This window comes from Sorex araneus, chromosome 3 (genome assembly GCF_027595985.1).
Source record: "Sorex araneus isolate mSorAra2 chromosome 3, mSorAra2.pri, whole genome shotgun sequence".
Classification (NCBI taxonomy): Eukaryota; Metazoa; Chordata; class Mammalia; order Eulipotyphla; family Soricidae; genus Sorex; species Sorex araneus.
The window spans coordinates 141,484,929-141,969,133 of record NC_073304.1 but is presented as its reverse complement, the minus strand read 5'-3'; the positions used below and the strand labels follow the sequence as shown (position 1 = coordinate 141,969,133).

The 484,205-nt window shown below is 41.2% G+C and overlaps 5 protein-coding genes and 1 pseudogene across 5 annotated transcripts; 2 read left to right on the top strand and 4 right to left on the bottom strand.

Annotated features, from left to right (window-relative positions):
• The first annotated feature begins 17,102 nt into the window (after nt 1-17,102).
• LOC101558352 (60S ribosomal protein L37-like) lies at nt 17,103-17,447 on the top strand. Its single transcript, XM_055133085.1, has one exon. The coding sequence runs from the start codon at nt 17,103-17,105 to the stop codon at nt 17,394-17,396; it is 294 nt and encodes a 97-aa protein (XP_054989060.1). The 3' UTR covers nt 17,397-17,447.
• Nucleotides 17,448-24,871: 7,424 nt separating this feature from the next.
• On the bottom strand, nt 24,872-26,921 carry INSM1 (INSM transcriptional repressor 1). The gene has a single exon (XM_055131341.1). It carries the CDS (start codon nt 26,488-26,490, stop codon nt 25,015-25,017), a length of 1,476 nt encoding a protein of 491 aa, XP_054987316.1. The 5' UTR covers nt 26,491-26,921; the 3' UTR covers nt 24,872-25,014.
• Nucleotides 26,922-33,122: 6,201 nt separating this feature from the next.
• Nucleotides 33,123-444,394, bottom strand: CFAP61 (cilia and flagella associated protein 61). The gene is made up of 27 exons (XM_004614437.2): nt 444,273-444,394; nt 433,613-433,769; nt 415,565-415,715; nt 411,470-411,546; nt 410,491-410,558; nt 410,171-410,297; nt 395,725-395,857; nt 365,984-366,143; nt 313,194-313,285; nt 301,405-301,476; nt 296,232-296,404; nt 295,525-295,564; nt 284,741-284,880; nt 251,271-251,397; nt 237,714-237,791; nt 233,602-233,808; nt 229,701-229,835; nt 186,775-186,902; nt 165,866-165,964; nt 158,476-158,644; nt 149,842-150,016; nt 124,954-125,246; nt 120,830-121,157; nt 118,563-118,654; nt 110,664-110,869; nt 52,578-52,668; nt 33,123-33,662 (listed from the first exon to the last, which is right to left on the bottom strand). Exons 2-27 carry the CDS (start codon nt 433,753-433,755, stop codon nt 33,462-33,464), a joined length of 3,705 nt encoding a protein of 1,234 aa, XP_004614494.2. The 5' UTR covers nt 433,756-433,769; nt 444,273-444,394; the 3' UTR covers nt 33,123-33,461.
• On the bottom strand, nt 243,672-244,321 carry LOC105943218 (nascent polypeptide-associated complex subunit alpha-like; annotated as a pseudogene).
• A 79-nt stretch (nt 444,395-444,473) lies between the features above and the next one.
• On the top strand, nt 444,474-464,581 carry CRNKL1 (crooked neck pre-mRNA splicing factor 1). Its single transcript, XM_004614412.2, is given in 14 exon segments — nt 444,474-444,650; nt 446,602-446,754; nt 447,450-447,541; nt 448,302-448,460; nt 450,041-450,207; nt 452,818-452,996; nt 454,651-454,821; nt 456,340-456,531; nt 457,282-457,341; nt 457,925-458,005; nt 459,763-460,002; nt 461,793-461,894; nt 463,252-463,500; nt 464,396-464,581. Coding segments are annotated over 14 exon segments (2,082 nt in total). The 5' UTR covers nt 444,474-444,599.
• A 2,297-nt stretch (nt 464,582-466,878) lies between these two features.
• On the bottom strand, nt 466,879-478,366 carry NAA20 (N-alpha-acetyltransferase 20, NatB catalytic subunit). Its single transcript, XM_004614410.2, has 6 exons — nt 478,234-478,366; nt 474,363-474,387; nt 471,765-471,855; nt 470,963-471,098; nt 467,766-467,911; nt 466,879-467,385 (listed from the first exon to the last, which is right to left on the bottom strand). Exons 1-6 carry the CDS (start codon nt 478,284-478,286, stop codon nt 467,300-467,302), a joined length of 537 nt encoding a protein of 178 aa, XP_004614467.1. The 5' UTR covers nt 478,287-478,366; the 3' UTR covers nt 466,879-467,299.
• Nucleotides 478,367-484,205: the final 5,839 nt, after the last annotated feature.

Below are 484,205 nucleotides of genomic sequence, written 5' to 3'. Positions count from 1 at the left end.
TTCGGGAGTGGTGGTGACACAGGCCATGCCTGTCACCTCCACAGCACCCCACCTTGCTTTTTTCCATGCATGTCCACAGTAGGACAGAGCACCTAACACAGTTCCATCAGACTTTCATTGTCTCCCATAATATTATATATGTTTTGTTTGGGTGCTTCATTTGGGGGCCACATCTGGCGGTTGTCAGGACTTACTCTGGACTCTGCTCAAGGATCACTCAGGGCAACACTCAGAAGACCATATGCAATGCTTGGCATCTAATGATGTTGGTCAGTTGCAAGGCAAGTGACTTACCCACTGTCCTATCTCTCCACACCATTTTGGGTTATTTTTTTGTTTGTCTTGTATGTTCTATATTTATTTTCAGAATTTTGAGGAAAAAGGTAAAGGCACATCTATACTTACTGCCACCGGGACCTCCTCTGAGTGAGGTAGAAAGAGACCCGCCTCCACAACTCAGGCTGGGGCTCTCAGTTGCCTGCGGCAGTAGCACTACACTGTAGCACTGTCGTCCCGTTGTTCATCGATTAGCTCTAGCAGGCACCAATAATGTGAGACCTGTTGTTACTGTTTTTGGCATATCGAATACGCCACGGGGAGCTTTCCAGGCTCTGCCATGCAGGCAAGATACTCTCAGTAGCTTGCCGGGCTCTCCAAGAGGGACAAAGGACTCAAACCCGGGTCGGCCGCATGCAAGGCAAATGCCCTACCCGCTGTGCTCTCGCTCCTGTGGCAGTGAGGGGGATAAAACCCCTGTGGTGCTCAGCCCCCAGGGGCACTCTGGGCAGTGCTCAATCCGGTGCTGCGAACTTGTTGGTTCAGTTCTTGGGCACAGGGTGCAGTGCTGCTGTAGAAAGCTGGGGTCCACCAGAGCCACCTCAGCAATGATCAGTGAGGCCGCACTTTGGCACCTGATCATGAAAGGAGACCAGCCAACAGTCGGGGAGCTGAGCATGTTGGCTGATTACAGTGTTCTCCCTGGCCCAAATATATGCTCACGTTCAACCTCCAGAATGATTCAGTAGCAGTTACAGGAGCAGCAGGAACTCTGAGATGAAACCACTTCTGAATAACATGAACATGTTTACTGGCACTAAAGTTGTATTCATTTTGCTTAATATTTTAAGCATATTGAAGTTGATGATTACTGTGCTAAATTTGATTGAGGAAAGGAGCATTATGACAAGTTGTGACATTAAAGAAATATTGTCTGCACATGAATGAAATGGCCCAGCAGAAAAGATACTTACCTTACACACACAGCTGACCTAGGCTTGATTCCTCAATGCCATATATAGGCGTCAGAGCCCCACCAGGAGTGACCCCTGAGTATAGGACCAGGTGTAACCCCTCACCAAATACCCACACCAAAAAGTACCATCTGGGTGTTCTGCTTCTCATGGAACAAAGAGAAGAGAAAGTACAAAGTCCCTAAGAGCCAACTGTTTCACAGACCCTGTCAGAAATGAAAAGCACCACTGATGAGATTTTCTTTTATTCACACGGAGCTATTCCTCTCTCGCTACCAGAGGACATTATGTATGTCATTCAGAATTCTATCTCAACCATTTAAGAAGAGGATATGTGAACACATTCCCTCCAGGATGAGAGGAGCTTTCCCTGTCTTTCCCTGTGTCTCCAGGGATAACTTTTAACTTGCCTTGTATAGCCCTTTGCTCTAGCAAAATGCTTTTGGACAGAATATTTTTGTATGAAAAGGTCATCTTAGCCAGCTTCTGTCGGGGGGGGGGGGCGGAGGTCTGATTATGGGAGTGTGTCTTTCATGGAGGGTGTGAAGTGGAAAGTGTCTTGCTGTTGAGCTACTGAAAGTGTCTTTTGGACTTTAGAAAATAGCCTGGCAAAGAAAGGCTTTTTTCCATGAATACTCAGGACTGCATTATGCTCCTTGGATGCTGCAGGTGAGTACTTTGAATCAATATTTTCGAAGAAATTGCCACTGGGCTAAGTGCAGGCAAAGGACCTCACTCACAGACCCCCCTCCAGACAGCCCAGCGTCTGCAGCCATCTCTCCATGAGCAGCCTGCACCGGGGGGATCTGCATATTAGCCGCATCCTCTTCTCCCTTGTGAAACATGTCAGCCATTTTGCCAGCCATGTTGATGGCTGAGTATAGGCTTACTAAAATAAGCTTTCTATAGCCTACCTTCAGGGAAATTCTGGCCTGTTTTCTTTTTTAGTCCCAGGAAAGGACTGTGTCAATCTGAAAAAGAGACTAGAACGCCAATAAGGAAGAACTGCAGCGACTCTCTTTTCAGGAGGAGAGCAGTGGCAGGGTGCGGGTGGGCCATGTGGTGTCAAGGGTCAACCCCAGGTGAGAAAAAACAAAGTGACTCATGTGCCAAGCACCTGCCTTAATCCCTGTCTGTCTCTCTGACCCAGCAGTTTCTCTTGATCAGTGAAAACTTATTTACTCAATAAGTACAACAATCTTCACACACTTTCCTCTTATGGGAAGGTGCAATGGAGGTGGGATTTGGTAAATGAATTATTGTGAACAATTTCATAAAACTTTATAACAACTTTATAAAAATAAAATTAAATTTTAAAAAATGTATTTACTCACTGTTTCAGAAAAAACCCAAGTATAGGAGTGTGCTTTATCAGGAGTGTGCTATATCAGTTATCCTAAAGTTTTTTTTCCTACTAATAGTTTGTCCCATTTTAAACCATCCTCAAGGTAAATAAGCAGGCTAGTCAAAAGAATATTCTTTTAGGGCTGAGGAGAAAGCAAAGTGGGTCGGTGCTTCCGGGCACACAGTGGGCCCAGATTCTATCCCCACCACTACGTCGGGAGCACCTCCAGGGACATCCCTGAGCAAGGAGGGTGGGATCCAAATTTTTTAAAAAGAATATTTTCTCCTCTTCTCTTCAGATGAATGCAGGCACTTACACACATATATACATATATACACACGCATTTGCACGCAGGTGCACACACACATACACACACACACACTATTTTCTTTTATTAATGGAAATAACAGTCTACACTATTCATCACTCTTACACTTCCTTTTAACTTCACAGTACATGACAGGCAGCCCCATTTCCAATGTGCATCTTCTAATAACTGCATTTGAGTCCTTAGTATCAATGAGTCTTTCCCGAAGGGGGCAGAGATATCACCACTGGCACTACTGAAGTGACTCCAGGAGGAGGTTTTAGTTTGGGTTCAGGGATGGGAGGGACACATTTTGTTTGCTTAAAGAAGGTAGATTTCCAGAGAGGTGCTGAGTTCTTTTTTTCTGAAGGGGGTTAGTAGGCCAGATAGGTTTGGGAACTTCTGTAGAGCTGTAACTTTCTTTAGACTCCTATCCTAATCTGTGGGCTTCAGGTAGTATCTGATTGATACTACAAAGTATCTGCAATAAACAGCATCACACTAAAGCCTGACATACTCCTGCTTTGGTTTCTTTAAGTTAAATTCCCAAATGTAAAATTACTTGGGAGGACGTTATTTTTGCACTCAAAGATGGTTGGTTTGAGCATTCTAGAATTCTCTGAAATCAGCTTGGAGATCTTTAAAATCAGTGAAGCTGGAGTTAGAAGCTGTGTCTTCCCATATTCGTGTATGGGAACTCATTGAGTCACTCACTCCTCTGCTTAAGAAAAAAATGAGACTAGTCGGGGGCCCTTGTCCTGAATGCGGCTGCCCAGTTTTGATCCTCAGCACCCCAGTTTCCCCGAGGCCCACCAAGTGTGATTCCTGAGTAAGTCTAGAGCCCAGTCCCCAAAGAGAAAACAATGGAAAGAAAACACTTGGACACTTGGGTACATGTTGCTGGGGGTGGGAGGTGCAGTGAGGATCGCATGTAGCCGTGCTGAGGGGTGCTCAGAGGCTGCGCCTGGCTCTGTGCTGGGAGGCACTCCTGGCAGTTTAAATCCCTGTACTACTTCTCAAGCCCAAGAAAACATTTTTAAATTGGCATCAGGAAAGTGGCAGGATATCTGACATAATAAAAGGAGACATTTTCTGACAGAAAACATGGACTCCAGTTGTACTCCCCCTCCCTGCACACCACACCACTCTTTCCATGATCATCTTCTCAAAAAAGCTCTTGATTTAATTTAATCTCTTTATTTGTATTTGGGTTTTGTTTGGACCCACACCAGGGATCACTCAGGGATCACTCCTGGCAGGGAGGTGCCAGAGATCTAACCTCGGTGGCCACATGCAAGGCAAACGCCTTCCCCTCTGTACTCTCTGTCCCTAAGAAGCTCCTGATTTAAAAGAAACATGTAGAGACATTAACATAAATGCATCGAAAATCTCAATAAATTCCCCTTTATTGCTGGTCTGGGAATCGGACTGTTTCTGATTCCAGCCACAGACTCTGTCTAGTCCTGGAGCCCCTGAGTGTCACCCTATGACTGGAGGTCATGAGGTAATGGTGGTCCTTAGCCACTGACTCCACTGAGTCAGACAGGACTGGTGGAGCCCAGAGAATACAACAAACAGGGCAGGACCTTCCAGTGCTCAGAGTTCAATCATGCAAGTGTGCAGAGTCCACCTGGGCTCTCTGAGGGCTTGCCCTGGAGGAAGGCAGGCACCGAGCTGTGAAGGCACGCCACAGGGCATGGAGAGACATCCTCAGGAGGGGCCATTCCCAGTACGCATTCCTCCAGCCCCAGTCAAGCTGGGACTGCAGGCCAGCCCACATCGAACTTCCTGAGGCTGCTGTGATTCCTGAAGCACAGAAACATGAAGTGCATTGCTTAGCCTTGAGGGCGGGGGCACTGTGTTTGCCAAACCGTCATAACAACCTAGGCATACCTAACTGGTAGTTGTTTTGAGGATGAGATGAAGGCCATGGCCAGAAGACACTTTTGTTTTGCAGTATCTTGTAACAGTGGTTCCCGTGGCGAGATGCATACACGGTGATGAGAAACCCTGGTTCTGTGGACTCCGAGCAGTCCCTTCACACGTAGGAGCTGCAGACCTGAGTTCTGGCAACTTTCCTGTCTCAGAGAACAAGTTGAGTGATGTGGGGTCAGGCATCCAACAGTAACCACCTTTCTCTCACATAGATTAGCGCTTTAAACTTTATCTACAAGGTTGCTGTTAGAGCCAAATAGAAAGTGTACTTTACATCACAAACCACTCTCAAAGCCAGTGGCTGAACACAAGTCTTTAATGACTGGCTTTCATAACTTTGATGTGATGGGACCCAGCAGAATGCTCTCTTCTGGGTTCTCCAGTGACACCGTCTGATGTCCTGAGATGGTGTTGGGGTCTGTATCCCCTCAGACTCGCCTCTCTGGTGGGTCTGGGTCTGCTTTGACTCTTCATCAACATCTCTCAGACCTCCATGAGCCTGGATGAGTGAGCATGGAATTGGAGTACCCCAAAGAAGAAGGTTCCTGGCCTCTCCTAGCCTGGTCTCACACCATGACACTCCCACTGTATTTTTTTCAAGACGAAATTATAAAGTTTTGCTCGTGTTCATGAGAAGGATCCACAGCCTTTCTCTCAATAGAGAGTGACACACAGTTTGCAAAAATGGTTTATAACCTGCATTGGCAGGCAGAGGAAAAGTATAGAGAATAAGGTACTTGCCTCACACACTGGCAGCTCTGTTTGATCCCTGGCATCACATATGGTCCCTTGGAGCATCATCAGGAGAAATTCTTGATAGCAGGGCCAGGAGTAAGTCTTGAGCACATTCAGGTGTGGTCCAAACACTAAACAATAAAAGTAAAATTAAATAATAAAATGTTTAATAAAAAGAATAAAACCTTGAATGGATCTCATTAACATTATATAAAATTTAGAAGCAGCATGCTCTCACATCCTGTGGTTGGGTCTAATCAAAAATTCTACAATAACAATGTTGAGCAAGTTCTTACCAGAAGTTGACCTAAATTACTCAGTTTGAACAACAGTCCTGGTGGCATTTAATTGCAGTCAACTGAAGGAGAGAATTTATTCAAGGCTCTTGGCTACCTCATGCACTAAGAGGGTCACACAATCAGGCTTTGGGGTAGAAGAGCCAGGATCAAGAGAAATTGCCCTGAGAGAGAAATGTCTCCCTCACTGCAGCCCTGGCTCGCTCAATGGCTGCCTCTTAGTGATGGAGCCTCTTCTCTCCTCTCCATGGCTGACTCCATCCAGCAAATACCTCCTGCTCCTCACTCTTCTACATCCAGGTGCATCTGATTAGAGGTTAGGAACCTCTGGTTGAAACTGTGGGGACAAACCAAACTGGCAAGATTTTCTATTCACATTCACAGACAAATTCAGGCATTTTCTTGATTGTGTCTTAGGAAGACATGGCGGGAAACTATTCCAGTATAGAAAGTATGCTGAAAAGGTGCAGAGATAGCCAAAAGCATAACCAACCCAGCACAGGTAGTTATCACTGCATCCCTCATTTTATTAATGAAAAAACAGAAACAGCTATTGCCCAATGGCCACATGCTCTTGAATGGCAGAGATAAATTGATGGATGCAGATGTGTATTCCAGCCCCTGGTATCTAGTAGCCACAATGTTCTAAAAGAACATTCTAAAATAATACACCCCTTTAAACTTGAGATCCCATCAACGTGGAAAGATAAAAAGAATGGGCTGGCTCTTCCTCAGCATTGATGCTCCTTTACCTGCCCTGAGATGAGGTGGGAGTATCCTATGTTCAAGAGATTTTCCCCTCGCTCACTCTAATTGTTTGCCATGGTTTTGGAAAGGCCTGTTAACTTGCTTACAGGTTTAGTAAGTGATTTTCACAATCATTTAGTAAATGATTTAGAAACAAAGGAAAGATCATCAGTGGAAGGTAGAGTGGGTATGTAGTGCTAAATGTTGGTCTTTACTGTGGCATCACTTACTGTCCATCATTCACAGTAAGTTCATACATTTCTCCCTCTTGTGGTTTGCATTTCCAACAAGCAAGGCAAAGAAGTGATGGTCCAGTTTATGAATTCATTCTATAAACACTCCAGTGAGAGAGTCTGAGTTATAAATATGCTGTGTTGACTGTTTAGTGTTCCCATTGTAAACTGGCTTGGGAGAATGTTATTTTAGCCCTCAAGGATGATTTGATCATGAAGTCAGCTTGAAGGTCTTTAAATTAAGTAAAACTGGAATTAGAATCTGTGTCTTCCTGTCTTTGAGTGGTTTGTGTTTTTGCAGGCTGAGTTACATAGAAAAATAATTTTCCCTAATGTGTAAGGTAGGAAGTAACTTAAAATTATAATGCAATTGGCTCTTATTTGTCTCTTACCCAGGTCAAATATTTTCACTATTATTTTGGAATCAAATGGCCCAGCATCAGTTATTTCATGAATTTCAGTCAGAACCATATATGTCTTTATGTGACTGAATCAAATTCCATACTTTGGTAATCCCTTGACCAGAAGATGGAATCAAGATTCTTCTTAATTCTCTCACTGACTCATTTACTCAGAGAGTAAATGACATTTACTCACTACTCAGTGAGGGTTTATCTCAACAAACTAGTTTCCTTCCTTCAACTAAATTTCTCTACTCCCTGATCATATCATCTCTTAAATCTTCCTTTTCCTTCTCTGTTAAATGGAGACCTCATAAAAAAGATAGTGATAATTTAATGAATACTACAGGGAAAGGCCTTTGACCACGTATACAATAAAGGCTTTGTGAGTTTTAGCTGGTAGTAATATTACAAAGCCATCATTATTTGTGTTTAATGGCCTCTAGTTAAAATTTCAAACTATCCTCAAGAACTGAGTATTACAGAAAAAAGGGGAAGTGAATGGATGAGAGGGGGGTCACTGGATATTGATGGAGGAAATTTAATACTCTAATGGTGGGGTGTGATGTCAAAATGTTGTATGAATGAAACTATCATGAACAGTATTATAATCATTTGTCAATAAAAATTTTGTGGGGAGGACTTGAAGGCATCAACCTTTCCAAGATCAAATTCACAGTTGATGACAATAATTGGAATGACTGTATACGTAATCAAGACCTCAAGCTTTGAGCAGCTCAATGCATGCACACATATTGCTTTGGAATCTTCTGAAAGTGCAATGAGTTTATAGGTCTTGGGCAGGGTCTGCAAGTCTGCAATTCTAATTCCCAGGTAATGCCAAACTGGTTAGGTCACGGCCCACAATTTGAGCAACTGCAGTCTAGAACATGCCAGCACTGTAGAAAATGGTACACACTGTCCACTCTTGTGCCATAACTGACACCTTGATGAGCCTGAGGAAGCATCTTTAGAATGATTAGAGAATCATTAGAGAATGGAGCTTTTTTTTTATCAGAATTGATTTCTCACTGTTGGACATTATTTTTTTTAAAAAAATTGTATTGAATTTTCCATGTGGAAAGTTATAGTTTCCAGGCTTAAGTCTCAGTTATACAATGATCGAACACCCATCCCTTCCCCAGTGCACATATTCCACCACCAAGAATTACAGTATACCTTCCCCCAACCCTCCACCCCCCCAGCCTCCCACCCCGCCTGTGTAGCTGATAAATTTCACTTTACTTTCTCTTTACTTTGATTACATTCAATATTTCAACAAAAAAACTCACTATTATTGTTTGGAGTTCCCCCCCTCCAAAGTCAGACCTGCTGAAAAGGAAGCATTTGATAATTTGTTTTCCATTGCTGAGAATAAAGAGATATGAGGTCGTGTGGCCACAATAGTGGTGTTGGACATTGATTTAATGCCCCAATGGCTCAAATATTTGCATGATCAAATGAAAACAGCAGTTATCAGGAAGGTGTTTGTTGCTTCTGAATGAGCATGATTTTAAAACTGATCAAAGCTGAATGGAATTTCCTCTTGTCTTTCACTCAGCTTTTAATCTAATTATTGAAATCCTTAACATGTTAGGTTTAACCATGCATGATTGTTGAGAGCAAATAAAGTAATTTTACTTATCAAATCAGCAATTTTATGACTCAGAAATAACAATGCACGTTGTTACTTCACTTGATATATTGAGCCATTATTGCAATAAGGGGAAACAAAACCTCCAAGTCAGGCAACAGCCTTTCTTTTATTCTAAGATTCCTGTGAATGACTTCCCAGGCTAAGCACATGTGAGTGACATGATAAACATGAGTTATACTGATTAAACCACCCTGGAGCCAACTTTCTGCTTTCAGAAAACTAGAAAGCTTTCTTATTGAAACAGAGTTTTAAAAGTGGTGCCTAAACCTTGGAGGAATCTAGATTCAGTTTAGCAATTTTCAAGATACATATGTTGAGTTATTATGGCACTAGACACACACTTATCAAAGCAGTTTTCATAAGAACCAAATTTTCCTTTAATCAAGAGCAGAAATGTAGGCTATCTGTAAAACATTACTGTTCAATTTTATCAACTATCTGAGTGGTAAGAAAACTTATGCTATAAAAGGAAAAATTATAAATATTATAGATTTCACAAACCCATAGAGTTTTACTCACAATAACTAAACATCATTGTGGTTTGAAATCCACTATGGGAAGTGAATAAATGTGATTGAGTTCCAATAAAATTTATCTACAAAAATAGGTTCAGAGTTAGATTACTTAAATGAATCTTAGCTTTCAATCCCTTATTTAGCCCCTTCTATTACTGTGATAGAGATGGTACATGTGTTTCTTTTTCTTGTTTTTTAAATTAAGCCACATCCTCAACTTGCATGTGTTTCTAATGATAGAAAACTACAATGTGGCAATAATTCTAGAATCTCAATAGAATTTTTAGGGTAATTTTTGCGAAGTAACTTGGTTTATGAGACAGATAATAGCATCTATCATCAGACATATGCTTTAATTCTAGGATACTGTTGCTACAATTTATCTTATGTGTAGTTGCTTAACCTACTTATGAATAAAGCATAAGAATAAGATGACTCTAAGTGCATATCAAAATTTTTCCACTTACCTAAAATAGAGTCAGAGCTGGGTGTGCTAGGGTTCAAACTTGGGGACCTCATGCAAGTATGTACATGCTCCAGCTCTTCAAGTCCAGTACCCAAAAGGCCATTTTTTATAACTGACTTATCTAAAACTAATATCCTCTCTAGAATCTTGCAAGTGGTATCATTTTCGTTGTCTATTTTATTATTTTTTTCTGCCTCTATCTAATCTCTCTCCGTCCTACACCCTTCTCATCAGATAACTAATTTTATATCAATGTCTATTGGTTTCTTTTCATTTTATTTTGTATATACATCAATTAGTTTGCTTTTTGTTGTATGGGCCACACTTTGTGTTTCTCAAAGTTCTCCTGAGCTCACTCCTGGCTCTATGATCAGGCATCACTCCTAGTAGGACTAAGGGAACCCTATGTCGTATCAGGAATCGAACTCAGATTGGCAGCATGTGAGGCAAGTGCCCTCTTGCTGTACTAATGTTCCAGCCCTGTTTATCAGTTTTAAATCTTTATCTTCACACAGAGGTGAGATCACCCAACCATCCAATGCTTGTCTCTTCTGAATTTTTTGCTTCACATACTTTTCCTCAAGCTCCTTTGTTTTTCAATTTGTTGTGACAAATTTTTCTCTTAAATTCATATTATTTTCAAAATATCTGAATAGTAGGCTGAAGCAATAGTAGTATAGGGGATAAAGTGCTTGCCTAATATGTAGTCAACCAGGGTTCAATCCCCAGAACCCCATATGGTTCCGAGTACTGTCAGGAATGATTTCTTTTTTTTTTTAATTAATAGTTTATTTTTAGTTAGTGAGTCAACGTGAGGGTACAGTTACAGATTTATACATTTTTGTGCTCATGTTTCTCCCTTACAAAGTTTGATAACCCAGCCCTTCACCAGTGCCCATTCTCCACCACCAGTAAACCCAACATCCCTCCCCCCCTCCCCAGTCCCGTCTCCCCCCACCCCACACTGCCACTATGGCAGGGTATTCCCTTTTGTTCTCTCTCTCTGAGAATTAGATGTTGTGGTTTGCAACAAAGGTGCTGAGTGGCCATTGTGTTCAGTCTCTAGTCTATATTCGGCCTGCATCATCTTTCCCCCACATGACCTCCAACCACATTTTACTTGGTGTTCCCTTCTCTGAGTTGCCCAGAATGAGAGAACAGCCTCCAAGCCATGGTGACAACCTCCTGGTACTTATTTCTACTATTCTTGGGTGTTAGTCTTATAGTCTATTATTCTATAGTCCACAGATGAGTGCAATCTTTCTATGTCTGTCTCTCTCTTTCTGACTCATTTCACTTAGCATGATACTTTCCATGCTGATCCACTTATATGCAAACGTCATGACCTCAAGGAATGATTTCTTTTTATTATTATTTATTTATTTATTTACTTATTGAATCACCATGAGAACAGTTACAAAGCTTTCAGGTTTAAATCTCAGTCATACAATGAACAAACACCCATCCCTTCACCAGTGCACATGTTCCATCACCAAGAACCTCAGTATACCCCCTGCCCAACCCCCCAACCTGCCTGTGTGGCAGATGATTTTCACTTTTCTCTCTATTTCCTTTGATTACATTCAATGCTCTGACAGAAAACCCATTATTATTATTTGGAATTTCCCCCCCAAAAAAATCAGACCTGCCAAAAAGGCATCATTAGATCATTTGTTTTCTATTGCTGATAATGAAGAGCATATGATGTCACATGGCCACAATGCAGCCGCGTGGTTTTGGAATTCTGGTATTTTAATAATTAAGTCCAGAGGTATTTCTATCAGCAGTCGCTGAGTTCCGAGATTGGTTTGTGTGCCTCTGGGATCATGACTATTCAGAAGCGGAGGAGCCATTTGTGGGCGGCCGCTCAGGGTCTCGTCCAGGCAGGTAGCAGGGCCGGTTCTGCCCCCTCATTCCAAGATTCTCCGCACACCCCATCACTGCAAACTCATACCCCTGTCCGATAGGCTCTGAAAGATGGTGGTCACCATGCTGTCACTGAAGGGAGAGGGTGGAAGGGACAACACCCTTTTCCCCCGGGGCAGCGTGGGGCCGTAGCTTAGTTCACAGTCTAGAAGCATTTCTGCCAGAAGCCACTGCGTTCCAAAATTGGTTTGTGTGCCTCTGGGATCATGACTGTTCAGGAGCAGAGGAGCTGTTCGTGGGCGGCCGCTCAGGGTTCTCGTCTGAGCAGGGAGCAACAAGGAATGATTTCTGAGTACCACTGAATGTGACTTTTTTAAAAAAGGCTGAATAATATTCTATTTTACAATATCATATTTTCTTTCTTTTTCTTTTTTTGGCAAAGGGAACACCCACCTATGCTCAGAACTTACTCTCAGGCAGGACTCACTCCTGGCAGTGCTTGTGTGACCATATACAGTGCCAGGATCTTAGCCACTGTATTATCTATCTCTAGGGTCCAACCTCATCTTCTTAGTCCAATCACTTGTCAATAGGTATTTTGATTGTTTCCATATTTTAGCTATTTTAGTAAAACTGTAATAAACATTGACATGAATATCCTTTTTATGTAAATCTTTTCCTGTTCTTCAGATTGATGTCCACAGATGGTTTTACTGAATCATATGGAAGCTCTCTTTTAAACCTCATAAGGAAACTGCATACATGACATTTCCTGTAATGACTGTCCCAACTGACATTTCCAGTATTGAAATGTAAACAATATTGTCCCTATTTCCACAGCTCTCCATCACTTGTTCTTACTGTTTCTTTTTTGATTGAATCACGGTGAGATACAATTACAAAGCTTTCATGTTTGAGTTTCAGTCTTACAATCATCGAATACCCATGCCTCCACCAGTGCACATTTTCCACCACCAATGTACCTAGTATCCCCCCATCCCAACCCTCCCCTGCCTCTGTGAAAGACAATTTCCCCCATACTCTCTCTCCTTTGAGGCATTATGGTTTGCAATACAGATACTGAGAGGCTATCACGTTTGGTCTTTTATCTACTTTCAGCACACATCTCCCATCCCGAACAATGCCTTCAACCATCATTGACTTAGTGATCCCTTCTCTATTCCAGCTGCCTTCTTTACCAGCTCATGAGACAGGCTTCCAACCATGGAGCAATATTCCTGGCCCTTGTCTCTACTGTCCTTGGGTGTCCGTCTCATGTTATTTTATATTCCACAAATGAGTGCAATCCTTCTATATCTGTCCCTCTCTTTCTGACTCATTTCACTTAGCTTAATACTATCCATGACCATTCACTTATAAGCAAATTTCATGACTTCATCTTTTCTAACAGCTACATAGTATTCCGTTGTGTAGATGTACCAAAGTTTCTTTAATCGGTCATCTGTTCTCATCTGTTGTTTCCAGATTCTGGCTATTGTGAACAGTGCTGCAATGAATGTACAGATGCAGATGTCATTTCTACTGTGCTTTTGTGCATGCTATCACTAGTTTTGATAGAAATGAAATCTAAATATAACCTTAAAAGGTATGAAATAGTGGTTGGCTGAAATAAAAGTGCCAATGCAACTATAACATGTTGAAGTTTTTTAAATCTCTTTGACCTGAATTTTGAAAGTTCAAAGGAGTAAAAATTATAATTTTCTTTGTGTCTGAGAGATTAAATAGTCTTCTGATACAAATATGAAATCTCAGTTCCACAAGTCAATAATATAAATCTGAAAATGGAAGCAGACTGAGTCCCCACCCAGCCAGAAGGTCTAGCAACCTGCCCACACATGACTTCTTCTGGCATATACATGTCCCAGCTCCACAACTAATCTCGGAGAGATGTCAAGCTACTGAATTCCATTTCCACAGCTCCTGGAGCATGAGGCCACATATGCGTCTGTGTGACACCTCCAAATTTCAAAGTACTGACAGCCAGTAGGAGCACAGCAAATCAAATGGTAAAGTTATGTAGAAGCTTAACTCAATGAGTGAAACAATAATACAGAAGGCTGAACTAGCACCTAACAGGTCAGTAAATTCTCAATGACCTTAGTAACACCATTGTGATATATACGTTGTAACCAGCAATATAAAGTACATTGTTTTGTGCCTGCTAAAGGGTCAGCCTTTTGAAGATGGTGGGAAACTGGAGACATTGGTGGAGTTAAGATCACACTGGTGGTGGGATTGTTAGAACCATGAGCACCTGAAACAACTGTACAATGAACAACTTTGTAAATAACAGTGTTTTTTAAAAAGTTTCAAACTTTTAGAAATATATATGAGTGAAGAAGGATTTTGTTGTGAATCATGAGCTATGACATGATTCTGTTCAGATTTGCACACCTCACGCCTCATCTCCTTTTGGTCACTAGCAGTGCTGAATTCTATAATTTTCATGTTGGCTAATTCTGTAGATTTCTGCCCATTTCTTAATAAGAACTTCTTTCAATTCTAGAGTGGCAAAGAAACATTTTGCATTAAATAATAAAGGAGACAGCAATTGAAAATAACTGAAATCGGAGCTGGAGTGATAGCACAGCGGGTAGGGCATTTGCCTTGCACGCAGCTAACCCGGTTTTGATTCCCAATATCCCATATGGTCCCCGAGCACCTCCAGGAGTAATTTCTGAGTGCAGAGCCAGGAGGAACCTCTGAGCATCACCGGGTGTGACCCAAGAAGGAAAAAAAAAGAAAAGAACTAAAATCTACTGGTTACAAACTTCCCCCCCCCTTTTTTTTTAAATTGAATCACCATGAGAACAATTACAAAGCTTTCCAGTTTAAGTCTCAGTCATACAATGATCAAACACCCATCCTTTCACCAGTGCACTTTTTCCACCCCCAAGAACCCCAGTATAGCCCCCAACCCACCCCTCCCCCTGCCTGTGTGGCAAATGATTTCCACTTTACTCTCTCTCCACTTTGATCACATTCAATATTTTGACAAAAGACCCACCATTATTATTTGGAATTTTCTCCAACATTCAGACCTGCCGAAAAGGCATCAGTAGATAATTTGTTTTCTATTGCTGATGTGAAGAGCATTTTTGGATTTCTGATATTTTAGTAATAAGTCTGGAGGAGTTCTGCCAAAAGCCACTGGTTCCGAGATTGTTTTGTGTGCCTCTGGGATCATGGCCGTTCGGGAGCCAGGAGCAGTTCGTGGGTGGCAACTCAGGGCCTCATCGGGGCGGGGAAAGAGTCCAGTTCCACCCCCCATCATGTGAGACCCCATATGTCACACCACTGCAGTCTCATACCTGGCTCTCCAATAGGCTCTGAAAAGGTGGCAGCCACCATGCCAGCAGGAAGAAAAGGCGGAAGGGACAAACTCCTTTCCCCACCTGGGATGGCACGGTGCTGTAGTTTAATGCTCAGTTCAGATGCATTTTTGCCAAAAGCTGCCGTGTTCTGAGATTGGTCTGTGTGACTCTGGGATCATGGCTGTTCAGGAGCCAGGTCATGGGCAGCAACTCAGGGCCTTGTCGGGGCAGGGAGAGGGGCCGGCTCCACCCCCCATCCTGTGAGGCCCTGCATGTTACTGTACTCTCTAGTTTTGGGCAGGGGCAGATGCTAGATCATTTATTTTCTATTGCTCACTTTGCATATCAGGAAAGTGATTTTGCTTTGCTTCAGAGGAATAGTCCTGATAGCCACACACCAGAGCCATACTTGTAGAAGCTCGTGGTCGCTGGGATTCCATCTGGAGAAGGTGGGGAGACTGCACCTGCTCCACCTGGGGCATCCCGGAGATTTTGGCTCGGTATGAGGCCTGGAGAATTCTCCGGTGTTGTGGTGCCCGCTGGGTTTCTTCACTTGGTTACAAACTTTTAAATGGCAATACTGTGAATATGGATTTCAAGCTAAATCTCCCAGTATTTTCCACTGTTTGAACAGAAGGGGAAAAAATTTATTAAGCTGAAATGAATCATTGTGGTTAGGCCAGATATTTAGAATATATTCACACAATATAGCATTATTACTTAACCTGACGTCTTCAGTATCACATCTGATTCCAGACCAGAGAATGCAATGGTTTTGAATTTTAATTAAATTTTATTTCAGTTATCATGATTTACAGAACTGTAAATTTAGGGTTTTATGCATATAACAGAAAGGAAATTACAGTCTGATTTTTTTCCTTCCTGCAGAAAGAGGGCCTTTTGAAACCCTTCCATGAACCAACTCCTCCTAAGCTTCCTATCAGATGCAACAGACAATAGCCTCTTGGTTCAGTGTCTGTCCTGTCCCTGTCAGGTGTTACTGTCACCTGGCTATTTTTTTCAAAAAGGAGCTTTGCATCAGGGCTTAAGTCCTGAATAGTATAGACTAAGCAGATGTTGCATCCAATAAAGCATCCTTCTTTAAGAGGTGAAATTAGAGAATGGATTCTGGTCGAAGTCTGTGCCAATATTGTTCCCTCCTCCCCGCCCCCTACCTCACTCCTGGTTCAAACCAAACAGAAGGGACACAGGACATGGGGTATGGTGAAGGTAAGGTAGATCACGTGCCACTGAATGCAATAGGTGTCGTCTCACTTCTTATAGATGTGGAGGACACTGTTCACACAAACACTGCTCTCAGCAATCACACCTTTGAGTGTGCCCTGGCCAGCAGGAAACTCCCCTGGGGTTCATTTCAATAAAGTCGATGTTCTGAGATTGGTTTGTCACAGGAGTGGGTGTAGGCAATGAGAAAAAAGGGGGGAAATCCATGAGTAGTGATGTTTTGTACAGAAATGCCACCAGGAAGACCACACAGCGTAAAACCTACAAACAAGACAAACATGAACAGGGATATCCCCATCCATCTGCACACCATACAGGCTGCCAGAAGGAAGCAGTCTTGCTCCTGAGCATTCCGCTTTCCAGATGCAACGAAGCAAACCCACAATAGAAGTGTGTGGTAGGCGAATGATGACAGCTGAGGATTAAGAGATGAAGGAGTGTGAGTTTGACTTAGTGAAAATATGTTAACAAACTTCAAATGAAATGCTCACATAGGGTCAATGATTCTGAGACATAGCCAGCCTGCAAACTAGTCCCCAGTCATTGTGTAAAGATGTAAACCAAGGTGCTTTTCTCATTGGATCTGGTCACTGAAATCCCTTCCCTTCACCATGAAAGTCTGGCTCAGCTCTCTGGCTGATGACTTCTGCCATCTAACCCTGTCTCTTGTGAGGTTTCCTCTGGCCTGTAGTAGTCTCCCTGTAGATTATCTCATAAGGAGTGTTCAAAAACACCAGGACTCCTCTTTGGTCCCCGCCGTAGTAGCATGATGACGAAGGGGACGTCCTCGTTCGGGAAGCATCTCAACAAGACGCACCCGTTGTGCCGCCGCTGCGGCTCCAAGGCCTACCACCTGCAGAAGTCCACCTGCGGCAAGTGTGGCTACCCCGCCAAGCGCAAGAGGAAGTATAACTGGAGCGCTAAGGCCAAGAGGAGGAACACCACCGGCACGGGTCGCATGAGGCACCTGAAAATTGTATACTGCAGATTCAGGCATGGATTCCGTGAGGGAACAACGCCCAAACCCAAGAGAGCAGCTGTTGCAGCATCCAGTTCATCTTAAGGATTTCATCAATTAGTATGAATAAATGTTCTGGTTTAAAAAAAAAAAAAACACCAGGACTCATCTGTCTTTAGAAAACACCTTGTGACTGGGAAACAGACTTGGTAAAACCTATAGTTGGTTTGTACATGCCAAGAAGTTGATGCATCCGTCCAAAAGTCTACGGTTCCTTGCAGTCCCAAACAGAGACAGAAATTGCTTTGTTCTCCTGAACCAAAGAGGAAAACTGGGCTGGAGTGATAGTAAAGCAGGTAAGGTGCTTCCTTTGCATGTGACTGACTCAGGTTCGATCCCCAACATCCCCTGTGGTACACTGAGCACTTCCAGGAGTAATTGGAATGGTCCAAAAGGCAAAACTAGAAAGGGGGGTAATGTTTTCCTGATCATTGACTCGCTGAACCCCTTTATCCTCTGTACTCGTGGGCCATCCTTTATCCTCTGGGTTCCATAGATGTGGAGTCCTGGCAGAAACAGGGACTGGCAGAAGAGATAAGCTTGGGATCCCCAGTCCTGGGATCAGTTTCTTGGGAACTGCTCTGGGGGTTGGCAATAGTTCCTTATCTTAGGGCCCATGCAGTACTGTGGGATCTGTGGCTAGGCCTCACTTGTGAACTTTGCTCTGTGTTGCTGCTCCCACTTAAATACATCTGCTGTGTTCCAACAAGCATAACACATGCCAGCCTTCCCCCATGAATGTCCATTCAAAACTGCAAGCTGGTAACAAAGAAATAGGGAGTTTCTCCAATATCTGAAATATGTCATCTAGTGGGCAGATAAATAGTACAGGGGCCAAGTCTTGCACGCGGCCAAGTCTGGTTAGATCCTCAGCACTGCTTATGGTCCCCCACACCACCAGGGATAATCCCTGAGCACGGAGTCAGAGGAAGCCTGAGCACAGTGGGTGTGGGCCCAGTGTCCCCGTTCCCCAATATTCCATTTGAAGGGCATTTTGGTGGTTCTGAGCAGGATTTTTAGGCAATTCATGTTATTTATTTGTTGGAACCAAAATGTCTCGACACCCAAATTTCTCCATGCTTTAGCAGCTCCTTGGCAATCAAGTGACATCAAGATCCTTGCATATGACACCACACTTACTGCCATGTAAGTTCATCTATTGGCCCTGCTTCAGAGACTCGTGGTTTATTCTTGGATGAGATCAACTAGCTGCAAAATATTTCTTGGATACACTGCTCCCAGCTAAGACCTCCTGGGCAATCTCAGGAGTGGGGCAGGCTCTCCTTTCACTTACTTCTTCACTCTTTCTTTCTTTCCTTCTCCTCTCTATACTCTGGGGCAAGGTTAATCTGGGCATCCCCCCTTTAAAACATTGAATTTGCTTAGCTAGTTATTCTAAATACCACATATAAGTGAAGTCGTGCAATTCACAGCAACAAGGATGGAACTGGAAGACACTGTAGATGAAGTAAGCCAGAAGGAGAAGAATATACACATGGGGTTTTTGGCTGAAAATCCCGGGCCTTCTTTGAATGGTGGTGGGTGACCTCCCCAGTCCCCGTGCTTCAAGAAGCCCTGAGAGCCACACTGACTTTCATCACAGACACTGTTGTAAGCGCACTGCTCAGTTAAATATTTTGGATATTCTGGAGCACAACATCTCCAAACTCTACAATCCCAGTAGGAACACACCACATTGGATGTAAATGTAACATAGATGTCAACTAAGCTTGATTTAAAAAAAAAAAAAGAAAAAGAAAACCATTAACACAGATAGCTCAGTTAAAAACAGTTTAGTAACTCCTCAGAATAGGACTTAATGTCCCCATAAGGATGTATCACAATTTTCACAAATTTTCTTTTAACTGAAGCATTGTTTCATAATTTCATTAACCATTTAGTGTTAACAAGTGATATAAAATAAATTATTTTGGGCCTGTTATGGAAGAAAACTTGAAGGATGATTGGAAAATAAGGAAAATGAGAAGGTCACAGTGTGGGTGGGATGGGGGTTGGAATATTAAATGCCTGTAACACATGCACCATGAACCGAAGTGTTTAAATAAAGTGGGAGGAAATGCAAAAGAAAAAAAAAGAATCCCCGCATGTTCCCATTTCACTAATCGTTTCATACTACTGTGTTTGCAACTTTTGGGTTTTTCTTTGCAGCTCAGTTCTCCCTGGGTCCTCTCTCAATTCCACAGCTTGACCCCTCACTACCAAACATTGTAACTTTCTCTGGCTTCTCCATCCAAGCCTGAAACGTACCTGGTCCTGAAATTATAAGCAAAACTGGGTGATACATATGCAGTACATTTATATGTCATTGAACTGACCCTATATACCAGGAACCACTTGCCAGAAAATGTCTCTACCAGACCCAAATATTCCTTTTGCAAAAAAAGAAGAGGAGGAGGAGAAGGAGAAGGAGAAGAAGGAGAAGGAGGAGGAGGAGGAGAAGAAGAAGAAGGAGAAGAAGGAGAAGGAGGAGGAGGAGGAGAAGAAGAAGAAGAAGAAGAAGAAGAAGAAGAAGAAGAAGAAGAAGAAGAAGAAGAAGAAGAAGAAGAAGAAGAAGAAGAAGAAGAAGAAGAAGAAGAAGAAGAAGAAGAAGAAGAAGAAGAAGAAGAAGAAGAAGAAGAAGAAGAAGAAGAAGAAGAAGAAGAAGAAGAAGAAGAAGAAGAAGAAGAAGAAGAAGAAGAAGAAGAAGAAGAAGAAAGTTTTACAATATTGATAATGGTAGGATTTCATGAAAATAAAATTGCAAGACCCTCATCTTCATTCTCCTTGTTTCTTTGTTTCTCTTTTCTTTTTAAATTAAAGTAGCATCAGATTATAATATAAAAGTTTCAGGTGTGAATCATTGTGAATCAATATATTTATTGACCTTAAGAAAGGAGAGGGTTCCTGTTTGAGTTTTGACATGTAGAATCATTGTTAATTTCATGCCAATTGACAGTCCTAATAGCTCAGCTAATATGAAACTAACAATATTGCTGTGTAAAAGGAAAAAATGGTGTTTGTGTTCAGTAAATGTTTGAAAAAAAAAACTAAAAAAAAAAAGGAGAGGGGTGAAAGAAAGAAAAGAAAAAGTGAAGGAAGGAAGGAAGGAATGGAAAGAGTGAGGGAGAAAGAAAGTGAGAGAAAGAGAGAAAGAGAAAGGAAAAGAAAGAAAGAAATAAAAAAGAAAGAGGAAGAAAGAGAGAAAGGAAGAAAGAAAGAAAGAAAGAAAGAAAGAAAGAAAGAAAGAAAGAAAGAAAGGAAGGAAGGAAGGAAGGAAGGAAGGAAGGAAGGAAGGAAGGAAGGAAGGAAGGAAGGAAGGAAGGAAGGAAGGAAGGAAGGAAGAAAAAAGAAAGTCAGCTTTTCTTGAAGCCTGCCTGTCAAGAGGCCAGTGAATCTATAACTAATCCTGAATGCCAGAGAATGTCATTTCCTTGGGATCCTTACTGGCTTTCACCTCACACTTTCAGAAATTTACCTCAAATGTCTTGCTGGGTCTTAGAGAATCCGGTTCTCTGTGGGTTACAGATGAGACAGCAGCCTGTGTGGAAGCCAGGGAACTCGGAGTTCACGAGGCATGCCCAGGCCACCTTCTGAACACGCTCTTCCTCTCTTTCTGCAAGGCCATATGGTGGGGAAAGAATTCCTGGAACAGATAATTCCATTATCAGTTTGCTGGGATTAAGAGATTCTTCCGTATTGCTTTGTTTGAAGGCTTGGTAGGTGGTTGTAGAATGAAGTTTAAGTGGATGGACAAGCAGCTGGTGAGAGGCAACAGGCCAGTCCCTCGGACACGGGCAGCAGGGACCTGTGCCCCTTCCTCAGCAGCTGTGCAGGTGTTGCCTGGCCCGGGGCGCCCAGGTTCTGCAGGGCACCCATCACAGTCGTGCATCAGGGTGCAGCCAGAGTCCAGCCAGCCGCAGGGCGTCAGCTCTGCTCTGCACCGTGATGGGCTCGCCACGGCCTGCTTGCCGGGCTCACAGGGCAATCGCCTCTGCCTGGGTTCTGGGTCCATTGGGAGGACTTGGCGCTGGGCCCGGGGGCCATGTAGAAGGCAGTCACGCCTGTCGTTGTCCCCACACAGGAGGAAGGAACTCTGCGGAGACCCTTCTGAGCCAGGGCAGGGCAAAACAGCGTGCTGCTTTTTATTATACCACATGTGTTGGAAGCCAAGAAGCGTGGGGCCCATCGGCAGAAAATGTGTTTTCTTTGGTTTTCTCCTTCAGCTCCTCCCTCCTGGGTCCTGTTCATTCTCCTGACCGCTTAGGGTGACTTCCTTGTGCCCCTCCCCAACTAGCCCTGACTCCTGATGCCCGACTATGGGACAGTGTGGGGGGCATGGCTGTTTTTCACTGATGGTGAAAAGTTTGGAACAAGCTCAGACACACACACACTGTCCTCAGGATTCTCTGCACAATTCTAAGGAAGGTGAGTATGTGTCCACTTGATATTCTAGAGTAGGAAATATAATTGGAACTTACTATACAGGGATAAACATGGGGGAAACGCAAAGGCAGAGAGAATTGGATTCCTATGAATTATTCTGCCAACTCCTGTTCATTACTTCAAAATAAGTGGTCTTTTCGATGCTGTTTAACATAGACACACTCCATTTGCTCTGCACTTATTCATACCTGGTGATGTGCATCTGAATGCTCCCTCCTCTTGGCCAGCAGTGCTTAGGGGGCGATGCATTGCTAGGGGTTGAGCTCGGGGCCTCATCTGGGCCTCACTGAATCATGTATTCAGGCTAGGAAGGAATTTGCTCTCTCCCCAGTTCCTACTAAACGATTTCATTTCCTTTTTCGCAAATATTAAAATCTGGCTTCTATTTTTAAAAAGGGTATATTTGGTCAATGAAAATAAGCTTTCACAGAGGGTAAGCTACTGAATTATTCTCATCTTACTGAAAGTGAATCTTAGATACATTTGTTCTGTAATTATAGACAAGAAAAATAGCCGGCTGACCACAGTGGCAAGATACCATTCCTGCACATAAGTTTTCACTTGGGGTGGCCAAACATCAGATTTTTGTTTTTCCTGGGACCATGTTCAGTGGTGCTTAGGACTTAACCCTGGCTCTGTGCTCAGGGGTCACTTCTGCAGTGTTCGGTAGGGACCAGGTATTGTGATGGGGATTTGATTCAGGCTTACTATGTGTAAGGCAAGTGCCTTAACCTCTGTACTATCGCTGTGGTCCTCAACTATTAGATTTTTAGAAAAACTTTATTGACATGGAGCATCTGACCTTCAGTATGAGGGATCATAGAATGGTGAAATTTAGATGGAACACTTGGAAAACACTCATTTTGATATTGCTCAGAGACATTAACCATCAGTCTACACATTTGAGGTTTCCATTTTTTCATTCAAAGTTTTCAGTTTGTAACCACTACCGGGTCGTCTCTGAGCTTTTCAATACTGTGGCAGCACTGAGCTTCTGTCTTCAGGAAACTTCCAGCCTGTAAAAACACATCTCATCCACAATACAAAGTGATGTGCAGTATCACCTGTAGCAGCTTCTCTTCCATTGTTATCCTATCTCGAGACCCCAAGGGAGAGAGGTATTCACTGCTCCTGATCAACTGGGCCTTTACCTGAATAAACCCTCTCACGCATACAACTCTGGGCTTAGAATCTGAAAATGATCAATTTGGGTCCACTTCTCCTTTCCCCTTTCTTATTAATTACCCTTTAATTTACCATTCTCCATTCATCCCTTCACTCGACAGATCTGAACTCCATTTGCTATAGATCTAGTTGGCCTTGGGGGTAAGGATAGCAAAAACACAGCACAAAAAGGAGGGGGATAAGCACGGGTGATGTTTAACACAGCTCTGTAATGGAGTGTTTTTCAAAGACAGGGAAAACCACTCACAATATTAACTGGTGAGTATCAGAATTGTTCTTCAAAGAGCTGAGTGACACATAACAGAAAACATTGTAATTATCTGTTATTAAATTTAATGTCCCAAACAGATGGTGTTCTATTTTTCCCCAAAAATGGATTGGTCACCTGATTGGAATTTTTTTTCTGAACTTAATCCCAAACACAGTTGCTTTTTAAAACTTCCCTTGCATCTAAATAAAATGTGAATTCCCTTGCTATGGAAATCTGGCTGTAAAATCCTTTCTACTTTCTTCTAATAGATACTTAAGGATCAAGTCACCCCCAAAATGATCAGAAAATGAAGCATCAGCTAAATTAAAATGTACTTTGACATCTTTTTGGTGGCAAAGATAGATCTTTGAGGTCACTTACATATAATTCTACTACCTTACTTCCTATCCCACCTTCCAGGACATCCCCCAGAACCACTAAAGAACATCAGGTCCAGTTAGCCTTGATGAGACACCATGTGATGAAGGGAGAATCCAGCAGGTCTGCTTCATCTAAGACTCCACTCATCTACTGATGGTGAGGGATTTTTTTCATCCATAATAGAAAATAAATTTTAAAAAATATGTTTAAATACTCACTGAAGATCTATTTCATATGCTGGTTGAAATCCTCTGATGCACAAATACATCCACTTTCTTTTGACTTTGAAAATATTTTATTTGAATAGTAAATAGTTATACAGTTGGAACAGTTCTATTGAAGCTTTCTATAAATAGCTAACAATTAAGAAAATAATGTATGTAGAAAAGAGATTGCATTTAAAAGTAAGAGCTGTCAGTTGTACAAGGGCCTCAGGGGTGCCCCAAGCAGAATAAAATGGTAGGTTATCTGTAATTCACTCAGATAGGTATAAAAGTTAAAACTTTTAGCAGATCCCTTTAGAAAAAGGCTCTCTTCTAAAATGCACAGTGAAATGTCAAGAGTGGCAGCGGGGAAAACACACAAAAAAGAAAAAAACAAGATCTGCAATCAAATAATATCATAATCTTCATATAAATAAATAAAGAATAAATAACAATTACTCATAAATCAACATATACATTTAGAGAGAACAACGTGCTACCTCAATGAAGATGATCAAACCAGAAGGTCTCATGGGAAATATTGAGGCAGTTTCTACATCTTCAGAAAAAACCCTCCCTACCCCACCCCCCAAAAAAAAATCCCAAACAGACAACAGTTCAAGGCATTTGTGGCTATACTAAAGAAAACGTTTTTTTTCTTTTTAAGCAATTTGATTTGTTCACATACAAAAAAGGTAAAGCCAGACTCCAGCAGTTCACAAGCCATAATAAAGCTAATCATGGGGAGGGGGTTCAATTTACAGCCTGTGACATATAAAGGCATTTATTCCTCAAGATTCACCCAAAACAACCCGTACGCTACATACACGGAGAGCAGAGACTGGTAGGCAAGAGCAAACCGCATTTCTAAACCATGACCACAGCGAACACTAGCAAGAAAAACAGCTCTGCCCCTTCGACGGGAGGCTTGCAACCACGACACAAACGCGGACAGCTTTTCTCCCTCGTCCGGGAAGCGAAGGGCTTCGGGTGCTCCGGGGACGCAGGGGACACCACGCAGAGTGGGGGGGGGGGAAGGAGTCGCCACGAGAGGGTCAGGGTTACCGTCACGCCACACCGGGAGAAGCGGAGACAACACTTTGGCGGGGTGAGGGGTGGGGCAGGCGGACGCGGGTTCGGGGCGCGCGGGGCGCGTTCTCGCCGCGGCTCTCCGGGCGAAGGCACAGTTCGCGGGCGCGCTCTAGCAGGCGGGCCGCACGGGCACCTGCAGGAGGATCACCTGTCTGTTCTCGGACGGGTGGCACTTGTTGATGTGCCGCGTGAGGCCGGGCGAGCTATAGAAGGTGGCGGGGCAGTACTTGCAGGGGAACACCTGCGCGGCGTGCAGCAGGCGCAGGTGGCGCTCCTGGGCGCCCTTGCCGGGGAACGTCTCCCCGCACACGGGGCACAGGTGGCACTCGGCGGCCGCGCTCAGCCCCAGCACGCCGGGCCCCTCGCCGTCGGCCCCCGCCTCCGGGGGCGCCTTGTCATCGGGCCCGGGGTAGAGCGGCAGCAGGTCCTCGGCCGGGGGCGGCGCGCCCTGGGCCTGCCGCGCCTGGTGGTGCGCCAGCAGGTGCCGGCGCAGGTAGGCCTGGCGGCGGAACTTCTTGGCGCAGTGGTGGCACTCGTACAGCCCATCCTCGGAGCCCGACTCCGACACGCCGCCGGGGCTCGGCGTGTCGCGGTCGCTGCCGCCGCCGGTCGCCTCCCGCGCCTCGGCCCTGGCGGCGGGCTCGGGCTCGGCGGCGCGGGGCGCGGCGGGCGCGGGCCGCGGCTTGTGCCAGCGGCGGTGAGAGGCCAGGTTGGCGGGGCAGCTGAAGACCTTGGCGCACTCGGGGCAGCGGTACTCCACGCGAACGATGCGCGAGCACTTGTGCTGCGCCAGCGCGAAGGGGTCGGCGTACTCCTCCTTGCAGAGCTGGCAGATGAACTCGCCCAGCGGCCGCGCCGCGCCCCCCGCGCGCCCCCGGGGCGCCTCCACCGGGCCCTCCTTGATCTTGAGCCCCAGCACCGGGGACGTCGTCACCTCGTCCTCGAAGTGCAGCTTGCGGATGGCTTTGGGCTTCTTGGCGCCCGACGCCTTCGCGACCTTGGCTGGCGGCTCGGCGGCGGCGGCGGCGGCGGGGGGCGCGGGCCGCCTGCCCGGGGGTCTCAGGGCGGCGGCCGGCGGCAGCGGGGGCCCGGGCCCAGGGGCGCGCGCCGCCTCGGCCCCGGAGGCAAAAGCCGTGCCCAGCTTGAGCTCGGCGGGCGCGAAGAGCAGCGGGTCGCCGCCCCCGGCCCCGCCGCCGGCCCCGAGCAGCGCGGCGGGCGTGGGGAAGGACTCGGCCGAGACGGGCGAGCCGAGGTTGAAGCTGCGCTCGAAGTACTTGTGCTTCTCGTGCTCGCGGCTCACGGGCCGCGTGGGGCTGTAGAGGGGCGCGGGGTGCGCCGCCTCGGGGTTGCCGCAGTGCGCGGCGCGCGGGCCCGCGGGGGGCGGCGGCGGGCCGGGCGCGCAGGCGAGCGCGGCGGCCAGAGCCGCATGGGCGCGCTCGGCGGGCGGCGGCGCCGGGGGCTCGGCCGGAGCCACCCCGCAGCCCGGCGACAGCAGCAGCACGCCGCCGCCGTCCTCTCCGCCGCGGACCCGGTAGGACACGGGCGTGGACTTCTTGCTGCGCTTCACCAGGAAGCCGCGGGGCATGTTGAGGCGCGGCGAGGGCCGGGCACGGGCCGGGTTCCGCGTCGCGCTCTGCCCGGGCCCCTCCGAGCCCCCAGCCCGTCGCCCGGCGACTCGGCTCTGCGCCCTGCACGCGCGCCGCCCCCTTTTAACGGGGGGAGGGGGCCATTGTTCTCGCCTCCCGCTTCGCCGGAGCCAATCAGCGCGCCCGCAGCTCCTCCGTCGGGCCGAGTGGGAGGGCGCGGGGCGGCCGGGAGGGGGCCGGGCTCGGGGGTCGCGCGGTAGGTGCGGCAGATGTACCTGCGGGCACGGGCCCCGCGCTCTGCCCGAGCCGCCCCGCCCGGGCCCGGCACACGCCCGGCCCCGCCTCCCTTCACGGTCGGCTGCGCCTCTGTGGGGCGGCGCACGTGCCCGGGCTTTGTGTTCCTCCTCCGGGGGCGCCGCGCCGCCAAATGGGCCCGTCCGTCAGCGCGACAATGCGCTCCCCACCCCACCCCCGCGCGGGGATTACCCGCGGGTCGCGAGCAAAATAGCAACAAAGGAGAAGAATGGCCCCAAATATGTCAGGAGGGCTTGGTCCGCGAGCCGGCGCGCAGGGCAGTGGCGCGCGCCGATTGGCAGGGGCGCGGGCAGGGCCGCGGGCATCGGCGCGGGCAGGGGCGCGGCCGCTCCTCTGGGAGCCAACGAGGCGCAGAGCCGGCGGCACGCGACCCGCCGCGGCCCGGGGCCCGAGCAGACTGCAGGCGCGGTCCCGGCAGTTCCTCTCGCTCCAGCTGGTTACCGAGTGCCGCATCGCTCCGTCTCTGGCCCACCCGGTACCTGGGGAGACTGGGAGAAACGCGGGTTGGGTTCCCAAAAACGTTGGGTTCCAAAAAACAATGCTCTGTGTCTGTGTGTGTTTCATTTCTGAACTTTTACTTTTAAATGACCAGGGCTCGGGTTTGTCGTACCCGAAAAGGCCCGGCTTAGGCGCTCGGAGCCTCCCTTTGCCCAAGGGTGGTGGGGCTGAGCTGGGTGGAGTTGGTCAAAGCCCGGGACCCCAGTGCGCTGCAGTGAAGTTGGTTTCCTCTCCGCGCTGCCTCATGCATTTTCATTCGGAGAGAGCATTTTGTCTGCGGGTTGACATCAGATGCTAAATCAAGAGCTCCAATCAAGGCACGGCAAAATAAAGGGGCCGCCTGTCTGGGAGAAACCCCCCGCCTCCCCCCCACCCCCCTTGCGCTGTGCCCCTTCACCTTTGTGAAGGAAATTAACCTCCAGCTATTGAGCGGCGGTCGCGGCCAATCTGGACGCAAAAGAGACGCGTGCTGCGGGGGTGGGGGAGGAGAGGTGGGGAACTGCGAGGGAGAGGGGGGCAATCTGTCCTCAGAGGCAGGCTGTGGCTTCAGAGAGGACAAGCCACCCCCTCCAGCCCGTGCCACCAGGAAAAGACAACAGAGAAGATCCCTCCCCCCACCCCCCAACACACACCCCAGCGGACACTCGGTTTGTCTCAGCACCTTTCCCTCTTCCCGTCAGTGATCTGAGCAAACCCGAAAGCAGACTTTCTGTGGCACACACCGAACCCCGAGAGCACATCGTGGACCATCTCGCACAGCGTTGGGGAATAAATAGAAAAGCCTACATAAAATGTCCTGTTGTAAGGAAAATGTCACTTGACTGAAAAAAAGAGGGAAATCAAGATTTTCTTGCAATGCTCTGTGCACACAGATAGATTTTGCTGAATTTTGCGTAGTGCTTGAGTCCCCTAAAGGTATTTAATTGTAGCGCGTTTTCCCTCTAAAAATACCCCGACGTGGAAATTTGACAGATTATAACAGAATCCACATGAATTGTAATCGGGACATTTGTTAGGATTGCTAATCAATGGGTTAATCAAGTTGGTTAATCAGGACTAAAGATATTTGATGATTTGATGTTTGTGATCATTTTAAAAACAACAGACTGATCTATAATCCAGGAATGTATCTTGAAAACTTTCATGCTCATTTAAAAAAGGCATAAATGCATATACCATAAATGCCCTGCCATAAATGCAAGTTCTCAAAAAAGTTAGATATCCTAAAATGAGCTTATCTGAATTTGTAATTTCACTGACATTATTTCTGTGCTCTTTTGAGGATTGAAACTGCTGATGAAATATAAACCGAAAAAGGAATTCCGGGACAGTATTGGCCAATTTTATTTTCTAATCACGAATCCCATCTGGATTGTGGAATAATAGGCTGGGGCTCAGCTCGCCATGCCCAACCATTGAGGGGTGTTTGGTCTGTCTTGCATATGTAATGCTCTTTTCATTCAACAGATAACAAGCAGAGTTAGCCACCTTGTGAATCCTTTACAAAATAACAACCCCCATAATTGTAAAGCTGTGGTGTGTGTGTGTGTGTGTGTGTGTGTGTGTGTGTGTGTGCGCCCGCGCGCGCCTGTGTGTAGGCGGGGATGGAGGAACCCAGACAGGGCTCTGAAATAAACCAGCAGAATCCACTGAACACCGTTGAAATACAGTAATTCCACCAGATTCAATGGGTCCAGGTCTTTTCCTGTATTTGTGATTTCTAGCTTTGTCGGTGAAAATGAACTTGGACGAAGACTGCCAGAATAAGCGGGAACCTGAAAAGTTCAAGCATGCGAAACTAATGTCAAAATCAAAGACTGGGGAGAATGAGGCTGCGGGTCCGCACGCACATGCCAGTGCCCGCAAGGAAGTACCGCGTAATGCCGGTTGTGTGTCCGCCGTCTTCCGCTGGTTTGGTTTCTAAAATCTGTACGCCTGGGGGGTTAACCTCGGCTTCCCGTACTTGTCCTGCTCACGGAAGAGTCAAGCGTCTCCACCTCGCGCTGGGGCTGCGGGCCTTAGCTCGTTGCTGCTCCAAGCAGGAGCCGGGAGTGCAGACACGATTGGCCCTCGATTAGCGGGGCCTCACCGAAGTGGAGGAACCTGGGGATGGAGAGCAGGGTCGGGACGCGCGCCTCTACGGCCCGGGGCCGCCTTCCCCGCCCAGAGTCCCGGGAGGATCTCTCAGTCGCTGACCGGGTTGTGGGTTCTTTCTTTGACAGGGCCGCAGGCGTTCTAAATGCCCAGGTTCCGGCCTGCAGACTCGCGATCTGGGTGCACCTAGGGCTCACTGTGCCCCCCAGCCCAACTTTCTGCAAAGCACTACGCTCGGAAACAATAGCTAAAGCGGGGGGGCTTGATGGTTTAGGGTGGCCCGGCGGCGTATCGACTCGGCCGAATCTGGGCAAAGCCTGGGTTCCCGAGAGAGAGGAGTGGAGGGCGAGAAATCTGCAGCCAAACGGGCGCCGAGGGCGATCCGGAGAGGTCCTCGGCACCCCTCCGCCCCAAGGCCCGTCCACTGCGGACCTCTTTTCCGAGTCACCTCCAGGGCCGCTACCAGGGTCCCTTGACTGCTACCCGGCCCGGCGGGACCTGGAGGGGCAGCACCGGGTCGGGGCCCGGGGAGGGCTTTTGTGTTTGCAGGAATGAGGGGTGGTTGTGTCAGTCCCCAGGGCACGCGAGAGACACGCGCAGCCCGGCCGCCAGCCCGCCGCCCCCCCACCCCGGCCCCGATCGGCCTCCGGGCACCTTCCCGGCCCCCCGCCCGCCGGCCGCCGCCTTTGTTCGCTGCATTAGCATAAAGCTGCCTCGGATCTCCCGTTTAAATAATTCCACACAAAAGGAGAGTGCATGAAAGAGAGCGAACAAGGGCGAATCCTCGAGTGGCGCCGTCCGCGGGGCGCGGGGAGGGACCGCGCTGGGTGTTTTCCGCCCCTCGAGCTTCAAGTGCCCCCGGCAGTCTGGGCGCGCCCCTCATCCCAAGCGCCGTCCGAGCTCCCTCGGGACTGTGGGTTTGGTTTGGTTTGGTTTTTTGGGACCGCTTGGCACCGTCCGGGCTGCGAGGGGAGGGGGCGAGGCCGCACGGCCCCAGTGCCAGCGAACGACGCGTGGGGTGCCGATGGCCTCGAGTTGACTGGCCCAGACGGGATGGCCAGGCCGCGCTCAGAACAGGTTGCTGGACGGAGCGAGCCTGGCCGGGAACGCACCGGGATGGGCCTGGACGCAGGAAGCGCTAGGGCAGGGCTTGCACCTGTGGAGTGGCGCCAACGCTCCCCTCTTTCATTCTCCAAGAAGGCGCCCTCCAAACCCAGAAAAGGCGGGGCCCTTTCCGCCGAGCGACCCCAGTAATACAGAGCCGGCCTCCGTCCCTAGGGGACCAGCATGCGACGCTTCCCAGCTTGGCCGGGCCCGCTTTCCTTCCCGGCTCCCTGACGTGGGGTTATGGGTCCTTCCCCGCACACCCCTCTCCTTCCCCCGTCGCTCCCTGTCTCTCCTCTCTTCCGCAGGCTCCATCTCCTCCTCCTCTCTTCCCACCTGTCCTTGCCCTCCCAGCTCTCGGTCTGCTTAGCTCCAGCGCTCTGCTCTCCCTCACCCCTGCTTTCAGCCCCGTGCTCCCGCCAGCCTTCCCTCCGCCTCCCTGCCCTCCTCCCCTCCTGCCCTCCTCGGCCAGGCCTCTCTCCCCAACTCACAGGCCTCTTTCTCCCACTCTGGCCCTGCCGCTCCGCTCCCTTCCCCCTCCTCGCCCCTCCCCGCAGGCCTACGTGTGTTATTTTATTTTATTTGTCTAGAGAGAGCCTATTTGTTCAGTGATGTGTGGCCTCCTGGCCGCCTGCTTTAATGGGGACTCGGAGCTTGGTTTCTGCGAGCATTAGCATTAGCATACAGCTGCCGGCGCCGTGCCCGCTGGCCTGCGCGCACTCTATCCAGCCTTATCATCACCTCTTCTCTCAACCAGAAAACAATCAACAGCTCCTCACACGAGGCGACTTTCGAGCCCTTCTCCCCGGCTTCTTGGCTCACAATCACTCCCTCACTTATAGGGCTCGCTCCCTCCCTCCTCCCTCCCTCTCCCCTTCTCCCTGCGCCCCCCCCCTCTCTCTCTCTCACACACACACACACACACACACACACACACACACACACACACACACCCCTCTTGTAAGCCTCATGTAAAATTTTCTTTGGCTTTCAGTGATATTTGGGTGTGACAGAACTCTAAGAAACCATTTCTGGAAATGACGTGATTCCACTCCGTTACAAACTGACTTTCATCAGGAGACCGTAGGAGGCGATTTGGGGCGGTTCCACGTTGGGAAAATAAACGTTGGTATTTTCTTGCCAGTATTCTTTGTTTACAACCATAGAATTCCAAGAAAGGGCTCAGTGCCTAAGGGGTCTCCAGCTCCACAGCGACAACGCAGATCGCAGATCGACATAGGGCCTTTCTACACTTAATGTCTCTGCATGCCAGAGAAATTCAAATAGTGGTCTTTTTGAAGCTTGTTCTTTTTGTTAGACTTTATCATCAGCAAAACCCTTAAAGCAGCCCATTTTAAGAACCTTTTATTCTTAGCCAATATGTCTTATTCTTAGGAAAGTTGTTTCTCAAAACAAAATGCGCAAGCCTGAGTCTATATGCTAACTCTGGCCAAAAGTCCAGGGAAATGACTTGCTTTCTACATACGCAATGGTTAGAATATCCAATATACTTCAAGAGACAAAAAAGTTTTCTCTCCACATTTTCAAACCCACCACGATAATTATAGGGGTCCAAGCCTAGCCTATTAAAACAAAAAGAAAACTCCCCAGTTTACGCATAATTTGCTATTAAGCTTAGCACTGCTATTTGGGGCCACTTTATGTGACAAAAGCTTTTTTATTGGAATAGTTGATCACAAGAATGATAACGGGTCGATTCTCTGAAGTGGTTTTGTTCATTTCAACTTTAGGCTGCCAGGGTTCATCACAGACATGTCCCCATTTGCTGATGAATTTCCAACCAGTGCTTCTCTCTGGGGACAAGAGCAGGAGGAAAAAATTCTTGAGCTAAAATACTCATCCATGTGTGTTGAGCCTGCAGCTTGAAGAATGAAGCCGTCGGCGATTGTTCTCTGTTCAAGTTACGGTTTGTACCATATGGCTGGAGCTGGACCCTCCCCCTAAATGACCTATACATTTGTACAAAACATTTGTCTAAAGTAATTAGTGGAGTTTATGGCTTGCTTTTGCCTGTGGTCAAAGAATTTGAGTCTAGTGTGGTAGAACAATTTAGTTTTGAGAAGCATACAGTTGATATTTTAATGTTGCATAATTACAATGGTGCATAATCCTATGATGGCAATCTGACTGTTATTCCTAAAGACTGCATCACCCTCATAAGGGCACAGACTTTTGTTACGTATCAGTGAAAATGCAGAATAATAAACAAAAACTGAAGTTGTATATATATAAAAACCAAGTATAAGTACTGTTGGTCAAATATGTCAGTTACAAATTATACCAGAGGATTTCTGCCCCACTTATTAATGACATATCTCAGGGGCTGCTGATGGATGTGAGTACAACAGTGCCAAGGGTCAAAATAAATGAAGCAGAGAGATCTCTTGCTGCTGTTTTCTAACCTAAGACCTGTGCCAGCATCCAGGGTTTTCAAGCATCCATGTTCCTTATCTACAGCATGAAGTAAAAAGATGGGGATTAGCTAGCAGCCTTCTTCTTTCAAAAGTTCGTATAAACTTTCCCACACATTCAGACCTTCTGATGTACAGTTACTGAATTAATTTCTCATCATCTCTTTTTCTAATTTTTTATTCCGGGTGCAAGATTTTCTGCTCAATAATACTGGTGGAGAAACACATGAGACTCAACATAATTAAGGCAAGACATTTCATAAAATCAAATAGAATAGTACCCAAAGTAAACACACATGCGAATTTTATACAATACAATCACGTTTTACTGTTAAAATGGTTTATTCTGCACAGGAATGGGTTGGTATTAAGAGCCTTGCCCTGCCCCAGAATAGAGGCAGATGGCCATGCGCCACCTTCTGGAGTGACAGAAAATTCCAGGCATCAATGGATGTGGAAAAGAAACTCACCCATGTGCTAGTTCAGCCAGGCTTTGAGACGCCAGATTTCCAAGCACAGGGCCAGAACTAAATGATGCCTGGCCAGGCGTACATGGGCAGGTGGTAGTGATTGTAGTGCAGGTAGTCCAGGATGCTCTTCTCCACCAGCGGCTTATAGATGCTTTGTTCGTAGACTTGCTTAAGGTACTTGCGGGGCTTCTCGTTCAGGGTGAGCTCCTCGTCTTCTATCTGCAAGGCTAACTGATCCATGGATGGTGAGTTTTCTTCCTGGAAGAGACAGGCAGAGGTTGGACACAATGTGTTTGGACTGAAGTCCCCAGAAGAGGACAATGTCGTTAAAGGGGAGACAGTGCTCAGTCTCTGGAAGAGGCACTTTTGCTCAGATTTTTGGTATTATTTCCAATTGAGACAAAATATATGTAACCTCAACTGACCGCTCAATCATTTGTGTTTTGTTTTAGGGCCATACCCAGGGCAGCTCACTTATCCTGGCTCTGAATTCATGTGTCAGAGAGTCAGGGATCAAACCGAGGTCAGTAGCGTGCAAGGCCCCACTTGCTGTGTTCTGTCTTCAGTCCACTGTGACCATTTTAAAGTGAATATAGCTCAGGAGCATTAAAGGTATTGATGGGGTAGTGCAAGCCACCATCACTATCCATCTCCATAAGTTTTTCTCCCTTAAAATTGAAACTCTGTGCTCCTTCAAAACTAACTCTCCTTCTGTTTCCCCGGCCCCTAATCCCACATTTCTATTGTAGTCTCCATGAATTCGACTATTTCAAGGACCTCATCTAAATGAAATCAGAAAGAATTTACTTTTTGTAACCTGTTTACTTCACATGGCACAATGTCTTCAAGGTCAACAAAGGCAGTATTGGTGAGTTTTCAAGTAACATTATGTTTTGGTTTTTGGGCCATCCCTGACGGTGTTCAGGGCTTCTTCTTCTGTGCTCAGGGATCATTCCTAGTGGAGCTTGGGGGACTATATGTGGTGCTAGGGATCAAACCTGAGTTCATGGGTCCCATTGTTACATGTAAGGCAGGCAACATATGTGTATGTTTCTGGCCCCAATTTTCAGATAAAAATTGTCTTGAGATTTATGCTTATTTTAAAAATGAAAAAAGTAATTAATGAAATTAACATTAAAAAGTAAGCATTCCCAGTAATTTATTTGATGAAAATCCTTACTAAAATAGAATTTGAAAAACCTAAGAATGTTAGTCAAATCAACTCACAGATAATGGATAGAGTTTATTTTATTTTCTATTTTTTAATTTATTATTTTTTTATTAGTGAATCACCATGAGGGTACAGTTACAGATTTACATATTTTCGTGCTTGTGTTTCAGTCATACAATGCTAGAGTACCCATCCCTTCACCATTGCTTGTTCTCCACTCCCCATTGATCCCAGTATCCCTCCCACCTCCCCACTCCACCCCCCTACCCCACCCCACCTCTGTGGCAAGGCATTCCCTTTTGTTCTCTCTCTCCTTTTGCTTGTTGTGGTTTGCAATAGAGGTATTGAGTGGCCATCATGTTCAATCTATACTCTACTTTCAGCATGCATAGAGATAGAGTTTAATGAGTTATTTAAAGTTTAATAATCATACCCTGTCCACATCTATACAATAGTAAGGGATTCCCCAATACTTTTCTTACCAAATTTCAAACAAGAAGCAGGTTAAAAGAATTATACAGTTAGTTCCCCCTACACACATCCCTACCTGAATTTTTCAGCTAACATATTCCTATATTGATCCATCACACAATTACCCAAATATGTATGGGAGAGTTGTTATAAAAGCACGTCACCCAGGTTTGAGCTATGCATTTTTGGACCACCAGGGTAACCCAAAATTTCCCTAAAGAAAAAATTACATAGATGTCAGAAATACATTTATTTAAATTACCACTACTTCTTTTTCCTTCTAACAGAAAATAGGGTAGCTTTTTTTTCTTTCAACAATCTTTATTATTTTTCTTAAATTAATTTATTTTTTTAATTAATGAATCACCATGAGGGTACAGTTACAGATTTATACATTTTCGTGCTCATGTTTCTCTCATACAATGTTCAAGAACCCATCCCTTCACCAGTGCCCTTTCTCCACCACAAATAACCCAGCATCCTCCCACCCCCCCCCCCCAATCCCTGCCTCTGTGGCAGGGTATTCCATTTTGTTCTCTCTCTCTCTAATTGGGTGTTGTGGTTTGCAATAGGGGTGTTGAGTGGCCATTGTGTTCAGTTTCTAGTCTACTTTCAGCACGCATCACCCTTCCCCCACAGGGCTTCCAACCACATTTTACTTGGTGTTCCCTTCTCTATCTGAGCTGCCCTCTCCCCAGAATGTGAGGCCAGCTTCCAAGCCATGGAGTCAACCTCCTGGTACTTATTTCTACTATTCTTGGGTGTTAGTCTCATACTCTGTTATTCTATATTCCACAGATGAGTGCAATCTTTCTATGTCTGTCTCTCTCTTTCTGACTCATTTAAATTAGCATGATATTTTCCATGTTGATCCACTTATATGCAAAGCTCATGACTTCATTTTTTCTAACAGCTGCATAGTATTCCATTGTATAGATGTACTAAAGTTTCTTTAACCAGTCATATGTTCTAGGGCACTCGGGTTTTTTCCAGATTCTGGCTGAAAATAGGGTAGCTTTTAGAATTCTACTGGATGATTAAATTAATGCTTATAGAATTTATAGATAGAAATGTTGATTCAGGAGACTAGAAAGCTAGTAGAATGGGCACATTTGCCTTACACTTAACCAACCTGATTCCATCCCAGGCACCACATAGGTCCTCTGGACCTTGCCAGAAGTGATCCAGGAATGATCCCTGAGCACAGAATCAGGAGTAAGCCTTAAGCACAGCCAGGTGTGCACCCTCACCCCTGAAAAAAATGTGAATTTGCCTTATATGGCTGTAAAACACAACACTTGTTTTTCTTAACAGAGAGACTACTAGACATCAAAGGTTATGCACGTATTATTTGGAAGAACAGTCAGTGGGGTTTCAGGACGTCAGAGTACCATCTCCCTTCTAGTGTTTCCCCTTCCTAGTGACTGTCCAGCCCCTTTCTGGGTGGCCATCTCCCCTCTGTGACTGGCTCATTTCAAAGTATCACATAAAATACAGGACATCTTAGATCTTGTTTCTTGCCTCTCACGTATTGTTTAGAGTTCAATTCACTTTATAGATTGTATGAATACTTCTTTCCAAGGCCCGTTGTGTGGCTATGCCATATCTGTTGATCAACTGTTCCACTGATTAACAGTGGTTGTTCCCCTCATCTGGTTTTTCTGAATAGTGCTTCTGTGAAATTTGATGTCAAGTATTCTCTTGGATATTTGTTTATTCTGGCGTTCCACATGTGAAGCTAGGAATCCAAAGGTTCGGTGATCCAGTAAAATATGTAGATAACTTTTGGAGGAGTCGTCAAACCAATTCCCACAGCAGCACAATTTTTTTCTATTTCTATTAGCATTATGGACGGAGCAATAGCACAGTGGGTAGGGCGTTTGCCTTGCATGTGGCCAACCCGGGTTCGATTCCTCCATCCCTCTCAGAGAGCCTGGCCAGCTACCAAGAGTATCCTGTCTGCACGGCAGAATGGCTTGCCTATGGTGTATTCAATATGCCAAAACAGTAACAACAAGTCTCACAATGGAGATGTTACTGGTGCCTGCTTGAGCAAATCAATGAACAATGGGACAACAGTGCTACAGTGCTATTAGCATTATGTGACAGTTCCAATTTTCAGGATCCTTACCAATATTTGTTATTTCCTTCTCTCCCACATTTTTGTTTATTTAGTTAATTTTGGGGTGGCCACACTCCTGCTCAAGCTTACTCTTGGCTCTGTACTCAGGAATCACTTGCTGAGGCTCACAGAATCATATACGCGTTCCACTGGGGATGGAACCTAGGTTGGCCTCGTGCAAGCAAGCATCCTACCTGCTGTACTATGGCTCTGATCTCCCACATTTTTAAATGAAGCCATAGCAGTGGGTTGTAAAGAGGTATCTTATGATTATGCTTTCCACTTTCCTAGTGATTAATAGTGATAAATCTTTTCATGAAAATAGTTTTAATTCTGGAGACCCAGTTTTATTGTATTGCTCTAAAAATTTGAAATTTTAAAGTATTAATCCTTTATTTTTTATAATTGTCACAATGATTTTGATTGTTTAATTATTTTGATTATTTAGAATTTCTCTCCAAGACATTAGGATTGATTTTTCTATGTATGCCCCTCCCCCCTGCCACAAAAGCTATTTTGAGAGGACTCCACTAGTATTACATGAAATAGAAATTATAGACTGCTTTGGGTAGTATTTCCATACATTTCTCCCCAGTAGACTCTCTACCTGGCAATGATCAGGAGACCATACAGTACTGAGGACAGAATTCAGGGCTTCTCACATACAAGGCAGGTGCTCTACTTCTGGAATTATCTCCTTGACACCAGTACTGCCAACTTAGTAATATTAAGTCTCCAGAACATAAAGGCAGTTTCCCCTCCATTTATTTAGATTTAGCAACATTTATTTTGGAAATATTTTGTAGTACTCAGCATATAAATCTTAAGATTATTTTATTCCAAAGTACTTAATTCTTTTTCATGCTATTGCATCAAAGTAGAATTATTCTATTTTTTAATTGTTATTTGGTGATATAGACAACAAATTATTCTATTGTGCCCTGCAACTTTGCTGAAATCTTTTATTGGCTCTATAGGTAATTTTTATTCTTTAAAATATTCTACAATATTCTAAAATTGTGCCATTGAAGAATATTCTTTTACCTCTTCCTAATTAGCATGGATACCTTTTTATCTCCCTTCTCTGACTAACTACACTGGTTAGGGCTTTATATGTACAATATTGTTATAGCACTGTAGCACTGTCATCCCATTGTTCATCGATTTGCTTGAGTGGGCACCAGTAACGTCTCCATTGTGAGACTTGTTGTTACTGTTTTTTGGCATATCGAATACGCCAGGGGTAGCTTGCCAGGCTCTGCTGTGCAGGCAGGATACTCTCAGTAGCTTGCCAGGCTCTCTGAAAGGGATGGAGGAATCGAACCCGGGTCAGCCATATGCAAGGCAAATGCCCTATCTGCTGTGCTATATCGCTCCACTCCAATATTGAATATAAGTAGCAAAACCATTTTTTTGTTTTCCACCAGATCTCAGAAGTAAGGATTTTAATCTTTCACCATCAAGTCAGATATTATCTGTGAGTTTTCTGTAAATTTAAGTTGTGGCATGTTTTTTCTATTCCTAGTTTTTACATGTGTGTTGTTACCATGTTCAATATAGTCAAATGTTTTCTTGGCATCAAAACTTACCTTACCGATTTTATTGAGATGGTATACTACATTAATTTATATGTTGAATGACTCCAAAATTCCTGAGATAAATCTCATTTTGTCATGGCAAATGTTTCTTTTAGTATGCTGCTTATTTAGTCTTGAGTATTAAGTTAAAGACTTTTGCATCTAATGAATATGGAATATGGATCTGAAATTTTATTTTCTTTCAATGCCCGATTATGTATCCAAACAAACTGACCTCACAGAACAGGCTAGAGAGTGTTCTTTTTGTCCTTCTTTTCCTCCTGTTCCTCCTCCTCTTTCTTCCCTTTCTCCGCATCTTCCTCCCCACACACCTCTTCTCTTTCCCTTCTTCCTTTTCCTTTCTCTATTTGTGAGAGGAATTTGAAAAGAAATAAATACAGTTCATTCTTTAAATGTTTGTAAGAATTACCTGTGAAGCCATCTGGTCTTGGTCTTTCTTTTGTGAAAATGTTTAGAGTTATTGATTCAATATCTCTACTTGTAAATTTGTAGAGATTTTCTATTTTCTCTTGAGTCAGTTTTGTAGTTTTGTATGTTTTTGGTATTTGTCCTCTTCATCCAGATCATCTAATTTGTTGACATATGATTGAATATACTGTTATCTTTTAATTGTTTGCTACTTCTTTGTCTAGCTAAAAACTTGGTAATTGACTTTTTCCCCAAATAATCAATTGCTTTTTGTTGTTGTCTTTTAAACTACTCTCAGGGCCCAGAGGGATAGTACAGTGGGGAATGCATTTGCCTTGCACTTGGCTGACCTGGGTTCGATCCTTGGCATCCCATATGGTCCCTCAGCACTGCCAGGAGTGATTCCTGAGTGCAGAGCCAGGAGTAACCCCTGAGCATCACTGGGTGTGACCCCCTCCAAAAAAAGCAAAAAAAAAAAATCCAAAAACCTCAAACCTACACTCAGCTGTGCTGAGTTTACTCCTGGCTCTGGATTCAGGGAGCACTTCTGGTGAGTTTGGGGGACCTTATGGGTACCAGCTGAGGCATGGTTAGCCGTATGTAAGTCAAGAGCCTTAATCCCTATACTATCTTTCCAGCCCTGCAAAGAATTAACTTTTGGTTAGGATTTTTTTTCTTTTTGGGTCACAGCAGGCAATGCACGGGGGTTACTCTTGGCTCTGCACTCAGGAATTACTCCTGGTGGTGCTCAGGAGACCACATGGGATGCTGGGATTTGAACCCAGGTTGGTTCGCATGTGAGACAAACGCCCTACCCGAGTGCTATAGCTCCAGCCCCAACTTTTGATTAATTTTCCTATTTTTTTTAAGTTCTCTATATCTCCAAACTTTAAAAAAAATTTCATTCCTTATGCTAGCATCGATCTTAGTTTGGTTTCTTTAAAAGTATAAAATTAGGGGGCTGGAGAGATAGCACAGCGGGTAGGGCGTTTGCCTTGCACGCGGCCGACCCGAGTTCAAATCCCAGCATCCCATATGGTCCCCTGAGCCCGGCCAGGGGTAATTCCTGAGTGCAGAGCCAGGAGTAACCCCTGTGCATCGCCAGGTGTGACCCAAAAAGCAAAAAAAAAAAGTATAAAATTAGATCACTATCTGAGGTCATCTTTTAGGGAAAAAAATTTTAAGAGGGAAAAACTACAAATTTCCCTCTTAAAATTGTGTCCTCTTTGGGTATGTTGTGCTTTATTTCAATACTTTTTGATTTCATACTTGTAGTCAAAAAGTTATTTGTTTGAGAGGCTATTATTCAATATCCACAAACTTGTGAATTTTTGTTTTCCTTCTGTTTTTGAATTCTAGTTTAATTAATTGTGACTGAAGAATATACTTTGTATCATTTAAGACTTTGAAAATTCACTGGGCACTTGTTTCTTGGCCCAACATGAGTATTATCCTGGTGGTTCCATCTGTTTTTAAGAAGAATGTGTAACCTATGGTCTTTGAGTAGAATGTTATGTCTGCATACCTGGTTAGTTTAAGTCTGGTTACTTTACTGTCCTTTATTTCCTTATTATTCTTCTATTTGGTCCTATCTACTGCTAAAAGTGAGATAATTTAGAACTACTTTTTTTTTTATTGAATCACCATGTGGAAAGTTACAAAGTTCTCAGGCTTATGTCTCAGTTATACAATATTCAAACACCCATCCCTTCACCAGTGCCCATATTCCACCACCAAAAACCCCAGTATACCTCCCGCCCCAACTCCCCCACCCCCAACTGCATAACTGATGAATTTCACTTCATTTTCTCTTTACCTTGATTACATTCCATAATTCAACACAAAACTCACTATTGTTGTTGGAGTTTCCCCCCAAGAAAGACAGCCCTACTGCCAAGGAAGCATTTGATAATTAGTTTTCCATTGCTGAGAATGAGGAGATATGTAGGCCCACTGCTCCAAGTACACAACTATTATTTCCCCTTTTTCCTTTTCCTTTTTTTCCCCTCATCCCCCTTCCCGTGCCTCATAGTATGGTGGACGCCACACCACAGCGTTTCTCCCCCAAAATGGGAAACAACCGGGAAAGAGGGATATTTCCTCTTCTCGGCCGGCGTGGGGCTATTGCTTAGTTCACAGTCCAGAGAAATGGCTGCTACATTGATTACCTTCAATATTTCAGCAAAAAACTCACTGTTATTATTTGGAGTTCCCCCCCCCCCCAAGTCCCCAAGTCAGACCTGCTAAAAAGGAACCGTTTCACATTGCTGACAGTTAAGAGATGTTAAGTCCGTGCAGTTTTGGATTTCTGTATAAAGTCCAAGGAAAATTCTGCCAGAAATTGCATAGCCCATCTCACAGTCCCAGTGCATTGCTGTAAGAAGCTGCGCTGGATGCCCAAATGTGTTAGGTCTCTGGAATCAAAGTCTTTAGACGCAGAGGGTCCGTTTTGCTCTCAGCAGCTCCGGATTTATCTGGGCCGAGGGCGTGCCGGTTACACCCACTTCCCATGATTTCCTAGGAGCCCCAAGTGTAAAAACTGTATACCTCTGGGTTAGGAGTCTTAGAAAATGGCTCCTGCCATGTGGATGTTGCTGCCGCTGCCATTTTCTGTGCAGAAAGACAGGGTGGAGAGGAAAGATCCATCCCCGGGCAGCACGGGATTGTAGCCCAGTTCACAGTCCCAGTGCATTGCTGTAAGAAGCTGCACTGGATGTCCAAATGTGTTAGGTCTCTGGAATCAAAGTGTTTAGGCGCAGAGGGTCCCTAGAACTATTTCTTCAACTCAATTAACATTTGCTTCGTATATTAGAAGAAGCTGTTATAATTGTTGCATCTTTCTTAGAGGATTCTGAAGGATAATTTGATTACATCGAGTTTCTGCTTGGTCAGTGACTCTTCGGTGTTAGGAAGAGGTCTGAGACCATTTCTTTGCATGTAGCTGTCCAGTTTGCCAACACCACTTGTTAAAGAGGCTTTCCTTGCTCCACTTCATATTTCTTGCTCCCTTATCAAACATTAAATGATCATATATTTGAGGGTATGTGTAAAGATATTCAATCTGTTCTATTGGTCTGTGGATCTGTCTTTATGCTGTTTTAGTTTTATGCTGTTTTAATTATTATCGCTTTGTAGTACAGTTTGAAGTTGGGGAAAGTGATGCCTCTTATCTTTTCCCCCACAAGAATTGCTTTAGCTATTTGTGGGAGCTTATTGTTCCATATGAATTTCAGGAGTGTTTGATCAATTTCTTTGAAAAATGTCATGGGTATCCTTAGAGGAATCACTTTGAATCTGTATCATGCTTTGAGGAGTACTGCCATTTAGACTATGTTAATTCTCCCAATCTATGAGCAGGGGATGTATTTTCATTTCCCTGTGTCCTCTTTTATTTCTTTTTTTTTAGTGTCACAGACTGGAAATTTGTGTTTATTTATGAATAAAAACAGTGGAATGCAAGTTTTGCAATCTTCACACTGTGGGATGGCATGCCTTGACAGTAATGAATTAATTTCAGGAATATGGTACTATAAGTGACCAAAACCAGAAGTAACATGAAAATGAAAATATTGAAGAATATTGAAGTAGAATTTTTTTGTGTTTTTTTAAATTAATTTATTTTTTAATTAGTGAGTCACCATGAGGGTACAGTTATAAATTTATACATTTTCGTGCTCATGTTTCCCTCATACAAAGTTCGAGAACCCATCCCTTCACCAGTGCCCATTTTCCACCACAAATAAACCCAGCATCCCTCCAACCTCCCCTAACCCCATCTCCCCCTACCCCACCCTGCCACTGTGGCAGGGTATTCCCTTTTGTTCTCTCTCTCTAATTAGATGTTTTCTTCTTGTAGAGTTCAACCAGTGCTTTATATGCCCTTGATATCAACCCCTTATCGGATGGGTATTGGGCAAATATCCTTTACCATTCTGTAGATTGTCTTTGTATTCTGGTCACTGTATCTTTTGCGGTGCAGAAGCTTTTTAGTTTAATATAGTCCCATCTGTTTATCTCTGTTTCCACATGGTTGGCCAGTTGCATGTCATCTTTGAATATACCTTTATCTTCAATATCGTGAGGGTTTTGCCAACCTTGTCTTCAATGTACCTTATGGATTGTGGTCTGATGTTGAAGTCTTTAATCCATTTTGATCTGATTTTTGTGCATGGTGTCAGGTCAAGGTCTAAGCCCATTCTTTTGCATGTTGTTGTCCAGTTGTGCCAGCACCATTTGTTGAAGAGGCTTTCCTTGCTCCACTTCACATCTCTTGCTCCCTTATCAAAGATTAGATGATCATACATTTGGGGTTGTATGTAGGGATATTCCACCCTGTTCCATTGGTCTGCAGCTCTGCCTTTGTTCCAGTACCATGCTGTTTTAAAGTAAACTTTGTTACCGCTTAGTAGCAAAGTTTTAGGTTGGGGAGGGTGATGCCTCCCATCATCTTCTTCCCAAGAATTGTTTTAGCTATCGTGGGCATTTGTTGTTCCATATGAATTTTAGGATTGCTTGATTCGTTTTTTTGAAGAATGTCATGGGTATCCTTATAGGGATCGCGTTGAATCTGTATAATGCTTTGGGGAGTATTGCCATTTTGACAATATTGATTCTCTCTATCCATGAGCAGGGTATATGTTTCCATTTCCTCATGTCTTCTACTTCTTTTATTTCATGGAGTAGCGTTTTATAATTTTCTTTGTAGAGGTCTTTTACTTCCTTGGTTAAGCTGATTCCGAGGTACTTGATTTTCTGGGGCACAATTGTGAATAGGATTGCTTTTTTTATGTCCCTTTCCTCTGCCTCATTGTTTGTATATAGGAAGGCCATGGATTTTTGGGTATTAATTTTGTAGCCTGCAACTTTACTGTATAAGTCTATTGTTTCTAAGAGTTTCTTAGTAGAGGCTTTAGGCTTCTCTAGATATACTATCATATCGGCTGCAATTAGTGAGAGTTTGATTTCTTCCTTTCCTATCTGGATGCCCTTAATCTCTTTTTCTTGTCTAATAGCTATCGCAAGTACTTCCAGTACTATATTGAAGAGAAGTGGTGAGAATGGGCATCCTTGTCTTGTGCCTGATCTTAGAGGAAAGGCCTTTAGTTTTTCCCCATTGAGGATAATGCTTGCCGTAGGCTTGTGGTAGATGGCTTTGACTATCTTGAGGAAAGTTCCTCCAAAACCCATTTTGGTGAGGGTTTTCATCATGAACGGATGTTAGATCTTGTCAAATGCTTTCTCTGCATCTATTGATATTATCATATGGTTTTTATCTTTACTTTTGTTGATATGATGGATTATGTTGATTGATTTCCAAATATTAAACCATCCTTGCATCCCTGGGATGAATCACACTTGGTCATGGTGTATGATCTTTTTGATGAGTTGTTGGATCCTATTTGCTAATATTTTGTTAAGGATCTTCGCATCGGTGTTCATCAGGGATATTGGTCTATAATTTTCTTTCTTAGTGGTGTCTTTGTTTGCTTTTTTTATTAGGGAGATGTGTGCTTCATAGAAACTGTTTGGGAGAGTTCCTGTTTTTTCAATTTCCTGGAAAATCTTGAGGAGAACTGGCAACAGGTCTTCTTTAAATGTTTGGAAGAATTCGCCAGTGAATCCATCTGGACCTGGGCTTTTGTTTTGGGGGAGATTTTTGATTACAGTTTCAATTTCCTTAATATTAATGGGTCTATACAGATATTCCAAGTCTTCTTTGTTCAGTCTTGGGAGACTGTAGGAATCAAGGAATTCCTCCATTTCTTTGAGGTTCTCTTGTTTCATGGCATACAGGCTTTCGAAGTAGCCTCTGATGATCTTCTGAATTTCGCTGGTTTCTGTTGTGATGTCGTCCCCCTTTTCATTCCTGATTAGGTTTATTAGGGTTGTCTCTCTCTATTTCTTTGTGAGTCTTGCTAGTGGTTTGTCAATCTTGTTTATTTTCTCAAAGAACCAGCTCTTGGTTTCATTGACCTTTCAGATTGTTTTCTGGGTTTCCATGTTGTTAATTTCTGCTCTAATTTTTATTATCTCTTTCCTTCGGTCTGGTTTAGGTTCCTTTTTATGGTCCTTTTCTAAGGCCTTGAGCTGTGAAGTCAAGCTATCTATGTAGGCCTTCTTCCTTCCTAAGGAATGCTTGCAGAGCTATAAATTTCCCCTTAACACAGCTTTAGCTGCGTCCCATAGGTTTTGGTAGTTTGTGTCTTCATTCTCATTTGTTTCCAGGTATCTCTTGATTTCTTCCTTGATTTCCTTCCTGACACACTTATTGTTCAACACTGAGCTGTTTAATTTCCAGGTGTTTGTTTTGATTCTTTGCATCTGTGTGTGATTAGCTTCTATCTTCAGCGCATCGTGGTCTGAGAATATAGTTGATACAATTTCTATTTTTCTGATTTTATTGAGGTATGTTTTGTGGCCCAGTACATCACGCTCACTGATTCTGTCTTCGGCTGTAGTCATTCTACTGTTTGAGGGCACCTACTGAGATTTTTAATTCATCTACCGACTCCTTTATTTGTGTGACTTCTGTTTGTAGCTTTGTGACTTTTGTTCGTAGCTTTGAAATTTCTGATCTCATTTCTTTTTTGCATTTTCTAAGTTGACTGTTGCAAAGCATCATTCATCTTCTCCCTTAATTTATTGGATGTCTGTTCCATGGTTGCCTTGAGTACACCGACTCTCTTCAAGATTTCTCTGAATTCTTTTCTGAGAGGTCTAGTATGTGGATAGACCCTGTGGAGATTTCTGTTATCTTTCCTTCATCTTCTCTTCGTGCAGGGGATTTTTGCTGTTTCTTCATATTGCTATGGAAGTCTAGAGTTGTAGCCGTCTAGTTGTCTAGCCCTATTCCCTCATTCTGTTTGTGCTAAGTTGATGATGGTGGCTTTGTTCCAGTTCCAGAATACTTCCTTACTCTAAGGGGCTCTTCTTGGTTTATGTTGGGCTTTAGTGATGATTTAAGGCTATGCTGTCTTTACGAGGAGTTTGTGCAGATTCTATTGTTCACTGACAGCTTTTTTGAAGCTCAAGTCAGCTAAAGGAGTATTTGGCAAAAAATGATTTAGATGGCCAGGGTGATTTTCGAAGAAATAGGTTAGAGTATGTAATGTAAGAAAAATTACAACTGCGGCCTGTAAGTGGACGCTGCTCTGGCAAGTGGCCACGCCTCCTTTTGAGGACATGCCCCCTGAAATACAGGCCAAGATCCCAGTAATCTCTTTGGGCACAGGGCGGGGTAGGCGGGGTCCTCCTTGTGAGTACCTGATTGGAAGTTTGGGCATTACAGAGGAGCGGAGAGGTGTGTCCATGCAGCACAGGGAGTTGGGGGGCTCCCCTGGAGCCCCCGCTGCCCGGGAACCAGTGGGAGAGTGTCCCTTGGGTCGGTAGGTGGAGTCCTCTTTTATTTCTTTTTTTTTAATTTTAAATTTATTTATTTTTAAATTAGTGAGTCACAGTGAGCGTACAGTTAAAGATTCACACATTTTCGTGCTTGTTTTCCCCTCATGCAATGTTTGAGAGCCCATCCCTCCACCAGTGTCCATTTTCCACTACCCCTGAACCCAGTATCCCTCCCACCACCCCAATCCCGTCCCCCCACCCCACCCCGCCTCTGTGGCAGGGCATTCCAATTTCATATCTCTCTTATTTTTTTGGGTGTTGTGGTTTGTAATAGGGGTATTGAGTGGTCATCCTGTTCAGTCTCTAGTTCTACTTTCAGCACGCATCTCCTTTCCTGTGCAGGATCTACAATCACATATTACTTGGTGTTCACCTCTATCTGGGATAACTTTCCCCCAGCGTGTGAGGCCAGCTTCCAAGCTATGGAGTAAACCTCCTGGTATTATATACTACTATTATTGGGTATTAGTCTTCTACTCTGTTGTTCTATATTGCACAGATGAGTGCAATCTTTCTATGTCTGTCCCTCTCTTTCTGGCTCATTTCACTTAGCATGATACTTTCCATGTTGATCCACTTATATGAAAAGGTCATGACTTCATCCTTTCTAACAGCTGCATAGTATTCCATTGTATAGATGTACCAAAGTTTCTTTAACCAGTCATCTGTTCTCGGGCACTCGGGTTTTTTCCAGATTTTGGCTATTGTAAACAGTGCTGTGATGAACATATAAGTGTAGATGTCATTTCGACTATACTTTTTTGTTTCTCCAGGATATATACCCAGAAGTGGTATTGCTGGATCAAATGGAAGCTCAATTCCTAATTTTTTGAGAAGAGTACATGTTGTTTTCCAAAGGGGCTGGACCAGTTGGCATTCCCACCAGCAGTGTAGAAGGGTCCCTTTCTACCCACATCCTCTCCAACAGCAGTTGCTTTTGTTCTTTTGGATGTGTGCCATTCTCTGTGGTGTGAGGTGGTATCTCATGGTTGTTTTGATCTGCATCTCCCTGATGATTAGTGACGTAGAGCACTTTTTCATGTGCCTTTTGGCCATTCGTATCTCTTCTTTGGGAAAGTTTCTGTTCATTTCTTCAGCCCATTTTCTGATGGGGTTGGATGTTTTCTTCTTGTAGTGTTCAACCAGTGCTTTATATTCCCTTGATATCAACTCCTTATCGGATGGGTATTGGGTGAATATCCTTTCCCACTCTGTAGATTGCCTTTGTATTCTGGTCACTGTATCTTTTGTGGTTCAGAAGCTTTTTAGTTTAATATAGTCCCATTTGTTTATTTCTTTTTCTACTTGATTGCTTAGTTCTATGTCATCTTTGAAGATACCTTTAGCTTCAATATTGTGAAGGGTTTTGCCGACCTTGTCTTTAAGGTACCTTATGGATTGTGGTCTGATGTTGAGGTCTTTAATCCATTTTGATCTGATTTTTGTGCATGGTGTCAGGTCAAGGTCTAAGTCCATTCTTTTGCATGTGGTTGTCCAGTTGTGCCAGCACCATTTGTTGAAGAGGCTTTCCTTGCTCCACTTCACATCTCTTGCTCCCTTATCAAAGATTAGAAGATCATACATTTGGGGTTGTGTGTAGGAATATTCCATCCTGTTCCATTGGTCTGCGGCTCTGCCTTTGTTCCAGAACCATGCTGTTTTAATTGTTACTGCTTTGTAGTAAAGTTTTAGGTTGGGGAGGGTGATGCCTCCCATCGTCTTCTTCCCAAGAATTGTTTTAGCTATCCGTGGGTGTTTATTGTTCCATATGAATTTCAGGATTGCTTGATCCATTTCTTTGAAGAATGTCATAGTTATCCTTATTAGGGATCGCATTAAATCTGTATAATGCTTTAGGGAGTATTGCCATTTTGACAATGTTGATTCTCCCTATCCATGAGCAAGGGATATGTTTTCATTTCCTCATGTCTTATTTTATTTCATGGAGTAGCGTTTTATAGTTTTATCTTTACTTCTTTAGTTAAGCTGATTCCAAGGTATTTGATTTTCTGGGGCACTATTGTGAATGGGATTGCTTTTTTATTGTCCCTATCACTTTCTTCTCCCTTATTATTTGCATATAGGAAAGCCATGGACTTTTGGGTATTGGTTTCGTAGCCTGTGACTTTACTATATTAGTCTCTTGTTTCTAGGAGCTTCTTGGTAGAGGCTTTAGGGTTCTCTAAGTATAGTATTATGTCATACGCAAATAGTCAGAGCTTTATTTTTTCCTTTCTTATCTGGATGCCCTAAATATTATTTTTCTTCCCTAAGTGCTATGGGAAGTACTTCCAGTACTATATTGAATAGAAGTGGAGAGTGGACATCCTTGTCTTGTCCCTGATCTTAGAGGGAAGACTTTTAGTTTTTACCCACTGAAAATAATGCTTTCCATGTGTTGGGTTATAGTTATAGACATTTTAGTTTAACGTTGGTTTGCCATTTCTTCTCCAACCTTCCTCCTCCCCTGCAATGAGCTTAAGTTCACTAATACTCATCACAGTGCTCCTGAGGCACTGTTTTTCCTCAGTGTTCATCTCTAACTGCTCTGTGCTCTGCTTTCCCTCTCTGTTAATCACTCATTTCCCTGAACCAGAACCTGTGACTTGGAAGGTCAGACCCTTCTACAGGCTTCCCTGGAGTTATGGAACAGAGAGCCCCTGATCCCCAGGAATCTAAGCTGGAGGCTGACGCACACTCTACTCTCCAGCACTTCCCACATGATAAATACAATATGGAAAAAAGAACAATTCCCTAGGGAAGGCTTTCTTGCAGAAGTTTTGCTTTCTGGAAATTTAAAGAACCCGCCAAAAATAGCTGAAGGGAGATGGGTTGCTCTTTATATATCTTATACAAACGTCCCTGGCTACCTCTAATATGCTAACAGAGTCTGGTTTTCATGCTAACTTCACACACAGCAATTTGCAAATGTCTATGAAATGTTGGGGCTGAGGCAGGTGTGTGTGATATATGTGTGTACCATATAAAGCAACTGTCAAATTTTGTTCGTTTACTTGGAAAGGTAAAGAGAAAGCTTTGTGTGTGTGTGTGTGTATGTGTGTGTGTGTTTGGGGGCCTCACCCAACTTTCCTCAGGGCTTACTCCTGGCTCTGCACTCAGAGGTCACTCCAGGAGGACTTTGGGGGACCATATGGAATGTTCGGGAATGGAAGTGGTCAGCCCCTATAAGCTAAATGCTTAATCCATGGTACTCTTTCTCTCTGGTTCCTAAAGCTTCCCTTTTAAAACCATAGATATAGAACAGGGATGAGATGTTTGCCTGATATGCAGCTGACTCAGGTTGCAGCTGACTCAGGTTCAATTTCTGGCACTGCATATGGTCCTCTGAGCACTACCCCAAGTGATTCCTCAGTACAGAACCAGGAGTAAGTCCTGCACACTGCCAGGTATGCACTCAAAAACAATACAGAATAATAATAGGAACCATGGCTAAATCAATACTTGATAATGCTTAGCCTAGCTCTGTGGGTTTGATAGTTTGCCAGTGCTTCAAGATGGGCAGGATATAAAGCTTGGAATTTAACTCAGGGCCTGACAACTGCTAAACACATGCTCTACCACTAAACCTATATCTCTGTGGCCCCAAAGCTTCCATTTTAAGTAGATTGACTAAAACCTCTTGACTCCTGTATGAAATATTAATAAAAAAGTTCAAACCTGCAGTTGCAAAGGATTTAAGCAGGGAAATTGATGGAATAACTAAAATTCTAAAGTATCATTACTGAGAATCATTACACATTGAACTGCAGATGACGTTTTGAGAGGAAGCTAGTAACTACAACTCAGGCTTATACTTCAGTCTCAGTTGACTTACTCACAGCTTTGAGCTGCAGGGATCTACTTGACCTGTAATAGATTTTACCCAGTTTGAATGACAGCAGTGTTAATCATTACACTTAATCTTGTTTCTCCCCTCCACTTCTCTTCTGTGAAACCACAACCCAGACATAGGGCAGGATCAGTTCTGGATCACTGCAATAAGAAAATACTCAATAAAGCGAATCATGAAATTTTTGGCTTCCTAATGCATATAAAAATTAAGTTCACATATTGCTACTGTGTACATCAAGTAAATACACATTGTTAGTATGAACTATCATTATGTCTAAAAAATTAACATGTCTTTAATTAATAAAAAAAAAGTGTTATTGGGGCCTGGGATGCAGCTCAGTGCCAGAGAGCATGCTTCCTGTCAGTCCATGGGACCACAGAGTAACAATAAAAAACCTAAAACACACACAAACCCACCTACTCCTTCTCCCTCAGCTGCTATTTCCTAAAACCTAAAAAAAATTTTGCTTATTCATAAAAATGCTAGCTATCATTTTGAAACATTACTTATTGATACACTTTTTGTTATTTATTGTTGGCTGGTCAGATAATCTTGTTTTCTTTTAATACCAAACTACAAAGAACAATAAAGAAAAGCACAATAAAATGAGATATGCCTGCCCACTTACCTTAATTTCTACCCATGTGCATCTTAAAGACTGAAATACATCTAATATTAAATCTGTTTTCCCATGAGCCAGAGAGACAGCATGCAGTCAACCCAGATTTGATCCTTGGCGCCCTTGAGTACTAAGCATTGCTGAGTGTGGCCCAAAAAACAAGTGAAAAAAATCTATCTTCCCCAATTTGAACCTATTTCAGATTGAATTATTTAAATTTCGCATTATGCGTTCCAGGAATAAAACTGAAAAGGGGATGGACAATTATGAGATGATTCCAGTTTGGCTCTATAAGACTCAATGTGTACAATCCTAGCTCAAGAGATAGAGACCCTGGAATTTGAAGCTTACTAGTCACTGAATCACCATGTGGGTGATGGGATCTGACTTAAAATCTCTTAAATACAGGCCCCTCTTGGAGGAAGTTGAAATGATTTAAGCAATACCCACCCACGTTGGAAAGTTCTTTTCAGGATTAAGCAAGGTGGTACATACTAGTGCTGGAATATAGGAACTTATTTCATTATTTGTATGTGAATTTTTCGATATGGCAATTTGCACCTCAGGAACCTTGAAGAAGCAGGGTCCCTCAAGTGGAAGTGACAACAGAAATTCAATATTAGTCTTTTTAGATAGTAAAAGGATGTGAAACTCAATTGTAACCTAGTCTTCATCTGAATGAACCAAAGATAGACGAGGATGGAGAGCTGACCGATCTTTGAACATGAATACTAGCTTTCTAAAATTCTGGTCGGGATTCTATTGGCAGAAAGAAGGAAATAAATTTCACAAATACGTCGCCATTTACACCAAAGAGCTAAATCTCTCTTTCTTTCTCTTCTTTCTTTTTCTTTCCTCTCCATCCCCTCCCTCTTTGTCCCTTTCTCTCTTCCTTTTTTCCTTTTTCTTTTCAGTGTGCTCATGTCTAACTCCTGACTCTAGGGTTAGGGATTACTGCTGCCAGTGCATGCAAGTCAAGCACTATATTTGCTGTACAATCTCTCTCAACCCCATAGAGCTAATTTTCTTGTTGGGCATGGAACCTTTGGGATATATGGCATAACTTCCAGCTAATTCTATGTTGAATGAGAAAGATGTTTGGGTAATAGAAGGAGAGTGTTTGGACATCTGATGACTTTGCTTCACCACTTATAAATGACATGTACCTATACAACTGTTTGAGGAATCCTGCAAAATACAGAAAGAAACCAAAGGAATGTAGTCTTCATTCTTAAAAGAAATGGGTACAATTCATGCCTAATTTTCAGCCAATACTGTTAGCTTATAATGAAAGTAGTTATTTTTAAAAGGAAATCAAATTTTTACTTTATTAAAGAATTTATATAAATCAATTATTCTGAACTATAACCATCTATAGCTACATATGCAGTAGTTTGCTTTTATGCTATGCAGTTGATTTCAAAAGTAAAACCATTAAGTGAGAACATAGGAAAAAGTCTAAATGATCAACAGCTCTAAACTGCTTATAGTTTGCCAGAAATAACTCACAAATCTTTTAATCACTCTTACCTCTGAGGAGATTAAGATTTGGCGTAACTTTTTCCTGAGATCAATAAAACGATCGTGAAAAATGGCCATGGACCACGACTCCTCAAAGAAGCTAGTGAGAATAAAAAAGATTCAGTTAGCTGGAAACCCTCTCATTACCACTAATAAAGTATTTACCTGCTTTTTTCCCCTTTATAAATTATAGTTCTGGCTCTGTTGCAATTGTTTGCTCAGAAAATGCCTCATGGAACAGCCTGACCAATCAATTTTTTAAATGGATGTTCCTGATGTAAAGCCAGGTTCCATAATTACATTTAAAGTGGTTTAATTCAGAGCTGGGGCAAGACCCAGTGAAGAATCCTGATTTTATCAGAATTTAAAAGCCTGAAGACTTATAAAGAACCGTGTCTCCTTTATCTGCCCTCGTTTGAGAAAAACAGATTGCAGAATTAACTGAACTGCTGCATAAACAAATTAAATTTGGGTAGACAGTAACACAAATGCTGTTCATCATTAAGGTTTCTGGATTAATAATGACCAGAAAAACAGGCTACCTCGGTGTTGAGCATGGTCTTCATACGATTGCTCTGATGCTTAATTGAATCTCTTTGAGGAGAGTAGGTCATATGGTGTTTACTTTGCTTTCTACTTTTCCCTGGAAACTGTTTGAATGAATGTTTTCTTACACGAAGACTAATATGGTCACCCTTGATTTATAGATGCTGCTAAAAGTTTAATGCAGTCTTAGGACAAAGAAGAACATTGATTGGAGTAGGCCAGTGAATTTCTTTGGGGTGAGACTCATGACTGTGAACCTATTTCAAGTCAGATAGACTTTTCTTGTCTCCATACTGCCATGTTGAGGCTTCTAGGTGAAACAGAAACATCTTGATTCTTCTTAATTGGCTTGGAAAGAACAACATGCTTTTTGCTCTTTATCAATGATTAGGAGAGAAACAGGAAGTCTTTCTTCTAACAGCTACAAAGATACCACATTATAGTTTTCTGTCTTAAGACTCCTGGCGGCCAATCCTAAATTTCAAATAAATGGTCAGCTTAGCTGAATTCTGTCCCTGCAGTTTGATTCTTTAAAATGCTCCCATTTCCTTTTCCTGGTGAACACACCTTGGGCTTCTTCCCCTTTGATTGTGGCCCCAAATCATGACTTCTACTCTTGGATAAAAGTTTTCATGATCATTTTATCATTTCCAAGTTGACATAAACTATGTGGACTCTATTCTCTTTGGGATGGATATAGGTCTGTTGTAAATGTTGGTGGGTGTCATGTGTGCATGGTGCCATGTGTGATGAGCTGCTTCTGTTTACTGAGATGTAAAGTTTACTCTGAGGGCAGAAGACAATGAGACTAAAGACCATGGAGGCAGCATCTGCTCCTAGCCTCTTGACCAGAATATGATCTAATTTTATGACTTTACGATATACTCTTTGCTTAAACTATTCATCCACTAATAGTAACTCTTACCTATTACCCTTCTAGGTATTTGGGTAATGACAGGGACCCAAAAGACAAACATTTCTGTCACACATGGATGGAGCTTCTACTCCAATGATCAGTACAACGTAGCTGGGAGTGGGAACTGCTTGAGAAAACAAATGTCAGACAAGGATTGGGTCGATTGGGGAAAGAAACTCCCACACTTAACAGCAGTAAATACCTGAGGGGAGGTATATGTGGGGGTAGTGCACCACATAGAAATGTGGGAAAATAACCTTCTTGATTGAGGGAACAGCAAGATCAAATCCTCTGTGCCAGAACCTGGGTGAAAACGTGCCCTGTCTGTTCAGGGAGGTAGGATGGGCAAGGCAAAGAGATGGGTGGGAAGAAATGTTGAGGAAAGAGGTGGACAAGAGGAGGCAGAAGATAGGTAGGAGGGATTCAGATCTGTTGTGTAGTTGTACCTTGGCCATCCAGTAGCACTTGCACACACAGATATCCTACCAATTTTGGTTGAATGAATGAACAGTAAAGGAGGGAAAGAACATTGAACTGCATACTTTCTCTATGAACTGGTCCTGATTGGTTGTTCAGTTGTATAGAAAAAAGTTCTGTTCAATAAACAGGTGAAAAATATTGCAAAATGCTCCAAGATACCTTCTGAAAAACAGAACTTGACTGGGGGCCTTGGCAATGCCATACCTGGGTAGTCAGTGTTTAAGAATGAGCACAAGTGGTGGAGGAGGTCAAAGTACTGCCGACCTCTGGGGTTAATCAAGACCCACAAATTTGAATGAACCAAGTCAAGTTAATGGAAATGCTTGCTTGGGTTTTGGACAACAGCTTGATAAATCCTTGAGCAAAGGCATTGTCGAGAATTTTTTTTTTTTTTTTTTTTTTTTTTTTGCTTTTTGGGTCACACCCAGCGATGCTCAGGGGTTACTCCTGGCTTTGCACTCAGGAGTTACTCCTGGCGGTGCTTGGGGGACCATATGGGATGCCGGGGATCGAACCCGGGTCGGCCGAGTGCAAGGCAAACGCCCTACCCGCTGTGCTATCGCTCCGGCCCCAGGCATTGTCGAGAATTTAACTGGCTCAAGAGAAATCTCCTCTGAAGGTCTTGATGTTCTTGGACCACATCGTCAATAATGCCAGACACTGGAACACAGCTCTGACAGGATAGTTCCTGTTATTTAAATGCAATCAGCATCCAGAAAAGCTCCAGGGTATGGTAGACCTGTAAATCTTGAAGCTATTATCATTGCTAAATCAGAAATCAATAGAACTTTTCTTTTTTTGGTCAATGTCTTTCCTCAGTTGCAGAGATCTCTGCATGTTTGTTTCTATAGAACCATCAACAGTTCCCACTCTCTTATTTTCAGGGATCTACCGCTCATCCTTGGCAATGTAACATATCTCCCTTGTCTTTGCCCTCATCCCAACATCTGGGTGCTGCTCCGTGGTCTTCCCCAGGCAGCACTGTCACAATGCACCTTTTTGTGTTGCCTATCATACTTCAAAGAGTTCAGAGGAAGCCCCTTGTCCTCCAGTTTGTACTGATGCCCACCCAATGCTCTGCTCACTCCAGCCCCATCTAACTTCTCAACATCCACTGCCAAATGGGAAAGCAAGTGACCCTCTATTTCTTGATAATATAGCTCTTAAGCTCATCTATGGATGCCTGGGAGAGATTAGGAGAAGGTGATTGAGGAAAATCTATATTTGTTTTTTGCAAAAGCTTCCCTTTTGCTGGCTTGAAACTTTCATATCAATATCCAGCAGAAGTGGCATTTGGATTTTTGTTGTCTTCTATCCTCATCATTATGTGTTGGATGTGTTTCAGACCTAGTCACCAAGGAAAAGGAGAATTTTATTTTGGGAAGTCCTCACCAGGAAGGTGACAACCTCTATGGCAAACTCTTTGTTACTGATAGTCCTGGAATTCATGTGTTGCAGTCATTTCTCTTTAAGGAAGAGAAAGCGGTTTTTAGAGCCTGAGTTGGATTCTTTTTGTAGCGCTCTTAGGAGCCACTGAAGCACTGTGATAATGAGAGACTCCCTTGCAACCAAACCAACAAGTTGACTTCTGAGGACTTGTCAATTTTATTTGCAACCACTTTTGTGGGGAAATAAACTCTCATGCCTGTGTGAGCTGGTTCATCCCCAACAGAAGGCTTGCAGTGTGACATGAGAAGAGCTCCCACACATTTGTTTGCAACATCAGATTGTTCACAGACCACCTCACACATCAATCTGTGCATGGCAATGCCCTCTGTCAGGGGTGAAACTGGAAAGAAAGACACTGTTCATCCTTGGCATAGGGTAGTCTCCGATTCCTACTGTATTCTGATCAGAATACATTTAAGATGGATTAGGTTTCAACAAGAAAATGACTGGCAAATAAACTGTAGCTTCTAAGATGTCCTTGGTCACTACTTAAAGGATTTAGTCATGATCATGAGGGGATGATTAATTGCAGCATCTCCAAAGTTAGATGAAGAAATGGTATTTTTGGTTTGTCTTGTTTTGGGACCATACCTGGCAGTGCTCAGGGATTACTCCTGACTCTGTGCTCAGGGATCATTCCCGGTGGGCTCAGAGAAACATACAGGGTAACAAGGACCCTGGGTCAGCCACATACAAGGCAAACTATCACTCCAGCCCAGGAATGGTTGTTGTGTAGAGCAAGGGTTATAGAGAAGATATTTTATTTATTTATTTATTTATATTAGTGAGTCACTGTGGAGTAAAGTTACAGATTTATAAATTTTCATGCTTACGTTTCAGTCATACAATGATTGAATACCCATCCATCCACCAGTGCTCATTTTCTACCACCAATGGTCCCAGCATCCCTCCCACCACCCTCAACCTGTCCCCTTCACCCCAACCTGCCTCTGTGGCAAAGAATTCCCTTTTGCTCTCTCTATAGGAGATATTTTAATAGTGAGGAAAAGGTATCAATTTCTCTGAGGAGCACACATAAATAATGGTACTCCAGAATCTACCCAGTGAAAAATTGTGCTTTCCTTGTTTCCCCCTAGATCTTGCAGAATCTTGTTTCTTTAGGGTGATTTATAAACAGCTCTTGATAATCTTGGAGCCATCACTCTAATGACTGTGTCCATATCCTCTGTTACACTCCTGCTATGGTCCCCAGTCAGTCACTGCTCAGCCCCCAGGGATCCCTGCCAGTAAAAAGTTCACTCCCACAATCTCCAAGATCTTGTTTGCTTCTGGCGAATTCTCTCTTCTAATCAATAGATTTTTATTTCCAGACAAATCTAGTTGCACAGAAATATCAAAAAAGTACACAGAGTTCCCCTCTCTCTCTATTACTAAGACCTCTCATGAGTAAAACATATTCATTACAAGTGATCACATTATTATTAGCTAAAGTCCACAGTTTACACTAAGGTTCCTGTTTTGAATTGTCCATTTTATGAATTTTGACAAATATATATAATATATACATCATTATAGTATACAGAAGAGATCCATCACCCTAAAAATCCCCAGTACTCCAGCTAAAAGTAGTACTTTACCCTCAACCCAGAAGATGATATTGAAAATTGATGATTAGTGAAATGGGGCAATTTCAGTTTTCTAAAAGATTTTTATAACACATTTTCCCACTATTCCACCCAGAAGAGGATCATATTTATCCAATACAACACACTGTGCGTCTCAGGCTTATCAGCAAGCAGCTCCTCATTCCAATGGCTGTGTGGCTTGAAGGCTTGGCTTGCTAAGGTTCTGGATTTAGGATTATCTTTGGAAGAAATATATCTGAGATTCTATTTTCCTCTTGTTGCATTGGTTGTTGCAATGTTTGGGTTGCATTTGTGGTACCTGGGGGTCACACAATTATCTGAGTTGTGCTGAAAAGTCGCACTTGCAGCACTGGAGACTGCATTCAGCAGTGCTTGGGATCACACGAGCTCTCTGCTGCCAGGCAGTGTTGGGTCTCAAACTCGCGGGATTTCTGTCCCTGTGGTGTCAGGGCATCTGTTCAGCTCAGTAGCGTTTGGCATATGCCCCAATAATTGTGTTCCCTCCCATGCACTGAGTGTCTGAGTTTACAAATTTTGGGCAGACAAGAGCATCTGTGGTGAGCAAAGTTGGCTCCTTAGCCAAACCATCAAGTTTCTAAGCATATTATTCAGTATTAGGTCACCTTACTTTCATTTAAGAAAAAATAATGAAATGCACTTGCATTGTTTATCTTTTTCAATACTGTACGGGAACAACCCCATCATCAACCCATCATTAATGACAAGAGGCATGAGCTGAGCTTTTCTACCAACCACTTTAAGTTACCTAGAAACTGAAGTTCAGCAAATCCATAGTCATCCCCCTTTCTATACGAGCATGGGGAGCAGGGCTAGGGAGTTCTGACCCAGCGAAGAGAAAGGAGGTGTGAGCCAGGGCACACTCAGAGTCTGTGTCAGCTCAGACCTCCCCATGCCAGGTCTATACTCTCACCATCTGCTGTTTCCTTTGCTGTCCTTTGCCTAAGATTCCCTCCTGCCCACCCACAGTGGCCTTCCTGCCTGACAAACATAGGACAGTGACTGCAGCCCAAAGACAGTGACTGCATCTTTCTCTACCCTTTCCTGGGTGAGTACCATCTCGGATGCCCTGCAACACTTAATCCGTGCGTAAACATCTTCCTTGACATGAATGCTAGCTTGATTGTGTAATTTTCGCTGTGTGGACAGCTCCCAACTTGCAAGAACCCCCCTACTGGGGCATGTCTCATTCTCTCCCATACTGGGTCCCCTGAGTCCCAACTGGAGCTGAAACAGGTGCTTGGGAGAAAGAAAGAACAGATGGAGCCTCAGATTTCCCAGAGACTTGGAGCTGAAGGCAGGGGTCAGGCATAGTTGCTCTCTAGAAAGAGCTTTTGTATCTGCTATGGAGAGCCTTTGACCTGTGGTCCTTCCCCCTGCCATTCGAAAAACAGTGCTGACCTTCATTATTAACAGTGGAAGCTTCTGAATTGAATCAAATTCAGTTTGAAGTTGATCTTAATGTTGAGTCAAGTGAACATGATGCCCTTTTGATCTAAAGATATTAGAAAGGAATTTTGCTTTACATGTTCAGGTCTCATGCATGCAGGTACGGGCAGAGGAACCCAGGTGTGTAGGACCTGGGACTGAGACCGCCAAGCCTGCTCGGATCGGGACTGGGCCTCTTCCACCCAGATTTCCCATTCTTCAGTAGCTAGGCGATCACATCCAGGGACTGCCCCCAGCGCCATGGAATCCCATCAATGACCAACATCCAGACTTAAAAGCAAGCTCCCTGAAGCACACGACCATTTTGTGATATCTTATAGCCTATGGGCAAGCTACCAAGAATTTCCTGCCCACATGGGAGAGCCTCACAAACTCCCCACGGTGTATTAACATGCCAAAACCAGTAACAAGCTGGGTCTCATTCCCCTGACCCTGAAAGAGCCTCCAATGCGACATCGTTGGGAAAGAGGAGTAAAGAGAGGCTTCTAAAATCTCAGGACTAGGACGAATGGAGATGTTACTGAGACCGCTCAAGAAATTTGACGATCAATGGGAAGATGATGATGATGATGATGATGTTCAGGTCTGGTCCCTTGGGCCCAACAGAATGACTTTGGCTTTTTAGTTCTGTTCCCCTTGTCCAGACAAAGAAGTGATTATCTGGAATCTTTGTCAAGGTCAGCCAATGTGATGAATGGTCAGTATCAGTGACAAACTCTGGGGAAGTTGATTTCTCCATGAATATAATACATTTGAAAAAATATTGACTTCTTTCCCTAATCATATTCGAAAAGAGAAGACAAACATGAATATATAACTAAAAGTAGCAGGTTACCAAGAAATCTTCAAGGGCACGAGGTCAAGTGAGAACATGAGACAAGGGATGGGGAGATGGGTCAAAGAACTAGTATGCAGCTTACTTACATGCGCCAACCCAGCATCCCACATGGTTCCCTGAGCATTACTGGGAGTAGTTCCTGAGTGCAGAGCTAAGAGTAACCCCTGAGCATTTCTGAGTGTGGCCCAAACTAACCAACCAACCAACCAAACAAACAAACAAACAAAAAACAAATAAAATATTTGTTTTTAGAGAGACTCGGTACCCAAATAGAAGACATTACCATCATCGTGGCTGCCAATGACAGGCTCCATCTATCTGGGAAGATTTAAATTTTCCATCACTTCTGCAAATAGTACACTTTTCTCAGAAGCCCTGGGAAGTGTTGACTCATGGAACGGAATTAACCATTTCTGGTCAATATGGTCCGATCATTAAGCAATTGATCAGATGTCTCCAGGGCTCATCCCCCTCTGCTTATTTTTTAGGGCAGTTTTATTGACAAAATCATATCAATTGAGGGGATCTGAGAAGCTTAAGCACTGGCCACATGAAGACTGAGGAAAGCAAATAGATCGACAAGACACAGTAGGAAAAAACAGCTCTCACTGGTTTCAGAAAAAGGATTAAGAGAAAAAAGAAAAGTGGGTAGTATTTCAAGTCCAGAGTCTCAACTCCAAGACCAAGGCCCTTCTGGCAGAGCAGAAGGAAAGGAGAGCTGGAGAGGAACAACTTGTACCCTGAGGTTCAGTAAAAATCACAAACTTTTTAGGAAAAAGAAATGGATAAGTGGAGGAAGAAGCAGCCCGAAGCTTAGCTTTCAGATACATGCAGAAGCTCCACAACTTCCCCTCATTCCTGGGCTGCGCTTTGCTTGTGCAGGAAATGCATCTTAGACCTGCCTCTTCCCCTGATTTCTTCATCTTTAAAATGGGCTGGCAAGGCCTCTTAAGAGGCTGGGATTATGATGGTGTGAGATAGAGCACAGAAACTATTTAGCAGCATATCTGTGAGCCTGTCCCCAGATGAATACTACATCTCTACCATCAAGCCATTAGAGAATTAGAGAATCCACCATCAAGTCATTAGAGTCCTGAGTGTTGTGAGCATCCCAGGAGATCCCCAAGAGCCACACAGCTTACTTATTAATTATAAAATAATTTTAGTAAAGTTAGGAAAATATGCAATAAATTGGTGATTACATGATATTATTCCTGAAGACAAGACAGATGTAGTTATTGTAGTCTTCTCTGTTTATTTTTATTTTACTTCATTGGTTTTGGGGACACACTCAGCTGTACTCAGGGATTACTACTGGTTCTGTGCTTAGGAATCACCCCTGGCAGAGCTCGGGGACCGTGCAGGGTGCTGTGGATTAAACCTGTGTTGCAGCACACAAGGCAAGTGCCATACCCACTGCACTGTCTCTCCAACCCCTTTTCAGTCTGTTTGAAAAGACAGATTGATTAAGATTTTAAATTTAAAAGTTATCCATAATGTTCATAAAACAAAAACCAACCTTGAGTTCCCAAGTCACTGAAATTTCACAAACAACTAATACAAAGAGGCAGACTATAGGAAGAGCATCGAGTGTCAGACAGTCCACAGTTCAGTTGCCAGTTCCCAGGCACCCCTTCCTGCAGCCCCGCTGTGCTGTCTAGCTGTAATTTTCTCTGACATGTCCATTTTCTTGCCTGAGCATGTTTGGAATGGGCCCATATCTTCCCTGTGATACTCTCAGGGCCTAGATAAGTGTCTGGCACATAGTGGCTATAATTGATTCATGGCAAAGAATGATCCCCTAGCTCTTCCCATGCTTGCCATTTGCGACCATTGAAATCAGAATCTCTGGAAGACATTTAGGACATAGAAAGAAAAAAAGTTCTCATGGAAACATAACAAGGAAAGAAAGAAAATTTGTTGAGGAGATGGAAAGGCTGAAAGATTGAGACAGCAGAGTGGAGGGAAACAGGGGAGGCAAGCATTGGAAATGAAGAGGGTTTTGAAATACCTCAGGGGCCTGTTAGGACAAATGGAAGAGAAGACAGAAGGATTACACATATGTGTTCTTTTCTTCTTAATCGAATCCCACGAATTACAAAGTTACAAGATTATTTATGATTGAGTTCCAGTCGTACAGTGTCCCAACACCCACCCTTCACCAGTGTCCACCTCTCTCTACCAATGTCCTCAATTTCCTCCCTACCCCACCCCCAGCCTGTCTCTATTGCAGGCACTTTTTCCTTCTATTCCTCTGCCCCTGTTCTTTTAAGCTCTGTGGTTGGCAACACTGTTGCTAATAGGGAATCATGTGCTGTGCCTCCTTCTAGCATCCCCTCTTCCTCCAGGGCCAATATCTAAGATATATAAAGGCGGGTAGAAATTTACAAGAAAAAAATCCAGCCCCACCCAAAAATAAGCAAACCAGATAAACAAGAAACCTCCTCAAAGGATACAGGCATATGAAAAACTGCTCTGTAATACTAAGCATTGGAGAAATACAACTCAAAACAACAAAAAGGAAACTTCTATTCATTCCTTCTCCCCATTTTATTGATGGAGTTGGAGGTTTTTTCTTATACAGTTCTACAAGTATCTTGTATATCCTGGATATTAATCCCTTATCAGATGGGTATTGGGTAAATATTCTTTCCCATTCTGTGGGCTCTTTCTGTATTTTGGTCACTGTTTCTTTTGAAGTGAAGAAGCATCTTAGTTTGATGTAGTCCCATTTGTTTATGTTTGCTTCCACTTGCATGGTCAGTGCTGTTTCGTTCTTAAAGATGCTTTTAGCTTCAATGTCATGGAGAGTTATGCCTACATTTTCTTCTATGAACCTTATAGATTCATGTATGATATTGAGGTCTTTGATCCACTTTGATCTGACTTTTGTGCCTGGCATTAGACAGAGGTCAGAGTTCATTTTTTTGCAGGTAGCTATCCAGTTTTCCCAGCACCACTTGTTGAAGAGGCTTTCCTTGTTCCACTTTGCACTTCTTGCTCCTTTGTCAAAGATTAAGTGGCCATATATTTGGGGGTCTGTGACAGAATATTCAACTCTGTTCCATTGGTCTGCAGGCCTGTTTTTAGCCCAATACCATGCTGTTTTAATTACTACTGCTTTGTAATAGAGTTTGAAGGCACATGAAAAAATTCTCCACATCACTAGCCATCAGGGAGATGCAAATCAAAACAACAATGAGATATCATCTCACACCACAGAGACTGGCACACATTCAAAAGAACAAAAGAAACCAGTGCTGGTGTGGATGTGGGGAAAAAGGGACGCTCCTTCACTGTTGGTGGGAATGCCGACTGGTCCAGCCTTTCTGGAAAACAATACGGACAGTCCTTCAAAAACTAGAAATTGAGCTTCCATATGACCCCGCAATACCACTTCCATGAATATAGCCCGAGGATTCTACTGTGCTGTTGCACAGTAGAAATGACACCTGTACCTATATATTCATTGCAGCACTGTTCACAATAGCCAAAATATGGAAACAACCCGAATGCCCTAAAACAGATGACTGGTTAAAGAAACTTTGGTACATCTACACAATGGAATACTATGCAGCTGTTAGGAGAGATGAAGTCATGAAATTTGCTTATAAATGGATAAACATGGAGAGTATCATGCTAAGTGAAATGAATCAGAAAGAGAGGGACAGACATAGAGGGAGTTCACTCATTTGTGGAGTGTAGGGTAGCATCACATGAGGCTGACACCCAAGGATGGTAGATAAAAGGGCCAGGGGGATTGCCCCATAGCTGGAAGACTGCTTCATGAGCAGAGGGGAGAAGGCAGATGGAATAGAGAAGGAATCACTAAGGAAATGATGGCTGGAGGAACCAGTTGGAATGGGAGATGCATGCTGAAAGTAGATAATGGACCAAACATGATGACTTCTCAGTGTCTATATTGCAAGCTATAATGCCCCGAAGTAGAGAGAGAGTATGGGGAATATTGTCTGCCGTAGAGGCAGGGGGAGGGTGGGAAAGGGGGGGTACACTCGGGATACTGGTGGTGGGGACTGTGCACTGGTGGAGGGATGGGTGTTTGATCATTGTGAGATTGTAACCTAAACATGAAAGCTTGTAACTATCTCACGGTGATTCAATATTCAATAAAATTTTAAAAATTTTTTTAAAAAGAAGGAAAAAAGACCAACAAAAAGGAGGCAGCGATGCTTCTGCATCCCACACAAGTCTGAGTTGTCAGGAACAGGGCCTAGGCAGGGCCCCAGCAGCCCAAAGCCTCCACACTCCACAGTTGCTGACATGCTCCCAGCCAGACTCCACTGCTCAGGACGAGCCTCATCCAGAAATTAATCTGTTGAAAAATTCCGGTATGCAGGTTTTGTGACTGAAATCTCCAGCTCCCTAGACTATGGGTTCCCAAGCGGCGAGACTGACTAGAACACAAACTCAGTAATACAAAAGCAGTAGGAGTTTTATTCCAGTATACTGGGGTCAACTATCTCACCCATAGAGTGGTCTCTTGACAGTGACCCTGACTTCATGCAGCAAGCAGTTTATACATAAGCAGTACATGCCTTATTATTTCAGGAAAAAAATACTCGCCTAGTTACCAATCAAAGCTGTTTTGGCAAATGTCTAGGTTAATAGTGGTCAGGCAACAGTTAAACAACAGTTTCCAGTAACAGTTCATGGTTACATAAGCTACTCATTCTTTTAGGGTTAACAAAATACCATTTCTGGGGCATAGTGATTGACTGAGCCCACTTGCTGGGCCCAGAAACTTTCCCCAGTGGGTTCAAGTTGGATAGTTATGCATTGTTTCATTACTGGGTAACTGAGATGGTTTCAGTTCCAGGAACTGAAGCTGTGGCCTCCCAGATATTGCTGATTTCTGCCGCCTGTCATGGCATCAGTGTTGCCCTTATGCACAGCTTTCACACAGTCAGGGATGGACTACCTCCCCCATCTCCCTGTACTTACAGAAGCCCCAGCAGTCAGGCACATGCCCCAAATCCACCACCAGTTAAAAATTTAATGCCACCTGTATCACCCCATTACAAATTTTGGACTTCCTGGAGCAACAGCTCGAGTGCTACAATAATGAGTAACCTGGAGTAGCACACCAAATTGGATGGAATGTAATGTAGAAGGCAACCAATATTGATTAACAAAATATCGACACAGAAGTAAGATTTAACCTGTAATAACATCTTAGTAATTTCTTATGCAAGGGCTTAATAGCTCCATGGTGAGATACAACAGTCTTCACTAACTTTCTTCTGAGGAAAAAAGTTTTGGTCATTCTTTTAGAAAATTATAACAGCAATATAAAATAAAGTATTGACGGGTTTGTTATGGGGGCAGGCTTAAGGGGTGGTTGGGAAAATTGGAGATAATGGTGGTGGGAAGGTGCAATGGTGGTGGGATTAGTGTTGGTATATTGAATGTCTGTAACAAATCATCATGAACAACTTTGTAAACCACAGTGTTTATATAAAGTGTAAGGTGAACAGAGACTAGCACACATCCAAAAGAACAAAAGCAACCGCTGTTGGAGAGGATGTGGGGAGAAAGGGACCCTTCTTCACTGCTGGTGGGAATGCCGACTGGTTCAGCCCTTCTGGAAAACAATTTGGACGACTCTCAAAAAATTAGATATTGAATTCCCATTTGACCCAGCAATACCACTGCTGGGAATATATCCCAGAGAGGCAAAAAAGTACAATCGAAACAACATCTGCACATGTATGTTCATCGCAGCACTGTTTACAATAGCCAGAATCTGGAAAAAACCCGAATGCCCCAGAACGGATGACTGGTTGAGGAAACTTTGGTACATCTATACAATGGAATACTATGCAGCTGTTAGAAAAAAGGAGGTCAAGAATTTTGTAGTTAAGTGGATGGGCATGAAAAGTTTCATGCTGAGTGAAATGAGTCAGAAAGAGAGAGACAGACATAGAAAGATTGCACTCATCTATGGTATATAGAATAACAGAGTGGGAGACTAACACCCAAGAACTGTAGAAATAAGTACCAGGAGGTTGACTCCATGGCTTCGAGGCTGGCCTCACGTTCCGGGGAAAGGTCAACTCAGAGAAGCGATCACCAACTACATTGTAGTCGAAGGCCATGTGGGGGAAGAGAGTTGCGGGCTGAATGAGGGCTAGAGACTGAGCACAGCGGCCACTCAACACCTTTATTGCAAACCACAACAGCTAATTAGAGAGAGAAAACAGAAGGGAATGCCTTGACACAGTGGCAGGGTGGGGTGGGGGGGAGATGGGATTGGGGAGGGTGGGAGGGACACTGGGTTTACGGGTGGTGGAGAATGGGCACTGGTGAAGGGATGGGTTCCCGAACTTTGTATGAGGGAAATATAAGCACAAAAGTGTATAAATCTGTAACTGTACCCTCACGGTGATTCTCTAATTAAAAATAAATAAATTAAAAAAAATAAAGTGTAAGGTGAAAATAAAATTGAAAAAATGATTTGAAAAATTGAAAAAAAACCAATGCACACAGTTAACCTGGGTTCAATCCCTGGCATCCCATATCATCCTCCAAGTCTGCCAGGAGTGATCCTTGAGTGCAGAGCCAGGAGTAACCCCTGAACACCACCGGGTATGCTCCTTACCCAAATAAGCAAAACAACAATAAGATATCACCTCACACCATAGAGACTTGCACACATCAAAAAGAATATCAGTGTATAGTGTTCTTAGCACACACATCAGTGTGTAGATGGCACACAAGGCAGTATGCCTACCAAGAACACATTTACACAACTGCCTCCATCTCACCCAACCCTCTTACCCACCCTTAGTACAGCCAAATGCCCCGTGACCCACGTAGGTGAGCAGTGTCAGCCAGGCACCACTGGAGCTGACTGTGACCACATAAGAAAGCCAAAGAGCTTATTTGCTGGCATTGCTCATGCCAAAGCAAGCACATGTGTAGGTCAAACCTTGGCCTCGGGGGACTCTGTTGGCAACCTTGATTCAATACCATGACCTTTACTTTCGGCCTTCTGTATAGCAAATTCAAACAAGAGAAACATGGACTACCCATTCCTACCTGCCCACACCAAAGTAGGCTGAGTCAGATTGGTCAGATTGAGAATTTCGAGTCAACATTGTTGGAAGGGAATTATTGGTCCTCGTCATCAGGTTCAGATGCCAGCTGAGCGAGAAAGGACCAGACCTTTCTTGGTCTTTCTGCACAGCACCGTTCTTGCAGACAAGTTGCAGCTCTTCTTTAATTATCACATACATATGCTTAGATGAACAAAGGGAAGGGAAAGACCTTCTCTCAGGGAGAATTTCTAGAGTCTCACATAGCATTTCTTTCAGCTAATACCATATGACTAGAGATTGCTCATATGGTTTCCTGGGCTGCAGGGGAGACTAGAAGTTATTCTTTTATTTTAGGAACAATGCAACATTTTATAAATCAGGATTCTGTTTCTAAAGAAGATAATGGATGTTGAATTTGCTATGTGTGCAACAGACTTGGTGTTTCACTTTTAACAGAAAACTGTTTTTTAAGTTTATAAAAACTGGAAGAGTGTATTAATGTTTTCAGAACTGGATACTCTCTATCACTCTACATTCAAACCTCTCCCAGAAGTAAATGTTTTGGGAAGTTCACACGCAAAAAATTAATAAATAAATAAAAAAGCTAGTTGAGAACTGGAATATTATCTATCACTTTACATTCAAACCTATCCCTGGAGCCAATATTTTGTGAAAAATACACACAAAATATTTTCTGTCTGTGGCTATCATGTTCAGGCTTCTGGAGGAGCCCTGGTGTCTTCAGCCCTGTGTCCCATCTGGTCTCAGTTGTTTCCATGCCCGGGAGGGTGGGGAGTACACAGCCACGCTGCATTCTTGTCATTTTCTCCTGCCCATGAGAGAAAGTGAATTTGTGCCTTCCAATACATTTTCAAATATAAGAAAATGATAAAAAAAGAGTATTTCCATCTAGTCTTTGGTTTTCTTGGTAATGAAACAGTATATTTCTGTGTAGTACTCGGGGATACCATGTAGTACAGGAGCAGCCCTGGCCCTGTGATACGTGTGTCCAACGCCACCACCACCAGCACCAACACCCGGAGGCCGAAAGAGAATGTGAACAATTTCAGTCATAGTTTTCCAGAATCTGGATCTAGGCAATGGATTGATTTAAGACAGAAAGGTAAATTCACTGGTGGAGAGATTGGTGTTGAATAATTGTATGCATAAAACTCAACAATCAGTAACTTCTTGTAAATCATGGTTCTTTAATAATAAATTAAAAAAAAAGTTTTAACCCCTGGGGCTGGAGCAATAGCAGAGTGGGTAGGGCATTTGCCTTGCATGTGGCCAACCCAGTTTTGATTCCCAGCATCCCATATGTTTCTCCAAGCACCACCAGGAGTGATTCCTGAGTGCAGATCCAGGAGTAACCCCTGTGCATCACCAGGTGTGACCCAAAAAGCAAAAAAAAAAAAAGTTTTAACCCCTGTACTATCCTTTCGAGTTCAACGAAATGTTAGTTTAATTGTTTTGGAAGTAAATCCAACTAGTGATTTGCAAATCCAACTCGTGATTTAACAGCCAGTTATAACTGTTACTTGATGAAGACCTAGGTAATAGCAAACTAAGTTTTTATTTAAACAGAATTCAGCTATGCTTTCGGTGTTCTATGATGTAGAACTAGCTCTCAAAAGATTAAATAGTTACAGCTAAAAAGTAAAAATTAAAAAAAAAAACAAAAACCAGAAAAAAAACCCCAAATTTTATAATGCTACACTTGCTCTAAAACCAAAATTTAAGGCTTTGGCAGAAGGCAGTCATCTCTGGATTTATGGATGTGGCCTCTGGAAACTGACATTTCTTTGCACTGGAAGGTATAGTACAGGGGTTAAAACACCTGCCTTGCATGCAGCCAACTCTGGTTGATGTCTGGCACCACATGGTGCCCAGAACACTATAGGAGTGACCTGTGAGTACAGAATTAGAGTAGCCCCTGAGCATCACTGGGCCTGGGGTCCACTCCTTAATATCATATATTCTCAAAATTTGGAGTGATTCTTGGTACACTGGGTGCTGAGACCCTCCTGACGGAATTTCAATGCTCTAAGTAGAAATGCTGATGTGGAGATTCATGACTGAATCTCTGAGGATATACAAGACAAGTTGCTAAAACTCATGGGTGCACTGGTCTTCTGGCTGAAAACCCTTGGGATGCTGAGTGGGTCAAGTCTCTGTCTTGCCAAAGCCCCTGCAGCTGCGCCCACACCCTATAGTTTCTGCCATGCCAGTGGCCCAACCCCAAAGCTTTATGACAAATCTCTGCAGAGACAGCAAATAAACAAAAAATTCAGGTACACCAGTTTTCAGGCTGGGAACACTGAGGTCTTCTCAGAGTGGGAGCAGGCAGCCCCCCAACCCCAGCTATACTTCCAGGAGCCCTGGCAGCCATATCCATATCCTACAGCTGCTGCCATATCAACTCACCCATGAGCCCAGCTCTGCAGATCCTGGGTTTTCTGGAGTGCATATACAGCCAGGCAATACCTCCACATTCCACAATAATGACAGCCCAGTAGGAGCACACCAAATCATATGGGAAAGTAACATAGAAGCCAACTAAGCTCAGTACACAGAAACAATTAACACAGAAGGCTCAACCAGCAATAAACAGCTCATAAACCCACAGATAAGAACTTCATGACCCCATGATAAGATATAGTAATATCCACAAATTTTCCTGTATTGAAGTATGTATTTTTACAATTTCATTAGCCAATAAGTTGTAATAAGCAATATAAAATAAATTATTTTGTATCTCTTAAGGGCAGAACCTCCTGCCCCTGCGCCAGGCTGTCTTCACTAGGACCCCCTCAAAGGGGATCGGGTTGAGTTTTTCTCCCCGGCTCAAGCAGAGTCCCCGGTAGCCGAAAACCTCCAAAGCCCAGTCATAGCAATGATCAAGGCCACTCTCCACATGCTTGGACGAGCCTCACTTATGAAGGAACTGACAGAGGAACCCAGGTATGTGGAACCCGTGGCTGAGATCTCCAAGCCTGCTCAGATCGGGACTGGGCCTCCTCCACCCAGATCCTCAGTTTGTGGCAGTCACACCCACAAACTGCCCCCAGTGCCATGTAATCTCATCAATGCCCAAGATCCAGATACTATAAAACAAAGCTCTTGGAAGAGAGTGATGCAGAATCTCACATGGGAGAGCCTGGAAAACTACCTGTGGCATATTTGATATGCCCAAAACAATAACAATAATGGGCCTCATTCCCCTGAACACGACTGGGACAAAAGGAGACTTTACCAGCACCCACTTGAGCAAATCGATGAGCAAATCTATGACTGTGATATAGTGATACAGTGATCTACTAAAGGGCAGACTTGGGGGTGGTTGGGAAAATGGGGACAATGGTGGAGGGAAGGTCACTATGGTGGTGGGATTGGTGTTGGACCATTGAATACTGTAATAACTGTATTATGAACAATGTAAACCATGCTGTTTAAATACAGTAAAAAAATGCTGTTGTGACTGGAGGATACTGGGACCTGCTGATTAGTCTGTAAACTAAACTTCCTTAGAACTGCCAGAGATAGTATAGCAGGTAAGTGGCTTGCTTTGCATGTGGCTCACCCAGAGTTGATCAGGGAACCACATATGGTCACCCTATGCCTTCCCAGGAGTGGTCCTTAGGAGCACGCCCCAGCACAGGTACTTATGTGCTTACCCATGATTAAAAGTGCCTCTGGAGGGAGAGAAGGAGGGAGAGCATAACCAGTCCACATGCACCCCAGGTCAAAGTAGAAAGCAACACTTTCTCTTCGGCGCAGTTTTCTATTTCAGTTTCTCAGTGTCCATAACAATAGAAATTCCCAGGGCACACTTGCCCTGAATCAATGTCAGCACTCAGATTATTCTGAGGAGAGATTCCCCAGCCCCAGACTAGGTTCTCAGAAGTCCTACCTTTAAAGGTTTTCTGAAAGATAAAGCCATACATTTGTTTTGAGTACTGGACTCAGAGCTAAGGAAGTGCTAGACTTCACCTGAGAAATGGACTACATTTTTGTTGAATGCTGAGGAAACCACTTGTGAGAATGTCGCTAGAGCTTGAGAGGACCAGTTAAGTAAAATAAGTCAGAAGTAAAATAGAAAATCTTCAGATGATTTAACTTACATGTGAACCAGAAGAAAACAAAGGAACATACAGAAGAAAATCATACAAACTTGAATTCAGATGGAAAAACTGAGGCAGCCAGGGTGAGAGAAGTGGGAAGAGCTAAGGACAGAGGGGTCCAGAGGACTGTGGTGAAGGCTCGTCCTCTAAGGGGAGCATAGTGTGGAAACACCTCTGAGGGGAACAGTATGAACCTGGCTTCTTAAAACATGTACAGTGATGTAAACCCATACTACCTCAGTACACTATGCCAGGAAATGGTTTTCTATTTAAGTTTGCCATTAAATTAAAGTCTGACATGCATTGAGCTCCTGCATGGCTCTGACAGTGGGCGGGGGTGGTCTGGGTGTCTGAGAAGCCTCTCCCAGAGACGCCTAGTTTGGGTGTCCTAGACCACCCCGAAAGCTAGCTCTTATCTCTAAGTATCTTCCCTTTATTCCATCTCTGGTATTTCTTGGCACATTGCTGGTTTATTAGGAGCTGCACTAATTGAATTTGTACAATAAATCGAGGGCCTTGGAAGAGGTCCAGCTATTTACATTGATTTGTTGTATGAATTCAGGACTTAAGAGTATGAGGCCAGGTTAACATTTAATTTCTTCAGAAAAAGGAAAGCTCTTAGTGTTTCAGCTTCCCTTCCCATGTCCCTCTCATCTTATTCTGCTTCTCTCTTCATAGAAAGCACAACCATTTCCCTTTAATTAGGCTGCAGAGAGCACAGGCTAGCATTAGGCCACTCAGCCTTCTGCACCGCCCTGGCCATTTCCTATCTATTTTCTGTAGGAAAATAAAAACCAAGGATCTCTGCACATATAAGCTACTGCACATCTGAAAAGGGGGAAGAGGGACAAAGGGACCAGGTGGAATTACCTTTTGTGAGACTGAAGCCTCAAGTACCAGAAAGCAAGAGATTTTGCTGCTTTTGATAATTACAGATATTTTTCTGTTTTATTACTTTTGGCTAAATGAATTGCTCTTGAATTTTAAGAGTGCTCACTTGAGCAGTACATTTATAAAATTTTAAGAATTCTTAGTAGAAATACTTCTAGAACATACAATATTCAGTATACATAACATATGTTACAACACCTTAATAATTACTACAGGTTCAAAATCATTCTCCTCCATAACAATTTATAAATTCTTCTAAAAATATTTTATAGCTATAATGACATATTATAAATGGACTCTTTACTTTGTTTGCCACCCTTTTGTCTTGGGATTTATAGTTTCTGAAAATCAGGCACTGAAATTCAACTAACAGTTCTATTTGCTTCCTCCAAACACAATAATGAGGCTAATGAATAACAGCCAAAAGAACAATATAGATTCTTATAATGGCTTATAATCTAAGAATCTAAGTCCAGAGCAGCACAGAGAGGTGAATAAATGAATAGAGACAATCCCTCTTAAATAAAATGCTCAGTAATAGAGTAAAATGATTGATGGAATTAGAAAATCAGACTGACAAATGAAAAGGGAACAGTTGTTTCCGGCAATTATTATCTGTGGATGCTAAAACAAGAGGGAAAAGAATGAAACCATGGACTTTGCTGCCACACAGATGGGACTGGAGGGTCTGCTTAGTGAAGAAAACCAGAAGGACAAGGGCAAAGATGAGATATTCTTACTCCCTGTGGTAAACCGAGGGACATATCTGGGAATCTCAGGCAACACGGGTGGGAAAACACTGGCTCTAGATAACAGAAACAAACATCTCAGGAAAGAGAAATCAGAAGGTGGAAGGCAAGAAAAGTAAATCTGAAAGTAACATAAGGAGTTTAGGGAGCTTGGGTCCTTTCTTTTCATATAGATAGTGATTTGTACCTAAACCACTAGGTCCAACACTATTGGAAACATGGGATCCAAACCAATACAAAAAAACTAAAAATATAACTTTTCAGGGGGTCACGTGGGAAGAGTGTGAAGTAGGAGGGTTTCAATTTCTATATTGCTAAACAAAAAGTTAAAAGAAATCATGAATTATTAGTGTCCTAGTAAAGCAAGGACCATAGAATTAGGTTTTAAAATCAGTGCCAGTGGATATTTTTGTGTAAGGACAGGCAGCCACAAGAAGTCCACAGTACACACAAGGGTGTGTATGTGGGGGGAGGGCGGGGGCTCTACACAGAGCTACAGGGCGGTCTTAAATAAATAAGAGATACAACTATCTTTTTCTTTTTTAAAGAAGAGATATTCTGGAAGTAATTACAGCCTGAGCTGGAATGGTTCAGAGAATCAAAGGTCTTTACAGGTTGCTGCAGCAGAAAGGATGAAGGAGAAGGTTAGGAAAGTGACGTGGGGAAGTGTGGGAAGGGTGGGAAGGAAGGGGGGTATAGGTAAATCTGGTGCAGATGACGTGGGAAGAGCCCAGACTGGGGAGATGGATAGGCAAAGAAAGTGTCAGTAAATTCACTCTCACTCCATTTTTTAATAATTAAATTTTATTTGGCTTTTTGGGTAACCCCAGTGATGCTCAGGGGTTACTCCTGACTCTGCACTCAGGAATTACTCCCGGCGGTCCTCGGGGCACCATGTGGATTGCAGGAGATTCCTCTAGTCGTTTCCCCTTCCTCCCATTTTTTGGTGGTACTAGGACTACTGGAGCGATAGCACAGAAGCTAGTGCATTTTCCTTGCACTTAGCTGGCCTGGGTTCCTGACAGATTCCTCTGACCCTCTCAGAGAGCCTGACAAGCTACCGAGAGTATCCTGCCCGCAGAGCAGAACCTGACAAGCTACCCATGGCATATTCGATATGCCAAAACCAGTAACAACAGGTCTCACAAAATGAGACGTTACTGGTGCCCGCTCTAGCAATCAATGAACAACAGTGAAGTGCTACTAGGAATCAGACTTCCACATATGCAAGACATGTGCTCAGTCATAAGGTACATCCCCAGCCCAATCCCTCCTTTTACTTAAATGTTCGCCTGAGGCTAAATTGCCTAAAGAAAAGCTAGCAGAGGGAGCTATGGCCAGCAAGAAAACCAGAAACAAATTTTTGATTCCCCTGAAGTCAAATCTACATCAAACCAAGTTGGGGTTATTGAGTGCTGCAGAGCCACAAGTGTCTGTTCAAAACACGCAGATCTGAATATTTTTTTTTGTAAGATGAGCTCTATCATAAATGAACTAGCTTGAATATGGAAACAACCCATGTTCCTGAAAACAGATAACTGCTTAAAGAAATTATGGTACACTATACAATGGAATACTATACAGTTACCAGGAAAAATGAAGTCATGAAATTTCCTTATAAGCGGATGGACATGGAAAGTATCATGCTGAGTGAAATGAGTCAGGAGGAGAAAGACAGACATAAAATGATTGCACTCACTTGTGGGATATATAAAAAAAACATAGTATGAGACTAAAACCCAGGGACAGTAGAAACAAGAGCCAGGAGGATGGGTCCCCAATTGGAAGCCTGCCTCAAGTACCAGGGGAGGAGGCAGCTGGGACAGAGAAGGGGTCTCTGTGCACTATGACGGTAACAGTTGGAAATGATCTCTCTGGATAAATACTGCATGCTGAAAGTAGATAAAGGAACAATATGATAGACAGATACAGAGGGACTGCACTCATTTGTGGAGTGTAGGGTAGCATCACATGAGGTTGACAGCCAAGGATGGTAGATACAAAGGCCAGGGGGATTGCCCCATAGCTGGAAGACTGCTTCATGAGTGGAGGGGAGAAGGCAGATGGAATAGAGAAGGGATCACTAAGAAAATGATGGCTGGAGGAACCAGTCAGGATGGGAGATGCATGCTGAAAGTAGATAATGGACCAAACATGATGACCTCTCAGTGTCTGTTTGGCAAGCTATAATGCCCAAAAGTAGAGAGAAAGTATGGGGAATATTGTCTGCCATGGAGGCAGGGGGAGGGTGGGAAAGGGGGGGTATACCCAGGATATTGGTGGTGGGCAATGTGCACTGGTGGCGGGATGGGTGTTTGATCATTGTGAGATTGTAGCCTAAACATGAAAGCTTGTATCTATCTCATGGTGATTCAATAAAATTTAAAAAATTTTTAAAAAAGGAACAAATATGATAACCTTTCAGTACCTGTATTACAAACCATAATGCCCAAAAGGAGAGGGAGAAAGAGAGGAGAGAGAAAGCAAGAGAGAGAGAAAACGAGAAAGGAAAAGGTCCTTCCCCAGAGGGAGGCTGTGGTGGGGGTGCTGAAGAGACTCTGGGGACATTGGTGGTGGGAAATGTGCACTGGTGGAGGGGTGGGTGTTGGAACATCAGATCTCCTGGTGATTCAATGAGAAACAAAACAACAACAACAACAACAAAACATAAAACCCGCCTTTGGCTATTTATCAGGCATAAAATCCAGCACACTCATTAAAAAATTTATTTATTTTAAAATTTTAAAATATGGACTTACTTTCTCTCTAAGTGAAGGGTCAAGTGAAACCTGTTTAGTTTGCATGTATTGGCAGGACCATGGGCATGGCTGGCCATGAGCTTTGGAGATCTGGACAGTACCTGAGAGTAAGGTGAGTTGCCTGCCAAAGAGTCAGAGGTCTCACATAGGTAACTTTTGACATTATTATTTATGACCCAGAAATTCATATTAACACCTAATAAAAACATGTGGAAAAACCTTGGTATAGGGCCACTCAGAGGGATCAAATAACTGCTTTTCAGTAGCTGGTGAATTCTGCCTTCTGTTTGAGGGATGAAATTCAATAATTATCTTATAAAATACATTTGGTCATTTTCTTCTTCCACTAATTTACCTTCTGAATCTTAGTAATATAACTCAGACCCTCTTTTAGTAAAGTATTTAACTTGTTTTGTTGCAACATAAACTAAAAATAACATCTACTCTTACCTAAAATGTAAGGCGATGACAGTCCAAAGAAAGATAGGGATATGTAACCTCACATGCAGATGCCAACAGGCATATGAAGAAGTTCTCATCATCACTCATGATTAAGGAAATGTAAATAAAAACAATGAGATATCATCTCTAGCCTGTGACAATGTAACATCAAAAAGTCTGGAAACAGCCAGTATTAATGGGGTTGTGGTGACAAAGGAGCCCTCATTCACTGTTGGGGGGAGTGTCATCTGGTTCAGCCTCAAGGGAAAGAAATTATAGAGATCTCTCCAAGAAATGGGATGAGAATTCCCATAGACACAGCAGTACCATTTCTTGGTATCTATACCCAAAACACAAGAACATTAGTTCAATTTATCAAATATCTATGTAATTATAGACACTTGCACATCTATAATTATAGCCACACATAATAAATTAGCTAAGATATGTAAACAACACAAATTCCCAGCTACAGATCAAGAAGTTATATGATATATACATATGCAGTGGAATACTACAGAACTCTAAGAAAGAAAAAAATCATGCAATGTGTTGTGACATGGATGTAACTGGAAGATACCATGCAGTGTGAAGAAAGTCAGAAGGAAAGGGATAGATACAGGATCTCTCTCATATGTGGGACCTAAAGATACACAGCAAGGTAATGACAAAGGGCCAAAGGCAACACAATGGGAGAATTAATCCACACAACTGAGTTTGTGGGTGGGGAGGTTAAAAGTTAGAGGCATTGGGGTTCTTGAAGAAGGGAGGTGAGTATAATAGTGATGTGTGTGGTGTTGGAATTATAGTGAATGAGAAACCACCATTTTCCAGTGTCAAAAAACCTCAATAGATTAAAAAATGTGACTTAAGGGGCTGGAGCAATAGCACAGCGGGTAGGGTGTTTGCCTTGCACGCGGTCGACCTGGGTTCGATTCCCAGCATCCCATATGGTCCCCCAGCACTGCCAGGAGTAATTCCTGAGTGCAGAGCCAGGAGTAACCCCTGTGCACTGCTGGGTATGACTCAAAAAGCTAAAAAAAATTAAATAGGATTCATTTTAAGAAAAAAAAGGAAAATAAAAAAAATTTTTTAAAAATGTGACTTAAGCCATAAAATGTCACCCTAAGTTAAGAAGACAGCTCATACCATCCATTTTGGAGACATAACATTAGGTAAAATGAAGTATACACATTTTCATTAGGGACATTCCAATTTGACTTGTCTTCGAGAAGGAACATTCCAATACAAGCTGCCTTGATGTTCGTTGTGGAGTTTTTTTGTTGTTTTTAAAATTAAAAAAAATTATTATTGAATCACCCTGGGATACAATTACAAAGCTTTCATGATTGAATTTCAGTCATACAATGATCAAATACCCATTCCTCCACCAGTGCACATTTTCTACCACCAATGTACCTAGTACTCCTCCTGCCACCACAACTCAACCCGACCCCTGCCTCTATGGCAGACAATTTCCTTCTTTCTCTCTACTTTTGGGCATTATAGTTTGCAATACAGATACTGAGAGGCTATTGAGTTTGTCCTTTATCTACTTTCAGCACATATCTCCCATCCAGAGTGATCCCTCCAACCATCATTGACTTAGCAATCCCTTCTATATTCCAGCTACCCCAGCTCATAGTCAGGCTTCCAGCTGTGGAATCTTCCAAGCTGTTGTCTCTACTGTCCTTGGGTGTCACCCTCATGTGATGTTATTCTATACTCCACAAAGGAGTGCAGTTATTCTATGTCCTTCTCTTTCTGACTCATTTCAGTTCGCATGATATTCTCCATGTCCACTCACTTATAAGCAAATGTCATGACTTATCTTTCCTAACAGCTGCACAGTATTCCATTGTGTAGATATACCATAGTTTATTTAACCAGTTGTCTGTCCTCAGGCACTTAGGTCGTTTCCAGATCCTGGCTATTGTGAACAGTGCTGCAATGAACATACAGGTGCAGATGTCCTTTCTACTATGCTTTTTTGAATCCCCCAGGATATATTCCCATAAGTGGTATTGCAGGGGTCATATGGAAGCTCTATTTCTAGTTTTTTGAGAGTGCCCATATTGTTATCCAGAAAGGCTGGACAGTTGGAATTCCCACCAACAACAAAAGAGTTCCTTTCTCCTCACATCTGTGCCAGCACTGTTTTTTTCTTTTGATGTGTGCCTGTTTCTGTGGTTTAAGATAATATCTCATTGTTCTTTTGATTTGTATCTCCCTGATGATTACTGATAGAGAGCATTTCTTTGTGTGCTTTTTGGCCATTTGTACTTCTTCTTTGGGGAAGTTTCTGCTCATTTCTTCTCCCCATTTTTTGATGGGATTGGAGGTATTTTTATTGTATTTTTCTACTAATGTCTTTTTTTTTCTTTTTGGGTCACACCCGGCGATACACAGTCGTTACTTCTGGCTCTGCACTCAGGAATCACCCCTGGCGGTGCTCAGGGGACCATATGAGATGCTGGAAATCAAACCCGGGCTGGCTGCAAGCAATGCAAATGCCCTACCAACTGTGCTATTGCTCCAGCCCCTAATGTTTTTTATATACTGGGTATTAACTCCTTATCTGATGGGTACTGGATAAATAATTATTCCCATTCAGTGGGCTCTCTCTGTATTTTGGTCACTGTATCTTTTGAGGTGCAGAAGCTTCTTAGTTTAATTTGGTCCCATTTTTTTAATGTTTGTCTCCACTTTCTTGGTCAGTGGTGTTTCATCCTTAAAGATACCTTTAGCTTCAATGTCATGAAGGGTTCTGCCTATATTTTCCTCCATGTATCTTATGGATCCGTGTCTTGTCCCTGATCTTAGTTTCTCACCAGTGAGAATCATACTTGCTGTGGACTTGTGGTAGATGGCTTTGACTATACTGAGGAAAGCTTTTTCATTTCCCGTTTTGTTGACAGTTTTTATCATGAACGGTACTGGATCATGTCAAATGCTTTCTCTGCATGTATTGATACGATTATATGGTTTTTATCTTTTCTTTTATTGAAATTTTGTATTGTGCTGATTGACTTGCGAGTATTTAACCATCCCTGCATCCCGGGATGAATCCTAATTAGCCATGGTGTATGATATTTTTGATGAGTTGTTTGATTCTGTTTGCTTGGATTTTGTTGAGGATCTTTGCATCTCTGTTCATCAGGGATAGACTCAGTGTTATTTGGCGTGCATCCATGAAATGGCCACCATTAGCCTTTGAACTCCTTGTTTCTCTTAAAAAGTTTAGCACAAGCATGTGATCTAACCTGCAACCACCAAACTTTGTAAAGTGCCTGTCAAAGTGGCAGGTGTGGAGGGCTGCAGGGCAGGGCAGGAGGGATCAGGGGAAGACAAGTGGAGGGAAGTTGACACTGGTGTTGAAATATTATATGCCTAAAACTATCAATAACTTTGTAAATCATGGTTCTTTAATTAAATTAAAAATAATTAAATTTTTAGAAAGTTATCTGGGGGCTGGAGCAATAGGACAGCAGGTAGGGTGTTTGCCTTGCACACGGCCAACCTGGGTTCGATTCCTCTGTCCTTCTCGGAGAGCCCGGCAAGCTACTGAGTGTATCTTACCCACAGGGCAGAACCTGGCAAGCTCCCCGTGGCATATTCGATATGCCAAAAACAGTAACAACAAGTCTCACAATGGAGACATTACTGGTGACTGCTCAAGCAAATCGATGAACAAAGGGATGACAGTGCTACAGTGCTACAATTATCTGGAACTGGCAGATAGTACAGTGGTTAAGGTACCTGATCCCAATATGGTCCCTCAAGCATCTCTATGTGCAGCCCCAGAGGTCCCAGGGCACTTCCAGGTGTGGCCTCGAGGCCCTCAGCATCGCCCAGGGAACCTGGGTACCTGTGCCTGGCACTGAAGGGTCTGAGCAGCATTCTTTCCTTGGGCTTTTGCTGAACTGATGGCGAAATTGACTGAGAGTCACCAATGGTGCCCCAGGGCTCCCTGAGTACTACTTTGTTCCTCCTGACCCCCTACAAAAAATGTTAGATGTTTCCCATGAAAGGCAAGAGTGGGAACTATCTCCAATTCTAAATTAAGTCTAGGAAATCAATAAAATAAGAAGAATAACCAAGAAGAATAAGGCTCAGTATAGTATCCAAACTATTGAAGAAGTCCTTGAAAATTCAAGATGATTAAAACAATCAATACAATTTAAAAACAGATTAGAGGTCTGAAACAACAAAGGTAACAAATAAGAAAATGAAAAGATAGCCATATTTCATCACGGAATTGCTACAGACATGAGATACGAGGACACACTGACCAAAATTGAAAGCAATGACAATGCCAAGTGTTGGTGAGATATGCAGCAGAAGGAACTTTCAGTCACTGCTTCTGCTGACAGCGAAGTAGTACGGTCAATTCAGAAGACAGTTTGGCTATTTCTTATAAAACTAAACACAGTCCTATCACATAGTTCAGATGTTTCTTTGTACAGATCCAAACGAGGTTTTTTTTGCTTTTTGGGTCACACCCAGTGATGCTCAGGGGTCACTCCTGGCTCTGCACTCAGGAATTACCCCTGGCCATGCTCAGGGGACCATATGGGATGCTGGGAATCGAACCTGGGTCGGCCGCATGCAAGGCAAACGCCCTACCCGTTGTGCTATCACTCCAGCCCCCCAAATGAGGTATTTTTTTTTTTTTGCTTTTTGGGTCACACCTGGCGATGCACAGGGGTTACTCCTGGCTTTTCACTCAGGAATTACCCCTGGCTGTGCTCAGGGGACCATATGGGATGCTGGGATTTGAACCTGGGTCGGCCGCGTGCAAGGCAAACGCCCTACCCGCTGTACTATCTCTCCAGCCCCCCCAAATGAGGTTTTAAAGAACATATCCACACAAAAACCTGAACCCATGACATTTTTCAAAGAAATAGACAAAACACTTCTGAAATTCATATAGAACAATAAACCCCCACGAAAAGCTAAAGCAATCCTTGGGAAAAAGAAGATAGGTGGTATCACCTTCCCCAACTTCAAACTGTACTACAAAGCAGTAGAAATTAAAACATCATGGTATTGGGCTAAAAACAGACCTGCAGACCAATAGAACAGAGTTGAATGTTCTGTCACAGACACCCAAATATATGGCCACTTAATCTTTGACAAAGGAACAAGAAGTGCAAAGTGGAACAAGGAAAGCCTCTTCAACAAGTGGTGCTGGGAAAACTGGATAGCTACCTGCAAAAAAATGAACTCTGACTTCTGTCTAATGCCAGGCACAAAAGTCATATTAAAGTGGATCAAAGACCTCAATATCAGACATGAATCTATAAGGTTCATAGAAGAAAATGTAGGCAGAACTCTCCATGACATTGAAGCTAAAAGCATCTTTAAGGATGAATCAGCACTGCCCATGCAAGTGGAAGCAAACACAAACAAATGGGACTACATCAAACTAAGAAGCTCCTGCACTCCAAAGGAAACAGTGACCAAAATACAGAAGAGCCCACAGAATGGGAAAGGATATTTACCCAATACCCTTCTGATAAGGCATTATTATCCAGGAAATACAAGACACTTGTAGAACTGTATAAGAAAAAAAACCTCCAACCCCATCAAAAAACGGAAAGAAGAAATGAACAGAAGTTTCCTCAAAAAAGAAATACAAATGGCCAAAAGGCAGATGAAAAAATGCTCCACATCGCTAGTCATCAGGGAGATGCAAATCAAAACAACAATGAGATATCATCTCACACCACAGAGACTGGTACACATTCAAAAGAACAAAAGAAACCAGTGCTGGCGTGGATGCGGGAAAAACGGACGCTCCTTCACTGTTGGTGGGAATGCCGACTGGTCCAGCCTTTCTGGAAAACAATACGGACAGTCCTTCAAAAACTAGAAATTGAGCTTCCATATGACCACACAATACCACTTCTGGGAATATATCCCGAGGACGCAAAAGAGCACAGTAGAAATGACATCTGTACCTATATATTCATTGCAGCACTGTTCACAATAGCCAACATATGGAAACAACTCGAGTGCCCTAAAACAGATGACTGGTTAAAGAATCTTTGGTACATCTACACAATGGAATACTATGCAACCGTTAGGAGAGATGAAGTCATAAAATTTGTTTATAAATGGATAAACATGGAGAGTATCATGCTAAATGAAATGAGTCTGAAAGAGAGGGACAGACATAAAGAGACTTCACTCATTTGTGGAATATAAAATAACATCACATGAGGCTAACACCCAAGGAGTGTAGATACAAGGGCCAGGGGGATTGCCCCATAGCTGGAAGCCTGCTTCATGAGCGGAGTGGAGAAGGCAGATGGAATAGAGAAGGGATCACTAAGAAAATGATGGCTGGAGGAACCAATTGGGATTGGAGATGTGTGCTGAAAGTAGATAATGGACCAAACATGACGACTTCTCAGTGTCTGTGTTGCAAGCTATAATGTCCAAAAGTAGAGAGAGAGTATGGGGAATATTGTCTGCCGTAGAGGCAGGGGGAGAGTGGGAAAGGGGGTATACCAGGGATATTGGTGGTGGGGAATGTGCACTGGTGGCGGGATGGGTGTTTGATCATTGTGAGATTGTAATCCAAACATGAAAGCTTGTAACTATCTCATGGTGACTCAGTAATAATAATAAAAAAAGAAACAGTGACTGAAATAGACAAAGAGCCCACAGAATGGGAAAGAATATTTACCTAATACTTATCTGATAAGGGATTAATATCCAGGATATACAAGACACTAGTAGAATTGTATAAGAATAAAACATTCAACCCCACCAAAAAATGGGGAGAAGAAATGAACAGAAGTTTCCTCAAAAAGAAATACAAATGGCCAAAAGGCAGATGAAAAAATGCTCCACATCGCTAGTCATCAGGGAGATGCAAATCAAAACAACAATGAGATATCATCTCACACCACAGAGACTGGAGCACATTCAAAAGCACAAAAGCAACCAGTGCTGGCATGGATGTGGGGAAAAAGGGACGTGCTTTGACTGTTGGTGGGAATGCCGACGGGTCCAGCTGTTCTGGAAAACAATATGAACAGTCCTTCAAAAACTAAAAATTGAGCTTCCATATGACCCCGCAATACCACTTCTGGGAATATATCCCAAGGATGCAAAAAAACACAGTAGTAATGACATCTGTACCTATGTGCAGCACTGTTCACAATGGCCAAAATTTGGAGACAACTCAAGTGCCCTAGAACAGACAACTGGTTAAAGAATCTTTGGTAGGGCTGGAGCGATAGCACAGCGGGTAGGGCATTTGCCTTGCACTCGGCCAACCTGGGTTCGATCCCCGGCATCCCATATGGTCCCCCAAGCACCTCCAGGAGTAATTCCTCAGTGCAAAGCCAGGAGTAACCCCTGAGCTTTGCTGGGTGTGACCCAAAAAAAGCAAAAAAAAAAAAAGAATCTTTGGTACATCTACACAGTGGAATACTATGCAGCTGTTAGGAGAGATGAAGTCATAAAATTTGCCTATAAATGGATAGACATGGAGAGTATCATGCTAAGTGAAATGACTCAGAAAGAGAGGGACAGACATAGGAGGACTGCACTCATTTGTGGAGTATAGAATAACATCACATGAGGCTGACACCCAAGAACAGTAGATACAAGGGCCAGGAGGATTGCCCCATAGCTGGAAGCCTGCTTCATGAGCGGAGTGGAGAAGGCAGATGGAATAGAGAAGGGATCACTAAGAAAATGATGGCTGGAGGAATCAGTCGGGATGGGAGATGCATGCTGAAAGTGGATATTGGACCAAACATGATGACCTCTCAGTGTCTGTGTTGCAAACCATAATGTCCAAAAGTAGAGAAAGAGTATGGGGAATAATTGTCTGCCATGGAGGCAGGGGGAGAGTGGGAAAGGGGGTATACCAGGGATATTGGTGGTGGGGAATGTGCACTGGTGGCGGGATGGGTGTTTGATCTTTGTGTGATTATAACCCAAACGTGAAAACTTGTAACTATCTCATGGTGATTCAATAAAATAACAATAAAAAAAACCTGCACAGAAGGCCACTTAACTATTAAATGTGGAGCTAGGATCTTGTCAACTCACCCCAAAAAATGGTGATAAAAATATAAAAATATAACACCCAGTGTAAAAACAAATCGACAAGTTACAAAATGTTATAGCAGCTTAAAAAATTACTATAAAAATAAGAATCCTAATCAGAATGGAAATACTACATGAGGTTGTTATTGCCTTACTTAGACTGACCTTCTCACTGTCTTACACTTGATGATGTTCCTAATAATGTGTGTCACTACAAATATAAACTTATGAAATTAAGATCTATCTCAGAAAAAATATTTTTTAACTATAAATCCTTGAGAAAAAAAATGAGGGGTGGGAGGTGATACCATAGCTAGAGAACATTCTGGATTGGATCCTGTCAACACATAATTCCCTAAATATCAGAGTGGGCAGGCCAGCCCTGGAGGCACCTAGCACCTCTGTGAGTTGCCCGAATGCCCCTAAAACACTAGGTAATCCCAGCTGCACAAAGGTTGTGAACAGCATCAGCTTCTCAAGATCTTGCATTGAGTCACCTGTCAGGATCGCTAAGAATCACTAGTGGGTGGAGTCCCCAGGCCTTCTAAGCAGCCATGCTTGCAAGTTTAAAAAATTATAAAAGAAAAACGGAAGGAAATGCATCAGTGAACACGTATAGTACTTTATTTGTTATACTAAAACTAAAGTAATGAAATGATAAGGTCAGAAATTATTTTAATATGCTACTTGTCAAAATGCTTTACTTTTCTTTTTTATTTATTTATTTAATTAATTTATTTTATTGAATCACCATGGTAAAAGTTGCAAAGTTTTCAGGCTTATGTCTCAGTTATACAATGCTCGAACACCCGTCCCTTCACCAGTGCCCATATTCCACCACCAAAAACCCCAGCATACCTCCCAGCCTCCCACCTCTCCACCCCCGCCTTTGTAGCTGATAAATTTCACTTCATTTTCTCTTTACCTTGATTACATTCCATATTTCAACACAAAACTCACTATTCTTGTTGGGGTTTTCCCCCAAAAAAAGACCTGCTGACAAGGAAGCACTTGATAATTAGTTTTCTTTTGCTTAGAATGAAGAGATATGAAGGCCACAATAGCGGCTGCGTGGTTTAGGATTTCTGTATTTTAGTATTTTAGTAATTAAGTCCAGGAGATTTATATTAGAAATTGCATCATTTCCCTTCCTGGCAGCATGGGGCTATGGCTTAGTTCACAGTCTAGAGACATTGCTGCAAGCAGTTGCTGGTAGCAAAAGTAGTCTAGTTGGCTTCCAGATCATGGTTGATCAGCAGCAGATGGCCGCACAAACGTGTGGCCACCCTGGTCGCATCTCGGCGGAGCACGAGCTGGTATTGACCCCGGCCCGAGACTCAAAATGCATTACTTTTCTTTCCTCACTGTATTCTTCTTTCCACCAACGTTCATCAGAAAAGAAACACTAGTTTCAGTAGTTAAATATCATGATTTTAAATATATTTCATGACTTTGTCCTTATTAAAGTTGGATCTTACCTCACAATTTTGTAATTAATAAAGAAAAAAAAACAAAAGAATACCCTGCACACAACTATTTAATACAGCTTTTTTTTTTATAACTGTCCAGACTTGGCAGCAACCAAGGTAGTCTTCCAATAGGTTCATGAATTTTAAAAAAATCTATCTGTGTTTTATTGAGACAATGGAATATTTTTCTTTTTTCTCTTTTTAAAAATGTTTATTTTATTTTATTGATTCACTGTGAGATATAGTTACAAGTTTTCATGTTTGAGTTACAATAACACAATGATCAAACACCCATCCCTCCACCAGTGCACATTCCCCACCACCAATATCCCCGGTATACCCCTCCTTTGCCACCCTCCCTCTGCCTCCATGGCAGACAATATTCCCTATACTCACTCTCTAGTTTTGGGCATTATGTTTTGCAACACAGATACTGAGAGGTTATCATGTTTGGTCCTTTATCTACTTTTAGCACACAACTCCCATTTCGACTGATTCCTCTAACCAACGTTTTCTTAGTGATCTCTTCTCTATTCCAGCTGTCTTCTCTCTGCTCACTCATAAGACAGGCTTCCAAATATGGAGCAATCTTCCTGACCCTTCTATCTACTGTTCCTGGGTGTCGGTCTTGTGTTATGTTATTCTATACTCCACAAATGAGTGTAGTCCTTCTATGTCTGTCCCTCTCTTTCTGACTCATTTCACAAAGCATGATACTCTCCATGTCCATCCATTTATAAGCAAATTTCACAACTTTATATCTCCTAATAGCTGCATAGTATTCAAAGGAATATTTTTCACAGATAAAAGGCTATCATGTCCTGAAAAGACATGGAGGCAAATTCATATTTCTAGGTGAAAGAAGTCAGTCCAAAAGGGCCACATACTCTATGTGAATATAAGTACACACAATCTTGGAAAAGCAGAGCAAGAATGACAGTTAAGATCAGCGTCTTCTGGGGCTTTGGGGACAGGGAGTGAGATGAATCAGAACCACACAGCAGATTTTTAGGGCAGTGGTTCAGTAATGATGAGTACATGTCAGCAGACATTTGTCAAGATTCAGGTTACACAACACATAAACTTTAATATACACTATTAAAGTGGGGGTGGAGCACAAGAGATACTAATTTCCAATCAAGTTTTCTCTAAACTTACAACTGCTCTTAAAATAGTTTACTAACTAAAAACTGGAAAATATTTTTCAGTTTTAAATATTTTTTGCAGAAAATATTTAACAAGGATCAGTTTTATTATAAATCAAAGAGTAAATGACAACCCAATAGGAACTGGGGTAAAGAACAGAATGGTGGGGTTGGAGCGATAGCACAGCGGGTAGGGCGTTTGCCTTGCACGGGGCTGACCCGAGTTTGATTCCAGAATCCCATATGGTCCCCTGAGCACCGCCAGGAGTAATTCTTGAGTGCAGAGCCAGGAGTAACCCCTGTGCATTGCCAGGTGTGACCCAAAAAACAACAACAACAAAAGAACAGAATGGTAATGAGACATTGAAGAAATGTATGTTGAGGGCCAAGAGACCTCAAAGGGCTTCGCTCGTAGGAGACCAGGGTTTGTTCTCTGGCACCACATGGCCACTGAGCATGGCAGAAATCAAGTCTGCTCTCTGAGTGGAGAACAGCCCATAAGTACCACCAGGTTTGCTAAATAAAAGCTCAAAGAGCAAGTGGTGGGGCCCAGTTATCAAAATATCTGCCTTGGGAGTTTAAGACTCAGATACTGCTGAGTGTGGTCCACCAGCTCTGTTGCTTGGGAGCTTCGTTGCCCAAACACTATGCGACTGCAGAGAACACAGCAATAGTGAATATTCAATCACCAGGGCCAGTGTGTGAGCCCACCCACAACTAAAGAGTAGACTCGTGGTGAGCACCAAAGCTAAGTGTGAGAGCACTGAAGCCAGTATGAGTGCCATCACCAAACCTGAGCTTGTGTGTGATCCTAGTCGTCACTAAGACAACAGGGGTAAGGGAAGCAGGGGACGGTGGCTTTTCATCTCTCTTTCTCCTGAAGAATGACAAAAATTAAAGTGTGGAATGCTTCCTATATTGATGAGGATGGGGAGAAACAAATCCTCAGTATACAGTTTATAGGAGTATAAACTGGTGCAATCCCATGTTTTTTGATTTTTGGGTGACACCTGGCTGTGCTCAGGAGTCATTCCTTGTGGGGCTCAGAGGGCCACATGTGGCACCGGAAGGTAAACCAAGTCAGCCACATGCAAGGCAAGTGTCCTACCCACTCCAGCCTGATATGACTCTTTTTAAAAGATAATTTAAGATAAGTAATAATCAAAAATTAAATGTACAGCAGATTCTCTATCTTGGATATTTGCATCTCAATGATACATACTCTTAGCTTTTTCTCCTTCAAGAAAAGCCCACATTATCTCTTGAGTACATCTTTCTCTCTCACTCTCTTCTTCCCTCCCCCCTCTCTTTCTCTCCCTTACCTACCCTTCATAATTCTCTAAATAAATTTTACTAATTAAATATGCATACTTGCTGATGCAGTTTCTACAAATTCACATGAAGATATATGTTTAGTGAAAACTTTATTTATGATAACAAAAAACCATGGTACTAACCTAAATATGCATTAATGGGAGATCAGTTAACTGGGAATTAGCTATTCTGTGAAATATTAAAAAACTATTAAAATTATATCTATGTGTATGAATATAGAAAGTATTAATCTATACATTACCAGAAAAAATTCTAACATCCTATATAGTCGAGTTGAGTATTTCTAGACATATTAACACATTCATACATCTGAAAGATGATCAGTATTGGAGGAATTTTAAAATTGACAGGGAGAAAAAATCATTTGGGTGGAGGCTGAACATTGTAAATGGCTCTTTGCACTCTTCTATCTTTATCACTTAATTGGTAGCCCCCTTGCACTGCTGTTGTTGGGAACAATACACACATTTAGCTATGGTGCCTGCTAGGAGGTCACACAGTTTAGGTGTAGTGGCAGTTGACATGGTCTGCACATTTTGTGGATCGTGCTTGCACACATTCCGGTTGCAGTGCTCACTGGGAGTCATACTCCTGGCTGTAGTGCTCATATGTCGTTTGTTCTGGTGTTTGCTAAGGGTCACACACTTTGGCTTTGGTGTTTACATATACCTGTCTCTAGAGCTCTTTTCCATGTATTATTAAGCTCTGGTAAAGAAAGAAACACATCTTTCTTGTTGGTAGCTCTTTCCCAAGTACCCAGCACAATGGTACTCAGTGAGTCTACTTTTAATGAATAAAAAGCGTTAACACTGAAAAAATAGCTCTAGAGCTTAGAGAGATAGTATCTGCATTACACACAACTGAACCCTATTTGAATACCCAATGCCACATATGACTCAAGTATGGCAGGGGTCACTCCTGAACACAGAGCCAGTGATAACCCCTGAGAATTGCTAGGTGCAACCCCTGTAAATGCCCCAAAGCAAACAAAAAAAAGGGGCATAGAGAAATATAATGGGGGTTAATGTACTTGTCTTGCATGAGGCTGATCCTGGTTTGATTTCCAGGACCACATATGGACCCTGAATAATACCAGGAGTGATCCTTGAGCATCAATGGATGGTACCACAAAAAAAATAAACAAACCCTATTAAAAATAAATAAATTATTAAAAAAAAAGCAAAAATAGGCAAATGGTATAGCATCAAACTAAAAAGCTTCTGCAAAGAAAAGAAAATACAGAATGTAAAGGTCATAGAAGATGGAAAAGCTTGCTTGCAAGCCATATGTCTGTTTAATATCGACAATATATTGTGAACACCTACAAGTAATTATCAAAGGAAAAATAGAAAAAAAAAGCCTTATTGAAACTTTTAAAAATAGACAAAGAAATATATAGACATTTCTTTGCAGGAGGCACACTAATATGCTATTAAAAAACAATGGGTATTCTAAAATGTATTTCCAACTTTGGCAAGTTATAGTTATGAAATAGGCACAGCTTTTTTATGTGTCGTTTAAATCATCTTTTAATAAAAACGTTTAAAGAAAGAAAAAAAAATAAACAAACCTTGGGGCTGGAGTGATAGTATAGCGGGTAGGGCGTTTGCCTTGCACGTGGCCGACCCGGGTTCAAATCCCAGCATCCCATATGGTCCCCTGAGCACCTCCAGGAGTAATTCCTGAGTGCAGAGCCAGGAGTAACCCCTGTGCATTGCTGGGTGTGACCCAAAAAGAAAAAAAAACCCCAAAAAACCCAAACCCAACCAAACAGTAATAGAAAGAATCAGAGATGAGCTCAAAGACATATCTTTAATGATTTTTTTTTTTTTGCTTTTTGGGTCACACCCAGCAATGCACAGGGGTTACTCCTGGCTTTTCACTCAGGAATTACTCCTGGCGGTGCTTGGGGGAACATATGGGATGCCGGGGATCGAACCCAGGTCGGCCGCGTGCAAGGCAAACGCCCTACCCGCTGTGCTATCACTCCGGCCCCACTTTAATGATTTTTTTAAGTATTAATTGGCAAAACTAAAAGTTAAGAGCAATTTGATTACCTAGGTAAGGCACATTGATATGGCACATTTTAATGAGTGGCTTTCAATCATTAGAAATTATAACAATATCTCAGAAAGTGGGAAGAATATACCCAAAAGGCAAAACAGCAAGATACTAATCAGTGCGTGAAGATTGCTAAAGCAGAGATAAATATATATTTATAGAATATATTGGAAGGGAACATTACAAAAAATATTAAATCATCATCTCTGAATGACGCTTATATGTGTTTTAGTTTTGTCTATGTTGTTCTCTGCTTTATTTTTTATTTTTTAGTTTTTGCTTTTATTTTTTGGGTCACACCCAGCAATGCACAAGGGTTACTCCTGCCTCTGCACTCAGGAACCACTCCTGCCGGTGCTCAGGGGACCATATGAGATGCTGGAAATCGAACTCGGGTCGGCCCCGTGCATGGCAAATGCCTACCCACTGTGCTATCGCTCCAGCCCCTGTTCTCTGCTTTAGATCCCTTTCTCCCTTGAGTAATACAACGATCATACATTACTAATATAAATAGAAACTAAAACATGATAGAATACAGTGTTACCTGCAGTTTAAATTTTCAAAAGATTTGTTCCTGGATGCCTATAAGAAAAGTTTTTCACTAATGAATGCTGATTCTATGTTTTGTTTTGTTTTGTTTTGTTTTACTACAATTCAACTTGTTTGTCCATAGCCTTTTTGTTTCAGCTTTGGAGTCACACCCTGTAGTGCTCAGGACTTTCTCCTGTCTCTGTGATCACTCCTGGCAGTACTCAGAAGACTGTATGCATTGCTGGCAATGAAACCTGGGCTGGCCACATACCCTATCCTATTGTGCTATCTCTCTGGCCCTCCTCTGTTTGTATCATAGCCATCAATATACCATTAAACTCTTCTGTGTTGTTGAATTTGGATGTTCATGTGCTGAAGATACTCAAGAAAAATACCAAGTAAGCTTTTAACTCTCCTCTGTTTTTGCACATTTGAATTCCATACTTGTTTTCAGGAGGAAACTGTGTTTGAAAAGAGGGGAACTGCCTGTATTTCTTATCCTCTCTTCATCGTCTCATCTCTTTAGGACCTTTTAAAATTCTTTTTTAGGAAGAAGAGGCTGATGAACTTCTTTCCATCTTTCCAATGATACGAGATGTATGTATTTCTGAGAATCTTTCCCCTGCCTCCTGTCCCTCTGTGAATTGTCACTGTGATGACAGAGTTTCAGGTGCTTGGAGTGGTGCCTGCACACTTGGCCTGGGTCTCACAGGCACTCCTGTTCCTCTACTGGGGGTGCTCAGGCACAGAGTTGCACTGTGGGTGGTGGTGGTGCTCACATGTTTGTTGGAGTTGCACAACTGTTTATAGGGACCATAGGATTTTCAGATCTGCCACTTTCAGTCTGGGAATCACTTGCAGCACTATGGGCTGCTGACAGGAAGGTGGCCAGGCCCAGAGCGCTTCCAAGACAGTACCTGGTGTGTGTGGCAGCAGCAAGGATGGAAATCACAGCCTCACTTTTGCAAGGCACACTTTGGCCGCTAAACAGTCTCTTAGCCACCCCCATCTGATGTCTTTAGGCTGTAGGTGTTTCTTTGATCTGTCTCTGAGCTCTGAAGAAAGAAACTGTACATAATCTAGAAGTAAACCAGTTCAAACCAGGATTTCCTCCTAACTGAGGTTTCAGCAGTAAGAAGTTGGTGCCAAAGAGTTCACTGGCATTGGTGCTAGACCTCAGGGGAGGGGGCTTTGTCCTGCGTGATGATCACAGGGTTAGAGCTGCATAATCACATCACTAATGACCACTGGTATTATTGAAAACGAAGTCATTATTATGATACTTGAGCAGTCTCAAGCCTGAAAATGAAAACCACTCATAGCCTAATTCAATAAATAAGCTAGTTAAGTATAGCAAGTCACAAGGAAGAACAGATTTTGTGTCATATTAGAAAATTTGATTTTCATTAATGCAAGATGAATGTCCTCTATGAAACACTTTCATATCATATTAATGACATGATAGCAAACAGTATTCACAGGTTGCTAGGCAACACGAGGACCCTCTAATGATCTTCTCTGTACTTGAGAGGCCACAGAGGGAAGATGCCAGAACTCTGGGGATAGTTCCCATTTCTTGGCAGCTTTTTCTGCTGAAGGACCACCACGGGGCTTGGAGGAAAGGAAATAAATGGGACCATTTGCTATGACACATCTTCCTCTTTACTCTTCCCTCCTTTTTATTGGATGACTGGGTGGGAGGGCAAGAATTGAGAAATGAGCTTAAGAAGGACCCACACTAGTCCTCAATCCATAGATTATCCTGCCTGGGCTGCTGAGAAGCCAGGACAGGAAGACAGGAAATAGAGAGGACCTTGACATCTCTTGGTCCAGTCATCCCTTGTTGGGATCTGCTGCACTTCTTGTCATCCTCACCTCTTGGGAGGAAGTTGCCAGTCATACTGAGACTTCATGATTCCAGGGAGCATGAATCTGACCCGAGCCTTGTGATTATGCATTAGTGTGCAACAACCTGTCCCGAGTATTGTGGCATGGAGCAAGGCCATTTTATCGTGCTCACGATGGCTTGGCTCTGCCCCGTGCTCCCAGAGGCATCAGATAGGCAGGGGAATGATCAGGTCCACTCAACAGCGGAGCTGAATTCATCTGAAGGCTTGAAGATCTGACCCAGTAAGAAGAACGTATGTCATTTTTCACTCTGCTCTTTTCCTTAACGTCGCAGACCTCAGGATCTCTGTTTGTTTTTTTTTTTTTTCTATGAGGCAGGCCAGGACTCTAAGACTCCAGCAATCAAGCTGAAAATTGGGTGACCCTCTAGAACTCAGCCCTTTGGAGTCACATGGCTGCATACTAACACACTGTATTAGTATATATAACACACTGTATTGTATATATAACACTGTATTATATATAACACACTGTATATATAACACACTGTATTAGTATCAAAGTCACCAAAAGCATCAACATCATCGAGGTAGGGCTATTTCTCTGAGATGAGTGACAAATAGCTGGCAGTCAACGTCTGAAACCATGCCCTGCCATACTCTTGCTCCAAGAAATCTGGATTTGCTGCTGCTATGCATCTTGCTATTGTCCAGGAATTTGATAATTGGTCACATCTACTCAGGGAAGTCTCAGGCTGGCTAGGAAATTCTGCCCTGGGACAGGCCCTGCTGGAGGGACAGTGGTCCCCTTCCTGACTAACCACATTCTTGGCCCAAGATAGCCATCTCTCTGCCCTGCCCCTGCTCCAGGGAGAAAGCAGTCATAAATTCTAAAATAAAATTACATTTTAAAAATTTAAATCTAGCCATGGATGTCTTCTATTGCTAATAAATAGAGTTCTAAGGAGCTCAGAGATATCAGCTGATTTCTTAAGTGGATTACAAATCATAACCATGATTGCAAACATAGGGGACATGCATTCTGATACTCACTTTGGTAATACTTCTTCTGTCAGTAAACAAACAAGCTTTTCTTTAAATACAAACCCTCACCTCCCCCCTTGCTGTGCTTCTCAAATGTGGTGTACTACCATTTCAGTTAAATGTTATTATATTTATTATACATTAATTATATTTATAGATTAATCATTCCTTTCCTGTATACATTTTTCTTTATAAGTATTACACCTTTTTTCATTAGTTTTCAATTTTTCTCATATTTTTTTCAAAATGTTCCAGAAGCTCTCTAAAGTATATCCAATAGGGGCCAGCGAGATAGTATAGGGGTGTCCAACCTTGGCTTAATCCCAACACCACATGGTTCCAAAAGCCCCGCAGGGTATGGTCCTGGAGACCCTAAACATTCTTGGAAACTTCAGTATCTAGAGACCCCCAGCACTGTCCGGGTGGCCCTGGTGGTCTCCAGCACTGCGGGGCCTGAGAAGCACCAAGGCCTTGAGGACCTCTGGGAACGGCCTCCGTGTCACTTGAGCGCTGTGTGAGACACCCCAGTCAAAATGCCTCCAATATACTTCCCACGTAAATATGTGTCAAGTCGTCAAACTAATGACCTTTCCCCACATCAGTCTTCTATCTTCTCACCTCTGTGCTCCTGTTTGGTCTAGCCTACTTACCTCTTTTTCTTTTTTAATTTTTTAAAGTTTATAAAGCAGTTCACAATATTTGATTACATTTAATATTCCAATACCAATCCCACCACCATTACACCTTCCTACCACCATATTTTGGTTATTTCCATCCTGAACACCAATTCCTGCCCCAAAGCAGAACCAAAATAATATATTTTGTATTGTTTGTTATAAAATGCCACTAAAAATGTTACAGAAAGTATCCTTACAGGGTAGAGTGTGAAGATTATTGCATTTCACCCAGGGGCCATTAAGTTCTTCTATAAGACATCACTAAAATGTTGTTAAAGGTTGAGCCTTGTGTGCTTATATATATATATATATATATATATATACATGATATATATATGTATATTTGATTGCATATATATCAATATATGCATTTATTTTATTGCATATATATCTTTCCTTCCTGTGCATATATATATATGTAATTTTTTTCTGTAAAAAAAATTCCCACTAGGATTGGTTGCCTCCTGCTATAAAACCCATCAAATGTGGTGCAGTGCTCTTGGAGTATGGGTAGGGTATGCTTTATGAAGTTTTGTGTGGCTGCAAATGCGGCTGTGAGGTCCAGGAATAGGTTCACTCATGGGTGAGGCTGGATCCAAGCGTATGGAAAGAGCCATGGGCATGGAGGCAGTTGATTTCTGGAGCGTTTTGGCTGCAGGGGCTGGGTCCTTTGGGGCGGGGAGGGGTCTCAGCCACCCCCTTCTGGAGCGCCCGGAGTGAAATAGCTGGACATAGGGTCCAGTGGCATCTAGCCTGCTTATTTCTGGCTTTCCTTTCTGTGCTCTGCTCATCTGTGTCAGAGCCTGTGCTTTCCTCCCTCTTCCTTTACAACTTTGACTGCTGATTAACATAACCCTTGATGGGACCAAAGAGAAAACACAGGGATGAAGGCCCTTGCCTTGCACGTGGCAGCCAATCCGTTTGATCTCTGGCACTGCATATGCTCCTCCCAACAGTGATCCCTAAGCACAGAGCAGGAGCAAACCCAGAGCAGGACTGGGTGTGACCCCAAATAAACAAAAATGACCCTAAAACCTGAATTTTAAAAATGTTTAAATTAGATTGATGGCAGAATATGCACTCATTATTCCACCACACACAGTCTCAATAGTTATAATTTTTTTTCTTTTTGGGTCAAACCCGGCGATGCTCAGGGGTTTCTCCGGGCTCATGCACTCAGGAATCACTCCTGGTAGTGCTCGAGGGACCCTATGAGATTCTGGGAATTGAACCCAGGTTGGCTGCATGCAAGGCAAATGCCCTACCTGCTGTGCTATTGCTCCAGCCCCAGTAGTTATAAATTCTTGGCCAGCTTGTTGTCAGCTCAAGTCCCATCTATTCTCTCTCCCTGTTTCTCCTACTGGTTACATAGAAACCATGGTCTCTTTTCAAGAAAATTCCTTGACTATCTTCTAACACTCTATTTTGGCACCTGCCATTTTAGGACAGGGCAAGAGGAAGGGACTGGGGTCTCCACCAGTCAGCAATGAGACTCTCATCTAATTCTTTCTCCATTCAGCTACACCTCTCATACTCTCGGCTACATCGGATACACCCTAGTCTAGAGACATACAGGAATGGCCACATTTTCCAGAGCAGAAATCTCCAGTTTCCTGCAAAAATGTCAAAGGAAGGAGTTGTTTGACCAATGCAGGAAGAGGAAAGGACTGGGAAGAGGGTATCTTAGTGACTTTGAACAGTGCCTTACTCATAGTCCTGTGCCTCAGACTAGCCACTTGTATTCTACTCATTCTTTTCATCTACAGCTGCTTCTTCTATAGAAGAAATTGTAAATGTGCAGCTTCCTCTTCTCTGCTAATAGTTGCCTTCCCAAATAAACTGTTATCTCTCATCAACCATTTTTTCATCTTGAGTTTTATGTCTACAATGTGCAGCTTTAAAGCTTTTTCTTGTTTTCTAGTCATTTGGGGGGGTTCAAGAGGGCAAGGAGTTATCATGTATATTTAGCCTTTCACATTTAATTAACCAGAATATTCTAAAATTGTTTTTCAGTACAATCCCCAATAGCAAGTCTTTCACTAAAGGTGGATCTACATTTAATGTCATGAAATCCTAAATCTGAGACAGAAAATTTTGGAAACTCCTTCTCAAGAGCCTAAGATTTTTTTTGTTCCCATGACAAAATCAAGGGGAGTCAACCTGTACCTGAAGGGTGAGTGCATCAGCTGCCTGATGTGCCTCAGACTTCCTGGTACCCCCAAATTGCCTCTGTGCCTTTGGCTGGAACCCAACAACATGGGGCCAAATTTACCAAGAAATTTAATGGCCAAAAGTTAGGTACATGGGAGCCATGCCCACAAACCAACTTCGGCTCAGCTATACAAGCTCATTTGTTTGCCTTATTTCAGAGATCCACAAATCTCAAAAGAGATAAAAAGCTACAGTTAGGGCCAGCGGCACGGGCGAGCAGGTGTGCCCTGCAGTGCATAAGACAATAGTTCATTTCTCTGGAAAAGATAGAAACAAGGGCCATGATCCAGAGACACACAAAAGAATCTCCAAACCAAGAAACTTGCTGCAGCGATGCCTCCAAACTTTAAGCCAGGCTGAATTCACCCAGGTGCCTCAGATGGGGGCAGGCGTCATCCGTCCACCACCTGCTCCCTGAAAAACCCCGGCAGCCACCAACTTCCAGAACCCAGTAAGAAGTGCAGGTACACGGGTTCAGTGACAACAAACTCCAGGCCTCTAGGACAGGGGATGGGCTGGTCCCTCTCATCTGCCCCCATCCCCATGGGACCCTGGAGGTCATGCCCACAAACTGCCTCCAGCTGCTACTTAAGCTCCTTGGCAGCCATGATCCGGAGACACACAAAAGAATCTCTGAACCGAGCAGCTCACTGCAGAGATTTCTCCAGACCCTAATTATCTGGAATTTTGGAGCTCTTGTAGCTGTGCGACATCTTATGCTATTCATAACAAGCAATACAAAAGAGAGTATGGGGTACACTGTCTGCCATAGAGGCAGGGCGAGGGGTAGAATGGAAGGATACTGGGGACATTGGTGGTGGAAGATGTGCACTGGTGGAGGTTTGGGTGTCTGATCATTGTATGACTGAAACTCAAACAGGAAAGCTTTGTGACACTATATCTCACGGTGATTAAAAAATAATAAAATAAAATTAACATTCTGAATAAAAGTAATGTGGTGTTCATGCCCAATTCAATCAGCTTAATCAATGGCTGAATACATAGCAGTACTCCTACATTAAAAAAAGTTTTTTAGAATGTTTGGAAAATAAGAAATGATAAAAATCACTGCTCTGGTTTTCTACTGTTTCTGTTATTATAATGTATTTCCCCCTTGACCCAGTAAATAGAGTCTGGAGCAAGGACTAAGTACTGAGGGGAATAATCTAGTACAGCCAGAGAGACAGAAGAGAGCCAAGGTGGGGGGGCGGAGAGACACGCTGGGAGCAGTGCCAGGTACACTGTGTGCTCCAGGCTGGGGCTCCCATCAGCACTGCAGGTGTCTTGGGTGGGGTTAGGGATAACCTGTCTGTGGCAGAGAAAGGGGATTCATCTCTGGCTTCCTCCCGCCACAGACAATGGGATCATGCAGTGGCTTGGGAAGCAGATGCTCCAGCCTCTGGAACTGGGATTTACCCAAGAGTCGCAATGGGTGGAGAAGCTGAGGTCTCGGGCAGCTAGAGTGCTTGGGAGCAAGTGAGGACCAGTGCTCGGGATGAGGACAAGCCTATGCCAGTGGCTTGAGTGGACAGACAGTAACTGAGATCTTCTCTAGGTATTTTTCAAAGTGGCACTAACTGAGACATATCTAGCCGCTAGACCCAGATGCACGATCCTGAAGCTTGCCTGAATTTCACCCTCCAGAAGGCTGGTTAAGAGAAGAACACTGACATGCAGGGAAAATAAGTTAAGTTCTGTTGGCATTTCATGGCCCCAGGAAGCGCAGGAGCCGCTGGTGCATCCATGAGCCTCTGGCCTCTCCTCAGGTTGTGGTTCATGTCAGACAGGCTCCTGTCATTTGTAGGGACAGAAGCTCTGGCTCAATCAGAGTCAATGTCACCTGAGAACCAGTTTACAGAAATGACTTTGCCACAGTGCCTAAAATTAAGTTTGAAAAGTGAAACACAAAAGCTCTTAACATTTCCCCCCTCTTGATAAAATCTAGAAATTATGTCTTTAAAATCCCCAGACTGAAAATGCTTGCCTACTTCAGGTAGCGTCCTACTTCATTAGCAGCAGAAGAAGAGGCCTAGGTGAGCACATGACTGCAGTTCCCAACAGCAAGAGTCAGGCTGGGGTTGGATTAACTCCTTGCCAGGATCCCAGCAACTTAGGCTTCCAGCGGGAGGGTGCACTTGCACATTCAGCTACAGATTCATCCTGAGGGCAATAAATGAGCTGATGAATACCCTTCTGTGTGCGCTGTTGAGGGTGTGATTCAGGGCCTGACAAGCCCAGCAAAATACTGGTAATGAGTTTGCGTTAATATCTTGAACGAATTCTAGCTTTGTTCAATTATCATGTGCAGAAAGCAGACAGCTCTCTGGCGCTACTTGTCAGCCAGGGTAGCCAATGGTGGAAACTAATCGTTAAGCCAGCCACCGAGCCGAGAAGCCATTCCCAGCAGCCTCATGGCCTCCAGCATGGCGTATATTTTCCTATTTCACTTGGATTTGCTACTAATGATTGAACTATGGATTATTAATGCTTTGAGACTCCGGGATCCCAGCGTGACTTTGCTGAGCTCTATTCTGCCCTCGGAGTCATCAGCACGTATCTTGGTCTGGCAGGCTGTGCCCCAGCAATTGTCAGGGTTGCTGGGACCAATCAAGTACCAGGCTCCAGGCAGTGGCTATGATGAGCAGCTGCAGGGGCAGCGTTGGTGGCATTTGGGTACTCTCTTCTCCCCAAATTACTAGATGAACTGAATAATGAGTCACAAAATCCAGCTCTTTGCTTGGTGCAGGACAAAAGTATATCTTTAGAAGCTAGGCAATCTGTCACTCTGAAAAGAATCTGGGCTGGGGGCAGGGCAGCACACCAGGAGCCCCTTGGGATCTGAGGCAGAGTGACCCCAAGGTCAACACCTCCAGCCTGGAGGAGGAAGGGATTCCAGAATCCATTTGGGGAAAAGCCCTACAGGGTAGGCTAGCAGGCAAACACTCCTGGTTGGTCATTTTGTTAGTCTTCATAACATTTTGGAAAATGGTGGTAAGGTTCCTTTAGAGATATAGGAGGCAAAGTTTAAAGGAATTGAAAGGGGGAGAATGAAAGCTGATAGTACAGCAGGTAGGCACTCAACTTGCATGTGACTGACCCAGGTTTGATCCTGGTCAACCTACTTGATCCTGGCACTGTATATGTTCCTTTGAACACTGCCAAGAGTGATCCCTGAGCACAGAGCAGGAGATAATCCAGAGCAGTACTGGGTGTGACCCCCCAACAAACAAAAATGACCCTGTTACATGAATTTAAAAAATGCTTAAATTAGGATAGCAATATGTACTCCTTATCCACCATCCAGTTTCAATAGTTATAAAGTCTGGGCCAGCTTGTTGTCATCTCAAGTCTCCAAGCCTGCCAGGAATGATCCCTGAGCACAGAGTCAGGAGGAAGCCCTGAGCACTACCAGGTGTGACCCTGCCCCCCAACAAAACAAAACAAACAAAAAAGGAGTTGTGAGACATCACTCCTTGGGGGAGGTTAGAGACCCTCAGTTGTCTTTGCCTCTCCTTTCCATCATATGGGTGTTGTCAGCACAGAGTGAGGACCAGGAAAGTTTCTTTGTTTCCTTCTAAGAAACTTACAGCTGGTGTAATGTCAAAGCAGAGGCTGGGCTGATGACTAGCTAACATAGAGGTCAAGCCTGTGATTAAGCATGGAAGTAGGGGTGGCTGGGGGAACCACATTTTGCAGCTGTTGGAAGCTGCATATTTGGTGGCCTTTCTTTTCTTAAGTTAACTGATATTCTTGAGCATTATTTAAAATTCTAGTTTGCTCTGTGCTTTAATGTTGGACATTTTAATTGTTATGTTTTCAAGTTCACTATTCTTTTTATCAGCAAGGTTTGATCTGACATTCTCCACCATCCATTATATTTTTTCATCCAAGGCATTATCATTTTCACCTCTTAGATGGGTCATTTGGGCCCTTTCGACAGCTATACTCAATTTTCTTTTGTATAACAAAATAATTACTCATAACTTTTAAAATGTTTGTTTGTTAATTCTAACATCTCTTTCAGATGTTCTGTGTTGGTTTTGATAGGTGATTTTTGATAAGCTGGTTTGTATGTTCTTGCTTCTTTGTATGTCTGGCAATCTTCTTGCACTTAAAAGAGACCTCATTGTGTATTTTATCCACTGATCCATGAATCTCAAGATTCCCTCAGACTGGCTCATGGAAACAGCTTTACATCTAATTCTGAGTGAGCATCAGGCACTGTGGTCTCTAATATTTTTCAGTGTTATATTTCTCATGGTCCTGTAGCGCTTCCTTATCCACACGTTCTGATGACTACTTCACTGAATGGTCAGGGAGAGCTTTCTATAGGTTGCCAAGGTTCTCTTTGTGAGCTTACTCATCTCCAGTATTCTGTCTTGAGAACTCACTGCTCTAGCTTCCCCAAATCACAGCTATGTTCCCTATGGTGGGTCCAACTCCCAGCAGTTCTGGACATTCTATCAAATCAGGGAGCTGGGTCAAAGGCAGAATTCATTTCCCTCCCTCCCTCCCTCCCTCCCTCCCTCCCTCCCTGCCTCCCTCCCTCCCTCCCTCCCTCCTTCCCTCCCTTCTTTCCTTCCTTTACTTAAAACAACAAATATTGGACTGGAGATAGCTCTTTGCTTTAGTGGTTTTTGACCATGTTACACATCCTTGGCGTGTGATCTGTGGAAATTTTCCTTCTTCTTGTCCCAACAAGAGCAGGCATAGAGAGGATTTATTTCTTTCTTCTATTCCTAGGCCTGCACTGAGCCCTCATCTATTAACTAACACATCTGCATGTCAGGGACTCTGAACCAAGTGGAACTGGTGATTAGTATGCTAAGCAATTATTGTCCATAGACGCTCTGCCCAGTACCATGCCTTACAAGTTGCATGAATGTGACTGATCTACAGCAACAAGGTCCAAGAGAACTTTCTACAGTGCTGGAAATGCTACATTCTGCTCTGTCTATTATTCTAGCTACCAGCCACCTGTGACTGCAGAGTATGTCACATGGAGCTAGTGTGAGTGAGAAACTGAGCTTTTCCCCTTACTCTATTTAGATTAAAACTTGACAGCCACTTCTGGTGACTGGTCATCATGTTGGACAGCAAGAGTCAAGGAGGTTTGCAACTCTATACAAAGTGAGAAACTTGTTTCCAGAACAATTAAAGTAACTATGTTAGATTATAGACATACATTATAAAACAACTGCTCATAGTTTCAAATTTTAAATGATATCCAGAACATACTTGGTTGCTTTTTAGCTCCCTGTTCTTTGAAATGAAATCATATTTTAAGTGTGGCTTTTATAGAAACCATGGAGATTACAGAATCTAAAGGAAACTTCTGGTTTCATATTTATTTAATTCTTGATAATTCTCACTCTCTAAGTAATGTATTTTTCTCAGTGCATTACTGAGAAAATATCTAGCAAGTGTATACGTTGAAACTATTTCAAAGCTGGTTTAAAACTTGAATTTTTAAAGGAAGTGCTGTATTTTTCAAAATATGCATTATTTGGCAAAGAGAAGGAATATCAAAATCTGAGTGTATGCCTCCCAGAGTGAAGAGACTTTTACTCAAGTCAATTAGGGGGTATGGTGCCACCAGCAGGTTAACCTATACCTGTGGGATGAGTGCATCAGCAGCCTGATAGTGCCTTTGGTCTTCCTAATTGCTGCTGTGCCTTTGGCAGGACCCCAAGAACTTGGGGCCAAGTTTATCAAGAAATTTAAATGGTCTAAAGTTAGGTATGTGGGAGCCACACCCACAAACCACCTCTGGCTCAGCTATATAAGCTCATTTTTTTAACCTTATTTCAAAGATCCATAAATCTTGAAAGAGATCAAAAGCTGCAGTTAGGGCTGGCAGTGCAGTCCACTGCAGATGAGTGGGCATGCCCTGCAGGGCATATGCCAACTATTCCTCTGGGAAAGATGGAAACAAAGGCTATGATCCAGAGACACACAAAAGAATCTCCAAACCAAGCAACTTGCTGCAGAGATGCTTCTGGACTTTAAGCCAGGTCGACTTCACCAGGGTGCCTCAGAAAGGGGCAGGTGTCATCCCTCCACCTGTCCCCGCAAAATCCTGGTAGCCACCAACTTCCAGAACCCAGTGAGAAGTGCAGGCACGCGGGTTCAGTGACGGCAAACTCCAGGCCTCAAGGATAGGGGATGAGCTGGTCCCTCTCATCTGCCCCCATCCCCATGGGATCCTGGAGGTCACGCCCACAAACTGCCCCAAGCTGCTAGTTAAGCTCCTTAACAGTAGAGCATGTGCAGCGAGTCCACAGCATGACCATGTGGAGGCCAGGGTGGAGCTCTGGAGAGTGAGGGCTACAGGCAACTTGAAGGTGGTAGTTTGTTGTTTTTGATACTTCTTATTTGTTATGAGGCATTGTGAAAAGCTTGATTTTTTGGAATAACATAGAAATGGTCCACAGACGCATAGGTGAATCATGTCTCACCATTTATGTCCCATGTACAGTCCCACTTGAACACTGTTTTCTGGAATTCAGGGCTATCACCTCACTGAAATGGTCTCTGTGAGGTGTTAGTATTTAACACAGTGATACTGGCACTGCAACTTGTGCTAATTAAACTGCATCCAAGTGTGAATCACTGATGATACATGTTAATGTCAACATCAAGCAATTTCCTTTCAGAGAATGGAGAAATGTGTCAATTTCCTCTTTTTTAAAAGACAGTAGTGCCTGCAGAGGAAGGAATGATAAGAGCTGTGTGAGTGCACAGTGAACAAGGTAGGGACAGGAGTGCTGGGAAGAAAAATCCAGAAGTAAATGTGGGCCCTCGCCCTTCATCTCCTACCATAAATTGATGCTGACTGGTTCCAAATTTGCTGGCTTAGACTTTACACAAGCAGTAAGAAAAGCTTAAATATTTTTTAAAAATTGGCATGAGATGGATACTCATCTTTCATTCACTCATGGGACGTTTTCTTTTTTTTCCTTTATTTATTTTTAATTAGTGAATCACCGTGAGGGTACAGTTACAGATTTACTCATTTTGTGCTCTTGTTTCCCTCATACAAAGTTCGAGAACCCATCCCTTCACCAGTGCCCATTCTCCACCACCAGTAAACCCAGCATCCCTCCTACCCTCCCCAATCTCATCTCCCCCCACCCCACCCCCCCACTATGGCAGGGTATTCCCTTTTGTTCTCTCTCTCTAATTCGGTGTTGTGGTTCGCAATAAAGGTGTTGAGTGGCCACTGTGTTCAGTCTCTAGTCTACATTCAGCCCGAATCACCCTTCCCCCGCATGGCCTTCGACCGCATTATACTTGGTGATCCCTTCTCTGAGTTGCCCTCTCCCCAGAATATGAGGCCAGCCTCCAAGCCATGGAGTCAGCCTCCTGGTACTTATTTCTACTAGTCTTGGGTATTAGTCTCTCACTCTGTTATTCTATATTCCACAGATGAGTCATGGGCACGTTTTTCAAAGCAAAGATTATCATGAATAAAATTGAAGCACTTGAAATAAAACTTTAATTTGCTGACATCTCAAACCATAAAGGGACTCAATCCAGACCTTTCTAATAAATGTTCATAGGGGATGTAGAACTGTATTTTCATTCACTGTATCACTATCATCCTGTTGTTCATCTATTTGCTTGAGTGGGCACCAGTAATGTTTCCATTCGTCTCAGCTCTGAGATTTTAGCAGCCTCTCCTTATTCGTCTTTCCCAACGACTGGAGGCTCTTTCAGGGTCAAGGGAATGAGACCTGTTATTGTTATTGTATTTGGCATAGCGAATATGCCACGGGGAGCTTGCCAGACTCTTCTGTGTGGGCAGGAAACTCTCGGTAGCTTCCCAGGTTCTCTGAGAGGGAGAACTAGACAATAAGAACTAGACAAAGCACTTCTGGGAGCTTTGTTTTAGTCTCTGGATCTTTTCTGTTAATGGGATTATACAGTGTGTGTGTATGGTGTATGTGGGGGGGGGGGAGTTTGTGCCTGTGATTACCTGGGTGTGACTGGAAAAAGGGGGATCTGTATGGAGGAGGCCCAGTCCTGATCCAAGCAGGCTTGAAGATATCAGCCCTGGTACCGAACACCTGGGTTCCTCTGCTGGTTCCTTCATGCCTGAGGCTCATCCAAGTATGTAGAGAGTGGCCTCGAGCATGGCTGTGGCTGGGTTCTGGAGGTTTTTGGCTGCCAGGGCTCTGCTCGGGGCAGGGAGGGAAACTCAACTTTTCATTATATGCAAGAAATACTATTGTAAACAGATTTTTTTAAAAAAAAGTTTCACATTTTATGTAGAGTTCCATGTATTAGTGATTTTTACTATTCAGCCCTGACTAAATCAGTATATTTGTTTATAAATATACTTTATAGAATTTGACATGAATAGCTAATGGTAAATGATATGGCTACAAGTTAAAAAAATCTTGCATTTCATTCTAGGATTAGTTAATTCCACACATAAATCATACTGAGTAGGAGAAAGGTGTCTTTTAATTAGAGCAATATTACAAACATAGTAGTAAATGACATTATGCCAAATGGAATTAATTTAGACTTTCAGGCCTAATGTTAACTATCTCAGTAACAAGGGAGAAGAATATGAAAAAATATGAATTCATACAATGGAGTATTATGCGGCCATAATAAAGAATAAAATCCTGTAGTTCACTGTAACCTGGATGGAATTTAAGGGTATCATTTTAAGCAAAATAAGCCAGGCAGAAAGACAAATACTTGGTCTCACTCATCTGTGGTGTACAGAGAAACAAAACAAAGGAATAAGCACCATCAAATGATAACAAACCCTTGGCCATGTATTATAAAACCAAGAATGCCTAGTAAAGGGGGAATGTAGAGGTGGACCAGGAGTAACATAAGAATGTTGGTGGAGGGTCTTCAGCATTTTGGTGATGTTGAAGTGAGGTAACATCAATACCATGAATATTAGTACAATTGCAAATGTGTATTTATTGTAAACTAATAGGACTGCCCCAGGCTAGAATAATTTTTTAAAAACTTTAAGTGTGTATTTAGTTTCACAGACTATGTAATTCTATGCATAACCCAAACTGGGGGTGGAGCAAGGAGACCAGAGAATGACCAGTGAGTGTGGGGTAGCTCTCCAGACTGAAGGAGCAAGACTTATTTATATAACCTTTTATGAAAATGAAAAAATTGAATGACTACAAAGCAGAAGACAGAGTGGATTTTATCTTCACACAGCATTTGAAAAAAGGTTCTTTCTACACCAAGTAGAACTGATTTCACTGAAATCTAACAGATGAGCAGGAACACTGCAAGACAGGCTGGTCACTTGGTAAGACTCTGACTAGGGAAAGGGTTTTGATTTTTATAAAAAAGGAATACTATCCAGTAGCTTTCAAGAAAGTATACTCCCCTGCACCCAGCAGGAATTAAAGGAGGCCAAAAACATGTTGGCTAAAATTTTGAGATTTTTTGAAAAAAAAAAAAAAGGCACACTTTTCCTACTGGACATGGGACTAGGCAGAAGAATAGAAAAACATTTAATTCATGATTAAATAATGCCAATTGTAGTCTTATAAATGAATTAGGAGCTGGCGAGAGCCAGCAGCATCCTAATTGGCAGTTCTGACAGAGAGAGCACGGCGCAGCTTTCCTACGGGAACAACTTCTGGAGCTTTATAGTTCAAAAAGGTAATGGCAGCCTTTGAAAGGATCTGTGCAAAACCCTTTTCGAATCTTGCGCACAGCAGCACTTACATACTAAAAATAGGCCATTGGAGTGCGGGTGAAAGTGCAGAGGAAGCCGTGCTGGCAGGAGAGGAGGGCTGTCTGAGAGGCGAGCGTGGTAAGATGTGAAAAGAGGTGGGTTAATCAAGGTTGATGAGGATCTGATGGGCTCGCACAAAGCAGCTAGGGCAAGACCTATTTGAACCGTGAGGATAAAGGATGCTGCTGACTGTTAATTAAGGTGAAGGGAGGACCATGGGACTCAGCAGACAATACTCCCCCCCTGCGCCCCCCACAGATTCATGAACAAGTGGGATAAGTGAAGACAAGGCAGAGGTAAGCCAGCAGCCCTGCCTGCCTAGTTAAAGCTCTGTGCTCAGGATTTCTCAGGAAATGTGCTCCTAGCTCCCCTCTCTGCCCCACCTCCAGCCACTCTGGGAAGCAGCTGCTCCTTCTGAACCTCTGCTGAGCATGCAGGTGGGGTGACAAAGGCCACAAAAGGTGTGTGTATGCCACACCTGTGAGGCACAAGTTGTCAGGTGGGCGTGGTGAGGATGTCTCTGTCACATTGACCAGGAGACTTGAAGTCTGGCTCGGTCATCAGACAGTCTTGAGGACTCATTCTCTGTGTGGCAGGTCAGGGAAGTGGTGCGTCCCTCTGCCCGTCCCGTTCACACGCTTGCCGATGCACGCATACTTGCTCTGGCAGTGCTGAACGTGCTCTCTTCCTCGCCCCAGGTTTACACTGACTCGGAGGGAAAAACAGAGTCAAAAAAAGGTAAAGTTGGTCTGGACTCCAGACCCGCACACCACCATGGTGCAAACGTCAGCTGTGTCTCAGGGCTGGCTGTAGGCAGGCCAGCCTGCTGACAGGGCCGGATCATGGCATCCGCCTGCTCCTTTGGCTGCCACCGTTGCTGCAGCAGAGCCCGATGGCTTTGTCTTGGCTGCTGATGAGTATGACGGATTGGGGAAAGCGGAGAGAAAGGATTCAGTGTTGTTGTTGTTTTTTAATCTGGAAAAACACAAAACTTGATCTTAAGGTCCAGCCCCTGGTAGCAGACAGCAGCAGGGTGGAAGCAGCCTCACACCGAGTGGATAGCAACTTGCCTGGACACAACGACGGGTGTTGTTGGTGCTGCCCAGGCCAGAGACACCAGTGCCCACACTGCAGCCAACAGTGGTGAAACGCTTCACCTCCCTGCCTGGAAGAAGCCAGTGTGCTGGGCAGAGCCGTACCAGTCTCTGCGACAGCACAGCGTGAGCAAGAAGGCCTGGTGGCGGTTCAAGACGCTGAGGAAGAACGTGGTGTCATGTGGAGAGCAAGACCAGTGCACCTTTGGGAGGCTGACGAGGAGGGGGCCTTCTCGGAGCAGCTGCGTCTCCTGACCCTGCTGAGTCCCTCTGACAGATAGAATTTGGCCCATCCTAAGTGACAGTGTGGATCTATTTCGCCACTCCAAATGTTCGCTCTTCAAATCAAATCAATTAAATATTATTCACTATCAGCTGCGACAGTTGTGTCCCAAACTAGCCATCTCAAGCCCACAGTCCACTGTAACAGCACCTTCCTACCGGGGAAAAGCTGCCATCCAAGATGCCCGAGTATGCGCAGAGAAGACTCACAGACACCACCCCCAACAGGAGACACTTTTCCTTCACAAGCAGCGGATTACTTTGATTATTCTCTCAGGGATTTCATTTCATTTTAAGTTTAATCCATTTAGAAAAATACTTCAAAGTCAGATACAAACTGTACAGGCTTTGAGCTCTACATAAACTCAAACTATGGCACTCTGTGCACCACTTATGATAAAGATACTATTATCACGGTTTCACTGTTATCCCATTGCTCATTGATTTGCTCAAGCAGGCACCAGTAACTCTCCATTGTGAGACTTGTTGTTGCTGTTTTTGGCATATCGAATACACCACGGGTAGCTTGCCAGGCTCCGCTGTGCAGGCAGGATACTCTCGGTAGCTTGCCAGGCTCTCGGAGAGGGACAGAGGAATCAAACCTGGATCGCCTTCATGCAAGGCAAACACCTTACCCGCTTTGCTATTGCTCCAGAATATCTGCAGAATATTTTCATCTTTAAGGATGAAACAGCACTGCCCATGCAAGTGGAAGCAAACATAAACAAATGGGTCTACATCAAACTAAGAAGCTTCTGCACTTCAAAAGAAACAGTGACCAAAATACAGAAAGAGCCCACAGAATGGGAAAGGATATTTACCCAATACCCATCTGATAAGGCATTAATATCCAGGATATACAAGACACTAGTAGAATTGTATAAGAAAAAACCTCCAACTCCATCAAAAAATGGGGAGAAGAAATGAATGAAAGTTTCCTCAAAAAAGAAATACAAATGGCCAAAAGGCAGATGAAAAAATGCTCCACATTGCTAGTCATTAGGGAGATGCAAATCAAAACAACAATGAGATATCATCTCACACCACAGAGATTGGCACACATTCAAAAGAACAAAAGCAACCAGTGCTGGTGTGGATGCGGGAAAAACGGACGCTCCTTGACTGTTGGTAGGAATGCCGACTGGTCCAGCCTTTCTGGAAAACAGTATGGACAGTCCTTCAAAAACTAGAAATTGAGCTTCCATATGACCCCGCAATACCACTTCTGGGAATATATCCCAAGAATGCAAAAAAGCACAGTAGTATGACATCTGTACCTATATGCTCATTGCAGCACTGTTCACAATGGCCAAAATCTGGAAACAACCCAAGTGCCCTAGAACAGATGACTGGTTAAAGAATCTTTGGTACATCTACACAATGGAATACTATGCAGCTGTTAGGAGAGATAAAGTCATGAAATTTGCTTATAAATTGATAAACATGGAGAGTATCAGGCTTTGTGAAATGAGTCTGAAAGAGAGGGATAGACATAGAGGGACTGCACTCATTTGTGGAGTATGGAATAACATCACATGAAACTGACACCTAAGGACAGTAGATACAAGGGCCAGGGGGATTGCTCCATAGCTGGAAGACTGCTTCATGAGTGGAGGGGAGAAGGCAGATGGAATAGAGAAGGGATCACTAAGAAAATGATGGCTGGAGGACAGTCGGGATTGGAGATGTGTGCTGTAAGTAGATAATGGACCAAACATGATGACCTCTCAGTGTCTGTGTTGCAAGCCATAATGCCCCAAAGTAGAGAGAGAGTATGGGGAATATTGTCTGCCACAGAGACAGGGGGAGGGTGAGAAAGGGGAGATATACCGGGGATATTGGTAGTGGGGAATGTGCACTGGTAGAGGGATGGGTGTTTGATCATTGTGTGATAGTAACCCAAACATGAAAGCTTATAACTATCTCAGAGTGATTCAATAAAGTTTTTTTAAAAAGAAAATCTGTTTATTTACACCACAAAATAAAAAGCTGTGCCTCAAAGTGGAATATATATTTAAAATATCTAAACATATAATTAACAGTATTATAAATACAAGTACCTTGGTAAAAATGATTTTAAAATAACCATATATATCCAACACAAATGTATACACAGAACATATGAGTAACAATAATCAATAAGAAGACAAACCCTTCCACACAATGGGCCAACACCATAAACAGGCATTTCACACAGATGTCACAAATGACCCTTAAATAAAAGGACACTACAATATGTTAAAGATTATGGACAGGAAAACTAAAGGCACACGAAGATACCCTTTCACAGCAGAATGACTCAATCTCGAGGTTAGTGGGACTGTGGGGGTCAGTTATCTCAGCTACTGCTCTGGGAAATACTTCATACATGTGAAGGAAATTCCTCCATATTCCTTCCCTCCTCCCTCTTCCTTCCCTCCGTTCCTTCATTTCTCCCTCTTTTCCTCCCTCCCTTATTCCCTCCTTCCTTCCCTTTCCCTCCCTCCTCTTTTTCCTCCTCCCTTTTCTTTTTCCTTCCTTCTTCCCTCTTTTCTCACTTCTTCCCTCTCTCCCACACTCCCTCCCTTCCTTCCTCCCTCCCATTTTTCAAGAGGGATAAGAGACTGGCAGGCATCCTGGGCAGTAAGAACCCTAGAACTTATGACTCCGTCCTTTCTCTGTCTGAAACTAGTTTTGCCATTTTCTTTATAGGAATTAAGGTGAAATTCTCCTAATTTTTCAAATAGAACACTATATCTGAAAGTGGCTCTCAACTCTAAAATTCATCTTCTGAAAGGTGTAGGACAAGAGTGCCTTCAAACTTGAAAATATTTCCTTAACAATATCTTGGACAACCCTTGTCCACATCCCACATTTGCTGTGGAAGAGGAGACTGAAACTGTCGCCCGCCTCCTGTGATCATGAAGCTCCCATTCCGAACAGGTGCTTCCTTATTCTGCCCCCCAAATGACCTCTGAAGCTTCTGAGCTCTTCTCTGGACATCCCCTGTAAAAGGGGATTTTTACCAGGGCCCTTCCATGATTGGAAAGGTCTGCCTCGATGTACACTTGAGCTCCCCACGCCAAAGTGGCAGGGAGGTCCTGTGGGACGAATCCAGTGCCCATTCTCTCCTGATGTTACCTGCTGTCTGGCCAATGCCACATATGAGTCAGATCTTCTTAACTATATGATTGAACTATTTGCCACCTAGCTTCGGAGGGTATCTGTTCTGCTTCCTACTGCTTCACAAAGCACATGGCACATGCTTAAAGGTAAACTGAGATGTTCAGCTTACCTATAGAGATCTGGGATCATGTTGTCACTGAATCGACTACACAGGTTGTTGAGGACTTGCTCATGTTGGCCAAACAAACGGATATAGTTGGAAGTGGGGAAAGGCTTCTTCGAAAGGCATGTGATGGTTTCCACCATGTTATACTTATTAATATGTATTCGGAAGTAATTTCCGTCACTTGCAGTACCTGTCACTATCTCTGTGCCCTGCAAGGAGGGAGAGGGTTCAGGGAAACAACATTAGAAACATTTTTGAAAAAAAAATTAAATTTAAGAAAAAGAAACATTTTTGGACTTTGGGAACTTTATTATAGCAATGTATTCTTCAAATGGAATAGGTTTTACCCTATCATTTCTTTTAAATAGCAGTAATGGATATTGACTGGACTCGGTGGAAGATAACAAACAGGGTGTCATAGAAACCACACACTTGGACTAACTCATGTTCTGATCCAGTTCCTCTTGATGTCTGAAACTGTGAATTCATTGTTCCTGTTTCTAAATTATTTGCTAGGTGATGACCACCAATTTCTCAAAATCTCACACAGCTAATGTGGTGAACTACAATTAAATTTTCTTCTGGGAGGTAATTTTGTTTATATTATTATTATTATTATTGGGTGGAGTGATAGCACAGTGGGTAGGGCATTTGCCTTGCACATGGCCGATCCGGGTTCGATTCCTCCGTCCCTCTCGGAGAGCCCGGCAAGCTACCGAGAGTATCCTGACCGCATGGGCAGAGCCTGGCAAGCTACCCGTGCATATTGGATATGCCAAAAACAGTAACAATAGGTCTCATTACCCTGACCCTGAAAGAGCCTCCAATCATTGGGAAAGATGAGTAAGGAGAGGCTGCTAAAATCTCAGGGCTAGAAGGAATAGAGACGTTACTAGTGCCCACTTGAGTAAATCGACAAACAACCGGATGACAGTGATACAATTAACTTTGATGAAAATATCTTTGTTGCAAAAGGTAATCAATTAATTTCTGTTCTTTCCAAGTTTCTGAACAAAAGAACAAGGAAAAAGTGAGTTCTTAATAGTCAAACTCCAACTGTTCGGTAAGGCCTATTCCCAGCAAAGGGCTCAGGCTGATGGGAAACAGATATCCACACTCTTAAGGCTACTTTCAGATCGTAAGTGAATAAAAGAATGAATCTATGACTTTTTTCTCCCTAGAGATTAGCTACAACTGCTATAGAAATCAGAATGATAAAGAGAGGTGCTATTCTAATCCATGGTATGGCCACATTTTCAGTTTCAACCCCCCGAATGCTTGCCTGCTGACCTGCCACCATGTGCACCAGCAGCCAAAATGGGAAAGTTTGGTGGACAAACATAAGTTTTGTTAGTTATCTAAATTCCCATTTTCCCCTACACTCTGAACCTTGTGCATAGCAATGCTCAATAAATCTTGGCCTCACGCAGATAGAGTTAGGCTTTTACTCTGAACTTGAATATGACACTTAAAATCCAAGACAAGGTGGACTGTACTGATTCCAAACATTTACTTAATCCTGGATATCCTCTGGGGATTTTTTCTAAACAAGAACACACAGTTTAACTAGATATTTAAATAAATTATAACAACTTGGAAGGTGTTTACTTATCATAGAGTGAAGCTCTGAGGAGGAATCAGTCAATTGTTAGACACAAGGTCAGTTTACAGGTAGAATGTCAGGTAAATCTTGAACCAACAAGGGAAAGAAGTTCACAAGAAAAAATCTCCCAGTAAGGCATTCCCAAAAGAATGGGGAAGACCTACAATAAGATCTAATGTATGTAGCAGAAATTATTGGTACACCATATTTTATAGTAGAAAAATATGTTCATGGTATCGTTCATAGAAGTATAAAACTATAGAAGTAGTTTGCATGGTATACTGTTGTATGTTCATTGCAGGACTGTTTATGATAGCCAAAATCTGGGAAAAAACGGAGTGCCCAAAACCAGATGAATGGTTAAAGAAACTTTGGTACACTACACAATGGAATACTATGCAGCTGTTAGAAAAGATGAAGTCATGAAATTTGCTTATAAGTGGATCACCATGTTGAGTGAAATGAGTCAGAAAGAAAGAGAAAGACATAGAAAGATCGCACTCATCTGTGGAATATAAAGTAGCAGAATGGGAGACTAACACGCAAGAGTAGTAGAGATAAGAACCAGTAGGTCTGCCACACAGCTTGGAAACTGGCCTCATATGCTAGGGGAAAAGGCAGCTAAGATAGAGAAGGGAACACCTAGTAGAGAATGTTGGGAGGACCCACTCGGGTTGAAAGCTGTGTGCCGAAAGTAGACTATAGACCGAACATGATGGCCACTCAATACCTCTATTGCAAACTGTCACTGTCATCTCGTTGCTCAACGATTTGCTTGAGCGGGCCCCAGTAACGTCTCCATCGTGAGACTTCTTGTTACTATTTTTGGCATATCGAATATGCCACTGGGAGCTTGCCAGGCTGTGCCCCAGGCGAGATACTCTCGGTAGCTTGCTGGGCTCTCCGAGGGGGGCGGAGGAATCGAACCCGGGTCGGCTGCATGCAAGGCGAACGCCCTACCCGCTGCACTATCACTCCAGCTCCTATTGCAAATTACAACACCCAAAAGGAGAGAGAACAAAAGGGAATGCCCTGCCGCAGAGGCAGGGTGGGGTGGTGGGTGTTGAGGTGGGGGTGGGAGGGATACTAGGAACATTGGTGGAGGAGAATGGGCACTGGTAGAGGGATGTAAAAGAAATGCAAACATGAAAGTTTGTAACTGTACCTCACAGTGATTCACTAATAAAAATTTTAAAAAAAGAATAGAATAAAAAATAATACATAGTCACTGTCACTGTCATCCCATTTCTCATTTGTTTGAGCAGGCACCAGTAATGTCTCTATTGTGAGACTTGCTACTCTTTTGGGCATATCGAATACGCCATGGGTAGCTTGCCAGGCTCTGCCATGCCGACAGGATACTCCCGGTAGCTTGCCGGACTCTCCGAGTCTGGGTTGGCCACGTGCAAGGCAAATGCCCTACCTGCTGTGCTATCACTCTGGCCCATACATAATATCATTCTCTTTTTTGGGGATGATTTTTAAAAAATTTCTTTTACAGATTTTTTTTCTTTTTGGGTCACACCCGGCGATGCACAGGGGTCACTCCTGGCTCTGCACTCAGGAATTACCCCTGGCGCTGCTCAGGGGACCATATAGGATGCTGGGAATCAAACCCGGGTCGGCCGCGTGCAAGGCAAGTGACCTACCCGCTGTGCTATCACTCCAGCCCCTAACAATTTCTTTTAAAGCACACAAGTTGTGCTGGCACAGGCACTAGACTTTGGATGAACAAAATGAGTAAAAGAGAAATAGAACAAAGCAGAGGGAACAAGGAGAGAAGGAAGGAGCAGAGAAAGGGAATTGCTTCCCAGGAGAGTCTGGTGTGGAAAAAGAGAAGCTGGTCCTTCAGGCTAAGAGCTTGGAAAGTGCGCGTGCCTTTGGCCTCAGACTGCTGTTCCTATCTGTCATCTGCTCAGTCTTGCCTTCTCCATTAAGGCTTCTCTCAGCCCAGGTTGCCCCACGGGTAAAAATTTATTGACTATGAAGGCACTGTGATTTACATAGTTATTAATCATGGAATTTCAGGCATATAATGTTTCGACACCGATCTCTCCACCAGTGTTGACTTCTGACTGTCGATGTCCCCAAGTTCCCTCCCATGCCTCAGCCTGCCCCTTTGACAAGAAGATTTTTAAGTTTTGCTGTTGTAGTTTATATTTCATGATTATAGCACTGTTGGCTGTGTAGTATACCACACCTCTTACAGCACCAGTGTGCCAAGGCCCCGACTCCTATACTAGTTATCCCTCCATTTATCTCTTCTTACTCCCCTGCTCGAGGGAGTACTGCATTTGTCTCTTCTTACTCCCCTTCTCTGTCCTCATTTCCATGATCAAGATTTAAGAATAATTGGGGTACCCATTCCCTTTGATACCATGCATTCCCTCCTGCTGTTTTTCTTCTATATACCACAGAAAAGTAAGATCTCCAGTATTTGTCCTCCTGACTCACTTCAGATAACATGATAACCTCCAGTTCCATCAGGTTGCAGAGAATTTAATGACTTCATCATTCTTCATAGATACATAGTATTTCATTATGTATATATATGCATGCACTATCCATTCATCTTTTATTGGACACGTAGGTTGATTTCATATCCTAGCTATTGTGCTGAGTGCTGTAATGGATAGTGATATGCATATGTCCTTTTGAATGAATATTTTTGTGTTGGGAGTAGATAGCAAGGAGTGGAATTGCTGGTTTTACTTTCCATTTTTACTTTTCTGAGAAAGTGCCATACTGTTTTCCATAGGGGTTGATCCAGGCAAAATTCCCACAATTTTTTAATTCTTGTCTATTTACTCAAATCTAGAATTGTCAGACTAAACAACGGGTGGAACATAGGGTGGAACATGTGGCATCTCGGTATCATAATCAGTACATTTTTCATATGGTCGATTCAAATTTCCCTCCATGCACATAGATCAGTGAGGGTGAAAGAACACACCTGTCATGTGTGTTCTAAGAATAAATGCAAAACCTTAAAGACCGTTTGGAGATTGACATTAGCAACTTTAGTGTTGAGTGAGTTCTTTCACAACTGAGACATCCTGGGGGGAAAGTTGACTGAGAATCCCAAGAGGTTTCATCTCCTCACCTGGCTCTATATGCCTGGGCAAATATTTATTGGTGATTGCTATGCACAAGGTTCAGAGTATAGGGGGAAATAGAGATTAGGCTCTCACCAATAAAACTTATATTTGTCCACCAAAGTTTCCAGTTTGGCTGCTGATGCCCGTGGAGGATATGTCTCCGGTTGGTACGTCAGCAGACAGATATTAAGAAGGTTAAAACTGAATTGAATTGATCAAGGATCAAGGATCACTTCTGTGAAGGTGAAGAGATTTTTGGATTTATTTTTGAATTTCAGGATCAAATAACAAACTGTTACCCCAGCCCCCCTCCTTGGGGCCTTCGAAGTCTTACCAGGAGAGCTAATTTTAGATCAGCTGGGCTAATTGTTTATTTTGAGCATCTGAAGATGCAACACTGCTTAGGGTTCTGTGTTGTCATGGTTTATCTGGGTCACACTGAAGGTTTACTGGGACCTCTGGTCAGACAGATCTGTATAAAGTATTTAGATCTTTCTTATCAGTAATTTTCAAAAGTCCAGAAATCTTTTTGCCTGTCTCTAGAGAAAAATCACTCAACTGGGTGATGACTTATGGCAGATGCAGTGTTGCTTATTTTTTAAAATAAGCAGCTATTTTATTTTATTTTATTAATTAATTAATTAATTAATTTTTTGGGTCACACCCGGCGATGCACAGGGATTACTCCTGGCTCATGCACTCAGGAATTACTCCTGGCGGTGCTCAGGGGACCATATGGAATACTGGGAATCGAATCCAGGTCGGCTGCGTACAAGGCAAATGCCCTACCCGCTGTGCTATTGCTCCAGCCCCGCAGTGTTGCTATTTAATGAAGTTCTAAGATAATGATTATTTTTCACACCTTTTCCAATTCTGTGGGTTATGTCTGGCTCTTTTAAAAGTAAATTTCTAGGAAATTTAGACCTTGTATTTAAGATTTTGCTTCTGGTGTGAGTTTTTATTTTCCTCCCCTTTTTGCTTGAATACAAGTATCATTTTTAGTTCCTTTATGATTTTTTGACAAAGGTTGGAAAATGGCTCTATAATTCATGCCAAATCTGACACAGTATTAATCAGACTTGGTATGCAAGGAATCAAGTTCCCAAATCCCATGACGAACACACAATTTAAAATTTAATGGTATCCGAGGCAGAATTTGTTGTGACAAATTTCTTTATGCTGTAGTATATAAGCCAACAAAGCATGTGGACTTGAATCTGTAAATTAGTTTATTATGTAGGCGACTTGCGGTGCTCTTTCTTCTTTTTGTCAGATCACTCCTCAGAGAGCTCATGAATTACTAACATATCTTATTACTTAATATTCCAATTAGTAGCTGCTATCAAAGTCTATAAAATTCATCTGTATTGCATTTATTGGAAGAACAGTAATTTCATTTCTCTAGAGAAATGTTCTTTAGGGACTCTATTCTCAATCAATTGACTATATTTAGGTGATTGCCAGGACATTCTGGCAATAATTTTACTTAATCAAATTAGTTCCAACCCCCAAAGATTGCTATGGAGCCATCCTACATATTTTTAAAGAGAATAAAATGGAAAAAATCTGTTTAGATCTTCTGTACTAATTAAAAAGAAGGCCCACCTGGCAAAATGGTTAATTAAAGTCAGGGGTCCTGTTCAAACACTGTCACAGAATCAGCCAAAAAAATCTATTTAAGTTGCATTCTTATAAAAAACCCCTCATTATCTAAAAGCCTCCTCTGACTTTATTCAATAGAAAACCAGTGTCTTATAAGTAAATGACACTGCACGTAAGAAATTACACTTTGCACTTAATGAATCAGTTGTCTGACAACTCCAGTATCTTTCTAGTTCTTAAACATATTCAAGTGATCACTGATCATTTATAATGATCAACCTCAGAACATACATTATTTAAGTTTCTTCTTATTGACTTAATAATGCAACCCACTGGTGATAGGTTGTTAATCACAACAGTATTCCCCCCATCTACACACTCTACTATATTGACATTGTCACAATTCTCACTGAGAGACTAATTATAGGAGATCTTTAAATCCTAGTAAACTCCAAGCATTTCAAGAAAGAGTATAGAGCAAGTGACACTGTGAGTTCAGGGATCCCTCCTGGCAGTACTCAAGGAATCATACATATTTCCATTGGATCAAGCTGGTGTCATCCCAGACATATAAAAATCAAGTGCTTTAACCTCTGATCTCTCTGGTCCAGGAAATGATTTTTAAACATATAGTTGACAGTGGGAAGTCTGCATGAAAGGAAGCAGGGAATATATAGCCAATCTCTGTACTATCACCTCTTAATTTTACTTTAAACCTAAATTTGCACATACAAATCTAGTTAAAAATACTTGTGGCTTAAAACAAATACATTTTTATTATCATAGTCCTATGGGCTGGAGTGACAGCACAGAGGGTAGGGCGTTTGTCTTGCACGCAGCCAACCTTGGTTTGACTGCTCTGCCGCTCTCAGAGAGCTCAACAAGCTGCTAAAAGTATCTCACCTGCACGGCAGAACCTGGCAAGCTACCCATGATGTATTCAACATGCCAAAAACAGTAACAACAAGCCTCACAATAGAGACGTTACTGGTGCCCGCTTGAACAAATTGATGAGCAACAGGATGACAGTGATACAGTGATCATAGTCTTTGGGAATCAGGATTTGATAGTGAGTGGTTTGTCTGGGATGTTTCTAACTGACCATCTTTCGTGTTTGTATACAAGATATCCGTTGTGGCTACATCATTTGAAAGCTTGATTATGGCTGAAGGCTTCACTTCCACGGAAACTCCATCACCAAAAAGGCACTTTTCTAATAGCTGGTATAGGAATCTTCAATACCCTACCATAGGTCTCTCCCAAGGTATACTCAAGTAAGCTTATAGCAGGGCAGCAAGTGACCTAAGAGGGTAGAAACTGGAAGATGGAATATCTTCAGTGATGTATACTTATAAATCACTCTCTCCCACAATAACCCATTGGCTGCATCGGTCAGTTCTACTCAGTGTGGGAGGGGACTATATAAGGACATGCATACAAAGAAGCAAGAATCACTGAGGGTCATCGTGGAAGCTGGCTACCAAAGTGACGCTAGTGCATGGACCCATACCTTATACTCAAGGATCAACCAGGAATTCCAACCCTTGTATGAGAAATGTTATATATGAAAGTAAAGTTAAATTTAGAAATGTAACTTACAAAATCAGCCTGGGTCATATGTACTTCTAAGGGAGTTGGAATGGCAGGCTTGGCAATATGCAGATAATAGTAAGACCTTGGAAGGATGCCACCTAGAGAAAACAACAAGTTTAATTTAGACGTGAGTGAAGGAGGTAGCAGTGCTGTTATTTGTACCATAAGACAAATAGCAATGCCTACAAGTGGTGTATGCTACTCAAACTTTCCCACTAAGTACTATTAATAGTGAGAACATTCCCTGTGGTGACTGAACTTTATTTAATAAAATCAATGTGAATGCACCATTACACCTAATCATTATACATTTAGGAGGTATATGGTATTTCCAGTTCCCATCATTCCTTTAAAATCCAACTATATTATTAAAAATAAATAATTAAAAAAACTCAAAGTTCTATTCAATATTTAAAGAAACTATTTACAACAAATTATTACTATTTGTAACTTGTCCCAGAGATCTATACCAGTTCTATGGCATCTCTTTCTTTCCCATAGCCACCATATGATACTAGGTTTTATCCAAAGTAAGAAGCAGAGCAGTACCTATGTTTATTTATTTGTTTATTTTAAATTTTGGGTCACATTCAGGAATAAAAGGGAATGATTAACCAAAGCTTCAAGGTAGAAATTATTCCCAAAAAGACAAAGGAAACATGAACAGAGAAGGGCCTCTCCCATTCTGAAGGAAGACATTTTTTGTTTGTTTTACTTGGGTTACACTCGTAATTTTAGGGCTTACTCCTGGCTCTGTGCACAGGAAACCATATGTGGTTCCAGGGACTGAACTCGAGTAGGCTGCATGCAAAGCAGGCATCTTACCCACCCTCTCCTTCTCCAGCCTAGAGCAGAACCTCTGAAGAACAGTTAGGCAGAAAGGACAAGGACAGGGATGCAGGGCGTCTGTGTCGTAGACTGCTTTTCTTCTTACTGAGGATGGCCCATATTCAGTCGCACCAACCTCATGGCAATGAACAGACAATTTTGTAAATGTGTATATTTTTTGGTAGAAGCTATTTTCAAAGGTATCTCTTCCCAGAAAAATATGAAGTACTACACATATCTTAGGACTCAGTAAGATTAGGGGATAAGAATAGGCTGATTTTCTGTTGCAAATGGGGTAGCTTTTTTATCCATAGGGCAGGTTAGGGTTTGGTTTGCTTGGGAAAGCATCTTTATTGTTAAATTTATAGTGAGAATAAAAAGTTGGGGTATTTTGTTAAGACATCATTTGTAAAAATAATTTATTTATTTTTAATTAGTGAATCAACGTGAGGGTACAGTTACAGATTTATACATTTGTGTGCTCATGTTTCCCCCATACAAAGTTCGAGAACCCATCCCTTCACCAGTGCCCATTCTCTACCACCAGTAAACCCAGCATCTCTCCCACCCTCCCCAGTCCCATCTCCCCCCACCCCACACTGCCACTATAGCAGGGTATTCCATTTTGATCTCTCTCTCTGATTAGGTGTTATGGTTTGCAATAAAAGTGTTGAGTGGCCATTGTGTTCAGTCTCTAGTCTATATTCGGCACGCATCACCCTTCCCCCGCATGACCTCCGACCACATTTTACTTGGTGTTCCCTTCTCTGAGTTGCCCAGAATTAGAGACCTGCCTCCAAGCCATGGAGACAACCTCCTGGTACTTATTTCTACTAATCTTGGGTGTTAGTCTTATAGTCTATTATTCTATATTCCACAGATGAGTGCAATCTTTCTATGTCTGTCTCTCTCTTTCTGACTCATTTCACTTAGCATGATACTTTCCATGCTGATCCACTTATATGCAAACGTCATGACCTCATTTTTTCTAACAGCTGCGTAGTATTCCATTGTATAGATGTACCAGAGTTTCTTCAACCAGTCATCTGTTCTAGGTCACTCGGGTTTTTTCCAGATTCTGGGTATTGTAAACAGTGCTGCGATGAACATATAAGTGCAGAAGGACATCATTTTTGAGTGACCTCTGAAAAATTTCTGATCATCCCCTACTTTTATTTTTATTTAATTTGTAAAATGAGGACCACGAATAATGTGACTGGTTCACAACAAATGTCCAAAAAGCAAAATACATGATGATGATGATGACGACAGATCTATAATAAATGGCTAAATATGAAAGTGAATTATCTCTTCTCTCTCTCTCTACAGACCAATGAGGGACAGACATCTCCTCACTAAGAAATCTCAAGTGCTCAATGTTGACCTGACCACTGATCCAGCTCAATTTAACTTTAGCAGACAGAAGAAGGTGCTGTACTACACACCTTGAATCTTGGGTCCTTTGTACATGGGTATAAGTCGATCGAGTTCAGGAGGTGGCTCAGTCACAGGCTCTATCGTCGGATCAAAGAGGTTGAGCATAGTTGCTGCCAGCTGAAAACCAATCTCTTTGGAACTGAAGTTGCTGTGAGTCCATTCATTTGCGTAATATCGATTAGAAAACTTGGTGAGGGATCCAGCAGCTCTGATGGCCAGGTCATTAGTGTGAAAGCTGGTATCTATCACAAGTCGGCCATCATAGACAAGACACGCATCATTGAATGCTTTAAATGTTTCATAATCCACATTCTTCTCACAAAAGCTGAAGAACATCTACAAAGTAAGCAATCATATTAGTCAGCTATCATTCTTATCTTACTTTCCCAAGTCTGAATAATGTCCAGTTGGTTTTAATCTTTGGGGAACACATGCAGATCTAATAAAGTTTGTTTTAATGGTATGTAAGAGGATTGGGGAATGGGTGGGAGAGAGGAAAACTGCCTCTCAGTCCAGACATCCAGTGGACAAAACAAAGTCAAGTGATGGAATACAAACTACAAAAGTTGATATAAAGGAGGTTGACATTCTTGGAGATGCCACATGTCTCTCATCCTCACACATTTTGAATAGCTGTTAATAATAGCTCTTAATAATCCTTCTTGCATCTTCCTTTTCCCACAGTTGGCACTTAGATCTCTCTAGGTGTCACTTTATCCAGTTCTGAGTTTTAATATAGTTTCATGTATGGCCTCTTAAACCAGAATTCCTATCCCTGAAAGATTCCTTAGGGAGAATGGAAGTCTGATCAGTTGCAGTGCCTACTGGAATTCTTGCCATATTGATTCCTCTCCTGAGGTTTCAGAGAGTTGCTCAATAAATATTTACAGGGTATCAACCAAATGTTATTCACTCTGCCATAAGGTGACCATAAATCTCGCTATATCATCCTTAAAAATGGTCATCCCCTCTATTTCCTGCCCAGGGTTCAATGCCTTTTCATGATCCTCTGGACATCTTCCCTACAGAGGTTGAAAATCACTGAAGCAGTCTAAGCAGTCTAAGACATTTGTTTCTACCTCTATCTTCATATGTTAAAGTGGTGGAGAAAAATTACATGGCTCTCATATTTACCTAACTAGTTTGTCACTTTATTAAACAGATTTTAAAATGGACATTTGAGGGAACCTCTGCGCCTAAAGACTTTGATTCCAAAGACCTAACACATTCGGGCATCTAGCGCAGCATCTAATAGCAATGCACTGGGACTGGGGCTACAACTCTGTGCTGCCCGGGGGTGGAATTTTTCCTCCCCACCCTGTCTTCCTGCATGGAAAATGGCAGCTTGGCAGCACCCACAAGGCAGGCGCCATCTTCTAAGAATTCTAACCCAGAGGTATTCGATTTTTACACTTGGGGCTCCCAGGGACTCACAGGAAGGGGTTGTAACAGGCACGCCCTCGGCCCAGATAAATTCGGAGCTGCTGAGAGTGAAGCGGAACCTCTGCACCTAAAGACTTTGATTCCAGAGACTTCTTACAGCAATGAACTGGGACTGTGAGCTGGGCTATGCAATTTCTGGCAGAATTTTCCCTGGACTTTATACAGAAATCCAAAACCGACTTAACATCTATAATTGTCAGCAATGTGAAATGGTTCCTTTTGAACAGGTCTGACTTGGGGGGGAAACTCCAAATAATAACAGTAAGTTTTTGTTGAAATATTGAAGGTTATTAATGTAGCAGCCATCTCTCTGGACTGTGAACTAAGCAAAAGCCCCACGCTGGCCAACGCGGCGTGGCATACACCATACTATGAGGCGCGGGAAGGAGGTTTTGGAGGGGGAAAAAAAAAAGAGTTGTAGCAGTGGGGCTACATGTCTGTTCATTCCCAACAATGGAAAACTAATTATCAAATGCTTCCTTGGTAGTAGGTCTGTCTCTCTTGGGTGGAAACTCCAACAACTATAGTTAGTTTTGTGTTGAAATATGGAATGTAATCAAGGTAAAGAGAAAATGAAGTGAAATTCATTAGTTATACAGTAGGGGGTAGGGGGTGGGGGCGGGGGGTATACTGGGGATTTTGGTGGTGGAATGGGGGCACTGGTGAAGGGATGGGTGTTTGAATATTGTATAACTGAGACATAAACCTGAGAACTTTGTAACTTTCCACTTGGTGATTTAATAAAAATTTAAAAAAAATAAAAAATAAAATGGACATTTGAGCCAGGAATGTGGCTTAGAGCAGAGCATAAGTCCTCATGTATGAGGCTGTGACTTCTAGTCACAACAAAATATTTCTTAAGGAGATTGCATGGGGTGTGCGTCTTCACAACATGTGTTTCTCATGGACTGTTTCCTCCATGTTTGCTGTATCCCCCTCATTGCCCAATTCTTTTTCATAAATTAAGCACTTTTAGGCCAGAGAAATTTTCTGTCCATCTACTCTCCTTACACCCATTATTATGCATGAATGGTGAATGGTCCATGAGTGATTCTGCAGTAGCAGTAGCAATTTATAAGTGGCCATATAAATTTCAATCTAAATAAAAATTTAAATTTGTTGACCTCCCCTTTGTATAGAAGTTTATCTAAAATGCTTAACTGTGACAGTTACAGGTGGCTAGTGGTTGACAAATTGAACAGCACATATATAGACTATTTCCAACCCTGTAAAAATTCTGTTGAGTAATAGTGTATTCAAAATCTTCACCTTGGTCATGGTCTTTGTTTTTCCTAGGAAAAGCCTTTGCTTTCTCCATATCTCTGTTCACTCAGTTTTAGGATCTTATCCCCATTATTCCTATACCAGGCAGCCTTTTCTTCATAATGCTTTGGGCGCGGGAGAGGTTGCAGCTCTACCCAGCAGCATTGGAAAATACTCTTCTTTGTGTGCTTGAGGTTGCGCACGGTGGTGCCAGGAGGACCAGGTGGTGCTGGGGGTCCAACTTGAGTCTCACACATGCAAGCATGTTCTCAGAGTTTTGAGGGTCTCTCTGACCCTCTAATGTTATTTTGGCTGGGGGGAGGCTAGAAGTCCAAACTGTAGAAGACCATCCCCTAGTTTCAGGTGAAGTATGGTCATGTCCCTCAACTGATTTGCCCACTAGATGCTGCTAGCATTCTTCATCACTACTGCTAGCATATATCTTTGATTAAATAGCTCACACTGACCTCAGACTATCCTTTGTGTGTGGTCTCCTGTGCCTGTATTAGTTTGGCTGGCCCCTTATTTCTCTCTCTCCCTATTGGCTTATACTAACCTCCTGAACTTCAACTTTAAGGCTACAGGCTGTAAATCAATATTTCACCTCCTCATGATATCTTGTGTCTCCACCTCACCCCACAAAGGCATTATATCTTCATGTCTTCTAAGTCTCTATTCCATGGACAAAGACTCACTATTGCTACTTTCAGACACTCAAGAGGCCAATAACAGCACATACTTAGGGGTTCTGCTGTCCTAGATTGGGATCCAAGCACATAGCAAACTTGGAGAGATGGTGTTTGAATCTTTCCAATGAGGATGTTTCCCTTGAGAGGGGTTGACAGAATTCAATGCAAGCATATAGCTCGGTGTCTGGGAGGTGGAAACTATGTTAATGGTAGCAATGTTCAAATATTCAGCATGCTTCCATGAAGATGCAAGGTCTAATATCATATCACTGAGTATCATATTAAGCAAATTAAGTCAGAGGGAGAAAGACAAATACCAGATGATATCACTCATCTTTGGTAAACAGAGAAACAAAACAAGGAAATAGTACCAAAGGATAACAAACCACTGGCGTTGAATTACAAAACTGAGATTATCAAGTAAAGGGGTGGGAGTAATGATATGAATGAACCGAAAGTAAGGACACAGGCAAAAGGTCTTGGGCACTTTGGTGTAGTGAGGTGAATTGACTATACAGTGATGCCATAAACACTAACGCTGTTGTAAACATAGAGTGATAGTAATAATAACTATTAGGTTTTTCATTTAGGGAGGAAGAGGGGAGCTTGTCACGTAGCAACTGATAATCTGAAGTCAGAAAATAAAACCCCAAATTGGAGACTAGAAATTCACTGTCAGTTCCTGGCAGACAACACATGGCAGAGGCAGTAAGTAAAGGTCATAGGGACCTACTTACCGAACAGAAGAGTTTGAACGGCTTGGTGAATGTAGTGAAGCTGGCACAGTAGATGGGATCTGGGTTCTGCCCGTCATTCCACTGAGCCAGGAGAGCGTCCCTGTAGACAGTCACTCCCTCTGCTGCAAGTGCAGCATCCATGGCATTGTCCACAACGTAGTTGTTGAAGCAGGTGGTGGTGTACAGGCACGGGGGCTGCACCAGGTAGATGTGGCATCCCTTGATGCCAATGTGTAAGAGTGTTTCCACGGTGGTGTATGTGTCAAGAGTATTCCCATAGACGATGACATTTCCTGGGGGGAAAGGGAGAATGCTAAGATACACAGTTTAAAAAAATATCTTATTAGTCAAAGGCAAATAATACTGGTTTGCTTTCTATTACTGTTTCGATTTTTTTTTCAGCTGCAGGAAGCCAGTGTTGTTGCCTAGCAACAGCACCAAGATAATTTAGTGAAGAATTGGCACAAAACATTCCACAAAGTAGTCAAGTACTTCTAACACAGAAGTAGGACATTCATTTATGTTCCTATAATTTGAAAGTTGAAATTATGCTAAATGAAATCGTCTAGAATAAAGCCTTTTATATTGCTTTTGTTTCTATTTGCTACACTTCCTAAGGAAAGAAAAATTACTGAAGTTTGATCAGGTCCTCTTAAGTGAGGAAAAGACAATAGTGAATCATACTCATGTGCATGATGATATAGAAATTTTACTACTTAAATGGTGAACTAGATTGACTGAAAGGAAATTCTTTCTTAACGAGAAGAAGAGTTTTTTTGTAATAAAATAAAAAAATTATCTTGAAATATTTCTCTTGTGCTAGAGTCTTGTAATGACAAGTCTTTTAGAGATACTATTTTTATTTTTAAAACATTCTATGTAAATGATTATATAGGTTATTATACTAATTTTGTAACTCTTTTGGCTTTGTTTTTAAGCCATATGTGGTAGTGCTCAAAAATCACTCCTAATGGTGCTCAGTGGATGATATGGTGGTTCTGGGGATCAAGTTTGGGTCAGTCACCTGGAAGGCAAGCTCCTTACCTACTGTCATAACTCTCTGGGCCCTAACTTAATAAGTTTTAATATTAATGAAATTACAAAGTAAGTAGTATAACTGATGCACACAATTGCATTTGGAGGGTGTTGAAATGAATGGGTGTGGGGTCCTTGGGAGAGGGAGGTGGGTACAACAGTAATTAGTATCGGTGTGGTGTTGGAATTATGTTCATGAGAAACAATTATAACATTGTAAACCACAGAATCTCAATCCATAAATTTTTTAAGAAAACAAGTAGTATGTATTAATTGCTATTTAAATGCTATTTCTGACACTGGATTAGACTTCTTCACCTTTTCATTACAAACAAAATTTCGGGGGGGTGGGAAGGGGGAGGTTTACCGTGGATCTTGGTGGTGGAATATATGCACTGGTGAAGGGATGGGTGTTCGAGCATTATGTGACTGAGACTTAAGACTGAAAGCTTTGTAACTTTCCACATGGTGATTCAATAAAAATAAATAAATAAATAAATAAATAAATAAAATTTCTATTGACTCAGGCAAAATGTGGTGATTCTGCCACAGAATGGTAGATTCAAGGACTCTGTTTTTCCCACCGTTTATGAAATCATATAAGAAATTTTAAGAGGCAAATGAATAGCAAGTATGATACTCAATTCGGTTGAATAAATTATAAAACTTTTTATTCAATCCAAATTGAAAAGATGAGTAAAAGCTTGCCTTACTTACTTAGAAAATCCAAAAGGTACCATACCTTCCAGGATGCATTGCTTAGGGCAACAGCATCTAGAAAGTTTTCCTATACTTCCTGTTATTCAAACATAAGATGCCGAGAGAGCAGAAACCAAGAGATAGAGTTCTTTCTTCCTTCCTTCACTAGCCACAAAATTGGTTTTATAGCTATAGTTCCCTTTTTATTCAAATAGTGCAACATTCCTCAGTGAGCTGTACTTTCTTTAACCAAAAGAGCCAACATTTCGCTTAAAGTTTTGAGGCTCCACCTGCTTAAAAACAAGAATTCTGACTGTCTGGCATCACAAAGATTCAGCCTGCCAGGAGAACCAAAGCTTGATGTTCTGCCTTTTAAGATATGCATGCCAAAACAATATTCATTTTCATCAAAGCATATTTAAATGTCTAGGCTCCAAACAGCTCTGAATTCAATATTTTCCCAACATTTTTCATGTAGGCTTTTAGTGATCCTGGGAGATGAATTTCTTTTTTTTCATTTTGGGGTTCTGTGAGTCCAGGCAATGCAGAGTTGGCTTTGGAAAGGCACATGATGGAAAGCACAGGTTTCCCCTAGATTGTAGCCAGGTAGAGAAGATTAAACTTTTAAACTCATTTTAAAAGCTCTAGTAATCTAGCTAAAATGTATTGATAGATATAACACTTCTTTTTTTTTTTTTTTGGTTTTTGGGTCACACCTGGCGATGCACAGGGGTTACTCCTGGCTCTGCACTCAGGAATTACTCCTGGCGGTGCTCAGGGGACCATATGGGATGCTGGGATTTGAACCCGGGTCGGCCGCGTGCAAGGCAAACGCCCTACCCGCTGTGCTATCGCTCCAGCCCCAGATATAACACTTCTAAGTAGCTTTGCCAATCTTTCAGTTAATTTGAGATAACCTTTCTCATTATAATATTTGATTATTGTAACAATCAACTACTGCCAGTGTAATTCTGTATAACACACCATTCCTAAATTCAAAGTCAGATAGCAAAGTTTGTTTGAAATCAGTTTGCACATCTGAGCACTGGTAGATGTCAGTTGTTCTGGCCATGAGTTGTAGTATAGATCAGGTCTGTGTCACATATTTTAATCCTTCTTGGTACCTGAGGCATAGTCCTTTATGACAGATACCCCAACAGAGTCATTTACAGAGAAATGCAGGAAGACGGCAGGGAAAACAAAATTACTCAGTTTTATTGTCTCTCTTGTTAGCAGTGATAGCACAGCGGGTAGGGCATTTGCCTTGCATGCAGCCAACATGGGTTCAATTCCTTCGTCCCTCTCAGAGAGCCCGGCAAGCTACAGAGAGTATCCTGCCCGCACAGCTACCAGTGGTATATTCAATTTGCCAAAAACTGTAACAAGTCTCACAATGGAGATGTTACTGGTGCCCACTCGAGCAAATAGATGAACAATGGGATGACAGTGACAGTGCTATTTTCTCTCACTTCCTTATACCTATCAACAGTCCATTGACCAAAACAAATCACATGGCCATATAAAATAAGATGAGACTGAAATCCAAGGACAGTAGACACAAAGGCCAGGAATACTGCCTCAGACAGTTGGAAGCCTGTCTCATGAGCTGGGGATGAAGGCAGCTGGGATAGAGAAGGGATCACTAAGAAAATGAGGGTTGGAGGAATCATTCAGGATGGGAGATGTGTGCTGAAAGTAGATAAAGAACCAAAACTGACAGCCTCTCGGTATCTGTATTGCAAACCATAATACCCAAAAGTAGAGAGAGAGTATGGGGAAAGTTGTTTGCCATGAAGGCAGGGGGAGAGGTGGGGGGGCACTAGGGACATTGGTGGTGGAAGATGTGCACTGGTGGAGGGATGGGTGTTCGATCATTGTATGACTGAAACTCAATCATGAAAGCTTTGTAACAGTATCTCACGGTGATTCAATTAAAAAATAGTCACATGGCCATGGTCATGGTCAAGGGAATGGGAAGCAAGCTCTTTCCACTGTGGGAAAGGGGTGAGACTATTTGTGGAACAATAATCCAAACTGTCAAGACCCTTTTTCATAGGTTAAATAAACACTGTAATTTCACCTAAAGTATTTTTCGATCTTATTTTTCTCACTTTATTTAAACACCATGGTTTACAAAGTTGTCCATGTTTATTTGCTATAGGCATTCAATATTCCATCACCAATCTTACCACCACTGTCATTTTCCCTCCAACGTAATCTTCATCTTCCCAACCCCCCCTCTTGATCTCTTTAAAGATTTATTTGAGTCTCTGGGATAAGGAATGTAAATGAGCTTAAATGGCTGTGATGGTGGGACAGAGGCATGGCTGCTGGGGCTTCCAGAAATACAGAGGTGAAAGGTCATCTGACTCAACTCTGAGGAGGCCTGGAGTTTTCAGTCGCAGCTGAAAATCATTTATTTTAAATCATTTGTTACCTTTAAATTGATAAAAGAATGATCAAAAACTGTTTCTGTAGATGAAAACTTGTGAAAATTACTATAGCTCATCTTGGGATTATTAAGTCTTTGTCAGAGGTTTACTAAGCCATTGTTACAGGTTAACCATCTGTGCTTTATTTAAAAAAAATTTTTATTAGTGAATCACTGTGAGGTACAGTTACAAACTTATGAACTTTCATGTTTGCATTTCAGTCATACAGTGATTGTTTACCCATCCCTCCACCAGTGCCCATTCTCCTCCAATAATGTTCCCAGTATCTCTCCCACCACCACCACCCCCATCCCCTACCACCCCACCCTGCCTCTGTGGCAGAGCATTCCCTTTTGTTCTCTCTCCTTTGGGGTGTTGTAGTTTGCAATAGAGGTATTGAGTGGCCTTCATGTTCAGTCTATGGTCTACTTTCGGCACGCATATTTCAACCCGAATGGGTCTTCCCAAGATCCTCTACTTGGTGTTCCCTTCTCTGTCTCAGCTGCCTTTTCCCCCAGCATGTGAGGCCAGTTTCCAAGTTGTGGGGCAGACCTCCTGGTTCTTATCTCTACTACTCTTGGGTGTTAGTCTCCCATTCTGTTACTTTATATTCCACAGACAAGTGTGATATTTCTATGTCTGTCTCTCTCTTTCTGACTCATTTTAATTAACATGATACTTTCCATGTTGATCCACTTATATGCAAATTTCATGACTTCATCATTTCTAACAGCTGCATAGTATTCCATTGTGTAGATGTACCAAAGATTCTTTAACGTCATCTGTTTTGGGGCACCCCGTTTTTTTCCCAGATTTTGGCTATTGTAAACAGTGCTGCAATGAACATACAAATGCAGATGCCATTCCTACTATACCTTTTTGCCTCTCCGGGACATAATTCCAGGATTGCTGGGTCAAATGGGAGCTCAGTTTCTAATTTTTTGAGAATCGTCTATATCACCCCTTTTCCAAAAGGGCTGAACCAGTTGGCATTCCCACCAGCAGTGAAGGAGAGTCCCTTTCTTCCCACATCCGAGCGAACACCGGTTGCTTTTGTTCTTTTGGATATGGGCCAGTCTCTGTGGTGTGAAATGATATCTTATTGTTGTTTTAATCTGCATCTCCCTGATGATTAGTGATGTAGAGCATTATCTCATGTATCTTTTAGCCATTTGGATTTCTTCTTTGAGCAAATTTCTGTTCATTTCAACTCCCCATTTTCTGATGGGGTTGGATGTTTTCCTCCTGTAGAGTTCAACTAGTGCCTTGTATATCCTTGATATCGACCCCTTATCAGATGGGTATTGTGTGAATATCCTTTCCCATTCTGCAGGCTGTCTTTGTATTTTGTTCACTGTTTTTTTTGAGGTGCAGAAGATTCTTAGTTTAAAATAGTCCCATTTGCGAACACCAAGTGAAATGTGGTTGGAGGCCACATGGGGGAAGGTGACACGTGCTGAAAGTAGACTAGAGACTTAACACGATGGCCACTCAACACACCTATTGCAAACCACAACACCCAATTGGAGAGAGAGAACAAAAGGGAACACCTGCCACAGAGACAGGGTGGTGGTGGGGAAGATGGGATTGCTGGTTGGGAGGGATGCTGGGTTTATTGGTGGTGGAGAATGGGCACTGGTGAAGGGATGGGCTCTTGAACATTGTATGAGGGAAACACGAGCACGAACATTTATAAATCTGTAACTGTACCCTCACGGTGATTCACCAATTAAAAATAAATAAATTTTAAAAAAGATAGTCCCATTTGTATCTCTGTTTTCACTTGCTTGGCCAGTGGCGTGTCATCTTTGAAAATACTTTTAGCATCAATGTTGTGGAGGGTTTTGCCAACCTTGTCTTCCATGTACCTTATGGATTCTGGTCTGATGTTGAGATCTTTATTCCACTTTGACCTGACTTTTTTACATGGTGTTAGGTAGAGATCTGCGCCCATTTTTTTTGCACATAACTGTCCAGTTTTGCCAGCACCATTTGTTGAAGAGGCTTTCCTTGCTCCACTTCACATTTCTTCCTCCCTTATCAAAGATTAGATGATCATATATTTGAGGGTGTGTGTCAAGATATTCAACCCTGTTCCATTGGTCTGCAGCTCTGTCTTTATTCTAGTACAATGCTGCTTAATTATTACCACTTTGTAGTAGAGATTGAGGTTGGGGAGGATGATTCCTCCCATATTCTTTTTCCCAAGAGTTGGTTTAGCTATTCGTGGGGGCTTATTATTTCATATGAATTGCAGGAGTGTTTGCTCCATTTCTTTGAAGAATGTTATGGGTATCCTTATAGGGATAGCATTGAATGTATACAATGCTTTGGAGAGTATTGCCATTTTGACAGTTAATTCTCCCAATCCATGAGCAGGGGATATCTTTTCATATCCTCATGTCCTCTTTTATTTATTGAAGTAGTGTCTTATAGTTTTCTTTGTACATGGCCTTTACCTTCTTAGTTAAGCTGATTCCAAGGTACTTGATTTTCTGAGGCACGATTGTGAACGAGATTTCTTTTCTCATGTCACTTTCTTCTCTCTCGTTATTTGCGTACAGGAAAGCCATGGATTTTTGGGTATCGATATTATAGGCTGCAACTTTACTATACAAATCTATTGTTTTTAGGAGTTTCTTGGTAGAAGTTTTAGGGTTCTCTAAGTATAATATCATATCATCTCCAAACAGTGAGAGCTTGATTTCTTCCTTTCCTACCGGAATGCCATTAATATCTTTTTCTTGCCTAATCACTGTTGCAAATAGTTCCAGTACTATATTGAGCAGAAGTGGAGAGAGTGGGCATCCTTGTCTCATCTCTGATCTTAGAGGGAAGGCTCTTAGATTTTCCCCATTGAGGATGATGCTTGCTGTAGGCTTGTAGTAGATGGCTTTGACTATATTGAGGAAAGTCCCTTCTATATCCATTTTGGTGAGAGTTTTCATCATAAACAGGTGCTGGATCTTGTCAAATGCTTTCTCTGCAGCTATTGATATGATCATATGGTTCTTTTCTTTTGTTGATATGATGGATTATGTTGATTGATTTCCAAATGTTGAACCATCCTTGCATCCCTGGGATGAATCCCACTTGATTGTGGTGTATGACCTTTTTGATGAGTTATTGAATTCTGTTTGCTAATATTTTGTTGAGAATCTTCGCATATGTGTTCATCAGGGATATTGGCCTATAGTTTATTTTGTAGTGTCTTTGTTTGCTTTTGGTATTAGGGAGATATGAGCCTCATAGAAACTGTTTGGAAGGGATTCTGTTTCTTCAATTTTCTGGAAAAGCTTGAGAAGAACTGGCAATAAGTCTTCTTTAAATGTTTGGAAGAATTAGCTAGTGAATCCATCTGGACCCGGGCTTTTGTTTTTGGGAAGACTTTTGATTACAGTTTCAATTTCCTTGATATTAATAGGACTATTCAGGTATTCCAGGTGTTCTTGATTCAGCCTTGGGAGATTATAGGAATCCAGGAATTTATCCATTTCTTTTAGGTTTTCTTGTTTCGTGGCATACAGATTTTCGAAGTAGTCTCTGATGATCTTTTGAAGTTCTTTGGTTTCTGTTGTGATATTCCCCTTTTCATTTCTGATTCGGTTTACTAGGGTTCTCACTCTCTTTCTTTGTGACTTCTGCTAGTGGTTTATCAATCTTGTTTATTTTCTTGATGAACCAGCTCTTGGTTTCATTGATCTTTCAGACTGTCTTTTGGGTTTCCATGTCGTTGATTTCTGCACTAAGTTTTATTATCTCTTTCCTTCTGCCTGGTTTGGGCTCCTTTCGTTGGTCCTTTTCTAAAATCTTGAGCTGTGAAATAAAATTATTTATGTGGGCCCTTTCTTCCTTCCTGAGAAATGCTTGTAGGGCTATAAAATTTCCCCTTAACATGGCTTTAGCTGCATCCCACAGGTTCTTGTAGCTCGTGTCTTCATTCTCATTTGTTTCCAGGTACCTTTTGATTTCTTCCTTGATTTCCTTCCTGATCCACTCATTGTTCTATATTGAGTTGTTTAATTTCCAGATGTTTGATTAAGTTTTCTGCATATGTACATGATTAACTTTTATCTTCAGTGCATCATGGTCTGAAAAGATAGCTGATATAATGTCTATCTTCCTGATTCTTTTGAGGTGTGTTGTGTGGCCCAGCACATGGTCTATTCTGGAAAATGTTCCATGTGCACTGGAAAAGGATGTGTATTATTTTGGGGGGGATATAATGTCCTGTATAGATCTATTAGCCCTCTCTCATCTATTTCTTCCTTCAAAGCCAGTATTTCCTTGGTGAGTTTTAATCTTCTTGATCTATCCAGAGGTTATAGGGTCGTGTTGAAGTCTCCAACTACTATTGTGTTGCTCTCAATGTCCTTCTTAAGATCTGTTAGCAGTTGTCGTAGGTATTTAGATGGTCCCTCATTGAGTGTGTACACGTTTAGGAGTATGATTTTTTCCTGCTGTACATATCCCTTGATTAATGAAAAATGGCCTTCGCTGTCCCTTCTAATTTTTTTCAACCTGAAATCTATGTTGTTGGATACTAGTACGGCCACTCCAGCTTTTTTGAGAGAGTTGTTTGCTTGTAGGATTGTTTTCCATCCTTTGACTTTGAGTCTGTGTTTGTTCTGGCTGTTCAGATGTGTTTCTTGTAAGCAGCAGAATGTTGGGTTCAGTCTCTGAACCCATTTTGCCACTCTGTGTCTCTTAATTGGTGAATTTAGACCATTAACATTGAGAGAGATTATTGTCATGGGGTTTTGTGCCATCTTTCTGTAAGGGTTTGTTGTGCTTGTAGGGGTTTTTCTTGTCTTACAATAGCCCCTTTAGTCTTTCTTTTAGGTTTGGTTTTGAGTCTATGAAGTTCCTGAGCTGTTGTTTATCCACAAGATAGTGTATCATTCCTTCGAGTTTGAATGAGAGTTTAGCTGGATGAAGTATTTTTGGTGAAGCGTTGAGTTTTTTTCATTTTATCCCACCACTGCCTTTGGCTTGGAGGGTTTCCTCTGATAAGTCTGCTGTAAATCTAGGGGGTGCTCTTTTATATGTGATTTCCTTCTTTGATCTTGCTGCTTGCGGTATTGCATCTCTATCCATGACGTTTATCATTTTAAATATGATATATCTTGGAGTTTTTTTGTTAGGGTCTCTTTTAGCTGGAACCCTTTGGGCTCCTTGAATCTGGATGTCTGCATTCTCCAGCTCTGGGAACTTTTCAGCAATGATTTCTTTGACTGTGGCTTTTTCATTGGTGTTGCTTCCCTGTCCTTCTGGTACTCCAATGATTCTAATGTTGTTCCTTTTGAAATCATCTCCTAGGACTCTTATTCACCCTAGAACTATTTTGAGGTCTCTTCCCATTGTTTGTTATTGCCTGTAGGCTTCCTGCAGCTCATCTTCAAGCTCACTGATTCTGCCTTCTGCTGTAGCCATTCTATTGTTGAGGGCACACACTGAGTTTTTTATTTCATCTACCGAGTACTTTATTCGTGACATTTGTTTTTGTAGCTGTTTTATTTCTGCTCTCATTTCTTCCTGTATTTTCTCGGCTGTCTGTTCCATTGTTTCTTTCAGGTCCTCCTTTAATTTAATGGATACCTGTTCCATCTTTACATTGAGTTCATTGAATATCTTCAGCATTTCATCTCTGAATTCTTTATTGGAGAGCTCACGTTTGTGGGAAACGTCTATTGAGACTTCTGGACTCCATCATTGTCCTCTCCTTGTGGTGGGGATTTGCGCTGTTTCTTCATGTTGTTGTGGTATTATGGAGGAGTGACCTTCAAGTTCATTAGCAGAGGCCACGCTCCTGAAAATAGCCACTCCCCCTGCAGCACTGTAACTGGGTCTGAGACACTGGCTGGGACACAGGAAGGGCGGGTCGGGGATGTCACACACCTGGGCCAGAAGAGAAAACGACTGCAGTGCTGGGGAACAGTGTGCTACTGGCCAGGGCGGCAGTCCAGGGTGGTGGGGGGAGCTGGGACAGTCTGGGTCCGAGACGCTGGCTGGGACACAGACTCACCTTAAGTTTTTAACTGAAGCATGTGTTATATGATTAATTACATTTCTCTATACTACCCTCAAAATATCATTGTCCCATCAGTAAGAATATGCTTATGTCAGATGATCTCCCTCCCCAATATAACATGATGTTATATGACAATGTGAGCATGTCATCATTTCCTATTTGATCTCTCATTTTTTAAATGTCTATGTCTGGGATGCGGTCTCTTGCCCTTGCGCCTGGCTCTCTTCACCAGGGCCCCTCCGAGGGGGGCGAGTTGAGTTTCCCTCCCCGCCCTGAGCAGAGCCCTGGCAGCTGAAGACCTCCAGAACCCTGCCATATCCATGCTTAAGGCCCCTCTCCACATGCTTGGACGAGTCTCGTGCATGAAGGAACTGGTAGAGGAACCCAGGTGTGTGGGACCCAGGACTGAGATCTCTAAGCCTGCTTGGATCAGGACTGGACCTTCTTCACCTAGATCCCCCATTTTCCAGTAGCTTGGTAGTCACACCCACAAACTGCCTCCCCCTCCCCGTGCCTTGTAATCCCATCAATGGCCAAGACCCAGAGATTATAAAACAAAGCTCCCAGGTGCATCCTCGAGACCTCTTATAGCCTAGTTCTCCCTCTCAGAGAACCTGGCAAGGTACTGAGAGTATCCTGGCAGAGAGTATCCTTGCCAGAGAGCCTGGCAAGCTCTCCATGGTGTATTCTAGATGCCAAATATAGTAACAATGATGAGTCTCATTCCCCTGACCCTGAAAGAGCCTCCAATGCAGCACTGCTGGGAAGAATGAGCAAATAGAGTCCGCTAAAATCTCAGGGATAGGACAAATGGAGAAGTTACTGGCACCCGCTCAAGCAAATTGATGATCAATGGGATGGCAGTGGTGACGGTGACAGTGATACAGTGATATCTGGGATGTGTGTGTTTGTGTGTATGTAATATAATTTCCATTTATTTTCATGCATTTAGAGGCTTTACAATTTATGAAAGATTTACAAATATTTAGAAGAAGTAGTCTAGGGGCCTCCTGCATATAGTTGTGATATCATACATATTCTTTGGAAATTTCTAAGCATATAAAAAATACTGAGTGGCAAACCTAGGGTTTTTCCCTGAAAATCAATTTTATGCTACAAGATCTGATCATTATTTTCTTTGAAATTCAATTTATTTCACAGGTCAAAAATGACCATTTTCTTTCATTTAATATGAGGAATGCCAGAGATGGTGGGTAGCTATACTCTGAAATGACAAGTGATATTGATGAGTGGAATAGTTAAGACAACTTTTTAGTAATGGATGGAATATGTCCATAGCAATTTTTATGGAAAGTCAATATTGGTTGATCCTTTCATGGAGTAAATTATGCATTACTTAGATTACAAATTGGAAATGGGAAGCACAGTTTAAGGAGTGCCCTGTTGAGGAGAAAAATAATAAATGACTGGGTCAAGGCTCTTCAAATAAAAGTTTGTGACAGAGCACTCAGTTGTTTCCTGAAAGTTAGAAAACTCTCAGCTGAAATGCATAAGGGTGTCCCCCAGGGGAAAGAGGGATTTCCAGGGCAGAAAAAATGAATGACACAGTCACACTTTTGTAACTTTTAACTACTCCCCACCTTGAACTGAAGGACTAAGACTTTCCACTTAACTTGCTAGCACAGGGCTGGGGAGATGACAGTTCAAGTGGTAGAGCACATGCTTAGCATATAGGAGGTTCAAATCCCAGGAATGTATGTCTTCCCTATCTCCGGTACTTCCTAGTGTATCCTTGGTAGCCATCAAGCACATCATTAGGTATGGTCCCTATAAAAAGAATTAAACTGGGGCTGGAGTGATAGCATAGCGGGTAGGGCGTTTGCCTTGCACGCGACTGACCCGGGTTCAAATCCCAGCATCCCATATGGTCCCCTGAGCACTGCCAGGAGTAATTCCTGAGTGCAGAGCCAGGAGTAACCCCTCTGCATCGCCAGGTGTGACCCAAAAACCAAAAAAAAAAGAATTAAACTGATACACTAAAATGCTAGCATATGCAGAGATGCCTTCAGACCCCACACCAGGCTGAGTCTCATCTGGGGCAACCTGGAGGGGGGTGGGCAAGTCCCCCTACCTGCCCCTACAAAGCTCTGGAAGTCAAAAACCTCACCCTGCCCATGGCCAACCTCCACAGGCTTGGATGCGCTTCATCCGTGAGTGAATCTGCTGAAAAACTCAGGTATGTGAGTTTTGTGACTGAAATCTCCAGGCTTGCATGGAGTTGGGAATGGGCGACCTCCCCCAACTCCCTATTCTTCTGGGAGCCTGGCAGTCACACCCACAAACTGCTTATATGGTGCCAGATAAGGTCATTAATGACCATGATCCAAAGACTCACAAATAAATCTTGGAAGAGAGCAACAAGCTGCAGAGACGCCTCCGGACCCCCATATCACCATCCGGTTAAGAAATTAACTCCAGCTATTTCACACCATTTAAAATTTTAGGATTCCTGGAGCGCTTGGCCATGACATTTCATAGTTTAAACCACTGATGTACCCAAAAAAGCACACTGCATTTGATGGAGTGGAAAGTAGAAGGCAATCAATCTCAATCAAAAAATTAATTTTCATACAGTCTCAACCTGTAACAATATTTTAGTAATATCTTGTACAAAGGCTTAATGATTCCAGAGTGAGATACAACAATGTATACACATTTTCCTCTAAGGAAATGTTTTTGGATTGTTTTTAGCAGATTACTCATAACTGCCACTGTCACTGTCTCCCGTTGTTCATCGATTTGCTTGAGTGGGCACCAGTAACATCTCCATCTTGAGACTTGTTGTTATTGTTTTTTTGGCATAACAAATATGCTACGGGTAGCTTGCCAGGCTCTGCTGTGCAGGTGGGATACTCTCAGTAGCTTGCCAGGCTCTCTGAGAGGGGCAGAGGAATCGAACCCGGGTCGGCTGCGTGCCTTATCCGCTGTGCTATAGCTCCAGCCTTATTCATGACAAGCAATACAAAATAAATTACTGTGGTCCAGCTTTGGGGGCAGGCTTTGGTGGGAATATTCGAAATAATGGTAGTGGGAAGGTGTAATGGTGGTGGGACTGGAGTTGGAAAATTGACTGTAATGAATTATTTTGAACAACTTTAAAATAAAATAAAATAAAATGCTAGCATTAGTTTAAATGTGACTTTCCCCCCTTTTTGATACACATTTTTTGAAGGTATAAATGAATACACTATCAGTTCTGATTTTAACTAGCACAGAAGGTAATCACACTTTAAATTTTCAACAGTTGTGACCAGGAAATTAAACAGTGATTTGGGTGCAGGCCTAACATGGGTCCAACATTGGTTTGACCCCCAACACCACGAAGTTCCCCCTCTGGAGGCCCTCTAGCACTGCAGATAAGGCCCTCGAGGCCACTAGCCTTAAAGGGATGCCTGGCTACCCCGACACCATGTAGGCCAAGTACATTACATCCTCAGCCTCTTGCATCAAACTGACAGCCCAATTGGCTGAGAATGACCAGTTTGGTCCCTGGGACCTCCTGAGCATCATTTCCCCCCAAATAAAATATTAACAGTCAATGAAGTCAGATTCAATGGTTTTAAAAACTTATACTAATTAAGGTGATGGGGGAAATGCCAGTTTCATCATCTTGGTTGATGGAAGAGGTAAATAGTAAATGTAGAAATGTAAATACTTTACTTTATAGAAATGTAAAGCTGATGAACTTCAAAAAAAAACTATGGCATTAGCATGCTTTAGTAATACATTTTTCTAAGGAGTGAAAGGATGATTTTGTTTTTTGCTTATTTGGGGTCACACCTGGCAGTGCTTAGGGCTTACTTCTGGCTCTGCACTCAGAGGTCACTCTTGCTGGGGTTGAGGGGATTGACTATATAGAGTGTTGGGGATTAAACTTAGATTAGTCACTAGTGAGGCAAGTGTCCTGCCTGCTGCGCTATTTCTCTGGTCCCCAAAAGAATGAATTTTTAATTTTTAATTTTAATGAATCACCGTGAGATACAGTTACAGACTTAGAAATTTTCGTGATTACGTTTCAATCAATGTTCGAGTACTGATTCTTCCACCAGTGCCCGTTCTCCACCACCAATGTTCCCAGTTTCCCTCCTGCCACCCCTTCCCAGTCCCTGCCGCTGTGGCAGACATATTCCCTCTTACTCTCTCTCTTCTTTTGAGTGTTATGGTTTGCAACATTGGCACTAAGCAGCTATCATGTCTGGTCTATAGCCTACTTTCAGCACGCATCTACCATCACGAGCTATCCCTCCAACCATCATTTACTTAGCGGTATCTTCTCCATCCCACCTGCCTTTACCCCCAGCACATGAGATCAGCTTCCAAGTTGTGGGGCGATCCTCCTGGCCCTTATCTCTAATATCCTTGGGTGTTATTCTTTTATTATGTTACTCTATATTCCATGAATGGGTGCAGTCATTCTGTGTCTATCCCACTCTTTCTGAATCATTTTGCTTAGCATGATACTCTATGCTCTCCATGTTGATCCACTTATTTGCAAATTTCATGGTTTCATCTTTTCTAATAGCTGCATAATATTCCACTGTGTAGATACCAAAGTTTCTTTAACCAGTCATCTGCTCTCAGGCACTCCTTTTTTCCTGATTCTGGCTATTGTAAATAGTGCTGCAATAAATATATAACTGCAGATGTCAGGGGCCAGAGCGGTAGTACCGTGGGTAGGGCATTTGCCTTGCACACAGCTGACCCGGGTTTTATTCCCGGCATCTCATATGGTCCCCCAAGCACCGCCAGGAGTAATTCCTGAGTGCAAAGCCAGGAGTAACCCCTGAACATGGTCAGGTGTGACCCCTCCTTCCTCCCCCCCAAAACAGAAACAAGTGCAGATGTCATTTCTACTGTACCTTTTTTGCATCTCTGGGATATATTCCCAGAAGTGGTATTGCTGGGTCAAATGGGAGCTCAACTTCTAGTTTTTTGAGAAACATCCATATTGTTTTCCCAAAAGGCTGGACCATTCGGCATTCCCACCAACAGTGAAGGAGAGTCCCCTTCTCCCCACATCCATGCCAACACCAGCTGCTTTTGGTTTTTGGGATGTGTGCCAGTCTCTGTGGTGTGAAATGATATCTCATTATTGTTCTGATCTGCATCTCTCTGATGATTAGTGATGAAAAGCATTTTTTCATGTGCCATTTGGCCATTCATATTTCTTCTTTGAGAAAGTTTCTGTTCATTTCATAGCCCCATTTTCTGATGGGGTTGCATGTTTTCTTCATGTAAAGTTCAACCAGTGCCTTGTATATCCTTGATATTAACCCCTTATTGGAGAGTCATTGGGTAAATATCCTTTCCCATTCTGTAGATGGTCTTTGTATTTTGGTCACTGTTTCTCTTGAGGTGAAGAAGCTTCTTAGTTTAAGATAGTCCCATTTGTTTATCTCTAGAGAAAGCATTTGACAAAATCCAGCACCAGTTTATGATGAAAACTCTCAATAAATTGGGAATTGAAGAACTTTATTCAATATAGTCAAAGCCATCTACCATAAGCCTGTGGAAAGCATTATCCTCAATGGGGAAAAACTAAGAACCTTTCCTCTAAGATCATGGACAAGAAAAGAATGCCCACTCTCATCACTCCTATTCAATATAGTACTGGAAGTATTTTCCATAGCAGTTAGGCAAGAAAAAAGCATCAAAGGTATTCAAATAGGAAAGGAAGAAATCAAACTGTCACTATTTGCAGATGACCTCATATTATATTTATTTATTTTATTTATTTTTTAAAATTTATTTTATTGAATCACCAAGTGGAAAGTTACAAAGTTCTCAGGCTTATATCTCAGTTACACAATGCTCAAACACCCATCCCTTCACCAGTGCCCATATTCCACCACCAATAAAAACAAAAACAAAAGCAAAAACAAAACAAACAAACAAACAAAAAAGTATACATCCCACCGTACGTGAGTGATAATTTCACTTCCTTTTCTCTTTACCTTGATTACATTCCAGATTTCAACACATAACTCACTATTGTTGTTAGAGTTTCAAAACAGACTCACTATTTTTGTTGGAATTTATCCCCTAAGAATACAGCTCTATTAACAGGGAAATATTTAATAATAAGTTTTCCACTGATGAGAATAAAGAGATAAAATGTCGCGGCCGCGCGGTTTACAATTTCTGTATTATAGTAATTAAGTCCGCGAAGATTTAAGTTTGAAAATGAATCATTTCCCTTCCTGGAACAGCATGTAGCCAAAGTTAGTTCACAGTCTCCATACATGGGTGCAAGCACTTGCTGGAACCCCAATTCCTAAAGCTGTCTCTGGTTCCCGCTCGTTCCACATCCACCGGCTCTGCAGAGGCATGGGCACCCGGGCCGAAAACCCGGCCGGCCGGAGCCGAGCACCGACCCTGGCTCCTCATATTATATTTAGAGAACCCTAGCCTCTACCAAGACGCTCCTAGAAACAATTGACTTGTATAGTAGAGTAGCAGGCTATAAAATCAATACCCCCCAAGTACATGGCTTCCTATTCGCAAATAATGAGAGAGAAGAAAGTGATATAAAAAAGGCTATCCCGTTCACAATCATGCTTCAGAAAATCAAGTACCTTGGAATCAACTTAACCAAGGAGGTAAAAAACCTGTACAAAGAAAAATACCAAATGCTACTTCAAGAAATAAGAGGACATGAGGAAATGGAAACACACCCTCTGCTCATGGATTGGGAGAATTAATACTGTCAAAATGGCAATACTCCCCAAAGCATTATACAAATTCAATGAAATCCCTATAAGGATACCCAAGACATTCTTCCAAGAAATGTATCAAACACTCCTGAAATTAATATGAAATAATAAGGAATAATAAATAATGGCTAAAGCAATTCTTGGGGGGAAAAAGATGGGGAGGCATAACCTTCCCCAACTTCAAACTGTACTGCAAAGCAGTAATAATTAAAACAGCATGGCATTGGAACAAAAACAGATCCACAGACCAGTGGAATAAGGTTGAATATCCTTACACACACCCTCAAGTATATGATCATATACTCTTCGATAAGGAAGCAAGAAATGTGAAGTGGAGCAAGGAAAGCCTCTTTAACAAATGGTGTTGGCAAAACTGGACAGCTACATGCAAAAAATGGGCTCAGACCTCTATCTAACACCATGTACAAAAGTCATATCAAAGTGGACCTCAACATCCATCAGACCAGAATCCATAAGGTACATTGAAGAAAAGGTTGGCAAAACCCTCTATGACATTGAAGCTAAAGGTATCTTCAAGGATGAAATGCCATTGACCAAGAATGAATTTTTTTAACAACACATTTTTAGCTGGAAAAGTGTTTTACTCCATTGAATGGAGTACTTAATTTTAACCATCAGGAAAGTTTGTGTGACTGCTATTTAATTGTCATGTTCAGTCTCCTAAAGATCTAGGATTCTGCAAGAAGAAAACAATGCCTAGAAAATAAGAAAACAGAAGGATTTCCTGACCATGAACCCATATCTTATGAGAATACAAAAGAATGCTGGTTTATGCACATTATTTTATACTAATTCAAATGTTAACACAAATCTTTCCTCATAGCTATATATGAATTTTTGTTTGTTTGTCTGCTTTTGGGACACACCCGGCAGTGCTCAGGGATTGCTCCTGACTCTTCACTCAGAGATCATTCCTGATGGTGCTTGGGGGACCATATGGGGTGCTGGGATTGAAACCAGGTGGGCTGCGTGCAAGGAAAGCACCTTGCATCTTGTACTATACAGCCCCACAGTTACATTTTCAAGGCCAGAGAAATTATAACCTACATTTTATAATTTGTTTTTTGTTTCTAACATATTTACATGTTCCATTGTGTCATAATAAGGTATTGGCATTTCATTTTGTAAAAGGTATATAGAATGATTATGTATTATAACCATTTAAAACAGGAAGATGAGATAAGTTTATCATGTTTTTCATGAGTAGTTAAATAACTACATAAGAAAAAATTACATCCCCATCAAAAATGGGGATAGGAAATGATCAGAAACTCCCTCAAAAAAAATACAAATGACCAAAAGGCACACAAGAAATGCTCTAAATCAATACTCACAGTGAGATGCAAATCAAAACAACAATGAGATATCATCTTACACCACAAAGATTGTCATATATAAAAGAGAATAAGAACAATCAGTGGTGGAACAGATTCAGGGAAAAAGGGACTCTCATTCATTGTTGGTGAGAATGCCAAGTGGCCCAACGTTTTTGGAAAACAATATTAGCTTTCCTCAAACAACTAGAAATTGAGCTTCCATATTGCTGAGACCCAGTTTCCATATTGCTGAAACCCAGCAATACCAATTCTGGGAATATACACCGGGGATGCAAGAAAACGCACAGCAGAAATGACATCTGCACTTGTATGTTCACTGCAACACTGTTCACAATAGTCAGAATTTGGAAAGAACTGAGTGCCCAAGAACAGACAATTGGTTAAAGAAACTTTGGTACATCTACAACAGTGGAATACTACACAGCTGTTAGAAAAAATAAAGTAATTTTATTCACTTATAAATGGATGGACATGGAGAGTGTCATGTTGAGTGAAGTGAGTCAGGAGAGGGACAGACACAGAATGACTGCACTCATTTGTGGGATATAAAATGACATAGTATGTGACTAACACCCAAGGAAAGTACAGATAAAGGCCAGGAAGCTTGGTCCATGTTTGGTCCTCAAGTGCCAAGGGAGAGAGCAGCTGGGATAGAGAAGGCATCATTTTGACAATGATGGTTGGAGGGATCACTCTGAGTGGGAACTGGGTGCTGAAAGTTCATAAAGGACCAAACATAATGGTCTCTCAGAATCTGTATTGCAAACCATAATGCTCAAAAGTAGAGAGAGAAAGAAAGAAGGGGCGGCAGTGGCAGGAGGGATACTGAGCACATTGGTGGTGGTAAATGTACACTTGTACACTGGTGGAGGGATGAGTGTTGGAACACTGTGTGACTGAACACCAATCATGAAAGCTTTGTAACAGTGTATCTCACAGTGATTCAATTAAAAATATATATATGCCCACAAACTGAGCAGAAAATACTCTTTTTATTTTTTTAACAAGCTGAAATATGACCTGCTTTATCATGACCCAAGCCTGACCTGTCCTCATTTGCTCTGTCAAATAAAAAGGAAAGAATAATTAGATATGATATAACAAAGACTTTTGTTCTATGACTCATGCACTGGAATTTTAATGTTATACTTTTCCTAAAAATATGCTTTTAATAAGGCAGTAAACTATTTAGCTAAACATGAAAATAATTGATCCATTTCAGGCCATTAAGGCAGGTTTCTTTTTTTACTGTCGTGCTACTTTTCATTTTCATGGGAAATACAGAGGTAATAGCAGATGAATTTTGATTAGTTTCAATTAATACCATAAACAGCTATAAAGCACTAGGTTTCTGGGTTCTATCTAAACCACTTCCCACTCACGATCAAATCTTCAATGTTTTGTTTGCAGCCAAAGAAGCATTTGAGTCAGTGACAGTGGCCAGTCTTCACTGTATGAGAACAATTCTAATACTTTAGATATCTATAAACGCATCCAATTCTTGAACCCAAAAAAAGATTTCCTTTAGATTGACTAATTACATCACCAAATGGCAGTTTCTTCCGTAGAGGGAGGCATGCTAGAATAGTGAGGGAAGGAGCTGACATCGTGGGGAAAGGGTTATACTTTGGGGCTTGGGGAGTATCTGTACTGTCAATGGCAGAAATTCAGAGAGCCTACTTCCTAGGGATTGTTCATTCTTCTGTTATTCAGAATCTACCTGTTTTTCTATAATACTTCCTCCACTCATCCTCAGAAAACAAGCTCCTCCTCCTTGCTGGGATTCAGAAAAATTAGACCCATCTGAAGTTTCCCAGGATTTGGGATGTGATTCCAGATTGGATATGGACCCAATCACCATAGAAGACAAAGGAGTTATTTTCCCAGACTTTTGAGAAGGTACCTGTCCTCAGATATCCCACCATCTCTACACTAAAGTATGGAAAAAGGGAGGAAGGATCACTGAGGGAGAAAAAGGAAGCCATGATGGACAATTCTCTCATTCCTCCTGGTGTGATCACAGTTCATGAAGGGAAGGGAAGGGCTGATGGCTGGAGGAAGTGTAATGGATGAAGGAAATGTTCTCATGATGTATCAGACTTTTAGCTTCTGATATCAACATCCCACAACTGACTGGAATGTAAACTAGAAATGGATTCACCAATAGGACCACTACATACAGCAAAGATTATTGCTTCCAGCCCTCACCTGCATGTATGCATGCATGCATACAGATCACTTCCTAATGGTCATTGAGGTCTTCCCTGGCCAATTTTTAAAAATTTATTCTTTTATTGAATCACCATTTGGAAAGTTACAAAGCTTTCAGGTTTAAGTCCCAGTTAGAACACCTCCTCTCTAATAGAAGGTTTGCTTTCCACCCTGTGTTCTCGCCTGCCTTCCCCCTACCTTCACTAGATTTCCAATCCCTCAAAAGTAACTGATTAAACTAGGACTTAGCTGACGCACAGGTCCTTCACTATCCTTCACCTTCATCTACCACTGCTCTCCACTGCCAATTTTGTGGGCTCAAGCGGCTCTTCCAAGTTCTCTGTTATTAGCTTGCCCTTAGTTTTTCTTCTGTTTGGGGACCATGTATGGCTGTGCTGAGGCTTACTCCTGGCTCTGTGCTCAGGGGTCACTTTTAGTAGTGCTCATAAATACCCCATGCTGACAATGACTCAAAGTTGAAATACTTCATTTGTAACTGGATTGTGCATATGTGGTGCCAGTGATTAAGTTGGAGTTAGCCAACAGTAAAGAAAGCACCTTCATCCCAGTACTGTATCTCTGGCACTTAATCCGCCCTTCTTTCAGGCTGAGCTCATATCCTCCATGCTAGGAAAGCCTTTGCTTTTACAATTTCTAAAATTATCAATAAAGCCACAGTGCCAGGGGCTGGAGCAATAGCACAGCGGGTAGGGCGTTTGCCTTGCATGCGGCTGACCCAGGTTTGATTCCCAGCATCCCATATGGTCCCCCTGAGCACTGCCAGGGGTAATTCCTGAGTGCAGAGCCAGAAGTGATCCCTGTGCATCTCCAGGTGTCACCCAAAAAGCAAAAAAAAAAAAAAAGCCACAGTGCCTCTCCATAACTAGTCTTCCCCTTAGAGTACCTCCAACTCCCATCTTTTGTGTAAAGTCAGTGTCCTAGGCCTACTATGTCCTAGTATTGTCACTGAGCCAGCTGAAATGAATACTATTTGGGGTTCTTTTCAGTGTGTGGTAACAAGTCCATGACATGGCCTAGTAGTAGTAATATCAACAAACTCCTATAATCTCTGAGACCCTTTTCTGGTTTGGACATACAATGTTTATCTAATTTAATGCTCACTACAACTCATGGGAGGAAAATATTATTGGAATAACATAAAAATCAAGTCTGAATAATATTCCAATTATTAAACAGCTCCAAAAAGAAAGTGATTCCTTAAGGTTAAAGATGAACTTTTTGTTTTCCACCTCTTCTTACATTTGTAAAGGATCATTATCCAGATCTGAGTTAACCTGGCTGCCAGAGTCCAGGATCTGCTTCTAGGACTTAGAGTGGAGGATCTCAGAGTCTAGTACCTACCTGGGGGTGCCCTAGGAATTTTCTGGAAGATTGGTTCTTTCCCAAGTCTCCCCTCTGAGCATGATAGCTACCTTTAAGATAAGAAACTAATTTTTGATCACTCTTATTTTGGCTTTGGTGGACAAAAGAAGAGGGGATATGTAGTGGATAATAAAAAACATTCTCAAATCTTGCAGGAACACATATTTTTTAAAAAAGAACATTTTTCTTTAGCTGGGCACAAGAATATTGCTATCTTGGACAGCTATTCAAATTAACAGAGTGGTTAACTTGAGTATTATTCTTTCTCTGTTGAGAATCAAGCAAGGAGACCATAGTGTTTCTTGCTTTGGAATTAATTTTCTGCCATAAACATTCAACCTTAAAAGCCAAAGAGTTATTCTTAAAGATTCTTTTCTTAATCAAATTTTCCTAGTATAACACTCCATGTGCTGCCAATGACTCAAAGTCATTGAAATACTGATTTATAACTGGAGTAGGCACAATCCTAAGGTATACTGTGTATTTTGTACAGAACCACTGACTTTTGAACTTTGAGATTCTTCTTTTCTTTTTGGTGTCACATGCGGTAATGCACAGGGGTTACTCCTGCCTCATGCACTCGGGAATTACTCCCCCTGGCGATGCTCAAGAAATCATATGGGAATTGAACCCAGTTGGCCACTTGCAAGGCAAATGCCCTCCCTGCTGTGCTATTGCTCCAGCCCCGACTTTGAGATTTTAAGCTGCATTTTGAGATCTGGACTTGATGAGGTAATGATATGCCACAAATTGTGTGATGAAAGCAAGATTCTACAAGCTCTGCTTACATGCTTTTGTTTTGTTTGTTTTGGTTTCATTTTAGGACCACACCTGGGGATACGCAGAGGCTATTCCCAGATCAGTGCTCAAAAATAGTTCTGGGAGAGCTGGGGGAGACTGTGCAATGCCAGGATAATACCTGGGCCGTCACATGCAAAGTATATGCTTAGGTCTTTGAGGGATCTCTGGTACCAACTTACATGTTTCCTTAGTTTAACTGGGACACAGCCATGCCCATTATTTTGCAGGTTATCTTAACTACATTATTGTTACAGTGCCAGAAATGAGTTGTTTGGACAGAAAACACATGACTGCAGAGTTTAAAACAGTACAACCAAGGTCCATGGGCTTGTGTCTTCCCGCAGAAACATCCTGCTGGTTCAGGAAGGAGTCGTTGCTGCTTATCCCAGGGGTCCTGGGCCACGCCAAGGAGCAGAGCAGGGGTGTCCACACAGCCTGCATAAGCAGCGATGTGTACACACACACACACACACACACACACACACACACACACACACACACACACACAGGTTTTGCTATTTTCACCGGTGTAAAAAGGATGAAAATTACTGATCTAAAATATTTACTGTTTGACCCTTTACAGTAAAAGCTTGCTGGCCCCAGATTAAAGAATCCCCCAAGTCTAAGAAGGTCATGGGGCAGTGCTTGAAGAACAATAAAAATACTTCCACAACTAAACACAGAGAGACAAAATGGAAAATAATTCCAAGTTCCGGTAGAAATGTGAAAATACTTTGTGAAAATACTTTGGACAAGTTTCATACTTGTTTCCCAGATATTTATTTCCATAAATACCACCTTCCCCCAAAGTTCCAGGTACACATGATTTTATGTGCAACTTCTTTAAGGTTACACAAACTATTTCAGACTGCAGAAAAGTATGAAAACAACAAAAATATTTTGTGAGAATAAGCCTTAATTAAAAAAACTTGACAAACAAAACATAAAGCAGCTGGTCAATCTCAGTAGCTTTTTTTTGAATTTATATTCTTACAGACTATAAAATCTTTTTTGTTTTTTGTTTTGTTTTGGGCGGGGGTGAGGGGGCTACACCTGGTGGTACTCAGGGCTTGCTCTTGGCTCTGTGCTCAGACTCACTCCTGATAGTACTTGAGGGACTGTGCACAGTGCTGGAGGTCAAACCAGGATAAACCTTATGAGAGGCAAATGTCTTCACACCCCTTAATCTATAAAATATTGGAAAACTGAATTCCAGAAGCGCACTGAATGACATTTGATAAACATTGTTAACTTTAATGTAGAAAATCTAAAGGCTTTGCCAAAAACAAAACTAGCTAATACCTAAATATTGCACTAAAAATCCAGAAATTATATTTAGTTTTAACATACTCATTATATTAACTAATAGGATTAAACTTGTAAGTTGAACAAAAATATTGAGTAAATTAATATACTTAATTTTACATTCTGATCCACTCTAGGCACTCAGTGATGTTTATACCCCTAAAGAGAAGTGAAAATCTGGGTGGAAATCCCGCCTGCCTAAGACTTATATAATGCTACCAAATCACATACCCTTCTAGGGTCATACAAAATCACATCCAAAGTGTAACTTCTGGTTCCAATTAAACCCTGTTATGGCTGTTTTATTAGTCAATTTTATTTTTAATGCAAGAAATAGAGAAGTAGAGGGTGAGAAAACACATTTGAGTGGCAGAAACATTTGTATAAATGTTTTACTATCTCATTAGACTCAAACAGTGGTATGCATCTCAAATATGGGTATTTGTGGGAAGGACCATGCAGGCAATAACGAGAGAAAATACTGAAGGAAAGAAGAGCGCCCTTTCCATACAGACCTTTCTTTTTCTTGCTAGGTCTTTTAAGCTTCACAAAAGGAGACATATTTTCCATATAATTGCTAAACATGTTTGCTTATTAAATTATTCTTTAATTAGCTAATGATTTTAGCCATGCTTTGCTCTTCGGATATTCATTTTGTATAATAAAATAATTATAGATAATTAAACTATCTGAAGCCTTTTTCTTCCCTCAGCAAACATGCTGGGTATCCAAAAATGACAACAAGTTGTAAATTAATCTGGAAAACAAAGCATGACAGATGAATGATTTGGTTGGAATTAATTAGGCACTAATTATATACTGGAACTAGATGAAGAATGAGACTCATTATAAAAATAAAATGCTATTCTGAAAAGATGCACAGCTACCAACATCCTTACCTTCTGGGATGATGGAATTATTCCTTATCCAAGCCAATGTCTCGAAGCAATCTTCTTCGTCGTTGAGAAGGAAATGATTTCGAGGAACTTGACCAGTGTATCGCTGCTTACTCTTGTTTGCAACCTCCCTATTTGTTGGGAGCAAATTAATATCCACGCCCGAAGGGCAAGGGACCTGAGTAAGTTACAAGGAAATGCTTATGTCAGTGATGAAGCATTGACTTACAAATTACTGGATTGGTGCATTACATTAATATGATATAACAGTGTTCAGAGTGGGTCTTTTTCTGTCCCCAGATATAATAATTTTTAAAACTGATATCACTCTCACTGTCATCCCATTGTTCATCAATTTTGCTTGAGCGGGCACTAGTAACGTCTCCATGTGAGACTTGTTGTTACTGGTTTTGGCATATTGAACATGCCAGGGTAACTTGCCAGGCTCTGTGGTGCAGGCAGGATATTCTTGGTAGTTGTCGGGAAATAAAAACAAAAAACCCAAACAAGTGAAATGGCTGCATAAAAGTAATTCTCAGGAGTTGCTTCTAATTCTAATGCTGGATAACAACTTAATTCAAAACTCAGTGATGAAAAACAACTATTTATTAGGGTCACAGCTTCTGTGAGACTGGGAAAGTGGGGGACAGTTTATATCTGTTCCTCAAAGTCAGAGGCCTCCACTGGGAAGATCTGAAGGTTAGAAATGACCTGATAACCGAGGGCAGTGATTATCTGGAGATGAACAATATCAATCCTCTTTCTTTTCCCCAGAAAATATGCTGGGTATTAAAAAATGATAACAAATTTCCACTACAGGCCAGCAGTTGATGCTGGGATCTCAGGTGCATTGGTCAGTACACTCACAGGTGACTTCTTTATGCACATTAGCCTTCTTCATAGCATGCAGCCTGGGTTCCTGGTATAGGCATATCTTGAGAAAACTGGGACAGAGAGCTCTGTGTTCTTTCCTAAAATAGTCTTGGAACTCAAGCAGTGTATTTTCTACTACATTTTATTCGTGGAGGTATCAGAGACGTCTGCTTAAGGTCAAGGGCAGGGGAACCCTGCAATCTACATCTTCCTGCAGCAGTGGCAAGGCTAGGGGTGAACATAAGGATCTGTATGTGATGTGTCTATTTTTGGTAAAAAAAGGGAAAAATCTGTGTAGATGCAATTATCTTGGTATCTCAGTTATATCTATATTCAAATGTCTAGGAAGAAAATAAAATAAGTGGAATATTATTCACTCATGAAACTCACTTCATCAAAGAAGTTTTCTCTTTGTCTGACTCTCTCTTGCTCCCTACTGTCAGAGGGAGGATTTTCCATGTGTTGTCTCACTTTTGGCAGATACTTTCTTCTATCCTAGGGTAGCCAGCAGTGAAAACATAGCGAAGGGCAGTGACTGCCATATTTGTTTTTGGGGTCAAGGGAGCCCATGGAGGGAGGGAGTCTATGTCCTGGCTGGAACACGTGGCCATAGCCCACCTCCATTTAGCTTTTGCCAGAATAGAACATGGCTCGGTGTGGTAAGTTTTTCTTTCTCAAGAAATGTTAGATACTAATAGTTTATGTGGCTCAATTTTTATTTTATTTTTAATATTTTTTCTAATTAAACTCAATTAGTGAAAGTCAAGTAAAACAACACAGTAACACAGTTTGCCTACCAGACCACCCCTTTGCTCTTATTTTTTTGGCTGATGGGGGAGATTATATGGATAAGGTAGAGGCCAGTGCTGGGAGAAATATTCAAAGACAAGTTGAGACCTCTGTTAGAAGCCCTGCACCAACTGTGTTGCACACTTGTGGTGTGAGGTCTAAGGCTTTGTCTACAGTCATTACAGGTAAGGAGTTGACTTGCAATCGAGACAAATAATGGGTGCAAAAATGTTATTTCTAACTTCATAGATTCAGAGAATCTTTTTATACAGGATAGAGTTGAATATTGACTGGCACTTAAATATGACTTTGCTAAACCCCAATTATACATTAAAATATTTTAGTTATTCAAATTTGCATATAGGTGGATCAACATAGAAAGTATCATGTTAAGTGAAATGAGTCAGAAAGAGAGGGACAGACATAGAAAGATTGCACTCATTTGTGGAATATAAAGAAACAGAATGGGAGACTAACACCCAAGAATAGTAGAGATAAGGATCAGGAGGATTACTCCACAGATTAGAAGCCAGCCTCAAATGCTGGGGGAAAAGGCAGCTCAGATAGAGAAGGGACCACCAAGTAAAGGGTGCTAGGAGGGCCCGCTCAGGATGGGAGATACAGGCTGAAAGTAGACTATAGACTGAACATGGTGGCCACTTAATGCAAACCCCAACACCCAAAAGGAGAGAGAGAGCAAAAAGAAATGCCCTGCCACAAAGGTGGGTGGGGGTGGTTGGAGGGATACTGGGATCATTGGTGGTGGAAAATGGGCACTGGTGGAGGGATAGGTACTTGATCATCATATGACTGAAACGCAAGCACGAAAGTTTGTAAGTCTGTACCTGTACCTCACGGTGATTCACTCATAAAAAATAAAAAAATATTTTGGTTATGTCCTTGCTAAATAAAAATTAGCAAGCTTTGCTATCTTATGTTAAATTTCATATTGGGTTAAGTGATTTTTCTAAAAAAATTAGTTTTAAAAGCTACAAGTCCTTTCCCCATGAAGAGGCTGAAGTGAAATTATATTTAGTAAAAAGGAACAACTTGAAAAGAACTGCTCATTACTGAAACTAAAATGGTGATAGCAAAACTTTTATAAAAGCTACATAAATTATTTGGCAATACTACACCAACACATCAGTGTTATTACATTCATATTTATTATCAAGGTATGTAGTAGCAATTTGCTGAATGATTGACAGGGTAAAATATTGAATACTGTGATTTAGAGGATTGAAACACCAAAGTGAAACTACTATGAGAATTGCAATACAAAAGAAAATGTATTTTGGTAACATTATACTAATTTTCTAAGTCATGCTTTAATGAATCAGAAAAAGACCTAGGCTAAAATACCAGGCCTAAAGAACAAATTGAAAGCTGTTCAATTAAAATACTTTAATGAGTTATCATTTCAAATGCTTGGTGTTTAGACCCACTATCAAAACACCTGGCTATTGAAGATCCACTATATATAATATTTGGATTAAATACAGGCAGGGAATAAAGATTAAGGTCTCAAATTAAAAATCAGTTTATTGCAATCCTGAAAGGTAATTGCATCCTGATCATTCATAAAATTCTCTCTTTTTCATTGAATCACGGTGAGATACACAGTTACAAAGTTGTTCATGATTGGGTTTCAGCCATATAATATTCCAACACTTCCCTTCATCAGTGAATATTTCCCACCACTAATGTTCTGTCACCCTCCACCCCACCCCCAGTCTCTATGGAAGGCACTTTTCCTCTCTCTCTCTCTCTCTCTCTCTCTCACTCTCTATCTCTATCTCTCTCTCTTTCCTTCTGGGCATTATGGTTTGCAATAGATACTGAAGGGTTATCATATCCCTTTACCTATTTTCAGTACTCAGTTCTTTTTTAACATTTATATACCTAATATTTTAAATTTATTTTTATTTTATATTTTTTAGTGAATCGCCGTTAGATACAGTTACAGACTTACAAACTTTTGTGCTTATGCTTCAGTCACACAATGATTGAGTACCATCCCTCCACCAGTGTCCATTCACCACCCACAATATTCCCAGTATCCTTCCCACCATCCCCACCCCACGCCCCCATCCTCACCTCTGTGGCAGGCGCATTCCCTTTTACTCTCTATCTCCTTTTGTCAGTCAGAACTGGACATAACCAGTTCTTGTCTAGAGTTGTTCATTTCCAACTGTTATTGGGTAAATACTTTTTAAAGTCATCAACTGAATACCCAAAAACACTAGTGAGAGAAAAGAAGAGAGATGAAGACAAAAAATGAGGGAGAGAGGATAGATAAGCAGTGATGAGTGACTCATGGTCGGGTCAGACCACCCGAGTTCAAAACCCAGTTGGCCACATTATCTTTAGCTGACATTTGACGTTACTATCATCCCTCCATTGTCTCATCTATAAAATGGGGATGCAAGAAATTAATCACTTTGTAGACTCAGCCTCTGTCATGTGTTCCTACCATCTTGAGGGGCCCCATAGTGGCAGACTTGCTGACCCCTAGGACTGAGAGATCTCAGCCTTTTGTGTCTTGGGATTGTCTCTCCATCATTTTGATCTGTCCTAAATCTGCCTCCTGGGGTCATGATGTATACATCTAATTTGTTTTCACATGAAAACCTTCAAATATCTGAGGATAGTCCACTGAGTCTTCACATCTATGGCTTACTGTGGGATGGTTCAGAGCTTTGGGAAAGTTTCAGTTTGTTCTTTCTCAAGTTTTAGATGTGATTTCAAGAAACAAATATACTTCTTTTTTTGTGATATATTCTTTGACATAATCACAGGCAGCATGTAATGGTCTCATAACTCAGTACAAATTTTATGTATCATCAGTACAAATTTTACCCACTATCAGCATAAATGATATTTTTCTCCAATTAATTGTTTTGTTGGAATCTGATATAAACTGACACAATAACTTAATGGTTTATAGTGTATCATTTTGTTACTTTTCACGACTCTGTGGGTAAGAAATTTGAGTAAGTTTTGACTGAGTTGTTCTTTTATTCTATGTTATCTATAAGAGGTTACATGGTAACATTTAGCTGGAAGATGTTTTTGAAGATCCAACAGTCAGTTCTATTCACTTATTTGTAGCTTTTAAAGAAATTCTTAGAAGGTTGAACTCAACTGCAACCATTAACTTGATTGTCCGCTGTGGCAACTCCAACATAATCATCAGAGGGGTATCCGGACTTATTTCTTTCTGAAAGCTCAGACCGGGGTGACTATTCTACAGATAAGGAGCGACTGCATGGTCTTGATACTGGATCTCAGAAGTCAAACCAAACCGTTTACTTTGGCAGTGAAAAGCCCATACAGATTCATGGCACCGATGTATTTGCGAACCTGCTGTAAACCAGCCACTTTTCTTTGAATCCATGTTCTTATCTCCCCACTTTAAGCATTCTGAAACACCAGGAGATTTCTTTCTGCTTAGTGCTGTCAAATGACAGGAGGGAGTGCGTTTCTCAGGTTTATAGTGAGGGAGACACACTGGTGTAAATAGCTTTCTTTACTACCCATTTGTAGCAGATTCTTGCTTGGGGCTGCACCATTCTAGATACCATACACTTATCTCCCGGTCTCAAATGTAATCAACCTATCTGGAGACCACATCACACTGCTGGCCACATCACAAGCTCACCATCACTAACAACACCTCGGTTTCTTCCCTTGCAAAGAAGGGATGTTCACACCTTCTGGCTAGTTTTCTAGATTTGTTCTCCCTTTGAAGAGTCCCAACCTACAGTAGCCTCATGGTCAAAGCCAAAACCAGTGAGTTTGCATTTGACACATTTTAGTCTTCCTTTTGTGTGTTATTCTTGTTGTTGTTGAGATGATCCAAATCCAGGACTGGGGCACGTACTTACTCCGTATTCTATGACTCCATGAGCCACTGAAAGTGGCCTCTTTGTAAACTGTCTCGGTGTTGTTTTCGGGATGAGAGTGCACACTCACCATTAAAAATATTCAAAATCAATAAGACAGTTGGGGCAGGGAGTTAGAGTGCTATGAATGTGAAATAGATACATTTTTCCAAAATGGAAAGTTCATAGATAATGCCAGAAGATAATAGATGAAGGGAAAACTGGGAAGTCACAGAGGTAATCACTGAAGAATTAACAACAGAAATACCTCAGTGTGGGTTCCTTGAAGAGATAGGAGACTAGCTCTCATATAAAGCAAAATTTAATACTTCACATTATGTTTGTATTTTATGGTTTAAAAAATATCAAGAAATATACATTTGGATGTCAAACATATTTCACGGGGGCCAGGGAGAAGGCTCAAAGTGACCGGAGCACATTTTCTGCATTGGGCTCAACTCCCAGTACTTCCTGGCATGCACCCTGCCCCATCCAGTACCAAGCATCAGCAGCACCCAAGCACCCTTGGATGTAGACTTGGATTCACACTAACCTGTCACAGAATGAGGCATGCCCTCTAACACTCTGATGAAAGGATAAGGTCTGTAGTTGTATTTTATTTATTTGGGGAGGGGGTGTGGGCACACCTGGCATACTCAGGGCTTGCTCTATGCCCAGGGATCACTCCTGGCAGAGTTTGGGGGACCATCTGCAATAACAGGGACCAAATCAGATCTGGCAGTGTGCAAGGAAAGTGCCTAAGTCCTTGTATTATCTTTTGTCCCCTTCCTCCATATTTGTATTTTATAACAGGTTTGGGTTTCAGTTTAATCTTTACCACTTAAAAAATTAAAGTCAAGAAACTGGGCTCAAACAATTTCAGAGTTGAGAAAGAAGTGGAAAAATAAGCTCTTCTGGAGACTCTGGCCACTCTGTACCTTCCGATTTTATGTCCTTCTGGAAAAATTAAATTGGAACTCCCCTTACCACTTCTTCATTTCATTTTCTTGCAGAAAGGGCAAGAGCTTAATGTGCCACAGACTAAAGCTGTGGGGGCAGCTGGACACACATGGGCAGACGCCCGAGTCTCTAGACAGCTGGCTGTGTCCTCCAGTCACATTTTCCAAAGTTTGTGGGAACAGGCAGCAGCTGGAATTCAGCAGGGCAGGTGAGGCGAGGGAGGGGCACAGTTAAAGGGGCACAAGGTATTCGCTTCTCGTTTCACATTTTACTTTACTATTTTTAGGCCTTTTTATATTTTCTCTCTAATTTTCTTTTTTTCTTTCACTTAATAATTATTTTTATTCTTTACAACTAAGTTAAAAATATCAAGGCATCGTGATTTACAGTTACATATAGTTCAGTTTTAGGTGTACAATGCTCCAACACCAATTGTACCACCATTGTCAACTTTCTTCCTAAGTTCCCTCCCACCCTCCCTGCTGGCTCTTCGACAGGCGCATATTTTACACTTGGGTCTCATGCTTACAGTATTGCTGGCCCTGCAGTTTGGACACGGACACACCCCACACCTCTGCACCACTGACGTGCTGAGGCCCCAGGCCCTATACGTTACCCCCTGCTCATTTTTTCTTGCTCACCCCAACCCCACCCTATTGCTTTCTTTCCGTGTCCTCTTTTCTGTTGTCTCAGAGGTCAAGGGTAAGCTGGGTATCCTCCCTGCATTCCCTCCTCTCCTTAATTCACATTCTGAAAAAGAAAGACTTCATTTTAGAATGGAGATATTTTTTAGTTTGTTTTTAATCCTTTAACCAGGAAAAAAAAATCCTACTTACTCTTGGCAAATTGGTCTTCTTAAAAAAAAAAAAAAAAAAAAAGGAAGCCTGGATAGCCCAAGTGTGGTCCCTGAGGTAGCAGTACTCACGAGGTGCTTGCTGGAACTGTAGTAGCTCAGCTCCATCCTCACCCACCCTGAAGTTACAATCAGAATCTGGATGGTAAGATTTGGTAACAGAATCTGGATGGTAACAGTTTGGGGAGCACTGTTCTGCTACAGATCAGAGGTCTTGGGAGGAGAAAGTTCAAGCCTGGGTTTCTGGACCTCAGGTTCAGTCATCAGAAATATTCATGGTTGGGTTCCATCCCAGAAGAGGTAAGACCCAGTTTGAGAAGGTGAGGCCTAGGCCTAGGGTACTCTAGGAGGGTCCCAGGGGAGGCCACTGTGAAGCCACGTGAAGAACATTAGATGAGGGATGTCTGAGATTGCTTAGCTGTCTGGGCCTCCTGCTTGCTGCCTCCTCCCAGGTCATTGGGGTATAATTAGCATAAACAGGATACACGGGCAAATTCACAGCCATAAAACAGCCAAGGCTGAAAGTGGATTATTCCATACTCATCCGGAGAAAACTCCCCAGGGAGGGAAGCTTACCCAGTCCCTGGGAGAAAATATAACTCAAAGACACAACCTTTGATTTACAAAGTCAATCTCTTTTCATTTCAGAGATACCTTACTTTTATGGGCCACATGAATGTTGATGTTTACTGCCAAAGAAGAATATTAAGATGGGTTGCCTTGAATATCAAAGCACTTTCACTGTATCCAGCCATGCTTTCATGAAACGTGGCTTGAGAATGTAATCAAAATAAAAAGCAGGATCAGTGAGTAATCAATCAGTCACATTTTCTAGTTTTATAACCAAAAGACAAAATAAAGGGGGGGTTGACAGAAGGTTTGCAGGTTTGACATACTTTTGCAGTTTTACATCAGGCCCTCATCACCGCCAAATGTTTGTCTGTTAAGGCATAAGTCAGTTCCTCACAGATGCATGCTGAGTAGTGTCAGGATTCTGTCCTGGTAAGCAGTAAGTATTTGACTTTTGGACAATAGCTTAAAGAATGACATGTCTCCAATTTGCTGTGACTTTTCTCTTTGAGCAGAATGCTTTTCTTGGAATAGGTTTCCAAGAGAGGGTTCTGACACCATTCTGGTCACATGTGTGGTCTCGCAGGGCACACTTAGGAACAGCAAGTGACAGCTGTCAAGGGAAGGAGGCCTGCTCTCCACCCCACGACTTAGTGCTCTAATTAACACAGAGACCATTTGTCACTGACACCCCACATGTGGCCTCACCTGGTATTGCTGCCCAGTGCAGAGGATGAGGTGGTCGTACAGCACAATTTCATCTTTGGAAACCACCACATGCTTGGCTGCTCGATCTATGGCAGTCATTCGACCAACTACCACATTCACCCAGGAACACAACAACATCAGTGCGTGATCTTTATCATTAAAACAGTGGCTGTGAAGAGAGGAGCTCCATCAGTGACATTTGAGCAGCTGACAGCGGGCATTAATTAGACATCTGGTGAGCTGGTTCAAGTCCCCTGGCAGGCCCAGTCTGTGTTCATGCTGGGAGTATATCAGGACCAAGGCGAGAGAGTTGGTGATTTTTTGTTATGAGACACTTAGTCACAAATTGACATCTTCCCATTAAAGCTAAATTGTTCCACCCTGCATAAGCCAGCCCACAAAGAGAGAGAGAGAGAGAGAGAGAGTGAGAGAGAGAGAATGTGCTTGTGTGTGTGTGTGTGTGTGTGTGTGTGTGTGTGTGTGTGTGTGTGTGTGTATGGTCCTATTGCAGGAATTGTAAATTAGTTAGTTTAATTGAACTTTAGCAGTTTTAAGGTCATATTGGCCACAGACTCCAAGGGTCTGAAGAAGAAAGTAACACTGCTAAGGATTTCTAAGTGTGAGGGTTAAGTAAGGTCTTCAAAATCAAGCACCAGTTCAGTTTGCTAGCACTTTTCAGTAAATGATTCATTCCTGGAGTTTGTATATATAGGTGCATGCCAAAACATTGAAGTGTGTCACATTAGGGAATTATGTTTTCAGTAGGTACAATCCCTGGAGATATTTAGGGTTTCCTCCTCTGGACAAGGTGATTTACTGGGAACAGAGGGTCTGAGGCTGGATATGAAATTTGGACTCGGGTGACTATGATTTTGGGGTTTCTGTTTGTATTTTTGTGAGCCATACTCCCACTGTGCTCACAGCTTGCCCCGGCTCTGTGTCCTGGGATAACCCCTGGTGTGCGTAGGAGACAGGACCCAGGTCGGCTGTGCAAAAGGCAAGCACCTTATTCCATGTGCTATGTCTCTGGTTCCAGGTTTGTTTTTCTCCCTGTTCTGGATTCCATATGAGTTTAAACATTCTATTGTAATGTGAGAAAAGGGTGTTTCCTGAGGCTTGGAGGCTAACTGGTTTGTGAGAGTTATTTCCATAATGTTCAGAAAGATTTGACTTCATGTACAAGGCATTTTAAGGCCATGTTCTGAAGCCTGAAAGTGGGGGATGGCAGAATAGTAAGTATTTTGTTTAATACTTAGAGGGTCTGCACTGCCCCCCTGACACTGAGGAGACTGGGTCTTCGGGATTCTGTCTGTGTCCTGATACTTCCACTTTTCTCCCCCCAGGGAGGGACGATCCCCACTCCCACTGGCCTCAGTCTTTGTAAGAGTGGCTGTGAGAATAGATGCTACTTTGTCAAGTGGGATGCATATGTGACAGGAATTATTCTAAATAATATTAATGATACATAATCCTGTTTACTCTCCATGGAGGCAAACAGGATTCTGAAGTGGTAATGGAGGAACATTTTTTTCTTTTTGATCCACACAGGAGTCTGCTTTTACTGCACAAAAAGAATTCGAGTAATGGATGCACATTAGCCCTGTTTCCAGGCCCGAGAGAAGGGAGCTCTGGGCTTTGTATTTCTCCTCTAAACAACACTTAAAAACAAGAAAATTTCTTCTTAATAAGAAACAAAATCAGGGGCTGGCCTAGCAAAGGGAAATGATAGCTAGGGAGATGAAATTCTCTTTTTTAAAAAGACCATTTGAGTAGCTTTACAGGAAAACAGAAAACGTCACCGATTTTGTCCCCGCTGAAGAGATTCACAAAGGATTGTCTTATTTGTTATGCAGCCGCCTCCTAATAGCAGCATACTGTCAAGGCCTCCAAGATGAGGAAAATTAAATACAGTTAGTGCACAGGGATTAGTCTTTTGAGGATTTGCTCAAAGATAAAAGTGCTCAAGGGAAATTTGTGGAAGGCTAAGACAATGTTATTTTTAATGACGGTGGTGTTGATAATGTCAGAATGCATATTTCATAGTTGTGATTTGAAGCAGTGTCAGTGGGAGGTGCACTTGGGAACATCAGAGCACATTTTATTTACTTACTCACCCTTAAGAGACATTATTGAGTGGGATTCTTGCTTTTACAGTTTCACTACATTGAAAATACGCTACTCAGTTTTAAATATTGTGGTGAAAGTAACTATAATCTGATCAAGATACTAAAAACATTCTGGATCATCCTCAATTTATCTAAACAGTAGGTTAAATTAGTCATTGGGAACTATGAGTGATATCTTTTCATAGTTATTTCCTAACAAAAATATCTCAAAATATAGGAATAGTTTGGGTTAGAGTAATAGTACAGAGGATATGGCACTTGCCTTGCACGTGGCTGGCCAGGGCTTGATCCTTGGCACCACACTGGTGCTCCAAGCTCTGCCAGGAGTAATCCCTGAGTGTAGAGCCAAGAGTAAGCCCTCAGAACTCTCAGGTGTGGCCCCAAAACACGTGAACAAAAATACTAGAAATAGAACTCCTATATGACCCTGTGATACCACTTTTATGCATCTATTCTCAAAACATAAAAACATTGATTTGAAAATACATATATGCACATGTATGTTCATTGCTGTACTTGGTACAACAGGTAATATATAGAAACAACCTAAATTTCCAACTACAGATGACTGGATCAAGACATTGTGACATATATATATACCCAGTGAAGTACTCTGTGGCTCTAAGAAAAAACAAAATCATTCTATTCGTCACATGGAGGGAACTAGCAGGCTTCATGCTGAGTGAAATAAGTCAGAAGGAAAAGGGCAGATAGATAATGATCTCTCTCAAATGTGGGGTTTAAAGATACACAGTAAGAACAGCAACAAAGGACCAATGGCAACACAATGTGAGAACTGAGCTGGAAGGAATGTCTGAAAAAGAAGGACCCTAGGGTCCATGGGGGAGAAAGTGTGGACACCGGTGATGCGCAGGTGTTGGAATCAAGTGCATGAGAACTATCATTAAAAGTATTATAAATTAAAAAAACCTCAATCAATAAAAAATGTTTTAAAGAAGTATTTCTTTAGCAGAGCATTAAGCCTGGTGAAGACTAACTCTAGGGGCCTGAGAAATACCTGTGCTGGGATTCTCTGGGAAAGAAAGAAGGTAGAGAAGGAGCATCAGCAAAACTTCCTATTCCTCAGGTGAGCTAGACCCATACTTGGACGGAATATGAAAGGGTGTCTTTATAGGACATTCTGGAGATAGGCTTAAAACAGGTAGGGAAACAGTAAGAAAGCAGGATGGGAAAACTTTCTAGAGGTGAACATGTATGAGGAGTGGCTTGCTGGCTCAGACCTGCAGTGCTTTGAACCTAGTGGACAAAAGTCTTGCCCTGGAGCCCCGGAAGCATAATTAGAAGCCAGCTTCAGGGAGCAAAGGCAAAGAAGATAGGTGCTGTTTTAAGTGGAGGCAGAATTCTTCAGAGCTGAAAATAACTTCAGCAGTTTTCATATTTGGTCTATTGTGATACTCTTAGGAGGAGAATTGTAATTAACTTTCAGTTATTCAGAGCTGATCATCCAAGTATTGAACTTTTTCTGCTTCCTTTTTCTCCAACCCTCCCAAACTCCCCTTCTTTGTGTCCAGATGGGCATGCCATCAGCATTTCCTCTAGACTCAGGACTGTCTAGTGAGGGGTGATGGAACCTGGCATTCAGAAGTTGTACTATAAGGGGCATTAAAATTATTACAAATATGGAGATGAGGGCTGGAGTAATAGTACAACGGGTAAGGCATTTGCCTTGTACGTGGCCAACCCGGGTTCGATTCCTCCGTCCCTCTCAGAGAACCTGGCAAGCTACCGAAAGTATCCCACCCACACGGCAGAGCCTGGCAAGCTACCCGTGGCGTATTCGATATGCCAAAAACCGTAACAACTCTCACAATGGAGACGTTACTGGTGCCTGCTTGAGAAAATTGATGAGCAACAGGACGACAGTGCTACAGTGCTATGGAGATGAGGGGCTGTAGAAAAAGTACAGGGTTAAGACATTTGCCTTGCTGAGCTGGGTTTGAATCCTTTGAGCACTGAGTCAGGAGTAATCCCCAAGCACAAACATGCGTGACCTCAAATATGTGTGTATATATGTACATATACACATATATTATATATAGAGAGAGATAGAGAGAGGGGGGGGGGAGACAGAGAGACAGAGAGAAATACTCAAAATACTTGTCTCTAGGGAGGAGGTGGCTTGAGCCATGCCTAGGAGAGATCAGGGTTTATTCAACCAGGGGTGACTACAGGAAAACAAGCAGCTTAACTCCTATACTCTCCCTCAGCTCCAAAGGCCTTGTCATTTTTAAACTCCATGACCAGATAAAAAATTTCTTTTATTGGTGCATGACAGCACTAGAAAGCAGGTTTCTGCTTACATTTCAGTCTTGTCTCTGTAGTTGAAGTTACAGCAGCAAATCCCAAGGGGTCTGAGCGTGCTGTTAGCCCCTGTCTGGATGCTGACTGAAAGGATGTTAGCAGATCTTTGGGAGGGAAACTCAATTCATTATTCATTGAGCGCCTGCTATATGCCACACACTGTCCCAGTTGCTGGGGTTACATCAATGAACCAAAGACAAATCATTCCAGTTTTGTGGAGTTTACATTATATTGAAAGGATTCTAGACAACAAGGAAAGAAATCAAGGTGGGAAGGAAGGGAAAGGGAAGTAATGGGTGAACAGGGGTCAGGGCTGCAATTATACTGATGATGTGGGAGAGTGGGAGAGCCACGTATCCAAAACAGGGATGCAGCAACACTGAAAACATGACATCTAAGCTGCAACTCTGTTACGTGCCTGTCAAAGTGACAGAAAGGGGTGGGGCGGAAGCGGTAATGGGGATGGAATATGGGTATGCTGTGGAGGGGAGTTGCACTGGTGGTGGGGCTATTGTTGAAATAGCATGTGCCTAAAACTCAACTTACTTTATAAATCATGGTTCTTTAATTAAATAAACGTTATATTTAAAAAGAATAAACATAATGGAACACTACTGAACTGTAAGAAAAATAAAATTATGAAATTTGCTGCTACATGGATGGGACTGGAGTGCATCATGCTGGATGAAGTTACTCAGAAGGAGAAAGTGAGACATAGAATGATCTTTTTTACATGCTAGATATAAAGAATCACTGTAGGGAAACAGGGCATGCCCGAAGGCAACAAGAACTGAGAACTTGTCTTCTGTAGGAAGTTTACTACGGGAAGGAATGCTGGGACAGTGGTGGAAGGAAGTAGACATGTAGGTGGAGGCTATGGTGCTGAGGTATTTCATGTGTGAAACCCTACTTATAACAGCTTATAAAGCACATTGACCAACACAAGATAAAATTTAAGATAAATTTAAATTCTTAAAAGAATTTCCATAGAAACAAACAAAAGTAGAGCAGTAAAGAGGTTTGGGGTATATTAAAAATGTAGGCTGCAAATAAATAAATGGTCAGGTTAAATCTCTCTGAAAAGCTGGCATTTTAATAAAGATGTGGGGAAAAAAGTCAAAAACTGCCTATTGTGTTTCAGAATCATCAAGGAGGCTGTTATGGTTAGAATGGAAAGAACAAGTCAAAAAATAAGAGATGAGGTGAGAGCAGCAAGCAGAGAGGGTCAAATTTTAGGTTGGCACATTCCAGAACCTTCTATGATAGAAATGTTTTGTAAATATACTGTCTGATATGGTAGCTACTAGCCACATGTGGTTATTGGAGCACTTGAAATGTGGCTGATGTGATTGAGAAGCTGAGTCTTTAATTTCATTGAATTTTTATCAATTTAAATTTTAGTAGCCACATGTGGCTACTAGCTGTGGCATTAGATGGTGCTGTTATAGGCTGTTATGGAATTGATGTTATCCGATTCACATTTACAGCACTGTTCTGTGCTGAGAATGAAGAAAGCCAGAATAGAAGCAGAGTCACCAGGCAACTGTCCCCGCCATGAAGAACCTACGCAGCATTGCACCAGCAGGTCATTTGCAACCATTCTCTATTAGCATGGGGGTTGATAGAAACCATTATCAATTAAAATAAACCCCATTTATCAAAAACACAAACATTTTCTGGGAATGCTGTCATTTACAATGAGGGATAGGGGAGAAAAGGGACATACGAGTGTTGATCTCTCAGTCAGAATTTGGTTCCATAATAATTTTTATCAAATAGACGACAATGTTCGTTTATCATATACATTTTCCATCAAAAAAACCCCTGAAACTCAAATAGGTGAAATCTCACTTTGGAAAAAAGTCAGGATCTTTATCTGCAACCCATGCCCATTTATTTCATTTTTTGGTTTTTGAGCCACACCCAGTGGTGCTCAGGGGTTACTCCTGGCTCAGTACTCAGGAATTATTCTTGGTGGTGTTCTGGGGACCATATGGGATGCCAGAGATCAAATCTGGGTTGACTGCACATAAGTAAGCACCACACCCACTCTACTATTGCTCTGTCCCCTCCGTGCCCTCTTTCTAATGTACCCCAATTATGTCCTTTAAAAAAAAAAATCTCAATTGTAGTGTGATGAAAGTATTAAGTTGAACCAAGTCTGGTTATAGTTCTACAGCCAAAGACACCTTACTTATGGTTTGAGGATAAAATAAATTTTGTGGGTTTTTTATTCCCCACATAGGCAAAAAAGGTACTTTCCTGGATACTAAAGTTAGAATTCTAAAATTGTTCCCACCCCTGGAGAGAACAATTTCCTTTCTCCTGATTAGAAATATTGGGACATCATTTCTAGAGGCAGGGTTCCTAATCATTCTTGTACCCATGTTTTGCTACAGGAAATTAAAATTAATGGAAGCTGTGTGATAATGAAATGGCATTTTCAAGAACGGATGTTGTCAAACAGTAAATCCACTTGGATGAAAACCATAATGCCTAACTAACCTGGCACAAAAGGTCTCTTCTGATCATTCATGATCACAACTAAATAGTCAGGGCTATAGTCATATCCCAGCAAAACCTGCTTTTATTGCCCAATTCGAAACCTTGAGGGAATGCCAAGTTCCATACAAATATAGTCCTAGGTACCCCTGCCTTGTCACTCAGCATCTGAACGCAGGTGCTGGGTGGGCCAAGGAGTTCATCTCATGTTCTGGAACAGACAGATGCTTTCCCATCAATACCAGTGGCAACCCAATCTTGCTCTTCACTTGTTTACAGAGTTGTAATTCTATCACCTAAATCATATCTAAACAATCTTCAGGAGGAAAGTCTACCCCTAGTCCTTCTCCAACAGGAAACCCACATTTTTTTAAAGCATAAAATGCATGTACACAAATTAGGACACTTAGCCCCCAGAATGAAAAAGCAAATACTCATACTCGGTTGATAAAAACTTCCTCTCTTCAGACTCCAGAAGTCTTTTCCCTGGAAGTCCATGGGTTGAAATCAGCGTGAGATTGCTAAACTTCAGGTGAGAGCTGGAAAACATGAACCGCACAAGAGAGGAATGGCCATTATCATTTGTCATTACCAACTGTCATTATCATTATCAACTGTGAACTTTGCTTTGAGCTAGCCATTCTTTCTGCAGAAACCTTCAACTAGAATAGACCATCTAAGTTAAAGGAGGAGGTTGATGCTGGGTAGTGAATTGCAAAAACTGCCCAAGGCTGCACTATTGTAGTTAGAGATACCATTTAATTTTTTAAAAATAATTTATTCCTGGGGCCAGAGAGATAGTACAGCCAACAGGGCATTTGCCTTGCACACTGCTGACCCGGGTTCGATCCCTGGCATCCCATATGGTCCCCCAAGCACCACCAGGAGTAATTCCTGAGTGCGAAGCCAGGAGTAACCCCTGAGCATCTCTGGGTGTGGCCCAAAAAGTAAAAAAAAAAAAAAGTTAAAAGAATTTATTCTTAAAGTCCAAAAATTGGGAAGGGGAGAGACATTCATTTAGTAGAAATGAATGCCAAGTTTGAATGCAGGTGACTTGTAAGCAACCACTGGAAATCACAGGCATCCATGCTCATGCTTACAGTCTAGCACTTTGCCTGTCTCCCATTCAGTCTAAAGCCTTTTGTCCTGAGGGTGGCAGCTATGTCCCCACGTGCCTCTGCTCAGGGCTTTCTCCTGGCTCCTCGCTCAGGGACTGATCACTCCTGGAAGGGCATGGGTACCACATGGGGTGCTGGGGATTGAACGCGAGTTGGCTGCGAGGAAGACAAGCATCCTACCTACTGTACTCTCTCTCATAGAGATTGAGCAGGGGTGGGGGCAGGTTATTTTACAACCTTTATTTCATCCAGAAGGAAATCAAAGGTTGGCCATGGTAGGTCATTTGTTTATCACAAAGCTCAGAAGCAGCATAAGCAGAAATGAAAGCCAAGTCTCCCCCTGCAGGCCCCCTCCACCCCGCAGCTGCCTCTTACCAGTCCTGTGCACACTAAGTAGCAGTCTCTGCACAGGTAAGTGGATGCTCCTGAAGAACTTCCGTGCTTTGGATTTACTCCCTCATTTCCCCTGAAGTACTTAAAAATACTCCTGTTGCAAATTTGCCCTCTAGTTAGAGTCAGCACATTTTTATGGGTGAGCTGATCTTTTCATATCATATGCTTCAGGATTATGAGAAAGATATTTTCCCAAAATCTATTCTTTGTTCACATCTCCCATTAAAGCAACCAAATATGAGAGAGAGAGAGAACGAGAGAGAGAGAGAGAGAGAGTCCTTACTGATTTAGAGGAAAACACCTGCCCTCCTTTCCCAGGAGGAAATTGGAAATTTTCCAAATGTGGAAAAGCTATCAATTTACTGATAATCTGTTAAGAACCACTGAAAACAGCAGACTTTTGGTGATAGCACAGGCCTGCAATGTAATAAACTCAACTGCACCTGACATTTATAAATAGCTAAATATTATGAAAGGTTTTACCCTAAAGTCTCTATGGATGTATGTCATTTAGGAATGAATATTCTTTTTTTTTGATACAAAGAAAACTGAGCATATATCGCCCTCTAATAAGAATAAAAATGTTGACCATGTTCAAATAACATAAAGGTCACAATTAACCCCATTATTTATGACTGATTGCAAATGCACTTCAGTGACAGGACTTTATTCCTATTTAACAAAAGACACAAATAATAAAAATACATGTTTATACTCACATGCAGTTAAAATTTATTTGGCTTTGGAGCCCATGTGATTAAAATGTGGTTCATTTTATACAAGTAATACAAATGCATACGGACCCTTTTTTATATCTCTCTGAATAAAAGACTCAGTAATTATCCAACTATATCTTTTTCTACAAAAACAATCCCTTAAGCACAATCCCTTAATAATCCCTTAAAATTATTTAGCAACATAGATCAGATGACTGGTAAATTGCCAAATTATTACACTGTATTGTCCTGAATTAAACTATTGTAACATTAAAGATTTCCCAAAAATATGAGATGGATGTTTTCATATATAAAGGAGTGAACCAGATTTCTATTCCATTTCTTTGGCCTTGGAAAAAAAAATCTTTGGCGTTATTCACTGTGTCCCTTCACCTGATACTCAAATATACTACTTTAACCTTCTTTGCTTCTCCCCATTCCTTCCTTCTTTCTCACGTGAATAGATCTTCCACATAAAGAAAATAGAGCCCAATCACCCAGCAACCTCCCTTTCCTTTCCTTTTTTTCCACCTCCAAATACACCCGTAATAGTACTCATTTCTCTTCATTTCACCCTGATTCAGAAGGCAGACGTATTTCTCCATTAACTGTTTTATTTTGTTTGTCAAGGTCCTCTTCTAACCCTCCCTACTCACAGAAAATTTCTTTTAGAATGATGCTTGGGAATCCTAGAAATAATCTCTCTAGTGCTGATATAGTGAATCTATGAAGTTAACAGGGATCATGACTTGGTGACCCCCCATCTCTTTTTCGGAGAGTCAGTCATCACAGCTCACATTCATATTACAAGCAAAAAGAAGAATGGGTGGGAAGAACTAGCTGCTAATTCAGAAGTCTTCCAGAAAGAGTCCCATAACATCACTGATTACATTGCCAGAACTCAATGACATGACCACATATAGCTGGTAATCAAAGAGGCTGGAAATATGTTTTTCTGAGAATCATGTTTGCTAGAGTTGTGTTAGCAAGGACAGAGGAGCAGAACGAAAACAGGGGCGATTAGAAGTCTCTATTCTTGATTGGAAAAATGGTGAGGAGAGGGAAAGGGCCTCATAGCCATCCAGGTTCATGCATGCTCTGGATTGAAGGCAGAGGCAGGGCGGGGTGCCAGCAAGCAGGATAAGATGGATCATTCTCTAGTGACTAACAAAGGCAAGGGAATGCCATCACAGATTTGAACACATCACATGGTGGCCTTAGTTGGACTCTTGGCTCAAGCATTTTCTATCATTGTACCTTGAGCAAGTTATTTAATTTTTGAAATAACTAAGTATCTGGATCTATAAAATGGGGTTAGTTTTAGAGGCTAATGCCACTTGGAGTGCTGTGAAGATTAACTGAAGTATCATGAGTAAGAATATTTGAATATTTTCTTCTGCATAGAACATTTTTCAAAGAGCATTTATTATTTTTTTGTTCAAAGTCATGAACATGGTATAGGAGGTGATCTAAAAACCTCACGCCCCCTTGATAATACCAACCTTCAGGCTATTCCATAAAGGTCACCATCCATTTCTATGCCCTTATATGAAATTATCACTAGTATTATTATTTTTCTTCAACTTTATATTTTTGCTGCAATACTTGTTTTTGTAACTGATTTAGAAAAGTCCAAATATTTTATTTAATCTAATCATAATTTCCATCAAACATATAGCTATCAAAGAATATTAGCCCAACATCCATGTGTGTCTAGTGTAAAAAACACAATAGACTTTGCCTCTTCTATTAAATATAAAGAAAAACAGTTTGAGAGATTTTAGTTTGGTTGCTTATGAATATTAAATAAGTCCCTGCAAATGAAATACTGGGACTAGGGATACATCTTGAGTTTGGATATGCATTAGACAAAATAATGACAGGAACAGCAGAAACACAGGAAAAGCATGACTCCCAGACCTAATGGAGTTGGCTTAATGTATAGAAACAATATCGAACGTCTTTGTGAGCCCTTTTCTCCAGAATCAAAGGTCACTATGCCGTGTAAAAAAGAGAAAAGGTTCAAGTTAAGTGCTCTAGCCAATGAAACATTAAACAAGTGCACCTGCATTTTCACAGCAGATAATTCCAGTGGGGATTTCACGTTGCTGTGGATACAAAGGGAGGAACAGCTCAAAGATACTTGTAAAGCAGGGAGGGATTAGAGTATCCAGGGAAATAAGTAAAAGGTATTGCGTTTCATTCCATGCTTTGGGAGGACAGCTACAAAATTAGGTCTAAACATCCTTCTCTTAAAATAAAGAAGGTCACATTGCCAATTTATGGTGAGCATGATAAACGAAACATAAAACTTTTCATGTTGTTTACCCTCCAGGTCCTAGAAACCTGTCAGCCTGCCAGGTGAATTCTATTTTTTTAATGGTTTAGCTGATTTTTTTTTGGCATAGCAAAGGCCATCAAAAGAAGTGATTTAATTAACTGATCAGTGATGCTTTTATTTAAACAAATAGAAAATGTAGAGAGAAAATAATTTTCCACATCAACTTAAATGTTAAGTTTAATTTACTAAAATCTGTCTGAATTGTTCAAAATCATGAGAATCTTTTTTGCTAAAGAACAAATCCTAGCTAAAGATATTTAACCTGACTTCATATTTTGTTGACCTTATTTTTTATCTCTTTATTTAAGAAAACAGTTAAAAAAAAAACTTCAATTCAGAGAACGGAGCACCAAGTAAAATGTGATCGGAGGTCATGCGGGGGAAGGGTGATGCGTGCCCAACGTAGGCTAGAGAATGAACACAATGGCCACTCAACACCTTTATTGCAAACCACAACACCTAATCAGAGAGAGAGATCAAAAGGGAATACCCTGCCATAGTGGCAGTGTGGGGTGGGGGGAGACGGGACGGGGGAGGGTGGGAGGGATGTTGGATTTACTGGTGGTGGAGAATGGGCACTGGTGAAAGGATGGGCTCTCAAAATCTGTATGGGGGAAGCATGAGCACAAAAATGTATAAATCTGTAACTGTACCCTCACGCTGACTCACTAATTAAAAATAAAGTATTAAAAAAAAGAAAAAAACTTCAATTCAGGCTCGATAAGTTCTAATGTCATGAAATTTATTATAAAACGCTGTGGGTGGGGCTTATAAATTGAGTCATGTGAACTTCTTATGCAAGAAAAATACAGGATAAAACAAACCAAACTATGTAAGTATGGTACAGATGAAGATAATCCACCAGTTTTTCCAAGAAAAAACTTTCACTTTTTTCTCTTTAAATCAGATTTTTGGACAAGGTTCTTGGCTACTTAATTTTTGTTACTCCAGACAAATAATCATAGTTACATACTCTCAGTAACAGCAAACTCTGGTCTTCAGGAAGAGACCAAAGATGAAGAGAGACCCACAGACCAGGAGCTGGGGTGAAGGATTCTGAGTCTTCAGAGAAGAGGATGGAATGTTCATAAGGCAGGAAAGAGGTGAAACGTTCTATGACCTGTCTACCTTGTCTTGGGAACAATTCTGCATGGTTCCTCTGATCCTGGAAGCCTCAACTGATCCTAAGAGAGGGGTCAAGAGGCTTATCTCTGAAACCTGCCTGAGTACAGGCTGTGTCCTGGAGTAGGGACTTTGACTCAATATTGATGCCAACAATAAGGTCTGAGTATCTGCTTGGAGTAAGACAGGTGCTCAGCCGAGTCTCGAGGGGCTGCCAGGCATGGAGGCCTAAGATTGGGCACGGGGCTTTAGGAACAGTTTGAATATTCAGCAACTCAGGTGAAAATATCATGCATCTCTACATAAACACACACCACATATCCTAAATGAAAATAAGTTTGGTGTTTGAAACATCTATTGAATGAGCAAGAATGAAATTTGGTAGTTCTGACAACAGACAAAATAAATTGAGTTTTGCTTTATGATTTGGGGTAAATATATTTGATGTACATATTTTCGTGGTTAAAACATTAAACATTTTTACTTTTATCATATATTATACAGTGATGACAGTGATGATCATATATATATATATATATATAGAGAGAGAGAGAGAGAGAGAGAGAGAGAGAGTAAGCAAGCATATACAAGACGTCAGTACCAGTATAACAGCTATGAAAAATGAGTGGAAAAGCCTGTGCACATTAAATTTGAAAAATACAAATCAATCAGTTCCATAAAACTGAGTAACAAAGCATGATGGGTATTCAAAAGTGAGCGAGGTCACTTTGGGGAAGGAGAAGGAGGAGGGCTCTATTGGGCAAATGCAGGCAGTTGGGAAGGCGTTAACTCTGTATGGTCAAGTTTCCTTTGCTTTAGCAAATATCTCCTCTTGGGGATTTGCTCTTATTTATTGCTTTGGGGATCATACCTGTTGATTCTCAGGGACACTCCATGTAGTGCTTGGGGCTTGCTCCCAGAGGACCTCAGAGAACCTTATGGCACCAGGGTTGGAACCAAGGTCTGTGTCATATAAAGTATGCATTCAGGTCTTTGATCTGTCTGTCCAGATCCCAAGACTTCATTCTTAGTTGTGACAGTTTAAGCATGAAGTTTTTTGAAATGCTTTTCTACTAGGTCTAGTATAGCATTTAAAGACTATGAACATAAGGTAGTGACTTGGGCTGAAACGATAGTACAGCAGGTGGGGTGTTTGCCTTGCATGCAGCTAACCAGGGTTTAATCCCCGGCATCCCATATGGTCCCCCAAGCACAGCCAGGAGTAATTCCTGAGTGCAGAGCCAGGAGTACCCTAAGCCTCACCAGGTATGACAACCAAAGAGCATTTTTTAAAAAGGTAATGATTTGGGGCTGGAGAGATAGCACAGCGGGTAGGGCGTTTGCCTTGCACGCGGCCGACCCGGGTTCAAATCCCAGCATCCCATATGGTCCCCTGAGCACAGCCAGGGGTAATTCCTGAGTGCAGAGCCAGGAGTAACCCCTGTGCATCGCCAGGTGTGACCCAAAAAGCAAAAAAAAAAAAAAAAAAAAAAAAAAGGTAATGATTTGAGCTATGTAGTACTTAATAAATCAATAATTTTGCCTGGTGAGCCCTGAGGCAATGATGTGATTTAGAAGCTTTATGATTTTCTGGAAACTGGAAAATGTGGTTTGGAAACAAATCTATAAAAATTGGTCATTACAATGAGAAATTATGGGGGGAATATGTTTCCTTGTAGATAAACTGGTAATTTTGAGGAAATGTCTACATTAATGGTTACTAAACCCAGTTGCATATCACAATTACATGGTGAGTCTACAAAAATGTTTATTTCTGGGACCCTACCACACATTACTGAATTATAACCCTAGAATAGAGGCCTAAAAACTGTTGTTTTTTTTCCATACTCTTAGCTGCTACAGTAGTCCCAACCTCCAGAGCAGTTTTGCTCACAATCTGCTACTTTTTTTTTTGCTTTTTGGGCCACATATGGTGATGCACAGAGATTACTCCTGGCTCATTCACTCAGGAATTACTCCTAGTGGTGCTTGGGGGACCATATGGGATACTGGGAATCGAACCTGGGCCAGCCGTGTGCAAGGCAAACGTCCTACCTGCTGTGCTATTACTCCAGCCCCAAAATATGTTACTTATGGAAAAAGATTTCAACATTAACCCCTGATGTCTGGGGAGCTGATTAACAATATCCTTATTACATGTTCTTAAAATTTTTTTAAAGGAAATTGAAAGTTCCCTACCACTCCCAAAGCCGAGTGCCTTACTTCATTGGTGGTATAAGATTGTTGTTCTTTCTTTAAGAGAAATTATTCAGAGCATTACAGAACTTCAGAGAAGTGGGCATACACATGATTTCCAGAAATTACTTGCTCAGCCTCTGGTTTCACCTTATCTGTGTCTCACGGGGGCTCCAAGTGCTTCCTGGCGCCAGAGAGGGTGGCAACTTGGCACCTCCATGGCAGTCCCCCTAGACCTGTGTTTCCAGGACTCTTTTTGATTATCCCCTCAAAATTTCACCCAATGTCAAATGCTAAAAGAGAGGGTCTCTCTGTGCCTACTGACACTTCAATTTGTTCCAAAATAAAAGAATTCAGCATTGGGTGATGTGGTTTTAATGTTCTTTCTCCTGGGAAGAAAGTGAAGACTTCAGAGCTGAAGGGAGTTGGACAAAGGGTACGAGTACAGCATAGCATCATTTTTTAAAATATTTGTTTTAATCACTGTAAGATACACAGTTACAAAATTGTTTCGATCATAGCTGTTCTAACACTCATCCCTTTACCAGTGTACATTTCCCACCACCAATGACCTGTTTTCCTCCTTCCATTCTCAACCTCAGTCTGTATCTACTTTCACTATCACTATCATCCTATTGATCGTCAATTTGCTTGAGCTGACTCAGTAACGTCTCCAACTCTTGTTTCTACTGTCCTTGGGTAATAATCTCATACTATGATTTGTATATCCCATAAATGAGTGCAATCATTCTATGTCTGTCCCTCTTCTTCTGACTTATTTCACTCCCCATGATACTCTCCACATTTATCCATTGATAAGCAAATTGCATGTCTTCTATTTTCCTGGTGGCTGCATAGTATTTCCATTTGTAGATGTACTGTAGTTTCTTTATCCAGTCATCTGTCCTCAGGCACTCAAGTTGCTTTCATATTCTGGCTATTGTGAATTGTGTTGTAATGAACATAGAAGTGCATATGGTGTTTCTGCTGTATGTTTTGGGTGCCCCATGGTATATTCCCAGAAGTGGTATTGCTGGGAAATATGGAGGCTCAATTTCTAGTTTTTGAGAAATGCCCATATTGTTTTCCAAAATGACTGGATTGATTGGCATTTCCCCAAGCAATGAATGAGAGTCCCTTTCTCCCGCAGCCGCATGAGCACTGGTTGTTTTTGTTCTTTTTTGATGTGTGCAAGTCTCTGTGATGTGAGATATCCCATTGTTGGTTTGATTTGCATATCTCTGATGATTAGTGATATAGAGCATTTTTTCATGTGCATTTATTCTTCCCAATTTTTGATGGGGGTTAGATTTCTTTCTTGTAAAAGTTTACCAGTACCAGTGTCTTGGATATTAGCCCCTTATCATCTAGATAAGTATTGGGTAAATATTTTTTCCCAATCTGGGCTTTATATTGATCACCATTTCCTTTGAGGTGCAGAAATTTCTAAGTTTAATGTAGTCCTATTTGTTTATCTTTGCTTCAATTTGCTTGGTCAGTGGTATTTCATCTTCAAAGAGGTATAGCACCTTTTTGTCATTAGAAAGTAAATGAGGCTATAAATGAGGATAGTGGGGATATTAGGACTGACCTAGGGGCAATGAAAGTCAATGGACACAAATTGGTGAGCCCTATTGACTTTCTGATGATATATGTCTGAGGCTTGATCAAAGAACTTATTTTTATCAAAGGAAAACATGAGAAGTAGGAGAAATCAGTTGCCCAGCTCTCACCAATAGTCATTCAGCTCTTATTGCCCATGACTGAAATTGGAGTGAAGGTGGGTGAGGGGGGTGGATCAGTCATGATGGCCTTTCAGGAACTCACATATTACACAAGAGATGAATCTTCAGGCACAAAACAAACAAAAACATGTCCTAAAATACTTTGGTTTTCTGAGTTCTCATATTATGTTCATAGTCATAGCCCAAGAACAATACTTTGAGGATAGAAAAGTGACTTTCTCCCAAGGTTTTGACTGTTAAGAGGAGAGGGCTGATCTTGAATATTTGAGGGATAAGAGTGAAGACAAACATTTTTGTCTATCTGGTGGAGGAGGTTTGGGCTATACTTGGCAGTGCTCAGGGATCACCCCCACAAGTGCTGGGAGATCATATATGGTGCCGGGATAAAACCTGGATTGGCCGTCTGCAAGGCAAGCATTTAACTTGCTATACTATCTATCTAGCCTTAATTGTCTATTTTTCAATGCAGAAGAACTTTTGGACTTGGGTTTGTGGTACACTCAACCCCTTAAGACCTGACCAGATTAAGGTTTGTATAGATTCTAGATAACATGGAGATTCCCATGATAATTCATCTTGGGAAACAAGCTATTTTGCAAAACAAGACCGCCAAAACATGGTGGGATGCTTATTTTGTCCTCCTGGAGTTAAACCAGAGGTGGGAGACTTTGTACAGGAACCCCCACGGAATGTCTTTGCTAGATGCGACACTTTGGGGAGGACCATATACAGCTGCAGGCAGGATACTGGTTCATTCCAACTCTGAAAAAAAAGAAAGCCTCTTTCTTCCATATTAGAATCTCCCTTTCCCCCCAATCACTTCCCATACCTGAAAGAATTTTCTGTTCCCACTAAAGAACTGGTCGTGCAAATTTTGTAGCCAGGAAGGTGTCTTTTTAACAAATATTGAGTACGGGCATTTTACCTGATGCTTTACACATCTGACAGGAAGAGAGATTCCCAGGGAATTTTCCACCATACAAGAAAGGAAATTGAGGTTCAAAGATGTTGGGAGATTTTCCTGGGCCACTTCGGTTGTGGTGGAGACTGCCTCTTTCTATCACACCCTGACCAGAGGTCCTGGTCCTTCGCTCCAAAGCTCCCCACTCACCGCGGTTCTCCACTCACTCCTTATGGTTGAATCTCAGACTGTGTGGTCAAGAAAGCACATTTCCAAAAACTGTATATTCAACCTATAATAGAGATGGAGTATTTTCCAAGAATCCACCTTTTTTCCTAGTAAGAGGCCCCATCATTGCTGTCTACCCAGGTTCTCTCTTCAGGGCTACAAGAAAGGCTGGAGAGAATGGTGACCATCAAATTCTCTTTAGATGGTCTTCTTATATAGCCTATTTTGGAGGTGGTGGAGGTTAGGGAAGTGCTCCCAAGCAGTTCTAAGGGGATCCTGGGTGCCATTCCTGGAAATAATTGGCTAACTAGTTCTATGGCAGGAATGGCAAGTCTGAAACTGCCAGAGCTGTGGTGATGTTGCTGGAAGGGCCATGCAGTGCCAGGGAAGGAAGTGGGGTGTCAAACCTGGGTCCTTGAACATACAACTCATGCTGCCCATGAGCTATCTCCCTGGCCCTCTAGCCACTCATCTCCCAATTTGTCTACACCAGAGGTTCCCAAGCTTATTTGGCCCACCACCTCCTGTTCTGAAAAAAAATCACTTAGCACCCCCTGGAAATCTCCCTTCATTAAGCCAACAAACAGAAAGTTCTTGCTCCTATTACACCTGAGATATTACCATAACCTCTGGTCCATGCCAGTGCCCCAGAGGGGTGATATCACTGGTGTTCAGGCATGTTCACGGCTTTGTTAAAGGACAACTATATATGTGTACATATATATATATATATATATATATTGCTTTTTGATGCACAGGGGTCACTCCTGGCTCTGCACTAAGGAATTACCCCTGGTGGTGCTCAGGTGACCATATAACATATAAGATGCTGGGAATTGAACCCGGGTCAGCCGCGTGCAAGGCAAACACCCTACCTGCTGTGTTATCACTCCAGCCCCAAGGACAACTATGTAAATATTAAGAAAAAAGGGAACTTGGGCCAGAGTAAGGCAGATAGGAAACTTGCCTTGCATGCCGCTAACCCAGGTTCAATCCGCAGCATCCCATATGGTCCCCTGAGCACCACTAGGAGAGATTCCTGAGTGTAGACACAGGAGTAAGCCCAAAGCATTACTGGGTGTGACCCAAAAGCCAAAAAAGATTAAAAGGAAAGTAAACAAGCCAGGTCAGCAGGGAGCCTCTAACATCACCATCAAATGCTTTCCTGCCTCTCCACCTGGGCACAGCTTCTGACCAAGGGAACCCGAGGGGCAGCCTGAAACCCAGCTGAGTGTGATTGGCAGCTCCATGTAGCAGAGAGGGGCCCTTCCAGCTGTGAGGGTGCATCCATTGCCCGGCGGTACCTGCTGAGCAATGTTTGGGGGTTGTTGACTGACTCTCTTCTCCTTCCCATCACAACCACCCTGTTTACTCAAATGCTTCCCCAGGATCACTACTACAGATAAAATTCTTGCACCCTGAGTCTTTGTTTCTAGCTTTCAGGGAAATATAGATCAAGACAGGTAGCAAAGCTGTGATTTCCAAAGGTCTGATTTAGAGGATGAAGCTGGAGGAGGCAGGCTAGGACTCAGCTCCTTGTGTGCAATTTGGGTTTTTCACCATCCGGAAGGATGCACTACCTACTTAAAGTCATCCTTAACCCAAATAATGGCAGCCCTCCCAGCCCTCAGGGATATTATAAGCTGACCCCTTAAAAGGCCTACCACTGTACAAAGAGGACAACATTCCTTTTGTTCTAGGAGTTTCTACATTGGAGAGTAGGAAGAAAAGTAGTTCTGAAAGGAGTTAAAATGGATAACTTCTATAAATGATGATACTTTCATTTAACATTGCACAGCGGATAGGGTGTTTGCCTTGCATGAGGCTGACCCGGGTTCGCTTCCTCCGTCCCTCAGAGAGAGCCTGGCAAGCTACCGAGAGTATCTCGCCTGCATGACAGAGCCTGGCTAGCTACATGTGGCGTATTCGATATGCCAAAAACAGTAACAACAAGTCTCACAAAGGAGACGTTACTGGTGCCCGCTCGAGCAAATCAATTAACAATGGTATGACAGTGATACAGTAATACAGTGATAGTTAAAAATTGCCATCAGATTAAGGGACCCAATCATGGCACACAATGCCAGGAAAGTTCTGGATAATGTTTCTGGTGGCAATTTTTTACTCCTATAGGTTCTTCTGTCTGAAGATGCTGGGACATAAAGTAATCCTCATCCTCACCCCCCGCCCCCAGGCCCAGCTACCAGATGGTATCTTAGTCTCAGCCCTTAACAGGTCCCGTTGTGATGGTGACACAATATGGCAAGATGAGACCCCCTTCACGGCTGTGACCTACTCTCCAAGCGTGTCTTACGGATGTGCTGAGAGCCTGTCAACCACACTGCCTTTGCCTTGGTACCAAAAGGGCAATCAGGGAGAGCACATGCCCATTCACACATGTGGCAGAGCACGGCAGAAGGAAACAATGACAATCGCCAACCTGTTCATTGGGGTTTAGCTCTGAACAAGGAGACACTAACTATTTAATTAGTCACCTAATTAATGACAGGCCACACTGAAGGTTTCAGATGTCCTCCGACAAATGTAAAGATAAAAAGCCTAATTAAGCCTCAAGCACTCGGCTGGTTGCTGCCAGACACCACAGCTGTGCCGGATATTGTGTGGTCCTGGGCGGCCCGATAACAGGTCATCCTGCCGGCCACAATTGTAACTCACAAACATGCCCTGCTGGGCCCTGGCTCATCTTCACTTCCTCAGCACAGCCAACTGGAGGAGGGATCCATGTCTATATTGTAAATTGGATATTTTATTCATTGGGAAAATGATTTGGTTGGGATTTTTGTTACTGTTGTTTTGTTTTTGAGAAGCTCCTTCATGTGGAGGTGGGACCTGAGGCAGTCGTGGCTCTTGGGCCCAGCTGGGCTCTCAGTGAGACAGAGCATCGATTTCTCCAGTCGCTGGGATACCCCCCAGGGCTGCATTCAGTCACTGCCAGCCCGGGACTCATGGATGCATTTTTCTAGAGCCACTATAGGCTTTTTGAGAGATTCCTTACCTTGCAATTGAGTTAGAAAAGATTTTAAAATAATGGATTACAAGTAGCTGCTCCATAATTAGGAGTAAGTAACAGAATATATTGCAGCACAGAAATACACAAACTAAAACAGAATAAAGGAGAAACTACTTTAGCGTTGGTGCCCATGTGAAGCAGGTGTTCAGGGGGAACCTCGGGAAAACCGCATCTATTAGGACACTGGGCAGGACCCAAGGTTTGGCATTTTCAACCAACTCTAAGTAAGGCTGGGCTCCTTGGTCTACACTATGAGTACAACGCAGATAAAATTTAAGTTCACAGATCAGGTTGCTGCCCCTTTTCTTGGGATTGGGAGCGGGGAGGGCCTCCTAAACAGTACTCTAGTGGTTTGGGGACCCCGCCTGTAATTCTCTGTCATCTGGACCTATTGTTCGGTGTGAGGATCCCAGGATGTGGTGCTCCTGTGGTGCCCAGGACTGTCTGGATCACTCTGGTAGGGCTTGAGGGTCTCCAGAGCTGCACTTGGCAATGTTTAACGGACCATGATGGGAATCAAATCAGGTCTGTGGACATTCAATGCCTTCACCCCATGCTCTTCCTCTGGCCCCCTCTTGCCCTTTTGTAAGTACGATTTCCATATTTTTTTTTTCATAGGGACTGAACTATTCTGGGCCACTCTTGGCAATGCTCTGCCCTGTGGTGTGAAGCTGACGAGGCTCAGTGCTCGGTCATCAGTGCATGTAGGCCTGCACGTGGAGCCGGGTCAGACTCAGAGCCTCACACATGCTGGGCATGTGTTCTATCACATAAACTACCACCCCCACCCCTCCATATTTCTTTTAAAAACTATTTTTGGTGTTCTTATAGAATTATTAACCATTTTAAATAGTATATCTGGAGAACTCAGTAAGGCTAAACTCAGTACAAAAAGCATGACTGGTAAAAAACAGGACATTCTTTGCTTTGTCAAAGAGGCCTCTTGATTCCTGGAATAAGATTTTAGGCTTTGCTGCAAAGCTCTTCCCCAGGAAAGTGTTTCCTTGTCAGGTGAGAAAGGGTCACCTCTTAACTTGGAGGTTGACCCAAGAATAAGACGTTCACTTAAGATCTGATTGGCAGAGTTCTCAGGGTGACAGATCTTCATTCTAGCAGGCTGTTCTGCAGGGACCCTACATCACCCAAGAAGCAAGAGGACACCCTATGGCCATAGCAGTGAGAGGCACTGCAGCATGGCTGATGTCTGAGACTGAGCCCTCTGTTTCTTCCTGGTGGCTGAAGTTTTAAATTAACTTTCTTGATATTATCCTGAGAAGGGCAAGATGAGGCACCTATACTCCCCAAGCCAAGATCTCTCAGTCCCAAAGAACTCATGGATGCATCTTTCTAGAGCCTCTACAGGCTCTTTGAGAAATTCCTTACCTCGCCAGGGGAAGCTGAATTCCTTGCCTTACCTGCCAGGGAAGCAGAATCAACACGACTTATCAATCACAGAAATTTTTGTACTAAAAGAATTGATATCCACCCTTTGACAGTCTTGGGCATGATAAAGAACATGGAAAATTCACAGGAAAATATCCTAGAGCTGCGTTCCCTTGCCAACTCGCAACTAGTCTCCAACAATGATGAATTGGGGGTTTCTGCCTTGGAATACACCTTGCTGTAGTAAAGCTCCACTGATGGACATGGCCATTTGTCTGTCGTCCCTCCCCTGCTTAGCTCTAGTTCCAACACCCTGACCAATACCCTAGCAGGGAAGGTAATGGAGAAAGAAGACAGGATGTGCATGTAGGCAGGATGGAGCATGGGAGCATGAAGCCAATCCTTCCTCTGTGCCTCAAGGAATTTCTCAGACATGGTGCTCTAAGAAATCAAGTGCACAAGGCCAAGGTGGAGGGAAAATTGGTAGAGCTCCACCCCAACCCTGAGTTATCCTGCACCTCTGTCCTGCATTAGTCTCTCAGGGGCCTCTGGAAAATTGATGAAGGTTACAGAGAACTCTAAGGGCAGCTGCCACTCCCAGTGCTCCAGGCTTTGCATCTCCAGGATAACAAGGAGACCTGCAAGGGATGCTGGTGTGTAACCATAGATAAGACCCCCATTACTCATATCTCTGGCACTAGGGATGTTACCCAGGATGCCTTGCTCTGTAAGGACTAGATGACGCACAGTAATCCTCTGGTCTGAAAAGCCAGCAGGGTGTGTCTGTGTGGATGCCACTGTGGCTGGGTAGTAACTGAGGACAAACAAGAGTGCTGTACTTTTAAAAATAAGAATAAAAACATCACCTTCAATATTAATTTCCCAAATGCAGCTTACATCTTGGTACATTAGCTGGTAACTGAATAAATCACATCAGTTTTCACAGTAGCAATCTTAGCATTTCAGAGAAGGATATGACAAGAAAAAGAATTTATTCTAGGACTTTTTTGGTTATCCTTTGAAGAGGAGATCAAATGTGATTCACTATCACTATCACTATCATCCCATTGATCGTCGATTTGCTCATGTGGCCTAGTAACGTCTCCATTCGTCCTAGCCCTGAGATTTTAGCAGCCTCTCTTTACTCGTCCTTCCCAATGGTGGTGCATTAGAGGCTCTTTCAGGGTCAGGGGAATAAGACCCATCATTGTTACTGTATTTAGCATATGAATACACCATAGGGAGCTTGCCAGGCTCTCTGGTGCAGGAAGGAAACTCTCTGTAGCTTGCCAGGTTCTCTGAGAGGGAGAACTAGGCTATAAGATGTCTCGAAACAGCTTCACGAGCTTGGGAGCTTGGTTTTATAGTCTCTGGATGTTGGCCATTGATGGGATTACATGGCACTGGCGCAGTTTCTGGGTGTGACTGCCTAACTACTAGAAAATGGGGCATCTGGGTGGAAGAGGCCCAGTCCTGATCTGAGCAGGCTTGGAGATCTCAGCCCCAGATTCTGCACACCTGGGTTCCTCTGCTGGTTTCTTCATGCCTGAGGCTCATCCAAGTGTCTGGAGAGTGGCCTTGAGCATGGCTGTGGCTGGGTTCCGTAGGTCTTCGGCTGTTGGGGCTCTGCTCAGGGCAGGGAGGGAGACTCAATCCACCCCCTCCGAGGGGCCCCGGTGAAGACAGCCAGGCACGGGGACAATAAATATAAAATAACCTAATAACATGTAAATAACATAATAACAAAGAGTTGTTTTCTTTGTCACCAGATGACAGGATTATCAGATTTTTTGGAAAAATATGTTGTTAGCTGGGTCTCAAATGGGTTTTCCTGGAACTACGATACCCCAACTGGGTTAGATAATGCAGTACAAGAGCCCAATGTGGGCAATTTTTCTAAATATTACATCTAAAATGTGAATTTAATCCTCACTTGGTGGGGGTAAGCATTCAGTAAAAACTATGTTTTTTTTTATTCATTCCAGTTCAAATCAAATCAAAAATCTAGTTCAACTAACTAACAGTTAAGCTAGTAAAGTAAAATATGCAATAAGTTACCATGGTGATTGCTAATTTAAAATAATTAAAGAAAATAATGAGAAACCTCTTTCCTCTCCTAAGGATTAGAGATTTGTAAACTGATACCAGTCTATTTTTAGTGTATATAATCTGTATGATGATGATAAAATTAGGAATACTTTAAAATGCTTTATAAAGGTTTGAGGAATTTAATAAACCAAGTGTTCATCTCAAAATTTATATTTGTTCTTATCAAAATTTATATTTGTTTTTATTAAATCTAAGTCAATTTTACAAAAAGAAAATTATAATACTTATATATAACAATTTAAATAGAGCATAATGGGCTGGAGCCATAGCACAGCTGGTAGACAGTAACAACAAGTCTCACAATGAAGACATTACTGGTGCCCACTCGAACAAACCGATGAACAAGGGGACAACAGTGCTACAGAGCTACGACTTAGTATATAGTTAAATTAAAATTTAAGACATATTTATGATTACTTTTAAACTGCTATTATTTCGCAATTAGATTATTGTAGATTACTTATAAATTCGTAAATGGATGCATAAGCTTGCTGTCTTAGCTGATGAGACCAACAGAATAAGAAAAGACTTAGAACCTCCTTGTTGCTTCTTCAAACCTTCATGTACAGGGAACATGAATGTTCTTTCATGTACAGGGAACATGAATGCTCTCATTAGATCCTTCTTGCAGTGAAAGACTGCTATAGACCAGAACATTTAAAGAATATGAGCTCTGTGCTAATTTCAACAATGACATATGACTTGTTTCTAGTTAAGTAAGGGTATGTTCTGAATAATTGAACAATTTGGCTCAGAAGTAACAATCACACACATAAAATCTTCTCTTCATCTAATGTGATGTCAAATAAGCAAAATTACCTTTGGGGCTTAGCCTGTTTCCATGTCAACCAGGAACAAACACTGTTCTTTGAAAATTACCTATATTCCTTTCCTGTTGAACCCTCCACAATGTCCCATCTCTCTTCCTTGGGCTCTCAGCTTTTGTAGGAAACAACACGGACTTTTTTCCCCCACTTTTCCGCTGATCTCTAACCCATGGCATTTTGAAAGGAGCTGAAATTTCTCACAAGAAGCTTGTACTGTTTTCATTTGTTACAGTCATCCCCCAAAGTCAGGGCCTTTCTCAACACGGGTAAGACTCTTGAAAAATCAGCGAAGAACTAGATGTATTGCCTAAGATAAGTTAGACAACACATCTCAGGTCATGCTCTTAGGCCTGGCCATTATCCATCTTCTACAGTAATACCCAGGACTCTTTCAGTTGAGGAATAGCTGGGATTCAGGGTTCAGAGGGAGAGCTAGTCATGGGAAACATGGAATTTGTTGAAATCTTCTATCAAAAAAATCAAAACAGGCTCTAAAAGAAAATCCAGTTAATTCTTTTTTTTTCCAGTTAATTCTTTGAAGACAAGAGAAAATAGCACTAAAGAGAGTGATGGGTCTTGGTCTTCCCCACAGATTTACTTTGTTCCCTGCCACTCAAACTGCAGTGGCTGAAAGAAGTCTCCTGCACTGTCATCTCTGACAGCACTTTGTGATGCCTGCAGTCAAAACTAGTTCCCAAACATGCCCATTTATAGATATGGAGTAGCTGTTCTTTCTTCCAGAGCTCCTGGTTCTCTATGTCAGGTACAGGGCCTGAGGATCTACATTTCAAATACTCTGGGTGACGGAGGCAACTGAACCACTTTGGACACGAGCAGCGACCCCAAAATGCCTCCAAACTGTGTGCTCGGAGCTACTGGCCCAGGCGCCGCCAGCGAGTGATGCAATTACCAAAAGAATTTTCCCTGGACTTCATATAGAAATCCAAAACCGCATGGCTGCGATAGCAAGACCTAATATCTCTTGATTGTCAGCAACGTGTAAATGTTCCTTTTTAGCAGGGCTTACCGTGGGGGGAAACTCCAAACAATAGTACTGAGTTTTTTGTTGAAGGGTAAAAGATTGTAGCGATAGAATTTTAGGCAGAATTTTCCCTGGACTTTATATAGAAACCCAAAACCGCGCAGCCGCTACCGCGGCCGCGCAACCTAATGTCATCTAATCATCAGCAATATGAAATGGTTCCTTTGTAACGGGTTGGACTTTGGGGGGACCATAATAGGGTTAAAGTTTGTAGTGACATGTAATTTCTGGCTGTACTTTCCCTGGACTTTATACAGAAATTCAAAGCCGTGAGGCCGCTGCCATGGCCGCGCGACCTAATGTCATTTAATCATCACCAATATGAAATGGTTCCTTTTTAACGGGTCGGACGTTGGTGGGAAATCCTAACAAGAATAGTAAGTCTTTTGCTGAAATATTGAAGGCAATCAAAGTGGTAGCCATCTCTATAGACTGAACTAAGCCATATCCCCACGCCGGCTGAGAAGAAATATCCTTCTTTCTCGGGAAGAAACGCGGCGTGGCATTAACCATAGTATGATGTCCATTAAGCTGACATGGACCTGGTGGCGTGGGGATGGGATACAAGGGAATAAATTATTATGTACTTGGAACAGCGGGACGCTGGTGGAATCTCGAGCCGGGGCCGATACCAGCGTATTACTTTTGGTTCCAGAAACTGCTTGCAGACATTCTACCAGACTATCAACTAAGCCAGAGCCCCACGCCAGCTGATGACGGGAAATAACCATCTTTTTCGTTTTTGTTTTTCCCCTTTGTCAGGCAGCGTGGTGATTACAAAACAGGCGTGAACTCGGTGGCGCGGGACGAGGGGGGAAAAAATAGAAAAGTTATGTAACAAACAGCGGGACTTAATATCTCTACATTCTCAGCAATGGAGAGCTATCAAATGCTTCCTTGACAGTAGGACTGTCTTTTCTTTTTTGGGGGGAAACCCTAGCAACAATAGTGAGTTATGTGTTGAAACATGGAATGTAACCAAGATAAAGCGCAAACGAAGTGAAACTTATCACTTACAAGGGCGGGGACTGGGGGGGCGTGTGGGGGCGGGAGGTATAATGGGGTGGTTGATGATGGAATATGGGCACTGGTGAAGGGAAGGGGGTTTGAGTATTGTATAACTGACATAATCCTGAGAACTATGTAACCCTCCACATGGTGATTCAATAAAATTTAAATAAAAAAAAACAAATACTCTGGGTGATTCTTATCATCTCGCCAATAAGGGAGATGTCAATATAGGGCAGGACATAGAAAATTTCTGTAACGGATCAGCACTATAGCACTGTAGCACTGTCATCCCATTGTTCATCAATTTGCTAGAGTGGGCACCAGTAACGTCTCCATTGTGAGACTTGTTACTGTTTTTGGCATATCGAATATGCCACAGGTAGCTTGCCAGTCTCTGCCATGTGGGCGGGATACCCTCGGTAGCTCTCTGGGCTCCCCGAGAGGGATGGAGAATTTGAAACCTGGTCGGCCACGTGCAAGGCAAACGCCCTACCTGCTGTGTTATCGTATATTGGGTATTGTAGGCCATAAGATCTCTGTCACATTTACTCAAATCCGCACTTTTAAAAATCATAGATCTGTTTTGTCTTTTTCAAAATTTTGTTTTATTAAAGCACCATTATTTACAAAGTAATTCACAGCTGGGTTTTTGACATAAAATGTTCCATCGCCAACTCATCATCAATGTCAACTTCCCCCCACCAGTGTTCCTAGGTTCCCTCTCCTACTCACCCACCTCAGCCCAGCCTGTCATTTTGACAGATACCTTTTAAATTTAATTATTGAAGTTTGGGTCTTGTAATTTTAGAGTTGTTGACTCTGGTTTGGATATTTAGCTCTATCATTCCTTAACACCATCAATTTACCCTGGTCCCCCTGACCCTATCCCTGATGCTTCTCTCTCTCTCCCTACTCACCTTCCTGTGTTTTTACTGAGAAAACAGCCACAGGTTGCGTGTAACTAAGTTGTTCTTACAAATCTTTATTTAAAAATGAAAATCAGTGAAAAGCCAAGTTAGAACTAGAGTTTTAGTTTTCCAACCCCTCATTAAAAATACTCCAATTCATTAATCTACATAAGTAAGGGATGTAGAGTAGCAAAGAACTTAGACTGTTATTGTATGAAATGGAAACTTCTCAAACATAGGAATAGACCAATGGATAAATAAGTAATAAAACCACTCACCAAAATACCAATGTCTCTAGGAAGGAAATTCCAACATTAGATGCACCAACTACCACAATCTTGGCATTGACAGTTATTTTAGGCTCCAGTGTTAGTTTTCTGTTCGTATGATACAAAGCAAAACCCAACTAGAAAAAAAAAGACAAAGAAAGAATTGAGAAAATGTACCTGAGCCTGCTCCCAAACTGACAATTACGTGGAATTACTTAACCAGGATATTATTAGCAAATCAAACCAAATAATGCTTCTAACAATCATGTTTATGGGAAGGCATTTTTACGAATATAAAAATATAGAAATAATAGCTAATTGCCAGGACTGGATCACATAAAAATGTTTGGTGTAGGCTATTTTTGTCTTATACTTAGCAGATATTTCACACAGAGTTGGAGCTCTTTTTGATGAGAAATGATAAATTATAATCTTTCCACAGACAAGCTTCCTAAGGAATCTGGAGTTTTATAAGAGGTCCCAAGTCTTCATCTCTTTTTAATGTTTCCCTCGAGCTTGAACAACAATTATATTATAATAGTTGGCTACTTGAGAGCAAGTATTTTTTTAATAATTTATTTTTAATTAGTGAATCAACGTGAGGGTACAGTTACAGATTTATACATTTTTGTGCTCATGTTTCCCCCATACAAAGTTCAAGAACCCATCCCTTCACCAGTGCCAATTCTCTACCACCAGTAAACCCAGCATCTATCCCGCCCTCCCCAGTCCCGTCTCCCCCCACCCCACACTGCCACTATGGCAGGGTGTTCCCTTTTGATCTCTCTCTCTGATTAGGTGTTGTGGTTTGCAATAAAGGTGTTGAGTGGCCATTGTGTTCATTCTCTAGCCTACCTTGGGCATGCATCACCCTTCCCCCGCATGACCTCCGACCACATTTTACTTGGTGTTCCCTTCTCTGAGTTGCCCAGAATGAGAAACCAGCCTCCAAGCCATGGAGACAACCTCCTGGTACTTATTTCTACTAACCTTGGGTGTTAGTCTTATAGTCTATTATTCTATATTCCACAGATGAGTGCAATCTTTCCATGTCTGTCTCTCTCTTTCTGACTTGAGAGCAAGTATTATCCCAATTTAGTTTTGCTTCCCTTACACTACTTACTTAGCCCATAGCTGTTCATTAATATTTGTAGGCCAACAAGCATCTACTGAATGACAAAAATTTGTTGGTTAATAAGCATTGTTAAATATTAAAGATTCTCTGAGATCAAGGAGGATTGTTAGAAAAACAAAGTAACTGATGATCGCTGAAATTTTTGCAAAAATTTCCTAGATAGCTTTTGGTGGACATTCCTACAGAAACTTCAGGGGGTAGCATTAAACACAAAGGAATTCTTACAAAGAGCTTGAAGGGTATTCTTGAAAGTATTGAATGGACTGTTTTAGAAAATCTTGGACCTATTTTTAATTAATTCATTCAACACACATTTTATTTGTTGTTTACCACATGTTATCCGGTCTGGATAAGAAGGATAGCTGACTTATGAGAAACAAACTGTGCTGAGACCAGTGGGATAGAAACTTTACCAATAGATCCCACTCAGTTCAATCCTTATGACAGCAGCATTAATTTCAACCTCTAGGACAGAGATCTTAAAATTCTATTAAGCAAAACCTATTTTAATTATCTTAAAATCCCAAGATACCACACGATGTTCGTTCAGAGGGCTAATAGTAATGTCCTTCTAAAGCTGCCCACTTTTTCAGGGCCTATAGTGTCATGGGTTTGTGCACAGGCTCTGCCAATTATTAAAAAACATATAAAAGATAGGAAACAACCCTCGGGAAATATAAAAGTAGAAAAATATCTTTTGCTCATTTGCTCACTTATTTCGGCACTATGTCCAGCTATACTGGGTCTGTCTTTAAGGATAGTTCCCAGTGGTGCTGAGGGACCATGCAGTCCCTGGATTAAATGAAGGCTTCCAGTGCCTCTAGAAAAACTTCTTGAGTCAAATATTGAATTAACAAAATATGTACGCTTCTCAAAAAATTAGAAATTGAGCTTCCATTTGATCCAGCAATACCAATTCTGGGAATATATCTTGGAGAAACAAAAAAGTATAGTCGAAATGACATCTGCACTTATATGTTCATCGCGGCACTGTTTACAATTGCCAGAATCTGGAAAAAACCCGAGTGCCCGAGAACAGATGACTGGTTAAAGAAACTTTGGTACATCTATACAATGGAATACTATGCAGCTGTTAGAAAGGATGAAGTCATGAACTTTGCATATAAGTGGATCAACATGGAAAGTATCATGCTAAGTGAAATGAGCCAGAAAGAGAGGGACAGACATAGAAAGACTGCACTCATCTGTGGAATATAAAACAACAGAGTAGGAGACTAATACCCAAGAATAGTAGTATATAATACCAGGAGGTTGGCTCCATAGCTTGGAAGCTGGCCTCACACGCTGGGGGAAAGTCATTCCAGAAAGAGAAGGGAACACCAACTAATATGTGATTTGAGATCTTGCGAGGGAAGGGAGATGCGTGCTGAAAGTAGACTAGAGACTGAATAGGATGACCACTCAATACCCCTATTGCAAACCACAACTCCCAAAAGGAAAGAGAGATATCAAATTGGAATGCCCCACCAGAGGCTGCGTGGGGCAGGGGGGACGGGATTGGGGGTGGGTGGGAGGTATACTGGGTTCATTGGTGGTGGAGAAAGGACACTGGTGGAGGGATGGGCTCTCAAACATTGCATGAGGGAAAAACAAGCACAAAAATGTGTGAATCTGTAACTGTACCCTGTGACTCACTAATTAAAAATAAATAAATTTAGATAATAAAAAAAACAGGGCATGGGAATTATAGATGCTCTTCCACACTGCTGGTGCATTTCAGCAGCTGGACCCCCTCACTCCCACTCCCAGGGAGCCACACTGCAGATCTGGGGGAGACCACGCCCTCTTCCGTCTCAGAGAGAACTCTGGGAACATCCAGCTGAGTAATCCTGTCTTTTTCACTCAACAATTGGCCCAGGTGAGATGAAAGACCTGACTACTTCTAGTCAGAGCTGAATCTTTGAACTATAATTAAAGAAGAGGAGCCTGCTGTTTCCAAATGGTATGGAGATACATTGATGTGAAGCCAGGGAAGGTACAGTGATGCCACCTAGAGGGAAACCATCTCAGGCTGTAGCCCCAAGAGAGGCAAGTTAAACTGAATAGAGATTCCTTTAAAACCGACCTGAAAATAACTCAGATTATATCTTTGGACTCATTAGTAGTACTGTAGCACTCTCATCCTGTTGTTCATCGATTTGCTCCAGCGGACACCAGTAATGTCTCCATTGTGAGACTTGTTACTGTTTTTGGCATATCAAATACACCACAGGTAGTTTGCCAGGCTCTGCCATGCGGGCAGGATACTCTCAGTAGAGAGGGACAGAGGAATCAAACCCAGGTTGGCCTCGTGCAAGGCAAACGTCCTGCCCACTGTGTTATGGCTCATTAGTTACAGGAACAATAAATGTTAGTCAGCAGCTGCCATACTAGGGCTGTGCAACCCTCGCTGCACTCCCACTCCAGATGCATAGGCTTAAACCAAATGCCATCTATTCTTGCTCATGTATCCACGAGTCAACTAGCAATAGGTTGATGTAGGCAGGTCAGCTTTCTTGGTACAGATTTTAAATCAGCTTCACATCTCTCCTTTATACTGAGAGCTACCAGGAGCATGTTTGTCTCACAGCAGTTGCTAACAGTGCAAAAAATAAGTAAAAATAAGCAACACTTTGGCCTGGTCAAAATCCAGCACCCATGATGGTTGGCGGGGAGAGAGTAGTGATGGATGGCATCTGAAAATTACACAGACAAGTAATATCCTAGGGTGGAAGCACTGAATTCTGAGAATGATGCCCACAGCATTTTCTTAATTATTTAGGCCGCTTTGTTTTTCTGGCATGCAACTGAAAACTCTTTATTTTGATGTTTTCTTTCCTTCATTTTATTTATTTATTGGAGGTCAAACTATCAGAATTTGTTTTGGCTTATTTTGTGTGTTTATGCTTTATTCCAAGGTATTCATCGTTGGATTTTATACATACCATGTTCCAGCACCAATTCCAACACTAAAGTCACATTCCCTCTGCCAGGGTTCCCAGGTTTTTTCCCATAACCCTCACCCACACCCATCCCAACCTGCCACCTTGACAGGAACATTTTTAAGTTTGGTTGCTGAAATTTGTGTCTCTTGTTATTGGTGTTGCTGACTCTGTGGCTTGGATGCTGAGCTGGACCACTCCTCTACACCCCCCATGTGCTCAGATCCTCTGGACCCCTCCTCCCTGTTGCTAACTATAAGACAAAAATAGCATACAACAAACATTTTTATGTGATCCAGTCCTGGAAATTAGCTATTATTTCTATATTTTTATATTCTTAAAAATGCCTTCCCATAAACATGATTATGTTTTCCATAAAAGTTGAACCAGGCAACATTTGCACCAGCAGTGAATGCGAGTTCCTTTTTCACCACACCCCTACCAACACAGATTGGTTCCTAGAATTTTGATAGATGCCCTTCTCACTGGTGTGAGGTGGTATATCATTATTGTCTTGATTTGGATTTTCCTAATAATGTGATGATAAAAATATTTTTTTCATGTGTCTGTTGATCATCCACTGGTTTTCTTCAATTTCACTTTCTTTTTTTCTTTTCTTTTTAAAAAAATTTTATTGATTCATCGTGAGATATAGTTACAAGCTTTCATGTCTGAGTTACAATCACACAATGATCAAACACCCATCCCTCCACCAGTAATTTCAATTATTTCTAAATAAAAATTATTCTAAATATTCAGAAAGACAATTATTTAAATTGTGAATAATCTCTTTAGATAGGGAAAAAATCAAAGGTGCGTATTCTTCAAATAAATGTCATTCTTATCTGCTCTATGAGAATTTCCCAGGACACGAAGGAGGAACCCCTCCAGAACACTAGTTTAGCACAGTGCTCTCATGTACAAGGCTCTGATCAGTTTTCAAGACTGGAGGCATATTCACTGATAGAGAACACTGGGTCTTGCCTTACCAGTTAGGAGACACAGATGTTGGTGTAATGGCATTCAATCTAGGATCTGCTGAACAGACTTAAAATGCAACAGTGGTAAGAAACCGAGTCCTTGCCTTGGAAGTACTTTGAGACTGTTCCCTCTGCTGTCCCAAAGGGTATGCTGACATTGAAACACGGGCAGTAATGAAATTCCCTGGTGAAAAATTCTACCCTACTCATGAAACAGCTCCTGTATCAGAGATACAAAGGAGGCTGAGGAACAGAACAGAAAGGCTTTTGTTTTTCACACAATAGCTTTAACACCAACAGCTGCCAGGCCTTAGAAATCACCTTTCTAAATGCTGAATAGACAAAGTGGCCTCAGGGTGTCAAGAGGTAGGGAGCAGTACCAAAAACGGTGGGTGTCTCGTCTCGGGAGAGCGATCATGCACCACAGTGATTCTCAATAAACCCAATTTTGTGCTCAGATTTTAATTAAAAACATATTCATCATCAGGTATGATGAAACCTTTTGACCTAAAAAAAAGAGACAATTTTCTTTCATTTGAATAGATGGTTTATAAATGTCTTGGTGGGGGAAATTTCTTCCCAGTCCATAATTTTCTTCAGAGACAATTGTCAGTGAAGACTTTCTGCTACCATATAAAGGCATTATTTAAGAAAGAAGCTCATATATCTTTTGAAAGAAAGCAGAATACTTTCTTCCTTTCTGTTTCTTCAAACTACAGGGTTATTGTGTTAAAGAAAAATGGGGGTAGAAGTCCCTCTGAGTCAAACCAGTCTTTCTTTTTCTTGGTCTGAGCATTGAGCAAAAATGACCTGCACTTCAGAGATGCTATTTGGGTCTGATTTCCTGCACAGTAAAGTAAAAATAAAAGCCCTATCAATTGGCTCATATTTTAGAGAGAGACACTAAATGTGCCTTGTTATAGCAAATTATTTCACAGATTAAATAGAGGAGACTCTGAACTCCTTACCTATATGCCACTGAAAGATGAGTGAGAAATATGATTTCTGGCACCCACTAGTTATAAGGCATTCCTGACATTATTTTTCTAATGATTCTTGGTTAGCATTCTCAGACAAAGCAATGATTTTGAAAGCAGAGATCAGACATGTACCCCAGCAAGAATGAATAAACCATAGATCATGGTGCATAGTGCATACTGACCTTTTAAAGTAAAAAAAAAAAAGGAAATATTTTAAATTGAAGAGAACCCTCCCAATGAACTTTAAATGCACAATTTAGGAGAGTGACCACTGAGTACAGAGCCAGGTGTGATCCCTGAGCACTGCCAGGTGTGGCGCAAAAGCCTAAAATAAATAAACACATAAAGTACACTGTTTTGAGTTCCATTTCTTAGAAGAAGGAAGAATGACAATACAGGATACCCACATCAGGAGATTCTAACAGGCTGAGTCTGAGGTGAGAAGAGGGAGGGGCTGTGGCAGATCTGGGGGAAAGACAGTGCGGGTCCTGAGGAGGCAGCAGAAATGGGAAAGTGGAATAGAGATGAGCCAATATTTCAGTTATAATCTGTTTGTTAGTGGTCCCACCCAAGTAGAAGAAATAGGACATTCTCCTGTGAGTGAGCCCTTGGAGGAGTTTGGTAGCTTTTGTTATTATTTTTGGTTAGTCTCCCACCCAGACTATTTGCTTCCTGAGATCAGGAACAAGTTCTTTGATATTTTTGAGACATGTGTATTGCTTTCTTTTATCTGGACAATTCCTATCATACATTTGGGATATCTGATATATGGTAAAAGAATACATTAAGGGACCAGAGAGATTTACAGTGGGTACAGCCCTTGCTTTGCGCACGCTGACACAGGTTTGGTCTCAGGCACCCCAGGGGTTCCCTGAACCCACCAGGAGTGATCCTTGAGTACAAAGCCAGGAGTAAGTCCTGAGCACTGAGCACATCCAGGTGGCACAAAAGGGAAATATATATATATATATATATTTCAACTCAGTTTCAATATATATGTATACATGTCTATACATGCAGTATATAGGTATATGTACTGCACAATTCTTAAATTCTTCTTAAAGGGTGCTGACATATTTCTTCTAGTTAAAATTATTTTAGTTAGTTATTTTCAAGTTATTTAATTAATGAAATAGTGATTTAGATATAATTAGAACTACTTAGGATTAAATTTGATCTCATAGTATAAATAACGGTGCACATATTCAGCTGGATTATGATAATTCACATACATTTATCAAGATATTTTAAAGATAAAAATTTGAAGTTTACCTGGTTAATAAACTATTTTATAATATTTAAAATTATCAAGATAAAATTTTATGGGGCTGGTGCAATAGCACAGCGGGTAGGGCATTTGCCTTGCACGGGGATGACCCAGGTTTGATTCCCAGCATCACATATAGTACCCTGAGTACCGCCAGGGGTGATTCAGAGTGCAGAACCAGGAGTAACCCCTGTGCATCGCCAGGTGTGACCCAAAAGCAAAAAAAAAGATAAAATTTTATATGATGTACACAGAGGTGAGTTCTGTGCCTTCACATATAGTTTGGGTATGTTTCAGCTTCTGGTTTGCTTTCACGTGTGTACTTAGAATGCATTAAAATGATTCCAAATTATAAGCTACCAAAATTACAAATAGACCACTAATCTAGGAAGCTATTTAGAGAAATGCAAACAATCCTATGTAATAAATGCAAAGTTCAAACTAAAATAGAATGTGACAATACCTGTAGTCATTTTTTCCCTGAGATATCATTTCATTTGGGCTCATGTTCCACCTCCACAACCACTAGACTGAGCATCATTAACCCTATGGAAAGGTTTGGACTTGTTTTCTTAATTCTACTACTGGCAGAAATTCTGAACCTCTTTTCCTTGAATATTAGTTTCCTTGGGTGTAAAATGGAAGTAAATTACACAAATCTCTGCCTTCCTCAGCAGGAAACATAGGACCTAGTCATTAAAAACACCTACAAATACTTTGAGCTTTTCAGGCAAGGATGTTATACAAGGTAAAATTACAGATCCTCTCTTCCATCTGCAATATGAAAGGCAAATCTTTGAAAAACACATTTTAAAAGGACAAAACAATGAGCTCAATTTTCAGCTCTACACCCATGTGTGTATATACATATATATATGCTTATATATATATTTACAGAAAGCTTCCAGAGACTTCAAAGGGAGCTCTGTCCATGCAAGGAAATGAGAGATGGAAAAAATTCAAAGCCATTAGAAATAGAATTTCTGAAATTCTTAATAAGACTATATATGCTTTATAAATGTAATTTTCATATGCTTTTCTTCTTTTTTCATTCTGGGATGCTCTCTATTTATCAATTTGATCAAAACAAATGACCAAATTGATTGACAGTCTTCAAACTAGCAGCATTATAGTTGAAAGTTTGAAAGTGGACCATTCTGAAACCACTCTTATTTGGTATTAGCAGTATTTACCAAATAAAAGCTGGGGGTATAGACACACTGAAAATAACTAATAAATGGTTTCTTTCAAATACAGAATACACCGATTTGAAAGTTTTTCTGCTAAACTCATTAAAAGGGTTGAGGTATCAGTGTACATGTGAAGACTGTCAAAAAAGAAGATGCATTTTTATTGCAATTTTAAGTTGCATGTGCATTTTTTTGCCTTAAATGGTTATAATTGCTCTCTTGAAAATTTCTTTTTTTTAAAATTTATTATTTTCTTGAATCACCATGTGGAAAGTTACAAAGCTTTCAGGTTTAAGTCTCAGTTAAACAATGCTCGAACACCCATGCATGTGCATTTTTAAAAATTGTATGTTAATCTTCATACAATGGCCCACTTTACTTGATTTACCCGTCCCCAACTCCCCTTCTCTTTGGTAACCGCCAAGTGGTTCTTGCAAACATTTTTAAAACATTACGATTGGAGAGGTAGTACAGTGGGCAGACTGCGCACTGACCCAGGGGACCCCAAATGGTCAGAATTCGTTCCTGAGTGCAGAGCCAGGAGCTACCCCTGAGCAACACTGAATGTGGCCCAAAATCAAAGAAAAAGAGCTTGAGAAAAAAATTTAAAATAAGAATAAAAAATTAAATAAAAACGTTTAAAAAATCATTACATTCAATTACCTTTACCTGTGACCATACTTAGACATTTACATTAGATGAGTGTTTTAGAAGTTGGGTAAATTTTATTGGATTTCAGCAAAAATAGAATTTTCCTTTTAACTCGTGAGCATTCCTGAATTAACTTCACAGCCTATGCTATGGCTGGGTTCTTTCTTTTTTTCTTTTACTTTCTTTCATTTTCTCCCTCCCTGCCATCCTTCTTTCCTTCCTTCTCACATCTGGCAGTACCTATGGGAGACCACAAGGAGAACCAGGGATTGAACCCAGGTCTATTGCAAGCAAAGCCAGAGCCCACCCACTCTACCCAGACATATCATCTTAACAGTCACAATCAGGCAGAAGTGAGTTGGTTGGTCCCTGGGATGGGAAACTTGGCCGTGCCTGTTGGTTATCGTCACTTCCTAAGAGCTGTGTGCACTGTGTTTACAACATGTGAGGAGTTTGACTGCTGCTGTAATACATGTAGAAACAAAAATAAAAGACAGTCACTTGACAATGCAGGCAGAAAGATTCCAGAAGGATTTGGCATTGAAATGAACACATATTGGGTTCCCATAAAAGCCTGGAAATTCAAAGATAGGGTACAAATGTGATATTGGTGAAGCAAATATTAGTCATTGAAAGAAGGGCTGCAGTTCTATATTTTCTTGCAATCTGACAATTGAACACTTTACAGGAGCAAATAAAAGATGACTGATACCTACATCCTTAAATGAAGCTGTTACATTTTGCTGCTGTGATAAAGCACATTTTTTCCCTATAACATAACAGACAAAAAACTGCCTCTCTGGACAGACATAGAAAGATTGCACTCATCTATGGTATTTAGAATAACAGAGTGGGAGACTAACACCCAAGAACTGTAGAAATAAGTACCAGGAGGTTGACTCCATGGCTTCGAGGCTGCCCTCACGTTCCGGGGAAAGGTCAACACAGAGAATCGATCACCAACTACATTGTAGTCGAAGGCCATGTGGGGGAAGGGAGTTGCGGGCTGAATGAGGGCTAGAGACTGAGCACAGCGGCCACTCAACACCTTTATTGCAAACCACAACAGCTAATTAGAGAGAGAAAACAGAAGGGAATGCCTTGCCACAGTGGCAGGGTGGGGTGGGGGGGAGATGGGATTGGGGAGGGTGGGAGGGACACTGGGTTTACAGGTGGTGGAGAATGGGCACTGGTGAAGGGAGGGGTTCCCAAACTTTGTATGAGGGAAGTATAAGCACAAAAGTGTATAAATCTGTAACTGTACCCTCACGGTGATTCTCTAATTAAAAATAAATAAAAAAAAAAAAAAAAGAAAAAGAAAAAAAAAAAAAAAAAAAAAAAAAAAAACTGCCTCTCTGAAAATCTGAAAGAAATTTCAAAGCAGTAAGGTTGTGACTGATTTATATTCTCTCAAGACTATCATTAATACATTGTGTCACAGTCTAATTGGTCACATTTTTTAGTGGCACAGAAAATAAAAGTACATGTTCTAATTGATAGCAAGGTTAAGGTGATTAATTCACTTATTTTTTTATTAAAAAAAACTACCTCAAACAAGTAGTTCAGGTGATTGTTTAAAATATGGTTGCTTTGATGTGGAACATTAATATCAGCAAGACTCTTCTTTTCGGAGACAGAGACACACTGATCTTCAATACACGGTACATTAGCACATGCACAGATATCACTTCAAAGGACCTCATGTCCCTTCTCTCCCAACTCAAGTACTGTCAAGTGTTTAGAAATGTCCACTGAGCCCCTGCATAATTAAATCCTGCCTGTTACGTTTCAACTACGTGACACTTCTGGTATCACCTTCAATACAGTATCAGCCACAAACTGAAGAAAAACTCTGTGAGCACACAGAAAAATCCAAAATGAAGCAAATTAATGCATGACAATGGTTTCTAAAATTAATCACCTGACTTTTGTTGTTCTAAAAGCACAAATTACTGTATGACATATGTATCTCTTAGATACTACTGATCTACACAACCAACTGGGTGGGTGGTGGGGAGATGTGGGGTCAGAAGGTGGGGTGCTGGGTTTTTTGAGAAAGGAAGACAGATCCACTGGAGACGGGGATGGTGTTGGAATAATGTTCATGAGAGAAACTACTACTAATAGAATTCTAAACAAACAAACAAACAAAACCCCTATTTTTTCACATTAAAGGAAATCTCATTAACATCTGGCTGACTAATTATTCTTAGCCTCTGAAGGTCCATGGAGGTGGAGCACTTGTAGTGGAACAAAATAAAGATGTGTCTTCAAGCCCTGTTTTCCCTTGAACATAAAACGTGTTTGTCTTCATGTCTCCTTGCTTTTCCCACTCTGGAGAAGCCCATGTTTTCTCTTGGACACCTTCTTCCTCTCTTTCTCTCTCCTCATGTCTTTCTAGGTAAGTTTCATTCAATCAAAACTATCTTGCTTCACTAAAAATTAAATAAATGAAATAAAGATGTGGTCTCTAAAGTTTTAAAACATTACAATTGAAAACAGTGAGCCTGTCATAAAAGGATCGCCTTTCCTACAGTATTGAGAACAAAAATTGTCCTCTGGGTACTAAATAGTAAGTGCATAAATGCCCATGTTATCACACAGAATTCCACCCTGAATTCATAATAATTAGATAACCAGAGAAGCATAGGAAATAAGCTAATAAAAATTCATGATCTTTAATTTTAGGGTAGGAGGAGTCCTCGCTGGTGCTGCTCCTGATTGTGCCGAGGGAACTACGAAGTGCCGGAGCCCGAACCTCAGCCCTCTTTTGCGATGCATATGCTCAGCCCTTTTGGCTTTTGAGATTTTTTAAAATAAAAAAATGTTATATTTTGGTTTATTTCCCTTCCTGAGAGAGGATGGAGGAGGCTTATGGAAAATGTATAGGGTACTGTCCACAATAATTTGCTTAAAGAAGTTCATCCCTTTCATTTGGGTAAGCCGGAGGTGGGTGTGGCCCCTTCCCACCTCAACGGACCCAGCTCCGGCAGCTGAAAAACTCCAGAACTCAAACTCTACCATGCTCCTGGCCACTCTCATGCTCGGGCCGAGCCTCTCCCATGAGTGAATCTACATCTGGTCATCTCATACTTTACATCACTGATATACCAAGAGTAGCATACCACATTTTATGGGGTGTAAAGTAGAAGGTAACCAACCTTAGGGGGAAATACACTTATACATACATACACACACACACATATAAGCATACAAGGCTCAACCTTTAACAACATGTTACTAATTTCTTATAGAAGGGCTTAATGGCTCCTGGGTGAAATACAACAATCTTTACACACTCTTCTCTAAGAAACCTTTTTTGGATCATTTTTAGTGGATTATTCATCACAAGCACTGTAGTACTGTAGCACTGTCGTCCTATTGTTCATCGATTTGCTCGAGTGGGCACCAGTAATGTCTCCATTGTGAGACTTGTTGTTACTGTTTTTGGCATATTGAATACGCCATAGGTAGCTTGCCAGGCTCTGCCGTGCGGGCAGGATACTCTTGGTAGCTTGCTGGGCTCTCCGAGAGGGATAGAGAAATTGAACCTGGGTCGGCCACATGCAAGGCCCTACCCTCTGGGCTAGAGCTCCAGTCCGTACAAAATAAATTATTTCAGTTCTACTTTGGGGGCAGAGTTTGGGGTTCAGAATGGAAATAGTCAAAATATGATAGAGGCAAAGTGTAATGGGATTGGTGTTTGGATATTAGATATAATAAAATATTGCGAACAACTTTATAAAAATAAAATGAAATTTTAAAAAAGGTCCATCCTTCTCTTTCTGTCTTGATCACAAAGAGCAGGACATATGGTTTATCACAAATGCCTGAAGAGTTGAAGTTGATATTTAGCCATAGGCCTTAAAATATTTGATGTACCAGAAGTAAATTGGAAAAACTTGTTGGAAAGTTGCAGCAGAATAACTATGTCATAGAGTTGTTTTTCCATTCAGAGAAGCAACTCTCAGGGGAAAATATTTCTATTACATTCTGAAATATTAAATATTTCTATTAAATTAATGTTCTAGCACTAAGATCAATCTACTAGTGGAAAAGGCAGTTGGATATGTGGAGTGATACTAAAGACATTAGGATACAACACTTTTAGAATCCTAGTACCCAAAACTCTATCATCAGAATGCTAACACAGGGCTGGAGCAAGTAAAGCACTTACTATGCACATGACTAACCTAATGTCATTTCCCAAAACCATATACAGTTCCCTGAGCACTACCAAGAGTGATTCCCAAGCACAGAGCCAGGAGTGAACCCTGAGCACTATCAGGTGTGATTAAAAACCAAACACAACTTTAACATAAATCTTCATTTATCAAATACTGAGCACTAACCACGAATAGACTAAATGCTGAGATAATAATGAGGCCTTGGCAATAGAAGACAACAAAAAAATCTCCATTATTTTGAGGATCCCCAAGCAGATCCCCAATGACATCAGACTTTTATAATCTGTCTGAAGAAGTCCTTAAGACAATAATCATATCAATGCTCAATTATATGAAAATGACATTTAAGCTTTAAGAGCCTTGATGAAAAAAATGAAAGAAATGATCAAAATAGAAGTAAAGAAATATAATAGTCAATAGTTAGCCACAGAAGCAGTACTGGGGAAGATGAAAAGTGAATCGGTGACTCTAAGATATTGTAAATAAATTCAGCAAGAAAGAAGAAGAACTAAAATAAGAATGGGGGAAAAACATAAGGGATATTACTGATGATGCCAAGAGAAAAAATTTCAGAATCATAGGAATTCCAGAAGGAGAAAAAAGAGAGAGGCTAGAAGAAAGACTAGTTAAAGAAATAATTGGTGAGAATTTCCCCAACCTGAAGAGTGAGATGGAAGCATAGACACAAAAGACCCAAAGACTCATGAACCTAAACAAAACTCCAACACATTCTGTAAATCAAAATGGCAAGAACCAAAGACAGAGACAGACTCCTTACAGCTTTAAGACAGGTGCAAAACCTCTCATACACAGATTTTGCTCATGAAACTCTATAAGCAAGAAAAGAATGAAGAAATATTTAGACCAGAGTGTTAGTACAGCAGGTAAAATGCTTGCATTGCACATGGTAACCCAGGTGTGAACCCAGGCATCCCATATGGTTCTTCTGAACAATGCCAGGATTAATTGCTGAGTTCAGAGCTAAGAATAACCTCTGAGCATTGCCAGTGTCCACCTGAAAAAAAAATAAAAAGGAGAATGGAGTAACATATACAAAGGAAATTCCAATGAAGAACCCTCTATGCAGCACTATTCCACTCAGAGTGGAAGCAAGGATCAAAACATTTTCAAACAAACAGCAATTGAGGAAATATTTGTAATCTAAGCAAACTATGGAAAGGATACTGAAAAGTCACATATAAAAGAAACATCAACTAGCACCGGGCCCAGATGAGATCCAGAGCAGCTGTGTGCAACATGGCTCCTCTGCTCCTTAAAGACTATGATCCAGGAGGTCTACTAATCCATTTTGGCACCCAGAGACTTATAGAAATGCATCTAGACTGTGAGCTGAGCTACGACCCCATGCCACCTAGGGAGGGGGAAGGATTATCTCTCCCAATGCTTTCCTTCTACGGGGAAGAGAGCAGCGGCAGCAGCAGCGCCCACGTGGCGTCCGCCATTTTCTAGGACTCACAACCCAGAGGTACAGGTTGTAGTGGCGTGGCACATGAGAGATCATGGGAAGGGGGTATTACTGGCACACCCTCGGCCCAGATGAGATCCGGAGCAGCCTCGCATGACACAGCTCCTGTGCTCCTTAAAGACTATGATCCAGGAGGTCTACTAACCCATTTTGGCACCCAGAGACTTATATAAATGCATCTAGACTGTAAATTGAGCTAAAACAACAAAAATCCAAAACCGTGCAGCTGCAACAGCCTATAATGAGGCCGAGCTTCTAAAATCTTCATTCTCAGCAATGGAAAACAAACAATCAAATGATGCCTTTTCAGCAGGTTTGATTGTTGGGGGAAAATTCCAAATAATAATAGTCAGTCCTCTGTTGAAATATTGAATTTATCCAAAGTATAGAGAGAATAAAGTGAAGATCATTGGCCACTCAGGTGCCGGGGGTGGGTGGGAGGGGGGTATATTGTAGTTCTTGGTGGGAGAAGAGGTGCACTGGTGAAGGAATGGGTGTTTGATCATTATATGACTGAGACTTAAACCTGAAAGCTTTGTAATTTATCACGGTGATTCAATAAAATAAATTAAAAAAAAAACTAGCACCAACAACCAAAGGTCATATGTAGACATGGCAGCAAATCCCTTCAATAAAATTGTTTCTACGGATGTCAATGGATAGGCTCTCCCATTAAAATGACAGAGTATAGGATAGATAGGGAAACAGAACCCAATGTCCTGTTCCTTATAGGAGATATACTTAAACATAAACTTAAACTCACAATAAACACAGGCTCAGAGTGAATACCTGGGAGATAATCATATTGATTTATTCCAGACTGAAAAATAAAGCAGTAAGAGCCATACTGGTTTCAGATCAAGCAGCATTCAAATTAAAGAGTATAATAAAAGATAAGAGTACATCACTTACATACTGGTTAAGGAATCAATAGATCAAAAAGTCTTAAATTCATTACCTTATGGTCATCAAATGAAGAGTCAACAAATTTCAAAGCAACTGAAAATAGACCTAAAAAGATACATCAGTGGCAGCACATTAGTAGTGGCAGACTTCAATACCCCACTCTCATCTCTGTACAGATCAACTAGACAAAACATCAACCAAGAAGCAAGATCCCTAAATGATGAACTGGAAGAACTGGATCAAATGGGTACATTTGGGACTCTCCAGTCCCTACACAAAATAAAACAAATACACATTCTTCTCCAGAACACATCAACATTTTCCAGAATAGATAACATGCTGGGACACAGATCGAACAGTCACAAAATCACAAAGAGAATGTACAAAGTATCTTCTCATACCACAAAAATCACAAAAATAGAAATCAATAAAAATTAAGTGAGGAAAAAATGATATATTTGGAAACTGATCAACATACTGTTCAACAACAATTGGATCAAACAGGAAACCATAAGAATGCAGAAGAGGGCTGGAGCGATAGCATAGCAGGTAGGGCATTTGTCTTGCACGCGGCCGACCTGGGTTCGATATCCCATATGGTCCCCTGAGCATCGCCAGGGATAATTCCTGAGTGTGGAGCCAGGAATAACTCCTGAGCATCTCTTGGAGTGACCCAAAAAGCAAAAAAAAGAACTCAGAAGATTTCTTGAAACAAATGACAGTGAAGACACTAACTACCAGAATTTATGGGAAGAGCAGTACTAAGTACACAGCAAGAGCAGTACTAAGGGGACACATTATAGTTATTTAAGATCTACCGTTATTTAAGATCACACCAGGAATCTGAAATAATGTATCTATGGAATAATGTATGGAATAATGTATGCCTGAAACCACACGAATAGTACTGTAAATCATAGTACCTCAATAAATAGTAAATGAGAAAAAATGAATGAGCCCTTCATCCTCCCTGTAAGGAATGCTCTAGGAGAGGGCAGGAAAATGTATACTGCAGTACACAAAAGCCATGTAACAAAATATTCCCAAAGTAAGTGTGTTAAGAGAGCAAGGAGTCTTTGGGTTCTGATCTTGTGAGTAGCAATTTAAACTGTGCTGAGCTGTGCAGTTCCTCTAGACTCAGCTGGAAAGTCAAGAAATTCAAGGAAGGCTTCTTGGAGAAAGTTAACAGCTGAACTTGAAAAAGTAGTAAGGTATCAAATACCTTATACCAGTGGATAAGGTACAGAACAACTATATGGATGAGAGCAATAAACCAGGCCAAGGACTTAGAAGGGTGACACATCCCGGGAAATTTATAATTCAGGCTTTATAATGTATTTTTAGACTATGTCCTACAAAGGCAGACATTGAAGGAGATACAGCGATGAGGAAGAGAAAGCTGGAAGTGAAAGCAGGTGATCAACGGTGCTCATACCAATACCTTCCATTTCTGGGCACAGAATAAGATGAGAACAAGCTGCTTGCCCAGCTCTGTACATTATCTGAACTGCCAATTTAGGTCACTGGTTTATTTGCTAGAAAAATGACAGCAATAAAAGACCAGAACTCACTTTCCTAAGAATTTCTACACAAGGGAGTGTGGTCCACACATACTTTTTCATCTAACTGGTTCCCCACCATTTATTCTCCCTCCTGGATAATTTCAACGAACACTTGCATGTTATGCAGCAAGCTACACCCCATGACTTTTTAATTTCTAAGGTGTGCCTTCATGAAAGACTTTTTAGACTTTTGCTTTGGTTCATTATTCCTGAGGACATCCCATTGTATCTCAAAGTTAGTCTGAAGAAAGTAACAGATCTCTTTCATCTAGATGCCAACAATGGTTGTGTTCTCTTTCACAGGATGTCAAAATTCTGCATACTGAAAGGTTCACTCAGCTTTTGTAAGAGCAAGACAGTCATTGTTTTCATAGATTAAGCCTTCCTGAAAATTCCTATGGAGTACTTGAGAATAAAAAGAGTTCAAAGGAATTTGGTCGGAATCAATAAATAGGCTAGCCTCTTGGTTTAAGGGCAGGACTTGTGGGGAAGAATAAAAGATCCAGCTTCTTTCAAAATGAAAATGAAAAGAGCTTGGTAAAGAACTAAGCAAGAAACTTCAACAGGAAGGAAGCCGAGTTACAATAAATAGGTGTAGCCATTGCCCAACAAACATTTGAATAAAACATGGGAAGCTAACATCAGCCATTTAGATCAGGAAAAGAAAAACAGTTTTGGTTCCACTGTTAATTTTCGTGAAAGCAGCATGTGGCATAGAAGATAACTGTAACATAAAATTTCTACTTTTTTTCTCATTTGTTGAGTCAATTTCTGATCATTTTGATATCAGTTTTCAGAAACATTAATTGGTGCTGTCAATGGAAACTTTTCCAAAACAGTATGTTTTAAAATACTTTAAGTTATGAGAGAGAGAGAGAGAGCAAGAGAGAGAGAGAGAGAGAGAGAGAGAGAGAGAGAGAGAGAGAGAGAGAGCGCGGAGGGGAGGGAGGGAGGGGAGGGAGAGGAAGAGAGAAAGGAGAGAAATCCCCTGGAATCAATTAACATACAGTTTCTGCCCTGCCAGAGGCCTAAAGGGAAGCCCCCTTGCTACTCCTTACCAGGGCAGAGCAGTGTGATTCTTAGGGTGGCTGAGAATCCACAGAGAAAATAAGTAGCAGTTTTGGGGAAAGTGTTCCTTCCCCCACCCCACCCTATCCCACGCCCATGTAAATTCAAATTCAAATGATTTTCCCTAAAAATTCTCCTTGGAGGGGTGGAAGGAAATAGGCAGCCATATTGCACTGTCTTTACACTTGTGTGCCACCAACACCATGCTACAGCGCAAAGACAGGCGTACACTTAATTTCTCACATGCACATCAGCGGTAAACAGTCCCAGCACTCGTGTTAACGACACCATCTGGCACCCCCTTTAACTGTGGAGCATCCAGCTTCCAAACAAGACGTAATGGCAGTAACTCACGAAACCCACTGACGTTTACAGTGAGGAAATGTATTATCAGCCATTGGTTTGGTATAAATGTGTTTGCATGACTGCCGGGGCTATAAAATTGTCACCTTTGCCAGGCAAGTGAAGGTGCAATAAATAATGAATTTTAAGCCATGCATGTACTACCAAATTATTAAACATTTATCACACAGGCACAATAGCATCTTAAGCAACAGTTACCACTTGAAAATTTAATGCCACTTTTGGAGGGTTAAGTGAAAACCACTTAGTCAAAGCCTTAATGGTTTTTAATATGGTTCAGTGTAGAATACAAGGATTTTTTAATTTTAAGTTTTAGTTGAATAGGCTATATATGTAAATAGCTCTTTTAAAATAATTTTCTCCTGGGGAACATCCATTTGATGCTCTTTTGTTTAAAAAAAGAATAAAAATATAAACTAAAATGTTTCTTGAATAAAAATCATTGTTAAAACCTTTTCAAAACTAGTAAGGACAAAAGAAAGGCTCTTTAGGAATCAAATGCCTTTCTTCCTACTGAATTCCTTAATGGATCAGTCAGCTATGGTTGTAATTAAATCACTTTAATTTTGAATTAAAGAAACAAGTAAATATAAAGTCAAAAGCAGCCAATTCCCTCTAGTGATTTAGCCACAATTTGTCCCCTATACTTCCTGCTTTAAAGGACTCTCCCCATAGTGTGTCCAATAATTTTCTTCTCGATTCTTTTTCTGTTGGATTCCATTATATCAAGAAAAAAATACATGGAAATAACTATTGAAAATACAGATAAACAGGGGAGTGGTTATTGCCCTAATGGAGGAAAAAAGAGAAGTATAGTGGGAACTATTACTTTTTCTTCCTGGACACAATAACGAAAGGGAAGCCGGCAGCTGCCTCCTACCCGGCGACCCAGGAGTGAGCCTAAAGACACTCAGGCAGTGCTGTGCATCACGGAGAGAGGGAGGGAGGGAGAGAGGGAGGGAGGGAGAGAGGGAAGGAGGGAGGGAGGGAAGGAGGGAGGGAGAGGAGGGAGAGAGGGAGGGAGGTCCCTAAAACAGCACAGGCTTCCCACACAAGGGAAAAGAGTAAGTTCTCCTTTAGTGGACGACACTTATAAAGCAAAATGATTTAGACAGAAGTCAAGAAATGATGGATTTCACTCGGTTTTGACTAAGGTTCAGTTTTTTTTTTTAATGAGAGTCATTCTGTCATTCTATGACCAACACATTCTATCTTCCCTCTTTCTCAGCTCAGCCACCCCTTCCAGTCACCCTTAGCGAGAAGCAGGAGAGAGCTTTCTGAAGGTGCATGCAGTCAAGACATGGAAAATGATCTTTATTTTATTTTATTTTATTATTTTATTATTATTCCCCCCTTTTTTTGATTCACCGTGAGATACAGTTACAAAGCTTTCATGTCTGAGTTTTGGTCATACAATCATCAAACACCAATTGTTTCACCAGTGCACATTTTCCACCACCAAAATCCCCAGTACTCCCTCCTCACCCCCATTCCAACCCTTCCCCTGCCTGTGTGACGGACAATTTCCCCCATATTCTTTCTCTACTTTGATTATATTCAATATTTTGACACCAGTTCCACCACCACTCAAACCTGCCGAAAAGGCAATGCTAGACGATTTGTTTTGCATTCCTTGTTATGGATAGAATATAATGTCCAGGAAGTTCCATGTCCTTTTCTTCCGAGAACTTTAGTTTATAGTCTCTGGGTCTTGGCCATTGATGAGATTACATGGCGGCAGGGGCAGTTTGTGGCTGCCAAGCTACTGGGAAACTGGGGACCTGGGGAGAGGAGGCCCAGTCCCAATCCAAGTGGGCTTGGAGATCTCAGTCACAGGTTCCCGCATATCTGGGTTTTGCTGCTGGCCCACTCTCTGGTGAGGTTCATCCCATTTTGGGTGAGGCTCATGCCCTCTTGGGTGAGGCTCGTCCGAGCATGTGGAGAATGGCCTTGGGCATGGTGGTGGTTGGGTTCTGGAGGTTTTTGGCTGTTGGGGTTCTGCTTGGGGCTGGGAGGGAAACTCAACCTGCCTCCCTCTGAGGTGCCCTGGTGAAGACAGCCTGGCGTGGGGTCAGGGCATTCTGTGGTGCTCTCTTCTGGGAGCTTTAGTTTATAGTCTCTGGGCCTTGGCCATTGATGAGATTACATGGTGCCAGGGGCAGTTTGTGGGTGTGACTGCCAAGCTACTGGAAAACTGCAGACCTGGGTGGAGGACGCTCAGTCCCGATCCAAGCAGGCTTGGAGATCTCAATCACGGGTTCCCGCATATCTGGGTGGAAAATGATCTTTAGAAAGCTTCAAGAGAATGTGTGAAAGGCCTGCCCCCACTCCCTGGATTACTGGAAGGAGGTGCTGAGCCTTCAGTGCCTTTCTCTCCAGTAGTGACTGTTCTTTAAGGGAACTTGGCGATGGTGGTGGGAGATGGCCCTCTCAGAGTACCTCAGGACTGAATCCAATTTCTGTTAAGACATCAAGTCTTCAGTGACAGCTTCCTTGGGGGAGAAATTTGAGGGGTCTAAGCCTGTGATCTGGAGTTTGGGAGGGGGCTGATGAACAGATACATCACTGTGGTGCTTCTCCAGAAACCCCCAAGCATATTTTCTGGAGATTCCAATCACAGAAGGTTAATTCATATGCAACATAGTCAGAGAGGTGCGTGGTCACTCACCTTCCCACAGCATCCTTATGTTCCAGGAAGGAGCCACGTGAGCCCCCCAGGTCTCTATTACAGAAAGGAATTCCTCCTCTGACTAACTCTAGTGGAACTTTGTGGATGTTAACCCAGTCCACGGGGATCGGTGAACTGTTATGAAACAACACATATGCTTCGGCTTTGATGTTAAAGCACGAACACCAAGTATGTGGGAATCCTTCTAAAGCAATATTTCTAGCCAATGTCCTACAAAAGGCCACCCACTAGTCCTAGCCTTCCATCTGTCACTGATTTATTTAAATATTTCAGAGAGTTCTAGTGTTATACTACAAGCTCTGGAATGACTATTTGGGATCTTCCAGAGTTAGAGAATCAACAGATAACACTAAGAAGACTTTGCTCATTTCCATACAAGTTGTTTCAGCTCCTGTACTTCATTGGTCACTTGCCCTTACATCTATGTATGTATGTGGAAGAAGAGAGAGGAACTGAGAGAGAGAGGGAGGGAGAGAGAGAGAGAGAGAGAGAGAGAGAGAACAGCATGGCAAAACCAGCTCTCTTGAGGGTGTGATACAAACCGACAGCCTGAAAGCAACTGTGAAATGAAAAAAAAACAGTAAACAATGAAGGAAGGGAAACAAAAAGCAATTCAACAGATGTATGTCATTTTTACTCTTCAGTGGGGATCAGTTTTTCTTGTTAATTATAACACCTATTCTTTCCTTTTATTGATAATTACATAATTACATGGAACAGATGGGTGACAGAATGCACCCAGATGGTGAGAACATAAACAGACTTACAAATTGCTTATTCTTGAGCATATTATAAATAATTATTTAATAATACATAGATTTCTATGCTCTACACATCTGTTAAGTAGGTCCCTCAAAATAGCAGTTACTTTGTCATTTTTTCATAAATAGATACAATGCTTTACCAAGGAATGCCTTGTAAGGCCCACTGCCATCTAGGTAAATTATTTATCCTTTTCCAAACATTCAGATATCCACAATTCTAAATGAATTCTTAATCAGAACTCACTAGAGTGTCTCCCCTACCCACACAAAACATTTTTGAAAATAGAAAACATCACATCTAGAGAGATATAATCCACTATAAATGCTTTTGTTATGTTCCAAGTAATAATAGGAGGATAAAAAGAAAGGCAATATTTGTTTTAAAAATTAAAACAATCATGAAAATGTTACAATCACACCTAATGGACTTTTGCATGAAATTATTTGACAATACTATGAAACAAATAAGAATGTCCACGTTGCTTCTGCTGGATGTGCAGCTATGGGAAACCTAAGGGTCTCACTGGGGCAGAACATGCTGGATTTTGGACAGGTACAAAAGAAGAATGAACTGAGTCCGTCTTCCTCAAACCCACCCCCCTCCTCAGCAGAACAGACTCGGCTTAAGCCATCCTTACTAGAGAGATCTTTGTCCCTGTTTTTCCCTGCATTCTTCCTTGCGGCCACCTGCCATGGAGCATCCTTGTCTATCTGTCTTCCCCACAAGGACCTTGGTAACCAAGTGAGGGGATTTGTCCATATCTTTTTACTACAGTAGCCTCAGTGCTGAGAACTAGGCCCACCACATGTTCATCCCCATTTGGGCAATAAACAGCAAATATTTATATGAAAAATGATGTCAATCACATCCCAACTTCCTAATCAGCAGTGTGCATTGACTCTAGACCCATGGTTGAGGGGGCATCTAGGTCAGAGAAGCACATCCACACAGGGCCAGAGAGTGACTTCGCAAATGGTGGATTCAAATCCTGGTAGACATCAGAACTGTGAACAACATACCCAATACCTGAAAAAAATTATATGGTGGGATAGATCAGCCTTGGGTAAGGACCAATTGACACGGTCCAAGGGGAGAACATGGATAAGGAAGGCAGGGATGAGGGACAGAACTCTAGAATTAGGCTGTTATTACACACAGAGCTCTGGCAGGTGATTATGGTGTGTGTGTATCTGTATTGCGTGTCTAAGTTGTGTGTCTGTGTCTGCCTATGAGAGAGAGAGAAAGACAGAGAGGAGAGAAAGGTGTTTATAAGAAGCATGTTAATATGTGAAAAGATCTGTGTCTGAAACCTAACCCTGTGGTTTGTCAATTAAGTATCCTTATAGGAGTCACAAAACCTCCCTATGCCTGTTTTCTTATTGGCAAAATGGCAATAAAAAAGATCCCACACTATAGGTCCTGTGGGACTCAAATGAGCTAATTCTTATAATAATATAGAGTAGTGCTTTTTACATAAGATACTTCACATGTTAATTATTATTAATATGACTCCTTAATTTACTTTTGTTATTTCCTTTTCTTACTTTTTACATACTCCTTTTCATTGAAAAGAAATGCAATTAATAAATTGAATAGCCTAATGTAGTTGAACAGTGTTTTGTTATATTTTATTGTGCAAAAGCAGTAAGGTTTAGAAAAATAATTAACCCCTTCTAATACAATTTTCTGCCTGAAAATATTTCCTTCCTGTTTGTGCATGAAAATTTCTATGCAGTCAAATTATCTACAGTTATATATTTTTGAAAGTATGATTTTTCAGGGCCTCAACCTTCTTTTGGAATTGGATTTGGTAGTCTGTATTCACCCCCCTGTCTACTCTCCAACATGGAGAGGTACTGAGAGAGCAAGACAGCTGTAAGGAGGCAATCAACTCCCATTCTACTGTTCCTTTTGCACCAGAGAACTGAATCTTTCAGTGTCTCTTCCCTGAGTGAGACCAAGGGTTCCTGGCTTCCAGGCAGCATCCTCCAGGGCAGGCAAATTTACAAAGCAGAGCACAGAAGAGGGAGATTGTGGTAACCTCCCGAAATGGGTAGAGCCAAGTGCCTCCCTCTGACAACACATGGTACAATAGCAGGGTCTAGAGAGAGGGCAGGGCATTGAGCATGGAAGTGGGCTCCACTGCCCAGATTCTTTCAGCCTCTAGCACCTACTCTTGCCTTTGGGGTGAGTCAGATTGCCTTGGTGCCCATCTGTCTGAATGTCTGTCTCTATTGATGATATAAAGGAAGTGGTAAGCTGTTATAAGTTACCTGGCCTGGGAAGGGGGTACTAGCCAGAATCCTTACCGAGATAGTGAGTGACCCAAGATATATCTAGGAGGAGCAAGACTGTCTAGTAATCAAAATAATTCTATTCTATTAAATTCTGTGGGACATTTTAGAGCCATCTTCATGATCTCTCACACTGCAACTCATGAGAGATAATGCTCAACTCAAAATTTCAAGTAAACAGCCAACTCTGGTTTCATGGAAGGATCAATCTACTGCAGTTCAGCAGAGGGAGGTGAGAGGTGGGATGTTTGGGCTGGCAAAGCTTCACAACAGTGACAGAAAGCGCTTCTGAAAACTGCTTCCTGCTTCCCTAGAAGCTTCTCAGTTAAACACACAAACCACCATTAAAACCATGATTATAACAACTACTAGAATGACACTTTCAATACACTGAGATACATTGAGAAAGGCAAGCTAGACAAAACCTGGACATGTACCATGGTTTTCAATAGCTTGAATAGCTCAAGCCCACCTTGGCTATAGATAAATTATTTTTTATATCTCAAACAGGTAGCAATCAAGATGTTTTAAACCTTGTGGCTCCCATTCCACTTTCATACCTCATTTATTGAATTTATTTTGTTTTTAAGTCATCCTCTTTTGTTTTCTTTTTGTTTGTTAGCTTAGTGCTATGAGATTTGGAAGCAGTAATCTTTACTAAGCCTCATTGGTTTGAGGCAGCATGTGGGATAAAGTGCTTTTTATATGTCTTTAAAGAGTTTCAACTGCAGAGATGGCACCGTGAGGACTAAACATTGAGGGTTTCAAGCTGTTTCTCTAGTGGGAAGTAAGGGGTGGGTCATACACCCGTGGTGATCAAACTCCTTGCCTGACCCTGTCCCTCGAGTAGCCCAGGGAGAGAAGAAATGCTCTCCTCCAGCACGGAGACCTTTCATTTCCAAGGCGCACATAATCCTCTATCTGTAGACATTGATTTCCCTTCAAATTTGGTGAGTATGTAAATAATGAGAATAACTAAACTCACCGTGCTTTGTCAAAATACTACAATTTGAATAGAAAAATATTTTTGGTTTCTTGGATTTTTGCCTCCTAATAAAGCATAGCCTATTTTTAAAGTTAATATATATACACATATACATATTATATATATGCTTTCTTGTATGAAAATATGTAAAAGTCACTCTTTATGACATATGCATCCCTGAAATGATATCACTTCATGGCAACTGGAAGCATGTTTCAGAATTCTTCTGTGGGCCAGAGAGGGGGAAGAGAGAAAGAAAGAGAGAGAGAGAGAGAGAGAGAGAGAGAGAGAGAGAGAGAGAGAGAGAAATTGAGAGAGGAGAGAGAGAATAGGTTGGCCCCTAAAGGGCCCCTTCTGGGTGTGCAGGCCCCATACTACAGTGATACTCCTAGGAGTACTGCCATTAACACTGTAGTGAAGTAGCATTGTACAGTAGCAAGTGTAGCTCATCTTCATGTCCATGTTGACTCCCAGCTGGGGAACCATTACACAGACATGTCACAGGAGGAAATCAGGTTAGTCTCTGTTCTTTGTTTCAAGGAAGATAGCTGGTAGTAGGGTTTTTGTGCCCTAAAAGCCTAGTGTTTCAATACTAACTGCTACTGTTCATGTCTTGAAGAGCGGATTTCAGAAGAGGTTACAAGGTGAAGCGTGAGAATGGATCCCATGAGTGTGAGGAGAAAAGTCATACAGAGAAATAGATGCAGCACAGGTATCTCCTTCCCTTTAGGTAACACCATAAAAAAGTGGAAGTAAAAGGAAAGATTCCTATAGAGGTTCTGGCCAAGAAGGTAGCAGAGCAGACCGGGTCTGAAGAAGATGCCCTGATAAGGGTTGATACAGCTGAAGGTGGGCGCCAGGAAAGTGATGCTGGTGGGTCCCTGGGTGCCTTATGTGAGCAGAGAGGAGAGAGCAGCCTCACAAAGGAGATTGGCTGCTTTCTCCCACTGCACCTCTGCCACCCTGGGACTGACTGGGAAGTCTAGGACTGATAAAGTCTGCAACGAGGCCCTGCACAGCATCAAAATCAGGTCTCACCAGCCCTATCAGGCAGCCATCAAGCCACAGCTCGTATTCATTTGTTTCATGTGGCATGAAAGTTAATCCCCATCACCTGATTTCTTGGGAAGCTGTGCACTCAGGCTGGAGCGAGGAATTGCTCTTTGCAGGGAAGGAAAATCAGTCCTAGACCTTACCCAGACCTTTTGGGTTCTTTGCCGTTCTCACAGAAAAAAAAACTGCAGGGGGGCAGGTGAGGCTCCTTCCTGCTCCAAGAAGCCAGCCCTGGCAGCCAAAAACCTCCAGAACACTCAACTGCCACCATGCTCTCCACATGGATCAGGCCGAGCCTCACCAGGAGTGAACAATTCCTGGACCATGAGGCCGCATTTGCAGTTGCATAACATGTCATGCCTCACACCACTAATATTCTCCACCACATTTAGTGGGGTTTAAAATAGAAGGCAACAAATATTAGAGGAAAATATATTTTTACAAATATATATATATATACACACAAACACACACATACACACACGCACACACACAAGACTCAACCTTTAACAACATGTTAGTAATTCTTATAGCAGGGCTTAATGGCCCCTGGGTAAAATACAACAAAATCTACACACTTTCCTCTAAGAAAACTTTTTTGGATTATTTTCAGAAGTTTATTCATAACAAACAATATAAAATGAATTATTTCGGTTCTGCTTTGGGACAGAGGTTGAGGTTTCTGATGAAAACATCCAAAATATGGTGGTGGGATTGGTGTTAAAATATTAAATGTAATCAAATATTGTGAATTACTTTATAAAAATAAAATAAAATTTTTAAAAAGACTGATTTTATTTGGAGATTTTGAGGAAAGGGGGGGAAAGAAAGAGAGTAAGCTCAAGAGAGAATGGGCTTCTCCAAAGGCAGAGAGAGCCCTAGTACACATCTCAATATTATATATATACATTATATATATATATATATATATATATATCAAAGTATGAAAGTACACATCTCAAGAATGAAGATGAGAACAACACATGGGCATGGGCAGTACATGGACTCGGGCAGTATATTAATACACTTTCTTTGTTCAAGTTGGTTTTTATAGGGTTTTTTCCCAAGCTGTCCCACATGGGGCTTTCTAGTTAGGTAAGAGTCCATTACTAGTGTGGTTGCCCAGAGAGTAGAGTTGGGAGTTACTGATGGTCTTCTTTGATATCCCTTTCCTAATGTTTGTTTCTCCTTAAGCTTCTCTTGGAGGTGGTGGTGGTGGTGTGTGTGTGGCGGGGCAGGGGAAAAGGGGGTCCAGCCTTCTCTGGGGTCTGTGCTGATGCCAGCCAGGTAAAGGTCTTATCAGGCCTTAGTTCCTGTGTTCACAAAGTGGGCTTTCACAGCCTTGGAGCTATTGGTTTTGTTACTTCCCACGAATTCATTGCCTTGTGGCCCTTCCCAATCTACCTGCCTGCCTCAGAAGGAAAAGAGAAAATGCAGATCATGATTTTCCAGAGTTCAGAGCAGAGAGGGGAGAAGGGAAGGAAGGACAGAGGAAGAGTAGAAGATGCTCCACAGAACCCAAAGGGTCTCCAGGAGAAAATGCCTCAGCACAAGTGAGGAGGACCGGGATCCAACAGAAGCAAAGGCTGAGGAGGATCTCCAGTCCTGAAACCCAGTGTGGGCCTGTGAGGACAAACACTACCTCAGACCAGATCTGTTCTCATATCCTCCTGACACCATGCTCCTCAGAGCTTCTCAAACCAAAGTCTCTTCCCCACCCCCAAAAAAATCAAAAGGGGAAAAATCCCTGAATGCACTCCATTAAAACATGAAAGGGCTAACTCTGGCTGGCCACTGATGTCAATTACTTTGTCCTCGCATCAGATGGAATGGAGGCTCAAAGCAGAAGTGCACCTGGATTAAGAAAAAGAGGCTTGGGAGACGGCCATGTGGCACGGCTTTCTCAAAACTCTATCTGACCGCTAAAGAGAAAATTCTCTCAGTATTGTTAACTAAAACAACACATTGCAGAATTTTCTTTTATTGGGAGGAGGGCAGTTCTTGGGCCACTCCTGGTGGTGCTCAGGGCTTACTTCTGGCTCTGTGCTTCTAGTGGGTTTGGGGGACCATCTGGGGTGCCAAGAATTGAACCCAGGTCAGCCACATGTAAGGCAAGTGCCCTACCTGCTGTACTGTCACTCTGGCCCTAAAGTCTCCTTTTGAAATGTTAGAAATCACAAGTTTTCACTTTCCAATTCTCAACTGTTTTTGGATAAAAAGTGACAGCAGGGCTGGGGAAATAGAGCCGTGGAGATCCCTGAGCATTGCCTGGATGGCCCTGGTAGTCCCAGAACCTCTGGGCGAGCAGCACTGCCTCCTGTGCCCTAGCACTGCTCTGTCTGGCCCAAACAACTAAGAATTACAAGAAGTGACTGTAAGGGGCCCAGACCACAACATTTCCCACCTTAAAATTCAACAGCAACTTTACATTTGACCTAGCAAAACTATTGACTTAAAGGAAGCCTTAATAAATAATTTTAATAAATGTGCTCAAAAATATTAAGGTTGGACATGGAAGCATTTGTTTATAATGATAAACATTTGGGTGCAACTTAAATGGTCAATATTGGGAAATGTGTTTGGCATTCAGTTCTGCCTTCCCAGGGCCTCCACCTAGCAGCTGTGTGGCTTCAGGTAAGTGGATGTCACAGAGGACACCTGAGGCATGAAGACAAAGGATGCTACATTCCAAAGGAACTCCTCCTAGAAGAATGTCCAGGCAGGTGGGTAGCCCTGGTTCAATGACTTGAAAAGCCTTCTTTTACAAGGAAGCTATAAAATGGAGAATGGATACGAGAGGCTTCTCCCCTCCCCGCCACACACACACTAGATTTCCTCAGTGAAAGGTGTTGGTATGCTCTGGGTTGCACCCTACCCTACCCCTAAGAAAGGAGATGTTGCAGAGAGGGTGTCATTTCATAACAAAGGTCAGGTCTTTGGAGAATGTAAGATATCTGGGTTGCCTTGAAGCGTGTACAGAGGGGACTGATGCTCAAGGGTACAATGAGCAGCCTAGCTGATGCTGGGGGAAGAGAGAGGAAAGTTCGAGAATGATCTAGGCAGGCAATCTGTGGTCCACAAGGTAGGGGCTTTGGTTCTAGGTTCTTCCTGCAGGTTGCCCTGAAGGGGCAAATACAACGCAGGTTGCGAAACTGGAGGCGGCATAGCCAGCACTGTTTGAGACTGGGAAAGGCCCAGTCACAAGAGGGAAACTGACTTCAGGCACAGGCTGTGAGAAAGGGAGCCGTGGCATGGGAGTGTCCTCTGACAGCAGTGGTCCGACTGTAGACTGGCTAGGTAGCTGCATTACTGACAATAAGAAGAAATGAAGAAGACTCTTATGCACACTGACACATGGTGAAGGGAAGTGAACACTGGTGGAAGGTGCTGGAACAATATACGTATAAAACTCTGCCATAAGCCGTATTATAAATCAGTGTTTCAAATACACTTTTCTTTTTCTTTTCCTTTTGAAGTATAACAGGTTTTATTTGGAAGCTCTGAGGGGGCGGGGAAAGAGACTACGATACTCCAGAGAGATTTGGGCCTCTCCAGTGTGGAGAGAGGCCCAGACACAGCACAGTGTTAAGGTATGAAGGCATTGATATAGGCAAGTAGACAGGGAAGGGACCCATGGCAATGGAATTCCTAGGAAGAAATACAGTCAATAGGTCCAGGCTGTAGAAGCCCACCTCTGGACACGGGAACGAAGGCCTGATGAGATTTCATCTAGGCCGACAGACCCAGCGAAGCCCAGGCTCTGCCCTGACAGAAGCGCCAGCAGGAAAAAAGGCCAGGAAAGGAATTTCAAAGAATACCATTAACCAATCCTAATTCTACTCTCTTGGCAACCACCCTAGCAACAGTCTCTAGAAAGCCCCAGATGAACCAGGTCAGAGAAACCCGATAAAAGCCAACTTGAACAAAGGAAGTGCGCGCAAATGCTGCCCTGAGTCCACGCGGCAGAGCACCTGTGGCGCCCAAGCCCATGTGCCTTCTGCATCTCCCCTGCCGTGTCCTGGGGCTCGCTCCCCTCTGGAGAAGCCTGTGTTCTCTCTTGAGCTTGAGCGTGTCACTCTCTCTTTCCTCCTTCCTTCCCTTTCCTCAAGAAGCCTCCAAATAAAATCTATTTTTACTTCACTGTTCATCTACTCCTGAACTGTTTTTCTGTGAGAAAGACAAGGACCCAGAAGACTTGTGTAAGGCTGGCTTTTTTTTCCTGCAAAGAGCAATTCCTTGCCCCAGTCCATGGCTCCCAGAGAAATTGAGGGGTTAACTCCTGCGTAAAGAAGGTAAAGTGGGCGTCAGATGTGGCATGATGTCCACCTGTGCCGTGCAGGGGCTCACTGTAAGACTTCATCAGTCCTAGCCTTCCCAGCCTGTTCCCTGTGGCCAAGTGGATCAGGAGAAAGTGGCTGTCTCGTCATGCTCCGCCACACATAAGGTGCCACCAACTTCAGTATGAAAGTACACAGCTCAAGTGATGCTGGTGACACATGTGCTTGGACAGCAGGTGCAAGCAGCCGGCTACACATGTGCTCAAGCAGCATATGCCTCAAATAAACTTTACTTTAAAAAATTAAAACTTAAATAATAATAAGCAATAAGCAGAAGATATGCTAAGTAAGAGTAAGTAAGGCTTAGTGAGTTAGGGAATTCCAGCCCCACCCTTGTCTCCTCTGCAGACTTCCTCCACACCTTCCTTGTAGGCTTCGGCAAGTGGGAGTGGAGTTAAACCACTTCTATGATTTGGAATGAGCTGGACAACTTTAACCCGAATTGGACAAAGCCATAGGATTTGCCCACATTCCACCTAGGTGCAGGGAAACCTTGGTGACAGTGAATGCATCTAGAGATGGAAGAAAGACAGAACTCAGTGACTATTCCCATAAACCCTGCTGGCTTGATGTTCTGTTCCATAAATGATTCACATAGTCTGTTTCCATTGCTACAAGTTGGAGGAAGGGACGAAAAGCTTCTGCAAGAAGGCATTGAAATAATCCAAGAACATCTGGTCCAAAGAAAGCCTTCATAGGAGTTTAGGGATCACAGTCCAATGGGCAATTGCAAACAGTTAAAACAACACTTTAGAACATCAACAGGCAAAGAAAGTCATATGATATATTAGCACTTAGCAGTGTAGCAATGTCCTCCAGTTGTTCATTGATTTGCTCGAGCGGGCACCAGTAACGTCTCCATTGTGAGACTTGTTGTTACTGTTTTTGGCATATCAAATATGCCACGGCTAGCTTGCCAGGCTCTGCTGTGTGGGTGGGATACTCTTGGTAGCTTGCCAGGCTCTCTGAGGACTCGAACCCAGCATAATATAAAAACAAAAGGAAATGCTTCAAAACACTGTACATAAAGGATGCATATTTAATTACATTTTCTTTCACAGAAAATGGTCTAGAAGTAAAAACACAAAAAATGAAATCATGGGAACATATAATTATGTGAACATATAGTTGTTCTATCCGTGACGAATTATGTGGACAAATACTTCACATTACTATGATCAGACTCATTTAGTCTTGATTTACATAGATATGGGTTTAACATAAAAGTTCAAAAACAATAGATGTAGTTCTTTCCTACTGTTGTCTTTGTGATTTTAAAAATTATTACTTCTATACTTTTATATTGGCATAAAAGCGAAGAAAACAATGTCAAAAGACAAAATAAAAAGAAAGAAAAAAGGAAAACATCTCCAAATATTAAACACGATAAGCAAATATCTATGAATTAATCTGTGGTAGATTTCAGGTTTTACAGATTTTTCTCTTTCTATTTTTTCTTGAAGTTTCCACCATAAAAATGCATTGCTCTTGTAACAACATGTATTTTTCAATCAAGGTGGAGAAATATCACTCCCGCAGTCAGCTTCTGCAGCTGTAATTGTCTCCTTTGTTCTTTCATATCCCCAGTTACTTAAAAATCCACAAGGCAAAGCCTCCTCTTGCCTTGCCATAACTTTCCTCCCAGAAGGCAGATTCTGAGGAAGCCGCTTAGCGGTGATGGCCAGTTCCAGCCCTGGGGCCAAGGTCCACCCAGAGGCTGGGCTGGCTTTCCAGAGCAGTCACAGACAGCTGATGCATCCTGAGGCACTTCTGGACCTTGGTGGCATTCATTACCCTGGCTCTGCAGGGAACAGAATGTACTTTTTTCTCTTTTCAACTGAGCTATAGCAAGTACCCAATCAGCATCCAGGGATTTTCTTCTCTCTCTTTTCTTGTTAGGAGCAATGGCAGCTCCTTTTAAGAGCAACAACACTACTAAAGGGGAAATGAGACAAAGTCGGTAGCTTAGAATACCGGATGTTGGAGGACCCCTGGGAACATTGGTGGGGGAAACTGACACAGGTGGTAGGGTCGGTGCTGAAATATTGTATGTTTAAAACCCAGCTATGAATAACATTGTAAATTATGTGTTTCAATTAAAAGAATATTTTTAAATAGAAAAACAGAAAGCCTTGCATTTTGCTCCTGTGCATGTGAGAAGTGCTGTTCTTTGCTGCCAGAGCTCACTTAAATGTGGGCTGGCACTTCAACATTTACTAGCAAGAGTGCTCCAGTTTACCTAAGAATGAGAGGAGATAAAATGGTATAGTCACTTGGGAAAATAGCTTGGCATTTCCTCAAAATGTCATACACAAACTTACCACAGGTGCCGGCAAGTCTAGCGAAGTATACAGACACCCATGGGCAAGGGAGATGCAAAACCCATAAACTGTGCCTGTGTAGGTGGGATATAGCTCTGAAGGCTGATGCACATTTCCCAGGTTCAATCCCCTGTGCCACATGGACCCCAAGCACCAACAAATGTGGCCCTCACAACCCCCCGAACAATCCAATCCAAACTGCAGGAACAAGGTGGCTCTCAGAATGGTGCCAGTAGGGAGGTAAACAGAGAAATAAACTATATTAATGTTCATAGCAGCATTATTCGCAATAGCCAAATAGCAGAAACATTGATGGGGAAATGAAATGCAATGCATCCATACAACAGAGCATTATTCAGCAGTAAGAGAATTATGTATGGCCAATATGTGCTATAAAATGAGTGTACATTGTAAAGATGTCAAGGTTAAGAAACCAATCATAGTTGTACAATTCACTCATGTGAAATATCCAGGAGAGGCAATTTCACAGAGTTAGAATATAAAATAGTAGTTTTCTAGGGCTGGAGTGAGCCTACAGAGGAATGATTGCTAATGGGTTTTTTGTTTGGATGACAGAACTGCTCTAGAATCCAGTGGTGATGGTGGCACAGAAAAATGATCAACTGGTAACTTAAATTGGTGAATGATACGGTATAAGATTTCTATCTCAATAGATGTTAGAGAGAAGGGTGGGAAGGGAGAGGGAGAGATTTACTATAATGTTTCCAAACACTGAACCTAATACAGATGTACGCTTATTCCTACCCGTACCAAGCCAATGTCTGAATGTCACTGGGTCAGACTTACTCAAGAGGACACTCCAGACTACTGGGGGAAGTCCGTTATCTGTGGGCCACCTCCTAATTGAGAAGTTGGTGTCAAAGACAGGGGAGATTCCAAAAGGACCTTGTCAAGCCATTTGCCTTTTTTGCACTTTGCTTTCCTTACAATGAGTCATATGTTAGCAGTTTACTTTTTAGATAAGAGAGTATACATGGAGTGGTTGGAGATAAAATTCTGGCATCCAAATGCCTGCATTTGAAGCTCTGTGAATTAGTCATTGGACAAGACATCAATTTATCTCCTGCAAATCGGCATGTTTCAGGTCTGCGGAGGATAAGAGTGGCCGAAACTATTAGGGAGGGCTGACATGCTGCTCTTAAATGAGAATCCTTCATGTGAAACCTCTAGACTGGTAGGAGTGGTCGCTTGTTTTGTAACCTTTCTAGGAGGGATGAGTTACAATGATGAGAATAAGTCACTGATTTATAAATCATTCTGATGCACACATCTATAGTACATAGAAACTCGGGATACAGCGCCCTCTTCCACCTCACCAGCACCCAGATGGAAGGCAGAAAGCGAAGAGCAGAGGGAGAACTGGGGAAGAGCCCTGGGAGACTCAGGGACAGGTTTCAGAGCAGCAAGGGACCCAGTTTCCAAGGTGCCAGACGCAAATCTGAGCCCAGGGAAAGCATAAGCAGGCAGAGGACAGCGTGGAGACAACCAGGCCAACGTCCTATCACGTCTGTGCAGGGACAGACGTGCAAGCTGAGTGGGCCCTCTGCCTTGGACCGAAGACTACGGAGACGCCCCATACTGGGACCCCATCTCCACGCTAGCTCCCACCACACTGGGCCCCCAGAGCTCTCCAAAGGGCGACCCTACCCTCGGCTCATCCATCAAGTGCAGCACCCCCGCCCTAAAGGCTGCACCACCTCTCACTCAGTGACGCAGGCTAGCACAGGCTGCGTCTGTGCCCTCACCCCAACCAGCAGTGTCGGGAGCTTGCCTTTTATTTTATTCTGGTCTACTTGCTTAATGCTGCTATAAATTAATGATTAGTTTTTGTTTCATTGTAAATTAATTTAAGCTTTACATTATTGATTTTGTTTAACCACTCAATTTAAAATTTATTTTATGTCAATAAATATTTAGTTTTGTTCATAAATTAATTTCTACTTTAAATGACCAATTTAAATAATTAATTTTATTTAAAATTTATTTTTGTTAATATAATGATTTATATTTATTTATTTAAGATTTAAGTAATTGCTTTTATTTAACTTATTTTATTTCTAAAGTTTGTCTTTTTTCATCTATTTTAATTTAGTTTTATATTTATGCAGTTACTTGATTTTTATACTTTATGTAGTTTTGTCTGATTTATTTGCTAATTTAATTAATTTTGTATAGAAATTTAAATTTATTTTTTATTGCAATTTATATATTTTATTTTTATATTATTTATATTCAGCAGGCAGGTCACTTGCCTTGCATGTGGCCAACCCAGGTTTGATTCTTCTGTCCCTCTCAGAGAGCCCAGCAAGCTACCAAGAGTATCCCACCGCACGGCAGAGCCTGGCAAGCTACCTGTGGTGTATTCGATATGCAAAAAAATAGTAACAATGAATCTCACAATGAAGACTGCTCGAGCCTACTTGAGCAAATCGATGAACAATGGGATGACAGTGCTATAGTACAGTGCTATTATTTATATTATATATGTATTTGATTTTGTATTATGCCTTTTATTAATTTCTTTTATCTTGTTTTATTTACCTTTATTTATTTTGCTTGTTATGGATTTATTCATTTTAAACTATATTTTGTCTTAAGTAGATTTTATTATAATATATTTTGTTTATTAGGGGAAAAAAATCCCTCCCTCTACTTTTGGAAACCCTAACAGCCATACTCACTTCCCACCGCCACTGCCATGGAAGCATATCTTCAGGCCCTGTTTCAGAGACTCATAAGTAAATCTCGAAAGAGATCAAGTAGCAGCAAAAATCTCTCAGATACCAGTTCCTGGCTGAGAATCTCAGGCAATCTTGAGGGGAAGGTGGGCCAGTTCTTACCCTATCAAAGTCTGGCAGGCACAATCACGCCCCCAGCCACCGCCATAGTGCAGACTGCCCATTAAATATTCAGGATTTTCTGGAGAGCTTCAAACTCTACAATACTGATATCCCAAGCAGTCACACAACAGACTGGATAGGAATGTGACATAGAAGCCAAACAATCTTAACAAAAAGTTAACACGGAAGCTTAACTTGTAACTTCAGACAAAGACAATGTCTCCCATGGTGAGATTCAGTGGTATTTGCAAATTTTATTCTACTGAAATATATTTTTTACTCATTTCTTTAGCCATTTAGTGGTAACAAGTAACATAAAATATAGTATTGCCAGTCTGCTATGGGGACAGGTTTAAGGGGTGGTTGGGAAAATGGAGACAATGGTGAAGGGAAGGTGACAGTAGTGGTGGGATTGGTATTGCAATATTGAATGCCTCTAATGAACAGCTTGTAGATCACGGTTCAAATAAAGTGGGGGGATGAGGAGGGAAAAAGTGGGAGGGAGAGTAAGTACAGGAGTTAAGGTAAATGTTTATTTGGCTTGCAGGTGTCCAACCCTGGTTCAAATCCCTAGTACCACATATGCACCACAAGGGGTCACTCCTGAGCACAGAGCCAAGAATAGCCCCTGAGCACTGCTGGGTGAGGCCTAACTACCTAACTACCTCACCCAAGAAAAGAAATAAAACAAAACAAGTATTCAGAGAATTGGAACAAAATGGCCATGCTACTTGCATTCCTCCTTTGGCGGCGGCGGCGGTGGTGGTGGTGGTGGAGGGGTGGGTAATGTTCATGTAGAAATTTAATGAGTAAATGGTTCACCATAAAACCGAGAAAATGCATTTCCTATGGTTAGCATGAATGTATATAAATGGGCAACAAGTAGCTTAAAAAACCAAATTGACTCAATGATTTAAAGTGGGTGAATTTCAATGGAAACACTATGCAATTGTTAGGAAAGAAGAAATTATAAAATTTGCTTATAAGTGGATGGTTATGGAGAGTACCATGCTAAGTGAAATGATTCAGAAAGAGAGAGACAGATATAGAATGACTGCACTCATTTGTGGAACATAAAATAACATAATATGAGACTGACAGCCAAGGACAGTAGAGACAAGGGCCAGGAAGATTGCTCCATGCTTGGAAACCTGCCTATGAGCTGGGGGAGAAGACAGTTGGAATAGAGAAGGGATCACTAAGTCAATGATGGTTGGAGGGATCATTCAGGATGTGAGATGTGTGTTGAAAGTAGATAAAGGACCAAATGTGATAGCCTCTCAGTATCTGTATTGCATACCATAATGCCCAAAATTAGAGAGAGAGTATGGGGGAAATTGTCTGCCATGGAGGCAGGGGGAGGGTTGGGATGGCGGCAGATACTGGGGACATTGGTGGTGGAAAATATGCACTAGTGGAGAGATGTGTGTTCAATCATTGTCTGACTGAAACTCAAACATGAAAGGTTTATGCTTGAAACTGTATCTCATGGTGATTCAATAAAAATTATTTTTTAAATGGGTGAATTTTATTTGAAGAAAACATTACCAAGTTTATCAATAATGAACACCCACATAATATACATGTATATATACATACATACACACATATATACACACTATATACACACAAAGACTTTCATTTTTAGAAAGCTATACCTAGGGAGTACAGAAAAGCTGATTTTAAATCACACACACACACACACTCATAAGAACCCAAAGTACAACTAAGGTTGTATAACAGGCAGTGAAAGTTTTCAAGTTGAAGTAAGGGGTTGGGAAATAATTAAGCTGAGGAAAAACTAGCAGGTGCTAGGAGAATAATGTGATTTCCTAGGGCAGCAGATGTACAAGTAAAACAGTATCCAGTAACAGTCTATCAGATGGTAATTATAGCTGGACTGGGGAAGAACAGTCCAGATAAAAAGGGGGAAATTCAAAGGGTAACAGAATGCCAGGGAGTGACATCTTCCTGAGAGATCACATACCAGGAAAAAGCAAGCCAGCACTTACCACTGAGAGGGAGGGGGTAGTCAAGAAAATCATCATTTTTTCTTTGTGGAAAGGTAAAGGCAAAATGGAGGCTTTGGAGAATTTATTAATGGAGATTTTAAAAGACCATCACTAATTATCAGCCATGAAGGACAACAACACACATTGATCATATTGAAAATCATATTGAAAATGTAATTTCTTTGGAACTTGATGGCTTCATTTGAGGAAGAAAGGAAGGAAAAAAGAGAGAAATGGGGGGTAGGGCATTTGCCTTGCATGCAGACAACCTGGGTTCGATTCCCAGCATCCTATATGGTCCCCTGAGCACCGTCAGGAGTAATTCCTGAGTTCATGAGCCAGGAGTAACACCTGCATCACCACTCTAACCCAAAAATCAAAAAAAAGGAGAGAGAGGAAGGAAGGAAGGAAGGAAGGAAGGAAGGAAGGAAGGAAGGAAGGAAGGAAGGAAGGAAGGAAGGAAGGAAGGAAGGAAGGAAGGAAGGAAGGAAGGAAGGGAGGGAGGGAGGGAGGGAGGGAGAGAGGGAGGGAGGGAGGGAGGGAGGGAAGTAGGGAGGGTAGGAGGGAGGGAGGAAGGGAGGAAGGGAGGAAGGAAGGAAGGAAGGAAGGAAGGAAGGAAGGAAGGAAGGAAGGAAGGAAGGAAGGAAGGAAGGAAGGAAGGAAGGAAGGAAGGAAGAGAAAGACCAGGAAATAGCTCAGGAAGAGTTCATGCCTAGCATGTGAAAAGCCCTGAGTTTGAGCTGCACCCCATCCCACTCTGCTGGCTGTGACCCTGTGATTCCCCAGCATCACAAAACCTGAGCAGCACTGCATCATCAGACCTGGACATGTTACCATTAGGCCAGTACTGCTGGGCTAAGTGACACCAGTAGTAGTCCCCAGGTCCCTGGACACAGTTGGAGTGAGTTGGGGGTTGGGAGAGAAGACAGGGAGAGAGAGGATATTTCACACTACAATTCTATATACACTGTACAATCCCATGCACAATAATACTCTACAATACTATATATATTCTATATAATATAATTCTATACATAATTTTCCTAAAATGAAATGGATATGATGGGAAGCATAGTCTATTGATACTGAAGCAAATATATAAACTATTAAATTTCAAAATAGATGTTCTGGTATTAAACATGACAATAATATACACTGAACATCTCAGAGTTGGTAAGAAAACAGTGCCTTAGACCAAACACATTCCCTCCCAATAGGTTCTGCAGAATGGGTCTAACCTCAATATGACAATTTATCCTAAAACCCTTTTAGGAAGTGCAGGAAGGAAAGAAAACAGGCTTACACAGAAGCACCCCAAAATAAGCATGGGCCAACTTACTGCATTGTTTCCAATGTGACTAATGGACTCATTTAGTCAAATTCTTAGTTTTCCCCCCACTGAGCACAATTCTCGTACAAGTAGGCCATAGTAACTCTGATCATAAAAAGATTCTTATCAGAATAATTCTCAGAAAATAAATGTACAGGGACTGGAATGATAGCACAGCAGGTAGGGTGTTTGCCTTGTATGTGGCCAACTCAGGTTCCATTCCCAGCATCCCACATGGTCCCCTGAGCACTGCCAGGAGTGCGGAGCCAGGAGTAACCTTGTGCATTGCTGGGTATGACCCAAAAAGCCAAAAAAAAAAAAAGTAAAAGAAAAAGAAAAAAGAAGAAAAATGTACAGCCAAAGTTTCCTACTCAAACTAAGAAATGAGTCTTTTAGGTATGTTCCATGCAGATTCTGGCCAGCAATAGAGCCCTGTCCCAATACCTATGACAAGGTGACTGTGGTAGATACTATGACGAATATTTGGGGCCTAACCTCCCTCTGTAACATATAATGAAAATTCTGTATTTTCTGGGTCTTTGTTATGTACTATGGGGTAGGTTTTCAATTGACAGAAATGACAGGGAAGGACACCCCTCATCCAAACCAGGCAGAAACTACCCTGGCTTGCCGGGGTGGGTAGGGAGGCACATTTCCCTGCCATTCAGTGATGAATTTAAACCATTACTGACTTGTGCCAGATTTAAATTGACAACCCACCGAGATGAAACACTTTCTATCCCATTACTCATGCCTGGAGTGATCTGTTCCCTTGAAGGCTGGCTTCCTAGGTGAGAGCAAGGGAATGGATGGACACTCAGAGATGGCTGAAATAGGATAAAAGGTATGAGAAATGAATGTCCTGAGAGAAATGTGTGGACATGATGTGTGTGTGTGTGTGTGTGTGAAGGTAGATGAAATGAGGAGCCCCAATACAGCTTCATCTACTGAAGAGGTAGAAGGGGCTAGGAATGAAACTTGAAGTAAAAAGCAAAATTCATTCCACTCAACAGCATCCATCATTCTGTCTTGTTCAGTTCCACGTCTGTATGCTATTGCAATGCTAAGGAAAGCAACATGCTCAGGACTCTAACCTTTCTCTTAATTTTATTGGCTCACTTTGTTTTAGATAGTCTACAACATATCTGTCATGAAATATTAGAGAAAATAATTTTAAGTACATAATTTAGCATTTTAACTTGCAAATATAAAGGTCTATCCCAAGTGAATAATCGTCATAATAATGCTCTGATCTATTAGGATTTCTAAAATGTTTACAAAATCTTGTTTACTAAATACTAATATCTATTAACTCTTTTAAGGAATAATATAAAGTGGTGAAAGTTCTTCTTAAAAAGTCAGAATTTACCAGTGCAATAAACAGCACAAAATAGCAGGTACCAGCAGGTACCAGGTACCTACACATTTGCTAAGCAGCTGTTTTCCTGAACCAATAATTTCAATAGAATCTATCTTCCACTATATACTGAAATATGCCAGCATTCTAAGGGAACTGGGCACAATGAGATGAACAGAATAAAGCTTATTAAATAGAAGCAATCATTTCAACTCACATTAACCTGGATGAAATAGGTTTTTTTTTAATGAAACAAATGTTTTCTCTGATTTTTTCCCCATTAGCTTATTTCAAAGTTACGCACATTGGGGATTCTCCTGGGGTTTGGGCTGAGAGGGGGCTCATGGTACTGAGAAAACAGGGCTCTTAATATCCATGTGACTTCTCTGTTCTCCTCCTGCCCCTGCTGTCCTGCTGTCCCTGCCACAAGGCAGCTGACAGCACCCAGGATGCCATTGATATGCAAAGGCACCTCCTAATCTAAAGGTGTGACATATATATACTTGAAAGTGCCTCAGTGGCTACAATAGGGCAGCGTCTCTCTTCCTCTTTTTGGTCTGACAGAACACATGTATGTACTTTACATACACTGCTCCTTCTGGGGGTAGCATGGCTCTACACAGGCTGTGTTTTGGTGACAGTTACATCTGCATCTGAAGCCACCTACTCTGACCCCAAGGCACATTCTTTGTTCCAAACCCAGGAGTCCTGGTTCTCATACCAAATGAGTCTATATGTATGCAGACTACCTACCTGACGTTCTCTAGCAGGTCCTCCTGATAGAGCGCTATGAGGCTCCAGTCTTAAGTGTGTGTGCAATGCTGTGGATCCTCCTACCTAAGGGCTCACACGCAACCCTGGATGAAAGATAATGAATCTGTGTCTTGCTTCAAAAAGGATATGGAGGAAGGGGAAATGGGCAGGAATGTAGAAGATCCAAAGCTGACAAGAAATTGAAAAACACTGTAGCTGAGTGCTAAATATATGAGAATTTCAGTTCTACCCAGCATGTGTTCTAAGAAAGGTGCCCATCAGCAAACTGTCATTGGTCTTGAGGCAGAGAAATTGAGAGCTCTCAGAACATGTCATAGCGACTGGACAGAATAATTCTACGTCTGGTTAATACTTAGACTTGAATTTTCTGTCTTTTCTCATTTTTTCCTCAAAAATTCACTTTTTACAAAATGGAGATACATTAGAAGATAGACTGAAATGTAGAATCCTGCATTTCACAATCCCCTCTACTTTTTGCACATGTGGGACATTTTCCATAGTAAAGAGCTGGGGCAGGGGAGAGAACTGCTATTTGTTTGGTCTCTCCTCAAATATAACTTGAGAACTTACCAAAAAAACCCCTAATTTTTAAAAGGGAGACAACTTGGGTTGCACCTGCGGAAACTGGGGACCAGCTGTTCCTGGTCATAAACATGCTTTTATATATACCTTTATATTTTCACAAATACATATCTTTACATATAAATAGATATTATATTTTATGTATATATCTTTATATCTTCACAAATATAAAGATAAAAGCAGGACTTGAAGCAGCCGAGGCTGCGGTGAGCAGCTGCCCGGGAGAAAGGTCTCGATCGAGGGCCGGTACTGGCCAGGGCAGTGGGGCCCGAGGCGGTGGGGGAAGCGCCTCCGGGTGCTCCTACCCACCTGTGTTCAGCTCTGGGCAGTTCCACGGCTGGGCCTTTGGAGAGCTCGAGTCTCCCACTTTCTGCTTTCAGCTCTCACAAGGACAGATGTCAGCCCCACGGGGGGACTTTTCTCCCCAACTTAGGAGGATGTGCACACAAAGGCCCGTGGGAAAGTCGTGTTCCCCACGGAAGTAAGCGGAAACGCTGCGTGTCTGCTGGGTGCTTCCCCCAGCACAGTCGAGGCCCTCGCGGCGCCCGCGTCCTGCCGGGAGAAGCTCCCAGGCCTGGACGTCGCGGCCTGCACCCCGGGCAGCGGCGCCCCTTCACCAGCCTCTGCCCTCGGAGGAGCAGCCCGGCGGCAAGCGGTCAGCAGTTTCTGATGACCGCGGCCCGAGAGCCGAGCCCTGTTGGGCGGGCCGGGGGGCGAGGGCGGGCCCAGAGTCCAGGGGCTGGGCTGCCCGACACCGCCCGCGGGGAGCCCGCGGGGAGGTCCCGTGACTGAGCAGCGTCCCCCGCGCACGCCGACCCCCCATACCCCACACTGCGCCCCGCCTGCGCCCGTACCCACCGGCTCCTTTGAGACTGACTCGGACGGGGCGTTGATGCCCAGCTTCTCCAGGGGGTAGACGATCTGCCGCCGCGGCCGCACGGGCACCAGGTGATGCAGGACAGACGTCAGCGAGTGCGCGAGGGAGCTCTGGAACTGCAAGATAGCGGTCTCTTAGTGGGGAAGGGGAGTTTTGGGACTGCAAGACTGCGGTCTCTTACGGGGGAGAAGAGGAGCTCTGGAACTGCAAGACAGTAATCTCTTAAGGGAGAAGAGGAGGTCTGGAACCGCAAGACAGTGGTCTCTTCCCGGAGAAGGTCCGGCTCGTGGCGCAGGTGCCCGCTTGCTGCTTTACAGATGCAGAATCCTGCACCCTGCCAAGTGGGAGAAGGGGGATGGGGACCAGCAAATAAACAAACATACTCAGGGCAGAGGGATGAATTGTAGATAATGCCTGACACTAATGAAGATAATTACGAGAGTAATTACATTACTATCTCTGTGGGGATGACAGATAAACAAGTGGTTTGGTTTATGGGATTTTTTTCAGTACAAGTATTTTCCCCAGGAGGATATTCTTCTCCATAGTGATCGTGAATCAGCTTGATTTGACCCCATTAAGCTGTGTTATCTGTTAACCTTTGCGTGTTTGTCACAAGCTGCTCTAAGAAGGCACATAGATTAAAATGTCATTTGAGGGCAAGTGAGTACAGCTGGGAAAACCCTCCTGTTTGGAAATGTGACAGGCACTCCTACAGGACCTTTTTTGATGACAATAAGAGTTTTAACCCAAATGAACAAAAGCAGAGAGCAGGGATGGGTTATAATATTTTGACCTGTAGTAATACTACATTATGGGAATTTATGTTTACTGGACTATGATAGATCATATTTTAAGAGAATGCTTAAAATGTTAACTTTAAATATTAAACAAGTTTTAAATTTTGGCAGAGAAAACTGAACTAGGTGATACTAACTGCATATTTATGAAACCATAAAGGTTTTGGCAAAAACCCTTCAAGCTTCTAAGAGTTGTTCTTAAAAAATCCTGTACCTCTGAATTTCGCAGTTTGATTCGACAACTGGAAATTAGGACCCAGAATTCCTAGTAGGGCTCTCTATTTATGCCTGGAAAATCTTTCAACGCATACTCTGTTGGGAGTGTTGGAGAAAAAAAAACACCTCTTTTTGCTATAATGTGAATCAAAAGTTCACTTTTACTAGTCAACTGAGGATTATAGCTGAATTTGTAAATTCACACCTATATTATTGGAAGTGCTTCTAATATTTCTCTAAATGTATATGAGTACATCAACTAGAAGTATGCATTGATTGAGAGGAAATCTGTTTCCAAAAGTGTTTCTATACCCTATAAGCAAAACAGTATATATAACAGCCCTAAAGCTGTGCCATTAAGGTAAATATATGAATATGAAGTGTCCAAGATACTATTTTTATTGTGAATGCAGACAAGCTTTCTACCAACCTGACACACATAGGCACATCATGAATAAAAAGAATTTAATATCCCATCTTGAAGGTCACCAGACTGGCACTTTGCCAAATGCAAAGTAAAAAAGAAATTGTACAGGATCAGAATTCTCAAGTAATTGCTAGCTTCCTTCTTATCAAGTTCAAATATAGAGCATTTACATTGTCACCACATTGAATTTTGATAGAAAAAATGTATCTAGATAATATCTTACATATTTCTAAAGACATTTTTTCTGTCTTTCTCATTCTCTCTGTACTTCTCTAAAAAAAAGCTTTTGTTAAATAAGATAGTCTATACAAGATAAATTACTATTGTATTCAGCAAGTGTGCCTTAGATCTTTTTCAAGTTTAATAAAAGAGATAATTTTTCAAAAATCTGCTTAGTTTATTTGTGATCTAGAAAGAAATTTGACCCAATCAAAGACTGGGGAGAACATGAGAAAGCTCTTGGTCATGCCAGGGTCTGATGGGATAACATCTGCCTGGTCTTGCGATAGGATCTCACCACCCTCAAGTCCACATCAAGGTGAAGACCAATGCAAGGACAACCTATATGTGTGTATGTGTGCACTTGCATATCTAAGTCTTTGAGGTGTGAGAGATGCAGTTTTTTTACCAAGACAATTATTTCTGTCTTCAAGGTAAATGCATCTAAGTCTAGAGCATCATTTTACCTGTGAAAAGTGCTAGGATAAGGAGTGCTATGTACACCACATAGGATATGCTTTCTTTATTGAAGTGTTATTCAACACAAGTGGATCAAGTCATGCACAATTTATATAGGTATTTATTAAATAAAGATTGAGGGCAGAGCAGGCAGTACAGTAGGCAGGGTATGCCTTGCATACAGCCAACCTGGGTTTTATTCATGGCACCCCATATTTCCCTGAGCCCACCAGGAATAATCTGAAGCACAAAGCCTAGAGTAAGTCCTGAGCACCACCAGGTGTGGCCCCCAAACTCACTAAACAAAATAAATTAATACAAGAGCAGGATTATGCCTCTCCACCTTTTTCTTTCTTTCTGCAGTGCAATGGATTAAACTCGAAGCCTTATCATGCAAGACAACCTACCACTGAGCAACAACCCCCAAACTACCCCCACATCTCATCTATCACTTTAATAGCACCAGTGTAGTGTTTGGAATATCACACAACATTACACCCATCTATAGGTTGGCACTTATTTAGTCTATTACTTATTTAGTCTATTTAATCATTACTAAAATGTTCTTTGCTTGAAGAATGTGATTGTGGAGCGTTGGCATTTAACTGATGCACCATGAGAAGTGATTTTATTTTCTTTTAAAAATATTTTTAATTGAGGTTCTGAAGTTAACACCGCTATTAATAATGGTTTCTTGTGTACATAATTCTATTACACATGTACCCAACCCCTCAACACCCCTCCCTCCCAACTCCCCCAAACCCAGTTGTGTGGCTCAGTCCTCTCATTATGTTGCCACTGAACCTTTGTTGCTACCTTGCAGTGTATCTTTAAGTTTCACTTATGAGAGGAACCATTGTGTATCTAGCCTTTCTCTTCTGACTGACTTTACTCAGATGATATCCTCTAGTTCCATCCATGTTGTTGCAAACTGCATGATTTTGTTCTTTTTCAGAGCCTATATAGTATTTTATTGTGTTATATATACCACAATCCATTCTCATCCACTATTGGTGGAAATGTCATCGGGTTTATTCTTTATGGAAAGAAAGCAACATAGAAATTTATCCAAAAAATGGAAAAAAAAACTAACATCAGCACAGTAATTACACTTTTTGGCATCATCCCCCAAACACAAAAACAATAATTCAAATGGATATATATACACTTGTGTTAATTACACAACTTAGTACAATAGCCAAGATATGGAAACAATGCAAATGCCCAACTACAGATGAATGCCTCGAAAAGTTATCTAATTTTCATTTCCTTTTTTTGCAGTTTTCAGATTACTTTATCAATATAGAAAATTCACAAATTGCTTTATGAATTATTTTGTTTGTAACAGTTTTAGAAACTCAAAGCCTTCTTTACTTTCTCTATAGAATTTTTTAAATGGAGTCAAATTTGAGGCCGGGAGATAATACAGCAGTTAGGGAGCTTGTAAGGTCTGAAGTCTTCCAAGCATTACTGGTTAGAGGCCTGGAGGCCAACCTGCCAGGTGGACCGTAGCATTCCCAGCACTGGCAGGCCCAAAGAGCATTGCATCCTCGGGCCCTTGCATTGAAATACTGACCAGTTTGGCAGGGAATTGCCAGTGGAACCCCTGGACCTTCTAAGCACTGTTAGGAAGACACCTCCAAAGGGTCAAACTTAATATGGACATTTCCAGTTGGAATCCAACTTAGAATCAAAATTCATCAAGAGAGGAAGAAAATAAGTTTCCACACAATGTAGAAGTGAATTACAACATACTCTTACCTTGCCTTCCCTGTGTGTTTGGTATATTGGGTAATAGAGACAGGATTTAAAACCTAAACGGAAGATCTCCTTGAGAAAAAACTTGGAGTAGTGTCGGAAGATGGGATTCAGGGCAAAATGATATAAGTGTGTGTGTTCCCGACGCTGGTGGTGAGAAAAGTAGATGAAATCTTCAATATTGTAGTGGGATCGGATGTACTCTATGTCCTAAAAAAAACGAAGTGGGGAAAGGACATTTAAGAATGTTTTAATAAGCAACATTCAATTTGTGACAAAAAGTATTTTAAATATTGACTAATCTTCACTGTTCATTTTTCAAAAAATTAAAAATTATGTTTCCCATTATTTATTTTCTCTGATATCTGGTCTCAGTCTGTGGCTGCCTGGCACTGGAACTTCTCCCATAAGATATGGCTGTTAGAAACAGCAGAGGTCTGCGTCTGTGACCAGCCTGCAGCAGGAAGGCCACTTCTCACTGCTGTTGGCAAAGAAGTATGAGCTGCTCAGCATGGCTGACCAAGCATGCAGAACCCTCAGCAGCAGCAGACACCACAGGCATCCTCTGTACTCACCACAATTCACCCTTCACTGTTAATGTAGATGCAGGTCAGCCCACTAGTTCTATTTTTAATGTTTGGGGCCACACCCAGCAGTGCACAAGGGCTCACTCCTGGCTTTGTGCAAGGCAAACTGGTAACGTGGCTGGGTTAAACACAATAAAACTGAAGTTGTGCCTCAGCTGTTGGCATTATTTAATCATTTCTTCCACCCCCCCTCTCCGCCCCCAAGGTATTATATTTTTACACAGTGGGAAGGTAACTGAGGACTGGTGCGTATTTACCTACAAAACAGGTAATGTTGTTGTAATCCTGGGTTTGGAAGCACATTTTCAGGCACACGCTCCTGTTCCCATAAGCCTCTCTCCTATCACAAGTCTTTGGTGGTCACACTGGGGAGAGGGAAGCAGGGCCTCATCCCTGTTAACTGTGTGCTAACGTCGTCCTGGCACAGTACACAGGACACGTCATGAAAGAGGGAGAGTGGTCCAGATAGGCTCTTTATCATCATCAGGGGAGGAAGGTGTGCCTGGCTTAGTAAAGACCATGCCATATGCAGATGGGAAAGCACCCACCCATTTTAGTAAAAGCACACTTTCAAGAAGAGAAACTGGCATGTACTAAGAACATGATTAAATATGTGATGGGCAAGATTACCACTAGAAAATTCTGGAAAATGGTGAATTTCTGTGTCCAAGTTCCTTGTTTTTCTAGCTTCTGCCACAAACCTCTGAGGACCACAAACCTCAGAGAAAAGAAAACTAGATAACAAGGTCATCAGTAGTATCAGAAGACAACTCTGGTAGTGTATGACCTTTCAGGTCATATTGATGCTATATATGCTGACAATATAAGCCTTTTCCCTCATTTACAATGGAGGCATCCTTCATCATAAATAAAATAAATCAAAGTCTAGATTGAGAAAAAAATCATTGAGAATCAAAAAATAAAAAGTAAACAGAGGTAATGAGCCAAAGATTAGATGGGCCATGTGCATCTAATTTTGCTCCCATCCCAAATCCTTTAAAGTAGCAATAATTATATACATTCCATTTATAAATCTATTCTATTTCTATTCAGTTTATAATTACATTATATTAATATTTATATTATAATTATGTGTTTTAATAGAAAATATTTCATTGTTTTTACATATTTACAAATAATGTGATATTAAATTATGATATTTTGATATCATGATATATTTATATTTATATATTAAATGCACATAATGAGGGGAAGAGATGAGAGACAAAGTATAAAGCAAGTTTACATTGCCTGGAAACAAGCTGAAGTTATTTACTACTAAGTTAAATTTCCCAGCATTGGATCATGTGAAGGTCCCTCTCTGCACCTTGACAGCAGTACGTTTAAGCGCCACAAGACAAAGCAATTCAAATTCCTGATGCCTTTCCCAACTAGCTGGGAGTTTTGGGGTTTGACATGCCTTCCAGGGGCTAGAGAGAGGAAGTAAAAAAGCACATCACGTGACTGTAAAGGATAGACATCATCCAGCCATGCTGATAATGTTCATGACATAGAATTTTGAAGGAAACTGAAAAATACTGAAAATGGAATAGAAAAATATACAACTTACTCTAGGGGATAAAGGTTTTCAAAAAACAGAAGAAGTATTGTTTTTCTTTATTTAACTCTATGTCAGATATCTAAAAGGAACCTTGAACATTATGTAGCAAAAAAAATTATGCATGAGAAAGAAATAATAATGGGGCCACAGTAGAGAAGGAAAAACACCCACCTTGCATTTGGCCGATCCAGGTCTGATCCCTGGCACTCCAGATGGTCTTCCAAGCCCCGCCAGGAGTGAACCCTGAGCACAGACCCAGGAGTAAGCCCTGAACACAGCTGGGCATTATACCCACACCCAAAAAAAGGAACATGGATAAGACAAAGAATTGAAATGTATCAACCCTGAAATTAGACTTCCAACAGAGACCTGGATGACGGACTACACTTGGCTGAAGACTGAATTATGGAAGTAGAAGTCAAAACCAATGAAATGGTGTAGAATAAAGAGATATAAGGAGTAGCTTTGCATATATATGTATATAATTATATATATAAAATCAATCTTGCCACAACCAACAGTGAAGAATCTGGGCCGTTCCGGCAGCACCGAAAGCTGGAGATTGCTCTGGACCCCAGACTGGGCCAACAACACCGGGGTGCCACACGGAGAAGGTACAGCCAGCACACCTTCTCCAGATGGAGCCCCAGCGACACTGAGCTTCTACTAACACGGCTCCGGTATGCGGGACTGGGACATCTCCAAACCACCAGCCACTTACGCGGCCTTGCGACCTTTCCTGATATACAAAATATATGCTCAGGAATGGCTCCACCACCCCTGAGCGTCTATTATCCCAGAGACACATAAACCAATCTCAGAATGCAGCGGCTGCTGGCAGATATACTCCTGGACTCTGAACTAAGCTACGGCCCCATGCAGCCCCGGGAGGGTAAGGGTTTCTGTTCCTTGGCCTTTCCCCCCATGGACAACATGGCAACCGCCACCGTTCAGAACCAATTGGATAGGGAGGTAGGAATTTGCAGTGATAGGATGGGATGCATAGGGAATCTTGCAATGGGGGAGGCAGAACCGGCCCTGCCTCCTGCCCAAATGAGACCCCGAGCGGTCGCCCATGAACAGCTCCTCTGCTCCTGAACAGCCATGATTCCAGCGCCACACAAACCAATCTCGGAATGCAGCGTCTGCTGGCAGAAATTCCTCTGGACCCAATACCAGAATTCCAAATCTGGGTGGCTGCTTTTGTGACCGTGAAACATCATATGCTCTTTGTTACCAACAATAGAAAACATACAATCTAATGATGCCATTCTGACAGGTCTGACTGTTGGGGGAACCCAGAGAACCAAGCAAGCTACTGAGAGTATCCTGCCCATATGTCAGAGCCTGGCAAGCTACCCATGGCATATTCGATATACCAAAAACAGTAAGAACAAATCTCACAATGGAGACGTTACTGGTGCCCGCTAGAGCAAATCAATGAACACCCATCCCTTCACCAGATACAGATATTGAATGAAGTCAAGGCAACGTTTTAGATCATTAGGGAAAGACTGGACTACTCAGTACAAATACTCTGAAATAACTGTCTGTGCACTGGGAAAAACTACAATTATATGTCCACTTGACACTTCCACTCCCACGGTACCTATATCTAAGTGAAAAAACATTATAAAGATACAAATACAAATATGGTAATCCTTTGGAGAGAGCTGTGAGACTATTTTTGTGGTGATGAAAGGTTAAATGAATTTGTATAATGTGAATATTTTTATGTTTGTTATATTCAAAATATTTTGACCCAAAAAGCAAAAAAAATTTTTTGAACTAAAAAAAGACATGAAAGACTGCCAATTATAATACAAGCACATACCACTGATGTATTTCAAAAGAAAACTAAACACTGATATTAAATAAGTAAAACACTGCAAAATTAGTTTGCATACTTGCTAATTCCTTATATAAAAATTTCAACAAAAGGTATCAATATCCATTGCATGATTTACCATTTCATCTCTGGTCACTGCAACACCAACTACTTGATCCGCAACACTAGCCACAAATGCCTGAAGTGGTGTTCCATCCTAAAAAATATAAACACCTTTTAAATCCCTTAAAACAATAACAATGTTTCTCGGGGGCTGGAGCGATAGCACAGCAGCTAGGGTGTTTGCCTTGCATGTGGCCAACCCAGGTTCGATTCCCAGCATCCCATATGGTCCCCCAGCACTGCCAGGAGTGATTCCTGAGTGCAGAGACAGGAGTAACCCCTGTGTGTGACCCAAAAAGCAAAAAAAAAAACAATAACAACGTTTCTGTAAGCAGTCAGTACTGAAATTTTTCATCATGAGCACTTAAGGATCTGTAACATAAACACTTACCTTAAGGTCAGGTACTCTCCTTACTGTTCATTTAATCCTTTAAGTAAAGGTAAATATTATTATTGTTTCAATTTCATTCAGGATAAAATAAGAAAACTAAGAAATGGCTACAAATTTGAACTACTTGGGTGGGTCTATGATTTAAACAATTGCCCGTTTTATTGTGAATCTATTTTCTTTAGTTATAGATACATCAATAGTAGATATAACTAGTAGTAATCTCAGGACCTCTATATCCATGTGAGTAATATGCATATATTTTGTTTTATAAATTAAAAAATAAAAAAAGTTGAACAAAAATATTTAGAGAGGGAAATATCCTTTCTTTATAATTTCACAAATTTCCATTGTCTGGCTTAATGGAAGGCGGTTGGTTGTCATATTTGCTTCGGCACTCAATTTTTTCTGATATATAATTTTAGCTAGAAATGTTTCACAAAGACATGTATGAAACACTTACATAATCTTTTCAGATAACTATGGATACTCTTCTTTGGTGTTCCAGAAAACTCAATAAGTGGTAGCAGTTTAAAGACTAGCCTCCATGTGAACCAAAAAACCATATCAATTAACTTTGTATGTACTTCATCAGTCTAGAAGTGTATAATTTGTATGCAGAAGGGCCAGTTTGATCATCTGCACTACATGGTACCTCAAAAATAGTGAGAGCATGCCATGTACAGCAAGCTTGCCATCAAGAACTGCCTCCTGTATATAACTGGCTCAGCTTCACAGCTCCAAACTAATCTCTAAGAGATACCGCTGTTGAATCATCTCAGGTGGCCCAATCTCCAGCCTGAGATCTCTAGAGCCTTCTCCAGATGGGGGCAGGCTGAATCCCTGCCTTCAAGTGGCCCAGTGCCTCACCCAACCCCACGTATACATGGCCCAGTGACACAGCTCCACAACTGATCTTGAGAGACTACCTAGCTTCTAAATTGTTCCACTTCCACAATTTCGGGAGTGCATGGCCACATTTGTGACCACATGGCACCTCCAAATTTCACAGAAATGACAACCTACCAGGAGCACAGCAAATGAGATGGGAAAGTTTTAAAGAAGCCCATAAAGCTAAATGAGCAAAAACAATAACATAAAAGGCTCAACTAGAACCAAGCAGCTCTGTAAAACTTCAGACAATGACTTTAGTAACACCAATGTAAGACATAACAATTTCCAAATGTTTTCTTTTACTGAACTATATATATATATATATGTATATATATATATATATTTAATGAAACACCGTGAGATAGAATTACAGACTTACACTTTCGTGATTACGTTTCAGTCATACTATGTTCAAGTATCCATCTCTCCACCAGTGCCCATTCTCCACCACCAATGTTCCCAGTGTCCCTCCTGCCACCCCCAGCTCACCCCCTGCACCATGTGGTAGGCACATTCCTTTTTACTCTCTCCTTTTGGGTGTTATGGTTTGCAATACGGGTAGTAAGTGGCCATCATGTTTGGTCTATAGTTTACTTTCAGCACACATCTCCCATCCCGAGCAAGCTCTCCAAGCATCCTTTGCTTGGTGGTCCCTTCTCTACTCAGCTGCCTTTCCCCCCAGCGTGTGAGACCAGCTTCCAAACCGTGGAGGAATCCTCCTGGCCCTTAGCTCTAATATCCTTAGGTGTTAGTCTCCTATTCTGTTACTTTATATTCCACGAATGGGTGCAGTAATCCTGTGTCTGTCCTGCTCTTTCTGACTCATTTCACTTAGCATGATACTCTCCATGTCCATCCACTAACATGCAAATTTCATGACTTTATCTTTTCTAACAACTGCATAGTATTGCACTGTTTAGATGTACTAGAGTTTCTTTAACCAGTCATCTGTTCTCTGTGGGGTCCCCCCTGCGGGCATCATCCTGTCCCGCAGGGAGGACCCTTCGTGGGGCTAAGGAGGGGACGTAACCGAATGAACAGACGCAGAGCCAGAAGGAGGAGGAGAGAGAGAGGAGTTTATTCACAGCAGTTACAATACTTATACCTCTTGGTGGGAGGGGGTGGTATGCATGCTTGGACCCCCACAGGAACAATAGTAAAATGTTGATCAGGCATGGCTGTTGGCTAGTGAGACAAGTGGTGAAATGATAAGATCACAGGAATCCCAAGCAGCCTCCGCTTGACTAGACGATAAGAGCCAAGCTCTGTAAGATGGCTCCCTACAGTTCTCGGGAGTTTTTCTATATTCTGGCTATTATAAATAGTGCTGCAATAAATATACAAGTGCAGATATCATTTCTACTGTACTCTTTTGTATCTCCAGAATATATTCCCAGAAGTGGTATTGCTGGGTCAAATGGGAGCTTTATTTCCAATTTTTTGAGAAACATCCATACTGTTTTCCAAAAGGGCTGAACCAGTCAGCATTCCCACCAGCAGTGAAGGAGAGTCCCCTTCTCCCCACATCCACGCCAACACCGGTTGTCTTTGTACTTCTAGATCTGTGACAGTCTCTGTGTTCTGAGATAATATCTCATTGTTGTTTTGATCTGCATCTCCCTGATGATTACTGATGAAGAGCATTTTTCATGTGATTTTGGCCATTCAGATTTCTTCTTAGAGAAAGTTTCTATTCATTTCATCACCCCATTTTCTGATGGGATTGGATGTTTTCTTCTTATGGAGTTCAACCAGTGCCTTGAATATCCTCAATATTAACCTCTTATCAGATGGGTATTGGGTGAATATCTTTTCCCATTCTGTACAGTGTCTTTGTATTCTGGTCACTGTTTCTTTTGGGATACAGAAGCTTCTTAGTTTAAGATAGTCCCATTTGTTTATCTCTGTTTCCACTTGCTTGATCGGTGGTGTGTCATTTTTGAAAGTACCTTTAGCTTCAATTTCGTGGAGGGTTTTGCTGACCTTTACTTCAATGTACCTTATGGATTCTGGTCTGACGTTGAGGTCTTTAATCCATTTTGATCTGACTTTTGTGCGTTTTTTTTCTTTTTTGGGTCACACCCAGCAATGCACAGGAGTCACTCTTGGCTATGCAGTCAGGAATTACCCAGTGGTGCTCAAGAGACCATATGGGATGCTGGGAATCGAACCCAGGTTGGCCGCATGCAAGGCAAACGCCCTACCCGCTGTGCTATCACTCCAGCCCCTGTGCATAGTGTTAAGTCTGAGCCCATTTTTTTTTGCATGTAGCTGTTTAGTTTTGCCAGACCATTTGTTAAAGAGGTTTTCCTTGCTCTACTTCACATTTCTTGCTCCTTTATCAAAGATTAGATAATCATATGTTTGAGAGTGTGTATAAGGATATTCAACTCTGTTCCATTGGTTTGCAGCTCTGCCTTTGTTCCAGTACCATGCTGTTTTAATCATTACCACTTTGTAGTAGACTTTGAGATTGGAGAACGTGATGCCTCCCAGCTTCTTTTTTTTTTTTTCTTTTTGGGTCACACCTGGCGATGCACAGGGGTTACTCCTGGCTCTGCACTCAGGAATTACCCCTGGCCATGCTCAGGGGACCATATGGGATGCTGGGATTTGAACCCGGGTCGGCCGCGTGCAAGGCAAACGCCCTACCCGCTGTGCTATCTCTCCAGCCCCGCCTCCCAGCTTCTTTTTCCCAAGAATTGCTTTAGCTATTCGTGTGGGTTTGTTGTTCTATATGAATTTCAGAAGTGTCTGATGAATTTCTTTGAAGAATTTCATGGGTATCCTTATAGGGATCTTGTTGAATCTGTATAATGCTTTGGGAAGTATTCAATGTTAATTCCCCCAATCCAGAAGCAGGAGATGTGTTTCCATTTCCCTGGTCCTCTTTTATTTTTTAAAAGTAGATGTGTTTAAAAGTAGATGTGTTTCTATTTCCTCTTGTCCTCTTTTATTTTTAAAAGGTAGTGTTTAAAGAGGCAATAGGTCCTCTTTAAATTTTTAAAAGAATTCAGTAGTGAAACCATCTGGACCTGGGCTTTTGTTTTGGGGAAGACTTTTAATTACTGTTTCAATTTCCTTGATCATGATAGGTCTATTCAGGTACTCCAGATCTTCTTGGTTCAGCCTTGGGAGGTTATAGGAATACAGAAATTTATCTATTTCTTCTAGTTTTCTTGTTTTGTGGCATACAGACTTTCAAAGTAATCTCTGGTTATCTTTTGGATTTCATTGGTTTCTGTTTTGATGTCCCCTTTTTCATTTCTGATTCATTTTATTAGGGTTCTCTCTCTCTTCTTTTGAGTCTTGCTAGTGGTTTAGCAATCTTGTTTATTTTCTTGAAGAACAAGCTCTTGGTTTCATTGATCTTATGAATTGTTTTTTGGGTTTCCATGTCATTGATTTCTGCTCTAAGTTTTATTATTTATTTCCTTAGGCCTGGTTTGGGCTCCTTTTGTTGGTCTTTTTCTAAGATCTTGAGCTGTGAAGTCAGGTTATTTATGTGGGCCCTTTCATCCTTCCTGAGAAATGCTTGCAGAGCTATAGATTTTCCCCTTAACACGGCTTTAGCTGCGTCCCATAGGTTCTGGTAGCTTGTGCCTTCATTCTCATTTGTTTCAGGTATTTTTTGATTTCTTCCTTGATTCCCTTCCAAACACACTCGTTGTTCAACATTGAGTTGTTTAATTTCCAGGTGTTTGATTTGACTCTCTGCATCTGTGTGCATCAACTTCTGTCTTCAGTGCATCGTGGTCTGAAAAGGTAGTTGATACAATTTCTATCTTCCTGATTCTATTGAGGTATGTTTTGTGACCCAGCACATGGTCTATCTTGGAAAAGGTTCTGTATCCACTGGAAAAGAATGTGTATTTGATTTTGGGGGGATGTAAGGCCCCATATACCTCTATTAGCCCTCTCTCTTCTATTTCTTCCTTCAAATCCAGTACTTTCTTGCTGAGTTTTAATCTTTCAGATCTATCCAGAGGTTCTATGGCCGTGTTGAAGTTTCCAACTACTATTATGTTACTATCAATGTCCTCCTTAATTCTATTAGCAGTTATTTTAAGTATTTAGCTGGTCCCTCATTGGGTGCGTATATGTTTAGGAGTGTGATTTCTTCCTGCTGTACATATCCCTTGATTATAAAAAGATTGCCTTCTCTGTCCCTTCTACTCTTTTTCAGCCTGAAATCTATGTTGTCAGATACTAGTATGGCCATCCCAGCTTTTGTGAGGGAGTTGTCTGCTTGAAGGATTGCTTTCCATCCTTTGACTTTGAGTCTGTGTTTGCTCTGACTGTTCAGATGTGTTTCTTGTAGGCAGCAGAATGTTGGGTTCCGTTTTATAATCCATTTTGCCACTTGTTGTCTCTTACTCCGTGCATTTAGACTATTGACATTGAGAGGGATTACTGTCATGGGGTTTTGTGCCATCTTTCCGTAGAGGTTTGTTGTGCTTATAGGGGTTTTTGCTGTCTTACAGTAGTCTCTTTAGTTCTTCTTTTAAGGTTGGCTTTGAGTCTATGAAGTTCCTGAGCTGTTGTTTATCCATGAAATAGTGTATCGCTCCTTTCTTTTTTCATCCAACAAGAAGCCATACCTTTTTTAATGATAGAAACAGTACAAATTTCAAACCAAGCTGCAGTTACTCTTTTGAGGCACCACAAAAGGGTTTCCATTTTTCCAGATGGCTACAATTTCAATTCCATAATAGCATTTACAATATCATTACTGTTGTTCTTCAGGGCTTGGATTGCCTTTTCTCTTGACACATTTACTTGTGACATGTCCAATTCAATATCCTTAACATCCACACCGGTTTCATCAACCTCTTCTTCTTCACTCTCCTCTTGTACAGTTGGAGTCTGTGTGTTTTCTTGAATGTTTGAGACAGCTTCACCTTGAACTTTGAATTTCTCAGCAGCTGCTAGTTGTGCTTGTCGACATAAATATTCGATCTTCGCTTCCCAAAAACTATTTAAGTATCTGAAGCTGGGCTCTTATCAACATCTGGTTTTGTGATGACAAACAAAGAGTATATTCTTAGACTTTCGGATTGTGACTCTAAGAACCCCTGTAACCTGTCGAAGACCCAGTCTGGACATAACCTTCCATGCCTTCTTTTCACTTCGGCTCTGTTTTGCTTTACTGACTGGTTCCTCATCGATCTCAGCTGTTGCTGCCAGCTGAGCTTGCTGTGTGGTTGCCTGTGTAGGATCCTGTTCCTCAAGTTCTGGTTCTGATTCATCATTGTCAGATTCTGTTCCAGGTCCTTTCTCAGCCTGGGTCTGTGGCAACTCCAGCTCTCTGCAGGGACCGTTTCTGTGGCTTCACCAGGCATTTTGTGCAGGGAACCTGAACTATATTTTTATTATTTTATTTGCCATTTTGTTATAATACGCAATATAAAGTAAAGTATTTTGTGCCTGTTAAGAGGAAAACTTAAAGGGTGGGTGGGAAACTGGGGACATTGGTGGACAGATGGTCACACTGGTGGTAAGACTGCTGTTAGAACAGTGAATGCCTGAAATAACTATTATGAACAACTTTATAAATCATGATATTTAAACAAATTTTCAAACATAAACAACTGCCACATGTTTCAAACAAAAATAATGATTGTAATAATTAAGATTCATCAATCTATTTTACACTCTGAATAAATCTTTTACTTATGTTTTATTTGTAACATTATAGATTGTTTATCTGGAAAATATTGGTTATATACATTTTCTGAAAGTTGACCTATTGTGTCACAATGTATAAAAACATCACATTTGGTAAAGTCACTATAAATCTCATTACAAAAACTCTTTAAAGAACTGGGAAGCTGTCAAATTCATGATGGCAGGTAGTGATATTTTTAAATTATTATTTTCTCAAAAGGCTTGATTTTATCATAGAAATAAATGCTGTCAGTGGTTTCCTTGGCTTCTGTCATTTATTATATTAACTCATCTTTTTAAAAATTTCACTCAATTTCTCAATACTGCACAACCCTGTTCTGCCAACTCTTATTTCAAAATATGTATAAGGTTAAATAAATTGAAATTAAAATGAAATAAAGGTGGAATTGTCAGCATGCACCTCAAACAGATGCAGAATTGATTTTTCTTGAATTGACCAACATGCATCAGCCTGCAGCAAGAATTTTGTGGCCCCTTCTCATTCACCACACAGAATACTAATGGTGCATATTCTCGTCAGTAAACTTAATTAATTTTACTGCTTCTTTAGACAAAACTTTAATTTTCTTTCTTTTTTTTAATTGAAATCTTTATGGAGAATTTGTAGACCCATAAAAGTTATAAAAAACAAAAGAGATATTCCTTATACATTCTGCCCAGTATCCTCAGTGGAAACATTTTGCAAAACTCAAATGCAGTATGATTAGCAGGAAACACAAACTGATGCAATTTTGTGTTTGTATGTTAGTCTGTCCACAATTCTGTCCCCTCTGAAGGTGCACATTTCCAAGCACCAAGGTCAAGACTGAACAATCCCAACACCAGGGTCTCCTGGTCGCCTTTTTATACAACCAGACCCATTTGGTCCCTGCTCTCCTCCTGCCCTTAGCCACTGGAACAAACAACCTGGTTCCACTTCTAAAAACATTTTATTTCAAAACATCACATAAAAGAAGTCATATAGCTCTAACCTTCAGGAGATTCTATTTTTTTCCACTTAGCACAAATCTCTAGAGCTTCATTTAAGCTGATATAGGTACAATTTCCTTCTACTGCTGAGTGATATTACCTAGCAAGGACAGTTGCCCATTGAAGGGCATATGGCCAGAGTCCAGCTGCAATGAACATTCATGTATGATCTTCAGTTCTCTGGGGTAAAAGCTGCAGAGTACAAAGAGCCTTTACATTTTCACTGCAATGTAAGAACAATCTGATTTCCCTGAATCCTCTCAAGCATTTAGAATTGTCACTGTTTTTCAGAAATTCATGGTATGCAGTGACATCCCAAAGCGTATTTTCTTTTCCTGTTGTTACTGCAAGTATGTGGTGATGAAGAACTTGACCACAAGAAGTTTGCTGACCTTGCCTTGATCCATACTGAAACTTCCAAAGCTTATTTTATTCGTTTCTTTTTCTCAGCCTTATTTTTGTGCCATTAGTGTGAAGATCAATACAGCAGAAAAAGCAGACTCTCTTACACTTATTCTTCGTTTTAAAATAGTAGTCACTAGAGAGATGAACCGGGAGCCGCGGCACGAGAAGCAAACCCTCCGCGCCTATTGACTGTGATCCTGAGGTCTCCTAACCCATTTTGGCACCAGAGCGGATGCTTGAGCCATGCATTTTGACTGTGAACTGAGCTACAACCTCATGCAGCCCGGGGAGGGATTTCTTTTTTCCCTCTCCACCCCATTTTTCTGAGCGAAAATGGCGGCAGCGGCAGCAGCCACGCGGTGAGAGCCACCCTCTAAGACCTCTCCACCAGGAGGTAGGACTTTCTCTAGTGACGTAGCCTGTAGGTGGTCCTGGGAGGGGGGGCGTTCCCGGCGCGCCTTCCGCCCAGAGATGAACCGGGAGCCGTGGCACGAGAAGCAAACCCTCCTCGCCTATTGACTGTGATCCTGAGGTCTCCTAACCCATTTTGGCACCAGAGCGGATGCTTGAGCCATGCATTTTGACTGTGAACTGAGCTAAAATATTAGAAACCCAAAACCGCGCGGCCACTATCGCGGCCACGTGGACTCAAAGTCTTCACTCTTAGCAATGAAGAGAAATTATTAGGTGATGCCTATTCAGCAGGCCTGATTGTTGGGGAAAATTTCCAATCAATAATAGTGAGTTCTGTATGGAAATATGAAATGTACTCAATATATATAGAGAATAATGGGAATATCATTAGCTACTTAGATGGGGGGTGGGGTGGGAGGGGGGTGTATTGGGGTTCTTGGTGGTGGAACGGGTGCACTGGTGAAGGGATGGTGGTTTAATCAGTATTTGACTGTGACTTAAACCTGAAAGCTTTGTATTTTTTTTCTTGTTTTCACGGTGGTTCAATAAAATATTTCTTTAAGGAAAAAAAAAATAAAATAAAATCCACAAACTAAAAAAAAATAGTAGTCACTAATGTACATACAGTGTACGTTATACCATATATCTAAAAATACATACAGTGCAGACTCCTAGAGTCCGTAGTAAACTTTGTAAACTAGAGTGAGACACCATACTGTCTTGGTAGGCCAGAAGGAAAAGGAGTAAAAGTAACTTTCTAGTTTGATGAAGACAAATGCAAATATATGATGAAGAGAAGTTTTACCTTAATTCCATGTATTTACGGATGTTAAGCATTTTGCTATGTGTGTGTTTGGTATCTCTCTCTATAATTTCAAAATAAACTGTAGCACTCTAGCACTGTCATCCTGTTGTTCATCGATTTGCTCAAGCGGGCACCAGTAATGTCTCTATTGTGGGACTTGTTACTGTTTTTGGCATATCGAATTCATCACAGGTAGCTTTCCAGGCTCTCCCATGTGGGCGTAGGTAGGGCATTTGCTTTGCACGCGGCCGACCTGAGTTCAATTCCTCCGTCCCTCTGAGAGAGCCCGGCAAGCTACTGAGAGTATCCCACCCGCACAGCAGAGCCTGGCAAAATAAACTGAAATCCTTATTTTTAAAAATACAGTAATGGTGTCTAGACAGACAGGTAGGAAAATTGCCTTAAACATGTCTGACTGGGTTTAATCCCCAGCACCTCACATGGTCCCTCAAAATTTCCTGGAGTTTTCCCTGAGCACAGAGCCAGGAATAAGCCCTGAACACCACTGGGTGTGGCCCAACCCTCCCAAAATTAAAAACATATATAATAATTTTTAAAATACAGAAACACTTCTTGGAATATGTCTCAAGGGCCCTAAAACAAAATGGAGAAAAGACATTTGCACCCCTATGCTCCTTGTGGCACTATCCACAATGGCTAAATTCTGGAAATAACACAAGTGTCCAAAAATAGATGACAGGATAAAGAAACTATGATTCTTGGACACACCAGTCCCCCTGGCTGAAAACTCTGAGATGCCCTTGGTGGTGGGGGGGGAGGGACCAAATCCCTGACCTGTCATAGCCCCAACAACTGCACCTACAACCCACTGCTGCTACCACACCAACACCTGTGGCCTAAATCCACAGCTCCACTAAGAATGTCTGCAGATTCATCCCAGTTCTACAGATCTTGAAGTTTCTGGACACCTCCAAATGTCACAGTACTAAAATTCTGGTAGGAGCACACCAAATTAAATGAAAAACGAACATAGAAGCCAACTAAACTCAATAAACTAAAAACAATAGCACACAAGGCTCAACTAACAATAAACAGCTTAGTAAATCCTCAAAAACTTAACAACCCTGTGGTGAGACATAACAATTTTCACAAATTTTATTTTACTGAAGTATTTTTGATATTTCCCTTAGCCATTTCGTAGTAACAAGCAGTATAAAACACATTATTGTGTACCTGCCAAGGGAGCAGCGTTGGGGTGTGTGATTGGAAAAATAGAGACCATGGTGGAGGGAAGTTCACTCAGGTGGGGGAACTGGTGTTGTGACAGTAAAAGTCTGTAACAGCTGTGTCACAAACAACTATGTACACTGGATGCTTAAATAAAGTGAAAAAGTAAAAGAGCAACCAACAGGCTAAAGAGATAGTACAGGGGTGGAAGTGATTGTCTTGGACATAGCCATGCCACCGGACCCCATGCCAGGCTGTTTCACTGGAGACACCCCAGAGGGGGGCGGATGAGAGCCCTCCCCGCCCCAAGAGGCCCACCCCCAGCAGCCAAAAACCTCCAGGACCCAACCGCCGCCATGCTCAAGGCTGTTCCCCACACGCTCAGACTGAGCCTCACGCATGAGTAAAATCTGACGGAACCCAGGTAATGCGGAACTTTGTGACCTGTACTCTGGGCTCAATGGGACCAGGAGTGGAGATCTGTCTGTTTCCCCCCAGTCTCCAGGAACCAGGGGTCATGCCCATAAGCCATTACCTGCCGGCGCCAGATAATCTCCTCAAAGGCTGTCATCCAGAAGGAAGCAACATGATGCCTGCCATAGCCATGCCACTGGACTCCACAGGCTGTTTCACTCGGGACACCCCAGAGGGGGGCGGGTGAGAGCCCTCCCCACCCCAAAGGACTCAGCCCCAGCAGCCCAAAACATCCAGAACCCAACCTCTGCCATGCTTAAGCCCGCTCCCCACACGCTCAGGCCGAGCCTCACACATGAGTGAACGTATTCCTGGACTGTGTGGCTGTATTTGTGGCCGTGCAACACATCATAAGACACTCCCTACCCATTCTCCAAGAGTACCACACCATGTTTGATGGGGTTCAAATAGTAGGCAACCAATCATAGAGGGTAAATATATACATATATATCATTTATACATATTTTCTGACATATATACGAAAGTACACATCACTCAGCCTTTAATAACAGGTTAGTGATATCCCAAAGAATGTCTTAATGGCTTCTGCCAAAATAGAACAATCTTCACACTGTTTCCTCTGTGGATACTTTTTTGTAGCATTTTCAGCAGTTTTCCATAACAAAAAATAAAAAATATATTATTTTGGTTCTGCTTTGGGACAGGGATTGGGGCTTGGGATGGAAACATCCCAAATACAGTGGTAGGAAGGTGTAATGGTGGTGGGATTGGTGTTTGAATATTAAATGTAATCAAATATTGTGAACTACCCTATAAAAAAATTTTTTAAGTGTGGGCTGGAGTGGTAGCACAGCGGTTGGGCGTTCACCTTTCACGCGGCCGACCCGAGTTCGATTCCTCTGCCTTTCTCGGAGAGCCCAGCAAGCTACCGAGAGTATTGAGCCCACATGGCAGAGCCTGGCAAGCTACCTATGCATATTGGATATGCCAAAAACAGTAACAATAAGGCTCTCAATGAGAGATGATACTGGTGCACGCTCGAACAAATCGATGAGCAACGGGATGACAGTGACAGTGACAGTGATTGTCTTGTATGAGGTTAACTCTAGTTCTAACCCTGGCACCACATGAAGACTGACAAGAGTGAGTCCACAGAACAGAGCAGAGAGTAAGCCCTGAACAAGTTGTGTGTGGCCTACAAAACCAAAACAATAACAAATAAAATTTAAATAAACTAAGCATGCAATACTCTGTGGTCTGGTTAACTGCCATGCCCATAAAAAAAAAAACTATGTTAATAGAAGTGCTACAATTTGCCCTTTGCCATGAAATAAGTATAATGTAGGTACTTATCAGAAATACAACACAACATTTGTCATGTAGGATCATTCTCAGTCCATCACTTCTCGAGGATGCAGCACTTCCACAAGGGTGGCTGCCAGTAGGAGGTAAATGGCCATACTTCCCCAGTCTGATATTTAGTGCTGCTTGATGGGCACCATGAACACACAGATTCCTCAGCTTCTACTATTATTTTTAAAAATTTTATTGAAACAGGATGAGACACATAGATGCTCATGATTGGGTTTCAGGTTTCAGTCATACTGTGTTCCAACATTCATCCCTTCACCAGTGCACATTTCCAACCAAGGATGCCCCCAGTCCCTCACCACACCCCCACCCACCTCTATGGCAGACGACCCTCCCCCTTCTCCTCCCCCTCCCCCTCCCCCTCTTCCTCCTCCTTCTCTTCCTCCTCCTCCTCCTCCTCTCTTCTCTCTCAGCATTATGGCTTGCACTACAGGTACTGAGAGGTTATTATGTTTGTCCTGTACCTACTTTCAGAACTCAGTTATTATCCAGAGTGATCATTTCTACCATTGTCATAGTGGGCTTCTCTCTTAATTGCCCTCTCATCCCTCCACCACTTGTGGAAAGCTTCCAAACATGGGCCTGTCCTCCTGGTCCTGTTTCTACAGTGCCTGGGAATTAGCCTCATACTGTTTGTTTGTTTGTTTTTTTACTATCCTACAAATGAGTCCTCAGATCCTATTAATCCCTAACATGTCAACCTATCACATTTTCCCAACCAAGAACTGGGATCTATCCCACTTAGTCTGAATCAAGTTCAAATTTTTCATCACTGTGATCAATACTGAGCATAATCTGATCAACCCTTTGGAGCCACTTATGAGGAGAACCACGTCACTTCCTTAAACATTAATTTTATCATTTTTCTTATCTTTCGACATCTACCCATCTTTGTGGTTCCTCATGACACAATATCCACTGAGGTCTAAGAAAACTTTAGGATTGAAGTTTTCTGGGACATACAGCTCCTATGCCACGAGGGAGAGAACGCCGGTCTGGTCAGAACAGGTACTTACAGCATCTTTGTAAGCGTTCGTGTACTGGTTCACATCGTCCAATATGCTCCTGCTCAGCACGAGGGTGCTGACAAGATTCTCAACTCCAGGAACATCAGATTTAGTGGCAAATCTTATATTAATGGATCTGGGTAAGGAGAGACACATTTTTTAGGCTAAAATATTATAATATGTAAACGCCCTCCTAAAAGACACTGAATCATAACATGATGATTGTGTAAAATAATACCTAGTAATTTGTATAATGATCAGGCTTAATTAATACAAAAGCTCACCTCTTTCTCAATAGTTGTAAAGACACAAAAGAACAGGATAAGATAAAACTCAGATAATGGCATTAATCAAATAATACAAAGTTACACTTTGCATGAATTTAATTTAAAATTTTCACCACCATGCTTTATTTTGCATTTACTTCAAACATAACACCAAATAATTTCTCAAATTCTTATTTTTTCTGTTGGGGGTAGGTGCTTTTCACAAGCAATTCTCAGAAGGCCAGCAGCCTCACCTGTTACTAGTAAAAGAATCAAGGACGTGATGAAGCTCAGGCCCGCAGTGCTGGGATATACCAGGGTTTATAGACACTTGCACATGCTCAGAGGCCTTTGGACTGCACCAGCAATATTCAGGGAACCTGTGGTGCCAAAACTCAAACCTATGTTGGTATAGCATAACGTGTACCCTAATGGCTTCTCCCCTAAAATTTTAATTTATGTTAAGAAGTTAACAAATTATACTGACCCCAAGAAACTGAGGAATGCCAGGTGTCAAAGGCCCTGCATTTTACTCAGGATTGCCATTTTGCCCTCGAGGTCAGGATTGTCCCTACCCTCGAAGAGCGTGCGGCCACTCTGTGGCCCCACATTTCTTCACTTCTCTGTAACTGACCGTAAACATACAAAGATATCCTAACTGCAGGCACCTACCACAAAACAACAAACAAGAAACAATTCAAACTGCAAAGGTCACAATAGTAAAGCAACACAGAAACCTATCAAGTGTAGTGTGTGAAGATGCTAGTCTGAAGATTCAACCAGTACTAAGGAGCTTTATAACCTCTCTAGCAAAGAATTAAGAAAGGAATTGTTGAGGAGTAAGGGGCTCAAACTTCTGCTGCACTAGCCAACACTGCTGCTCTTCTCTGAGGTCATCCTTTATTGCATCTCTGCACAGCTTTGTGAGCTTGGACGTTAGCTTGTGGTTGCCTGAGGCTCGCACCAAACCACGTTGACGAATGAGCTTGCGAGTGTCCGAAGACAGGCGTCTGTTTGTGGCTTTCTCACTCTCGGCATTCTTCACACAGTCATGGAGGTGCTGAACCAGCCGATCGTATTCTTCGTTGATGTTGTCAAGAACGGCATCTTCCCACGTTGCTGCAATAGTGCCAAAGTGCTCCCAGTTGGTGGTCATTCTTGGGAGTTGTCTTCTCAGACTTAAATTTTGCAGACTTTTCTCCCCACTCTGTGAAGTAGAATTTTGCATGAAGAAGATGGTGGTCCAATCCTGTTTGGAATTTTGGGACAACAGCAACATCGGTCAGGCAAAACCTTCGATTGAATATGATGTGGTCAATTTCATTGTGGAACTGTCCACCGGGAGACTCCCATGTCCAAAGTTTAGATTCAGCCTTCTAGAACTGTGAGTTACCATGGATGGTCTTGGTCGACATGATGAATTCAGACAGTCTCTCGCCCTGATCGTTCCATCAGGGAAGAGCAGCAGTGTTGGCCATGCAGCAGGAGCTGGGAAAAGTATTCGCAATGCTTGCCTATCCTTCGCCAACTACAAGACCAGGATGACTGCCCTCCGACGTCCTGATGGATCTATCACATCTTCCAGAAAGGCAATGGAGAGGATTATTCATGACTTCTACTCAGATCTCTTTGATAGCCATGTCCACCTGCCCACATACCAAATTCTGCGGATAGATATGTCATTCCCAACGTCCTCCCTTCTGAAATCCGACACGCCATTTCGTTGGTAAAGACGAGTACAGCACCTGGTCCGGACAAGGTCAGACCTGAACACCTGAAGAATCTGCCACCAGTACTCATCAATACACTGGCTCGACTCTTCATACGCTACCTGTCTGAATGCAAGTTTCCGTCTCAGTAGAAAACAAGTAGGACCGTTCTGTTATACAAGAAGGGAGACATCCATGACATCGGCAACTATCGCCCAATCTGCCTGCTGTCTGTCGTCTATAAGTTGTTCACTTGTGTCATCCGGAAAAGAATAGGCAGAACACTAGACGAAGGACAACCATGTGAGCAAGCCGGGTTCCAAAGGGGATTCAGCACGAGAGACCATATCCACACAGTGACCAAACTCACTGAAGTTTTGCGAGAGTTCAAGATGCCGCTCTGTCTAACGTTGATCGAGTGAAAGAAGGCCTTCGATTCTGTTGAGACTGAAGTAGTCATCGAAGCCCTAGCCAAACAGGGCGTTCAAACTCAGTATATCAAAATCCTCCATGAGCTGTATTGTGGATTCACCACCAGGATCTCACCATTCTACAAGAATGTGATCATTGATGTAAAGAGAGGGGTGCGGCAGGGTGATACCATTTCACCGAAACTCTTCAGTGCCACCCTCGAGAACATCATGCGATGACTGGAATGGGAAGGAATGGGAATGAAGATAGACGGTCGGCAATTACATCACCTCCGCTTTGCTGATGACTTCGTTCTCATAACACCAAATATTTACCAAGCGGCACAAATGCTGGTCGACTTCGACCACGAGTGTGGAAAGGTCGAACTGCAGCTGAATCTCAACAGGACAATGCTCATGAAAAACGAACTAGTCCCTGAAGCTCCATTTGCTCTCAATGGAAAGAACATCTCCAAATGTAGCAGCTATGTGTACCTGGGTGGAGAAATCAACATGACGAACGACTTGGTGCCAGAACTGCGCAGGAGGAAGAGAGCAGCGTGGAATGCCTTCAAGAGCTTTGAAGAAGTGATTAAGAGAACAAAGAACCTCCGACTCCGGGTACATCTTTTTGATTCCACCGTTCTTCCTGCACTAACATATGCCTCAGAGACCTGGGCCCTACGCAAACAGGATGAGAACACTACTAGGGTATCCCAAAGAGGAATTGAAAGAGCTATGCTAGGAGTATCACATCTCACTCAAGTGAGAGAAGGAATCCGCAGTTCTGACCTCTGTCAACGGTTCAAGAATCAGGGGCGCTGTCTCGTTTGCCAAGGCATCAAAAATCAGATGGGCCGGTCATGTAATGTGATTCAGAGATGACCGCTGGACTAGATCTGTTACCGACTGGATTCCGTGGGATATCAGAAGACCGCATGGCTGCTCACCAAGTAGATGGTCAGATTTCTTTGTCAAATCCCTGAATGAACGATTTGAGGCTCTTCCTGCTCCTGGAGCAAGCAAATATCATTGGGTTGCATTAGCACGCAACAGGGACAAATGGAGACGTTACTGGCGCCCGCTCGAGCAAATCAAAGATCAACGGGATGACAAGTGACACAAGTGAAGGGGCTCAAAAAAACATTGGAATGCATGGTCAATAAAATACAGGAGGACATGAGAGCAGAAATGAGGAAAATGAAAACAAAAATACAAGCAGAAATAACAGATCTGAAAAACCTGGTAGGTGAAATGGAAAGCTCAATGGGAGGCCTCAGCAGCTGCTGAGGACAGAATCAGTGAGCTCCAAGATGAGGTGCGGAGAATCTCCAGACTGCAACAGAAAATGAAAAAAAGCCTCAAAATATACCAACACATGACAAGAGAAAATCAGGATGAAACCAAGAGGAACAATATAAGAATTATTGGAGTATCAGAGAGGCAGGAAGAAAACACTGATGAAGAAGCAACCCATCAAAGCTTTCATTTCTGAGAAGTTTCTGGAACTGAAGAGTGCATGCATGCACCCAAATCCAGGAAGCCCAAGGGTACCAACTAAAAGAAATCCAAATAAAAATACCCCGATACATCCTAAGCAGAATGACAAAAAACACAGTTAGATAGAATACTGAAAGCTGGAAGATCAAAGAAGGAAATTGCTTATAAAGGAGCACCCTTAAGATTCACAGTTACCAGATGAAACCCTCCAGGACCAAAGACAGCAGTGCGATATAATGAACAACTCAATGAAATGAACACCTCACCAAGAATACTTTACCCAGCCAGACACTCATTCATATTTGAAGGGACAATACACAACTTTACAGACAAAGAACAACTCAGGAACTTCATAGATGCAAAACCATTGTTACAAAAACTAAGTGGGCTACTTTAGATAAGACAAGCCCCATAAGTACACCAAATACCTACAAAAAGATGGCACAAATCCCCATCACAATAATCTCTCTCAATGTCAGTGGACTAACTGCACCAATCAAGAGGCACAGAATGGCAGGATGGATTAGAAACTTGAACCCAACATTCTGTTGCCTTCAAGAAACACATGTGAACAATCAAAGCAAACACAGACTTAAAGTCAAAGGCTGGAAAACAATTCTCCTGGCAAATAACCCTCTTAAAAAAGCAGGGTGTTATTCTACACTCCACAAATGAGTACAGTCCCTCTCTTTCTGACTCATTTCACTTAGGGAGAGGGTGGAAAATGGGGGATATACCGGGGATATTGGTGGTGGGGAATGTGCACTTGTGGAGGGATGGTGTTTGATCATTGTGTGACTGTAACCCAAACATGAAAGCTTGTAACTATCTCACAGTGATTCAATAAAATAAAAGCTGGGTGGCTGTACCAGTATCTGACCACATAGACTTCAGGCTGCAGAAGGTTATGAGACAGTGAAGGTCATTTATTAATGATGAAAGGACGGGTACATCAGGCAGAACTCACACTCCTAAATGTATATGCACCTAATGAGGAACCAGCAAAATACTTAGAACAACTGCTAATAGATTTGAATAAAGACATTGATAGGAACACAATAGTAGTTGGAGATTTCAATACCATTTTCTCACCTCTCAATAGATCAACTAGACTAGAGTTCAGCAAAGACATATTTTATTAAAGGGAAGAAATGGAAGAGAAGGAGTTGGCATATATATGTGTACATATATATGTATGTATATATACATATGTGTGTATATACATATACACACACATTCTTCTCCAGTGCTTATTGGACATTCTCCAAGACAGAACATATTCTGGGTCACAAAACACATCTCAATAAAATAAAAAAATATATAAATTGTATCAACTATCTTTTCAGACCATGATGCACTGAAAATAGAAGTTAATCATACATGAAAATGAATAATCAAATCAAACACTTGGAAGTTAAACAGCTCACTACTAAACAATTAGTGGGTTAGAGAAGAAATCAAAGAGGAAATCAAAGGTTCCTGGAAACAAATGAGAATGAGGACACGAGCTATCAGAACTTGTGAGACACAGAAAAAGTAGTGTTAAGAGGAAAGTTTATAAGCAATCTAGTAAAAACAGAGATCAACAAATGGGACTACATTAAACTAAAAAGCTTCTGCACCGCAAAAGATACAGTGACCAGAATCCAAAGACTATCCACAGAATGGGAAAGGATATTTACACAATACCCATCAGATAAGGGGTTGATATCAATGGTATATAAAGCACTGGTTGAACTCTACAAGAAGAAAACATCCAACCCCATCAAAAAATGGGGCAAAGAAATGAACAGAAACTTTACCAAGGAAGAAATACGAATGGTCAAAAGGCACATGAAAAAGTGCTCTACATCACTAATCATCAGAGAGATGCAGATCAAAACAACCACGAGATACCACCTCACACCACAGAGACTAGCACACATCCAAAAGAACAAAAGCAACCGCTGTTGGAGAGGATGTGGGGAGAAAGGGACCCTTCTACACTGCTGGTGGGAATGCCGACTGGTTCAGCCCTTCTGGAAAACAATATGGACGACTCTCAAAAAATTAGAGGTTGAGCTCCCATTTGACCCAGCAATACCACTGCTGGGAATATATCCCAGAGAGGCAAAAAAGTATAATCGAAACAACATCTGCACATGTATGTTCATCGCAGCACTATTTACAATAGCCAGAATCTGGAAAAAACCCGAATGCCCTAGAACGGATGACTGGCTGAGGAAACTTTGGTACATCTATACAATGGAATACTATGCAGCTGTCAGAAAAAAGGAGGTCACGAATTTTGTATTTAAGTGGATGGGCATGAAAAGTTTCATGCTGAGTGAAATGAGTCAGAAAGAGAGAGACAGACATAGAAAGATTGCACTCATCTAGGGTATATAGAATAACAGAGTGGGAGACTAACACCCAAGAATTGTAGAAACAAGTACCAGGAGGTTGACTCCATGGCTTGGAGGCTGGCCTCACATTCTGGGGAAAGGGCAACTCAGAGAAGGGATCACCAACTATAATGTAGTCGAAGGCCACATGGGGGAAGGGAGTTGCGGGCTGAATGAGGGCTAGAGACTGAGCACAGTGGCCACTCAACACCTTTATTGCAAACCACAACAGCTAATTAGAGAGAGAGAACAGATGGGAATGCCCTGCCACAGTGGCAGGGTGGGGTGGGGGGAGATGGGATCGGGGAGGGTGGGAGGGATGCTGGGTTTACTGGTGGTGGAGAATGGGCACTGGTGAAGGGATGGGTTCCCGAACTTTGTATGAGGGAAGCATAAGCACAAAAGTGTATAAATCTGTAAATGTGCCCTCAGGATGATTCACGAATTAAAAGTAAATAAATTAATTAAAATAAAAAAAAATGAAAAAAAAAGAGGAAAGTTTATAGCTCTGAAAACATTCATCAGGAAGGAAAAAAGGGCCCACACCAATAACTTAACGTCACAGCTTAAGCTCTTGGGAAATGAAGAACAAAAGGAGCCCAACCATGCAGAAGGAAGGAAATAATAAAACATAGGGCAGAAATCAATGATATGGAATTCCCCCCTCCCCCCAAAAAATCCAGTCCAAATAACGAAACCAAGAGCTGTTCTTTGAGAAAATAAACCAGATCAATAAACCATTAGTGAAACTCACAAAGAAATAGAGGGGGAGAAATCTAATTAACTGAATCAGAAATACAAAGGGGGATATAACAACAGAAACTACAGAAACCCATAGAATTATTAGAGACTACTTTGTAAATCTTTACAGCACAAAACAAGAGAACCTTGAAGAAATTAAAAAATTCCTGGGCTCCTAAAACCTCCCGAGGCTGAACCAAGAAGACCTGGAGTACCTGAACAGACCTGTCACCATCGAGGAAACTGAAACAGTAACAAAAGGTCTCCCCCAAAACAAAAGCCCAGGCCCAGATGGATTCACTAGTGAATTCTTTCAAACCTTAAAAGAGGACCTATTACTAGTACTTTTAAAGCTTTTCCAGGAAATTGAAGAAAAAGGAACACCCCCAACAGATTCTCTGAGGCAAATATCACCTTGATACTCAAAGCAGAGAGAAACAACACACACACACACACACACACACACACACAAATTTAAAGACCAATATCCCTGATGAATACAGGTGCAAGATCCTCAACAAAACACTAACAAATAGAATCCACAAACTGATCAAAAAGTTCATATACCATGACCAAGTAGGATTCATCCGGGGCATCCCGGGGGATTGTTTAACTTTTGCAAGTCAATCAACATAATACATCACTGGAGGATAACATTGGTTTGTCCTTTCTCCTCCACCCTTTCTCCCTTGACCCAGGGAATCTAGGTTTATTGAGTTACACCCATCATAGTGCTCTTGAGACACAACTATTCCTCTATGTTTATCTTTAACTTCTTTGTGCTCTGCTTCCCCTATCTGTTAATCACCTATATCCCCAAATCAGACCCTGTGACTTTTAAAGTCATATTCTTCTAAGGACTCTGAATTTTGTATTTATAAGAATAAATATTGCTTTTCTCTTTCCTTTATGACCAGAGCAATGTCCTTTTTGTATAGACACAGGAAGACAGTTAATGCTATGCTTTTGTAACCTGGGAGTTAATTGACTCCAAATAATATTTACTCTGTCATATTTACTTGATTTAAGCCTCAGCTGCCCTTCGTTCTTAGCACCCCAAAAGCAGGGGCCTGAAGAAGTGATTGGATGGAACCAGGGCAAGCTGTGAGTTACCCTGACATTAAAACGGGACAGGCCAAGCAGGATAAATCATAATAAACTAAGAGCATGGTTGTGAACAAATTCTGTCATAATCCAAAGAGAAGTGACTGGATAAGTACCTTTCTGGGATTAGGAAGGACTAATCTGGCCTGAGGACTGTAGTCTGGGATATATAGCGAGATCCCCAGGAGAGCCACCCCATAAGCTTAATATATCTCTTACTGTGTCCATACAAAGTAACTCATCAGCATCATCATCATCGTCATCATCATCATCATCATCATCATCCCATTGATCGTCGAACTTCTCAAGCGGTCTCAGTAATGTCTCCATTCATCCAAGCCCTGAGATTTTAGAAGCCTCTCTCTACTTGTTCTTCCAACGATGCCGTACTGGAGGCTCTTACAGGGTCAGGTGAATGAGACCCAGCTTGTTATTGGTTTTGGCATATAAATACACCATGGGGACCTTGCGAGGCTCTCCCCTGTGGGTAGGAAACTCCCAGTAGTTTGCCAGGTTCTCCCAAAGGGAGAAGTAGGTTATAAGATATCAAGCAGCCGCAAAGCACCCGAGCGCTTCTGGGAGCTTGCTTTTAAGTCTCTGGATGCTGGCCGTTGACAGGATTACATGGCGCTGGGGGCAGTCCCTGGATGTGACCGCCTAGCTACTGGGAAATGGGAAATCTGGACAGAGCATGTCCAGTCCCGATCCGAGCAGCTTTAGAGGTCTGCCCCCAGCACCATGTAATCCTGTCAACGGCCAGCATCTAGAGACTTACAAAATAATTAGACAGATTATTAAGAAGTAAGTGTATGATGGTTGTTTAAGTGGATGTGGGCCAAGGAGAAGAGAAATATGCTCCTAGATGAAATTCTGCCCTTGAGCGGATCTCCCAGCAGGATGAGATCTTTGTCTTAGAAGAGTTCCCTGGAAGAAGGGCTATACCTATGTTGATTGTGATCTGACCTAGGTCAATTTGCTACCCTGGCTGAGATGAGCATGAGGAAACAGGAGGAGGTGGGAATGAGGGGCAGGGGAAAACTGGAGTGGGGCACTCAGTGAGACTGGAATCGGCATGCAAGAAGAATAGAGGCATGGCAGGGCCGAGATCAGAATGGTGACTGATCACCAACCAGCTTCGCGGCCCTGCTCCCTCTTCATGCATCACTTGGCAGTGGCTGGCCGGCGAGTGGAAGCAGCTCATGGCCACTGAATGCACATGAAGCGCCCACACACATTCACTGCACACAAACAAACCATATCATAAAAGAAAGGATAAAAACCATATGATCATATCTATAAATGCAGGAAAAGCATTTGACAAGGCCTAGCATCTGTTCATGATAGAAACTCTCAACAAAATGGGAGTTGAAGAAACTTTTCTCAATATAGTCAAAGCCAGGCTGGAGCGATAGCACAGCAGGTAAGGCATTTGCCTTGCACGCGACCCAGGTTTGATTCCCAGCATCCCATAGGTCCCTTGAGCACCGCCAGGGATAATCCCTGAGTGCAGAGCCAGGAGTGACCCCTGTGCATCGCTGGGTGTAACAAACAAAAAACAAACCAAAAACCATATATATATATGTATATACATATAATATATGTATGTATATATATATATATATATATATATATATATATATATATAGTCAAAGCCGTTGAGCACAAGCTCACAGCAAACATTATTCTCAAGGGGGAGAAACTCAGAGCCTTCCTTCTAAGAGCAGGCACAAAACAAGGTTGCCCACTCTTGCCACTTCTATTCAATATAGTACTGGTAGTACTTGCCATAGCAGTTAGGCAAGAAAAAGACACCAAAAGCATCCAGACAGGAAAGGAAGAAATCAAACTCTCACTATTTGCAGATGACATGATACTATATTTAGAGAATCCTAAAGACTCCACAAAAATCTCCTAGAAACAATAGATTTGTATCTTAGCATGGCAGGTTACTCAATACCCAGAAGTCCATGGCTTTTCTATATGCAAACAATGAAAGAGAAGAGAGAGAGATTAGAAAAACAATGCCATTCACAATCATGCCTTAGAAAATCAAGTACCTTGGAATCAATTTAACTAAAGAGGTGAAGAACCTACACAAAAAAACTACAAGAAACTACTCCAAGAAATAAAAGAGGATATGAGAAAATGGAAACACATCCCCTGCTTATGGATTGGGATACTTAGCATTGTCAAAGTAGCAATACTCCCTAATGCAAATTATACAAATTCAATGCAGTCCCTATAAGGATACCCATGACATTTTTCAAAGAAATAGATTAAACACTCCTGAAATTCATATGGAACAATAAACCTCCATGCACAGCTAAAGCAATCCTTGGGAAAAATAAGACAGAAGGCATCACCTTCCCAAATTCAAACTATACTACAAAGCGGTAGTAATTTAAACAGCCTGGTATTGGAATAAAGACAAACCTGCAGATTAATAAAACCAGTCGAATATCCTGAAAACAACCCTTAAACATATGGTCTCACCTAATCTTATAAAGAAGCAAGAAATGCGAAGTGGAGGAAGGAAAGCCTCTTCAACAAGTGCTTCTGGGAAAACTGGGCAGCTACATGCAAACATTTTTTTAATAAAATATAAAAAGAAGAACTCAGACATCTTTCTAATGCAAGGCACAAAAGTCAGATCAAAATGAATTAAAGACCTCAATGTCAGAGGCAAATGTAGGCAGAACCCTTGATAACATTGAAGCTAAAGGCATCTTCAAAATGAAACACCAATGAGGAAACAAAGATAAACAAACGGGACTATATTAAACTAAGAAGTTTCTGCACTTCAAAAGAAAAAAAATGACCAAGATACAAAGACAACTCACAGATTGGGGAAAAATTATTTACCCAATACGCATCAGATAAGGGGTTAATATCCAAGATATATAAGGCACTGTGAAAACTTTACAAGGAAAAAACCTCCAACCCCATCCCATCAAAAAATGGAGAGACACACTCCACAGAGACTGGCACACATCCAAAAGAACAAAAGCAACCGGTGCTGGCATGGATGTGGGGAGAAAGGGACCTTTCTACACTGTTGGTGGGAATGCCAACTGGTTCAGCCCTTCTGGAAAACAATATGGACGCTTCTCAAAAAATTAGAAATTGAGCTCCCATTTGGCCCAGCAATATCACTCCTGGGAATATATCCCGGAGAGGCAAAAAAGTATATTGAAATGACATCTGCACTTACATGTTCATTGTGGCACTGTTTACAATAGCCAGAATCTGGAAAAAATCCCAGTGCTCGAGAACAGATCACTGGTTAAAGAAACTTTGGTACATCTACACAATGGAATACTATGCAGCTATTAGAAAAGATGAAGTCATGACCTTTGCATATAAGTGGATCAATATGGAAAGTATCATGCTAAGTGAAATAAATGAGTCAGAAAGAGAGAGACAGACATAGAAAGATCGCACTCATCTGTGGAATATAAAATAACAGAATAGGAGACTAACACCCAAGAATAGTAGCAATAAGTACCAGGAGGTTTGCTCCATGACTTGGAAGCCAGCCTCACATGCTGGGGGAAAAGACAGTTCAGACAGAGAAGGGAACACCAAGTAAAGTGTGGTTGGAGGACCCGCTCAGGGTGGGAGATGCGTGCTGAAAGTAGACTATAGATTGAACACGATGGCCACTCAATACCTCTATTGCAAACCACAACACCCAAAAGGAGAGAGGGAACAACAGGGAATGCCCTGCCACAGAGGTGGTGTGTGTGGGGGGCGCGGTGAGGGGTGAGATACTGGGATCATCGGTGGTGGAGAATGGGCACTGGTGGAGTGATGGGTTCTTGAGCATTGTATGACTGAAACACAAGCACTAAAATATGTAAATCTGTAACTGTAACCTCACGGTGATTCACTAATAAAAATAATAAATTAAATAAATAAAATATAGAGAGAAAATGAACAAAAACTTTCTCAAAGAAGAAATACAAATGGCCATAAGACACATGAAAAAAAGCTCTATATCACTAATCATCATGGAGATGCAAATCAAAACAACAATGAGATATCATCTCACACCAGAGACTGGCACACATCAAAAAGAACAAAAGCTTCTTTAACCAGTCATCTGTTTTTGGACACTCCAGTTTTTTCCAGATTGTGGCTACTGTAAACAGTGCTGCAATGAACATATAAGTGCAGATGTCATTTCTACTATACCTTTTTGCCTCTCTGGGATATATTCCCAGCAGTGGTATTTCTGGGTCAAATGGGAGCTCAGTTTCAAATTTTTTGAGAATAGTCCATATTGTTTTCCAAAAGGGCTGAACAAGTCGGCATTCCCACCAGCAGTGAAGAGTCCCTTTCTCCCCACATCCACGTCAACACCGATGGCTTTTGTTTTTTTTGATGTGGGCCAGTGTCTGTGGTGTGAGATGGTATCTCATTGTTGTTTTGATCTGCATCTCTTTGGTACATCTACACAATGGAATACTATGCAGCTGTTAGAAAAGATGAAGTCATGAAATTTGCATATAAGTGGATAAACATGGAAAATATGTTGAGTGAAATGAGTCAGAAAGAGAGAGACAGACATAGAAAGATTGCACGCATATGTGGAATATAAAGTAGCAGAGATGTACGAGCTAGCATTGATGCAACTTCTGGCAGAAATTTCTCTGGACTTAGTTACTAAAATACTAAAATACAGAAATCCAAAACCTCGTGGCTGCTATTGTGGACACACGACCTGATATCTATTCATTCTCAGCAATGGAAAACAAATTATCAAATGTTTCCTTTCCAGCAGGTCCGACTTGGGGAGGGGGAGAAACTCCAAACAGTAATAGTGAGTTCTTTGTTGAAATATTGAATGTAATCAAAGTAAAAAGAAAGTAAAGTGAAATTTATCAGCTACTGAGGCGGGGTGGGGGGCTGGGGGGGAGGTTTACTGTGGTTCTTGGTGGTGGAATATGTGCACTGGTGAAGGGATGGGTATTCGAGCATTGTGTAACTGAGACTTAAGCCTGAAAGCTTTGTAACTTTCCACATGGTGATTCAATTAAAAAAAAAAAAAAGAACAAAAGGCACCAGTGCTGGCATCAATGTTGGGAGACAGGAACTCTTCATTATTGGTGGGAATGTGACTGGTCCAGCCTTTTTGAAGAACAATATAAGCATTTCTCAAGAAGCTAGAAACTGGACTTCCATATGACCCTGCAATACCATTGCTGCGAATATACCCCAGGGGCCTAAAAACACACTGTAAAAATGCCAGCTGCACTTCTATCTTTATCGCAGCACTATTCACAATAGCAAGAATCTGGAAACAACACATGTGCCCAAGAACAGATGACTGGTTAAAGAAACTATGGAGGGTGCTGAAGTGATAGCACAGCTGGTAGGGTGTTTGCCTTGCACGCGGCCGACCTAGGTTCTATTCCCAGCATGCCATATGGTCCCCTGAGCATCGCCAGGGATAATTCCTGAGTGAAGAGCCAGGAGTAACCCCTGTGCATCGCCAAGTCTGACCCAAGAAGCAAAAAAAAAAAAAAAAGAAAAAAGAAAAAGAAACTATGGTACATCTACACAATGAAATACTGTGCAGCAGTTAGGAAAAATGAAGTTATAAAATTTACTTTAAAATGGGTTCATGAAGAGTATCATGCTGAGTTAAATGAGTCAGGTTATGGACAGACATAGAATGATTGCACTCAATTGTGGAATATAAAATAATACATAATATGAGACTAATACCCAAGGATCATAGAAACCAAGGCAAGTCTGATTAGTCTACAGTTGGGAGCCTTCCTCAAGTGCTGGGGGACAAGGAAATTGGGATAGAAAGGGGACCATTATGACAAAGATAGTTGAAAATGATCACTCTGAATGGGAACTGTGTGCTGAAAGCAGGTAAAGGAACAAACAAGATAATCTCCTAGTAGTGTTGCAGATCATAGTGCCTGGGAGGGAGGGTGGAACAAAGAGAGAGAGAGGACAGAGACAGACAAGAAAAGTGCCTGCCATAGAGGCAGGTTGTGGGGGGAGGGGGTTGCAGGAGGGATATAGGGAATATTGGTAACGGAAAATGTACACCAGTGGAGGGATAGGTGTTAGATCATTGTATGACTGAACACCAATCATAAACAGCTTGGTAACTATGTATCTCATGGTGACTCAATAAAAGTAAATAAATTTTTAAAAAATAATAAAGATCTTTCACCCCCTGCCCCCACCACAAGGGCCATGTAACAGAGTTGGGGATCAAAGACTACTAGGACGGTGTGAGCTAGGCCGTCAGTGTTTTGGCACAGCAATACTATTCTTCTTAATCTCGTGATGCTTAAGGACCATCAGGGACATCCCTGGAGATGACTAAAGGTCCATTTGGAGACAGGATAGAACTCAATTTTGCACATGAGATTTGCACTTTACCATCAGAGTAATCTACCATCATACCAACTTCTAAGTTTTGCAGGTAAAGCTAGAAATGGAACAGAAATTATGGAGACCTTTCTGCTTTTATTTTAGCTATAGAGCACCTTGAAAAATAAAATAACTTAAAAACAAGGCAGTAAGGGCCTGGAGGGATAGTACAGCAAGTAAGATGATTGCCTTGCATATGGCTGACCTATATTTGAGCCTTGGCACATGATCAGCTGAGCACTGCCAGGAATGATCCTTTAGCAGAGTCAGAAGTTAGCCCTGAGTGTCACCAGGCATGGCCCCCAAACAAATAAAAAAATCCTTACAATTGTAAAGGTTTAACATTTTCTTGGCATCCCACCCACACGGGCAGAGCCTGGTAAGCTACCTGTGGTATATTGGATATGCCCAAAACAGTAACAATAGGTCTTATTCCCCTGACCCTGAAAGAGCCTCCAATCGTTAGGAAAGATAAGTAAGAAGAGGCTACTAAAATCTCAGGGCTGGAAGGAACAGAGATGTTACTGGTGCCCACTCCAGTAAATCGAAAAATGGGATGACAGTGATAGTGATACAGTGAACATTTTCTTGAGCTTAGATTAAATTAATGAATTTGATAACTACAAGTATATGTGTTTCTGTAAGTCATTCAGAATGCTGTCAGATATAGGGCAAAATTTTTATGCGTATATCAAAACAAAATGAAGGAAATAATATAAAGCAATTTGATCTCTGTGCGTTCCAAGGGCATGTTCTAAGCAACAGAAACATAAGTCAACAATATTCAATTTAACCTCAAAACCAAAACAATGAAAAAATAAGCCTTCTTACTTAGTTATACTCAAGGAGATGAATAAAAGCACCCAAACTATTGATTTCACTTAAGGTACTCTCAATGATAGTTTGAGTTTGAAAGAGGTAAAATAGTAGCACTGTAGCACTGTTATCCTGTTGTTCATCGATTTGCTCGAGCGGCACCAATAACGTCTCCATTGTGTGTCTTCTTGTCACTGTTTTTGGCATACTGAATACGCCACAGGTAGCTTGCCAGGCTCTGCCATGTGGACGGGATACTCTCGGTAACTTGCCGGGCTCTCTGAGAGGGACAGAGGAATCGAACCCAGGTCAGCCTTGTTCAAGGCAAATGCCCTTCCCACTATGCTATTGCTTCAGTCCAAAACAGTGACATTTAAAAAAAAAAGTGGCAACCAGCAAAAATGAGACACTCATATAAAAGCAAATAAAACAAAAATATAAAGAAAGGAATCATTTAAAGGCCAACTGTCAAATGGCATTTTTATTTACTGAGTAAAGTTGACAATTAGTGGTATGAATTAAAATCCTAGCAATAAATTCTAAGTCATAGAAATAATTTCCAGCACAATAAATGTTAGTTGTATGAAAAGTATGAAACATATTCTCCAAGTTAGAAAGTGGTAACTTTCAGAAAAGCACAGTTAGGCAGGGTGATGGAATGAGCCAATTCACCAAATTAAATCTCTCACTCAAAAATAAGCAGTAGAGGGGGCTGGAGCGATAGCACAGTGGGTAGGGCGTTTGCCTTGCACAAGGCCGACCCGGGTTCGATTCCCAGCATCCCATATGGTCCCCTGAGCACCACCAGGGGTGATTCCTGAGTGCATGAGCCAGGAGTGACCCCTGTGCATCGCCAGGTGTGACCCAAAAGAGAAAAAAAAATAAGCAGTAGAGAGAAAAGTTGGTGGGAGTAATTTACGTGGGTAAATAGGAAAAGAAGAAAAACTGCTTTATATGCATTATAAAATCCAAATAATTTTAGAAATATTTTAGAGATTATTATTATGAAGGGAAAAGGCTTAAAAGGCATTCAGCTTCTAAAACAAGTTAACATAAACATCAGGAAATGTTTTTTTCTCTAGAGTCAACAGGCATAAATGAAAGAAGAAGAAACCTAGTATGGAACTTGTTGATAGAAAAGGGTAAATACCACTAATAACTGGATGATTGACTTGTCCTCTGCTTATGCAATAGCTAGAGGGAAGATGACAGACACAAATATAATTTCCTAATGGAAAAAAGTTGAATTGGGTAGGAAATCATAACATGAGGCTATGAAATTTAAAGTAACCAAACTTAAGAGCAAAAAAACCCATCCCAATTGTCAAGAAAAGAAAAGCACTAAAGGCATCTTCAAAGAAGAAACGACTGTGACCAAGCAAGTGGAAGCAAAGATTAACACTTGGAACTACATTAAACTAAGGAGCTTCTGAATGTCAGATAAAACAGCAACAAAGATACAAAATACAACCCACAAAATGGAAAAGTTATTTACCCAGTATCCGTTTGAAAAGGGGTTAATATCAAATATATATAAGGCACTGGAAGAACTTTACAAGAAAAAAAATCCAACCCCATCAAAAAATGGAGAGAAAAAATGAACAGAAACTTCTTCAAGGGCTGGAGTGACAACACAGTGGGTAGGGAGTTTGCCCTGAACGCAGCCAACCCGGGTTCGAATCCCAGCATCCCATTGGTCCCCCGAGCACTGCCAGGAGTAATTCCTGAGTGCAGAGCCAGGAGTAACACCTGTCCATTGCCGGGTGTGACCCAAAAAGCAAAATAAATAAATAAAATAAACTTCCTCAAAGAAGAAATATAAATAGCCAAAATGCACATGAAAAAATGTTTCACATCACTAACCATCAGGGAGATGCAAATTAAAGCAACAATGAGATATCATTTCATGCCACACAGACTGGCACACATCCAAAAGAGTAACCAATTTTGGTGTGGATGCAGACTCTCATTCGTTGTTGATGGGAATGCCAACTAGTCCAGTCATTTTGGAAAACAATATAGACATTCCTCAAAAACAAAAATTAGAATTGAGCTTCCATATGACTTTAGCAATATCAGTCCTGAGAATATAGCCTCGGGGCCCAAAAACACACTGCAGAAAAGCCACCTTCATTCCTATGTTCATTGCAGACTATTCACAGTAGTCAGAGTCTGGAAACAACTGAGTGTTCAAGAATAGATGACTGAATGAAAAACCTATGGTGCATCTACACAAAAGAATACTACACAGCCACTAGGATAAATGAAGCCATGAAATTTGCTTAAGGCCATGGAGAATATCATGCTTAAATGAGTCAGAGGAAGCAGGACAGACATAGACTGATTGCACTCATTTGTGGGATATTAAAAACACAGAGTATGAGTTGAATATCCAAGGACAGTAGAAACAGGGGCCAGGAATATTGGTCCACAGTTGGAAGCTTGTGACAATTGGGGGGCTCGGATGGTGGGGGACATTTAGGATAGAGACCACTATGACAATGATAATTGGAAATGATCACTCTGGAAAATAATTGAGTGCTGAAAGTAAGCAAACAGATACACATGATAATCTTTCAGTACCTATATTATAAACTATAATGCCCCCAAAGGAAAGAAAGAGCAAAAGAGAGTGAAGAAAACTGTCTGTCTTAGAGACAGTCTTGATGACGTGACAGGAGGGGAAACTATGGACATTGGTGGTAAGAAATGTACAGTGATGAAGGGACAGGTGATGGAACATTATATAACTGAAACCCAATAATGAACAATTTTGTAACTGTATCTCACAGTAGTTCATTAAAAAAAAGAATGTAAAGACAAAAAAAGAAAAAAATGAACACAGTATATTTTAAAACCATGGTATGTTAAAGATAAGCCTTGAAGACCTGTCATGAAGCACCCACAGGACTCCCTCTCCTCTCCTTGCCCACAAAGCCTTCTTTGAACTCATGATCCTGTCCTCAGTGGGGTTTTGATTTTTTTCAACACCCTCAGTACTTTACATGCTATAAATCTACTTGATGTCTTTCCTTTATGTCTTCCCCCTGCAGCTGAATGCAGGTCCCATGAGCTAGATAGTTTTTGTTTGTTTATGTCATTTCTGTTACACCAGTGCTTGGAAAGAGAGCCAACCTAATAGCATGCAGTTAATACTAGGTGTAGGATAAATATGGGACGCTTGCTGAGAAAGCAGGCGGGACTTCAAGAAACAAATCTCAGAAGAAAGTCACAAGCTTCAGAGATGTCTTCACACACAGTACCAAGCTAAACCTTACTTCTGGGGCGCCCAGCACCAGCCCCAGTAGAGCCCTGGCAGCCAAAAACTTCCAGAACCCAACTGCCACCATGCTCAGGGCTGATCTCCACAGGCTCAGGACAAGCCCCTCAGGCCTGAGAATGAATCTGCTGAGAAACTCAGGTATACGAGTTTTGTGACTGAAATCTCCAGGCTCACATGGAGTTGAGAATGGGCGACCTTCCCCCATTTCCCTGTATTTCCCAGAGCCTTGTGGTCACCTACGGCCTCTGGTGCCATGTAACCTCATTAATGACCATGATCCAGAAACTCACAAATAAATCTCAAAGGAGAGCAACAAGCTGCAGAGATGGTTCTGGACCCCAAAGTCATTTCCAGTTGCAACATTCTATTCAAAATTTTAAAATTCCTGAAGCATGCAGCCATGATACTGCAATGATATACCAAGAGTAACACACCACATTTGATGGGGTTAAGGTAGAAGTAAATCAATCTCAATGCAAAAATGAATAAAAAAATAAATAAAATAAATATTAGCACACAAGGCTCAACATGTAACAACGTGTGAGTAATCTCTTATATAAGGACTTACTGGCTCTCGAGTGAGATACAGCAATCCACACATTTTCCCCTAAGGAAATTTTTTGGATCATTTTTAATGCATTATTCATAAAAATCCATATAAAATACATTAATTAGGATCTGCTTTGAGGGCACATTTAGGTGGTAGTGGTAAAGTATGGAATAATGGTGTTGGGAAGGTGTTATGGTGGTGGGATTGGTGTTGGAATAACTCCTCTCTTCTGCAGTTGATGCACAAGTCGCTTGGAATACAGCAGCTATTTGGCCAAATTAATGGAATCCAATGTCAGGATGCTGTTGACCAGGTGAAACAGAAAGAATAAATTAAAGAAACCAATACCCTAAAAGATTCAGATTCTAAAGTCTGTCTACCTCCAGACCTCCCAGTCGTGAGAGCAAAAAAATATCCCATGATTGGAAAGATTTTTACTTGAATTTTACTTATAAGTTAAAGCATTTCCATTGATAATATAAATTTTGAAATAAAATAATATAGTTTTAGAAAAAGCAAGTTAAGGTGAGGGTATATAAAAAGAATTATACTTTCAGCCACAGACACCAAATAGTTGCCTAGGCGACAGGGGACCCTGGGGTTCGAGATGATCACCAGAAGGGGATTTGGAACTGTATCTCAGTATCTGTGCCAATGAGGAACTCCTCCCCCCACAGGTAAACTGGCAGTGTGGGACGTGGTTTCTGGGGCAGCGGCTTGAGCAGTGACAGCAAGCAGGAAGGTCCATATTCAGCCACAGGTGCTCAAACAGGTGCCTGGGCGATAAGGGACCTCGGTGGTTCCAGAGGATCACCAGAACTGGGACTTGGAACTGTACCCCAGAACCTGTGCCAACACGAGACCCTCCCCCGCACAGTTCATGTGGCCGCCAGTTATTTTCCCCTTTCATAGTGCATTGGACCCATATCTTAGTCTCCTATACTGAAGTCTTAGGAAGGCAGCCTGGCTACCCTAACCACATTAGGTCAATAGTCCACTAGCAAATAGTCCACAATCAAAAAACCCAAATCTCACCAAAATAACAGTGAATGCAAGAATCTGTACAAACCCAATCTAGAAGAACACATCACCCAAACCAGCCCTAAAGGCCCCACATAAGTTACAGGAGAACCCAAGAGGAAGGTTGAGAGGAGATCACTACCGACAAGCTCGTTCAGAGTCCTCCATGGCAGAGAGAGGGACACTGATGGTAAACTGGAGAGGTCCACCTCCATACTGCCACAGTATCACGGGGAAACAGGGCAGATCCCCATTACAAGGTGGATGAAGAAAAGAACCCTGAAGCCTCAACAGGGAATACCCACATATGTGATCCACCTGACAAAATTCAGAAATGAATGACATCATGAAATGGTGAGAATGTTTAATGAGTTCAAAATAACAGTGGAATAGACATCCAATAAAATACAGGCATATGTGAAAGAAACAGTGAAGTAGTCAGCCAATAAAATACAGGAAGAAATGAGAGCAGAAATAAGAAAGCTACAGACAGAAGTGTCACTAATAAAGAATTCAGTAGATGAAATTAAAAACTCAGTGAGTGCTCTTGTCATTCTACTGTTGAGACAGTAGAATGACAAGAGCCAAAGACAGATCAGTGAGATTGAGGATGAGCTGCAGAAAACATATAAGCATTAATAGAAGATGGGAAAAGACCTCAAAATAGTACAAGGACAAGTAAGAGTTGTATGCAATGAATTCAAGAGAAACAACATAAGAATCATCGGAGTACTAGAAGGAGAGAGAGGCAACCCCAATGAGGTAGTAAGAGTTAAAGACATCATTGCTGAGAAGTTCCCAGAGCTGGAGTTCTTGGAGTTCTGGCATCCAGATCCAAGAAGCCCGAAGGGTACCAGCTAAAAGACACCCTAATAAAAAAGACTCAAAGACATCATAATCAGAATGATGAATACCTAGGTAGAGACACACTACTGCAAGCAGCAAGGTCAAAGGAAATCATATACAAAGGAGCTACCCTTAGATTTACAGCAGACTTATCAGATGAAATAACCCGGGCCCGACAGTGGTGGGATATAATGAAAAACTCAATAAAATGAATGTCTCACCAAGAATACTTTATTCGGCTAGACTCTCACTCAGGCTCAAAGGAATGATACACTACTTCAAGGATAAACAACAGCTCAGGAACTTCATCGACTCAAAACCAACCTCAAAATAAGGACTGAAGGGGCAACTGTAAGACAAGACAAACCCCACAAACACAACAAACTCTTCCAGAAGATGTCACAAAACCCCATAACAACAATCTCTCTCAATGTCAATAGTCTAAAGCACAAATTAACAGACACAGACTGGCTAAATGGATTTAAAAAAAAACTGAATCCAACACTGCTGCCTACAAGAAACACATCTGATCAGTTGGAGCAAACACAGACTCAAAGTCAAAGGATGGATGACAATTCTTCAAGCAAACAACTCTTTCAAAAACTATGGTGACCATGCTAGTATCCAACAACATAGATTTCAGGCTGGATAAAGATTAGAAGGGACAGCAAAGGGCATTTTTTTTGGTAGTTAAAAATGGATTTTTATATGTAATATAAAGTATCACATGTAATTACTATGCTACAAATAAAATATACTGCCCCCAAAACTATATTCACATATGTCAGTTTAGCTGGGCTGAAGTACAAAAGTTAGGTTGTTATGGCTTTTCAGTTGGAGGGTTTTTTTTTTTTAATTTTATTTTATTGAATCACCGTGACAAAAGTTACAAAGCTTTCAGGTCTAAGTCTCAGTCATATAATGATCAAACCCCCATCCCTTCACCAGTGCACTTGTTCCCCCACCAAGAACCCCAATATATCCTCCCCCCTGCACCTGAGTGGCCAATGGTCTTCATTTTATTCTCTCCATACTTTGGATACATTCAATATTTCAACAGAGAACTGACTATTATTATTTGTAATTTCCCCCCAACAATCAAACCTGCTGAAAAGGCATCATTTGATAGTTTGTTTTCCAATTCTGAGAATGAAGATTATAGGAGCTCGCATGGCCGCTGTTGCGGCCGCGTGGTTTTGGATTTTTGTTGTTTTAGCTCAGTTTACAGTCTAGATGTATTTTTATAAGTCTTTGGGTGCCAAAATGGGTTAGTAGACCTCCAGGATCAGAGTCTTTAAGGAGCAGAGGGGCCGTGTCGTGCACGGCTACTCCGGATCTCATCTGGGCCAAAGGCGTGCTAGTAACACCCCATCCCATGATCTCTTGCGTGCCACATCACTATAAGCAAGTACCTCTGGATTGTGAGTCCTAGAAAATGGCGGATGCCACGTGGACACTACTCCTGCTGCCGCTGCTATCTTCCCCACAGAAAGAAATTGTTGGGAGAGAAAATCCTTCGCCCTCCCCAGGCGGCATGGGGTCTTAGCTCAGCTCACAGTCTAGCAGCCGCACACGACATGGCCCCTCTGCTCCTTAAAGACTATGATCCGGGAGGTCTACTAACCCATTTTGGCACCCAGAGACTTATAGCAAAGGGCATTTCTTAATAATTAAGGCATATATGCAATAGGAAGAAATTACATTCCTAAACATTGGCACCCAATGAGGGGCCAACATAATACTTAAAATAACTGCTAACAGACTTTGTTATACATGGATTTTGGGTTTCCTGCTCACAGAGAGACCAGTTCCACAAGCAAGAATGCAAAAGCAAAGGAACCTTTATTGCTAGCTTGAGCTAGGGTCCAAGTCTCATCCAACGCAGTAGAGTCTTGACAAGGACCTGACTCTAATTCTCAGGGGGTTTATATATGTTTTGGTTACATAAGCATTAGAATATCTGTTACATAACAGGTTTTTCTAAGAACTAATAGGCTTTTCCTAATATGGCTATGGCTGGGTGTTGGGTAGGGGGCTTTGTTGATTGGGTCTGGCTGCCTGCTAGGCTTGGGGTTTTTCATCTAGGTCATGCCAGCTCGGGGGTTTCTATCTAGGTCATGCCTAGCTCCCCCTCGCTGTGGTCTTAGGGTGTTAGTTGCATCTGTTCCTGTCTCCATTCGCCAGGAAATGGAAAAATAGGCCTAGCTAGCTTTTTAGTCCTACAGGAGCCTGTCATGGTGGCACCTATGCCCTCACAACTTCAAGGAGGACACTGGTAGCAACACAGTAGTAGTTGGTAACTTCAACAACACCTTATCATCTCTTGATAGATCGAGATGAAAACTCAGCAAGGACACATCCAAAAGAACAAGAGCAACCATTTTTCAGCTTCATGCAAAAAAATGGACTCAGACCTCTATCTAACATTATGCACAAAAATCAGATAAAAATGGATTAAAGACCTCAACATCAGACCTGAATCCATAAAGTACATGGAAGAAAGGGTAGGAAAAACCCTCTACAATATTGAAGCTAACGGTATCTTCAAAGATGAAAAGAAAAAAAAAAAGAAAAGAAATGTTACTGACCAAGCAAGTGGAAACAAAGATAAACAAATGAGGCTATCTTAAACTAAGAAGCTTCTTCACCTCGGCCTTTCCGCTGCTGCATGAGCATGATCCCAGAGGCCAACTGAACTACTCTGGACACCAGCAGCTCACAGAAATGCCTCTAGACTGTGAACTGAGCCACTGCGCCATGCAGCGCCAGTGGGGTAGAGTTTCTCTCTCCAGGCTTTTCCATCTTATGAGCACCATAAAAGGGAAGTAAAAGCTTGCAGTGATGAAATTTCTGGCAGAATTTTCCCTGGACTTTATACAGAAATCCAAAACCTAATTATCTCTTAATTGTCAGCAATGTAAAACAGTTTTTTTAGCAGGTCTGACTTTGGGGGGGGGAAACGCCAAACAATAATAGTGAGTTTTTTGTTGAAATGTTGAAGGTAATCAAAGTAGCAGCCATATCTCTAGACTGTGAACTAAGCCTTAGCCCCACACCGGCTGAGGAAAGGAAATATCCTTCTTTCTCGGTCTTTTTCCCTTTTCGGGAGAAGCGGCATGGTGTCTGCCATATTATGAGGTCTATTAAGCAGGTACAAACTTGGTGGTGCAGGGAGGAGAAAAAAAATAGAAAAAAAATATGTACTTGGAACAGCGGGATGCTTGGGCAGTCTCAGGCCCGGGCTGATACCGGCGCATTCCTCCGAGATTCGACCCAGGTGGCCACACTATTTTGCAGTCGCTTTGCTGCTGATCGACCAGGATCCAGAAGCCAGCTAGATTACCTTTGGTCCCAGAAACTCTTGCCATGTCTCTAGACTGTGAACTGAGCCATAGCCCCACACCGGCCAAGGACGGGAAATATACTTCTTTCTCGGTTTTTTTCCCCTTTTCGGGGAGAAGCGCCATGGCATCCGCCATATTATGAGGACTATTAAGCAGGCATGAACTTGGTGGTGCGGGAAGGAGAAAAAAAAAGAGTTATGTACTTGGAACAGCGGGACTTCATATCTCTTCATTCTCAGCAATGGAAAACTAATTATCAAATGCTTCCTTGGCAGTAGGTCTGTCTTTTTGGGGGGCGGGAGGAGACTCCAACAACAATAGTGAGTTTTGTGTTGAAATATGGAATGTAATCAAGGTAAAGAGAAAATGAAGTGAAATGTATCAGTTACACAGGCAGGAGGCAGGGGTGGGGGGTGGGGGTGGGAGGTATACGGGGGGTTTGGTGGTGGAATGTGGGCACTGGTGAAGGGATGGGTGTTTGAGTATTGTATAGCTGAGACATAAGCTTGAGAACTTTGTAACTTTCCACATGGTGATTCAACAAAATAAATAACAACAAAAAAAGAAGCTTCTTCACCTCAAAAGAAATAATGATCAAGATACAAAGATAGTCTTTGGAATGTGAAAGGTTATCCACACAAAACCTTCGATAAGGGGTTAATATCAAAGATATACAAGGCATTGGTTGAACTTTACAAGAAAAAACATCCAACCCTATCAAAAATCACTGTATCACTGTATTGCTGTCAGCCTGTTGTTCGTTGATTTACTTGAGCGGGCACCATTTATGTTTTTATTCCTCTCAGCACTGATATTTTAGCAGCCTCTCCTTACTTGTCTTTCTCAACGATTGGAGGCTCTTTCAGGGTCAAGGGAATGAGACCGATTGTTACTGTTTTGGGCATCTCAAATATGCCATGGGTATCTTGCCAGTCTCTGCCCGTGCAGGCAGGATAGTCTCAGTAGTTTGCCGGGCTTTCCAAGAGGTATGTATATATTTGTTACTGTAGTTGGGATATGAATATGCCACTAGCAGCTTGCCAGGCTCTCCCGTGCAAGCTAACTGTCAGTAGCTTGCCAGGTTCTCCAAGAGGGAGAACTAGGCTATTAGATGTCATGCAGCCGCATTGCGGCTGCGTGCTTCTGGGATCTTGGTTTTATAGTCTCTGGATATTGGCCACTGATGGGATTACATGGGGCAGAGGGAAGTTTCTGGGTATGACTGCCTAGCTACTGGAAAATGGGGAATATGGGTGGAAAAGGCCCAGTCCCGATCTGAGCAGCCTTGGAGATCTTGGCCCTGGGTCCCGCACACCTGGATTCCTCTGCCTGTTCCTTCATGCATGAGGCTCTCCGAACATGTGGAAAGTGGCTTTGAGCATGGCTATGGTTGGCTTCCAGAGGTCTTCAACTGCTGAAGCTCTGCTTGGGGCAGGGAGGGAAACAACCTGCCCCCTCGAGGGGCCCCTGTGAAGACAGCCAGGTGTGGGGGCAAGAGACTCTGCTTCGCTCTCTTCCAGGAGCTTGGTTTTATAGTCTCTAGATGTTGGCTATTGAGGGGATTACACGGTACCAGGGGCAGTTTCTGGGTGTGACTGCCTAGCTACTGGAAAATGGGGAATCTGGGAGGAAGAGGCCCAATCCTGATCCAAGCAGTCTTGGAGATCTTGGCCGCGAGTCCCGCACACCTGGGTTCCTCTGCCGGTTCCTTCATGAGTGAGGCTCGTCCGAACGTGTGGAGAGTGGCCTTGAGCATGGTCCCACATTGGACGCCTATCAAAAATGGGGTGATTGAATGAACAGAACTTTCTCAAAGAAAATATTCGATGGCACATAAAAAAAATACTCTTCATCACTAATCATCAGGGAGATGTAAATCAAAATGACAATGAGATATCATCTCATACCACAGAGAATGACACACATCCAAAACAATAAGAACAAACAGTGCTGGCGTGGATGTGGGGAAAAAGAGACTCTCCTTCATTGTTGGTTGGAATGCTGATTGGTCCAACCTTTTTGGGAAACAGTATGGGCCTTCTTCAAAAAATTAGAAATTGAGCTCCCATTTAGCTCAGCAATACCACTTCTGGGAATATACCCTGGGGCCCAAAAACACATATAGAAACACCATATACACCCCTATGTTCATTGCAGCACTATTCACAAAAGTCAGAATCTGGAAACAGTCTGAGTGCCTGAAAACAGATGGATGGAAAAAGAAACTATGGCACATCTACACAATGGAATACTACTCAGCTGTTAGGGAAAATTAAGTCATAAAATTTGCCTATAAATCTATAAATAGATGGACTTAAAGAGTATCATGCTGAGTGAAATGTGTCAGAAAGAAAGGGACATATTATAGAATAACTATTCATCAATGTTATGATATATATACATATCCAGAGTCAGGAGGGTATTGAGTGTTAAAAGTAGGTAAAGGGATATACTGGATAACCTTTCAGTAACTGTACTGCAAACCACAGTGCCCAAAAGGAAGAGAGAGAGAGAGAGAGAGAGAGAGAGAGAGAGAGAGAGAGAGAGAGAAAATGCCTGCCATAGAGGCAGTGTGTGGGGAGGAGGTGATGGGAGGGAAACTGGGGACACTACTGGTGCTGGGAAATATGTAAAACACTGAACACCAGAGTTAAAAGAGACATGGAAAGTAGTATGAACATGATAACCTCTCAGTGCCTGTACTGTAAACCATCATGCCCAAAAGAAAAGAAGTGAGAGAGAGAGAGAGAGAGAGAGAGAGAGAGAGAGAGAGAGAGAGAGAAGTGCCTGCTGTAAAAGCATACTGGGGGATAGGTAGAAGGAGAGAACCTGGGGACACTGGTGGTGGGAAATGTACACTGACAAAGGGACGGGTCTTAGAACATTATATGATCAAAACTCAATCATGAACAACTTTGTAACTATGTTTCTCATGGTGGTTTAATAGAAAAAATAAAGTAATATGATAATATGGGATATCTCAACTCACCACATCTCAAAACAGAAATTACCATCTCCAACGAAATTAACACACATTATTCTTTTTTAAAAAAAATTTATTTTTTAATAAGTGAGTCACCATGAGGGTACAGTTACAAATTTACCCATCTTCGTCCTTGTGTTTCCCTCATACAATGTTTGAAAACCCATCCCTCCACCAGTGTCCATTCTCCACCACCAATGAACCCAGTATCCCTCCCACCCTCCACTCCCGTTCCCCAGCCCCTCCCCACCCTGCCTCTGTGGCAGGGCATTCCATTTTGTTCTCTCTCCTTTTGGGTGTTGTGATTTGCGATAGGGTTATTGAGTGGCCATCTTGTTCAGTCTCTAGTCTACTTTCAGCACGCTTCTCTCTTCTCGCACGGGGTCCCCAACCACATTTTACTTGGTGTTCCCTACTCTATCCGGGCTACGTTTCCCCCAGTATGTGAGATCAGTTTCCAAGCCATGGAGCCAACCTCCTGGTATCATGTACTGCTATTCTTGGGTGTTAGTCTCCTAATCTGTTATTTTATATTCCACAGATGAGTGCAATCTTTCTATGTCTGTCCCTCTCTTTCTGACTCATTTCACTTAGCATGATACTTTCCATGTTGATCCACTTATATGCAAAGTTCATGACTTCATCCTTTCTAACAGCTGCATAGTATTCCATTGTATAGATGTACCAAAGTTTCTTTAACCAGTCATCTGTTCTCAGGCACTCGGATTTCTTCCAGATTCTGGCTATTGTAAACAGTGCTGCGATGAACATATAAGTGCAGATGTCATTTTGACTATATTTTTTGTTTCTCCTGGATATATTCCCAGAAGTGGTATTGCTGGATCAAATGGAAGCTCAATTTCTAATTTTTTGAGAAGCGTCCATATTGTTTCCAAAAGGGCTGAACCAGTCGGCATCCCCACCAGCAGTGTAGAAGGGTCCCTTTCTCCCCACATTCTCTCCAACAGAGGTTGCTTTTGTTCTTTTGGATGTAGCACACATTATTCTTAAGTGCACTTGAAACACTCTCAAGAATGTATCATATTTTGGGAAACAAAATAAGTGAAACAAGTGAAACTAGTGAGCCATTTTGGCATTGGGATAAAACTGAAGTAGCTGGATAAGCACATAAAGACTAAATAATGTGGTTCTAAACAAGTCTTGGGTAGGAAAATAAATTAAAGGAAAAAGTTAAAAGTATCTGAAGACCAATAAAAAATGAAATAATGAAGAGACAGCTACCTTGATAGAAATACAAATATTGGTCCATTATCAATAAAAAAGAAAAATGCCAAGCAAATAATCTAACCCACAACTAAAGGAACTAGAATAAAAATAAGTCTATAGAAATAAATGAAAAAGAAACCAAGAAGATGTTATGAAATGTCAATAAAACCAAGAGCTTGTTCTTTAAAAGAATAAAAACTGATAAACCCTTAGCTAGGCTTATTTGCGACGCGGAAGAAACATTTAAAAATATTTCAACATTGACATAAAATAAAAAAGAAGAAAGCAAGAATAGAAGACACATATGTAAACATAAGAAATATCATATATGAACAATTCAAAGCTATTATATAGTCAATGGTGTAAAATTAAATACTTTTCTCTTAGTATCAGTAACTAGAAAAGGATGCCTATCATTGTATATTATTACTACTACTGTTAGACATAGTTGTGGAAATATTAGCCAAAGCAATTAGATAAAAATATATAAAAGACATCTAAATTGTAAATAAGTAAAACTGTAACTATTTGTAGATGACAGGATAATACACATAAAAACCATTAAAATTCCAGAAAAAACACTAGAAATTAATTTCATCAATCTCCAATTACACTGTGATTAAACTTTTCACATTTGACGTAAAAGTTTAAAATATCAATAATAGAGAAAGTTCTCTGATACTACATCACTAATCCCTTTCTCAGTTTTCAGCAATTTATTGAGGTCTATTTTATTTTTATTGAATCACTGTGAGATACAGTTACAAAGCTTTCATTATTGAGTTTCAATCATACAATGATCAAACAACCATCTCTCCACCAGTGCACATTTTCAACCACCAATGTCCCTAGTATCCCTCCTGCTACCCCCAGCCCATCCCACTCCCTTATTCTGTGGCAGGCACCTTACTTCTTACTCTCTCTCTCTCCTTTTGGGCATCACAGTTTGCAGTATGATACTGAGAGGCAATCATGCTTGGTCCTTACTCTACTTTCAGCACACATCTCCCATCCCAAGCGATCTCTCCAACCATCACTGACTTAGTGGTCTCTTTTCTTGAGGTCTATCTTACATACATAAAACACACTTACTCTATATTTAATATTTAATTTTACTTGGCGGGTCACAATGTTCAGGAGCCTGGGCATCCTTCTCTGTGATTCTTGGCCAACTGGTCTGGCAGTTCAATGCTAAGACCTGAAGATGTGGTGCTATTCATGAACTGTGGTGCTACCAGGCCATTCTTGTGGTGCTCAGGATTTCCAGGACTACATCCATAAATTTTTGGTAGACCCTGTGGTGCTTAGGATTGAACTAAAGTTAACTATACATCTCTGCCTGTACTCCAGCCCCAAATTCCCATTTTAAATGCTCAGCCTGATGAATTTCATAATGTTTCATAGACTAAGACTATGTGTATGAAAAAGCTAAATTATAGAAAATTCAAGGTATTGATATTTTTATTGTACATTATGTATGGTACATATTCTCTAGCGTATTATGACAGTCCTATTCTAAACAGAGAAGTGAAAAGCAGTTTAACTGCTACCTTCTTCAAACCCCCCAGACTTATGCCTTATGCCTTATGACTTATACTGTTCCTTCTTGTCCCCTCAGCACCAGCAACCAAGATCCAAGAACAGAGCTAAGCAACAGCAACCACCAGCCATTGCTAATAAGTTTAAGTTCATAATAGGACGCAAAAAAGGGGGTCTGTGTTAAAAATCTTGGACTTCCTAGAGCATGCAGCAACAGTCACAGCTGCACATCTCAAGCTCTACAACACTGATAAACCAGGAGTAGCACACCTGATTGGATGGAATGTAATGTAGAAGGCAACCAATCTCGATTAACAAAATATAAACACAGAAAAAAGGCTTAACCTGTAACAACATTTTAGTAATCTCATATGCAAGAACTTAATGGTTTCATGGTGAGATACAACAATCTTCACTATCTTTCTTGTAAGTAAACATTGTTTGATCATTCTGTTAGCAAATTATTGATAAAAAGCTATATAAAATAAATTGAGGACCTGCTATGAGGGCAGGTTTAAGGGGTGGTTGGAAAAATTGGAGAGAATGTTGGAGGGAAGGTGTAATGGTGTTGGTATTGGTGTTGGAACTCCTGTAATAAATTATTATGAACAACTTTGTAAACTACTTATATAATGTGTAAGGAGAAAAATTATGGGAAAAAAAGAAGGGAAGGGGTGGGGGTGGTACACCACAGTTTCCACTAATCTACATGACTTATTTTAACCTAGTTTATTCATATTTTCCTTTTATTAGGAATTTGAATCATATTTAAAAAGCTATTTGATATACTGAAAAAATAGCCTAACAAAACTCTGGGTGTCTTTCAATTTCATATTCTTTTAGAAATATTTACTTAGGCACTTTGCTGCATGGTGCCATGAATAGAAGTTCAGGCATCCAACATTAAAATTCCAATCCTACCATCAATACCAGAGTCCATCTACTTATGAACCGAGTTTCCTTCCCCAACCCCTCCTTATTAATCTCATTTTTTGTTTAATTACTATAGTTCGGAAGATATGTTTACAACAGTTTGGGCTCCTTCATATTTTTGGCTTTGCTTCTAGTTTGGGGGCCACACCCAGCAGTGTTCAGGGCCTGCTCCTGGCCCCAGTGCTCAAGGTTGACTCGGGGAGTGCTCAGGGAACTATGTGTGGTATTGTGGATTGATCCCAGGTCATACGTGTGCAAGCAAATGCCCTGTACTAACTCTCCTGCCTCGTCCTTATAGTTTTGGTGTACAGTTACAGCACTACTAAACCACCAAGTGTCCAAGGGGTTGATCAATGCCCACTGCCTGTATGTTACAACCATATATTTTCCGCTCTACCCCCTTCCACCTCCCCCTTCTGGACATTCTCATTTCTGCAGTCCACGGTCAAGGGTTTTCCCACATTAATAGCATGAAAACTGGCCTGCAGAACTAGGCTTACCATTGCAGAAGGACAGGGGATAGTGGTGGGGGTGGGAAACACTGAGAGAATGAACTCTGGTGAAGGGAATTATATCAGAACATGTCTGAAACCCTATCACTAACTGCACTGAAAATCACAGAACCTCAAATAAAAATTTAAAAATAAAAAAATAACATCTATTCCCTCATCTTGCTACAATGTATAACATAGGTAAGCAAGAACATTTGATAGTTGTCCTCCTCTTTCTCACTTATTTCAATTAATATGACACATTCCAGTTTCACCCAGGTCGCATAATCCTGCCCTTCCCTGTGGCTGGATTGTAACTGTAATCCATTGTGTATTGATATACTTATCCACTCATTTGTCTATTGTTAAAGATTATTTGAATGAACGGAAATATATTGATAGATTACTTCATAAAGTATCTGAATATTCTCTTACTGTTAGACATTTAGAATATATCAAATATTCTTTAATTTAATATATAAATTTTGTTTTAATCTCTGTAGTAACTTCTTAGGCAACATTTACAGAAATAAAATGAAAGGATTAAAATAATATAAATTATAGTTTGGACCAAATTGTTCTTTGAAATTTGTTATCAATTATATTCTGATGAATAATACTTTTGTTTGGTTAAAACTAAAATCTTCTCTTAATTTTTTTTTAAATTTGGGAACTGTGATCTACAATAATGATATCAGTCGGGTTTCATGCACAAAAGCTTCCAAACCACACTCTGTACCAGAGTGCCAGCTCCCCCCAAGTCCTACCCTTCCCCGTGCCCCTGCCAACAGTGATATACATCTTACTAAAGACCTGTTCTCAGTTTCTGTTGTCTGGGTATTTCCTGTTTCCTGCATTTTAAGATTGACCAAAAAATGAAATCTCATCCTTACTTTGGTTTCTTCTCCTTAATTAGTAATCCTATTAAAGATTTTTAAATATCTATTACTTTTTTTTCTTAAGCAGCAGGCTAGCCATTTTTGTTATTGTTACTTTCTCTATTTGCATATTAGTCATATCAATATATTATTAAAGTTCATAGTATATTAAGTTAAGCAACCATATGCCTAGTATGTTTGTTAAAAATATACTTCTATAGGTAACTAGCATATTGAAATGGGATATTTCAACAAACTTCGTATAGCAAAAATATTTTTTCTTTTATGTTCTAAAAAGACATCCCATTTCTGAGATCTACTAAAGATTGATATTAGTACTTCTTGTCTAGTACTTAACATACATCCTCAGGAAAACAAAATTTCACTGACTTCTTTGAATTTCCAAAACCATTTACTCCACTCACAGCAGCCATCTTGCCTTTATGTGAGCATTTATATGCCTTCAAAAGGTAGCACATGTGCCTTTATATTCTTCACCGTTGCATTACCAGTGCTGCCAATATATTTCATATATTTTTGTTTATAATATTTACATTTAAGTCTTCAATAATCTGGGAATATAGTTTACTATCAAACATGAATTGTCTATCTTTATTGTGCACCACCATTTACTTAAGGTATTTGCTTTGCCCCATTACTACTTTCATGTACATACATGTTATTTATCTGTACACACAGACACATATATATACATATATTGATATATATGTATAGCTATGCCTACACACACTAAATCATTATTATCTAGCTATGCCTATATACACTGGAGTCTTACTCTCTGGTGGGGGGTATCTGTGGAGGGACTCTTCCTTACATTACACTGTTTACCTACTGAGTCTGTCAGCATGGTATCACTTTGTTTATTGAAGAGTTCTATCATGCTTGAACATCTGGCCAAACAACTCTTCTGATTAAAATAATCTGATCAAGTACCCCCTAATAAGATAATTATATAAATAAATTAAAATAGGGAACTTCTTGTGACCCTTGGTCTCCTTCCTCCCTCATCTTTTGAGCAAATGTGTGTCTGCTTACTTGAGCAATCCAGCCCGATGGAAGACGTAGAGATCCTGCTCGAGAGTGCAGTTGCTGAAGGGGACTATCTTCACGAAGTTCTGGATGAGAACAAACTCGGGGGTCATATGCGGCAGAGAAATGACACAGAAGTTTTTGTTCTAACATGGTTGGAGACCAGGACATATGGGAAAAGAACCAGAAATCAATGATCAATAGACAAATTCTTCTTGCTCTGCAACACTAAGAAAATATGAGACAAATGTGTGATGGAGAAGCTTTTCAAGCTAAAGCTACCTATAATCTGTGAAAGCAATCATTTAAAATTCATGGAGGTATGTAACTGTAAAAAATATGAAGTCAGTATCTGATACTGACCAAAATAAAAATAAAAATAACTGAATATTGTGAAGAACACACATCTGGCGTAAGTTCTTCTGTGGAAGTAGATTTTTAAGCAGGGGCCAATTGTATTTTTAAATTCACTTGAATCCAGCAGTAACTAAGGCAGCCTGGGGGCACAGCGATGACCCTGAGCTTAGAAAGTATAACTGCATTAGTCAGGGCCCTCCCCTCTGTGAGCTGAGAGGGTTCAACTCCAGCTCTATGTATTTTGTCAACACACAATCACATTGAACAGTCCAAGGTGTGAGCTAGAGCACACAGCAGGACACAGCGGGCACTGTCTGCCGTGGGGCAGCAGTCACACTTAGCCACTGAGCGTCTGGAATATGACTACGGCAACTGAAGAATCAAATTTTAAGAAAATTTTATTTGATTTTAATTTTTATTTTTAAAAAACTGATACCACAATTCAATTATTGGTAGTTTCACGTATATTCAGAACCACTTAGGTTTTATTCAACTGTCCATTTTGTAATACTTGTACTAAGGTATGCTGCAAGTGTAAAGAACATAGTAGCACTGCACTGTAACACTATCCTCCTGTTATTCATTGATTTGCTCAAGCGGCACCAGTAACGTCTCCATTGTGAAACTTGTTGTTACTGTTTTTGGCATATCAAATATGCCACAGTAGTTTGCCAGGCTCTGCCATTCAGGCGGGATACTCTCGGTAGCTTGCCGGGGTCTCCAAAAGGGATGGAGGAATCGAACCTAAGTAGGCTGCATGCAAGGCAAACGCCCTACCCACTATGCTATCACTCCAGTCCAAAGAACACAGTGGATTTCTAAAACTGTGAGGGAAAAACCCTCCATTTTTCATATTCACAAGGACATATTGAAAAGCTGAAATGTCTGCATTTTTGACATACTTAATTTAATAAATTTTTATTAAAAGTGATCTCGACTGTTCCTTTTTGCATCTTTTTGTTTTATTTTTTAAATGTGACTGCAGGAACCACAAAAGACACAGTGACCAGGATACAAAGGCAATCTACAGAATGGGAAAGGATATTCACCCAATACCTATCTGATAAAGGGTTGATATCAAGGGTATATAAAGCACTGGTTGAACTCTACAAGAAGAAAACATCCAACCCCATCAGATAATGGGCCGAAGAAATGAACAGAAACTTTTCCAAGGAAGACATACAAATGGCCAAAAGGCACATGAAAAAATGCTATACATCACTAATCATCAGGGAGATTCAAATCAAAACAACCATGAGATACCACCTCACACCACAGAGAATGGCACACATCCAAAAGAACAAAAGCAACCGCTGTTGGAGAGGATGTGGGGAGAAAGGGACCCTTCTACACTGCTGGTGGGGATGCTGACTGGTCCAGCCCCTTTGGAAAACAATATGGATGCTTCTCAAAAAATTAGAAATTGAGCTTCCATTTGATCCAGCAATACCATTTCTGGGAATATATCCAGGAGAAACAAAAAGTATAGTCGAAATGACATCTGCACTTATATGTTCGTCGCGGCACTGTTTACAATAGCCAGAATCTGGAAAAAACCCGAGTGCCTGAGAACAGATGACTGGTTAAAGAAACTTTGGTACATCTATACAATGGAATACTATGCAGCTGTTAGAAAGGATGAAGTCATGAACTTTGCATATAAGTGGATCAACATGGAAACTATCATGCTAAGTGAAATGAGCCAGAAAGAGAGGGACATAGAAAGATTGCACTCATCTGCGGAATATAAAACAACAAAGTAGGAGAGTATTACCCAAGAATAGTAGTATATAATACCAAGAGGTTGGCTCCATAGCTTGGAAGCTGGCCTCACACGCTGGGGGAAAGTCATCCCAGATAGAGAAGGGAACACCAAGAAATATGTGATTGGAGATCCCGCGCGGGAAGGGAGATGCCTGCTGAAAGTAGACTAGAGACTGAACATGATGGCCACTCAATAACCCTATTGCAAACCACAGCACCTAAAAAGAGAGAGAGATATCAAATTGGAATGCCCCGCCACAGAGGCAGAGGTGGGGTAGGGGGAATGGGATTGGGGGGTGGGTGGGAGGGATACTGGGTTTATTAGTGGTGGAGAGTGGAGGGATGGGCTCTCAAACAGTGCATGAGGGAAAAACAAGCACGAAAATGTGTGAATCTGTAACTGTACCCTCACTGTGACTCACTAAAAAATAAATAAATTTAAATAAAAAATGTGACTGCAGGAACATTCATAGTTACTTATGCAGCACCATTCTATGTCCATGGAACAGTGTCGCTCTGGCTCCATTTAGCTCTGCACAGCCCACCTGATGCTCTGCCAAGTGCCTGCAGAAAGTGCCTGCTCTTGCCAGAGCTGATTTGCCCCTGTGGGATCTCGCCTCCCCCTGAACCCTGTGAAGGCATTACTTGTGCTAATCCAAAACCCTGGGGACATTTGTGAAACCCAAAGGAGTGAATCATTGTTTGACCTTGTCTTCTTTCTTTCTAGCAAAATAACACAACTTCTTTTGAGGAACTTTTGGGTCAAGCTGTGGACATACTAGAGATGAAAATAGGATTGAATGTCAAGTCTCGGCCACCTTCTACTAGAAGAGACTGTGTTGAGTGCTTTGGCATGGACTAGCAGGATTAAGGATGAAGTAATAAGGTATTCTGCTCCTGACTTCCTGCATCCTGGGATAAAGAGAATTTCAAAGCAAATATATTTTATTTATCTTTTTAAAGTCAAATTATTTCTGCAATGCTGAAGTCTTTATACGACTTTACAACATAAGAACAAACTAAGTTTAGTGAAATTACTTTGAGGCATCTTTGAAGGAAACCAAGTTTGTAAATCCTACCTTCAGGATAATCTATTTTCCTTTAGAGGTTTCGAGTTACGTTGATCATTTAAAAATATATGATCACATGGTTTTCAGGTGATATATTTACACTATATTTTTGTTTTAGTATAAATAATATAAAATAAAATACTTTGCTTCTAATTAGTCAACTGAAGCACAGCTGTTGACAATACTTACTGATAAACTATGAAAAGGTCTATAAATACCCATCCACTAGTTGTCTCAATTGTCTTCGTGCTTTTTCTTCCCCCCAATAAAATGATCAGAGGTTGTTAGCATCTCCATTTCTTCAAACATTAAAAGTAAAACGGAGGAACAGGAAATGGAGCTAAATGGAATAGCTCATTTGTACTTGGAAGTTTGCCCTGGGATCCATTCACCAAAAGTGCTATAGTGGGCTGCACCTCCCCTCAGGTTAGGTAATGCCAATCAGAAAATCAGCTGCAAACGTCAATTTCCCTACCCACATATGAAAGAATATGATAATTTCTAATTTCTTTTAATCAATGCATCATGATTTACAAAGTTAATCATAGTTGAGTTTCAGGCATACAATGTTCAAACACCAGTCCTACCATCAATGACAACTTTATTCCACCAATATCCCCAAGTTTTTTCCCACCCCCAATCTGCCTCCCTTGACAGGGACATTTTTAAATTATAGTTTGGATCTCATGCTAACAGTGCTGTTCACTCTGTGGCTTGGTTGTATACATGAACCACACCTTTTTACCACCAATGTGCCTGAGGCCTCTGGCCCCTGTTACCTCTTCTTACTCCATCCTTTTCAACGTTTCTCCTTCCCTGTCACCTTTTATATAATTTAGGCCAAAGGAAGTCTAGGTAGTCCCCTTTAATGCCTTGAATTGCCTTGTCTATTGTTCTTCATACAACAGATCAGTGAGATTGTCTGGTATTTTTTTTCTTCTAGTTTATGTCACTCAACATGATATCCCCCAGTTCCATCCAAATTGTAGAGAATTGCATAATGTCTCATTCCTTGCAGCTACATAATATTTTGTTGTGTATGTATACCACATCTCAATTATCTACCCATCTATCAACCTGGCTCAATTCAGTATCTTAGCTATTATAGCAAGTGATGCAGTGAATAATAATGTGCATTATTATTTGAATGAATATGTTGTGTCAGAGGGGTACCAAGAATTTCTGGGTCATAAGACAACTGTATTTTTCTGAGAAATATCCATACCCTTTTCCATGGGAATTGTAGAGGACAACATTTCCACAAGCTGTGGGTTATAATTCCTTTTCCACTATATTCCTGCTACCACAGATTGTTCTCAGTTGTTTTGATATGTCATTCACACTGCTGTGAATTTATATCTTATTGTCATAATGACTTGGATTTCCCCGATAATAAGTGACAACACTTTTCCATATTCCCACTGGACATACATCTGTCTCCTTCAGAGAAGTATCTGTTCTTTTCCTCTTCCCATTTTCTGGTAGTTCTGGCTTTTACATTGATCTTGGTGAGTGCTTAAATTCTATGCTCTTGTTTTCTTCTTATTCTTTGTCATATAGGAATGCAAAACAGATTTTTGTTTGTTGACTTTATAGCCTTTATAGCCTGCTACTTTGCTGTATTAATGACTGTTTCAAGGACCTCTTTAGTGGACTCTTGAAGGTCTTCTATGTTCTGTCAAGTCATGTCACCTCTAAATAATGATAATTTGACTTCTGCTTCTCAAGTCTGAATTTCTTTTTCTTGCCTGGATGCTGTTGGTAGGCCTTTGAATACTAATTAAATAAAAGTGGAGACAGTGGACATCCTTGCCATATACATGATCCCATTGAGAATGCTTTCATTTTTCACCATTTAGAATGATACTTGCTATGGGTTTGCTATAGGTGGCTATTATTATCTGAAGGAAGGTTTTTTCCACCACTATTTTGTTGAAGATCCTTTTCATGGATGTTGGTTCTTGTCAAAAGCTTTCTCTGCACAGACTGACATACTCATGTGATTTTTATCCTTTCTCTTATTGATATTACATTAGTTGACTGGAGTGATAGTACAGTAGGTAGGGCCTTTGCCTTGCACATAGCCAACCTGGGTTTGATTCCTCTGTTCCTCTCAGAGAGCCTGGCAAGCTACTGCTACCGAGAGTATCCTTCCCACATGGCATATCCTGACAAGCTACCCATGGTGTATTCGATATACCAAAAACAGTAACAACAAGTCTCACAATAGAGATGTTACTGGTGCCCGCTGGTGCAAATCAATGAACAACGACAGTGGTACATTAGTTGACTGGCATATTTGAACCACCTTTGCATCCTTAGGATGATCCCATTTGATTGAGATGTATGTATTTTTGGATACACTCTGATTTTGCTTGCTAAGATTTTGTTGAAAATTTTAACATCAATTTCACTGGGGAAATTGCTCTGAAATTTTCTTCTCTAGTAGTATCTCTGCTTTGGCTATTTATGTGATATTAGCTTCATAGAATCTATTAGGAAAAACTCCTGTGTTCTCAATACTTCGGAGGAATCTAAGGAGTAAAGTTAGTAAGTAAGCCTTCTTTGATGATGATTTGAGAGAACTCAACAATGAACTCATCTGAATCAGGGCTTTTTGGGGAAACAGAGTCTAAATTCTTGTTTCAATTTCCTTGATTTGCCTATTCAGGTTTTCTATTTCTTCCATGTTGAAACTTGGTAGATTACATGATTCTAAGAATCTGTCTATTTCTTCTAGATTCTCTAGCTTAACACTACAAAGTTGTTCATAGTAATCTCTTGTGATATCATTACTTTCTGGAGGTTCTGTTGTAAGTTTTCTTCCTTCATTTCTGATCTGATTTACTTGGAAGTTGTCCTCTTTTTTTCCTGTGAGTCTAGTCAATGGTCTTTCCATTCTGTTTATTATTTTGAAGAACCAGCTCCTGGTTTTGCTGATTTTTGTATTGCTTACTTGATTTCATTGATTTGTGCTCTAGTTTTTATTATTTCCTTCCTTCTACTCCTTTTGTGTTGGATATTGACCCTAAGTATTTTAGACTTCATCAGTGAATTGCCCCTTTTCCTCCCCCCAGAAGAAACTTACAGTGCTCGTCCCTAATCCCTCAGGTTTACCTTTAATTTTTCCTTTGTGTTAGTTACTAAGTCAAAGCCTTCCAGAAACTCTGGGCTTTGATTCATAGTGAATTACTTGCTTTTCTATTTCCCCTATATTACTATGGAGCAATGTGCTTTGGTTAAACACAGAAAGACCATCAATGCTATGCTCCTAATATTTGGGAGTTGATTGCCTTCCAAATTTATTTATATTCAGAGTCAATCAACATCTATTCCTGGGCATCTGTCATAATTACTTGACTCAGGCTTCAGTTGCTGTAGTTCCTAACACCCCACAAAGGAGGTCCCGCCGTGGGACTGGGAAGTACCCAGGGTAAGCAGCAAAGCTACCCTGGCATCAAAATGGGACAATCTAGAAAGTATAAAAGCATGGTCTTTATGCAAGCTGGATGACTTAAGAGACAGGACCACCATGGGGAAGAAAGAGATAAATGGCCTGAGGACTAAGTCTGGGATTTACAGTAAAAGTCTTGCCCCAGTGCCCAGAGATGTAAGTTTTGTATCTACAGCTCTTACTGTATTTATCCAAATAACTGCAAGTTTTAATAAGAAGTAAACTCAATTGGTTAGTATGTACAATTAAAGGGAAGGAGAAAAGCAATATAGATGTCCCTGAGAAACAAAGTGTCTCCTTGAGTTAACGCCCTTGAGAGAATTGTCTCTGCTGAAATGCTTTACCTCTTAAATGATCAGTCACACCTGCAGTCCTATCCCTCACCCCCTTCAGATGTTCTATAAGTAGGTTAGCAGCTCTGCATTAAACGGCCCATTTTCGCCTTCAGTTTGTGCTACCCTGTCTCTTTGTACCTCTGCTGGGAAGGCCCAGGGAGGTCGTTCTCAGCCACTGGACACACCACATACCCCACTTTAGAGATTAATTTCTTCTTCCTTCCCCGGGTGTTTAAGGCATGTATTTAGATACTTGATTGAATGTTTTCTTTTTTCCTGATGTAAGCCTGTGTTGCTATGCATTTCCTCCTTAGTACAGCTTTTATTGATTCCCACAGGCCATGATGGTTTGCTTCTCCATTCTAATTAGTTTCAAGGAAAATTTTCATTCTTCCTTATTTCCTCTTTGATATAGTTTTTATTTGGCAGTGCCTTGTTCAGCTTCCAGATATTGAGTTTTCTTTTTTTGGCTAATTCCGACCTTCATGGCATTGTGGTCCAAGAGGATACTTGGTCTGATTTCTATATTTGTGAATTTATGTATGTTTGAGTTGTGCCCTTGTGTGGGATCTATCTTGGAGAATGTTCCATGTGCACCAGAGAATAATGTGTATTTGGCCTTTATGTGAATAAAGAGCATTGTATATATCAGTTAGTCCTAGATTTTCCAACTTCTAATTTAGGACTTTTGTATCTTTAGTGATATTCCATCTGGTTGTCCTGTCTAGTAATGAAAGTGGAATCTTCCACTAGTATTTTGTTTCCATCTATGTATTTCCTTAGGTCGGTGAGCAGAAGTTTTATAAACTTTGCTTACTCTTCTTTTGGTGTATGTATGCTGACAAGAGTATTACTTGATCTATTGTTTTCTTAACCAATAAGCAATGCCTATTCCTAATTATTTTCTTTAGATTGAGTGCTATTTGGTCTGACCTAAGCATGGCTGTCACAGATTTGGTGTTAGTATACCATTGGCTTACACGATATTTTTCCATCCTTTCACTCTCAGTTTGTATTTATCCTATGAATTTAGGTGTGTTTCCTATAAACAAAATACATTTGTTTTGTTTTGGCAAGTTCACTGATAGTAAGAGAAATTACTGATAAAAAGGGATATGCTGCCATTTTCTTGTGTGTATGTCGGGGGAGAGAGGTTAGTTGTAAAAAGTAAATATTTTGCATTTTGTAGGCAGCCATTCAGTAATTCTAGCAGGGTTGTTTTATTTGTGGCAAATGCAGCAGCTCTTGTTTGTTTTAAAATGTTTTCATCCTTCCATCAAATCTAAACAACAACTTTGCAGGCTAACAGATTCCAAATTGGAAGGTTGTTTTCAATTCAGTACTTTGAATATATTGTTCCACTCTTTCCTTGCTTATTTGGTTTCATATGTGAGGTCCGCTGTTGATTCTTATGTTATTTCCCTAGTACTTAGGGTTTTTCTTCTCTCTTGATCTCTTGGTAGTCTATCTCTTTCCTTGGTTCTTGCCATTTTGATTACAATGTGTCTTGGTGCTGTTCTGTTTGACTTTTCTTTGGCTCTCTGGGCCTCTTAACTATGTACAGAAGTCTCTCTCCAGAAATTGGGGAAGTTATGAACTATTATCTTTTCCACGAGTGATTCCCTTCCACCTTAATTTTTTTTTTTGCAGGGGTGTGCACAGCTAGCAGTTCTCTGGGCTTCTTCCTGGCTCTGTGCTCACAGATCACTCCTGCGGGGCCTAGGGGATCATATGAGGTAGCACTAGGGATCAACCCCAGCAGGTCACCTGCAAGGCAAGTTCCCTACCTGCTGTCCTATCTCTCCAGTCCCTGCCCCTTTCTCACTTTCTTCTCCTTCTGATACTCTTGGAATTTGGAGATTATTCCTCTTGTTGTAATCCATTAAGTTTCTTACATTATCTTACATTCTTTAACTTTTCTTTGCCACTTCATTATTGTTGCTGGTTAGTATCTTATTTTTAAGTTTGACTCTCTGCATTCAGAATTCTGTTGCCAAGGGTTGCTATTGTATCCCTTAGCTCCTTCGGTTCCATTTGTATGGTTTCTATCATACTCTGAATCAATTCTTTTCTGAGATGATCGGATTTATCATTACAATGATTGCTTAACTTCCAATTGTATAGAATGTTGATTTGTTGTTGTCCTTATCCACTCTCAAGAATACTGAGGAACTCAAGGACATCTCTGAATTTCGTCCCTGTCTGTCAGTCTGATTAAATTCACTTTTTTATTTTTAAAAAATTATTACTAAAAAGCCATGATTTACAAAGTTACTGATAGTTTTCAGCATACAATAATTCAATGCCAATCCCTCCACCAGTGTCTACTTCCCTCCACCAGTGTTCCCAGATTCCCTCCCCTCCTCAGCTCCTATCCCACCCCCACCTGCCACCTTGACAGGCATATTACAAAGTTTCAGTGGTTGAGATCTCATGGTTTCAGTTCTGCTAAATATGAATCTGTTATCCTCATTCATATCACTGGTATAATTTAACCCATTACTTCTGGTTCTCTTCTTCCCCTCCTTGGTTTCTTTCCTTCTCTGTCTCCTCTCTAAACACTAAGATCAAGGATGATCTAAGCATCCCCTTTTTACTATATTTCCTCATCCAGTAGTCTATATTCCACAGATAAGTGAGATCATTCTGTGTTTGTCTCTCTTCTTTTGCCTTACTTCACTCAACATATCTTCCAGTTCCCACAGGTTGCAGCAAATTGCATGATTTAATTGTTCCTTGCAACTGGATAGTATTTCGTTGTATGTATACCACATCTTCAATCCATTCATCTGTCATTGGATACCTAGATTGATTCCATATCTTAGCTATTGCACTAAGTGCAGCAAATAAATAGTGGTTTGCATATGTCCTTTTGAGAGAGTGTTTATATGTCCTGGGAATAGATGCTCCAAAGTGGAGTTGGAGCCCTCTGTAACCTTGTGCACCACTTCCCCCCCCATCCCCAACTGATTTCTTCTGTTCTAAAAAAGTTTTTCCATTGTTCTAGGAGTTTTGTGGGTGTTGACAGTGGAACTTTAGATTCCTGGTTATCTGAGTACTGACATGATTCCTTATTTTACACTAACAGGATACTTCTTATGCCTCTGTTGCTTATTTCCATTACCATGTAATGGGTCTTTATGGGGATATTTACTTGGTTAAGACCCTGTAGTTTTCCACCTGCCTTCAGAATGTGTGAGGAGCGCAAAGTGCAGCATCGATCTGTAGGTCCTGGTGCCCACAGGGTCCCGGGTATGGAGTTGAAGAGTCACTCCTGGGTGTGACAGAAAGCGTAGGATTCCAGCTTTCATCAATACACTTGGATTGGGCGAATTTAAAAAATGAAAGTACCTGGTACAGGACCCAGTGGCTGTGCAATTCAGACATAGTTGCAGGGTGGGTCCCAGGTGTTCTTATGGTCCCTGGGGTTAGGGCTGAATTCTCCCTGGCAATTTTTGAATCCTTTGAGCCAAAGTAGGTGACAAAGTACTACAATGACCAAATTCATTCTAATCTCAGACCAGAATTTTATAAATAATTGTATTCTAATATGTAAAGCTATCTCTATAAGAAATTATTCATTAAAAATAAACTATGCATTGAAGAAAAATACTAAAATAGCAAAACCAAAGAATTGCAGAAAAGGGCAATTTTGTCTATTTTTTAACACACCAATTGACCATATATCCAGAACACAGAAACAATTGAACCCTCGATATTTATAACATTTTAAATATTTGGACAATTATTATGGTATTTAATTTCTCTGCAAAACCAAACCACTTTACTCAAAGTACAGGATGTACTTACAGGAAAAAGACCAAAAACAAAATCCATAAAGTCCAGTGACCTATAAATAAAACAAAAGGCATTTTCACTAAGAGGCAAGCAAATGCAATGTTGGGGTATATTTCATGTGCCCCGTCCCCCCTCCCAAGTCTGCCAGGAGTGTAAGCCAGGTGTAAGCTCTGAGTGAACTAAATGTGGCCCCCAAAACCAAACAATAAAAAGAAATATTAATCAGCTGCAGAAGCCAATGCTGCATATGTCAGTAATAAGATATTTTTCTAGGATATAGGAACACTGGTGGAGGGAAGTTGACAATGGTGGTGGGATTGGTGTTGAAACATCATATGCCTAAAACTCAACTACCAATAACCCTGTGAATCATGGTCCTGTAATTAAATTTTAAAAATATATAAATAGCACAACGGTTGGGTGTTCGCCTTTCAGGCAGCCGACCCGAGTTCGATTCCTCTGCCCCTCTCGGAGAGCCCAGCAAGCTACCGAGAGTATCAAGCCCACACGGCAGAGCCTGGCAAGCTACCTGTGCGTATTGGATATGCCAAAAACATTAACAATAAGTCTCTCAATGAGAGACGCTACTGGTGCCCGCTTGAACAAGTCGATGAGCAACAGGATGACAGTGAGAGTGACAGTGACTGCTTAGAAGCTATGAGCCATATATATAAAATAATAAAATGTTGGCTTGTCAAGACTAAAACATCAGTACTTACCTTGCTTCATAATTTTCATCTACACAAAACAGCTGAATACAAAAAGCAGAGGCAGCTCCTTTATAGACTGGGCGGAAGGAGCTGGTGTCGGGCATCAGGGTGGGTGTCAGGCTGGGATCACTGAAAGAATGATGCAATTCACCCACCGAGGAAACTGGACTGACTTTTCTGACCTAAATCAAGAGGAAAATAAGAATCTAATAAAAATTTCCTGATATTTAATGAGTTAGTGGCAGTATCATCTGTACCGTCCACTGTTCCAAGGACAGATGTAGCAATCTCACTTGGAACTGATTATCCCAAACCAAGCTCTCTCTCTCTCTCTCTCTCTCTCTCTCTCTCTCTCTCTCTCTGTGTGTGTGTGTGTGTGTGTGTGTGTGTGTGTGTGTGCATGCGCACATACCTTCTTCACTCCTCCACATTCAAGTCATGTGCTTTACTACTGAGTAATATCCAAGGCCCAATCTTTATAAGACATCCAACATTCACATACAGAGATGAAACAAGTCTGTACACTTGTTTGGTTGGTCAGAAATGAATGGCTTCAGTTGGCTTTTGAGGGGGGGTTCCATATTTTAACTCATCACTGGAGGACAGTAGTATGATATACTTATTTCATATCATAATTCAAATGTCTCTTTCTCCAAAAGTGTTTTCTTTGTGATTTCTGGTTACAAGAACTTTTGGATCTTGGTCCTGCTCGGTAAATTTAGTGATAAGGTGGAGCAAGAGTAGGCCCAATATCTAGTAACCACCCAGAAAATTAGCACCAAGTCCTTCAAGACTCATTTTAGAGACATTTAAGAAGGTGTTATTGTCAGAGGAAAATGATTCATTCTGAGCTCCTTGTTCCAGAGGTCTTTGAAAGCAAATAACACATGCATATGGAAAAAACTTGAATGTTATAATCACTAAAAGCTTTCAAAGGAAAACAGGATTCCCTGACTACTTGACCTTCCTCTCCCCACTGGCTAGGATTTTCACCTTTATTTATTTCTTGGAATTTTATAGTTCTGAATATGGAAGCAGAGATCCTCTGCCTGCTATCCCCCAATCTCCAGTGACCCAGGGATCACACCCATAAGCCACACCCTCCCTCCTTATTGGCCACCCTCCAGATCTCAATAGCTGTTCCTCCCAGACGGGAGTATAAAATAAGGCCCCCATAGCCATGCCACCGGACTCTGTGCCTGACTGTTTTCACTCAAGGCACCCCAGAGGGAGGCGGGTGAGAACCCTCCCCACCCCAAGGAACCCAGCCCTGGTAGCCAACCTCCACTACCCAACTGCTGCCATGCTACAGGCCGTTTTCCAGACCGCGTGGCCGCAAAGCAGCCCTGCGACACATTATAGAGACACTTCCTACCCATTTTCCATAATTACCACACCATATTTGATGGAGTTATGGACAGTAACTCCATAGAGTAACAAATCAGAGTAATATATATAAATATATATATTTACATGCACACACATACCTCCCGAAGAGCCCAGCAAGCTACCAAGAGTATCCTGCCCACATGGGCAGAGCCTGGCAAGCTACCCGTGGTGTATTCAATATGCCAAAAACAGTAACAATAGGACTCATTCCCCTGACTCTGAAAGAGCCTGCAATCATTGGAAAAGATGAGTGAGAAGAGGCTGCTAAAATCTCAGGGCTGGCAGGAATAGAGACATTGCTGGTGCCCGCTCGAGTAAATCAACAAACAGGATGACTGTGATACAGTGATACAGAATATGTGTTAGTGCTTATACTCCAGTTCTTAATCCACATTGGAGTTTCCCTACTAGATATTCATGTGGTGAGTAAATATAGCCCTCTTTCCTTCTTTTCTATAACCAATCTCTCCCACCCACATCCCTCAGCATAATCGTAGAATAACCAAGAGTTGAATAATTAAGATTTGATATTATTATGAAAATATAGGTATCTGCTGCTGGGCAAAATATTAAGTAATAATGCTCTGATTTTGATGTTTTGTTATGATTCACTTGGTTTCCTCACTTTTCTCACAAGTTCTGTCAGAGTTTGAAGATATCTTCCATTGTTATTTTCCTTTCTTACAAAACCAGGCATTTGAAAAAAAACTTCTGGATTTCATTGATTGTCTTCCACTTGTCTGATCTATTCTTGTTCTACAAGCTGTCCACCTTCCTTCTTGGTTTATAGCTCCATCCATCTCAGGACCATGGCTTCCCGTTGTGTTCTTTGCTCATAGTTTATAGGTATAGTTTATACCTTTTATCACTGGAGCACATTTCTAGGTTTTTGAAATCAACAGTTCTTGGTAGGTAAAACTGAAAAGTCACAGGCTGCAGCACTTCTGGAGAGCAAATTTGGCATAAATCTGGAATTTTATAAGGTGACCACCTCAAGTGACATTATCTGAAGCCCTTTTCTTTGAGTCTGTTAGTTGTGGGGCCAGCAGGGAGTAAGCTCCCCAAGCCCCTGCATGAGGGAACAAGGGCCCTAATTTCCAGAATCTATTAACAGGTTACTTACAGGGCAAAAGGATTCTGTAAATGTCACTAAATGAAGGGTTTTGACATGGGAAGATTACCTGCATTTCCTTGGGCCACTCAGTGAAATCCCAGGGCCCTAATAAGAGAGACAGGAGATTCAGAGTAGAAGAGTTGTGAGTGTATGCAGTGGGCCAGCACATCTCTCCTAGGGACAGGCCTGCTTCTATCTGTAGAAAAATCTATTTTGAGTATATACATTTTTCTGCAGCTACTCCATTTGTGACCATTTATAAAGCAGTGAGACAAAGCAAACACACAGATCTGGCATCTAACATGTGAAGAACACAGTGGGAAGGGAGGGCAGGGGTTTCTTTATTCCAAAGAGAAAATTTCCCCTTATTTAATCATTATCTGTCTGCCCCACAACACAGGATGGTACAGAGCCCACAAACCTTGAATTTGCAGCTCCTTTTGTTTCTTCTCTGTAGAGACGAGTCACCAGGTTATTTCCCGTAGTATATGGTTGAAGAGCTAAGTGCCATCTGTCAAGAATCTAACGTTCTGGGCCCTCTTTATCAGACTGCCAGGCCCCTTCACTTCAACCTGCTCTTGTGTGGTAACTCCAAGCCCTGGCCATTTGCTGGGATATGAGAAGTCACGCTTTTCATGAAGGCGTCTGACTCTCACTTTCCTCTGCTGGGCTCAGCCAGTGCAAACGTCTCCATTGATTTTCTTAATTCTAGACATTTCAAAGGGCTTATCTTCCAATATCTCCTCGGCTAGACTTGTTGTCTTTGTGGATTTGTACTCTTCTTATTCCTTTACTGTTATTTCAGAGGATTTCTCCAGAGGGAGGTGAGATAAACATGGTAGATTGATCCACCTGGTTGGACTCAGATGCCCTTTGGGGTTCCAGTAAGTCTCATGCCCTGGGGTCCATGCTGTCCCTCCCTCCACATCCTTGTTTGGGTTCATAAAGGAACAGCAACACTTTTACAAATTGTAGCTAGAAAGCATCTGCCTTTTGCAGCACACCCTTCCCTTCCTAGCGCAGAAGGAACGACTGTCCCTTTAAAACTTTCCCCAGGAACAAAAGTGGAATGAAGCTTATTTATTTATTTGGGGGGGGGGATTTTAGAAAACTTTTGAGCTCAATGGTAATGTATGACTTTTAATTTTATTTTTATTGTATCAACTTTCAGGAAGCCTACACCTCCTGGTAAACCAAGTGTTTGTTTTTTGTTTTTGGAACAGCCCCAGTTGTAGTCAGGGCTTACCCCTGGCTCTGTAAAGATCACATATAAACATACATATGCATATATACATACATATATACATACACACATATATACATTTTGATCAAGATCAGCTGCCTTCTATTTTGCACCCCATCAAATGTGGCGTACTATTCTTGGTACATCAGTTGCATAGAGTATTAAATGTCACTCCAGAAGTTCTAAAATTTTAAATAGGGTGATAGATCTGGAGTTAAGCTTTTAACTAGATGTTGATTTGGAGGCTCAGGGGCATCTCTGAAGCTTGTTGCTTTCTTCTGAGATTTATTTGTGAGTCTCAAAATTAAGTTTATTTGGGCAGTAAAATCTGGAAATTCTGCAAGGTGAGGAGGAAGTAGGAATAGGGCACAGATACAGAATGTTTATTGAGAGTATCCCCAATGTGGACCCAATCCCTCAGTGACAATGCCCCTTAGAGCTACCTCACATGACATGTGAAGGAACTGGGTGCAGATTCTTCATTAGCTGCTCCCCAAAGTCAACAAAAACTAGATACTTCAGTCTTCAACCTCAGTGAATGATGAAGGCACGGTGCCAGCGGCATTCAAACGTAAGTCCTATAGAATAGGCTAAAGTGAGATTCTCAAAATTAAGCCTGTGCCTGCTTCTTCCAGCAGCAAGTTTTTACATATGCCCCACACTGAATCGCAGAACCTAAGCAAAGGATCAGGCTTGCCCCTAGACAGATGTACCTGGAATTCAGCAAAGGGAATGGGACATCCATTTGCATGACAGACACAAGTTTTGTTCTCTATTTCAGCTCTGGTCACAAAAAAGTGTTAATTTAAGCCAGGAGTAACTGTAGAAAATTCTATCACTGCTCTGCCGGAAACTGAGAGAGCAATTACTGGAAACTGAGATGCATATGAATGGTATAATACATAGAGGTTGGGTATATGAGCACATGTGTATGAATGTTACATAGATTTTAAAACTTATAAATGTTTTTCCTAAAAAAATGGGGGGAAGGGTTGGAAAATATGAATGAAATTGTAAGTGCTTGATGCAGAAAATGTGACTTCTTGGCGCATGTTGTTCATGGATACATGAAGAATTAATCACAGTGAATAAAATCAATGAGGATCCGGGCTATGGTTCAGTGGACTTGGTGCTTGCTTTGCATGTGGTCAACCCCAGTTCAATCCCCAGAACCCCTATAATCCCCTGACATCACCAGGAGTGATTCCTGAGTGCAGAAATTGAGTAAATCTTGAGTACTGATGACTTTCAACCCTCCACCTCTCAAAAAATTAATGGAAGGCTTTCTGAAGCAGCTGCTAAAGGTGGCAGGTGCAAACTGGAAGACACAGACAGGAAGGCCGGGAGGAACAGAAAGATCGGGATGAAGCCAAGCAGGGAGGGAAGCAGTGAACCACACAAGTGGGCAGACAGCAAGGGCCCTGGGCAGGACCTACCTCTACCTCACTGACTCCGTGTTGCACTTCTGTGGAAAGTTTCTGCGGTTCTGTTTCTTCCACAATTTTCTTCTGCAAATGGCAATGGTAAGACATGAGAGAATTAACAACAGCTATGCTGCTTCGGACCTTAAACTCTGAAGTGAGCTGACTAGGTAGAGTCAAGCTCCACTCTGACTGCTTCTGTGGCTCCAGGAAAGTTCAGAGCTTTAGCTTCCACAAATGTGAAGAGGGCAGTAGGAAACAGCCACCTGACTAAGGTGTTACGGGGACTTAAAAAAATGGGGGGTGGGTCAGGAGAAAAGTAGATGTTTCGCAAAGCATTGTTACCTCCCAATTATCTGGAGATATTACTAGTTATTTTATTTTCCTTATTTGGTGTAATTTTAAAATGGCACTAGATTGAGACTTAAGCCTCAAAGCTTTGTAACTTTCCACATGGCAATTCAATAAAAAAAATAAATAAATAAAAATAGCTTTGTTAAAATACATTTTGTATACCACAAATTCTATACAATCAAAGTGGTAACTTAAAAAGAAGTTTTGAGTAGATGGAGAATTGTAGTACAGTGGGTAAAGTGCTTGACTTCTAGACCCAATTTGATCCTTGTATAGAACCCTGAGCAGCACCAAGAGGATCCCTGAGCACAAAGCCAGGAACAAGACCATACACCAGTGGGTGTGGCCCTAAAACAAAAAGACAAAAAGTTTTGACCTGATATCACCCATAAAGACATCATCTTAACAAAAATAGTGGCATGTAGATATATGATTAGAAAATCACTGCTCAAAGTTTCCATGTTTCTCTGGGCTACTTCCTCACCTCTCACTACTCTGCCGGTTATGGGGAAACCATGATTGCTTGGTGTCACCAAAGGTGGTGTGTTGTCTATTTCTAGGCCTTCTTTTCTGTTATTCTGTTTTATGACTAGGACATAATTACTTCACTTTTTTTTGGATAGGGGCTAAGTATTTTGATGAGCAACAACATTTTTGAAGTGTTCAACCTAATGATTTGACATTTGTATATATTATAAAATTACCAGAATAATTCTAGCTGATATCTGTCACCAAACATATCATTTTTTTTCTTTTTTTCCCTATGAAACCAGATAATTTTTTTTCTGTGTTGAGTTTTTATTTGATTTAGGGCTGGAGCACGGCAGGTAGGGCATTTGCCCTGCATGCGGTCAACCTGGGTTCGATTCCTCCATCCCTCTGAGAGAGCCTGGCAACAACCGAGAATATCCCACCCACATGGCAGAGCCTGGCAAGCTACCTGTGGTGTATTCAATATGCCAAGAACAGTAACAAGTCTCACAATGGAGACGTTACTGGTGCCCACTCAAGCAACTCAATGAACAACGGGACGACAGTGCTACAGTGCTACAGTGCTAAGAAATTTTAAGATTGACTTTCCTAGCCACTTTAAAGGCAGCATTATGAATGATGGTTGCCTTGTTTTACATACAGCCCCATGTTTCGTTACTGGATAACCTGAAATTTGTACCATTTTTTTTTCACTTCTTCCATTTCTCCCCCTCCATTCCCACCCCTGATATCCACCAGTATGTATTCTTTATTTATGAACTCATGTTTTATTTTGTTTTCTTAATTCCACATATGAGAGATTACTTGGTATTTGTCTTTGTCTGACATTTCACTTTGTATAATACCTTCAAAACCTACTCATGTTGTCAAAACTGGCAAGATTTTATTTTTCTCTTAAGACTAAATAACAACCCACAGGAATATTATCATTTCACAAAATAACATTCAAGACCTTTACGTTTTTATCCATTGATGGTCACAGTATTTTTATAGCTATTGTCAATAATTATTTATTTAATATAAAGATGCAGATATCTTTTCAAGTTAGTATTTTAATTTTCTTTGCATAAATACTTGGAAGTTGGAGCTGGAGTGATAGCACAGCGGGTAGGGCGTTTGCCTTGCACGCGGCCAACCCGGGTTCAAATCCCAGCATCCCATATGATCCCCTGAGCGCCGCCAGGGGTGATTCCTGAGTGCATGAGCCAGAAGTGACCCCTGTGCATTGCTGGGTGTGACCCAAAAATAAAAAAAAATAAAATAAAATAAAAAAATAAATACTTGGAAGTGGTATTCAAATAGTAGTTTCATTTTTTTAATGTTTGGGGAACTCCTGTATTAGTTTCTAAATTCACTGTCAACTGACAATTCCAACAACATTACACGTGGACTATATAGATATATAGAATTATTAGATACAATTTTCTGAGCATGACTTACTACTTTGGCATTTATAACAATGCATATGTATTATAACAATTTTTTCCAAGTTTTTAGTATACATAATTCATTTATCACTTGTTTTCAAGTGATAGTTTACTATATCAGTTATGTAAAAATGATATATATACACTTTTTCTTGGTTATTGTGGTATTCTTGCCATAATTTTAATTTTACATACATTTTAAAATTTATTCTATGTTTTGTGGTTTGTTTAATCAGTCAATTATCTTTTAAAGATATATAAATAACAAAATCTAGATTCCTATCTGATATAATTTTCCTGTCTGAAATACATTTCGTATATAAATAGCATAGGTATAATGGTGATAAATTCTTCGACCTTGTGTGTTTAGATAAAGGTCTTTGTTTCTAAAAAATGCCTTTTACGTTAAAAATTTTTTTCTTCTTGGGTCACACCCAGTGATGCACAGGGGTTACTCCTGGCGCATACACTCAGGAATTACTCCTGGTGGTGCTCAGGGGACCATATGGGATGCCGGGAATTGAACCCTGGTTCAATTCGTGCAAGGAAAGCTCCCTACCCGGAATTACTCCTGGTGGTGCTCAAGGGGGTGCTGGAATGATAGCATAGCGGTTGGGCATTCGCCTTTCACGCGACAGACCCGAGTTCGATTCCTCCGCCCCTCTTGGAGAGCCCGGCAAGCAATCGAGAATATTGAGCCCATGCGGCAGAGCCTGGAAAGCTACCCATGTGTATTGGATATGCCCAAAAACTGTAACAATAAGTCTCTCAATGAGAGACATTACTGGTGTCCTCTTGAACAAACTGATGAACAACGGGATGACAGTGGTGCTCAGGGGACCATATGGGATGCTGGGAATTGAACCCGGGTTGGCTGCGTGCAAGGCAAACGCCCTACCCGCTGTACTATCACTCTAGCCCCTGTGTTTAAAATTTTAAGTTTACAATTTATTTTCTTTCAGGTCTTTGAAGAGGTGACTCCATTGCTTTCTTCCTTGCATTGGCTCAAATAGGAAATCTGTTGTTATTCTTATCTTTGTTCTTCTGTTCCTAGCACATTTTTTTCTTTGGCCTCTGGAAGCTTTTAGGATTATCTATCACTAGCTTTTTCCTATTTGATTATGATGCTGGATATAGCTTTCTTCCTGTTACTTGTGCCTGGTGTTTGTTCAATCTGTGTATTCATTATTTTCATCAATTTTCTCAAACATATTCTTCCAAATAACTTTTCCTCCTCCACTTTCCTCCCTTTTGTTATTTGTAGATTCTAATTACATACTCAGGAGGGACTTGAAATTGTCCCACAGCTCAACAATACATTTGGCTTTTAAAAGTTCTCATTTCTGTTTCAATTTATTCATCTTATTTCTGTTGCTAATCCTTCTGGTGTATTTTTCATATTGTGAATTAATAATTTTATCACTAGAAATCTTACTTGGGGTTCTGTCATGGCTCTGTCTCTCCTAAGCCATCAGAATTTATAGAATATAGTTATAATAACTGAAAACATGAAACTTTATAATGTGCCTGTCAAGTTGACAGGTGGGGGTGGGGTGGGGGGCTATGGGAACATTGCTGGACAAAAGCTGACAACAGTGGACAGATTGGTGTTGAGCTATTGTAGGCCTAAAACACACCTATCAGTAACTTCGTAAATCTGACTCTAATACAAATTTTTTAATTAATAAATTAATTTAAAAAACAACCTATAACAACTGGCCTTGTCCACTGATTCTAATATATTTCAGTTCTAAGCTGATTTCTATTAATTTTCTCTACTTAAATTGCCATATAATTCCAGTTTTGGGGGGTATTTGGTGAGTCTGATTGTTGTTTGATTTTTTATAGAATTGTAAGCATCTTAAGTTTACCTACTTGGATGTCAGATAATTTGTATAATAATACCTAAAAATATTGTTTGTGGACATATCAAGAGTTCTCAGGGAGCCTAAACCAAGTTTGATGCATAGGGGTTGTTCCCCAGGCACACTTATGGGTCAGTGAGTGCTAGGGGGTTGTACCAGGGCCTACGACATACAAAGCATGCATTTCTGTCCTTTAAACTATCTCTCTGGACCAACAAATTCTTGAATTTTAATCTATGACTCGGTTAAGTTGTTTCCAAAACCTGAGCCTTGTAATTTTTTCTCTGAATATTTGTTAGAGAGGACTGGAGCAATGCTCTTTCCAGAGCTATTTTTCCACTGTGAAGGCAATACACTTCTATGAACTTCTATCACATAAATTATGAGTCAAATCATTTTTCAATTCTGCTGATGAAAGGACTAGTCATCGAGTACTGGGCATTGCTTAACCAAATCCTTAGGGGAAGTTATTTCCTTGGCTTTATTTTTGTAGTTTCTTCCTATCCAATTACTGATGATTCCTCAGCTGAATATTCAGGAGTGACCCTCTGTTGGTATCTAACGTCTCTGTGCAACTGTTGGCTTTTGAGTACTTTGGCCTCCAAGGTTTAGTGGTTAAAATCTCCATGGACTTAAAGTTCTACTTCCTCAACTCAAAGTCCATTGGGATCCCCCTGGTGTCTTTTTATTCTGAGCTGTGGTCTTGAATCCTGGGCAAGGTTAATGAAGGGATCATCTGGCTCCCCACTCCCACTCTCACAAATATTACTCTTTTCTAAACAGTTGATCAATGTCTTAAAATCTATTTCAAATAGTTTGGTTACTTATAAGTTGTATCAGGCAGAACAAATGTATCTCATCTCTGTTATCTATGCCAAAAGACCAATATGTGTTAAGTTTTTAACTCCATTAATAATTTTATTTCTTCAATCTAATCTATCCCATATAATCTCCTTTAAAATGTTCAGCATTTATCAATTTCATTTTCTGGAATGTTTTCCGTCATCATTTTCACTATTGGAAGATGGGTCTTTCCTTTCCTCTATTATGTCAATACCCTTGAAGGCTGAAACTGTGTGTGATTTCATGGGTACCTTTAGCACCTTGCAGGGTACCTAGCAGTGTGAACACCCACTCTCCATGTAGAGAATAAACAAGCACTTGAAATACAAAATTGCACCAGCTATAGATTTTGTCCTTTTGTAGTGTGAGGATCATAATGATTTTTCCCATATACATCAGATGAAAATAGAAAGGATAATGCCAGTGACTAAATGTAAGATAAAGACATTCCTTTAACTGATTTTCTAACTTAACTAGCTTTAAAATAAAGAGGAGGCTATACTTTTCAAGTTTACTCGCATGGTTCATGGAAAAGGGGAAACTTGTTCAAATTAGAAAAGAATAAAAACAGAGTGAAAGGAAAAACAGTGAAAGGGTTGGAATCCCAGAAAGCACTAGTACTTCATTTGTACCACACTCCCTTCTTTTCATCGAAACACACACACACACACACACACACACACACGCGCGCGCGCGCACGCAAGCACATGCACACGCACACACACATCATATCACATCACATCACATCACACATACATATACCAATCTTGGACTCAGGGACGAGATCTGAGCCTACGGGATGGAAGAATCAAGTGTCCCGAAAAATATAGAATCTTTGCAGTGAAACATGTCTTGCAATTATGGCCATACACAGTGCTGGAAAAGGGTCAGGTTTTCAAACTAGCCTGGCAGTGAGACCACTCATTTTCCCCATTCCTACTCCAGCTGCATGCTGAAGCCTTCTTCCTACAGACATAGGGGTATGTCCTGAGGTCCTGCAGGAGGAGCATGTAAGGCCTCAGAGCCAGTACATATGTTACTGTGAACCATGAGTGATCAGAGATAGATGAGTCGCATTGATGGCATGATCCCCAGGCTTGGTCACCAAATCCCATTTAATCTATTTTGACAAATAGCAGTCTCTTTGATATGTTTACCTTCCTTTTAGGTTAGAACAGCTACACAATAAAGAGTTCTATCAGATTTGCCTTGTAGCTGATGAATATAGAGATTTTTCTGCTGAAACCACATAAGGACAGTGAAGTCACCAGTTCCAGAAATCAGTCATGGATTTTTCTGTAACTTTTTTTTGCTTCTTTTGAGACACACCTGGCGATACACGGGGTAACTCCTGGCTCTGCCCTCAGGAATCACCTCTGTGGTGCTCGGTGGACCATATTGGATGTTGGGAATTGAACCCGGGTCGGCAGAGTGCAAGGCAAACGCCCTACCCACTGTGCTATTGCTCCAGTCCCTATAGCTTTTTTTTTTTAATTTTAATTAATTTATTTATTTTTAATTCGTGAATCACCCTGAGGGCACATTTACAGATTTATACACTTTTGTGCTTATGCTTCCCTCATACAAAGTTTGGGAACCCATCCCTTCACCAGTGCCCATTCTCCACCACCAGAAAACCCAGCATCCCTCCCACCCTCCCCGATCCCATCTCCCCCCACCCCACCCTGCCACTGTGGCAGGGCATTCCCTTCTGTTCTCTCTCTCTAATTAGCTGTTGTGATTTGCAATAAAGGTGTTGAGTGGCCACTGTGCTCTTCATAGACTCAAAACCAAACTTAAAAGAAGGTCTAAAGGGGCTACTGTAAGCTAAGGAGGAACCCCATAAGAACAACTAACCCCACAGAAAGATGACACAAAACCCCATCACAATAATCTCTCTCAATGTCAATGGCCTAAATGCACCTATCAAGAGACACAGAGTGGCAAAATGGATCCGGAAATTAAACCCAACATTCTGCTGTTTACAAGAAACACACCTGAACAAACAGAGTAAACACAGACTCAAAGTCAAAGGATGGAAAACAATCCTGCAAGCAAACAACTCCCTTAAAAAAGCCGGAGTGGCCATCCTAGTATCCGACAATATAGATTTCAGGTTGAAAAAGATTAGAAGGGACAGCGAAGGCCACTTTCTATTCATCAAGGGATATGTACAACAGGAGGAAATCACAGTCTTAAACATATACGCACCCAATGAACGACCGGCTAAATACTTAAAAAAACTCCTTACAGACCTCAAAGAGGACATTACTAACAGCACAATAGTAGTTGGAGACTTCAATATCCCCCTATCACCTCTGGATAGATCAACAAGAACAAAACTCAGCAAGGAAACACTGACTCTGAAAGAAGAAATGGAAGAGAGAGGCCTAATAGACCTATACAGGGCTTTACACCCCCAAAAGAAAGAATACACATTCTTTTCCAGTGCACATGGAACATTTTCCAAAATAGACCATGTACTGGGCCCCAGAACATACCTCAATAGAATCAGAAAAATAGAAATTGTATCAACCATCTTTTCAGATCACGAAGCGCTGAAGATAGAAGCCAACCACACACCGACACGGAGAACCAAATCAAACACCTGGAAACTAAACAACTCAATGCTGAACAATGAGTGGGTCAGAAAGGAAATCAAAGAAGAAATCAAGAAATACTTAGAAACAAATGAAAATGAGGACACGAGTTATCAAAACCTATGGGACGCAGCTAAAGCCGTGTTAAGGGGAAAATTTATGGCTCTCCAAGCATTCCTCAGGAGGGAAGAAAGGGCCCACATAGAGAATTTGACTTCACAGCTCAAGACCTTAGAAAAGGAACAGAAAAAGGAACCCAAACCAGACCGAAGGAAAGAAATAATAAAAATTAGAGCCGAAATTAATGACATCGAAACCAAAAAGACAATCCGAAAGATCAATGAAACAAAGAGCTGGTTCTTCGAGAAAATAAATAAGATTGATAAACCACTAGCAAGACTCACAAAGAAAGAGAGAGAACCCTAATAAATCGAATCAGAAATGAAAAGGGGGACATTATAACAGAAACCAGTGAGATTCAAAAGATCATTAGAGACTACTTCAAAGGTCTATACGCCACAAAACAAGAGAACCGAAAAGAAATGGATGAATTCCTTGACTCCTACAATCTCCCAAGTCTGAACAAAGAAGACTTGGAATACTTGAATAGACTCATTAATGTTAAGGAAATTGAAACTGTAATAAAAAATCTCCCCAAAAGCAAAAGCCCAGGCCCAGATGGATTCACTGGTGAATTCTTTCAAACATTCCAAGAAGACCTGTTGCCAATTTTCCTCAAGCTTTTCCAGGAAATTGAAAAAACAGGAACTCTCCCAAACAGTTTCTATGAAGCACACATCGCCCTAATACCAAAACCAAACAAAGACACCACTAAGAAAGAAAATTATAGACCAATATCCCTGATGAACACCGATGCGAAGATCCTCAACAAAATACTAGCAAATAGGATCCAACAACTCATAAAGAAGATCATACACCATGACCAAGTGGGATTCATCCCGGGGATGCAGGGATGGTTTAACATCCGGAAATTGATCAACATAATCCATCATATCAACAAAAGTAAAGATAAAAACCATATGATCATATCAATAGATGCAGAGAAAGCATTCGACAAGATTCAACATCCGTTCATGATGAAAACTCTCACCAAAATGGGTTTTGGAGGAACTTTCCTCAAGATAGTCGAAGCCATCTACCACAAGCCTACGGCAAGCATTATTCACAATGGAGAAAAACTAAGGGCCTTTCCTCTAAGATCAGGCACAAGACAAGGATGCCCACTCTCACCACTTCTCTTCAATATAGTACTGGAAGTACTTGTGATAGCTGTTAGACAAGAAAAAGAGATCAAGGGCATCCAGATAGGAAAGGAAGAAATCAAACTCTCACTATTTGCAGATGATATGATACTATAGCTTTTTTTTAATTGAATCACGGTGAGATATAGTTACAAAGCTTTCTAAAAATGAAAGTCTTTGTGTGTGTATAGTGTGTATGTATGTGTATGTATGTATATATATTGTGTTGGTGTTCATTATTGATAACCTTGATAATATTTTCTTGAAATAAAATTTACCCATTTAAAAAATTTTTATGGAATCACCATGAGATACAGCTACAAAGCTTTCATGTTTGAGTTTCAGTCAAACAATGATTGAATACCCATCCTTCCAGCAGTGCATATTTTCCACCACCAATGCCCCCAGTATCCACCCCCATCCCAAAACTACTCCTGCCTTTATGGCAGACAATTTTCCCCATACTCTCTACTTTTGGGCATGATTTGCAAGACAGAGAATGACAGGCTATCACATTTGGTCCTTTATCTACTTTCGGCACACATCTATCCTGAATAATCCCTCCAACCATCATTGACTTAGTGATCCTTTCTGTATTCCAGCTGCCTTCTCCCCCAGCTAATGAGGCAGGTTTCCAATCATGGAGCAATATTACTGGCCCTTGTCTCTACTGTCCTTGGGTGTCAGTCTCCTATTATGTTATTTTATATTCCACAAATGAGTGCAGTCCTTCTATGTCTGTCCATTTCTTTCTGACTCATTTAACTTAGCATGATACTCGCCATGACCATCCACTTGTTAGTAAATTTTATGACTTCATCTCTCCGAACAGCTGCATAGTATTCCACTGTGTAGATGTACTAAAGTTTCTTTAACCAATTGTCTGTTCTCAAGCACTTGGGTTGTTTCTAGATTCTGGAACATTGTGAACAGTGCTGCAATGAACATATAGGTGCAGATGTCATTTCTATTTTTTTGTTCTTTTTTGTGCCCACGAGATATATTCCTAGAAGTGGTATCGTGGGGTCATAAGGAAGCTCAATTTCTAGTTTTGAAGGAATGCCCATATTGTTTTCCAAAAAGGCTGGACCAGTCGGCTGGCATTCCCACCAGTGAAAGACCATTCCTTTTCTCCCCACATCCACGCCAGCACTGGTTGCTTTTGTTCTTTTGAATGTGTGTCAGTCTCTGTGGTGTGAGATGATATCTCATTGCTGTTTTGATTTGCATCTCCCTGCTGATTAGCGATGTAGAGCATTTTTTCATGTGCCTTTTTGCCATTTGTATTTCCTTTTTGAGGAAGTATCTGTTGATTTCTTCTCCGCATTTTTTGATGGGGTTAGTTTTTTCTTGTTCAATTCAACTAGTGTCTTGCATATCCTGGATATTAACCCATTATCTGATGGGTATTGGGTGAATATTCTTTCCCATTCTGTGGGCTCTCTTCTGTATTTTGGTCACTGTTTCTTTTGAAGTGCAAAAGCTTCTTAGTTTGATGTAGTCCCATTTGTTTATGTTTGTTTCCACTTGCTTGGTCAGTGGTGTTTCATCTTTTTTAAAAAATTTTTTATTGTTATATTTTTATTAGTGAATCCCCATGAGGGTACATTTCTTGCTCCTTTACCAAAGATTAAGTGATCATATATTTGAGAGTCTGTGATAGAATACTCAACTCTGTTCCATTGGTCTGCAGGACAGTTTCTAGTAGTTTTGTAGTACAGTTTGAAGTTGGGGAAGGTGATGGAACCCATCTTCTTTTTCCCAAGGATTTCTTTGGCTTCATTGGGGGTTTATTGTTCCCTATGAATCTCAGTGTTTTGTCTATTTCTTTGAAGAATGTCATTGGTATCCATCCTTATAGGGACTGTATTGAATCTGTATAATGTTTTGGGGAGTACTGCCATTTTGACAATGTTAATCCTCCTGATCCATGAGCAGGGGATGTGTCTCCATTTCCTAGTGTCCTTTCTATTTCTTGAAGCAGTGTCATGCAATTTTCTTTGTATAGGTCCTTCACCTCTTTAGTTAAGCTGATTCCAAGGTACCTGATTTTCTGAGGCACTACTGTGAATGGGATTGTTTTTTAATATATCTTTCTTCTCTTACATTATTTGTATATAGGAAAGCCATGGACTTTTGGGTGTTAATTTTGTAGCCTGCCACTGTACTATACAAGCCTATTGCTTATAGGAGCTTTTTTGTAGAATATTTAAGACTTCCTAAGTATAGTATCATATCATCCAGAAATAGTGATAGTTTGACCTATTCATTTCCCATCTGTACCCCTTGACATAATCCATCATATAAATAAAAGATTGAAACCATATGATTATATCAATAGATGCAGAGAAAGCATTAAACAAGATCCAACATCCATTTATGATGACAACTTTCAGCAAAATGGGCATTGAAGGAACTTTCCTCAATATACTCAAAAACATCTACCACAAACCCATGGCAAGCATCATTCTCAATGGGCAGAAACTAAAAGCCTTCCCTCTAAGATCAAGGACAAGGCAAGGTTGACTGCTCTCACCACTCCTATTCAATATAGTATTGGAGGTCTGGGGTTTTCTGTAACTTGCTGTGTTCAAGTGGCAGGAAGGAAGATGTTGCCCTACTGAAAAAGGTGGATAGTAGGTGAGTCTCTTTAGAAAGTCTCTTTCTAAGTTTAAATGAGCAACTGTGTTTACCAGAGTCTCCTGAACTCAAGTAATGAATGAAAAAGAAGGCAGAGAAAAGACAAAATTCTACTCCCCCTATATTCTTGAATATAACAATTAGACTCTGATTTGTCTGCTATAAAACTAAGCCTCTCTTTCTGTTGGGGGGCTGATTTCCTATCCCGAATGTTTGTGGGCCATTTTCAATACCAAAAGTTGGAGCTTCTCAGCTAATACACTAACACCAGGATCACCCTAGCATCACAGTATCCCACACACCTGGTTGGTGATTTGTTACCTGGGCACTTTCTACAGGCTCTGAAGCTACAGGTTCTGATAATTTCTCCAATTTTTTCATAGATTCGTAGCTGCTGCTCTTCAGCTCAGCATCTTTGGAAGAAAAATATGGCATAAGAACAGAAAAAATATCTGTGGTACTATGGCAAGGCAGCATTTTAAATATTTGTAATTTTTTATTGAATCACCATGAGATACAGTTACAAAGTTTTCATAATCAAGTTTCAGTCATACAATGTTCCAACACCCATCCCTCCACCAGTGTACATTTTCGACCACCAATGTCCCCCGTATCCTACTATGGCAGGCACTTTTCTCTCTCTCTCTCTCACTCACTTTCTCTGTCCCTCTCTCCTCTGTGTGTGTCTCTCTTAGCCAATGTTTTAAACTATAGTGTATTTGAAGACTTATTTCAGAAGGCAGAAACAAGGTTGGAAGAGCAGTTCTTCACCACATGCACATTTCTGCCCTCTCTGTCTTCATACAATGAAGATAAAATGATACCTGCCCCTGCAGGAACTGCAGAGATAAAACGATGCTGGAAATGTGCCAGAACCTGGTCCCCAGGAGGCCTGGACCTCTGCCAGTTGCTGATCCACCTGATCCTTTCACACTAGCCCCCTTGGACTCTTACAAACAACCGCTCATCAACTTTCTGGATGGCATGTTTGAAGTAATTTTCAGACAGAATGTGAAAAGACCACAGTTAGCAGTGTCTGTGCTATCTAAATGTCAAAGACCCACACACGAGCCGCTTTCATTTTGTTTGAAGTAGTGTGAACCTGGGGACTAGGCTACTGTTTCTGCCTTTCTATTTTATAAGAAAGAACTGGAGCTGTGCATTATTGTTTGAATATGTTCTAGAAAGTTAATAACAAGGGTAGTGCCATGTAATTTACTTTCACAAAAATTATGGTAGAAAAAAGTTGTCCTCATTTATTTAAAAAAAATTTTTCCTCTCTTTTTCCTCCCTCCCTCCCTCCCTTTCTCCCTCCCTCCCTCCCTCTTTCCCTTCCTTCCTTCCTTCCTTCCTTCCTTCCTTCCTTCCTTCCTTCCTTCCTTCCTTCCTTCCTTCCTTCCTTCCTTCCTTCCCTCCCTCCCTCCTTCTTCCTTTCTTTTTTTCTTGCTTCCTTCTCTTTCTGTGTTGCTCAGACTCTGTGCTGAAGGATCACTTATGGTGGTGCTCAGGAGACCGGACATGATGCCAGAGATTGAACCCAGGTCAACTGCATGCAAGTTAAGAGCCTGACTTTTTTTCTTCCATCCTTCCCTTCCTCCTCCCCTCCCTCTCTTCCTTCCTTCTTTCCTTCCTTGTGGTGCTCAGGGCTTACTCTTGGTTCTGTGCTCAGGGATCACTCTAGAGGGGCTTAGGGGATCATACATGAAGGGGACCACATGCAAGTCAAGAGCCCTACTGTTTTCCTTTTACCTTCTTTCTCTCCTTGCCATTCTTCTTTGATCTCCTCCCCTCTCCTCTTTTCCCTTTCAATTTTTCTGCCCTTTCATTCCCTTCCTCCTCCATTCTCTCCTATTCTCCTCTCTCCCCCTCTTTCCTTTTTCCTCTTTCTCCTTTCCCCCTATATCACAGCTCCTCCTTTCTGGGTGACTTTGTTCCTGCACTGCTGAGAGACTTCAGCAATGACAGCTGCTCACACGTGCTGGCCTGAAAGTGCAGTGCCAAGAAAGATCTCCCTACAGACTGCCTCTTCTTGAAAGTGTCAGGACAGAGGTAGGAGGGAGCTGGGTGTGCTGAAAGCTCCAGAAATGTGCTACCAGCATAAGCCTACTGCAACATCTTCTCCCTTGGAACTTCACACTAGGTGCTGTGGGGACAGAGGCAATGAGACCCTATCTAGTTCCTCCTCTCCTGCTGTTTTTCCTTGGCAGTCTGTGGGCACTAGGCCTGCAAGTTCCTCTCAGTCTCCAAATCCCTGATTACCCATACCTAGCATTTCCTTCTGGAAAAAAATGTCCAGAGAAATGAAATTCTAACTGACAACTGGATATGCAGGGAAGCATAAAGGGTATATATGGGAAGGCACATTGTGTTGGAAGTATAAGGAGAATAACAACCCTACCTAACAGTATCTGTTGGCATGGAGAAAAATCATCATGGAGAGGAACAAAGAACTTAAGAGTCCCTCTGAAGGAAAATGCTTTGGAAAGAATAAAGCATAATTGATCTCAAGTTTCTGAGTACATCCTGTACCCTGGAAAACTTTCAGGCAGCCTTTCTCTATAGGCTTCAAGCATTCTGTGATGACAAGAACAGCACACCTCTCAGGTTAATTTATATTACTATTGAGGTATGAAACTCAAAACAGAAAAATATACAGCACAGTGAATTTCTCTGTATGCTAGTTCCAAGTATCAATTACCAGATAAATCTCTAAAGCATATCCAATACCCAGAAGTTTTCCTTCTGGTTCTCCTTTCCAGTCAATACATGTCTTTGATGTAGCATCTCTGCTCACTTCTACAATAACCAATGGGTAAGCAGCAACTGTTTTGAATTGGAAATAAAAAGATTTTTTAATTGGGAAAGAGATTAAAAAATATTTTTAAAATTCAATAGCTGCCTCCATCTTAAGTTGCAATTTTTCTAATTCTTGGCTTTGAATTTGAAGAACTTCATAAAATGCAATTATAATTAAGACAAGATTACTAAAAAGAAATCTTATAGAATAAATTTGATTTGCAATGAAGTAATAATCCTGGTTTCTTAACTGCAGTCTAATGTTCATGAGGCAATTACCAACTACAATGACTAATTGTCTTGGCTAAACTGTCCTGGGGAGTTACACTTTGTTATTAAGCAGCTGCCATGCTCCATCCCCAGAGGTGGCTGCATTTCAGCACTGGGCAAGGGTGATACTCGCTCTCTCTTGCCTAAGTCTCTGGAGTCTTATGAGGTTTAATTAGTTAATGTTCATAATGCGCCTTGAGATACTCTGATGTGAGGTGCTATCCCGGGAAAAGTTGAGGCAGTGGTATTATATGACACACAACTAAAAACACAACTGAGGCTGCAAATTTAATTGTTATTTTATTGCTTCACTACCTAAGTAGTCATAAACTAGTGTCTAATTCTAATGGGAGTGAAGGCACAATTTACTATAACTTGCGAAGTTAGACTGCTTAGAAAAGCTGGAGATCAAGGTCCCTCCCATTCAGGCCTCTCCCAAAGAATGCCATTTACCAATGGCTTTATAATTTTGCATTATTTTTCTTCAAAAGGGCTCTCAATTACACCGACCAAAGCTTCCAAAGTCCTGAAGCTGCTCTGGTATTTTTCTAATAGAAATAATGCACAGGAAAATAAAATAATGCATTTTGACAGTGTTAGGATAAATCTGATCTGATGTTTTCTAATGAGCGTAAGATCACTGTCACTGTCACTGTCATCCCGTTGCTGATCGATTTGCTTGAGCGGGCACCAGTTACGTCTCCATTGTGAGACTTATTGTTACTGTTTCTGGCATATCGAATACACCATGGGTAGCTTGCCAGGCTCTGCCGTGCAGGCAAGATACTCTTGGTAGCTTGCTGGGCTCTCCAAGAGAGACGAAGGAATTGAACTTGGGTCTGCCGCGTGCAAGGCAAACACCCTACCCACTGTGAAAATACCAAATAAAAATCCCAAAGGAGATTCTGTAAAATGAAATAAACTGAATCTAAAAAAAACATAAAAATAGTCAATGGAATTTTATACATATAAATGTAGAATGGGTCAAATTTCCTACTGAATATTAAAATATAACATAAATCTAATGCTTAATAGAAACATGACAAAATAATCCAGAAAAAAAGCCAAAAAATCATGAAATGGGGGTAAATAAACTATATGTTAAATAGTGCTGACAAGTCATATGGGGAAAATTAATTTTGCCCTTTATCTCATATCATATTCCCTCAAAATTTGCAGAAATGATAAAAGCCTAAGGATTTAAAGCACTATTCTAATCTACTACAGGAGAATATCTATGATCTTAGAGGCAAAAAATAGTTCCTGAAGAATGTGAAAGGCACTAAAGAAAAATATTGATAGGATTTACCGAATCAAAATCGAGACATCTATTTGTCAAAAGTACCTTCTAAAAGTATATACACATGGAGAATACATTTGCAACACATCTAATAGAATGACAACTGAATTACAAAAAAGAAAACAGTGCCAGAGGCAAAGGAAATGAAGGGAAGATAGATATAAAGGACTGGTAAACAGACAAAAAGAGTTCAGCTCTATCAAGATTCTGAGAAATACAATTAAAACCATAAGACCTTCTCTCATACCTTCCACTGAAAAAGTTTAAAATGCTAACAATATTAAGTACTGGAAAGCTCTGGAAGAAAACCATGAATATAGTTACCTGCAGGGGCAACATTAGAATCTTCACCCCACCAAGAATTCTGATAATACAAACTGTAGCCACTTTTGCAATGGTGCCAAGTAGACACACAGAGAGATGTTTATTGCAGCAATATTTTCAAAAACAAAGCAACAGAAACTTCAATGATCATCATAGGGAAAATGTGGTCTATTCCATATAGTGGAATACTACACAAAGTAAAAAGATGTCGCAGACTTACACCTATCAACACTATTAGGTCAGTGTTTCTCTTGTAAGTACATGGATTTCATGTAAAATTACAAAAAAAATAGATCTCAAAGTGCACATATTAAAGCAGTAACAATGCCTGCTTCTCAGGAGCAGAACCAAAATAAGAAGTTGGCCATAAAGTTAAGATTTAATATTGATCAAAGAGAACTAAGGTTTTACTGTGCAATCCAAAGACACTTTATATGTTACTAATGTAACTGAAAAAAAATTTAAATTCTAATTACGCGCTGATGGAGAGATATCACAACTGGTAGGGCACTTGCCTGGCATGTGGCTGACCCAGGTTCAATCCACAATACCTCATACTGTTCCCTGAGCATCACCAGGAGTAATTCTTTTTTTTTATTAATAGTTTATTTTTAATTAGTGAGTCAACATGAGGGTACAGTTACAGATTTATACATTTTTGTGCTCATGTTTCCCCCATTCAAAGTTCGATAACCCATCCCTTCACCAGTGCCTATTCTCCACCACCCGTAAACCCAACATCCCTCCCCTCCTCCCCAGTCCCGTCTCCCCCCACCCCACACTGCCACTATGGCAGGGTATTCCCTTTTGTTCTCTCTCTCTGATTAGGTGTTGTGGTTTGCAATAAAGGTGTTGAGTGGCCATTGTGTTCAGTCTCTAGTCTATATTCGGCCCGCATCATCCTTCCCCCACATGACCTCCAACCACATTTTACTTGGTGTTCCCTTCTCTGAGTTGCCCAGAATGAGAGACCAGCCTCCAAGCCATGGAGACAACCTCACCAGGAGTAATTCTTAAGTGCAAAGCCAAGAATAAACCCTGAGTTTTATAAATCAGAAAGGTCCCAACACAAAAATCAAATCAAAACCAAAAATCCCCAAAATATCAGCTGTTCATTTCCGCCTTCCACGCAAAAAAAAAAAAAGAGTGCCATGTTAAGTGAAATAAGTGAGAGGGATAAGGACGTATACTAGATTAACTCATTCATATACAGTATATAAAGGAGCAAAGCAAGGAAAGTAACATCTACTGAGCACAAGTCCTTGAATTTTGACTACAGAACTGTTACCAAGCTGTAAAGTGACAGAATTTGGGGGCAGGGAAAGGAGAGACAGACTAAGAGAAATATTTAAAAAGCTTCTTAACAAATGAGAAGCAATAGGCCAGGTCAGGGAATTTTGGTCCAAAGGTATTGTTAAGGAATGATAGAGCCAAATGTCCAAACCATAAGGTCAACAACATTGAAATCAAGAGACCCAAACTTTAACAATCAAATTAGAAAAGTACCTGTGAAAACAGCAGGCTGAGGTGGGATATGGGAGGAAACCTGGAAATATTGGTGGAAGGAAGTTGACACCAGTGGTGGGATCAGTGCTGCAATATTGTATGTCTAAAACTCAACTGTGAATAACTTAGTATTCTTTGATTTAAAAAAAGAACTCTCAAAAATGAAACAATTATATTTAAATAATTATCTTAAATGTGAAAGGTTTTAATTTGTCAATTAGAAGACATGGAGTGTGTGAGTGGATTTTAAAAATAATAAAACTCAGTTCCATCCATGTTGTAGTGAATTGCATGATTTCATCATTCTTTACAGATGTATAGTATTCCATTGAGTGTGTGTGTGTGTGTGTATGTGTGTGTGTGTGTACTTTTTCACATTTTCATAATCCATTCATCGGTTGTTGGACAACTAGTTTGATTTCATATCTTAGCTAATGTACTGTATCATTGTCATCCCGTTGTTCATCAATTTACTTGAGCAGGTACCAGTAACGTCTCTATTACACTCAGCCCTGAGATTTTAGCAGCCACTCCTTACTCGTCTTTCCCAATGATTGGAGGCTCTTACAGGGTCAGGGGAATGAGACGTATTGTTACTGTTTTTGGCATATCGAATATGCCACGGGTAGCTTGCCAGGCTCTGCCATGCGGGCAGGATACTCTCAGTAGTTTGCCGGGCTCTCTGAGAGGTATGTATATATATCTTACAGTATTTTGGATATGAATATGCCACAGGGATCTTGCCATGCTCTCCCAAGTGGGCAATAGACTCTCAGTAGCTTGTCAGGTTCTCCAAGAGGGAGAACTAGGCTATTAGATGTCCAGCTATTAGATGTGCTTCTGGGAGCTTGGTTTCATAGTCTCTGGATGTTGACCGTTGATGGGATTACACTGCAACAGGGGCAGTCTGTGGGTGTAACTGCCTAACTACTGGACAATGAGGGATCTGTATGGAAAAGACCCAGTCCCGATCTGAGAAGCCTTGGAGATCGCAGCCCTGGGTCCTGCACACCTGGGTGCCTCTGCTGGCTTCCCCATGCATGAATATACTAAGTGCTACAATTTAAAATTATGTAGATCACTGGACAAGATTTGAGTGTCAAAAGTAGGTAAAGGAATATTCTTGATAAAGTTTCAGTGTCAATACTGCAAACCATAATACCCAAAATGAGGTAGAGAAAGGGGGGGAGGGAAGTGCCTGCCATAGAGGCAGGCAGGGGATGGGAGGTGGGGGGTGATGGGAGGGAACCTGGGGACACTTGTGCTGGGAAATGTACATTGGTGATGTGATAGGTGTTGGAATACTGTGTGACTGAAATCTAATCATGAACAGCTTTATAAGAATCTATCTCACAGTGATTCAATTTAAAAAGTAAAAGAAATAGAAAGTGAAAAAATGGTGTACATATGTCATTAAAAATGAATGTTTTTGTGTCCTGAGGGTAGAGGTGCATGTCCTGGGTCTGTCCTGGGTCATGTGGGAACTCAATTCTTAGTTTACCGAGGTATTGTAATAGTGTTTCCATACATGTTAAACCAGGCAACATTCCCACCAGCAGTATTTGGAGTTCCTTCCAACACAGACTGTCCTCAGTATTTTTTTAAATTTTATTGAATCAACATGAAAAAGTTACAAGCTTTCATCTTTGGGTTACAATCACACAATGATCAAACACCCATCCCCCTACCAGTGCACATTCCCCACCACCAATATCCCCAGTATACGCTCCCCTTTCCCACCCTCCCCCTTCCTCTATGGCCGACAACATTCCCCATAATCTCTCTCTACTTTTGGGAATTATGGCTTTCAACACAGACACTGAGAGGACATCATGTTTGGTCCATTATCTACTTTCGCCATGCATCTCCCATCCCAACTGATTCCTCCAGCCATCATTTTCTTAGTTATCCCTTCAGGCTTCCAGCTATGGGGCAATCCCCCTGGCCCTTGTGTCTGCTGTCCTTGGGTGTCAGCTTCATGTGATGTTATTCTATACTCCACAAATGAGTGTAGTCCTTCTATGTCTGTCCCTCTCTTTATGACTCATTTCACTTAGCATGATACTCTCCATGTCTATCCATTTAAAGCAAATTTCATGATTTCATCTCTCCTAACAGCTGCATAGTATTCCACTATGTAGATGCACCAAAGTTTCTTTAACCAGTCATGTGTTTTAGGGCACTTGGGTTGTTTCCATCTTTTGGCTATTGTGAACAGTGCTTCAGTGAATATATAGGTACAGATGTCATTTCTACTGTGCTTTTTGCATCCTCAGGATATATTCCCAGAAGTGGTATTGCTGGGTCATATGGAAGCTCAATTTCTAGTTTTTGGAGGACTATCCATATTGTTTTCCAGAAAGGCTGGACCAGTCGGCATTTCCACAACAGTGAAAGAGAGTCTGTTTTTCTCCCCCATCCACGCCAGCACTGGCTGCTTTTGTTCTTTTGAATGTGTGCCAGTCTCTGTGGTGTGAGATGATACCTCATTGTTGTTTTGATTTGCATCTCCCTGATGACTAGCGATGTGGAGCATTTTTTCATGTGCCTTTGGGCCATTTGTATTTCTTTTTTGAGGAAGCTTCTGTTCATTTCTTCTCCCCTTTTTTAATGTGGTTGGAGGTTTTTGTCTTATACAATTCTACAAGTGTCTTGTATATCCTGGATATTAATCCCTTAGCAGATAGGTATTGAGTAAATATTCTTTCCCATTCTGTGGGCTCTTTCTATGTTTCGATCACTGTCTCTTTTGAAGTGCAGAAGCTTCTTAGTTTGATCTAATCCCATTTGTTTATGTTTGCTTCCACTTGCATGGTCAGTGCTGTTTCATCCTTAAAGGTGCTTTTAGCTTCAATGTCATGGAGAGTTCTGCCTACATTTTCTTCTATGAACCTTATAGATTCATGTCAGATATTGAGGTCTTTAATCCAGTTTGATCTGACCTTTGTGCCTGGCATTAGACAGAGGTCAGAGTTCTTTTTTTTTGCAGGTAGCTATCTTGCTCCACTTCACAATTCTTGCTCCTTTGTCAAAGATTACGTGGCCATATATTTGGGGGTCTGTGACAAGATATTCAATTCTGTTCCATTGGTCTGCAGGTCTGTTTCTAGCCCAATACCATGCTGTTTTAATTACTACTGCTTTGTAGTAGAGTTTGAAATTAGGGAAGGTGATGCCACCCATCTTTTTCCCAAGGACTGCTTTAGCTATTTGTGGGGGTTTATTGTTCCATATGAAATTCAGGAGTGTTTTGTCTATTTCTTTGAAAACTGTCATGGGTATCCTGATAGGGACCACATTAAATTTGTATAGTGCTTTGTCTGTCCTCAGTATTTTTTATATGAGCCATTGTCACTGGGTGGGAGGGAACCTGGAATTCTTGTAGAGGCAGGATGACAATTCACTGGTGGTGGGATTGCTGCTGGAACATAGTATGTCTAAAACCCAACTTTGAATAACTTTGTAAGTAATGGTGCTTTAATAAAATTTTTAAAATAAAAATAAATAAATAAATAAATAAATAAATAAATAAATAAAACCCAACCTCTTACTGCTGCAAGAAGCACACCTCAGCTTCCAATAAAGAGTCAAAAAAGTCTAAAACAAAATCCTGTAAACAAATGAAACTTAAAGAAGGCACAACTATATTTATTTTAGAGAAGATGGATTTGCAACTTTAAAAGGTACTGATAGTGATAACATTATGCACTAATTCAGAGTTTGACAGAAGAAAATATTATTCTCATTACTATACAGACATGAAGTAAATGAGCACCAATATACATTAACAGAACTAAAGAGTCACACTGACAGCAATGAACAGTGGTGGGTTTTAGCAAGGAAGTAAGCAGTAAGTCATCATAAATATGAGAAATAGAAATAAAAAGCATCAAACAAAAGACAAATAAAACTAAGCACTGATTTTTTTAAAGACAAAACAAATTAATAAACCTGTAGTTAGGTTTAAAAAGGAAAACAGGCTTCTTCTCAGAGAGGTGGTGGAAGGCGTCTCCTCAGACAACCTCCTGTACTTCAGGAAGCCCCTGCGGCCCCTCCCACCTCCCACAGCCACCGCCATGTTGACCCCTCACCAGCCCTGCTCTGCTAATTCATGACTAAATGTCCAAGGAGATGGAAGCTAGGGCAGCTAAAATTCATGGGCACACCCATTGCCAAGACTGACCACTGTGCAGAAATTTACAAAACAGAATTACCGGAGCAGAGGCCCTGATCAATGAGTTTTAACAAACTTTTATAGAAGAATTTAAACCTGTTCTCTGACTACGCCAAAATAAGTAAAAAAAGGTGATGAATGCTTTCAAATATATTTTATGAAACCACATTAATCTGATGCCAAAACCAAATAAACCAACATTAAAAATGAAAACATATATAGATCAATATCTCTTATGAATATCAATGTTCATCCCAAAAACAATCCCCACTGTGAAGAAAATTATTAGCGCAAGAGTAATTTTTCAGAGTCTCTTGCCCACATGCCTGGCTGTCTTCCCCAGGGCCCCTCAGAGGGGATGGGCTCTAGCTTCCCTCCCCACCTCAAGCAGAGCTCCCAGCGGCTGAAGACCACCGGAACCTAGCCACAGCCATGCTCGAGGCCCCTCTCCACACGTTTGAACAGGCCTCACGCATGAAGCTACTGGCAGAGGAACCCAGGTGTGTGTAATCCCATCAACGGCCAACATCTAGAGACTTAAAAGCAAGTTCCCAGAAGATATCTTTAGCCTACTTCTCCCTCTGGGAGAAACTGGCAGGTTTCTGAGAGTTTCCTGTACACATGGGACAGCCTTGCAAGGTTCCCATGATGTATTCATATGCTAAATCCAGTAACAAGCTGGATCTCATTCCCCTGACCCTGAAAGAGCCTCCAGTGTGACATCAATGGGAGGGCCGAGTCGAGAGAGACTTCTAAGATCCTAGGGAAAGGATGAATGAAGAGGTTATTGTGCCCGCTTGAGAAATCGACAATTAACGGGATTTCGTGATCGTGATTGTGAATTTTTCTTTTAGTGTGTGCTATAACAAACAATAAAGTAAACTACATTTTTACTTGCTAATGATGCAAGTAAGGATGCAATGGGGGTTGCATGGGAAATGTGGGGGCATATGATGAAAGGAAGGTCACATTGGTAGTGGGATTGGTGTTGGAACACTGAATGCCTCAAATAACTGTATATGAACAACTTTATAAATCATGGTGTTTAAATCGGATAGGACCATGGACACTTCTCAAAAAATTAGAAATTGAGCTTCCATTTGATCCAGCAATACCACTTCTGAGAACATATTCTGGAGAAACAAAAAAGTATAGTCAAAATGACATCTGCACTTATGTGCTCATCGTGGCACTGTTTACAATAACCAGAATCTGGAAAAAACCCGAGTGCCTGAGAACAGATGACTGGTTAAAGAAACTTTGGTACATCTATACAATGGAATACTATGCAGCTGTTGGAAAAGATAAAGTCATGAACTTTGCATATAAGTGGATCAACATGGAAAGTATCATGCTAAGTGAAATGAGTCAGAAAGAGAGGGACAGACATAGAAAGATAGCACTCATCTGTGGAATATAAAATAACAGATTAGGAGACTAATACCAAGAATAGTAGCATACAATACCAGAAGGTTGGCTCTATAGCTTGGAAGCTGGCCTCACACGCTGGGGGAAAGTCATTCCAGATAGAGAAGGGAACACCAAGTAAAATGTGATTGGAGAGCCCGCGTGGGAAAGGAGATGCGTGCTAAGTAGACTAGAGACTGAACATGATGGCCACTCAATAATCCCATTGCAAACCACAACACCCAAAAGGAGAGAGAGAGAACAAACTGGAATGTCCTGCTGCAGAGGTGGGGTGGGGGGATGGGATTGGGGGGGTGGGAGGGATACTGGGTTCATTGGTGGTGGAGAATGGACACTGGTGGAGGGATGGGCTCTCGAACATTACATTAGGGAAAAACAAGCACGAAAATGTGTGAATCTGTAACTGTACCCTCACTGTGACTCACTAATTAAAAATTAAATAAATTTGTTTAAAAAAGTGGAGATTTTTTGTTTTCTGCTAGGGACCATCTTCCACTGGTTCTGAGATTTTCCAGTGAGATCCCAATTTTCTATAAGCCCATTTCACAAGCATAAGCCAGGAAATCTTGAATTTTAACTAATGTAAATGTTGACTGTAAATGTACTACATTCCTGATGTTAATAAAATTCTTAGCAATATAAATAAATAAATAAATAAATCGGATAGGACCATACAGCTCTAGTTTTAAAGTCAAACAAGTGAGTAGCTGGAATTTCCTTTAAATAAGATTCTTCTAAAAATAAAACTCTCTAGCAAATCAAATCCAGCAATGCATCAAAAGAATCAAACATTATGATCAAGCAGGATTTATACCAGACATGGTTTAATATATACAAAACAACTAATTAATTTCAATTACTTAATTACTATATCAAAAATCAAAAAAAAAGATCATAAGGTATTAATGTGAAGACAGGATTTGACAAAATTTAGCACTTAATTTAGCACTGCAAATTTTGAAATGAAAAACTTTTTAAAAAATGGGAATAAAAGAATGTAACTCAGAGTATTAAGGATCAGATACTATAAAACCTGACTAATATATTCAGTGAATATTGTGACTACTTTTCCTGCAGAGTATAACCTTGTCTGATTCTGAGAACCAAACCTCCCCAGACTTTGGGTAATAGGGAGCAGTCCCTATGCAGCGCTGACCAAATGGATCTCAGGTGCAGCCTGGCGGCTGTTAGAGTGAGGCTGGGGGACTCAGGGCCTGTGCAGTGCAGGAGCTTGTGCAGACTCAGCAGACATTACTTCCCTAGCTGCTCACCCTGCCAACAACATTTTGGTGAGACATGCAGAAAATTTATAACATTATTGTGGGTACCTCCTCATGTCCTCTGACTCCCAACACACACTGCTGACCAAAAACATTATTATCATTATTTGGAGGCGATATGATAACATATAGAGGAAATCTTAAAGGTTCCATTTAAAAGTTATTAGAAACAATGAATATAGTTAAGTGGCCATTTACCAAAAAATCAATATATAAAAAAACCCGTTCCATTCTTTTACTCAAATAATGAAAAGTTAAGAAAACAATCCATTTACAATTGTTTTCAGGGAATTCAATACTTGGAATAAGTATTTAACAAAGGAAGTAAAAGATCTATATAACAAAAACTACCAGATGCTGTTAAAAGACATAGAATAAGACATTAAAGCATAAAGACAAGGGATGTAATGCAAAGATAAACTACATGTAATTGAGAAGGTTTTTTTACAGCAAGAAAAATTAACAGCATGAAAAGACAGTTGGCTGAATAGGAAGAGATACATCTTATAAGCACAGCATACATCTGATAAGCAGGTAATATACACAAAGCTTTAAACAATAAAAAAAGCAAAAGATTTGAGAGAACATTCTCCAAAGAAGTTAAATAGAGAAAATTATGAATAATGAAGTCATTGCAATGTAGTCAGCATATAACTATGATATGATTCACAAATTATACTCCTGTTATCCATCCCAAGAACACAAGAACATTAATTTTGAAAAGATATATAGACATGTTAACTGTATCATTATATACATTAGTCAAAAACCTGAAAGAAAACAAATGTCCAATGACAGATGAGTGGATAAAAAAATTATGGTGAGTCGCTCCTTCTCCTCCCACGCTCTGACAAGACCCTGAGATGTCACCTATGGACGGCCCCTTTGGCTGCTTCTTAAGCTCCTTAACGGTCGTGATCCCAGAGACATACAAACAGAACTCGGAACCCAGCGACTTTTGACAGAAATCTCTCCAGACTTAATTAATAAAATTTCAGAATTCCAAGATTGAGCAGCCTATGCTATCCATAATCAGCAATAGAAAACAAATTGTCTAATGTAGCCTTTTTGGCAGGTCTGAGCACTGGGGAAAATTCTAAATAATAATGGTGAGACTGGTGTCAAAATATAATGAAAGTAGTGAGAGTAATGTGGAACTTATCTGCCACACAGTTAGGGGTAGGGGTGGGATGAGTTAGGGGTAGGGGTGGGATGGGGGACATATGTGGGTTTTGGTGGTGGAAAGTGTGCACTGGTGAAAGGATGGGTATTTGATCATTGCATGACTGAGACTTAAACCCGAAAGCTTTGTAACTGTTCTCACGGTGATTCAATAAATAAATTTATGTTAAAAAATTATGGTATAACAGTACTTTGCTACAAAGAAAAGCAACATTTTGATTGTTGGCAAAGGATGTCAAGTGAAATAAGTCAGAAGAAGAAAAAATGTCAGATGATTTCAATAGTTACATATAAAGAAATAAAAAAAATGAATCAGACAATATTCAACAAAAATGTCTAACTGTGATAACAGAAATGAGGTCACTCAGTAGTGGTGGGCATCGGGTGTACAGAGGTGGGGCAGATGAGAAGAGACTTAGGAGTGGTAGAGGGATTTGGGCACTTTGGTGGTGGTGGAAATACAGTAACTTGGTACAATACAGAACAGTATGCTCAGTATTAAGTAAAGAAATTTCTGCAGGGGCCTAGGAGATAACACAGTTGTAAACTATGTTACTTTAAAAACAATAGCAATAATAATAATGACATAGAAAATAAACAAACAGGTGCTTTTAAATGTCTATTTTACCAAAACAAATATACATTAATGCAATCCAGTTAAATTCAAAATTATATTTAAAGCAAAAGAACAAAAAATTAAAGTTTATATGGAATCATAAAAAAACTTGAATAGCTAGAGCAATAAGCTATAGGAGGCAGGGAGAAATTGGAGGTATCTGGTAATCTAAATTCAAATTATACTACTCCAGGGAATAACACCAGAAGTGGGCCCAGGTCTCTGAAGTCTGGGTAGGATGGGGACAGACCAGACTTAGTTCCTGCCCTGTCAAAGGCCCAGCCCTCCACCAATCATACATATTTGGCTTCTGCTCCTGTCCAGCTTCATGACTGATCTCAAAGGTGAAAGCAGCAGTACTCCAGTTAGGCAAGCCCAGATCTCTGGCCTGCCAAGGACCTGTCCACATCCTGCTACACAATACCTTCAAACTTCACAAAGTCCAGTAGAAGCACAGAAAATAAGATGGGAAAACTGAGTAGGAACCCACTAAGCTCAATGAATAAAAACAGTAACACAGAAGGCTCAATTCGCACCTAACAGTTCAGTAAATACTCAGGCCATGACATAATAGCAAAACCATTATGAAGTATGTGCTTTAACATGCAATATAAAGTAAATTATTTTGTTCCTTCTAAGGGAGCAGGCTTGGAGGGTGAGTGGGGAGCTGAGAATATTGGTGGAAGAAGGAGAACATTGGTAGTGGGACTAATGTTGTAGTATTGAATACTTGAAACAATTGTATTGTGAACAACTTTTGTAAATTGTGGTGTTTAATAGTTTCATACAAAAAAATCTATGCTACTACAAAGTGACAGAATTTTAAAAAAATTTTATTGAATTACCGTGAGATAGTTACAACCTTTTATATTTGGGTTACAATCACACAATGATCAAACACCCATCCCTCCACTCGTGCACATTCCCCACCACCCATATCCCCGGTATACCCCCACTTTCCCACGCTCCCCCTGCCTCCATGACAGACAATATTCCCCATACTCTCTCTCTACTTTTGGGCATTATGGCTTTCAACACAGACACTGAGAAGTCATCATGTTTGGTCCGTTATCTACTTTCGGCACACATTTCCCATCCCGACTGATTCCACCAGCCATCATTTTCTTGGTGATCCCTTCTCTATTCCATCTGCCTTCTCCCCTCTGCTAATGAAGCAGGCTTCCAGCTATGGGGTAATCTTCCTGACCCTTGTATCTACTGTCCTTGGGTGAAAGTGACAGAAATTAAAAATATATGGTACTAAATAAAAATAGACAATACAGATAAACACAATAGTCTTGAAGACACATAAATAAGCCATATATACATTATTTATTGATATTTAATTTAGGATAAATGATCCAAATACAGAAAATAAAGAAAATTCTCTTCAACAAATGTTATAGGAAAAATCAGACTAGCCTATGAAAAAGAATTAAAACTGGTCTGTTCTCTAACTCCATTTAAAAAGTTAATTTCAAAATGGATTAATTTTGAAATTAATCCATAATCCACTCAGAACCATAAAATAAATAGAAAAATAACATATTGTTAAACATTTCAGGACATGTTAGGATTAGAGATATCTTAGGAGACTTCACTTCATCAAGGGAAATAAAGCAAAGAAAACAACTGGACCACATGAAATGGAAAAGTTTTACTGCAAAAATTTAAATATATAAACAATGAAAAGACAGTCTAATGGGAGAAAATATTTTACAACATACATCTAGTAAACAGTCAATATCAATTAAACTTTAAATAATCAAAAAACAGGCAAAAGGTTGACTAAGCATTTCTCCAAAGAAAACAGAGATGACCAATAGGCAGGTGAAAAAAATATTCATCATTGCTAACTATCAGAGCAAAGTAAATGGAAACTACAATGACATATGACCAAATACTAGAAAGATGGGTTACATCAAAAGAAACATTAAGAAGAGTGGAAGTGCACATGGAGTAAAAGCATCCCAGGGCACTGTTGGTAAGGATGTAAACTGGTGTGACCATTTTGATAAATAGAGTTTCTGCTACAACCAATAGAGCAACCTTATTATCTAGAATATCCACTTCTGGATGTCTATCCACAGAATACTAAACATAACATAAAATGCTATATCCACCCCCAATGTTTATTGCAGCATTGTTTACAACAGTTAAAATATGAAATATGCAAAGTGCCATGATTAATTAGATTCTATAAGGGCCAGGGAGATAGAACAGGACAAGGATTCCTTCCCATGACCTGGTAGCTCCCCAGTACCATATTCCCCAACCCCCGAGTGTAACTCTAGTGGTCCGCAAGTCCTTCTGGGTGTGACTTTTAGCAGCCCTAACTCTTTAAGCCCTTGTTCTGAAGCAAGAATTGAGTAATCTCTGGGAGTGGTCCCCACATCCCTTGAGCACCATTTGGAAGGTCACATACCCCCAGAAGATTTTGTGTTTTTATACAATGCAGTATCATTCACTTATTAAAAAAGAGGAAACTTTAATATTAACAGCAAAATAGAAAGAGCTTGATAGAGCAGCAATAAGGGAAAATATTTGATAGTTTCACTTATATATGAAATATAAAATAGATGAAAGAAAAGTTAAATTTTAAAATACTTAAAGTTAATAGCAAAATATGGTTATTTTTGAGGGGAAAAAAGAAGAGATGGGGTACAATGTGGAGATGGAAAAAAGATGGTGTGTTTCATTTGTAAGCATATTAAAATATAAAGAACTCAAAAATTTACAAAGTACGGAACAGATAAAAATAGAAATACTTCTAAAACAACTTAATGAAGCAAAATTTAAAAAATCCTTCCCGGACTGCACTTATTTGTGGGGTATAGGATAACATCACATGAGGCTGACACCCAAGATACAAGAGCCAGGAGGATTGCCCAAAGCTGGAAGCCTGCTTCATGAGCAGAGGGGAGAAGGCAGATGGAACAGAGAAGGGATCACTAAGAAAATGATGGTTGGAGGAATCAGTTGGAATGGGAGATGTGTGCCGAAAGTAAATAACGGACCAAACATGATGACCTCTCAGTGTCTGTGTTGAAAGCCATAATGCTCAGAAGTAGAGAGTATGGGGAATACTGTCTGCGATGGAGGCAGGGGAAGGGTGTGAAAGTGGGGATATACCGGGGATATTGATGGTGGGGAATGTGCACGGGTGGAGGGATGGATGTTTGATGATTGTGTGATTGTAACCCAAACATGAAAGCTTGTAACTATCTCACGGTGATTCAATAAAATTTTAAAAATAAATTAATTAAAAATAAAATTAAATTAAAAATCCTTCCCTTGAAAAACTAACAGGTTCAGATAATTTCACTGGAAAATTCTACAAAACATTTATCTGATATTGCAGATCAAAACAACCACGAGATACCACCTCACACCACAGAGACTAGCGCACGTCCAAAAGAACAAAAGCAACCGCTGTTGGAGAGGATGTGGGGCGAAAGGGACCCTTCTACATTGCTGGTGGGAATGCCCACTGGTTCAGCCCTTCTGGAAAACAATATGGACGATTCTCAAAAAATTAGAAATTGAGCTCCCATTTGACCCAGCAATACCACTGCTGGGAATATATTCCAAAGAGGCAAAAAAGTATAATCGAAATGGCATCTGCACATGTATGTTCATCGCAGCACTGTTTACAATAGCCAGAATCTGGAAAAAACCCGAATGCCCTAGAACGGATGACTGGTTGAGGAAACTTTGGTACATCTATACAATGGAATACTATGCAGCTGTTAGAAAAAAGGAGGTCATGAATTTTTTATTTAAGTGGATCGGCATGAAAAGTTTCATGCTGAGTGAAATGAGTCAGAAAGAGAGAGACAGACATAGAAAGATTGCACTCATCTATGGTATATAGAATAACAGAGTGGGAGACTAACACCCAAGAATTGTAGAAACAAGTACCAGGAGGTTGACTCCATGGCTTGGAAGCTGGCCTCACATTCTGGGGAAAGGGTAACTCAGAGAAGGGATCACCAACTATAATGTAGTCGAAGGCCATGCGGGAGAAGGGAGTTGCGGGCTGAATGAGGGCTAGAGACTGAGCACAGTGGCCACTCAACACCTTTATTGCAAACCACAACAGCTAATTAGAGGGAGAGAACAGAAGGGAATGCCCTGCCACAGTGACAGGGTGGGGTGGGGGGAGATGGGATTGGGGAGGATGGGAGGGATACTGGGTTTACTGGTGGTGGAGTATGGGCACTGGTGAAGGGATGGGTTCCCGAACTTTGTATGAGGGAAGCATAAGCACAAATGTGTATAAATCCGTAACTGTACCCTCATGGTGATCCATTAATTAAAAATAAATAAATTTATTATAAAAAACATTTATCTGATAATATTATCTAAAACATATTCGATAAAATAGATTAAAGAAAGAATATTCCTCAATTATGAGATCAGCATATCCTCATTTCCAAAAGTGGGCAATAATATTTTAAAAAGAGAAAAAATTATAAAACAGTATCATGAACATAGCCATAAAGTTGCATAAAATAGAGCACTGAACAAAAACAATGTTATATTATTAACAAAACAACAATAAAAATCAGGCAATAGAATTCACCTCTGTAAAGAATATGATAATCTTAGTAAATGTAGTCATTTTATAAAATTTAATTCAATAAAAAGGTTTGTAATAAAGCAGAGACAGAAATTCAAAAACTTTCTCAATCTGATAATAGGAGCAACCGAAAGCTAGAAATACAGGAACTTCCTTAATCTGTTAATAGTCATCCCTAATGATGATACATTGAGAGTTTACCGTTTAATAGTAAGAACAAAGAGATGTCTGCTAACACTGTTTCCATTCAAGTTACCAGTGCTTGAAAAATAAAGAGAATATGGGTTAAAAAGTTAAAAAACAAAAAAGGCTACATTATACAGAGAAAGGGACTGGAGTGATAGCATAGCAGGTAGGGCAATTGCCTTGCACACGGCCAACCCAGGTTGATTCCTCCGTCCCTCTCGGAGAACCCAGCAAGCTACGGAGAGTATCCCACCCGCACGGAAGGGCCTGGCAAGCTACGCATGGTGTATTCGATATGTCTGAAACAGTAACAAGTCTCACAATGGAGACGTTACTGGTACCCACTCGAACAAATCGATGAACAACAAGACGACAGTGCTACTGAGATTTATAAAAGTACCCATAGTAGTTTCAACCATTCAGTGTTTCAACACTATTCCTACTAATGTCCCCAGACTCCGGCTCATATTCCAGTCTATCTCCTTTTTTAAAAAAATTTTTTGTATCATACCTAGTGATGTTCAGGCATAACTCATGGCAGTGTATGTGGGAATGTATGTGATGCCAGTGATAAAATCAGGTTTGCTGCATGAACCCACACACCCAGTTGGATTATTCTACCCAGCCCAAGTTTAATTACTGTGGGTTGAGTCCCATTCTTACAGTATAGATGACTCTGTGATATACAGATATACCACACCTCAACACCACCATTGTGTTCAAGGTCCTTGACCACTACACTGGTTAGCTCCCATCTACCTTGTCTTACTTCCCTTCTTCATTTCTCCTTTTTGCCTGGCCTTTTTATGTCTATAATCTGAGTCCAAGGGCTTTTCCACCGATAATACCCTGCATTTCTTACTGTTAGCTACACATCACAGATAAGTGAGATCATTCCATTTTGGGTCGTATTCTTTTGCCTTACTTTACTTAACATGACAATCCTTGTGTTTACATAATATTCCATTGTGCAACATATACCATTCCTTGATTATCCACTCATCTGCTATTGGATACCTGGGTTGATGCCACAACTTATTTATGTGCTACAATGAACAATGATGTGCATATGTCCTTTCAAAAGAATGTTTTGTATCTTGGTGTTCAATTCCAAGGAGTGGAATTGTTGTACCATATAGAACTACCATTCTTTTTTTGTTGAGGAATCTTTATACTGTTTTCCATAAGAGCTGAACCAGCTATAACTTCCAGCCAACAGTGAATGACAGTTCTTTTTTCATCACATTCCTACCAACACAGATATTTTTTTCAGGTTTTTTGTCATTCTCACTGGAATGAGATGATATTTCATTGCCATCTTGATAAATGCCAATGAACACATTTTCATATGCTTACTTGGACATACATATGTCTTCTTCAAAAAAGTGTCTATTTACCTATTTACCTATTTATGCTTACTTGGACATACATCTGTCTTCTTCTTCAAAAAAGTGTCTACCTATTTACCTATTATCATTTTTGATAGCATTTTTAATTTCTTGTTGCTATTGCTGATCTGTGTGAATGTTTGATATAACTTGGATACCAAGCCTTTATTAGATGTGTTGAGCACACAAATTTTCTTCCATTCAGTATGGTGCCTTTTAGTATTAGCCCATGTTTCTTCTCTCTCTCTCTTCTCTCTTTCTTTTCTTCCTTCCTTTTTAGTTCACACCCACTGATTCTCAAGGGTTATTCCTTGTTATGCTCTCAGGAATTACTCCTGGAGGTGCTTGAGGTACCATATAGGATGCCAGAGATCAAACCCGGGTAGGTCACATGCAAGGCAAATGCCCTACCCACTGTATTATCATTCTGGCTCCTAGCTTGTGTTTCTTTTGCCATGTAGAATTTTTAAAATGTTATTAGTTACATTTATGTCATTGTTTCTGTGGTCATTGCCAGTGAAATCATATCACGGAAAACAATTTTGAGGGGCTAGAGATACAGTATAGAAGGTCAGGCATTTGCCTTGTATGTGGCTGACCCAAGTTCAATCCCCAGAAACCCATATGGTCCCCTGGTATAGCCAGGAGTGATCCCTGAGCACAGAGCCCATTAGAAAGCCTTGAGAATAGCCAAGTTAGGCCCAACATTTTTTTAAAAAAGAAACAAACACCTTTGAGGTCAAGGTCTTCAGGGATTCTGCCTGTTTTCCTCAATGTATTTATGTATTCTGGTCTCGTCTTAAGGATTTGGATTCATTTCGAATTGATGCTTGTGTAAAGTTTGAGATTCAGATGCAGCAGTGTTTTTTGCGTGTGTTTATCTAATTTTCCCAGCACCATTTATTGAAAACACTATGATTACTCCACTCTATTTACACAGCTTTTTTGATGAAAGTTACTTGAATGTTGATCTGAGAATTTGTCTTTGAGTTCTTAATTCTAACCCAGTGGTCACAAAATTTAACCTTATTCCAATACAATGTTATTCTTATTATACTAGATTAACAGTATGCTTTCAAATCCAGTAATGCGATTCCTCCAAAAATTTAATTTCCCACTATGGCTTTGACTCTGGGGTGTGCTAGGATTCCGTACAAACTTTATTAGTAACTGTTCTAAGTCCTTAAAGAAAGTTGTCATAGTTTTGACAGGGATTACATTAAATCTACATAATAATTTAGGTATTGATTTTGATGGTAATAATAATTTAGATGGTGATTTTGACAACACTGCTTCTTTCAATCCATGAAATATAGAATACTTTTCCATTTTCCAAGATCCTCTCATATTTAATTTGCAAGTGACTTATAGTTTTCATGGTAAAGGTCTTTTACATTTTTGTTAATTCCTAAGTATTTAATGTTTTGTGATGCTGTTTTGAATGAAGCATCTTTTTAATGTCTTCCTCTTCTAGTTCATTATTTGCAAAGAGGAATGCAACCAATTTTTGGGTACTGACTTTGTAACCTGTTACTCTGCAGTGTTTCTCTGGGTTTTTAAGTGGACTTCTTAGTATCTTCTATGTGTATTATATATTATCTGTAAATAGTGATAGTAATGACTTGATAATTTCTATTTTCCAATTTGGATCCCTCTGATTTATTTTCATTGCCTGATTGCCTGAGTGAGAAGGAGAGAGATAAACAGAGAACTACTAGGACTTCTCTACTACATTGACTAAAAGTAGAGACAGTGGATATCCTTACGTTGTGCCTGATTTGACAGAGAATGTTCTCAGCTTTTTACCACTAAGAATGACATTGGAAAAAGAATATGAACAACCAATGCTGATACAGATGCAGGGGAAAAGTGGCTCTCATTCACTGTTAGTGGCAATGCTGACTGGTTCAGCCTTTTCTGAAAACATTATGGGCATTCCTCAAAAGACTAGAAATTGAGCTTCCATTTGATCCAGCAACACCACTTCTGGAAATATATTCCAGGTTGAAAAAAAAACAGCAGAAATGACACCTGCACTTGTATGTACATTGCAGCTTTGTTCACAATAGCCAGAATCTGAAAACAACCCAAGAACAAATGACTGGTTAAAGAAACTATGGTACATCTACACATGGAATGTTATTCAGTTGTTAGAAAAAAATGAAGTCATGAAATTTGCTTATAAGTGGATGGACATGGAGAGTATCATGCTAAGTGAAATGAGTGAGAAGGAGAGAAATAAATATAGAATGACTGCAGTCATTTGCGGAATATAAAATAACATAGTATGAGACTAATACCCAAGGACAGTAGAAACAAGGGCCAGGAGTTGGAAGGCCCAATGTTGGAAGCCTGCCTCATGTGCTGTGGGAGAGGGCAAATGAGATAGAGAAGGGACTACTATGACAATGTGGTTGGACAAATGACTCTGGATGGGAGATGAGTGCTGAAAACGGGTAAAGGGCCAAACATGATGGCTTTTCAGTATCTGTACTGCAAACCATAATGCCCAAAAGTAGAGACAGAGGATAATAAAGTGGCTGACATAGAGACAAGGGGGAGGTGGGGTGGAGGAGGAATGGTTGGAGGGATACTGGGTACACTGGTGGATGAATGGGTGTTGGAATGTAGTATGACTAAAACCATAAATGTTGTATAAGAAAGACTTTGCAACTGTGTATCTCACGGTGATTCAATACAAAAATTATTTTAAAGAATTACATTGGCTATACAGATGGCTATTACTATATTAAGGAAAATTTGTCCCAACACTATTTTCTTAAGGACTTTTAACATGAATATATGTTGGATCTTGTCGAAAGCTTTCTCTGTACTGATTGATATGATCATTTGATTTTTATTTTTTCCTTATATTGACATGGTATATCACACCAATTTTATTTGAATATGTTGAAGCATCCTTACACCCCTGGAATGAATCCTACTTGACCATGATATATGATCATTTTGATGTTGTTGGATTCAGTTTGATAAGATTTTGTTGAGTTTTGTATCAGTGTTAATAAGAGAAATTGGCCTGAAATTTCCTTTTTTTACCAATCTCTCTATATCACTTGTATCACTTGTATCCCTTGTCATCCCATTGTTCATCCATCTGTTTGAGCGGGTGCCAGTGACATCTCCATTTGTCCTTGTCGCGTACTAGTGTAGCCCAATGGTATCTGCTGGCTCCAGGAACATGAAGGGCCTCAAACCGTTCATTCAGGGTCTTGACGAAGAAGTCTGACCATCTCATAGGTGGGTGGCCACATGGTTTTTTGACGTCCCGTGGAATGCAGTTGGTAACAGTTCTAGTTCAGCAGTTGTCTCTAAATCACATTAAGTGTCCAACCCATCTGATTTTCGATGCCTTGGCAAACAAGACAGTGTCCCTGATTCTTAATTGTCGATGGAGGTCAGAACTCCGGATTCCTTCACTCACTTAGGCGAAATGTGATACTACAAGCATAGTTTTGATTCCTCTTTGGGATACCCTAATAGCGTTCTCATCCTGTTTTTTAAGGGCCCAGGTCTCTGAGGCGTATGTGAGTGCAGGAAGAACAATGGAGTTGAAAAGATTTGCCTGGAGCCGGAGGTTCTTTGTCCTCTTAATTTCTTTGATGCTCTTGAAGGCATTCCACGCTGCTCTCTTCCTCCTGCACAGTTCAGGTTCCAGGTCATTTGTCATGTTGAGTTCTCAACCTAGGTACACATAACTGCTGCATTCAGAGATGTTCATTCCATTGAGGGCAAATGGAACATCAGGAACTTGTTCGTTTCTCATGAACATTGTCTTCATGAGATTCAGCTGCAGTCTGACCTTTGCTCACTCCCGGTTGAAGCTGGCTAGCATTCATGCTGGTTTGCTAATAATTGGTGTTGTTAGAAGGATGTCATCAGTGAAGCAGAGGTGGCGTAGTTGCCAATCATCTATCTACACTCCCATTCCTTCCTATTCCAGTTGTCGCATTACCTTCTCAAGGGTGGCACTGAAGAGTTTCAGTGAAATAGTATTACCCTGCCAAACCCCTTTCTTTATGTCCATGATCACTTCCTTGAAGAATGGTGAGATCCTGGTGGTGAATCCATAACACAGCTTGAGGAGGATCTTAATGTACTGAGTTTGAATGCCCTGTTTGCCTAGGGCTTCAATGACTGCTTCATTCTCAACAGAATCGAAGGCCTTCTTTAAATTGATGAACGTTAGACAGAGCGGCAACTTGAACTCTTGTGAAACCTCAATGAGCTCAGTCACCATGTGGATATGGTCAATTGTGCTAAATCCTTTTCAGAACCCAGCTTGCTTGCATGGTTGTCCTTTGTCTAGTGTTCTGCCATGCTATTCAGGATGACTCAAGTGAATAACTTGTAGACGACGGGCAACAGGCAGACCGGAGGATAGTTGTCGATGTAGCAGATGTCTCCCTTCTTGTACAACAGGACAGTCCTGCTGGTTTTTCATTGGGACAGGTGAAGTGCTGAGTGTGTGAAGAGCCAAGCCAGTGTATTGATGAGTACTGGCGACAGATTCTTCAGATGTTAGGGTTTGGCCTTGTCTTGACTAGGTGCTGTATTCAGACAGGTGAAGTGCTGAGTGTGTGAAGAGCCGAGCCAGTGTATTGATGAGTACTGGCGACAGATTCTTCAGATGTTAGGGTCTGGCCTTGTCTGGACCAGGTGCTGTATGCTTCCTTACCCATGAAATGGCATAAAACAACAATTAATTATATTGTACTAAGTGAATTAAGGAATAATAATATGGATCTTGTTTAAATTCTGTGTCTGTGCTGAAGAGGTGGTACAGTTTGACGGCACTTGCCTTGGACGCAGCAATCCCCAGCACCACAAATGGTTTCAAAGGTCCTTCTAGAGATAATTCCTGAGCACAGAGCCAGGAGTAAGCCTGAGAACTGCTGGGTGTGGTCCAAAAACAAACAAAAATTAAATCAGTTCCTATATTTAACAAATTATTTTCTTTATTCTCTTAAGAAATTTTCTCTTCTTTTATTCCCCCGAAGTAAATCACTCCCCCTTTTCTTAACCAACACCCCCCAACCCCCCCGCCCCCCACCTCTCCACCCCCACTGGAGCCACCCTTCCACACAACTCTCTCTTCTGTGAGGTATGCAATTTCAAGTTACAACCCGGTAGATTTTACTTTCTAAAATCTTTTCTCCCTGCCTGATCCACTCCAAATTCAGAATTCTTCAGGAAGAACAAAACAGTCTCATTCACATGAAAATATAGTTATTTTTCTCAATTCAATAAGAACATATCCTCTTTGTAATAGGAGGTTATTGGAAACACCTGTTGTAAGACCATGACTTTGATTAGAATTTATATTTAAGGTTGGTGTGCACAGAATCAGATGTGATCAGAGAGCTGTAAATTTAATGAGCAAACGCTTACAAAGCCTGTTGGGTGTCTGCTGTATTATAGTGTTCTCAGCAATACAGGTGAGAGAGGAAGAGTTTTTGAAGTACCTAGAGAATTCACTCAAATTATAGGTGCTGCAAGTAGTAACTGGTAATGGATACTTTGTTTACCTTCGTAGATCAATGAACTTTTAAAAGTCCAATTTAAGCTTTCTCATAGAATTCTAGCAATAAGAGCTCTATTTTATGGTGGTTGATACAGTGCCATTTTCTTATGCCACGAAAGGAATGTTTCTGAGACACAGTAGTGAAGCTACATAAAACAGAATTAGCCACACTGAGTAACTGATTACCAGAGTGCATTTTCATTCCAGCAAAATGGATAATGCCGCTGTCAATAATCCCTTCATTAACCTCAACTCCATAGTCTCCATGTTCTAATGTGATTTAACCAATAATAAGTGCAGTGACACAATCCTATTAGTATTGAAAATCCAAAGAAATTTCCGTTAAATGTGCACTATACCTCTGGCTACTCCATGAGTTACTCACTACTAGAGTCCTACTGTACACATGACAAAATTTCATCTGTCAGCTAAGTTTTTATCCCTGACTATTCAGACTTAGATTAACAGGAAAACTTTTGCTTTCCAACACTTTTATATCAAACAACACAAAGATGAAAATAATTATGTGGCCAAGTATGTGATATACACTCTTTCATCACAAGCACCGCTACTATATGTGTGGATCCCTAGTAACAAACAAAAGAAAGAAAAGGGAAATTGTATTAAAATGTGACTTTCAAAAAATTTTTAAGTAATAAAAATAAATAAATCAAGAACTACAACAGGGAGAAAAAACAAATCTAAAGAAATTAAGATAAAAGTCTTAGGAATAAATTTTAATAAATTAAAGGAGAAACTGAAATAATTTTTATTTTATCCATAAAAGTGACTTTAATCAAGTGAACAAAATGAAACATAGCCTCAGTTGTAAGGCATGCTAAAAATGTGTAATAAAAGATAGAACACAATGAGAAACAAGTCCCTCCTGTGATTATTCTGAAAAATATATATAGCATGGATATCATCACAGGAAAACATAGGAAAAACACAAAATGAAGTACTTTCTACAGAATTATGGGTCAATAATCTTCAAACGTGCTTAGGTCATGCTAAGGAAACAGTAATGAACAGTTTCAAAATAAAAAGTAACATAACAGAATCTCACAACAGAGCAGCTCACTGCAGAGATGTCTCCGGACCTTGAGCCAGGCTGATTTCATCAGGGCACCTCAGACAGGAGCAGGCATTGTCCCTCCACCTGCACTAGATGAACCGTGGCGGCCACAAACCTCCAGAACCCAATCCCTCCCACCCTCATGACCAACCTTCACAGGCTTATCCCAAGCCCCCCACACAAGAGAATGAATTCGCTGAAATACCCAGGTATGCAGGACCAGAGACTGAAAACTCCAGGTCTCAAGGAGCTCCGAATGGGCTGCCCCTGCCCATCTCCCCGCCCTTCCGGGGTCCTGGCTGTCACGCCCACGAACTGCCCCAGGTGCCATTTAAGCGCATTAACAGCCATGATCCAGAGACTCACAAATGAATCTCGGAACAGAGCAGCCCAGTGCAGAGATGTCTCCCGACTCCAATTATTTAAAATTTTAGATTTCCAGGACATCTCATACTACTTTTTTTTTTACTTTTTATTGAATCACTGTGAGACAGACCCTTACAGACATCTCATATACTATTCATAACAAGCAATACAAAATAATAATGGTGGTGGGAAGGTGTAATGGTATTGGGATTGGTCTTGAGATATTAAATAGCTCCTTTGTTATCTGACTTGCTAAGCAAGATTAGCAAGATTCAGAAAACAATCGGAAGTTTTAATTATCTGCTCCACAACCTTCATTATCACAACAGTTACAAAACTCTTTTTTTAATATTTTTTATTTTTTTTAAACTTTTTATTAAATCACCATGTGGAAAGTTACAAAGTTCTCAGGTTTATATGTCAGTTATACAATATTCAAACACCCATCCCTTCACCAGTGCCCATATTCCACCACCAGAAACCCCAGTATACCCCCCACCCTCACCCCCTACCTCCTACTGTATAACTAATGAATTTCACTTCATTTTTTCTTTACCTTGATTACATTCCATAATTCAACACAAAACTCACTATAGTTGTTGGAGTTTCCGACCAATAGAGACAGACCTACTACATTTGATAATTAGTTTTTCATTGCTGGGAATGAAGAGATATGTAGCCCCACTGCTACAAGTACATAACACTCTCTCTCTCTCTCTTTTTTTTTTCCTTTTTCCTTTTCTGCTTTTTTTTTTCTTTTTCCCCCTCATCCCCCTTCCTGCGCCTCATAGTATGGTGTACGCCACGCCGCGTCGGCCAGCGTGGGGCTTTTGCTTAGTTCACAGTCCAGAGAGGTGGACTGCTACATTAAAAACCTTCAATATTTCAACAAAAACTTACTGTTATTATTTGGAGTTTCCCCCCCAAGTCAGACCTGTTCAAATGGAACCGTTTCACATTGCTGACAATTATAAATGTTAAGTCGCGCAGACGCGGCAGCGTCCGCGCGGTTTTGGATTTCTGTATAAAGTCCAGGGAAAATTCTGCCAGAAATTACATAGCCCAGCTCACAGTCCCAGTGCACTGCTGTAAGAAGTCTCTGAATTCAAAGTCTTTAGGCACAGAGGGTCCGATTCGCGCTCAGCGGCTCCGGATTTATCTGGGCTGAGGGCGTGCCGGTTCTGCCCCCTTCCCATGAGTTCCTGGGCGCCCCAAAAGTAAAAACCGAATACCTGTGGATTTGGAGTCACAGAAGATGGCGCCTGCCACGTGGGTGCCCCCAGGCCGCTGCTTTCCATGCAGGAAGACAGGGTGGGGAGGAAAAAAATCCACCCCCGGCAGCACAGAGTTGTAGCCCAGCTCAGTGTCCCAGTGCATCGCTATCGGATGCTGCGCTGGATGCCCGAATGTGTTACATCTCTGGAATCAAAGTCTTTAGGCGCAGAGGGTCCCTACAAAACTCTTTACCCAGAACTATTTAACTAATAATACAAATTTATAATTTGTGGCATAAAGGAGAAAAGGATCTGTGTTTGGGGACCAAGAGATAGTTAAATAGGCTAGCTACATGCTTGACAAGCAGCAAGCCCTGCTTCAGTCCCTGGGTCCACATGATCCCCTGAGCACTGAGCAGGAGTACCCTGAGTCCTGTGTGGCCACCAAATAAAAAACATTTAAAAAAATAAATAAACTTCAGTTCAGGGCCAGTTTTCAAGATGAGTGTCCCAAGTAGTTCACTGAGTATGCCAATACATTCCTAGACATATGAAAGTACCAAAAGCTCTAGCCATATGTCCCAGGAAAGGCTTGCAGCAGAAAAACTGGGTCATGTGAAGCTTAGATAATAAATTTTTCCCTGTTTGTTGCCATGTGCAAAGACTATGATTTTTAGTAATTGCTTCCTTAGTTGCTTTGCTCAGATTAAATTTGTTCCATGATATTTTAAGAGCCATCAAAACCCTGAGTAAATACATAGAGAACTCAGAGTAACCCTGGTGCAGTGGGTGCAGTCCATGGATAACCAATTTAATCAAAGGAGAATTCAGAGTATTCACTGCAAGCAATTGATTTTCAAGAGAAAAGTCAGCGGGATCAAACAGCCTGTTGGGATGAAAATCCCCTGAATCACCCCTATCACCATGTTTTCTAGCAACTAACTCCTGACTCCATATAGTGTAATAGCCAAATTACTATAATTATCCAGCAACACAAGTGGCATATCAACATTATTTTAAACACAGATTTTTTGCATAATCTTTCATTATTTTCACTCAGCCTCCCATTAGGAAATGAAAAACAACAACAAACTGTGATCTATTCCTCCAAAGAAAGGTCACCAGAGAGAACAAATAAAAGGGCTATTTACATGTGAATATACTGAGAGATGTGTTGTACAGTCAAATACACTCTTGAAATTCATTAGATGCCTTCTCCCAGCTTCATAAATATGGGCAAAAAAAAGACATTACCTGCTGAGAAAATAATCCCAGCACATAATGATCATAACAAATATAAATAAAGCCACTTTTTCCTCAGACCTCCAGGTCCCATATAAAAAATGCATTTCTAGCATTGTGAAACAAATACAACTGGTAGAGAGCATGCACAAGTCATTCACAATGCAGAGGAAAATACAAATGGAATGCAGGTACCAGGTATCTTGTTCTCTGCAAAATAACATTCTTAAGTGGTACCGTCATTTGTTTCTAATGTTTCTAAAGGTACTATTAAGGTTCTGAAAAAAGCATGAGAATGGAGATGAAAAATCAGCAGCAAATAATCAAAAGGTTCAGTAGATGGCTTCTGGAGAGTCCGGGATCTTTTTTCTGATGTTTCATGTAACAGAGTTTCAACCTGAGGGCCCCTGAAGGTGTCTCTACCTTTGACCACGAGATCTTGGAGATCTTGAAGATAACTGCATCAGCCTAGGCATTGGTTTTGTGACCAGAAGATTTTGGTCCTCTGCTGCTTGAGGCTCCATCAAACAAGAGACATGGAAACAAGCTGAGAAAGAGTTTTATGAACAACTTAACTGATCGGGAAGATGATGAACTCAACCCCTCAGGCAACCATATTGCTTTCGTAGTTGATACCAAGAAAGGGTTTTTTAATAGAGCAAAACAATGAAGCATGGTTTATGTTTTGGAGGGAATTTGAAACAATGTATCTGAGGTGCTAGAATTCATAAATGTTGCTTATGGTAGGGTTCTGTGCAGACAACATCTCAATACCACAACTCTCCATCAGTGTCCACTCCTGCCACCACTGGCCGGGGGCCCCATCCCTCCATCCTCCTTCCCTCTCCCCTTGGTATACTCAGTTCTACAGAGCAGTGCTTTTAGGAAGAGTCAGTTACAAACTAGTTGGTCCAGAATAAATAATAAAGTGCCCTCAGGTACATGTCTTATCTGCAGACAGGGTTAGTCTTTGAGGGAGGAGGGTAAACTGAGGACAGACAGCCCTTATCTTTAGTCTTTGGGGGAAGGACAGTCATCCTTGTCTAATTATTGATCTGTGACCCGGTTCCAGCCTAATATTATTTGTTTGTTTTGCCAATACCTCTACAAAGCACAAGAAAACTAAAAATGGCAAGAATGGGCAAATATGGCCACAGCTTTGAAAGAATGCAATTTTATTACCATTAAATTACAGAGACATTTAGTGGTTAAAAAAAAGAGAATTTAAATGTAATATGCTCAATTAGACTTTGTTGTCACTGCTGTATTGTCATCAGCCTCAAATCCAGAGAACACTCAACACTAGACCTGAATTGCCTCCACAAAACTCATGCTTAAGTCCCAACTCTAAGATCCACAGAATGTATCTATGGTTGGAGATAGGACAGTAAAAAATAATTAAAGCAAAATGAAATATAGAGGTGGACGCTAATTCAGTATGCCTGGTGCTCTCAGAAGAAAGGAGACTAGGATATGGACACAGAGAGAAACTGTGTGATGATGGGGCTGAGACCACCTGTGTGCCAGGAAAAGAGGCCTCATAAGAAGCTATCCTTGCCTATAACTTGATCTGGATTTCTGTGATACTTTATACTCTGGCTGAGAAAACTTATATGGAGCCTTAGTAGGACATTAATCAAATAATTGCAAAATACATTGACCATTAAAAATATGTTCCAAGGTGTATAATGTGAATATTTTAGCAGAATACTGTAGATCAGGGCCTATAGATCTTATTTGGATGTAGATGATAAACTTTCAGTACCTGCATTGCAAACCATAATTCCCAAAAGGAAAGAGATACACACACAGATGGGGGGGAGAGAGAGAGGGAGAGAGAGAGAAAAAGAGAGAGAAAGAGAGAGACACAGAAAGAGAGAGAGAGAAGAAAAGCATCTGCCATAAATCATAAAGGCAGGTGGCGGGCTGAATGGGAGGGAAATTGAGAACACTGGTGGTGGGAAATATTTGGGATTTATATTCATTCAAATTAATGTTTATAATTTATGTTAGAAAAATAATCAAAAGAGGAAAGAAAACCTAGAATCAAACAAAATAAATGAACCTTAGAAAAAGAGGTTAAAAACAGTAAAATACTACCCAGTCACTAGGAAAAATGAAATCATGAAATTTGCTTATAAATGGATGAGTATCATGCTGAATAAAATGAGTCAAAAGGAGAGGGACAGACATAGAATGATTGCACTCATGGTGGGATATAAAAAAAACACAGTATGAAATTAAGATCCAAGGACAGAAGAAACAGAGCCCAGGAGAACTAGTTCCACGGTTGGAAGCTTGCTACAAGTGTTTGGAGGGCAGAGGGCAGTTAGGATAGAGAAGGGACCATTATGACAATAATGGTTGGAAATGATCACTCTGGAAAGTACTGAATGCTGAGATCAGGTAAAGAAATACACATGAAACTTTTCGGTACCTGTTTTTCAAATCATAATGCCCAAAATAATAAAGAGAGTGGGGCAGGGAAGGAGAGAGAGAGAGAGAAAAGGAGGAGGAGGAGGAGGAGGAGGTGGAGGAGGAGGAGGAGGAGGAGGAAGAGGAGAAGAAGAAGAAGAAGCAGAAGAAGAAGAAGAAGAAGAAGAAGAAGAAGAAGAAGAAGAAGAAGAAGAAGAAGAAGAAGAAGAAGAAGAAGAAGAGGAAGAAGAAGAAGAAGAAGAAGAAGAAGAAGAAGAAGAAGAAGAAGAAGAAGGAGGAGGAGGAGGAGGAGGAGGAGGAGGAAGACGAAGAGGAGGAGGAGGAAGGGGTGAGAGGAGGAGGAGGAGAAGAAGAGGAGGAGGAAGAGGAGAAGGAGAAGGAGGAGAAAGAGGAAGAGAAGGAGACGGAGAAGGAGGAGAAGAAGAAGGAGGAGAATAAGAAGGAGAAGGAGGAGGAGAATAAGAAGGAGGAGGAGGAGGAGGGTGAGGAGGAGGAGGAGAAGTGCTTGCCATAGAGACAGATAGAAGGAGAGAGGGAAATTGGGACACTGGTGGTGGGAAATGCACACACTGGTCGAGGGATGGGTGTTGGAACATTGTATGACTGAAACCCAATCATGAACAACTTTGTTTTTTGTTTTTTTTAAATTTTTTGAATTTTATTGAATCAGCGTGAGATAGTTACAAGCTTTCATGTTTGGGTTACAATCTCACAATGATCAAACACCCATCCCTCCACCAGAACACATTCCCCACCACCAATATCCCCGGTACACCCCCCCTTTCCCACCCTCCACCTACCTCTACAGCAGACAATATTCCCCATTCTCTCTCTAATTTTGGGCATTATAGCTTGCAACACAGACACTGAGAGGTCATCGTTTTTGGTCCATCATCTACTTTCGGCATGCATCTCCCATTCCAACTGGTTCCTCCAGACATCATTTTCTTAGTGATCCCTTCTCTATTCCATCTGCCTTCTTCCCTTTGCTCATAAAGCAGTCTTCCAGCTATGAGGCAATTCCCCTGGCCCTTGTATCTACTGTCCCTAGGTGTCAGCCTCATGTGATGCTAACCTACACTCCACAAATGAGTGCAGTCCCTCTATGTCTGTCCCTCTCTTTATGACTCATTTCACTTAGCATGATACTCTCCATGTTTATCCATTTATAAGCAAATTTCATGATTTCATCTCTCCTAACAGCTGCATAGTATTCCATTGTGTAGATGTACCAAAGTTTCTTTAACCAGTCATGTGTTTTAGGGCACTCGGGTTGTTTCCATCTTTTGGCTATTGTGAACAGTGCTGCAATGAATATATAGGTACAGATGTCATTTCTACTGTGCTCTTTTGCATCCTCGGGATATATTCCCAGAAGTGGTATTGCGGGGTCATATGGAAGCTCAATTTCTAGTTTTTGAAGGACTGTCCATACTGTTTTCCAGAAAGGCTGGACCAGTCGGCATTCCTACCAACAGTCAAGGAGCGTCCTTTTTTCCCTACATCCACACCAGCACTGGTTGCTTTTGTTCTTTTGAATGTGTGCCAGTCTCTGTGGTGTGAGATGATATCTCATTGTTGTTTTGACTTGCATCTCCCTGATGACTAGTGATGTGAAGCATTTTTTCATGTGCCTTTGGGCCATTTGTATTTCTTTTTTAAGGAACCTTCTGTTCATTTCTTCTCCCCATTTTTTGATGGGGTTGGAGGATTTTTTCTTATACAATTCCACAAGTGTCTTGTATATCCTGGATATTAATCCCTTATCAGATGGGTATTGGGTAAATATTCTTTCCCATTCTGTGGGTTCTTTCTGTATTTTGGTCACTGTTTCTTTTGAAGTGCAGAAGCTTCTTAGTTTGATCTAGTCCCATTTGTTTATGTTTGCTTCCACTTGTATGGTCAGTGCTGTTTCATCCTTAAAGATGCTTTTAGCGGATACCAGCATGCTCTCCGCGGAGATGCGACCCCAGTGGCCACCTGTTTGTGTAGCCACTCTGCGGCTGATCGACCACAATCCAGAGGCCAGCTAGACTACTTTTGGTACCAGCAGCTGCTCGCAGAAATGTCTCTAGACTGTGAAAGTTTTTTTTCATTGCCCCACGCTGGCCGAGGAGGGGAAAAAATCTTTCTTTCTCAGCGTTTTTTCCCTTTTGGGGGAAAGACGGCGTGGCATCCACCATATTAAAAGGACCATTAAGGAAATACAAACTTGGAGGCGTGGGAAAGAAAAGAAAAAGAGGTATGAACTTGCAACAGTGGGACGCATGCGTGATCTCCGGACGGGGGCGATAGTGGCACGCTCTTCACCAAGATGCGACCTGGGTGGCCACACGTCAGTGTGGTCGCTCTGCGGCTGATCGATCATGATCCGGAGGCCAGCTAGACTACTTTTGGTCCCAGCAGCTGCTTGGATAAATGTCTCTGGAATGTGAACTAAGCCATAGCCCCATGCTGCCCCAGGAAGGGAAATGATGCAATTTCTAACATAAATCTCCCTGGACTTAGTTACAAAAATACTAAAATACAGAAATCCCAAACTGCGCAGCTGCTATTGCGGCCACGCAACTTTATATCTCTTCATTCTCAGCAATGGAAAACTTAATTATCAAATGCTTCCTTTTCAGCTAGGCTGTTTTTTGGGCGGAAATCTCCAACAACAATAGTGAGTTTTGTGTTGAAATATGAAATGTAATCAAGGTAAAGAGAAAGTGAAGTGAAATTTATCAGCTACGCAGGCGGGGTGGGCGGGTTGGGGGGCAGGACGTATACTGGGGGTTTTGGTGGTGGAATATGTGCACTGGTGAAGGGATGGGTGTTTGAGCACTGTATAACTGAGACATAAGCCTGAAAGCTTTGTAACTTTCCACAGGGTGATTCAATAAAATAAATAAATTAAATTTTTTTTAAAAAGATGCTTTTAGTTTCAATGTCATGGAGAGTTCTGCCTACATTTTCTTCTATGAACCTTATAGTTTCATGTCTGTTATTGAGATCTTTAATCCACTTGGATCTGACTTTTGTGCCTGGCATTAGATAGAGGTCAGAGTTCATTTTTTTGCGGGTAGCTATCCAATTTTCCCAGCACCACTTGTTGAAGAGGCTTTCCTTGTTCCACTTTGAACAACTTTGTAACTGTGTATCTCACAGAGTTCAAAAAAATATATAAAAGGTTAATTTAAAAAAAAAAAGAGAGATAAAACACCAGGGCCAGAGTACAGGGAGTAGGGCATTTGCCTTGCACGTGGCCGATCCGGGCTTGGTCCCTGGCATCCCATATGGTTCCCCGAGCATGACCAGAGGTTAATTCCTCAGTGCAAAGTCAGAGTTAACCACTGAGCATCGCTGGTGATCCAAAAAGGAAAAAAAAAATAAAGAGGTGAAAGACCTAAGACTAGGAGGTCAACAGCATAGGGCAAAAGTCAGTGCACATACTCTGTAATCTAGAGGTCTGGGGATCACAAGGTCCCCAGACCACATTGCCAGTTGCCCCCAGCGCTAAACTTAGCACTGAGCTGGAAATAGCCCCTGATCATCACAGGGTGAGACCCAAACACACAAAAAATTAAAAAGTGCATTCTACTCTGAAATTGTGGACATCCCAATCTGGGGTACGTAATTTATGCCTTTCATTTCCTGGACCTCTTTCCTCCTGGAGAAGTCTGCATTCTCTCTTGAATATGTTATGTCTTCCTTCTCCCCTTCTTATAATATTTCTTAAATTCATTAGGAAAAATAAAAAAGAAAATATAAAAGACCTGGGACTACTGAATATGCAATAAGTAAAACTTGTTTCAAGGCCAGAAAGATAGTCCAGACCTTAAGGTTCTTGCCCTGGTTTGATCCCAGCACCAAAGGTGGGAAATGCACACACAGCAGCAGTCCTGAGCCCTCGGGGCAGTGAGGCGAGGCCTCTTGTCACCAGGGTACTTTCTACCTCCCACCATATCTAAAACACTTGGTTTAGGTGATGTTTCCTAGGCACACAGAGAATGATTCCTATTGTTTCCTCTCCCTACTGAAAGAGTCTGAGGTATGAAGTATATGTAAGTCCAATGAAAAGAAAATTTAAAAAGACTTAAGAAAGCATTTACTGACAAGAGTGATTTAAGAAATATTGAGACAACATGTTACATTTTATAAGGAAGTATTATGAAAATCATATTTTCAAGGGCCATTTAAATGTATATTAAGTAACATTGAGGGGTATTCTGGTAACAAGGGGGATATTGAAAATGATTTTAACCCCTCAATTCTGTTATATAAAGTTAAATTTCTCCTGCCAGAGTGCCTCTAGATCCACGGGGACTGTTTGCTAGACCTTGGGTGCTGTAATGAGATCCACAAAGTGATCCTCTCAGCACTCTTCCAGAACAGGCCTCTAATTACTTTGAGAATCTGTATGCAATGAAACAAGAAAACCTGGAGGAAATGGATGAATTCCTGGTTTCCAAGGCTTAACCAAGAGGACTTGGAGTACCTGAACAGACCTATCACTTGTAGCACTTGTCATCCCATTGATCTTCAATTTGTTTCAGTGGGTGCCAGTAATGTCTCCGAATGTTACTGAAGCATCCTCAAATCCCTATCATGTGCTAGTGTAGCCCAATGGTATTTGCTCACTCCAGGAACATGAAGAGCCTCAAACCATGCATTCACGGTCTTGACGAAGAAGTCTGACATCTTGTAGGTGGGTGGCCATGTGGTCTTTTGACGTCCCATGGAATCCAGTCAGTAACAGCTCTAGTTCAGCAGTCATCTCTAAATCGCATTATGTATCTGGCCCATCTGATTTTCAATGCCTTGGCAAACGAGACAGCGTCCCTGATTCTTGATCATCGATGAAGGTCAGAACTCCAGATTCCTTCTCTCACTTGAGTGAAATGTGATATTCCAAGCATAGCTCTTTCAATTCCTCTTTGGGATACACAAATAGCGTTCTCATCCTGTTTGTGTAGGGTCCAGGTCTCTGAGGCATATGTTAATGCAGGAAGAACAGTGGAATCAAAAAGATGTGCCCAGAGCCAGAGGTTCTTCATCCTCTTAACAATTTATTCGATGCTCTTGAAGGTGTTCCATGCTGCTCTCTTCCTCCTGCACAGTTCTGGTGCCAAGTCGTTCCTTGCTGAGTTCTCGACCCAGGTACACATAGCTGCTGCTTTTGGAGATGCAGACCTATTACCACCAAGGAAATTGAATGGTAATAAAAAGTCTTCTCAAAAACCAAAGTCCTGGTTCAGATGGATGCACTAGCACTAGTGAATTATTACGAAATTTAAGAGGACTTACTCCCAACCCTTTTCAAGCTTTTCCAAGAAACTGACGAATCAGAGACACTCCCAGTTTCTATGAGGCAAATATCAGCCTCATACTAAAAGCAGACAGAGATACCACAAAGAAAGAGAACTACAGGCTGATATCCCTGATGAACACAGATGCAAAGATCTTCAACAAAATCCTAGCAAATAGAGTTCAATAAATAATCAAAAAGATCATACACCAATATCAAATAAGATTCATCCAGTAAATACAAGCCAATTAGCACAATACAACATATCATTAAAAGAAAAGATAAAAACCATATAATCATATCAATACATACAGAGAAAGCATTTGACAAGATCCAGCACCCATTCCTGATTAAAAAAAAAGTCTCAACAAAATAGAAATTGCAGAAGCTTTCTTCCGTATAGTCAAAGCCATCTACCACAAGCCCCCGACAACTATCATCCTCAGTGAGGAGAAACTAAAAGCCTTCCCTCTAAAATCAGGCACAAGACAAGGCTGCCCACTCTCACTAATTCTATTCAATATAGTACTGAAAGTTCTTGCCATATCAATTAGGCAAGAAAAATATATCAAGAGCATCTAAATAGGAAAGGAAGAGGTCAAACTCACTATTTGAGGATGACATGATACTAAGAAAATCCTAAAGACTCTACAAAAAAAGCTCCTAGAAACAATAGGTTTGTATAGTAAACTGGCAGGCTAAGAAATCAACAACCTAAAGTCCATGCTTTTCCTATATACAAATAGTGAAAGAGAAGAAAGAGATATTAAAAAAACAATCCCGTTCACAATAGTGCTTCAGAAAATCAAGTACCTCGGAATCAGCTTAAAGAGGTGAAGGACCTATACAAAGAAAATTACAAAACACTATTGCAAGAAATAAAAGAGGACACCAGGAAATGAAGACACATCCTGGCTCATGGATCAGGAGGATTATTATCAAAATGGTGATACTCACCAAAGCATTATACAGATTCAATGCAGTCCCTATAAGGATGGATACTCATGACATTCTTCAAAGAAATAGACAAAGTACTACTGAAATTCATATGGAACAATAAACCCCCACAGATAGCTTAAAGTAGGCATTTGAGGGAAAAGAAGATGGGAAGAAGACAGGTGGTATCACCTTCTCCAACTTTAAAAAGTACTACAAGCGGTAGTAATTAAAACGGCATGGTATTGGAATAAAAACAGACCTGCAGACCAGTGGAACAGAGTTGAATATTCTGGAGCAGACTCTCAAGTATATGATCACGTAATCTTTGACAAAGGAGCAAGAAATGTGAAGTGGAGCAAGGAAAGCCTCTAACAAGTGGTGCTGGGGAAATTGGACAGCTATCTGCAAAAAATGAACTCAGAGCTCTGTCTAATGCCAGGCACAAAAGTCAGATCAAAGTGGATTAAAGACCTCAATATAAGACATGAATCTGTAAGATACATGGAGGAAAATGTAGGCAGAACCCTCCATGACACTGAAGTTAAAAGTATCTTTACGGATAAAACACCACTGACCAAATGAGTGGAAACAAACATAGACAAATGGGACTACATCAGACTAAGACACTTCTGCACCTCAAAAGAAACAGTGACTAAAATACAGAGAGAGCCCACAGAATGGGAAAGAATATTTACCAATTACCCATCAGATAAGGGGTTAATATCCAGGATATATATTAGAGGAACTGTACAAGAAAAAAAACCCTCCAACACCATCAAAAAATGGGGAGAAGAAATGAACAGAAGCATCCTCAAAAAACGAAATACAAATGGCCAAAAGGCACATGAAAAGATGCTCTACATCTCCATATCTAATAATCAGGGAGATGCAAATCAAAACAATGAGGCATCATCTTACACCACACAAAAACTGGCACACATCAAAAAGAACAAGAACAAACAGTGCTGGCACGGATGTAGGGAGAAAGGAACGCTCTTTCATTGTTGGTGGGAATGCTGACTGGTCCAGCCTTCCTGGAAAACAATATGGGCATTCCTCAAAAAAACAGAAACTGAGCTTCCATCTGACCCAGTAATACCACTTCTGGAAATATATCTCAAAGGTACAAAAAAGCACAGTAGAAATTGTAGGATAACATTGGTTTGCCCTTCCTCCCCGGCCACAGGGAGCTTGGGTTTGTTGATTGCTCCCCCAACCTGTCAATTACCATTGCCTCCTGATTAGATACTGACTTGTAAATATTGTCTTTTTCTTCTCCTTAATGTCTTTTGCATGGTTAGTTACTTCAGAGAAGTTACTTTTTGCATGGATACAGGAAGACAGTTAAAAATTCAAGTTGATTGACTCCAGATAACATACCTCCTGGACATCTGCTCTCTTGACTTAAGCATCAGTTGCCCTTACTTCCTAGATCCCCAAAAGCAGGGTCCCGAGGAGAGACTGGACGGGCCCAGAGCAAGTGGTGAGCTATCCTGGCATCAAAATGGACCAGGCCAAAGTGCCATAATGGTTAACTACAAGTTAAAAGTTTGGTCATGCGATATGATACTATATCTAGAGAAGCCTAAAACCTCTACTAAGAAACTCTTAGAAACAATAGACTTATACAGTAAAGTTGCAGGCTACAAAATCAATACCCAAAAATCCATGGCCTTCATATATGCAAACAATGAGGCAGAAAAAAGGGACATAAAAAAAGCAATCCCGGGGCCGGAGCGATAGCACAGTGGGTAGGGCGTTTGCCTTACATGCGGCCGACCCGGGTTCGATCCCCGGCATCCCATATGGTCCCCCAAGCACTGCCAGGAGTAATTCCTGAGTACAAAGCCAGGAGTAACCCCTGAGTATCGCCGGGTGTGACCCAAAAAGCAAAAAAAAAAAAAAAAAAAAAAAAAAAAAAAAAAAAAAAGCAATCCCATTCACAATCGTGCCCCAGAAAATCAAGTACCTCGGAATCAGCTTAACCAAGGAAGTAAAAGACCTCTACAAAGAAAACTACAAAATGCGACTCCATGAAATCAAAGAGGACATGAGGAAATGGAAACATATACCCTGCTCGTGGATAGGGAGAATCAATGTTGTCAAAATGCAATACTCCCCAAAGCATTATACAGATTCAACGCGATCCCTATAAGTATACCCATGACATTCTTCAAAGAAATGGATCAAGCAATCCTAAAATTCATATGGAACAACAGACGTCCAAGGATAGCTAAAACAATTCTTGGGAAAAAGACGATGGGAGGTATCACCCTCCCCAACCTCAATCTTTACTACAAAGCAGTAACAATTAAAACAGCATGGTACTGGAACAAAGGCAGAGCCGTAGACCAATGGAACAGGGTGGAATACCCTTACACACAACCCCAAATGTATGATCATCTAATCTTTGATAAGGGAGCAAGAGATGTGAAGTGGAGCAAGGAAAGCCTCTTTAACAAATGGTGCTGGCACAACTGGACAACCACATGCAAAAAAATGGGCGTAGACCTTGACCTGACACCATGCACAAAAGTCAGATCAAAATGGATTAAAGACCTCAACATTAGACCACAAACCATAAGGTACATTGAAAACAAGGTCGGCAAAACCCTCCACGATATTGAAGATAAAGGTATCTTCAAAGGTGACACAGAACTAAGCAATCTAGTAAAAACAGAGATCAACAAATGGGACTACATTAAACTAAAAAGCTTTTGCACCGCAAAAGATACAGTGACCAGAACCCAAAGACTATCTACAGAATGGGAAAGGATATTTACACAATACCCATCAGATAAGGGGTTGATATCAATGGTATATAAAGCACTGGTTGAACTCTACAAGAAGAAAACATCCAACCCCATCAAAAAATGGGGCGAAGAAATGAACAGAAACTTTACCAAAGAAGAAATACGAATGGCCAAAAGGCACATGAAAAAGTGCTCTACATCACTAATCATCAGAGAGATGCAGATCAAAACAACCACAAGATACCACCTCACACCACAGAGACTAGCGCACATCCAAAAGAACAAAAGCAACCGCTGTTGGAGAGGATGTGGGGAGAAAGGGACCCTTCTACACTGCTGGTGGGAATGCCCACTGGTTCAGCCCTTCTGGAAAACAATATGGATGATTCTCAAAAAATTAGAAATTGAGCTCCCATTTGACCCAGCAATACCACTGCTGGGAATATATCCCAGAGAGGCAAAAAAGTATAATCGAAATGGCATCTGCACATGTATGTTCATCGCAGCACTGTTTACAATAGCCAGAATCTGGAAAAAACCCGAATGCCCTAGAACGGATGACTGGTTGAGGAAACTTTGGTACATCTATACAATGGAATACTATGCAGCTGTTAGAAAAAAGGAGGTCACAAATTTTTTATTTAAGTGGATCAGCATGAAAAGTTTCATGCTAAGTGAAATGAGTCAGAAAGAGAGAGGCAGACATAGAAAGATTGCACTCATCTATGACATATAGAATAACAGAGTGGGAGACTAACACCCAAGAATTGTAGAAACAACTACCAGGAGGTTGACTCCATGGCTAGGAGGCTGGCCTCACATTCTGGGGAAAGGGCAACTCAGAGAAGGGATCACCAACTATAATGTAGTCGAAGGCCATGTGGGGGAAGGGAGTTGCGGGCTGAATGAGGGCTAGAGACTGAGCACAGTGGCCACTCAACACCTTTATTGCAAACCACAATAGCTAATTAGAGGGAGAGAACAGAAGGGAATGCCCTGCCACAGTGACAGGGGGGGGTGAGGGGGAGATGGGATTGGGGAGGATGGGAGGGATGCTGGGTTTACTGGTGGTGGAATATGGGCACTGGTGAAGGGATGGGTTCCCGAACTTTGTATGGGGGAAGCATAAGCACAGATGTGTATAAATCCGTAACTGTACCCTCATGGTGATTCATTAATTAAAAATAAATAAATTTATTAAAAAAAAAAAGTTTGGTCATGGACAAATTCTGTCATGATTCAAAAACGTAATAACTAGATTCGGACCATGCTAGGTTTAGGAATGATTAATCCGGCCTAAGCACTGTAGTCTGAGTCTGTGGTGAGATGTCCCCAGGAGGGACACCCTACAAGCCTAAATGTGTCTATTACTGTGTCCATACAGAATGGCAAGTATTAGGAAGTAGAATTAAGATGTTAATTTGTTGGAATATTTTCCCTTTTTCAGCTGCCTTCTGGAAATAATTTCAGAGGCAGTTTCCCTTTTGTCACAGAAGCCTAGCTGATCTTTGACATGCAGATTTTAGGTGCTAGCCAGGCCTGACTTGACATTGTAGATTCCAGGCTCTGGCCCAGCCTAGTCTTTGGGATGTAAATCCGAGTGCTTTCAGCCCAAGGAAGGCTTCGTTTTGGTTTTGTATCTTCTTTCCGGGGGGCCTAGATGAATGGCCTGTAAATTCAAGAGAATAATGTTGTCTCAATGTTCTTCCTGTAACATCTTTTGGTGCCTTTGGTGACATCAATGTATTGCGCCCTTTGGAAGTGCCATGATGAGTAAAAGGGGTTCGGAGAGAGATACAAGAGAAGAGACTAGAGGAGGGAGCCGAGTAGATCCAGAGAGAGGCCGGAGCTGGGAGTGCGGGAGATGGAAGATTAAAAATTGAATAAACGGTAACTAATCAGCAACCAGCATGGTCCTCGTTCTTCCTTCGCCTTTCCTTGACCACCGGCTGTCCCAATCCAGTCCACACACTGCGGTTCCAGGGCACCGAACATGGGCGGTGAGACAGAGCCGCCCGGAGAGCCCGCAAGTGCACTCACCCTATGAGCGAGCTTTAGTTTTTCACATTAATTAAGTTACTGTTCTAAGGAGAGGAGAAACACACCTTAAGTGCTATTTTGCCCTGATGGGCTTTAGGTGGTCAGGGGGGCTTGATAAACGTGTTGATTGCACTTCTGGGGGGTGTGGTTTGGGAGGCTTGGTTAGAGAAGAGTTGGTTGAGGTGTTTGCTGCGGGCAGAGTTGCAAGTGGGAGAGAGGGTTGGAGAGAGCTCAGAGAGAGTTGGAGAGAGGGTTGCTACAGGCAGAATTGTGGAGAAAGTGAGAGTTGGAGAGAGCTGGAGCGAGGGGTGGAGAGAGCTGCGGAGGGAGTTAGAAAAAGAGTAGTAGGGCAGAGCTGGGGAGAATTGTGGAGCAAGTTGGGGAGAGAGTTGTGGCCAGAGGGGGACAGAGCTGTGGAGAGAGTTTGTGAGAGATGAGAGTTGGAATAAATGGCAAATGATCACCAACCAGCTTGGCCCTTACTCTTCCTTCATCCGCCCATTGCAACAGCCATCCCGGATGGGGAAGCAGTTCAAGAGCACCAAACTAGGGCGGTGAGAGAGAGCTGCCCAGAGAGCCCGCAAACTCCTTTAGTGTATAAGCACTCAGCGTCACCCAAGCTAAGGAGTTTACACAGCTCCGAGGAAGGGGTTTATACAAGAAATGAAATCTGCACCTGTATATGCATTGCAGCACTGTTCACAATAGCCAGAATCTGGAAACAGCCGAGTGCCCGAGAACAGACGACTGATTAAAAAACTTTGGTACATCTACATAATGGAATACTATGCAGCTGTTAGGAAAGATGAAGCCATGAAATTTGCTTATAAGTGGATGGACATGGACAGTATCATGCTAAGTGAAATGAGTCAGAAAGAGAGGGACAGGGGGCTGGAGCAATAGCACAGCAGGTAGGGCATTTGCCTTGCACGCGACCAACCCGGGTTCAATTCCCAGCATCCCATATGGTCCCCTAAGCACCGCCAGGAGTAATTCCTGAGTGCAGAGCCAGGAGTAACCCTGTGCATTCACAGGTGTGACCCAAAAAGCAAATAAAAAAAAGAGAGAGAGACAGACATAGAATGACTGCACTTATTTGTGGAATATAAAATAACATAATATGAGACTAACACCCAAGTCACAGTAGAGACAAAGGCCAGGTAGATTGATTCATGGTTGAGAGCCTGCTCCATGAGCTGAAGGAGAAGGCAGCTGGGGTAGAGGAGGGGTCACTAAGTTAATAATGGTTGGAGGGATTGTTCGGGATGGGAAATGTGTGCTGAAAGTAGATAAAAGACCAAACATGATGGCCTCTCAGTATCTGTATTGCAAACCATAATGACAAAAGGAGAGAGAGAGAGAGAGAGAAAGAGAGAGAGAAATTTTCTGCAATATATGCAATATAGGAAGGGGTGGGATAGGGAGGGGGTAGCAGGAGGGATACTGGAGACATTGGTGGCGAAAAATGTACACTGGTAGAGGGATGGGTATTCGACCATTGTTGACTGAAACTCAATCATGAAAGCATTGTAATTGTACCACACAGATTCAATTAAAAGGTAATTAATTAATTAATTAAAAGAACAGGCCTCTTCTCCTCTGCACTGTATCAGCCTACATGACAAACAAAAGTTTGGAGGTTTGTTTGCTTTATTTTTTATTTCAACTAGTAGGCGTGGTGATGCCAATAGAGCTGTGGAAATTTAGGCTGCATCCTATTTTGCCTGATGCATTATCATGAAAATTGCCAGCTCAATTCTGGCTCCAAAGTCTTTATTATAATAATGCAGTGAACAAAAGACAGCTTGATTTGAAAACATCAGGCAAGGCTAATGGCGGAGCCAACTAGAAAAAACATGTATATTATTTTGAGCCATTCTATTGTCACTGATAGAAAATATTAACAAACTGCTAGGCATATAAAATATCCCAACATGTGTTCCATCAGTTTTCAGAGTCTTAGCATTTAAAAGGATTTTCAATCTTAGTACAATCTCCCTCACAATAAGAAAGTACTTGAGAAGTGCTCATGACAGTTTCCTTATGAATTTTTCCAATAATTGGGAACTGCTCTTTCTTAACTAAAATCTCTTCTAAATTTAAAAAAACTTAATTATTAAATTTTTCTTCTAGTCAGACATAATTTGCATCTACAGGATTTGTTCCCACTGGCCCAGTTTCATTTCAAACTTGAGTACATAAAAAATAAAATTTTTTTAAATAAGTAAATATTTGATTAGTATATTTAATAGGTACATTTGCAAATAGATGCTAGAAAATGGGAAATACATGTGGAAAATTGAATGTGTATCATTAAACCTTCTTGATATAAATAGAATTTTTTAATATGGTTGAAATGATAAATGATCAGAATGTATAAAATAGCTATTATGAAGAAGAGCGACTATATTAACTTAAGAACATTGTACCTCAACATTAGTCTGCTCAGAAGTATTGAGGTTGGTGTGAAATCACAAGTTTTATAATTCATGAGAAAAGAAAGACCAGACCTTGAGACAAAATGTGAGCTTTCTGAACAGAAATAACAGGTAGAGGCAATCCGGTGATAGAGAGAGGTGAGGAATAGAGACAGAGAAGGGCAGGAAGATGTTATTAAACAGATTATCATTGTGGAAAGCTAGAATTTAATTTCCGGAGGAACTATGACAGCAATACAAAACTCATGTCTCTGAATTATCTCACTTCCTCAAGTGAGGGTGAGGAAGCAGGCATATTTATGCTCTGATTCATTTCAGCCATGCAAAAACAAATATATTCATAGTTGGTGGGAAAGACTACACCAGCATTGTCTTGGTGTAAGTTTTCTTAGAAGCGCGCTCTAAGTCAAAGATTCGAGTATAGTCATTTATTTGGAGGATTAACCAAGAAAGTAGTAGGTTGGGAATAATGAGAGAATAATCTGAGACAGGGAAAAAATTTGCTCCTGAAGTGCCATTCTCTTGTCCTTCTAGCCTGCTTCTTGCATAGGCCAGAATACCCTCCCAGGGTCTGGCAAAATTCATAGACACAGAAGTAAAGATTCCAAACACACAAAAGCTGTCCAGAGGACACATGCACAAATTCTATGGATTTGGGCGAGTCACTGAGAATTCATTCAAGTGATACTTCATTGAAGAACTCATGAAAGTTATTTAAAAAAAAAAAAAAAAAACCTAGGGGGCCTGAGAGATAGTATGTGGCTAAGGTGCTTACCTCATGGCTAGGAGTAATCCCTAAGCACACACAGGTATGGCCTCAAACCCCTTTCTCCTGCCAAAAAAATATATAATTTTAAAAGATCATGATATAGTATCATATAACCACCATTGGACTTTTTGACCAAAGCTAACTATAGTAAACCAAGCCACCCTGCCAAGCAGGAAAGACTGGATTTTGGTACTGAGTCAACTACTAAGGAGTTTTATGGCCTTGCAAGAGCTATGAGTTTGGATAAATATAAGAAAGGGACATCACCTGTTCCCTGCCCTAGCTCATCTATATTATTATGAGAACAAATGAGCACATATATGAGAATCCTGTGAAAAAAATCAAAAGTTAAAGTGTAAGATATAAGGCCCAGTGTCGTGTGGGATTTGAAACGAAAATTTTAGTTTCTGGGAAAATTGTTTCCTCATGAGATGACCTCATATATCTATGGTATAGAATACTGGATGAGGAAATATATTGTAGTAAAGGAGATGCCTAGATCACCCCTGACCCCAGTGTTAAGAGAGAAGAACAGGGAAGGAAAGAAATTATGTGGGGCAGAGAAGAGAATGGGAAGCAATGGATGAACAGGCATCAGGGCTTCAGTTATCCTGGTGATATACCCAAAACACAGACTCAACAACACTAAAACATGAGATGTAAGCTGCAACCACTAAAACTCTGTAATGCGCCTGTCAAGTTGACAGGTACAAATGGGGTGGGGGTTGAGGTAGGGAGGAAATCTGGGAGCACTGGTAGAGGAAGTTGACACTGATGGTGGAATTGGTGCTGAAATATTATATGCCTAAAACTCAACTATCAATAATGTTGCAAATCACAGTCCTTTAATAAAAAATAAATTAAATTTTTAAAAGAATTTTTTTTTTTAAAATTTTCTTGACTCATCAAAAAATAAAAACAAACAGGTAATAGCAGATTTTGAAAGTTTTTGTTTTGGCCACACCCAGTAGTGCTCAGGGCTTACTCCTGGATCTGTGCTCAAGGATAATCCCTGTAGTGCTAGAGGACCACATGTGGTAACATGGATCGAACTTGGGTCAGGCTCATGAAAGGCAAGTGCCCTATTTGCTGTACTATCTCTCTAGTCCCAGACTTAGAATTTTCTATTGAGCCTTATTCTTTGTTGATAGGAATATAGATGCAAAATGTGTTAATGACTACTACTTGGGTATGTTGAATTGTTAATTTTTTGTAAGTCTATCCCTGAATTATTTGGAAATCTATAATAGTGAACCCTGGTGAAAATTTCACAATTACCTTTGTATCAATGAACATATAACATAATATTTTTAAAAACAGACAAGTGAAGTTTTTCCATTTCTTTTATTTTTCATTTTATCCGAGATTAATTTTAAGTAAAATAGTAAAAGTGGTAGAGAAAGGTGGGACTTCTTTCAGCTTCCATATATCTGTGGATATATATCTGGATATATATCCACATATCTGGATAAACAAAAACTATGCAAGATTATGTATTTATTTTAAGTGCAGTATTCAGTCTAAATTTTTTCTTTTATTTTTGCTTTTTGGGCTATACCCAGTGATGCTCAGGGGTTACTCGTGGCTCTGTGCTCAGGAATTACTCCTGCCAGTGCTTGGGGAACCATATGGGATGCCAGGGATAGAAACTGGGTCAGCCACATGCAAGGCAAAGGCCTATCGATGTACTTGCTCCGGCCCCCGGTCTAAATTTTAAATTTTGTTCTTGACATTAGATTTCTAAGATAAAGGATCTGCCTATTCACTAAATATGGAATATCAGAGAAGCCTCAGTTACTAAAGGCATACCAAAAAGTACTATCTCTATGTTTTCAATTTGCTTTTAATAGCATCAAGATTCAGTAATTGAGGAAAAGTAAACTTTTAAAAAATTTAATACATATTCTCTCAATGGCACTAAGTTAAGTACACTCTGTACAGTCTAACATTTGACTCTCCCAATAATTCTGTGGGCTAGATGCCATTTTTGTCTATATTTTATACATGAGAAACTTAAAGCCTAAAACATATTTGATTCTACTGTTAGAAATTTAACACCTTATTTTGTTTATTTATTTAGTTTGTTTTTTTGGTCATACCCTGCGATATAAACAGGGGTTACTCCTGGCTCTGTACTCAGGAATTACTCCTGGTGGTGCTTGGGGGACCTTATGGGATGCTGGGTGGGAATCGAACCCGGTCAGCCATATGCAAGGCAAACACCCTACATGCTGTGCTATTGCCCCAGCCCAAATTAAACACTTAAAAATTACAATAATAACTCTTGTTTCATGACTGCCTCATGCTGAAGTTTTTTCAGAAAACTTGTAACTCTTCATTAAGCATGAGCAAGTGGGTCTTCCTTATAGAATGAAGTCCTTCTACCTATCTTTTGTGAAGAGTTATGTCAGCAGCATAAAAAAACGACTCCATCTATATATCTGCCTTTACTCTGTAATGAGCACAAATCTTCAGACGAGTTTTATTTTTACATGTACCAGTTTCCTGTCCAGATAAGTTGATTAGGTTGACATATTCCTCTTGCTATTTTTGAACAATTGTACAGACACAAGAAAGCACAGCTATTCAAAATGCCTTGACTTTAATTTCAGAAGAATGAAATGAGAAAACAATAACAAAGAAATAATTTTTAACAAAGATGGTGAACATTCTTTTAATAACTAGGTTTCCTCCATTCACTCAGACACTGAAGTTAAACCCTTAATATGGGTGATTTCAGTGAGACTTTATAGCCCCCACCCCCCACTTTGTGAGAGTATTGCTATTTTCCCTATTACATTAAAATGGAAACTCAGGTTGAATTGATGTACCCAAGGTCATTTACCTGACGACATTTTTATGATTTAAAAACACAAATACTTAATTGTAAAAATACCCATGATGAAAACCTTATTAAATTTTTAAAAATGAGATTATTTAATTTCATTTGGTGATAATTCTAATTGATAATGTGAAACCAAGTTTATTATTTCATAACCTAGAAATAAGTTAAGAAAGCTAAAAGATTTTTTTAATAGTCATGCACTACACTTATATATATTTGTCAAAGACTATCTCAGAAGAATTAATTGCTGGAATTCAAACTTAAGGAATATAGAACATCTTGAGTTCTTATTTTTTTTTTAAATTTTACTGAATCACCGTGAGATAGTTACAAGCTTTCACGTTTGGGTTACAATCTCACAATGATTAAACACCCACCCCTCCACCAGTGCACATTCCCCACCATCAATATCCCCGGTACACCCCCCCTTTCCCACCCTCCACCTACCTCTACAGCAGACAATATTCCCCATATTCTCCCTCTAATTTTGGGCTTGCAACACAGACACTGAGAGGTCATCGTTTTTGGTCCATCATCTACTTTCGGCATGTATCTCCATCCCAACTGGTTCCTCCAGACATCATTTTCTTAGTGATCCCTTCTCTATTCCATCTGCCTTCTCCACTCTGCTCATAAAGCAGTCTTCCAGTTATGGGGCAATCCCCCTGGTCCTTGTATCTACTGTCCCTAGGTGTCAGCCTCATGTGATGCTAACCTACACTCCACAAATGAGTGCAGTCCCTCTATGTCTGTCCCTCTCTTTATGACTCATTTCACTTAGCATGATACTCTCCATGTTTATCCATTTATAAGCAAATTTCATGATTTCATCTCTCCTAACAGCTGCATAGTATTCCATTGTGTAGATGTACCAAAGTCTCTTTAACCAGTCATGTGTTTTAGGGCACTCGGGTTGTTTCCATCTTTTGGCTATTGTGAACACTGCTTCAATGAATATATAGGTACAGATGTCATTTCTACTGTGCTCTTTTGCATCCTCGGGATATATTCCCAGAAGTGGTATTGTGGGGTCATATGGAAGCTCAATTTCTAATTTTTGAAGGACTGTCCATACTGTTTTCCAGAAAGGCTGGACCAGTCGGCATTCCCACCAACAGTCAAGGAGCGTCCCTTTTTCCCTACATCCACACCAGCACTGGTTGCTTTTGTTCTTTTGAATGTGTGCCAGTTTCTGTGGTGTGAGATGATATCTCATTGTTGTTTTGACTTGCATCTCCCTGATGACTAGTGATGTGAAGCATTTTTTCATGTGCCTTTGGGCCATTTGTATTTCTTTTTTGAGGAATCTTCTGTTCATTTCTTCTCCCCATTTTTTGATGGGGTTGGAGGATTTTTTCTTATACAATTCCACAAGTGTCTTGTATATCCTGGATATTAATCCCTTATCAGATGGGTATTGGGTAAATATTCTTTCCCATTCTGTGGGTTCTTTCTGTATTTTGGTCACTGTTTCTTTTGAAGTGCAGAAGCTTCTTAGTTTGATGTAGTCCCATTTGTTTATGTTTGCTTCCACTTGCATGGTGAGTGCTGTTTCATCTTTAAAGATGCTTTTAGCTTCAATGTCATGGAGAGTTCTGCCTACATTTTCTTCTATGAACCTTATAGATTCATGTCTGATATTGAGGTCTTTAATCCACTTTGATCTGACTTTTGTGCCTGGCATTAAACAGAGGTCAGAGTTCATTTTTTTGCAGGTAGCTATTCAGTTTTCCTAACACCACTTGTTGAAGAGGTTTCCTTGTTCCACTTTGCATTTCTTGTTCCTCTGTCAAAGATTAGGTGGCCATATATATGGGGGTCTGTGACAGGATATTCAACTCTTTTCCATTGGTCTGTAGGTCTGTTTTTATCCCAATACCATGCTGTTTTAATTACTACTGCTTTGTAGTAGAGTTTGAAGTTGGAGAAGGTGATGCCACCCCTCTTCTTTTTTCCAAGGACTGCTTTAGCTATTCGTGGGGGTTTACTGTTCCATATTAATAAAAGAAATAATAAAACCATATGATCATATCAATAGATGCAGAGAAAGCATTTGACAAGATTCAGCACCGGTTTATGATGAAAACTCTCAGCAGAATGGGCATCGAAGAAACTTTCCTCAATGTAGTCAAAGCCATCTACCAACAGCCCATGGCAAGTATCATTCTCAATGGGGAAAAACTGAAAGCCTTCCCTCTAAGATCAGGCTCAAGGCAAGGTTGCCCGCTTTCGCCACTCCTATTCAATATAGTACTGGAAGTCCTGGCCATAGCAGTTAGACAAGAAAAAGATATCAAGGGCATACAGAAAGGAAGAGAAAAGTTATCACTATTTTCAGATGATATGATACTATACTTGGAAAACCCTAAAGACTCTACAGAAAAGCTCCTAGAAACAATAAGTCAATATAGTAAAGTGGCAGGCTACAAAATTAACACCCAAAAGTCCATGGCTTTCTTATATACAAATAATGAAAGAGAAGAATGAGACATTTAAAAAAATCCCATTCACAATAGTACCTCAGAAAATCAAGTACCTTGGAATCAGCTTAACCAAAGAGGTGAAGAACCTATACAAGGAAAATTACAAAACATTACTTCAAGAAATAAAGGAGGGCACTAGGAAATGGAGACACATCCCCTGCTCATGGATAGGGAGATTTAACATGATCAAAATGGCAATACTGCCCAAAGCACTATACAAATGCAGTCCCTATCAGGATACCCATGACATTTTTCAAAGAAATAGACAAAACATATCTTGAGTTCTTAACTTGAAAAATTCACTTGTATTTGGGCTTTGTAGGATGGGGGAGAAAAGGTAAAATCCTGAAATGATAGCAATCAATTTACTATCGCTATATGTATGTAGGAATTCTAAATTTCAGAAACTTTAAGCTTCCTAGCAAAACCTATTCAATTTTTCAATTTTTACTATCTTGAGTTCACAGGTTACAAACTATGCCATATCTGTAAAATTTTGACTGTACTCATAGATAACACACAAATATGTGATTAATCATGAAAATTGAAGTAGATAAAAAATAAAATATCTGGTTCCATAACTTAATAACCTATGTGTAAGGTATGCACTAAGCACTCTTGATGTTTTTCTATAACAGCCAATGTACCTTTATTCTTGTAAAGTTTTAACTTCTTCGGTGGTTCCAGAACATCCTCCGGATGCGGGATGCAGAGTCCATGGAAAGGCCCCAGATCAAAGCACTCGTGCAGGAGCTGTATGTTCACTCTTGAGCAGACATTCATGAACCCAACAGCCATACCTTCTACCTGAAAAACACAAAAAAACCTCATTATTCTATCAGACCTCAAATTAATTCTCACCAAAAACAAAACAAAACAAAACAAAAAATCTTCCATGATCTGTCCCCATGTGGTAAGTTGATAGGCAATAAGTTTCCAGTATTCGAGTAGGTATAGTAGGTAAATATAGTAGGTATATTCTCCCTCTAGGTGCCATGGTGTTCAATACAGTGCATGGCACACAAACTTTAAATACATCCCATGAATGACTAGACCTAGATATGGGTACATAATTTAGGGAGACTTCCAGAGAACTCTTGAGGAAAAACATTTTGAACTTAACAGATACATCCTTCATCTAGTCAATGCTTCTGCCTATAGCATCTTTTTATCATCCCACTGCAAGCCCAAGTCTGCCCGGGGTGTGTGTGTATGTGTGTGTGTGTGTGTGTGTGTGTGTGTGTGTGTGTGTGTGTGTGTGCGCATGAACATCCAGAATTTCTTTATTCAGTCCTCTACTAATATTTAGATGGCATCTAGGATTTCTTTTTTAATTTTCACTTCCCCCCACCAGATATTGTGACTTACAAACTTGTTCATAATAGTCAGTTTCAAGCTTAGAACACCAATTCTACCCTAAGTATTAACTTCCCTTCACCAATGTCCATAGTTCTCTCCCAATCCCAACTTGCCTCCTTAGCAAAAACTTGGTTAAGTTTGGTTAATATCGTTTGGGTCTCCTATTTACAGTGTTTCTGGTTCTGTGGTTTATATAAATACATGAATCACACCCTCTGTACAACTAACTGATGTACCCTCCATAGCCCCTGACCCTTGTCTCTTGATACCTCCTGTCCTCTTCTTCTTACTTCCCCTCTTGATTTCTTTCCTTCCCTGACCTACTTATTTCTACAAAGTAAAGGGTAATCTAGGTATCCTCCTGTTTGATACATTACATTACCTTGTCCTGTTATTTTATATGCCACAGATAATAAGATCACCTGGTAGTTATTCTTCTTTTGTCTCCTGTCTACTTTCCCTCCCTTCTATCATGTATAGTGCATGTATAATATAAAGAACTATGAAATAAATTTTAAAAAGCCTTTGTTCCTGCTGAGTGTCCCCACCCAATTCTGAGAAAGTCTGATCTCTTGCATCTGATAAGGTCAGGTCTCTTCAATTTTGTTGAATCCATTTATTTACTTGATTGAATTGTCTCATGGGGATGAGATGTGAGTAAGGAAGATGTGGAGAGAATGGACATTCAAGTTAAATAAATGAATAGCAGCCAACTTCTCAGGAACCTGCCTCCTCTGCTCCATTCCAGGTACCAGCCTCGAGGGGACTGCTGTCCAAGTCGCACGTGACCAACCTGGCCCATGCAGAGCCGGCTCTTAAGCCCAGATCTGCGGGAAATGGGAACCCAAACAGACCACGTCAATAGCAGCCAACTTCCAGAAACCTGCCTACTACCCCCCATCCACGTGGGGGTATTTTCCAGAGCCGCATTAGTAGCCACAAAATATTCTCCCCCACCATATCTCATAAAAACCATAAATTAGCCTCTTCAGTGGAACTTTCACTAGGGAAGCCCGATCACCAGAAACATATCAGGCCAATAAATCATTAGCCCCACCTCAATTAATCATCACAGTGTCATCACTGTCATCCTGTTGTTCATCGATTTCTTGAGCAGGTGCCAGTAATGTCTCCATTCGTCCCTGTTCCATGCTAGTATAGCCTGATGGCATACTGGGGGCTCTTTCAGGGTCAGGGGAATGAGGGCCATCGTTGTTACTGTTTTTGGCATATCGAGTACACCACAGATAGTTTTCCAGCTCTGCTATGGGGTGGGATACTCTTAGTAGCTTGCCAGGCTCTCTGAGAGAGACGGAGGCTTTTGGAGCGGCCTCAAATCGCCTTTACAGGTGTTCCCAGTCTACCAAATGTAAGATTTTGGCCAATTGGCATGTTGTACAGATCTGCACACAGACAAACATACACCTGCCTGCATCTCTGGGCAGCACCTGGGACACCTGTGACCTCAGATTGATCTCCTTGAGGTTGGTGGAGTGTTCCTGGAGGTTGTTGAGCATCTAGCAGAGCAGGACCTTATCGTGGAGGGTCTGTGCCAGATCAAAAACCTGTGCCGAGTGCCAGGCCACCCGTTGGTTGACTGACAGCACCCCACAGTGGATGAGCCACTGTGCACACTGCTGCCATGGCTCTATGTCCAACAGTGCTGGGACTCAGACCTGCCAGAACAGGCGGCAATGCTGCAGTGGCTGCCACTGTTTTCCATGCCCGACGATGCCATTCTGTCTGAATCTTGCAAAAACAGTCAGCGATGTCCATCAGGAGTCACGCGGAGAAGTCCAGCAGGGATCACACTGTTCCATGCCTGGCGTGCTGAGCCGCGCATTGTCTAAGGCAAGCTGGTGAGCCAGGTTTGGGAGAGAGTGAGGGGTTCAGGCGGCATCAGTGCCATCTTGCCTCCAATCAAATATGGTGTGGTAATCATAGAAAATGAGTAGGGAGTATCTTATGATGTGTTGGTTTAGGAATATGTTCACTCATACATGAAGCTCAACCCAAGCATGTGGAAAGCAGTCTGGAGCATGGCAGCGGTTGGGTTGTGGAGGTCGGCTGCCAGGGATGGGGCCCTTGGGGCAAGGAGGGCTCTCACTCATCCCACTCTGGGGTCCCCAAGTAAAAACAGCCTGGCGCAGAGTCCGGTGGTGTGGTTATGGGGGCCTCATTTTATGTTCGCTTCCATGAGAAGCAGCCGTGAGTTCTGTATGGTGGCCGATGAGGAGATTATCGGGTGCCAGCAGGAGGTGGCTTATGGGTATGACCCCTGGGCCTCCAGAGACTGAGGGAAGCAGGCAGAGGTTCTCTGTTCCTGGGTTCCATTTAGCCCAGAGTCCAAGGTCACAAAGTTCCGCATTACCTGGATTCCGTTTAACTTCACTCATGTGTGAGGCTTGACCCGAGTGTGAGGAAAGCGGCCTGGAGCTTCATGGTGGTTGGCTTGTGGAGGTCAGCTGCTGGAGCTGGGCCCCTTGGGGTGGGGAGGGCTTTCATCCTCCCCCCTCTGGGGCACCCCGAGTGAAAACCCTCAATTAATATCACACAGAAAACATAATAGTAACGGTGAGCGTAAAAGTCTAAACCGCACCAGTGACAATGGTAATGCAATGCAGAAGCCCACGAAGCTTAGTTAGTGAAGAAACTCGCCCAGAAGACCCAGCCAGTAATGAAGCGCTAGACAATCTCTCTGACAAGGAATTTAGAAGGGAGCTACTGAGGATGCACAAAGAGCTAAAAGAAGCAATGGAATTCAACACCAATAAAATAAAAAAGAATTTAAGAACAGAAATGTAGAACATGCAAACAAAATTACAAACGGAAATGACAGATCTGAAAAACCTGGTGGGTGAATTGAAAACTCAGTGGAAGACCTCAGCAGCAGAGTAACAGTTGCTTAGGATAGAATCAGTGAGCTCCAAGATGAAGTGCAGAGACTCTCCAGAAAAGAGCAGAAAATAGAAAAGAGAGTCACAATCAGTGAACAGATGTCAAGAGAAAATCAGGATGAAGCCAAGAGGAATAACATAAGAATATTGGGGCCCCAGAGGGACAGGAAGAAAACCCTGATGAAGAAGAAACTGTCAAAGATATCATTGTTAAGATGTTCCCAGAGCTGAAGAGCGTATGTGACCAGATGTGGTACCAGCTAGAAGAAATTCAAATAAAAATACCCCAAGACACATCCTGATCAAAATGACAAAAACCAGAGAGACAAAATTCTGAAAGCAGCAATATCAAAGAAAGAAATTGCCTATAAAGAAGCAACCTTAAGATTGACAGCCAATTTATCTGATGAGACCCTTAGAAAGTAGTAGTGGGATATAGTGAAAAAATTCAATGAAATAAATGCCTCACCAAAAATAATTTAGCCAGCTAGACTCTTTCATATCAGAAGGAACAACACACAGTTTCACAGACAAACAACTCAGGAACTTAATAGACTCAAAACCATGGTTAAAAGAACAACTACACAGGCTACTTTAAGACAAGACAAGCCCCTCAAATACACCAAACTTCAGCAGCAAGATGGGACAAAACCCCATAACGATAATCTCTCAACATCAATGGGCTAAATGCACCAATTACAAGACACAGTGGCAGGATGGATCAGAAAATTGAACCCAACATTCTGCCTGTAATAAACACATCTCAACAGTCAGAGCAAACACAGACTCAAAGTCAAAGGCTGGAAAACAATCCTACAGGCAAACAACTCCCTTTAAAAAGTGGGTTGGCCATTCTGGTATTAGACCACATCGATTTCAGACTGAAGAAGGTCACAAGAGACAGTGAATGTCATTTCTTATTGATCAAGGGATCTGTACAGCAGGAAAAACTCACACTTCTAAATGTATATGCAACTAACAAAGGACCAGCAAAGTACTTAAAACAACTACTCATAGACTTGAAGAAAGACATCGATAGCAACACAATGCTAGTGGGAGATTTCAACACCACTTTATCACCTCTTGATAGAGCAGCCAGACTCGATCTTAGCAAGGACATACTCTATTTGAGGAAAGAAATGGAAGAAAGGGGCTTAGTAGATATATATATAGGACATTTTATCTTCAAAAAGCTGAATACACAGTCTTATCAAGTGTTCATGGGACATTCTCCAAGACAAACCACATGCTGGGCCACAAAACATACCTCCATAAAATAAGAAAGATAGAGATTGTATCAATGATCTTCCCAGACCATGATGCACTGAAAATGTAAGTGAATTACACACACAAACAGAAAATCAAATCAAACACCTGGAAATTCACAGCTCAATATTGAACAACAATTGGCTTAGAAAGAAAATCAAAGAGGAAATAAAAAGGTTCCTGAAAATGAACTAAAATGAGGACATGAGTTACCAGAACTTATGGGGCATGGCAAAAGCTATATTAAGAGGAAAGTTTATAGCTCTACAATCATTCCTCAGGAAGGAAGAGTGAGCCCACATAAGTAACCTAACCTCACAGCTTAAGAGCGTGGAGAATGACCAACAACAAAAGTCCAATCCGAACAGGAGGAAGGAAATAACAAAACTCAGAGCAGAAATTAATGAGATGGAAACCCAAAAACAATCCAAAAAATCAATGAAACCAAAAGCCAGTTCTTTGAAAAAATAAAACTGATAAACCTCTATCCAGACTCACAAAAGGGGAGAGAGAAAATCCTAATAAACTGAATCATAAACGAAAAGGGAGACATCGCAACAGAAACTACAGAAATTCAAAGGATCATCAGAGATTACTCTGAGAATCTTTATGCCACAAAAAAAGAAAACCTCGAGAAAATGGATAAATTCCTGGATACCTATAGCCTCCCAAGGCTAAACCAAGAAGACCTGGAATACCTGAATAGACCTATCACCATCAAGAAAATTGAAACGGTAATTAAAAGTCTCCCCAAGCAAAAAAGTCCTGGCCCAGATGGATTCACTAGGGAATTCTTCCAAATCTTTAAAGAGAATTTACTCCCAATCCTTTTAAAGCTTTTCCAGAAAATTCTGTTTCTGAGGAATCAGAAACATTCCAAACAGTTTTTATGAAGCAAATATTACCCTGATAACAAAAACAGACAGAGATACCACAAAAAAAATAGAATTATGGGCCAATATCCCTGATGAACACCGATGCAAAGATCCTCAACAAAATCCTAGCAAACAGAATCCAACAATTCATCAAAAAGATCATACACCATGACCAAGTAGGATTCATCCCGGGAATGCAAGGATGGTTTAACATTAGCAAGACAATCAATATAATACATCATATCAATAAAAGAAAAGATAAAAACCACATGATCATATCAATAGACACAGAGAAAGCATTTGACAAGATCCAGCACCCGTTTATGATGAAAACTCTCAGTAAAATAGACATCAAAGGAACTTTCCTCAATACAGTCAAAGCCATCTACCATAAGCCCACAGCAAGCATCATTCTCAATGAGGAGAAACTAAAAGCCTTTCCTCTAAGATTAGGCACAAGACAAGGTTGCCTGCTCTTGCCAATCCTATTCAATACAGTACTGGAAGTCCTGGCCATAACAGTTGGACAAAAAAAAGATATCACGGGCATACAGATAGGAAAGGAAGAGGTCAAGTTGTCACTACTTAGAAAATCTTAGAAAATCCTAATGACTCTACAGAAAAGCTCCTAAAAACAACAGGTTTGTACACTAAAGTGGCAGGCTACAAAACCAACACCCAAAATTCCATAGCTTTCCGGTATACAAATAATGAAAGAGAAGAGACATTTAAAAAAAGTCCTGTTCACAATACTAGCTCAGAAAATTAAGTACCTCAGAACCAGCTTAACTAAAGAGGTGAAGGACCTATACAAGAAAAATTACAAAACACTACTTCAAGATATAAAAGAGGACACCAGGAAATGGAGACACATCCCCGGCTCATGGATAAGGAAAATTAACATTATCAAAATGGCAATACTCCTCAAAGCATTATACAGATTTAATGCAGTCCCTATCAGGATACCCATGACATTTTTCAAAGAAATAGACAAAACACTCCTGAAATTCATATGGAACAATAAACCCAAACAAATAGCTAAAGCTATCCTTGGGGAAAAGAAGATGGGGGGACATCACTTTCCTCAACTTCAACTACTACTATAAAGCAGTAGTAATTAAAACAGCAGGGTATTGGGCTAGAAACAGACACGCATACCAATGGAACAGAGTTGAATATTTTGTCACAGACTCTCAAATATATGACCACTTCATCTTAGACAAAGGAGCAAGAAATGTGAAGTGGAACAAGGAAAGCCTCTTCAACAAGTGGTGCTGAGAAAATTGGACAGCTGCCTGCAAAAAATAAACTCTGACCTCTGTCTGATGCCAGGCACAAAAGTCAGATCAAAGTGGATTACAGACCTCAATATCAGATATGAGTCCATAAGATACATGGAGGAAAATGTGGGTCGAAAAACCTCCATGACATTGAAGCTAAAAGCATCTTTAAGGATGAAACACCAGTGATCAAGCAAGTAGGAAACAAACATAGACAAATGAGACTATATTAAACTAAGATGCTTCTGCACCTCAAAAGAAACAGTGACCAAAATACAGAGAGAATCCATGGAATGGGAAAGAATATTTACCCAATACACATCTGATAAGGGATTAATATCCAGGATACACAAGACATTAGTAGAATTGTACAAGAAAACACCTCCAACCCCATCAAAATATGGGAAGAAGAAATAAACAGAAGCTTCCTCAAAAAATAAATACAAATGGCCAAAAGGCACATTAAAAATGCTTCACATCGCTAATAATCAGGAAGATATAAATCAAACCAACAATGAGATATCATCTCACAACACATTGAGACGGGCACACATTAAAAAAAAAAAGCAACCAGTGCTGGCGTGGATATGGGGAAAAACGGACACTCTTTCACTGTTGGTGGAATACCGACTGGTCCAGCATTTCTGGAAAATAATATGGGTATTCCTTCAAAAACTAAAAATTGAGCTTCCATATGACCCCACAATACTACTTCTGGGAATATATCCCAAGAGGTGCAAAAAGCATGGCAGAAATGACATCTGCACCTGTATGTTCATTGCAGCAGTGTTCACAATAGCCACAATCTGGAAACAACCCAAGTGCTCAAAAACAGACAACTGGTTAAAGAAACCTTGGTACATCTTCACGGTGGAATACTATGCAGCTGTTAGGAGAGATGAAGTCATGAAATGTGCTTATAAGTGAATAGTCATGGAGAGTATCATGCTAAGTGAAATGAGTCAAAAAGAGAGGGACAGGCATATAAGGGCTGCACTCATTTTTGGAATATAAAATAACATAATATGAGGCTGACACCCAAGGACAGTAGACACAGGGCCAGGAAGATTGCGCCACAGTTGGAAGTGTGCCTTATGAGCTGGGGAGAAGGCAGCTGGGATAGAGAAGGGATCACTAAGAAAATGATGGTTTGAGGAATGGCTTGGGATGGGAGATGTATGCTGAAATTAGATAAAGGACCAAGCATGGTACCCTCTCAGTATCTGTATTGCAAACTATGACACCCAAAGGTAGAGAGAATGGGAAATACTGTCTGCCATGGAGGGTAGGGGAGGGTGGGAAAAGTGGGGGTAGACTGGGGACATTGGTGGTGGGGAATGTGCACTGGTAGAGAGATGGGTGTTTGATCATTGTTGTAACACAAACATGAAAGCTTGTAACTGTATCTCATGATGATTCAATAAAATTGAAAAATAAAAATAAAAAGTTAAATATGACACAATGGTTAACCAGGTGGCTCTGTTCTGCAAAGGCATCTAACAGATATCTGGTTCTAAACTTCTTGGATTGGTCCTTATGATTTTAGGTCTTTGATGGATAAAATATAGATGCTAAGATGGGTGGGACAGTTGTAACATATGAAGAAGTTTCTATTTTGTTCTTCATCCCTGTACTCTGGCACAAAGTTTTAGCTTTAGCAGTCTTCTGAGCAGTGTTTTTTAATAATAATTTAATTAGTTTCATTTGATCAAATAGGAAGCAATCTAATTAGTATTTTTTAACTCCAACACACTGTAACAAAATAAGGCTTCTGAGTGTCCCAATGCTAACACACTGAGGTGCTGGGCGGCCATGTGCCGAGGAGTGCGGGGTCGGGGATTGAGGGCTCCCAAGCTTTGTCAATGCAGTGTTTCCATTTGGCTGCTCCTCAGCTGGATACTTCATGATAAACTGGACACAGCCAATAAAGTGCTCCTCTGAGTTCTGTGAACTGATCCAGAAAATTACTGAAGTCAAGGAGGGGGTCATGAGAGCTCCAGATTTACAGCCAGCCAGCAGTATAGGTCAACAACTGAGACATACATCTGACATCTGCGGCACGGGCAGTCCTGTGGATGGAGCACTCAACCTTTAGGATCTGTACTGCATCTGGAGAGCACAAAGATGTGTTTCAAGATACCCAGTAGGTATTCACACAGCTGGAAAACTGACTGGCGTCAGGGGAAAACACTCATATTTGGTGACAAACAGGATGCACATGGGGTAAAAAATATCTTTTGGTGACTAGTTGAATTTGCACTATTTTGGATACCAATATATTATTTGTTAACAATAAATGTTAACTATCATTTTCAACACTGAGAAATGAATATAATAAATATTCCTTTTATTTCCCATCAATAATCTTGCATTTCATTTGTCTACTAAAGAAAAGTGCTCAAACCAGAGACAGTGCAGGGGTTTAAGATGCATGCCTTAGATGCAGCCGACCCCAGTTTGATCCCCACCTCTCATGGCTCCCCTGAGAACTTTCAGGAGAAACTCCTGGGCACAGTGCCAGAAGTAGGTCCCAAGCACCACTAGTATGACCTACACCAACTCTTCCCAAAAAGGAAAGATGTCTAAAATATCAAAAGGGGGAAAATAGTCTTTAATTTTACATAATGTTTCTGTTGCTTATTAAACAGGGTTTAAACAAATTCTGGTTGACTGACTTGGCCCTGACAGCTTTTATTTACTGGGTGCTACACCTCAAATCTTTGAACTAAATTTTTTATATAACCATTCTAATTCAATAAATAAAAGAATTCAGCAATCACGAACTATGTCTTACTTCTAATAATGTACCATTATCCCACTCCCAGAAAATAGTTGCTGCTTTAACCTCCTTAGAGAATTAAGTTAGTGATGATCATTCACTTAAATGACACTGAAAAAACGTTTATACCAAATAATTTGTCTCAAATATCTTTTAGTCTAAAGCTACTTGTTTTCAAACATAGTTTTGAAAGCAAAAGTAAGACTCCTTGTATTTTCTCCTGAATGTGGAAAAACAAGAGAATACTTTTAAAATTAATTTTTCCATGCATATATTTTTCTTTATGGCTCCCTCCTCCTTCAAATGATACTAACTGTAAAAGGCTAGATTTACACAGCTGTTTTATAAAGCCATCGACAGTTTAATAAAAGTCCAAAATAAACATTTTAATTTTTTCCCCAAATAACAAGCGATTGTTTGTCTTGTTTGCACTCGCGAACAAAGGCTGTGTAGCCGCAGTTGTCTGGCTTCTCTGTGATTTTCGGCCCAAGACTCAGCAGACGCTGATTAGCCAATCCATCTACCATATGTGCAGCGAGAGGCGGCCAGCCTCACACTCGGCGGGGAAAATTGGCAACCATCTTGGTTCACATGGAGATGTCCTTCTGATCTACAGACACGCTGGCGCAATGAAACTTCCATGGCCTAAAATACCTTTTGCTGGCTTCATAGAGAGCTGCATGTGCATGATAAGAATGTATTATTTATAAGACTGCTGTTAGTAATGAGCTATTACACTAATGGCTCATTGTGTTTGGAATTTGATTTCAAATGGCATGGATCACACATTCTGATGAAAATGAGAAAAACATGTTTTGCCATTAGGAACAAAGATTTAACGTTTCCAATTCTACAACCTGTTATATTCCCATCATTCATCCTGGATTGTGACAATTCATAAAAGTTCACAATTACTAACAACAACAGAACAAGGATATATGGGGGAACCGTCTGCCTTTTCCTTTGGGATCCTTTTAAATAAAAATTTCAAGTTGAGAAACAATACTCTTGAATATGAATTGTGGGAGTGCCCAAATGCTTCATTGTGTATGTGCTTTCCAGAAAAATAAACTGATTCAATGACCTCTTTTTCACTGGTGCAATGAAAATGATCAATAGACTGTTGCCATCAATAGTGTCTAGGAAACAGAGGAATTTTCCACTATAAAGGTTTCTTCAAATATCTCATAATGGAGAGTAAATCTGGACGTTTGTTACTGTTTCTCCTGTGAGCATCTTCCTGATGATACATAAGATTTCAATTTCTAGAAACTGAGCATGCGGTAGTCTTGTCTTCACACGCAAGTTCATTTTTAGATATATGAGGTATTGTTCATTTTCCATCAAAAAATATCCCTCCTTTTGGGTGATACTACTCCAAAATGAAGGTGTCCTCATTGTAACCACTGCCAGATTTGATCTCTTCTGTCTGATGCCAAGAGCAGTGCTAAGCTGGCAAGCTCTGCCCACCCGCAGGTCAATGGTGCCTACTTGGACCTCTGCTGCCCAGGCCATGAGTGATGCCAAAACAGACGCTTTGCCCATCTGTCTCTAGGAGCCACCCTTGGCCTCCAACTTCCCCTCCCTGAAATCTCAGTTTGTAGTAAACACCAGATGTCAAGGTAAGTCAGGATAAAGTTGCAGCAAAGTGATGACTCAAAGCTTTTTCAACATAGTCATCAAGACAAAGGAAACAAAGTTAAAAACCTTGAGGAAGTCACTTGTTCCCCACAAGGAGCAAGCATAGCTCTTGGGCCTCTGTTTATGAGACTGCAACTGCCACAGGTTGATTTAGGAAGAAATAGACTCGGCACACTTTATTCATTCTCCTCAGCCAATCACAGTTAGCTAAAAGTATGGTATTCACATAAATATCCAATCATCATTCAAAAGAAAATGTAGGCTGATTTGTAGGCTAAAAAATCAATTGCTTTGGTGGTATAAATACTCCAGTTGCAGACAATATTGAACTGTCAAAAGGCTATCACCGAATAGGAAGCTGTAAGATGCTCAGTAGTCACCATTACGAAGTTTATGATATACTGACAGTGGCTGAAGTGATAGTACAGCAGGTAGTGTGTTTGCCTTGCATGTGGCCCACCAGGGTTCAATCATTGACACCCCATATGGTCTCCTGAGCACTGTCAGGAGTAATTCCTGAGTGCAGAGTCGAGTAATCCCTGAACACCTCTGGGTGTTATGGTGGTAGGACTGGTGTTGAATATTGAATGGAATCAATTACTGCGAACAACTTAATGAAAATAAAATTAGAAAAAGATTTTAAAACCCTACAGATAAAAATCATCTCAAGAGCTTAGATCATATTAAAATTATAATAAAGAAATGATTTTTAAAAACAAAAAGAATTTAGTATAACTTATTACACTGTAACCTTATCTAATTTAATTTTTAACAATAGCTATGTTTAACAGCCAATTTACAAAGTTCTTGATGATTTAACAATCAGCTCTCTTGAGCCAGTGTGGGCTGGCTTGGAATAGCACAGCTTCAAAGGCCAGCCTGAGAACGTCCAAATGGCTGGGAAAGGGCCCAGAGAGGCAGGTTGGAGAGTAATGACAGCACGAATACTGAGAAGGTTTAAGACACTAGGCAACTACTCTCTTATACCAGCTGGCTGCTAACTAGGAATAGATTTTGCTTCTGCCCTCCCTCAACTTGAAGACTAAATTCTCCATGTCGTCTCCACAGAACACAGAGTATCTGATCTAAGACAGTATGGCCACTCAGGAATCAGGCAGGGTTTCATTTATCCCTTAGAAACCCCAAAATTTCCTTGCAGGGTTGGGACTATACTTTCAAGTCTTCTTCTTCAAAAAAAAGTTTTCTCCAGTGCCACATCATATCATAGCAGCACAAAACGTTCAACATTTTTGTTTCCCAACCAACAGAAAACATTTGGAATCACCCATCAACAAAAGTGCTTTTGAGGAACTGCAGTCCAGCAGCACAATGCTCAAGGGTATGGGAGAAGTCCCAGCCACCCATCATCAGGAAGCAGACCTCTGTCTTGCTTGAACCCTCCAGTGGCTGAGGAACTGGTTCTAGTCCCTAGCAGTCATGGTCTAGGAGTCCTGGAGCAACATGGGGTCACATAATTTTTAAATCATTTTAAAATATGGTTTTATTTATTGTTTATTATCAGCGTTTTACTTGTGAACCTATACCAGACACCTGTAGACCCAGGGTCATGTAAAGATTTGGAGGGTGAAAAGGTTCATCAGTTTAAAAGTTTAGGAAGCCTAGGCCTACAGTTAGTCTATGACAAATGAGCTACGTGCATAAATGAAGCAAGGAAAGTCTCTTTAGCAAACATGCTGGGAAAACAGAATAGCTACAATTAAGCTAAAAACTGAAAAGGAACCATATCTCACACCATTCGCAAAAGTAAATCCAGTATGGATTAAAGACCTTGTGATTAGACCAGAACCAATAAAATACCCTGAAGAAAATATAGACCAGAAAGTATACCTCAGCGGTGTCTTCAAAGAGCTGACCAGAGAGGTAAAGACAAAAACAAAAATAAACAAGTGGTTTAACAAATAAGCAAGTGGCTTAATAAACAAAGACAATGAAATTAGTTCTTTTATGGCAAAAGAAACTCAAGCTAAAATAAAAAGACATCTTACTGAATGTGAGAAAACATTTCCTCACGATTCCTCAGATAAAGAATTAAAGCCCAAGATTTACAATGTTGGATAAAAAAAACTCAGCAACAAAAAATTCAGTAACTCGATTCACAAATGGGAAGAGGGGCTGGAGCCATAGCAGAACGGGTAGGGCATTTGCCTTTCAAGCAACTGACCCGGGTTTGATTCCCAACATCCCATATGGTCCCTCCAAGAACTGCCAGGAGTAAGCCCTGCACATCGCCAGGTATCACTGTATCACTGTCACTGCAATCCCGTTGTTCATCAATTTACTCGAGCGGACGCCAGTAACATCTCCATTTGTCCCAGCCCTGAGATTCTAGCAGCCTCTCCTTACTCGTCTTTCCCAATGACTGAAGGCTTCTTTCAGGGTCAGGGGAATGAGACCTGTTATTGTTACTGTTTTTGGCATATCAAATACACCATGGGGAGCTTGCCAGGCTCTGCTGCATCGCCGGGTATGACTCAAAAAGAAAAACAATGGGGAGAGACGCTTCCCCAACTAAGAAATACAGATATCTAACAGGCATATGAAGAAGAGTTTATTGCTACTTATGACTAGGGAAATTAAAAGCAAAACAACTATGAGAGAAAATGGCATTTATCAAAAAGTCTAGAAGTAGCCACTGTTGGAGGGGATGTGATGAGAAAGAAACCTCCATTGTCAACATTGGTGAGAATGTAGTATGGTTCAACCTCTATTGAAAGTAATATGGAAATTTCTCCAAAATCATAAGAAAAAAAATCTCCCAATCAACCCAACAATGCCATTTCCTGGATTCTACCCCACCAAACACAAAAATATTAACTTGAAAGGCAGTCTCTGTGGTGTGAGATGGTACCTGATTGTTGTTTTGATCTGCATCTCCTTGATGATTAGTGATGAGGAGTATTTTTTCATGTGTCCTTGGCCATTCGGATTTCTTCTTTAAGAAAGTTTCTGTTCATTTCATCACCCCATTTTCTGATGGGGTTGGATGTTGTCTTTTTGTGGAGTTCAACCAGTTCCTTGTAAATCCTTGATATCAACCCTTTATCAGATGGGTATTGGGTGAATATCCTTTCCCATTCTGTAGACTGTCTTTGTATTCTGGTCACTGTATCTTTTGAAATGCAGAGGCTTCTCATTTTAAGATAGTCCCATTTGTTCATCTCTGTTTCCACTTGCTTGGCCAATGGTGTGTCACCTTTAAAGATACCTTTAGCTTCAATGTTATGTAGGGTTTTGCCGACCTTGTCTTCAATGTATCTGATGGATTCTAGTTTGATGTTGAGGTCTTTAATCCATTTTGATCTGCGTTTTGTGCATGGTGTTAGGTAGAGGTCTGAGCCCATTTTTTTCCATGTAGCTGTCCAGTTTTGCCAGCACCATTTGTTAAAGAGGATGTCCTTGTTCCACTTCACATTTCTTGCTCCCTTATCAAAGATTAGGTGATCATATATTTGAGGGTGTGTGTCAGGATATTCAACTCTGTTCCATTCATCTGCGGCTCTGCCTTTGTTCCAGTACCATGCTGTTTTAATTATTATTGCTTTGTAGCAGAGTTTGACGTTGGGGAAGGTGATGCCTTCCATCTTCCTTCTCCCAAGAATTGCTTTAGCTATTCTCAAGCATGAAAGTTTGTAAGTCTGTAACTATACCTCACAGTGATTCACTAATAAAAATTTTTTTTAAAAAGATATAGACATGCCTATCAGTGTAGCACTTAGTACAATAGTCAAGATATGGAAGAAACCCAAATGTCCAAGTATGGATGAATAGATCAGGTGGTACATACCTATGCAATGGAATACTATGCAGTCAAAGAAAGGGTGAAATAATGCAGTTTGGTGCAAAAGAGTGAAACTAAAGGATATCATGCTGAGTAAAGTCAGATGAATGACCTATTTCAGCTATGTAATATAAAGATACACAGTAAGAGAGCAACAAATAGCCAAAAGAAACCAAACTGAAGATTTGATCTACAGAACTGAGTTTATGGGGAGGAAGGATTAACTTGGAAGGGCCTTTAGGACATTTGTTGAGGGAAGGCACCCTGGTAGAGGGTGTGGTGTTGGAGTTATGCATGCATATAACTATCATTAATGCTATTGTAAATCATAATACCTCAATCAAAAATGCTTCAAATATTAATTTTTTAAAAAGGCCTGCACTAGAAAATGCTAACCACTCACCAAAGAGAGAACCTTTGTGGGAGTTCGTGTCTCCAGAGGATAACTTTCAGCACTCCATGGGATAGGGGTTTGAGGAAGGATGTAAGTATGGATGCAATGGAGTGGGCAATAGGAACAGCTCTACTTTGCCCACAATGGCCATTCCCATCAATAGCTTAGGACTTTTCCATGAAAGATCTTCTTTAACCTTAGGGGTTTTTTTTCTTCACATAGATAAGAGCAGCATTTGAGTGAGCATTCAGCTTCACCAGATGTGAGGGAAGCTGCCCATGGGGGGCCTTATCTCTCTCACCTCATCCAGAATACCAAATTGGGAGTTTAGGACTAAATTGTGACTAGCACAAGGAGGACACAAAGGAGTCTAGGAGAGCAGCAAACAATATAGTTAATGAAGGGGACATGGATTATAGCCATATCATACATTACATTCATACCACCCACGTGACGTTAAGAACGCCTCACCAATGGATCACAAATGGATCTCAAAAACAAAGCAGCTCACTGCAGAGCTGTCTCCTTAAGCCAGGCTGATTTCACTGGGATGCCCCAGATAGGAGCATATGTGCTCGCCTTCCTGCTCCAAATGAACCGAGGCGGCCACAAACCTCAAGAACCCAGTTGCTGCCTCCTCATGGCCGATCTTCACAGGCTTATCCCGAGCTCCCCATGCAAGAGAATGGATCCGCTGAAATGCCCAGGTATGTGGGACCAGTGACTGAAAATTCCAGGTCTCAAGGAGCTTCGAATGGGCTGCCTCGGCCCATCTTCCTGCCCTCCCGGGGTCCTGGCTGTCACGCCCACAAACTGCCTCCGGTGCCATTTAAGCGCATTAATAGCCATGATCCAGAGACTCACAAATGAATCTCGGAACAGAGCAGCCCAGTGCAGAGATGTCTCCCGACCCCAATTATTTAAAATTTTAGAATTCCAGGAGTGCTCTCCTGCTTTTGCAGCCACGCAACATTGTACACTATTTTTTTTATCTTTTTCACTTTTTTGTTGAATCACTGTGAGACAGACCCTTACAGACATCTCATACTATTCATAACAAGCAATACAAAATAATAATGGTGGTGGGAAGGTGTAATAGTGGTGGGATTGGTGTTTAAATATTGAATGTAATCAAATATTGTGAACAACTTTATGAAAATAAAATGAAAAAAAAAGAATACCTCACCAAAGAATCACCAACTAATTCATGGTCATGCCCAGGTTTTCATGTGCCTCACCCATATATCAACCCTCCCAGTTGCCATAATCAACGTACACTATTAAAAGTGGTGCAAGCACTTTTAGCACATGGCTAGGTGGCCATGAAGAGAAAATCAATGGATTCTATAGGCCAAATAGAGATCACAAATTTATTTTTCACCTTTGTGAAAACAAAAGAGAGGCAGTCGACCTTCAGCTGGAACTCTGCAGGATCCAGAGTATGCATATTATCTTAATAACATTTATCACAAGAAGAGAAAGGAGCAAGGTCTGATAAATCTTCAGAATCTCTAAAAAGGTTGATATTTATCCTCCCAAAATTAGTAAATGCTAAAGGAGTTAGTCACTAATTCAAATGTGATTAGAGCAGGCAAACCTCCAGAGAATATAAGAAAGTCGAGGAAACATGATCTTAGAAATGGATCCAAAAATCTTCCAGTAACTGAATCTAAATACCTGGAAATCTTCAACTTAAATGAAAAATTCAAAATAATTATTTTGAAGAAACTACTAGGAAGCATACAAAGACAACTGACAATGCAGTGAAACTGGGAAAACTATCAACCAAGTGAGAAGTTTAACAAAGAAACAAAATCATAAAAGAAATAATAAAATAATTTCTGGAGCTGAATTAAATGTATTGAAAGGTGATAAATTTATTATAAATGTATTAAAATGTATCAAAAGGTGATAATAAGCATCAATAGCAAACAGTAGAATCAAGGATACTGAAAAACAGAACTTTTAAATGATCCAGAAAACAAAGGGGGGAATAAAAACAGAGATAAAAAGCCCACATGATCTATGGGATATCATCAAAATGACGAATTGAAAATCATTGTCACCCCAGAAGAAATGGTAAAGAGAACAAAAAGTTTATTTAAAAAATAATAGCTTAGGGGCCAGAGAGAGAGTACCCAGCCAACCAGGGCTCAATCTCCAGTACGATCTACAGTCCTCTGAGTACCACCAGAAGTGATCCCTGAGTGCAGTGCCAATAAGTAAGACTTGAGTATATCTGGGTGTGAGTGCCCCCCAAACAAAAGGTTTTAAAAATGATATAACAATAAAGATAAAAACACATGCAAATTCAGAATATTTTAGTATTGTAGAGGTTAAAGGACAATAGTATTAGAAGCTAACAATGGGTTCAATAACTTATTAATGATACGCATTATAAAAAGTAAGCTGTGACTTCAAAAGTATCAAAGGGGGCGGTAACTGCTGGTGGGAATACTGACTTGTCCAGCCTTTTTGAAAACACTATGGGGGATATTCTTAAAAAAAAAACTGGAAATTGAGCTTCCACTTGACCCAGCAATACCACTACTGGGAATATACCCCGATTGACCAAAAACACACAGCAGAAACACTATCTGCACTTCTATGTTCATTGTAGCACAATAGTCAGAATCTGGAAACAACCGGAGTACCTGAGAACAAATGATTGGATAAAGAAACTATGGTACATCTATGCAATGGAATATTATGCAGCTGTTAGGAAAAATGAGGTCATGAATTTTGTCTATAAATGGATGGAAAAGATAGTATCATGCTGAATGAAATGAGTCAGAAGGTGACAGATAGAGAATGACTGAATTCATTTATGGTATATTAAAAAAATAGCATGAAGCTACAATCCAAGGCAAAGGAAAACAGGGGCCAGGAGGACTGGTCAATGGTTGGAATCTACCACAAGTGTGTGAGGGGTGAAGGGTAGGTGAGACAGAGAAGGGACCAGTATGACAATGATAGTTGGAAATGGTCACGCTGGATAAGTACTGAATCTTGAAAGTACGTAAAGGGGATATACATGGTAACCTTTCAGAAAGTAGGTAAAGGGGATACACATGGTAACCTTTCAGTATTGCAAACCACAATTCCCAAAAGGAGAGAGGGGGGAGGTAAGGAGGGAGAGAGAGAGAGAGAGAGAGAGAGAGAGAGAGAGAGAGAGAGAGAGAGAGAGAGAGAGAGAGAGAGAGAGAGAGAGAGAAGAAAGGTGTCTGCCATAGAAACAGGCTAGGAGGGGGGAGAAGGGGGCTGACGAGGAGGTTGGGGAGTGGTGGGAGGGAAACTGGAGACAATGGTGGTAAGAAACATACACTGGTAGGGGGAATGGGTGTATGACTGAAACCCAATCACAAAAAGCTTTGTAATGGGCTATTTTCTGGTGATTCAATATAAAATAATATACATATATTTTTGTACACAAATGAAGTCAAGCTGTAAAATAGCTGTAAAAGGGTGCAAAATAGGCTATTGATATATTTTATGTAATATGTGTTATCTGTATATTCACAAAAAATAATCAAAGGAATCAATGCATAAAAACACATAAAATCATCAGTTGAATACAGCTACATATTGGCTACAAGAGAATCACTTCTGGTTTAAGGATATACATAGGCTCAAAGTGAAAAGAAGCAAAAATGTACTTCATGGAAGAGGAAATTAAAAAAAAGCTCTGACATCCTTATTTACATCATATTTTAATAGGTCTTTAAGTCAATTAATACTAATACCAAGAATGATAGACAAGTTCATTATATAATGACACGGAGGTCAATTAATCAAGGAAATGGAAAAAAATAAACTTTTCTCTTACTAACTCTCTTGATAGATACAGTATCAGACTATCTAATATTAAACACAAACTAGCAGGTAAGATGGTTAAAAGAAAAGACAAAGACAGTAGTTTTCAATGTCCTCTATGCTTGTGATGGATAGGTCATCCAGACAAAATCAACAAGATAATAATGAGTTGAACAATTTAGACTTGGTGGACCGAACACATAGAAAAAACTTTCTGTCCAATGGCTGCAAAAATTATTCTTCTCAAGCACACATGGACTATTCTCCAAGTAGTTCAGATTATATAACATTAAAAAGTCTTAGCTAATTTTAAAAACTGAAATCACATCCTTTCTATCCACATTATAAATTCTAAAATCAATAACAGTAAAAGAGATGGAAATTAAAAATCACTGGATATGAAAGAAATCACAGAAAAAACAGTTAAGTGCTCTGAAATAAAAGAAAAGGAAACACAATCTGATAAAACAGTAGGCTCTGCAGAAGCAAATTAAATAAGTTTATGAAAAAAATTCCTACAGTAACATAAAGGAGAATTTTTCCCAATAGAGAAATTATAATTTCTTCAATAAATTGCATTGGAAAAATTAGCTATCCATATACAGAATGAAACTGAATCCTTTCTTACACCACTCACAAATTTTCTTTTTTTTTTAGTTTTTGGGTCACACCCGGCAATGCTCAGGGGTTCCTCCTGCCTCTGCACTCAGTAATCATTCCTGGTGATGATCAGGGGACCATATGAGATGCTGGGGACTGAACCTGAGTTGGTCAAATGAAAAGCAAGCACCTTACCCACTATACTATCTCTCCAGCCCCCACTACTCACAAAAAATTAACTGAAAAATAAACTAAATATGAATGTGAAACAACAAAACTAATTAACAAAACCATGGAGGAGTTTCTGGGTCTAACGCATTTTTGGATATGACACCAAAATCATAAATAATTAAAATTAATAAAGGGAGAAAATTAAGAAAAGGCTAAACCACCAGGAGAACAAAAAAGGTAGCATATAGAATGGAAAAAAACAATCGCAAGCTATTTATTAGGTAATAGATAATATTCAAATTATATAAATAATTGATATAATCTAATAGCATAAAAATCCAATTTCTAAATGGGGAGGCTTCCAGTGCCATAATCATGAGAGGAGAATGTTTGCTCTCAACAGGGAAAGGGACTAAACAACTAGGAAGACCTGGTTACTGAGAGAATCCTGCAGCTTGAACCAAAACTGGGAGACTCCCTACACCTCAACAAAGTATGTAATAAAGAGGACATAGAAGAGATTCATGATGCATTTAACAGAAGGTAGGTAAAGAGAAAGGTGTAGATGCTGTAGCCAGAGACTGAGCAGGAAAAAATGCAGAGTGGGCGCCTGAGCCAGGAGATCTAAGGAGGAGAGAGCAAAAACTAACAAGAAATAAATCCAAATGAAGGCCAAAGAGATAAATTAAACCAGAATGCCCCATGCAGGCCAAATCAGGTAAGAAAAACTTCAAGGAAAGAAAGAAAATTAAAATGCATAGACTTCACTGAGGGCTCTTTCCCTCCAGAGAGTCATTTGTTCTTACTGTTTCTTCAAAGTTAAGGCAACATAAAATCTGTGGCTTTAATCAGAATAAACCATTTCCTACTGAAATGTTAAGATACGTAAGATAACTGTATCACACTTTGTCATCCCGTTAATCTTCAATTTGCTTGAGCGAGCGCCAGTAATGTCTCCATTCATCCCTGTTGCGTGTTAGTGTAGCCCAATGGTATTTGCTCACTCCAGGAACAGGAAGAGCCTCAAACTGTTTGTTCAGGGTTTTGACAAAGAAGTCTGACCATCTCGTAGGTGGGCAGCCACATGGTCTTGTGACGTCCCGTGGAATTCAGTCAGTAACAGCTCTAGCCCAGTGGTCGTCTCTAAATCACATTACACGTCCGGCCCATCTGATTTTCAATGCCTTGGCAAACAAGACTGCATCCCTGATTCTTGATTGTCAATGGAGGTCGGAACACTGGATTCCTTCTCTCACTTGAGACATGATACTCCTAGCATGGCTCTTTCGATTCCTCTTTGGGATACCCGAATAGCATTCTCATCCTGTTTTTGTGGTGCCTGGGCCTCTGAGGTGTATGTTAGTGCAGGAAGAATGGTGGAGTTGAAAAGATGTGCCTGGAGCCGGAGGTTCTTTGTCCTAGTAACAACTTCTTTGACGCTCTTGAAGGCGTTCCACGCTGCTCTTTTCCTCCTGCGCAGTTCTGGCATCAAGTCATTCCTCATGTTGAGTTCTCGACCCAGGTACACATAGCTGCTGCATTCGGAGATGTTCATTCCATTGAGAGTAAATGGAACATCAGGGACTAGTTCGTTTTTCATGAATGGTGTTTTGGTGAGATTCAGCTGCAGTCCGACCTTTTCACACTCGCGGTCGAAGTTGGCCAGCATTCGTGCTGGTTGGCTAATGATTGTTGTTGTTAGAAGGATGTCATCAGCAAAGCAGAGGTGGTATAGTTGCCGACCGTCTATCTTCACTCCCATTCCTTCCCATTCCGGTTGTCGCATGACGCTCTCGAGAGTGGCACTAGAGTTTTGGTGAAATGGTGTCATCCTGCCGAACCCCTCTCTTTATGTTGATGATCACTTCCTTGTAGAATGGTGAGATCCTAGTGGTGAATCCATAATCCAGCTCGCGGAGTATCTTGATAAACTGAGTTTGAATGCCCTGTTTGGTTAGGGCTTCGATGACTGCTTCCTTCTCAACAGAATAGAAGGCCTTCTTTAAATTGATGAACATTGGACAGAGCGTTATCTTGAACTCTCACGAAACTTCAACTTGGTCACTGTGTGGATATGGTCGATCGTGCTGAATCCTTTTCAGAACCCAGCCTGCTCACGTAGTTGTCCTTTGTCTAATGTTCTACCGATTCTATTCAGGATGACTCAAGTGAACAACTTGTAGAGGACAGACAGCAGACAGATTGGGCGATTGTTGCCAATGTCATGGATGTCTCCCTTCTTGTACAACAGAGCAGTCCTGCTGGTTTTCCATTGGGACAGAACCTTGCATACAGACAGGTAGTGTGTGAAGAGCTAAGTAAGATAATTAGTAAGATAATTCCATAGCAAGATAATCGCTCATATTGAGTAAAATGAAACCCTGGTGGTCCTTACTGAGCAGAGATGATGGCCCCAGGTGTCGGCCTAGTTGGGAGGAAGGGATACACATTCCACCTGTGCTACTTTATCCTCGTGTCTTCATCCTTTCTGTTCTCTCTTTTCCTGAACTCCTTTTCTGAGGTTTCAATAAATTATCACAACACATACACAAGTGATGCTGTATTCTATGAACTAAAGAAGCAGATGAAGTGGAGAACCTCAAGAATAGAAAGATAACTGAAAAGGAGAAGAGGGCGGGGTGGAGAAACTTCCCATTTGTTTCTGGACAGAAACTCAGAATCTTCAGATGAAGTTATCTAAAATGTAGAAATTATTAAGGAATAGTAGTGAAAGTACACTCAACTAGCATAGTTCTCATTGAAACCTGAATATAAATATAGAGAAATAAGGATGTAATGTCCCTCTGACTCTCTACTTCCCAGCTGAGTAAACTTGGACAAGTTACTCAGCTTCTCTGTGCTTTAGTTTCTTCATTTTTATTACAGAGATAATAATACTGTATAGGATTGTTATGAAAGTTCAAATGAGCATATATCCTCAAAAAATGCTTGCAAATTGAATTCAACAATGCCTATAAATAATTATATGTTATAAGCAAATGGGATTTAAAGAAAGGATGTAGGAATAACAAGAAATTCAATTAATGTGATATAGCACATTAACAAAAGGTAAGATAAACTCATATGATTTCAGTAGACTTAGAAAAGGCATGGAGCAATGTTCAACATTTTTTCATAACAGAAACTCAACAAAATGAGTATTACCACCATAGCCTTAGCTAATAATACTTCTATTACACCTCATAATTACATTTATTTAATTGTTGTGATATCATTTAAAATTTATTCTTAGAAATTTTCAGTATCTAGTAGCATATTTTAATCATAGAGGTAATTATTTTGTAATGCGCAAGTATATCAAATCAATTTTTTATACACTTTTTAAACTTATGTACTGCTGAACATCAACTGTATCTCAATAAAGTTGGAAAAAATAAAAGCCTTCTGCAAACTAACAAAAACATAACTAAACTAGATGGGTACAGTTTAGTCATGCTGGGATCTGTAAAAATCACTTTATTTTCCAGTAGCATTTATGATATTTTTTTCAAATGATACAGCTGAGCCCAAATAATTACTTTTCAATAACACAGCATTTCCTTTTAATCATTAGCCTAAAGCTAAAGGTCAAGGGATAACATGAGAAAGCCGGTCTTTAAAGGACAATGCTAGACCTAAACATGTAAAAGTATAAAAACCTCAGTGCAGCAGAACTATCTTGGAATAGTGCTTCAGAACTTCTTATCTTAAAAGTCTAATGCCTATCTCTTTCTAAATTCTCCTGTTCATCAAATGTGTTTCACTATCATGCAGGTAAGTATTCCACCGCCTAGCCTGTGCACTAGACTCACATGGTGTGAGTGGGAAGGTTGCTGAATACTCATGGAGTATTGTCCAGGTGAATTTAATTGGCTTGAGTACATTTTGAGATCAGTATTTTTAAGACTTAGGATATAATTTACCTATTATACATATAATTCTTCAAAAAGTAAACACTTCATAGTTTTTAATATATCTACAAAGACATGCAACCACCACTTCTAATTCCAGATCTTTTTCATACATACCCAAAAAAATCACATCTTCATTCACTCTCAGTTTCCACTCTGGAAAACCATTATATCTATTTTCTTTCTCAACAAACTTGCCTATTCTGGGCTTTAATGTAAAAGGAATCATAAAAGGATGGTCTTTGTATATATGACTATTTTCACTTAGCACAATGATTTCAAGGTTTAGCTATTAGCATATGTCAGTAATCATACCCTCTTACTATTAACATTTCATTATGTAACATGCTATATTTTGTTTATTCCTTAGTCAGTAGACATTTGCACTGACCCCTATACTGGCTATTACGAACAGTGTTGCTATGAATGTTTGTATGTGTGCTTTTTGTGGGATTTGTTTTCTGTTCTGGAAGTAGAATTCTTAGGTCTAGCCAATTGTTTATCTTTTTTGAGGAGTGTTTATCCAAATCCTTTGCTATATTTTATGGGCTTAGTCTCTTTATTGCTTTCTGAGTTTAGCTTCACAGCTCAATATGTACAAAATACCACCCCCCCAGCAAAGTGCCAGAGTCACCTACCACCAAATGATCCTTCTACTCATTCCTTACACACAGCACACACCCTTTTGTCTCTAGTAAGTTTTTACTGGGTCAAGGAGTTTTTGTTTCCTGCAAGCCAAACTCATTTGCTTCAATTACACATAATCATCTCAAATTCCATCTCAAAGTTTTGTTCCCAAAAACATAGTTACACATTTTTAATAGCATAGTAGTATTTCACCATGTAAATATACCATAGCTTCTTTATCTAGTCATCTGTTGAGGGCATTTAGATTGATCAATTTATTCTGAATAAAGATGTTATGAACACAGGGGTAAAGATATTCTTCTGAATTAGTTTTTTTTTCTTCAAATGAATTAGTTTTTTTTCCAAACCTATTGGAAAAGGGGCCGGAGCGATAGCACAGCGGGTAGGGCGTTTGCCTTGCACGCGGCCGACCCGGGTTCGATCCCCGGCATCCCATATGGTCCCCCAAGCACCGCCAGGAGTAGTTCCTGAGTGCAAAGCCAGGAGTAACCCCTGAGCATCGCTGGGTGTGACCCAAAAAGCAAAAAAAAAAAAAAAAAAAAAAAAAAAAAAACCAAACCTATTGGAAAAATGCCTAGGAATAGTGTTGCTCAACTGTAGGATAACATAGCCTCAGGTAGTTTAGGTTTATTGGGTTACTCCCATTACAGTGCTCCCACTCCTCTGTGTTTATTTGCAACTTCTTTCTTAGTGTTCTGTTGACTTGCAAATACTGTTTTTCTCTTCTCCTTGAGTCCTTTGCATAGTTTATTCAGAGCAATGTCCTTTTTGTATGGATACAGGAAGACTCAACAAATGCTATGTTTTTATAACCTGGGAGTCATTTGACTCTACATGATATTTTCCTCCTGGGCATCTGTTCTCTAGACCTAAACCTCAGCTGCCCTTACTTCCTAACACCCCCAAAAGCAGGGTCCCGACGAGGGACAAGACGGACCCAGGGCAAGCGGTGAGTTGTATGCTACCCTGGCATGGAGATGGGCCTGGCCAAAGTGCCTAATGCTTAACTGTAAATTAAGAGCTTGATCATGGAAAAATATTGTCATGATCCAAACAGTGATAACTGGATTCGGACCCTGCTAGGGTTAGGAGTGATTAATCTGGCCTGAGTGCTGTAGTCTGAGCCTGTGGCAAGATGTTGCCAGGAGAGCTGCCTTGCAAGCCTCAAAGTATCTCTTGCTATGTCCATACAAAAATAACTAGTATTAAGATGTTAATAAGTTCCTGGACTAAGGAAAAGAAAAAAAACCTTAAGAGTCAGGAAGGGCTTTGGAATGCCCTGCCCTCAGGAAGGGCTTTCTTATGTTGATTTTGCTACCTGGCTGGGTGTAGCCTAGAGGGCAAGGTGGGAGAGACAAGTAGGAGGAGAGACTGGAGAAGGGAGAGATGCAGAGAGAGGCCGGAGCTGGGAGTGCGGGAGATGAGAAAGATGGAAGATTGAATAAACGGTAACTAATCAGCAACCAGCTTGGTCCTCGTTCTTCCTTCGCCTGTCCTTGACCACCGGCCGTCCTGATCCAGTCCACACACTGTGGTTCCAGAGCACCGAACGCGGGTGGTGAGACAGAGCCACCCGGAGAGCCCGCGAGTGCTCGCGCCCCTCGGCATGCCTTAGTTTTTTACACTTAACCATATGGAATTTCCTATTTTGTTTTTTACATGAACCTCCATGTTATTTTCCTTGGTGGAATTTACATTCACAGCAGAGTATGTGGCAGAGTTCCTCCTTGCTCCACGTTCTGACCACACTTGGAGCTTTTCATCTTTTTCACATAAGTCCATTCTCACAGATTTGAGGTAACAGCTTATTGTGGTTTGATGTGTATTTCTTTAATAACAAATGATATTGTATTTTTTCCCTTGTATCTGTGGGCCATCTGTTCTTTTTCTTTGGAGAAGTATCTATTCATATCTTTTGCGCAGTTTAAAATTGGGTTTCTTTGTTGTTGTGCTTGAGTTGTGTGCTTTCCTTACCTCTGTTTTACGTTAACCCCCTTGGCAGATGCTTATGCACCAACATTGCTAGATCACATATTTTTTTAAAGGGGGGGTTGTTGCTCTTGTCTTTTGAGTACAGTACAAACCTTGCTGTACTCAGGGCTCCATGCTTAGGGATAACTCCTGCAGGAGCTCTGGGGACCGTATGTAGTGCCAGGGATTAAACCCATGTCAGCCATATGCCAGGAAAGTTCCTTACCCACTGTGCTACATTTCTGGCCCCTGGAATAGCTTCTTGTATGGTGTAAGCAATTTTAATTTGATAGGTACTGGTTTGTTTTCCTCTCATCTGTTTCCCTTGTTGGAGTCGTCTCCAACATAACTCTTACGTTGAGGTCCCAAAATGAATCTTCTATGTTTTACAGGGGTCACTCCCAGAAGTGCTTGGGTCTTTGGGGGTCACATCAGAGAAGCCTAAGAGTCAGTGTTCTCAGGCCCAGCAGTGCCAGTGCCAGGGGCTGTCAGAGTCCCTGGGGGCATCCACATGAAACTGGGGGTCCAAGTCCAGGTCTTTAACATATGAAAGACCTGGACTTGGATCCCCAGTACGCTCACCTTCCCACTTCTATATATGTTATGGCTTCAGCTCTTATATCCAAGTCTTTAATCTATTTTCAGGTAATTTTTGATTCTGGTATTAAATTGTGATCTAGTTTTTAATTTGGGTTTTGTTTTGTTTGCATGTGGCTGTCCAGCTATCCCAAAACCATTTGTTGGAGCTTTTTTCCTATACTGCATGTTTTTGCTCCTTTTTCATAACTCAGTTTAGTGCATGTGTATGTGTTTATTGCTGCTCTCTCTATTCAGTTCATTGTTCTGTGTGACTGTTTTGCTACCCTGTTCAATTACTATTTCTGTGCAGCATAGTTTGCAGTTAGGAAGATCAATACCCCTTTTCCTTCTTTTCACTCCCAATTGCTTGCGTTGTACAGGGTCTTTTGTCAAAATAATTTTAAGAATCTGAAAATATTTCAATACCTTGCATTCCACAACCATAAATATGATCTTCTTTAACAAGTCTTATGGGGACAAATGCAGACATAGAGTCCACCTAACTAAAATTCAGTGGTCTCATGAGCTCCAGAGCTGCTCTGATTATACACCAGCCTTCTCACGGTTCAGCTAGACTAGGCCTAGTGAGCTTATCAGCTTTCTTTTTGATTCTTCTAAACTCTTCCACTGGGTGTGTACCTCTGGCCAATCCCATAACTAGCAAACCAGAGGGTGTGGATTTTATCTTTTTGCACTCTCATCCCCACTCCCACTGTAAAGAATGACTGAATGTACACTATACTGAGGGTGCTCACAGAGCATGCAGCCACAAGGCCTGAGCTAGTACAAAGAAAGAAAGAGGCATGAAGAGGGGCATTCCCCATGGGGCCCAGTTGGAGCAGCCCTGGTCTTCATCATTGCACTGTCCTCAGAGACAGATGTTCTCAGTTCTGATGCACAGTAACTCTCAGAAAATCAGACCCAGCACACAGAACTTCTTATTCTTCTAAAAAATCTGGACATTCCAGTTACTTCAAACATATTTCTTGCTTATCTTTTTATTTTATTTTTTTAGTCCTGGGGATCAGACCCTGGGCCTCACACATGCAACATGCAGGTCAATCACTGAGCTATCCACCCAACCTTCCTACTTTTTATTTTATCTACTTATTTGCAGGGTAGTTATGTTTTGGATCCATATTGAGTGGGTCTCAGGGGATATTACTGACTCTGTGCTCAGGAGTTACCCCTGGCCGTGCTCAGAGGACCATATTTGGTGCTGGAGATCAAGTCAGGGCTGGCTGAAGTAGTATATGCAAGGCAAGTGCCTTCTCTCCCATTCTGTCTTTCTGGTCCACCTTTTAATCATTAAAGGGAAGTCACTCAAACAACAAGATTTAGTCATAGACAATCATTACTTAGGCATGTTAAAACACTTGGAAAATTTAAGTTGGGGGACATATTACAAAATACCTGACCTACATGTGTCAAAGATATTACGCTATGAAAGACAAAGGAAGACCTGGGAGTTGATTCAGATCAGAAGAGATTGGCCAGAGCAGAGTGAGCCCTGAACATGAAGAGGGAGGGGGAGGAGGAGGAGGAGGAGGAGGAGGAGGAGGAGGAGGAGGAGGAGGAGGAGGAGGAGGAGGAGGAGGAGGAGGAGGAGGAAGAGGAGGAGGAGGAGGAGGAGGAAGAGGAGAAAGAGGAGACTGAATATATGGGTATATGAGTGATTTATGTTTTTTTTTTATTAAGGATATTACTGGAATGGTCAGTAACACTGAATAAGTACCTCTAGATTATAATAAAAAATAGTAGGCATCATAACTGCTTGATTTGACCCCTGTACTAGAGGGTAAAGTATAAAATAACATCCTTATTTGTAAGAAAACACTTAAGTTTTTAGTAGTAAAGGAATATTATATCTGAAACTAACTCTCAAATGGATCAGAAACAAATATAAATCTACACTGGTCATTTAACTAGATAAACGGAAAGCAAGCAGAGAAAATGATAAAGTGTGAGGAAGTAAACATTTAGTGAGAGTGGCCACCTAAAAGATTTCTGAAAGAGTGAAATCTTGTCAAAACAGTTTTCAAAAATCAGTTTCCAAATCAAACAAAAAATCTATCTTCCAGCAGCGCATGGTTTGAGACTTCTCTTTGTGACCTGGGATTGTCAGATCAGAGGACTCCCCCAATCTCCCTCAAGGAGGTTTCCCCTCTCCGTGCTGCAAGGACGAGGGGAGCACCTGAAGCAGCCAAGGAGCCCCAGAACTTCACTGAGCCTGAGAGCCTGCAGGCTGTGACCTGAGAGGGTTGGCAACACCACAGCTCAGAAGTGAGCAAGGCTAGAGAAAGGCAGAGAAGGTGACAGCTCCACGGGGGTTCTGAGCAACAGGAACAACACGGCTCTTTGTCATCTTTCTGACCCAGCACATGCCTAGTGGGGGAATCACCAACCTCACACACAGCAGCTTGATTCTCTTCATCTTGGGCCTCAATTAGCTCGGCCAGGAAGTATTCCCCATATGTCTCCTTCAGAAATGTGTCATGGCGCATCAGTATTGGCATAAGAGCATCATGATCTTCTACCCTGTTGAAGGTAAATAGTTAAGCCAATTCTAGTTGTTTCTGTATTTCCTGCAAAGGAACATTTACTGCGTACAATGTGCAAGACGCTTTTGTGCTCATGAGGGAATCTGCACACTAACAGGACAGACCAAGTACAAAGCTGCTTGCAAAGGTTTGCAATTGTAAACCTTTCAAACATTCCAAATAGAAATAAGTGGTCTGAGCCGGAGAGACAGTCTAGTGGGTAGGGCACTCGTCCCGCACACAGACAGCCTACGTGCATTTCTGGCACCACGTATCCACCAGAAGTAATCCCTGAGCACAGTGCCAGCAGTAGGTCCTGAGTACCACTGGGTGTGACCCAAAGACAAACAAACAAACAAACAAAAAGTAGAAATAAGCAGTTTGGGGTGAAGTGTAATGGGGTCAAGCAGTGAGAGGTGATTTCTGGGAGAGGGACCCCTGAACTGAGATCTAATGGAAACAGGGAGAGGAAGCTCTGGAAAAGCCATGAGGGGTGACCTACCAGGTGGGGGGACATGGTCTGGCGTTGACTGTAGGACTGTATCTGTCATGGGAGAATGGGATAGCACTAACCCAGAGCATCCCAAGGAACACTTCTATATGATTTTCCCAGTGCCCCCATTTTCCCACTCAAGAATACCACTCTCTAGAAACAATCTCTACTATTAATATTCCTCCCAGAACGTCAAAATCATGTGTTAAATATTCAGAGAACTATTACAATAAAAACGACACCCACCCACAGTACCCTTTATTCTTGCTACACTTCCCATGAAGGGAGGGAGTACTGTTTGAGGAAATGAGGATATCCTCCCCAAATCTCCATTCCAAAGACCCGTGATCTGACATGAGAGCGGGTATGTGGGCCCAAGAATCATGATGGTGATGATCCTCGGACTCAATTTGTTGCCACAACTAATATTGCTGTCTTCTTTTAATACGTTCTTAGTGAAATGGAGTGTGTTACTTTACCTGTCTAAGATGTTCTTATAATTCTTTTCTGGTATCTTTCTTATAAAACATTCCATGTCTGTATTAATGTTTTGCAGTATATCTGATTTGACTGCTAATCTTTGCTAACTTAACAAAGGACTGTTAATTTCCCCCTTATTTTTATTCCAAAAACAGTAACAATAACAGGTCTCATACCCCTGACCCTGAAAGAAGCCTCTGATCATTGGGAAAGACGAGTAAGGAGAGGCTGCTAAAATCCCAGAGCTGGGACAAATGGAGATGTTACTGGCGCCCGCTTGAGTAAATCGATAAACAAAGCAATGACAGTGATACAGTGATTTTTATTCCACCTTCATTCCGGTTTAATATTTTAACATGTTCTTCTTTATGTTAGTAGTGGACCCATATAGTGAGTGGTTAGTTTGTCACTGTCACTGTCATCCCGTTGTTCATCGATTTGCTCAAGTGGGCACCAGTAACGGCTCCATTGTGAGACTTGTTACTGTTTTTGGTATATCGAATACGTCACTGGTAGCTTGTATATTACTAAAATATCAGGGTCATAACTATCTACATCACCTCTGTTTTTATACTTCTCACTGCATCACTCCAAAGATGAGGAAAACGAGGCTCCGGCAGTTGATGGGCTGATTTTCCTGAGATGACAGCAAGTGAACTAATTTAATCCTGCTCACATATCACAGTAAGCCAAGAAAGTGTTTCAAACATCTTCCTTTATTTTGATTTGCTCTTTGCACAAGGCAAGTGTTCTACCCCTGTTCTATCTTTTTGGCTCAATAAATCTTTTACTCTGATATTAATTTCAAACTGTTCTTTTGTGGAACATTCAAACGGCTGTCCATAAGACATATTTGTCTGATTTGTTGGAGTTGGCATTAGAGTGGTGGGTGTGGAGTTGGTTTACAGTGTTAGGATGCTATGTTATTAGGGTAGTGGGATAGGAGCTAGGGTTAGAATTTGAGTCGGTCCTTACAGGTCAGTGTGAGCATTAAGTATTGCAACAACATTAAGATTATGATTAGGTGTCTGACACAGGCTTATGGTTATGATTTATGACTGTGAGGACTGTGTAAGGACATTCTGGCCATGGCCCCTTTAGACCTTGTTTCCTTCTTATAATTCTCTCCCTTTATTTCACCCCTCTTGGAGAGACTTGCCAGCTACTGAGAGTATCTTGCCTGCACGGCAGAGCCTGGCAAGCTACCCATGGCGTATTTGATATGCCAAAAACAATAACAAGTCTTACAATGGAGATGTTACTGGTGCCCGCTTGAGCAAACTGATGAGCAACGGGATGACAGTGCCAATGACTTTGATTTGATACTGCCCCTACAAGGTGTCAGGGACAAAAATAGAAGCAAAAACACTTGCATCTTTAATTTAAAAGCAGGAGCTGGGGTCAGAGAGCTAGCTCACCAGATTGGGTGCATGCTCTCCAGGGGGAGGTCCTAGTTAGATCCCTGGTACCAAAAGAGCAAGCCCAAAGCTCTTAGAGATCCTAAACACTGCAGAGTATGACCAAAACATTTTTATAAATAAAGAGAAGCAGAGATTGACATCACGGATCAATCAGCTATCCCTGCCACAACCACCAAATTTAGTATCTAAAACCCTGACAATTTAGTTAAATTCTCTATGCCACAGTTCTCTCAATTGTTATAAAACCTAAGATAATGATATGTGAAGTACTTTTGTTGTTATTATTTTTACTTCGGTAGAAAGAATCAATAGCAAAATAAAAGAATACTTATAACCAACACATAGAATAAGGGAGCAGTAAAGAAGCTTGAATCATTGCACAATTCTTCAATTCCATGCATTATCACTAGTCTATTCAAAGCCCTACTCTTCTCACTTCATTTTCTTAAACACCTTTGTCAGGTCCCAAGTTCTCGCATGAACATAGGGCCTTTATTTTCATTAAGACCAGGATCTTTTCTTCTTTATCATCAACAAGGCAATCTGATGTACTCATTGTCCCAAAAAGGCTTCATCATATTTCCCATTTCTACCTTCATTTTCCCAATAGAATACCAGTCGCCTCTGCATAGATCAAATATGAGTTAAGTTCAACACTGGATGTAGTTCCCTAATGCAAGCTATTACTAATTAAAATCTATCCTCACCACTTTAACTAGCATCCATCTTTATTGACCTGTAACATCTGCTTATGCCCTAGCTGCAGGCAGCTATGACAGCCACCGCCAATGCAGATAGGGTCCTCACCACAAGCCAGTCCCTCTCCCAGTGTACCACATGCCAGGCCATGTCACCACATGCACTGAGGGAACCACCCCTGAGTCCCTTTTCCAGCTGTGAGGCCTGTCACCTGAAGGATACATCTGGGGATATACTAAGCGCAAGGCTCGTGCTGACGCCTCCACGGAGCCTTTGCTTAGCCTTTGGCTGAGAAATCAGCATTCCAATCTGAAACTTTTTTTTCTCATCTACAAAAGAGGCAGCAGGGTCAAGTCTGTTGGAGGGCTCAGGACAGTGCCACAAATGCTGTCCTCCAAGCCTCCTGGGAGGGAAGAGCCCACTGTGGCAGCAGTGTTTGCTGGAGATTCCTTCATGAGTCACCTGGAAACCTGGTCTGGCTGACTGCTTCCAAATGCGCATGCCCAATGAGACTAGAATGCCTCACTGCATCCCACACGAAACTCAGGTCCCCCCTAACCTGCCAGAAGGTACTGCTAACAAGGTGGGGGGGGGGCTTTCTTGTTAGAAAAGAGTTTTCGGTGGTACTGGTTCTTTTTTTAATTTGGATTTGGGGTGAAGGGGCCACACTAACAATGCGCAGGACTTATTCCTGGCTGGCACTGTGCTCAGGAAGCACTTCTCGTGGCGTTCAGGAAATCCTGTGTGGTGCTGAAATCAAACAGGGTTTGACCACATGAAAGTGACTTGGTCCCTGTACTATTTCTCTGGCTCAGGGTTTTGTTGTTCTTTTAAAATCCTGTAAAAAAGACTAGTCAATAAATCAATTTTTAAACATCTAAACCAAAATAAAAAGCTACATCAAAATTTAATAATGATTTTTCAATAATATCCTAGTAATTTGTGTCATAAGCAATCACATAGGGAGCTCCGAGATCATCTATGACCAAAAGGCTTGACAATAGAAGAAATATATCATTCCAGAGATATAACAACTAGAAATAGGACCAGACGGATAGCACATAGGGTTAAAATACTTGCCCTGCATGCAAGTGACCTTGGCTGGATCTCCGGCACCATATGCGTTCTCCAGAGTACCCCCATAAGTGACCCCTGAATAAAGAGCAAGGAGTAACACCTGTGCACAACTAGGTGTGGTGTTATACCTCTCCCTCCCCCCCAACACACACACACACAAATCAGAGCTCTGAATCCAGTCACGAGAACTCAGCAACCTATTAACAAAGTTATCCACAACCATACCTCCATATGAATGCTTCCTGGGAAAATCAAAAGAAAACATCCAAATTGTTGTGTTCCAAAGAGTCTCTCCCTTGAGCCCTTTCTAAAATGGATAAAGAGGAACTTGTTCTGCAAAATGCTTTCTTCGTGGTAATTGATAATTTATGATCTTGCATCAGCCCCAGTGCTAATGATAAAGTATGACATCAGCCTCACAGAGTCTCAAATGGCACATGACAAAGTTCAGCCCCACAGAAACAAAACACCGCAGCTACTGAAGACAATTAAGCCAGTAAAAGTTCTAAAGTCAAGGATCATGAAGTCGTAAGCACAAGTGCCTGAGCTGGAGAGGAGAGCCACCACTTCCTGGGGATTTGTTCAGCACAACAGGTTCATGTACGGGCACTTTTACGGCCTGCAGCCATCCAGGCTGAGGACGGAGGGTCATACAATTCATCAACACAGAGTGTAATGGAAATGATGTGATTCTCTGAGTGCAAAGCGATGTTCCTTTGTATCTTTCATTCCACATGTGGCTTGGATGAGGTAATGATATTTGTAATTCAGTCAGTAATGGAATATTTCTTTCAAACTTGCAACAAAAGGTTTATCCCAGAAAAGCTGATAGCTGGGGAACCCAAATGTCTGTTAAACTCTGAGGTATGTACCAATAAAAAGTTAATTCCAATAATTAATGAATCAACAGCTTTTCAGGGACACCTGGGGAGGATCTCAGGTCATATAAATGGGAGACCATCGAATGTGACTAGGGAGAAGCATGTGACCCAGTGACAAAAACAGAGATTTGACCAAGAAAAGCCAGAAAAAAAGGTTGAGAAACATTGCTCTATACCCAGAATAAAGCAAGAATGACTAAATAGGATTGGGGGATGCAGCTCAGCAGTAGAGCATTTGCCTTACACGTGAGGTCCTGGGATCAGTACCCCCAAAACACATAAATACATACACATACACATACACACACACACACACACACACACACACACATACCCATGGATGAGAGAGACCTGCTAGTTTGTGAAAGGGCAAACTCACTCATGATTATACACTTTGTCACTAAGTTGGGCTTCAGAGGAGTGGGTGTCATGATGTCTGGGCCTCACAGAATTTTCCCAGCTGAACAACATGGTCTTTTGATGACAGATAAACCTTAAATAGTTCAAAGAGGGACTGTAGCGATAGTGTGGTAGGTAGGGTGCTTGCTTTGTACACAATAGATCGAGTTCAATCCATATGGTCCCCTGAGTGTGTTATGAGTGATCTGAGTACAGTGACAGGAGTAAGCCCTGAGCATCACCAGGAGTGGCTCCAAAATTTAAAAATTAAAACAAAACAAAACAAAACAAATTGTTTCAAGGTAGACAGGCCTAGAGGCTGCAGACCAGTCTTCTGTATAATTCCAACCCAAGGGGAGAAGTCTACAGGCAGGCCTGCTTGCGGGAGGGGCACTGCTTCCCTGGCAGCAAAGACAGCCTCGAAAACTCACAGATGGGAAGTTCACAGTTAGGAGCTGCAGTGACAGCAGCCGCACACCACCTTTGCATACAGAATGTTGGCGCTGCCTCCTTCTCCTGTCTGACGGCATTTTCCACATTCACAGAGGATTTGCATTTCATTAGCTAAACTGGAAAATGCACTGTGGAACAAGCGATTCTTATGTCACTGTAAATGCCATTAATATTGTATTTTTTCAAGCCTAAGAGAATATGTGTGTTCTAAGAAATCAATAAATGTAGAAAATATTACGAAGAAGCCAATTTAGTGGTAGTGCTAAAGAATATAGTGCATTAGGGTTAAATCAGCCTTTACCACCGTTTCATCTTGGGACAGAAAAACCTGCAGTTGGTGCCAAGTAGATTCATTCAGACTGATATGAAAAACAAAATGCCTTTTCTTCCCAAGATCTCTTCTGACCCCTAGTGGTCTTCTTTAAGAAAACCAAATACATCATTCTTGACATGATTTTTAAACATTATGTTCCATTTTGTAATTTTTAAATCAAACAGGGGACTATTTAGCTTCTTATCCATGGGAAAATATCACTATTAAAAGTTAGAGAAAAGGGGTCAGAGAGATAGTACAGCAGGCAGAGCACTTGAGCACCACCACTTGAGCAGAGTCAGGAATACCCCGCCTCTTCCAGGGGCCAGAGCAATAGCACAGTGGGTAGGGCGTTTGCCTTGCACTCGGCCAACCCGGGTTCAATTCCCAGCATCCCATATGGTCCCCTGAGCACCGCCAGTGGTAATTCCTAAGTGCAGAGCCAGGAGTAACCCATGAGCATCGCCAGGTGTGAGCCAAAAAGCAAAAAAAAAGGAATAACCCCTCAGTACTAGGTGTGGCCCAAAACACAAAAATAAACAAAATGAAAGTTAGAGAAGATTTTATGACTTCAAAGAACATCAAGGCCAACTTGAGGTCCCTGTCATTTAAACCACCAGGATCTGATCAAAAAGTGGTCACACCAACATTCCAATTGAGCTGTTAACCAAATTCCATTTGCTGGATCATTTATCCAGACACAAGAAGATCTAAGGTTGGAGGTGCATAGTTTCCCTACCTGCTTTCATACTCTAAGCTACTTATAACTTAAGAATTAGAATAGTCATTTACATGGAATTGATCATGAGTCTAGACCAAGTACATTCCTTCAAATCATGAGATTACTGGGGTTGAGGAGAGAGCTCATGGCTCAAGGATGCATGCCTTGCATACAGAGGGATCCGAGTATGTCCCAGCACAACACATCAACAAAGTATGAGACTATCAAATGCTTCATAACAAGAACTGCTTCAAGAGGTGAAAGTTAGTATTTATAAACCACCAATCTCAGAGTCCTGTGTTTCATTTCCCCTCTTTGATTTACAAGAATATTTTTAGGAACCAGAGACATAAGACAGGGGATAAGCTGTTTGTCTTGCATGTAGCAGACCTCAGGTTGATTCCTGGAACCACACCTGGTCCCCTGAGCACCATCAAAAGTGACCTCTTAACACAGAACCAGGAGTAAGTGCTGAACTCTAATGGGGGTAGCCCAGAAACCAAAAAGAAGGATTATTGTTTTAAAAGTCCTTGTAGAAGGGTCATCCCCGAGAGGGCATGGAGGGTCCAGAGGTCTCCTGGAGGGTCTGGAGCAGTGGCGCAGGCCACAGTGCTCGGTCCGGGGGGTGGGGCTGAGCCTGGTACTGCTCGGAGGGTCTCTAAATCACCTCAGCAGAGCAGATGAGGGATTACCAGGGATTTTCCCACCATGCCACACAAGGCAGGGTGCAGGGAGCCAGTGCACACGCAACTGAGCCCAAAGCCTTACACGGGGTGGGCATGTGCTCTACCACGTGAGCTACCTGCCCCATTCATCTCCCTTTAATAGCAACTCATGTTTTCCCAAATTGGTTCAGGAAAAAAAAAACAAAAACAAAAACAGCACTCCATTTTGTTTTTCTTTTTGGGCCACACCCAGCGATGCTCAGGGGTTGCTCCTGGCTCTGCACTCAGGAATTACTCCTGGTAGTGCTTGGGGGATCGTATAGGATTCTGTGGATCAAACCTGGGTCAGCTGTGTGCAAGGCAAACGCCCTCCCTGCTGTGCTATCTCTTCGGCCCCAGCACTCCATTTTAGTTACACTACTCCTCTCCTGGTGAGTTCTACTCCATCCCCAGGGAGACTTGAAAAAAAGTAGGCTACCCTCAGAAAGACTGTTGCATTACTCTGAGAAGATCTCAAGGAGACACCAATGATTAAGGTTTACTAAAAATTATAAATGTGTGCCCAGAGGTAGCTATACTTTATTTCAAACTTTATACAAAATAAAGAACAGTAACTTCATAATTAGTGTCTAAGTAGAGGGGCAGATTAAAGCATAGTTTTCCACATGAGTAAGTCAAAGACACAGAACTGGGGATTATGGCATTAATTTGCTGCTTCTTAATCTGTTGCTAGGTAAAGGCCAAAAAGATAATTATATCTTCAAACCCATCACGGTTTAATGTCTTCAGAATTATCAGTGCAAGTAATTACTGATAAAAAAAGACTCAAAAAAAAGCCAGTGAGGGAAAAAGAGAAATAAGGTAGCATAAGGGGGTGTCTGGACACACTTACCTGACATAGTGAAATGTCTCCTTTTTCCTGCATGTGAAAAAGAGATAGTCCACATATGTACATTTTCAGGAACCCCTTCAAGTACCCTTTCAAAGTTAACACCTTTAAGCATTAAAAACTCAAATCTGAGCAATATGGAAAGAGGCTTTCTTTTTTTTTTTTTTTTTTTTTTTGCTTTTTGGGTCACACCCAACAATGCTCAGGGGTTACTCCTGGCTTTGCACTAAGGAATTACTCCTGGCGGTGCTTGGGGGACCATATGGGATGCCGGGGATCGAACCCTGATCGGCCGCGTGCAAGGCAAACACCCTACCCGCTGTGCTATCGCTCCGGCCCGGAAAGAGGCTTTCTTAAAACTAGTACTTTTTTCACACTTGTCCACCTTCATCAAGGAAAAACATCAACTTCCTAGGGTAACAATTTGTTCATAAATTCACTACTGCGCTCAAATAAATTAGCTTTAGCTTATTTTGTTGGTTGGTTTGGGACCTCAACTGGTGGTACCCAGGGCTTACGCCTGACTCGGTGCTCAGGGATCACTCATAGAGGTGTTAAGGAAATTGTATATGGTGCACGGATTGAACCCAGGTTGGCTACATACAAGGCAAGCACCTTAACTCCTATACTATCTCCCAATCCTAAATTGTCTTTTTTTTTATAAAAGTCCTTTCCTCATTTCAAAGTACTCAGTGCCATATTTTTGCTAATAGGACCTTATTCCTCTTGTGATTCATTTCTTGCAGATTTTCTTGACATTGGACAAGTGGGATATTTTGCCATCGAAGGCTGAACAAGGAAGACCTCAGGATAAGGAACAAACAGACTGAAAAACCATTGGTTGGAAAAAAAAAACAATAAAAACCTAGGTGACATTGGTTGGAGGGTTAGAGCCCATAACGCTATAATTTTCAAGGTCAAGAAGCAAAAAGGAAGAAGAGAGTGTTACTGGATGGAAAGGGAGGAAGATGATAAATCCTAAAGATCTTAGGGTTTAGCAGCCAGACCTGGAATGGGAATATCCTATAAGTTTTCTCAATTATCCCCCACTTTTTTTCTTTTTTTAATTTACAATTTTATTTTCATAAATTTGTTCACAATAATTGATTACATTAAATATTTCAACACCAATCCCACCACCATTACACCTTCCCACCACCATTATTTCAAATTTTCCCACCACCACTCAAGCCTGGCCTACAAGCAGAAGTAGCCTCCATTTTAAGTGACAAACAGGTATCAGTGAGGAGATCAGCAAAGCTGTCATAGTACTACAAATGAAAGGAATAGTTAAGCTTTAAATAAAACTCTGGACTATAAAATATATCGGTTTTAGTATTAAATATATGTTTGATTTTCTATTGCAATAATGTCTTAACTAATACCCATATTGGATGTATTTAAGTTTCAATATTCCTCAAGAAAGATACCAAATGGATTACAATGAAAGAAAATGCTCTTGAAAATGTGTGATCTCACCTTTAACTACTGCCTCTCAATCCTTCCTGAAAGAACTTTCTGTTTTTGCACACACATGTGTAGTGCACAAAGGTAATTTCTATGGACATTATGTTATATATGTGTGTGTGTGTCTTACATATTCTATTCATTTAAAATGGACTCTGTAAAAAGTAGACTAGAAGAGACATAAGGACTAGTGGAGGAGGGTCTTGGGTCCTTTGTTGGTGTTGAAGATGCAGTGACTTTGAACATCAAAACAGTACACTTTAACATTATTGTAACATATTACTTAAACTACAATAAAAATTAAAAATTTTGAAAATAAAGTGTAACCTGCAAGGTAGCACCCAGTTTATAACCTGTTAGTTTGCCTGACAGATTATAAACAGATTTAATAACCTAAAGCATCCAACATTGATGAAGATATAAATATAGATATAGATATATATATAGATATAGATATAGATATAGATAAGACTCCACAGTCCCTGCACGTAAACAACCCAGCTTCATAGCTTCATGACTACTCTCGGGAAAAATACCAAGTCAAACCAAAGAAACTCACGGGTAGACCTGAGGTAGACCTCAGGCTGAAAACCCAAGAGCTCCTTCAGGAGGGGTGTGGGTGAGTCCCCACCCTACTGAGCCCCAGTAGCCACACCCACAACCCATGGTCAATGCCATACAGGCAGCCCAACTTCACTGTTTCATGACTAATTTCTGAAGAGATGCCAAGCAGAGAAAACTCCCTGATACACCAGTTTTTGGGCTGCAAACTCTTCGGGTCTTCTCAGAATAGAGGCAGGCAGGCCCCCAATACTGCTGGAAGGTCCAGCAACCACACTCACCCCACAGCTGCTGCCATGCCAATGTTCAGCTTCACAGCTTCATGACTAATATCTTTAGAGGTACCCAACCAAGACAATGAAGTTCACAGGTACAACTGTCTTTGGGATGAATATTCTGGGTCCCCTTGAGATGGGGGTAAGCTAAAAATTGTCCCCATTCTCAGATCCTGGATTTCCTTGAGGGTGCAGCTATGACATCTCCAAATTCCACAATACTGACAGCCAGTAGGAGAACAAGTTAGATAGGAAAGTAGCACAGCAGCCATATAAGCTCAATAAGCAGTAACAGTAATATAGAAACCTTAAACCTTAACAACGCTCAGTAAATCCTCAGATAATGAGCTTAATAACCCCATTGTGAGATATAAAAACTTACACCAATTTTCTTTTACTGAAGTATTTTTTTCAATAGTTCCACTTACCATTTTGTTGTAACAAGCATAAAATATATTTTGAGCTTGCCTAGGGAGAAGGCTTAGGGGAATGGGTGAGAAACTGGGTACAAGGGGAGGGAAGGTCACACAGATAGTGGTATTGGTTCTGGACATTGAATTCCCAAACAACCATACTGTGAACAACTTTGCGAACCAGAGTGTTTAAATATAGTTTTAAAAAGGAAAAAAGAAAAACTCATGACTTTATCAGTAAATGACATTTACAAGATTACTTTAAATAATTTGGTAGTTTCTATTTTTAAATTTTAGTGTATAATGCCCTTTTCCCCAGAAATTCCACTTCTAGGTATACAGAATATGCTAAGTATTGTACAGAGAAAAAAAAATGAGCAACTAAAGACACATGCATGACTTTATTAAAAAAATTATTATTTAAAAACTGAGAACAAATTCTATAAGTAAGAAATAATTGAAACAGAAATGCAGAATTAGCAGAGGGTAGGGTACTTTTCTGCCAAATGGCTGACAGGGTTTGACCCCTGACATGCTATACAGTCCCCCCAAGTCCACCGTAAATAAAGTAATTTATTTACGGAAATTTCAAATAGCATAAATAAAATCTGTGTACTTGCAGATAGTTTTACAATATGACTTATTTAAAGAACATAATTTCCTGGAGGGCAGGAGGCCCTACTTAAATGATGACTATTCAAGAGAAACTTCATAAATCAGGGGAGATTTGAAAGGTATAAAATAAACTAAAAACATTATTTTACTCTCAAAATTAATTTTCTTTCATTTTATCTGGCTTGTATTGGCATACATGTTATTATCAAAATGTTATTATTATTTCATAAAGAACTTTACAAAATAGAATTATAATTTGATAGGGGCTGAAGAAATAGTACAGCAGATAGGGTGCTTGTCTTGTGTGTGGTTGACCTCAGTTGAATCCCCGGCACTCCATATCTGATTCTCTGAGCACTGCCAGAAGTAATTCCTGAGCAGAGCCAGGAGTAACCCCTGAATATTGCCGAGTGTGGCCCCAAAACCAAAAAAATAAATAAATAAAACAAAAAAATATCTGATTTTTAACTATGAAGAGAAAGTGAAAAAATACCTTCACTTAAGGCATAAAGAATTTCTCCTTTTCCTAAATTAGGTGAATAATTTATACCTGAATTTATTCTACTCCCTGGTTATCTTTTTTTAGAAATGGATGTGAGAATGCAAAGAAAATGCTCTACCTGGAAAGAAAAGATAGAATCACATTATGTTGTTTTCATAATGTTCAATATTTGTCTCCCTCTCAGATTTCTTCCATCTGCAAACTCCTCTGAAGGCTAACAAATACTCCACCACCTTCGATTACTTATCTCTCACATTATTTTATTCTTTGCAATTAGATTCTCACTATCCAACTCTGTACTTGAAGGTAGGATAAGCCCAAGGCCCAATTCTAGTGTCTAAAAGTAAAGTATTGGTGACTGAGTGGTTCAGATTGGTAGAGACGAGTTACAGAAACGAATTTGGGATAAAGCCAAGATCCAAACCCTGAGGATGGTAGAACTGAAAACCATATGAACAAGGGATAAAAGAAAAGCAATTCAGGATTGAAGGATGGAGGATGTTGGTGGCTGGGAGCTGGATGTTGGAGTCCTGGGTCAAAGGAGACCTTTCCTCCTAAAGTGCATTTTCATCTTCCAGTTTATTAGTATAAAATTATCTAAATTATTATTGAGGTCACACTTAGTGTTGCTCAGAGCTGACTCCTGGCTCTGCACTCAGGAATCATTTCTGGAAATGCTTGTTGGATCATATGTGATTCTGGGGGTCAAAGGCAGGTCAGCCTAGTGCAAGGCAAGTGCTTTACCCACTGTACTGCCTCTCTGTCCCCAGAAGCTGTTGGATTCACTGGCATAGAATTTTTGTAGTAATTTCTTGTCTTTTCAATGTCTGTAGAATCTGTAGTGCTATCTCAAAATAAAAAGTAATGATTCTAAATGAAGAGAAAAGGTGAAACTCTTTACATTGTTGGCATAATGTTCAATATTCCATATTGTTGTATAAGCAAATATACCATAGTATATTATTCTTTCACTACTAGTAATTTGTCTTTTTTACCCCATGGTCAGTTTGGTTAGAAGTTTAATTCTATATATCTGATCTGTAGCACTGTAGCACTGTCCTGTTGTTCATCGATTTGCTCGAGCAGGCACCAGTAATGTCTCCATTGTGAGATTTGTTGTTACTGTTTTTGGCATATCGAATATACCACGGGTAGCTTGCCAGGCTCTGCCGTGTGGGCAAGATACTCTCAGTAACTTGCTGGGCTCTCCAAGAGGGACAGAGGAATCGAACCCGGGTCGGACGCATACAAGGCAAATGCCCTACCCGTTGTGCTATAGCTTCAATTCATCTGATCTGTATCTTTAAAAAAATTCTATACCCAATGACCTCTTTTTCTACTCAAATTACCTTATTTCCCTGATTCATCTTTCTGCTTTTTTCACATCTGCTTTCTCACTTCAAAATCTTTTTGTCAGGGAGGGTTCCACTAAGACCATGATAGCGGGAGGTGGTCACTCTGGACCAGGACCAGGTGCTAAAAGAAGCTAAAGTGATATGCATGACACCCTATTAGGACAGTATTGCAAACCACAGAGCCTAAAAGGGGAAACAAAGGCATCTCCCACAGAGGCAGGCTGGAGGGCGGGAAGGAGCCTGGAGACACTGGTGGAGGAAACTGGAAACTGCTGAAGGGACTGGTGCTGAAACACTGTAGGACCGAACCTCAATCAGGAATAACTCTGCAACACGTAGTGGTTCAATAATTTATTTAAATCTTTCTGTAAGCTAAGCAATCTTTTTAATCGTAAGCTCTCCTCATTTATGAGAGGGCCCGTATTTCCAACTCTGTCCTGTCCAGCTAACACTATTTCAGTCAATGAATCTACCATCACCCTAAACTTGAAAACCCTGCCACTGAGAATGGTGACTCAGGGTTTTCAAGTTTAGGGTGAAGGTAGATTTGAACTAAAATAATTTATAGTCAGAAATGAAAATGTAGCTGTCAGGAAAAAGCTGTGGAAACAAAGATGCTTCTCCTACCTTACCTGGCTCTCCGTATGTGCAGCTGGGGGTAATGATTGTGCCTGTGACATATATGCACAGAAAAATCCTCATCGAAAGCCAGACTCGGAACATTCCCCACTAGGTCAAACACATTTATGAGAGTTGAGCCTACATCACAGAGACAAAGAATATAATCTCACTTTACCAGGAAATAACAATAGGACCTCAGAAGAAAATACAGTGTCCATTGTAAATTGTTTTAATTGTTACAGTTAAGTGAGTGCATTATATCTTTAGTATGTGGAGGCCACTCATGTTTCTGTCAGCAACCAGGCACAGCAGATGACTGAAGAGACCTTACCTATGCTCATGTAAGCAGGCACGATGAGAAATATGAAGTGCAGCTCTGGCACTGCTTTAAACACAGTCCTGATGAAAGAAAGGCAGGTTTAGCTGTTAGTAACACAGAAATCCACTATCTGCACCTTACTGGCATCAATGCCATCACTAAAACAATGCAGTGATCCTAAATCCATATGAGTTTCTTTTCTCTCTGCAAAAGCAAGTCTTGTTCTTCTTTACTTTTCCTTGGATTCCAAGCAATTCTTTACTATCTATACCATGGAGCCAGAAAAAATAAATAAATAAAGGATGCCATATACACACAGTACACCAGATTTCTGCAATATTAACCTCTGACCTGACATCTAGATGATCCGGTATGACATTACAAAGTGACTTGAAAACTGAGAGCACAACGCCCGAAAGCCTGTACAGGCTGTCAGAGGCCCAGCACCATCACCCAGTAGCCCCATTGATCATGTTTCAGTGAGCCATATTACTCAGGATGCTTCTGCAGTCTGTCATGATAATAAACATTTCTAAAGATAAGTTGAAGAAAAACTACTTATAGGAACATCCGATCCTGTAATGCTTTATGCTTCCCCTCCTTCCAAGGCCATTTCTTCATGACTTGCCCTGCCTGTTAGCCTCAAATGACTGCAGTTAAAAGGATATGTACTAAAAGGGAGCATGCATTTAAAGAAACAGGATGTTTCTTTCAGAACTATCTCTGCTATTCATAGCAAATGCTTCTATAGTCATAAATAACAGATACCACAGAGAATTTCTACCACTGAGAATTTCATGTCATTTAAAAATATTTTAAAACTATTGTTTCTTTCCTGCAATTTTTCCCATGTAATTAATATGTCTTACCTGAAATGTCACTGTCAACAGCCAATACCCTCCTCTCCCCAACAACACACCAGAATACACACACACACACACACACACACACACACACACACACACACACACACGTGTAAATGGCTGCTCACCGCAACATTTCTTTGCAGCAGCCATTGGAATACTCATCCACAGCCACAAAGAGGTGCATGAACAAGGTGTTCAGAGGCTGCCAAAGAAAAAAGGAGCATGATTAAAGGCTGAGTCAGCATTCAGGCTACTGGAGCTGGGTGTATGGAAACGGTCAGTCACCAACTGACACAGCACTGGTCTTTATGGGCCCACGGTCTTTGATGTTTAAAGGGGCAGCATTACCCAGGCAAGTATCTGAGCCAAATCTATGACCCTATTTGCCACTTACTTTCCTCTTAGCTCAGAATCATTCAGGGAATCAGAGATCATAAATGAGTCCTACACACTTGGTCCTTCCTCCCCTGCCCTTGAAATGAGACTGTGGCAGGGAAGTGCCTGCAGGGGGGTGAAATCGATTATTAACTCCGTGGTCTTGCCCTCGGGGTGTCTACGCCAAGTGAAAGACAATCGCCCTTTCCAGGGGCTCTGGAGTCAGCAGCTGCTGCTCCATTCAAGTGACACAAGGGAGAAGCTCTCTTATGAATCGGAAGGATGGCAGGCAGATGCCACGTTATGAATCCAATGACTTGTTTTGTTCAACATTCCCAGAGTGAGAATAAATATTACTCTGGGGATAGCAGAAAACCTGGGAACTGAACTGTCAAAGCAGCAATATTCTACAATGACTTTCAGGTTAACTCTTTTCAGATCTTCATTATTGTTGTTGTTTTGGGGCCACACCTTGTGGTGCTCAGGGCTTACGCTTGGCTCTCCGCTCCTCACTCCTGGAGGTGCTCAAAGGATCATGTGGGGTGTGTGGGACTGAACACAGGTTGGCTGCATGCAAGTCAAGCATGAGCTCTTTATGCATTTGGGGGTCTCCCAGAAGTTCTGGAAGCAGGGTGTACTCAGATGTCACCCTTGTGATACTCAGCCCAGCAGGACGGGCCTGAGGAATCACTGTTCAAAGACTTGATGCTAGGAGCACCAGGACTGCACCTCGTGATGCACAGTGTGACATGGATCAAACTCGGGGTCTTGCAGATACGAGGAAAGCACTCTACCTCTTGGAAGATAGTACCCCTCAGAACTATCTGCAAGACCATTTGAAGTTTCTAAAAAAATTTGTATCCGGACTAGAGAGATATTACAGAGGGAAGGCACTGGCTTTGCATGTGAGCAGCCTGCGTTCAATTCCCAGCACCCTGTATCATTCCCCAAGCCTGCCAGGAGTGATCCCTGAATAAGCTCTGAGTGCCTCCAAGGAATCACACCAAGCCCCCCAAAAAACATTTTGTAGCATTACTACCTTTTTTTTTTAATAAGAAGTTGGGAGGCTGGAGCAATAGCACAGCGGGTAGGGTGTTTGCCTTGCATGTGGCCGACCCGGGTTCCATCCCCAGCATCCCATATGGTCCCCTGAGCACCGCCAGGAGTAATTCCTGAGTGCAGAGCCAGGAGTAACCCCTGAGCATCGCCGGGTGTGACCCAAAAAGTAAAAATAAAATAAAATAAAATAAGATGTTGGCCTAAACAGGGAAGAGCTGCTTCGTATATACATAGTTTTATAGAATTGTCAGACTATCTCAGTGATTATGGGAAAAACCTCAAATTCTAGAAATGATGCAAAAATGAGGTGGCTGACTTGTGAATGTATGAATGAACCGATTTAGGACAACAGGTGTGCTGTATGTATTTCTAGTTTTCGAGGAATTTTTTTGACTCTCAGGTCACCACCTGCACATCCACAAGCCTTGACCTCCCCTTCAGTTTGACTGTGTTTGCTTTAAGAGTGCTTATCCACATAAAATGATGAGACAAGAATTTTGCATTTGTTTCACCCACCCAAAAACTCTCAAAAGGTAAATTTCAGAAACCCCAAATTCAAATAACAAGAATAACAACAGTTCTGATGTAAACACTTTCCATTATTAAACCCATCTGATCAATCCCACCACAATCCTACCTAACACTGGACTTAAATCCTAGCTCTAGGAATACATAGTTATTGTCTTTTTTTTATCTCCCTTTTCTTTTCTCCCACCAGGAATTCAGGTTCCTCCTACTGTGGGAAAGTAAGGGATTCTATGGAACCTTTTGTCAATAAAAATGGCATGAAGGGAAGAAGCAATTACCACTACATAAAAACATATTTTAGCATTTCCAAAACTAAAAAATTAACCTAATAAATTATACCAGATAACAAGCTAGACATAAAATGACACAAACACAAAGTAAAAGCAGAAATGATGGAATGAATATACAGCCGCATAATATAGTTGTCAGGGAAGTACATCAGCAATGCCACTGGTTCCACTTATGGTACCATTAGAACATCTGCTGCAAAAACAATACTGAATGTTCATTTTGCTTTTTTCATAAAAATGGAAATCTTTGAATTTCTCTTGGATAACAAAAACAGGCACCAATCCAGTTTCTTCATAAAGACATGAGTGGCATTATTCAAACTTTAGAAAGGCAGGGTATACCTATGCTATTTTGAAGATTAATTTTTTTAGCTTTAATATCAAAATAATTTAATCAGTTAAAAGCTTCCTGGGGAGAAGTAACATTTCTTTTGTGCCTATGCTGCCCAAAGAAAAATAATTTAATCCATAAATGGAAGTCACTTACATAATTTTAAATTTTCTGTAGATATAATAAAAATAAAGATAAACACTGAAAATTTTAATACATATTTTCTTTTATCCAATATATAAAATTATTTTAATGGAAAGTCAATGTAAAATTGTAAGATAGTTTACATTGCTTTTTTCTACTATTTTCAGTCATGTTTATATTTTATATTTATTCAGACCAGTCACAGTTCAAATAGTTAATAGTTGTGTATGGCTTAAAAGAACAAAGAAAGAAACAAAGGGGAAAGAATTAATGATTGATGGTGTTAATTTATAATTTTCCAAAAGGTAAAGTCATGATCTGAATACAAATATAAAATGAACATGCCTGAGATTGATATATTCAACCCATCATTTGATAAGACAACTAGAGAAATAATAAAAGATTTACTGCATTGATGAGCTGATTACTTTAGTTAATTCAATAAGGGAATCTTAGAGTAGGATTGCTGTATATGTTACCAAATATTGTCCTCTTGGGACATAAACCCCAACTCTTCCTGGAGACATAAACTATTTACATCTCAAATGGAAGAAAATTTGTAAGTGAATAGCTGTTCCTACAGAACTGTCAAGAGCTGTGCCAATAAAAATCCAATCATAGTACCACAACATTTAATTGGAAGGGTCTTTGTGACCTATTTCTAAGTTTCAGGTAATTTTTCTCATAATAGTAACTGGGTTTATGGATGTCAGTGATGAGAGCAAAAATGGCAAGAGGAAGGCACCATCTAGCAGCCAACTGAATAAACTCTAAATATTATGTGGCCGGGTCTGAGTGTGAGCTTGCAGCACATGTGGGGTGTGAACTCATTCACGCCTCATTCATGCCCCTGGGGACACACTATTGAATTCCACCAACTGACAAGCCTGCTGCTCCCAGTCAGTCTCTGGCTTTCTACATGATTGGGCCAGATGCTGGACTGGTTCTGGGACCAAAGGGCAGGGAAAACTCAGATTGGCACCAGTGACCAAGATCCCAGCTTCTTGAAAACTGTTGCCCTGGCTTCCATTGGCCTATAGTTTGCCATGTGTCTACAGCTAGATCTCGAATGAGTCAGAGTCCACTATGAGAATCAGATTAAGTCTGGGGCTTAATTGTTATTATTATGGAAGGCATATGTGTGGGTGTGAAGTGACCTCCAAGCAAACAAGGCTTCAGACACTGACACTTAGAATGCTGTGTAGTGACCTAGAAAGTACTCTTCCACTAATTCTTTGCTCTCACTTTTCATCAACAAAGCATGACTTGGGCTTTGCCAGCAGCTTACTGATCTGGCTTTCACTTTCTTATGTCACCAGGCTTCCTGCTTCCTATTCCTCACACCAATAACTTGATTTCTATCATGATGTTGTATACTTGCTGCTGAACTGCTGGGTCTAACAACTGAAAGACCTATGTTCTCGTGTTCTATCTATGAACACGAGACTCCCTTCCGAAAGGAAGGCTTGTAAGCATGGTGCAGGATGACTCACTGTGCACGGAATATCGGAGTCGAGCTCCCGGAACACAGACACCCAGTTGTCCTGCTGGGCAACATTCCAGTTCGGATAATCCACAAAGATGGCATGGGCCATGATCTCCTCTCTGTCGTTGTGAAGGGTAATGGCAAGGTTTGCCTTTTCCCTGTGAAAATGATTAAAAGTGTACAAACAAATCAGACAACAAGAATTGAGAAGATGTACCCGTGCCCACCTCCTTTGATTACCAAAGCTCAGCATCTACTGCAGAACTTTGGACAAGATGGGAATAAAATACCACCAATGCTGAGAGTAGCTATTTCAGAACATCAGGTGATATAAGTTAAATTTTTATTGAAAATTACATTTCTAAGGGTCAGAGCGATAGGAGGGTGTTCTTGCATGTAGCCAACCTGGATTTGATTCCCAGCATCTCATATGGTCCCCCAGGCACTGGCAGTAGTGATTCCTTGGTGCAAAGTCAGGAGTAACCCCTGAGCACCACTGGGTGTGGTCCAAAAACAAAACAAAAAAGAAAAAAAGTACAATTCTGGGGAGATAATACAGGGATTAAAGTGCTGGGCAAGATATGCGCTCATCCAATTACCATGTGGCTGCCTCAGGGGTGCTACCTCGGAGGACCCTGAGCATGCTGGGGTGGCTGGTTAATCCTCGAGCCACTGGGCCTGAGCAGCACTGCATCCCCGGGATCCTCCATCGAGCCACAGGCCTGGGGGGCTGAGAATTACAAAGACCCTCCAGGCTAATGAGAACCACTTCGAGAGAGTCTCTGACCCCTCAAAAAAAATTACATTTCATTGGAAAGATATTATATTTATCATCAGTATTCAATATCTTTCCCTTAAAAAAAATGCCATATTTAGGGACTCTGCAAGACCCAGCCCCAGCAGAGGCACCCGAGGAGCACTGCCAAGAGGTGCCCCCCTCCTCGAAACCTCAGGATCATGGGAAGTAGATGGCAGCAGCAGGGACATAAGCAGCCCCTCCCACCGACAGGTACTGCAGCGTGCTGGGCGTGACCCACGAGCAGCAGTTATTTTCCCCTTTCCCAGCACATTGGACTCACATCTCACCCTCCATTACCTAATTCTAAAGCAGACATCCTGACTATCCCAAACACATTAGGCCACAGACCACTAGCCTAGTCCAATCAAAGTATACCAAAAAAGCAACCACCATTGACTGAGCTCTTCCAGAATCCTTTCTCGAAGCAAGAGGGGAATACTGATAGTGAACTGGAAGGTCCCACCTTTGTATGACCACAACAACATGAAGAAACAGCGCAAATCCCCACCATAAAGAGAGGATGAACAAAAGAGTCCAGAAGCCTCAACAGGGGTTACCCACAAATTTGATCTCTCTGCAAAAGAATTCAGAGATGAAATGTTGAAGATGCTCAATGAACTCAAAGAAATGGTGGAACACACAGCAGGAAGGGCAATTTGCCTTACACGCGGCCGGCCCAGGTTGTATTCCTCCATTCCTTCCTCTCGAGAGCCCGGCAAGCTACCAAGAGTATCCCGCCCGCATGGCAGAGCGTGGCAAGCTACCTGTGGCATATTCAATATGCCAAAAACAGTAACAACAAGTCTCACAATGGAGACGTTACTGATGCCCACTTTAGCAAATCAATGAACAACGGGACGACAGTGCTACAGTGCTACAAGCAGAAATGACACAAATAAAGGAGTCAGTATCACTGTATCACTGTCATCCCATTGTTCATCGATTTACTCGAGCAGGCACCAGTAACGTCTCTATTACACTCAGCCCTGAGATTTTAGCAGCCTCTCCCTACTTGTCTTTCCCAACGGTTAGAGACTCTTTCAGGGTCAGGGGAATGAGACCTATCGTTACTGTTTTTGGCATGTCGAATATGTCACGGGTAGCTTGCCAGGCTCTGCTGTGTGGGCAGGATACTCTTGGTAGCTTGCTGGGCTCTCCGAGAGGTATATATATATTTGTTACTGTATTTGGGATATGAATATGTCACAGGGAGCTTGTCAGGCTTCCTGAGTGGATAATAGACTCTTGGTAGCTTGTCAGGTTCTCCAAGAGGGAGAACTAGGCTATTAGATGTCGTGCGACTGCAATGCAGCCGCGTGCTTCTGGGAGCTTGGTTTTATAAAGGAGTCAGTAAATGAAATAAAAAACACAGTGGGTTCCCTCAACAGTAGAATGACTACAGCTGAGGACAGAATCAGTGAGCTTGAATATGAGCTGCAGAAAGCTTACAGGCAACAACAAACAATGGGAAAAGATCTCAAAATAGCTTTAGAGCAAACAGAGGGGATGAACTCAAGAGGAACAATATAAGAATCCTTGGAGTACTAAAAGGACAGGGAGGAAATCCCAACGAAAAACCCACAGTTAAAGATACCATCGCTTAGAAATTCCCAGAGCTGGATAATGCAGGCATCCAGATGCAAGGAGCCCAAAGGGTACCAGCTAAAAGAGACCCTAATAAAAAGACTCCAAGACATATCATAGTTAGAATGATGTATGCCACAAATAGAGACACAATATTTCAAGCAGCAAGGTCAAAGAAGAAAATCACATACAAAGGAGAAACTCTTAGATTTATAGCAGACCTATCAGAGGAAACCCTCCAAGCCCAAAGACAATGGTGAGATAGTGAAAAAACTCAACAAACTGAACGCCTCACCAAGAATACTTTATCCAGCTAAATTTTCACTCAAACTTGAAGGAACGATAAATATTTTATGGATAAACAACAGCTCGGAATTTCATAGACTCAAAACAAAACTTAAAAGAAGGACTAAAAAGGCTCCTGTAAGACAAGAAAACCCCCTACAAGCACAACAAACCCCTACAGAAAGATGGCACAAAACCCCATGACAATAATTTCTCTCAATGAAAACCCCATGACAATAATCTCTCTCAATGTCAATGGTCTAAATGTCAATGTCAATGGTCTCAATGTCAATGGTCTAAATCAAGAGACACAGACACAGAGTGGCAAAATGAATTCATAAACAGAACCCAACATTTTGCTGCCTACAAGAAACACATCTGAAAAGTCAGAGCAAACACAGAACCCAAAGTAAAAAGGATGGAAAACAATCCTGCAAGCAAACAACTCCCTCAAAAAAGCTGGGGTAGCCATACTAGTATGGCAACATAGATTTCAGGTTGAAAAAGATTAGAAGGGACACAAAGACTATTTTTTATTAATCAAGGGATATGTACAGCAGGAAGAAATCCTGCTCCTAAACGTATACACACCTAGTGAGGGACCAGCTAAATACTTAAAGGAACTGATAACAGATTTTAAGGAGGACATTACTAGCAACACAATAGTAGTTGGAGATTTCAACATGCCTTATCACCTATAGATAGATCAACACGATTAAAACTTACCAAGGAGCCACTGGCTTTGAAAGAAGAAATAGAAGAGAGAGGGGTAATAGATCTATACAAGGCTTTACTTCCTAAAAAGAAAGAATACACATTTTTTTTCCAGTGCACATGGAACATTCTACAAAGTAGACCATGTGCTGGGTCACAAAACATACCACAATAGAATGAGGAAGATAGAAATTATATCAACTATCTTTTCAGACCACGATGCACTGAATATAGAAATTAATCACACACAGATGCAGAGAACCAAATAAAACATCTGGAAATTAAACAACTCAATGTTGAAGAATGAGTGAGTCAGTAAGGAAATCAAGGAAGAAATCAAAAGATACCTGGAAACAAATGAGAATGAAGACACAAATTACCAGAACTTATGGGACACAGAGAAAGCCATACTAAAGGGAAAATTTATAATGCTACAAGAGTTTCTTAGGAAGGAAAAAAGGGCCCACATAAATAACTTGACTTCACAGTTTAAGATCTTAGAAAAGTACCAACAGAAGGACCCCAAGCCAGATAGAAGGAAAGAAATAACAAAACTTAAAGCAGAAATTAACGACATGGAAACCCAAAAAAAAATCCAAAAATTCAATTAAACCAATAGCTGGTTCTTTGAAAAAATAAACAAGATCAATAAACCACTAGCAAGACTCACAAAGAAAGAGAGAACCCTAATAAACGGAATCAGAAATGAAAAAGGGGACATCACAACAGAAACCAAAGAAATACAAAGCATCATCAGAGACTACTTTGAAAGTCTGTATGCCACAAAACAAGAGGACATAGAAAAATGGATAAAATCCTGGATTCCTACAATCTCCCAAGACTGAACCAAGAAGATTTGGAATACCTAAATAGACCGTCACTATCAAGGAAATTGAAACTGTAATTAAAAGTCTTCCCAAAAACAAAAGCCCAGGTCCAGATGGATTCACTAGCACATTCTTCCAAACATTTAAAGAGGACATATTGCCAGTTCTTTACAATCTTTTTCAGGAAATTGAAGAAACAGAAACTATGCCAGTTTCTATGAGGCACATACCTCCCTAATAGCAAAAGCAAAAAAGACACAACAAAAAAAAAAAAGAAACCAACAGGCCAATATCCTTGATGAACACGGATGCAAAGATTCTCAACAAAATACTAGCAAATAGATCCAACAACTCATCAAAAAGATCATACACCATGACCAAGTGGGACTCATCCTGGGGATACAAAGATGGTTTAACATTCGGAAATCAATCAACATAATCCATCATATCAACAAAAGAAAAGATAAAAACCATATGATCATATGAATAGATGCAAAGAAATCATTTGACAATATCCAGCACCCATTTATGAAGAAAACTCTCACCAAAATGGGTTTCACAGGAACTTTCCTCAATATAGTCAAAGCCATCTACCACAAGCCTATGGCAAGCATTACCCTCAAAGTGGAAAAACTAAGAGCCTTCCCTCTAAGATCAGGGACAATAAAAGGATGCCCATTCTCATCACTTCTGTTCAATATAATACTGGAAGTACTTGCAATAGCGGTTAGGGAAGAAAAAGATATTAAGGGCGTCCGGATAGGAAAGGAAGAAATCAAGCTCTCACTATTCACAGATGAGATGATCCTATATATATTTAGAGAACCCTAAAGCCTCTACCAAGAAACTCATAGAAACTATAGACTTGTATTGTAAAGATGCAGGCTATAAAATCAATACCCAAAAGTCCATGGCCTTCCTATACACAAATAATGAAAGAGAGGAAAGCGACATGAAAAAAAAAATCAATCCCCATTCACAATCATGCCTCAGAAAATCAAGTACCTCAGAATCAGCTTAACGAAGGAGGTAAAGGACCTGTACAAAGAAAACTACAAAACGCTACTTCACAAAATAAAAGAGGACACGAGGAAATGGAAAGACATCCCCTGCTCATGGATTGGGAGAATTAACATTGTCAAAATGGCAATACTTCCCAAAGCATTATAGAGATTCAATGCGATCCCTATAAGCATACCCATAACATTCTTCAACAAAATTGATGGAACACTCCTAAAATTCATATGGAATAACAAACCCCCATGAATAGCTAAAGCAATTATGGGGGGAAAGAAGATGGGAGACATCACCTTCCCCAACCTTAAACCTACATGGTACTGGTAAGAATTAAAACACCATGGTACTGGAACAAAGGTAGAGCTGCAGACCAAAGGAACAGGGTCGAATATCCTTACACAAACCCTCAAATATATGATCATCTAATCTTTGATAAGGGAGCAAGAATTGTGAAGTGTAGTAAGGAAAGCCTCTTTAGCAACTGGTACTGGCAAAACTGGACAGTTATATGCAAAAAATGGGCTCAGACCTATACCTAACACCATGCACAAACTCCAGATCAAAATGGACTAAAAACCTCAACATCAGACCAGAATCCATAAGGTGCATTGAAGACAAGGTCGGCAAAACCCTCCATGACATTGAAGCTAAAGGTGTCTTCTAAGATGACACGCCACTGACCAAAGAAGTGGCAAGAGAGATAAACAAATGGGACTATCTTAAACTACGAAGCTTCTGCACCTCAAAAGACACCGTAGCTAGAATACCAAAATAATCTACAAAATAGGAATGGATATTCACCCAATACCCATCTGATAATGGGCTGACATCAAGGATATACAAGGCACTGGTTGAACTCTACAAGAAAAAACAACCAAACCCATCAGAAAATGGGGCAATGAAATGAACAGAAACTTTCTCAAAGAAGAAATCCAAATGGCCAAAAGGTACATGGAAAAATGCTCTTCATCACTAATCATGCAGATGCAGATCATGGAGATGCAGATCAAAACAACAATGAGATATCACCTCACACCACAGAGACTGGCCCACATTCAAAAGAACAAAAGCAACTGGTATTGGTGAGGATGTGGGAAGAAAGGGACCTTCCTTGACTGCTGGTGGGAATGTTAACTGGTTCAACCCTGAAAAAATTAGAAATTGAGCTCCCATTTGACCCAGCAATACCATTCCTGGGAATATATCCCAGAGAGGCAAAAAGATATAGTAGAAATGACATCTGCATTTGTATGTTTATTGCAGCACTGCTTACAATAACCAAAACCTGGAAAAAACAGAGTGCCCAAAAACAGATGACTGGTTAGAGAAACTTTGGTACATCTACACAATGGAATATTATGCAGCTGTTAGAAAAGATGAAGTCATGAAATTTGCATAGAAGTGGATCAACATAGAAAGTATCATGTTAAGTGAAATGAGTCAGAAAGAGAGAGACAGACATAGAAAGATCGCATTCATCTATGGAATATAAAGTAACAGAGTGGGAGACTAACACCCAAGAGTAGTAGAGATAAGAACCAGCGGTCTGCCCCACAGCTTGGAAACTAGCCTCACATGCTGGGGGAAAAAGCAGCTGAGATATAGAAGGGAACACCAAGTAGAGGATATTGGGAGGACCCATTCGGGTTGAAAGATGCATGCTAAAAGTAGGTCATAGACCAAATATGAAGGCCACTCACCTCTATTGCAAACTACAACACCCAAAAGAAGAGAGAACAAAAGGGAATGCCCTGCTGAAGAGGCAGGGTGGAGTGGTGGGGATGGGGTGGGGTAGTGAGAGGGATACTAGGATCTTTGGTGGAGGAGAATGGGCACTGGTGGAGGGATGGGTAAATAATCACTGTATGACTGAAATGCAAACACAAAGTCCATAAGTTTATAACTACCTCACAGTGATTCACTAATAAAAATTATTTAAAAAATTAAAAAATAAAGAAACTTTGGTACATCTACAGAATGGAATACTATGCAGCTGTTAGAAAGGATGAAGTCATGAAATTTGCATATAAGTGGATCAGCATGGAGAGTATCATGTTAAGTGAAATTAGTCAGAAAGAGAGGGACATAAAAAGATTGCACCTATTTGTGGAATATAAAGTAACAGAATGCGAGATTTACACCCAAGAATAGTAGAGATGTGTACCAGGAGGATTGTTCCATGGCTTGGAAGCCGGCCTCATATGCTGGGGGGAAAAGGCAGCTCATATAGAGAAGGGACCACCAAGTAAAGGGTGTTTGGAGGGCCTTCTTGGGATGGGAGATGGGAGCTGCAAGTAGACTATAGACCAAATATGATGGCCACTCAATACCTCTATTGCAAACCACAACACCCAAAAGGAGAGAGATTGCAAAAAGGAATGCCCTGCTGCAGAGACGGGGTGGGGTGGGGAAAAGGGTGGGAGTGGTGGGTGGGATACAGGGATAATTGGTGGTGGAGAATGGGCACAGGTGGAGGGATGGGTACTCAATCAGTGTATGACTGAAATGTAAACACAAAAGTTTGTAAGTCTGTAAATGTACTTCACAGTGATTCACGTAAAAAAAATTTAAAAAATTTTAAGTGCCATATTTGGTTACATTTTCTCCCTTGTCTCCATGTCAGCAGTTCTACTGGGTTGACCTAACCGTGGACAATCAGGATAGACTACTGTCCAGGGCTAAGGAGGCGCCTTTGAATGAAACTGTCAGGGCCCAGACCAGAAAGGTCCTAGATACACTGGGTAAGTTGTCCCCTCATGCACAGCAGCTAATCTGAAAGTTTCCCTTCACCTCTTAGCATTCTTGACCAATTTTTCTGGGTGCAGGGGCCTGGACTCATTGATTCTTATGGAAACTGGGCATTTAAAACATTAGCTAATATAATCACAGAGATGAAGGCCCTACAGGAGCAACCCAGTTAATAAAGCTAAGAGAATAAATGTTTCTTCTGACTCTTATTCTGGTCAAGAGATATCTTGGTGAACCATCCTAACTGCCACTTTGTCACATGAGCTATGACTTAGAGACATGATAAAGTCTGCTATAAAGAGAATTATTTGGATATTGAGATATAATATTCAGCATTAAAATGTAATTTTCATTTCCTTAGTTGGCTGAAACCTACTAAGACCTTAAACTGGAGGGAAAAGATTCAAAAGTGCCCCCAAAGAACAGCAGAAGTTACCACTGTCCTTATTAATGGGACTAGGAGAAAATATGACATCCAACCAAAGGAGAAGGAAAACAGAGAAAATAGAAAGATATATGTGCTTCTTAGTAGCATGTATAAACAAACACATACATACATAGATACACATAGGCATTGAGGTCACACACTACAGTTCCAGGAACTGCTCTGGGCTCAGTGCTTGGGATCACTTCGGGTGAAGCTGGAGGAATCACGTTCTTCCTGTACTTACCTTTTCCTTCAAATCAATTTACTATGACTTAAATATTTTAATGCATACTCTACATAGCTATGGTACATGGAAAACAAGCATCCCTCGCTATAAAGTAGAAAATACCCATAAATAAAAAAATCCAATATTTGAAACATGAACTGGAGTGACAGTAGAGTGGTAGGACATTTGCCTTGCATGCAGCGACCAGGTTCTTGACACTACTTATGGTCTCCAGAGCCCTTCTAGGAGTGACCCTTAGGCACAAAGCCAGAAGCACCACCTGAGCACACCCAATGTGTTCTCCCAAAGTCATGCACACACAGAGCCCTGGGAAAATCAAAGTTATGCAAAACTTTGGGAAATGTACTATGGCTGTCTGCTGGTACCTCTCCAAGGAAATCTCAGTCCTCAAGTCCAGGGGACTCCACCATGGTGTACCTGGCCCATGGCACTGCCCAAACATTCAGCCAGTTGCCCTTGGCCCTAGTATAGAATACAGTAACTACACAAGTTACTTAGGAGCATGAAGACATATTCCCCCAACTTCTATTATCTGAGTCCCTGAAGCCCCTCATTCTACTTCTGAAGTTGCTCCTTCCAGCTCCGGGTTCTTTGGGTTCCTGTCACAAGATGCCAGTGCCCTGGCCTGAGCTTCATTCTGAGACCTTATTCTAAGTCAGTTGACAATTTACCCAGAGCACAGGACCCCATACAAGTCAGCAATGACGGCAATGGGGGCGTGGGGGGTGGAAGAGGGCAAAGGCTGGGGCCTGGAAGCCGTCACCCCCTCGGGGAAGCAAGGGAAAAGTGTTCCTGGAAACCCAATTTGAATTTGAAATGCAGTTATCCATGGGAACCTTGGATGGTGGTTGAATTCTATAGTACAATTAGTACAGGACTATAACACACAGACATTATATATTAAATAGGCTTTTGTGGACCGGCCTGGGAAGTCAGTCACAAATAACTTTATTTCTATGGGAAAATACACAGCAAGTTCCAAATGGCTGACAACAAAAATTGAACAGCTATAGCATCATCCCTTTGAATGTATAATTTCCACTTCTTATTACCTTCTAGTCATTAACTCCTCTATGGGAGAGATAAGAAGTCCTGGTGAGCACGAAGAAAGAGGAGGAGGACAAAGACAAAGAAGGGGCCTGCTTCCAAGGATGGATCTTAAATGATTCATATTAATGAGCCAATTTAAACCAAAGGAGGTCTACTTAAGCACACGTGTATATATTTCACACAAAATAGATTAAATCCCAAAGATTGTTATCCAGCAATAGAAATCAGAGTCTTCATTAGAGTAATGCCTCACTTATTCAATTGGTTTAGAAAATTTTCCAAGCACAGCCATAATTCATTTCATTTAACTGTATTTGATGGGAATCTTGGCCAAACAGTGTCCCTGTTTTCTGCTTTGTTCAGCAACACAAGTGACAGAGAGTCCGTGTTCCCTTTGTGCCACTGCACCGGAGCCACAGCCGGCTGTGGTTTCCCCCCCACCCTCCACACACACGGACTGTGACATCTGGAAATCGCCAGTTCTTTCAGCCCTTTTCCCACACATATGCTCTGTCCAATCTCTTCATTTTCTCCCCTGAAATTCTGCAGATTTTTATGGTGAGACTTGTATGGCCTGTGTCTGTAACCAAGCTAACCAGAGTGAAGTCAAATGGAATTAGATTAGGGGGAAAGCACCAGTTTTGCAAATGCCAGTGTAATGTGTGTCTAGGATTCGAAGCTGCCCTGGTAAGAGAACAGGCGTCACTTCAGAAGAAAAATGGAAGGCTGTAGAGGCTGGGTAGCAGCTGTATTGAGAGCACCAGAAGAATATTAAAGAAATGTATATTTATGTTTAACTGTGAAAATACACAGGCTTTCTAGTTAGGTCAAAACCTTTTCAGTTATAAGGATCCCATTTTTGCATTACAAAAAACTTTTACTACTCCCCTGAAGTGTGGGCCTTCAAGAGGTTGGGGAAGAAAGGGCCTTCCCAGCAATTCACCCAATCCTCTAGTCTCCTGCCCACGGGGACAAACCTCAGCCCCAGAGAACAAGTCAGAACTGTGTGTTTGTTAACCCACTGTGCCCTTATAATTAATTTACCTAAGGAAGAATGGTAGAACAGGGATTAGGGTGTGTGCCTTGCATGTACACAGCCTGGGTTTGACCCCTAGTACCACGTGGCCCGATAAGCATTACTAGTGTAGTCGAGGGTCTTCCCTACCGAGCACCACCAGAGGGTCCCCAGCAGTACTGCACCCTTGGGCCCTTGCATTGAACTGTTGACACCATTAGCTGAGAATTACCATGAGTGTCCCACCCCCGTCAGTCTCCTGAGAACAATTTGGGAGGAGGTCCCTTGCAAAAAAATGATAATCAATTTAGATAAGGAAATTCATCCACTTAGTACAAATTCAGAACTCTTAATATGTGAAAGCCCCAATGACACTCCAAGATAAGCATCACATCTGCCTTCTGCAGTGCTGTGCAGCAGTGGGGTGGAAATGTGAAAGAGAACCCCAGGGCAGCCCTAAAGCAGTGCCTCTCTCTTGTTCCATGGCCTCCCCATTGTTAATAAAACAGCCTAGATTTCAGTCATATATCTAGTAATAGATTCACTCATTATTGCAGCAAACATTGTTGAATACCTACAAGCACTTATCATTGTTCTAGGCTCTGAGTATACAGAAGAGAACAGATTGGGGAGTGCTGCCCTTGGGAGTTAGAAAACTAGTATAGGGGTTAAGGCATTTGCCTTGCCCACTCGCCATCCTGGTTCAATCCCCAGTACTGCATACATCTCTGACACTGGGTTTCTCTATGACTTGATTTCCACCCCCCCCCCTCTATTTCTGCACACTCTTTTTTTTCTCCAACTCTTTTTATTATTATTTTTTAATTTTATTGAATCACCGTGAGATAGTTACAAGCTTTCATGTTTGGGTTACAATCTCACAATGATCCAACACCCAACCCTCCACCAGTGCACATTCCCTACCATCAATGTCCGGGTATATCCCCCCTTTCCCACCCTCCCTCTGCCTCTATGGCAGACAATATCCCCCATACTCTCTCTCTACTTTTGGGCATTATAGCTTGCAACACAGACACTGAGAGGTCATCATGTTTGGTCCATTATCTACTTTTGGCATGCATCTCCCATCCCAACTGGTTCCTCCAGCCATCATTTTCTTAGTGATTCATTCTCTATTCCATCTGTTTTCTCCTCTCTGCTTATGAAGCAGTCTCATGCTAAGCGAAATGAGTCAGAAATAGAGGGACAGACATAGAGGGACTGCACTCATTTGTGGAGTATAAAATAACATCACATTTTAACACTCAAGGACAGTAGATACAAGGGCCAGGGGAATGGCCCCATAGCTGGCAAGCTGCTCCAACTCTTATGGCTACTTCCTCCAGGATTCCTGTTCTCTGGATTGGGAATCCAGTTAGGGTTCTGAGGGGAATCTGCTGCTAGACCCCAGCAGAATGGATTCTTCACTCACTAGCTTCAGGCCTCAGTAAAGTCAGCTCAAATGGTCACTGGTTGTCAAGAACAGTGGACCTGGAGCTTTGCTTTTTGCCTGAGCTGGGGGTCCTGCCCTGTGATGTGGCTTCCCTTGCAGCTTCCTCACATGACTCCCTAGAAAAGCAGCCATGCTTTCTTCCTGGGAGCATAAAACTCACGAGAGTACAAAACTAAATGTTGCTGGATAGAACTGAGAGAGCCTGAGGCAGGAGAAGCACTAAGCACTTGGAACTGGAGGCCATGCTTATCTGGCGCGGGAAGGAGAGCCGGAACACTCCACAACCTCCCCTCGCCAGCTGTGCTGCAGGTGTCGGGGGCTCGGGCTGGGCCCGCACAGCAGCACCCTTCTGTCACTCCCTCAGATGGTCTCCCTCAGCAGAGAGAGGCAAGGCGGGCAGAAAGACAGTCACAGAAAACAGGCAGAGGCATGGAAATCTCAAATATACTAAATGCTGTTGCCTGATTTAGTTGCATTATATATCAGTTAATTGTGATACAGTGTGTTCCTCTATGTAGACATATAAATAATATATAAATATTTTGATGATCATTCAATCCATCTGCTATAATTTTCACTTTCCCTCATTGAACCATGATCTTTTAAAATTTTTATTTCTGTTCAGATTATAATTTTTCAAACAAAAGGAATTTTGTTCTATTTTGTTTGGGGGCCACAGCCGGCAGTGCTCAGGGATCACTCCTGGCTCTGAGCACTCAGGCATTACTCCTAGTGGTGCTCAGGCGAGCATATGGGATGTCAGAAATTGAACCTGGGTCAGCCACAAGGCAAACACCCTGCCTGTTGTAGAGTTCAAGCGTAGAGTGCCTTATGGTCAAGAATGTGATAAATACACTTCAGAGACTGAAATTTATTTGAGTTGGCTTTGTCTATGTTACATTTGAAAAAGAAATTTAAAAATGTATACTTGACATATGATCATATTTTTTGTGTTTTGGTTTAAATTCTTTATACCATAATTGACTTTGTGCTTGCTTCATCTCCTATTTGTTAGAATAATCATATTAAAATCTCCCAGGAGAAGGCCTAGATAGGTCCCAGGAGAAGGCCTAGATAGGTCCAGGAGTTTAAGGCACTGCCTTGCACATGGTCTAGCCCACTTCAATCCCTAACACCATATACAGTCCCCTGAGTACTACCAGGAGTGATTCTAAGCACAGGGCTTTCTAGTGAGCTATTCCTTCTGCCAAGAATATATTTTGAAGAACTTCGTTTATTGAGAGTCCACCAGTAAATTAACCCAGTTTTTGTTTGTCTACAAATGAATTCCTTTCATGCTGGTATTTTTAAAAATATCATTTCAGTAGGCATACAATTCCAGGTTGATGTTACTTCCTCTCCAATATTGAAGAGAGTCTGGTATCTGCTGTCTATAACGGTCACAGTGAGAAATCATCTATTAGTCTGAACTCCAGTTCTTCCCAAGTAATGTCTCCATACTATTAGTTGTTTTTCATAGTCTTTCTAACTTTTGTGTTTACTCTTTCATTAAGATGACCTTAGTTGTGGATTTATCTGATGTCTTGTTTGGGATTTGTTGGGTTTTGTAGATATAAGAACTGATACTTTAAACAGAAAGTTCTCAACCATTAAAATATTGACTCTTCAATTTCCCATTTTGTCCTTCTGACTAATTTTAATTGTTAAGTGTTTCACTGAAACACTTTGTTCTCTAGCACTTTATGCTAATTTCTTATCAACTTATTGGCATTGCCTTCCAGTCATTACTTTTTACCCTCAACTATGTTGATTAATATGGCATCATTCATTAGTTTTTAATTGTAAATATAGAGCTTGTCTGACTTAATAGTTGAAGTCTTTAAACCCAATCATGAACAGCTTTGTAATGGTGTAACTCATGGTTATTCAATAAAAGGAATTTCAAAAAAATACTTGAAGTCTTTGAGTTTGATTCTGCCATCCATATTTGTCGCCCTTCCAAGTGTGGACCAGGAAGAAATATATAGGTGAAGCACAACAATCACAAGAAAAGAAACTGAAATAGTAATCAAAAGTTTCGATAAAACAGTGGGTAGGGTATTTGCCTTGCATGGGGTTGGCCAGAGTTCAACCCCCCAGCATCCCATATGGCCCCAAGAGCACCGCCAGAGTAATTCCTGGGTGCAGAGCCAGGAGTAACCCCTGAACATCGCTGGGTATGAACCAAAAGGCAAAAAGAAAAAAGTTTTCCTAAGAACAAGAGCTTAAGACCTACTACTTAACCAATAAATTCTGCAAAACATTCAAGACCTATCCTACTCAAACTCTTCAAAAAAATCAGAGGGGGACTCCTGCCCAAACAAATGTGAGGCCTATGTCACTCTAATTCCAAAACCAGAAAACAAACACAAACACACATCAAAAAACAGAGACACAAGGGGCTGGAGAGATAGTACAGCTTGTAGGGCATCTGCCCATGTGGTCCCCCAATTACCGCCAAAAGTAATTCCTGAGTGCAGAATGAGGAGTAACCCCTGAGCATCGCTGGGTGTGGCCCAAAAAGAAAAAAAAAAACAGAGACACAAAACAATACCATAGACTGGTATCTCTGAGGAACATAAAGGCAAAAATCAGTAATAAAATATTGGTAAACCAAATCCAAAAAGGAGATCAGGATGATCAAAAGAAACTGTGACCAGGATACAAAGACAGCCTATGGAATGAGAAAGAATATTCACTGGACACCCTTCTGATAAGGGTTAATATCAAAGATTTACATCAAATCCCATAGGAAAATGCGGTGATGAAATGAACAGAACCGTTCTCAAAGAAGACATCTGAGTGGCCAAAAATCACATGAAAAAATGCTCTTCATCACTAATCATCAGGGAGATGCAGATAAAACCAACAATGAGATATCATATCCAAAAGAACAAAATCAACCAGCATTGGCATAGACGTGTGTAGAAAGGGACTCTCCTTCATTGTTGGTGGGAATGCTGACTGGTCCAGCCTTTTTAGAAAACAATATGGACGTTTCTCAAAAAAACTAGAAATTGAGTTCCCATTTGACCCAGAAATACCACTTCTGGGAATTTATCCTGGGGACCCAAAAACAACAACAGAAATACCATCTGCTCTCCTATACTCATTGTAGCACTATTCACAATAGCCAGAATCTGGAAACAACCTGAGTGCCCAAGAATAGACAAATAGGTAAAAGAACTACAGCATATGTATAAAATGGAATACTATGCAGCTGTCAGGAAAAATAAAGTCATGAAATTTGACTATAAATGGATGGACATGGAGAGTATCATGCTAGGTGGAATTAGTCAGAAGGAAAGGGACAGATATAGAACGGGTGCATTCAACTGTAGTATATAAAAATATAGTAGAATAATAATTTCCATGGCTTGGGAAAACAGGGGTTAGGAGGATTGGTCAATGGGTGGAACTAACCACAAGTGTGTGCAGGGCTGAGGGTAGGTAGGACAGAGATGAGACCAGTATGACAATAATAGCTGGGAATAATCACGCTGGACAAGATCTGAGGGTTAAAAGTAGATAAGGGATATTCTTGATAACCTTCCAGTATCAATATTGCAAACCACAATGCCCAAAAGGAAAAAGAGAGAGGTAGAGAGAGAGAGAGAGAAGTTTAAAAAAAAGATATCAGGATGATCACTCATCACCATTAAGGGATACATTTCCAATTTGCACAGATGGTTCAACATATATAATTAATGTAACATACTACTGTCAATAAAAAGAACAAGAAAAAAACCCAGGATCAGTAGTGTTGAAAAGTCCTTAACCAAATCCAATGCCCATTTATGAAAAAAATTCTCAGTAACTTAGGACTGAAAGAAAAATACCAACATAAAAAGACTGTATGACGAAACCACATTTAACTTCATATTGAGTGGTTAAAATCTTGAAAACTTTTCTCTTAATATCCAGAACAACATAGACAAAAATTAACTCAAATATACTACAGACTTATATGTTATATCTAAAACTATAAAGTACATTAAAAAAAGAAAACAGGTGATGCAATCCAGGACCTCAACATAAGAGATGTATTTGAAAACTTAACTCCAATGACAAGGAAAACAAAAGCAAGAATAAACAGATGGGGCTACATTAAATTAAGAAACTATTACAAAGTTTAAGAAGCTGCCACAAAAATAAAAAAGTAACCTTAAAATTAGGAGAATATATTTGCATATCATACATTTGACAAGAGGTTTAAATCCAAAATATGGAAAGAGCTCACTCTCTCAAAACAAAAAACCAAGCAATCCAATATAATATAATGGACAAAAGTCCTGAATAGATACTTCCTCAAATAAGACAGAGAATAAAAGATAGCTCAATGGACTGGTGCTTTGTATGTAAAAGGTGCAGGTTTGATTCCTTGTATCCCATGGTCCTAATATTCACCTTTGTGAATTCACATTCACATTGTATATAACAATACATTAGAATGGCATGTGGCAAAAATATTGGAAACTTCAATGAAGATGTTGCAGATTAGAAGGAAATCTGGTACACTGTTAATGGGAAAGTACACTGGTTCAGTTACTATAAAAATAGGATAGAAACTGCCTAAAAAATTAAAATGGGGGGCTGGAGCGATAGCACAGCCTGTAGGGCATTTGCCTTGCACTTGGCCAACCCTGGGTTCGATTCTCATCATTCCATATGGTCCCCCAAGCACCGCCAGGAGTGATTCCTGAATGTATGAGCCAGGAGTAACCCCTGTGCAATGCTAGGTGTGACCCAAAAAGCAATAAATAAACAAATAAATAAATAAATAAATAAATATGGAAACCCCATATGATCCAGCAATGTTATTCCTAGGCATTTATCTGATAGATATAAAAACATTAATTCAAAAGGAAATTTATAGCCCTATAATCATGGAAGCTTTATTCACAATTGTAAAAATATGTAATCAATCAAAATATCTATGGACTCCATCTAAATATTTAATATCCCCTAAATATCTATGGATTTTTAATCTATTGTTTTATCTATTCAATGGAATACAGCTACTAGAAAATGAAACTATGGCTATTGGCCGTAGTTTAATACATTCTTAATCAATAGAAATTAAGGTGGTTATGCCAAGTGAAAGAAGTGAAGAATAACTACCAGATAGTTTCACTCCTATATGGGGTGTAAGTTAATAAAACAAACTGGCAAGAGACAAGAGAACTAATTCATATACTTTGAGGGGCTGGGCAAAGCAGTCTTTTTGGTGAGAGGATAGCACTGGAACTTGAGTGGTGGAAGTGATGTCGATTATAAACATGAAAACTAAGCTCTCAATTCCGTAACACTGCAAACCAACCAGAAGTCAATGAAAAAAGTAAATCTTGATGTTGTAAAAGTAATTACTGGTTCTTTAAGGTGGTAGAGTGACCTTTCAGACAATCACTGATTCCTTATTGGAGGCAGTAGAGTTACCTTTCAGAATCAAAGTTATTGATTAGTTAACACACCCTCAGATGAAATATTACAATAAGACACAGCTTAAAATTTAGTATGCTTAAGAGCAAATCCAGGTTTATCACCTGCTAACAACTCAACCCAGGACAGGCACTTATTTCCTCGTGATAATAGCTACCTCCAAGAAGTGCCAGAACATTAAATATTTCCAAAGCGTAGAGCACGGCAGAAAATAAGTTTTCAAAACAAGTGGGTAATTATCAATAATTTGACCCGTGTCTCTATCAATGGGCAAAGAAGTTGAGACTGATCTCATGTTTGTCTGAATCCAAACCCCAGAAGAAATCTTTTATAACTGTTTTTCTTCTATTTCCTTGCTGTAGGTCTCCTAAGTACAAAGTAACAGAATTCTTTCCTGTAATGTGATCAAATTGATAAAATATTCCTGAGCTTCCCTATGCACGTACTTACAGAAGATAGATGAGGTTAAGCTTCCCGAAAAGCTTCTGGGTAAATTTTCTAATAAGCTTTTGGATGCAACAAATATCCTGAGATTCTGTTCTTCGGCAATGAACCACTTCTACCGTTCCTCTTGGAGAAGTGAGAACTGACATTTTTTTATCCTGTTCTAAAAAGAGAGAAAATAGTCCAGTTTACCTGAGATGCCAGGCTCATTCACTTACCATATTTACAAAACTGAACATTATTGCGCTTCCTTGTGGAGATACTAGACAGTTTGTGAGGTGCCTTTCCTCCGGGGCTGGCTGCAGAAAATGTCACCCCAATCCAGCTGACAGGTTTCTCTCCAAGCAAATGATGTTTCTGAGAATTCATTTGTCTAGAAATTTCTGCAACCATATTCTTTGATTACAACAAAGTTAAGATATTCCAACAATAGAATGGACACCCATTGAAAGAAATGATTTACTGATTCAGTTTCCTCAAATTCAATCAGCCACCACAGGATGTGGTCAAGAGCTAAATGGAAATTACTCAAGGCTGCTGCCCACGTTCCAAACAGTTCCCCAAACTGGAGCCCTGAAGGGCAACAGTCTGAAGAGATATTTTGAGACCAAAACAAAACAAAACAAAAGTTCTGTGGTCAATTAAATATAGGAAATACTACTTATGACAGTCTTCCTGAAGGATATTCATGTCCATTTAAAGAGTCTGAGAAGTTCGTAATACTTGCTTCCTTTGTATAACGCAGTCTTTCCCACACCCCTGTTGAGGGGAAATCTAATGACAGTGACCATGAGAGTTTAATACTCAAGAAAAAACTTTTGGGAACACTGCTGACAGAATCATCAGACCACAAAAAAGTGATTTTAATCTGTGTGTGTTTCCTTTTCTTTCTCCCCTCCTTTCTAGGGAAGAACATTCAATTATGTATCAATGAGTTAAGAAAAAAGCCAAATTAATTTTTCACTACTGTATTGATTCTGAGAACTATAAGAATATTTCTAGCATCTGAAAGGCTGCTTCACTCTGGTTAATTCCCCCTTCCAAATATAACTAAAGGTATTCTATCTTTGCTAGTTTTTGAACATCAAATATATGAAATTGTACAATGTGATGGTACTCTTTTAACTCTTTTAAAACACAAAAATAGGGGCTGAAGCAATAGCACAGCGAGTAGGGCATTTGCCTTGCACGGGGATGACCCAGGATCCCAGCATCCCATATGGTACCCTGAGCACCACCAGGGGTGATTCCTGAGTGCAGAGCCAGAAGTAACACCTGTGCATCACTGGGTGTGACCCAAAAATCAAAAAGCAAAAAAAAAAAACCCCCACAAAAATATATAATTACATAATTTGGATTTTTGTTATTGTTGTTGGTTGGCTATATCCTTGTAAAATTTTTATTTTCTCAAAGTACCAAATAATTTGAGTATCATATAGCGTGATTGGCCTTGGCTTTTAACTTAAAATCAAACTGGAAAGAGACACCCAGTATGTGTAAAACATGTGTCATAAGCTACTGCTACAAATATACAGAAATTCTGAATAAAAAAAATACAGGAAAGTATAGAGGTAAAATTGGATAAAAGAAAATAATTACTTGTGAAGGCTGTTAATTGCTGGGTGCATCAATAAATGCCATGCAGGAGAAGGAAGGAAGGAAGGAAGGAAGGAAGGAAGGAAGGAAGGAAGGAAGGAAGGAAGGAAGGAAGGAAGGAAGGAAGGAAGGAAGGAAGGAAGGAAGGAAGGAAGGAAGGAAGATAATTGCAGAACAAGGGCTTTGTGCAGCCAGATGGTAATGACTTTGCTTGCAGGACTGTTTTCCATCCTTTGATTTTGAGTCTGTGTTTGTTCTGACTATTCCGATGTGTTTCTTGTAGGCAGCAGAAAGTTGGGTTTAGTTTCCGAATCCATTTTGCCACTCTGTGCCTTTTGATTGGTGCATTTAGACCGTTAACATTAAGAGAAATTATTGTCATGGGATTTTGTGCCATTTTTCTATAGGGTTTGTTGTTCTTATAGGTTTTTTTCCTTGTCTTATAGTAGCCCTTTGAGTCCTTCTTTTAAACTTGGTCTTGAGTCTATGAAGTTCCTGAGCTGTTGTTTCTTCATGAAATAGTGTATGGTTCCTTCAAGTTTAATTGAGAGTTTAGCTGGGTAAAGTATTCTTGGTGAGGCATTCATTTCATTGAGTTTTTTCACTATATCCCACCATTGTCTTCAGGCTTGGAAGGTTTCTTCTGATAGGTCTGCTGTGAGTCTAAGGGGTGCTCCTTTGTATATGATATCCTTCTTTGATCTTGCTGCTTGCAGTATTGTGTCTCTATCCATAACATCCATCATTCTGACTATGATATGCCTTGAGGATTTTTTATTTGGGTCCCATTTAGCTGGTACCCTTCGGACTCCGTGAATCTGGATGTCCATATTTTCTAGTTCTGGGAATTTCTTAGCAATGATGTCTTTAATTGTGTTTTTTTCATTAGGATTGGTCCCCTGTGGTTCTGGTACTCCAATGATTCTTATGTTGTTTCTCTTGAGGTCATCCCCTAGGACTCTAATTCTCTCTAGAGCTGTTTTGAGGTCATTTGCCATTATTTGTTGTTGCCTATATGCTTTCTGCAGCTCGTCTTCAAGATCACTGATTCTTTCTTCAGCAGTAGTCATTCTACTATTAAGGGCTCCTACTGAGTTTTTTATTTCATCTACCGATTCTTTTAATTGTGTCACTTCTGATCGTAGCTTTGAAATTTCTGCTCTCATTTCTTCCTGAATTACCTTGGTGGATCGTTCCAATGCTGCATCCATATCCTCCCTTAATTTATTGGATGTTCGCTCCATAGTTGCTTTGAGTTCTTCAACCATCTTCACGATTTCCTCTCTGAATTCTTTATCTGAGAGGAGACTGTATTTCTGGGAGTCATTGCTGGGTTTGCTGAGATCCTCCCTTCCATCTCTGCTGGTGGTGGGGATTTCTGCTGTTTCTTCATGTTGTTATGGGTTTTACTGTTAGGCGCTCTCCTTAGCTTGAGAGGGGTCTCAAGAGAAAGCGTGGAGCTATGATCTTTTTACAAAGGACTTTATGTGCAGCTTGATGTGTTCACTGACAGTTTTTAAAAATTAGGATAGGCTAGGTCAGTTGACTGTTAATATATAGTGACTAAGATGACCCGGGTATTCTTCAGAGGAATAGATTCTATCAATTATGGCCAAAGCACAATGCAATGAGTGGGAAAAATATCTTCGGCCGCCAGTCCAGAAGGAGGCCACGCCCCCTTTGAGGCCACGCCCCTAACACCCTGGTGAGGAGGGGAAGTTGGGGGCCGCCGCATGGAGAGTGAAGGGCACGAGTCTGGCCTGGGGTCTCCCGACCCCAAACTGCTGCCACGGGGGAGATCGCTGCATTCTTCGGCAGGGGGCAGGGTCTCCACGGGAAAGTTCCAATTTGCCTGGTCAGATGGGGAGGGAAAGTTGGGGGCCGCCGCACAGAGAGTGAGAGGCGCAAGTCGGGCCTAGGGTCTCCGAACCCCAAACTGGTAATGACTTTGAACAGTGACTAAGGATGAGATTAGAGCTGGCCTGAGGGCAGAGTTTTAGTATTAACACTCCATGGGGAGAGCATGGCCTGATACAGGCAGGAGAACTGAACCAAAAGCGCCTCGGTACAACCCGGACTGCAGAGGATGAGACTCTGAATGAAGAAAAGACAATTCTAAACAAATGAGCCAAAGGAAGTAGTGAGAAGTAGTAGTAGTAGAGATTTAGCTTTCTGTAGAAACCAAAATCAAAAACAATCTTTAGAAGGAGTCCAAATTCTAATTGTAAAATATGTATACTTCCAATCATTAAAATCCTAGGAAGCAAAATTTAAGTCCAAGATGTAATTATGAAAAATAAAAAGCAACTCTAAAGTGGACAAAACATAAACTAATTGAGTTAAAAATATTAGACAATATTGAAAAGAATTAATGAATGGAAAGACAGTTGTGAAGTTACATAGAAAAAATCTGGGGCTGGAGCACTAGCACAGCAGGTAGGGCATTTGCCTTGCATGCGGCCGATCTGAGTTCGATTCTCAGCTTCCCATATGGTCCCCCGAGCACCGCCAGGAGTAATTCCTAAGGGCATAGCCAGGAGTAACTCCTGTGCATAGCCGGGTGTGACCCAAAAAGCCAAAAAAAAAAAAATCTGATAAAATTAAATTTTAGGAAATTGTTAATACATGTCAGACAACAACAAATGAAGTTTTGTTTGAAAAGAATAGTATGCAATATCTCCATGCAGAAAAAAAAATTTTCAAACCTAAGTGTATAATAGTAAAATTACAAAATCCCAAAGACATAAAGAAAACCTGAAAGCAACCAAATAAAAGTCATATTGCCTTAAAAAATAATTAAGCTATGAGTTTATTTCTCAACAACAACAAAAAAAAACAGTAGAAGCTAGTAGTATAAGGATTATTGAACATCATTTGTAAAAGGTCAGTATAGTAAATAGTTTAGGCTTCATGAGTCACGTTTTTTGCACAATTGCAAAATTGCATTTACAGTTCAATAACCACCAGAGAAAATATGAACACAAGTGGACATGACAGTATCTCAATAAAATTTTACTATGGACTCTAAAAGTACCTTTTATCTTATTTATGTTCTAATATATTCCTTGGTATTTGTAGTTGTTTAAAAATATAAAATTTCTTAGCTCACATTCCATAAAACAGGCTGAATTTTTCTTCTAAGAAATAGTATACTACCATAATAGGTTATGTTTTTTTTTTTAAATATAGAGGAAAAAGAACTATTAACATAGAATCCTATATCCAGCCAAGCAATCCTCAGGGAAAAAAGATAATGGGAGGCAACACTTTCCCCAACTTCAAACTGTTGAATTATTACAAAATGGTAGTAATTAAAACAGCATGGTACTAGTATAAAGACAGACCCTCAGAAATATGGAACAGAATTAAAACTCCAGAAACAAACCCTCGAGTATAATATGCTCAGTGAATATTCGATAATGGAGCAAAAAACATGAAGTGACAGAAAAAAGTCTCTTTAATAATGGTGTTGGGTAAACTGATTGACACATGGGGGAAAAAAAAAGAACTCAGACCTCTTCGTAACGCCATGCACAAATGTTAAATCAAAATGGATAAAAAACCTCAGTATTAGACCTGAATCTATAAGGTACATAGAGGAAATTACAACCAGAACTCCCCATTACGTTGAAGCGAGAGGCATCTTTAAGGATGAAATGCCACTGACCAAGCAAGAAACATAGTAGGGGAAAAACTGATGCCCAAAGGCAATAGAAAGGGCCATAACCATGATACTGGATGCCACGTCACTTGGGGCACCCCAGAGGGGAGCGGATGAGACCTCTTCCCACCCCAAGGGACCCAGCCGTAGCAGCTGAAAACCTCCAGAACTCAACCTCCGCCAAGCTCTGCCAAGCTCACGGCCTCTGTCCACACACTCCTCACCCATGAGTGAACCTATTTTGGGACAACTCATACCTCACACCACCCATACTCCAAGAGTACCGCACCACATTTGATGGGGTTTAAAGTAAGTGGCAACCAATCTTAGGGGAAAATATTTTTTTGGTATGGATATGTATATGCATATACATATACATATATATGTATATATATCATCATCATCATCATCATCACCTCATTATCATCATCATCATCATCCCATTGATCGTCGAATTTCTCGAGCAGTCTCAGTAACGTCTCCATTCATCCTAGCCCTGATATTCTAGAAGCCTCTCTCTACTTGTCCTTCCCAACAATGCTGCATTGGAGGCTCTTTCAGGGTCAGGGGAATGAGACCCAACTTGTTACTGGTTTTGGCATATGAATACACCACTGGGAGCTTGCCAGGCTCTCCCATGTAGGCAGGACACTCTCAGTAGATGGCAGTTTCTCCCAGAGGAAGAAGTAGGCTATAAGATACCGCGCAGTTAAAAGCAAGCAGTTCCGGGAGCTTGCTTTTAAGTCTCTGGATGCTGGCCGTTGATGGGATTCCACAGTGCTGGGGGCAGTCCCTGGGTGTCACCACCTAGCTACTGGAAAATGGGAAATCTGGGAGGAAGAGGCCCAGTCATGATCTGAGCTGGCTTGGAGGTCTCAGCCCCGGATCCCACACACCTGGGTTCCTCTGCCGGTACCTTCATGCGTGAGACTTATCCAAACGTGTGGAGAGGGGCCTTGAGCATGGCTGTGGCTAGGCTCCAGAGGTCTTCGGCAACGGGAGCTCTGCTCAGGGCGGGGAGGGAAGCTGGAGCCCATCCTCTCTGACCTCTCTGAGGGGCCCCAGGGAAGACAGCCAAGTGCTCGGGCAAGAGACTCTGGGTCGCTTTCTTCCGGGAGCTTGCTTGTAAGTCTCTGGATGTTGGCCGCTGATGGGATTCCACGGTGCTGGGGCAGTCCCTGGGTATGACTGCCTAGCTGTATATATATATATATATATATATATATATATATATATATATACACATATACATATATCTAGCGTGTGTGTATATATATACACAGATATACTGTGTATATATACAGATATATCTGTATATATATATATATATATATATATATATATATAAAGGTTAAGCACACAAAGCTTAACCTTTAACAACATGTTAGTGCTCTCTCATAGAAGGGATTAATGGCTCCTGGGTAAAATCCAACAATCTACACACTCTTTCCTCTAAGGAAATTTTTTATTGTTCCCAGTGTCCCACCCACCACCCCCACCCGATCCCACTCCCTGCCTCTGTGGCAGGTACAATCCTTCTCACTCTCTCTCTAATTTGGGGTATTATGGATTTGCAATACAGATACTAAGAGGCCATCGTGTTTGGTCCTTGGTCTACTTTCAGTGCACATCTCCCATCCTGGGCGATTCCTCCAATTAGCATTTACTCAGTGGTTCCTTCTCCATCTCAGCTGCCTTTTCTCCCAGCATGTGAGGCCAGCTTCCAAACCAAACCAAGGCATGATCCTCCTGGCCCTTAACTCTACTGTCCTCAGGTGTTTTTCTCATATCATACTACTTTATATTCCACAAATGAGTGCAATCATCCTATGTCTGTTCCTCTCTTTCTGACAAGGAAACTTTTATTGTAGCATTTTCAGCTAATTGTCATAACAAACAATGCAAAATAAGTTATTTCGGCTGTGCTTTGAGGCTGGGGTTGGGGTTTAGGATGGAAACTTCTGAAATGTGGTGGGAAGGTGTAATGGTGGTGGGATTGGTAATCAAATATTAAATGTAATCAAATATTGTGAACTACTTTATAAAGTAAAAAAATTAAACATAAAAGACCAAATAAATACTGCAGACTTTGTAGGCAAAGAGATAAATTATTTTCATGTACGATCTTACATAACCATTATCTTTTATAATTTACTCTGTGATTTAGATATGTAATTGTGTCCTTTCCATTTGATTGCTTAGCTCATTGAAAGTAAATGCTGCATTTTACACATCTTTGTAACCTTTCCAGTGTTCATCTGGGGGGTTTCCCATGCATAAAACAATGTTTCATACAAAAGAAAAAAAAGACAATAGAAAGAAAAGCAGGAGAGCTGGTCTTTAGAAGGAAGCTTTTCACTGGGGAAAGAGTAGGGAGAGGACAGGGCAGGAAGGACTGACACAAGGATACAGGGAAGCAGTAACTCTGGATGAGGACTAAAGAAGGTAAAGTGACATGAATGATGCCCTATAGAATAGTATTATAAGCCACAGTGCCTAAAAGTAAAAAAATAGGTAAAAAGAATAGTGCCTGCCACAGAGGTGAGTTATGGAGTGGAAGAGAAATTAGGGACATTGTTAGAGAGAAGTGGAGAGATTTGTATTAGAACATTACACAGCTGAAACTCAAACACAAATAACTTTATAATTCATGGTAATCCAATTTTTAAAATTTGATCAAAATTAAAAATTGGCCAGAAAGAGAGTATAGCAGGTAGAAGGCTGACACAGCTCAATCCCCAGCACTACATGTGTTGCACCAGGCACCGACAGTCATGCTGAAGGAACCAGAATTAAGACCTGAGAACTTCTGGATGTGACCCCCCTCAAAAACAGAGTCCTAGAAAATAAAAACTTGAGATGATAGGATGGTGATAGAAATGTAAAGCATCCTGAGTACATGCATCTTTGAAATAAGGTTAGAAATATTTATCTTTTTGTTTTGGTTTGAGGCCACACCTGCCATATTCAGAGCTTACTCCTGGTTCTGTACTCTGGGATCACCCCTGGCAGAGTTTGGGGAACCATGTGTGATGGTACGGATCAAACCCAGGTTGGCTGCATGGAAGGCAAAAGGCAAATGCTTTACAAGCTCAGTATCTCCACCCCTTAACTGAACTTTGTTAAATCAAATATTCATAGTTATAAAATAATTGAATCGATATTAATCTTTTATAACTCATAGCTACTTACTTTTTAAAATTACTCCATTTTTTATTATAGTGATAAAACTGAATTTTCTTATTTATAATTTGAAAAGTGGAGTATTTTAAAAATATTTTAAAAAAAAAAGAGAGAGTCTCTTGCACACGCGCCTGGCTGTCTACCCTGGGGCCTCCTAGGAGGCGATGTGCTCCAGCTTCCCTCCCCACCCCGAGCAGAGCTCCCGAAGGCCGAAGACCTCTGGAGCCTAGCCACAGCCATGCTCAAGGCCCCTCTCCACACGTTCAGACAAGTCTCACACATGAAGGTACCGGCAGAGGTGTGGGACCCGGGGCTGAGATCTCCAAGGATGCTCGGATCGGGACTGGGCCAACTCCGCCCAGATTTCCCATTTTCCAGTAGCTAGGCGGTCACACCCAGGGGCTGCCCCTGTCACCATGTAATCCTGTCAACAGCCAGCATCCAGAGACTTAAAATCCAGCTCCTGGATATTTTACAGCCTACTTCTTCCTCTGGGAGAACCTGGCAAACTACTGGGAGTTTCCTATCTACATGGGAGAGCCTGGCAAGCTCCCCATGGTGTATTAATATGCCAAAACCAGTAAAAAGCTGGGTCTCATTCCTCTGACCCTGAAAGAGCCTCCAGTACAGCATCGTTAGAAGGACGAGTAGAGAGAGGCTTCTAAAATCTCAGAGCTTGGAAGAATGGAGATGTTACTGAGACCACTTGGGAAAGTCGACATCAATGGGATGATGATAATGATGATGATGATGATGATGATGATGATGATGATGATGATGATGATGTGCAAACATTATATTGGCTACAACTAACTTGCTTGGGAAAGCAACATAAAATATTTTTCTAGAGCAGTATCTATGGAGGTAAATGTGTTATTTCTACATACATAAACACAAAAAAGTATTTTAAATACCAAAAACTACTTGTGACTTTCAAAATTCTCTTAATCAAGCCATGAGAAGCCAATGAGGAATATGAAATTCATCAACTAAGGGAAAGAAATCAATTTGAAAAACCTATGAACTAGCTAATTCCAATGACACAAAACTCTAGAAAAGGTAAAACTATGTAGCATTAAATACATAAATAAATATGCAAAAGTCAGTGCTTGCCAGAGACAAAGGTGAGAGAAATTAATATGTGGAGCTAAGAGAATGCTTAAGGCAGTCGAACTATTTTGATTCATACTAAGGGAGAATTGTAATTATATTATGTGTCAAATCCCACAAAATTTACAACACTAAAAATGAATCCTAATGTAAACCATGGACCTTGGATAATGTGTCATTGTTAGCCACTAAAACAAATGTGCCACTCTGATAGATGTTGGTGGTTAGGAGGAAATAGACAGGTATAAAAGGAACATGTAGGAACATGTAGACATCCTTTTCTTTCATTCATGTTTCCTATGCAACTAAAACTGTTTTTAAAATTTTAAATCTTTTACGTTCCTTAACCATGTTTTGGTACATAACTAATTTTTCTGTTTTGGAAGCAAGTCAAGAATTATACCAAAGCTTTAATGCTATCAAAACAGTTGCCATCCTCATATTACTTTTTTTTTTTTTTTGCTTTTTTTTTTTTGGGCCACACCCGGCGATGCACAGGGGTTGCTCCTGGCTCTGCACTCAGGAATTACCCCTGGCGGTGCTCAGGGGACCATATGGGATGCTGGGAATCGAACCCGGGTCGGCCGCGTGCAAGGCAAACGCCCTACCCGCTGTGCTATTGCTCCAGCCCCCCTCATATTACTTTTAAAGTTATGGATATTGAGGCAAATAAACTTTACGTAATTACGTAAATACTCTCAAAATTTAAATATTTGTTTATCTGACCACAAAGTGTGTTGGTTTGGTAGTAAACATTATTTTTCCTATTATGTCCTGAAAATACTTTCCGTTTTCTTAAAACTACCTGCAAGGCTTAATAAAATTCCTATTGCTAAAATAACAAAATTTAATCAGTTGTTCTGAATTACGAATTTTAAGGTATCTTGCTATAATCCGTCCACAAATGAAGGGGCGAAGATCTCAGATACTACAAAACCTAGAATGCCATTGGATACCGGGCCGTCGAGCAACGCAGCAGCGAGCCCCTTGGCATGATGGGAAATGTAGTTTTCTGGTCAGCCTCGCGCAAACAGATTGGATTTTGGTTCCCATTCCCGTGGCCGAGAAGCCACAGGGCCATGTGTCCTCGGACGGCCGTCCCAGCCCCAGACTGACCTGGGGATGCACTCCTGGTGCTTTGCACTCGGTCTTCGCGTCCCTGAGGGCCAGCGAGCCCTACCACCAGCCCCAACTGCGGGACGCCTCCGAGTTCCACTCAGCGCCCCGAAGAGGACGCGGTCTGGTTACCACAGCAACGGCCCCGCCCGCCCGCGTCGCTGCGCATGCGTCTAGGTTAAAGGTCGACGACCCCTTCCGCATCCGGTTCCGGAGTCCCGCTTGTGGTCGGGGGGTTCGGGGAGCTGGACGGCAGCCCCTGTGCAACGCGGTTCCGCCGGGGAAAGTTAACTTGTGAAGTCCAGCGTTCGCTCCAGGACAGTTGCCATGGCGGCGTCCACCGCAGCCGGGAAGCAGCGGATTCCCAAGGTGGCCAAGGTAAGCTCCCGAGGGGGCTGCGGCGCGGGGTCCGAGGCGCGCCCACCCGAGTGCCGGGCGAGTGGTGCTGGCGGCCCCCGCGCTCCCCGCGGGACGCCGCTGGAGGGAGACTGGGGGCAGGGGGCGGTGACTGGCCCCCGCGCTCCCCGCGGGACGCCGATGGAGGAGGACTGGGGGCAGGGGGCGGTGACCGGCCCCCGCACTCCCGGTGGCATGCCGCTGGAGGGAGACTGGGGGCAGGGGGCGGTGACCGGCCCCCGCGCTCCCGGTGGCATGCCGCTGGAGGGAGACTGGGGGCAGGGGGCGGTGACCGGCCCCCGCGCTCCCGGTGGCATGCCGCTGGAGGGAGACTGGGGGCAGGGGGCGGTGACCGGGCGGCCCGCGGGCAGCAGTCCCCGGGATGTACCCGAGCGGGATGGGGTGCGCCTTGGCACGGCCACGGGCCATGTAGGGCGGCGGCTCCAGCACAGCATCTCGGGCAAGTGGCGGTCGTTCTCCCCAGGCCTGCGCTAGGCTCGGGTGCCCACCCCTCCCCCCAGAAGTAGGTGGCGTTTGGTGCCCCTCGAGCAGCAGGTGACTGCGGGTGGGGCACCCGGCCCCCACCGGCCGAGCTGGGTTCGGGCCATGCTGGGCCAGCCAAAAGAGAAGAAAATAGATGGCAAACTTGTTGCGTCGCAGCATGATGTAGACTGATAGAACAATGAATTTGACATCCGGTGTTCCCATCCGGGGCCTCGAGAGCCGCCAGCCCTCCCTGGAGCCCGTTCTCCGTTCGGCTCTTTGGCTTGGCCCCCGTGGCTGTCTCCCTAGATAATGCAGACGGGTCACATGAGATCTAGGCTGTTAACATTATTACCATCATGTCACTGGCCACATGAAATGCTACTTTGTAGCGTTCACTTCCGTAAACTCCTTGGGCACTGGTGGCCCGCTAGAAATATGTGAGCCACAGGTGTGAATTAGTTTCCTGGCTCAAGAGATATTGCAGCATTGGGTGTTTGCCCATCCTTGACACGCATGCAGCACCACCACACTAACAGAAGGGCCTGAGCACTGCCGGTGTGGCTCAGACCACTACCCCCAACAAACACTTTAAACCCTTAGAGCTTGCTTGAAAAGTCAAGACAGGGCTGGAAGAGATAGCACAGAGGTTAATGTACTTGCCTTGCACACAGCCCACTTTGGTTCCTTCCTCAGTTCCGTATAGAGTTCCCCAGTGGCACCACTGAGTGTGGACCCTAACCCTAAATAAAAGTTTAAACCTGGTGATACTGATTTTTATTTTATTTTATTTAAATGTCAATTAAAATAATTATATTGATTACATGGCATGTAATTAGTATAAAAATTTTGATGAGGTGGTTCATGCCTCTTGAGCCTTCCAAATCTTATGTGTATTTAACTCTCAGAGTCCATCTAATTTTAGACTCACCCAAAATGACTCCTGGCTTCTTTGTTAGATATAGGATAGCTCTAAGACCTCAAGCAGCTTACAGTCTGATGGTGAAAGCTTACTGAACAGTCTCTAATTTGAAATGCAATGATATGCCAGCCAGATTATCTTTTGGGGGCATTATCAGTATTCCAGCCATAAGATGAAAAATTTTCTAGAAGTTGGAGTGTTAGGTGACATATTTGTATATATTATCTTCCCTGAGTACATCTTGGAAAACCTCTGCTGAGAATTGTTAGCTAGGCAGCCTCAAAGTAAATTGTTATAGTTGTCAAAAGGAAAAATCCTGCTGGTTTTGATACATTTTTTTGCAACTTTTGCAACTATGACCTTAAACATAATCTTTTTTTTTTCTATTTCAAGTCAAGAAACTAAAGTATGTCATAAAGGGTATTTTTTTAAATAATAAGTGTTATAAAATTCACTTCCTAAAAACATTTTTGTTTCTTAAACTGTGTGAAGAACATCTACTAAAATTTTAACCTTGTGTCTCGAAAGGTTAAAAACAAAGCTCCAGCTGAGGTACAGATAACTGCTGAGCAACTCTTAAGAGAAGCTAAAGAAAGAGAACTTGAACTGCTTCCACCTCCACCTCAACAGAAGATCACAGATGAAGAGGAACTAAATGATTACAAATTACGGAAAAGGAAGGTCAGTCAAAGGGGTATATTTCATTCTGTTAATACAAAGTGCTTAAAAAGTTACTTGGTGTTTACAGAAATTATGAGCTAATAGTTTAGGGTTTATACCTTAGTTGATAGTATAACTTGTAGTTATAGATAGCTACAATTTGTTGAAATTTATAGAAATAGGTCTTAAGTTATTACTTTCAAGATATAAAGACATTAAATCCACAAGAGTCATAGCTTTTGTTGCAAAGTGAATGAGATTTGGCAGTTTAATAGATGAAACAACTGATATTTGGAGGAAGGTAAACTTAGCTATATTTCCTTTTATATTCTCTGACCCATATTGTGTGCTTTAAATTATCTTTATTGAATTCTATTTGAATTTCAGAGACATTTCTTAGAGAACTGAAATAGTCAAGTACATTTTTTACTGGGAAGAGATAGGATGTATTAGATGACTAACTCTCATGGGCAACAGGAGAAAATACCACCAATCTTGCTAATCATTCTATTTGTCTTAAATTATTCTTTTTGTATGCGTGTAAGATTTTAAAGGAGTACCTGAGATCATCTTTAGTGGGTTTCTTGTTTCTCAGGAATTCTAAGATGTTATCTCTTAAGAACAAAATGAATAACCTTTTTTGGTTCAAGGATTAATAGGTGAAGAATGATTTTTTATTATTATTTTCCCTTTAATGTGACTCTGCCTTCCTTTAGACTTTTGAAGATAATATACGAAAAAACAGGACTGTGATTAGTAACTGGATAAAATATGCACAATGGGAAGAGAGTCTGAAGGAGATTCAAAGGTAAATCGCCATGAAATTCAGTATATAAAGATGTCAGATATTAACAGGTACAGAAAAATACAAAGATTTTGCCTGTGTTAGTGTTTCATTTTCAAAGTGTAGCCCACGGAAGCGGAGGGTTCCAGTAGTACTGAAGTGGGCTCACCCTGCGGGAGCCACAGCATTTGGTCTGCAGGCGGGTCCCAGCTTCAGCACACACCGTTGAAAGGAGCACTGTCTGATCATCTGTCTTTATACTAGGACTTTTTTTTTTTAAAAAAAAGTGTTCCACCAGAAATGAATGGCCAAGACAAAGAAGAACACAACTTGGTCCTTCCTGTATTCTGTCTTCTGCTAACATAACACCTGCCCTGGCTGTTTCTACCTGCTGTCACTCCTTAGTGCAACGTGTCTCTGTGCTCTGACACCTGACTTCTCTCTGTAGAACAAGCACCATGTCCACTCACTAACTCCCTCAGCAGTCTCAGTCCTGGAGTTACCTACTGCTTTGCCTTTCCACCAGTTTCTGTTTCTTTTGTGCTTCCTGATGCAGATGTAGACTGTGAAATTTATCTCATTGCATCATAATTTTCTACCAGTTGATCTAATTCTGAGTCTTTTTGAGATTCTAAGAATAATGTATCCCCACCCCACCCCCACCCCCAGGACCTGGCTATAGTAGATGCTCAATAAATGAGCAAGACATTACAGGTGGTTTGAAATAGTTGACATCTGTATTGTGTGTACTGCTTCTGAATTCCTATAAATCTTGCTTCTTAAGGGCCCGATCCATATACGAGCGTGCTTTAGATGTGGACTATCGAAATATTACACTCTGGCTGAAATATGCAGAAATGGAAATGAAGAATCGACAGGTCAACCATGCTCGAAATATATGGGACCGAGCTATAACAACCCTTCCCCGAGTGAACCAGTTCTGGTAAGTTTCTAATCTCACAGCTTAAAAAAAAATTATTTTTAGTTAATTGTTTTTCAGGTAATATGATTATAGTAGTGATAACTTCTGTGGTTTGTTCTACAAGATTATTACACCTTTTCCACCCCCAAAGTGTCCAAGACTTTCTGTCACTGACCTGGTGTCTTCCCTAGCCCCACTCTTCTTCCTCCCCTTCCTCCGTGGCTTGGTGATCAAAACGCAGAGGTTTGTCATCCAGGAATATTATCTATTCTCTGATTTTGGCAAACAATTGTTTTTATATCATTTAGGTAAGATGGTTCCAGTTCCTTGGTATTATTGGTGTACAAATTTACTGTAGCCTGCCACCAGCAGAGTGCCAACAACTCTGTCTCTGTGTTGCCTGCAGTTGGTCTTCATGGCACTTCTCTCCTCTCCCTGCTTGATAATCAGTTTTGCAATTCTGGGCCAAGCATTTATTACCATTCAGTACTATTCCCTTGTTTTGTCTCTGTTCAACAGATGACTGAAATCATCTGGTATTTGTCCATCTTCCTCTGACTTATTCTCCTCAGCAAGATGTCCTCTAGTTCCATTCACGTGACAAAACAGCTTTTTGGTTTGGTTTGGGGGCTATGCCCCACGGTGCTTAGGGGCTAATCCTGACTCTGTGCATAGGAATCACTCCTGGCAGACTCGGGGGGCCATATTGATCAAACCCTGGTCAGCCATGTGCAAGATGAATGCCCTACCCACTGTACTGTCTCTTCGGCCAAGTGACAAACAGCTTTCTATAGGCTAGGAAATTTCTTTTGTTTTTGTTTACCTTTTATTACGTAGTTTTTATCATGTATAACTTTTTATCTATCCTAGTTTTCCTTACACATTAAAATAATCCTTGGGGGAGGTGGGCTAGATAGTGATCAGCCTGGTCTCGGATGTGCTACACAGCCCAGGTTTGCTTGCCTTCGCTGCAGGGTCCCTGGAGCACTGCCAGGTGCAGCCCTGAAAGCTCAGCACCGTGGGGTGGCCTGGCTGTTGTGGCAACGCAGTCCCATGCAGCACCGCCACCTAGGCTCTTGCTTTGAACTGCCTGCCTGGTTGGCTGAGAATCACTGCGGGAGGCACCTCGCCCCTGCAATCCCCTGCCCCAAATTCAACTATGCACTCTTCTTCATCCCAATGTTATAAAAAATTTGCCATCTTTTACATATAGAAAAACTCCTTGCTGGAGTAAGCCATTCTTTAAGAAAAAATAGATTTACATACACAGTCACCACCACCTCTCTCCCATGGTTTTTCCTTCTAGATTTACTAACTTACTAATAAGGGGAACGGTATAAGCTTTAAGGAAGATCAATCTAAATCTTCCTCATAATCAACAAAATTAGGTTTAGGAATTACCTGATTTGGGCCAGATGAATAGTACAGGGGATCGGGCACTTGCCTTGCATGCAGTCAACCTGGGTTTCTTCTCCGGTACTGCCAGTGGTCCCCTGAGCACTGCCAGGAGTAACTCCTGAGCATGACTGGCTATGGCTCACTAACTAAAAAAAGAAATTGCCTGAAGACTTTTCCCTTTCTGAATGTTATTTATTTTTAAGGTACAAATACACATACATGGAGGAGATGCTGGGGAACATTGCAGGCGCCCGGCAGGTGTTTGAGCGCTGGATGGAGTGGCAGCCTGAGGAGCAGGCCTGGCACTCCTACATCAACTTCGAACTGAGGTACAAGGAGGTGGATCGCGCACGCACCATCTATGAGCGCTATATCCTTGCAGCAGCGTCTGAGTGATGCAGTGTTGCCTGGAGATCACTGCACCTGTGTCACTGTCCTCACCGTGGGGACATGCAGTGTTCTGAAGTCTTAAGGCCCCAGAAATAGCCAGAGAAGTCGGGAGGATATTTGCTTTCCTTTTTTAATTTACTTTTTTTATATAGGCCCTCTGATGTACGAAGTTTTTAGGCATACAGTGCTCCAGCACCTCTCCCCAGCATCAGCTTCTGTCCACAGTGTCTCCCTTTTCCATCCCACCCCGCAGCCTTCCTCCTTGACAGGCACATTTTAAAGTTTGGCTGTTGTAGTTTGGAGTTCCACTTTCAGCTTTGTTAGTTCTGTGGTCCAGATACAGTTACATAACAGTTCTTCACCACTGTGTCTTGTGCCCTCTCCCTGCCTCTGTAACCTACCCTCTACTCCTCCCCCCACCCCGCCATCGGTTTCTTTCTTTCCTTCCCTATTCTCAATTCTGTAGTCCAGGTTCCAGAGTAATGTAGGTATCCCCCTTTGGAGCCTTGTTTTCCCTTGTCTTGTCTTCTGTGCACCATAGATAAGTGACTTTACTTAGTATTTGTTGTCTCTTGACTTCTTCATTCAACTTGATGTCCTCCAGGTTGATCCAGGTTGCAGCTAACTGTATGATTTCAAAGGATGAGATTTTCATCTGCTTCATGGTGGCTGCACATAGATTTTCTAGGAAAAATCTATGCACAGAGTAAAAGTTTGTGGCATGGATAATTGAATCTTCCTGTGAGACTTAGGTTTGTTTCTATATTGGTGCTAATGCTATAGAGATGACATAATGTGGGTACTGACTGTTCTAGCTAGTCCTAATTTTTTAAGGTTTCTGTTGGTCATTAACACCAGTACTGGATCCTTCTGTGTGTTTACTGATTACTAACCACGTGACCCCAGAGAGTCCTCTAATTCCTTTGACCTGGAGTCTATATATTTTCATCTTTGAAACAAATAAAAATTCCTCCTATGGTTTGACAGTGAAAATTAGATGATATATGTGAAAGCATCATTATCAGCTAATGTTCAGTCATTATCTTCTGGTTTCTATATTTGAATTCTACTTGATAAAATATTTTTTTAACCCCCAAATCAGCCAGGATTTGTGGCACTTTCACAGTCATTTCACAGACAAGCACTGAGAGGTGAAAAATTTGAAAAACTTCATCCTAGCATAGTTTGAGAAACTCCCAATATGGACCAGTCTAATGGGTTTTTAACCACATCTGATAAAATAAAAACTACCAGGAATGGTTGATTTTAGGAGTTAAAAAACTAATCTACATGATACAGGTTTCCTAGATGTTACACTTATGTTTTCTCTATGGGGAGTGATTTTGTATTCTGTAAGTCTTTTTCCCGAAGTGGGTGATAAGCTGTCCGGAGAATGCTGATAAGAGGGGAGCAGGGGCAGCCGTACTTTTTGACTCCTTAAAGAATATCTCTTGGGGGCAGAGGGGCTGATAGTAGTTTTATTTCTGAAAAGGTGCTAGGCCAAATAAAGTTGGGAACCTCTGCAATGCCAACAGGGACTTTGCAGAGTATCCTGAGTAAGAATGAAGTTTTTTGAGTAGTTTTCATATCTTCTGTCAGATTTACTTTTAGTTAAATAAACTTTTCATAGGCCTTGGTATTATTAATCATTGCTGACAAATACAGTTATTTAATCCTCCTGACAACACTGGTGCGTTGTCATACCACTCCATTCTACACATAAGGAAAATGAAAAGGGAAAAAGTAGCTTCACCCTGTGCACATAGGTAGGGATGGAGATGGAACTGGTCCCATGAGGGCTTTAGGGTCAGTGCTATTATATTACTGACATTTGCTATCATAGAAATTAAAGCTTTCCTTGAGGAAGTTAAATTAAAAACAGATTCTGTTAAGATACATTAATTCAGAACCTTATTGATTCAGTAGGTTCCATTTGTGACACATTGGTTTTCTCTTAGTCATTAATCTAAATATTAATGTTACTAAGCATATAACGTGATGATGCTATTTATTGAGCATGTTCTTTTTGGCTGGAAACTGTAAGAGATACCCAAGCATTATCTCTTTGAAAGTCAGATAAGTCAAGGAAGTTTGTATAATTTTTCTCTGTTGTGGTAAAATTGAGGCTCAGACAATAGCTTCTTTAGGAGCACATGATTAGTAAGTGAGTTCTGTATTTTCAAACTTCTGTTTGTTCTTACTACTAAAGTATTGCCGCGTGGCATAGCCTGGCAAGCTACCCGTGCGTATTGGATATGCCAAAAACAGTAACAATAAGTCTCTCAATAAGTCTCTCGATGGTGCCTGCTCAGAGAAATCGATGAGCAATGGGATGACAGTGACTAAAGTATTGAGTAAGCACAAAGGACAATAGGCAAACAAGATACTCCCTCCCTCATAGAAGCAATTTTGTTCATTCTTAGAATTTGAAGATATTCCATCACCATTGTAGTAGTACATTATTGTAGTAGTACATTGTAGTACATTATCAAGGTTTTTTGTGTGTGTGTGTGTGTGTGTGTGTGTTTGCTTTTGTTTTTCTTTAAGTCATGTTGCCTCTTACCTGATAATTTCCTTAATTCCCCTGCACTTGTTCTTGTGCATCCGGATGTTAAAAATTGGATCAAATATGCCCGCTTTGAAGAAAAACATGGTTATTTTGCCCATGCACGAAAAGTATATGAAAGGGCTGTTGAATTTTTTGGAGATGAACATATGGATGAACACCTTTATGTGGCCTTTGCCAAATTTGAAGAAAATCAGAAAGAGGTAAATGATCTAAAAGAACTTGATTGACTACCATGCGTAGTAACTTAGGAGAGATTACTTCCTGTGCACAGTGAGATTATTTACACTTATCTTAGAGAAAATATTTATAAAATATATAAGTATGATTACTGAAAGTATGTATTTGTGGCTAAATTTCAAATTGGGGGCTGAGCTTATAGATTGTAACTCTTAATTTTTTTGTGCTTTGTTTGAAAATTAAATCTTTATATCTTGATGTAAAGTGAGTCATTTGGTTTCGTAATTGAATACTTGAAGGTGATAACCTGAGAAATAAAAACCCAGACTACTCAGAACAGAGAACAGAATATGAAATGACAACAGATTGTCCTCTTAAATAAATGAGTTATTTTCTTCCATAATATAATATGTAAAATAATTCCTTAATATTACATCCTATAGAGCTAAGAGAGATGAGTTGAGTTCAAAAGTAGAATCTTATCATTGGTGGTAGAGAGTGGGCACTGGTGGAGGGATGGGTAACCGATCATTGTATGACTGAAAGGCAAACACGAACATTTGTAAGTATGTAACAGTACCTCAGGGTGATTGACTAATAAACAAAAAAAATTAATGTAGAATCTTATTATCTATCATGATACCACTGTAGCACTGCACTGTTGTCCCATTCATTGTTCATCGATTTGCTCGAGGGGACACCAGTAACGTCTCCATTGTGAGACTTGTTGATACTGTTTTTGGACATCAAATACGCCATGGGTAGCTTGCTGGGCTCTCCGAGTGGGACGGAGGAATTGAACCCGGGTCGGCCACGTGCCGCTGTGCTATCGCTCCAGTCCATCTGTCATGATAGGGACTTCAAATTCTTTTAGTCAGTGGAAAGTATTGATGTCTAAGTAGCATGGGTGGCATCACCCTATTCATATTATAAGAAGAGCCTTGAGCTGTTTAGAGATTGTATTGGGAAATGGATGGAAAATTGGAAGAAGGATGACTTTTGAAATTGTCCAGGGAAAAAGGGAAGTTGGCAAGGGGAACAAAGAAGTAGACGTGACGGGACTTGTTAAGCGGTGATGTGGGGAACGGGGGAAGGAGAGGAATCAGGTATTTCCTCAGCTCTGGGTGCAAGCAAGTTGATGACAATAGGTGTTGCTTACTAGGACTGGGAAAGACCATGTTTGGTGGGGAGAAATAGTATCAATTCGATTTGGTCGAGATGACATCCCATTGACAGGTTAAGTGCAATGTTACAGGTAGAGTTCCAAGTATGGTTATATCCTGACTGAACTGCTCTGGACACAAAGGACAAGGGTCTTATTTTGGACATTATGAGACTTTAAAATGTAAACTTGCAGATAATTTGGTGGGAGAGGTCTCCCAGTTATCCTCAAGGAACCTCAGGGTGCAGTGATGTAAGGCTGCTTGGGCTTAGAGTGCTGGAAGCCACCAAGGCCCACCTACAGTCTCAGGGGTCTCCAGAACTGCACTTAAGAGCAGGTAGGAGCATATGTTGCCCAGGATCCAACTTAGGGTCTCAGGCATGAAGACATGCTGTTCTCCAGCCCTGTAAGCTATCTCCCCAGCCTCCAGAAGGAAGGCTTGATGCTGTCAAGTTTTCTGAGTCATGAGAATGAGAACACTATGTTGTGGAAGATAATCATTTATCTATCTTTAGTTTGAAAGGGTACGAGTGATATACAAGTATGCTTTGGATAGAATTTCAAAACAAGAGGCCCAGGAACTCTTTAAAAACTATACCATTTTTGAGAAGAAGTTTGGCGACAGGCGGGGCATTGAAGACATCATCGTGAGCAAGCGGCGGTTCCAGTATGAGGAAGAAGTGAAGGTGAGTCGGGTATGGACACTTAGCTCCACAGAGAGCTGAGACGAGCTGCCTCATAGTAGCTACAGTAACGTGAGTGATAAATCGACAGCTAGTCCACAGGCAGAGCAAACTTGTCGGTAGAAAATGCAATCGAAATTTTGGATGTGCTCTGAATATTGGAAGTCCTTTTGTAAATTGCTGGTTGTGTATTCAAGTTTGAGCGAAAAAACTGCAATCTATTTTTGAGAAAGGAAAGGGTCAGACTTAATCAGAAAAGCCCACTTTTTTGTATTACCTTTTCACTTGACTTCTTGAAGGATAAAGACATGGTTTTATTTTCATCTTCTGTAGTTGGAGTGAGCTATATCCAGCTGTGCCTGGGCTTTCTACTGGCTTGGTCCTTACAGATCACTCCTGGGTAAGATTCATAGGGCCATATGTTATACCAGGGATCAAACCCAGGTTGCTTGCCTGGAAGGCAAGTAGATTTGAATTAAAAGACAGTAGCATTTTCCTTTACTGTTCTATGTATTGAAAAATAATTTTGCTTAGTTAAATTAGTTAAGATGTCTCCAAAGGATTTGTTTTAAATTAAATCAGCAAGATCTATTACCAGACAAATTACCAGTAATAAGAACTGGTGTCACAGTGAGCACTGTGTAATTCCATTGTAATTTCTTCTTTTTGTTTGGGGGGGAGGGGTCACACCCATCGATGCTCAGGGCTTACTCCTGGTTCTGCACTCAGGAATTACTCCTGCGGTGCTTGAGGGACCATATGGGATGCTGGGGATCGAACCTGGGTCAGCCACATGCAAGGCAAATGAACAGCAAACCCGCTGTTCTATGGATCCAGCCCCCATTGTAATTTTAAGTGTAGATAAAATAATATCTAAGCATACATAGCAGCAAATGCATTTATGAATTAAGAGACGTCTGATTATTATTTGGAGAGTGATTGTAGGTGAAAGGCGCCTAGTGGGACATCTGCTGTGCCCTCTCATTTCTATTTATAAAACCTTAAATATGCCACTCGTTACTTTTTTAAATTGGGCTACCATACCCAGAGGTGCTCGGAAAGGGAGAAAAAGCCTCCTGGTGCTGGGATGGAACTGAAGGCCCTGCACTTGTCCGGTGGACACTTGCTTCACCTCTCTACAGCACATCTCCAGGTGTACACATGTGTGGGAGTGTGAATGGGTATGTGTTGGGGGAGATGCTGGGGCTCACACTTGTCAGGCATTCGCTCCGCCTCTTTCAACCACATACCTGGATCTTCAGGGTGAGGTGGGATGGGAGTGTGTGGTGTGCGTGTGTGCGCACAAGTGTGTACACCAGAAGTCACACCCAGGCAGACATATGGCAAGTGTTCTACCACTGAAGTATTTTCAGCCCGAGTATTTTTTAAATGTGAAATAGAATGGATACGCCAACTAAAAAACATGGAAAGTCAGTCTGGTTCTTTATTTTAGCTCACATTTTGTAGTATTCTAGCAAATGTTGCTCTTGCTTTTATTTATTAAATCACTTGTCTTTCCAGGCTAATCCACACAATTATGATGCTTGGTTTGATTATTTGCGCTTGGTGGAAAGTGATGCAAAAGAAGAAGTAGTCCGAGAAGTCTATGAAAGAGCCATTGCCAATGTCCCACCCATTCAGGAGAAAAGACATTGGAAGCGCTACATCTATCTTTGGGTCAACTATGCACTTTATGAGGAATTGGAGGCAAAGGTAGAAAATTAACTTCTAGTCCACTGTTGATGACGACTTCTGCACCCCGACGGGGGGGCCCCCCTCCCCCCCCTGCCACCCCCAAGCCACCTGCCCACCCACTCCCACACACACACCTATACTTTAGCTGTTTGGATAGGAACTAAGTTTTTTAAAACAAGGGAATTTTGTTTTAGATTCTTATAGGTTCTCTTCAGCTATATGGTTATATATTTTCTTAGCACCATCTTAAACTCTATAGATCTGGGTACAGGACATAAGTTTTATTTTGTTTTTTAAACTTGAGGTACTTTTGGGTATCACTTGAATATGAAAATAAGCAACCAAACAACTAGTCCTTCACTTAACTATACTTGGTTCCTGGTTTTCTCGCAAATAGAGATTGCAGCTAGATTGTACTTTTTGCTTTTACTAGTGATCAAGTGAGATTTTCAGAAATATGTCACACATACATTAACAGAAAAAGGTTAGTTTTGCTCTTGATATAAGGTAGAAAACATTACTATTTCTTTTTGTTTTTAGACTTTCAAAAAGCCTTTATACAGAGATTCTCTTAGAGTTCTGTGACTGTGTTTGGTGATTCTTTGATGGCTATCGGCTTTATACTTTTAATCATAAATAGAGTTAAAACTTGGGAACAGCAGATTGTGAAAACATTCCATGTTAAGGCTGTACCCCTTTCTTTTTATTAGTAAAATTAGTATTAGCAATACACCTTAATATTTTGTGGAAATTTCTTACCCATTACAGGATCCAGAGAGGACAAGACAAGTGTATCAAGCATCTTTGGAACTAATTCCACACAAAAAGGTACACAGTGATATAAAAATCTGCTCTCTGCCTTATGAAATAGTCACTAAGACAAAGTTCAGCTGAACATTTCCCTGTACTAAGCACCCTGGAAAACAAACTTTTTTCACCCACAAATATTTTACAGCATAGTTGTACGGATTCCTGTGTTAAATTATGAATGCTGCAGGTAAGTTGTAGAAATTCAGAATAGGATTGTAATTGGAGTCAGTAGCCTGAAGGGGGAGCACATCAGAGGAGAAACAGCACGTGAAGAAACACAGTTTCTTGGCAGTTGAGTAGGTGAGAGCATGCCTGGGGTAGAGTAAGTTTTCTTCAAATGAAAGTTTCTCTCTGCTCTGTTTCCCAGTGTCAGAAACAGTTACCTTCTATAATAGAAGGCTGTTGTGTACACAGCACAGCCAGATCTGAGTAAGAGCTGCAAGCTTCTGCAGAAAAGTATCTGCATGGTGGTGTCTGTACATCCTAGCTCTAAAGTGTTAGGGAAACCTAATGTCTAGGCCTTTTGTTAATTTAAAATACAACGATTTGATTTACTCTAAACATATATCTTAAACTAGATGTTTTGTGCTTTGTTTTCTAGTTCACATTTGCCAAAATGTGGTTATTATATGCACAGTTTGAAATTAGACAGAAAAATTTGCCCTTTGCCAGAAGAGCTTTGGTAAGTAAACAGACTCAGTGCGCTTCATTAGTTCTGCACGGGAAGTCAGAACTGTAGTCCTTACAGCGGCATTGACTTAACATCTTTTATGACTCAGGGCCTGTGGAAAGCACACGGTCCTTGAGAACAGATTGGTTCTTTTTTTTTTTTTTTTTTCACTTTATCCCCCTTGTATATGAAAATTTTATTTTATTTTTTTTTTAATTAATAGTTTATTTTTAATTAGTGAGTCAACGTGAGGGTACAGTTACAGATTTATACATTTTTGTGCTCATGTTTCTCCCTTACAAAGTTTGATAACCCATCCCTTCACCAGTGCCCATTCTCCACCACCAGTAAACCCAACATCCCACCCCCCCTTCCCTGTCCCGTCTCCCCCCACCCCACCCTGCCACTATGGCAGGGAATTCCCTTTTGTTCTCTCTCTCTGGTTAGGTGTTGTGGTTTGCAAAAAAGGTGTTGAGTGGCCATTGCGTTCAGTCTCTAGTCTATATTTGGCCCGCATCATCTTTCCCCCACATGACCAACAACCGCATTTTACTTGCTGAGAACAGATTGGTTCTAATGCATTACTTTTTCTTTTGGAGAGGTGAGAAAGGGCATAGTAGGAGACAAAGCACTGCAGTGCTCAGGGCTTCCACCTGGTTTTGTACACTGGAATCACTTCTGCTCGGGTGACCAAATGGGATGCTGGGGATCGAACCCAGGTTGGCCATGTGCAAGGCAAGTACCCTACCCACTGTACTATCTCTCTAGCCCCTCACATCACTTAGGTTGGGGAAATGAACATTTTGTACTAATATCTTAAACTTAATAGTTACCAGGCCTTCCCATAACATTATTAGTCTAATTCTGTACAAAAGTTTTTGTGTATTGAACATATCTCTTAATACTTGTTCTAAAATTCCCTTTTTTTTTCCCCTCTTTGTACAACTTGCATTGGCAGTGCTAGGATGCAGAGGTACTTAGTGGTACTCGAGGGGCCATGGATGCCAGGGATAAGCCCAGGTTCCTTGCACATACAAGGCATGTGTTTTTCCACTTGAGCCACATTTCCAGCTCTTGTTAAGATTTTTTAAATGGAGGCTCCAAGAGATATTACAACAGGTTGGTCACTTGCCTTGCTTGTGATTCACTCAGGTTAAATCTCCAGCATCTCATATAGTCGTTTGAGCCCGATTGGGAGTGATCCCTGGGAGCCATAGGTTTGGTTCAAGAACAAAATTTTCTTGAAAGGATCAAACATAGACATACCTAAGAAATACATAGATTCCTGCAAAAATGCACATTTTTAAGTTATGTGTAACTTCTTAAAAATGTGTTTTAAAATAAAGTTTCATTTACAATGTAGTATAGTAAAAATATCATTTACTTTAAATAGAACCTAAAATGAAATCTAAATTTTATCTTAAAATGTTATTCCTTAATTAAATAAAAGAGATACAAAATTATTACATAAATGGCACTTGTGTATAAAAACAAAGGCCCTATTCCGGGTCAAGACGCAGTTTAAGAAACTAAGTAAACCACCAGTTATTGTCAGACAATTCTGAGACACCAGTGGGAATTGTCCCTCTCCACAGCAAAATACTTGCTTCCTCTGACCTCTTAGGAACTGGCCTGAGCAGTGTGGTTGGAAGCAAAGCTTGTCATATTTTTTTTTGCCAGGTTTTACTGCTCAGCAGAAAGCAGCTTCTTGAATAGGTACAGGTGAGCCCATTAACTTACCATAATGATTTGGTCATTTTATTTTCCAGGGAACTTCAATAGGCAAATGTCCAAAGAACAAGTTATTTAAAGGTTACATAGAACTGGAGCTACAGCTTCGAGAATTTGACAGATGCCGGAAGCTTTATGAAAAATTCCTGGAATTTGGACCTGAAAATTGTACATCTTGGATTAAATTTGCAGAATTAGAGACAATCCTTGGCGATATTGAGAGAGCCCGGGCAATCTATGAGTTAGCAATCAGTCAGCCACGCCTAGACATGCCGGAGGTGAGGAACTGGAGTTGGAATAATATGTTTAGATATTCTCTAGTAATACTTCGGTGGGTTTTGGGGTTGTTTTTTTTTTTTCCTTTTTGGGTCACACCCAGCGAAGCTCAGGGGTTACTCCTGGCTCTGCACTCAGGAATTATTCCTGACGGTGCTTGGGGGACCATATGGGATGCCAGGGATTGAACCTGGGTCGGCTGCGTACAAGGCAAACACCCTCCCCGCTGTACTATTGCTCCGGCCCCACTCTAGTAATAACCACTTAAATGTGTGCATTTTAGACCATAAAAAGTCTTAACCAACCTACAGTCTTTTCCACTCAGATTAGGGTTTTCCTGTTTGGGATATAGGCTGCAGGAATTACCCTCTTCTCAGATACCAGACATCCAGGATGAACTGGAACATAATGGGCTTAGTTGATACTCTCCTCCTTTTCTCAAGCAGAATGGTAAAGGGTCTAAGACAGGAAGCAGACAGTCCCATCTGGAAGTAAAGGGAAATAGAGGTTGAAATAATACAACTCCCGGTTCCAACAATTGAAGAGGCCCTAACTAAACCAGGATGTCCTTGAAACTACAATTGTCATTCTCCTACAGTACTAGAAAGTCTTCGCTTAGGTCCAGAAATCATCTCTTTGGGATTTTAACTGGAGCCAGAAGATGGCGCCAAGCACAGTTAGTGCCAATTTTTTTTTTTTTTTAGAAGTGAATAGATTTTATTTAGAGGTTTCTGAGGGAAGGAGGAAGGGATAAGTGGGAGAGAGAATAGTGAAAATAACGTGCTCAAGAGAGAACACGGGTTTCTCCAAGGGTGGAGGAAGCCCCTACACATAACCGAGCTTTGCACACAAAAGTATGAAACACATCTCAAGAGGGGAGATGCGGGCGACACATATGCTCAGGCAACACATGTGCTCGGCCACGTGGGCACGTAGGCACAAGCAGCACATGGGCTCAGGCAGCATATGCACCAGTTAGTGCCAATTTGAATAGCAAGAGCATGAAAACCCAGCCATTTTGTTAATCTTGTACTAATAGAGTCCAGTATTAATGGTTTGGGCCCACTGACTGCATTAGGGCAGGCTTTTTATATGTCCCTGGTACCCGTTGTCAACTTCAACTCCTCACCTGTCAGCTCTAGTTGTCTGGACCACATCTTACTCATCCTTGTCCTTAGCAGGGTGTACTTAGCAGGTCGATAGCTGTTTATTCCGCTCATTGAGTTGAACACATATCAAGGAATTTACATTGATAATTTTAGATAGTATACACAAATTTCCTATACCTGTTTTCACCCAGAAATTTTAATTGCATAGGACAGCAGTATGACAGTGCCATGCAGATTCGGCTAATAGCCCACTCTTAAAACTCCAAGAATATGGGTCCAGTACAATAGTACAGTGGGTAGGTTTTTTGCCTGCACATGGCCAGCACAAGTTCAGTCCCTGACATTCCATACGGTCTTCCAAGTCATGCCAGGAGTAATCCCTAAATGCAGAGCCAGAAGCCCTGAGCACCTCTGGGTGTGGTGGGTCCCATCCCCCTGCCCCCATCCCCAGAAAAACCTTCAAGAATGAAAAAAATTGAATCCTTTTCCTTTTGTGTCATAATTAAATTTCCTAGCCAAGTTTTGGGTTGCATATAAGTGTAGTGTTTATCCACTTGTCTTCTGTTCCTTAATTGTTTAGGTTCCAGGATGTCTCAGTTTGGGATGTTTGTGTTTTGAGTAGGGACATGTTGCTCTTTGAATGTTAGAATGTCAAGACTGACCTATTAGATTATCTTTCTTAGGTGCTTTGGAAATCCTATATTGATTTTGAAATTGAACAGGAAGAAACTGAAAGAACACGGAATCTTTACCGACGATTGCTTCAGCGGACACAGCATGTCAAGGTAGCCATGCTGTATAGATTGTTTTTACTTGAATCATCAAAGAAATACTTAAAAAGTATTATAAAGTCTTACAAAGAAATACTTCATTCTGTGTTATGACTGATATTTTAATTTTTTTGTTTTTCCTTTTAAAAAGAACCCGAGTACCACTCAGGTTAAATCTTAACCAGGTCAACATTTATACTGTATGAATAATTTGGGCAGCATGGATTAAGTAAAAATATTTGCATGTCTTAAGACTTATTTCAGACATCTAACTGAATATAAAAGTAAACTGCTTCAGGAAGCTGAAAGTAGGTGAAAAGTGCCTGCCATAGAGGCAAGCTGGAGGGATGGAAACTGGGGACATTGGTGGAGAGAAGTGGGCACTAGTGAAGGGATTGAATGTGTTAGAACATTGTATGACTGAAACTAAATCATGAATAACTCTGATTTTGAAATTCATGGTGACTCATGAAAAAGAAAAAAGAGAAATAGTAACTGTGTAAAAAGAAAAAAAAATGCTTAAGTCCTGTTTTTAAATCTTGCAAGTGTTGGAGGTCGGAGAATAATAGTACAGAGGATAAGACACTTGCCTTGCATGCAGCTGACCCAGGTTTGATTCCTGGCATCCCATATGATTCTCCGCACCCACCCACCCACCCACCTGCACACACATACCACCAAGAGTAATTCCTGTTGCAGAGCCAGGAGTAACCCCTGAGTACCACCAGATATGGCCCAAACAAAAAAAAAAATTTGGACCAGAGAGATAGTAGAGAGGGTAGGGCATTTGCCCTGCACATGACCAACCCGGTTTTGATCCCATAGTCCCTTGAACATTGCCAGGAGTAATTCCTGAGTACAGAGCCAGGAATAACTCCTGAGCATCACCGATGTGGGCCAAAAATCAAAAACAAAACAAAAAAATCCCCCTTCTCCCCCCAAAAAATTGTGTGAAAAAGAGGACCCAAAAAAATCTTTCACATGTGGCATGTCAGTAAACCTACACAAACTTTGGGGGGAAAAGTAAACTGCTTCAGCATTAGTCTATTAAAATAGTTGCTATTGGGCCTGAGAGATAGTACAGCAGGCACGGGCACTTGCAGTATATGTACCCTACCTGGGTTCAATTTCTATGGCACTCTATATGGTTCCCCAGCCAGAAGTAAGCCTCAGCACCACCAGGTATGGCCCAGAAACCAAAAACAACCATAGTTGACATTTTATATTCTTAAAACAGATAAATATATATACATATATGTGTACGTATGTATATACACATACATAAAATGCAAGTGTTAATAGGAAGTTAGCTTTATTATCATTACATTGTCTTCTGAGTGACATGGTTAATTTAACAGAATTTTTTTAATAGGTATGGATCAGTTTCGCTCAGTTTGAGTTGTCTTCAGGTAAAGAAGGAAGTTTGGCTAAATGTAGACAAATTTATGAAGAAGCTAACAAAAGTATGCGAAACTGTGAAGAAAAGGAAGAGAGACTTATGCTGCTGGAATCATGGAGAAGTTTTGAAGATGAATTTGGAACAGTAGCAGATAAAGAGAGAGTAGACAAACTCATGCCAGAGAAAGTCAAGAAGAGGAGAAAGGTCCAGACTGATGATGGGGTAAGAGCTAGCCCTGAAGTGGTATCTCACGGGTATATTGTATCATAAGGGAAAGTGATTTTGAATTTTATACTCCCAAACGGCATGTTTGCAATGAAAGATTGGGAGTAGACAGTGTCTAGGTGACAGTCTTGACAGCTATAGAAACAGCAGTGTGTATGGTCCGTCCATCAGAGAAGGGAACTGGCAACAGCTTTGTAAGGATGGTTGATCTAGATCTGCAGGAAGTTAGTGTGAAGGGAAATGTAGCTTACCTTTTCAGTGGAACCCAGTCAGAGAAAATGTAGATTATAGGAAGGTTTTTAGACACAAAATGTTCATGGTACCTCCTAAAGGTGCTCTCAAAGGGCTTATATTAGAAGAGATCTACCAGAAAGCTATAAAAATCAAATTGTGGTCCAAGCTGGAACTAGAAAAGTCTTCGGAAAGTAAAAAAGCAACTTACTGGAGGTGGTAGGGAGATGAGGGTAATCAGAATGATAATGTAGGTATAAATCAGTGGGTTTTATAAGTGTGTAATATTATTAAGTAAATCTTAAAAAATGTGAAGGCCTAAACCTAAAACCGCAGAAGAGTTGTAGACACTATCTTCTTAGGTGACTTTTAAGAGCTGTACTTCTTCCCTTTTTTTTTTTTTTTTCAGTATTATTTTGTCCAGGATTTTGGCTGTCAGTGAGCTACAGTCACAGCAATACTAAATCCAGAGATGATTACTCATTGTCAATCTCTAACTGCCTACCCTTTGGCCTTCTGTAGTATACCTTTATATCATTTCATAAAATGAAAAAGTTAAATTGTTTTCACAGAAAAATCCTCCACTTTAACCAAAATCTGAATATCTCAGCCATGGGTAGCTATCTTTAACTTTGGTTTCCTTTTTGTTACTTTTCTGTAGTCTGATGCTGGCTGGGAGGAGTATTATGATTACATCTTTCCAGAAGATGCTGCCAACCAACCCAACCTTAAGCTCCTGGCCATGGCCAAACTTTGGAAGAAACAGCAGCAGGAGAAGGAGGCCGCTGAGCAGGATCCAGATAAGGACATTGATGAGAGTGAATCCTGATCTTTTTGTTCATATTGAGAAATTTTTTTTTATTTTTATAAATAGATTGGAACTCATAGGATTTCTGTAAAGGTTTTGTATATATCAGCAACAACAAATTGAATTTTTCAGCAGCTACTTTTCAGATTACTTCAAAATACACTGGGATCTGTTTTGGGAATTACAAGTAAAGAAAAAAATTTCAACTGCTGGGTGTTTTTTTTATTAATCTAAATCTAAACATTGTTATGCCCACATCCTACATCCAGGGATCTAATTAATATTTCTATTTTATATGGAACTGCAGAATTTTGAAAGATCTTTTCCTAGAAGTTTTGAAGTTACATTCCGCAATATTCCAGTTGCCTGATCTCGTGCTTCTGGATGATATTTTATGCACTCAACTCAGCTTTTTCATGTCTTAAGCTGCACTGAATTTGAGTTCCACTCCTGCCTCTGCCACAATTACATAATTTACCCTTAATCTCAGTTTACTCATGCATACATGGGCTAATACTTTTCCAGTTCAGTTTGAAAATTAAATGATAAAAGGAATATCCCAGGCACATATTAGGTGCTTGGGCTAGTGTTACTAGCAAGTTTATTTATTCCTTAGTATTGACAGCTAATCATTACCCCCTTAATAGCTGCTACTTAAAACTAAGTATTTTTTAAAGCATTATGTGGAAAATAACTATTTCTAAACAAGGTCTTTTTTTCTTTCACCAAGAAATTTGAATTTTGATTATGTTGTAATGTTTTCAAAACTAGTTCTAATGGTTTGAGAATTGCTAACATACATGCTGTGAAAAAATTTTCATTTTCATCCCATGCTCAAATAAATATTAAAAACCAAACACTGTTTTGTTAATAAAATTTCTTTATACTTAGATTGGGTAGAGCCTTTGGTACATTTAATTACCAATAACAATCCATTTGTTTCCAAGCATAATAGCTACAGAATCATTTCTACTAAAATACCAATATTCATCTCCCATTGTGTTGTAGACGTGTCTACCCTGAGGGTTGACACATACTTGCCTTGGTTTTAAAACATGTGAAAAGTAGCACAAGGATGAAAGCTTATTCACTGAAGCAGTGCTCATGTTCTCAAGCAGAAATGATTTGCCTTAACTGATCTGAGGGATTACTTCCTTTAACTTGACTTGCATTTAACAGGACTATTCTTTTTTTTCCCTTACTTTGCTCACAGCCCAAACTGCATCTTCAAGAATGTTTTCTGCCTCAAAGGCCAATTGCAAATTAATTAATAAATTTGAAGATAAACTCACCCAGTGTTATTAGATTGTATCTTGAAAATACAATAGTGTGAGGACATAACTAGACAAAAACCAGAAAAGTGAGGATATAAATTTCAAAAGATCAAAACTTTTTCACCTCGCTACTTGAGTTTTTTTAAATGGTCCCATTATGTATCCAAGAGTGTTGTTATTGAGGTATCTAGTAAAGTGCAGCAGTTATGAAATCAATGACCATGTTCTCAACATAAACAAATTTCTAGCACATTCCAGTATAAAATTATCTTGGAGAACATAAAGGATCAGTTGTTCACCTTCAACTCCATCAAAATAGATCCTTTCAGAAGTAAAAGCTTGGGAATAACCATTTCCATGGGTTTTATCTTGTTTGCTCACTAGTATTTTCAGGTGTTACAGGTGATGAGAACTACACATGAAAATATGTTTTCACATACACTGTATTGGGAGCCAGGAACATGGCTCAGAGGGCTGGAGTGATCCTATGCATTCAGGGCCCCTAAGCCCCACTGCTGGCACCACTGCCAAGTGTGCCCTGTTTCTTCCAAGATATTACCATCATATTACCTATGATACAGTGATAACGACCTTAATTTAGAAATTCAGGGTGTGGGCAAAACTAAGTTTCTCCTTTTTTAAAAAAAAACACCAACATTTAGTTTAGTTTGGAGGCCATTTCAAGTGGCCTCGAGGCTAACTCAGAGATCAGCTCCCGGCAATACTGGGAGAACATACGCGGTGGTGGGGACTGAAACTGGGTAGGCCGCATGCAAGGCAAGCACCTACCTGCTGTACTATTCCTTGACCCTGAGAGGATTTTAAGCAAAATATTTCAGAATAAGGTAAATACTCAGGTCTTGCAATATGAATAGAAACTAGGAAGACCTGCAAAGAAACTAGAAAGAACTGCACAAGAAAGGATGCTTACATATATGCTGGGAAAGGATTGTTTCAAGTAAGCATTAAAAAAATGCTTGGCATATAAATGAAGATTTAAGAGAAATATTCTAAATTATGATCTTCATTCAAATCATTTTGAAACCAAACATCCACAAAACATTGAGTCAACAATGCATTTTATTATACATCTTAGATTATACATTTCATATATGCTTTTAAAGCTCTAACAGATCAATACAAAATAAAGTCTATATATGCAGCAGTGGTTCTCAAGCCCAGAACTGAGATTGGAGCAATTTTTTTCCCCTAGCATAGAGTAAATATCATGAACCATGATAGTGGAATGTTTCCCTTCTGACCTAGCTGCCTTTCTGAATAAATTTTTATTTCAGTGAACAGCTATAGTAGGTATAATATTGTTAATTAGAACCGAGACATAGTAAGTTTATAACCTATGTTTTCCTTAAGTCTTTAAGAACTAATTGATTACTTTTTCCTAACAGAGCTCCACGATCATCCAATGAGAATAACACTGTCCATAAAATATTTGGAACATCAGCCTAAGAACCACTGCCCATGGTTATTCAATATCTTCAGGCCTCACAGGATGAGGTAATGGTATGATGGATTTCTTCTCAGTGTCCCTGGAAAGGGCTTTCCTCATATCTGTTAGAGAACAAAGTTGAATGTAAATGCCCAAATATCAAAACACGTAAATCAAATTTAAAGTTTCTAAAGTAAAATTCCCATTCACAAATACATCAGATGCTAAAGAACTCTCAGTTGGGATTTCATCTCATAGAAATGATCTTTCAACAGAATCTTAGTGAAATAACATAATGTCTGAAATGGGATAAAATAGTGATTAGTAGAAATTCACCACTAGTTAAGTAAGTTTGGAAAAGGCAGGTTAAAAGAAATTGACCTCAAAATTTAAGTCCAAGCAATATAATTTATTGAACTTATTTAAAAGCAGAATTTTTCAGTGTGTAGGAAGAATCTGAATGTTTCCACTTCCTCTTAGAGATGCTCTCCCAGGAGCTTACCGTAAGCATCCTCATCAGGCTCGCCATTGCTGGCTGAATAGTACTCGATGACAGTCCTGTACACGCTGTAGCCCAGCTGCTTGTACATGTTCACTGCAACTTGGTTAGAAACTCGTACAAAGAGATCCACAAAAAATCCACCCTTTCTTTTAAGGGAAAGAATAAACAAACAAACAGCAAATGTTAGAATCCCTAAAAAATCCCTAAGAAATTTCAGTGAGAGGGACTTAGAGCTTATCAATTTTGATTACTGAAGATAATTATCTTACAGTATAAAAAGATGACTTTCTGCTTTGATACTAACATTTCAAAAACACAGGTCTTCATAAAAAATATAAGCATTTTAAAAATTCTGTTACTAGGCTTACATCATAGAAATTGGCAAGTTCATTTTGCCAGTCATGCAATCATTTCAGTCATTTATATAAAGACTGGAGCAAAATTCCAGTGTGGCCATGACCCAGCAATAGCTAGAGAGGACACTGGTCTCATTCCTGAAGTCTCCACCACCTGATTCAGTTGATCCTGTTGATGAATGCACTGTGTTGAATTACACTGTGTATACGTGAGTAATTTGCCTTGATTTGTATTATTTAAGTTAGCATCAGTGTGACTTTTTCATCTTCACTTTAATATTCCAGTGTATAGATACATACTGCGGGCTCCATGTAAGGCCTATGAACAAATATTTCCAATTTTTACTACAAACTGTACTGTTTATAAATATTCTTGTGGTTCTCGTGGCACAATACAGATTACAGATATATAGAGATGGGGTATGCACATCTTCAGCTTATTAGATACTGCCTATCTCCCAGCCTGTTTACAATACTTTACACCATGTGATCAAGGCTATGCCCACAGCACTTAGCTCATCAGATATTTTTATTTTTAAAAGACTTACAGTGCAGTGGTGTCTCAGAGCAAATTTAATGGGCATTTCTAATTTGACTTTATTGGCTACTTAAATCTCTCTCTCTATAGTACTTAATTGTTCTTTTTATGAATTCTGTTCTTACTGTTTTCCTCCTCCCAACTGTAGTTCTCTAAATAGATTTTAAAGATACTTCTTAGAGATAAATTTTAGAGATATCCTGAACCATTTTTCTTTTTTTCTAAGTCCTTGATATACTTTGATACCACTTAGCATCTTTTTCTAAATTTTACTGCTACAGAAATACAATTAAATTTTATACCAACTTCAACTTTGCTTAACTATTCTAAACATTCTCAGGTCTTGCAGGTTATAGTTTTATACCATTAAAGTATGTTTAGTCTCTAAATATGTCTTTTATTGTACTATGTCTGCTTCTCCTGCAAGAGATAGTGCAGGGGGTAGCGCTTACCTTGCATACCACTAACACTGATTTTATTCCTCCTCCCCCCCCAAAAAAAAGGTGAGAAAGGTTCCCTCTTTTTTTTTTCTTTTTTTGAATATGAAAGTAAATTTACAGTCATTATTTCTTTAAGATTTTATAAAATTTGCCAGAGAAACGATAGTTTTCATTGTGGAAAGATTTGGTGTGTGTTTATTTTTTAATTTGGTCCACACCTGGCAGTGCTCACAGGGCTATACGGGATGCCAGAGAGCGAACTCATACTGGCCACACAGTAACAATACTTTTTCTTAAAGTATGTCATTAATAAATTATAAATGATAATCATTTATAATATAATCATTGATAGCACAGCGGGTAGGGCGTTTGCCTTACATACAGCCGACCTGGGTTTGATTCCTCCATCCCTCTCAGAAGGCCCAGCAAGTTACCGAGAGTATCTCGCCCGCATGGCAGAGCCTGGCAAGCTACCCGTGACATATTCGATATGCCAAAAACAGTAAGAGCAAGTCTCACAATGGAGACGTTACTGGTGCCTGCTTGAGCAAATCGATGAACAAGAGGACAGTGACAATCATACAAAAATAAGTATCTTGTTCAGTTTAGGGAGTTTTAGAATCCTTATGGACTAAGAGTTGACTTCCTTTTGATTAACTAACTCTATTTCTTCTCTCAATGAATTAAGTTCCTCTTTCCTACAACTTGACTCAGAGCCTTTTTTCAGGTCATGATTACTTCTTTAAAACTTAGCTTTATCAGGGGTCAGAGTGACAGTACTGTGGGTAGGGCCCTTGCCTTGCTTGCACACTGCTGACCTGGGTTTAATCCCAGCAACCCATATGGTCCCCCAAACACTGCCAGGAGGGATCCCTGAGTGCAGAGCTAGGGCTAATCCCTAAATACTGCCAGGTATGACCCCAAAACAAGAATAACAACAAAACATAGCTTTATCAAATCTACTGATGTGCAGAACACTAAGAACCCTTCCAAGTGTGTGTTTCCTGTCCTAGATACACTTTCAGGCATTTATGATTCAATACAAAATAAGTCAAGCAAACAACAAAAACAAAAAAACAGCAGCAAAACAGGAATGCATGTGGTTGTATCTGGTTTGTTTCCAACAGTTTGAAGACCCATGTAGTCTCCCAATGTGTACATATCCCATTAGTAGGTAACCAATCATTTAACAAGTAAAATTATTTTTCTTTTAGCAGTTAAGACACAACTGCTTAAGAACGAACTATTTTCTTTTGTCATAGGGCATTATAAAAACGAACTCAGAGATGCTCTGAATCTAGACATTGCTGATAGAGAATTTGGAAACTTATGTTCCAGAGGTGAGGATACTAAAAGAAACCTTAAGGCCTAGTCTTCAATTCTACCAATAAATAGCTTTAAAAACCTCTGACAAACCACTCACTTTGCCTGCATTTACCTCATTGGCAAAACAAGGAGAGCAGACTCATTCTGAATAGTGAAAGAACTGCTATGAGGACTGTTACACACTGAAAATGCAATTCCTATAAACTATCACTGTCTGTAGCACTATCTTCTGGTTGTTCATCGATTTGCTCGAGCGGGCACCTGTAACATCTCCATTGTGAGACTTGCTACTGTTTTTGGCATATCGAATACACCATGTGTAGCTTGCCAGGCTCTCCAAGAGGGACGGAGGAATCGGACCTTGGTCAGCCACATATAAGGCAAAACAACTTACCCGCTGTGGTATCGCTCCAGCCCTCCTGTAAACTATAAAGCATAATATTTAGCCTGAAGGAAAAAAATGTTTATAAATGTTTATCAAGAGAAAGAGAACAAATGGTATTTAAAGAAATAGGTTTTTAAAATAAAGGATCTCACCTTTCTGAAATCTCCTCTAATAACTCCATAAGTTTTGCAGCCAAACCAAGGCGTCGGAACTCGGGGGCAACAGAAAGAGCTGTGACGTGGCCATGCCATTCCTCCCTGGCGACTGACCCTTCCGCCTTACCCATAACTGCAACAAGATTTTATTCCATGATTAATAAGCGCACAGCTTCCCAGAAATGTTTCATTAGTTTGGGACATTTGATCATAAAGGAACAAATGACAATGACAAAGTTTTCATTTCAGGTACTTCTTAAGTTATCTAGCGAAAATGGTTAGTAGTGCTCTTGTTTGAATGTCACTTATAAGTACAATGTTAGATCTAGCTGAATCAGAAGTAGAAAAAAGCTAAAAGAAGGTTAAGCTGAAACCACTAAATTTGAACACAGACCCATATTATGCATTTTTTAGTCTACATTTGGTTGTATGTGTAGGCATGCATGTATACAAAACTGAAACAATCTATAGTTCAGATTTTGATTAGTAATGTTACTAATCCAAATAAGCTACAATCTGTACATTATGTGCCAAATAAACCATGTTAAGATTAAACATAAATATATAATGAAATATTCAAGATGATGGAAACCATATCTGTCTGGTAGACTGTTGTATCCCTGGCCCTAACACACTCCCTAAGACAAGAAAGATCTGTAGAAACAATTGGAGAGGAATAAAATGATAGGCATTGCGATTAGCTTTCCAATTCTATCAATCTAAAAGAAGTCAGTTGAAATCAATCATAAAACCTTTATTAACTGCCAATCAAAAAAAGTGTCAGTTGTATTATACTTACTGTAACCCATTAACTCTCCACCAGGAGCCTCTGCAACAATGAAGTACTCTGGCCAGTGGGCGAGATACTGTAAGTAAAAAGGAATCCCATACTATGTCGAGCTTGTTAAGGAGTCTGAGAAGTAACAGAGACTAACAAGTTCTTCATAAAGTCACGGGTACTCTGAAGAAAGATATGCTTTAGTTCCCAGGCCTAAATAAGTATGATGTCTTTGGACAGCACTAATTCCTAACACAGCTGCACAAACATATACCTCAGATGTGAATGGAGACAATACGAAAGGTGCAGAAAATCAGGCCGCTAAAGCTGCCTCTTCCTACAGATCACACTGTCTAAATCACTGCATAGCACTTGCTACCTGATAGTCTTGTTGAATTAGTATGTCCTTTTAGTCACAGCTGTCAATGTTTATTCTATCCCTGGTGCTTGACACAATAGTAGATACTCGGTACTTTAATTTTTCTGTAATTACACTGGAAAATTAATGACTTGTCCTTACTTAAGCACCAGCACTGGATTTCAGAAAATAACTTTAAAAATTATATACGGGGCTGGAGTGGTAGCACAGCGGGTAGGGCGTTTGCCTTGCACGTGCGCTGACCGGGGTTTGATTCCCAGCATCCCATATGGTCCCCTGAGCACCGCCAGGAATAACTCCTGAGTGCAAAGCCAGGAGGTAACCCCTATGCATTGCCGGGTGTGACCCAAAAAGCAAAAAAAAAAAAAAATTATATACTGAGAGGTAATACAACAATTACATGTTTTTTCCCCCTCCACTGATTCAAATTCTCCATTTCTAGTGATGTGGAGAAACACTAACTTGAGTGAATACCTGGATAATTTGCTCATTACTTCAACTCATCCACCCTCAATATCTTTATTAACATGTACATTTCTCTTTTTTTAAAAAAAAATATTAGTGAATCGCCGTGAGGTTAACATGTACATTTCTAAATTACTTTTTGATGTAAGCTTGCTGATCAGGAGATACTATTAATCATAGATTAGTGGGGGATGGAAAAAATCCTAGGAACCCTAGACAGTATTGAATTCTTCTTTTGAAAGATAGCCATTATTCTGAGTACTCTCCAAGCATAACTATAGCATTTAGGCCGACCAGCTTCCTACCATCCAGCCACTGACATACATCTTAGCACATCCTTTCAGCTAAAAGAAGTCTCTAGATGCACCCTGGAACCAGTAAGGCCTGGAATAGAGACCAGTTACTTTTAACTGCTGCATAATATGATTGTGTGACAGATAATCCTATCTTCTGACAGGGGAGATCTGGGTTCTTTTTCATTTCTCAAGTAACTTTTCAGATCCCTCATGAATACAGCATAATTTATAGTGACTACAATATAACTTACCATTTCCTTATTGTGTGACTGTCATCCACATTTTTATTTATAAATCTAATATTTTCAAAGACATAACTAGAGTTTACTAACACTTCTGTAAAGGACTGGAAAACAAATCTTCTAAGCGGTATAGCCTATACAGTCACTCTTAGACTACTCAAGCTGAAAACATGAACAAAGTCCTACATAATATGTAAATAGCACAATGCTCCTCCATAAAATTGTTATATTTATAAAACCAGGCAGCAAGCCATACACTTAATGTTTGCCAACCTCTGACTTTAACTGCCTCTATTTCCTACTACATTCAGCTTCCAAGAAATGGATTTACATTGCCAAAGTGTAATCATTTAGAAAGATTGCCAACAGTTTATATTAGTGATTTCTGTGACTGTCCCTCTCATCTCATTCTTATCACCATGGGGGGGGGGGGCTCTTTTGTTGTATTTTAGGCACCATGATTTATACAGATAGAAGTTCATGCATACGATGCTCCCACACTATACCCCTCACAGGAGTTATCTCCCTCTCAACTGTTCCCCCATCACAGTAAGCTCAGTTCAATACTGGGTTTTACCATTGCTTTTAATACCAGTTCATTATAGGTCACACATAGCATCTTGATTTGGTTTTACTGCACATGACTTATGACAAACTAAAGTCTGTTATAGCTAGATAACTTTTCCATGAATCTGGTCAATAAAATTCCATAGGAGTGACATGGTACTTCCCTAGAAAGAGAAAGTACCTTCATCTTCCTGGGGCTGGAGCAATAGCACAGCGGGTAGGGCGTTTGCCTTGCACAAGACTGACTTGGGTTCAAATCCCAGCATCCCATATGGTCCCCTAAGCACCACCAGGAGTGACCCAAAATGGCAAAAAAAGAAAAAATAAATAAACTTCACCTTCCTGTCCATTGTCCTGGTGTGAGGTTACTGACCAACCACGTGCCCTCAATTCCTTATTAAGGGCTGGTGGTTGATAAGAACAACCCACTGTATTGAAGAACCTACTTTGTTAAGTACAATGAGACTTACTTAGGAATAAGGTAGATCCAGGTGCTTGACTTACAATTTAGATGAGGCCATTCTAATTAGAAGTTTATCGGGCAGATTTCTGACCATTTTTGTTTCCAGGTTGGTGTTTCATGACATGCAAGGCAGTGTTTTTCAACTCCTATTATCCCTTTAGTTCCTATATTTTAGTTTTCATTTAATTTTTTTTTTTTAAAGGATACAGTTTCTGTAAGTGGATCCAAGTTACTGGAAAGAAACAAAAGAAATATCAATAATCTGTGTTTACAGAACTAATTTAACTAAACCCATTAAAACTAAAAATGCAACAATGAAAACAAAAGGTGCTAAATCCACAACCTTAAAACCAACTTTAGGGCTAACGAGATGGCTTAAATTACCTAGTGACCCAGCAGGCAGTACAATGACCAGAAAGACAGCCATACACTTTCATTTGACTGCTTCGTTACCACATAACTTTATAGCTAATGAATCTGTATCACAGTCCTGGCTCACACTTCATATAAGCTGTAAATCAAACTTGCCCTGTGATCTCCACCCCTGATCTTGTGCAACAAATCCTTTCTCCTCTCCACTACCCACTGAACATGGGCTCCCTCACAGCCTGGTGGCTGCTCCCCTCTTCTACATACCCACCTTTCCTTCCCCACTTCTCCAGTCCTCTACTTCCAGGCTGGAGAAAGCCTCCCAGGCCTGACAGGTGCTACTCAATGCCAACCTTGTCAGCATCTCCTTCAGAGACTCTGAGAACATGTCTTTCCTATTCATCTGCAAAGACCACGAAGTCCCAGTTTCTTCTTCAATGAACAGAACCACTATTTTCTTTTTTTTTTAAATTTTTATTAGTGAATCACCATGAGGTACAGTTACAGACTTACAAACTTTCGTGCTTAAATTTCAGTCATATAATGGTCGAGTGCCCATCCCTCCAGCAGTGCCCATTTTCCACCACCAATGGTCCCAGCATCCCTCCTACCACCTCCACCCCGTCCTCACCCCACCCCACCCCGCCTCTGTGGCAGGGCATTTCCTTTTGCTCTCTCTCCCCTTTGGGTATTGTGGTTTGCAACAGAGGTATTAAGTGGCTATCATGTTTGGTCTATAATGTACTTTCAACCCGTATCTCCCATCCCGAACGGGCCCTCCTACCACCCTTTACTTGGTGGTCCCTTCTCTATCTGCGCTGCCTTTTCCCCCAGCATGCAAGGCCGTCTTCTAAGCCGTGGAGTAATCCTCCTGGTACTTATCTCTACTGTTCCTGGGTGTTAGTTTTCCATTCTGCAGAACCACTATTTTCCATCCTCAACTCATGCTGTCTTCACTTTTCCTCTTGGGCATCCATACAAAGTCTTATCTGGAATCCTAAACAACGCCCAACTGATGTATTGCATGCTTTACAACAGTTCTCAAACTTATAAGACTTCTTGACACTTAAAAATTATTAATGACTCCAGAGAACTTACGGGGTTTCTTTTTTGCTTTTTGGGTCACATCTGGCGATGCATATAGCACAGGGGTTACTCCTGGCTGCACACTCAGGAATTACTCCTGGCGGTGCTCAGGGGACCATATGGGATGCTGGGAATAGAACCCGGGTTGGCCGCGTACAAGGCAAACACCCTACCCACTGTGCTACTGCTCCAGCCTCCAGAGAACTTATGTTTAATTGGTTAACAGCTACTGATATTAAGGTTAGATATTTTTACGTGATAAGAAGAGCCTTTTAAATGAAAATATAACGGATATGTGCCATTAGTTTCAGGCACACAAAATAATACTATATTTGTAAATACTGCAGTGTGATCACAGTAAATCTGTCACCCTATAGCTATAATTCTCCCTTTATGATGAAAGTTCTTAAGACATATGCACTTAGTAACTTTCAAATATGCAACACAGTATACAATAAAGGCTATAATTTATGTTTCATATAAATAAAGGCTATAATTTATATTTCAGAACTTATATTTGAACCTTTTGAGCACTTCAGCTATTTTTGCATGAATACATTATTTCCCTGCATAACTCTCACCACTACAAAATCATCTCACCCTTAAATACACTTGCAGAATTTTTTTCATGAAATCTACATCATGCAAAGAAATGCAATGACTCCCCCCCCCCTTTTTTTTTTACGTTTTGGGGCCATACCCAATGAAACTCAAAACTTACTCCTGGCTCTGTGCTCAGGGGCCCACTGCCCACTCCCTTCATTTAAAATGCTCTCCTTATCCAGTTTTTGAGCCCCACCATCGTTCTGAGCCCTCCCGCAGCCCCCATGCATTCCAGCTCACTGAAACAACAGGTATCCATCCATACTACCTCTGCTTTTAAGACCATCCACCTAGTGTTAACCCTGAGGCTTTAGTCCAGACTTTCTTTTGTACCAAATACTAAAATCTATGGGCTGGAGTGATAGCACAGTGGGTAAGGTGTTTGCCTTGCACGCAATCAACCCAGGTTTGATTCCTCCGTCTCTCCTTGGAGAGCCTGGCAAGCTACCGAGAGTATCCCACTCACACGGCAGAGCCTGGCAAGCTTCCCGTGGAGTATTTCATATGCCAAAAACAGTAACAACAAGTCTCACGATGGAGACGTTACTGGTGCCCGCTCAAGCAAATCGATGAACAATGGGACAACAATGCTACAGTGACAGTGCTACTAAATTCTATACTGTGATTCTTCCTTTGTTTTTCCCTCTAAGTTTCATAAAGGTATCTACCTTTTGTTCACTTACTGTGTCTCCAGCATTAGCATATGAGGCACACAAATATTTTTCCAAAAGTAAAAGTTTTGTTAAATTGCAATATTTCTTCCTCCATTGCTTCGTTTCTCCTTCATCACCGTTATCCAACAGTTGACCCTCAGAGTTCTCTACCAAAGTGTCCAAATCAAAGTGAGAAACAGGAGAATATGGGAAAGGGGGGAGCCCCTAACTGGCATATTCTGAAGAGCCAGATGAGTTTTGAAATCTAATTTATTTACTGGAAATGTAACAAATGCAATCCTCCTTCCTTACTTCTATATAAAATCACGTCCTTTCCTAGGTCTTTCCTTGCCTTTTTCGCGGGCTCACAGTCCTGTCCCAGGTCCAGACCTCTCAAAGCTAAGCCCTCCAGGACCCTCTGTAGCTAAGGAGACCCCGCAACGGCTGCTACCGACTCGGGAAGCTTGGCGGGCCCGGGCTTCAGACTCCAGCACGGAGAGCCTGCATTTCTGAAACGTCCCGGACAGAAGCCGATGTCTCCATCCTGCTCTGAGCGGGTCTCGGGTCCGAGTCCTCGCTTCCCCGCGCCTGCCACGGGCACGTCTCCTGGGCTCGGCGCGTGGCTTTGTCACGGCCCGAGCCGGGCTCAGCGGTCTTTCCTAACAACACGGGCTCGGGATGGAAACACGGAGAATCGGTGGCGGGATCGGTGCTTAATATTAAATGTAATCCAATGTGGACTACTTTATACAATTTTAATAATAAAATGAGGCTGACGCTCCGGCTCACAGACTCGAGAGGCTGTTGGGCCCCCTGCCCCCCGTCCCAGGCTGACAGCGGCGCGATGTCCCTGCGAGGCAGACCCAGCTCTGGTGCCTGTGGCCGGGCCGTCGCCCCCCCGCGTCCCTCCTCGCCGCGGTCAAGCCACAGCGCGCCATCGCTGTCGTACCACGCGCTGTCGCACCCTCCTCACCACAGTCGGCGCATACCTCGCTGGCCCTCCCTATCCCAGTCAGAGCACACGACCGTCCCGTCCTCATCCCCACAGTCAGAGACACCGCGCTCTGTCGCTCCCTCATCCCCACAGTCAGAACCACACCGCGCTCTGTCGCTCCCTCATCCCCACAGTCAGAGACACCGCGCCGTCCCTCCTCACCAGTCAGACACCCGCGCCGTCCCTCCTCACCAGTCAGAGCCACACCTGGCGCAGTCCCTCCTCGCCGCGCAGCTGCCCGCCCGCCCCGCGCCCGGTCTCCCGGAGGCTGGAGGCCCGAGGCTGCAGGCCCCAGCCGGGTCCCTGACGGCTGCGCCCCGGGCGGGCGCGCGACCCCGCCGCGGCCACTCACGGCCGCACGCGCCCGACTCACATGTTGTTGAAGCGGAACAGGTCGTCGCACGTAAAGGCCCGGAGCGTGGTCATCTTGCAGTCGCCTCCCGAGCCGGCGGGCTGCGACCAGTCGCCCGCCCTGCCGGAAGTGGCCTGGTAAGCGGGCGGACCGGCTCGGAACTTCTTCCGGGCCGCGAGTTGCTAGGCAACCGCAGCGGCGATGCTCTCCCTCTGCTGGGCAGAGTGCGGAATTGCCACTCCTCTCTCAGATGGTCCAGGCTATACAGCCCCCCGGACCTCAGACCCTCAACTTGCCTTGCTGACCCGGGTTTGATCCCTGGCATCCCATATGGTCCCCCAAGACCTCTAGGAGTAATTTCTAAGCACAGATGGAGGAGTAAGTTCTGAACACTGCCAGATGCTCCCAGCCTGCACCCCCCCTCAATTGTTTTTGGGCACCTTCAGGCCATCAAGTCATTCAGCTGCATACTGTATCACTGTATCACTGTCATCTCGTTGTTCATAGATTTGCTCGAGCGGGCACCAGTAACATCTCTATTACACTCAGCCCCGAGATTTTAGCAGTCTCTCCTTACTCGTCTAGCTACATACTAGGGTACCAAAATCAGGCTAAAGAAACCAAAAGATTTTAGTTTTTGATTTTTATTTTGAAATTAGGTTTATTAATTTAACCATTTGTTATTTAACCATTTACTCGTCCATTATAAAACTATGCCTATATTCTTTTTTTTAATTTATTTTATTGAATCACCATGTGGAAAGTTACAAACTTCTCAGGCTTATGTCTCAGTTATACAATGCTCAAACACCCGTCCTTTCACCAGTGCCCATATTCCACCACCACAAAAAAAACCAGTATACCTCCCACCCCTCCACCCCCACCCGCATAACTGATAAATTTCACTTATTTACTCTTTACCTTGATTACATTCCATATTTCAACACAAAACTCACTATTGTTGGAGTTTGAACACAGAATCACTATTCTTGTTGGAGTTTATCCCCCCCAAAATACGGCCCTATTGACAAGGAAACATTTGATAATTAGTTTTCCACTGATGATAATGAAGAGTTATAAAGTCCTAAACCAGCCACGCAGTTTAGGATTTCTGTATTTTAGTAATTAAGTCTAGGGAGATTTAAGTTGGAAATTGCATTATTTCCCTTCCTGGGGCAGCATGGAGCAACAGCTTAGTTCACAGTCTGGAGACATGGCTGCAAGCACTTGCTGGGACCAGAAGTAATATAGCTGGCTCTGGATCCTGGTCATTCAGCAGCAAAGCGACTATGCCTATATTCTTATGGCTAATTTGAACTGTGAAAAAAAATTTAAATGCAAGGACCACCAGCAAACATTTTAAAATGCTAATATTTGAGAAACTTCCTTCATGATAATATACACACCATGGGTTGGCCATCACAAGATATAAGGACCTTGTTTTGTAATAAAAGATAAAGTACCAAAAAAAAAAAAAGAAAGCAGAGGAGGTGTATCCCTCCGGAAACAGACAGCAAGCTGCCTGGCTTTAGGAAGCTAGAGGAGAATTTGCAACCATTGGCCTGTGCGATGTGAGAAACGGAGTGAAATGGAAGTATACGAGGTCCAGAGCGGTGATGCAAGCCATGTACATGATCTCAAACATCCTGGTAGTGCTTTTTTGAATGAAAGTAAGTTAATAAGAGAGGGTACAGAAATTTGGCTTAAGATGGGGAACATATTTCAGGATTCTGAGCTTGAGTCCACAGCAACCCATGGTTCTCTCAGCACAGTCAGAGGTGTACCTCCAGCACCAGACGGTGTGGCTTCCAAACAAAGCTAAACAATCCATAAAAGAGATTTATTGAGCAATTTAATTAATTGTAAAAATATCTTTTTTTACTCATTAGATAGAAAATATTTTAATGTGGAATCAATAGAAAAATATGAATGTTGGGAGCGGAGTGATAGCCCATTTGCCTTGCACACTGCTGACAGGTTTGCTCCCAGGTGGACCCTACCAACCTCTGGTGAGAGTGGGGAGGCTAAGTGAGATTTTAAGTCTAACTAAAAGTTGATTTACACAAAGACAACTCGTGACTCCTGCAGGCCTTGGATCATGGGTCACCAATATGCAACCATGGATAAAAATTAAGATGTAGATGTGTCATTCGGAATTACAGTAGCTAGATAGCAATGGCAATGCATTCCAGGGCTTGGGAGGCATAAAGGAAATTAGAATGTTCTGGAAACACAGGGAGGATCTCCTTTGTCCCCCTAAATGCTTACTTTTGTCAAAAAAAAAAAACAACTGCTACCAGTTTCCATTCCTGAGCATCCTGGATAACTCATCTTCAAAAAGGGAGCCCAGCAGTTGGGTATTTAGGAATATTTACGTAATGAGTAGGTGAACAGTGACATAAAGATTACACATAACCTTTAGATATTTATCAACAGGGTCATGTTATCAACAAAGTTCTTTCACTACTTCCATTTCTGGATCTATGAAAGGCATGTGATCAGTCATATCTCTTATGCTGGGTTGCATGAGGATTAAATAAGATGTTCATAAAATAATCACACATGCTTGGCATTTAGGTGTTTGTCAGGAAAAAAAATACAGGAGTTGGAGAGCCCATGAGTTAAGGCACATGTCCGTGTCAGCCTGACCAGGTTTGGGCCTTAGCATCACGTGTCCTCCCCCAGGCCCCCAGCGCGGCTTAGTATAGGTCTGCAGTTCCCCTTCCAGCAGCAGGTCAGGTGTGGCCCGTGGCCTCACAGGACCTAAGCAATATCCTCAGGCCCCTCACACTGTACATCTGGACAACTTGTCTCAGAATCACCAGGAGTAGGCTCTAAGCCCCCTGAATATAGTAAGGAAGCATTACCCCATCCCTGGGCAGAAAAAATAAGGAAAATAAACAAATTTGGTATTTTTCATTTTGGAGAATTCCAGTTCAGAGATGGAGAGAGAAGAGGTAAAAATCCTGATGTCTTAGCACTTTGGGTAGAAGTGTCACCTGTGTGGCTCACAGCCCCGGGAATCAGGTCCCTGTTCTCTCACTCTCTTGCTTCACCCAGAAAAATCCATCACCCACAAAAGAGAAAAAAGATCATGCTACTTATTCCCCTTGCCCCCCAAAAAAACTATAAATACAACTCAATATATAGCTTTTATTTTAAAAGTGTTTGGTAGGGCTTTGATTATAGCATTATAGTGAAGGTTATGTGTTCATGATAATGTTGAGATTCGTGGTCTGGGTACGCACAGTTCACCTCACCACCATGAAGGTACCCAACACCCACCAAACCACGCCTCTGGGCCACCTCCGGTTCAACCACTCCCCCTACTCCAAGTCTAATGTTCTTAGTTCTCCAGCAGCCAGAGTTTGTTTTCAATTGTTCTTCTCTATACCCTTGCTTTGTTTCCCTAACTACCACTGCTTAGTGAGATTATCTAATGCTTGTCCTTCTGGCTCTCTGGCTCATTTTGCTCAGTCTAAAATAATCCTACTTTCATCCAAGTCGCAGTAAACTGCATGATTTTATCTTTTCTTACATATATGTAGTATTCCACTGTTCGTTACGGGGCCCCTAATATCACATGTTATAGCTCCCATACCGTGGCTATTGTACTGAGTGCTGCAATGAGTATGTGTTTATGGTTTAGACTCTTTGGATTAGTATTTTTTGTGTTTCCCAGGTAGATGCCAAGAAGTGGAATTGCTTAACCATACTTTTTGGTGCTGTTTGTTTTTAAGTGTATTGTTTTACTAAAGGAGACATAGGCATTTTAATTTGAAAAGTAATGACTTGTGGAAATGTACAAAGCAAACAGTAAATCACTCAACATTGTACCATCCAGGAATAAACCATGTCTATCCTTAAAGACCTTCAGATACATGGGGCCAGAACTATATAGTACAGTAGGTATTTGTTTGCTTGCCTTGCATACAGCTGACCCAAGTTCCATCCTGTGCCCCATATGGTTCCGTAGCACTACCAGAAATGATTTCTGAGTGCAGAGCAGGGAGTAAGTCCTGAGCACTGACAGATGTGGCCTGAAAACCAAACCAAACCAAGAAAAAGACAGAATAAGCACTTTAGGTCTCTTTGTTGCAGTAGGAGAGAGATTTTTTTACTTCAAATGGGGACACATATTGTATAGGTCAAAATTAAAGAAAAGGTATTACTTTAATTTCCCTTGACTTTAACAGAAAAAAAAAGAACTGAATTAAAATCAAAGACATTGCCGGGCACTAAGAAATATAGGTACCTTAAGTTTTGCTTTAAATTTTAAAATCTGGGGTTCAATAGTAAAATGTGTGTCATGCATGCACAAAGTCCTGCAAGAGTAACAAATAAAGCTTCAGGAATGTATTGTATTATGTGTATTAAATGTTGTCAACATCTCAACAAAAATTTAAATATTTTATTTATTCCTTGCTTTGAGGATCAAACTGGGGCCAGTCATGTGCAAGGCAAATGCCTCATCACCTGTACTCTCTCTCCAGCCCTGGAGTCTTATTTTAATTCTTCATTTTATTTTATAACTTCAGGTGCTAGTACCTGTTTGGCTTGATAGTGATTTTTTTTTCTTTTTTGGGTCACACCCAGCGATGCTCAGGGGTTACTCCTGGCTTTGCACTCAGGAATTACTCCTGTCGGTGCTTGGGGGACCATATGGGATGTCGGGGATCGAACCCGGGTCGGCCACATGCAAGGCAAACGTCCTACCCGCTGTGCTATCGCTCCAGCCCCTGATAGTGATTTTGGCCTCTTCTGCTGTGCCCTCCAGAGTTTGACTGTTTGTTTTATTGTTACACTTCAGAACATCTATTTCATCTGTAGTAATGCTGGCCGCCTCTCCCCCAGTTTTGTTGTTTCTGGTTTTACGCCTATTGTTGAGTGGCTATAATTCTCATGACTGTATTTTACTAGTTTTCTGACTCCATTTTTCATTGCCATTAGTTGATGTCTGGATGTACTTTTATTTGTGTTTCCCTTTGCGTTGCTTATTTCTCCAGCTGCTCATGGTTCTTTGCTCTTCTCTCAAAGCCCCCTTTTCTCTAATATCTGTATATTAAAGAGTTCCATCTCCCCAACCTTCACCCCAGAATTTTGTAGACATAACTTTTCTGTTGTTTTGTAGTAATTCAACTTTCTGGAGAGAACAGAGACAGAGTAAGGCCAGTATGGTCTTATTTTCTGCACTGTGGGTGACTTACTTTCTATTGCATGTAATTAGTCAGATCACATCTAGGAAATGAATCATCCTTAACAGTGCCAAATTTTATTTTATATTTTGACCTTTTGTTTTTTGTTTGTTTGTTTGTTTTAAACCACATCTGGCAGTACTCATGCCTTACTTCTGTTTCTGTGCTCAGGGGTCACTCCTGGCAGTACTTGAAGGATCATAAGTGGTGGTGAGGATCGAGTCTGGGTTGGCCATATCCATGGCAAATGCTTTATACTCTGTACTACCTCCCTTGTCCAACAGTGCCAAATATTAAACTTAGTAAATATATATTTCAGTTGTTTATATATACATATATAAATATTCAGTTGGGGTATATACATATATATAAATGTGTATGCATATATATGTATGTATATACATATATATGTATGTGTGTGTGTGTGTGTGTGTGTGTGTGTGCTGGATTCCTTGCATTTAGCCAGTGGGAGATAGATAATGGAAAACAATAGGGTTTTGCTTTTTAAAAACTCAATATGCAATTACAATTTAACTCAAAAATTGCATTCCTGGGTAAAAAATGGAAATTAAAGTTCACTCTAAAACCTGTACACTGTTACAGGCAGAATCAGAATTTATAGAGGGTGTATCTGCAGCCTGATGGTGCCTCTAGACTTCCTGATGCCCCCAAATTTCCACTGTGCCTTTGGCTGGACCCAACAAGTGGGGGCCAAGTTTACCAAGAAATTAAATGGCCAAAAGTTAGGTATGTGGGTGCCACACCCACAAACCACCTCCAGCTCAGCTATATAAGCTC

Coding starts and splice junctions, on each gene's coding strand:
- LOC101558352 (XM_055133085.1), top strand. CDS start 17,103: ATGACGAAGGGGACGTCCTCGTTCGGGAAGCATCTCAACAAGACGCAC.
- INSM1 (XM_055131341.1), bottom strand. CDS start 26,490: ATGCCCCGCGGCTTCCTGGTGAAGCGCAGCAAGAAGTCCACGCCCGTG.
- CFAP61 (XM_004614437.2), bottom strand. CDS start 433,755: ATGTCAGTTCTCACTTCTCCAAGAGGAACGGTAGAAGTGGTTCATTGC. Junction 284,881..295,524: donor TTGTTTTTGGTCTTTTTCCT/GTAAGTACATCC, acceptor CAACCATGTTAG/AACAAAAACTTCTGTGTCAT. Junction 125,247..149,841: donor TAATTCCATCATCCCAGAAG/GTAAGGATGTTG, acceptor CTTTCCCCCCAG/GAAATGTCATCGTCTATGGG.
- NAA20 (XM_004614410.2), bottom strand. CDS start 478,286: ATGACCACGCTCCGGGCCTTTACGTGCGACGACCTGTTCCGCTTCAAC. Junction 474,388..478,233: donor CTGTTCCGCTTCAACAACAT/GTGAGTCGGGCG, acceptor GTTTCTTTCCAG/TAACTTGGATCCACTTACAG. Junction 471,856..474,362: donor TGGATCCACTTACAGAAACT/GTATCCTTTAAA, acceptor AGCTCGACATAG/TATGGGATTCCTTTTTACTT.